This window comes from Gobio gobio (genome assembly GCF_949357685.1).
Source record: "Gobio gobio genome assembly, chromosome: 23".
In the NCBI taxonomy this organism is placed as follows: Eukaryota; Metazoa; Chordata; class Actinopteri; order Cypriniformes; family Gobionidae; genus Gobio; species Gobio gobio.
This window is the reverse complement of record NC_137119.1, coordinates 17,816,652-18,393,367: the sequence shown is the minus strand read 5'-3', so window position 1 is coordinate 18,393,367 and position 576,716 is coordinate 17,816,652. Positions and strand designations below refer to the sequence as shown.

Genomic DNA, 576,716 nt, shown 5'->3' with positions numbered 1-576,716 from the left:
GAAGTCTTTGCCCACTTTCTCATGTCATTTCCAGTCAGAAGTTACCCATTCACCAAATAAAAATGTGGCCTGTGAATAATGTTGGGCTTAACTGTATACACTCTAAAAAAATGCTGGGTTAAAAACAACCGAAGTTGGGTTGAAAATGGACTAACCAGCAATTGGGTTGTTTTAACCCAGCGATTGGGCTGTTTTAAGAAAATATTTAACCCAACTGATGGGTTGAAACGACCCATTCACTGGGCTAATACAACCCAATTGCTGGGTTAGTCCATTTTCAACCCAACTTGGGTTGTTTTTAACCCAGTATTTTTAGAGTGTACACACATTAATGTTTATGAAGGACAGACCACAGGGTTTCAACAGTCTCCCAACATTTCCTTCTCTCTGAATATTCATTTTCACCCTGAAATGTCACATTACAAAAGTAAAATGCATTACAAATGGTGTTCATGTCTAAACACATACCATATCAAATAAAATAAAAAATTCTCAATCGAGTCTCAGTTTTATGCCAGCATACTAAATGAATCATCTCCACAATTGCATAAGCTCATTCCTGTGGATGACTTTATAATCATCATCACTTGATCAAGCCTGGGAATGCGTTACTATGGCAGCTGCTGAGATTCTGACACCCTAAAGGTCTAATGAGAATTCAGAACTCAAAAACACGGAACATCGTACTTGGAACATCACCAAGGCAACAGCTTGGAACCCTTGCTGTGAGGGCTGGAGCTCTGGGAGAGGATGGGAATCATGATGCCTTTTATTCAACAAAGTGAAGCTAATCAATCTGGAAATTGACTAGTTTAGTGTAGATAAGAATCACAGTGTAAACATTAATGAGTGAGTGCAGCAGAAGGCAATTTATTAGCAAGCATAATACAGAGTTGGCAAATCACATGAAATAATATAAGTGGTGGCATAGAATAACTATTACTACTGTTCATAATTACACAGTAACAAAAGTTGTATACAGTACCTGTCAATAGGAAACCTTACAATATTTGTATGTTTTTTGCAAAAATACATTAACATTACAAATTGAAAGCACTGTTTTCTATTTGAATATATTTAAAAAAGTAATTTCAGCATAATTTCTGAAATCATATATGCTGATTTGGTTCTCAAGAAGCATTTATTAGCCTATTATTATTATTATTATTATTTTTGATTATTATTATTATTATCATCACTGTTGAAACCAGTTTTTGCTTAACATTTTATGCAAAATGTATAGTGAGTTCAGTATCGCGATTTATATTGAATCGTGACAGGAGTGTATTGTTAGTTACACCCCTAAAACGCAAGTTTTTCCTCCACGATTTAGGAGACTTTTCTTAAGGAAAGAGATTTAACTATTGAGTCATTTAGTAATGTTTGCATCGAACTTTATTATGTTCTTTTTATCATTTCGTTTTATTGGTATGTACAATAGAGAAAGAACGAAAAATTGTAGAGAGTAGAGCTGCACGATTAATCATTGAAAGATTGATCTTATTCCTAAATAACAATGATTGTGCTTTGTCTATTAAACATTAATATTAAACGTAGCAAGTACGATCACAACGAACATTCAAATCCATGTTCACACTGCCACGGACCCAGAGAGAGTTGTCATGTAGACCTATGGGAATGAAACAGTGCCACAAACACTTTTCGTCAATCACACAGTATCATTATTTCGGTTACAATAATTCAAATAAATCGACTAAAATCACATTTTCTTGATACTAACTTGATTGTATCAATTATTCAAGTGATTTGTTCAAAAACACTGATTTATCCAGTAATGAAACACGTTTTTATGAGTGAATTATTGAATCACTCACTCAAAAATATATTTTTTAATAATTCACTTAAATCAAACATTATTTAAATAGAATTAAGCATTAACATTTTGTCAGAATTGACCTAGAATTGCACAGCTCTAATGGAGAGTAACGCTGGGGGAAAGGATCAACAAATGATGCAGCCGGATTTAATCTTGTTCCACTATTTTGAGCTCAGCTTGTAAGAATTATACACGAATACAGAATACAAAATCAGATTGCAACTGTTTTTTTTTTCCCTTCAAGAATTTTGTTCACTGTGACCCATCTAAAATTGATCTAAAATCTAGCCTATATAAGAGTTATCTAATAAACAACAACAACAACATTTCCAGGAAGCTGAAATAATTTGCAGAGTGATTTTCTCAATGCCTGCAAATCAGAGAACAACAACAATACAGATTATTATTATTGCAAATACATGTAGGCCTATATGAATTGGAAAATCAGCATATAATCTTTCTCTCATCATCAAAGCATAATTTTGTTTCTGTCCGGTACTGTTAAAGGAATAGCTCACCCAAAAATTTAAATTCTGTCATTTATTCATAATTCATTAATTTATTTATTGAGATCCTCAACAAAAATCGTCCCATACCAGCATAATGAATCCGATCTTCAACCAGATGGAACTGTATTAAATATTTTGAATGTTCCGATCCAATCTGACTTCTGACCTGTAATGTAATTCAGTAATAGAGTTCATCGTAATCATACACTGTTCACTTGCTTTGTTTCTCCCAAGGTTTTTTTCTCCATTCTGTCACCAGATGGAGTTGGGTTCCTTCCTTGCCACTGACGCCTCAAAATCGGCGAACGCCACATAGTTTAATGCGACTATGGTTACTACGATTATGAGCTTAATCGCATTAGTTTGATCAAAGTATTGATATTGCATTTACATGAGGTAAAGTTTAAAATTGTCAAAATCCTATTATAATCGCATTATGAGCATGTAAATGTAGTCACTGTCACTCCATCACAGAGTTGAACTCTAGAAGCAAATCAGTTTGATTGTTAAATGAAAGGACTTAATCGCAGTAAGATGTTTACATGACAAGCAAAACTCTTCACTCCCGTTTACGTGCAGTATTCGCTAAGAATTGTGGTTATTTTTACCACCATTCTTCACATATCCCAATGCATAGCACAATTAATTCACAAACAGTATGTTACTGGCCACTGTTTTACTAAACTTGTGTCAAATGCAAATCACAGCAATGCTGTAACTGTGGTTGCTTGCAGTAGTGTTCTTCACACCATCTCTGAATGAAGGCAAGGAGTAGAGACTGCACAATGAGTTATGTGGACAGAGTTCAGCGATTCGGAGTGCAGGGTAAACTTCAGAATAATATCAGAGTTTATTTATGAAGTTGTGTGAACAACGTGCAACATCCGTGTACGTCCGAGCACATGCACTTTGATCAGAACGGTAATAATGCGGTACTTACATGTCTGTTTATTGCAATTAAAATCAGTGTATGCCACAGTTTTATACGATTACTATGATTATGAGCTTAATCGCATTAGTTTGATTGAAGTATTGTGCTTATATGAGGTAAAGTTTAAAAATCGCAATATTCCCAAAATCCCACATTTTGATTGCATTATTAGGGTGCACATAAAACACTCTGGTTCTGTGAACTCGATCAACTGATTCATTAAAAAGATCTGATAAAAAAACCCTGATTTGTTCACAAATTGAACAAAAGAAAAGACAGAAGATATCAAGTGAATATGGACTTTTGGTATGTTTCTTATGTATCATACAGCACTACTATTTTGGTACTTTTAAAGTGCTTTGTGTCTTTTTTGAAGCTTGAAAGCTCCAGTCCTTGTTCATTGTATAATTGCAAAGAAAAAAGCACCAAATACAATATACAAAAAAAATAAATCTGTTTGTGTCCCACAGAAGTAATGAGGTCATACAGGTTTGGAAGAACATGAGGGTGAGTAAATGATGACAAAAATGTCATTTTTGGAGAACCATCCCTTTAAAATTCAGAAAGTACACATTACTGCACAGGCCTAAGCCTACGCTAACTGTAGCCATTTATTTACCCAAGACAGACCCTGTCTAGAAGACAACAAATGCAGAGCAAACTGTGTGCAGTGGGTGGTTGAGTCATCTAACAACATTCTTTACTGCCCTCACAATTACTGTCTTTACCCCCCACACCCCTAGTGCCGTCTGTTTGCCTTGACCCACACTAAAGCAGTGTGACGGACAGGGAAATGGTTACTGTCACTGACGGTGAAATCAAGGAGGTCGGTGAGACAGCAGCAAGGAAGCTGACACAGCAAATACAACCACATCTAAAAGCTGACCAAAGCAATAGTGAGTAGAGACACGCTCACATGCACATATCTGTAACTGACCCCAGTATATTATACACAACAAAAGACAACCTTTTGAAAAATAATAATCAACATTTCTTACACAAAGCATTTGGGGACTAGCGGGTTTACCTCTAGAACCTCGACCTGGATTAGTGTGACCCCTAAAAATGCGAATTTTAGATTGAAAATGACAAACACTTAACTATGAAGATTATCTTCCAAACAACTAAAGCAAAGCAACAGGTTCAATTGAACCGTCAGTGCTGTAACACTAATATTTACTTAGTGGAGTAAAAAAAATACGATCAAGAATCAAATGGGTTGAAACTCGTTCTCTTGGGTGGACTGTGTGACTGTATCCATGATGATACAGAACGAAAATCCAATCAACAAGGAGTGTTATTAAATCTCCTGATAACAGATCAATAAGCACTTAAACATCCAGTGAGGCAATTTCTTTGCAATCTGACCAGCACAGAATCAATGCTTGCTGGATTTCACTCCAAAATTAATAGCATTTCTTCTTTAAAATGGCTTCACGTTCAGCCTCAAGTACTCCAAGGAAATCTCCAATGTACTTTGTAGGCCAAGCTGGAAGTTAGCATTACCATTGTTCCCTCAACAGTGGGTTTTAGATTATTACCATTTGCTCTTTTGGAATTTATAATTTTTGATTAGTTTATGATTCTTACACATTTTATTCATCATGACAATCTTTACAAATCACCACAACTTTTACACATTTTGAAGCCTAAATACAACCACCAGAAGTAAAAATGTTAGGATATAAATGAACTACACCATAGTTGCATGACTTCAATATCCCCACCAGTAAGTAAGTTGGAAAGTTTGAGTTAGAATATATTTCAAGAGTGCCAGTACAAAGACAACAAGGCTTTAAAAGTGAACTTGAACATCTGAGGCCCCATTTAGCAACTGACTTTTTGGAGAAACATAAAAGCTTAATTTAAAAAAAAGAAAGAAATACAGTGCTGATGTATTTTATGTCATAGAATGTGAAAATATATTCAACTCGCATTAACCAAATATCCTATTTCAGGTTAACCAACACCCTATTTTAGGTTTTTAACCAACAAGCCAACTGACTTTGGGACAATGTAGGGATGAAACGGTATGGAAATTTCACATCACGATTATAGTGACCCAAATTATCACGGTTATCAATATTATCACGGTTTTGTTCAAATTGTTTGTTCAATTTGTTCAAAAAGAACAGATGCACACAATTAAAACATTTCAACAAGTTTTATATTTGAAAATAAACAAACAACAAATAAATCCAGCAGCTCTATGCACTTTAAGATAGATTCTATTCTGTGGCATTTCCTTCCTTATAATGGTCGTCAATAGCAACGCATAACACATAAATAATAATAATTTGGTGTAAATATAATCTCTAATATTATCTCTGTAATTATATTCTCAATCCATATTCTCATCATCAGCTATGACACATTTATATCTAGCATATTTTGTGTACGAGACCAAACAGTATCCTACTGAAATAATGCATCCATATTTTCATATGATTTAACAGTTTATTTGATTAAATATCAAAAGGTGTGGATCATATCTGACACCTAGATGAACACTTTACATTCAGTTTTATGACTATAAGTCATTCTCTTCAAATGCTATTGAAGTTAGAAACGTGTATACCAATCTTGTATGTAACTTTAGAGACGGTCCCTAAATTTGCGAATCTCAAACGTAAAGCCAACGTTATGCCAGTCATATCAGATACACTATTGTTCTGCTGTGTTTGTTTGAAACTATTTTCGCTGCTGAAATAGAACAAAACCGGTCAACCACTGTATGATTGAATCTCCTGCGTACATCGCATGTTTTGAACGCAGATTTCGGTGAGAGAGCGCACTCTGAACAAGACACGTGTGGTTGGTTATAACAGATGGCTTTTGAGAAGACTATAATAAGTTCAAAGAGGCTAGTGTGAGTGGTAGTAATACCAGACGTAGTTTTGGTATTGAGGTCAAAGTCCACTTGCCTTGCGTTCACAGATTTGACGCGTTTCCCCCTATTACAGCGACTTTCTTCTGGAGTGTTCTGCAGACAGGGTGACCATCTTCGTTTAAGTTTCCCTCGGGACTTTTGTAGAAGCCAGAAAATGACCACACCTCAGATTTGGTCCCTTTAGAAGGCTGAACAATCCCCTGAGTGCTGTCACTGCCTTCTGCCATTTCTTCTCATTCAAAAGCAGCGTTGCCCGCTGTGCCTGCACCAGACTGATGCTGACTGGAAAGGATTTACCGCAAGTTTTCAAAACCGTGATAATCACGCCCGGTTTTAATGATAATTCATTTTTAAACGATATTACTAACCGTCAGTACATTTTATCGTGGTTTATCGTGAAACCGGTAATCGTTCCATCCCTAGGACAATGGAACCAAAAGTGCAAAAAACTTGAACTTATTTAGCTTTAACCAAGATGGCGGCGCGCATAGACACTGCGGCTCAGTGCTCTCACTTTCAGTGCCTTGTTTTGTTTTGTTTCGGTGTTTTGTTTTGTTAGTTATTTATGTATTGTTTCTCGTTCCCAATATATTTTGTGGTGCAAACAACGTCTATGATCGACACAATCTCCTAAAGATAGGAGTTTTGATTGAGAGGAGCATCACAGCAGAGTTTCTCAGCTCACACAACATCCCGGCGGAAATAGCAAGGTCTCCTGGCTCTCCATGGATTATCATCCATGTGGGAAGGAGGCGGAGGCGGCGCCGGGAGAGGAAACAAAGGCGAGGCTGCAGGGCTGGCGTGCTAGCGAGGCTACGTAAGCAGCCATACAAACCACCACTTCCCAGCCTTTTCCTCACCAACGCAAGATCCATCGCAAACAAAATGGATGAATTGAGACTACTGGCTGCAACGAACTATGCTGGCAGGGACAGTTGCATTTTACTTGTTACTGAAACCTCGTTACATTCATCCATTCCGGACTCTGCTATTGAGCTAACAGGCTACACGGTACAACGTCATGATAGGACCAGTGAATCCGGTAAGAGCAGGGGAGGGGGACTATGTGTGTATGTTCATAACAACTGGTGCACTAACATAGTGACTGTAGACAGTCGCTGCTCCCCGGACCTGGAGTGTGTGACTGTTAAAAGCAGGCCTTTTTACCTTCCGAGGGAGTTTACTGTGGTCATGATAACTGCTGTGTACATTCCTCCGGATGCTAACGCTAATTCGGCTCTCAGACACTTGTTAGCAGCATTAGCTTACAGCAGAGCATGTTTCCTAATGCCGTGCACATAATTGCCGGAGATTTTAATCATGTCGATCTTAAAGCAGTACTCCCTAAATTTCACCAGCATGTAAAGTGCGCAACTAGGGGAGATAACATACTGGACAAGGTATACACTAACATAAAACTGGGCTACAGAGCTAGACCATTACCACACCTGGGCCATTCTGACCATTTGTCCCTGCTTTTATTCCCAGCTCAGGAAAACTGCTTTTACTACCACTAGGACTGCTAAAACCTGGCCAGATGGAGCCTCGCAGCAGCTGCAGGATTGCTTTGACAGAACAAATTGGGATATTTTTGAAAACCAGGATCTCGAAGTGTTTACAGATACTGTCTTGTGTTACATAAAAAACTGCACAGACATTATCACAGTGGACAAACACATCAAGGTCTATCCCAATCGTAAACCCTGGATGACCAGGGAGGTCCAGCGGCTGCTAAAGTAGAGAAACATTGCCTTCAGGTCTGGCGACAGGGCTTTCTACAGCATGGCCAGGGCCAATCTTAAAAGAGGCATCAGAAGAGCCAAGGCTGACTATGGGAAGAGGATTGATGACCATCTGGACAGCAACAACAGCAGGCAGGTGTGGCAGGCAGTTCAGCATCTCACCAACTTCAGGTCCGGCCTCAGAGCTGCTGAGGGTGACATCTCGCTGGCAGAGGAGCTGAACCTCTTCTTTGCCCGCTTTGAGGTGGAGTCACACGATTCAGCCATACAGCACCCAACAGCCTACAGCAGCTTCAATTTCACCCTCTTTGTGGAGGAGCATGAGGTGAGGTGCACTTTGAAGGCCATTAACTCCAGAAAGGCTGCAGGCCCGGATGGCATCTCCGGACGTGTGCTGAAAGACTGTGCAGACCAGTTGGCTGGGATCTTTACCAGAATCTTTAACATGTCTCTATCACTGTCTTCTGTACCACCCTGCCTGAAATATTCCACTATAGTCCCTCTGCCCAAAAGACCATTCATTACCAGCCTTAACGATTACCGGCCAGTAGCACTCACCCCTGTGGTGATGAAGTGCTTCGAAAAACTGGTACGGAGACACATTCTATCATTTCTACCCTCCACCTTTGATCCATATCAGTTTGCCTACAGGGCAAATAGGTGCACGGAGGAGGCAGAAGCTGTAGTTTTTCACACTGTGTTGACCCACCTGGAGCAGCAAGGGAACTACGCTCGGCTCCTCTTTGTGGACTACAGCTCTGCGTTCAACACCATCCTCCCCCATAGACTGGTGTATAAATTGTTGGACCTGGGTCTGCCTAACTCCACGTGTCTTTGGATCAAAGACTTCCTGACAGGACGCACACAGAGGGTCAGAGCAGGCTCCCACATTTCCACAGCTCTTATGGCCAATTTATACTTCTGCGTCGGACCTACGCCGTAGCTACGCCGTAGGCTGTGTGATGCGCGCGTAACCTACGCCGTACCCTGACGCGCACCTCTCCAAAAATGTAACAATGCGTCAATTCTACACGGACCGCAAGCGCTGTGATTGGTCTGCCAGAACCCCTCCCTCAGGTCAATAAATAAATAAAAAATCTGCGATAGGAGTGTGTGTGTGTCCAGAAATGGGACGATAGTTCCTTACGTCTGCTATAACACAATATTTTGTAGTCCAGCGATTCTTTATGCTAGTAAATAAATACATAGATCCGCTGATTATAGTTTATTTATTTTCTCATTAAAACCAAAGATGTTAATCAGTAATTGTATATCAAGAACAGGGACACATTAGGGTACATTTCGTGAATGAAGTCTCCGCAACAGCAATCGATTGCTCGAGCCACCGCTAGTGAAAACAGCGGCCACGAGCACTCTGCATGATTTCACAAACACATTCCAGCGCCAGATCGCCTTATTTAACTCTACAAATCAACTAGAGATGCTTAATTTGTATTAGATACAACAACTCAAGCTGCAAGAAAAGCCGCTATCTCACTGCTGCTGATACTCCGACATTTTACACAACAAGCTGCTTCTTCTTCGGCTGTTGTCTTGATTACACCAACATGCCCGTGGACACTGCCTACTAGCGTCTGCATGTGTAATTGCACATTGGCGCGGACAACAGCGCAGAAGTATAAATCAAAACCAACGCATAACTAACGGCGTAGACTAGAGGATACGGCGTAGGTCCGACGCAGAAGTATAAATTGGCCTTTAGTCTCAGCACCGGCTCCCCCCAGGGCTGTGTGTTGAGCCCCCTGCTCTATATACCCTCTATACATATGACTGCACACCTTTCCACTCCAGCAACACCTTTGCCAAATTTGCCTACCGGGATGATGTGAAGCGACTGTCAGTGTGGTCCAGGGACAACAACCTGCTCCTGAACACATCAAAGACAAAGGAGTTAGTCATTGATTTCAGGAGGAAAAAAACAGACATTCAATCCTTATACATTGGCGAGGACAGTGTAGAGAGGGTCACAGATTTCCGTTTTCTGGGAGTTCATATTGAGAAGGACCTGACCTGGGGCATGAACACACCGCAGAATTGGTGAAGAAGGCACAGCAGAGACTCTACTTTCTGAGGGTCCTTAGGAAGAACAACAACATCGCCCAGAGTCTGCTGGTATCGTTCTACCATTCCACCATAGAGAGCATTCTCACTTACTGCCTTTGCGTGTGGTTTTCTAGCTGCACTGTAGCGAATAAAAAACAGCTTCAGAGGGTCATCAGGACTGCAGAGGAAATCATCGGGTGCCCTCTCCCAACCTTGGAGGACCTACACAGTTCCCGCTGCCTCAAGAGAACTTACAGCATAATAAAGGACACATCTCATCCAGGTCACTCTCTTTTCAATCTGCTACCATCAGGCAGACGGTACAGATCAATTAGAACCAGGACGAACCGACTCAAAAACAGTTTTTATCCAACAGCAGTGCAAGCTCTAAATTCCACCTAACAAATGTTACATTACCAATGTATACACAGGTATGCAATCAAATGTCTGCACATATCTGCACTTTCCTGCAATTTCGTTGTACAGCTGTACAATGACAATAAAGTTTTCTATTCGATTCTATTCTATTCTACTTATTCCTGCAGCACTCTATTGGCTACCATAAACATGGAGCAAAAGAGTAACTTACTCCAAATGTACATCTACAGTAGCATCTGTAGCACCTTCTCTGATACAATCCTTTTGATAACTTTCAGGATATCTTCAAGGATAGCTAGCCTGCTAGTACGGTTATTTTTCTCAGTTAACTTAGCTTAGCTGCAACATTCTAGTAAGTCTGTAAATTCACACAGAAATGTCAAAATGGCTCACCACAGATTAGTAAACCTTTTCTTTTGGGCAAAGAGGAAATGTGGAGCCCTGGGGTGGACCACCTAAAATCAGCCCAAGTCTCAAGCATGAAGAGTCATGAGCTGACTAATGAGGCAAAAACAAGCTTGACTCATATCCTCTTTTAGCCCTGGGACACCTCAGACATCACCAAAATCAACCAAATTCTCACTCAGTGCAGTATGACCTCACAGGAATAAGCCTTCTATGCTGCCTATAGTAAGCTCTATTTAAAACACATCACTCATGTTTTCTGACAGAGAGCAGAACATCTAGTATTCTGCTTCACTGAATATTGGCATGTTAAAGGCAACAGATGGATATTGTTGGGTTTCCTTCCCAACTGTTGGCGAGTCATATGTGCCGGTTACCCTGTTCAGCCATCCTCACCATGGAAACGAGTGGGAGGGGACGCAGTAGGCACACAGTATATGTTAGAGTGTCAAAGTGACACAGCTGAAGTTAAATCTGAAAACAGGCTCATTGCTGCCATGCAAAATAAATTACAGAATTGCAATCTAATTGTGCAATTGAATTCAAATTTTTCATTTTGCAATTTTCTGTAGGTCTGACACAAGTTAACATTTAACAAAATCTATAATATGACATCATATTGTGTTTCTGTATTTTTTGTTCTTTATCTTTAAAGACATGAAATGGCATCTGCAACACTTCTGGGATCTGGTTGAATTATGAAAATTAGTCAATAATTTCTCCACCCGTGCAGCTTTGGATAGACCATCAGCAGCAGAATGAAGTCATATCAGATATCAGGAAATTGCTCAATCTATATGTGATATATAATGGAAACTGATTTTATTTTCTTTAGACTACACAATAAAGCTAGATACATTAGATGTTGTATATTATGGATTTAAAGGGGTGGTAAAACACATTCTTTCGAAGGCTTGATTGTGTTTGTGGGGTGCACTGTAACATGTGTTCATGCTTGTTTTTAAAAAATGTAAATATTTTTCATATATTTTACCTTTATTCTACACTGCTCTGTCCCTCCTTGTAAAAACGGTCTGACGGTTTCCGGGTTGTATGAAGCCAGTCCCTCAAAAATACACAGTGGGCTCGGATTGGTTAGCTTGCCCAGTGTGTTGTGATTCGCTAACCGACTAGTGCACGTTTGTCGGAAACATCACGCCCCTTACCTTAACCGGTGGACTGTGCTTTGGTAGTATTAGAAACAATGGCGTCAATAAAACCATACCAACATGAGCCCGAATCAGACCCAGACAATTTTAGTGAAGATGATCAAGCAGAACCTGTTCAACCTGTTCAGTCCTCAAGAGTAAAGACTGCGGATCTATAGTGATCGCTACTGAATGGCACTGTTACTTTTGTATTTTTAGAATGATTATAGCTAAATATCTGTCGCAAGAACTATTAAACCAAAATGAACACTAAACATTGGCTTTACTAGTAGCCAAATCAAACAAAGAACCATGTTTAGCATGCCTGTAGATAAACAATACATAAAAGCTCTAATCAAAGAATAATTTACACTAATGCCAAGTTCGCTTGCAATGCAAAGTTTGTAACATTAGGTGTTTATCGGATAACGTTAAGTATGAATGAGCATTTAACAGACTGGTTTGCAGAGCCAAACAGCGTTGTCATTTGTTTACTTCCTTGCTACAACGTCCAATTAACAATACGAACTATTACAGGAAAACACATCGACGAAAAATAAATCATACTTACAGGTTGTGGCCCATAAACAGTTTCTGTTTTTAAATCCATCTTTCAGGACAAGCCGTTGTGTGAATCCTGCATTGAACTTGCGAAGATTGTGGAAGCTTTCCTCCGTGAAATGTGCAGCGGGAGCCGCACAAACCCGTTGTGGATTCACACTGGCAGTGTTTGTCTCGCGCAGCTGAACTGCGGCTCGTGTATTGCAAATACAGACGAATATTGTCCATTATGTCACATTTTCCGGTCTTCTACTCTGACCCCTGTCTGTCTCGTGCTATGATTTATGATGGGCAGCATACCTATATCTGCTGCAAATGCGACCTGTTCCCCGCTGTCTCATACACACATACATATAACATGTTGTATGTTAAACGCACTGCAACGCAGCCCCGTCCCTAAGAAGGCTGAACAAAGTGGACCAGCAATCCATAGATATGCAGCAATCCGGATGAAAATAACAGCGTTTCGTCGGCATTGCGGCAACAACACTCCAGCCCAACTATACCACAACAAAGCTTCCACGCGGCGAAACAAAATGGCCTCGGCCTCCCCTTATTTAATATTCTCGGAGGAGGGGTTTATGTAAATATTGGGGCTGGTGATGTCAGCAACCCTGGAGGAATGTCTGTAGTCGCCTACTGGCCGTTTGCTGTAGTCTTTAGAAATTGATTTCTTTAAAAGCAAATATCTCCCTTTGCTTTAAACTTTGAACGTTGTAACTTTGCAGATGTTGTTTATGCTCAAACAGCAACATTACACACTAGCTAAAGTTAGAAAAGTGAAATTGTGGTTTACCACCCCTTTAAAAAAGGTCACATTTAATTTCAAATAGAAATTGTCAAAAGTTATTTTTTTTGTTCTTTTTTGCACCCACCTACATGTTAATATCCCTATTGAATGAAGAGTTAGCGAATATTACTGTAGGAGAACATGGACCCAGTGTTATTTTAGCATCATTGATATACTATTATTGTTATTCATACATTTAATTATTTTTTCAAATATTTGTTTATATTTTCAAATTGAAGTAATTTTGTTGCGTTTTGTTGTTTGTTTGTTTTGGGGTTTTTTTTGGGGGGGGGGGGGTACATTTTTATTTCAGTTTTTTTTTTTTTCAAAACATTTTGATGGATTTTTTTTTGTTTTTGTTAACTATAATAGACATGAATGGAAGAGAGAATGCACAGTCCACGCCTCCTTAAAACAAGAGTAGGGAAAATAAGTGCATTTTCTTTTTCATTTCCTTTCGAGCACATGGATTCAAGTACCAGTTGTGTGTCGAATGTTTTTATTTCTATCGAACACTTAACAATTGAAATGTTAGAATTCTGATGTGGCAATCAAGGGAAAACGCACTACTCAGCTCAACTGGTTGACATGTGGAGACATGACATTAAGAAAGACATTACATGCTGCTGCAAGACAGAGTACAGAGATCACCTGAGGTTAAAGAATGAATTCAAGTCCACAGGGGCATTTATATGTGCTTTTGAGGTGCACAAAACAACACAACACAAAACATCATTCAACCTTCAACACTCTTTAAAAAAACATCTACAAAAAGCAAAACCATTAGTTTACAATTTCCACAAGCCAAGCACACACATAAGACATATGAGTTATATTTCCAGTGTTAAAGGCCAAAGTGAGGTAAAACAGGAAGTTCAGTGAGCCAGTTCAGAGTAAAGATTAGCACTAACAATAAGCTTCCTTATGTCTTCATAGGCAAACTCTACAGATTAGCAGACTTAAAACAACATGCATACAATATTCAGATCACACTTCTCCCACTATAAATCTTGCTATGGTAGATTCTAACTAAACACCCTACACATAATTCTGACTTGTTATAAAATTGCTTAAATTCATGTTAAAGTAAATGAATGCTGCTCTACAGTGGAAAGTTACCTTAAAGAAAGAGAGCACTGCTTCAATTACAAAGTGTATATAGACCATCACCGATTTGTACACTGCATTCTTGAGAGAGTTTTACAGCCACCAATCCTTCACTAACCTCCAAATACACAATACACATTCCCAGAACTTACATTCTTACTTGGATGAAAAGATTAGCAATAAGCGCTAATTACAATAATGGATGCACACTGGGGCTAGTAAAATTAAATTTTGAGAAAAGTGGTTGTGGGTTCTGCATTTGTTAGCTTTGAGGACAACTGTATAGTGCACATCTGAAATGACACAAGCAAAGGTGTCTATTTTGCTCACCAACTGCAGTTGTTTGATCCAAAAATTACAGTAAAAACTAGGGGTGTAACTAGGGATGAAACGGTCTGGAAATTTCACATCACGATTATAGTGACCCAAATTATCACCGTTTTCTTCAAATGAGATGAAAGTGTTCAAAAAGAACAGATGCACACACTTAAAACATTTCAACAAGTTTTCTGTTTGAAAATCAACAAATAACAAATAAATAAATAATAATAAATCAACACATAAATAATAATAATTTGGTGTAAATATAATCTCTAATATTATCTCTGTAAATATATTCTCAAGCAACATTCTCATCAGTGTTCTATCAGCTGACACATTTAAATCTAGCATATTTTGTGTACGAGCCCAAACAGTATCCTAGTGAAGTAGCGGCAGTGGCTCAGTGGTTCATGTAGGTTGTCTACAAACCGGAAGGTTGGTGGTTCGATCCCCGGTTCCACCTGACCAAGTGTCGACGTGTCCATGAGCAAGACACCTAACCCCAGCTGCTCCCGACGAGCTGGATGGCGCCTTGCATGGCTGACACCGCCGTCGGTGTATGAATGAGTGTGTGAATGGGTGAATGTGAGGCAAAATGTAAAGCGCTTTGGATGGCCGTAGGTCTGTTAAAAGCGCTATATAAATGCAGTCCATTTACCATTTACCATTTACCAAGTAATGCATATCCATATTTACATATGATTTGACAATTTTGTTAAATATCCAAAATCCAAAAGGTGTGCATCATACCTGACACCTAGATGAACACTTTACAGCTGGTTTTATGACTAAGTTCAATAGCATTCTCTTCAAATGCTATTGAAGTTAGAAACGTGTATACAAATCTTGTATGTTACTTTAGAGACGGTCCCTAAATTTGCGAATTCTCGAACGTAAAGACAACTTTATGCCAGTCATATCAGATACACTATTGTTCTGCTGTGTTTGTTTGAAACGATTTTCGCTTCTGAAATAGAACAAAAACAGTCAATCACTGTATGATGAATGAATCTCCTGCGTACATCGCACGTTTTGAGTGAAGATTTCAGTGCGTGAGAGCGCGCTCTGAACAAAACTCAAGCTAATCTGAATGCCTCTGATTATTAGAAACACGTGTGGTTGGTTATAATGCACAACGCGATTATAACAGATGGCTTTTGAGAAGACTATAATAAGTTCAACCGCCAAAGAGGCTAGTGTGAGTGGTAGTAATACCAGACGTAGTTTTGGTATTGAGGTCAAAGTCCACTTGCCTTGCGTTTGCAGATTTGAAGTGTTTCCCCCTATTACAGCGACTTTCTTCTGGCATGTTCTGCAGACAGTGTGACCATCTTTGATTAAGTTTCCCTCAGGACTTTTGTAAAAGCCAAAATATGACCACACCTCAGATTTTGTCCTTTTAGAAGGCTGAACAATCCCCCGAGTGCTGTCACTGCCTTCTGCCATTTCTTCTCATTCAAAAAACAGCATTGCGCGCTGCACCTGCAGCTGACTGGACAGGATTTACAGAGTTTTCAAAAATTGTGATAATCACGGCATTCACGGCTGCACAGTCCTTCACGGTGCGTGTCCAGTCTGCAGCGTTTTCAGTGGAAGCTCAACTTTCATAGGAATTAATTGAAAACACTCGCTTTGCTCCGCACCACTCTGTTATGAATGCCCAAGCGGCCATGCGCATTTACATTCTGTGAGTTGAGATCCCACCCCCTATGGGCGGGTTGAAAACATGCGGAACTAGCTCCTACTACTGGCTGTACAGGGAGTGCAGAATTATTAGGCACGTTGATTTTCTGATCATATTTTTTTTCCAGGCACATTTGACCAATTCCAAACCACAGTAATCCTAATAACTACTATTGATTTAGTATTTAATAATGTATAAGTGATATATAATTGTTCATGAAGGCTGGAAATGAAAATCACCTTATATTCAGGTGTGCAGAAATATTAGGCATGTTTTCTTTTACAGATAAATTGAGCCAAAATAGAGATTTAACTCAGACTGAAAAGTCAAAAAGTATTAAATGCCCATGAGAAGGATGCAATACTAATGCAATACTAGACATTGCAGTTAAGGCATGACCATTGGACAGTGAAATGCTCGTTGGGTCAGCAGGGTCAGACAAAAACATGTGGCGGAGAAAAGACACCTATTAACCGCAAAATAATTAAGAATTAAGGTGAAGAATTAAGGGTGAAACCATCAGGAACCCTTTAGTCTCCAGCGCCACCATTTTCCAGAGCTGCAACCTACCTGGAGTCTCCAGAAGTGCAAGGTGTCAGGATCTCAGAGACTTCAGTTAGGTAAAGAATCCTAAAAAATGACCCCCACTAGATAAGAATCATAAGCTGAAGTGTTGTAAAATACATGAAGCCTGCTTTTTTATAGGCTTTATAGGTTTTATAGGTTGAGAGTGACTCTTGAAGGACCAGCACCACATCCTCTAGTACCACTGTTTGAAGAATTCATCTTCCAGAATCTGGCAGTACGTTTTGGGAGTTCATTTTAGTCCATCCTGAAGTCCGTTTTCGAGAGATGGACTAAAAATGATCTCCCAAAACGTACTGCCAGATTCTGGAAGATGAATTCTTCAAACAGTGGTACTAGAGGATGTGGTGCTGGTCCTTCAAGAGTCACTCTCAACCTATCTGTCCATAAAGCCTATAAAAAAACCTTCTTCATGTATTTTACAACACTTCAGCTTGTGATTCTTATCTAGTGGGGGTAATTTTTTAGGATTCTTTACCTAACTGAAGTCTCTGAGATCCTGACACCTTGCACTTCTGGAGACTCCAGGTAGGTTGCAGCTCTGGAAAATGGTGGCGCTGGAGACTAAAGGGTTCCTGATGGTTTCACCCTTAATTCTTCACCTTAATTCTTATGCAGTTAACAGGTGTCTTTTCTCCGCCACATGTATTTGTCAGATCCTGCTGACCCAACGAGCATTTCACTGTCCAATGGTCATGCCTTAACTGCAATGTCTAGTATTGCATTAGTATTGCATCCTTCTCATGGGCATTTAATACTTTTTGACTTTTCAGTCTGAGTTAAATCTCTTTTTTGGCTCAATTTATCTGTAAAAGAAAACATGCCTAATAATTCTGCACACCTGAATATAAGGTGATTTTCATTTCCAGCCTTCATGAACAATTATATATCACTTATACATTATTAAATACTAAATCAATAGTAGTTATTAGGATTACTGTGGTTTGGAATTGGTCAAATGCAGAGGTGGGTAGAGTAGCCAAAATCTGTACTCAAGTAAAAGTACAAGTACTTACTGAAATATTTACTCAAGTAAAAGTAAAAGTAACAATCGTAATATTTACTTGAGTAAGAGTAAAAAAGTAATCGATGAGAAAACTACTCAAGTAGTTAGTTACTAGTTACTTTCGATCTGATTGATAAGCGAAAACCCTGAATTTCAGGCTACTTGGAGAGCTTTCACATACCTCTCTGTAACACTTTACAATAAGGTTGTATTAGTTAACATTAGTTAATGTATTAGTTAACATGAACTAACCATGAACAACACCTCTGTTCAGCATTAGTTAATCTTTGTCAACGTTAGTTCATAAAAATCCAGCTGTTCATGGTTTATTCATGTTAGTTCACAGTGCATTGACTAATGTTAACAATATTTTAATAATGCATTAGTAAATGTTTAAATTTACATAAAGATAAATAAGTGCTTTATAAGTGCAGTTCATTATTAGTTCATGTTAACTAATGTAAGCTAATGAACCTTATATATATATATATATATGTATATATATATATATATATATATATATATATATATATATATATATATATATATATATGTATATATATATATATATATATATATATATATATATATATATATATATATATATATATATATATATATATATATATATATGTATATATATATATATATGTATATGTATATATATATATATATATATGTATATATATATATATATATATGTATATATATGTATATATATATATATGTGTGTGTGTGTGTGTGTGTGTGTGTGTGTGTGTGTGTGTGTGTGTGTGTGTGTGTGTGTGTGTGTGTGTGTGTGTGTGTGTGTGTGTGTGTGTGTGTGATTAATGGTCAAACAGTGTAAATTAATGGTGTGCTGGGCTAACTAGAGCTCTTCTTAAAACATACTTTGTTCTTATATTTGTATAAGTATATAGGCTATTCTTTAGGTAGGAATAAAATACAATACCGTTTTTATTTGTATGTATTTTCTACACTTCAGACAGGTGTCTGTCCGGATTTGTGTATAAATGCAAGACGTCACATTAGGCTATTCAATTTGTTTCGTTTTGTGAAGAAAAGGATATGTAAATGTGAAGATGAGAACGTTTGTTCGTGGACGTGTGTTGTTTGGAGGATTCAAACGATTCATTGCTTGCACAAGAGCGCATATGTGGAAAACACTCGGACAGTGTGTGAAATAGTATTATAATAAGGGAAAATTTCCCATAGTTACCAAATGACCGTTAATAGTGTTCAAATATAGGCATCATTGTGACACTTACCGCTACATGTTCTTTTCAGGGTGGAATTCTTGTATGCTGAGAGATCTCAGTTCGTTTTGGTGCACACAACATGCATCGCATTATGAAACTATTATTTTTGACATCTTGGAGTGAAAACATAGACTGAACTTGAGGCCACGGGCAATCTGCCTCCCGTAGCTCACACACATCTTCCGACTAAACGCGCGCTAATTATAAGCGGGTGATGCGTAGCAACCTCTCGCGAAGCAGCCTCTCCAACGTTTCGCGAGACTTGCGAAAGTCATATTCACTTATTTTAATATATATAATATAATTATTACCATTTGACAGTAACGGAGGAACGCCACCGAATGTAACTAAGTAAAAGTACAGTTTTTTCACAAGAAATTTACTTGAGTAAGAGTAAAAGTACCCATCTTTAAATCTACTCTAAAAGTACAAGTTACCCAAAAAATGTACTCAAGTAAATGTAACGAAGTAAATGTAATTCGTTACTACCCACCTCTGGTCAAATGTGCCTGGAAAAAAAATATGATCAGAAAATCAACATGCCTAATAATTCTGCACTCCCTGTAGTCTCTAGCCTCTGGCCAAAAAAGCCTCAGATGACACAAAATGACGATATTTGCGTCATCGGAGGCTTTTTTCCAGACATAAAATACATAAATCTCTCGTCTCAGGGGCATATGAAAGGGGAGGTGGGGTTGGGGGGGTTGAGCACGATCATTCGAATGAGGAAATTTCCCCACCGGTTAATTGATGTGTGACAACACCGGTAATACCGGTATCACCGGCGGAGGCTTTTAAATCACTAATTCTATCTAATCGAAAGTAACATGCACACGACCGCTCTGGATTGAAAGCGCACCAGTGCGCACACACCGTGAATGACAGCTCGTCTGTAAATGCGCGCTCTGTGAGGCCATGGGTGCCATGGGTTCCCTAGTTCAGTAGTCAGGGCACTGACCAAGCATTGATCAGTCTATGATTGAGATGCACGCCATGAATGAATAACAGTTCGTCCGTAAAGCCTTGTTTATACTCTGTGCGCGCGGCAAAAATAAATGCGCGCAGTCAGCGTAGCGCGAAAAGTAAACAATGCGCGCTCTGTGCAGCCGTGCACATTTTACTTTCGGTTTTGAATTAGCGCCAATTCGGCTGCGGGTTGCTTGAATTGTGGGTTCATTAGCCTATTATTTTTAATGAAAAACACAACAACAAAACAAATGACAAACTCCCTTAAATAGGCGCTTTTAATTTTCGCTTTGAAACCAAATCTTCCGCGATCATCTCAGTCAGCTCCTCACTCTTAAATCTGATGAATGACTCCTGCCGCTGCCGAGACTCACGGTCGGATCCTGCTTTATTAAGCAGACACGTTCAGTTTGGATTTGTATTGTCGTTTCTCTAACTGAACTAAATTATTTTATTACTATAAAAAAATCAAAAAGACGGTGGGCGGTGCCACGGTGGGCAAGTGATGTAACCGGTGTTGAGTCTGGACACCGGTAACACCGGCAACACCGACTATCGTAGAAAGCCTACTGTAGAGCATATCCACATATGTGTATCAATAAATTTGAAGTCACAGAGAAAAATATTTTAGGAGTTGTAAACTTGTAGATTTTTTTTCTCACCTACAAACACAACACAACAGTTACAGCTTCACACATTCTTCACTGCAGGTGCACAAATCCTATTCTACGAATCACACATGAAAAAACTCATACGCTCACATTTTTGCAACAATTGCTGCAGTGAATATGGTGCAAAACGCATTCACACACCTGTATCAAAAATGTGAAGTCACAGACGAATTTTGCACATCCGCAAATTAATATGTGAATCCATGCAATGAGAGTTGCACACTTGTAGAATATTTGGTCACAAATGCATTTCTTTTCTTGGATATTTTTCTAACACAATCACAAGTCCAATCACTTCAACTGCTTGAATCTGCTGCTACGAGTCTCAAACGCAGTTTTTTCGCCTTCAAATGACAAGTTCTGCGCGCTCTCACTTTTGCACCATATACTACGTGAAATGTGGAGCAAAAGTGATTTGTGCATCTGTGAGGCAGCGGTTCAGAGAGCAGAGAATTTCGGCAAATCAGAAGAGCTCTTTTAAACCGGCGGCGCGCAACCGTGAACGGGGGAAAAATACATGAGCAATCGCTCCCTAGCAGAGGGAGTCAACTTGTTCGTCCATATAGTAAAACATAGTAGGCTAGGCTATAATTAATGGATGTTTATATTCCCGAACGAATGGAACGGACCAATTATCTGTGCAACATGACTGAAGGCCGGTTCATGTAATTGTGCATGCATGGCGCGCGAATAACCATAAACTCCATAAAAGCTCCAAAAGTGTGATAAGATGTGAGCCGTTCCTATCGCAGCACAGAGTCTGAGAAAACCTCCTCCTGCACCAACATAAATAAGAGTTTTAATAAACTACTAATGACCACCTTTAGTAGATCTCACATTCTACTGTAGCCTATTTATTATGTTAAATGTTGATTAACTTTATAATAGATTTATAATATATACATTTATAAGAGAATATAAGATAAGGGAATAGGTTTTTCACTAAGATTTATATTACATCTGTGGTATGTTGTGGTGGCTATAGTTTCTATGTGTAGAACATAAAAAATGTTAATGTTGGCATTATGCTAATGAGGAGACATCAGTGGTCTCACCTGTAATTGTTTTTAATTACTTGTTACTTATTAATTGTAATTACTCTGAATGTGGATTTTGCAAAAATAAACCCTAAACGGTTCACACTTCAACCCCCCAATTATTATTGATGTAGTCAAAAACTCTCCAACTGCTTTTGTAACCAGAAGCTAGAGTTTAGCTTTGGCTACCAGAAAATAAGGAAAGAACTGGAGATGTGTTTTATTTTATTTCAAATTCTCATGAACTAATACTCTTTTCAGCTGTGTTAAGACTTAAAGCAGATTGCCACGTTTCAGTAATGTTTTATATCCTGGTAATGGATACATTTACTTACATCACTGCATTTGTCTGATTAAAGATATCAGGGAAAAATCAAGAGTATTATTTAATCCTGGGCTCCAAAGGGTCAGTCCCTTAAAAAGAGTGCCAGATCAGAGGAGGAGACAGTGGAAGAGGTAATGACAAAACAGGGAAGAAGAAAGCATTAAGTGGAGCAGCCACCTATAGGTGTACTTTTAAAAGTGAGCGGTCAACCACATGGCCATTCATCGCCATAGGCACCACCAGCTCCTACTACTGCAGACAGGAGAGCTCATGTGCCCATCAAGGTGTGACAGATATGAACAGGCATGTAAAAAGTAAAGGGCATCAGGCCAAAGAACAGGCACTTCAGTCAACGAGCGGCATAACTTCTATTTGTGCTGGTCATTTATGAACAATAAGTAAAATTGGGGCAGACGGGCCGCTGCTGCAAATATCTGAGTGGCTCCTCCCCTAACAGACACAATCTCACTCCAAACTTTTGATAAAAATTGAGTCCTGGAAAGGTATGTTTTTTCTCTCTCCCCCTGCAATCACTCACTGTTATACATTTGTTTAAGTAGTTTTAATATGTGCACTGGTCGACTAAGATGGTAATCATTGTTTCTTAGTTGGGTTAGCCTTTCTTGTTTCACAAAATGTAAGTTACACTAACACTAGCCTATCTGTACGGTTAAGTTTGCTATCCAATCGTTTCATAATTAAATATTCTCTCATATTAAGTAATATATTCCATTTTTTATATTACTGAAATATAAAACATTTTATAAAAATAAAATTAAAAATAAAGCCTATATGGTATTTCTATAAATGTTATCATCCACCAAAACAAACCAAACCAAACCAAACCAAAAAAGAAAAAAGAAAAGAACAACATGGTACACATGTGTTACAATCAGGTTACAATAGGTGCATAAGTTACTTGACCTGTGAAGACCCACCCTGTTCTGTAATTTTTCTAGAAGGTAAAGCTGAAGACAATATAAGGAATACATCGTTTAATATGAGAGTATCTTTAATTATGAGACGATTGGATGGCAAACTTAACAATAGTTAGTTACATTTCATGAAACAAGAAAGGCTAGCTCAACTAAGAAACAATGATCACCAACTTAGCCGACCAGTGCACATATTAAAACTACTTAAACAAATGTATAACGGTGAGTGATTGCATGGGGAGGGAGAAAAAAAAACATAACTTTATTGGTAACGTTACTTGCCTTCGCCTGCTAGGGAGAGATTGCTCATGTATTTTTCCCCCGTTCACGGTCGCGCGCCGCCGGTTTAAAAGAGCTCTTCTGATTGGCCGAAATTCTCTGCTCTCTGAACCGCTGCCTCACAGATGCACAAATCACTTTTGCTCCACATTTCACGAAGTATATGGTGCAAAAGTGAGAGCGCGCAGAACTTGTCATTTGAAGGCGAAAAAACTGCGTTTGAGACTCGTAGCAGCAGATTCAAGCAGTTGAAGTGATTGGACTTGTGATTGTGTTAGAAAAATATCCAAGAAAAGAAATGCATTTGTGACCAAATATTCTACAAGTGTGCAACTCTCATTGCATGGATTCACATATTAATTTGCAAATGTGGAAAATTCGTCTGTGACTTCACATTTTTGATACAGGTGTGTGAATGCGTTTTGCACCATATTCACTGCAGCAACTGTAGCAAAAATGTGAGCGTATGAGTTTTTTCATGTGTGATTCGTAGAATAGGATTTGTGCACCTGCAGTGAAGAATGTGTGAAGCTGTAACTGTGTTGTGTTTGTAGTTGAGAAAAAAAATCTACAAGTTTACAACTCCATAAAATATTTTTCTCTGTGACTTCAAATTTATTGATACACATATGTGGATATGCTCTACAGATACAAATTCCACTCGCACACGTGTTCAGTTGTTTTGCACCAAAAATACCTTCATACAACTCTATTAAAAAAAAATTTATCTGAGAAGTATTTTACCATTTTGTTTTTATGGATATTTATATTTATTCTAAAACATAAAAAGGATATTGGATGATTTTCAGTAAAGGGTTAGGTAAAGTAAAGTAGGACAAGTAAAAGGTTTTCTTGCGATTTAGCCGACCGTCATTCAGACTCTGTCCGTTTTTATGGAGGCTTTTTCCTCCAGGGGCGTCTGAGCTTTGATTCATGCCCCGGATGGTGCACTATATTTCGTCACTATCTCTGTTATTTGCGTGCCTTCCTTAGATTGCGATTGTCATTCGATTTTTATCTTTGCGACAAGCATATGCAATACCGGGCAGGATCGACTGGAAACCCCCGGGACGCAAAACCGCGACGTGCTGGCATGCTTTTAGTGCTCGGGGGGGGACAGATCGAACCAGACCAGTTGAAACTTTAACCGGCTATATCTCGGAAACGCGCCGGCGAAACCATCTGTAATTCTGTAAGTACTGTCTGAAACGTATAATATATGTTGTGTTATCGCTCAGTGTAAACAATGTCACATAGCATCACATTTACCTCAGAAGTCATTCCGTCTCCACAGCCGTTAGTTCACAGAAATGAATTATTTTGCTGCGTATAAATGATTATATTTCAACAACGAATTGGAGTAAAACATAATTTTATAATTAGATTTAGAAAAAAAATGATTTATGTGCAGTTTACATGTTTGCGTACAATGTGTTATTTGAGTGTTGATTATTATATCTATAAATGGCAACTGAATTTAGGCTAATAGTTTGGCCTCTGTTGTTAAAAGTAGTAATGTGAAAGTAACGAACAAAAAACAGCTTCTGACTGGATTGTAATCAAATCATAGTTTTTCAAAGTGTCTTTTTGGTTACACTTGTATTTTAATTATGTACTTTTTTTCCTTTCTCAACTACAAACTGAATGCAAAGGAAGTGTCTTAATGTGTTTTGGTCCGGGCAGTGACAAACTACTGGATAGTTAAAAAAGGGATCAGTTTTTTGATGTCCCAATTCAATTTCCTGTTTCAAGTGGATATGTATCCACACTGAAAAGAAAACATAGCTCATCATCATACCATTTCATGGGGTCTATAACAATTAAAGAAAAACAAACAAACAAAAAAAAACTTTGATTCACTTTCCTCGTTTTTTTTCTGAGGAATTTCCACTTTTGCCCCAGCTGCAAGGCCTTCTTTCCCTTGATAAAATCTGAAGTTTTATCAGCTAACCTGTAGATAATACAATGAAATATGCACCACGCAAATATTACAGCTGATATTTTAGCTAAGAATCAAGAGAACAGAAAGAAGATCACGAGCTTATATAGTTTAAAAACCCAACCACTTTAAAAGAGAGTTTATGTAAAATACAGAAACCCTCGTTGTTAGCGACACTGCAGCCAGCAACTTAATGCTTGTGCTGATGGAACGTAATACAAGGCACTGTTACTTTTTCATTGTTAGCTTAGAAGTAAAAAGTAGCCAACCTTTGCAGTGATATGCTGTTAACGAAGCATCCCGACTCTGTCCACACTGCTGAGAGCCACATTTAGATGAATATGTAAACATTGCACGCTTTCCTCTCAATAACAAAACAAACATTCAACAAAAAATGACAGCAGTATGAAAACAGCCGTTAAAGGATTAGTTCACTTTAAAATGAAAATGACCCTCACGCCATCCTAGGTGTATATTCTTTCTGATGAACACAATCAGAGTTATATTAATAAATATTATAATTATTCCAAGCTTTATAAATGGGAGTGAATGGGGCCCACAAGTTTGAAGCTAAAAAAAAAGTGCATCCCTCCATCATAAACATAAGCACCTTTTCCACCGAAATTACCCGGAACTATTTGTACCAGGAACTTTTTTTTCTCCCATACCTGCTACTGTCTGCGTTTCCACTGCGGTCTAAAGTACCGTGAAGATTAGGCAAATAGGTGACGTAGGACTGCACGCAACTGCAGTCAGCAACGGACAGTAATCATTTTTGTGCGACACTGTCTGCAACAATAACAAGTATAGAGGAGATTCAAGCTGTGCTGCTTTTGTTGGTTATGTATTGGTTTACTAAAGAGATAATTAACAAAACAGCGGAAAAGAGACGAGCACTGGTACTAAAGCGTATTCTGAAAACTCAAAGAGCTAGATTTAAAATAAGACAACATGTTATCAGCTATTATGGACATTGATATATCATATTATACAGTGAGGAAAACAAGTATTTGAACACCCTGCTATTTTGCAAGTTCTCCCACTTAGAAATCATGGAGGGGTCTGAAATTGTCATCGTAGGTGAATGTCCACTGTGAGAGACATAATCTAAAAAAAAAATGTTTTATGCAGCTAACGACCTCAAACAGGTGCATCTAATTTAGGATAATAACTGGAGTGGAGGTTTTAAAGGCATTTTAAAGGCAGACTAACAGGTCTTTGAGGGTCAGAATTCTAGCTGATAGACAGGTGTTCAAATACTTATTTGCAGCTGTATCATACAAATAAATAGTTAAAGGTCCTGTTCTTCGTGATCCCATTTTTCAAACTTTAGTTAGTGTGTAATGTTGCTGTTAGAGCATAAATAATACCTGTAAAATTATAAAGCTCAAAGTTCAATGCCAAGCGAGATATTTTATTTAACAGAAGTTCCCTTTCAAAGCCTGCAGCAAACGGCCGGTTTGGACTACATCCCTGTACATCCTGCTTTAATTACGTCAGTAGAACAGTTTGTTGACTAACCTCCGCCCACAAGAATACGCGAAAAAGGGGGCGTGGTCTTGTTGCTCCCTCGTGGAGAAGAGGAAGTGTTGCGTTCGGTTCGGTTCAGTTGCGTTTGTCGCCATGCCGTTCAGACGCTGTTATTTTCATCCCAGAGTCAAATCACCTTTGTTTGGCCTTCAGGGGCTGTAGTTTGAACGCGTTCATCTCCCCGTTATGGTAAGAGGCGTGACCTTTCCGGGAAACGTGCCCTAAGCTGCTGTCGAATCACAACATGGGAACCGCTGGCACAATCAGAACTCGTTACGTATTTCTGAAGGAGGGACTTCATAGAACAGGGAAATCTTTCAAGCCGTTTTGAGGACAGTGAAAACGGCGGTATACAGATAAGTAAATTGTGTGAAAAATACTGTGTTTTTTTACACATGAAACATGAACACATGTTATATTGCACACTGTAAACACAATCAAAGCTTAAAGAAACACGAAAAACGGGACCTTTAAAAAATCCTACATTGTGATTTCTGGATTTTTTTTTTTTAGATTATGTCTCTCACAGTGGACATGCACCTACGATGGCAATTTCAGACCCCTCAGTGATTTCTAAGTGGGAGAACTTGCAAAATAGCAGGGTGTTCAAATACTTATTTTCCTCACTGTATATATATCATATGCTCAATAAAGCCTGAACATCGTTGTCGGTCCAGCGGTCGTATTTTTTTTTAACTCCATTGTTGCAAACAAAATATTTACTGAACGCACCTCGCAAAAGACTAGATGGTGGAAATAAAATGCTGCGTGAGCTCAACCAATCAGCATGTTCAGCGCCCAGTCCCATCCCCGAAAGTTCCTGAACTTTGAAAAAGTACTACCTCGCTAGCAGGGACCTTCAGAGGGGGAAATATTTACCCGGAACTTCATTTAGAGTAGACCCTGGTTCCTGCGTTCGAAACACACCGAGTACCACCTCAAAGTTCCTGTGGTGGAAACGCAGCTATACTACACACTAATAATAAAGGCCTAATGAAGAAAAATATCCATATTTAACAGGTTATAAAGTAGGGATGGGCAACAGTGATCCTGACTTTAAAAAATATATTTGTCTATTTTTCTGATTGGTTATTGCGGCATTTTTGGCAGTAACTGAGGTTTGATTGGTTATCGTTAGACAGCACGTCTTCCAGACAGGCGAAATAAAGTGAAACTGAAGCGCGCACTGCAGTGATGCCTGGAATCACTGTGATCATGAAATACAAGATGTACAGCACTAATCTGTCATATACATCGCATTATAATGAAAACAAGATTGTAATAGAATGTTGTAAATTATCTGTGCTTTAGTTCCCCGTGTATCAGCTGTTAGAGGAAATCCACACGCGCGGTGAAGTTCATGTGCGCGTCCGCGTCCTTTTCTGCAGTTGCAAGTAGTAAGATTACTCTTATGTTGTCTATATCTGATTAATCTCATATGGACACGTTTGGTTGGGTTTTATAACCAGCTAGTAAAGCGCTGCCGTTACCAACTGGTGTTCATTCTCTTCAGTTTCAGCTCACAATGCCCGAGATTATCGACTCTGGGTTATTTGAGATGGTTATATTCTTTTTAGATAGGCTATTTCTCTTTCAAAAGCATTGATGATATTAATGCAGCAACATTATTTCTTTCTCATATTTTTTAACAGTAGACCTATGTTTTATTTAAAGTTGTTTCTCCTTATGCCTTCGAAAACACGCAGTGATGTCTGTCACTTTGATCAGGAAAAATAAAATTAAGTGCAAGATGTGCAGAGCCAATCTGTCATGTACATAACATTATAATGAGAACACAATTGTAATAGTGTTGTAAATTTTATCTGTGCTTTAGTTGCCTGTGTATCGGCGTTGTTGTTAAGGGAAGAGCGCATTCAAAATGTGTAGAAACTAGCACGGCCAAGTTCACGTGCGCATTCGCGTCCTTTTGTGCTGATGCAAGTAGGTACACTGCATTAATCGTTTGGTTGAGTTTATTAACCTGCTAGCAAAGCTATGTAGGGTGCTGTTTATTTACAGTTCAATTACAATGATATGGTTGATTGGGTTATTTGAGACATTTAAAAAATAAAAAACATCTAAAAACAAAATAACCATTTATGCATCATAATCTAGCAGTTTTCTAGTTATATGTTCATGTTTTCATAGACATGTGATGTTTGTATTTGTCAACATTAATTTTCGTAACACTCTTAAAATAGTTCCATATCTCCATGACGGAGATGCCCCGCCCCCCACTCAAGCCCCGCCCCAATTACTTGAGTACTCGTTTTTGAGACCTATCGATGATTGAAATGAGAAATTGACAAAAATTCCCATCCCTATTATAAAGTAAAATATCTAGCTTCTGCCAGACCGCCTTCCGTATTCAACTTGCAGTTCAAAACGCTTATGCTCCGTCCTAGTCATATGGCACGCCAGTTACGCTTTTTTCGTAGGTTGAATACTGAAGGCAGTGGATATGTTTGCACAAGCACTGCAATTCACCAGCATCATGTCAGCAGATGAGGTAATTAAAATGGCACTGTCATGATAGTTTGATTACATTTTGACACTATAGACTATATAGATCTAACTATGTGAAGCTATAATATAATCCCTTTTCTTTGCATGACACTGACATTAGTACAGAATGGCTTTCGGCATTGTCCTGAACATTGTATAAGCATTAATTTCACGTGTCATTGAACAGAGGAGAGGTTCTCGGAAGCGCACGTAAACATCACATCCTTTTGATTTTCCCAGCAAAAAATATCCTGAGCTTTAAATACAGGATTTAATAGACAAACTAGGAAGTCGGGGTAGGTCTCGTTTCATTACAAGCTGTTCACACATGGGCAATTAAAAAAGCAATTGATACATGACAATTCTTGCAATTGTATACCATTAATCTAAATGCTTACTAAGGCAGTCCTCGCTCAAACAAACAAACACTAATGCACACACCTACCACTTCCACGTCAGATACAGAAGTAGATTCCAACAAGTACCTTTATTTACGACATCTGTCCGTTAAACAAGCAGACCCACAATGTTTACCCCTCATGGTCTGACATGCAGGCAAAGCAATGCATGCAATGCCTACCACAGTCCAAGTTTTGGAAAGAAGCCTTGATCAAGTTACTTGATCAAAAATAAAGTAAAAACAGTAATATTATCACAATATATTTTATTATTTATTCCTGTGATGGCAAAGCTGAATTTTCAGCAGCCATTACTCTGGTCTTCAGTCAGTGTAATGAGTGTAATGAGTCTAATGAGCTGATTTTCTACAAAAAAAAAACAACAATATTGAAAACAGTTGCACTGATAAATACACTGATGACTGCACTTTTGCAAACCATGATACATTTATGATTTTTGAGGGTCAAAGTTCAAAGTATTTATTTTGAAATAGAAAACTATTGTAAAAATGATCTTCTGATCTATTTAATGCATCCTTGCTAAATATATTTTTTAATGTGTCTATATTATGTAAGATTATATCCATCATCACCAAGCCCATTATATTTTCATCAAACATTCATAAATTATGATCCATCCAATTTACTCCCTGATGCACTACAGTGATCTAAAATGCAATCACAGCAGGCAACATCCTCCTACACAAACAAACAGGCTACACATTAAGAACCAATCTCAATCTAGCCATGACTTAAAAATATAGGCTACGGCACCGGCAAACAACAAAGTGTCAGAAACCACCACATTAGCGTCTTCCTGTATGCTTGACTTGAAAGCCTTACCTACATACCATAAAAGGACAGGGAAAGAGAGGTGATAAGATGTTAATCGCATAATATGAACTCAGTAGCTGGCAGCTGCACATGAATAACTGACGATAGATATATTTCTCCAATGGTATATGATCTGAAATGACAGAGGAAGGTTTATAAAGTGATAATACTGTATTCGTCAGGGTTTGTAATTGATCTCAGATGGGCAGAGATGAGTTAGGGTTATAAAATCACACAATCCGGCACTCTATGCCACACCAATACTCAATAATATGTCACATTAATATGACTTTTTGAAGGGAAAGAAGGAAATTGTATAAATTGCATGATATTACTGAAGAACCTGACATTGCTATTGAAAAGGCTATTTTGATTTGCATACTAATAAAGCCATGCATCAAACTAATGATTTTAATTAGGCAAATCTATACACATGGTAATCAAACCATTCTGACATCTTAATCAGTTTGGAAACAGAGAATGTTTGACAAGTACTTTCATTCAGCTACACATGGATGAATGACATCAGGTTACATTGGACTACACTTAAACACAAGGTTACAATATACAGTACCCACTTGGAAGACTAATGAATTTCCAAGATTGGTCAATAATTTTACAAATCATAGACATTTCTAGCCAATTAAATGTTGTATACCTGAGTTTGACTATGAAATGTGCAACTACTATAGACATTTACATAAAAATATCCAGATTTTCCATTTCTGCTTATGAAAGTGTATAGGTTCTATGTTGCACAGTGCATAGCAGAAGTTACACTGCATTGTATCGTATTGTATGACACAAAGCTGCTCAACATTTTCTCACCCATAAATGCATTTACACACTATCATACACTCATGTTTCATTTGTTTCTCCTGTCTATACCCTTTTTAAAAAACGGATGGCCACGGGTGCCATCGTGCTGAAAGCACACCGCTTAGTCACATGCTGTACTACAGGACCAATGCATTCAGAGTTATGAATATTCACCACAAAGCACCGTACATGCAGCATAAAGACATAAGAGAGGAACGAAAACGCACCTTTGAATGTGAAGCGATGAAAAAACCCCGTATGGAGTCCAGGTAGCACGCTATAAGCTCCAGGGAGAAGGCTTTAGATCTCTCTCTCTCCTTCTCTTTATCTGAGCCTCTCTCGCTCGCTCTCTCTCAGCTGTCTTACCGACTGTTATTTCCGGGTTAATAAAACGTCATTGTGCTTCTTGCATTTATTTTAACCAAACGTCTAAATCAAGCACCAAACACAATCATGTAATATGAAAACCAAGGACACGGCTTTAAATACTATATAGCCCCGTGTGCATTAGATTGGCGACGATTTGTTTTAACTAAAGTGAATGTAGTTGTATTCAACGCGCCCCCTGCCGGTCAACGCTAATGCGACACACCTGATAGATGAACTCATTCCTGTTATGTAAACCTGTGCAAATGCAACAAGTTTTGTCACCCAATGACATATAATACCATATAGTCACATAAAATCCTTGAATCCTTGAAATCATTTTCCGCTAAAAAATAAATATTCTACCACTTCAAATAACAGGCTAGAATTTTTTTTTTAATTTGTGTGTAGGAATTTGTGGTAATTAATGTTGCTTGTTTAAAATATAGGCTACCTATTTTGTCAAGACACTTACATCCCCAGCCTTCGTGTATTTTTAAACATTTCAATAATAATAATAATAAAAAAAATTGTCAAACAACCTATTAAAGTCAATTATAGTAAAACAACTCGTGTTACAACATCGTTGTTCTCCGATTGACCACAAAAGTTAATTTTTATTTATAGTTTGTAGCCTCTGAAAGATAATTAATAGAACGATTGCAAATGCTACAGTCTTAATGAGATAACAAATGATGTATTCTGATTTAAGACGAATAATAGTAGGCCTAGTGTGTATTTTATTTTGGGAGGGAATTATTTTCATAATAGAGTTGGCTATGTAGGGCTAGGGGTGGGGAACGTTGATCCGGGAGGGCCACTCTCTTGCAGAATTTAGCTCCAAACCTAATCAAACACACATGAATATAATAAAGGTCTTCAGGAATACTAACATTACAGGCACGTGAGGTTATTTTCCCAGGGTTGGAGCTAAAGGCCCGTTAAGTCCACAAGACAGTAGAGTGTCCCACTCGTCATTTAAGCTTAAAGAAGGGTGCTCGTGAGGGGACATTTGGGACAGTGCCATGCTCTGCAAGAGAGTGGCCCTCCTTGATCAACGTTCCCCACCCCATAGGCTATTCTAGTTAATTGTGGGCGTGGTCTTTATTTAAGCGGTTATTGATCACACCAGGACTCAAATCACCATCATCCATACTTAATCGTTCCTTTTGGTTTCTATACACTGTGGTCTGAAGTCACGCTAGGAACAAGGCATACAAGGAGTTCTGTAGTTGCGGTCTAGAACTTTAATTACTTTAACTATAATATGGCCAAAGAAAGGATCCATGTTAACTTGGTCATCATTGGCCATGTAGACAGTGGTAAATCCACAACCACTGGTCATCTGGTCTACAAATGTGGAGGAATTGACCAAAGAACTATTGAGAAGTATGAGAAGGCTGCAACCCAGGTAAGTGTTAACTTGAATTGCCTATTATGATCGTTTGGGTGTTTAGACTTAAATTTTTCTTCTTTTGAAGATGGGAAAGGGTTCCTTCAAATATGCCTGGGTGCTGGACAAACTGAAAGCAGAAAGGGAACGTGGCATTACAATTGACATTTCCCTGCTTAAATTCAACACTCAGAAATTCACTTTTACTATAATTGATGCACCTGGCCATCGTGACTTCATCAAGAACATGATCACAGGGACCTCACAGGTATTGATGCAATTCAGATGTTAACCTCTTGAGTGTTTATCTGGGTTTCTCTTTTGGTATTACATATCCAACCAAGTTGAATTAAATGGCAATTTATTTTTTTATTTTTATACAACTTAGGCTGATGCTGCTCTATTGATCGTCTCTGCTGCAAAGGGTGAATTTGAAGCTGGGATTTCTCGCAATGGTCAGACTAGAGAGCATGCTTTGCTGGCTTACACCCTTGGGGTCAAACAGCTCATGGTCTGCATCAACAAAATGGACATGACCGAGCCACCATTCAGCCAGAAACGTTATGATGAGGTTGTGAAGAACGTTTCAGTGTTCATCAAGAAGATTGGCTTTGAGATCGGTGCTGTACCTTTCATACCCGTTTCTGGCTGGATTGGTGAGAATATGATCGCTCCATCTCAGAAGGTGATGCCACACTCAGCACCCCATGAAGATATAGACAAGGGGTACCTAAATCCTGTTCCTCGAGCGCTACCTATCTGCTGAGTTTAACTCAACATGCCTGTCTGTAATTATCCCATGCTGCTCAAGATCTTCATTAGCTGGTTCAGGTGTGTTTGTTCAGGGTTGGAGCTGAACTTTGGAGATGGGAAGCTCTCGAGGAACAGGACTGGGCACCCTCTGATATAGAGCTGCTGATCTCAATTGCTTGTATGTTCTGTTTTAGATGCCGTGGTTCAAAGGATGGAAGCTCAAGAGGAAAGAAGGCCATTCAAATGGTCGAACCTTGTTGGAGGTGCTCGATTCTCTACTTCCTCCTGTGCGTAACGCAAGCAAGCCACTGCGTCTTCCCCTACAAGATGTCTACAAGATTGGTGGTGGGTAAAACTGCCACGGGGGCAAAGTCTTAATTTTTTATAAATGATAAACCCTTCTGGTTAGCTCTCTTAACATCTGCTATGACCTCCAGGTGTTGGCACAGTCCCTGTAGGTAAGATTGAGACTGGGGTCTTGAAACCTGGAATGGTTCTGACCTTCTCGCCAGCGAAGTTGACTGCAGAGGTCAAATCCATTGAGATGCATCACCAGGGGCTTCAGACTGCCCTCCCTGGCCACAATGTGGGCTTTAACATTAAAAATTTGTCTGTAAAAAATCTTCGGCGAGGTGATGTAGCCGGGAATTCACAGCAGGACCCGCCATCCGATGTCAACAGTTTTGTTGCTCAGGTAGCTATGCTTCTTTTGACCCCTGGATTGAACTCTGGCAAACAAACCAGTAACTGATTCTTTTTTCAACAGATCATAATGCTGAACCACCCAGGGAAAATCAAGGTTGGCTACTCCCCTGTACTAGATTGCCACACAACCCATGTTTCCTGTCGTTTTGCTGAGCTGAGGGAAAAGCTAGATCGGCGTACGGGGAAGAAACTGGAGAACTGGCCCCAGTACCTGATGTCAGGAGATGGTGCCACAGTCAAACTTGTCCCAAACAAGCCCCTTTGTGTGGAGAGCTTCTTTCATTATCCACCTCTGGGTAAGGCACTGGATTTAAGTGTTCAAAATACTGCTGAAGACTCTTTTTAAAGTCACTTTTGTTTTTTTTGTCTGTCAGGTCGCTTTGCTGTAAGGGATTTAAAACAGACTGTTGCGGTCGGGGTCATCAAATCTGTGGAGAAGGTGGACCAAGCCAGAAAGACTTCACAAAAAGCTCCTGTATCAAAATGAGTTGATCATTTTGTCCCTTTTATAATTCTTTATTTACCAGCAGTCTGGTATGTGAGCCAAAAGGTTCTCTTTAAGTTTAGCATTTTTGTATAGTTTTATGGAACCACACTTTATGTTGCCTTAAAGTGAAGTTGCTTTTTAAATGCGTTGCTAGTGTATTGGGTTGTTTTGAACTGAATTGACTGTTGGGCCCAATATGATGTTTGGTATGGCTGTAGATGAAGCATTACTTTTTGTTGCTGGACTGCAAATAAATTTAAGTTTTCACTTCAGTTGATGCATGTGTGGTCTTTGGGTCCACTTGTAGTAGGTGCTACAACCTGACTTGGTCATAATTGTTAAACTTGACACGAGACTTGGAATCTTGTTTAACATTAAGCCATTTTATTGATAATGGAATGGTGAACATGTTCAGACAGTGGACACCGTCCTTAAAATCTGCAGTCAAAAAGAAACATCTAGAATATTAGACCACTCCTACATCTCCACAATGAATCCAAGGGAAGTGCAGCAACCACGGTTAATATATATTTTAAAGTAAAACTGCAACTGTGCTAACTTTGCTTTAGACTTCATAAGTTCCTTCAAATTGAGTAGTTCTACTACATGGCCATAATGCAGACATGAGCTAGAACCTTGATTGTCTCAAAGTAAATGGAGCAAGATTACCCAAATTTCACATTAGAAAGTGTTGTCATAGTCCTTCATTGAGATTTGAGCAGTTAAAACTGTTTTTGAGCTATAAGGGTTACTGGCAGCATGGATGAAAATGGCAAATTACAATACAGTACATCCATGTCTATCACTAAAAAATATAACATCTATAAACAGAGTAAACAAGTTTCCCATTTTCAAAAGTACTTCAAGTATCCAAGACCTCTCAAAACAATAAGGGTGACATTTTGTTTGTTGAACACCATTGTATTACAGAGCACTGTCCTTCAGTAAGACGGTAGTAAATGTACTTGTATGGATAAAACATTGATATGGGATCACAGAGGAACAACCTGTTCACACAGGTAATGTATGCATTGCAAAGGTTAATTTTACACTAGGTAGCAAGAACGAAGAACAGCAAACAAATTAACATTTCACTCTGACATGCTTTAGTGGTATGTTAGGAAATGTGAAAGTAAAAACACAAACTGAACTGAAAACTGATGTTAAGTCCAGTTGCTCCATCAGGAAGAGAAGTCAACTTCTATCCCTGCTATAGATGATAGTAACAATGGACACATTAATAACTTATTTAAACAACTGGCCCCAGCTGTAACTTACTGGCAGGTAGAGTACAAGTTCACAAATTTACTTTTCAGACCAACACAAGTTTCTACATTTACACGAGAAACACTCATCCTTGTGTGAGAAACACACGCACACATTTATGTACAATCTTATATACAGAGAGATACAGTATCAGTAATAGTGGAGGGAAAGTGCTGGTCTTTTAAATGGGTGCAGTCTAGCCGCTGTGCAGTAGGCTTTATAAAACGAATAACAGCGGTACAGTTAGATATTTTATTTACACACTGTCTCTGACGGTGGTAAAGTGATAACATGTTTTTCATTGTGGTTCCATCTTAAAACTTGCATTGTTGATTCAGCAGCTAAGTCAAGGCGTCCCATAGCCAGAGATATTGCGCTGTGTGGGAGGTGGAGAACCGTCATTTGTGTGTCAATCAGACAAGATATGAACAAAAGACATGGGAAATACACCTTTCCTCTCTGGCTGCCCCTCGATGTGCCCAATCTGAGAACAAAAAAGAAAGGTCACAATCAGAATGATGCTCTAAATCAAGTAAGGAACAATTGATGACGTGTTGTTGGATTACTGGAAATTAATGCACACCAGAGGTGGTAAAGGTTTACCATTGAATTTTCAATAATTCAATGTCCAGAACAAATCTGCTGTACCATGGTTTGCACATGTACATGTCTAAATGAGGGTTTATTTCAAGCAATTTTTCAGGTTTTGCCCTTTTGGTTGTATTCCAGGTAGCCTGTATTTTCATGTCCTGTAGGTAATGTTTCATTTGGGTGCAATAAACAGCCTGACAGGGTTTTTTTTTATCTTCTGTTTCTTGTTAAAGATACACTAGGGAAAGTATTTAAAGAATCCTATAGTGAATATATTAGAATCGAGTTATTCAGAATTAACAAAAATGCAATTTCTCAATTGAACAGTTCTGAATTTCCAAATATCATTTTAAATCAACCCAGTAAATTGAATCGATTTTATTCTGTCAACGCAAAAATTCACAGCCCTAGTAGAACTATTTTTAATGTCTACAATTAAGTGCCGCATTATTTGTAACTAAAATAAGATCAGAAGAAATGTGGTGATGTGATATGGAACTGTAATGTGGTCAACAAACTTTACACTATTTAATAGCAGGGAACTATTTCATAAACCATTATATTGGAACATCTGTCAAACATTTATAATTTGAAATCAAGAATTTGTTGTTTCTATAAGTCTTAAACTTTGTTGTATATACTAAAATATGGAGCGGTTACACTTACCCACCACTCCTGATCTTCTTCCCCGGTTACTATGATGACCTCACCCTCAACAAAAGTGAGCTCATCATCATTATCCGCCTGACAATCATAGATGGTCTTCACCCTGCGCATTTTACTCTTGATCTGAAAAAAAATAAAGAGATAGTATTTTTATATAGTAAATAGATACAACTTTTTATGGACTCCCATGTTCTTATCTGAAGCTTCGGAGTGAACATTTATAACAAGTGATGTACTAAAAACAGAAAAAAATTTCCCTAGCTTTTTTTTGCGTACAGACAACGCTTCAAAGCGAATCCACGAAAATGACTAAAAACGCTGTTATTCATGCCAGCCAGGCCAGTAGGTGGCAATGTCACTTTGTAAATAAAGAATATGCTCCTTTAGACTGAACACATGCATTACGTTTTCACAAATTTGCATTTTTGTTGTTTACATAGGGACGATAACAGTATAATTTTCAAAAACTTGCACTTTGAAGCGTTTTCAAAAGCTTGCATTTAAAGGCCCCCAAAATGACCAGCCAAAACGCATAAAATCTTTTCCATTTGTAGTTGAAAACAGTGTCATGTAAATGGTCCCTGAGACTAAATCCTCACCGGATTTATTTTCCGGGGCAATGGTACAGGTGTCTCCTGTGCAGATGTTGGACTTCCATTGGTGTCTTCACTGGACTGAACAGGCTGAGGTGACAGTTCACCTTGTTGGATGATTGTTGGAGTATCTGGTGGTTGCGCCTTGGGAGCCACATCTCCAGGAGGAGGTTTGTGGAGGACCTCAGTGGTTATAGGTTTGGGTGGAGAGATGTCCGTCAGTTGGGGCTTGGGTGGGAGATCTTTCAGCTGAGGTTTAGGCGGTAGGTCACCCAGCTGGGGTTTGGGGGGAAGGTCGGAGAGCTGAGGCTTTGGTGGTAGCTCTCCTGGTTTAGGGGGTAATTCAGAAGGCTGTGGTTTAGGAGGAATATCTCCAGGTTGAGGTCTATCTGCTAACGGAACTTTCTGTGGGGTGTCTGAACTCTGCAGAACCTTCTGGAATAGAACAGGTTCAGGAGGCTGATTGGTTTTGTCCATAGATGGGTGATGGATGGTGTCTATCTTGCGCAGGGCAACTATTGGAAAAACAAGATGATGTCAGCAGATTAGTTATGTGTTTTCTGTCAAAACTTTTTTTTTTGTCTTTTGATATAGTTTAAGACTATTTTGGAAGACAAATATGAGGAAATATTTCCCTCACAAGATATTGGGTCAGGTTTAAAGTGTCAGTAGAGCACACTAGAAAAGGGCTCTCCAAAAAAAATAGTAAATTGTAAATTTGTTATATTTTTGTCATATTTTATTCTTAAATTTGTTATATTAAGTTTATTTTTTTATACTTTTGTTATACATTTGCATACATTTTGGTGAGTAAAAATGTAATTTATTTCTACAATTAAAATATATTTTATATTCTATATATAAAATATATAGAATATTTATTTGAAAAACATTTCTCTTCAAATTATACATCTAACTGTACTGTAATAGTGGGTAGGACAAGACACACTGTCACCTTAAAGGTGCCCTGCCACACAAAACCATTTTTACTTGTATTTTTTTAAATACCGGTATGTTAGGACGATATGCGTTTGTGTTATGTTGTGTAAGTGAAAATGAACTGCTACCTCCTCTGTCAGCTCTAGCCACTGAAAAGAAATAAGCGAAGAAATCAGGCCATTAACAAAAGCTGGTCAGTCTGACGTGGTGTTGCCTGAGCTCATTGCTATTCATGAGCTCGCCCAGTTGAGAACAAACCCACATAATTAATCTAGCTCAGTGATAGTTTTCGTATACAGCAAAGATGGCTGAACGTCATATATAATATATATGGCAATATACTTGAAGAAGCCATTTCTGCAGTGATTCCAGACGATAATAAACAAAGTTCATCTACTTGTTGTGCTGGGTAAATAATGCTGATAGCCAGGCTCTCATTAGCTAGCTGTTAGCCAATCAGAGTCAAGCAGCTTAGCTCGTTGAATATTAATGAGAACTGCCGCAAAACGAGCCTTCCTGCAGGCTTTCTATACCACGCTCAAATGGCTTGAAACAAGGTAACCAAGGCATTTTTTCCACAAAAAAAAAGTTAGAGTTCATGGTAGAACTTCAGACAATACCACAAAAGTAATGAAATACGTGTGGCAGGGCACCTTCAATACAAACGAAATAAAAATAAAATACATACTATATACATGCAATATTCACAGGCAGAAAGCATGTCACCTACCCTTCTGAGGTAGTTTGGGAAGGACTCGTGGACCAAGCGTTGGCTTTGTGGTGTTGAGACTAGAAATATGGAACATATTTAAAGCTCAAAGAAATGTCCGAACAGGGTTGCACACTCTGTAAAATCAGCCATAATGTATGAAAGAAAACTGTTTTGCATTCCTCTGTAAAATCAGCCATAATGTATAAAAGAGAACTGTTTTGCATTCCCCAAATACATGATGAGAAAGTTACATGGACATATTCAAATGAAACCCAAAAGGCCATGTATAAATTTGCAGTCCAAAGTTTGCTGACCTTTCTAATGCAAAAATAGTTCTAAATATAGCTCAAGCTCGTTCTACAAAACTTGCGAGTGAGTTTAATTCTTAACCAGTTTTGTTTGGATTGTTTTATTTACTAAGTGTTAAAAACACTTGAAGGAAGTTGGTTCACCTTTGCTGTTGTGGGATGCCCTCAAATCTGTTAGTTACAGGGGACATCTTGTTGATGGGTGGCGGCGTTGAATCACTTCCTGCAATGATGAGTTTGAGTTTAAATATATATTTCTGATTTTAGTGGCAGAAGTCTATAGAGCCCCTAATGCGACATTAGCAGAAAATTGTTTTATGGGACTTTAACACAGTAAAACTAGATATACACTGTCGTTTGTGGTTGGTAAGATTTTAAAAATGTTCCTGAAAGAAGTCCTATGCTCACCAGGGCTGCATTTATTTGATCAAAAATACAGTAAAAACAAAATAATGTGAAATATTGTTACAATTTGATTGCAAAGCTGAATTGTCATCATTATTACCCCAGTCTTCAGTATCACATGATACTTCAGAAATCATTCTAATATGCTGATTTGATGCTCAAGAAACATTCCTTATTATCAATATTAAAAACAGGTGTGTTGCTTAATATTTTTATGGAAACTGCAATCATTTTTTTCAGGATTCTTTGATGAATAGAAAGTTCAAAAGAACAGAATTTATTTGAAATAGAAATGTTTTGTAACATTATAAATGTCTTTACTGTCAATTTTTATCAATTAAACGCATCCTACACACAGGTTTTCTACATAGAAGTTTGTATACACATGAAAGTCTCCAGGAATTTTTTTCAGCAAATGTCACATTACAGCTTTGTATAAACTTAGTATAGTAAAGCAAACAACTACTTTTTTTTTTTTAAAGGTGCACTGTGTCAATTTTGGCGGCATCTAGCGGTGATGTTGTGAATGGCAACCTTCCACCGCCTTTCGAAGCACATAGAGAAGCTACAGTGGCCGACACAGAACAAATATGTTGTCGTCTGAGACAGCAGGGAGTAGCTAGCGCTCTGTAGAGCAGTTTGTCCGTTTAGGGCTACTGTAGAAACATGACTTCACTGTAAGGGGACCCGCGGTGTATGTAGATAGAAATGGCTCATTCTAAGGTAATATAAAACATAACAGCTCATTATGTAAGGTCTTTATACACCACTGAAAACATAGTTATGTATATTCTATTGCATTTCTGTCAATAGATCCTCATAACTACTACACACTGCACCCTTAAATATTGTGCTGTGATATAGCAGAGGTAACACAGAAACAGGCCATGTACAATAATGGTCTCAAAGAGGCATCAGTACAGCTCACATTATGTAATTATGTGAATCAATTGGCAGTTAATTAATATGTGTTATTTTGATACAGATCATGTGAAGGGATATACAAGATGCAAGTCTTTCACACTTTAATATCTTACAGACCATTATTTTGCCATGCAAATCACTATGACATGGTTCAATACAGAGGTCAAAAGATTATGGATGGGGTCATTAGGCTGAGCCTTTCATTGGCAACACTGTCCTCTCAATATTGTTTTTCATATCTAAAATGTCCTAGAGTTTAACATGCAATGCCACCACAGAATGAATGGGATGCAAATGATCTGGTAACATACTGCAGAGACCAAACCAAAAATAAACGCATTAAGTTTGGGGATGTTAAAAGGTACTAAGGACCGATCTAAAATTCTTGTTCGAATTTCATCTAAAAATTGATGTTTCCATTGAAAACATCTTATATAAATAAATACAAAATCGGTAATAATGATAATCCACTTTAGACATTTTACTAAATGTAAGTAGCTTTGCAATTACATGTCATGTGCTAGTTATTAAAGTACAGTATAAGTAGACTGTCTGCTAACACTTTAATTTAATGGTAACCCAACAGACATAAAAAAGTAACTTTGCAAGTACATATCCAACTAACTGGAACCCTAACCTAACAGTCTACAAATAATCTAATGAGAATTAGTTTATTATTATTCAGACCCACCCCATCTAAGGGTTGTCTCCCCCTAAAAATATCATTTAAAACCACATTGTGTATTGTGAATCATATAAATGATATATCCTTAAAATAATTGTGTGGGTAGTAAAACAATACAAACGCAAACGAGGTAAAAAACGTGTTTTAAGTTAAGAAACATTTTGAGTTCCCTCTCTCTTGCCTCCCAGTGGTTTGGTCCACCATGTACCTCACCTATACATGGGCTGAATCCGAAATCGCCACGTAAACCCTCAATCACTATTCCCTACTATAGTCCACTAATACAGTACACTTGAAGGAGTGAAGGAAAACAAGTGAGCGAATTCGGACAGCCGTTGAGTGTACATTGGCTCTTTACACTTGTTATTGCAGTGCAATGTGTGATAGAATGAGTGCACTCAATAACGTCCACTATGGTTTCGGACACCACTACAAATGGCTGTCCCCTCAAACAGTGCCCTATTTAAGGGTATAGGGGGAGATTTCGGATTCAGCCACACAGTCCGTTGGGAGAGATAAAGTTGTGGAACTCCAGTAAGTGGGCTGTTAAAGGGATAGTTCACCCAAAATGTTTCATTCTGTCATCATTTAGTCACGCTCAAGTTGTTCCAAACCTGTATAAATTCCTTTGTTCCGCTGAACACAAAAGGAAGATATTTGGAAGACTGTTTGTAACCAAGCAAACTGAAATCTACGCCCATGTGTAGTTGCAAAATTACTTATAGTTAGTAGAATGTCTAAAGTGGACTAGAGAAACAAAGTGTAACCTAAAAATCAAAACCATTTCATGTGGATCTGAGTGGACCTGGAAAAAAATAAAATTAGAAAAAAATACTGAAACCCTCTTAATCCAAAAACTAGGGTTGCTGCTTAAGTGTATCCCACCTTTACAGAACAGGGTGTGTGACAGCGGGGTAGGGGGGTCGGAAAGCGTGCGTTTGTGTCCAGGGGGAGGGGGCGGGGGCCTCTTCTTTGACAGGGTGGAGCTGCCACTAGCGGGGGTCTGTGCAGCAGGTGCGAGGGTGGAGGGGGGCAGGGTTGACAAAGGAGGGGCTGGAGGGAAACAGCAACACAAAACAACAACATGCAGTGATGTCACAGTGAAGAATGGATACTGTCATTTAACATGGGTTCTTTGGAGGATGAGGGAGGAAGGAAGACAGGATAGAAAGGGAAGAAAATAAAAAGAATGATGGTGTGGGTATCCAGTAGGATAGGATGACCACTGAAACCGAAGCAGGTCAGATAAGTGAGGCGCTTTAAAGTGGAAGTGGAGAAACTAGAGGGGTGACTTCAGTTGGAGAAGGGCATCAAAAGGGTTGAAGGAGGACATCAAGACACCACAAAAATGTCTAGTGAGATCTAGTCTACATTATATATTTTAAAAAGACCAGTGAAAAGCTCAGTCAGAGAGGACCAGGAAAAGGGATGCTTTCTGTGAGAAATAAGCATATGCTTCAAGACAACGATTTCAGCTAATTTTGGGCTTTAGTTGTTACTATGGAAAGTCAAATCACCCATTTACTAATAATAGCACAACTGTAGCAGAATCAGAAGGCTCCAAGTGAAATATATCAAGCAAAAAGGGAATCGGACGAACTGAAGATGATTGGACCGCATGGTGGATTCAGTGATTATAGTGTCCAAAACCAGAAATATGTTGCATTTGAAAGTATAAAGGCATCAAGGCCTTTATATGAATATGTACAAATTAAATTTATGCGAAACATGCTGTCTACTAAGACGCTTATACTGTATCTAGTCGGTTTTGAAAGCAACATATGCATTCACCACCAGCTATAATATCCCATAATCCTGTATATGTGGATTAGTTGGTTTAAAACAAAAACTAAAATGTGTATTGAAAGAAGTAAATTAATTTATAAATGTTCTTTTTTAATTTTGACAATCTGGCTAATTTGTTCTAGATCAGAGGTGCAGAACTCAGTTCCTGGAGGGCCACAGCCCTTAAGAGTTTAAATGGATAGTTCACCCAAAAATGAAAATTAGCCCAAGATTTACCCTCATGCCATCCTAGTTGTATGACATTCTTCTTTCAGACGAATACAATCAGAGTTTTTTGTATAATATATTATATATTATATATACAAAAAGTCCAAGCTTTATAATAGCAGTGGATGGCTGTTTCTGTTTTGAAGTCAATAAATTATGGGCTAATTTTCATTTTTGGGTGGACTATCCCTTTAATTCCAACTCTGCTCCAACACACATACCTGGGCTGTGTTCAAAATGAACCCCTATACTCTCCTTCACCATCCCCTACATTAGTCCAGAATATAGTTTACTTGAAGGAGTGAATGAAAACGAGTGAGCAAATTCAGACACTGAGTATTTTGTGCTTGCTGTTTATAAATAATTTGAAATTTAGCAAACTGGCACCTCCAGTAGTAATGAAAAGATTAATCTGGAAACTATAAACCTTAATTAAATAATTTAATAATCAATTGAAAAGGAATTCATAACTGCATAAAATTGCTGTACACTACTGACATTGGACAAGCGGTTTGGAAAATGAATGGATAGATGATTCAGCTGCGGGCGCCATCTTCTGACGAGATGTGGGAATTAATTTGGCACAACCCTCACAGAATATTATGGGTATTCTCTAGCTGCTGATTGTACATCAGCTGTACACACGTTATTGCGGTGTATTATGGCAGTGGTTCTCAAACCTGTCCTGGGGACCCCCAACCAGTGCACATTTTGCATGTCTCCCTCATCTAACACACCTGATTCATATCATCAGCTCATTAGTAATGACCGCAAGACTTGAATTGGGTGTCTGATGAGGGAGACATACAAAATGTGCAGTGGTAAGGGGTCCCCAGGACAGGTTTGAGGCCCACTGCATGATGGGATTGAATGAGTGCACTTGATAACATCCACTATGGTTTTGGACACCACTGCAAATGGCTGTCCCCTCAAATAGTACCATATTTAAGGGTATAGGGTAGCAGACACAGCCCTGCAGTTTTCAAATAAGCCTGAAGGACTTAATGAGCTGGATCAGGTGTGTTTAATTAGGGTTGAAGCTAAACTCTCCAGGGCTGTGGCCCTACTGGAACTGAGTTTCGCACCCCTGTTCTAGATCATTTTCAAATCATCTGAAAAGAGTTTCTTTAGGAGGTACAATACCATTTAAACATTTGGGGTTGGTAAGATTTGTTCAAGATTTTTAAAGTCTCTTATGCTGCCAAGACTGCATTTTTTTAAAATAAAAAATGCAGTAAAAAACAGTAATATTGTGAAATATTATTACCTTTTAACATTTTCTATTTCAATATATTTTAAAATATAATTTGTTCCTGTGATGGCAAAACTGAATTTTCAGCAGCCATTACTCCAGTCTTCAGTTACATGATCCTTCAGAAATCCTTTTAATATGATGATTTGCCGCTCAAGAAACATTTCCTAAAATGCTGCAAATTGTTTTGCTGCTTAATATTTTTTCTACAAACCGTGTTAAATTTTTAAGGATTTTTTGTTGAAGAGCATTTATTTGAAACAGAAATCTATTTAACATTAACATATGTTTTACTGTGACTTTTTTTTTAATCAATTTAATTAATGCATCCTAGTTGAATGTAACTATTCATTTCTTTCAAAAAATAAAAAAATATATATTACTGTCCCCAAACTTTTGAATGGTCATGTACTATCATATAAAATCATTAATTTCACATTGCAGCAGCCTTCGGACACAGCTGTATAATATCATAAGATCAAAGAATCAGTCACTAAATAGATTAAATAAGCAGAAAGGGTGTATGCAAAAAAACAAAACACAAAATAGATAGATAGTCACTGATGTATGGTCGGGTGCTAGCCAGAGTAGCATAGTGGGAATGAGAGCCAAGGAAAGCCAGAGACGGAGCTGTAAGAGAGACAAGAAAAAGAGAGAGCGAAGAAAAGATGGAAAAAGACCAGATAACATTTTACATAGGTTCGCCTATTAATTCCATATCAGAAAGTCAATCCATAAACAAAAGTATAAAGTGAAAAACTTGGGAGTCTGTGCAAAGCAACAGAAAGCAGGTTAAAACCCCTACACACATAAACAGATATTACAGTTACAGTAGTACAGTCATTACAGTGTTGTTGTCTTTTCAGTACACAATACATAATGAACACATAAAAAAACATTTAAAAAGCTTTCTGGATAACTTGATTGTGATTGCTCAATTGCTGCAGCAATCCTCATTTTTAACACTTGAAGAGACTTGCATGTTTTGTTCTACACAAAATAAGTCATAACGCATGCATTTTTAAACTTTACAAAGTTATTTGCTAGTCCTCTTTGCGGAAACTTAAATAAAGCTGAAATAAAATTTTAATATTAGATGAAAAACTTGAAATAAGTATTAAAATGACAAAAAACAACAATAAAAAGGACAAAAGCACATAACAAAATGACTATATTAAATAGAAAATTAAAACTGTGGGGAGAACAAGTATTTGATACACTGCCGATTTTGCAGATTTTCCTACTTACAAAGCATGTAGAGGTCTGTAATTTTTACCATAGGTACATTTCAACTGTGAGAGATGGAATCTAAAATATATATTTGGACTTACACATGGACTTCATTTTTAAAGAATCATTTTTAAAGTATGAATCTAAGTAATTTATGTTGTAAAACAAAATGTGAAAGTCTCTTCAAAGGTGCTGACTGAAGTCCTTACTCTTAAATCAAAAACCCACTACAAACTCCATCGGGAACACATGGGTCGAAAATACTAAATGTTCCTCCAGGTCTTAGAACTTCAAACTGTTACTGAACTGAACTAAAATTACAGAAGCAGAGTTTGATTAATACATTTATAAATATACAGTAAATATAATAATTTACATTAACATATACAATTATGGAGTTCACAAAAACACATGATTTGTTAGAACAAGTTTTATGTTCTGTGGCATCTGATTGGCTGTTGTGTTTATGGGTTACCTTTGCCTGCATTCCTAGGTGGCAGAGGTGGGGCATCTGCGACGGGAGAGGACGGACAGTCAGTGGAAACGCTGTACATCTGATTAGTGAGTGCAGTGTATGAGAGGCGCTGCTTATCACGCTGGCCAATGAAACTAGGCAGAGAGAGCTTGTCATGAGGAGAGAGACTGGACGAGTGACAGAAACTCTGCGGACGGGGAGAGCGATCCTTCTTAATGGGACTGGGCTGGGAATGAAAGACAATGAGAAAATCATTCAGTCTGTGAGTCACCAAAGTTTGAATATTTTAAAATAGGTTCAAAGGGTAATGCATTACTTTATCATCCAGATCATCGTCACTCTCATCGAGCTCTTCCAGTCTGAGGTTCCATTCGTATTCCACATGGACTTTAGTATTAAATTTTCCAGCAGCGGCCTGTACCAGCTGAAGCACATGAACACAAACAAACACATTAGTAAGATCTACAAAAACAACCATATTTTTACACTCCTTCAGCACATCTCCAATACACCCTATTGATCTTGAAGAACATGTATTCAGGGGCCATTAAAGGGTTAGTAAATAATGAATTTTCTGTCATTAATTACTCACCCTCATGTCGTTTTGTATACTTTTGTGGACAAAAAACTAACAAAAATAACGGCAGCTCACTATTGGCTAGCTCCTGCGTCAGCATCACACGCATTCGTTGAGGTGCTCATGTGAACAGCATCGGCCAAAGGTAAGCTGGCATTATGGCATGTATTTACTACGTCAACAGCGTAGAAGAATGACACAGACGAGTGTTTAGTTTTTTTTTGCACAAAAAGTATTCTCGTCGCTTCATAAAATTAAGGCTGAACCAGTGTAGTCACAAAAGCTATTTTAAAGATGTCTTTACTACCTTTCTAGACCTTGAAAGATGCAATGACATGGCTGCCTATGGATGGTTCAGAGAGCTCTCAGATTTCATCAAAAATATCTTAATATGTGTGCAGAAGATGAACAAAGGTCTAAAGGGTTTGGAACAACATGAGGGTGAGTAATTAATGACAGAATTTTCATTTTTGTGTGAACTAACCCTTTAACAGTTTTCACAGGAAGGATTGTTACTCACAGCTTCCTCACACTTGATGATCTTCATCCGCCTGGCCACATCCAAAGCCGTTTCTCCATTCTGATTGGCTGAAACAGGAGGCCATATGTTAACTAGACCATATACATAATATTTATCATTATGGAACGCAAGCTTGATTGTATTTTTACAATTGCATTTTCAATTTGTGCATGCATACGTTGTGACATAATGGGAACACAAATGTGTGATTTGCAATTGCATTTGGATTTTCTTTTTCGTGTATATAACATGTCTGCCAAATTTCAAATGGAAATGCAAAGTCCGTTTGCAATTGCATTTACAATGTCTTACAAGTTGATGACCCTGCCATTTTGGAATAGCAATAGAAAATCACCCATTTGCTATTTCACTTCCTCCAAGACCTGCCACAACCCTCACAAAATGCAAATGTAATCGCAATCCCCTTTGCACTTGCATTTGCAATGCCTAACACAGTCAACTGTCAATCAGTCTTGAGGGCGGGGTGAATTTAGGCATAACATTATTATAATGTAGAGTATGAAAAATAGATATTCTTTTTTGAGATTTGCTAAATACATTTAACAGTGCTTTTTAAATATTTGCACTTTTAAACATTTACTTTAATTGAGCATTAGATGACAGCAATGGTCTAAATGTGAATCTAAATGTAAAAAAATATTGATCCATATCAAAAATAAAAAACATATGTGTACATATTTACTGTGTATATACAGTGGCATGAAAAAGTATGTGAACCGCTTGCAGAATCTGTGAAAATGGGAATCATTTTAACTAAAGAGGGAACACAAAGCATTAAGAGCCGGGGGGTGAAAACCTATTGAATTTGAAAATCAAGGCAAATTGTCCTTAATTTGTCTTCCGGGAAACATGCAAGTATCTTCTGTTGCTTCTGAAGGGCAGTACTAAATGACAAAAAATTATCATCAGTGAATGTTTGAACCTTTTTAAGTAGTTGTGTTTGAGTCCCTCAATTGTCCTCAGTGTGAAAAGATGGTTCTTAAAATCATACAGTCATTGCTGGAGAGGGTTCAAATATGAAAAAGAGGCTGGAAAACTGAAGAATGTGCAGGACCTGAAGCATTTTTCTGAAGAACATTGGGCAGTTTAACTGCTCAGGACAAACAAGGGACTCATGAACAACCATCACAAAACAAGAAAACAGCCGTGGATCATCCAGGGAACGACACACAGCACTGAGAATCAATGGTTCATAAACTTTTTATCAGGGTTATTTTAATAAATTCAGCTATTTTTTTGTCTTGTGGACTATATGTAAACATTTTTTATGTAAATATCTTATTCAGGACAGTAGTAAATAAAAAAATAACATGCATTTTGTATGATCCCTCTTATTTAGTTACAATTATTCCCATTTTCATAGATTCTGCAAGCGGTTCACATACTTATTCATGCCACTGTATTGTACATCCCATATACACTATATTGCCAAAAGTTTTGGGACGCGTGCCTTTACATGCACATGAACTTTGGGACGCCTGCCTTTACATGCACATGAACTTTAATGACATCCCATTCTTAAAATGTAGGGTTTAATATGGAGTTGGCCCACCCTTTGCAGCTATAACAGCTTCAGTTCTTCTGGAAAAGCTTTCCACAAGGTTTAGGAGTGTGTTTATGGGATTTTTTTGACCATTCTTCTAGAAGCACATTTGTGAGGTGAAGCACTGATGTTGGACAAGAAGGCCTGGCTCACAGTCTCCGCTGTAGTTCATCCCAAAGGTGCTCAGGTTGAGGTCAGGACTAAAATATATGATTTTGTCCAAAATGTCTTTGAAGCTGAAGCCTTAAGTGTTCCTTTCACTGGAACTAAGGGGCCAAGCCCAACCCCTGAAAAACAACCCCACACTATAATCCCCCCTCCACCAAACTTTATACTTGGCACAATGCTGTCAGGCAAGTACCGTTCTCCTGGGAACCGCCAAACCCAGACTCGTCCATCGGATTTGCCAGACAGAGAAGCGTCTCACCTGCTCTACACTCCAGTGGTGACGTGCTTTACGCAACTGCATCCGATGCTTTGCATTGCACTTGGTTATGTAAGGCTTGGATGCAAACCCATTCCATGAAGCTCTCTACACACTGTTCTTAAGCTAATCTGAAGGCCACACAAAAGTTTGGAGGTCTGTAGCTATTGACTCTACAGCATGCACCGAACCCGCTCTGTGATTTTACATGGCCTACCACTTCGTGGCTGAGTTGCTTTTGTTCCCAATTGCTTCCAATTTGTTATAATACCACTGACAGTTGACCGTGGAATATTTAGTGAGGAAATTACACGATTGGACTTGCACAGGTGGCAACATATCCTCCTGCTCCATTTCACAAATGTTTGTAGAAGCAGTCTGCATGCCTAGGTGCTTGATTTTATACACCACTGGCCATGGATGTGATTGGAACACCTGAATTCAATGATTTGGATGGGTGTACTTTTGGAAATATAGTGTATATTGTGCATCCCTATAAGTATTGATATATGAAAACATCATAATGAACAAATCTGGTAAAAACAGCATGTGTAACTCACTGATATCAGTAGCTGGTTTGCCTCTCAGCAGTAGTTTGAGGCATTCATGTTTCTCATACAGGCAGCAGTAGTGGAGGGCCGTGTTTCCTCTCTCTGTCTGTTTATCCAGATTCCCACTAGAGACAGAGACACGATGAATCACATTTTGATTTTATGACATATAAGAGTGTATTGTACTATAAAAACACATCAACGTCCTACATAAAGCAAAATAAACATGTATTAAATCTGCATCTATTTTAGTTGTGAACATGTTAACAAAATCATCTGAGCACAGATTTTCTTTATTGCAATTCAAATCTTTCCTTGCGTCTGTGACAATAACAACATTTTCACTCGTATTGAGCTGCTTCATACCTTTGTAATCTACACGAATTTGGGTCAGCAGTGACTAAACTGCACACATGGGGAGAGAGCAAGTGAATGACCTAGTTCTGTTTACCTAGTGAGACTACAGACAAAGTGAGAAACAGAGAGAGGCTACACATCTACACCAGTATATCTCGATAGGCTACTTAATTTAAATAAATGTTATAATTCCATCCATCCATCCATCTTCTTCCGCTTATCCGGGGCCGGGTCGCGGGGGCAGCAGTCTAAGCAGAGATGCCCAGACTTCCCTCTCCCTAGACACTTCCTCTAGCTCTTCCGGGGGGACACCGAGGCGTTCCAAGGCCAGCCGGGAGACATAGTCCCTCCAGCGTGTCCTTGGTCTTCCCCGGGGCCTCCTCCCGGTTGGACATGCCCGAAACACCTTCCCGGGAAGGCGTTCAGGAGGCATCCGGAACAGATGCCCGAGCCACCTCAGCTGTCCCCTCTCGATGTGGAGGAGCAGCGGCTCTACTCCGAGTTCCTCCCGAGTGACTGAGCTTCTCACCCTATCTCTAAGGGAGCGCCCAGCCACCCTGCGGAGAAACCTCATTTCGGCCGCCTGTATCCGGGATCTTGTCCTTTCGGTCATGACCCAAAGCTCATGACCATAGGTGAGAGTAGGAACGTAGATTGACCGGTAAATCGAGAGCTTCGCCTTACGGCTTAGCTCTTTCTTCACCACGACAGACCGGTACATCGACCGCATTACTGCAGAAGCTGCACCGATCCGTCTGTCAATCTCCCGTTCCATCCTCCCCTCACTCGTGAACAAGACCCCTAGATACTTAAACTCCTCCACTTGGGGCAGGAACTCTCCACCAACCTGGAGTGGGCAAGCCACCCTTTTCCGACTGAGGACCATGGCCTCGGATTTGGAGGTGCTGATCCCCATCCCAGCCGCTTCACACTCGGCTGCAAACCGTCCCAATGCATGCTGAAGGTCCTGGTTAGAAGGGGCCAACACGACAACGTCATACGCAAAGAGCAGAGACGAAACCGTGTGGTCCCCAAACCTGACACCCTTCGGCCCTTGGCTGCGCCTAGAAATTCTGTCCATAAAAATTATGAACAGAACCGGCGACAAAGGGCACCCCTGCCGGAGTCCAACATGCACCGGGAACAAGTCTGACTTACTGCCGGCAATGCGGACCAAACTCCTGCTTCGGTCATACAGGGACCGGACAGCCCTCAGTAAAGGACCCCGGACCCCATATTCCCCCAGCACCCTCCACAGGACGCCGCGAGGGACACAGTCGAATGCCTTCTCCAAATCCACAAAACAAATGTGGACTGGTTGGGCAAACTCCCATGAACCCTCCAGCACCCTGTAGAGGGTATAGAGCTGGTCCAGTGTTCCACGACCAGGACGAAAACCACACTGTTCCTCCTGAATCCGAGGTTCCACTATCGGCCGGATTCTCCTCTCCAGTACCCTGGCATAGACTTTCCCGGGGAGGCTGAGAAGTGTGATCCCCCTATAGTTGGAACACACCCTCCGGTCCCCCTTCTTAAAAAGAGGGACCACCACCCCGGTCTGCCATCCCAGAGGCACTGTCCCCGACCGCCACGCGATGCTGCAGAGGCGTGTCAGCCAAGACAGCCCCACAACATCCAGAGACTTGAGGTACTCAGGGCGGATCTCATCCACCCCCGGTGCCTTGCCACCGAGGAGTTTCTTGACCACCTCGGTGACTTCAGCCCGGGTGATGGACGAGTCCTCCTCTGAGCCCCCAGCCTCTGCTTCCTCAATGGAAGACGTGACGGCGGGATTGAGGAGATCCTCGAAGTATTCCTTCCACCGTCCGACAACATCCCCAGTCGAGGTCAACAGCCGCCCATCGCCACTGTAAACAGCGTTGGTAGGGCACTGCTTCCCCCTCCTGAGGCGCCGGACGGTTTGCCAGAATCTCTTCGAGGCCAGCGGATAGTCTTTTTCCATGGCCTCACCGAACTCCTCCCAGGCCCGAGTTTTTGCCTCCACGACCACCCGGGCTGCAGTCCGTTTAGCCTGTCGGTACCTGTCAGCTGCCTCAGGAGTCCCACAAGCCAGCCAGGCCCGATAGGACTCCTTCTTCAGCTTGACGGCATCCCTTACTTCCGGTGTCCACCACCGGGTTCGGGGATTGCCGCCTCGACAGGCACCGGAGACCTTGCGTCCACAGCTCCGAGCAGCCGCTTTGACAATGGAGGTGGAGAACATGGTCCACTCGGACTCAATATCTCCAGCCTCCCTCGGGATCCGGTCGAAGCTCTGCCGGAGGCAGGAGTTGAAGATCTCTCTGACAGGAGACTCGGCCAAACGTTCCCAGCAGACCCTCACAGTACGTTTGGGTCTACCGAGTCTATCCAGCTTCCTCCCCTGCCATCGGATCCAACTCACCACCAGGTGGTGATCAGTTGACAGCTCCGCCCCTCTCTTCACCCGTGTCCAAGACATACGGCCGCAGATCAGATGAAACGACCACAAAGTCGATCATTGACCTACGACCTAGGGTGTCCTGGTGCCATGTGCACTGATGGACACCCTTATGCTTGAACATGGTGTTCGTTATGGACAAACTGTAACTAGCACAGAAGTCCAATAACTGAACACCACTCGGGTTCAGATCAGGGGGGCCGTTCCTCCCAATCACGCCCCTCCAGGTTTCACTGTCATTGCCCACGTGGGCGTTGAAGTCCCCCAGTAGAACGACGGAGTCCCCAGTCGGAGCACTCTCCAGCACCCCTCCCAGAGACCCCAAGAAGGTCGGGTACTCTGCACTGCCGTTCGGCCCGTAGGCACACACAACAGTGAGAGACCTATCCCCGAGCCGAAGCCGCAGGGAAACGACCCTCTCGTTCACCGGGGTAAACTCCAACACATGGCAGCAGAGCTGGGGGGCTATAAGCAAACCCACACCAGCCTGTCGCCTCTCACCATGGGCAACTCCAGAGTGGTAAAGAGTCCATCCCCTCTCGAGGAGTGTGGTTCCAGAGCCCAAGCCATGCGTGGAGGTGATTCCGACTATCTCTAGTCAGAACCTCTCAACCTCACGCACAAGCTCAGGCTCTTTCCCCGCCAGCGAGGTGACATTCCATGTCCCAAGAGCCAGTTTCCGTGTCCAGGGATCGGGTCGTCTAGGCCCCCGCCTTCGACTGCTGCCCGATTCGCTTTGCACCGGCCCCTTACGGTCCCTCCCGTGAGTGGTGGGCCCACGGGAAGGTGTCCCCACGTCGCTCCTTCGGGCTGAGCCCGGCCGGACCCCGTGGGGGAAGGCCCGGCCACCAGGCGCTCGCATACGAGCCCCAACCCCAGGCCTGGCTCCAGGGTGGGGCCCCGGCTGCGCCATACCGGGCGACGTCACGGTCCTCCTTCTTTTTGTCATCATAAGGGGTTTTTGAACTGCTCTTAGTCTGACCCGTCACCTAGGACCTGTTTGCCTTGGGAGACCCTACCAGGGGCATATAGCCCCGGACAACATAGCTCCTAGGGTCATTCGGGTACTCAAACCCCTCCACCACGTTAAGGTGGCAGTCCATGGAGGAGCCATTTATTTGATTAAATTATAATTTAATCAAATAAATTTAACCTTACCGCACTACTTTTTCCCTGTCTGATTTAACAAGATCTAAAAAGTCGTAGCTGACGAAAATAACCGTCAATTCCAGTCAAATTAAGTGCTGCAAACATCAATGACAACCTTAAAGGGTTAGTTCACCCAAAAATAAAAATTCTGTCATTAATTACTTACCCTCATGTTGTTCGACACCCATAAGACCTCCGTTCGTCTTCGGAACACAAATGAAGATATTTTATTTGAAATCTGATGGCTCTGAAAGGCCTCCATTGGCACAATGCACGGTTCACTCTCAAGACCCTTAAAAGGTACTAAAGAGAATCGGCGAGAATAGTTTTTGTGCGCAAAAAACCCCTAAATAAAGACTTATATAGTGATGACGATTTCAAAACACGGCCTCATGAAGCTTCGAAGCGTTATGAATCAGTGAGTCGAATGATGATTCGACTCAGATTCATAACGCTTCGAAGCTTCATGAGGCCGTGTTTTGATTCATAGTTATTGTAGAACCACTGTAGTGAGATGGACTTTGTAACGACGTCTTTAGTACCTTTTAAGGGTCTTGAGAGTGAACCGTGCCATTGTGCCAATGGAGGCCTTTCAGAGCCATCAGATTTCAACTAAAATATCTTAATTTGTGTTCCGAAGACGAACGGAGGTCTTATGGGTGTCGAACGACATGAGGGTAAGTAATTAATGACAGAATTTTCATTTTTGGGTGAACTAACCCTTTAACTTGTCAATGCTGGCAAATGACCATGGTATAAGCAAGATTAAAGTCGTGCATTAATATATCTTAATGCACAGCTAGCCATGGATTTTCCCTTACTTAACGCCCGCTAGTTTCTTTTCACATACTCTACAGCTAAAAATGTAGGGTCAGAATACATTTTTTTAAAGAAATTAATACTTTTATTCAGCAAGGACGCATTAAATTGATCAAAAGACAAAAAGACCTGTGACAATGTATCATGGTTTCCAGAAAAATATTAATAGCACAACATTTTCAACATTTTTGGATATAAAAATAAATGATGTTCAACAAAGAATCCTTAAAAATGTATCACGGTTTGTAGAAAAAATATTAAGCAGCAAAACAATTTACAGCATTTTAGGAAATGTTTCTTGAGCAGCAAATCATCATATTAGAATAATTTTTAGCAATGAGTTATGGTCCTGAAAATTCAGCTTTATCATCACAGGAATAAATTACATTTAAAAATTTTACAATAGAAATTATGAATTTTAAATTTTAATCATATGGGTCAAAATATTACTGTTTTTTTACTTGGTGAGCCTTGGTGAGCATAGGAGACTTATTTTAAAATCAACAACAACAAAAACAATCTTAAAGAAAACCCCAAACATTTGAACGGTAGTGTATCGAAATGGTTAACATGGAGAAAAAAAAAACATCACTCAACATTTGGAACATATCCATATCAATATTCAAGGGATATTTCACCCAAAAATTACCCTCAAGTTGTTCAAAACCGGTTTGATTTTCTTTGTTCTGCTGAACACAAAAGAAGATATTTTGAAGAATTTTGGAAACCAAACAGTTGCTGGCCCCCATTGACATCCATAGTATTTGTTTTCATACTATGGAAAACAAAGGGGGCCAGCAACTGTTTTTGGCTACCAACATTCTTTAAAAAAAATCAAACCGCTTTAGAACCACTTGAGGGTGAGTAAATTATGACTGAATTTTAATTATTGGGTGAACTATGCCATTATATCGTCAAACTAATCACCCTTCGCGAACAGGATTTAATTTCATATTAAAATAACCCTCTGAAAATTTAGCAATGGAACTAACTCGGATGGGTATCTTTCAAATGTGATCAGGTTATGAGTGAGGAGTGGGCAATGGAAAACCTGAAGTGGAGTTGGAGCAAAGTGGACCAATGCATCCAAAGAAATAAGAAAATCCCAGTTGTCTGGGTTGGATTTATTTCCCTTCTGCTGTCATATTTCTCTTAAAACAACATTCGTAAAAACCTGGAATAGTTTCAGTGTTCCAGTTCTCAGGGAAATCAAATTATGATTATTTACTAGGATGTGAGCCAAGTATAGTTCTGGCTCAGGCATGACTTGATCTTCTGTTGTTATGTAACTTTAATCCACACAGCAGAGAGCAAATTGAGCTAAAGCTGAACTTATATTACTCTATTATATGCATAATAATCCATTCAAAAGTTCTTGAGCTTGTACATGAACACCTGCCACCCTAAGAAAAAACACATTAAAAACTCATCCTGGTTAACCGTCAAGCTCTTCATGATAACAGGAACAAAAGAAGAGGTGACTGCCTGACAGCTGAGGACACAAACTGAGAAAACGAATGCTGAGGATCATACACTACAAAATACAAAAAATTGATAATCCAAACATGGCCAGTAGTGTATCCTCCCAGTTTTTTTGTGGTAATAAGCAGGTATTTAATACCTGTTCTGGACGAGGAAGTCGACCAGGTGCAGCGAGGTGTGGTCAGCTGTCCTCACGGCGTAGTGCAGTGCAGTCTCTCCTCCTTCCTATAGCATAGAAGAACACACAAAAATTAACCATTTGTTAACCCATTTTTCTTACTTAATTGTCTTGTCTTGTTAAAACACGAAGGATTTTTAGCACAAAAAATTTAAAAAATGAAAGAAATCTAAAAAGAAATATATCAATGTATTATTTAAAATTGGCAATTAATAGTTTTATTCAGCAAAAATGCATTAAAGTGGTCAATAATGGCATCAAAAAGAGTTATAATGTTACAAAATATTTCAAATGAATTGAATAATGGCTTCCAAAACAAAACAAAAATTAAGCAGCATAACTGTTTTCAAATTTGATAATAATAAAGAAATGTTTGTCGAGCACCAAATCAGGATATTAAAATAATTTCTAAAGGACCAAGACTGGAGAAATGGCTGGTGAAAATTCACATTTGCCATCACAGGAATAAATTACACTTTAAAATATATTCAAATATAAAACATAAATTAAATTGTAATAATATTTCACAATAGTTCTTTCTTTCATTCAATATTTCTGTTTTACTGTATTTTTGATTAAATCATATTTAAAAAATAAGTATATATATATATAATATATATATATATATATATATATATATATATATATATATATATATATATATATATATATATATATATATATATATATATATATATATATATATATATATATATATATATATATATATATATATATATATATATAACAAAAAAATTAACTGACCTAAACTTTCTGAACAGTAGCATATATACACCGATCAGGCATAACATTATGACAAAAATGGAAAAATGGTCAAGCGTAAGGATTTCAAGGTTTGACAAGGGCCAAATTGTGATGGCTAGACGACTGGGTCAGAGCATCTCCAAAACTGCAGCTCTTGTCAGGTGTTCCCGGTCTGCAGTGGTCAGTATCTATCAAAAGTGGTCCAAGAACAGTGGTGAATCGGCCAAGGCTTATTGATGCACGTGGGGAGCGAAGGCTGGCCTGTGTGGTCCGATCAAACAGACAAGCTTCTGTAGCTCAAATTGCTCAAGAAGTTAATGCTGGTTCTGATAGAAAGGTGTCAGAATACACAGTGCATCGCAGTTTGATGAGTATGGGGCTGCATAGCCGCAGACCACTCAAGGTGCCCATGCTGATTCCTGTCCACCACCGAAAGCTCCAACAGTGGGCACGTGAGCATCAGAACTGGACCACGGAGCAGTGTGATGCTTTGGGTAACGTTCTGCTGGGAAACCTTGAGTTCTGCCATCCATGTGGATGTTACTCTGACACGTACCACCTACCTAAGCATTGTTGCAGACCATGTACACCCTTTCATGGAAACAGTATTCCCTGGTGGCTGTGGCCTCTTTCAGCAGGATAAAGCAAAGCAACAAAGCCTGCCACTAAGCAAAAATTGTTCAGGAATGTTTTGAGGAGTATAACAACTAGTTTGAGGTGTTGACTTGGCCTCCAAATTCCCCAGATCTCAATACAATCGAGCATCTGTGGGATGTGCTGAACAAACAAGTCCAATCCATGGAGGCCCCACCTCGCAACATACAGAACTTAAATGATCTGCTACTAACATCTTGGTGCCAGATACCACAGCGCACCTTCAGGGGTCTAGTGGAGTCCATGCCTCAACGGGTCAGGGCTGTTTTGCCAGCACAAGGGGGACCAACACAATATTAGGTCATAATGTTATGCCTGATCGGTGTGTGTGTGTGTGTGTGTGTGGTGTGTATATATATATATATATATATATATATATATATATATATATATATATATATATATATATATATATATATATATATATATATATATATATATATATATATATATATATATATATATATATATATATATATATATATATATATATATATATATATTATAACATCATTTGCATTGTGTAATGTATTGATGATGATCCACTAAAAAGATATGGACACTGCTCACGTTTGATGATTCATCAAAAGATAAACGAAAAATCAGCTGATGCCCAGGCCAGAGGCTACATAATAAAAAGCGAAAGAGAGATAATTTTAGATTGAGGATGTTTTTGCGACTGCACCCACTCAGGAGCAGCTGTTCATCTCAGAGTCAGGCAGCAGCACTATCAAAGTCATCAGCTGAAGGAACGAATGTTCTCTCAGTGCGGAAAACTGGGAGAAGATCAAGGCAAAGGATTCAAGTCACGTCCAGAGTGTCTGCTTTCTGATATGCACCAGACCTCAAAATCTGTGCTCATCAAAGGCTCTGATGTGAATGGGTCATCCATCATGTCCAGTGATGGGGTCACACTCTGTCTCTGTGGACCTACTATCTCCTCCTAGAATCCTTAGTATGTTTCAGATTCAAGCTTTAATCAATCCTTCCAGTGGCCACTTAATTCATTTTTCAATCAGTAAACGGAAAAAGTGCCTACGTGTTAATTATCTCAGATGCTGTCACTCACCTGTCCACCTTCAGGTAGTGGTTCCATAAGCTCCACCCCCTCAGCATACACCTGGATCAGACCTATCAGGTCATGTGACCTGACGGCCTCAAACAACTCACTCATCTTGGCGGCTGCTGAGCTGCAGGTTTTTCTTGCAAACTTATGATCTACATACTTAGCATTGATGAACTCCTTACGAACAGTCCTAAGATCGACATAAGAGAGGGGATAACTAAGAGAGTATTTAACATTCATTTCCAACAAATGGTTGGAAATGTATTTCATTTACATCAAATATATTATAAAAATGTAATTACATTTTTAAAGTAATTGTTTTTCCATGCAATTCCCCGTGTCATTGTTCAGCACGTTTGCCAGGCATACTTACATGTCACTTGCAGGAGTGGGTTTAGGAGAGGGGAAAGGAAGACTTCCCTCCATTATTTCATTAAAACTACTGTTCCCCACATTCTTGGCCAGCTGAAAACAAAATTAAATATGAATAAATGACAACATATCTAATGCATAAATGTATGTATGTATATATGTATGCATGTATATATGTATACATGTATATATGTATGTATGTATGCATGTATATATGTATGCATGTATGCGTGTATGTGCGTGCGTGTGTTTGTGTGTGTGTGCGCATCCGTGCGTATGTATGTATACATGTGTACATATAAAGACATTATATTATCATATTATTGCATTTACCCTTGATTATGACGCTACTTACAAATATAAAAAAAAAAAAACAATAAAAACCATTATTGATGTATACAGCAAGTGCTATTTTAGTATTATTTATATACTATTATAGTTTTTATGGATATTTTGAATTAGGCTATATTTTTATATTTTCAGTTTTCATTTTGACCTTAGTCACAATTTTACCAGGTTATTATCATTAACTAAAACTATCAAAAATATTTGATAATTTAATAGTTTTTTTTTTAAGTCGTGGCCTAATGGTAAGAGAGTCAGACTTTTAACCGGAAGGTTGCGGGTTCGAGTCTCAGGTCTCAGGAATTGTCCAGCGCCCCCCTCCACCCTCCATACCACGACTGAGGTGAGACCCTTGAGCAAGGCATCGAACCCCAACTGCTCCCCGGGCGCCGCAGCAATATGGCTGCCCACTGCTCCGGATGTGTGTTCACAGTGTGCTTGTTTTCACTACTGTGTGTGTGCACTTGGATGGGTTAAATGCAGAGCACAAATTCCAAGTATGGGTCACCATACTTGGCCACATGTCACTTCACTTCACTTTTAGTAATGTGCTTTTGTTTTTCAATATTACTATTTAGGTTTCATTTATTTTTATTTCAGTTTCTAATTTTCATTTTCTCCATCTAATATTTATATTATATTCTATTTCAGATTTATTTTAATTGACTAATATTTTTGATAGTATAGGTATTTATTTTTTTATGTATACTTTAATTTTGTCCCAAAAATTTGTTTGTGGTCAAACAATTATTGTCAGACCCCCTGCAGTACCTCCTCTGGGATCCTCTGTATAAGCCTCTCTATACTGTGTTTGAAAAGAAAATGTTTGCACCAACGAACACACCAAGAGTTCAGAGGTTCCCAGTTTGTCTAGCTCCATAGACTGGATGCGTGAGATGTGAACGCCCATCTCCCGGTGAATGCCTGAACATTCGATGCACGTCAGGATTCCGAGGTTAGTCGACAACCATTTGGGATCTGAGAAGAAAAAAAAAGAAAGAAAAAAAAACATGGAGAATTAAGAGACAAGCAAAAGCAACCAATTCATTTTATGCTACATGATCCTTTTTTTTTTATTCTTTACCACAAGGGGTCCTCGTTGGACTCATGATTTCATGTTCTAGAAAGCCAGCAACCCTGGCACCCACCTATTTGAATGCTTTAGAATAGATGACTCACAAATTAAAACACCTGATTCAGCTCATCAGCTTCTTAGTGTGTTGAATAGGGAGACATTTAAAGAGTTCTGGAAGGTGGGTTCAGAGGAGTTGAGAAACATTATTCTAGAATGTAAATATTGTAGTAGTTTAATTCAGAGTGGAATGTTATCAGCGTTATCAGTGTATAAGAAATGACTTGTTCGTGTCAGTGTTGACGACAGGTGTGCATGTGGCTCCATGAGCGCCAGTGACGTGACGTCCCCGGAGTAGAAAAAGTGATGGGCCGAAAAAGATAAGAGAACGCATACACACATCAGCTAAATATAGATACAGGTTTTCTTCAGCAGCACTCTCTGCATTCTCAGTAAATCCCAGATACTCATTCTTTATTTCTCTCATTAATTTCTTCTGACACAGCATCAAATGCATTCATTCATGTCTGTTTTAGAAGTGAGTCATTAACCAAACCTGTGTTCAAACCGATGAATCACTGTGCAAGTCATGTTACTTGACACAGATTAGACTGTTTAGGTCTCAGCTGAGGGGCTGAACAACAGCTCAACACAGATCTGTAATACTATTACAGCCATAGCATTACTTGAAGCATGTGCTGCATTTAAGTGTTTGAATCAGTAAATCGGTTTGCTAGAATGGTTAATTTCAATGAGATCAAACATTGATTAATTTGAGTCATCAGTCAAAAGTGTTCATGAAATTCCCCACAGGTATCACTATTACTTATACTTGAGTGGTAGGGTGTTCTTTTTTTAATCCCCTAACCCCATGACGTCTAACTCATCCTAAATTGTTCACAGTGCATCCGGAAAGTATTCACAGCGCTTCACTTTTTCCACATTTTGTTATGTTACAGCCTTATTCCAAAATTGATTCAATTCATTATTTTTTTTCCCCTCAACTCTACAAACAATACCCCATAATGACAATGTGAGAGGTAGAGAAGTTTGTTTGAAATCTTTGCAAATGTATATTAAAAAAAAAAAAAAAAAAAAAAAAAAAAATTCACATGTACATGTGTATTCACAGCCTTTGCGATGCCACTCAAAATTGAGCCCATGTGCATCCCGTTTCCACTGATCATCCTTCAGATGTCTCTACAACTTGATTGGAGTCCACCTGTGGTAAATTCAGTTAATTGGACATGATTGGGAAAGGCACACACCTGTCTATATTAGGGGTTGCACTGACTAATCGACTAGTCGACTTTAATGCTCTACCATGACGCTTTAAGCTTGACGTCGACTAGTCGCTGGCCTATAGTGGGCGCGACAGGATAAGCCATTTCCTGACATGCAGGCTGCCAGGCTCTGTTTCCAACAGTTAAAAATGACAAAAATGCATACTCAGAGAGCTCTCCACAAGACATGTTTGATTATACCATCTGGAAGCTCAAAATTGATCGGGAGAATGCACGCTTATTGCACAGGTCAGTTAATCACCGTTCTAAATGCGTGCTGCATTGTAACACACACACACACACATATCACACGGAGATCGCACCTTACACAAAACCATTCAGTAGTGCAGAAATGTATCAACACTGTTCTGTGATTTATCACTAAAATAGCTTAGAAACTGAAAAGTTATAGAATATATTTCTTAGAAACTAAAACTCACAGCTTAACTATTAGTAGAGACAGGCTGGCAAGTAGAATTAATTCACACGCAATCGCTCTCTCCACTAATGCATTCATATACATGTAATCTTTATTGTGCTACTTTATCTGTATCTGATTCAGAACGAGCAGAAATCTGTGAGAAATATAATGACCCTAAGACAAAAGAACTGATACAAAAGCTGTTGTAGTAGGAGCAATAAACTTATGGGCAGCGCTGTGACATATGCCATAGCTGTCCTGTGCACAAGAAAACTCGTGTCCGCGTCTCAGCTCAAGGCTCAGGGTTATTTGTTCATTAATGACGTCATCAGCGACTAGTTGACGTTGACTCGACTTTTATCACATAAATGTCGACTTGAAAAAATCGGAAGTCGTTCAACCCCTAGTCTATTTAAGGTCCCACAGTTAACAGTGCATGTCAGAGCACAAACCAAGCCATGAAGTTCAAGAAATTGTCTGTAGACCTCCGAGACAGGATTGTATCAAGGCACAGATCTGGGGGAAGGGAACATGAACATTTCTGCAGCATTGAAGGTCCCAATGAGCACAGTGGCCTCCATCATCCGTAAATGGAAGAAGTTTGGAACCACCAGGACTCTTCCTAGATCGGTGGAGAAAGGCCTTATTCAGGGAGGAGATGCACTGATGGTCATTCCAGCCTTTCTCTGTGGAGAGAGGAGAACTTTCCAGAAGAACAACCATCTCTCCAGCACTCCACCATTCAGCCCTGTATGGTAGAGTGGCCAGATGGAAGCCACTTCCTCATTAAAAGGCCGTCTGGAGTTTGCCAAAAGGCACATGAAAGACTCTTAGACCACGAGAAACTAAGTTATGTGGTCTGATGAAACAAAGATTGAACTCTTTGGCCTGAATGGCAAGCATCATGTCTGGAGGAAACCAGGCAACCGCTCATCACCTGGCCAATACCATCCGTATAGTGAAGCATGGTGGTGGCAGCATCATGCTGTGGGGATGTTTTTCAGTGGCAAAAACTGGGAGACTAGTCAGGATCGAGGGAAAGACGAATGCAGCAATGTACAGAGACATTCTTGATGAAAACCTGCTACAGAGCGCTCTGGACCTCAGACTGGGGCGAAGGTTCATCTTCCATCAGGACAACGACCCTAAGCACACAGCCAAGATAACAAAGGAGTGGCTACGGGACAACTCTGTGAATGTCCTTGAATGGCCCAGCCAGAGCCCAGACTTGAACCCGATTGAACAACTCTGGAGAGATCTGAAAATGGCTGTGCACCGACGCTCCCCATCCAACCTGATGGAGCTTGAGAGGTCCTGCAAAGAAGAATGGGAGAAACTGCCCAAAAATATGTGTGCCAAGCTTGTAGCATCATACTCAATGACTTGAGGCTGTAGTTGGTGCCAGAGGTGCTTCAACAAAGTATTGCGCAAAGGCTGTGAATACTTATGTACGTGTGATTTTTAGGATAAAAAGGATAAAAGGATAAAAAATATTTTATTTTTAATACATTTGCAAAGATTTCAAACAAACTTCTTTCAGGTTGTCATTATGGGGTATTGTTTGTAGAACTGAGGAAAGATATAATGAATTTTATCAATTTTGGAATTAGGCTGTAACATAACAAAATGTGGAAAAAGTGAAGCGCTGTGAATACTTTCCGGATGCACTGGCCAGACATGAATGATACATACACTTATGTGACGCTAGCGCATAAAACAACAACCACTAATAACACCTGAACAACTGCAGAGCAATGTAGCAATGTGTTGACAGCCACCTAGAAAACCAAAGAAACTGCACAGGAACATAAAAATGTGTTAACAACCACCGATAACACCTTTGAAACTGTACAGCAAATGTAACATGCTAAAACCACCTATACCACCATAGGAATACAGCAATGCTCGAATAACCTTGTTTCCATGGTCCCATGTTCCCCAGATTTACATGGCACATTATGGACACATGAAAAAGGGTCCTATGTTCCCAGGGTCCTATGTTTCCTGTGTTTATTAAGCACATAATGCACTGGCTCTGAATATAATAGGCCTAGATTTGAGGGAACTAAACAAATTAATGAAGTAAAGGAATCTCAAAAGGTCATTATTTCCTTAACTTCGGGTTAGGATCAGGGTTAGAAGTTTATAAAGTTGACAGGGCCCTGGGAAAATGAGTCCTGACCTTCTAAAAAGTGTACTTGATGTCAGGGTTTTTCCTGCATTGAAAATATTTTGCCAAAGATTTATTTGATAATTTAATGAGACAATACCTGCCGTTCTGCAGTCCTGATACTCTCTGAGAGCCGGCTGCCTTAAAATGCTCTTCTGAGTGTTTGTGTAAATGCTCTGTGAAGACCATTAAAGGTTTCTATTTACAACGTGTTTTTGCAGCATTGAGCATGGTAGCCAATCACAGACATATCCGTTAAGCGTGTGAATGTAATGGCCAATCAGATGTGTTTTAGCCGGGGCAGAATCTGCACAAAACAGCAGAGCTTTTGTTCAGCGCGAGTTCTGCATGTTCGTGAATCCTTTCATTATAACCAACAAAGTATAAACACGATGTCAATAAGAGATTTCCACCCAAGGGTGGAAAAGCGGGCTATATACAATAAACTAAGGCTCAACCTGTCTTCTGCTGATGCCGTTTGCTGCTTTAAATGATACAGTTCTTTAAAGTTGGGTTGATTCTAAATGGCTGTTAATGTTTTTAAAATCCAGCAGCTGGGAAAAAAACTATTCTGAAAGTGATTCCAACAATATTGTTCCTCTTTATCTTTATTAGTTTTCATTAGTTATAGTTAGCGTCCTTGGTATGAACAGGTATTTATATTGGCACTACTCAGTAGCTGTTCATCTAACGGGGCAGAATCAAAAATATTTTCGTTGATAACCCTGACAATGTATTAAAACATACATTTATAAGTATAAGCACAGATTTCCCAAATTTATGAATGACTTATTTATTGATCTATGTTATAACAAATCATATAAAGTAAAGCAAGTATAAAAGCCCCATGACCATTTCCTGGGCCACATCCTCTTGTAGAGAGAGAAAACAAAGAATGAGAAAAAAAGGGCTGATCAAACAATCCCTGGAGCAGCAGTCGACCTCTCAGAACTTTCAGCACAGCTTGCATGAGCCAATTACATAAGATAGTGATGTAACAGCGCTCGTCTGTCCTGACTGCTGCTGCTTTATCATGACAGAGACAGACTGATTTCACTGCTAATGGAGTGAGAGAAACAGAAATAGGGATTAAAAAATAGAGACAGATTACTGGCAGAACACGAGTGGAGAAGAGAGTGAGAGGGTGAAATGAGGGAGAGAATCCTAGACAGACAGACTGTGACTGACTGTGACTGACAAACACACAGACTGACTGACTGAATGAGTAGTTAAGTAGATCGAGAGAGAGAGAGAGAGAGAGAGAGAGAGAGAGAGAGAATGTTGATGTCATGATGAATAACTAAAAACACATTTTGACCTCCAAATTAAGCAATTTAAAACAAAGACAAATCTCTCGATTAAAGGGATAGTTAACCCAAAAATTGTAATTACCCCATGATTTACTCACACTCAACCCATCCTAGGTGAATATGACATTCTTCTATCAGACATATACAATCAGAGTAAAATTAAAAAATGTCCTGGCTAATCCAAGCATTATAATGGCAGTAAATGGCAGCCCAAAATGTGTAGCCCAAAAAAAGTGCATCTATCCATTATAAAAGTAATCCACACGGCTCCGGGGGGTTAATAAAGGCCCTCTGAAGCAAATCGATGGATTTTTGTAAGAAAAATATCCATATATAACATGTAATAAAGTAAAATATCTAGCTTCCAGCAGACTGCCTTCCGTATTCAACTTCCAGGACATTTTTAAATATAACTCATATACACCTAGGATTATTTTAAATTATGGGATCATTTTCATTTTTGGGTGAACTATCCCTTTAAGTGACCATGATTTAGAAATAGCGAGAGGAAGATGTAAACAAAAGTGATGTGACGTTAGTTTTGAGGGCATCACTTCACAAAAGCATGACACAAGATGGCTCACAGAAACAAGAAGTGTAACACAGCATCTGTACCTGGAGCCCCACAATCACAGCACACTTCATTTCCGGGCATGCGCAGAACATCATCTATTATGGCTTTAGTGAGATCTTCCATCCCATCATCTCCTCCACCCTGCTCTCCTCTGAAGGCCATGTTAAGCGCCTCCTCCTTACTGTTAGTTAACACTGAGATCCATCTGTAGAGGCAGAAACACATTAACAAAATACCATAAGAAACATTCTTTTTTTGTTTAGTTTTATGATAACCAAATAAACTGAAGAGCACAAAAACATTTTCTTAGAATAACATGTAACTAGAAACAATGTATTAGTAAGTAAAGTATACATTTTGATTGCTTGGTAATTGTACATAGATGCTACTGTAAACCCTCTAAGCTTAAGTTGCTTGTCCCGCCCTCTCCATTTCTGATTGGTCCTGGAAACTGACACTGATTTGCCATATAACAAAAGATGTACTATTTATAACTTGACAAGCTGTCTTAAAACGCTCTGCCACATGATGCTGAAATACCAGTGCGCCAACCAGACAATGTTTCGCCTCCAAAAACAGCTAAATCCTAAACCAATATGTAATGACTGAGACAAATCAGACACGATTATTTGTTATATTTAACAAATAATGTTTAAAACTCACCCGGGGGTCTTTAGAAGATTTATAGACAAATTGATCTATAAATGAACATGCACCCCAGGACATAGTGTATGATTAGTAATGTCTTATGCAGTGTTTTCAGGATGGTATTTTTGTTTTATGCATATCTTATGAGCAAACTACTAGTTCATGTAACCTCATATATGTCGTGTCTCCTATCAAATTAATGCTTGTTTCACGACTTACACTTTTGTGTATGTCACTTCCTCATTGGTTGCAGTGTGTGTTTGTTGTATTAATTGGATTATAAATGGGCACAAACCCAGTTTAATCATGTCAGAGACAAGAGCCATAAACTCCCTCACAAGGAATTTCCCGCTAGGGAATCACAACTATCTCATTGGTCACGTCGACCCTAAGAGGTGTGACTTCTTCCAGACCTTAAAGAGAGACGCACAGATCTGGCAGGCCTACACACACCTCAAGCCATGTGCGTGTGTGGGACCAGAGACCCGATCCGACCACACAGTCGTCTCAAGCCATGTGCAACTTCCTCGACCACGACGGAGTCGAAATAACCGTGCAAGTTCATCATATCTTCTTCAGTCAACGCAGAAGAAAACGATTGCTGCTTCAACACCATCAACTCACAGAACCATCAAATCAGGAACCTTACGAAACTGCTTCAACAGCAACGGCCATGCAAGTATCGCCTATTTTAACTAATCAGAGGGTTAGGTTAGGCAGTAAAATCCTCCTAACCAGGTGCTTTGAAAATAACAAGCTGATGGTTCTTTTCATGGTTAATGACCTTTTTTCATAGCTCCATTCCTCAGTTCTGATCCGGTTTTTCATTCTGTCACTTTCCATCTTACCCATGTAAGTGTGATTTGTATATATGCATTTCTGTTTGTTTAGTTGTGTTTGTGATAGTGTTAGTTAATAAAAATTGTGCACAATACATATCTGGTTCTGACTCCCTGTCTGCAAACAAACTGTCACAAATGATCGATTTTGTTACATGCTCTAAGCGCTGTAAATGCTAAGGAAGAATTATTTTTCTGTGGCCTTGAAAAATACCCTTCTCTTAGAATTAATTAATAATCAATTCTGAGTGTTCACAGGATGAACTGATTGATTGATTGTAATGTTAATGTAGCTACATCAATTTAATCTCATTTACTGAGTCAAATATGCATAATTAATCATAATGAATAATCATAATGAGTTATGAATAATTATTAATATAATGAAATAATATTTAACCTTTTTTTCTTATATTTAAGTTTTTTTTTTCTTTCTTAAAAATGTGTGACTTTCTCATTTAGGGTCATGAAAATGCATGCAAAGTGAGATAATACAGTGGTGTGGAGTGTGCATAATTTTTACACCATTTTGATATTCGACAGTGTCTTGCTGAGTTTAGCTCTAACACCAATCAAACACACTTGAATAAGCTAATAACGGTGTTCAGAATTACTTACAAATTATAGACAGATAAGTTAAATTGAGGTAGGTAAAGTCTGCAAAATATTGAGTCCTGAAGTACAGCATCGAATTGAATTTATGTTATGTTGGTTTCTCATTACACTTTGAAGGTAAAAATGATCTTTTCCCACAATGGTGGTTTTAAAAATAGATTTATATATATATTTTTATAAATCATAAGTTCTTATATTTATTTTTTAAATGTGTGAAAATAATGTTTTTTAAAAGTTTAGTGTTTGTATGTGATTATTTGTTGTTCAAAGTGTGATTTTTGGGGAATTGTACTGAATCCAATTTGGGTCAATTTGGCCCGCTCCATAAAAGTCGTACCCAGAAATAGAGCATAATATAAGGGTTAAAAAAACATTCCAGTCAAAGCAGAGGTGAAATGACTGCCGAACTAAATGTATAAAGGAGTTACAGGGCCTCATTCTGATCAACCTCAGTGCTTTTAAGAGTCCTTTATAATGGCTGTTAAATGGCTCAGAGTTCTCTGACAGACAGCATTGAGTTCACAGCAGTGTGGGCAAGAGGCAAAGCCAGCAGTTAAAAATACTCAGACACAAGATGGTAGATGCTTTGCTTTTTGTGAGAATGTTTGGATCTAAAGGAGTCTGGGAAATGCAATTGTGGTGTCAGTGACCCCAATGAGTAAGTGCGAGCTTAAGACAAGCAAACGCTACTTCAAAGACTTCAAGTAAAATATTTAGGCCAGAGTTAAAATCTTAATAAACTTACTACAATTACTTTTTATCAACTAATTTGCCATAAAAGTAGTCAAAATTAGTCACAAAAAAAGAAAAGAGGCATTCAGTTCCAGGCAGATTGCTATAATTGTTCATAATTGTTAAATTGCAGAGAGAAAATCCCATAATCAATATATAAAACATTTCAAAGAGATCACTACATTCACAGAAAAATTAAGATTACAGGGTTTGCGTACTTGGAGATGCAAAGTAGTGAAAATCCCACACACAAAAAAAAATCTTACATCATAAATTCCTGCTCATCTTCAGCCTGGAAGTGATATGTGCGGTTATCTGAAACATACAACAAGTAAAATATGAGCCTTTTGCATAAACATGAAGTAACTTCCAGTAATTAAACACCAGAAGATAGTATAAAAGTCATAATTCACATTAATGGTACAATTACATTTAAAAATGAGTTTGTTAAAGTTCTTCCAAGATTAGGTTTCATAAACAAACATATAATAAGCTACTAAATCATGTGGTTTCCCAAGAATCTCTCCCTGTGGGTGTCTGTTGACTCACGGGAAATGAGATCGAAGCACTTCCTGTCCTCACCGCTGGGCTTGACCTGACATGTGAGCAGGTTGAGTTTGACAGGCTGCCTGTTTGACTAAAACAAAAAGTGACAACAGGAAAAATGCATGTTTGACTACTTCATATTCCTGCTATTACATCCAAACAGCATCAAAAAGGTTTTAACTTGCAAGCTACTTTGGGTCTACAGCCCAAAGAAATTATACAATCAAATTTGTCGGTCTGTCTGGGGTACATTCAGAAGAGAAAGTGTTTCCGCACACCATCTGCACTATTGTACACATGTGCTAAACGGATATCTTTGTCAGTCTGGTTTTTTTTTGGTAGTATATGGGTCAGGGTGCATTAGTGCATTACTAAGAGTGTAGATTACAAAAAAAGACACAAAAGGAACAATCTTAAAACCCTTGGTAGTAGCTTGTGAGGTTTGTGATTAAAGTATAGGAAACCTGATAGAGGCTCAATCACACAGAGATGTGTGAACAAAGGTGTTGAAAAATGCAACACATATCAAGTCAAGTCACCTTACCTTCATTTATATTGTGATTTTTACAATATAGATTATTTCAAAGCAGCTTAACATTGATAATAAACCCTATTTATTAACAACATGTATTCTTATTTCACTTATTTATGTGCCTTAATTATTATATTGATTAATAATAGATTGTTAGCTAATCTGTGTGCTTTGTATATGTGCATTTCTGAAATGTATAACATGGACAAATAATTTTAAATTGTCATGTAGATGCATGCATTTTCTGTGAAGCTGCTTTGAAACGATATGTATTGTGAAAAACGCTATACAAATAAATTTGAATTGAATTGAATAGGAAAATAACGGAAGAGAGATTGTTTTGGCTGTATATCAGCTCTAGAGAAAAGTTATTGTACAGCTAAAGTAAGTTTTTGAATGATTCATTTATGTTGTAAAAAATCATTAGTTATTTACTTTGTGGCCACTTACACAACACCATTTTCAAGCAAAATAGAAAACTCTCAATGCTTTCTGGCCACTCAACCGCACATCAAGTTTGGTGGCTAGAGAACACAAACCTTGAACCAGGTTTTGAAATAGTTTTGAAGTGATACCGTTATCATCTGTGTATAAATGTAAATGTGTCGAACCGCCCACTCCAAGCAGGACTTGAACCCGGCTCCACAAGCATGAGTGTCGGACGCTCTAACAAGGAGGCTAAAGGCTGAAACCTCTAGCGTCAGTCGTTAGAGCGTCTCTTGAGATCAGAGGAGTGAGATTTTCTCGCACAGCAACTACTAGCTACCCTTCGTTATACATGCACGTAAGCATAAGGTGTTTAGTCTATATACAAGCGCGATTGAATACGTATGTGCACAGGCGCATATATATATTTTTTTCTACAAAATAACTTGTCTGGGATGCATAATACAGGGCACATATGTGTGCTACATTACAATGTCAAAGTCCAGTGCAGACAGATTGTTACGCATATGACTGGATTTGATTTGATAATGAAATGTGAGATACAGGGCATCATGAGTGAATGTGACATCATGTGGGAAAAGAAGAAAATTGATGACATATGATGCGGAGGGTGAGCCAAGACCTGAGTCTAAGAAAGAGATTATTTTGTTAAGAATTGATAAGAGTTAAGTTGTGGGCATATTTACCTTTCCAATTCCAATCCAATAATTTCAAACGTAAAGGAGAAAAAGTTCCCCACACAGATTTAGTAACGCAAATTTGCTAGTTGAACAAAAGAAAGCTGCTTGGTTTGAAAGTGACTTCATGTGAGCTGTGCTTCATGCATTACTACACTACTGACAATGAACCTTTTTAGGTCTGACAAATTTATCCAAAATTTGGATAATGTAACTGGTACTGTGTCCAAGACATTGAAGTTTAGAATGCAGAATGAGCCTTAGTACAACACATTTGACATGAAGTGAATGGAAACGATGCTGTGGAGAGGCAAGATAATACATTTTATAAAGTGGTCAACACTCAGTTGCTCATTTTCCCAGTGGGCTCTTAAAGAGGGACAGCGGGATGGCTGGGTTGTTATGGAAACATTCAGCAAAAGTTCAGAAAGCTGTTGAAGTCTTTTCACTGTAAATGTTAGACCTCTGTTTATTAGGCTTATTATAGGATGACATGGTTTATAGTGAATAGATTAAATCACATGTGTCTGAGTTACTCACAGTGGCATGAGAGATGGTGAGAATTCCTCCTTTAACTGAGCACTTCCTCCTCTGCCACACCTTCCTCAACCTACAACACAATTATACTGCATTACACTATTTATAGAAGAAAGCAAGAGCTCATATCGATAAAAAAGCTCATATAATTGATGGTGTGTGTGTGTGTGTACCCATCACTCTTCTTCATTAGATAGCCTTTCTTCTCACATCCAAACTCTTTGTTTCCCTGCAGCTGGTGCATACTGTAGCCACCCTGCTTGCTCTGAGAGTCCTGCTCGAGTACAAACACACACATGGAGCATTAAATAGCTATATGCAGACACCAATCCAAACACAGATTCTGTATACAACAGATTTTTTATATTTCTCACCAGATCTGCAACCTTTTAAAAACATCAGCTTTATCTGAGAACAACTTATTTAAATTGCACACACACAATGGTCTCCATCACAAACACACGTCATGCTGCACATGCTGAACACTTACTCTTCTAGACTTCAATCCACACATGAAGCGGGTGAGAGAGACATAGGACAGGGTGTGAAAAGCAAGTGTCGGTACTGCTGAATCATTTAAATGCACTACGGTAATGCTAACTTACAAACTAGTCTCCTACCATGTTACAGTAATTAAATGCAAATTTGCTGTCATGACAATGTGTTAACAACAACTATTCATTAGCTAACTACCTATTAATTGTCATTTATTTTCCTTATTAAACATGTTAGAGTCAGCAACTCTTCTCTGAGCAACCAGTGGGGCACAACACTGGTTACCAGCAAGCCCTATTTCATACTGGCTACCAGCATGGTACAGCACTGGGCACTCCCTCTCACACTCTCCCCAGTACAGGTCGAGCATTAGGGAGGGTATATACATTAGATCCACGGATGTACTGCAAAATTCAAATCATTTGGCAAATCATATGTAAATGTAATCACCATTGAAATTTGTCACTTGGTTGTCTTTCACAATCTAGTTTGGACAATTAATTGAGAATTTGCATTGGTCCTAAGATAGAGCCCTGAGGCACACCATACACCTACCTCCTTTTGTTCCAGCTGCAGAGATGATTTAATGAGATCCCTTAGTGCAGTGAGCTGCTTTTTCTCTTCATCTTGTGTTTGTTTTATCTAAATCACACAAAAGCAAAAAAAAGAACGTGTTGCACATACCCACAGACTATTAGGGGGGCAGGGAAAACTATGATATTGTAAATTACGCAAATATTTTTACCTCATAATACAGTTTTAATATTCTCATGCTAGGAATCAATATTGATTTGCATTTTGCACATTCATATTTTGAGACTTGATCACCTGAATGATTGACCTCCATTCAGAACAAGTCCGTAAAACATAGTATAGTTTTAGTCAGTGCACATTTATTTTTATTAACTGTGCACAGCACAGAAGTGTAATGCAGCTCTAAGAAAAACAAGTGAGTAAAAAATCACTTTATATATCAGCAATATCAGTGTTAAATTACTATACATTAAAATTATCACAATGATTAAAAAACATTATTATAATGTGACCCAGATATTGTATGGTCAGGTCCCATCCATAACAAACCAAGCTAAAACATTTTTTGCAAAATAATTTTTTTTTTAGGATAAAGTAAGGTGAGGTACATACGTTGTAAAGATCAGCGGCTAATTTCTCGATGTACTGCTTTAGCTTATCTGCTGTCTTCAAGCCATCTTGGAAAAAGCTGAATAATAAAAAAAATTAAAATATGCATTTTTTTTTTTCACATTGGAACCAGCTATCATTAAAGGCCATACATATTCTGTCAATACAATCAGGGGAAATTATAGACAATTTCACAGTCACATAGAAATGTACAAACATCAAAAGGAGACGGAGTTAATTAGTAAAAGTAACTTTGAAACATTCAGCTTTGAAATACTAAGCAAAAACAGTTTTGAACTATGGTAACTGTGGTGGAAATGTCCAGTTTTAAATACTGACAGATGACTACTATAATGCCAACACTAACAAACTGCCAAAAGTGTCAGAGTCAAATTGGATGAGTCAGTGGTTCAGACACTGTGGCCACACGATCTGCTATCAAGGCCCATCTCATGTTTATGTATGAGATTTAAGCATGATTTTGCATTTTAGTGACCTTGGGGTATTTAATCTTCATAAAAAAGTTTAAATTGCAATAAAGTAAAAAAAGGTAACACTTTATTTCGACAACACTTTTGACATTCTACTAACTAAAAGTTGCAACTACACAACTACCAGTCATTAGAGTATTAGTAAACTGTCTGCTTAATATCTGCTAAAACTTTATTTTGATGGTCCCCAACAGACATTGTACAGACTGTAAGTAATTCTGCAACTACGTGTCAACTTATTCTACAACCCTTACCTAACAGTCTACTGTAACAGTCTACTAACACAGAGTTAAGCTTGGCATACACTGTGCGATATCCGTCTAATTTCGAGCAGAATTCTGACTCGTGCGTCTCTTTTTTTGGGGGTCGGGCCGATTTTCTGATTTTTTGTGCGTCATTTGTCGTGGGGTGTTCGTGCAGTGTACAGAGTGAAACGAGAGGCGAGAAACCTCCCCCGATCGGCAATCGGATGGTTGGATGAATTTCTAGCATGTCAGAAATTCTGGTCGCCCCTCGTGAGGGTACCGCACAGCTGAAGCAGAGCTACGAACTGATTGCCCTATTTTCCCTTCACTGCGCCTGCCAAAAGCAAAAGTGGAACAATTTCATTTTTAATGCAGCAAGAAAGAAAATGAAAAGAGGGAGATATTTAAGTTCTGTAGGCAGCTATCAAATAGCAGCAATTTAGCAACCTGCTGCATGCCTCCAGTTCGTGTTGTAAAATGGATAATCCAAGTCTTCCAAACCACTGTGTAGCCTATCCAGCACCTATTTTATTAATTTAGCTTATTGATCATTAATTACTTCATTTATTAATTTATTTATCCATCCATCCATCCATCCATCATCTTCCGCTTATCCGGGGCCGGGTCGCGGGGGCAACAGTCTAAGCAGAGACGCCCAGACTTCCCTCTCCCTAGCCACTTCCTCCAGCTCTTCCGGGGGAACCCCGAGGCGTTCCCAGGCCAGCCGGGAGACATAGTCCCTCCAGCGTGTCCTAGGTCTTCCCCGGGGCCTCCTCCCGGTGGGACGTGCCTGGAACACCTCCCTGGGAAGGCGTCCAGGAGGCATCCGAAATAGATGCCCGAGCCACCTCAGCTGGCTCCTCTCGATGTGGAGGAGCAGCGGCTCTACTCCGAGTTCCTCCCGAGTGACTGAGCTCCTCACCCTATCTCTAAGGGAGCGCCCAGCCACCCTGCGGAGAAAGCTCATTTCGGCCGCCTGTATCCGGGATCTTGTCCTTTCGGTCATGACCCACAGCTCATGACCATAGGTGAGAGTAGGAACGTAGATTGACCAGTAAATCGAGAGCTTTGCCTTGCAGCTCAGCTCCTTCTTTACCACGACAGACCGGTACATCGACCGCATTACTGCAGAAGCTGCACCGATCCGTCTGTCAATCTCCCGTTCCATCCTTCCCTCACTCGTGAACAAGACCCCAAGATACCTGAACTCCTCCACTTGAGGCAGGAACTCTCCACCCACCTGAAGCGGGCAAGCCACCCTTTTCCGACTGAGAACCATGGCCTCGGACTTGGAGGTGCTGATTCTCATCCCAGCCGCTTCACACTCGGCCGCAAACCGTCCCAGTGCACGCTAAAGGTCCTGGCTCGAGGAGGCCAACACGACAACATCATCCGCAAAAAGCAGTGACGAAATCGCGTGGTCCCCAAACCGGACACTCTCCGGCCCTTGGCTGCGCCTAGAAATTCTGTCCATAAAAATTATGAACAGAACCGGTGACAAAGGGGAGCCCTGCCGGAGTCCAACATGCACCGGGAACAAGTCTGACTTACTGCCGGCAATGCGGACCAAGCTCCTGCTCTGGTCGTACAGGGACCGAACAGCCCTAAGCAGGGGGCCGCCGACCCCATATTCCCAGAGCACCCCCCACAGGATGCCACGAGGAACACAGTCGAATGCCTTCTCCAAATCCACAAAACACATGTGGACTGGTTGGGCAAACTCCCATGAACCCCCCAGCACCCTGGAAAGGGTATAGAGCTGGTCCAGTGTTCCACGACCAGGACGAAAACCACACTGTTCCTCCTGAATCCGCGGTTCCACTATCGGCCGAATTCTCCTCTCCAGTACCCTGGCATAGACTTTCCCGGGGAGGCTGAGAAGTGTGATCCCCCTATAGTTGGAACACACTCTCCGGTCCCCCTTCTTGAAAAGAGGGACCACCACCCCGGTCTGCCAGTCCAGAGGTACTGTCCCCGACCGCCATGCGATGTTGCAGAGGCGTGTCAGCCACGACAGCCCCACAACATCCAGAGACTTGAGGTACTCAGGGCGGATCTCATTTAACCCCGGTGCCTTGCCACCGAGGAGCTTTTTAACCACCTCGATGACTTCAGCCCGGATGATGGACGAGTCCACCTCTGAGTCCCCAGCCACTGCTTCCTCAACGGAAGACATGTCGGTGGGATTGAGGAGATCCTCGAAGTATTCCTTCCACCGCCCGACGATATCCCCAGTTGAGGTCAACAGGTGCCCATCTCCACTGTAAACAGTGTTGGTAGGGCACTGCTTCCCCCTCCTGAGGCGTCGAACGGTTTGCCAGAATCTCTTCGAGGCCGACCGATAGTCTTTCTCCATGGCCTCACCAAACTCCTCCCAGGCCCGATTTTTTGCCTCCACGACTACCCGGGCTGCAGTCCGCTTGGCCTGCCGGTACCAGTCAGCTGCCTCCGGAGTCCCACAAGTCATCCAGGCCCGATAGGACTCCTTCTTCAGCTTGACGGCATCCCTTACTTCCAGTGTCCACCATCGGGTTCGGGGATTGCCGCCTCGACAGGCACCGGAGACCTTACGGCCACAGCTCCGAGCGGCCGCAGCGACAATGGAGGTGGAGAACATGGTCCACTCGGACTCAATATCTCCAGACTCCCTCGGGATCTGGTCGAAGCTTCGCCGGAGGTGGGAGTTGAAGATCTCTCTGACGGGGCTCGGCCAAACGTTCCCAACAGACCCTCACAGTACGTTTGGGTCTGCCGGGTCTGTCCAGCTTCCTCCCCCGCCATCGGATCCAACTCACCACCAGGTGGTGATCAGTTGACAGCTCCGCCCCTCTCTTCACCCGAGTGTCCAAGACATATGGCCGAAGGTCTGATGACACGACCACAAAGTCGATCATCGACCTCCGGCCTAGGGTGTCCTGGTGCCACGTGCACTGATGGACACCCTTATGCTTGAACATGGTGTTCGTTATGGACAAGCTGTGGCTAGCACAGAAGTCCAATAACAGAACACCGCTCGGGTTCAGATCAGGGGGGCCGTTCCTCCCAATCACGCCCCTCCAGGTGTCACTGTCACTGCCCACGTGGGCGTTGAAGTCCCCCAGTAGAACGACTTTCCAGCACCCCTCCCAGAGACTCCAAGAGGGCCGGGTACTCCGCACTGCCATTTGGGCCGTAGGCACAAACGTCAGTGAGAGACCTATCCCCGACTCGAAGGCGCAGGGAAGCGACCCTCTCGTTCACCGGGGTGAACTCCAACACATGGTGGCTGAGCTGGGGGGCTATAAGCAAACCCACTCCAGCCCTCCGCCTCTCACCATGGGCAACTCCAGAGTGGTAGAGAGTCCAGCCTCTCTCGAGAAGTGTGGTTCCAGAGCCCAAGCTGTGCGTGGAGGTGAGCCCGACTATCTCTAGTCGGTACCTCTCGACCTCCCGCACAAGCTCAGGCTCCTTCCCCGCTAACGAGGTGACATTAATTTATTTAATATTTACTTAATTTTATTATCACAGGAAATGTGAACCATTGTCCATCATTTGACAATTGACTGTTTTGACAAATTTTGTATAGTGTGAGCAGTCAAGTCGCGCTCGACGATCGGACCGTACAGCGTGAGCACATAAATCGCGAGCTTTGGCTTTACATCGTATGCAATCTACTCGTACAGTGTGAGTAGGTAACCTTGCTGAAATCGCACAGTGTATGCCCGCCTTTAGTTGACAAATAGTTGCAAAGTTACTTATACACTATATTGCCAAAAGTATTGAGACACCCACTCCAAATCATTGAATTCAGGTGTTCCAATCACTTCCATGGCCACATGTGTATAAAATCAAGCACCTAGGCATGCAGACTGCTTCTACAAAAATTTGTGAAAGAATGGGTCGCTCTCAGGAGCTTAGTGAATTCAAGCGTGGTACCGTGATAGGTTGCCACCTGTGCAATAAATACATTCGTGAAATTCCCTTTACTAAATATTCCATTGTCAACTGTTAGTGGTATTATAACAAAGTGGAAACAATTGGGAACAGCAGCAACTCAGCCACGAAGTCCACATAAAATCACAGAGCAGGGTCAGCACATGCTGAGGCACACAGTGCGCAGAAGTCGCCAACTTTCTGCAGAGTTCCAACTACTACAATAACTACAGACCTCCAAATTTTGTGTGGCCTTCTGATTAGCTCAAGAACGGTGCGTAGAGAGCTTCATGGAATGGGTTTCCATGGCCGAGCAGCTGCATCCAAGCCTTACATTAGGGCTGCACGATAAATTGTAATAAAAACGCACGCGATTTGGCAAAAAAAAACGCACACGATGAGCCAAATCGCGATAAGAGCGATTTTATGTAATTTGCTATTTATCATGTAGCCCTACCTTACATCACCAAGTGCAATGCAAAGCATCGGATGCAGTGGTGTAAAGCGTGCTGCAGTGGAGACTTGTTCTCTGTAGTAACGAATCACGGTTCTCTGTCTGGCAATCAGATGGACAAGTCTCGGTTTGGCGGTTGCCAGGAGAGCGATACTTGCCTGACTGCGTTGTGCCAAGTGTAAAGTTTGGCAGAGGGGGCCCCTTAGCCCCTTAGTTCCAGTGAAAGGAACTCTCAATGCTTCAACTTTGTGGGAACAGTTTGGGGATGGCCCCTTCCTGTTCCAACATGACTGCGCACCAGTGCACAAAGAAAGGTCTATAAAGACATGGATGAGAGAGCTTGGTGTGGAGGAACTTGACTCGCCTGCACAGAGTCCTGACCTCAACCCGATAGAACACCTTTGGGATGAATTAGAGCGGAGACTGCGAGCCAGACCTTCTCGTCCAATATCAGTGCCTGACCTCACAAATGCGCTTCTAGAAGAATGTTCAAGAATAAAACATAAACACACTCCTAAACCTTGTGGAAATCCTTCCCAGAAGAGCTGAAGCTGTTATAGCTGCAAAGGGTGGGCCAACTCCATATTAACCCCTAGAGGTCAAAGATCACGCCGGCGAGACAGCTTCGATTTTTTTCTTATCAGTGCCAAAGAGATTCAAATAACTCTGTCGATTTTTATCATTCGGGTAAGTGTTATACATCATTATAATCTGTTAAGTATCTACTTTTATTTGTGTACAAAATGCATGTAAGTTAGCTACTTTACATCGTTTTGAGACGCGGTGAGGAATAATCCTGGAATAATTTACCTCAGAAGAAAAGCTGTTAATTTCTAAGAGCAACGGATTCAGCTGCTGATTGTGAGGCAAGTCTATTCTGTTAGTGTCTGTGAATATTAAACCGAAAAAAGACAGTTTAAATATGAATCCTGCTGCAAAATAAAATGTCATAGACGTAAGACTGCTTAGACAAGTTTTATTTGTTTTGGACAGATTATAACGTGCTTATTGTAAAAGAGCTTAGTGTCACATCAATAAAGCTTTTATTCGCAAATGTCAGCTCAGATGCTATAAATATAGTACCAGTCAAACGTTCAGTAGCCATTAAAACGTATTTTGCTTCATATTGATGTTTAAATATTATAGTCTAATGTTGTTATTTTTAAAAAAATTTAATTTCAACGTTTGTTGAACGTTGACGTTCGTCAGAGTTTTGTTGTGTAGAAAGCATTTCTTTAAAGTGAATTTTGTTTTGTATAAATTGTATCTTAATTTGAATCAATGTTTTTAATATATTTGCTTCTTATTTAATAAGAAGCCAATATAACAGACAATAGCCTTAGCGCTATTTATGTCTCATAAATGAACTGAAGCTCGAAATGATATTTGAGTATTGTGTGTATCTGATCGTTTACAAAATCAAATGATTCAGAGAATGTTTGCCATTGAAATGACCCTGAATACACCCTATACTATTTGAAATCATAATTGCATTGCATTATGTTGTTTTGAATCCCAAATATTTTACTTATAACATTCATCATTACCAATTATTCAGTTATTTGTATTTACTGAATACCGAATTGGATTCAGTGTCACAATTTTACTGTTTTTTTTTTTAGCATGAAACTTCTTTCAAAAAGAAGTTTCTTGTTTTGGCAGATAATTTGGCTTGTTTTAAGAAAAAAATCATTTCATTGGATTGTTTTCCCCCAGAAAATTGTACTTATCTAGTAAGTTAATCTTGATTTAAGAATTTTTAGATATTTGGACTGGAAACAAGAAAAAAAAAACTAAATAAGAAGAGCATTTTTTGCAGTGTAGTCAAATCTTTTGATCATTTAAAATATAATAGGCCTTTGTTGACTGCATTCTAAATAAACTACAACAAAATATATTTCCTTTGTCCTGTTGCTTAGCTCCCTCTCAGTCACATACTTGAAGCTCATTCATTATGCAGGTCATTATGTGGCCCATTATGCATTCTTTTGTTCTCTCAGGTGTGATACCCAGTATTATTCATGATCTTTCACGCCTCCTCGCATACTGCCTTTGTAAAGAAAAAGTGTCTTACAAAATGTAAATTAATATATTGTTTTATGTGAATAAGTAGGCTCAATGATTCTCACATCAGTTTGAAGCAAAAACTCTAGGCAACAACACCAATTAGTCAAAAGTCTTGTGGACACATATCTATTGTGTTTTGAGGCCTTAATAAAAAAAAATAACAAAAAAATAACAAAATGTTTTTTTCAAAAACCATGCATAAACATTATTCTCTCAAAAATTCAAGCATGTACATACATGTTGCTCACATATTATGGTAGCCCAGTTTGTGCTGAATACAGTGTAATTACACTTTTGCCATTAATATGTTTATAAGCAACTGGAAAAAACACAAATGTCAGAGCATGTCAAAACTTCTAAAGGGTCCCAAAACAGCTCAGACTTCTAGGGGTTAATTTACAGATAAACGGGTGCTCTACAAGGGACGTTAGAGTTTCTGATGAGTTCTTAGAAACCACATAGAATGACAGCATTAAAACGATTTCATTAATCTCAAGCATTAACTTAAGGCCTGTACACACCGGGACGAATATCGCACGCGCTTATCGCCAGCGTTTTTCGTGACGTTTTTCGGCGCGTCTTGAGTGTTCACACCCAAGCGATTTCCACTGGCGATGCGCCGAGTGAACGCGCACATTCAGTAGTTGCGCTCCCGGTACACAAGGTGGTGCTGCGGCACTTTACGCTTCTGACACTCGCTTGTCACACAGAAGAAAAGGAGAGACAGTATTTATGTGCTTGCCAAAACCACAGATATATTATGTCTATGGCAAAACCATTCACACACTTTTTGCTAACAGGCAAGCAGCATTAGCAGCTCATCTTCTTCTTTGTCTACTTACTACTTCTTCTTCGTATCAATGTGTGCTCGGCAAGACCGTTTTGTGCTTGAGCGCCACCAAGTCGTGTTTTACTGTCACTTCAGCAGCTCCAGGCACGTGAACAAAAGCGCTGATCTGATTGGTCGGCCAGTTTTTAACGTGCCGCGTCAAAATAAAAAAACGAACCAGAGGCGTTTTTTTTTAAATGACGCTTTTACGCCTGGCGTTTTACGCGTCGGTGTGCACACTCACATTGGTGCCCATTGTTTAGTCACGAGGCGTTAAACGTTGGCGATAAACGTGCGCGAAAATCTCCCGGTGTGAACAGGCCTTTAGTCTTAATAACGACCCATCAAAGCCTTGATGTGCAAGGTAAAGCTTCCAGGTTTCTGCTGATGCATCAATAGGTCAAAGACAACACTAGCTCAGAATAACCTTAACCTTTAGAGACTGAGAGGGAAAAAAGTGCTACACTTTCAGTTCTTTCTTTCAGTTCATTGCTTTTTTTCAGACCTCCAGGCCAGTGACACTTTCAAGGCTACATGGATCAATAACACTTTCAGCATTAACCGTTAACACATTCCTCACGTCACATACACATTCATTGTGACAGTTCTACCAACTAAATGTATGATGTATGACTGGATTTTTGGGATTTAAGCAGACTACTTATTTAGTATACTGAGATTGCAAATGTTTGTCAGGGTAAAAACACATTTGAAAGCAAAAATGTCACTTACTTGCACTGCGCGTGGTAATACTTGATCAAGTTCTGAAGGAGGTCAACACCTTTTTTGGTCTTTATTTCATTCACTTTGATCAGGTACTGCAGAAACAGACAAATTTTGTTAACAACAGTTCACTATCCCAAAAGATATTCAATGATTTTCAATGCTTAAGTGATTTGAAATTTTATTTGAAATGCATGACAACTCTCTGTTCTTATTTCAGTATCAACTAAAGAGGACAAACATCTTATCTTCTAAATCTGAAAAGAACATACACTGACAAACCAATCCCACAAAACAAATGAATTAAACATCATCGTAATCCCGGTTTAGCCCAGAGGGGTAAATTCCAGAACATTTTGCAAAGTCATGCCAGCTAACAGTTTTTTGGCTATGCTCAGAAACTTAATCCGTCCTGTTCGGTGTGTGAATGTTTTTGTGCATAACCTTTGAGTCATAGTTTTGTCATACACAATGTGAGTATTTACAGTTTCCTAATTAAGTTAAAGTGTGTGCTTATCTTTGTTTTATAAAATGCATGTAGTAGGTATGGGTTTGCTAAAGTTGCCATGAGTTTTCCATTTCCTGTGATGCTTCCTGTATCTAAATGAGTCATCTCACTGCATTCATTGCTCTCTTATTTGGATTTTCATACAGTATGTGTAACAAACCACCAAGAAAGTACAACAGGAATCAATCAAAAACAGAAGACTAAAAAACTAAATTATGAAAAGTCCAGACAATCATAAATTGTCATTGTTTTTCAGTAATACGCCACTGGCTCTTCTGCATTAGAGCTTAATTATATGGTAAAATGGGTAACTGGATTAAAATATTAGATTTTATCATTTGATTTGGTCCAGTAGCATTTGAAAAGCAACCTGACAAACCCTTGATGCAGAATTAAATGAATTCAAGATGCAATTCCAAATGACAAACACAATTCATTAACATGTTAAATAATCCACATCTATCCTCCCTAATGAGTTAATTATGAATCCATAAAAAAACTATCAAAATCGGAGTCATCTGTTCTAATGCTGAGGGAATCATTCAAACGGTAAGATAAACAGGCCATTTTCATTGAAATGCTAGCATTACATACTCCTGAATCATATTAGGAAAACCAATCACAACAGCTGGTGATGTGACTCTTGTAATACAGCAACCTGTAACTGTCATAGATCCATTAAAGGGCTCTGATTGGCTGCATCTGTGATTATGAATGATAAAGGGATAGTTCACCCAAAAATAAAAATTCTCCCATAATTTACTCACCCTCAAGCCATCCTAGGTGTGTATGACATTCTTCTTTCAGACGAATACAATCGGAGTTATATGAAAAAAAATGTCTTGGCTAATCCAAAATTAAGCCCAAAAAAGTGCATCCATCCATTATAAAAGTAATCCACACAGCTACAGGGGGTTAATAAAGGCCTTCTGAAGCGAATAGGTGTTTTTTTTTGTAATAAAAATCCCTTTTTAACCTGGCAGACCGCCTTCCGTATTCAATTTACGAAGAAAGTGTAACGCCTCTCACTGTTCAAAATGCTTATGCTACGCCATCGTCACGCCAGTTAAGTTTTTTCTGTAAGTTGAACACGGAAAGCGGTCCGCCGGAAGCTAGAAATTTTATTTTATAAGTGTTAAATATGGATATTTTTCTTACAAAAACCCATTGATATGCTTCAGAAGGTATTTATTAACCCCCTGGAGCTGTGTGGATTACTTTTATAATGGATGTATACACTTTTTTGGGCTTCAAATTTTGGGCTGCCATTTAATGTCATTATATTGCTTGGAAGAGCCAGGACATATTATAATATAACTCCAATTGTATTTGTCTGAAAGAAGAATGTCATATACACCTAGGATGGTTTGAGGGTAAATCATGGGGTAATTTTCATTTTTGGGTGACCTATCCCTTTAATATCATTAACAAAACATGTGAACTGATGAATGAATGATTATTCATTGACAACTGCAACAACAAAAAAAGAAAGAAAAAAGACTGCCGTATAGTCACAGACATCTGTACATTGTCACTAAATATTCAACTATATTACTGTATTATCTGCCTGCATTGACACCATTGTATGAAAATTGAACTGAGATGGACGATGTCATCACTGTTTTCTCCAGAGTGGCTGTACAGCCGAAACAAATTGTCGCATAATTTATTTGTTATCACTGTAAAGCTGCTTTGAAACAATCTGTATTGTAAAAAGCGCTATATAAATAAAGGTGACTTGACTTGACAAAGTGTTTTGGGTTGTGGGAAAACTTGTAGAAAATATCACTGACCATGGCATGTACATGTATGTAATCTGTATATAAAAACAAGCCTATTTAAAAGATATTTAAATTCACCAAAACTATTGATATAATCAAATATAGGCTACATGTAATCAGCATAATCTAAAAAAAACAAAACAGGAACATTCTTTTCCTCCTATTCTCTTCTAGAAATATTAAAGATGCTCACTTGCCATTTATTATTCTGTATTTTACACAGTATGTTAAGTGTCCAAAATTGTGTTTCTTGAATTGCTTGACTTTTCACAACTACATCTATTACCTTTCAAAATTAACAGAATATTAATTTATATATTCCTAAAACAAAGTTAAAGTGTATATTCCGAATAACAGATATGGCATGTTTCTGGTGAAAAGATCAGGTTCTTTAACCAGGTTGAGTGCACTACAGACCTCACACATCTGTAGTTGGAAGAGCCTCCGTTCTTTCTCCATCTCCTCAGCGATCTCAGCACCAGTGATCTCTGTTCGGATCATCCCATGCTGCTTGGCGTGCTCACGTTTTTCCTTCTCGATTTTTGTACTGAAAGATTGCAAGAAATGTGATCATAAAAAGTAATGAAAAATATTTGTATATTCATCTGAGTTGGCAGGTAATCAGAGTACTGAGTTTATTTCGCATTAATCTCACATCTGCGGGGGAGAAAATTATCTCGCTCATGCTTTTTGATGATGCAGTTAAATTACTGATAATTGCAACAGCCCACAGAAAAAGTAATCGGTCTGAAAGGACAAATGTGTACTGTATACAGATACACTTAGCTCAGTGGTTTTCAATAATGGCTCTGGGGAGCCACCGCTGTGAACTGTTTCCCAAAATCACCATATGCCTAAGTAGATTGAAGAACCATTGCCAGCTATTGTTTCTACGATCAACTTAGCTCATAATGCTTTTGGGAAACGCAGCCCTGCACATTTTGTATTGGTGCATCTCAATCAACCCCCTTAATTCAGTAGTGAGGGCACTGATCAGGGAGTCTGCCATTTTAAGGTCTGTCATCAATCGCAAAATCATAAATGCTAACTATGTTCCCTTAACGTAAGTTCTGAAGCGCAAAACATAAATCCCAACTCGCTACACATAATAACACGCAATAGATGTTATTTAAAATACAAACAATTGTTTAATTATATTTCAGCATAAACATAAATTGCTAGTAATGAACAACTAGCTAACATTTATAATTAATATATGGAGGAAATGTTGCACATATGTGTAACAAGCCAAGTATTTATCATAATTTAAATAACACTAAAAAAAAATTGTCAGAAAGATATTAGTTCTGCGGTTGTTCATAAATACCAGTAGTGATGTTGTACAATGAGGATGTTGTCATGTCGCCAGAAATAGTCATCAGTGTCCCAATGTGTAGTGAGTCAGGGTCCTTACTGTCCTTACCAATGTCCAAATTCATGTACACGATATAGGAACCTAGGAAGCTAGGGAGCTGATTGAGACACACCCTATTGCTGAATTCGGAACAGCATACTAGCATTTAACTCTTACTATTTTTACCATAGAAAGATATGGTAAGTACTCTAGTATAAGTAGTCTACGGTTCCGAATTCAGCTTATGTCTCCCTTTTATTTAACACACCTGATTCAGATCATCAGTAGGTTAGGAAAGAGTTCCATGAACTGAACTGAGTAGCTGTGTCTCATTTCGAAGGCTGCTCCCTCCAGAGGTTGCATGTGTTGACCACATGCACAATCGAAGCCGTCTCATTTCAGAAAAGCAAGTAGGACACTCCAAATGCACCATTCGAATGTGTCCTCCTTTCACAGGATTTTGGAGGATGCATTAGGTGTATCCTTTGTTGCTACAGATAACACACAATTCTTTGCGTCACCATATACAAACATGTCAAATGTTCATTATATTTTAAATTTTTTAAGCTGTACTACCTCAGTAGGTGTAGTAAACAGGATACCAAGTGTTTCCTCACCTTATTTATTACAGCATTTAATTTTGATCAATATTATATTGTTCATTGTTAGTTCATGTTCACTATTGTGTTTACTAATGTTAATGGATACAAATTGATTTGTAAATGTTTTGTTTTTTGTTTGTTTATTATTGTCAAAAAAAGTCTTATGTTTGTTATTAAAATTGGTACAGTCATCACAAACATTAATACTTCACTTTTGTCATGAAAAAAAGCATGTTATTTGGAACACCAATAATAATATAATAATAAATATTATATATAGCTAAACCAATTCATAATTGATTAATTAGCCTGCAATTTACCCCAAAGCTCTGACGGTAAAAACTGATATATTTCTTAAATACTTTCTCCTGTGACTTTGTAAAATGTATCTGCTGTTGAAAATACGGCAGAACTCTTCAAACAGTAAATAAAGTAAAACAATTACAGTCACAAAAACTGTTCACAACAAAAATTCACCTCAGAAATAAATTAATTCAGAGCTCGAGAGAGCTGTGAGGGTGTAATGACGCTGTAAATGTGCTGGCATAGCAACGGGATAACTTTTTCCCTTTCCACCCGTATGTCCTACGAAGGCCATCTCATTCCATTATAATTTTTACTGTACTGTAGGTTGAGGACACTCCGTATACGGCATCCTACAGAGGATGCGTCCTACCTAAAAGGCACCCTTCGAAATGAGACACAGCTAGAGTTTCAGATAAATGAGATGTACAAAATATTATATTTTGTCAAAAATATTATATTTTGTATGTTTTTTATAAGTGGTGGGTCCCCCCTATAAGTGGGGATTTAAAACCACTGACATAGCTAACAATCATTGACCAAACGTACAACTTTGCTTCGTAGTCCTTCCAAGCCTTGTCAAAGGGTTTTTTCAGGTCCTGAAATCAAAAAAGGAAAGAAAAAAATAAAAATGAGCCAATTGCAGCAGTTAGGACCACACAAACAACACATTAGGACAACAACAGCCTCAGTACATAATTGTTTTGATCAATATCTAAAGCACCAATTGTAGATATGACTATTAAAGTTACTTGTAGTAACTGACAGATCCATTAGTGGGCTATGATTGGCTACTGTGATTGGCTATTGCAGTAGTCAGATGGCTGATCTTCTGACAAGACATCAAAAATACACACTTGAACCACTCTCAATTTAAGTTCACTACATTAGAACTGTAGGCTAGTCTAGTTTGTGATATCATGAAGCTATTTACTACCAACATCAACTATCACCAACTATCAACATCTTCTTTTAAGATAATTGCTTATGATTATGGGTTGGTTGACAAAGGAGATCCGAGTTGCTAAAAGAAGCTACTCTGAAAAGCTGAGAAACCAGTTTTCAGCAAACGACCCGGCTTCAGTCTGCACAGGCTTGAGGAACATTACCAACTACAAGTCACCATCCCCCCGTTCTGTAGAGAATCAACAACTGGCTGAGGATCTGAATGCATTCTACAGCAGGTTTGAAATGCCCAGTCTCACACCACACACCCGCTCTGAGCTGCACTTCACACGTCCTCCATCACCTCCTGCACCCCCTCTCCTCTCCCCACCCCCAACTGGAGCTTAAGGTCTGTGTGGAGGATGTGAGCCGAGTCTTCAAAAAACAGAAGACTAGGAAAGCTTCAGGCCCAGACGGCATCTCATCTGCCTGTTTGAAAGCCTGCGCTGACCAACTGGCCCCAGTCTTCACGCAGATCTTCAACAGATCATAGGATCAGTGTGAAGTTTCCTGTTGCTTCAAACGCTCCACTATCATTCCCGTCCCCAAAAAAACCAAAATCACTGGACTTAATGACTACAGACCTGTCGCTCTCACGTCTGTGGTCATGAAGTCGTTTGAAAGACTGGTTCTGGCCCACCTAAAGGACATCACTGGACCCTTGCTGGATCCTCTTGAATTTGCCTACAGAGCAAACAGGTCTGTGGATGATGCAGTCAACATGGGACTGCATTATATCCTGCAACATCTCGACAGACCTGGGACTTATGCAAGGATCTTATTTGTGGACTTCAGTTCGGCCTTCAATACCATCATGCCTGATCTTCTCTCAGCTAAACTGACCCAGCTCTCCATGCCATCCTCAATCTGTCAGTGGATCTCCAGCTTCCTGACAGACCGACAACAGCTCGTGAGACTGGGGAAACTCACATCTAGGACTCTCACTACCAGCACTACCACCCCAGGGGTGTGTTCTCTCCCCACTGCTCTTCTCCCTGTACACCAATGACTGCACTTCTAAAGACCCCTCTGTGAAGCTCCTGAAATTTGCAGACGACACCACTGTCATCGGCCTCATCCAAAACGGTGATGAGTATGCTTACAGACTGGTGGTTGAACAGTTGGCTCTGCAGTTATAACAACCTTGAGCTCAACACACTCAAAACGGTGGAGATGATAGTGGACTTCAGGAGGAACAGCCCAGCTCTCCCCCCACTCACCATCATGAGCAGCACTGTGGAAGCAGTGGAGTCATTCAGGTTCCTGGGCACTACCATCTCTCAGGACCTGAAGTGGGACAGTCACATTGACTCCATTGTGAAAAAGGCCCAGCAGAGACTGTACTTCCTTCGTCAGCAGAGGAAGTTCAACCTCCCTCAGGAGCTGCTGATTCAGTTCTACTCGGCTGTCATTGAGTCTGTTTTATGCACTTCCATCACTGTCTGGTTTGGTTCAGCTACCAAATCTGACATCAGGAGACTACAACGCACAATCCGGACTGGATTATTGGTGCCTCCCTGCCGACCCTCCAGGACCTGTACTCTTCCAGAGTGAGGAAGAGAGCAGGGAAAATCATCACAGACTCCACTCACCCTGGACACCGCCTGTTTGAACTGTTACCATCAGGATGGCGACTCCGATCACTGGCCACTAGAACATCTAGGCACAGGAACAGTTTCTTCCCACAGGCCATTTCCCTCTTGAACAGTTAAAATATACCCCCACCCCCCAAGGCATGCCTGTAAGTGCAATACTCCCACTGTTTAGTGCAATATCTTCTAAACTCAGGAGATATTTATATTTATATTTATTCATACTACTCACATACTGTAAATATGTTTATAATCTGTAAAGGTTTATTCTGACTAAACGTAACTGTGACCTAATATTTTTTTAATGCTATTTTCATATTTTTATTCTTAGAATTTGTATTACTATGTTCTTGTTGTGTTTGTAATGTATATGTGCACTGGAAGCTTCAGCAATAAGAAACATTCCTTGTGTGTGCAAGCACACTTGGCAATAAAGCTCTTTCTGATTCTGATTCTGATTCTGTATCAAGTTAGTTATATAGTTTTTATGCTAATGCATTTGTATTTAGCCTCTCTAAGCAGGTCTGACGTTCTATGAGACATGGTCTGAAAAAATATTTCTCACCCCCTTCACGCCTTTCAGGTCGCCTTTCAACAGTGAGTCCAGAGTGAAGATCACATTATGACTCAGATTCTGGAGCTGCAGGAAGAGACAGGGAAACAGAGCCGAGACTGTGTTTATAAGATACATGACACTTGGCACAGCATAAGCACAGCACAGAAGAAATAAGAGAAAACATATCAAATACAGCCATTCACAAAAGAGCCTGTTGAGAGAGACACAACCGTATCAGGATGAGCAGACCAGCATTGTCATTTGATACTCCGGGACAGATCTTTTTAAATTAATCAACATTAATGTTTCAGACCCAAGAGGCCAGATAGTTTGGATTCAAGTATCAAGACGAGACCCACTGATGTACTACACTGTCTTATAAGAGCTTAAGATAGTGATAATAATGAAATATTAAGGACAAAGAAAGAAAGAAAGACAATAGGTGGATAACTGATATATTGTGCATCCCTAAGAAATTTGTCTGATATTGATTTAAGTCAATTATTTATATTATGTATGATAACCTTAAATGACATTCACTTTTATAAATCTACATAATTTTGAATACATGAGGTTATTGATGTACAAATCATTCAAAAGTCTTCTTTGTTTCATTATGGGAAGGGCTGCACTCATTTTAACTTGTGCCTCACGCTCACAAGCATTGTCACATTACATTGTCTGACACTTGAATGACAGATTCTTGTCAAAAAGCATGCTGCTCCCCCTAATATTACACGACATAATAACCTACTTCATAATTCACCCAGTCTTTCAATGAAGAAGTTTGCAATAATAAAGCAAAAAAAAAACGTTGCCATTGTCAGTAATTTGAAGGCAATTTGAATAATATGACATGTCAACTAATGCAAAATTTAAATGCTGAAACCGTAGGAACTAGGAATGTGTCTCTGCATGGTTACAAACAGAAAAAATTATAAATAATCAAATAAAGCTACATGCATGCAAGGCAACAGAGATGGATGTGTAAACTTTATCTAAACCTGTGTCATTGATGCCAAACAGCTCATCAATAACTGGCTTTTAGGCTTTTGACAAATATTTGTTAAATGTGGCACTGCGGTAAATTAACATTTGACATGAGACACTCTGCGCAAACTTTAAATGTATGTGAAAGTGAAATTAAAAGTGATGTGACGTGTAGCCAAGTATGGTCCCACCGCCATCCGAAATGCAGATTAATTGACAACATTCAAAAGTCAACTAAAAACTCAGCTCTTCCGTGACCACTTAACCTCATATAAAAAAATATATATATAAAAAAACACCTTTCCATTCCTCGTTCTTCACTTTTTCCCTCCCTGCTCTAGCCTGTGCTACACTGAGCAATGTACACGGACTTCATGACCAATCGCTTCCTGTACTCCCAAGTTGTAAGTCGCTTTGGATAAAAGCATCTGCTAAATGCATAAATGTTAATGTAATGTATGGTGTCCCATACTTGGAATTTGTGCTCTGCATTTCACCCATCCAGTGCACACAGCGGTGAGCAGCTTTGTTTGCTGTTCTAGGGAGCGATTAGGGGTTAGTTGCCTTGCTCAAGGGCACCTCAATTGTGGGTAATGAGAGTGGAAGAGAGCACTGTTCATTCACTCCCCCAACCAACATTTACTGCCGGTACTGAGACTCGAAGTCCGACTCTCTAACCATTAGGCCACAACTGCCCACATTAAATCCAACTCTGGACTAAATAAACGTCTTCATTGAATGACTGGGTGATTTATGAAGTAGGCTATTATGTCATGTAATATTAAGTAGAGCAGTAGTGTTGTAGTCAAGACCACTTAAACCAAGATCAAGTCGAGACCAAGACCAGCGTGTGCCGAGGCCAAGACAAGACCAAGACTTTGTGGGGTTGAGACCAAGACAAGACCAAGACCAAGACAGGGCGAGCCCGAGTCAAGACCAAGACCAGACCAGCACTCCTTAAATTCATCTAAAAGATCCATATCTACTGTCTGAGAAATGACTTAATATTTAATGAATAAATACAATTACAATAGTAAGACACTATAGTGCTGTTACCAATCAAATCACTAACAATAAAATTCTGTTCAGTTTAATTTAACATTAAAACATTAACATTATTTAACAGTCACAGAATCCTTTATTCAACCAATTTGTTCAAAGCAGTTGTTATAAATCAATATCATTTGCAATCACGCTTATATTCCTGAAAATAGCTCTCTTGCTCTTGTGATATTGCTTAATTATATTCTATGTAATATAAAAAAAACGAAATCTCAGAATTTTGTAGGCATTTATATTAATTTTGGGCATTTTGAGACAGTGCTGCATTGATTTTGAACCCGGCAGCACAGTAACAAAAATCATATTTCAAAGAAGTTATTGATTGCATTTTAAGCTGTAAGTTTTACATCAAATCACATTAACGATGTTAAATCAGACAATGCGCTGGCAATTTAGTGATATCCTTGCAGTTGTGGTCTTGACTGGTCTTGAGATAAAATCCAGAGTCCTCCAAGTCCGAGACCAAGACAAGACCGAGGAGAAATGCAGTCGAGGCCGAGACGAGACCAAGACCTTCAAAAAATGGTCTTAAGACCGGTCTCAAGTACTAAAACACTAGAGAGCAGCATGCATTTTGATGAGAAAATGTCATTCAAGTGTCGTACAATGTAATGTGACTATATATCAGCTTGTGAGCACAAATTAACATGAGCCCAGCCCTTCCCATAACAAAACAAAGAAGACACTTGAATGATTTTTACATCAATAACGACTGAGCCTGGTTTCTCCCAAGGTTTATTTTTCTTCATTAGGTCACCTGATGGGGTTTTGGTTTCCTTGCCACTGTTGCCTCTGGCTTGGCTTGCTCAGTTGGATGACACTAAATTTTTCTAAATTTTTCAACTAAATATCCAAATAAATCTAATTATTAAACTAAATTAACCATATAAACTAAATTACTGATCTAATTACTGATCTAAAGCCAACACTGTCACTGTATGATAATTGAAATGAACTGGTGACATCACCGTTTTCTCCGGAACGGCTATACGGCTGAATAAAATTCTGTTGCATTATTTTCCTATTTAACACTGTAAAGCTGCTTTGAAACAATCTGCATTGTTTAAAGCGCTATATAAATTAAGTTGACTTGACTTGTTAAGTTAAGTTAAGACCATAATACTTGAAATAGTAAATTTCTAAAGTCACCTGAGATGTGTGTGTGTTTAAGGTCAGAGTGCAGATAGTGAGATAAATGTGTTTAAACAGTGTGTGTGTCAAGTGTCTTATGTGATGAATAGCTTGTCTGGCTGATAATGCTAGCAGCAAATGAACACCAACGCTGAGAGATACACTGGCACACAGAAAAGCTGGTTAGAAAACCAACAAAGAGCAGTCCGCACTGAAGTTCTTCATCATTTCAAACAAATGTGAAACTTTCATAAATGAGGTTTGTTGTGATCGGAAGATAAACCATAACATAGTATTTCTGTTCACTTCCTCTCTGCCTTACTATTCTTCATTCTCTCTAAATGGAGGCTCTTGTTTCAGAGTGATAAATACCTCAGCTTAGTGCCAAAACAGTCTAAAAGCACCACTACCAGACAACAAAGTGCCTCTTTTGAGAGAAAGAACAGATAGAAGACCCAAAGAATGGATTCTGCAGTTTAACCCCGTTTCATATAGCTTAGTTATTGACAGCTGAACTATATTAAGCTTGAACATGTATTTCAAGCGTCAGTTGCAGGAAGAAACCAATTAGCCACACAGCACAATGCCAATAGTTCCATGGCTTAGCAGATGCAGTGTGAATGCTGATAGCCCGCTAAGTGTATATTAGTCCATCAGCGTTCCAGAGAGGCTATGGTCCTCAGGAGGGCCTTGTGGAAATGGAGAGGATATATTGATGACACAGGAAGCAGAGGAAATGAATCAGGGACATGTTAATGCTGTTGTCGGCAGGAGAGGATGACAGCAAGACCGAAAATACACACACATGCAACTGTACGTTAGTCCACTGGACTGGTGGAAAATCATGTACACTGTGGTAGCTTTGTATAAGACGCCCCTTTCATCAGAGATTTGGAAAGTTTCTAAATCGGCACATTTTGCAGTATTATATTTTAATGTATTATGATTTCATTGGTTGTTTAATAGCCGACAGATATGGATTTTTTTGTTGGCGGATGCTGATGCTGCAATATTTTGTGTGAGGATACTGTATAGATACATAGGAGGTCAAGTATCTATCTTTTCAGGGCCTGAATCTTGACTCAGGATTGCGAGTATTGTGCATTATTTTACAAAAAGCTCTATGCTTATTATGTGGGAAATAACAATTTCAAATCTTTCTTTCAGACTGTTATTTAACACAGTCTTGATTTATTTATTAATTTTTTTTCATTTTGTATTTTACTGTTCATCTGGCAAAATAATCAAAGTAAAACAGCTTAAGATGATTTGTTGGTCTTAGTTTTGTTGGATTGAAGTGGCGTTTTGAGCACTTAGGTTGGTCTCTTAGCTAGACCAGTTGAAAACTAGCTTGTTTCATTTGGGTTATGCAACAACATTAAATGTTCACTTCATTTTAATATATAGTAATAATTTGTATACTTTATATTGTACAATACAGGCGATTTGCTGCACGATTCGCACAAATTGCAATTTTTCTAATAAATATTTAAAATGCAATTTTAAAAAAGCTTCAGGTTTGCTGCATTTGTTTGCAAGGCCACAAAAAAATGGGATTATAGAATATATTGCCAAAAGTATTGGGACACCCCTCCAAATCATTGAATTCAAGTGTTCCAATCACTGCCATGGCCACAGGTGTATAAAATCAAGGACCTGGGCATGCAGACTGCTTCTAAAAACATTTGTGAAAGAATGAGCACCCCAGGAGCTCAGTGAATTCAAGCGTGGTACCGTGATAGGTTGCCACCTGTGCAAAAAGTCCATTCGTGAAATTTCCTCACTACTAAATATTCTACTGTCAACTGTTAGTGGTTTTATAACAAAGTGGAAGCAATTGGGAACTACAGACCAAGTGGCCTTCAGATTAGCTCAAGAACAGTGCGTAGAGAGCTTCATGGAATAGGTTTCCATGGCCGAGCAACTGCATCCAAGACTTACATCACCACCTTACATCACACTTCTATGTCTGGCAATCCGATGGACGGGTCTAAGTTTGGCGGTTGCCAGGAGAACGGTACTTGCCTGACTGCATTATGCCAAGTGTAAAGTTTGGTGGAGGGGAGATTATGGTGTGGGGGTTGTTTTCAGGGGTTGGGCTCATGCCGTTCCACACCCGTAAGACCTCCGTTCATCTTCGGAACACAAATTAAGATATTTTTTTGGAAATCCGAAGGCTCAGTGAGGCCTGCATAGGCATCAATGTAATTTACACTCTCAAGATCCATGTGAGTACAGTGGTTCAATATTAAAATTATAATGCGACAAGATTATTTTTTGTGCGCCAAAAAAAACTAAATAACAACTTATATAGTGATAACTGATTTCAAAACACTGCTTCATGAAGCTTCGGAGTGGAAACGAATCAGTGAGTCGATTCAGCGGTTCGGAGCGCCAAAGTCACGTGATTTAAGCAGTTTGGCGGTTTGACACGGGATCCAAAACAGGATTCGACTCGCGGATTCGTTTCCGCTCCGAAGCTTCATGAAGCAGTGTTTTGAAATCGGTTATCACTATAGAAGTTGTTATTTAGTTTTTTTGGCGCACGAAAAATATTCTCGTCGCTTTATAATATTAATATTATACCACTGTACTCACATGGACTGATTTAGTTACTAGAAACTATGATGTTTTTAGTACATTAATGGATCTTGAGAGTGTAAATTACATTGATGCCTATGCAGGCCTCACTGAGCCTTCGGATTTCAACAAAAATATCTTAACTTGTGTTCCGAAAATGAACAGAGGTCTTACGGGTGTGGAACGGCATGAGGGAGAGTAATACATTACATTATTTTCATTTCTGGGTGAACTAACCCTTTAATTTCTTCATTTTTTAACAATGAAAATACTGGATCATGAGCTGCACGCATGTAAAATAACAGTGCCATGCTTCACTCTGTGATTTAACCTTTGTGATTTAATAATCATACTAAGCAATATCGCAATTTCAGTTTTATTTCGATTAATCATGCAGCACTACAAATAAAGTGTGAAAATTGATGTTGAGATGGTGCATTGATAAAAAGTTTAATGAAAAATAAAATAATGAGTTTTCTCCTTTTTCCAGCAGCTGTGCAGTGTTGGAACACTGAGCCTCCGCTCACACAGATATGACTTCCCTTCCGCAGAGCTCGCCAGCATTCACACAGTGATTTAGGAATGTGTATGTTTGTGTGCGTGTGAGGGGTGAAAAGGAGACACGCTGTAGCTACTGCAACTCCTACACTCGAAATTTATGGCTCTATCTTCACGTTTCTGCCAGGAGGAGAGATCAGGATAGATTACAAAAGCCCCTCTCACTCACACACATCCACTAGACACACAATTTTCACACGTTTCACACATCCGCCTCTGACACCAACGCAGAGAACTCTAAAACCTGTGTAGAGGAACAAACACTTTAAGCTCTTTAACACCTTTCCTAGAGGCTGATTCACTCTAAAGGGATATGCTATAAAGCCTTAAATCTGTCCCTACATTGGGCTTCAACACAAACCAAAACAATCTTTTTTTGACAGTACAAGTCAGACTTCTAGTATCCTAGAAAAGAAAACTGCTTTTAAATCAGGGTTCCAACTCTTTTTCAGCAACCATTTTCCAGTACTTTTCCAGGACATTTTCAATTTACTACGGCAGGAATAAAAGACAAGGATCACGCCAAATATTGCTTTCTAAGTCTTTAAAAGCCGTACAGTTTATTGCCATTACTTAACAATCCAGCATTTTTCAATATGAGATCTTAATCCTACATTATGACTATGGAAGCTTGTTTACACCACAGAATAGAAAGAAAAGTTAATTGTGACTTTTTATCTCGCTATTCTGACTTTCTCGCAATTGCGAGTTTACATATTTGTGATATAAACGCGAAAATTTCGCAATTCTTTTTTCCTCAGAATTGGACTTTATAACTTGCAATTGCAGTTTAGACCTCACAATTCTGAGAAAAGAGGTCAGAATTGCAAGATATAAACTCGCAACTGCGCAAAAAAGTCAATTGTGAAGAAAAGACTTGCAAGTTTATATCACACAATATATATATCTATATCGATATACTATATCTTGCAATTCTGACTTTATAACACACAAATGTGACTTTATATCAAAATGATGTGATTAGGGAGCAGCTTACGAGTTAACATTTGAGCAGTTATAGCATTAGCTAACGGCTGCAAGTGGCGACACAAGACTAAACGCCATTATTCAAAATACTACTCACACGCATCAAACTCAGCATTCCTGAACATGTGCTTTCTGCAACTAGCGCTAATTGTTTGGGCCAGCGATAAACTCTATATACTCGGCTAAAGAAATAACTTTTTTTTAAAGAATTTTCCCAGACAACATCAACAAGATTTTCCAGGACATTTTACATTTTCTCTAATTTTCCATGTGTTTTCCAGGACTGGAAAATGTGTCATCAATTTTCCAGGTTTTCAAGGTTTTCCAGGACGAGTGGGAACCCTGTAAATGCACTGGGTGTCCATTCGTTCTGGTTTAAAGATCTGTTCACTTAGAAGACTCACCAGGTTCTTGAGGAGGGTGGAAAGCTCTTTAGTCAGAGTGGAGAACTTAACGAAGGCTGTGCCCAGATCTGGATTATCCCGGCTGATGAAGTTACTGCCAAACTTATCCAACGCCTGGGCGTACATCTCCTCATTTTGAATGTGATCTGATAAAAGAGCAAAAAATTAACACAATCATGTGGTATTGTTTCTGAATGTCATGCACCTGAAGAGTATCACATCCTCGCTCAGGTGTGGTAGCATGTTGTCTGGTTCCTTAAAGACTGCATGAAATCTTTTTTTTTTCCTAAATAAATATCCCTGGTATTAATGGATACCATTTATCAGTGCACATAATTTTTTACGCAAGGTATATTTTGTTTCATTAAATTGCAATAACTTTCTGCACCTCTGAAACAACTTTTTTGCTTATGTAACCAAGTTCAGGTTGTTTTTCATAATAGGGGTCATTCTATGAAACATGCCTTTCCCATTGTCATAAGGATTTCAAGATTAATCAGACAAATAAATCAAATTGTGCTATACCAATCTAAATGTCTTATGCTCACCAAGACTGCATTTGATCAAATAACACAGAGCTATACAATACAGTAAAAAAAAAAAAATATTATAACAATATAAATATATAAATAATATATAAATAATACTTTAATATATTTTACATTTTTATTTATTCCTGTGATGGGAAAGCTGAACTTTCAGAAACATGTCTTATTATTATCATTGTTGAAAACATTTGTGCTGCTTAATATTTTTGTGGATTCTTTTTTCCAGGATTCTTTGACAAATAAAAAGTAAAAAAAAATTAAATTTTAAATTTATTTGAAATAGAATAAATTAGTTTGCAAAATAAAAATAAAAATACTAACCTAAACGTTGGAACAGTAGTGTTTATCATACAGCTCTGGAAAAAATTAAGAGACCACTTAACATTGAGAAATATATATACAGTGAGGAAAATAAGTATTTGAACACCCTGCCATTTTGCAAGTTCTCCCACTTAGAAATCATGGAGGGGTCTGAAATTGTCATCGTAGGTGCATGTCCACTGTGAGAGACATAATCTAAAAAAAAAATCCAGAAATCACAATGTATGATTTTTTAACTATTTATTTGTATGATACAGCTGCAAATAAGTATTTGAACACCTGTCTATCAGATAGAATTCTGACCCTCAAAGACCTGTTAGGCTGCCTTTAAAATGTCCACCTCCACTCCATTTATTATCCTAAATTAGATGCACCTGTTTGAGGTCGTTAGCTGCATAAAGACACCTGTCCACCCCATACAATCAGTAAGATCCAACTACTAACATGGCCAAGACCAAAGAGCTGTCCAAAGACACTAGAGACAAAATTGTACACCTCCACAAGGCTGGAAAGGGCTACGGGGAAATTGCCAAGCAGCTTGGTGAAAAAAGGTCCATTGTTGGAGCAATCATTAGAAAATGGAAGAAGCTAAACATGACTGTCAATCTCCCTCGGACTGGGGCTCCATGCAAGATCTCACCTTGTGGGGTCTCAATGATCCTAAGAAAGGTGAGAAATCAGCCCAGAACTACACGGGAGGAGCTGGTCAATGACCTGAAAAGAGCTGGGACCACCGTTTCCAAGGTTACTGTTGGTAATACACTAAGACGTCATGGTTTGAAATCATGCATGGCACGGAAGGTTCCCCTGCTTAAACCAGCACATGTCCAGGCCCGTCTTAAGTTTGCCAATGACCATTTGGATGATCCAGAGGAGTCATGGGAGAAAGTCATGTGGTCAGATGAGACCAAAATAGAACTTTTTGGTCATAATTCCACTAAACGTGTTTGGAGGGAGAAGAATGATAAGTACCAACCCAAGAACACCATCCCTACTGTGAAGCATGGGGGTGGTAGCATCATGCTTTTGGGGTGTTTTTCTGCACATGGGACAGGGCGACTGCACTGTATTAAGGAGAGGATGACCAGGGCCATATATTGTGAGATTTTGGGAACAACCTCCTTCCCTCAGTTAGAGCATTGAAGATGGGTCGAGGCTGGGTCTTCCAACATGACAATGACCCGAAGCACACAGCCAGGATAACCAAGGAGTGGCTCTGTAAGAAGCATATCAAGGTTCTGGCGTGGCCTAGCCAGTCTCCAGACCTAAACTCAATAGAGAATCTTTGGAGGGAGCTCAAACTCCGTGTTTCCCAGCGACAGGCCAGAAACCTGACTGATCTAGAGAAGATCTGTGTGGAGGAGTGGGCCAAAATCCTGCAGTGTGTGCAAACCTGGTGAAAAACTACAGGAAACGTTTGACCTCTGTAATTGCAAACAAAGGCTACTGTACCAAATATTAACATTGATTTTCTCAGGTGTTCAAATACTTATTTGCAGCTGTATCATACAAATAAATAGTTAAAAAATCATACATTGTGATTTCTGGATTTTTTTTTTTTTAGATTATGTCTCTCACAGTGGACATGCACCTACGATGACAATTTCAGACCCCTCCATGATTTCCAAGTGGGAGAACTTGCAAAATAGCAGGGTGTTCAAATACTTATTTTCCTCACTGTATATATATAGAACATTTTGTCCTCAAAGTTGATGTGCTAGAAGCAGGAAAAAATGGGCAAGCATAAGGAATTGAGCAAGTTTAACAAGGGCCAAATTGTGATGGCTAGACAACTGGGTCAAAGTATCTCCAAAACTGCAGCTGTTGTGGGGTGTTCCCGGTCTGCAGTGGTCATCAGTATATATCAAAAGTGATCCAAGGAAGGAACTATGGTGAACCGGCGACAGGGTCATGGACTCATTGATGCACGTGGGGAGCGAAGGCTGGCCTGCGTGGTCCGATCAAACAGACGAGCAAGTGTAGCTCAAATTGCTCAAGAAGTAAATGCTTTCACTTTCGTCTTCATAAAGTTTGTCAAGTAAATGCGTTTAAAGGCTTGAACATTTAAAGCGATTGTGCACTATTCAAAAACAACAATACAGAAAACTCATCCGTTCAGTGCTCATGAGCTTTTTTCTGTCGCGTCTCTGACAACGTGCGCGCGCCCTGAAGGCAGACCTCTTTCACCTGTGTCCTCACAAAGCTTTGTCCTTTCTGTGTTTTAAGGCCTGCCAGTTTGAACATTGGAGTGATTTTAGACCATCATATGTGTATCATGTTGAACTAAGGCCTGATATATTGTGACACACGGACACTCAGACAGAAGCTCGCACATCACGTGAATATCGCGCGCAGAGAGCAGCGCAGAAACGCAGTGTCAACGCTGTCCTGTGACTAAAGTAAAGTCACTAAAGTAGCTTAGAAACTCAACCGTTATAGGCATATATTTTAATACCTTTGAAGTAAGTACAAACCACAGCTTCATAATGAATAGAGACGGTATGAGTAATTCACACAAACAATCACTCTCTCATTAATGCATTCAAATAAATGTAATGTAGGTCTACTGTGTTAACTTATCTGTATCTGATGTACAAAAAGCAGAAATCTGCCCCATATACAATAACTGCTGAAAGTGAACTGTATTTCCTTCAAGTATTTTAAAATCACAAAGAAATGCACTTTTTCATTAGAAAAAAAATGCCACCTTTAATAGTAGAAAATATTTACAGTAAAAACTTTATCAGGAAAAAAAAAAAGAAGCAAAATAATCGTTCATTGATCGTAATCGACATAAAATGTTCAATTAATCGAGGTTTTTATTTTTGGTCAAATCGTTACAGCCCTAGAGTTTGAGGTGTTGACTTGGCCTCCAAATTCCCCAGATCTCAATCCAATCGAGCATCTGTGGGATCTGCTGAACAAACAAGTCTGATCCATGGAGGCCCCACCTAACTACTTACAGGACTTAAAGGATCTGCTGCTAACATCTTGGTGCCAAACACCACAGCACACCTTCAGGGGTCTAGTGGAGTTCATGCCTCGACAGATCAGGGCTGTTTTGGCAGCAAAAGGGGGACCAACACAATATTAGGAAGGTGGTCATAATGTTATGCCTGATTGTTGTGTATATATATGAATTAGTGCTGGGCATCGATAAAAAAAAAAAAAACTAATTAATCGCACTTTTTTCTGTGATTAATCGCGATTAATCATAATTTTTTTTAATATTTTACGTTTTTAATATTTTGATATTGTAATAATTTCAGTTACTCTCCAAATTAATGTATAAACAATTTAAAGACAGCATATTTTAAATATGTGTTGTATTGTCATATTTTTATGAATGAAGGCCAGTATCACTGATACTAAAGTGTCTATGAAACATTAATGACGTTACATTACAGTATAACTGAAAGCTCCCAATTTCAACATTTATTAGGCTTTAAAAAAAACAACTTTTAATTTAAGTGAACTTAAAACAATATTTACATAAACCCAAAATAATAAATGTTATATTTACCCATGGCCTTCCCTGTTATACATATACAGAAATGTAATAGTTATCTTTCTTAACTGCATAAATAATAAATTAAATATAGATGAATCATCATTAAAGCAAAAATTTTCTCTGTTGTTCTTTGATGAACATTAATGACAGGCATCATCGGTGCTCCTGTCACTTTAAGAACAGCCGCGGATGTCGCATCTCATTTCCTCACAACTCTTTAAGTTCATTTAAGACGTTATTTAACTAATTTAAGACTCCTAATATGAGAATACTCAAAATCCTCTGTGTTATTGTTTGTTCAAGAGCAAAAGAGAACTCGATGTGAGCAGGAAACTGACGCGAGTCTATCTATGCGTCGAGTGTGTGTGTGTGTGTGTGTGTGTGTCCCTTGATTAGCTGACATGAGACGCATCCACACAGACAGGACACTGAGACTGAGACACACACACACACACACACACACACACACAGGACATTGGCAGACAGCGCGTTCGCTTGTGTCTTGTCACGCTTGGAAGCATTTACATGAATAAGAGCGTGATGATCATGTAACGCTAAGCAAAAATGGATATAAAAACGGACGCTGCGTTATTTGCGTTAAATATTTTAATTGCATTAAGCTGAAAAAATTAATCGCCCGCGTTAACGCGTTAATTTGCCCAGCCCTAATATGAATATGTAATACAGTATGTATATACACACACCTGAACGCAGCAAGTATCAGTACAGTATGTGTGTGCTAGAGAGGTATGTGGGTGGATGTGGGGGTGGATGAAACTAGCTGGTGTGAGCCAGGAACATGTTGATGCTAACTGTGATCTAGCCATTTGTTTGAACAGTATTACGGGCAGATTAATCTACAATCACAAAAAATGCAGCACACCACCATATCCATGATACTGCCTGTAAAATATAAGTCACTATGATTTCAATAAGTGCATTTATTTGTATTAAATCATCAACAAAATCAGAATGTGTGCGTGTGTGGTTCTGTACATACCTTGGCCAGAGTTATAAATGGCTTTGACTGACTTCTTAACCTTCTGCAACGAGTTTCTGTCCTGATCCAAAGCCTATAAACAAACAGATGAGAGATGGAATCACTTGAGTTGTACTGTGATGTGACATAACAGGAACGATATAACTATAAACTATAAATAACAAATAAATGAAGAAATTAATAAATAATACACTTTCAAACCATTAAAGGGGGGTCTAATGCTATTTCATGCATTCTAACTTATTTACACTGTTATAGAGTTGGATTCTCATGCTAAACATGACAAAAATTCCAAAAAACGAGTTGGACGTATGAAAGTATTTCTATGCCAAATACACTCCTTTAGGATTCAAATACGTTTCGGAAAGTTTTTTCGAGTATGGCCCTGTATGACGTCATAAAGGGTGGAATTCCTTGTATGGCCACTTCTCCCGGATGAGCATGTGCGCACATCAACCAGAGCAAGAACACGTCCATCAATGAGCTTCGTTCGGGTTATGGAAGCCACCAGCAGCGCTGTCATTTTGTTTTTAGACAACAAAATCAACAATGTCACTAAAGTAGTGTGTTTTTGGTTGAGGGAAAGATAACCTTGTTCAGCTTCTCAAATAACCCAGCATTAAGGAAACAGTGGATGCAGTTTGTTCTGCAAGTGTGTTTGTTTGTTCCCGCACTTCCCAGTCACGAGTCTAAACCACAGGCGGTGAGTGAAACTGCATCAGATGTTTTGTTGGCAATCGGCATGTAAGTGCATATAATGTAAACAACAAGAACATATAGTGAATCAAAAGTTATCCAGGGATAATGCCATGATGTATTGTGTGTGTGTGTGTGTGTGTGTGTGTGTGTGTGTGTGTGTGTGTGTGTGTGTGTGTGTGTGTGTGTGTGTGTGTGTGTGTGTGTGTGTGTGTGTGTGTGTGTGTGTGTGTGCGCTCATGATTCTTTAGCCCCACCCACTGCACGCTTCCATGAGCTCCAGTGTTGCCAAGTCTGCAGTTTTCATCCTATTCAACAGTGCCCACATTTGAAAGTAACAAAAGAACACACTTGTTACTTTCAAAAAAGTTGAACAAGAGACGGTGAGTCCCAAAAGACAGTGAACAAGTCAACCCAAAATTATGCAAAATCACTAACTAATCAAGAGAAAAGTTGTGTTGCACTAATTAGGTCACAATGCATCAACAGTGCCTAATCAGAATTCTGGTTTTATGTAACCTAATCAGCTTTCTCTCTCACACACATACACACACACACACCATAAACAGTCATCCTCTGCACAAGACTACACTCTGAGGTTGCAGCACAGATGATGCATGACAATAGAAGCGGTTATCAGTCAGTGAGCAGTGTGCCATGGGAGGATCTCTTGTATTGTGTTATTCGAAGTTTGAACTGCAATGACAAGACCATTTAACCCTTCACTCTCCTCTGAAAGCTCAAAGTCTGTTCTTCTCCCTCTAAACATCATGTTACACATGTACTTCACTAAAGCCGTAATTTGCCCATATAGCCTGGCATTGCTACTGGATTCCTGATTCAAATGGATTCTGACTCACAAGCTCTCAATTCGATTCAATTCAGATATGAATTGTTTGGATATGGCATACTTCAATTATAATTTTTTTATAATATCGTGTGTATCAGTTTCAACAAAAATATTAAGTAGCACAACTGTTTTGAACATTGATAATAATACCGGTTTATTGAGTACCAAATTAGCATAACATTTTAAAATATATTAAAATTAAAGGTTATTTTAAATTGCAAACATTTCACATTTTACTGTTTTTATTTTATTTTTGATCAACTATATGCAGCCTTGGTAAGCATATTTGCCGACCCCAAACTTTTGAATAGTATAAATCTATAAATCTTTCTATAAATGTAATAGTCTATTAAACGGAAATAGTTTCCATCACTGAAAGCAACTAGTCGATTCAATACCTCCTCTGACAGATTTAGTAAATGATCCCTCAGAATTTATTTTCATGAATTGATCATTCAAAAAGAAGATTAATCGAGGAAAAAAAAAATTTGAACCCAATGATAATAATCTGGTTTGATCTGAGCGAGGACATGTAATTCACTCAACAACAGCTTGATTAAAGCTAACATTTATCCAATTATGATCCACACTGGAAATTAGGCAATTTAAATTAGTGACAGATGTTTGTTTTCAGAGCCTACAGTATAGTATTCCCATCTCACAGAGGATGCAATTAAAAAAAATCCTAATGTCGTGCCTCTATTTTGGCTGACACACACACACACACACACAAAAACAGACACGATACATGAATGCACAGGGCCTGCTGTTTAGATCTTCACCTCTCAATGAAATCTGACAGCTCTCCACACTGAGGTTAAACACGACCTGCTTGTTTCATCGTTTTGCAGAAGGGGTGCCGAAGAGTTTCCCTAGCAACACGGTAGTAGATGACATGAAGAGATGCTTCATGTGTGTGCACTTTTGTGAATCAGGTTATTGGTATGAACACTTTCTAACAAATTCATCCACCAAAACTCAAAACTCAACAAAAAGCAGGGTTTTGGATCAATGCGATTTTACTGTAGACAAGACAATTGAATGAGTGCACACGATAATGTCCACTATGGTTTCGGACACGACTACAAATGGCTGTCCCTTCAAATAGTGCCCTATTTAGGGGAATAGGAGGCAATTTCAGACACAGCCATGCTTTCTCTAGAGCAGGGGTGTCCAAACTCTGGTAGTTTCTGGTATGCTTAGTAAGTTTACCTGGTTCAGGTGTGTTTAATTGGGGTTCAATTGCTTAACTTTTCTAAACACATTTTTTTTGGTGTTCAGTGTTTAAAGCTGGGGCCACACTAAAAGATTTTCAAAATGTGAGACACCACAAACATGACGATAAGAAATCATAGATTTAACCGTTTTGTTCCTCTAGTGTGTGGAGTGCCACGGTGTGACCAGGACCACACACTAACAGATTCCATTCACAAACAACAGAGTCCCCCTGTGAACACCGGAAATCTCGCAAAATCCCTCACATCAAATGTGTATTTAGAGTAAACAAACATGGCAGACGACCGGCAGGAAGAAATGGCTCGCCTCTTATAATGTATGGACTGCTTTTTACAGAAAACTTGCGGCGAAAAAAATAAAAAATATTTAGATAAAGTCGTGGAGACGGTGTACTTTCATGTTACAGCGCAAACTGGAGAAGAGTCTTCCGTCAGCTCACTTTCTGATTGGGTATGGTTTAGTTTCACGTGATAATCTCCAGAGTACGTGAGTGATTGTCCTCGGGGTTCCCCCCACATGACAGAATTTCTGATTTGTTGAGTGTTTGTTCTTTATGTTTCGAGATCGGAGCGACTCCGACATTCTTCCGAGCAGATTCAGTCACTCTTAACACACCTCACACCACAGGAAAATCTAATAAGATTATCTATAGAACCAACAAGATAATCGGGACTTTACCTAGGATTGTCGGAAGGGGAGAAATCTTGATATCTTGTAGTATGTACCCAGCATAAGGCGTTTAGTTGAAGGCATGGCAGTGTAATTTCTTTAGAGCTCCTTTTAGACATGCAAACAGATGCCCGTTAACTTATGATTGAAAGTGATTTGGTAGATTTTGTGGTCCCATAATGCACCGCAAAAACGAGTGTACAACTAATGTACGCTTAACGGCTAGAGAATACCCATAATGCACTGTGAGGGTCATACCAAATGAATTCCTGCGTCTCGCCAGAAGATGGCCCCCGCAGCTGAATCATCCATCCATTTTCCAAACCGATGGTCCAATATGGGACCAGCATATCATACAGGCATAAATACCTTTTTAATTGATTATTAAATTGTTTTATTAAGGTATATACACTGTGTGCAGAATTATTAGGCATGTTGATTTTCTGATCATATTTTTTTTCCAGGCACATTTTACCAATTTCAAACCACATTAAACTTAACAAATACTTTTTTTTATTTTATTTAATCATTTATAAGTGATATATAATTGTTCACGAAGGCTGGAAATGAAAAACACCTTATATTCAGGTGTGCAGAATTATTAGGCATGTTTTCTTTTACAGATAAAATGAGCCAAAAAAGAGATTTAACTCTAAAATTATTAAATGCCCATGAGGATACAATACTAATGCAATACTAGACATTGCAGTGAAGGCATGACCATTGGACAGTGAAATGCTCATTGGGTCAGCAGGGTCAGACAAAAACAGTTGGTGAAGAAAAGACACCTGTTAAAGGGTTAGTTCACCCAAAAATGAAAATTCTGTCATTAATTACTCACCCTCATGTCGTTGGACACCCGTCAGACCTCCGTTCATATTCGGAACACAAATTAAGATATTTTAGTTGAAAGCTGATGGCTGAGAAAGGCTTCAGATAGGCCTCAATTGGCATTCAGTACATTGACACTTTCAAGATCCATGAAAGGCACTTAAAACGTCGTTACAAAGTCCATCTCACCACAGTGGCTCTACAATAATTTTATGATGCGACGACAATAGTTTTTGTGCGAAAAAAAAATCAAAATAACACCTTTATCCAACTTGTTCTCGTCTTCCGCGTATGCCTCCACGACGCATGCGCGAGAATATGACGTAGCGCCGGCGTTCGGGAATCCATGAAATGCACACTTAAGCCCCATTTTGAGCACTACGCCGAGACCTAAAGCACGATCAATGTAGAATCCAACAGCTGAGACACGCACGTCTTCCTCTAAACAAATCGCTTCTGGGTCATATGTCCGAACGCCGGATCTGCGTCATATTCTCGTGCATGAATCGTTTATTGATTATTGATTATTAAACAGCAAACACAAACTATGCAAAAGTAGCAGCTCTTCCGGCGCACTCAGTGTCCGAATTCGCTATTTTTTTATTCACTCCTTTAAGGAGTTTTAGATGATGGCAAAGGCAACAATTTAAAAATACAGATGGGTGCATTGCTGGTTTATTTGATTTATTCAGATCAGTGGGGTAAGCATTTGCATTAAACAGTCCCTGTAGCATCCAACATCATAGCACTCCTTTTTTTTTTATCACTGTCATTTTTGTTGTGTGTTTATTTTGTTATTTAGAGTAAAGCGCACAGCACATATTTACATATACAGCTAAACGCTGCCTCCAGCAGCGCGGATGGTGCCAGGATGTTAAGCGTGTTGTTAGATTTGATGTGTTCCCCGAGTATTTGATTTTGACATGGCTTATTTTGCAAACAACATGACTTCTAGTTAGTGCCTTCTTTATAGTGTAAGCCAAAATGAGTCCATATTTCAGATCTGTACACTGTGGTGGTAGATGGTATAATTCTTTCTTCCTCCATTGGTGGTAACTAGTGAGCTGGGTTTGGTAATGGTAACATTAGCAGTGCACCCTTGCGCTACTTCCTGTCAAAGTTTAGTTCAGAAATAACAACACTATCTAGCGGTCGAGTTTAAAACCCAACACGAAAATCCACTGCCATGAACCTTGAATGTAAACAAATAATTAAATATCAATAGTGTTTCGAGAATCAATACAGTATTGGCAAACATAATGTTGAGATATTCAAGTGTATCTATATTTTCTTACACTCCTAGTAATCGCCGCTTCGCTTCCGACACAGGGTTTAAGTGGTAGACCACCAGACACAGACTGGGTCATCGGACCAATCAGAGCAGAGTAATCCCTCAAAAAGGAGGGGTCTCTCTCTCGAACCGTTTCAGACACTGAGAAAAGAGGTGACACTATTGTAGGAGACTTCAATGATCAATTAGTAACCAATATAAATATCCTGTAATGCTATTCTGATTGTATAATGGTATATAGTCCGGCTACTTCTGAAAAAATCTTTAGTGACATTTCAAAGCACTGTATGGTTTCTAGAGATAATAATAAAACAAGGACAAAAGAAAGGCAGATGACATTTCTTGACCACTGAATGTTTAGTTGTTTAGGCTGTTAAAGAGGTCATATTCACTGATGTCAAAGTTCACTTGTGAAGGCTGCCACATGTTTCCTGCTAACACTCTTATCCCATCAACGCAGAGCAGGCATTTCCTTCCCAAACTAGAAATAAGGGCACAAACCAACCTAAGCCTGACAAGGTACAACATATTTTTACACACACACACACACACACACACACACACACACACACACACACACACACACACACACACGCACACACACGCACACAATACATACAACCACAATGCAACCCGACCTACAGTTATACCCATAAGTTTACATACCTCTTGCAGAATAAGCAAGATGTTAATAATGTTAACAAAATAATCGTAAAAACTGTTTTGTTCTTGATTTGTTTTTTTGTGCTGTCCTGAATAAGCTTTCACATAACAGATGTTTCCATATAGTTTGCACACACACACACATAAAATATTTTACACAAATTAACCAGTTCAAAAGTTTACTGAATCTTAAAGGGTTAGTTCACCCAAAAATGAAAATTCTGTCATTAATTACTTCATTAATGGAGGTCTTTCTGAGCCATCGGATTTCAACTAAAATATCTTCATTTGTGTTCCGAAGATGAACGGAGGTCTTACAGGTGTCGAACGACATGAGGGTAAGTAATTAATGACAGAATTTTCATTTTTGGGTGAACTAACCCTTTAATACTGTACATTATTACCTGGATGACCAATGATTGTTTTATTGTTTTATGATAGTTTTTTGTCCTGACCAGATAAAAAATGAACATGAAAACAGTCATTGATCATCCAGGTAAACAAAAATAAAAAAAGTATTAAGTATTAAGATTCAAGGCCAAGGGTATGTAAACTTTGATAGTTCTCAATAACAGCAAGAATTTTAATATCTTTTGTTTGTTTTTTGACATAAATTGTAAATTTACCCAAGTAATTTCTTTAACATTATATAGATATTTTTTTTGTTATATATATGTATATAAAAAATATTTTGTTGTATATATATATATATTAATCGCGATTAATCGCATCCAAAATAAAAGTTTGTGTTGACATAATATATGTGTGTGTACTCTGTTAATTATTATTTATATATAAATACACACACAAGCATGTATATATTTAAGAAAAAAATATTATTTTTTATAAAACATTTATATTTATATATATTATAGATTATATGTGTATACACAGTATATACATGCAAATATTTCTTAAAGATATACATGAATGTGTGTGTATTTATATATAAATAATAATTAACAGAGTACACACACATATATTATGTAAACACAAACTTTTATTTTGGATGCGATTAATCGCGATTAATCTTTTGACAGCCCTAATATATATATACACAATATATACAAAATATACAAAATTGAGCTAATACTAAAAGTCTAAATTGTGTCTAAAAATCTAAGGACTTTTGTGATGTACAGACCTTACCTGAAATAGAGACCCAGGAAGGGATTTTTTCTCCCAAATTTCATTTTATTTTTTGACAAATTCAGTGTTTTCGTTTTAAATTTTTAACTGTCTAATCAAATGAATTCATAAAATGTTAAAGATTTAATGTTTTTTTTACATTTCAAAAATAATAGGGCCTTATGAAATGTGTCATATGTTTTAATTTTTCAGGATTCTGAATGTATCAGTTCTATGAATAATACAAATGTATAATAAAAAAGGGTGGTGATCAAATGAATGGATACAAATAAACAACTTAATTAATCTTTTAAAATATAAATCAAATAAAAATGTAATGATTCCATTTATTTTTCGGCAAGAAAAGTACTGTTTAAAGTTAAATTTTACTGTTTAAAATTAGAACATGGGCAAAACAATTCTTACAAAATTATTTAATAAATAGTTTTATTATTAAGTTGAAAAGTACATTCTACTGTACAACAGTAATATGTCATAATTTCTTCAAGTTAATCTGAACTATGGTGGTTGTAGTGAAGCTTTGAGTTTCTGTGTGAATTTGACGATAGTTTTATCAAATTAAATTAAATGAATCTCAGAGCTAGCCTGACATCTTCATACTCAAATTCTAGTACTGCTCCACTGGACTGTGATTATGGGGCGAAAATGCCTCTGCACTCAATTGGATAGACCTACACAACCAATCAGAGCGACGCATAGTTGTCAACCGAACTCAACTGCACGTACGCTGGAAGAAGTAAAAGAAGAAGATGAGTGTAGACGATCTTTGCTGGTGTCGTAAAAAGAATTTAAGGATACACCAGTGCTTACCAACTCGATCATAATTTTTTGAGAAGTAGTAAAGGTGAATGCATATATAAACAAGTTCTCCGTTTAGTAAACTAATTCATCCCAAGCGCTCTTTGGTGACGTGAATGATTACATTACTGTCCATCATCCTGCCCTGACAATTTGATTGGTTCGAGCATAGTTTCTCCATAACGGATCAAGTCCAGACTCCAGACCGAACTTCCCGACCTCAAAAGTTGTGGGCGGGGCTAAGTTCAGCTGACATCAAGGCCATCTCAGAGCAGCTCTAAAGATGAAGTTCATGTGTTCATATAGTGAGATGGCAGATGCTAAAAACACAAGCTTCACATCATGTGTGCTTGAGTATGAGTATTAGGATGAACATGCAGACTTCAGATTTCAATATCAGTATTTCTTTTGGTTTAATATTGGAAATAAATATACTATAGACACCTTCCATATTTCCATGGCATTGATTCCGCGTTGTACAGTAAATCCCATTTTTAAGACTGGATTCTCTGTCCACTTATTCCAAAACGTGGAAATCCTAGGTCCCTACTCTGGAAGTCCACCAAGTTTGCTCCAACGCCTGTACCCCTCCACCCAGAGAAAATGTCCCTATACATATTTCACATCTCATCCGACAATGAAAGCAAACCTCCCCTGACAGAAAAATGTAGGAATGTGACAAAGAAAGAAAACAATGTAGCATCTAAGATCTATCACACAATGAATTATCGTTTATTTTTCCACTACTTTGGCAAAACATCAATTTCAAAAGAACACAAGAAAAACTTCTTTTTAAAGCCCAAGTTACTGCCAAATCCTCTGAGCGGTGTGCGTTATGGGCGTACACGACAGATTTTATGAAGAATCATTTGCATTCCAGCCTGAGAGTTTCAGGCCTGATGCATCTGTGTGCATGTGCAAGAGTGAAATAGAGGAGGAAGAAACAAAAGAGCACATTTAAAAGGCAGCAGACATGACACTAACATCCTCTTTGTGCCTTGGACACCACAACCAGAAATGCCCCTTGAAACTCAATAAACATGAAATTATTCATGTGTGTGAACTTTGAGATGGGTGGGAGATGACATGCTGCAGATTTTTCACTGGTTAAACCTGTTTGTCTTTTAAATGTATCTGAATTTCATTTTAATTTATGCCTGAATGTTTCACAGAGCTACTGTTTTTTACTTTCTTGCAACTATGGTCGTCAAAATAACTGCAAAATCCCCTTTACCAATTGGAATTTCATGATAATTGATTCAACTTTTAATACAACAGCAAAACTGAATATGCCATTTAACACTACTCCTTTGAGTTAGCCATAGGAACTATTTGCATGTTAGCAACAACCCCCTGGCAATAATGGCATGACAAAGAGGAAGAAATGAAAATATTAAAATTCTGCAACACCACAAAAACAGACTTGGAAACACAACCATGTTTTTTTTTTCATCTCTAGTTAGAATATCTGATAACTTGGATTACAGGACTGTAACAACAAAAGCTAAATATCAAAGAATATCCGAGTGGAACAGCCAAAAAGGAGGAACGAGTGTGATTAAACACCAAATCACACGGAAAGCTTCCTTTTGCATGCTCTATTCGTTTAGAAACACATGTGAAATGCAGAAGAAATGGATAAATTAATATTGTAGGGCAGAAATATGTTTATATATTTCATAAGTAAAGGTTGTGTAAAATGTGTAACTATTTTTTTATCCATGAACAGAACACACATTCGCTCTTAAAGGGACATGATTTTAAACATGACTTATGGGGAAAAAAAATACAATTAAAATACAATTAAAATAGCCTAGCAATATAATATAATAATTAATATATATATATATATATATATAATATCATTGTTTTAATTACATTTAATATAATAATTATCAAAAATTCCTATTTAAAGGAGTGATGAATTGAGAAATCAACTTTCCTTTGAGCCTTTGATATATAAAAGTTTCGGAGTTTCGGAGCTGAAAACGTCCTTGTTAGTCAAAGAAAAGCTTTTATTGACACCAGTCCCAGAAAACGCTCAATCTCAGAATATGTCGACCATTGACGTCATAGAATGCAGAAGCACCGCCTCAAGCCTGCCCACCGACTCGTGGAGCTAAACGGGTCGCAATACCGAGCAATAAACATGCCGGTTCCAGCTCACGTGCGTAAGACATTGCGCGTTTGTTCGCTTAATTTCACAGCAGAATCGATTATAAACAAGATACAGGTAGAGACTGGATTTGTAGACATATTGAGATTAAAACACAATGCTGTGCCTTCTATATTGGATCCGACAGGAATGGTGCAACACACTTATGTGAGTAAAACATGTTTTTTATGTGTTAGTATTGCATTGTTACAGATCGTTTGATATCTATTGATTACATACCTTAGCACGCTATCACAGGCTGGAGAATCCTTTATTTGAGGTTTTATTGGTTCATTCGTGATCAGACTCGGACTTGTAACATTATGGGCCAGGGCTCGCAAAGCCAAATGTCCCGGGGCTATGTGTTTTTCAGACGGGCTACCAAAACATATCACCGGCCTGCTGACGGGCTACCTTAAATAGTGAAATAACATTCCTTTCTTGCGTGTGTGTGTGTGTGTGTGTGTGTGTGTGTGTGTGTGTGTGTGTGTGTGTGTGTGTGTGTGTGTGTGTGTGTGTGTGTGTGTGTGTGTGTGTGTGTGTGTGTGTGTGTGTGTGTGTGTACGGTTCGCGGTTATATTCACTGATCGGGTCGGCCAAGTAATAAAAAAAATAACATTCCAATCAATCGCGGGTGGATGAGAGCTGAATCATTGTGTCCTGCGAGCGTTTCCCCACATGTACTGAGGGGAGCTGAAGCTCATTAAATATGCAAATGTTATCCAATCCTAGCCGTGGGCATTTACTTCCAAGTCTTCAGTTCCCATAGAAACCAAGCGTTTCTTCAGAGAGCCTCAAAACCAAGGCAGAAAATAGCCTATTACTAATTCATTATGATGTTTTTGAATGTAAAAACCACACGAACGTCATAAGTTGACCTCAGACAACAGTATAAAAAATTTAAAAAGTCAGTTCATGACGCCTTTAATTATTTATTTAACTATTTAATTATTCAGTTTAATAAATAAATTATATATATATATATATATATATATATTTATATTTATATTAGGCATGTGCCGGTATCACATTTTCATGTTGCGATTAATTGCTGAAGCTTTTATCACGGTATACGGTATTATCACGATATTGAAATAAGTTGCAAAAAATATGTTGTCATACTATAACAGGTTTAATAACTTTCTTATAACAATAAGAACCGAACATACAATTAAGCAATACACAATTAAATATCAAAACAGATTAAAGTGCAAAAGAATTATAAAGAACAATAGGTAACACTTTACAATAAGGTCTCACTAGTAAATGCATTAACATCAACAAAGAGCGAATAGCTAAATTTTTACAGAAGTTATTCTTATTTGATAACGTTAGTTAAAAAAAGCAACTGTTAGTATTAGCTCAGGTCCATTAAATACAGTTACAACTTTTGATTTTAATAATGTGTTATTAAATACTGAAAATTACATTTAACTAAGATTAATAAATGCTTTAGAAGTATTTGTAATTGTCAGTTTGTTAATTAATGAACTAATATTAAATAATGGATCCTTATTGTAAAGTGTGTGACTGAACAACAAAGAATCAGAACATATTCAAACAATATCTAGCCTTAAGTCTTTAAGTATGGAGTATTTTGTGATGTGATGAGCACCGAATACAGAACTCTAACTGAATGGCTGTGTGTTCAGTAGCGAGTGTTTGTTTACGTGGGTTACCGGGGAAGGGGAAACGGCTGCGTTTCTGCCAAGCGGCAACCTCCCGCAGTTTCTCTTGAAGCCAATACGGAAGTGCCTTAAACTGCAATTCATCGACTGGCCGCTAGGGACAGGCTCCAGAAGGGAGCAGAATCTCATTGAGCCCCATGTTAAAATGGCCAACTTTACAGCAGAATAAAACATGTTTACAGCCTGGTACAAATTGTGGTTTTGGTCTACACGGCTAATTTTGCCCTTCAACTCATTCGTGTACATTATATAAAGCCTTAAAGTTCTGCATAATTAAGGGCGTGGCCACTTCGAGTGACAGGTTTATAGCCATTTATCTGCTGTCTGTTAGTCATAGTGTCACTTAAGCTCCGCCCACATCCCGCCTTTTTGCCCATTTTCTGTTATCCGGGAGTGACGCGCTGCCAAGATGGCAACGGCCATCTCGTCCATACTTTGCGCTTCTGAACGGCTCATCAGAATCCTATGGGTGACGTCACGGACACTGCGTCCATATTTTTTTAAAGTCTATGGTAGAGGGCTGCATTGGGATTGAGTCCCGCCGGGTCCCACGGGACCCAACGCAAATCTCGCGGGAGCGGGCGGTTTGAATTTTGCTGCGGGCGGGAAGGGGCGGCTAAAAAAAACACAGCGGGAACCGGCGGGATAGGGAGGTTGCCTAACGACATGATGGAGATGTCAATAGATGATGTAGAAAAGAACCTCAAACGAGGTATTTACAGCACAAAAGCTAAGCAAGGAAAGTCTGACATTTGGAGAAGTTTCTCAATTGTTTTGGTAGGCAAAATCATGCGGTATAACATTATATGTATCCACATTTTGCGCAGCTGGCAAATACAAAGCTACTTGATCATACCTCACCAAAAACGCTCAGCACTCCCTGCAGGTCAAGTTGACTGTTTGGTGTTTTTGACAAACAATACATAGAAGTTTAGTGAGTGGAAATGGATTGTTTCTAAATGTCCGTTTGCTATTTTGTGTTCCCATTACGTTCTGTTGAAGCATGTTTTCTCAGGTTTCCTTTCAGTCGGTCACGTTCAACGTACGTCGGAACTGACCGACGAATTGGGATCTGTTTTTTGTTTCTCAATCTGTTTTTCTGTTTTCTGTTTTGCAAAGCAGTCTATTTTTATGTGCAAAGTTTTTGATAAAAACGAAATTATATTTGAATGTATTTGTCTTTTTTTTTTTTTTTACATGCAGGCCAGGGAAACGAAACAAACAACCCCATGAATCTCTTTAATAATATCAATACAAATACGTGGTTTTTTTTCCTGCGGGACGGGAGAAGACACAAAATCAATGCATCCCTATTATTGTGCGGGAATAAATTCTCAGAGTTTTGCGGGTGCGGGAGTGGACATACATATTGCGGGAGCGGGCGGGAGTGTAACACATACGTTGCGGGAGGGGGCGGTAATGGTCAGAAAATCGGCGGGTGCGGGCGGGAGCAGGATGAAGAAAACAGTCCCGCGCAGAGCTCTAGTCTATGGTTTCTGCTGTTTCGTCAGCGCCCTCTGCTGTCAGAGAGTGTGAATGTGCACTTTTCAGCGCATTTCCTGCACTCATTCCACCGTGTGCTGCTCATGCACGTTGGTTTTGATTACATCAGTGTGCGTTCCTCTTTGACGTGTTGTTAATTTTAAACGGTTGATGGGTAAAGTATTCTTAAAATGCATTCTAAAAATCTGAATAATTAGTAATAAATAATTATTCACGGTATTTTGAAGTGGCCACGATAACAATATTGTGCATGTTCATTATTGTGATATATCGTATTACCGTATACCGGAACATGTCTAATATATATATGTATGCATGTTCCGGTTCCGGAATATATATAGAATATATATTCAAAAATATATTTAATATACTGTATAAATAAATTAAAAAGTACATAAATACAAAAAAAATAGTTAAAGATGTTAAAATAAAAAAATTTAAGCTACCTATAAATGTATATATAGTCCTTTCACTGTGAAGATGATTACTGTAAATAATAACATTTTTTTTAAAAATAACAAGAAACAAGTCTGCTTATAAACCGTGTCTCAATCCTTAGTGGGCCGTCTGCGGTTTCGGCAAAAATTGTTAACCACTAAATGTAGTGCAAAATATAACTGTATGCTTCTGACCAGTGTGACCTACATTTCTTCAAAAATCCCTACACGTACACAAACAAATTAACACAATAGGATGTAACCATTGAGAAATATATGACTCAGATATAAAAGAATCACATATAGGTCGATATACAGCTTACAGGTAATTTGCTTCTGTGCTTTGAAAGCTACAACAGCAAGCATGCTAAGTCTTTAAGAGTCAAATGAATGATCCACAATGGGAGCTTGCTAAGGCTGTGCTTGCTTAGAGAGGAAGTTTGCGCTTCTGGATTCTGTGGTGAAGCCTCAAGGCGAGTGACAACAGTCACCACTAGCATCTCCACCCAGATGCTAAATCCAGCACGAGGCTGACACGCACGGGCCTCGGGCTGAACAGCATCCTCCTCCTCCTCCTCCTCCTCCACCTCCTTCATACCGAGAGCCACGCTAATGCTAGCGGACAATGTTTAAACCCCAAGCATTAACAAGCCTGCAGACAATTTAACTGCATCGCCCAACTAAACATAATCCTAACAAGCTATCAAACAACAGTGAAAAGGCTGAGAGGAACAAAACAATACTATTAAAATCATTTACTGACAGAATTTCCTGTCTTTCCATATTTTCAGTGTTATACAGTGGGGGCTATTTCGCAACTTCTGAAAGAGTAAAGAATCTCCAGATCAAAACACAGGCAAAAAAGGAACAGAAACAAGAAATAAAAGCATTGCATAGGCATATTGTAGTCTTTGAACATTTTTTTTTGTTGCTTTTTTTATGAAACGTACACACATTTAAGTGTTTATAAACAATGCATGAAGCGAGAATAAAATTGTATTATTTGTTCAGTTGTATTTTTTTAAAGCAGGCTCTGTTCATTATTTTGATATATTGTGTGTTCAATATTCTGGGGGCCATTACATTTTTGTGAAAATTATCAAAAATGCTGGCAGCTTTTCTTCTCTTTTTTTTACACTGGTGGGGAAAGAATTATGATTAATCAATAGGCTACTTTACCAATAAATAATTAATAATAATAATAATTATTATTATTTATTAGTTTACCTACAGTATATAGGCAATGTTACATTCTGAAGTCCAAAATGAGGATTAGCAACATGTAGAACAGATATTATTATTGTTACTGTTGTTGTTATTATTATTATTATTATTAAAATAATAATTTCATACGAATGGGAAGTCCATTTTTGGCTAATTGACAGCTACATTTTGCCAGCTTGATCATTTTAATTAAACCCCTTCTTATCATGTTAAGTTCAGTAGCAGTAATTTGTTCAGTGATAAAATGTAAAACAAAACTGGTAACAAGGAACAGCAGATGAACTGCTCTCAGCAGGTTTCAAAATGAAATGCCAGTCTTCTTGATTTCCCTGCAGTCGTCATCAGCAGTGTTTACGTGTTCCTCTTTTGAATTGGGGATGATGAAGTTGCTTTTGACTGCACACTCTAAGCACTCCATAAGCCTCTCAAAAAAAAGAGCAGATCCGAAGCTGTAGAGAAAAACCTCAAAGTACTCCAAGTGCAAGACTGAATCATGATACTTTCAGTTAAAGGTGCTGTATGAAGGAATGACAGCTAGTGGTTGAAATGGGTACTGCAGTCCAAATTAAAAAAAGTTTGCCTGGCCCCCTCCTCCTCAGACTCGACGCTCACGCGGGTTGCCAGTTTAAGGACACGCAAAAGGAACAAGGTGAGGAGACTTACACACTGTAAGTTGATGAGTTGATTTATCCACATTTTAATGTGCTTCCGTTCATAGAGATTTTAAATGGATTCTGAGGCTTTTTAGGTCAGGTAGAATCTGCGATCTCTGACCCAGTTTGTTTGCTGGCTTCCATAACAGCAATATGCTGTGTTTTCCACCAACTGGCAACCTGTGGTGTCGAAATACTATTGGGTAAAATTGGCAATGTTATAGAGACCAAAACAAAAACAGACATTTTACATTTAGTAAAATAACTGTAGTAGCATTGTTTTTCAGAGAAACAAGTACGTGAACTTACCGATATGAAAATTTGATATAACGATTATAGTGACCAAATTATCACGATAATCAATATGATCACGGTTTTGTTCAAATGAGATGAAAGTGTTGAAAAAGAACAGATGCACAGATTTCAACAAGTTTTATACTTGAAAATCAACAAACAACAAATAAAACAAGCAGCTCTATGTACTTTAAGCAAGATTCTATTCTGTGGGATTTCCTTCCTTATAATGTCCATCGTCAATAGCAACACATTATAACAGGGCACATCCACGTATCCCAACGGACATGCTCTCTCGTTTCATTCAAGTGCAACTTGCGTCTCTGTTTTTGATTGTATTAAAAATTAAATCAGAGGACTTTACTATTAATACTACTATAAGTGTTACTATAACTTCTTTCTTCTGGACTATTGTTTTGTACAATGTACAAAATGGATTTATAAACAGGTAAGATTTAAAACATTAATCTCCCCGTAATTATTTATGTGGTAAAGAAAATCTGTGTAATAAGTGTACAATGAATATACATTATTATCCCTTAAATGTCACCCTAGTCTTTTCTGAACTTGTCTGTTCGTCTTTGGCTCAAAGCCACTGCTGCAAACTTTTCTTTGTGGAAGCTTCATGTTAATTTCAAGTGAGTAAGAAAAAATATTTAAACTCAAAACTTTGTGTCCAATTATTTCCCAGACGTAGTTTTGGTAATGAGGTCAAAGTCCACTTGCCTTGCATTCGCTATACAACAGTGGGTCGTCACGAAAACGACTCGGCAGATTTGAAGTGTTTGCCCCTATAGGAGCGACTTTCGTTTTGCATGTTCTGCAGACAGGGTGACCATACTCGATTAAGTTTCCCTCAGGACTTTTGTAAAAGCCAAAATATGACCACACCTCAGATTTGGTCCTTTTAGAAGGCTGAAAAATCTCCAGAGGGATGTCACTGCCTTCTGCCATTTCTTCTCGTTCAAAAAACAACGTTGCACGCTGCGCAGATGATGCTGCTGGCTTGACAGGATTTACAGAGAGTTTTCAAAATCGTAATAAACAAACATGGTTTTAATGATGATTAAATTTTAAACTATTTCACTAACCGTCAGTACATTTTATAGTGGGTTATCGTGAAACCAGTAATCATTCCATCCCTAATGTGAACTCAGCATGTTGGTATTTTTATGCTTTAGTACAGTCAAAAACTTACATACAGCACCTTTATTTTTTTTATTCTTACCATTGAAAAAACTGAAAGCAACATCTCAAATGAGTCTGCTTGGATATAATCAAATAAACAAATGTTTGCTTGTTTCTATCAGGCAATGGTTTTAATTCATCCAGCGAGTTGCATCTGGTTGGCACAGTCCAGGATCGCTCACGAACAACGCTCAGACTGATCCTCTAGGCCAAACCTTCTGACCTTCTTTCCTCGCTATGGATGCCTGAATCCTGATTATGTTCCTTGTGGATAGAGTTCCCATCTGCAGATCTGTCTGGCTCATGGGGTGGCAGTGATAATCAGATGCACACAGACAAACACAGCTGTTCGGCTAACACCACTGCAGGATGTATGTCACACAAGTATTTCAACAGAGGGGATGGATTATGCCGCCCCACATGCCAACCCCTACCGATGTCTCAGCCTTAGCAACAGCTGTATGGCATTTACTTCCTGATCTTTCTCCATCCAATAACCTCAGCCTCTATCTTGCTCATCCATAACGAACACTTTTCGCACAAAAATAATAGCTTATGACACATGGATGATGATTATACAATGACAAAATGTTCATTTTCGGGTGAAATTACTCCTTTAAGAACAAATAAGTATGCGCATGTGTTATGCAAAGTATTCGTAAGCATGTCAAATCCCGACTGAGCATTACACACATTAAGTAGAACGAGATAAACATGTCTGACTATTATGTCTGTCCATCTATCTCTCTCTTTAAAACACTGGCGAGGCTTCTAAAGCTTACGTGACCTAGCATGACATCTGGCATTTCCGCAGATGATAGCTTTATGGGATCGTGGATCTAATTTGAGTGCTGACAGAATGACAGAAAATGGGTACTGTGGAAGAGGAGACCTTTAGGAGGACCAATCTGTGGAGTAGGTATTTCTGAACAGGCTGTTGAATCACCATCTGACGAGAATTTGTGCTGATATCTTATCACGAGCAGGACACAAGGTGGTATCATCATCATCATCTCCATCCAACACCGCTGACAAACATCAGTTCTGCGAGACCAAGAGGAAATACACCCCATTTCTCTTTATAACCAGTGTATTTTTTGCAGCATGATGATAAACTCAAAAGTATGAATTAATCAAACTGCCTTTGTTTGGACAAACATTAAATATGTCATTATTAAATTAGGCTTTGTGAGGTGAGCCAAATTTAAGCTTTGCCTGCGTTTCGCGATCTGGTCACCCTATTTCCCATGAATTTAACAATCGGCTTAGTGGGCTTACTCCATTTAATTCTACTGGACATGGAATCTCTTATTTATTTTCCCAAATCTTCATTTACGTCTCTCACAGGAGATTAAGCGTTTCTTCCTTTTGTTTGTTTTTAAGTAGGAGTATATTCGCATCATTTACTGTGGTAAAAGTAGAAAACGGTGTAGGACAGACAGCTACATTTTACTTCAAATTCTATTTAACACAGTTTGTGCTTGTTATTAGACTAAAGGTGCGTGAAGTTTATGTGTATAGCACATTTCATACACGCCAGAGATTTTTAGTTTTGCTTTCTCTCGCAGTGCATATTCAAAACAAAGCCTAACGTTCTTGACCCTGCGGAAGATAATTTTGTTCTTCAAAATTTGTGTGAAAGTGTCAGTATTGGAACATCAAAAAAAGTGTCAGTATTGGAACATCAGGAGAAAACATGAAGATATTCTTTCCTGCTCGTGTCCCACATCCCTTTCAGCGCAAAGCGGTATGATGCACTTCAGTGGGAAAATATAAAACAAATATTTTTTTAAACTAATATTTAACTTTCTTACATTATTTATATTACCATTATTTACTGATATTTATTTAAATGTTTTACAGGCTGTAGTATGTTGTTTCACTGACGGAAGTAAAAAGTTACATAGTGTACTTTTAATATTATTTAGCAGTGCTACTTTAAAGGGTTAGTTCACCCAAAAATGAAAAATCTGTCATTAATTACTCACCCTCACGTCTTTCCAAACCCTATAAGATATTTTTGATGAAATCCGAGAGCTTTCTGACCCAACATAGACGGGTTAATAGGTTGGGAATGACACAAGGGTGAGTAATTAATGACAGAATAATTAATTAAGTAATTAATTTGGGGTAAACTAACCCATTAAATGGGATGAATTTAGACAACCCACCAAATAAACAGAGTCACAGACCCTTTAAGGTTTCAGATAACCAACCAACAATTTTAAAAATGTGTAGTCTGGGAAAGATTGTCGTCTTCAATTTGCCCATCTTTAGTGTGTGACATTGTAATTTACAAATCTCATTGTTTTTAATCAATATTCTGGGTTTCTTTTTAGCAATTACCAATGATAAATGACACAATTCTTAAGTATTTATGTCCTTGGTTTTGCTAGGTGTTCGCATCACTAGGGGATTCTAACAATAGTGAAAACAATAAAACAGGAAATGAGAAAACTATATCACCAGCTCTCTAATGGCATGTGAGAATGACTGAGACTGTATGCGCTAAAGCACTTTAATGAATGCAGTACACTTAAGTCATCAATAATTCAGCCCATCACATCTGTCCCTGTGGTCAGAACTGCAGTCATGTTAGGTAAGAGCCTGAAAATAGCACACTACCGTCTCGTCACCAGAACGACTTCGTGCCTCAAAAATAAATCCCGAGATACATACTGAAGTGGAGGGAAAGAGAGAGAAAATGATAGGGAAGAAATGGCTGTTCTTTAAATAATTCACTTCATTGACAGTGCGTCAGGCACATGTAAACGGTACCCACTTTATTCTAGCCAAGCTGAAAAATAATGAGCACTTACAAGACACTAAAATAGCAGCGCATTAAACATTCAGTCTGGGGATTTGCCAGGAAACCGACACAATCAAACATTGAACAACATTAAGGAGACGAATTTTGAGTAGATGAAAAATGGAGGTCTTTGTTAGTTTAATTTTCCAGACATCAAACGAGCTCAAAGCTCAGAATGCAAACCTAACAAAATTTAATCAAAAACATTTGAAGTAAGAAATCTAATGAAGATCAATTCAACATCTTCAAAACAGAAAGCACAACATTAAAGTCACTTTGTACCCATTTTCAGTCAGCTAGCTTAAATTGGCCTGCTCCAATCTGATTGGTTGGCTTTATGCAACTTCCTGGAATAAGATTGTTGTTGTTCAGTCCACATGGAAATAAAGTGTAAAGAAGGCACTTAAGGTGACATGGCAATCTAAAAATCAATAAAACCAGGCCTATCAGAATACTTAATACTTAAATACTTTAATCGGTTAAAGTATAAATAAAAACGTTATGTGTAGGCGTTTAGGTTTGACGTTTACTTTTCCATATCAGATGAATGAGAAGAGACTTGTCTAAATGCGTTTACATAGCCAAATGAGATAACTACCATAATGTAACCATGTCTGCTTTGACATGCTTTCTAGGTTTGTCATAGCTAGAGGAATTCCTCACTTATTTAGCTGTCTAAATTGTCTACAATATGCCCACTTTCTATGAAAAATTCAAATAAACTAAGAAACATGTTTATCACCTTTCTACAAACACTTTTATGTTCATAATGTGATATTTTTTAGATTATAAAAAAAGATTATAGATTATAAGATTATTAGATTATAAATTCTTCATTAATGTATTTTTTGTTTTTATACAGTTACAATATAGCCTAGTTCTGGAACAAATTAATTGTGCATAATTATTTAAAAAGTAAATACACTACCATTCAAAAGATAGGAGACAATCATATTTTTTAACTACCGTAAACTAAAACTAATAATTCAGCAAGGATGCATTAAATTGATCAAACTTAACCGTTTAACATTTCTTATCAAAGAATATTTAAAATGTATCCCAGTTGTCACAAAAGTACTAAGCAGCACAACTGTTTTCAACATTGATGATAATAATAATAATAATAAGAAGAAGAATAAATGTTTCTTGAGCATCAAATCAGCATTTTACAATGATTTCTAAAGGATCATGTAACACTGAAGACTGTATAATGGCTGCTGAAAAGTCACAGGAATAAATTAAATTTTGACATTTATGAATTATAATTAAATTTATAAATTCATTATTTTCAAGTGTAATAATATTTTACAGCCTTGTTGAAAATAAGAGAATTAAAAAATAAAATAGAAAATAGAAAACATTTATATAATCTTACTGACCCCAAACTTTTCAACCACAGTGTAGGTCATTTTTTAATTTCATGAACAAAAAACTCAAACAAAATTCCTGGTCAACTTGACTTGCATCCTTGAAGAAAAGTAAAGCAAATGGTTTCCTATTAGACAACAATGGGTATCAGTGTGTTTTAATCCAGGGAGTGGGCTTCTTTTTTTCATCAGTCACACACATGATAGAGGCTGTTGGCTTTCATGACAATGCGGCTCCGGCATGGCTGGAGGATTCAGTCCCGTTCTGGAATGCTATGACGAGCATGTGGTGTGGGATGACACAGACATGAGGGAGTTGTTGAGTTGCGCGGTTGCCTGGGCGATAGAGAAGACCATCTGTGAGGCGGCTGACACAGACATACTGCGTCACTCCAAAACCATGGGCACACACACACATTCAGCTCTAAACATTAGGGAAGTCTGGTGTTAGCAAGATCCTTCAGACAGCATTACTAGTGGTGCAGAATTGTGTCACATTCCAAATTAATATTACATCAAACTAAAATTAAATGTGATCCTTTTTTATGCCCGTGAGGTGGTTTTTGCTAAAAAAAATACTTTTTTAAAGGAACAGTTTACATTTAGGATGAACTATCCCTTTTTGAAGTCACTGCAAAAAAGCTGACATACACCACACCTTATTTTTGTTCAATGTTAGTCAGGGTTTCTTTTACCAAAACCAGCCATAATTTAGTTTTTCGTGACCATTTACAATCCTTCTCTCTGACCACAGGTTGTTTTTGTTACTAAACCTTAAACTAGGTAAACTACCATATTATTATTGGATGATGATTTGCATATGAAACAAAAAGCATGGATGATATTGATACAGCCTGCTTTCAATTATCTTTTTTGCGTCAAACCACAAAACCGATATGAAGGATTTTTCATAGACACAAATGCAAGGCAGCATCAGCATGCCAAACGAGACAAATATAATCAAATAGAAACAAGCAAAATTGAGAAACGCTTCCAGCTTAAGGAAGAAACATATTTTCTGTTGTTTAGGCCATAATGAATCAGCTGTCATCTGAAATAATTGCAAAGAATTTCCAATTTACATCCAATGTAGAGATTTTTTAGTTTGTGAAAGGTGAAAATAACAAGCATCACTATTAACTGCTCATACTTAGGATGAGGTATTTGTTCAAATAATTGTCTATCATTTAGTTTGGGCTATGGACATGAACGATACCTCAAAAAGTGCATTTTATGTGTCAGGTATGTCTTTTGATATGGGCCAGCAATGCCCCAGCAAACACTTTGACAACGATTTAAAAAATGTACAAAAAAATTCAAGTTCTGCACGGCAATTATCACTCACATTTTCTTCTGAAAGAGGAAAATCTAGTTGCTTCTATGGCAGAATAAATAGATGAAATAATTTGTTAGAGGTCATATAAAAGTAAAAAAGCTCAAACAAATACACCATGCACATTAAACCACATCAGTTGCTCTCGCCTCAGGGTGTGTGAAATCCCCACTCTCCATCACACAAATACCAGCAAACACACAGGGGTCTGTTTCTCTCCAGTATGTAGTATTGGCAGAGGCCGTGGACAGACCAGAACACAGCAGTGAGATCTGGACAGCCGCCATGGACCACTCATCACCGGCGTACCGCCTGCCACCCCGACGGACCTTCAGACCTGTGCATCTGTAGGGGGTGTGTGAGGAATCCACAGGCTTTTCGTGGTCCACTGCCTTCCTGCTGATGTTTTCAGAAGGCTACGTTTCACATTAACATTTGTAGCTCTCACATGCTAAGACACTGCAGCTATATTTTCACCCTCATAACATTGGAGTTCTGGCCTGGATGACACACAGGCTTTTACAAAATTGTGGGATGATCGTGTGCCTTTATAGGCAACATTTCCATGACTCGTTGAGTTCTGTGGTTTTCTAATGTGAACTCAGAGGTCAAACCACAGATTCAATGCTGGGGGATTTCATTCAGTCTGATTTACTCATGGCTTGACGGGGCACAACCATGATTTGAGCACAAGGCAAAGGTCAAAGGGCATGAAAGCATGTCAGTCATTTTGGCTGGATTCATTCTGATTAAACCGAAGGTCAAGAAAATGATTGTGAATCAGATTAGACACCATTGAGAGAGAGAGGCTGCAGATCGCACATCATGTTTGTTTTCTTTATTTTGCAAAAAGCACAACATTTAGTTTTTATTGTGACTGTACACAAAAAAAAGAAACTTAACAGATTAGAATGATGTATAAAACTTGCCTGAATGATAAAAAACGACAGTTATTTGAGTCTCTTTGGCACTGATAAGAAAAAAAGCGAGTCGATCGTACCGCGCGAGGGGGTTAAATAACTATTCTACAGCACGTTTCATGAACACCATAAACTGGTCTATACTGTCTGTCTGAAAACTGGAAAGTGGAAAATGCCTCATACAAAATTTGCAAGATGTTTCTAAACATTATTTATCTTAAAAAAATCGATTTTGCCACATTCAACAATACATTTCAGATTCAATACATTAGGTAATTACTGTCTGATTTCAAATTGCATGTTGTAAGCAAAGTCCCCATTATTTTGCATAATAATGCATTATTATAATAATTATTATTATCTGTTTCAACTAGTCTAATCAAGTAATTTAATACCAACTAATTGACTAGTTGTTCAGACAACCCAACTAGTCTACTTTTAAACGTATTACCATTTATGTAATTTATTTCTGTGATAACAAAGTTGAATTTTCAGCATCATTACTCCAGTCTTCAGTGTGACATGATCCTTCAGAAATCATTATGTTTGCTGATTTGGTTCTTAAGAAACATTTCTTATTACTATTAATGTTGAAAACAGTTGTGCAGCTTAATTTTTGGAAACCCACAAACATTTTTATCCAATTTTTTTTTTGATGAATAGATAGACTAGATCTTTTGATCAATTTAATGAATCCTTGCTCAATAAAGATATTAATTTGTTTCAAAAACTAAATCTTATTGACCCCAAACCTTTGAATGGTAGTGTAGATATGTACATTTTAAAGGGGTCCTATAATGCCCCTTTTTACAAAATGTAAAATAAGTCTCTGAAGTCCCCAGAGTGTGTATGTGAAGTTTTAGCTCAAAGTACCAGATAATTTTTTATAGCAATTGTCACTTTTTGAGGGTTTTTGTGTGTCCCCTTTAAATGCAAATGAGCTGCTTCTACCGCCCCCCTTTCTAGAAGAGGGCAAAGCTTCAAGAGCTCATGTTAGCACCTCAGATTATCTAATGCAGACACACACTGAAAATGTCCGAAACTGTCACGCTTTTTATGTTCAAAACAGAATCAGACAATGATGGAGACTTCAAGAAGAAGTGACAACAAGTAGACTGCAACAAGACATTTATGAATGGTTAGTTGATGAATTTATGTAGCCGGTGTGGAGTTAACTATCTTCAAGTCATTGATTAGCATATTCTGTCATGATAATCTATAAAATCACTCGTATGGGAACTGCTATAAAATTACTTCAGAGGCAGAGAATATATGCTGCATGAAAAGAGAACAGGTATAGTTTAGTTTAATTACGGTTATAATGTATGTTGTCATCTTGCTTTTATGACATGCTATGGCATTTGTGTTACGTACTGTTTTGCAATAATGTAAAAATCATAGCACAAACTAATGTGAAAAGACGAATGCGACAGCTTGAGCAGACTCCTAAATAGGCTCTAATACAACAACTCGTCCTCTTCTCAACATGGCCTCACCCCCTTTGTTTCGTGTTTCTGGGAGTATGTACATTTTAGGGATAGTGATGTCACTAACCCGTGAATAGGCTCGTTGTAGTCCCTACCAGCAGTTTGTTGTAGTCCTTAAAAAGTGATTTCTTTAAAATAAAATCTCTTTTTGCTTTGAACTTTGAGCATCTTAACTTTGCAGATGTTGTTTATGCTCAAACAGCAACATTACACACTAACTAAAGTTTAAAAAGTGCAATCATAAATCAAGCACCCTTTAAAACCATAATGCCTTGATAATATGTCAAAGTGTTCTAAAAATACAAACAGACACAAATTTGTCTTAATTAAAGTGTAATTGTGCTCGCAGGACTGCAGCTCTTAGTGGGGTCTCCACCAATGTTTCAGATGAACAGATTCAGGTCAGATCTCAGGTGAGCTCATAGAAAGAAAAAAAAAACAGTATAAATCACCATTACCAAGAGGGACACTTAAAGGGGTACTTCACCACTGGCAAAATGGGCTTTCAATAAACTTGGCTGCCTATACAGTAGAAAGGTGAAAACATTTTTGAAATCGTTGCAACTTGACTTTGAAAAATGCTGTTGTCTTCCCTTTCGCCAAACAAGTCAAACAGAGAAAACCTCTGTGTTTATAGTCAACATTTCAAACTGGATGACCACGAACATCAAATGGAGAGGGAAAACCAAAAGAAACTGCCGTTCTGTCAGTTCCGCCCAATCCCCAGAAGCAAAAGACTGTTGTGTACAGGTAAAGAAAGCTGCTGCCATAGTAGTTTTGTGTAGGGATGAAACGGTATGGAAATTTCACATCACGATTATAGTGACCTAAATTATCACGGTTATCAATATTATCACGGTTTTGTTCAAATGAGATGAAAGTGTTCAAAAAGAACAGATGGACACACTTAAAACATTTCAACAAGTTAACAACAAATAACTAAAGCAGCTCTATGCACTTTTTTAAGATAGATTCTATTCTGTGGGATTTCCTTCCTTATAATGGCCGTCGTCAACAGCAACGCATAAATAATAATAATTTTGTAAATATAATCTCTTATATTATCTCTGTAAATGTATTCTCAAGCAATATTCTCATCAGTGCGCATGCATATCCATATTTCCATATGATTTAGTTTATTTTATTAAATATCAAAATGTGTGCATCATACCTGACACCTAGATGAACACTTTACAGTCAGTTTTATGACTGTCATTCTCTTCAAATGCTATTGAAGTTTGAAACGTGTATAACGTTACCAATGTTGTGTGTAACTTTAGAGACGGTCCCTAAATTCGCCAACTTTATGCCAGTCATATCAGAAGCGCTGTGGTTCTGCTGTGTTTGTTTGAAACTATTTTCTCTGCTGAAATAGAACAAAAACAGCCAACCACTGTATGATGAGTGAATCTCCTGCGTACATCCCACGTTTATCTCCGATTTGAGTGCATTTTTCAGTGAGTGAGAGCGGCGCGCGCTCTGAACATAACTCTGGCTAATCTGAACGCCTCTGATTATGAGACATTGCATTCATAAACTCAATAGAAACACGTGTGAGTAGTTATAATGCGCAAAGCGATTATAACAGATGGCTTTTGAGAAGACTATAATAAGTTCAACCGCCAAAGTGGCTAGTGTGCAGCCGAAATAATGTTACACCCGCAAATGGTGGTTGTTAATGTCAAGCCCTGATTATTATCCCTTAAATGTCACCCTAGTCTTGACTGAATTTGTTCGTTCGCTTCACGTTATTTCCCAGACGTAGTTTTGGTATTGAGGTCAAAGTCCACTTGCCTTGCATTCGTAGTTTTGAAGTGTCCCCCCTATTACATCGACTTTATTCTGGCATGTTCTGCAGACAGGATGACCATCTTCGATTAAGTTTCCCTCAGGACTTTTGTAAAAGCCAAAATATGACCACACCTCAGATTTGGTCCTTTTAGAAGTCTGAAAAATCTCCCGGCGCTATCACTGCCTTCTGCCATTTCTTCTCATTCAAAAAACAGCGACTTGATGCTGACTGGACAATATTTACCGCGAGTTTTCAAAATCGTGATAATCACACGGTTTTAATGATAATTCAATTTTAAACGATATTACTAACCATCACAAAAATGTTATCGTGGTTTATTGTGAAACCGGTAATCGTTTCATCCCTAGTAGAGGGATGTGCCATAGAGTAGACAAAATATGATAACATTTTCTGTGATAAACCTACACTTACAATAAGTGTTCTGTTAATAACCCTCAGTCAATCTAACTGTCCATGGACGGGGTTAAAAAAATTAGGGAATACAATCTGTATTTTTCACGAAAACCCTGGAGCTGTCAAAAGTTTTTGATGTTTCACGTCATCCGGCAGACTTTTGCTGACAAATAAACGTCAACTTCTCGATCCAGGTAACACGGGTAAATGAGTAAATTGTTAATTCACATATACTACACTTTAATAATCCCTGTGCTGATCTGACAATATTTATAACGTTATATATTACATTAACACAAAGAAGCAGAAGGTGCTCTCCTGGAAGGTGTGTGTGTGGGGGGCGGGAGCGCAATGATATTGAGTCATTAAAAATTACTATGTTCACCATGCTAAAATAATTGCATCAATTTAATCAAAACATCTTTACGTAAAATAACTATAATCTAATGAGGCTAAAGTGGCAGTATTGTCCAATGCCCCATAATGAACACAAAAATCCGGATATGACACAGGAAATGTATTGTGAAATATGTACTGCAGTAAAGAGAGAAACTCAAAGAGGGGAAACGCACTCAGAGTGGGTGTGCCAATTAATCTCTTTTTACACTCATGACATCATGTCCTGCCAGGAAAAGAGGCAGGTTTGCCAGCGGATTATTTAAAGCGTGTTTTATCTCGACATCTTGTGTAGGCCCGCTTTTGTTGGGAAAGCTACAATAATACCAGGCAGCAGACTGATCGGAGATACAGATGGTTATAAATAGGCAGAGAGTCGAGCCATAACAATTTAACACAAAATGTGATTTAATGAAATAGAGAGAGGTTTAACAAGGCATGTAATTGTGATCCGATCAGATCTCGTCATGGCTCATTTACTGATAAATATATAAAAGGTAGCAGCGAGAAACCCGGGATGTTTGGATGTCTATATTTCAAGTCGATGAAAAATAATTCCCTTGATGTCACCTAATATACCTGACAACCTATATCCTGGTAGGATAGGCAGTTTCAGAGAGGCTAGCAATAGCAAGCTAGCTTTGAAATCATAAGATCCCACCTCCCTTCAGAGGTCACAGAGATGTGAAATGCAGATTTTCGTTTTTGAGTGAACTATCCCTTTAAACTATTTCAACCGATCTCCTAATATGACATTACAAGCTCATCAGAAGACGTTTATTATATTATATTTTATGATAGTTTGTAATTGCTTAGTTCTTCTGGGAAATGGACACTTAAAAGTGAATTAGAAAAATTATCCATCTTTCATTAGAGTGAGGGATTGGATGTCCTGTAATTAATCTGTCATCTGAATTCATAGGCTGTTCCAAGCTCATGGAAATTATTTTTTGTGTAATACTGCCAATTTAGAGGCTCCAAGTTTTAGGATGTTATCTACTCTAAGATCCTATTACCAAGTCATCATACAGTACGGAAGAGACCTGGCTGGCTGATGCAGTGGAGGTGCTAATGGTTCCCATGTGAGCCTGTTCCAACCCTCAGGTTACAACATTAAATATTCACTCAGTACCTCTGCATAATTTACCCTGTCAACACACAAGAGAATGACTCTGCTGAAAAAGAGACAGCTGTCCCTTGGAAGAGAGAGAGCACAAATGCATTTATGAATAATGTCAGGAGGAAAAGCCATCGGAAAAAGTGCTGAAGTGAAGTTCTGACATGAGTTAGCTAGAAAGTGAGAAAGAAAAATAATAGAAATACTCCTACATCAATTTTATTTTCCACATAAATTGCAATTTCTAGACCAGTGGTTGTCAATTGTTTTTGCTTCAGGGTCTATATTCACATTGGACATGAAGTGAAGAATGTCTAGGGCACAAAATAATCAAAAATTTTGTTCCTTAAAAACACTGAAAAGTATTAATTCAGTGGTTTCATCACGCTTTTTACAACCTATATATATGCCACTAAAAACATAACTGTGGTTGGCACAAATGTGGTTGTATTCTTGCAGTAAGGTCCCTTTTTATTAGGGTTGGGTATTGTTTGGGTTTTTTTCGATTCCGGTGCCAAACCGATACTTTTAAAACGGTTCCGGTGCCTAAACGGTGCCTGAACCGATACTTTTTTTTTTAAAAAGGCCACAAAACGAGGAGGATGACATTAAATGGCTTTTTATTTATTTATTTGTCATTTAAATTGAACCATTTATTAAAAGTTTAATGTTTACGTAAATGTATGAATATAAATAAAAACAAAACACAATTTACATATTTACAAATTATAATTGACTTATTTACAAATTCACAGTAAAACCTAAGCCACCTAACCCAACTACAACAAGCCTAATATAACTCTAAATAACAGTTACAGTAATAACAGCAGTCGTCTGTATTCTTGCTCTGCTACAAACCAGCTTCGAGCTTCAGCTTTATTTTGAGATATGATCATATTCTCTGGCTAAATATTTTTGAACGCATCGTCTTAATGTTTCCATGGCGACGCGTCATGTTTCTCACATGACACACAGCAGCCGCAATAGCGCTGACAGCTCAGCTGTATCGGGTTTATTTTGTTTTTTCTTTTTATTCAAAATATTCACCAACTTCTTAACTGTGCCACGAACTATCTGATGTTCAAATGTGTGAGTCAATGTGTGTTAGTTGATCTATAAAGCCCAATGGGCGGCGCCATGTTAGTTTGCGCCTCAGAATCGGATCTGTCGGATTTACAACACTTGAGTTAATTCTCGTCTCACGAAATACATGAAAGTAAGTGACCAGTGAACTGGAAGAAGAATAGAGTAAACAATATAGTTACTATATAATGTGCATGTATCTGATGTGAATAAAACATGTAACGTTAGTCAAATTATAACCGTCTGAAAGGATTGTCATAGCCGCTTCCATAGACATCAGAGTGTGTTTTTTGCTAGTAGCTACTTATGAGCATTTAAATGTCTGAAACCTGAAATAAACATGATGTCGTTGAAAACACTGAATAGTTGTCATGAGTTGTGATGTGACGAGCGCTGAGCGTCTGTCTCTGGCTCAGCCAAAGCGCGAAAGCACGTTTGAATTTTGGCACCGAAATGAGGAACCGAAATCTGCGTTCTTATTCGGTCCGGTACATACCGGTTATATAAGTACCGGTGCCATATTGGAACCGGATTTCGGTACCCAACCCTACTTTTTATTTAATAATAATTTTTATTTATAACAGCACATTTTTTGTGTAATTTTACAGTTAAATACTATTATTTGAACCGTTTTTGAGTTTGTTATTTTTTCAGTTTGTACACTTTTTTTTTTTTACAGACTCAAAGACTAGGGTACTGGGAGGCTGAATATATGCCTCGTGCTCAAGCACACATAAAGCTTGCCGCAAAACACTGTCAAAAGTAGCCCAATGAATGTAAAAATGAGGAGACATTAATTTGAATTGTTTATTAATAAACTAGTGTTTTCTGAGTCCGTGTGTTGGCTGCAAAGATGAAGCTGACTCTGCTGACTCGTTATCTCCGCAGTAGTGAGTGAACGCACGTGCGCTAACCCTATAAAGGGAAATGCACCTTTCATTTGGATTATACAATCAAAGCGTTTGTTTACGATTCAAATTGGTTCGTTTAAAAGTACATTTTAGGCAAGTAGCCTAACTTATATGCCGAGTTTCGGTTCATTTATGTGACGCGCTGCAGTTCTTGCAGTCGAATACGGAACACTTTTCCACATCTTTTACATCTTTGGGACGCTCACCCCCTATTTACACTGCACACGTCTGTGCCGCATCACAGCTCCGACGAGATTAACCCCTTAGGTATCGAAATTTGTTATCGAACAACAAGACCTTTTACGATACTCGATAGTATCGAGGCAATTCAGTCTGTGCCTAAAAAGTATCGAACTCAATACCCAGCCCTACTGTTGATGCGTAACCAAAACTTCAATAAAATGTAGTGTGCCTGACATCCAATAAATCGCAAAAGGTTTTGTGCTTTGTTCCTTTTAATATGAAGAAAAGTCTCAACTTTATAATTCTGTCGATTTTATTACGAGTCCTCAAAGTTGATGTGTTAGAAGCAGGAAAAATGGGAAAGCGGAAGGATTTGAGCGAGTTTGTTGCGTATGGGGCTGCATTGCCGCAGACCAGTCAGGGTGCCCATGCTGACTCCTGTCAACAGTGGGCATGTGAGCATCAGAACTGGACAACGGAGCAATGGAAGGTGGTCTGGTCTGATGAATCACATTTTCTTTTACATCACGTGGATGGCCAGGTGCATGTGCGTCGCTTACCTGGGAACACATGGCACCAGGATGCACTATGGAAAGAAGGCAAACCAACGGAGGCAGTGTGATGCTTTGGGCAATGTTCTGCTGGGAAACCTTGGGTCCTGCCATCCATGTGGATATTACTTGGGTCCTGCCATCCATGTGGATGTGGATGTTATTGATACTTACCACCTACCTAAGTATTGTTGCAGAGCAAGTACACCCTTTCATGGAAACGGTATTCCCTGGTGGTTGTGGCCTCTTTCAGCAGGATAATGCGCCCTGCCACAAAGCAAAAATGGTTCAGGAATGGTTTGAGTAGAACAACGAGTGTGAGGTGTTGACTTGGCTTCCAAATTCCCCAGATCTCAATCCCATAAAGCATCTGTGGGATGTGCTGAACAAACAAGTCCAATCCATGGATTTATATATTATATATATATTAGTATAGTATAGTATAGTATAGTATAGTGTAGTGTAGTATACTAGCCAAAACAATGCTGTGTGCCGGACTAAATGCGCTCATTGTATGTGCTTACAAATGATGGTATTTTTTTACCAGCTGAAAACTTGTGAAGAGCTTATAAAATGTGTCAAGGCAGAGTCAAAAGTCAAAACAGGAAATTCCTGGCGACGCACACAAACGAAGATCTTTTGCAAGAAGACGCCGTTCCCAAAGCATGTAGCAATCTGTGATGGGCTATGTAGTTCCTATGACCAAAAAAACAAACAAAATAAAAACAGGTATGCTTGAGCATTCATTCCTTTTTAGGGTCTCATTTTGCAAAACCACATCCTGTTTTTGGTTAGTTTAGATGTGTTTGGTCCATAGCATTTATATTTCAGTCAAACTGCACCAGAGTTTGTTTGGAAGCAACCCACCTTTTCAGGGGTCTCAGTCCGCTTGTTTGGTGCGCACCAGGCTTCATATGGCAGCGTTCACACTTATCCAAATGAACCGCACTATCAGAGCAATCGCACTGATAGCTTGGTTTAATTAAACCAACCTGCCAAGTGTGAACACCCTTAGCGTAACGTGTGTTACCATGATGGTGTTTTGGGTTTGTAGTATTTATCTCAGCTTGTGAAACAGCTGGTTGTGATGAGCTTTTATTCATCATCTGTCACCTGTTTTTTGCTTGTTGTCAATGTATTATAAAGGTAAAAAACAAATTTTAGTACTTCAGTAGGTTGGTATATTAACATTATCCGTTGATGAATTATGTTTTTTACTGTAAAGTTAAATCTGTTAAACCTAACTTTAGAACAGACCTTTGATCATGACCAACGACTGGAGGAGCAAATTCTATATTTACGGTCAAAAAAGGTTGATGCACAAGTGGAAAGAGGAAGTATCAACCTCATACTGCCATTTTTTTAATCTATAAAGTCACCTACAGGCAACCAAAAAACCTCAGTGATGAGTTCCTTCTGTAAATGCCTTCTAAAACCCAACATTTTTCTATCATCGCTTTTACAGGTTTAACTCCTCAATTCCGGGATGAAAGCTGGAATTCCGCCTGGACTTTACAGGGTCAGAGGCCATAAATTAGAGCCACAATGAACTAACATCTGCTGGGTTTAAACAGAGCTAACATTACACTACACAAAGCTACAATGGCCCCAAAAGAATACGTTTCATTTGACGTTTTGTCAAGAATGAATTCTTCAAATGAGCTAAATCCCGGAGGACTGGCTTATTGTTTGAGACAGAAACACGTTATGCCTTGCCGGGGCTTTTCTTACAGGCAGAAAAGAGCATGTCATGTGATCTCTTGGCCTTCCATGCTCAAATTCTGGGGCAGCTATAGTCACCACCGCCCCATGCACATGGCGGCCCCCCGAATCTAACAGATGGTTTTCGTTTAGGCTGTGGCCTGCAGAGCTAGGAGGCAACCAGCCAGAGAGGTGATTCACAAAGTGGACTTTTCCTCATTACGATAAAAAAACGCTGCCTGTGGCATGGGTAAACAAAACTGATGCTCTGAGAGAGGGCAACAACATACTGTAGAGGAAAATTAGGCATTTAATCTAATTGAGAATGTCAATGTTTTATGCACACACAGAGCTGTGAGACGACAGGGCAACTGTGTTGATGTGAACTCTGATGTGATCCATTACATGAGAGCATGACATCACTGTAAAAGCAGCGCACATCTTGTAAGAGAGAACTTGGTGTCGGCAGCAAGAGCAAAATGAAACGGAGTGCTTTGGGACATAATGGGGCATAAATGACCTGAATGACAGTTGTAATGTAATATGTAACCAAAAGATTTTAAACAAAAGTATGAGGAATGTTCAAACCTCCAGCATCAAAAGTGGGCATGAACCACAGTAAAAGAAAGTTTGCCTAGACAGCAACAACATAGCCAATAGTGCTGTATTGCTATACAAGCTCTCAAATGACGCCCTCAGCACTTTGCGATCCTCCTAAATCCAGACTTTGGGAAAGTAATGCGAAATTGAGAGTAGAACATGACTGAACCTGACTTTTTTAAATAAAATGAAATTTTTAAGAAAAGAAAGATTGACCAATAGAAAGAACAAATCTGTCAGAAGTAGAGATAACCAATAATCAGTTTAACCAATAATCAGTTTAACCAATACTTTTACAGATATTTACACGTTTCTAATTTAATATTAGGTTAACCAATAAACAGCACCATTTGGTGAGTCTTTAATATCATTAATCTCTCTAATAAACAGGAAACACAGGGAGATAAACTTAATAAATATTTTTGTTTATGTTTAATATGCTGTATGCTTTGTGAAGAGCGCATTGCGTATGCGACTTTGTATGAAGTTAAATGTATACTTGCATCTCAAAATGCTTTTATGCCACGAAATTAATGTAAACACAGTCAGTTGTCGTAAGGGATTAAACATACAGGATCAACCACATCTTATATTTCAAAAGAGATCTGTGCATTAGTGTGAATGTGTCAGGGTTCTGTCACCTCGGTCTAGTTTACTCTTGGTTTGTGACAGAGCCCTGACACTCCTGTATTGTTTAAGAGGTTGTCCTTTCTCTCTATGTCACTGCCCTTGTGTGTGTCTGGGCCACCCGCACAACATCGGCTCCCAGCCCAGAGGCTGCCTTGGAGCCCACTACCTGCCTAGAGAGTATTCCTGAGTCACCTGTTTCCTGCCATGGCTCAGAGGGCAATCCTCGCCTTTTATGCCATGATTGTCCTGCGTGCCTGGGAAGCACACACTTCTCAGCCGGCTGTCTCTTGTCCTGTCTGCACTCCTGAGACTGTCCCAGAGCCCGCTGCCTTCCCGGAGACTGTCCCAGAGCCCGCTGCCTGTCCGGAGACTGTCCCAGAGCCCGCTGCCTGCCCGGAGACTGTCCCAGAGCCCGCTGCCTGCCCGGAGACTGTCCCAGAGCCCGCTGCCTGCCCGGAGACTGTCCCAGAGCCCGCTGCCTGCCCGGAGACAGTCCCAGAGCCCGCTGTCTGCCAGGAGGCCATTCCTGAGCACACTCTTAAGCCTTGGAACTGTTCCACCATGACCCTTGTTCCCTACCTGAAGGCTGGCCAGACCCATGCCCACTACACTGGCAGCCAAACTCCCATTCGGATCATCACCATTTTGTTCCCATTTTTCACCCTGAGTCCAGTCCTGTCAGAGTCTGATCTGCCTGTCCTGCCGACCTCACTCAAGTCTCATGCTCTGCTAGCCCCACTCAAGCTTTCTGCTCTGCTGGTCCCGCTCAAGCCTCTTGCCCAGCCAGCCCCAGTCAAGCATCCAGACCCGCCTGATCCACCCTGGCCCTCAGCCAGGTCTCCAGATCTGCTGGAGCCCGCCTGGACTGTCCCTCCTGCACCACCCTGGTCGTCTGCCGGGGGTCCTGATTGGCTGGAGTCACCCTGGTGCGTCCCTCCTGCTCCGCCCTGGCCTTCTGCCGGGACTCCAGACTCACCTGAGCCTCCCTGGCTCAACCCTCCCGTCCCTCCCTGGTCTATGCTAGGGACGTTCTTCGCGGTCCTGCTGGCTCTGACTTGGCTCCCCTCCCTCCCCTCTTTGTCTCTGTGTTTTGATTTTCCTGTCTTGTGTTTGGTCTGTGTATCTGTCTTGTTATCTTGTTCTCCAGGTGGCGTCCCTTTTGATGGGGGGTAGTGTCAGGGTTCTGTCACTTCGGTCTAGTTTACTCTTAGTTTGTGACAGAGCCCTGACACTCCTGTATTGTTTGTCTTGTCTTGTGTAAGCGCGCAGCTTTGAGCATGCTCAAGCTGCGTGCTCTTCTGTCCTTGTGTTTTGTGTGCGGGCGTGGTGTTCGGATCCCAGCACTTCGGTCTAGTTTGGGTTTCAGTTTGGTGTTGGGATTCGGACATTCATGCTCCGCGTGTTTGTTTTGTCACTCTGTCGTGTCACATGAGCGTGTGCTCTTCTGTCTGTGTAGCACACGGTTCATGTTTACATCGGCCGTGTGCTTTCATGTTATGTTTTGTCTTATGTTGTGTAGCACGTGGTTGGTGTCTTTCACTGGCTACGTGCTACGTCATGTTGTCATGTTTTTGTGAACATGCAGCTGAGTTATCATTAGCTGCATGTTCATGTCATGTTTGGTGTGAGCACATGTCTTGTCAAGTGTTTCTTTGTGCCATGTGCTCATGTCTATTGTCTAACCCCGCCCACCTTGTTTCCTGATTATTGGTTCATTTGCCCCACCTGTCTTCCCTCGTTACCCTCCTTTGTTTGTTCCCTATTTAATCTCCTTGTGTTTGCAGTGCAGTGCTGAATCGTCGTCGTATTTACCTCATGTTTCCCTGCTTCCTGCTCCAGTCAAGTCAAGTCTGTTTTTTCCCCCTCGGGGTAGTTTTGTTTTGTCTTGTTTTATTTTATTTTTATCATTAAAAAGCCCATATCCTCTGCATCTCTGAGTCCTCGCTCCTTTCCCTTCAACAACCCTGACAGAATGCAGATTATTAGGTCTCCCGCTGTCTATGATGTCATCGTTAATAATCGAAAAACAGTAAAGCTGAGAAAAATAAAAATCACTCACAGCTCTTGAATGGAAAACGTTCAAATACTCTTAAAAAAAAGTAAGCATTCTATGTATATTGCTTGTAATATGTTCCTCTTTATTATTTCCTACTTGCTTTTAAGTTTTGAAGCTATATTAGTTTATATATTTAAAATTCTTAACATACAATTGTTTTAGTTTAATTTTAAAATTTGTAATTATTTTGAAAAGTGATTGTAATTACATATGCATTTAAATAAAAAAAAGATTTTAAAAAGTTTCAAATCGGTAAACTAATTATTTAATAAGAAAAAAAAGTATATTAAGAATTGTTTTGGAACCGGATCGGATCGTAAGGTGCCTAAAGATTCCCACCCCTAATGGGATGAATTAGAACGGATACAGTGAGCCAGGCCTTCTCGTCCAACATCAGTGCCTGACCTCACAAATGCGCTTCTAGAAGAATGGTCCCATAAAAATTCCCATAAACACACCCCTAAACCTTGTGGAAAGCCTTCCCAGAAGAGTTGAAGCTATTATAGCTGCAAAGGGTGGGACAACTATTAAATCCTACGGATTAAGAATGGGATGTCATTAAAGTTCATGTGCATGTAAAGGCAGGCGTCCCAAAACTTTTGGCAATATAGTGTATGTTCAATTTGTGGAAAGGAGTTCAATCAGAAGTTCTGGAAGCTCATAATTAATGTACAGTAAGGTCTGAAAAGACTGAAATGTGAAATCATACAGGGGAGAAGCCAGTCAGTTGAGTGTGTTGCAAAACCTTTTACAGTGCTTGTATATTCATTGTTGTTTTTCAATATGATCATTCTTACACAAAGTAGAACTGAGATGATGAAAAGATAATAACAAATGCATCTGCAGACTATAAATCTTGTTTCGTCTCGTTCTCGTGAGCTGAGTGTTTCGTCACACCCTTAGTATCCATCTATGATTGTAAATAGATGTGGGCAATATGGCAAAAAATATCACATAACGATTTTTTTAGCCATCAGTCAAGTCAAGTCAAGTCAACTTTATTTATATAGCGCTTTTAACAATGTAGATTGTTTCAAACCAGCTTTACAGTGTTAAACAGGAAAATAATGCAGCATAATTTTATTCAGCCGTATAGCCATTCTGGAGAAAACGCTGATGTCATCAGTTCATTTCAATGATCATACAGTGACCGTGTGGGCTTTAGATCAATAATTAGATCAGTAATTTAGTTTAAATGGTTAATTTAGTTTATTAATTAGATTTATTTCGATGTTTAGTTGAAAAATTTAGTGTCAATGACATCACTGTTTTCTGCAGAGCTAAATTGTACTAATTTAATAATTGAGGATCTTTACAATGGAATTCAAGCAACAGTAAACAGACTTCAGCTGAATAATGATACTTTTTTTCTTTTAAGAGCTGCTTTGCAGCTGAATTTAACAGTTGGCATCACTGAATCATTATTTTCCTGTTGATCACTGACAAGCTGCATTGAAACAATCTGTATTGCATAAAGTGGCCACAGATATATATATTTTTTGTTTAAAGAAAGTTTGGCAAAAATCATCGGTCATTATCAGGGAGTAACTGACCTTGGAAAGTCACAACTGAGTCTGACCAATCAGAATTAAAGGGTTAGTTCACCCAAAAATGAAAATTCTGTCATTAATTACTTGCGCGAGAATATCACGTAGAGCCGGCGTTCCGACACATGACCCAGAAGCGAGGAGATTTGTTTACAAGCAGAGGAAGACGCGCCGTATCTAAGATGTTGAATTCTACATTGATTGTGCTTTAGGTCTTGACGTAGTGGTCAAAATGGTGCTAAAGTGTGCATTTTCTAGATGTCCGAACCACCGGCTCTACGTGATATGTCGTGTGTCGTGGTGCTTCGTGAGTTCACGTCAAAGGCCTAGGCAGAAGACAGAAACTTGTTGAATAAAGTCATTATTTTGATTTTTTTTGCACACAATAACTATTCTCGTCGCTTCATAAAATGATTGTAGAACCACTGTAGTGAGATGGACTTTGTAACGACGTATTTAGTACATTTTTATGAGTCTTGTGAGTGTAAATTTCATTGCTGCCAATCGGATTTCAACAAAAATATCTTAATTTGTGTTCCGAAGATGAACAAAGGTCTTACAGGTGTCGAACAACATGAGGGTAAGTAATTAATGACAGAATTTTCATTTTTGGGTGAACTAACCCTTTAAGCATTTCAGAAATCATGTATTATGTATCATGTATCATTAGCATTAACTTCCAGCAATAATTGGTGAACTGGTGTTTTTTCTTTTTCTTTTGAGATGTCATTGTCCAAAAGAGTGACACGTTTCTGTACACATTTTGCAAATTTAATGTACATGCAGTTGTTATTTCCTGAGGTTATTAGGGGTGAATTCAGCTGTAGAACTCATGTTGACACTCCTTTATAAGACTGTATGTATAGAATGGGAATAGAACTTAGGATAGTGCCATTTTGAGGGATAGAAGTACAGTGTGCTCAATGGGTTGTACTGTTGTCAGCTGACACAATTTCTTTCCTCCCAAAAAACAACAACCCATAAAACAGTTTTGAAAATTGTGTTGTAAAAAATTATGGAATCTAGGACCTTTATTCGGTGTGTGCCATTATAAAGACTAGTCTATACCTCACAGCCTTATTTTCATCCATGTTAAATGTAATATGCTGTCTAACCTGACTCTACACCAGACGCGAGTGGTGAAACGTGACAAAAGCAGATTGAACCCATTACAACCAGTGATGCTGTCTACACTGAATGTGGCTCGACACGACAAATTCCTGACGGTAAACTGATGCCCTGTTCTATTTCCGCTCACGCATGATGGACAAATGGATTTGCAGAAGTCACTTTGTGACGTCCAGTGTGGACAGCTTCTAGCTGTTGCGCCATGATGCGTCAACGGTCTAGCATTCAAAAGAGGAGCGACATCTTGTTTTTAGCTGCAGTGTAAATGTGGCAAACAGAATTTGAGAGAAAATGAGTCAGAGGAAGAGGAGAGAGTGGGAGTGTGGAGGAGTATATAGGCGATATCTGGCAGCCAACGATCCACTCCTCATCCAGATCCTGCAAGCCTGCATGTCCTGCGATGCACTAGCCTAACCACATCTTGGTGTAACGTTATACACAGTGTCCTAATGGTTTCAGTCAGAGCAGACAGACTTACAGTCGAATGACTCTCGGCTTCTCTTTATGGGATATAAACACATACACACTCAGTCAGGTCACATGACATCCAGCTCACAATGTGGGGGTGGCTGGACACTAATCAACACAGACATTCGTGCATTACGGGAGGCCTCTCAGCCTCACGCCATCTTTGTCCCTTCTCATCATGTGTCAAAAGGTTACAGCAAAAGACAACAGTTGAATTAGAGAGTTGTACAAGCTGCATTTCCTGTCTCCACTGCTGTAAATTGAACATAAGACTCCACAGTGAGAGTGTCTCATTGTGTGTCACTGTTGGACTGAAGTTCACGCTGCTCTGTCTTTACTTTCTCACTCACTGGGATGTTTTGTCTCTGTTTCCTGAAATGTAAACATGGCCTGATTTCTCTGTTCAGCGCGAGTGGAAACGTATTCATGTGGGTTAATTTCGGTCCAAACTAATGGTGAGCCCACTGACATCTGCTGCACACTCTGTACTGCAGACATCAGCACAACACATCTGTAACTAATGCGAAATGTAGGTTTGTCAAAAAAGTATGGGTAGTATGGGTAACTAGTAGAGTATTTGTAAAACCCTTAGACATGTAATGAACTAACCAGCATGAATACAATACAATTATTTATAATAATTTATAATTATATTATAATTATTATTATAATTGTTATGTGTTGACCTTAGACCAGAAACATGCTTTCCGCGAGTACAGCTTTGTTGCATTACAACGTGTGTTGGCACACAATTCATAACTTGAACACAAGTACGTGTGCTGGCTTTGCCACTGCGTTAAGTAGGGGAGCATATTGCGTTTTTTGAGCTACGGATTGGATTGTTTTTTTCTGATCAACAAAAAAAAGTGTGTGCGCAAAGGAGACAAATAAAACTTTGCTGTCATTCTTTTTTCATTTTGTTACCTTGTAAAGCAAGGTGTTTAAATAGGGAAATTAGTTTGCCTGTACTGGTCAGTGACTTGCAAAATAGTCTTAACCAACATGAAAAAGAATTGTGATAAGATCATGGTTGATGATCACCCTTCCCCTTCCTTTGGTTCCCTGCCAAAATTCGCATTCCCGGGGCTAAATATCACATAATTGGGGTCGCATCAACCCGCGGACATGAAAAACAGCCCGCAGAAACAGTGTTAAAGTAGCCCAATTCCGCGGGAAAACAGCGGACTTGGCAACACTGGTCGTAGGCCTGTCGTGATAGTCAATAAATCAATTAATCGCACAATAAAAAAAATTAGCTCGATAATTTTTCCGGCCGCGATAATTTCCACTTGCATGCTTGTTTGTTTTCCTCGTCTCTCTCGCTCTCTCGCTCGCTCGCTGACTGCGCGCGCGCCTCGTCCGTTTGGGGAGGTGTTTATACTCGACGCGCAGACTGGGTGCTGGCATGATGAGACGTCATACTCGGCCAGATTCGCCCGGAACTCGTGCTTCTTCGCCGCGCGCAAAGTTACACATTTTGACGTGCACACCGTCAAGTGAAATGGGGTCTCGTGCACTACCGCCCGCTCCGCGTTGACGTAATTTTTGCCACCCACACCCTCGTGCTCCTGCGGACGCGTCGAGTTTATTAAAGCTACACTGAAGTTGGCAGTTTAATAAATGCAAGTTAATTCTCTCAGCTTAATCTCTGTGTGCTAAAAAGGCAAATAAGTTCCGGTAGAGATAGCAATACATATTCTCCTTTTTTTGTCAAATAAATGAAAAGCATGTCATCAATGTCTTCTCTCTTGCTGTATCAAAATCTCACCAAGCTGTCCTCAGAGATGGTCCCAATAATGTGCTTAAAGTCAAATCAAATTCAGTTTGTGCATGATTACATGATAACAATTTTTTTAATACTGTATCCTAAATTGTGGATAATTAAGCTAAATATCATATGCTAAGTAAGTACATTTCTGGAGTGTTAACAATTAAAAGAAAAAACAACAACAAGAACCGTACAGAACCGAAAACCGTGAGCCTAAAACCGCGATACGAACCGTGGGTTTTGTGAACCGTTCCACCCCTAATATGCACCTAAAACACAATCATCCGTTGCAGTTTTCATCCATTTTATTTATTGTTTTTGGTATTTATTCAAGTTCAGTTTTTGTTGTTTTTGGTTGTTTTGTTTTGTAAAAGTTTATTGATCTTTGAAAAGGTGTACCTGCATTATTATGCCATTATCATTATTTTAGATAAAAATGGTCTCAGAATGACAATATTATCGTTTATCGCAATAATTTCTTGGCCAATTTATCGTCCAGCAAAATTTGTTATCGTGACAGGCCTAGTCAGTCGTAGAACAAACAATACCTAGCTGCAAAGTTTGTTTGAAGTCTGAACAGAACCGCGCTACTCGTTTGAGCAGCGCTGCGTGGACCGTTTATCAGTGCGAGCTCATACACAGGCCGATCTCGTGACACCGATACACAGTGCTAGGAGATCCAGTATGAAAGTGTTTGAATTAGCCACAGAATTAATAACATCGCTACTGCGAGATCTAGTGGATGCGTTCAGCACAGAAATCTCTGTTATAAACCACAGATATCAGATCAAACAGTGCTGACTCGGAGATTAGGGGTGCGTCGCAATCAGCTCCCTAGTTCAGTAGTCAGGGCACTGATCAGGGAGTCAAGCCCATTGCCTGATTCCCTGATCAGTGGTGCCCTGACTACTAAACTAGGGAGCTGATTGAGACGCACCCCAGGGGAAACCATTGAGCCATGAATGAAGTTCAGGGGTTTCAGTCCACAAATTATAAACATTCACCATGGATTTAATGTAGCAACACCACATGGTATTGTGGAAGAAATAGTCTATTTTTTTTTGTGGTTCATACAACCTTTTGAGATTGAAATTCAATGGTGTGGAGAAAAATCCTGGAATTTTTTCCTCAAAAAACAATTTCTTTTTGACTGAAAAAAAAAAAGACAAAAAAAAGACATCGACATCTTGGATGAGATTTTCATTTTGAAGTGAACTAATCCTTTAAATATTTGTGTATGAAGGTGCTGCCTAAACGTCGCTTTCGCCTCTGACTTGGAGAGCAGATAAGATGAAAGAGGCAGCGCAATCAGCAAAATGTTGGTGACATTAACTTTATGTAAACACAATAAGCAATACACCAAAAATTATCAAGGTCATGTCCATATTGTGGTATCGATAAGTCCATATCGATAAGTCATATATTGATGATTGCGACAGGTCTTACAATTGCCCCTTATCATCAGCTGTTTTTAAACAATTGGCCAATGTCCAATAGGCAGATATTTGCTTTTATTGGCCTATACATCTGTGCATTCCTAGTGTACATTTCTAACATTCTAGGAGCATAGATAACTCCCGTTTTGTCAACCAGTATCCATCAGTCCCCTCTGAATCTGTCCTGCATTTGTTTTTCTGTTTCTGTTGTTTTCACTCTCTAGCCTGCAGTCGGTTGGCTCTGGGTTTGATGGCACTGAATAGATCATTGCAGTGAGGACTGTGTGTTGCGTAATAGAGCAAAGCATCAGACCAAGCTGGAAGCTTTCAGAACAACATCCCTCCCTCCTTGCATCTGTAACATCAGCTCACTACATACACACGCCACATAAATACTGCCAGAGATGCGATATGCACCACAGCAGATTCCAAATGCATCATAGCACTTGACACACAATTGCCTCAATGATAAGATGACAATGTATGCAAGATAAACAATGTTTGATATTGTCATTAATATAATTAATTGAATAATACATAAATAATAAATAATGACGGAATACTCATTTTGGGTGACCTATTTCTTTAAGATAAACATTGGGTTACTAATGAACTGTAAAAACATGACAGCTTTGGCCTGACAGTGTTTTTAATTAAATAGAAACATGCGATTCTGACATTTTAACACAATGTCATTGATTGTTTAGAGCAGACATGCAAATCGAAAACCACATGGGATATTGGACACACACAAAAAAAAAAACTCAAGCTATTCAATAACATGATTAACTCTAACTTGCAGCTTGGATCCATCTGGCATTTCTTTAATCTCCAATTTCAACATTAAGGGCTTGGGATACATACTGATCCAATGAATATACCGGTAATTGCATTTTTAATGTAAGATAAGACTGATGTGTCTGCAATGTGTCTGCATCCTATCAAAACATCTCATCCAATGGAACCTAATCATGTTTCTCACCTATTTTTATAATTTACAATCTGTCATTTGATCCTGCTGCTTTTGACACCACAGGTATAATTTCAAAGAAAGCATGCATTTTGAGTCTACTGCAGGATTCTCCTGGGTCAAAAATGGTCTTTGGTGGTGGCAGACCAGTCAAAGACATACTAAGTGCAAAGTACCTAACCCGAACTGCAAACCTAGTACTGCCAATAAATCCAAAATAAATGCAAAGAAAGTTTGTAATATTAACTTATCCTGTTTATTCATTAAATAAAAATAATCACTGTCAGGACTGTCACAGTCATAACACTTTTTTTATTTAAAAATTTGTACATGTATACGTGAGTGGCTGATTTGAAAAGTTAGTCAAATAAACAACAAATTATGTTTTATTAACAAGGTTCGGGAGAAGCACGTTCAGATAATTGACACAGGTGGAGAGCACTCAGCTAATCAACAATAGAGGTATATATACACGCAGCAGTCCTACCTCCGTTTGTTGACAGTTATCAGCAACCCTTCCAACACCCCTTCACCACACCTTTTAACTCTAAAACCACTTAAGCCGCGTTTCCACCGCAGGAACTTTCCCCAGGAACTAGGAACTTTGGGGTGGTACTCTGTGTTTCGACCGCAGGAACCAGGGTCTAAATGAAGTTCCGGATAAATATTTCCCCCTCCGAACGGCCCTGCTCCCGAGGTAGTACTTTTTCAAAGTTCGGGAACTTTTGGGGGTGGGACTTGGGCGCTGAACATGCTGATTGGTTGAGCTCACGCAGCATTTCTTTTGCGAGGTTCGTTCTGCGTTCAGTAAAGTCTTGCTCTTTCTGTCTGATGGCACGCGTTCGTCTCAGCCATCTTACTGTCAATGTCCGTAATAGCTGATAATAACATACTTTGTCTTATTTTAAATCTAGCTTTACGAGCTTTCAGAATACGCTTTAGTATCAGTGCTCGTCTCTTTTCCGCCATTTTGTTAATGACCTCTTTAGTAAACCAATACATAACCAGCAAAAGCAGCGCTGCTTGGATCTCCTCCATACTTGTTATTGCTGCAGACAGTGTCGCACAAAATGTATTTCTGTCCGTCGCTGACTGGGAGGAGCAGTCGCGCCGCGCGCAGTCTACATCACCGGACTCATTTGCCTAATCTTCACGGTACTTTAGACCGCAGTGGAAACGCAGACAATAGCAGGTCTGGGGGAAAAAAAGTTCCTGTAAAAAAAGTTCCTGGTACAAATTGTTCCGGGTAATTTCGGTGGAAAGGGGGCTTTACATATATGGGCAGTACTCTGGGTTCTGGCCTAATTCCGAGCTCGAAGCTCGAAGCCCTCACCCCGGACAGCACGCCAAATATGTATTGAATTACTCTCCATAAATTATATGTAAGGTCGAACTCGTGAAAGTAACATTACAGAAAAAGGGGCAGGTCTCTTATTTTGCATTTGCACTGCAACATTTAATGCACAGATCATTTGACAGACATTATCAGATTGTTTTGTTCCATCCATTTCTATGGTTCGATTGGATTCAAATGCGCATTTAAATATATGGTCGTCAATCCAGAAATTTGCCATGAAAAAAAAATATATAATATACAAAAAAGCGATCAAATTTTGCTGCCATTATAATCATTGAAGTTGTCAATTACAACGTGAGGTACACAAAGCTGATAATCCTGTTATAATTATTGAAGCTGTCTGCGCTGTGCAATGCAACTCTTATTGACATTGTGTTTATACTTTTTTGATTATAATGAATGGATTTGCAAGCGTGCAGAACTCGCGTTGAACAAAGTTGAGCGGTGCACTCAGCTAATCAACAATAGAGGTATATATACACGCAGCAGTCCTACCTCCGTTTGTTGACAGTTATCAGCAACCCTTCCAACACCCCTTCACCACACCTTTTAACTCTAAAACCACTTAAGCCGCGTTTCCACCGCAGGAACTTTCCCCAGGAACTAGGAACTTTGGGGTGGTACTCGGTGTTTCGACCGCAGGAACCAGGGTCTAAATGAAGTTCCGGGTAAATATTTCCCCCTCCGAACGGCCCTGCTCCCGAGGTAGTACTTTTTCAAAGTTCGGGAACTTTTGGGGGTGGGACTTGGTCGCTGAACATGCTGATTGGTTGAGCTCACGCAGCATTTCTTTTGCGAGGTTCGTTCTGCGTTCAGTAAAGTCTTGCTCTTTCTGTCTGATGGCACGCGTTCGTCTCAGCCATCTTACTGTCAATGTCCATAATAGCTGATAATAACATATATATAAGGTCGAACTCGTGAAAGTAACATTACAGAAAAAGGGGCAGGTCTCTTATTTTGCATTTGCACTGCAACATTTAATGCACAGATCATTTGACAGACATTATCAGATTGTTTTGTTCCATCCATTTCTATGGTTCGATTGGATTCAAATGCGCATTTAAATATATGGTCGTCAATCCAGAAATTTGCCATGAAAAAAAATATATATAATATACAAAAGTGATCAAATTTTGCTGCCATTATAATCATTGAAGTTGTCAATTACAACGTGAGGTACACAAAGCTGATAATCCTGTTATAATTATTGAAGCTGTCTGCGCTGTGCAATGCAACTCTTATTGACATTGTGTTTATACTTTTTTGATTATAATGAATGGATTCGCAAGCGTGCAGAACTCGCGTTGAACAAAGTTGAGCGGTGTTGCGCGAATTCAGACTAACTTAAACACATTTAATTCCATTCATGTGCTCAACAGACATGTCTGTGGTTGGCTACAAAAGTCAACACTGCAAAAATCTGTTGCAAATAGAAACATTGACACTAGGCTTGCTACGATAGTCGGTGTTGCCGGTGTTACCGGTGTCCAGACTCAACACCGGTTACATCACTTGCCCACCATGGCACCGCCCACCGTCTTTTTGATTTTTTTATAGTAATAAAATAATTTAGTTCAGTTAGAGAACAGACAATACAAATAAAAACTGAACGTATCTGCTTAATAAAGCAGGATCCGACCGTGAGTCTCGGCAGCGGCAGGAGTCATTCATCAGATTTAAGAGTGAGGAGCTGACTGAGATGATCGCGGAAGATTTGGTTTCAAAGCGAAACGTAAAAGCGCCTATTTAAGGGAGTTTGTCATTTGTTTTGTTGTTGTGTTTTTCATTAAAAATAATAGACTAATGATCCCATAATTCAAGCAACTCGCAGCCGAATTGGCGCTAATTCAAACCCGAAAGTTAAATGTGCACGGCTGCACAGAGCGCGCATTGTTTACTTTTGCCTGGCTCCGCAGTGCGAGCCTCCGCTACGCTGACTGCGCGCATTTATTTTTGCCACCCGCACCCTCGCGCTCGTGCGGGCGCGTCGAGTATAAACGAGGCTTTACGGACGAACTGTTATTCATTCATGGCGTGCATCTCAATCATAGACTGATCAATGCTTGATCAGTGCCCTGACTACTGAACTAGGGAACTGATTGAGACGCACCCATGGCCTCACAGAGCGCGCATTTACAGACGAGCTGTCATTCACGGCGTGTGAATACGCAACACTGGCGCGTTTTCAGTTCAGAGCGGTCGTGTGCATGTTACTTTCGGTAAGATAGAATTAGTGATTTAAAAGCCTCCGCCGGTGATACCGGTATTGTCACACATCAATTAACCGGTGGGAAAATTTCCTCACCGTCACATCCCTAATTGACACTCTTTAGCCGGCTATCAACAGGAGCTGGTACTGAAGAATGGCAGGTTCAAATAAACAAATAAATCAAATAAGCCTGGAGGGACAAAGGCTTAATTTGGTAGCCACCAAACTATTTTCAATGCAGAAAAAAACCCAGTACTGGCTTTGTGTTGTTGAGGATGGCCATCTCTACTTACTCTAAAAGGGAAGTGGTGATTAAAGTGATATTTCATCACTCTGTTCAAATAATTTCAAGAGCTTCCGGTCTTCCACATACATGCAGAAGTGGTACAATTGCATGCTGCTAAATGTTATAAAGTGTGACATGCGTTGACATTATCCACCCTCTTAAAACCACATATATGGTCAAGATTTTAGATGGTTTGCGTCACCCAAATTGTGTCTAGAATATCTAGTTAAACAGGCAGAATGCCATTTGCTATCTGAGCAGGTGTTCAAAGGAATCTTAGCACATATATGACTGACCAAATAGGCTATTTTTAGGATATTTAAATAAAGGACTATGCCAAACAAACACACATTATAGAGAAGCAAGCTGGAGTAAACTAAAGACAAGTTAACCAAGTAAACTTCTCCTGCTTTTAAATGACTGAATGACGAGATCATCCTTAAGGGTGACTTAGCTCCTGAATCCCAGCAAAACCCCAATATGCATTTTAAAGTGATGCATGCACAAATACATGCTCTCAGGGGCCTTTTACCATAAATTCAAATTAACCATTTTATAAATCGGTTGTTATGAATCACAACAACATCCATATCGATCCAAGATATGACTCTCAAAGCTGGCATAGACTTCCAACTGTTGTACACCCAATGAATCATCAGTGGAATCAGAAGCCAGACCAGCTGGTTGAACAAAACTGCAGCCCACACTGCTGACTGTTGCTCACTGCCTCTCAGATTTCACATGCACTTAAAAGATGCAACATATTAATGAACTCTAAAAAAAAAGAGATTAAATGTACAAAGCAAAATAGTGATGTAAACAAATATGATGTACCAATGTAAAGTGATGCTGCATGTACAATTGCAAAGTCAAACGGGCGCAATGCTCCAATATAAACAGATGCAATAAGTAGGCCTACTAAAATAAAAATATGCAATGTATTAATGCAAAGCAATGCAATAATACACAAATTCACTAACTCAAAGTACCAAAGAAATGCAATGCAACAAAACTAAATGTACTCATACAATGTAAACAGATGTAGCCTAATAAACTGATAAACAGATTCAATGTAGGCTACTAATGCAAAGCGCCAAAGTTAAGAGGTGCAATGCATAGATGCAAAGCAACACAGTATTACACAGTAACAGATGCAATGATATTCAAAATAGCAAAGTTATCAATGCACTGATGTAAACAGATGTCAAATAAACACAAATGCGCCGTCACTGTAAAAAGATGCAACTGACAAATGCAAGATGCAATGCACAGATGTAAAAGACAAATGTAAACAGATGCAATGGACAAATACAAACAGTAGTGCACTAATAAAAACAGTATGTACTGATGCATGCAGAACATGTATTAGTAAATAAATGCAATGCATGAACATAAACAGATTCAAATCTAAAGCAAATATATACACATGTAAAGAGGTACTAATATAAACAGATGCAATGCCCAAGTGCAAAGTACCAGTGTAAACAGATGCAATTCACTGATGCAGTGCTACATGAGAAAAGCAAGCAGTTTCTTACCTCCTCTAACACACCGACAGTATTCCTGCAGCTCTGCAGGCGGGTGGTGAAGCTGGATGTAGTGGGAGAGTTGTAATCCTCTGTTGTTTCCGACAGAAACTCCGACACCGATATTTGATCTGGCATCCTAAAGCGTGGGTTCGTCCAGAGAATAGATAGAAATGTGTGTTCAGACGACCGAAAGCATTAAAAGGAGAAAAACAAATGAACTTCCGAGGCCGTAGAGATGTTGAGCTAACGGTGCGCGAGATGCCTGCTGCAGCAGCACGCACAAAACAAACTACTATCACGCGCTAAGCGATTCTTCCTCCAGAAAACTAAACGACCTGTTATTTTTGGGTTCGGACGTTCCCCCGGGAACTGGGATAGCACGCCGTTTCACCGCTTACCCCTCGAACATGAAGCTCGGAGTTGATCTGAGTTATTTAGTTGCGATTCCAACAGCACGCGCCGTGAAATGATGCCCACATAACGTTCCCCTACGTGATGTTTACGACCAACTCTGCTATTGTATTAGCGTCGAATTAAATTGCCGTGCATGTGCATCTGTGAATGCATTCATACTCCGTTGTTTGTCAAGCGCCTGATCGCTCCCTGCACTCAGATCGTGTGAAATGCGCAACGCGGAGAGTGTGTGACATCCGCGCGCTCACACACGCGCGCGCTCTGCTCTACATTCACCCACCCACCCCTCTGCGCATGCCTCTACTCTCACTAAACACAGGCTTAGTTCGTGGACAGCAGTCCAGTGGTTGGCATCAGGCTATCTGTAAAATGTTATAAAGTGTATGTTTCTGACCTAGCAAGACTTTTGTGGGAAAACTCTTGATAAATTTCACTAGGCCTACAAGACATTTTTATACATAGTCAAAAGTAAGAGGCTAAATAGAGCATTTGTTGGCTTCTAAAATGGAAAAGTCTCAACAGTGAAGTCTGTATCAACTGTTTTAAATAAAAACATATGTAAATATACCAAAAAGTGAATGGAATCCTGAATTAGAAATCTACACTGTAAAAACTAATGTGGTGATTAGACTCAAAGGGATAGTTCAGTCATGGCTCATTTTCTGCGTAGGCTACTGTAAATACAACCTGTATCACTATTAAAGCAACTAGAATAAATTAATTAAAAGTAGGCCAAACAAGTGAAACAAACCCATGTATTTACACTATACCACAATGAAAATGTCATTCTTTGTTTTATGACAGAAAATTATGACAGATTTCGCTGTAAAACTAGCCTAGGCTATGTATAGCCTATAGGCCTGCAGTATCTGACTGTACGAATATTGTAGAATCTTGCCATTTTACAGTGTGTGTATTTTAAAACGGAATAGGACATGTGTAGCCTATTAGTTGTACTACTTTTGTAATATATCGTCAATTTGAGCTTGAGTTTATGTCTATGTTTACGTAAGTATTGTTAATGTAACAAGTGCGACTTCTACAGGTCAAATGGTGAAATTCATGTAAAGTTTACTCAATGCATGCATTGTATTTTTGGCACATCCCTGTAAAAAATGGACAGTTATCACACATTTAGAGATACCTTTTATTGATATATTTAGTTTTAAGACATTTGATCGCTAATATATCTAAATGCATGAACTCCTTACCGGTTCCATATAGGTTCCTTGGAGGAAAAACTAAGACGAGAGGATGAGGATCTCATGACTTCAGCGTGTAGCTTTAATGGGGGAAAACACAGATCATATGGGATGAGCTCTTTCTTTACATATTAATCTTTATTTACATTCCTAACCTTATATGCATATATACATTTAATTCTAAAACAAACAAATCCGCTCAAGTTAACCAACTCAAGTTCTTCGTCAGAATGAATAAAAGAAAATCAGTTTTCATAATTTTCTTTATGCTCTAGTTTTTTAACTTGATCTATTCTTAATACATTTATGAGGACTTTTCATACAAGCAATAGCTCAAAGAGATTTGCAACGACATGAAAAGTGCAATAATATATGTTACCTTAACAGAAATAATAAATATGCTATAGTACTCACCAAGATTACGGTCTCGCTGCCATCCTCTCTTCAGTGAATTTAGTGGGTGTTCGGATACTATCTGCCCATGGGTCCCTTCCCTGCTCGGAGAGGAAGGGAGAAGCGACCATGTGTGCTGAAAAATAGCCTGTTACAATGGTTACAGGATCCAGAACCTAATGACTCAGGAACTACGGAAATCCAGGAGACCTGGGACAGGAAATGTGAGATCTGTGTAAACATGTGCCTGCTCAAGTGAAGTACCCTCATGCTCAGACAAAGTGATATATCACACATGGCTGTGTTAGATGTGGAGAAAAGGGTCACACTTGACTCTATGTAGAAAAACAATGTTAAATTCAGTATTTTTTAAAAGTATTTCAGGTTAGATTATGAACTGACGCATACATTTGTACCAATAGAGTTTTACATTATACTAGTTGCATAAGCCTCGAGGATTTGGTTCTTTCAAGAAAATCATGAAGATAAATCCCATTGTGATTCATTGCACATCACATCTATTTGTATTCTTTTCTCAAATGAAGCCACTCAAATACACTGGTATTTTGTCTATTTTCCAGTCTGTAGTGGCTATGTGTCATTTTCCTGTTTTTTCAGAGGGTTACTATTTCTTTAAAAGGGAAACACAGTGATTCCAGCCAGAAATAATTATTTATAAAGCCAAGATGATAACACATTGTCATATAAAGAGGAACTGCTGAGGTTAAGGGGTTCCTGGAACCTGTTATTTTCCGACAATTTTTTTGGGAAGCACTATAGTTAAAAGTAAATGTTTTGTCTGTGCTGACTCAGACGGGATAGGGGACAAGGGTGGGGAACTGGGGGTCAGGGGAGGTTGTCTCTGGATATTTTCTCTGAGCTTGGCAGTTATGTAACTGGCTATTCACCCAATAAATAAAGAATTGGCCATTAAAATATTTATTTGAGTTTAAATTGACAGTTTTGCTGTTAAGAATAAAAAGGTAATAAAAAGCTAAAAAAAAGAAAAAAGAAGTAGCTTTCTAAAAATCTTTCTCGGGTGAATGCAGTTTGCAAGACAATGAACGCAAAGTGTATTGGGGGAACAATTTTTTGAGGGAAAGCAAACGTTTTGCAAGCAAATTCAGTTTCTCTGAGATACGCAAACTTTTGCAAGCTAACTCAAAAGCATCAAAATTACGGTTGTCAAATGATTATTCGTGATTAATCGCATCCAAAATTTAAGTCTGTGTTTACATAATATATGAGTGTGTACGGTGTATAATTATTATGTATATTTGATTACACATACACTATATTGCCAAAAGTATTGAGACACCCACTCCAAGTCATTGAATTCAGGTGTTCCAATCACTTCCATGGCCACAGGTGCATAAAATCAAGCACCTAGGCATGCAGACTGCATCTACAAACATTTGAATTCAAGCGTGGTACCATGATAGGTGTGCAATAAGTCCATTCATGAAATTTCCTACTAAATATTCCACGGTCAACTGTTAGTGGTATTATAACATAACATAATATTATAATATAAGTGGAAGCAATTGGGAAAAACAGCAACTCAGCCACGAAGTGGTAGGCCACGTAATATCACAGAGCGGGGTCAGTGCATGCTGAGGCGCAGTGGTGTAAAGCATGCCGCCACTGGACTTTAGAGCAGTGGATACGTGTTCTCTCGAGTGACGAATCCCACTTCTCTGTCTGGCAATCAGATGGATTAGTCTGGGTTTGGCGGTTGCCAGGAGAACGGTACTTGCCTGACTGCATTGTGCCAAGTGTAAAGTTTGGTGGAGAGCTGATTATGGTGTGGGGTTGTTTTTCAGGGGTTCGGCTTGGCCCCTTAGGCTTGGCCCCTTAGTGAAAGGAATTCTTAATGCTGCTGCATACCAAGACATTTTGTACAATTTCATGCACCCAAGTTTTGGGATGGCCCCTTCCTGTTCCAACATGACTGCGCACCAGTGAAAAAAGCAAGGTCCATAAAGACATAGATGAGCGAGTTTGGTGTGGAGGAACTTGACTGGCCTGCACAGAGCCCTGACCTCAACCCGATAGAACACCTTTGGGATGAATTAGAGTGGAGACTGTGAACCAGGCCTTCTCGTCCAACATCAGTGCCTGACCTCACAAATGCACTTCTAGAAGAATGGTAAAAAAATCCCATAAACACACTAAACCTTGTGGAAAGTCTTCCCAGAAGAGTTGAAGCTGTTATAGCTGCAAAGGGTGGGCCAACTCCATATTAAACCATACGGATTAAGAATGGGATGTCATTAAAGTTCATGTGCATGTAAAGGTTTACATGTATATATTTAAGAACTATTCGCCTATATATTGCATTTCCAGTATATATAAAAATGTGTGTATAATAATTATACATAATATATACCTACATAATAGCATACATACATAATAATTATACACGTGACAGTACACACTATATATATTATGTAAACAAAAACTTTTATTTTGACAACATTGATCAAAATATAATTTTGTCCACCTATCTCATATTTTTTCTCATACATAGTCTGGGAAGTATGGCAATACTTCAATTCCTCTTGACAACTACTAAACAGCATCTGTCACTTTTCCAGATATGGAATGTTTCCTCATTGTCACTGTATGATCTCTGGGCTACCAAAAAAAAAATAAAAAAAATGGTGGAATGGAATCGTGGAATCCTTATCTAGTATATGCATAAAACCACAGTATGTGATCTTGTTGAAAGACAATACTAATTCACATTTGATCAACAGGGTAATAACTTGATCTGAGAGTTTGGAAATAAGGATATGTTAAACAAATATATAATGTACAATACACAAATCATAATGTAAACATACATTAAAAAAAGAGAGAGAAAGATGGTACAGTTCTCTGGTTTTCATTTGTTTTAACTTCCTTTTAACTTGTGGGTTCCTATTCACTCATCCATGATGTTCACAATAATTTACAAAAGACTGCTATCAAAATCAAAGAATGCTGAAGTTGTGGCTAATCAATACACTGCCGAGTTAGTGCCCGTGCATTGATTTCAATATGCCAGAGATCTACAGTGGAGTGGAAAATGTTTCTGTAATTTTAGAGGTCCTAATGGACTATAGATTTGTCCTGCTGTTCTACACCAGTTTATAACTGATCTTTGATATGGCAACAGTCACAATACACAAAGTCTGAAGAGAAATCTGTCACAGACTGAATATTTTGTCCTCTTTTTTTCCGGACATATTATTTTATGTTCTGCATTTCTTAACATTGTTTTTGACCATTTTAATGTTGCAAATTATATTCAGATAAATGTAGAATAAAATACTATTAATAATCAGAAGTCCTGTCTGTGATTATAGATCATGACAATAAAAATCCCTGACAATATTTTGATACCTTATGTCACCACCTTGTGGTTATAAGCGGTAAAGGGCAAGATCATAAAAACAACAACAACAACAACATTTATGGGGCCTGTACCATGATGGTAGTTTAACAAACTCAGGGTTACAGGATTAGTTTTGAGTTGACAAAACCAAACCAATCTGTTCAGGCTTTGTTGGTTCCATGATGCTGATCATCAGCTTTCTCTGTTTAGCTGTGACATTAGTAGTGAACAGCCAATCAAATCCTGTGGATTGAAAAATATTAAGAATTTAAACAAATTTTGTTTTATATATATATATTTATATATTTAGTTGATATATAGAGAGAATTGAACATTTAAGCTCTATTGAAGCTATATTGATTTTAAAGCTTATTTGTTTGACCTTTATATAGGCTATTTATGAAAGCACCTATTAATATTTGATTAACTAAAATGATACATGTGTAATTGATTAAGGGTATAATAATTACATAAATTATATTTAAATCATTAAAAATTATTATTATTATAAATAAGCATTGTTAAAAGCCAGACGCTTAAGTCTTTTAAAACCATTTGCTATGTAGTGACCTTTAAATTGGAGTAGAAACAGGGGGAGTGACTTTATTGCATCAAAGGCGTGTCACTTTGCTCACAGCTGATTGGTCCAATTTCAGTTTGAGATCTCTAATGCAGAACATAACCTGCCCTGGAGCAGGTTAGCCATGGAGCGCAAGTTACTATGGAGATGAACACAGCTAAAAGCCAAACCACTTTAATGGTACCTAGAACCCAGGATTGGCACGAACTAAGCTTAAACATATCTGGCTAGCCAGCTAAACCGGCTTCATGGTATAGGCCCCTGGTCTTCTTGACTGAAACAGTTTCTGAGATGTAATATCATGGAAACACTAATTATATAATACAAAATAAGTCATTTTGAAGATAATAAAAGAGCCCAGTTCAACCTGTTGTTAAATGTAGTCTCACACAATAAAATGTTGAATCGAAGACAAAAAAAAAAAAATTATTGGTACTAAAAAATATACAGCAAAGATTTAGAAGCATTATGTGATTATACATTTATTTGACTATAAAAACAAAATTATTAATTATAGTAAAATTTGCAAAATAGTAAAAGTTTTTTAAAAAACTGTAAAGACATTTTCGAATTTGTGTGTGAATGTGCGAGCATGTTTATAAACAAAATGCAGCCAGTAGGAAGGGAAAAACAAGAGGCTAAATGTATTTTACAGAAGTAATTTGAGACAGACAAATATAACTAATAGACTAAAAAAAGAAGCATAAATCCATGTGTAAAGCCACAGTTCACCTTCGGGTCACAAAAAGGTGTAACAATTTGGTTTAAATGGTTATCTCGCTTACATTTTTTGTAAAAGAAAAAAAAGAGAAGAAAAAGTAAAACAACACAATCAATCAATCAATAAATGAACGATGTGAATTTTGACAGTTTTTACAAACTTGCAAAGTTTTATCTGAATACTAAAACACTGATGACGATGACACTGTAAAGTTGCCAGAATAATAATCATACACTGTTTGTTAATTGGCCAGAGGAGAACTGGCACCCCGACTGAGCCTGGTTTCTCCCAAGGTTTATTTTTCTCCATTAGGTCACCTGATGGGGTTTTGGTTCCTTGCCACTGGATATTTAGTTGAAAATTGAGTGTCCCCAACTGAGCAAGCCAAGCCAAGCCAAAGCTTGCTCAGTTGGGGACAATACATTTTCAACTAAATATCCAAATAAATTTAATTACTAAACTAAATAAAATACATCAACTAAATTACTGATCTGCCCACATTGTCACTGTATGATAATTGAAATTGAAATGGCTAGATGACATCATCGTTTTCTCCAGAGCGGCTGTACAGCCGAATCAAATAATAATAAAAAAAGGAATAATTGCAACTGCAACTTTGAAGTCAAAAGTGAACCATAAAGGGAAGCATTATATTGGCTATTGAAAGACTTGATGAAAAACAGCTCATGATAAGAAAAGGCCACACAGACATTTGGGAAGCATATTTTTAATCGCTTTCAGAAATATCAACAGATCTAAAAAGGAATGGATTCATGTAAATCAATTAATAGAAGTCATTTAAGTTCCATAAGAACTCAAATATTCCTAAATAAAAACAGTGATGATATTCATAGTGCTCATAACAAGACTACTAAGCAGCATAAGTTTCAGGAGGAAACCATTTGTAACAACTTTCACTCGACAGAATGTAATAGAAATAGATTTTGAAAGAAAAAACACGAGAAAGAAAACATCACAGCAATCCTAAAACAATCAGTAACTTCAAGGTAATGAAAATATTTCATATACACTCAAATAATACAATAATAATAAAATAATATAATTAGAAAACATTCAAAATGTGCTTTTGATAAGAATTGGGGACATACTGTATTGGAAACACCTAAAACAGCCGCTAATGATGCGAAATAAAATGGAAAACGTATTGTTTTTTGACCATTAATAAATCTATAACAACCATCACCAATGTAATTAACCCTACTATTAGGGATGCTCCGATCAGGATTTTTCCTGCCGATACCGAGTACCGATTTCTTGTCATGGTGATCAGCCGATACCGATTCCAATGCTTCACTGATTTGTAAACTCTCTGATCACTGTTAACCTTTTTTTCAGATAAAAAAAAAAAAAAAAAAAACTATAGATGTTGCCTTTATTATATTTGTATGGTAATTATGTAATGTGATGTAACTATTGTTTTAACAGGGTACTAAATAATCACAAAAATTATTCATTATACAGTGAACATTTTAATATGCCTTTTAAATGGGGTTTCTGCATAACACTATGCATATCAGGACACTTTAAGTAAATAGATTTTTTTTATCCAAATAGAAAAACTTAGAAAATACAGCCCTATTAAGTTGTATTTTCTAAGTTTTTCTATTTGAATAAAAAAAACTCACTTTCATAAAAATATACATACTTGTGGGCACATTTACTGTCCAACAACAAATATTTTAGAAATATATACTTTAGTCAGAATTATTGCGCTCCGTCTGTTTGGCGCGGCGGCGCTCGTGAAAGTCTGAATTTTAGCAGAGATTCACATGCAGAAGGCTCGTCGTCTCCTGACAGCAAAATGGACATATTTGCATGACTTTCTAACATTTACAGACGGAGAATATCCCTGTGAAATGTAAGTTATGCACTGAGGAAAGCACACATCTCAAACGCATTAAACACCGCAGGTATCTGTCTGTCTGTCAGCACAAGTATCTCTCAGAGCGCCTGAGCTGCTTTAAACTATACGTGTTAACTATATCTTACCAGTTATTTTAAAGCCCTTAATATAAAGCATGTGTCATGTTTAGGACAAATTGTATCATGCACTTTCCCTGCATCAGCTCACTCTGCGTACTCCGCTATTCTTCAGATGCGCTCGTATCAAACTACTGTATATCGATACTTCTGAACAGCGTTCCCCATCCCTTAGGACCGACTGACCCGTGTTCAACTGCTGTTCACATGGAACCCTTCTCCACTTCTACCTTCAACCCTCTCGTTTGAATATTTGCTACTACCTACCCCATACGTCATGTACGCCCTCACTCGATGACATCATCAAATTGCGATCGGTTCGTGAGATCGGCCAAGTTAGTGAGTACCGATCGAGTCATGAAATAGGATGATCGGCCGATACCGATCTCCGGCCGACTGATCGGAGCATCCCTACATACTATATTATAATGATTGCGACAGACTCCCATCTCTGATAACTGTACTAGTGCATTCGTTGAGGCACTTTACAAGCTATTAACTCATTAGTGCAAATAATTTATGAGTGAGGAGTGTTTCTGTTCTACTAATGACATTACTGTACATCAATTTTCTCTGCATCCGATATAATTTTTAAGGAGACATGGGTGATTCAGTCAGTGTGTAACTATAGTAGTGCTATGCTTTTAATCAGTATTGTACTACTGATTTACTTACACAAATTTGACTTTTGATACTAGTAATTTTTGGTCTTATCTGTTATATATCTAGATTGAGAAGTATACGCTACAGGGACATTTGCTTACTGTAAACCCTACAACCTGAAGCTGCTTGGACTGGTGGACTGATATATGGGAATTTGACTAATAATTTAGGCACTATTAAGTGCAGTGGAATTGAGGTAATGAATACAGCAGTACTGGAATGGTTCACACGGCATTAGTCACTCACTCCTTCAACCAAACCTGCAGAGATAAGAAAACAAAGACATTACATCATACAAATGCAATGCTGTATAGTGCAAAAAATGTTTTCTCTAAGCTATCAACATTGTAACAAACAACAGCATCACACTATGACATGATGTAAGAGGAAATGACTTCAAGCTTTAATTAGAACAAAAGTTCAGGAGTAAAATGATCCTTCAAACACACCCGAATAAACAGAACAGCACTGTGAATGCTAATGTATATTAAATGCTATGAGATGAACTCACTCTGTGGAGGGTCCACGTCCATGGCCCGCAGGGAGTTGCAGGAGCCGTTCTGTTTGGGTCTAGCGCCAAGCTCCCTGTTCTCTTTCACTGAATTGGTGTTCAGACTCTGAGTTTGACTTTGTGTTTTAGTTTCATCCTCCTTAAGGATGAAGTAACCACCTTCTTCAGCTACAATCTTCTCAACCTTCTCCATCAGCTGAGGCAGCTGCGGGTGCTCGCCAAATATATAGTTATTGATGACGTGGTACCTCTTCTTACACTTGTCCACCACCCACTGAAGGTCACGACCTTCCCTTCGTATATGCCTTTCTATGGACTTGTCCTTCAAAATCTCTGCCCAGGTGAACACCACCAAGGTGTGCTTCCACATGTCCTCCCCAAACAGCGCCAAGTTCTCCTCTATACGAGCCCTGTCCGTTTCGGTGAACATGCCCACTGGTATGACCAGCAGGAACGCGTGGGGTCCAGGTGGGCACATACTTACACTTCGGAGCATCTCCTGCTGGTAGTCTGCTGGTGTGGTCTGGGCTGAAAACCAGCCAGGAGTATCTACTACTGATACTTTGCGTCGATCCACCTCCGTTTCGCGCTTCACTGAGAATTCGGCAGCACGCTCCAGACGAAACTCTTCACGCCCCAGGATGGTGTTGCCGGTTAGGCTTTTCCCAGGCCATCTCCAGCCCAGCAGGATCAGACGGAGCTCGGGGAGACGGTTGGCCTCACGGGCAGCTGCCGCCAAACGTTTCTCTTCCTCAGGGTCGAGTTGGTCATCAGCTGTAGGGAACCAATACAATACATTTGGGGGTCAGAAATGGCAGCCTGGCAATCAGGAGTTGGTAAGACTATTTTATAAACTTGTACAACCTTTACATTACTAAAACGAGTATTATTGTTAAAATGAGCCATCACCAGAAAATGTTTAAGCTGCTACTGCTATATCGTGCATTTTAACATGGCTTAAATACTGTTTTGACTAATCAGCATCCAGCATTTGTTATTATGTGCATTGATAATAGCTGAATGGATTTTTTTTTTCATACAAATTTCTTTATTTTATGTGGAAGCTTGTTTCCGCCATAGAACAAAAAATAAAAAAGGTAATTGTGGGGAAAAAAAATAGTTAAAAAAGTAACGGTAATTCTCTCACAATTCTGACTGTTTTGCTCAGTATAGTGTGATATAAATTTGCAATTATGAGTTATAAAGTCAGAATTATGAGATATAAACTCACATTTCTGACTATAATACGCAATTGCAAGTTTATATCTCGCAATTCTGAGAAAAGAAATCAGAATTGCAAGATATAAACTAAATAAGAATTGTGAGATGAAAGTTACCTTTTTTATTTTTTATTCAGTGGCAGAAACAAGCTTCCATATTTAGTTTATACTACTATTAAAACATTTGTGTAAGACAGTAAGATGTTTTAATGTTTTTTTTAAATACTCACCAAGGCTGCATTTACTTTGTTGCATTTAAAATACAGTAAAGACAATTATATTGTGAGATATTATTGCAATTTAAAATGACAGTTTTCACTTTTACTCTATTTTAAAATGTTATTTATTCCTGTGATGACAAAGCTGAATTTTCAGCAGCCATTACTCCAGTCTTCAATGTCACATGATCCTTCAGAAATCATTATAATATGCTGATATGGTGCTCAAGTATCTTTTCTTATTACATGTATTTGTATTTATGGGGGATTCTTTAATGAAGGTTAACCCCAAACTTTTGAAAGGCAGCATAGGTTTACTTTATATTTTAATCATTGTGTATAATAATATATTGAAAGACTTTTGAATATATTGATAACTGGGACAACACAATAAGACATTCAGTATATGTCAAACAAGCATTGCCCAGAATGGATTTTCCCAGTGATGTAAACTCTGACAGCACAGGGTGTTTTATCAGAAAAGTGATCTTATGACATCTAGCTTCTCCTTCAAGCTTAAGCAAGGAGGAAATAGATTCCCTTAATATTCACCTAAACTGCCAAGCAACATTAATACTAAAGCAAAACACTTATTGGCTATAAAAACTATTTAGAGATTGTATGTAACTTTGAACAGGCTTTCACCCAAAGTACACTAACGTTACATGAGTGATAATGGACTAAATGGTGTTTATATGTAGATTAGTCACTGTGAACGACTCTTTAATATAGCATATATTTTAGTAATTAACAACTCCTTTTCACGTTTTCTATAATGTGAGAGAGTCTGTTCTCTGAGACTTTAGTCCACCTGTGAGCGTAATACCTCTCTGAATTGGCAGCGGAAACAATGAGACGTGTCATATTCACCCGACACACTCTCTCTCACACTCAACGGCAACAGTAGTGCGCACAAAGCCAAATTAAAGTATGATTGTTGCGTTATAACTTATAAACATTGTTCAACAGTATACTTTAAAACAACTTACCAGTTGAATTTATAGGTCTGTTTGAGCTCATGACGATGCCGTCTTTGTAACTTTAGTCGTGTCAGTAATCCGGGTGAAAAAGAGCGATTTCCTGCTTGCTTCTTGAAGGGCGCGGGAGGGAGATGTTCAATTCGCGAGTCTTTTGATTCGGATCTTTTCAATGAATCGGTTGAACCATAGTTGAACAGGTCTCTTGAGAAAACAATGTACGAACGGTCTGACCGAGAAGTTGCAAATAAAATACGGAAATATGACTTGATATGACTGTTTATCAACACATATATTCAACACAGAGATGGAAATTACAGCGTTTTGTAATCTCAAATTATATTCAGGTTTACTGTTTGTTTTATGAGCTTAATCATGGTGGCTGACCAGAATTTCATGGTACACATGACATTACAATAAACACTAATACAAACGTAATAAACAACATGACTAAAGTTGATTTACTGTAGCATTTAAGCGACCACATTATAAGATGACGTAAAGAACCCATAGACTGTAAAAGAAAGAACCACAGAATCAGTTATTGAACAGGTTTTTAGAAACAAATTATTTAAAAGAACCGATTCTAAAACGAGCCGGACTTCTTATCACTAGCGGGAGGTGTGTGAGCGTGTCTAGGTCTAGAACTGTGCGTTCACTTCAGACCATAGATATGTATACGTAGAAGCCACAGTTGACCGCTCCAGACACGTCGGCGCGCCCGGCATCTTGGAACGGTCTACGTGTTGTTAAGTTACAAGACTCATGTCACAACATTGCGAAGCTTCTGGTTGTGAAACCGCCGGTATTTATATTGCTGAAGAAATGGGATAACCTTTCACAGGTGAAAATGTGTTGGTTTGTGTTTTATATCATAGTTAAGTTTTACTATGATACATAGGCCTAGTGTTTTTACTTTTACTATGGTAACTTTGTAATGTTGTGTTAGCTGACGCATTCGTCTTGTTGTATTGTGCTAGTTTAGCAAAATCATCTGCTTAAGCCATTGCATATATATAGATATTCATACATGCATCTAACTACAGTAGCAGAGTAGACGCTCTGTCAATTTGCTCTCGAATGTTCACGGAACGGCTTTGCCCGTTCCAATATGGCGGACGGCTTACATAAGAAACAGCCGCTAATGAGGCATCTATACACTATGGAACAGACAAGAGTCGTTCTTTTACAAAAACACTGCACTTCCATGGTTACTAGAAACATTTTCGCCGTATCAACACGACTTTTAATCGAACTGCCAAGCAGATATTTTTGACATAATTGCCATTTTGGAATATAGGTACTTGTACCTACTGTAATTGCACATGTGTGTCAAAACCAAGACTTTACAATATTGATTAAAACATTATAAAAAAAACCTCTTAAATTATGTATTTGATATGTAATTATTTTGATCTGTAAAGTTTATTTTCATCAAAACCCCAGTATTTTACATTTACATTTAATTAAAAATGAACAGTTTAATATCCTTCACTCATAAATTGCTACTATTTACACCAGGTTGCCAGCAAAGTAATCCTTCATCTTAAACATATACACATAACAAAATAATTCGTTTTTAATCCAATATACAAATTTTTAGCTTAATTTCTCTACTTATTCCCCCTTTTTTTTTAATTAAAAAAAGCTATTAAAAATGCAATTATTTGCAGGTTGTAGAGCTAAAAGTGTAAGTGTTTGTGTGTGCACTGCTGCTTATGAAGCCCAGGCAGCCAACCTCTTCATATCATGATCATCCTCCACTCTCTTCTTGGAGGCTGAAAGAGTGAAACAACAGACATTTAGATGAAACGTAGACTGTAAAAATGGGCCTGACTGGTCTTTTGCCGAATTTTAAAGCGTTTGAAGAAACTGAATGTGTGGGTGTCTTTTTATACTTACTTGCATGGTGGCTTGGTCTTGTGATAGGCAGTTTGGTGGTTGGTGCACTTGGTAATCTGCTCATATTCTTCATACTTTCTTCTAGTTCTTCCTGTTCCAACTCAGCCAGCTCTGCCAGCAATTCATCCTTTAAAAACATAAAAATGAGTACAGATCACTTAATAAATTGAAGTAAACAAACTACTCAGCTAAAAGTAAATAACCAGAAACATAAAAAAAGCACAACTGCATTTGCAGCTAAAATATTAAAAATATATATTTTTTCATAAAGAACAAAAAAATAACTAAAGAAAATGTAAGAATCAGGGTTAATCTGGGACTCTCTAACCAGGAGGTATTGTTTGCTCCAAGTGCAATAAATATTATTTTGGTTTTCTATGATTAACTTAATTTGTTTATATCATTAAACGAATCATAAATCATTAAAAACTCACTTCATACATCATCTGTACATTATTGTACAGTGCATCTGGAAAGTATTCACAGCGCTTAACTTTTTCCACATTTTATGTTATGTTACTGCCTTATTTCAAAATGTATTAAATGTATTATTTCCCTCAAAATTCTACAAACAACACCCCATAATGACAATGTGAAATAAGTTTGTTTGAAATCTTAAAAAAAACAATTATTCACATGTACATATATTCACTGCCTTTGCTCAATACTTTGTTGAAGCACCTTTTGCACCAATTACAGCGTCAAGTCTTTTTGAGTATGATGCTTCAAGCTTGGCACACCTATTTTTTGGGCAGTTTCTCCCATTCTTCTTTGCATGAACTCTCAAGCGCCATCAGGTTGGATGGGGAGCGTCGGTACACAGCCATTTTCAGATCTCTCCAGAGATGTTCAATCCGGTTCCAGTCTGGACTCTTGCTGGGCCACTCAAGGACATTCACAGAGTTGTCTCGTAGCCACTCCTTTGTTATCTTGGCTGTGTGCTTAGGGTCGTTGTCCTGTTGGAAGATGAACGTTCGCCCTAGTCTGAGGTCCAGAGCGCTCTTAGGCAGGTTATCATCAAGGATGTCTCTGTACATTTCTGCATTCATCTTTCTCTCGATCCTGATTCCTAACTAGTCTCCCAGTTCCTGCCGCTGAAACACATCCCCACAGCATGATGCTGCCACCACCACTGTAGGGATGGTATTGGCCAGGTGATGAGCAGAGCCTGGTTTCCTCCAGACATGACACTTGCCATTCAGGACAAAAAGTTCAATCTGTGTTTCATCAGACCAGAGAATTTTGTTTCTCCAATCACATTGTAGAAACATCTTAAGGAGGATCAGTGGAAATAGGATGCACATGAGCTCAATTTTGAGTGTCATGGCAAAGGCTGTGAATACTTATGTGCATGTGATTTTTTCATGTTTTATTTTTAATACATTTGCAAAGATTTCAAAGAAACTTATTTCACATTGTTATCATGGAGTATTGTTTGGAGAATTTTTAGGAAAATAACGAATTTAATCCATTTTGGAATAAGGCTGTAACATAACAAAATGTGGAAAAAGTGAATCACTTTCCAGATGCACTTTATGTATTTTTGTATGCATCTTGAACTCTCCTATCCGAGCAGCTTTTTGCACCCAAAGGTACCTTTACACAACAACAATGTACTAAAAGCGGAAAAGGCTTTCCTTTGTGTTTTTCACGTACAGATTCCCATTCATAGTGTGTAATAACGACTGCAATCTTGCATTATTCCTAATCCTGTTTTGATGTGAAGTAAATTAAAGTCGAGGAGTTGATTCCGTCGACTCTAAAAAACCTGGAATCGAACACCCCTATTTGGAATATATACCTCATCAAACTGATCACCAAAAGGTTTTGAGATGGCATCACTGATCTCCTGAGCTACTTCCTGTTGTTCTGTAATGTCCTGCATGAGGGAGTCAATATTATCCAGATCTCTGTGGTGAGAGAAACAGAATGATTGATTATTTGATTATATTTGCTCACATGTATTAGGCTATTTAACAATCATTGATCTTCTTTTTACAAAATATTTTACTACAGAACTCTGTAGCATTGTAGTAATGATCAATCAAAATCAAGTATTCATGAGAACCGTAAAATAAACAATATGTTTTTTGTGAATAACTGATAATGTAAAGTACAGCAATAGTTGCTTTCATGCAGTTGTAATTACCATAATTATGAAATTTCAACTTGTAAAAAGCGTTCACGTCCTCATAGAGCTCGTAATTACAACTTTTTGGTTATTTCGGAGAGCTCCATGTGAATGCTGTACCACCTGACCACTGCAGATTATTTTAGGCATTTATAGTGTTGCGATAGAAATGCACAATTCCCAGTCTGAGAACATGAACAGCTCTGAGTGGAAAGTCACATGTTGTCATATCAAAATTACGGTAATTACGACATGACATGAATGCAGCAAATGATGACACGCACATGTTCTGGTGAACCGTTTTGATGGCTTTAGCTGCATAACCCATGTTCTTTAGAACCTCTGTGTTTGTGGTGGCATTCTCAAGGGACTCTCGCTGGAACTCAATAGTGGACAGGGTCCCGTCGATCTGCGTCAGCTGTTGCTCGAAACGTTTCTTCCTCTTAAGAGCTTGAAGTGCAGCTGAGAAAGAAAAAAAATATATATATTGTAAAATGTGTACCTTGATAACAAAGTAAGTCGCTTTGGATAAAAGCATCTGCCAAATGCATAAATGTAATGTAAATGGTCATAATCATCAAACTACGGTGGCCCAGCAGTGCACAACACAACGAAATATAAAAAGTAAACATAAGTTCACAACACAACAAAAACAAGCCACAACACAACGAAAAAGCCACAACACAAATAAATCAAGCCACAACACAACGGAAACAAGCCACAACACAACGAAAAAGCCACAACACAACGAAAAAGCCACAACACAACGAAATCAAGCCACAACACAACGGAAATGCTCCCAACCACTCGGGGGCACTCGGAGCGCGGTAAAGTTGCCACTGTTCTATAGAGTCGGCAATCTTGAACAAAGAAATCAATACCACAATTAGTTTTAACAGTATAGGCTAACCATTGTTTATCGATATGAAATATTAATTTAAAATCACCTACATGCATTATAGCTGCATATTTATGCTCGAGAATCCTTTGACCTGATACCACGGCGCTAAGGGAACGTCTGCCAATTCCAACAATTGGTTGAAACGTATAATTTGTATGAATTAAAATTGCTTTTAACATTTAAAAACAGACATGTTAAAATTCCACAGCTTGATTGTATTGGTAAAACTGACTTAATAATGCACAACACAACATTGGAATTTGAAAATTTAAAAAAAGTTAATTTAATTCATACAAATTACATGTTTCAATTTGGTGGAATTGGCAGACGCTCCCTTAGCACCGTGGCAGCGGGTCAAAGCATTCTCGAGTATAAATATGCAGCTATTATGCACGTAGGTGATTTTGAATTGATATTTCATGTCGATATACAACTGCACACTTAAAATGATCGTAGTGTTTAAATATTTGTAAGATTGGCGAATCTATAGAACAATGCAAGGAAAAATAACTTTTCCGCACTCCGAGAGTCCCCTAGTGGTCGGGAGCATTTCCGTTGTGTTGTGGCTATTTTGTTGTGTTGTGGCGTGATTTCGTTGTGTTGTGGCTTGATTTCGTTGTGTTGTGGCTTCATTCTGTTGTGTTGTGGATTTATTTTGTTGTGTTGTGAACTTACGTATGCTTTTTAAATTTCGTTGTGTTGTGCACTACTGGGCCAACAAACAAATCAACAACAAAAGAAACTGAATATCTTGTGAAAAACAAAAAAAGTCAGGAATTAATTGGAAAGAATAGATTAAATTTTACACACAAAATGACTTGTAGGTTTACATTTGTAAATTAAAGATCAGATAAGCTCATAGAAGTTGACCTAAGACAAGTGAAAAATAAATTTTAATTATTGTTTGACTACACATGACCAGGAAGAAGCGACGAGAATACTTTTCCAGCATTCTGAGGTAAAACCCGGAAGACTGACATGGAAGAGACAAAAAAAGTCATTATTTTTGTTTGATTTTTGCACACAAAAAGTATTCTTGACGCTTCATGACACTAACGTTGAACCACTGTTCACTTACGGGTTTGGAAACACATGAGGGTGAGTAGCTACTAGCTAACTTAATGAGAGAAATTTCATTTTAGGGTGAACTATTTTTTTTCTTCTTTAAAATGAATGCTCAACCCTTGACGCTTAGGTGTAAAATCCATGTAATCATGTTAATGCACAAAGGGACAACTGTAAGTGAGGCGTGTCCAGATGAACTGCATGTGTTAGGTGCAATGGCTGGGCGTCACACCACATAAACAAAAGCCATGTTTCACTTACATGTTTCAGAAGGGTGTTGCTACACTTTCAAAAGGCAAATTATATAACCAACAGTTTGCTCTTAATCACTTAGTTTATAATAAAAAAAAGTAAAACAAAATGATTTTTCATTATTATTGCTATTTTCAATGCATTGTAGGCTATAGAAATCTTTTTTTAAATAAACTGAAAATCCATCATAAAAAAATGAATTGCATGTTTAAAAATGTAATCTCTAAATGAAGAGTGGAATAAACCATGTATTTGTTTGTGAAAATTATTTTTATAAATCTTTACAGTTCTGGTGTCATTTCCACCACAACAAACCACTTTTCCATATTTTTCAAAAGTTTTTGTACTTGTTCACAGAGACAACAAGAGCATGGTTGAAATAAATATGAAAGAAATGGGAAATCTTAGGCTACTTGTGACCGCGATATTTGAAGCCTACATCAATAGGCCTATTTGTAATTTTATCAATATACGCAAAATATTAATCTAAATCACGACAAACGCGGCTATTTTATTCAAAACGTCATTTCCATTGCCGCCATTCAGGGATACAAAAAGAAAATTGACTTCTCTTATCTAACTATGATGTAAAATCCGCTTGACCAAAAGTGCTCGTAGAAGCAGAAAGACCCTTTACATACCTCTCTTGTTTTTGGTTCCATTCTTCTTGGCAATGTTAATCTCCTGCTGGATTCTGCTCTCCAGGTATTCCTGTTTTTTAGTTAACATGGCCTCTGTCTCTCTCAATCTGTTGATGGCCTCCTGTGGTGATGGCCCAGACCGGGACCGGTGCTTAGATCTAGAACTAGATCCAGAACTAGAACTGGGTCTGGAGCTAGATGAGCTCGAAGAGCTCACTTTAAACATCTTTGAAATTTTACTCATTTTTATTCGAAGGTATTGCTTGTAATTGTAATTAAAGGTCCACAGAGTTTAAAATTCTACGCAGATAGGATCGCGAGAGAAAGTGGCAATTCTTGACAGTCTGCTTTTCAGATTCAATTCAAAACACCAACATAAGCCAACGTTCTCTTCCTGAAATTCAACACCTGTGCGCACGTAAAATTGCCCCAAGAAGACACGCCCATTGAAATAGAATTAGCCGACAAAGTGTAGTCACAATGGGCGGGGGAAGGTGTCTTCATAGGTGAGGTAAAAATAATAATTCCTTTATTTTGAGTATTTCCTCAATGGATGATTCGACACTCAGCACTAGCTACTCAGTCGAGCTTACACTGTAGACATTCTAGTCAAAATAAACAAATGAAATGAGTCAGTTTTCTATTCCTTATTCCATTATTCAATATTTTGGTGGTATAGATTAAGCAAACAAAGTGACCAATATCATATATTTAATTAACTTTTTTTTTTAATTCGACAAAAACAGGTTTCATGTTGTCCCATTTATTTAGACAAAAATAATTTCTATGAAAATTTTACATTTTAACTAACATGTTCATATTTAACTTCCATTGTGAAGTCATTAACCATTATATGGACAGGAACATATATTATACTTGAAGACACAGCAGTGACACAGAAACAAGCTTTAAAGGAAACATAGGTTCACCAGATAAGTGATGATCAGTTAGTGTTGCTCTAATGTGATTTATTTTGTTACTGTTGTGCCGGGTTCGAAATCAATGCAGGATAGTCTCAAAAAAATCAAATGCCCACCAATTCAAGATATGATTGCAAAAAAGTACTTGTATGAGATCTTGTTTTTTATATTATAATAACATAGGATATAATTAAGCAATATCACAAGAGCAAGAGAGCTGTTTTCACGAAAATGAGCGCAATTGCAAACGTGATATTGATTGATGTAAAAAAGTTCAATAAACAAGTTAATATTGAGTGACTTACATTTTAGACACTTGAGTCCTAATCAGTTAATGATTATCCTAAGTATATACAAATGATATTAATTTGAAAATACACATAGCTTACTATATAATGCATACGAAAACACATTAGTGCATAAAACCAATTGAATAATTTCTTACACTTGAGTAACTGTTAATGAATAAATTGATACATTTTTGGACATTTTGATAGAATATGTGTAGGGTAAGTGCAAATAACTATCAGGCAAATCGCTTATCTGCTAGTAAATAAGCTAACTAATACATTCATTATAATATAGTTGAAACAGCATTTATCATAACTTAATATGATTTTGTAGGAATTGTTATCAGGTGCTAAAAAGCAATTTGAACCAATGGGAATGCTTGGGGTCCCAAAGGAGACCCGATTTCGGGAGGGACCCAATTTGTCACTACATCGTCAACGAAAATAGTTCCAAACAAATCCGTAGCAGAACTGTTGTTCGATTCTGAGCAACATGCTGTGGTGTTTCGTTAAATGAATCAGCTGCTTTGAACAAATTATTTAAATAAATGATTCTGCAGAGAGAAGATAAAGACTTTAAAAAATGGTCTTAAAGGGATAGTTCACCCAAAAATGAAAATTAGCCCATAATTTACTCACCCTCAAGTCATCCTAGGTGTATATGACAGTCTTCTTTCAGACGAATAAAATCTGAGTTATATTAAAAAAGTCCAGGCTAATCCAAGCATTAGAATTTGATTCATAGTTGCCATGTTTTTGAAGTCCATAAAAAGTGCATCTGTCCATCAAATAAAGTGCTGGGGTGTTAATAAAGGCCTTCTGAAGCGAATCGATACGTTTGTGTAAGAAAAATATCCATATTTAAAAGCTTATCAAGTGAACTATCGGCGACCGCCTTCCCGGTTCAATTTATGGAAAAAAATTTGAAAGTTCCCCTGCCGATCGAAAGACTAACGCGACCAGGTATGCTCGTCATGACATCACTTACGCATCTTGAGTTTCACTTTCAACATTCAACACTTTTCCACAGAAGGCGGTCGGTCGAAAATTTACTTCATAAAGTTTTAAATATTAATATTTTTCTTACACAAACGCATCGATTCGCTTCAGAAGGCCTTTATTAACACCCCGGAGCCGTGTGGAGTACGTTATTTGACGGAGAGATGCACTTTTTATGGACTTCAAAAACAGATCAACTATGAATCCAATTCTAATGCTTGGATTAGCATTATTAGGACTTTTGTAATATAACTTCGATTTTATTTGTCTGAAAGAAGAATGTCATATACACCTAGGATGACTTTGGGGTGAGTAAATTATGGGCTAATTTTAATTTTTCACAGATGAGATCACAGATCTTTTTTCAGTTTTCCAGAATGAAAATCTATAGTTGAAGTCAGAAGTCATTGAAGTCATTTAGTCATTTTAGTTTGTGTTTTCCATAGTGTCTTATATTGTAGGAACTGCTGCCTGGTCCTCAGTGGTTTGAGGGGAATAATTGCTATGAACATAAAAAGACATTATTAGTGTAATTCCCATATGAAACATACATCTCTTCCAAATTCTTTTTTTTAATGTTTTGAGTTTCCCTCGTTTCTCTATCAGTTTTGAAAAATATTTTCCCACATGATCAAAAGAGAGGATAGAACTGATAGTGATGCTGGGTTCATCTCTAGTGTCAGAGAAAGACTGTAAACTCTGCAGGAGAACAATAGACAACAAATTAAATACAAAGTAGAAAAAATTAATTTAATTACTGTACCTGCAATATTCCCCCAATAATAATTTTTTTCAATGTGCTTGACTTCTCAAGCACAAATCTTAAGTGACTTATTCATAGTGACCAGTGTTGGAGAAAATACTTTTGTCTTGCTTGTTTTTTTAAAGACAAAAGTTCTATTTCTGGGAAATGAAAAGGCCTTTTCACACCAAGGGCCCTATTTTCACGATCTAAGCGCATTGTCTAAAGTGCACGGCGCAAGTGCACTTAGGGAGTGTCCGAATCCACTTCTGCTAGTTTAGCAAAATAATGTGCAATAAACCAATCAGAATCTCATCTCCCATTCCCTTTAAAAGCCAGTTGCGCTTGAACCATGACGGATTGCTATTTACATGGCGGAAAGACTGAACACTTGGAATGTGTGCAAAGGATTGTCTGTGATTTATGGCCATGAAGGATACATCCCATGTGTCCTTCAAAACAGGCCAAATGAAGGAGGCGAAACGAAGGCCTTCCAAGGATCCTTCAAATTAAGATGGCCTTTGGCGACATTTGATGATGTGCCAGCCGAGATATGCAGCCTTCGTAGGATGCAGCCTTCAGTTTGAGAAACACCCAGTTTTTTTGCAGTGAGAGGCGCCCTTTTTAAATAGTTTTCTGTTGGCAGTGAGCGTTATGTGCGCTGTTTGTGCACCCCGGGTGCCTCGCATTTTTCCAGGAGCGCTCTGAGCGCATGAAGTTGAAAACTCTGAGCTGAAAAGCATCCTATGTCATTGCGTTTTTTCCCCAGTGTCCAAGCGCATTAATGGAAAGGCGGGGCTTCCGTTGTGGTGATAGTTATCTTGATTTGGGTTGCCTAGCAACATAAAAGCACCTCACATTTTCAAACTTAAAAAATGCGTTCTGTCTGATCGGGGCCAAAGTCATTCTATCATAAGGCCTAATTTAAGCATAATCCAGATTTTAATGTTCAAGTAATGGCCAGTAATGTAACAGACACAATGGTGGTAAATGAATGGTAATTGGTTATTGAACGGTAATGCGTGCAAGAAAGAAAGAAAGAAAGAAAGTTAGGTTTCCGGGCACATTAATCACATTATATACTCTCTGTTTATAAAGCACAAACAGATGAGTCATTCTGCTGTCTGTCAGATCTCTTACGTACAGGAAATGGAAGTGATCTTGTGTGTATGAAATCTGCTCCAACTCAGTGTCTCTCCTCCTCAGATCATCAATCTCCTGCTCCAGTTGCTTCAAGAGTCCTTCAGCTTGACTTATTGCAGCCTTTTCCTGATCTCTGATCAGCTGTGTGACCTCAGAGTGGCTTCTCTCAATGGAGCGGATCAACTCTCCACTGCTGCCAGTGCAGAGCGCTGTTACTTAGGACAGACACAATCAGCTCATACTGCTGCTCACACTGTGAACATGTGACGTTTCAGTAACGTAAACAGAGTCGAATTCAATTGCAAGTAAAAGTATTTATTTGGACACTAGTTCAGGAGATTGTGACAGTGCAGGATAAGTCCAGGTGGAAACGACGCTTGGCAGCACAGGGACGCTGAGGACAGCCCAGACCTCCAGTGCAGAGTCTCACGGGCTCTGGTCCATGTGCGGTGGCACCTCTGGACAGAGGCGTGGGCGGAGGGGACCGCGACTTCGGAATCCAGACTCGGAAAAATAGGTGGCTGGTAACCTAAACGGAGAAAGGCCCGTAGATGACACTGGTAGTGAATTATGAGCATACTCAACCATAGAAAGTTGTTGGCTCCAGGAAGAAGGATTCTTGGACACCAAACATCGTAACACTCTCTCCAAATCCTGGTTGGCACGCTCGGTCTGACCGTTGCTCTCGGGATGATAACCCAAAGACAAGCTAACTGTCGCCCCTTCTAATTTACAGAACTCTCGCCAAAATTTGGACACAAATTGGGAACCCCTGTCCGAGACCACGTCCATCGGGAGGCCATGTAATCGAAAGACATGGTCTACGACAGACACTGCTGTCTCCTTGGCTGAGGGTAATTTGGGCAAGGGGATAAAATGTGCTGCCTTCGAGAACCGGTCCACCACGGTTAAAACAACCGTCATGCCATTAGAGGGCGGGAGGGTGGTGACAAAATCTAGCGCGATGTGGGACCAGGGTCTCGAAGGCACCGGCAGCGGATGGAATAACCCATCAGGGGATCGGTTAGACATCTTACTAATAGCACAAACAGAGCATGCCAAGACAAAACTGCGGATGTCACGAGCCATTAACGGCCACCAAAATCGTTGCTTTATCAAACCGCTAGTCCGGTTTACTCCTGGATGACAAGCTATGTTGGAGCAGTGACCCCATCGAATAACTTCGGACCGTAACTCCTCTGGAACAAACAATCGACTCAGTGGGCCGCCGGGCGGGGGCGTTACCCCTTCTAAGGCCGATCTGACCTTCGATTCGACCTCCCATGTGAGTGTGGAGACAACTATTCTCTCGGGCAAAATACACTCGGGAGTAATCAATGCAAGGTCGCAGCGAACCATCCTTCTTACCCACAAAAAAGAACCCCGGCCCCGCTGGAGAAGAGGAAGGGCGGATGAATTCGGAGGCCAGAGAATCAGAAATATATTTCTCCATGGCCTCCCTCTCTGGAGCAGAAAGAGAGTAAAGCTTGCCTCTAGGCGGAGACTTACCTGGGAGTAAATCTATAGCACAGTCATAGGGACGATGCGGAGGAAGAGAAGCAGCGCGGGACTTACTGAACACCTCCTTCAGGTCAAGGTACTTGGAGGGCACGTAAGACAAATTCACCACCTCCTTCTGAAAAACAGGACGAGACACAGACGAACAGGCAGACACAAGATAAGACTCATAACACTTATTGCTCCAGGATGAAACAGAATGCTGTCCCCAGTCAATCCTAGGGCTATGCTGGACCAGCCAAGGATGACCGAGGACAACGGGAGCCAGGGGTGAGTCCAGAAGAAAAAATGAAGTGTTCCGTGTGATTGCCAGATGTGATGAGTGTCAAAGGTTTGGTGGTGAATGTGATACCAGAAAGTTCTTGACCGTTGAGTGCGCTGACGTTGATAGTGTCCTGTAGTGCAGTGATGGGTATACCCAGGGTGCGTGCCAACGATAAGTCCATGAAATTACCCTCCGCCCCTGAATCCAGTAGTGCCTGGCAGACGTGAGACCGGGCTGCCCACAGCAGTCTTACCGGAAGGAGAGTAGAGGATGAGGTCTTCTCCACGGTGATCCCGCCCGACAGTAGCCTCTGGTTTACCGCCGGGCTTGGTCTTTTACCGGACATCTATCCCGAAAGTGGCCCCCCTCGCCACAGTAGAGGCAAAGACCCCGGGATCTCCGTCTCTCTCTCTCCTCCCAGGAAAGCCGAGCACGACCCACCTGCATGGGCTAAGGATCGGAAGTGGGGCTGACCGCACCCCATCCGCTGGCCTGAGGGCATTCGACATTAACGGGCTGAAGCATCCTCCTGGATGACTGCTCCAGGCGACTGAGGCGACTGTCCACCCTCAAGGCCAGTTCGATAAGCCCGTCGAGCTTCTCAGGAAGGTCCAGTGTGAAAATCTCCCTCTGGATGCGGTCAGCCAGCCCATGCAGGAACATGTCCCACTGTGCCTCCTCGTTCCAGTGGCACTCAGCGGCGAGGGAGCGGAACTGAATGGAAAAGTCAGAGAAAGAGCGGCTGCCTTGACGGAGGTCGGCTAGTTGACGAGCCGCCGCTCTCCCCGCAACCGCTCGGTCAAACACGCGCTTCATCTCCTCTGAGAGTGCCTGGAACGAGGAAAAGCAGAGATGGCGATTTTCCCACACCGCCGTTCCCCATAGCGCCGCCCGTCCGGAGAGTAGAGTAAGAACAAATGCCACTTTAGCCTCTTCAGTGCAAAAAGTCTGTGGTTGGAGCGCAAAAAACATAGAACATTTAGTCAGAAAAGGTCTACAATAATTGGGCTCACCAGTATATGACTCAGGACTGGGTAGGCCTGGTTCATGGTGGCGGGTCGGCGCTGCAGGTGTGGGGGGAAACGGCGGTGGACTGGGCACAGCGGGACTGGAGAGTTGTTTAATCGCTTGGGTCAGCTCGGACACCTGTGCCACCAAGGTCTGTACAGCGCGTCCCGTGACGGCCAGATTCTCTTCTTGTTGATCCATCCTGGTGACGCTATGTGCCAGAAACTCACTCAAATCTGAAGAACTTGCTGAATCCATACTTTCTGGTCAGAGCGTTCTGTGACGTTTCAGTAACGTAAACAGAGTCGAATTCAATTGCAAGTAAAAGTATTTATTTGGACACTAGTTCAGGAGATCGTGACAGTCCAGGATAAGTCCAGGTGGAAACGACGCTTGGCAGCACAGGGACGCTGAGGACAGCCCAGACCTCCAGTGAAGAGCGATGATGGTGGAGTGGTGAGAGGTGACGGATCCGATGAACACACGAAGACCAGGGAACGTGGAACATGAAGACCAGGGAACACAGACGGCAGCAGGAGAGGAACAGGAGGCAAGCGGGAACACACGGGGAGACATCCAACAACGCTCTGACAAATGACATGACAAACAGAGAGACATTAAATAGGGTGCGCTGATCAGATGCAGGTGGAGCGCTGATCACAGCCGCAGGTGATCCCGATCAGCAGCAGTGCTCAATCACACACACACACAAACACACACACACACATTCCATAAAGCATACAAGAGAGAGATAGTGAATTCATGAACCGTGACAGAACATGAATCTGAAACTGCTCTTCTGTCTGCAGGCTGTTGTTCTGATCAAACTCACCTTATGAGAGTCCACACCCTGTCTCAGCTCCTGAAGCTCCTTCTCTATCTCCTGGATTCTCTCATCATATCTTCTTTGAGTCTCTTTCAGAATCTTCTGTTAGAAAATCAGATAACTACAAACTTCAGCTACAGCATAGACTCGATGTAACTAAATAACGAAACCAGCAGCATTTGTCAATCACTGTCAATATTAATTTATTGTATCCCCGTGCCTGTTTCTCTTTCCTCTTTTACAACTGCTACAGTTTCATGGTTTTTGTGTTCATCCATTGTACACATAACAAATGCACTGCTGGTCAGTTCGACAGTAGATCTTTAGCTGTTTGCCATGTTTTGTGCAGATCATCTCTTTTAGTTGTCCAGTGGCATCAATCAATTTGTTTTTCTTACTTCTAAAGAACGTCTTGTTGTTGCAGGTGATTTTGACAGTAAGAGTTCAGACACACTACAGGTCTTGACAGCTTTGTGTTTTCTCCCAGTACAAGACGTCACACTCCACATCTCCAGATCCATCGTAACAATCAGCAGTTTGGAGTCTTGTCTTCTTCAGTTTTTCCAGCATTTCAGCAAATTTTACATTCTTAGCTAAAGCAGGTCTTTGAGTGAAGGTCTGTCTGCACTGAGGGCAGCTGTAAACTCGCTTCAGATCCTCCTGATTCCAGCAGCCTGTAATACAGCTCAAACAGAAACTGTGTCCACATGAAATGGTCACTGGATCCTTCAGTAGATCCAGACAGATTGGACAGCAAAACTGATCCTTATCCCACGAAACGCTGGCTTTTGCCATTTTTGCAGAAATACAGAGATAGATAGACAGATAAACACACAATCTCAACAGCCCTGAATTGCTGGTTTCCCCAAAAGATAGTTGAAATAGTTTCCTTCTGTGTTTGAGAGACGTGTGTAAAACGTGTGTCTGGAGGGACTTTGCCCAGTTTTCAGTGTTTAAGATAATTGTGGCTGTAAAAATCACAGCATAATTGAGCCTTGATAATGAAAAGCTGCATATACAAAAAAAGGGGTCCATGGCATTCAAAGTAGGATTCAAAATGTATTAATATATTTCATATATTTATATTATAGCTGCATATAAGCAATATCTGCTGTGGATACATTTGATGTCTAATAGTGGCATATATAACCTTTACCTAACTTCAGATGCTGAATATTGGCAAAGCAGTGAACTTCGCTGCATCTCAGGCCAATCTGAAGCACAATGTGCATACAGCTACACTGTAAAAAAAAAATTAGGTCTCCAATTGAACATTTTCTAGTGACTGATCATATCTAAATTTTTCAGTTGGCCAAATTGAATTTCTGTGAATTGATGCAATTTAATTAACAGAAATTCAATTTGGCCAACTAAAAAATTTAGATGTAATCAGTCACTAGAAAATGTTCAATTGGAGACCTGATTTGAGCTCAGCCAAATAATCATACATTGCTCTTTGTTCTGAAGGATTACTATGTTAATATAATATAACTGTATATAATATGTATTTAATAATATATAATAACTAATCATTACATTGCATACATACATACACCAATCAGGCATAACATTATGATAATATTGTGTTAGTCAAAACAGCCCTGCCCTGTCGAGGCATGGACTCCACTAGACCACTGAAGGTGTGCTGTGGTATCTGGCACCAAGATGTTAGCAGCAGATCCTTTAAGTCAAGTCAAGTCAACTTTATTTATATAGCGCTTATTACAATGCAGATTGTTTCAAAGCAGCTTCACAGTGTTAAACAGGAAAATAATACAAAATAATTTGACTCGGCTGTACACGCTGCTCTGGAGAAAACGGCAATGTCATCTAGCTAATTTCAATTATCATACAGTGACAATGTGGGCAGATCAGTAATTTAGTTGATGTATTTAATTTAGTTTAGTAATTACATTTATTTGGATATTTAGTTGAAAATTTTGTGTCCCCAACTGAGCAAGCCAAGCCAAGGCGACAGTGGCAAGGAACCAAAACTCCCTCAGGTGGCATAGTGGAGAAAAATAAACCTTGGGAGAAACCAGGCTCAGTCAGGGTGCCAGTTCTCCTCTGGCCAATTAACAAACAGTGTATGATTATTATTCTGGCAACTTTACAGGTCAGAGGTCATATTAGATCTGAATATTCGAAAGATCGGAGTCATCACGCCGGAGACAGGTTTATTGAGGATGCCGTGTCGATGAGGCAATTTCAGGGGGAGTCTAATTGACACGGCCTCTGCAGACACTTCAGGGATGCGTAGGTTATGTCTAGGCGCAGGTCCACCATCTGATCTGGATACGGCCCGGATCCGGCTGACTGCAGTAAACCTCGGGATAAACAGAGATACTAACATTTGTGTAGATGCCATTCTTTTTATGATGAATACATCAGGTGTTATGGGAAGTGTTCCCGGTTCCGGCTGACCTAGCTAATGTAGCCTAACAATTATTTAATTGAAAAAACAAAGAGATGTGTTTTTAGTCTATATTTAAACTGACAGAGTCTGTCTGCTTCCCGAACAATGCTAGGAAGACTGTTCCAGAGTTTAGGTGCTAAATAGGAAAAGGATCGACCGCCTGCAGTTGATTTTGATATTCTAGGTATTATCAACTGGCCAGAATTTTGATAATAAGATAGACATGATGGAGTATAATGTGTTAAGAGCTCACTCAAGTACTGGGGAGCTAAACCATTTAGTGCTTTGTAAGTAATAAGCAAGATTTTAAAATGTATGCTATGTATGTTTAAAAGGAAGCCAGTGCAGTGTTGACAGAACTGGGCTAATATGGTCATACTTCCTGGTTCTTGTAAGAACTCGAGCTGCTGCGTTTTGGACCAGCTGGAGTTTGTTTATTAAGTGAGCAGGGCAACCACCCAGCAGAGCATTACAATAATCTAGCCTTGAGGTCATGAACGCATGAACTAACTGTTCAACATTTTGCATTGAAAGCATATGCCATAATTTAGATATATTTTTAAGATTGTAGAATGCAGTTTTACAGATGCTAGAAATGTGTCTTTCAAGATTGGTATCAAAGAGCACACCCAGGTTCCTAACTGACGACGAGGACTTGACAGAGCAGCCATCCACCAAATGTTAGACAGTATTCTAGGTTACTACTTGTGGAGTTTTTTTGTCCAATAATAAAAAAAATATATTTTTTTCAGAATTAAGTTGCAGGAAATTACTATTATCCATTTTTTTATATCAGCTATGGATTCCACTAAACTTGTGAATTGGTAAGTTTTGTCAGGGTGTGAAGAAATATAGAGCTGAGTATCGTCAGCATAACAATGAAAACTAACGCCATGCTTCCTAATGATATCTCCCAGTGGTAGCATGTACAGGGTGAAAAGCAACAGTCCTAGCACTGAGCCTTGCGGTACTCCATACAGAACTTGTGATTGGTGTGACAACTCTTCATTTACTGCTACAAACTGATAACGGTCAGATAAGAATGATTTAAACCATGCCAACATCATTTTCGAGTCTATTCAAAAGAATTAAAAAAAAACTGACAAAATGTAAAAATGTGTACCTTGATTGCAATGTAAGTCGCTTTGGATAAAAGCGTCTGCCAAATGCGTAAATGTAAATGTAAATGTAATGAATGTTGTGGTCGATAGTATCAAATGCATCGCTTAGATCGAGTAACACTAATAGAGAGATACAACCAAGATCGGACAAGAGTAAATCATTTGTAACTCTGATGAGAGCAGTCTCAGTACTATGATACTGTCTAAATCCTGACTGGAAATCCTCACAGATACCATTTCTTTCTAAAAAGGAGCGTAGTTATGAGGACACTGCCTTTTCAAGTATTTTTGACAGAAAGGGTAGGTTTGAGATTGGCCTGTAATTGACTAATTCTGTGGGATCAAGTTGCGTTTTTTTAATAAGTGGTTAATAGCCAACTTGAGTTTTCGTAAGTACGTATCCTAATGTCAAGGATGAATTAATGACATTAAGAAGAGGATCTATGACCTCTGGAAGCATCTCTTTCAGTAGCTTAGTCGGTATAGGGTCAAGTGTACTTTAAGTTCTGTAAGAGGTGGGGCCTCCATGGATTGGACTTGTTTGTTCAGCACATCCCACAGATGCTCGATTGGATTGAGATCTGGGGAATTTGGAGCCCAAGTCAACACCTTAAACTCGTTGTTGTGCTCCTCAAACCAATCCTGAATCATTTTTGCTTTGTGGCAGGGCGCATTATTCTGCTGAAAGAGGCCACAACCACCAGGGAATACCGTTTCTATGAAAGGGTGTTCATGGTCTGCAACAATGCTTAGGTAGGTGGTACGTGTCAGTAACATCCACATGGTAACAACCACCTGCACAGGGGTCAGCATGGGCACAATGACTGGTCTGCGGCTATGCAGCCCCATGTGCAACAAACTGATGCACTGTGTATTCTGACACCTTTACATCAAAACCAGCATTAACATCTTGAGCAAACTGAGCTACTGTTTGATCAGACCACACGGGCCAGCCTTTGCTCCCCACGTGCATCAGTGAGCCTTGGCTGGCCATGACCCTGTCTCCGGTTCACCATTGTTCCTTCCTTGGATCACTTTTGATATATGGATGGCTTGGACCACATGACATCACTGTTTTCTCCAGAGCGGCTGTACAGGTTAGCACAATTATTTATAAGGTAACAACCTGGACAACTGTGCTGAATTAATGTTCAATGTTTGTCATGTGACAACACTGTGGAATACTCTGAAACTGTGCCATACTATTTGTTGCATATTGTATTTCACACACTATTTAAAAAAAAAAAAAAAAATAGTAGACAGTGTGCACTGTGTACTGGGCAGTAAGCAGTAAGTTAGTATGCCATTTCGAACACAGCCCTGGTGATTCAAGGGGAGTTCTGAAACCCAGAAAGCGCTGTGTCCTGAAGGTGTTATCTACCCCCTTAAAGGCGCAGGTGATTACTTTGGAAGTATTATACCCTTCAGCTCTGTGAAAGAATGCTCCATAAATTATGCATTTATGTGAAGCACATAAGCCAGTTCAGAGTATCAGAGCAGCTCTTTATCTGCTTCGGAGGATGCATGAAAAGGATGCATTTCTCAAAGCAATGACTATCACACTGTGGACCAAATTGGCCTATGAATCACGTTTGCATTCTATGAGCAGTATGGGGGCATGTGTTAATGCCGTGTCATTATAGTACATTTGTAGGACATAAGCCATGAACACCAATTCCTCGCTGAACACATTTGCAATGTTTTACAACCAGGATGTTCCTTTTCTTGCCTCTCAGATTCTCACTGTTTAGGAGAATTGAATCCAAAACTGGATTCCTCTTGCCCCTTCAGTACAGTGGTTGATTATGTTGTATTTTCACTTTCTCCAGGCACTTGCCCTGAAAGCACTCATCCCACACACCGGACCGTACTGGGACTATCTTCGTATTCTGTCTGTGTTTCTGCATTGACGCAATGTCATTCCCTACATCTCAGAGATGTATAATGAAATAGCTGCCTGTACAGTCTTCTGAATTTCTCCTTTCATGTTCTACAGAAGAAGAAAAAAAGTTATAGGCTAGAGTTTAACAATGTGAGCAAATGATGTAAGGATTTTACCTGTATTAACTTTTTTTATTTAATTTAGATGAACAATTAATACAATTTTTACAAAAGTATTTACAAAATAGCAACCACATACACGATACGTGGTATTAAGAATTTTTCAAAGAGACTTTTATGTTGAAATTATTGTGTGACGTCATTTAAACATGGCTGAACTAGACGTTGGAAAACATTGTGAAATTAAATCTTGCAAACAAAAAGGTATGCTCTTTTATATCATCCAAACATCTGAAAATTTCCGCTAAATTAATAATTTTGTTTCCACGGTCTTTATTTATACAAATAGCCATTGTAAGCATAGTGTATAACGTCACTGTGATGTGAGTCAGCACATCAACAGCCATCTGGTCATACTCATTATTTTTGTATGTAATTATCATGAGTTATTTTAACCGTTTTTATGTTTTGATGCAGATTTTCTACCATTCGTTTGTAGCAGCTGTTCTGGAGTGTTTTGGTAAGATTTTGTGACGTTGGATTTGAAAACTCACAATTTACAATATAATACGTTATTAGATCTGTAGTAATTTGTGCAGATATGATTAACAATTATGACAAGGAAATTACTGAAAAAAGAGAAAAAAAACCTACCTACCATGTTTTTCTGGGCCATCATTACCATGGCTTTTTTTTTGGAATAGCCTAACTGTTACACCAAAAATATAAATTGCCTACCTTTACATACCATGGCAAATAGGATAATTTACTCATTTTCTGGTTGCTACTATGGTATTTATCAAAATGGCAATACTGAAGCCACAGTACACAGCTGTTGAATACAGTACAATACAGTAAGAGTATTAGTATTGAATAAGGCACTGCATTTGAGACACTTCAATCAATTAATTGCAATCATTTTTTCAATCATGTAACATTTTATCTCCTCTACTGGTTAAAGTTTGGAACACAGAAGCCGGGACTCCCATTCTTGTCCAGAAGTGAGTGAGAAATGTCAGGTGGTGATTTACTGACAGTTTTACTACAGACAGTAAAATAAAATCATATAAATATCACTGAATCTTGAGATAAGGGACAAAACATGTCATACACACAAAAGCCCTCTTTATGTTAAAAATAAAGAAATTCATCAAAATAAAAATACTTTAAATGTTACATCTAGGAAAGCTGGATACTTAGTAGTAAATTTTAAAATATTGAAACATCAACTGAACTACATGATATTATGTCTGATTTACCATTGGTTATATATGTTTAATATTAAAAAGGAGGGTAGAGAATGAAAGAATTGTTCATAATAATTAATGTATTGTTCATAATAATCCTAACCCAGGAATTTTTTTTGAGAATGTATTTTTTCCACTTAGCTCTTTACTAAACACCATTATTACATAATTGAAGACTTAACTCTGTTGTTGGATGAATCAAATTAAAACAGCATGCTTTTTAATGCATCTGACGGAGGTGAGTTATGAGTTATGAAGTGAATAAATGTACATTTTTAGAAGAAAAAAATTGTTCGCTTACATGGTTCATTAGCTGAGCTAATAGTGTATTCTTAAATTATAAAAACTTCTAAAACATGTTTTGTCCCTTATCTAAAAAATCAATGATATATGTATTTATTTATTTTTTCACTGAGTGACTGTTTTGATGATTATTGATGATTCTTTCAGGTAACAGAGAAGAGAGAGATCTCAGTGTCTGAGGGAAGCACATTGTATCCGTGCAGCTTTAATGATTGCAAAGGGAAAGAGCTGCTGCCTGTCATCTGCCCACACTGTGAAAAACACTTCTGCCTCATGTACAAAACCTCCTACAAACATAATTTTAATATCCCTATGTTTTTTTTTTACTGACACCATTATGTCTCACTTTAATGAATGAATGACTATAGTAGAAAAACAATAAATATTATTGTTTTATGTATGTAATCAAAGCAGCTGGATTTCTAGGTGGTTTGTCCTAATCTAATATGCAGTGCTCTTCTACATACCTGACTGTATTTCTCTGGTCTCAGACATCGGCATCAGGATGACCATAAGTGTGAGAAGCTGGAGACCCCAAAGCCTCGCATGGCTGCAACACAGGAGCTGGTGCAGAAGATAGTGGGTAGGTTTTTTTTAGCATTAGACTGCAAACTTACATTCAGGTCTGTTAAAACACTGTTTTATATTGGCTTCAAACCATTTAGATTGCAAATGGTGTACTTGCTCTTCTTGTCCACATGAGGGCAGTAGAGTCTCATTGTGAAGAGCTTGTGATGCATGCCAAAGATTTCTTAGAAAGCCAAAAAAAATCTCAACGTTACTTCCAACAGAGTCAAAGAAGAATGCACCACCAAGTAAAGGTAGAAAAGGAGCGAAAAACGCTGCAACTGCTGCAAAAGTTGCCCTGATGAAGCTTAAAATGCATGCGTCCGGAGATAAAGGCCTGCCACAGGTATCAGAGCAAAACTGATATTATAATGTACCTTCCATAATTTATGAGCACATATCACAACAGAAATTCCTCTTCTAATGTCCTCTGAAGACAGAACGGACATATTTTCAGGTGTTTCTGCCCAAAGAAGCAAAAGACTCCAGTTTGCCCATGTTCTTCTGCTCTAAATGGAGTGTCGGCAAAGTAGTGGACTTTGCGGCATCTCAGGGCAGTCTGAAGAACAACAACAATGTGCTCACAGCTAAGGTCAGCCACACAGCACTACATTTAACTTTTTTTTCTGTAGGATTAGAACTGTTACATTGATTTATTAATTCATAATTTGGTGAGTACAATTTGCATTAACATAACTACTGTATATGCTCTGCACAGAAACTCCGTTTGTGTCACCCTGAGACGGGGGAAGCCTTTAAGATGGACGCTAGCCTCCAGACGCTGCTTTCCCACTCAGAGTGTCCCCTGCACAACGGAGGCAACGTCATTCTGGAGTATCTGGATAACGAGAGCTCTGGACTAGATGATGTCACAGCCTATATTCTATCCTCCTGATAGAAAATCCCACAATCATTCAGAAGAGTTTTATAATAGTTTGAGGAAAGCAGGAAACAAAGGGGTGTTAGATTGGTCACCAGAAGATTGTTGTATCCTAGACCTAGACTGTAAATATATTTCACACAGGATTTTATGCTTATTTCTAATAAATGGGTCAATGACATGATGCTTATTCTTTTGTCCTATTTATTAATTTATTCAAAAACACGTTTCATGTATGAAATGACTTGAATACTCCTCTTCTGTAGTGAACATTAAAATGTACTGTATTTTGATATTTAAAACGGGTCAAAAAATATCAGAGTGCTAATGGTTCTCATTTTTTTTTTAATTATGATAGTCACATGTATTCAAGGTGTAAGTAAAATCTATTTTACTTGATGGTTACACATGCATCAATGAGCATTGGTTGCCCATTCCTTCCTTGGACCACTTTTGATAGATACTGACCACTGTAGACCGGGAACACCCCACAAGAGCTGCAGTTTTGGAGATGCTTTGACCCAGTTGTCTAGCCATCACAATTTGGCCCTTGTCAAACGTGCTCAAATCCTTACGCTTGCCCAGTTTTCTTGCTTCTAACACATCAACTTTAAGGATGAAATGTTCACTTGCTGCCTAATATATCCCACCCACTAACCGATGCCGTGATGAAGAGATAATCAGTGTTATTCACTTGGTCATAATGTTATGCCTGATTGTGTAAATTGTGTGCACTCTTTTGTCATTTATCCGAATAGCTTTATGATCACGATTATGACTTGTATATATTTTAATTAGTTATTTTATAAACAAATACCTCAGACTTAGATTAAACTAAGCTCTCAATTGAGTTGAACATGCAAGGTTTCAGAGTAAATGAATAAATGCAAAGGTGCTTGGTTCTAGAAAAGAATTTTCAAACTTAAGCCATGAGAGAAATAGTACATTGCTGTCAGGCAGAAATGATGTACTTATGTATCCTTCTCTCACAATTTAAAGCCATTAAGCAGAATGTGTCACATTGATGTGTCCCCTAATTGCCTCAAATGTCTCAAGGCAGCCAGAGACAGATGTTTTCCTTCTCTACTTTTCTTTGTGGAATACAAAGGTTTAGTTCACTGAAATGCTATAGACATTCTACAATATAATGTATTCTGTAAGTTCATGTGTGAATTAAATATGATTAAATAATATGATGATAAATATCTGTTTTTAATCAAATCCCTTGACTGAGCAACAAAACATCAGAAACTTACATCAGATAATTTAACATTTTTGATTTTGGACCTCTGGACCTCACAGATTATTTGATAACATTACAAATGTAACTTTCCAAGTTCTAGATTATTATATTAGATATAATATAATTATATTGTAAAGTTTTGAACAAATTGTTTTAGTAAATAACTGCTTATTATTCTCCTTTGTTAGTCGCTTTATTAACAGTTTGCAAAATGAATATTTATATAAATGCCAAAAAGCAACACAGTATGTTTTTCTATAGATATGTATAAACTATATGTCAATAACAGGCACTCCTATTGACTTTTAGATTTTCTATTGAGGTAATCTACTTGACTCATAAGGAAGATTAGGAATAGTACCTGCTTCCAGACCTTTTCTTGCTGTTGATTGGTTGTTGCAGGTCATATCACTGAAGCTTTACCAAAGATCTGTAAATTAAGGGGCATAGTGACATAAGAAACTAATTAGGTAACACTTTATTTCTATAGTCCATTTTAGACATTATACACCAATCAGGCATAACATTATGACATTATATTCCTAATATTGTGTTGGTCCCTCTTTTGCTGTAGCCCTGCCCCATTGAGGCATGGACTCCACTAGACCCCTGAAAGTGTGCTGTGGTATCTGGCACTAAGATGTTAGCAGCAGATCCTTTGAGTTCTGTAAGTTGCGAGGTGGGGCCTCCATGGATCGGGCTTGTTTGTTCAGCACATCCCACAGATGCTCAATTGGATTGAGATCTGGGGAATTTGGAGGCCAAGTCAACACCTCAAACTCGTAGTGCTTCTCAAACCATCCCTGAATCATTTTTGCTTTGTGCCAGGGCGCATTATCCTGCTGAAAGGCCACAGCCACCAGGGAATACTGTTTCCATGAAAGGGTGTACATGGTCTGCAACAATGGTGGTACGTGTCAAAGTAACATCCACATGGATGGCAGGACCCAAGGTTTCCCAGCAGAACATTGCCCAAAGCATCACACTGCCTCCTCAGGGGGTCCTTCTTCCCATAGTGCATCCTGGTGCCATGTGTTTCCCAGGTAAGCGACGCACACGCACCCGGCCATCCACGTGATGTAAAAGAAAGCCTGATTCATCAGACCATGCCACCTTCTTACATTGCTCCGTGGTCCAGTTCTGATGCTGACGTGCCCACTGTTGACAGGGGTCAGCATGGGCACCCTGACTGGTCTGCAGCTATGCAGCCCCATACGCAACAAACTGCGATGCACTGTGTATTCTGACACCTTTCTATTAGAACCAGCATTAGCTTCTTGAGCAATTTGAGCTTGTCTGTTTGATCGGACCACACAGGCCAGCCTTTGCTCCCCACGTGCATTCCTTGGACCACTTTTGATAGATACTGAGCACTGCAGACCGGGAACACCCCACAAGAGCTGCAGTTCTGGAAATGCTCTGACCAAGTCGTCTAGCCATCACAATTTGGCCCTTGTCAGACTTGCTCAAATCCTTACGCTTCCCCATTTTTCCTACTTCTAACACATGGACTTTGAGAACAAAATATTCACTTGCTGCCAAATATATTTCACCCACTAACAGGTGCCGTGATGAAGAGATAATCAGTGTTATTCACTTCACGGTGTATACTATAAGTAACTTTGCAACTACATGTCAGACTGCTAACAGCAAAACTACCAGTATTTGAATGTTGAGCCACAGCTCATTGGCCGCTGATGCCACAGCTATGCTATATAGATAATGATGTAAACACTAGAAAGAGTTAAAGGGTTAGGTCACCCAAAAATGAAAATTCTGTCATTAATTACTTACCCTCATGTCGTTCGACACCCGTTCGACACCCGAAGCATTACTAATCAGCGAGTCGAATCATGATTCGGATCGTGTGTCAAACCGCCAAACTGCTCAAATCACGTGACTTTGGCGATTCAAACCGCTGAATCGACTCACTGATTCATAACACTTCGAAGCTTCATGATGCATTGTTTTGAAATCGGTCATCACAATATAAGTCGTTATTTAGGGTTTTTTGTGCACAAAAACTATTCTCGCTGATTCATAAAGTTATTGTAGAACCACTGTAGTGAGATGGACTTTGTAACAACGTCTTTAGTACCTTTTATGGGTCTTGAGAGTGTAAAGTGCATTGTGCCAATGGAGGCCTTTCTGAGCCCTCGGATTTCAACTAAAATATCTTCATTTGTGTTCCGAAGATGAACGGAGGTCTTACGGGTGTCGAACGACATGAGGGTAAGTAATTAATGACAGAATTTTCATTTTTGGGTGAAATAACCCTTTAAGGACCTACCAGTCTGCACCATCTAGAGTTTCATGTCAAAACTAGGTAGTTGTCTAAAGTGGGCCATCGATATAAAATGTAACCACAAATTAAAATACATAATAAAAAGCTAACCTATAACCTGCAGTGAATCTGGTAATTAATATTAATAAAAGAACACTGTGAGGTCAGAGACATCTAATATTATTTGTTAGATATCTGTGCAAGATCAAGATGAAGGGCAGTGACAGCAACTAAACGAGCCACTGAAATCTCTGACCTGCTGTTGCAAGACAGAAATAAAAAGCTGTGTTTAATACAACATTCAATGGAAAATGAGTGAATGGACTCGTGAGTCGTGAAAAAACAAGAATAGTCTCTATCAACAGCAACAAAAATGATGAACATGGTTGTTGCTGGGGAAAAAAAACGTTACAGTTGGTTTAAGAGAGGCTTTTACAAAATGGCTATTACTATGCAAAAGTATGTCTCTTGTGGAAGGCTTGTCAACAGTAAATTGAAAGCACATTACAGAGTGATTTTTGGGGGGTCATTATCAAAATATGGTGACAAACCTGTCCCTTGACTTCTCAGTCATGAAGTAGTCAAGTAATCAAGAAACACCATATAAAAATTATCATTTTTTATAACAAGAGTTTAATAAATAATGTTAAATAGTTTGACTATATATTGTTTTGCCTATAAAACACCTTCTGTTTACCCCTCCTCCCCAGCACCACTGGTAGAGATCTGCTATGGGGTTTTTAATATATTCTTGCAGCAGCATGTCCTTTGTTTTAACATAAAGCCTGTTTCCACTGAAATTACCCGGAACAATTTGTCCCCCAGACCTGTTGCTGTCTGCATTTCCATCACGGTCTAAAGTACCGTGAAGATTAGTCCTGTGATGTAGGACTGCACGCGACTTTCCAGAGCCCACTGGATTTTGTCTTCCGCAAATACACTTAATACAGCCTGAACCTTGTCGTCGGTCCATCAGTCGTATTTTTTAAACTTCATTGTTGATTCGAATAGCAAACAACTCTTACTGCACGAACCGCAACTGATTTTTAGGTTGAAATAAAATGCTGGGTGAGCTTAACCAATCAGCATCTTCAGCGCCCAAGTCCCACCCCCGAAAGTTCCTGAACTTTGAAAAAGTACTACCTGGCGAGCAGGGCCGTTTTGAGGGGGAAATTTTTACCCGGAACTTCATTTAGACCCCGGTTCCTGCGGTTGAAACACACCGAGTATCACCCCAAAGTCCCTAGTTCCTGGGGAAAGTTCCTGAGGTGGAAACGTGGCTTAAGCTGAACAAATTCTTGTATTTGCTCAGCAGGAGCAGCTTAGCAGATCTCGTCCACCAAAACCAAGCATATATACATTCCATGCCCCATGCCAATAAATGCTGGTTAAATAATTCACTCAGACATTTGTCATGATTGAATTACAGTTATTTTTCTTAGCATTATTTTCAGCATTAGTGCAAGGTCTAACACTTCTGCAAAAAATAAGTAAATTATATCACTTCTGTAAGTAAATTATTAATATCAATTAATTTGAAAAGAATGATTGTCCTGCAGTTACAAGCCTGTATTTACAGCAGAAACTATGCATTTAAGCAATTGACATTCAAGTTACTTAATATGCTGAACATTTACTTGTGCAGTGACTATTAATATTGCACCAATCCTGCTGCTGTGTCCACATTAATCAAGACAGAAGAATGAGTCAGAATAAAAATAGCTGCCTTCTCAAAGATTGTGTATAAGTTATATATATAAAAAAAAAAAAACATATTTGTGAAAAAAATCAGGTTTGTGTGTTTAAAATGCACCACTAAGCTGCATAATGATGCTGGCCTTCGCAATAATTTTCTCTGAAAATCATGCCTGCTCACACACACATACACACCCACACTGGTTGGACGCACGTAATTGCTCATTGAGCAGTTTGTGAGTCTGGACTTTACCGCAGAGAAAACTACAGTTGATCAATGCTTGTTTCAACCCACTCTCTGTGTAGGCTAAGATTTACACCCCGAATGTCCCCAAAACAGCACGGGGTGAATGGGAATGATTGAAGTTGCTGTCTCTTTGGGGTGAAACATCTTAATAAATCTGTCAAACACACAGTCTCAATGAAATCCACAAAGCTACATTAGAAAAGTCCATTCATGCGATTCATTTAGCTTAGTTTAGTAATAAGATTAGGTGTAGATGATCTAATAGGGAGGGTTTGTTTAGGGATTGTCATGTTTCAATGACTAAAAATGTGAATTGTATGAAAACAAATCCTTCCTTGTTCTGGATATTTAAAACTATAAAACTTTCATTTGCGATTGTTACATTTAAAATGAGATATTCATATACAAGCATGAAATTATGAAAATGATAGATAATTCCAGTAACACTTTACAATAAGCTCTCGGATGTTAACATTAGTAATGCATTATCTAACATGAACTAGCAATGAGCAATATATTTTCATAGCATGTATTATATATAGCATTTGAAGAAACAAAATAAATAAAATGAACCAATAAAGGTGTATCCAAATGTAATTAAAAACATCAAGTTACCATATAGGTCAATCACTGGGCCCGTGTGGATTCCATCCAAATATAATCCAAGTATAATAAATGTTATTGTGGTAGTCAATGGTAATAGATTTAATTGGCTTGTTTCAGCCAAACAATCTCATGAACAACTATTTGTCAGTCATGTTTTTAGATGATGGTGTGACATAATTAGAAGATTGCGGTATTAATATAATTATATTATATTTTTAAAATATCACACCATGTAGCTTGAATTTGACAAAAATAGCTGTGTCCTCAAAATTGTTTACAACGTTACACATTATTTATAATATTGAATATGGCTGGCAACTGTAAATCTCAACAATGGTAACATGCAACTTGCAATGTTCTAGAATCAACTATGAATATCCCCCTAAACCCATTTCATGCTTTTATAGTACTATAGCATAATCAGATTAAATTACTCTGATTTGACTTCAGCTGCAAAGCATACTCGGTAACAAAAAGTGCCACAATGCTAAATAAAATCAGAAAAAAACACGTAATGACAGATTATTGGAACAGCAGCTCATCTCTAGCATCTCATTGGATGCATGTTCTAGAAGAGAAGATTTTTTTGTGGTGCATCTGTTTGGATTGGGGACAACTCATATTTGTAATGTTATTATGGTAACAAATACTGATAGATTTAGGCCTTATTTGCTGGAGGTGGTGGGGCTATTCTCTCCTCCTCATCATCAGACCTGCACCTGATGCTCACTGGAGGCTGCTCCTGAAACACAGAGCAGAACCACACACTCAAAATCGACAACTATTTTATTTTTTAATGCATTTTTTTTTTTTTTAACAAATGGTTGTAACACCAGTGACAATAACCCAGTGACAAATACATAAACATGCACAAAGACAAAACATTATGACCACCTACCTAATATTCTGTTAGTCCTCTGCATGCTGCCAAAACACCCACTAAGGCATGGACTCCACAAGAGCCCTGGGGCCTCATTTAGAAAATGTTGCGTAAAAACCGCCCTACATTTGATCTTACGATAATTTCTTAAACGTGTGTATGCGTGATTCCAGATGTGAAATCTATCAATTGCAAATGATCTTGAAATTGTGTGCAGCTGAATGGTTTCAGATCTTTCCCTTGTAAACACTGCCTAATTAATTTCATACTATATTGCCAAAAGTATTGGGACACCCCTCAAAATCATTGAATTCAGGTTCCAATCACTTCCATGGCTACAGGTGTATAAAATCAAGCACCTAAGTATGCAGACTGCTTCTACAAACATTTGTGAAAGAATGGGTCGCCGTGATTGGTTGCCACCTGTGGAATAAGTCCATTCGTTGCCATCCCCATACTGTTCCCACATGACTGCACACCAGTGCACAAAGCAAGGTCCATAAAGACATGGATGAGCGAGTTTGGTGAGGAGGAACTTGACTGGCCTGCACAGAGCCCTGACCTCAACCCGATAGAACACCTTTGGGATGAATTGGTGCGGAGACTGCGAGCCAGTGCCTGACCTCACAAATGCACTTCTAGAAGAATGGTCAAAAATTCCCATAAACACACTCCTAAACCTTTTGGAAAGCCTTCCCAGAAGAGTTGTAGCTGGTATAGCTGCAACGGGTGGGCCAACTCCATATTAAACCCTACGGATTAAGAATGGGATGTCATTAAAGTTCATGTGTATGTAAAGGCAGTCGTCCCAAAACTTTTGTCAATATAGTGTATAAAAGACCACCAGTCATCATCCAAATACTTTACTTGAGAATGGCGAGCTGCAAGAATTGTTTGGATTTTCACTCTCTGCCACAAGGAAAAGTGCATACGCCTGCTTAGACCCTGACGTGGTGCTAGGTACTTTTCCACGTCAAAGACTTAGCAGTGGATTTTAGTGTACACACACTCTAAGATCAAATCTGTGCGTACACAAGTTTTATAAATGAGGCCCATGAAGGTGGCCTGTGGTATCTGGCACAAAGACATTAAGCAGCAGATCCTTCAATTCCTGTAGGTTGTGAGGTAATGATGCCGTGGATCAAACTTGTTGGTCTAACACACCCCATAGACCCTCAAATGGATTAAGATCTGGGGGAATTGGAGGCCATGGCAACACCTTGAACTCTTCTTCATGTTCCTCAAACCATTCCTGTTCAATGTGTGCAGTGTGGCACTGTGCATTATCCTGCTGAAAGATGCCACTTCCACCAGGGAACACAATTGTTATGAAGGGGTATACCTGGTCTGAAACAATGTTTAGGTAGGCGGCACTTGTCAAGTTTACGTCCACATGAATGGCCAGACCAAGGTTTCCCAGCAGAACATTGCCCAGAGGATCACACCGCCTCCACCGGCTTGTCGTCATCCCACAGTGCATCCTGGAGCCAATCACTTCCCCAGGTACATGGGCGTCTACATGATGTAAAGGAAAATGGAGCTCATCAGACCAGGCAACCGTCTGCCCATTGTAGGCTTTTTCGATAGTGTAGAGGTCATCACAAGTACTCTGATTGGTCTGTGTCTACGAAGCCCCATATGCAGCAGAGTGTGATGCTCAGTGGGACACATTCCTCCCATAACCATCATTAGAATTTTGCGACTTGTGTCACAGTAGACCTTCTGTTGGCTCGGACAGAAGAGATAGCCTTTGTACATTGATGAGCCGTGGTGCCCAACACCCTGTCGCCAGTTTGTGTTCTGTTCATCCTCAGACCACTGTTGGTAAATTCTCACTGCTGCTGACCAAGAGCAACCCACAAACCTTGCCTTTTCAGAGATACTCGCCTTGCCATTACAATTTGGCACTTGTCAAAGTTGCTCAAATCTTTATTCCATGCCATTTCTTCTGCATCCAACATGTTGATTACGAGAACTGCTTACCATCTAATCTAATCAGACCTTAAAATGTGGCCTTGTTAGAAGATTATCAACAATATTCACTTACTCTAAGACTGCTCATAATATTCATAGTGTATATTAAAATGTGTAAATCAAACTTTAATATAGTTTGCTAATAAATTAAAATCCTTGGCTTCTGCTGTAGTTCTCAAATTCAAAATCTCACTGTGGCATTTGATGTGTGTGTGTGTGTGTTTTTTTTAAGAAGTTAATGTTGTGTGTGTCAGAGATCTGCTGATGTAGTGCGTCAGAACGTGTCTGATTCACAAATGGATGAGTTCTCTCATCGCTCTTTCACTGTGATGGGTCCAAGTCAAGGGATCAAAGCAGTGGAGATGCTGATGGGGGATGAGAGGAGGAGGAGGAGAGGAGGAAGGGAGGAAGTGGGAGGTGTGCATGTGTAAAGAGGGATGTCCTGCAAGATTGACGTGATCTAATCCATTTTGTGACAGACTCCTTGCGATATATAAGCAGGGCATTCACATTCCTGAATTACTTGGACTCTGACCCCAGAACACAGGTGTTACTGAAGAGCAAACATCCAAAGACACATGTAAGTTCAAGAAATCTTTCTGATTTAATCAATAGACGTAGATATAGTTTTTCTTTTGCTGATTTCTAAAGTTAATTCCTCAGCAGAAATTGGTCTGAATTTATTCAAGTAAAGATACGTATAGCTATAGATGAAAATATTTTGTTTTATTCATTTTGTGAGGAATGTTTTGATTACAGTTACTAGTGCACATACTGTGCAATTTCTACCGGATCTGACCCTTAAAATTACTTTCAATGTTGAAATAGTTGATCAGTCACAAAATATTTACTTGAATGAATCGTAAGATAGCCTACTTATACTGTACAGATCTTTAAGTATTTAAGTATCTTTAAGTATTGTGCTTACTGTCATGCAGCTGCTTTGTGTCGTGCAGTGCCCTGTATCAGACTCAGCATGCTGCCCGCCGCCTTCACTCGGCCCGTGACTAAGTGCCTGATTGGCTCGCGCTTGGGTACGGTCGCGTTCCTGCTGCTGCTCATCCTGTCCGCCACCGAGACCTCTGCACACGGCACCACAGTCGAGCACGACCTCCACATCGTCCACAACGTCGATAACAGAAGTAAGTTTTTTTTTTCCCCGTTAGTTTTTTCATTGTGATGTGATGTAGGCTATTACATTACACAATTTATTATTCATAGTATTCACATAACAGCCTCAACAGACTTGACTTAACATTGGATGGCAGATAGAGCAGCACGCAATGTCAGTCAGTTGAGCTGCTTTCAGGCGTTCATGCATTTAAAAAAAAAAAATAGTAATAATAGACCTACAGAAATATTCTTTAAAAGTATTCGTGTAATCAGTTATAACTTTAGATAATACATAAGCATGTAACTTTTATACAATGTAGCCTAAAATAAAATCTTGTCAAAATTACCAGTAGGCTAGCCTAAATAAAATTGATGAAAAAATATCAGTGACTATAGCATTTTTGCGCTTGTATATGTTATAGTTCATGACATTATATTTCATTAACTGATATAATGGTAATATGCTAACCTGCTTGAATTGCTTCAATCTGCTTAAAATATACTGATACAAATTATTAATAATGCTGATTGCCACAAAAATGTCTTTCCAAGAAGCATAGCTAACAAACACAATCAGGAGACTTATTTTTGCTTACAAAATATTTTACTTTTAAAATATACATTTTGACTGTAAACGACGTGGAAATAAATACAGTTTATAATCATTTATATATGTAGTGTTTAACAGTAAATTTACAAGTATAGTTCTCTTAAATCTAATATAAATGTTCACTGTATATGGCTGATAACTTACAGTTGCCAAGTAACAGTTTTACTGTAGCATTTTTACCCTTTTCTTTAGTCAAATCACTTGGCTATCTTAAGGAAAAATTTGAACTTGAACTCTTAAACTCTTTAAATATTTCAAATTTGGTTTAACCTCATGCATTCAAGTTGATTCAGTCATATTAAATTATGTTTTTGACCAGTTAATTTAGATGTGACCACAGCACATTGTTTAGGTTGCCAAAAAAAAAAATGAATGTAGTTATTCTAACATATCTGTTTTAATGCATTTTATAAATGTGCATTACGAGAACTTAAAATTGATCATAAGACATACTGAATGTATTTAAATAATGTATCAATAGGATATTTCTGGCTGTTGTGAATGAAATATGAATGTAATAGTGAAACTGGAAGTATACTCAACAAATAGACAAACAGGTTGTAATATGCATGCATATGCCAAATATGCACTTTAATAGTAACATTTGTCTTAACCTGTCCCAATCAGGTCCAGAGATCGACCCGTTCTGGTATGTGGGTCGTGGTGTGAGACCCATCGGGCGGTTTGGGAAGAGACAGAGCGGAGGTGATCTGCAGCCGGTGGTCAAATCTCTGGAGCTCCTGTTGAACACTCTCAGGAATAAAGAGAGCTTGCGGAACGCGCTGGCACAAGAGGAGTCAGACTGGTTACCGTGAGACCTACTACCTACAGCAACCTGTTGCCTGTAATATTTGAATGTGTTTTAGTGTGTATACCTATTCACAGTTTTATCATTCTCTCCATGGCTGTGTGACTCTCAATATTCATTTCAAATAAACTGACTGGCAGGTGAAAATATCTGTACATATTACAAATGCAATCTATATTAATAAATAAATGTACAAATGTATGTATAAGTTTTCCTCTTATTAGTAGTTTATTGTAATAGATTATGCAAACTACTGCGCCACAATTCAATTAAAATATAATCTACCAAAGAAAACAAACATCTCCGAAATCTCTTCAGGAACGCAAACTTTATTCATATTTATTTGAACACTGCTTGTGTCAGAACAAATTTGGCACATGAGAATTCATTGGCTTTTTTCTTTTCGCTACAGAATATTTTCTTTCCCCCATTAACACTTTATGGTTAAATTACACTGAAGACAATCTGATAAGAGGCAGGCTAATGCCCTTTTCACGACAAACCCAAAATACACATATTTCATATGTTTCATATCTCGTCTTTTTATACCTCATTCAAATGTAAATATGCATTCGATTTTTCAAATAGAAAAATACATGACACTGTAGGACATTTTCAATTTCTTGACTGTGCTTTCATGGGATAATTTACATCTATTAGAAATGTGATACATGCTTTTATACACTAACATTGCCATAGACAACAACAAGGAGCAGGACCCGTTTAAGAGCATGAATGCTGAATAGCTCCTCTGTAGAGAGAGTGGAATCGAGAAGACAATGTTTGGGATGGTGGTGCAAATTGTATATTGCATGCTAGTTTATTCTCCATTTGCTTAAAAATAAAAAGGACAGTTCTGTGGAATATCTCAAGATAACAAGATCAATCTTTTATGCTGCATTTCTCAGAGCTAAAAGGGCCAATATGTGTGACTGAACACATCACACATCGCAGATGTCACACATCTTAGTCAATATGATGCAGAATTTGATGACAGCTGTTATTCTGCATAAAGAGGTGGACATCCCTGCTTTATAATATGCTCAAAAAGAAGAATAACATTACCCAATGACAAATTTAAGCTCATGTGATTTGTATTGTGGTACAATTGTCCAGGCTAAATAGCATTATAAAAAACATAAATATTATCTCTGTGGGAACATAATGCTGTGATCAAACACACTGGTGGTTTGGCTTATAAGCGTGCAGTTGTAACACTGTGCTATTGTAGCAATTTGCTAATGGTTATATTTACTATTCCTATGGATTATCAATTGCAAACTAATTTGCACCACAGTAACATTACATATGGTTTGACAATGTCCAAAATATATACATGCATGTCTTGGTGATTGTAATACTAAAGCAGTGCTCTGAGAATAGAAACTAGGGTTTTAATAAAATAATAAGAAATCAACAAGGCCACAACCCTTGTGGACAAATTACCAGTGTTATTCTTACGGAGATGGCAGTGATTTGATGTTCATCCTCAAGAGATCAATATCTGAGGTTGAATCAAACACAAGTATGAGAATACACAGGGTTTATGATTCATGCAAACACACTCAAAAACTCCTTATATGGAAAGGTATTTTTTTCCAAAAATAAATTAAAGACTAAATGATAAATTTCACAGTTGTTTAAGATGCTGAATACAGTTTTTATACAGCGCCTTAAAGAAACAACTCCAAAAGTGACCATCGGAAAAAGAAACCTGAGATATTCGCACCGTATATGAGAAGAATAGAAACATGACAATAAAAATCAAACAGGTCCTGCAGGTATTTTGTATTTACTCTCACATTGACATTTCACACATTTAAAACTTTTACCAAATGTGCTCCAGCTTCTTTGCAAAACAAAATAATAAAATAAAGGTCACATTGGTCATCCCGAGTTTTTTTTTTTCAGTCACATTGCCGACATACAGATTTCAAACATGTACAACACAGCAAACGTTAGAAAAAGAGGTGACATCCCAGATTGTTAACATTTACCATTGTTCATTGTTACACATATAGTAATTACATGAGTTTAAATCTACAATTACAACCCTCTGTGATGGTTCATTGTAGGAGTTTGGTCTCCATTAAGGCAGAGAGAGAGAGAGAAAGAGAGAGAGAGAGAGAGAGAGAGAGAGAGAGAGAGAGAGAGAGAGAGAGAGAGAGAGAGAGAGAGAGAGAGAGAGAGAGAGAGAGAGAATCAGGTCCCCTGGAAACCGGAGGTGTTGAGCTCCAGGGTTTGGTAGAGTTCTTGGAGTCAGAAGTGATATCAACCCTACAAAGGGTTGTGATCAGGCCTGGGGTCGACAAGTAGCATTAGAACTGATCAAATTGGAGGACCAGAAGTTGGATCAAGGCACTGGTGTGGAACAGCCTGATGGTCCTAGCAGTCACAAGCGGTGTGATATTTAGCCATTTAGCTTATCTGAGAATCACAGAGGTCACATCCTCTTGTCATGGCCTCATAGATCTCACCTGTGGCTCAGATTTGACTTCCTTTTCTGTGTAGAAGGAATTCAAAACACCCTCTTAGAAAACACATTTTTATGGAAATATATTTTTATAATGATATATTGGCTTAATGTGCAGATGTGTTTCACATTTAGCTCTCTTAGCGCAGAACAAAAATTTACTTCCGCATAATCTAATTACATGAATCTTGAATAAGCTGTTCCTGTTAATGTCATAGCCAATAGCAGTACATTTAAAGGGATAGTTCACGCAAAAAGGAAAATCCTTACATCATCAGTAACACTTTACAGCTGGGTTCTTCAACCCTGCTCCTGGAGAGCTACCAGACTTCAGTTTGGCCCTGTTCCAAAAGGCACCCTAAACACTCATCTTTCAACGAGTCCGCACTTTCGCGTTTGACTGTCTCTGAGTAGAAGTCTGCTGTAGAGCTTGTTTCAGTGCAGATTTTCTACCTATTATTTTCCTTAATCTTCTCAGAATGGCAACCATGCGCCCGCTCTCTCTATGCTGCAAAATGGGCTGATGATCTGACAACACCAACAAACCTGTATGTTAGTTTAGCGATGTTCATTGTGAAGTTCTGCTTGAAATGAATGTGTTATATAGCCAGTGCTTTACAACTAAGCCTCGTTTTTTTATAGGAACTTTTTCCCCCCAGACCTGCTACTGTCTGCGTTTCCACTGCGGTCTAAAGTACCGTGAAGATTAGGCAAATTAGTCCAGACACGTGGGACTGCGCGCGGCTGCTCCTCCCAGTCAGCGACGGACAGTAATCATTTTTGTGCGATACTGTCTGCAACAATAACAAGTATGGAGGAGATGCAAGCAGCGTTGCTTTTGCTAGTTATGTGGTTTACTAAATATGTAATTAACAAAACGGCAGAAAAGAGACAAGCACTGATACTAAAGCGTATTCTGAAAGCTCATAAAGCTAGATTTAATGTTATTATCAGCTATTACGGACATTGACAGTGCGATTGCTGAGACAACGCACGCCATCGGACAGAAAGAGCAAGACTGATATTTACTGAACGCAGAACGAACCTCGCATGACTTTTAAAAATGCCGGTTGAAATAAAATGCTGCGTGAGCTCAACCGATCAGCATGTTCAGCGCCCAAGTCCCACCCCCGAGAGTTCCGGAACTTTGAAAAAGTATCACCTCGTGAGCAGGGTCGTTTGGAGGGGGAAATATTTACCCGGAACTTCATTTAGACCCTGGTTCCTGCATGCGGTCGAAACACACCACCCCAAAGTTCCTAGTTCCTGGGAAAAGTTCCTGTGGTGGAAACGCGGCTCTAGTGTATTCCGGCCGTTTGATGCAACTAAATCTGCAAACGAATCTTCTTTTATGAACTGTAATAAATCCAAACATGATTCTTGACATATAGTGACATGTGAAATTGCCATTATTACATTACTTATTACTTTTATAATTATTAGTTTTTGATAATTATGCAATTTTGTGTATGTATATATATATATATATATATTTAAAGAGAATTATGTAATAATCGATTTATAATCGTGATTCAAAATTTTGAGCGAAATAATCGTGATTACCACTTTAACCATTATCGTGCAGCCCTACTTGCGAGCACTTTTCTGAAACCTAAAATGTCAAACGGGACACCCTACACCCCACCCTATATATATATACACACCGATCAGGCATAACATTATGACCACCTTCCTAATATTTTTGTTGCAGCCCCTTATGCAACAAACTTTGATGCGCTGTGTACTCTGAAACCTTTCTATCAGAACCAGCATTAACTTCTTGAACAATTTGAGCTAAAGTAGCTTGTCTGTAAAGTAGCTCCACACAGGCCAGCCTTCGCACCCCACTTGCATCAATGAGCCTTGGCCGCCCATGATGGTGTTCACCACTATTCCTTCCTTGGACCACTTTTGATAGATACTGACCACTGCCCACTTTTCCTGCTTGTAACACTTCAACTTTGAGGACAAAATGTTTACTTGCTGCCTAATATATCCCACTAACTTATTCACTTCACCTGTCATAATGTTATGCCTGACATATAAATATATATACACCTTAAGTAGACCTTTTATGTGATGAGCACTTTAAATTTCAGAAGTAAAATTAATTTATTTAGATAATCCTCCTTTACTAATTAATAATCGAATTGATGGCATTTGTACAAAATACTTTTGTGCCTATACTTTTTATTTTATTTTAAGAATTGTACACAGCATCTGCTCACTGCATGGAAAGGGCAGCATGAACGTAAAACATAATCTTTTTTGTTCCACATAAAAAATCATACCAATTTTAAATGACAGGGATGAGTTAACAACAACAGAATGTTCGTTTTTTGGTGAACTTTAATGTCAACATACAACACAGCTTTCTGATGTATTGACTTGGATTCTGCAGTGCTACAACATGCGACATGACTAAAGAACCACTTCAGGCTTTGTTTAAGCTGTTACCGTCTCCTTCTACTGGTAAGTTTGTGTGAGGAGAACTGGAATAAGTAAGCTTGTCCTTTGAAGCTACAGCTAATGTGAAATAAAGAAATCAAGATGAATCATGGTCATATCAATGGCCAGCTCTAAACAGAAACCCTGTTAATTAGTACGAAGATTAAGCAGAAGGGGAGAGGAAAAAAGATAATACTGCTGGCCGACTCTCTGTTTCTTCTCTAATGGACCCTCTTTTCTTCTCCCAGTGTATCTACATGGTGCATTAAGTCTTGCACCTTTTCACTGGTTGCTCATTCCACCTTTCTTTTCAAATCAAAATGTGTAATGTCACTAGGTGTGAAAATAGATTTTTTTCCCCATCCTCAACGTCAGTGGAAGAAAAAGCTTCTCTTTTTTTCTGAACCACATGAAATTGTTGCCTGTGGGATTTTAGCAGGTTCATACGATGTGCTCACACATACAGTACACAGAGTACTGCACCTATAAGACATGTAGGATTTATGCATCGTGTTACTATTGAAAAAGAATAGATTCGCAAAGGTTTACATACATAGTCTCATATTTTATTTAATTCTGTTACTTTCCTGTTTAACATTGTGAAGCTGCTTTGAAACAATTTCATTTGTTAGCGCTATAAAAAAAAAGGTGACTTGACTATAGTGCTTGAAAAGGGATGGTAAGACATGACTCCAAACAGAATGTAATGTCTGTCATTCATACAATTCATAAGTCCCTAAATAACTTTTGTATGTTTGTTTATTAATGGCTGATTCAGACTTTTTGTGAACTGGTTTGACCCATTCATTGACAAGAACTGCACAGAACAATTCACTGACAAATCGAATGTCATTATGGCTTGAAAACAGGCTGTAGACAATGCAATTTTATGTGCAATATCTACCTGATTAAATATTAGAGCAAATTTAAAGCAGGACATAACTAGAAAGACATGTATTAACTATAGAGATCTTTTTTAAATTCTGCTAGTTTTAGTCCCCCCCCAATGTTATTTATTCAATCACTATAAAATGTATTCATTTAGTTAATTTAAAATGTTAATTAAAAAAATTCCCTGCACTTTCCATAAATGAGGAATCTTGTTTTTATAAATATATATTGATTATGTTTCCAGTCAACACATTTATTAAGAACGTTCCAAAGAATCCATAAATAGAAAGAGATAAAGTTTAAAGAAATGGTGTCCCTTATGCCATTAGCGCTGAAATCTCACTAAATTCAAACATCGCAAGTCAAAATGTGTTGCACACGTGAGAACCACTGATGGATCACATCATTAACAAGAAACCAGGCACAATATGTTTTGTGTCATAGTATAACTGAATACAGAAAGCTGTGGTCTGTTTCTTGGCAAGAATTCTATTGCCTATTTGGAGTCCACATTGGATATTCTGCACTAGCATCTTAATATGAGTTAAAACATGAAGGTGAGTCAATAAATCCTTTCAAAGTGTAGTATATGTGTGTTCATACCTGATGACAGACTTCTGAGAGGAGGAGCAGGCAGCTTTCTCCTTTGATGACGAGAAGAGTCCAGCGTCTGGGACTGATGCAGGAAAAATATTACATCACTAATATGCTTTAAGTCTAAAATAATGCAGCAAAACCATTACAGTTATAACAATTGTGCATGTATACTGCTTGTTTTAAAGTTCAAACTTAAGTGTAAGGTGCAGAGGAAACTCACCATGGGATTAGATTTGTACTTGGAAAACCGTGTGCATGCAGATACATTCAGACCTGCAGTTTTGAGGGCTGATATTCTCGCCTCAATATCTGAGATCTGCAGATAACAGATAAACTTCTAAATTTACACTTGAAGTCTCTTATACTGTATCGATAGCACATAGCAAGTACGCACCTGGAGCTCGGACTGCTGCACCTGGGCGGCAGCGGTAGCCACCTGGTCTTCCAGGAAGGCCAGTTCAGTCTCTGTGGTGGAGCTGCTGATGCTGCGTGCACAATCTTCTAAGTCACTCAGCGCCCCTTCCAGGCTGTACACAGCACCTGCAGCCAAATACACCTGCACACAGATCACATGATCAAAAACTAAGATCACAGAAACCATCAGAATTTCACAGATGAATGTGAGAGCTGAATGATGAGATTTGAGATTTTTTTGATTTAGAAGATTTCTCAATGTTTTGATGGTGCCTGGAAGGCTAAATTTGTACACTTCTAGAGGAGATAAACCCACGAATAGCATACTAATAGTAGTAAATGAACAATAAAATGGGTTATTAACAGCAGGAAAACCAGATTAAAAATCAGTTTAAAAATCGAATTTCTGTTTAGGTTTTTGGCCTGCTCAGATCTGTAAATCCTATTTCCAGCTCAACCTACAGTACTGTGCAAAAGTCTTAGGCACCTTAATATCTTCACCAAAACAAAAAAAAGTTTTAAGCCAGTAATTTATATTAAAAAAAGTATAATAAGTGGCCTAAAACCATTTTGTTTTTGGTGAAAATACTAACATGCCTAAGATTTTTGCACAGTAGGCCTACTGTATATCAAGAGTTTGGGGCATGGCTACTCTAGTAGGCAAACACAGAGGGCATTTAACCGGTGGGAGATTGGCTGACGTGTTACACGAGAAAAGAAATTCAGCTTCAGTTATAGAAGTGCGAGCCAAAATTTGCTGCATTTTTGTTATAAGGGTAGAGTGCTCAGGAAGACAAATAAACTAGGAGAACAGTCTTTAATAAAACTTACTCAGGGAAATACAGGGAGACAGGCTTCACAACACTTCATGAAACAACATCAAAACAAGACAAATGAACTCAGGAAACATGGGACAATAAATACTAAACCAACTATTGAGCTAATTAATTAAAAGGTGAACTAAAAGGGGGTGCTGGTAGGCTCCGCTAGGCCGGTGATGAATGCCGAGTTGTTGCTTACCAGCACCCACTCCACATATGCGGCAAAATCATTCTGGAGACCGCTCCCTAGCAGGTTTGCTTGCACTACCCGGACTGCTCGCTAAGGCTTGAGATGTGAAACATGCAGAGCGTGCAGTCCAGTTAGTGCAACCAAACCTGCCAGGGAGTGGGTAGTGCGTCAGATTCACCAACTCTATAAAATCCCTGGTGTGAATTTACAGGGAGCGGTCCTTCTGCTCCAGGCACAATAACTGGACTGAGGGAGAGGCCATTGTGATGGAGGTGAAAAACAAACAAGAAAAAACGCTGCAAAAATAAACACTGTCATGGTCCTCTCTTCTGTCACACATTGTAAGGGTAGAGAGCTCACAAAGACGAATAGGAGAACAGTCTTTAATCAAACTTACTCAGGGAAATACAGGGAAAAAGGCTTCACAATACTTCACAAAACAACATCAAGACAGGACAAATTAACTCAGGAAACATGGGACTATAAATCCCAACCAAACGAGGATTAATGAGCGACAGGTGCATTGAATAAGACAGACAAGGGAAAACTAGATCAAACAGCATGGCACAGATAATTTTTATTTATTTGTAGCATTATTTTTTAAAAGGTAAATTCAGTTGTGTGGTTTCACTGGTCACAATTATCGTTTGTCTTTAAATAAAAGATCTTAAATTTCTCCTCTTCATAAAAAAACAAAAAACAAAACAACAACAACATTAGAACATTTTCCAGTAATAAATCTTACATTTTCCTCCATCTTAGTGAGGTGCTGGTCTAGCTTCCTGGTTCCTGGACCTGAGGACATGGGTGTGCCAGCAGGAGAAGGGTCATGAACTTTGCCTTCTGCCTCTCCAAGCAATTCCTCTGTAGCATTTAGAACCTTTAGAACCTCTGTGGTGATGCTGCATAAAGATGCGGCTGAGTTCTTCTGCTCCATATACATGAGAGTACACATAAAACAGAAGAGAAAACCACTAATAAACAAATATGAAAAACAGAAGAAATTCAAATGCATCAGGTGCTCTTGAAATTTACATAAAAGGCATAAAACCATTTATTAACAAAGTATAAAAAAAAACATTGAAAAATTCAAATGTTGGGTGGATTACAACTTCCACATAGCTACCCAAGATCTCACTCCCAATTAAGCATGGATGTATTGCTTGTCATGCACAAGCTGTTTAATCAATGAACAGGATAAGAGGATTATGGGAGAAGAAGAGTGTAACGTGAACGTACGTGGATGAGAGATGCTCTAACGCGTCAGAGATGAAAAGTCATCATTAAGGGGTAACACACACTCATCAACATACACATTTGAATATTAAAGAAATTATTAATTCCTTCGGTAAATCACCCTCATGTTGTTCAAATCCCCCCACAAAAAAAGTATAGCATCCAGGTTTGTGACGACATGTTGGTGAGAAAATGAAGGCAGAATATTAAATTGAGAGAACTATTTCTATAAGAGATACTGGGTCAAAACACAATGTGCCTGAGAATGTGACGTGAAATATTTGAACATTCATAAACTCTCATACTAACATCAGAACACACGTCATTGCACGACGAGGAAAGAACGGGGATGAGAAGTACATTAGTTCTTGTCAATAAGTTCATCATCAAGAGAACTAAGTCATCAATATGAGATGTACATGTTGATGTTTGTGCATGTGTTTGTAAGACAGTAAGCACACATGAGAGGGTAATATGAAGAGTTAAAATGACTTTTCAAGATGAGAAAGTGAGAATAAAAGAGACAAGAAGAAAGAGAAGAGCAGTGGGGTTCAGTAATGAATACTTCAGGAATCAATTAATGGTTGGGTTGGTCTATGCTTTGATCACAGAAATAATTGATCCAAACTCAGTCCTCAGAGCTTGTGTGGCTCTCAAAGGGGCTGTGTGTGTGTGTGTGTGTGTGTAAAAACGGACATCTGAGGGAATATGTAGAAAACAGGTAAGCGTGCAGCACTGAATAAATCTAAGTTAAGAAGTACTGAAAACCACATTCATACTATATTAAAATATTAACATAAATATTAAAATAAAAAGAGTACATTTCTAATATGTTTATGCTTGCCCAAAAGGCACTGTCTTTTAATAAGGAAAAGTGCTATCTTAATAGGCAAATTTCAAAGCTCATGTTGATAGAAAACGTACATATAGGCAACTATGTCTGATAAACTATTTTTAACACAACATTTACAGTATGAAAATGAGCCATGATATGAAAATCTAATTTCTGTACAGGTTTTTGTTCAACCTAACAGGATGTGTCCTTGTCTATTGTATCCAATGATTTCATTTTAATTTATTTTTAATATTATTATTTATTAAAGTTTGAAATACTTCAATTTCAAATAAATGCTGTTAATTTAAATGTTCTATTCATCAAAGAATTCTACAAAAAACAATAATCCTGTGTTATCACATTAATAATTTTTATATAAAAAACATCGGGAGCGGGATTGCGGTGGTTGACTAATTGATAGTGACAGATGCATTGCCGAAGCAATGGCGCAAACAGAAGTTTAGGGATCGATTCAAGTTCAATGCATGTAGCCTACTTCGAGGTGGGCTTTGGCTTTTGAGCCTAGCAGGCCCCTCATTTTTGAACAGTATGCTAATAAAAAGATGTTCGATTTTGACAGATTGAAGAGAACTGAGCAGGGCTATTGTTACACACTATGTGCTGCTCTCAGTATCAACCCTACATGTGTACCTTGAATGCAATGTAAGTCGCTTTGGATAAAAGCATCTGCCAAATGCATAAATGTAAATGTCAATGTACTGTAGATAAAAGAGAAATCACTTGGGGTTACTTGACTGTAACCCTGTTCCCTGATAAAGCGGAACGAGATGCTGCATAAGCTTATGCAAATGGGAAATGTCTTTGACATAACCAGCTGTGAAAATAGTGTGAAAACACGTCAATGAAATTGACCCGGAGGTATTTATAGCCTCGGCCGGTGACGTCATAGACGTCATAAATAGATGAGCTTCAGCTGGATCAAACCAGATCTTCTTTGTTTGAAGACCAGTCCTGAAGCATCATCAGCACGGCCTAGCAATGCAGCATCTCGTTCCGCTTTATCAGGGAACAGGGTTACAGTCAAGTAACCTCAAGTGTTCCCTTTCAAAAGCTACACTCAATGCTGCATAAGCTTATGCAAATGGGAACGAGAATACCCACGCCGCCGTGCTTGATGGTGCCTGGACCCCTTACGGTTGTGTAGGTGTGCACAAGAACACAAGAAGCCTCAGGCATTAGCCTGTGATGTCGCCTCAAGGACATGAGAGCCCAGAGTGGCATGAGCATCCAAGCTATGAAGTCTTAAGAATGTGTGCGGAGAGGACCAACCTGCCGCATCACAAACACTTTGTAAGGGAGCACCCCTTGCTAACGCAGTAGAAGAGGCGACTCCCCTGGTGGAGTGAGCCCTTAATCCTATAGGTGAAGCTTGACCGCGCACCTCATAGGCAAGAGCAGTAGCATCCCTGACCCAATGTGACATTGTTTGATGGTGGCAGAACCTCTGTTACGGCCCCCATGGCAAACAAACAGTTGCTCTGACTTACGCCACTGGCTAGACTTTGTATCACACCATAACACAGAGTTGGTCTGAAAACAAAAAGACCTGGTTTTCTCCAGCTGAAGCTTATCTATTTATAGCCTTGTGCAGCTGGTGCGCCTATGACGTCACCGGCCGAGGCTATAAATACCTCCGGGTCAATTTCATTGACGTGTTTTCACACTATTTTCACAGCTGGTTATGTCAAAGACATTACCCATTTGCATAAGCTATGCAGCATTGAGTGTAGCTTTTGAAAGGGAACTAAAGATTTCCCCCACTGTGTATCTGGCTCAAACATACTCTGTAGTGTCATGAGTTAGAGAATACTAGACTACACATTTGATTCAGGAGAAAACTCTCCAGCTCTACAGCATCTTCTTTTTATGATGTATCTCACCTGCTGTAAGAGAGAGGAGAGTAACTGAAGCCTTTGCTGTAGGGTACGATCACTCAGACCCTCCTGAACCAACAAGAAGGGGTGGAAAGAGACACAGAGACACACACAAAGAGAGAGAGAGAGAGAGAGAGAGAGATAGTGAGAGAGAGAGAGAGAGAGAGAGAGAGAGAGAGAGAGAGAGAGAGAGAGAGAGAGAGAGAGAGAGATGGGACAAAAAAAAACAAATGAGAGAAAAAGACAGAGACAAAAATAAATGGGAGTGGAAAGATAAAAGAGATGAAAGACACAAGACAGTAAAAAGGGATAGTTCACCCCTAAAATGAAAATTGTCATTATTTATTCAACCTCATGCCATTCCAAACATGTTTGAATTTCTTTCTTTTTTGCGGAATACATTAAAGAGGCCCTGAGGATTGTACTCGTTCTGTGTGTTCAAAAGGGTGCAAATGCACCATAAAAATATAATTAACGTGGTCATAGGTTGTTTAAAATTAAAGTTGATATTCATGGATAATCTTCCCCTTTGGTAAGCTGGATCATATAATCAGTGACTTCAACTTAAGAAACATGTTAGTCGGATTTGTGAACCACAAATTGTTACTTCTCTTATGAACTTGCCAAGGAGAGGAAAAGCAGTTCCCTTTTAAGTGGAACTCAATGCCGCGTCATGGCTTTACACTTCAATTGAGCCGGTGTACGAAGTATTTACACACGCCAATCTGCAATTGGCTGAGCATGATGACATAACGACATAACATAGTATATCACAGAAACAATAAATAGATGCCAACAATAAATCTTCGCCTTCAGAAGCCACATGTGTGAGCTTGTCATTTCTGCTTTGTGTGTGTGTTAGATTCCATCATATCAGGAAATAAGTACAGGAGATGTGTGGCGCTGTGCCCACGATACAATACGTGTGACGACTCACACAATGTTATGTGATCTGCATGGGTGAGGAGCATGCAAGGTCAGTCCTTGATGGGGCTGACTGCACTCATTGCGACAAGTTTAATCTCCACATGCTCCGATCCTATTCAATGAAAGCCAAACTCCTGCACCCTTTGGCTTGGGCCCTATGGTCATGGGGCTCATGCAGGTGAGTTGCCGGACTTAGATCATGAGACTGGCAATCAAGCCCTTTCTCTCGCCCTCTCCAATGACTCTGAGGACCCCATTCTGGATCTTGAAGCTTGCTCTGTAATTTCTTCAGACCAGACTGAGGAACTGATGCAGACACACAGGTGGGTAAATCAGCAGAGCAGCCCTCTCAGTCAGTTGTGTTCGAGGAGCTGGGCTGGACGCCATGGTACAGACATAGCCGAGGCTGCATCTGTATGCCTTTCCTCCAATAGTAATAGTCCACCTTCTCCTAGTGGCTCCATTCTGGCCGGGCCGAGTGTGGTTCTCAGACCTGATATCAATTGTCAGCGGGGCTGACCCACTAAAGGTTTATGTGGCCGCATTAACCTATTTTAGCACTGATTTCACCAAAAAAAGAGTAAGAGATTTGCAGGCCCTGTCAGTCTCTTCCTGTCTATACCTTGCTCCAGGTGATGTCAAAGCTATACTGCACCCCAGACTGGACTATATTCCAAAAGTTAATTCCATGGCTGACCAGTCTGTGGTCCTGCAGGCTTTCTTTTCTTTCTTTCCTGAGATGCAAGAGCATGAAAGTCTCAGGCCAGTGGTGTAAGTCCTCTCAGATTCTGTCTGCTTTGGTGGTAATAGAGAGAATGTGGTCACCAAGCAGTGTATTTCACATTGGATCACTGATGCAATCTTGCTCATGGAGAATGGCTTCACGTCTAGGAGTTAGGATCCAGTCCACTAGGAGTGATGCATCTTCTAATGCTCTTGCTAGGGGTGCATCCATGCAAGATGTTTGTACTGCGGCCGGATGGTCCTCTCTGAACACATTCATCAGGTTTTATAGTCTGGATGAGGTTTCAACCCCAGGGTCTCAAGTCCTTCAGGGTTGATTCAGTCTAAGCCTGTGCTCACAACTGTCTATGCAGAAAACAGCCTTATGGGCAGTCTCATGGCATGGTGACATTGGCATTAAAGTTCCCATAGTGTAAAGCCATGATGCTGCGTTGAGTTCTTGAAAGGGAATGTCTCAGGTTACGTATGTAACCCGGTTCCCTGAGAGGGGTGCCACACCCTCCGCTACGCCTGTGTGTCTTCTTCAAACAATTAGAATCTGGCGACATGCTGGTATGGTGTGTTTATGGTTTCAGTGACATACTCTGCTACTTCCTCATGCTCAGCCAAAGTGGCTTTGCATTATAAACATGTGCTTCAGACATCAGCCCACCAAATGTTCCCATAGCATCAAGCTATGACGCAGCATCTCATTCCTCTCTCAAGGAAGTATCGGGTAACAAACATAACCTGAGAATGTTTCAAGATTTTAAGTGAATCTGGGGTGCTTTAGTTTAATTTATGAAGCAAGAAAGCTTCAGTCTCCATTCACTGTAGTTGAATGAGCTTGTAAAAATAAGGATCCAAAAGGGTATTTTTGCAGCATTGTCATATGTGGCAAGCAGCGAGACGAGGAACCGTGAGAGCGGGGACCTCTCTCCTCTTGCACTGTCGTCGCTCCTCCTTTTATGCTCCCGTCACTCCTCCGTGAGTTCTACATGGAACCACGGATGCCAATAAAGAACCTTTATTTTTAAGAGTGTGGAAAAAAGCATGGACAATTTCTTTGTGTGTTTTTTGCATAACAAAGAAAGTCATACTGGTTTGGAACAACATGAGGTATAGTAAATGATGAAATAATTGTCATTTTTGTATTAACTATTCCTTTAACTTAATGTACAAGAAGCAGGCTGAAAATGAAAGGACAGGACAAGATGCAAGGCGAAGAGGATCCATAGAGGAAGACAGTACCTCCCTTATTGTGTGCATACCCCTCACACCATCTAGAGAGGTTCTATATTAATTTTGCAGGCTTGTTCATGCCTCATGCACCGATGCAAGTCTGTGGTAGCAACACAGAATTGGGCTTTCATCAGACATGCTTTTCTGTGTGCGCTTGATCATGGCTTCTTCTCATCACCAATGAGAGCGAAGACCTTCATTCTAAGTTTGATCAGTAACATAGATGTATGTTTGAGGGTTTAAGAAAAAGCTGGAAAGTTCTAGAGGAGCAGTCATCTTCTGAAGGAGATCAGTCTCTTACAAGGCATCTTGTAATTTACACAAAAAGGACATCAACATCCTTTGATGTTCCTGGAACCACTTTCAACCAATCAATAGCCTCAGGTTTTAGGTAGGGCTATGATTGGTTGACAACAAAGAATGTTGATTCACAAACTCATCCTGCTTTTGTAATCACTTAACATCTATGTGCAAGGAAAGTTGGGTGCAGGAACTCCCTTTATATTTACCCATTCACATCAAAGAGTAAATTGGGCCTCAATTCCAAAACAAAGTGAATCTCCTACATGCTCTTACAAAAATACTGTGCCTGTACCACAATACACCAATTGATATATAATTTATATATACTCAGCATAAATGAGCACACCCCCTCTGAACATAAAGATATTTTTCTGTTCCTTAATGATCACGGTTACAATTTATGGAAAGGTGACAACATTGAAATTTATTAAACATACACTTAATAAAAACAGGGGAAAATGTCATCAATATCTGTAAAATAAGTAGATTAGCAAATTGTGTTTAAAAGAAGGATTGCAAAAATGAGTACACCCTTGATTAAATTCAAGAAACGTTTAATATTCTAGTAAGGTATGTCCTCCATAACTAAGTATATTGCTCTGACCCTTCTTGGCTTTGTTTGTACAAGTTCACGACAAATTTTCACATCTATTCTGTTTAACACCTGGATGTTGACCTCCATGAATGCCCTGATGTTTGATGGGGAGCTCAAATCTCTTCAAAATCCCCAACAGGTGCTTAGTGCATTAGTGTTAAGGTCATGTAAAAAAGTGTTATTGAAAAAGTGCTCAATAACACGGAGAATAAGGAGAAAATAGCAACTTTTGTTTCATGATTTTGTATGACATCACACAATGGTGTGTAAATTCAACATTGATTAAGCACAACTCCCCCACTCCTTCAGCACTTCCCAATATAAGAACCTCTTTACTAACGTACTTCACTGTGGGGACCAGACACTGCTCACTGTACTCATCCCACTTGCAATGGCATATATTTTAGATGCTGTTAGATCCAAAATGATTGATTTGGTCTAATGAGACCAGAATATGGATTACAATAAGTTACAAAAAATTATTAATCACAAAATGAAAGCTAAAAGCGAAGGCCTGAATTCAAGTTTATGTATTAAATTCAAGTTTATGTATTATTTTTGCTATATTTTCACACTTAAAACATTGTATTGGAGATGCTCTTGTACCATTGTCCTATTTTGTGTAACGAAACAAGTCTTCTGACAATTCTCTCTCAAGTGGTTCTCAAGTCTGAGAATCATTCATGGCCTAAATAACACTTTTAATTTTTGAGCAATTACTTATCATTTATTAATGTTTTGGTTCAACATATTCACCTGTTGATCAAAAATAGCCTTTAACTTGCACCAGAAATATTTTGTTTTATTTTTGTAATTTTCACAAGGTTGTACTCATTTTTGCAACAACATTTTATCACTTTGATAAGAAAATCTTATTATAGATTAATAATCCATATTAACGAAATGTACTCATTTATGCATGCATTTATGTATTTGTGCATATATATATATATATATATATATATATATATATATATATATATATATATATATATATATATACAGTATATATATATATATATATATATATATATATATATATATATATATATATATATATATATATATATATGGGCTGTCAAAATTAGCATGTTAACGCATGCACTGAATTTTTTCATTTTTCTATCTCAGTGTTTCTCAACCTTTTTTCAGTCAAGGCACCCTTTGAAAATTCTCCATTTTGTGGCACCCCCTCGCATACGTTACCCTAGGTGTATAACGGTACAGATTGCTCACGGTTCGGTTTGTATCACGGTTTTAGGTTCACAGTTTCGGTACGGTTCAGTATTTGCTATGTTCAGGGAAAAAATGACTACTGTCAAATAAAAATAAAGAAAATGATAAGAAAAAATTATTTCAAATACAAGCAGCAGCACAAATAAATACTATTGAGCTACTATTAAGATACTAATAAAATAAACTATGTTTTTCAGGTTTTTCAGGTACGTCTAACATTAGTTTTCAGGTACAGAAATTGATAAAATGTAAAATAACATTGCATATTTGACTGTATAAATTAAAGATTAATCCTATTAAACTTACAAAAGCTATTCAATCAAAAGCAGTGAGTGATGTTCTTGTCTTTTGTTGTTTGACATTAAACAGACAGCAGTAAAGGCTACTGCCCCTTTAAGACCTAATGCACGGATATGCGTCGTCTTTCTCGACTGTATAAAGTTTACTTAAGGCATACAGACTATGTCTGCTAGAATACTCATCAAGATGGACATACTTTTTGTGTGAGTTTGTCCGTTCAAGAGCAAGACTTGAAAGAGAACTCAATATTTGTGCGCTGTGAGACGTGTGCGCGCTTTCGGGTGAGTACACAGAGACAAATTTTCTCACAGCGCGCGCGACTTCTCATTTGCGTCTTCTGGCACTACACCCGGGTGATGACGGCGAAAATGACTGGTCATATTCGAACATACGGCAGCACTCGCATGCATTAAACAAAGTTTACAAAGAGAGAATTATTTGAAAAATTTGAAAAAAATATATATATATATATTTGAAGGACTTTTACATGGCTCCCCTGCTCTCGTCAGACGGCACCCTGGGCACCCCGGTTGGGAAACACTGTTCTATCTAAATGTCTATCTATCTAACGTCTTTTCTGTTGGTTTCTTTCTACTCTTCCCCTTCTTCTTCTCCTTACTTGGCGGCCACGGCCATATATATCCATAATAAAGGCTAGATGTCTCGTCCGCGCTGCTGGCCAATGGAGGTTGACGTCCACGCCTGGCGGCCATCTTGTCACAGGCAGCTAGCTCACTCGTTACATTGTTTTCATGGTGCTTGCACTTTTAAAATAACCATAACTTGCTCAATTTTCTACCGATTTTCAAACTGTTTGGTTTGTTATAAACGTCAGAGATGTCGTTATGACACTGCATACTTATGAAAAATTATTCATAATTTGTTCAAGCATCCATAATTATAGCCGCGTTAATAACGCATTTGTAAATCCGTCTAGATTTCAGTGAGATAAGAGTATTTGTGTTCATGCAGATCACTCGCCTTACATCAGGTACCACAGAACCCTGCCTGTGACAAGATGGCCGGTGATGACGTTAGTGACTCCGCCGTAAGACATTAGCCTTTATTATGGATTTCTATGGCCACGGCCAATGCAGCTGGCATCCAACTTAAAGGTGCATTGCTGCCACTTACAATACTGGAGTGTGAAACAGATTAGTGGGGGAAAAAAAACAGGTGATGACTGCGTGCGTGGCGGGTGGTGGGCCGGCCCGCCGGCCGTACTGGAGTACCGGCCATTCTGTGATTCTCCAGATCACACAGATGGCCAGTCCGCCCCTGCTCACTGCTCTTAACCCCTAGGAGTCTGAGCTGTTTTGGGGCCCTTTAGAAGTTTTGACATGCTCTGACATTTGACATCGGAGCCTCAGTATTTGAATCTCAATAGAACGCGCGATCCGTGGGCGTGGTCGCATTAGTGTATAATGAGCCGCTCAGGAACGACTAACATCTCTCAGCTTTCAAACAGATTACATAAACAAACAATATTTGTTTTTGATTTGGTTTACAGTGTTTAAAACCTGACATTTCAGCGTTTATTTAGACTTTTGTCTCATGTTTGTGAGACAAGTATTCACTTAGCTAGAGGTCATTTTCTGAAGACTATCTGAATGAACGTCTTTGAGAGAGAGGCTGCAGATCGCGCATCATGTGTGTTTTCTTTATTTTTACACAAAAATTGTTATTACACAACAATTTGTTTTTATTGTGACTGTACACAAAAACAGCTTAACAGATTATAATGATGTATAACACTTGCCTGAATGATAAAAAACGACAGAGTTATTTGAGTCTCTTTGGCACTGATAAGAAAAAAAGAGATCCGACTGCGCCAGCGCGACCGCCGACTCGAGAGGGTTAACTGAACTTTTGTAGCTTTAATAAAGATTAATTTATATTTAATTTATAATTTATGCAGTGAAGACTGTGAAGTGTTTGATAACTTTCAATTTCTGTATATTTCCTACCTGCTAGATCAAATAGAATCTTCTTTCATCTTTAGGGGGAGTAAATGATCACAGAATTTTCATTTTTAGGTGTACTATCCCTTTAATGACCAAGAAAAATTTGCCAAATCTATGTTTGACAAGCATGAGTTTTGAGCAAAAGTCTAAATATCAAGATTCTAAGTAATTGGAGACCAAAAAATTTGGTACTCTACCTAAACCATAAAATCAAAAGTGTTTGAGAAATGTAAATGTATTGTGCTTTTTATCCAGAAAAACCACAGCTCTTCCGTTTACTTGTATTGTTTAGGGTAGTCTTGGCCGGTCCAATATGACAGATTTGTTGACATAATGCAGCAATGGGCCAAAGTGGCCAATAAGGCATCTATGTATTGTTAATTTTCTCTTTCAGGTCAGCTAATTTCATGGTCGAGCAACAGTTTGAAGAGAGTCATGTTGATCAAGGTAGTTAAAGTTGGTTAAACTGTCAGTAAGTCAAAAGAGTCCAGTTAGGCAGCTCACTGTGGTTTAGAACAAAGCCTGGGTGAAATATGTAGGAGAGGAACTTTTAGAGAGAACTTTTTGTGGAACTGGCTGGAACCAGTGCTTACCTCTGATGGAGACAGTGGCTCCTCCGGACCACAGGGGATGCTGTCTGGAGATGTAGTTGAAGACCGTGTTGTCTTTGTCTCAAGTTGTTCTTGTTTTTCCTTCTCTGTTTCTGATTTGCTTCTCTGTGGTGATATTCTCTTCACTTTTTCCTTCTCTATTTCGTTGTCTTCCTCTAAACTGTTATTTTGCTTCATTACTCTACCTGATGCTCCCACAGTTTCACAGGCCATTTCCTGTTTATCTTCTTCTTTGGATTTCACTCTCACTTTAGGCTCTAATTTCTCTTTTTCCATGCGTATGCTTTTCCTTTTCGTTTCTATCTCTCGCTCGATCTCTGATTGTCTCTCTTGCTCTTGTTTCAGTTGTTTCTCCATTTCTTTCTGTCTTTCCTGTTTCCTCACAACCTGCACCTCGATCTCTCGCTGTCTTTCTCTGTCCAACTCGATTTGTTTCTCCAGCTCTCTCTGTCTTTCTCGCTCTCTTTCTACTTGTCTTTTGATTTCGTTCTGTCGCTCCCTCTCTTTCTTCAATTCTCTCTCTATATTTACCTGTCTCACTGCATCACTTGTGTCCATCTCTCTAACTGTTTGTCTTTCATTCAGCTTCTCGATTTCCCTCAATTTCCCTTCCCTCTTGTCTCGTTTGCTCTCGTGCCTCTCCATAGGTCTCGGTTTCTCACTTTCTTTTTCCCATACCCTGTCCTCTTGCTTGTCGCCGACTTCCCTGATTGGTTCAAAATTACATGACATTACATCCCTCTCGCTGACTTGGTCAACCAGCTCACTGAGTTTGGATCTCAGTTCTTGTTCCAGGGTTTCATTTACAGAGGAGCCCCTGAGTAAAGGGCCCTGAAGGTTGAACCCTGGTTTGCCGGCCCCTGATAGGCTCCGCATCAGTGGGCTGGCAGCACTGGAGTTGTGAGCCACTGTGTTCCGATAGTCAGGTTCAGGGGTCATGGCGTCAGAGGTCAAAAGTTCAGGAGGGGTCACAGTGTCTGGATTCTGGTAATTCAGAGGAACTGGGTTCTCCTGGCTCTGTTGGCGGCGAATCATCATGGCGTTGAGGAGGACAGCACTGTTCTCCTGAGATATATAAAAGAGAGGGAGAGTTGAGGAGCAGAGAGAGAGATTGATAAAAATTATGAAAGAGAAAAAAATTATAAATATAAAATAAAGATAAAAAAGTTGAAGGATGTTCACACCATTTATGCCAATAAAAGCACAAACCCTGCCCTGCAGTGCCACCTACTGGAATCAAATCAAACCACTTTCAAATTCACATTTCCCAAAAAGATTTTATTAATTTGATACTTTCTGTCTCTGTTGCTGCAACTCTTGATCAAATTGTCACTCTCATTTAGTATCTAAAATGATGACAAATAATAAGTAACATACCATCACCTTTCAGTCATATACTATAAATTAAATGTTGTTTTCTGAGAATAACTGGAATTAAATGTATTAAAATATATACTTATAACAAGGAAAATACTATCTGTCAAAGCAAACAAATTAATTGTAATATCTTCAATTTAATATAATAAAAATGAGTTTCTCAGGTAAATCTGTCTCGTTTTAAGAATGATTAAATATTTTCTCTGAAAAAGAGAAAAAGATTTGATAAATTAATCAAATAAAAATTGCAATACAGCCTTTCCAAAAAATAAAATAAAATAATTTTGGCTTTCATTGTATGTGAATGCTCCAAATGACTGCAAAATTTCTCAGTACAAGATACTTAATGTAAATGTAATGCAATTTTTTAAATAAAATTTTTATATACAGAGGAGGTGATGACAGCATTTATCCAGATGGAAAGAGAAGAGTATTAAACATTTTTTTTTCTAGGAAATCTCAAGAATGTAACAGTAATGCCTTGAAAAAACACATTAAGCTAAAGAAATTGAAACAGGCCCCCCTAAATTTGGAATCGTATCGCACCAAACAATTTTCTGAAACTGGTTGAAATGTACAGTTTTTGCTGTGGCAGTATGTGATGAAAAGAATAATTTATTGTGTCATAACCAATAACCAAGGCAGAGAAGCAAAACCGCACAAAGAGGCTAAGCGCTGTGGCACGTAAGTAGTGATGGCTGTTTATGAATGATTCGTCTGTGTTTGCTCAGTTGTAAAACGCGGGCTATAATAAAATAAACTCTCTTTATACATGTTGCGTTGTGTGTAACTTCACCCATAAGCAGCAGTGATAGATTAACTGTAGATACTGAACAACTGTAGATTAATTTTCCTGACTTGACGACATTGAATTCCGTTCAGTCATTTTGTTCATTTAAACGTACTGGTAGTTAAAATATAATTTTTCAAAGGCTAATTTCTCAGAACACGTCCACATATGCAATCTTTGATCATATTCCGAATTAGGAAGTCATTATAATGTAGCCAAAGATAAATTATGAATAATTGTGATAGAATTTTCACTTTTAGGTGAACTGTGGCGCTGCTGTTTCTCTTACCACTGTGGCAGAGCTGTACAGTGCATTATGTGCTCGACTGTGCTCTGATGTCTCGCGTTTGCTCTTTCTGCGCCTCCTTGACCTTTTGATCTGTTCACTCCGCTCCTCCCCGTCACTACTGTCCCCTTCCAGACGGGGGTTAAAGTTCACATCAAGAACCTCTGGCCTCAGTAGAGGTGAAGCTACACTGCTTGTGGGATGTCTGTAGGGAGGATGCAGGTGTGCTTCAGGCAGCCCTTTTTTCCTCTGGTGCGTACTGTGGGCTGGTCTGCTTGCTCGAGTGGACGGGGCAGGAGACGTCTCTGAGTCTGAATTGAGGGTCTCAGTATTGGTGTACTGACCCGAGGAGGGTGAGGTGATAGGTGGGTGTTGAGTGTACGTCCATTCTGGGTCAAGTTGAGAGTCAGTGTAATAAGTTTCGTCAGAGAGACGTCTGTGAAACTGTAACAGGGCAGCCCCCCAGCCCCCCTGGTCCTCGGGGTCTGAATCAGAGCCCATTCCGTCATACGCTGACACAATGCCTGATTCTTTCTCCAGCACGCTGAAAACAAGGCTCTTGCGCTTGGTCAGCAGACTGGGCCGGGAATGCTGGGAGCTCTGCAGGGCAATCCAGTTACCATCAGGGGATTGCAGGACTGAAGATGCACCTGTGGAAAGAGACAAACACCTGGACAGACAAATATAGAGGATGTGTGTGTGTGCACCACATACACAAACAGAAAATGAGAAAACGTCAAAATTATAAAAAGGTGGTCATTTTGTGTCAGTGTAATTTTTTCAATATCAACCAGAAGTGAAATTATTTTTGCAATTATGGTTTGGTTGACACTCAAAAAAATTAAACACATATAATACACATATGAACACATATAGTTCATATAAAAATGAAAATACTTTACTTTACTTTTACTGAATTCTGTGGAACACAAAAGGCATTTTGCAAAATGTCTCAGTCTTGAGTCCAATATTGATGGTTTTGAACCCCATTGACTGTTATTGTATAAAACATTTGAAAAATTCTTCAATACATCTTTGTGTTAAGAATAAAGAAAATCAGCATGATCAGGCCAGGGTGAGTCAATATTGAAATAATTATCTTTTTTGCATGAAATATACCTTTAAATCTTGCAATGAATCAACAATTTAACTGTGTAGATGTATGAAGTTTTGTTCTGGTGCAAGACCAATGATGAACAGTGTGCGTTTTGTATATATTCTTACTAGTGTTGTCCAGACGGTCAACACTCTTCCATCCAGGAAGTGATGATGCTCTGGATTCCCTCCTAAGTGAAGAGTAGTTTTGGATGTCTGTCTCTACCTCTGCACTCTCCGGGACCCCTGGGGCCATTCCCACCTCAGGATCCTTCTCTGGTGAATCGTCACTTGTCAAAGAGAACGCTGATCTTGACTTCTAAACACGCCACCAACCCACATGCACAACAACTGTCATTTGAAATGATGGAAACTGCAAGTTTCTATTCAAAAATAGTAATTACCTCTATAAGAATGGTAATAATTTTATTATACTGTATAAATGTCTGACGGTTTTCTGCAGAAAAGGGTTTTGCCTTTATGTATAATTAGCATATGCTTATAGTTAAAAGAAAAGTTTATAAGTTTGTGGCTATAAAACCAAGCAGGTTGCATAAATGAGCTTCACCAGTTGGTGGTGCTAGAGACTTGCATTATAGCTTACGTGTCACTTACAGTTATTGCCCATTAGAAATTTCAGTACCACAGCAATGTTAAATAACTGTGTGATTACTGAATAAGCATTTTTAAGGGATTTTTCAGCTTTTTTGCATTTCTCATCCTAGATTCCAACATTCCATCATTATTTTTTAACACTGTGTTGTTTTGGCATGCTGCAGCAGACGATATTGTGTGTATGTGTTACAGATGAGGACAGGAATAATGAAAAAGCACCGTAAAACATATCAATATTGTATGATAGGTACTTGTAAAGGTAACGTTATGCTCTTACCCACAGCGGATAGGAGCTGATGTCAGTCTGGGCTACTGCGCCGTGCTGAGAGGTGGTGTGTGAATGCTGTGTGGCGGGTGTGTGTTGTGTTGAGGTAGGGGACGGTAGCTCACTACTCTGATTCTGAGGCCAAACAAACTCATACTCAGCCTGAATCTCAGACCGTTTCCCCCTCTGAATGATCTACAGAGAAAGACATGGAAAAAAAAGGAAAAAAAGACAACAATAAAAGTTGCATATTTTGCATCTGTACAATTTGCAATTCATATTCGTACTATATTTTAATCCCTTACGACGGGACAAAGTTGACATGTCAAAGAATGTGAGGTAAAAACTGCTGTATGAACTCAAATGTGAATGAAGTTATGAATTATAAGTAATACATTTAGTTGGATACTAAGCAAAGGGGTCTATGGTATCAAGCTTTTCTGATATGGTCATAAATTGTCTCATATTGTCTCACTAAATCCGGTCAAGAACATAATCATTTCATATTTCACCACAAAATCAAAAGAAAGAAATAAGAAGTTATATTTTACTAAAAGGAAATTATATATCGTTTTATGATTTATGATATATAGTTTTTATGATTTGCACATACATAGCACATTTGCCCCCAATTCTCTATAATGACAAAATCTCATTCTTATGAAATAAAACAATGATATACTGTATTATTACTTTTTGTATAGTATTGCCTAAATATAAAACAATCATCATGGTATGTTAACTTTTTACTAATCGCATTGAAAAAATTAATTTTAAAAAAGTATCTATAATATTTAATAGAATTAAATATAAAAAGAATATTTATTTCTTATTTCGTAATAATTCTTAAATCGTGTTTACATACATCGTTCAAAAGTTTGGGGATAATGTTTCATAAGGTTATTATTAAAGGTCCTGTTCTTCGTGATCCCATTTTTCAAACTTTAGTTAGTGTGTAATGTTGCTGTTAGAGCATAAATAATACCTGTAAAATTATAAAGCTCAAAGTTCAATGCCAAGCGAGATATTTTATTTAACAGAAGTTCCCTGTCAAAGCCTACAGCGAACGGCCAGTTTGGAACGGCCGGTTTGGAACGGCCGGTTTGGACTACATCCCTGTACATCCTGCTTTAATGACATCAGTAGAACAGTTTGTTGACTAACCTCCGCCCACAAGAATATGCAAAAAAGGGGGCGTGGTCTTGTTGCTCTCCCACGTGGAGAAGAGGAAGTGTTGCGTTTTTAGTAGTGTGTTTGTCGCCATGTCGTCGAGACGCTGTTATTTTCATCCCGGAGTCAAATCACCTTTGTTTGGCCAGGGACGCTGTACTTTGAGCGCATGCATCTCCCCGTTATGGTAAGAGGCGTGACCTTTCCGGGCAACGTGCGCTAAGCTGCTGTCGAATCACAACACGGGAACCGCTGGCACAATCAGAACTCGTTACGTATTTCTGAAGGAGGGACTTCATAGAACAGGGAAATCCTCAAGCCGTTTTTAGGACAGTGAAAACGGCGGTATACAGATAAGTAAATTGTGTGAAAAATACTGTTTTTTTACACTCGAAACATGAACACATGTTATATTGCACACTGTAAACACAATCAAAGCTTCAAAAAAACAGGAAAAACGGGACCTTTAAAATAACAGCACTATTGTTAAAACAGCACTATTGTGATTTAAAAACTCAATGTCACATGATCCTTCAGAAATCATTCTAACATGCTGATTTGGTGCTCACAAATAATGTCTTATTATTGTCAATGTTGGAAACAGTTGTGCTGCTTAATATTTTTGTGCAAACTGTGATCAATTTTTTTTTTCAGGATTCTTTAATGAATAGAAAATCCAAAAGAATGGCAATTATTTGAAGTAGACATTTTTGTAGCCTTATGAATGTCTTTACTGTGCGTTTTGAGCAATTTAATTTGTACTTGCGGAATAAAAGTATTACATGCTTAAAAAAAAGGACAAAAATCTTACTGGTACCAAACTTTAAAACAATAGTGCAAGTTACATGTTCTTCTATTATTATTATTTTGGGAAAATTTTGACCTGAACATGTTGTGTAATTTTAATATCTAGCTAAATTTTGTGATTTGGTATACAGTTACAGTTAATTAAAACTATAAAAACTACAATGTATTCTCTCAATCAACAGCTCTTACCTTTTGAACAATTGTTGTGGCAAGTTCCTCTATGAGCTCTTCCTTGTGGTCACGCAAATAGCGAGCCTCATTCTGTTTCTCCTGTCATATAAGAGCGAAAGATAGGCAGCCATGAGAGAGAAAAGGGCAGTATTTTTCTAACTGCATTTAGATATTCAGGAAACGAGTAATGGATGAGTCAACAACATTTGAACACTAAAAAATAAAAAGATATTTGTATACAGGATTCTTATATGGGTGTGCAGAAGAACAGATGGATGTATGCATGAATGACTGATTGATGAGTGAACATTTGGATGGCTGGATGAAGGATGGATGATATATAAACAGGAGTCTAACCAGGCTGTCTTTGTAGCTCTCTGCTTTAGCGATGGCTTCCTCTATCGCCTCCTCTGCCACACGTAGAGCGACAGTAAGCGTGTCTGCCATGCTGTGACCTGTATCCACATATACACACATCTTATTATCTGTTAAATGTCTATAATGATATGATTGTTTTCTCTGTGCTTTTGTGTGTTTTTTGTGTTTGTGTATGTCGAGTGTTAATCTTCATAGAAATTCATAGACCATTCGAGTGCTGCAGTGATTACAGCAATTGACCAGCACTCATAGTCAAGAGCCCTTGTTCCTCATGCAAATGGGTAACACAATATAACACAGGATTTATTCCCAAATTTCTGTTTGTGTGTACCTGGTAAACCCTATATTGTGAGGACCAAATGTCATTTATTTGGTCCCCATGAGCAAAACAGCTTATAAATCATACTAAATTAAAGGGATAGTTCACCCGGAAATTATCCCATAATTTACTCACTCTCAAGCCATCCTAGCTGTATAAGACATTCTTCTTTCAGACGAATACAATTGGAGTTAAATAAAAAAAAATGTCCTGGCTAATCCAAGCATTATTAGTGAATGGCAGCACAAAATTTGAAGCCCAAAAAAGTGCATCCATCCATTATAAAAGTAATCTATACGTCTCCGGCGGGTTAATAAAGGCCTTCTGAAGCGGATCGATGGGTTTGTGTAAGAAAAATATCAATTTCTAAAACTTTATAAAGTAAAATATCTAACTTCCGGCAGACCACCTTTCATATTCAACTCACAAAGAAAGTGTAATGCTTTTCACAGTTCAAAACGTTTGCGCTACATCTGACGTCATATGTCCCGCCAGTTGCGTTTTTTCGTAAAAAAAAGATCATAGATTCACTTCAGAAGGCCTTTATTAACCCCCACCCCCCTGAGCCGTGTGGATCACTTTTATAATGGATGGATGCACTATTTTGTGCTTCAAATTTTGTGCTAACATTTACTGCCATTATAATGCTTGGATTAGCCAGGAAATATAAAATTTTTATGGGTGAATATTAAGTGTTTTAAAAATCTAAAATTGCAGAAAGTTTTCTGTGATGGTAGGTTTATGGGTAAGGGTAAGGAGATAGAATATAGTTTGTAAAGTATACAAACCATTATGTCTATTGGAAGTCAAGTCCCGATAAAACATGGAAACCAGTATATGTGTGTGCGTGTGGCCTGATACACCCTACATTGAGGGCAAAAAATGTCCCAAAAAGATCGAAAATCCTTGTCCTTGTGGAGACATTTTTTGTTCCCCATGAGGAAAACAGCTTATAAATCATACATACGTTTTTGGAAAATGCAAAAATGCAGAAAGTTTTCTGTGATGGGTTTAGTGGTAGTGTAAGGGGATAGAATATACAGTTTGTACAGTATAAAAATCATTATGTCTAAGTCTTCATAAAGCATGAAAACACAACATCTGACTGAATCCAGATGTTTTAAGCAGTTACAGATTAGGCTTTGGGTTCCATATACAGTAGATTAATTACAAAGAAATTAATACTTTTATTCAGCAGGGATGCATTCAATTCAAAAGTGACAGTAAAGACATTTATAGTTTTATAAAAGTTTGCTATTTCAAATAAATGCTGATCTTTTGAACTTTCTATTGATCGGAAACTCCTGAAAAAATGTATCACGATTTCCACAAAAATATTAAGCAGCACAACTTTGCAACATTATTGACAATAAGAAATGTTTCTTGAACACTAAATTAAGACTGGGCAGTTTAAAATTCAGCTTTGCCATCACAGAAATAAATTGCATATATTAAAATAGAATATATTAAAATAAAAAAAGTTATTAAAAAAGAAAATGACAGCACAGGACTGAGATTAAGGATTAAAAGGTAATAAAGGTTTGATACTGATGTGGGTTTGAGAGCTTGGCAGATTTAAAGTCTGAAATTTGAAAACATATGTGTAGTGAGCTGAAGTATATTGATTTTTCATGTTACCTTCACTCTGCCTGTAGAGCGTGGAATCACTGCCGTCACAAATACTGCCATTATCATTACTGCCTTCATGAGCGCTGACCTCTAACAAAACAAGAGACAAAGAGAGACATAAATCAAAAGAAAACAAAACATTACAAAGCATTAGGTTACACAAACATGATCTGTAGACAATGTACACAGACATCTCTTTTCAGTAAAGTTCCCGTCTTTACCATTGTTTGCCAAATAGGTTTTTGAAGAATAATAGGCAACTATTTAGATGCAGAAAGCACCTGGTTGAACTAGACTGTGTTGCAAAAGTACTATCACATGTTTGGCGAATTCACCCCTCAGGGTTTCAAATGGCCCTCCTTCCACCTCCTCTTTAAATGTCATAGACTTCTGTTTTTGTCCGTGAAATGTCTGTGTTTGATAATCTATTTTATCTGGTAAAGCTGTCATAGAGATTTAGAGCAAAACAATTATGTGATGTAATGACCTTTTATATCTGCAAGCTTGTAAATGTAAAAACAAAACTGCTGAGAATTTTAAAGAGAAACTATATGTCAGAAATAAAATTGCAGGAGTGTGTTTGTGTGTGTGTGTTTGACAGAACAGTCAGATTCAATTCAATAATAATTTTAAAAATAATTTTAAAATAAAATAATATAAAATAAAATAAAATAAAATTTTACAAAGCAAAATTTCCAAACTGGTGTCACTGCATAATGTGTGTGGTCCTATATACATGCACACACTCAAAAAACACTCTGATACCAGGTTTGCACATGTACAAATATATACACTCTTCCAATCCATATTGTGTAGGAACTCTCAGGTCTGTGTGATTAAAAACACTGTGGCACAGACTAGTTGGAGGGCGAAACTAAAATGTTACCGTGAAATGGATATATACTTTGTGTCATTGTCATCTACCTGACCAGGCGGTTACCTTTTCACTTTCTTTATTCAGCTGACCCAAAGAGAGCGCTAGCTCAATATCACCATGACAACAGCACAGAGAAAAAGACCACCACACATCCTGCCTGGTCTGTAACCATAACACGCAGAGGCAGTATCACTATTACAGACAAAACGCAGCCATGTATAGATGGTCATGTTTACTGTGTGACTGAGAAGCCATTATAATTAGAAACATCAGGAATGGCTGTTTTTGTTTTTGAGTAAATATTGTGTAAGATAAAATAAATCATAATAAAATAATATTTAATAATAAAATATATAGTAAATAATAAAAATAAAAATAAGCAACACCATAAATAGCTGTTTTAAGTAAATACTGTGCAAAATAAAATACTACAATGACTACTACTCTTCCTAATACTAATAAAATATTAAAATAATAAAATAAAACTCCAAAACAGACACTTCTGATGTTGATAATATTTTGAATAAATTGTGTAAAATCATCATAAAAATTAAATAAAACAAATGATAAATTATATTATTATATTTTATAATAATTTAAATAAAAACAGATAATAGAAATGACTGTTTTTTAGTTGAGTATAAATAAATTAATAAAATATAATATAATAAATATAATATAATATAATAAAATATAATCAACACCAGAAACAGATGTTTTGTAAAATTAAATAATGCTATGACTATTACTACTAGTACTACTACTACTAATAATAATAATACAATTTTGATATAAAATAAAATATTATCAACATTATGAAAAAGTGGCTGTTTTGAGTTTTTTGTAAAAAACTAAACAAAAAAACAACAACAACAACAAAAAACCAAAACAAAAACAAAACAAACCATTAGAAATTATTGTTTTTAAGTTTTGAGTAAATATTGTGTAAAATAAAATACATATTGTTTTATATATAGTTATATATGCATTATAATTGCTTTCTAGATATCTGTATTGGCATTGGTCATCCAAAATCCTATATGGGTCAAGAGCAATCTCACAAAACATTCACACAGCTGAATGACCTGGTATCCACATCAACAGAAACAGGAAATGCGATCTGGACACAGGAAAAGTCTACATACATTGTGGGAAATCATATCACCTTGTGAGTTCAGTACAGTCCCACCTTTACAGATTCAACTGAGTCAGGCTCATAGCTTAGGGATCAGACACAGAAGCATGCCAATGAAATAGCTTTCAATTTAGAAACGCTGAGAATTCAAATTAGTTCATTTAGGAAATGTCAGTTCATTTGTGTGTACACACAAACTGATATAGATCAGTGTACTCACTCACTGACAGACTATCAATTCTAAGAATAGCCCTTCATTTGGCTGAAAACAAGCTGAAACAGTATGTGCGTCTGACAAACTGATAATGGCACAGTTGTATGACCACAGTATAATATGTGATCTTTGTCACACCCAAACACATAAACAATAAGTAGTAACCATGCAAGGCATTTTTCCAGTATATACATCGCACAAAACACATTTCTGTATTGCTCTCTCTTAATTATGAGAAGAGTATGGATGAGTCATATTCCCTATAGCTCAGACACATCAAGGTCAACTCACATACCCATACACATACACAAACTCAGCTGAAAGGTTCAGCTCCATATTTGCCTGACCAGGGCTTAACAGTAATGACGGTTCAATGACATGGAGGTCAAATTATCCAGCTATCACAGATGAGGTTGAAATTGTGAATTGTGATTATGATAGCATTAGCAATTATATGTATATAAATATAAAAATTATAAAAATTATATTTTTTATTGTTAAAATAGTTGATTGTAAATTGTTTTAAAATAATTTAATATGAATGCAGTTAATGTCCAATAAAGGCTGGTTTAAAGCCTTAATTAATGACATTTTCTCCTTTTTTTCCGGGACTTAAAGTAAGAACCATTTATGGTCAATAAGTTGTGAACAAAGCATAAATAGAAGAGAAAACTTTATTGTCATTGTACAGCTGTACAACGAAATTTTGTCTCATTTTGAAAGTGCATACACATAAGAAACTGTACAATTAAACAAAAGTAACCTGTGCAAATATGACAGATATGTGCAGTAAAGTGCAGATATGTGCAGACATTTGATTGCATACCTGTGTATACATTGGTAATGTAACATTTGTTAGGTGGAATTTAGAGCTTGCACTGCTATTGGATAAAAACTGTTTTTGAGTCGGTTCGTCCTGGTTCTAATTGATCTGTACCGTCTGCCTGATGGTAGCAGATTGAAAAGAGAGTGACCTGGATGAGATGTGTCCTTTATGATGCTGTAAGTTCTCTTGAGGCAGTGGGAACTGTGTAGGTCCTCCAAGGTTGGGAGAGGGCACCCAATGATTTCCTCTGCAGTCATGATGACCCTCTGAAGCTGTTTTTTATACGCTACAGTGCAGCTAGAAAACCACACGCAAAGGCAGTAAGTGAGAATGCTCTCTATAGTGGAGTAGTAGAATGATACCAGCAGACTCTGGGTGATGTTGTTCTTCCTAAGGACCCTCAGAAAGTAGAGTCTCTGCTGTGCCTTCTTCACCAATTCTGCGGTGTCCATGCCCCAGGTCTGGTCCTTCTCAATATGAACTCCCAGAAAACGGAAATCTGTAACTCTCTCCACACTGTCCTCGCCAATGAATATGGATTGAATGTCTGTTTTTTTCCTCCTGAAATCAATGACTAGCTCCTTTGTCTTTGATGTGTTCAGGAGCAGGTTGTTGTCTCTGCACCACACTGACAGTCACTTCACATCGTCCCGGTAGGCCGACTCATCAGCCCCTGAGATGAGCCCCAATACTGTGGTGTCGTCTGCAAATTTGACAAAGGTGTTGCTGGAGTGGAAAGGTGTGCAGTCATATGTATAGAGGGTATTGAGCAGGGGGCTCATCACACAGCCCTGGGGGGAGCCGGTGCTGAGACTAAGAGCTGTGGAAATGTGGGAGCCTGCTCTGACCCTCTGTGTGCGTCCTGTAGGGAAGTCTTTGATCCAAAGACACGTGGAGTTAGGCAGACCCAGGTCCAACAATTTACACACCAGTCTATGGGGGAGGATGGTGTTGAACGCAGAGCTGTAGTCCACAAAGAGGAGCCGAGCGTAGTTCCCTTGCTGCTCCAGGTGGGTCAACACAGTGTGAAGAACTACAGCTACTGCATCCTCCGTGCACCTATATGCCGTGTAGGGAAACTGATATGGATCAAAGGTGGAGGGTAGAGATGATAGAATGTGTCTCTGTACCAGTTTTTCGAAGCACTTCATCAGCACAGGGGTGAGTGCTACTGGCCGGTAATCATTAAGGCTGGTAATGAATGGTCTTTTGGGCAGAGGGACTATAGTGGAAGATTTCAGGCAGGGTGGTACAGAAGACAGTGATAGAGACATGTTAAAGATTCTGGTAAAGATCCCAGCCAACTGGTCCGCACAGTCTTTCAGCACACGTCCGGAGATACCATCCGGGCCTGCAGCCTTTCTGGAATTAATGGCCTTCAAAGTGCACCTCACCTCATGCTCCTCAACAGAGAGGGTGAAATTGAAGCTGCTGTGGGACTTTGGGTGCTGTATGGCTGAATCGTGTGACTCCACCTCAAAGCGGGCAAAGAAGAGGTTCAGCTCCTCTGCCAGCGAGATGTCACCCTCAGCAGCTCCGAGGCCGGACCTGAAGTTGGTGAGATGCTGAACTGCCTGCCACACCTGCCTGCTGTTGTTGCTGTCCAGATGGTCATCAATCCTCTTCCTGTAGTCAGCCTTGGCTCTTCTGATGCCTCTTTTAAGATTGGCCCTGGCCATGCTGTAGAAAGCCCTGTCGCCAGACCTGAAGGTAATGTTTCTCTCTTTTAGCAGCCGCTGGACCTCCCTGGTCATCCAGGGTTTCTGATTGGGATAGACCTTGATGTGTTTGTCCACTGTGACAATGTATGTGCAGTTTTTTATGTAACACAAGACAGTATCTGTAAACACTTCGAGATCCTGGTTTTCAAAAATATCCCAATTTGTTCTGACAAAGCAATCCTGCAGCTGCTGCGAGGCTCCATCTGGCCAAATTTTAACAGTCCTAGTGGTGGTAAAAGCAGTTTTCCTGAGGGGGATGTATGCTGGGATTAAAAGCAGGGACAAATGGTCAGACTTGCCCAGGTGTGGTAATGGTCTAGCTCTGTAGCCTAGTTTTATATTAGTGTTTACCTTGTCCAGTATGTTATCTCCCCTAGTAGACGACATCAGGAAACATGCTCTGCTGTAAGCTAATGCTGCTATACAAGTGTCTGAGAGCCGAGTTAGCGTTAGCATCCGGAGGAATGTACACAGCAGTTATCATGACCACAGTAAACTTCCTCGGAAGGTAAAAAGGCCTGCATTTAACAGTCACACACTCCAGGACCGGGGAGCAGTGACTGTCTACAGTCACTATGTTAGTGCACCAGTTGTTATGAACATACACACATAGTCCCCCTCCCCTACTCTTACCAGAGTCACTGGTCCAATCATGACGTTTTACCATGTAGCCTGTTAGCTCAATAGCAGAGTCCCGAATGGATGAATGTAATCAGGTTTCAGTAACAAGTAAAATGCAACTGTCCCTGCCAGCATAGTTCATTGCAGCCAGTAGTCTCAATTCATCCATTTTGTTTGTGATGGATCTTGCGTTGGTGAGGAAAAGGCTGGGAAGTGGTGGTTTGTATGGCTGCTTATATAGCCTTGCTAGCACGCCAGCCCTGCAGCCTTGCATAAATAACATTATCTAACTCTTTGCATATGAGCTAATTAAACAATAATAATTTTGTTTATGAATGATGAACTCATTATATAACCTATTAATAGATTAACAATGTAGAGACTACAATACATAAACTATGAATACAACTATAAACTAATAGTTTGTTAATGATTTGTAAGTACTTTATTATTGTATACATATTATAATGTTACCTTTTAATGTTTTTTTCTGCTGGTGTGAAAGTGGTTGCTACATTTACTTTGAATCATGGAGCAGACACTTTTTTTCAAAGCGACTTACAAATGAGGAGAACAATAGAAGCAATCAAACCAACAATAGGGCCACCATTTACATATGTACATGCTCTGTAACTCATGCACCTCATCAAATCAAAAGAACAGACAGAGAAAGAGAGGAAAATATGGTGTATCAGCCTTGAAATACTGATACTGATATTGATCGAGAGGATAGCTCCTTCACATTAAGAAGTAGCAATTCGAAGTATTTATTTGTAATACTAATGATTTAATTATTTGCTAGGCATAAGCTTCAAAGTTCGAAAAAAGTAAACCTGCATATTAAATAATTGTGTAGGGAACTATTTATCCTGTTTATCTGAACATGAAGACAAATGCACAAGCAGTCACAGTCTACCGATTCTAAAGACAGAATTTAATTTTAAATGTCAATAATTATACAATCTCTTTCCTGAAATTTTTATTTCTTGTTAAAAAAGAAAGCTGCTTAATTGTATTGAATGTGCACTAGTAGTGTGGTCCGATCAAACAGACAAGCTACTGTAGCTCAAATTGCTCAAGAAGTTAAAGCTGGTTCCAACAGTGGGCACGTGAGCATCAGAACTGGACCACAGAGCAATGGAAGAAGGTGGTCTGATGAATCACATTTTCTTTTACATCACAACGATGGCTGGATACGTGTGCATTGCTACCTGGGGAACACATGGCACCAGGATGCACTATGGGAAGAAGGTAAGCCGGCAGAGGCAGTGTGATGCTTAGAGAGATGTTCTGCTGGGAAACCTTGGGTCCTGCCATCCATGTGGATATTACTTTGACACGTACCACCTAACTAAACATTATTGCAGACCATGTACACCCTTTCATGGAAATGGTATTCCCTGGCGACTGTGGCCTCTTGCAGGATAATGTGCCCTGCCACAAAGCAAAAATGGTTTGAGGAGCACAACAACGAGTTTGAGGTGTTGACTTGGCCTCCAAATTCCCCAAATCGCAATCCAAACGAGCGTCTGTGGGAGGCCCTACCTCACAACTTACAGGACTTAAAGGATCTTCTGCTAACATCGTGGTGCCATATACCACAGCACACCTTCAGGTGTCTAGTGGAGTCAATGCCTCGACAGGTCAGGGCTGTTTTGGCAGCAAAAGGGAGACCAACACAATATTAGGTCATAATGTTATGCCTGATCGGTATACAGTATCTATATAGTGAGGAGAACAAGTATTTGATACACTGCTGATTTTGCAGGTTTGCCCACTTACAAAGCATGTAGAGGTCTGTAGTTTTTTTTTTTAATCATAGATACATTTTCAACTGTGAGAGACGGACCTAAAAAAAAAATCCAGAAAATCACATTGTATGATTTTTAAGTAATTAATTTGTATTTTATTGCATGACATAAGTATTTGATACATCCGAAAAACAGAACTTAATATTTGGTACAGAAACCTTCGTTTGCAATTACAGAGATCATATGTTTCCTGTAGTTCTTGACCAGGTTTGCAGGAATTTTGGCCCACTCCTCCATACAGACCTTCTCCAGATCCTTCAGGTTTTGGGGCTGTCGCTTAGCAATACGGACTTTCAGCTCCCTCCAAAGATTTTCTATTGGGTTCAGGTCTGGAGACTGGCTAGGCCACTCCAGGACCTTGAGATGTTTCTTACGTAGCCACTCCTTAGTTGCCCTGGCTGCGTGTTTGGGGTCGTTGTCATGATGGAAGACCCAGCTACAACCCATCTTCAATGCTCTTACTGAGGGAAGGACATTATTGACCAAGATCTTGCGATACTTGGCCCCATCCATCCTCCCCTCAATACGGTGCAGTCGTCCTGTCCCCATTGCAGAAAAGCATCCCCAAAGAATGATGTTTCCACCTCCATGCTTCACGGTTGGGATGGTGTTCTTGGGGTTGTACTCATCCTTCTTCTTCCTCCAAACACGGCGAGTGGAGTTTAGAGCAAAAAGCTCTATTTTTGTCTATCGGACCACAGTACATTCTCCCATTCCTCCTCTGGATCATCCAGATGGTCATTGGCAAACTTCAGACGGGCCTGGACATGCGCTGGCTTGAGCAGGGGGATCTTGTGTGCGCTGCAGGATTTTAACCCATGACAGCATAGTATGTGTTACTAATGGTTTTCTTGTACACCTTTTCCACCAAGGCAGTGCTAGAGCTAGTTCAGAGCCAGAGCTAGTCCCAGTTCATAGTTGGTTCGACTGAGGAGCCTTCTAAGAACCGGTTTGCTTTTCCACCTGCTGAGAGCGACAACAGAGCCAGGTCTTACGTCACTGTATACGTCTCATCTTTCTCAGCAACGCTAGCGAGACAGCGGCAGTGTTGCCAAGTTGGGCTACTTCATCACTGTTGCCGCGGGCTGTTTTTCATGTCCGCGGGTTGAGGCGACCCCAATTATGTGATATTTAGCCCCGGGAATGCGAATTTAAGTAGGCAACCATGCCAAAAAAACACATATTTTACCCCCAAATGTGCTTTTTACCGGGGAAGCCCCCCTGAAACGCGATTGGGCTTGTTTTGAGTAGCAATTGGGTGGGTTTTGTTGTGAAAACCTGGCAACCCTGGGCAGCGGGAAACACAAACACACCAGGCTTGTTCGAGATGCATCGGCGCTGCGTAGACAGATCCACGTGTGATATAAAAAAAAACGCATGAGTGAATCAAAAGGAGTCGTGTGCTCTCGCTGGACTCGTTGTCATACGCCGATCGGTCTCTGCACAGCACCGCTGCGAACAAGCCTTCCATCAACAATGCAAACGTTGCGTTACTATTGATTCACATGGCTTTACGATCCTACATCGGCATCAAAACACAACGAAAACACAGCGAATCCAACGCATTCATGCAGTTCGCCGTAATTTGTATAGACGGAGATTACAAACGAGTAGTAGCTGTTAGCTCCATTAGCTTCTATTTCAACAATGGCGGATCTCAAGTTTGTGTTCGTATTGTTGACCCCGCCCCCAGCGCCTGACGTAATCGGTTCTTACTTCTAGCCCTGTTCTAGCCCAGCAATGTTTTGGTGCTACTTAAGAACCACTTTTCCTGGCTCTGAGCTGGGGCTTTGGGTGTGGAAACACAAAGAACAAAGGCTCTGGCTCCGATCTAGCTCTAGCACTGCCATGGTGGTAAAGGGGTATTTGAGACTGTGGTCCCAGCTCTCTTCAGGTCATTGACCAGGTCCTGCCGTGTAGTTCTGGGCTGATCCCTCACCTTCCTCATGATCATTGATGCCCCACGAGGTGAGATCTTGCATTGTGCCCCAGACCAAGGGAGATTGACCGTCATCTTGAACTTCTTCCATTTTCTAATAATTGCACCAACAGTTGTTGCCTTCTCACCAAGCTTCTTGCCTATTGTCCTGTAGCCCATCCCAGCCTTGTGCAGGTCTACAATTTTATCCCTGATGTCCTTACACAACTCTCTGGTCTTGGCCATTGTAGAGAGGTTGGAGTCTGTTCGATTGAGTGTGTGGACAGGTGTCTTTTATACAGGTAATGAGTTCAAACAGGTGCAGTTAATACAGGTAATGAGTGGAGAACAGGAGGGCTTCTTGAAGAAAAACTAACAGGTCTGTGAGAGCCGGAATTCTTGCTGGTTGGTAGGTGATCAAATACTTATGTCATGCAATAAAATGCAAATTAATTATTTAAAAATCATACAGAATGATTTTCTGGATATTTAGATTCCGTCTCTCACAGTTGAAGTGTACCTATGATGAAAATGACAGACCTCTACATGCTTTGTAAGTAGGAAAACCTGCAAAATCGGCAGTGTATCAAATACTTGTTCTCCCCACTATATTAGCACGGAATAGCCTTCCCCAACTTGCAGACAGCTTTTTACAGGAGTCGGTGTTGTTCCACTTCAAACGGTTCATGAGTAGTTGAACAATGTTTATTAATGTTCATTAAATTAGTTTAATGTGAGAACACTAGTGTTCAAATCTGGACTCTGATCAAGGCCAAAACATGAGGTTGATGGACTTGTTCTCAAGCCACTTCTTGGTTGTCTTTGCAATTTGGGCATGCATTGTCTTGTTGAAAAATAACATCTGATCATTCCTTTTTAGATAAAAACTCATTTGTGGGAAGCAAGCCATTCTGCAATATTCTCCTGTTCTCCAAAGTATTAACTGACTCTTCACAGACAGTGAAGTAGCTCACCAATACCAGGAGCTAAAAAGGATCCCCACACAATGACACCTCTTCTTCCATGCTTCGCTGTGGTAGGGATGCATTATTATATTTCTCGCCAGATTTTGTGGAGATGCTCTGGAGTGTTGCCATGCAACTTGTGTTCATCACTTCACTCACAAATTCTGCAAAAACTTCAATCTGTCTTTGATGCTTTTCTGAGACAGCAATGGCTTTTAAAGTAGTGCATTTGCTTAAATGTGGCTAATTTCCTGACCAATAATTTGTGGTTAAGGAAATTAAAAGCTCTTAAATGTCAAATGCTGAAAAGTTCATTCATGCATTCATTACCTAAAGGATAGATTATTGAAATGCACTACTGGGTGGTTGACCTGCAGATTTATTACACAAACTCAAGCTGTTTCAAAATTGAAACAGTCCTTATATTTTAATATTTTAGTTTTTATATTTTAATTTATTTGAAAATGTTATTAATTTTTATGATGGCAAAAGCTGAATATTCAGCTTTGTCTTCAGTGTCACCTGATCCTTCGGAAATCATTCTAATATGCTATTTTGGTTCTCAAGAAACATTTCTTAAGAATGGCATTTATTTGAAATTTATTTGAAAAAAGTTTTGAAGTGTCTTTATAGTCGCTTTTCAAAAATAAAATACAATCTTACTAACCCCAAACATTTGAATGTGTGTAAATATATATATATATATAATATTCATAATTGCTTGTTTTGTGATTTTATTTATTTATATATATATATATATATATATATATATATATATATATATATATATATATATATATATATATATATATATATATATATATATATATAAATAAATAAAATCACAAAACAAGCAATTATGAATATTATATATATATATATATATATATATATATATATATATATATATATATATATATATATATATATATATATATATATATATATATATATATATATATATATATATATATATATATATATATATATATATATATATATATATATATATATATATAAAATTGTGATAAATTATTCTTGCTTCATACACCTAAAGTAATTTAGGTTTAAATGAGCATATCTATTTTGAAATGGGCATCCTGAAATTACAATTATCTACAATGGATTACTTACTGTTGTCTTTGCATATTAAACAGGGATACAAAAAGTGAACATTAAAATGCCTGTATGAACTTGATTATTACATTATTACACAAAGCAGCATATGCATGCCCTAACAAATGTAGTGCTATAGCAGTGTTAAAAAGTAATTGTCAAAGTTATATATCATTTAATGAAATCTATTAAATAAATTTTGCTTCTCTATCTGCTCTGTTCTGGCTCTTTGCCTTGTGCTCGCTCGCTCTCTCTCTCTCTCTCTCTCTCTCTCTCTCTCTCTCTCTCTCTCTCTCTCTCTCTCTCTCTCTCTCTCTCTCTCTCTCTCTCTCTCTCTCTGTGCAGTAAAAGTGTGGTGTTATAGAGACAGACCATTTAGCAGCTGCAGCCATGACCTACTGTGAGATCACTTCAATGTTTCACTTCAATGTTTCTTATTTAATTTGATCTGTGTGTTTTTCAAGGACAGAGAGAAACAGTCAAGCAAGCTTGAACACACACAAACACATTCATTCGCTTGCAGGCTAACTATAGCGGACCTACACAAGCTGCGACTGCATATAAATAAATAATCGCTCTCTTGCACAGATTAACCTGTACAAGGACGTGGACCCTCATGACACACAAGCACACAGACAAATAAACATGAGGACTAGAGTGCAAATGAAACTATAAAGCAGTGACAGATCATTTATGAGGAGGAGGAAGTTACTCAATCATTACGTCACTGTCCACACACACACATTCAATGTGCTCACTGACTCATGTTGGATAATCCGTATTTCTCGTTTCAAATGAAAGCCAGCAGCAGTAATCCTATTTCTTCTGATAGCGAGAGATAGAGAGAGATGAAAGGTATATGTGGGTAGCTAGTCTGATAGTAAGGGGATTATTTAATTTTACACTATACTACGCATGAAATACTGTTTTATCACATGGACTGATTGCAAAACTATAGTATAAGTCAGTTATTCTAGTATAATACTGCTAGTGATACCTAGCATTTCTCCTACTGTAGCATTAGCGTTAGCATATAGCACTTGCTAATCTGTAGTCTACTGTCGTATCATTCATTTTAGATGTACCTGAAACCCTGAAAAATGAGCTTACCTACCTTTTTGCAAAACTCATACAATTCACTGCAGTTTCCAGCTGAAAGGAACACTAAGTTTTTGTTCACACAAATATTGATCACAGGGGCAGATTATCAATTTATAAAGACTTATCTTTGAGTGACTTTTTGTACAATACTATGTTATGACCTCAAAACACTTTTACCATGATTTGTAAACTAATATATTTTTATGTTTGCGTCACATTATCAACGCCATATTTACTTCTGTACTTTTACTTCTTTCTGACAGAGTAAACTTGCTCTGTAGCTCACATGGTACAACATTGCACTTGCAATGCAGAGTGCTATACGAGACCCATTAATATTATGAAGTGAATTATGTAACTTACAGTATTAAAATGATACACACACTGAATTCTGGATGTATGTGTGTATTTGGTACCTGGTAACTCAGATAATGCTCCTCTTTCAATGATGTGTTTCCTGTAGAGGGTCTTCAGCACTTTGGCGCTGCCAAATCTCTTAAACCGACTCTTCACATTATTGTAGTACCATTCTAGGTACTGTGTCCTCATGAGCCTACACAAAAAAGACAGTGGGTGGATGTTAAATTGAACATAATCATCCTTTATATACAAATAAACACAAAGCAATACTAGATGAAACGCTGAGATTGTTGTAGTGTGTAACCAGTGTCACTGTTTGATTACAAATACTATAAAGCAAGTGCTGTATTTCATTTATAATAGAGCAATGCTTTTAAAATCAATTGTATATGCATTGCCAAAATAGAACTAATGTCTTTTCTCTGCACTATTAAATAGAGTAAAAATACTTCGCAATTAGTGGGTAGTCATTGCTCAGTGACAACTATTAGGCTGACATTGTGCAGTCATTGCTCTGTTTTAATGATTGTGCTGTCACTGCTCTATTATAACTATTTAAGATCAATGACCTATTGCAATTAAATAAAAAAAATGTCTTTATTATTATAAAGACTGATCTATCATTGCCCTTTGACTTGCTTTATTACATTAACTGTGTAGCCATTGTTCTATAACAACTATTGTGCTGTCACTAGTCCAGGGTATAACACTGCTTTAGTAGAACCTAACTATGTCATGTAATCTCTATGAAAACTATGTGCATTATTACAGTATAAGTAGATCAGTGCTTTACTGTGTTGTACAATTTATTCCCATGACAAAAATAGAACACAGTGACTGCCCACTTTTATTTCCCCCACTCATTTTCTCCATAGGAATTTTCCCAAAACTCATATATATTCGAGAGAAAATGTAATCTAAATAAGATCTGAATAAAATCTGTGATGGGAATTAAAATGCTCATCTGTGAGTCTGCCAAGCTCCCTGACACTTCCCATGGCAAAATAGACCATTACCATAATTGGCTTTCTGAAGCTTTAATGAATAGAACTTGTGTTCACTGGGAAACAGAGGAGAGCAGAGGAGGACAGAGATGGATGACAAGAGAGAATCGGGCACAGGGTGTTGGGGTTTGTAGTAAATGAAATCGCAAATTAATGTTTTTTCCCTGCTGTGTATTAAAGTATATAGATTGGTAAAAAAAAAAAATGTACTGAGAAATTATGCCAAATTTACCTGGTATTACGAATATTACATCAACATTACTTCTATTAAAAGTCAGTACTTCAGTAAAAAACAACAACAACAACAACAACAACAACAACAAAAAAACAGTTAATTGTTTAGACAAACCAAATTAGGTGTAGCAGCTGCAGGGATGTTAGCTGAAGCTAACATTCAGCTAATCACAGGTGTCAGTGTTGCTCTGTTCTTTCTCTAATTCATTGTAATTTTTATTTGTCAGGCTGACAATTTTGTTAAATGTACTGCAGTAAAAATAGAGGACAATATCATCACTCTTTCAAACACAAAATGTATTTTCATTTATATCATGACAACACTTGGAAGAGTTTAGCAGGGTAATGGATAGCATAATGTATCTGCTATGCTTCTGCTGTAGATTATTGCTTCTGCTGCACAGTAAATATAGAGACTTGCTTCTGCCAATACACAAACACGCTGCTGTGAGCATGTAAGACATACTGCTGCTGCACAAATAGCATATATGAAGTTACCCATTGCAGATCTATACAGGTGGGGCGAAGGAAGGTAGAGGGTTTCAGAGGAACTTTGAAAGCGTGGAGCAAACTGCTACAGCTAACACTGACTAACTATTTAAATGTTGAGCAGCAAGCTCATTAGCTGCAGATGCAACAGAAACCAATCAGCTTGTGCCTTGTAGTTAATGATGTAATTGTCAGCAGAGAACATAAGCTGTGTCCCAAAGTGAAGGGTGTGCACTTCAAAGGCTGTGCACGAAGGGAGAACTGAGGGACAGGGTTGCCAGGTCTGAACAACAAAAACCCTCCAATTGCTAATCAAAAGTAGCGGAATCACGGCCAAAATGCGCCAAAATGCGCCAAAACGTGGGGGCGGGCGGTAGAAATATTGCTAAAGTAAAGACAACTTAAACCTGTGGACTATAGGCTACAAACAACCCACAGCAACAGTAGCTAAATGTAGCCCAATTCCAGACTTGGCAACACTGAACCGAGCGTCGTTAAATGGGCTATAGCAGGTGTGTGATAACTGACAGCGGACGTTCGTGAGGACATTTTAAAAAAACTTTTGAAAAAAGAAAAAAACTTTTTTTGTGTTTAATTGGATTTTGACATGCTTCAAAGTTTTACACTAAATTATGACATGCTTCGACATGCTTCAAAGTTTTATACTAAATTTTTCAACTAAACATCGAAATAAATCTAATTAATAAACTAAATTACTGATCTAATTATTGATCTAAAGCCCACACTGTCACTGTATGATAACTGAAATGAACTGATGACATCAGGGTTTTCTCCAGAATGGCTATACAGCTGAATAAAATTATGCTATATTATTTTCCTGTTTAACACTGTAAAGCTGCTTTGAAACAATCTACATTGTTAAAAGCGCTATATAAATAAAGTTGACTTGACTTGACTTAAAAGCCTGCGACGATGGGATACCGGACCATAAGCAGGTAAATCTGTAGCCTATGGTTAAATATTTAATCGTTAAGTTGCAGTTAACAGTTTATTTCTTATGTTAAATGTAACTGTTACAATATATTTTAAACATTTATATATTTACGTCCAAGTCTTAATTTAAGTACTTATTTTTATTCAACTCACATCACATCAGATGCATTGCAGCCTACTTTTTATGACATGCCAGCTGTCGACCGATAAACCTGCGGACAGTGGAAAAATGCACTCATCCCAGATGAAGATGATGTCCCGTTGGGTCTCTATTGTGCATTATTCCCCATCCCGGTCCAGCTCCACCAGGGTCTCCCGCTCAGCTCAATTAAAGTGTACATACAAATGGTTTCTTCTGTTTTAGCTGTTAATTTAAATTTCAGTTGTTTCTGATGTTAAACTTAAGTTATATTGTAGGCCAATACATAGTTGAAAAAAGTACTTTAAGTAATGTATAGACATTTATTTTCATTTACACATTTTAATTTACATGACAAGAAAATATATGTATGAACATATATGAATTTGTTTAATGTACAAATTATAACTTGCATTACAAAAATAAACAATGTACAGAACAACCACTTCTCTTTTATTTAGCCTACACATTTCAAGTGAATGAAAACGAACAATAGACAGCAACTACTTTGTTACATTTACAAATAACTTACATTAAAAAAAAAATGATATAGAAAAATTGTTCTGTGCATCCCGGTCACGACTTTACATTCAGCCTTTGCAGGAGACTTTCGGTAACGTCATCAATGAGCGACATTCATTCATTCATAAAAAATGTTTTATGCTGTAGGCTAGTAAAGTCAGCAGTTTATGTTTATTTGTATTTTGGCTTATAATTTTGAGTGACAGATGTCGCATTTGATTTAGCCTATTTTTCTCTGTGACATTTTTTAGCTACGGTGTTGAAGAAAATTAAATAAAATGATTGCATGGCCAACATAGCCTATTACTTTTGTTATCCCCTGTCTCTCTCTTTCTGTAGGGGAAATTTAAAAGAGAGATTCTGGAAATTAAATATAAATTTAGCTGGATCGGTCTGGTCGGGAATAAATTAATTTATAGCGAGTGAGCACGCTTTTAAGAGCAAGCGGGAGGTTGCGGTGCAGAATAGATCCTATTGCGGGAGCGGGATGAAAAAACAGCCCTGCGCAGATCTAATTTGTATTTAAAGAAAGTGCAGAAAAAAAGAAAGATAAAAGAAAAACTAAAGAAAGAGCTTTTTTTTTATTCCTCTTCTTGAGAGAATGGTTGAGAAATAAATAACATTTATGCAAGTTAAAATTGGGAAATTAAACTTTATCTTGCCAGGTTGCTCAGGGCAGGGAACTGTGCGAATGCCACCACGAAACATTTTGTTTACTTCAAGTTCAAGTGGTTGCACTGTTGTGTTCAGTATCCAGGCTACACTTGAGTTACCGACCGCTACCGTCTTTCACTGGGAATTTTAATTCCGTTGCGCAAGAAATCTGATCGAGTGCCGGGGGAATGCGGATCAGTCAAATCCTGTAGTCACCAGTTTGCTATGAATTCTGGGATAGGGTAGGCTGCGAAGTTGTGCGAAGGATCCATCTGCTGTACCCTTCCTTTGCCTGAGAAACGGAGGGCGCATTTTGAAGTCGCTTTCGAATTGCGGCAGCCTTCGTCGCGCCGCTGTGACGCAATCGCACTTCAAATGTGGCCTTCAGAGGTGCCGCTTTTACATTGGGACACCCTTCGTAGTGCCGCTGTGACGCAATCGCACTTCAAATGCTTCCTTCATAGGGTGCAACCTTCACATTGGGACAGCCTTCGTAGTGCCGCTATGACGCAATTGCACTTCAAATGCGGCCTTCGAAGTGCGGCCTTCGAAGTGCGCGCCCTTCACTTTGGGACACAGCTACTGTGAGCATTGATGCACCCTGGTTTTCACAGTGCATTGTGAGACTATTTAGGGAGCAATCTTTCAGTGCACTGGTATGATTTTGCCCTTAAAATGGGACTCCCTGATCAGCGCCCTGACTACTGAACAAGGGAGCAGATTGAGACGCACCCTTTGTCTCCCTTATCTGACACATCCACTTCAGTTCTTGCAGTCTCTACTAATGAGCTGATGAGTTGAATCAGGTGTGTTACATGAGGGAGACATACAGAATGTGCAGTGCATGGGGTCCTCCAGGTTTGAAAACCCCTGGTCTGACACAGAAAACAGCCCTTCAGCATACAGATATGGCCATTGAGAATGCATGCCGAAGTGAAAGGGATCCTGCGAAATCACACAGGAACACAAGGGATGCTTTAGCACAGCAAAGACATGATCAGTAGGGGGCAGTCAAGTTTCATTTTTTCAGTCATGTTACGTACTGAAGCCAATGATCTGCATGGCCAGCGGATGTGAACCTGATGCAATGAATTGAGTTCTTTTTCATGGAATATTGCACTTGAATAGTCAAATACAAACACAATTATGACAAAAATGCTGATCTGGTTGAGTATGCAGATAAACACATGCCTTGAGTAAACGTAAACAGTTGGGAGAAAATCAGATGTGCATCAATATATTGGATCAGAGCATGTATGAAGCATCATAATAAACCTTCTGCTGTCTGTCTTTAACATTAAACAAACAACAAAAGAACGAAAGAAAGTCTATATTTAGATTAATCTATGTTTAATTCATGCAGTGAAGACTATACAAGAAACTATACAAAGTAAAGCAGCGCTGCGTAACCCCACAATTTTAAAGGGGTCATATGATGCAATTTCTTATTTTCCTTTTCCTTTAGTGTGTTATGTAGCTATTTGCGCATGTATATGATCTGCAGAGTTACAAAGCTCAAAGTCTCAAACTCAGAGATATTCTTTGTTAAAATTAAGGCTCAGCCAAGCCTTTCTAAAACGCTTCCAGCGTTGCCACCAGTGCCGCCATGTCGTGGAGACACTGTGTTTTTTGTCGCGAAAGCCAAACTACTTTGTTTGGCCCTCCAAAAGAGGACACAATTAGAAAACAGTGGTTAAGCTTTATTTACAACACGGTTCCAGAACAGTACAACCCAAATATTCGACTGTGTGCTGCGCATTTTTCGGAGGACTGTTTTCAGAACCTGAGAGAGTACAAGGCCGGCTGTGCACAAAGGCTGATTCTAAAAGGCTGATTTCGTCTATGCAAGTTACAGTCTGGCGCTTCTGACTCACAGACAAAGCCTGTTTTAATTTTTTAAGAATTTGCTACTGACTATTCAAACACGAGTATTGAGCAGTATAGAGTAGCGCTTGTTTGTCGAGTAGCGCTACGATCAAAAAATGCAAGCTTACTATCTGATATGTTCTGGTCCAGTCGTGCTGGCAAAGTTGATCGATCAGCTTGGTCATCTGCTTTTTCCCGATCATATCCAGGCTCGAATTGATAAGGTAGTACCGACATTATCACCGGTCAATACTGCTTCAAATTTAATTTGCTTTATTTTGCCAAAAAAACTTGCTTTGTAGCTCACATGGTACAACATTGCACTTGCAATGTAGAGTGCAAGGGTACGAGACCCATTAATGTTAAAATCAGTGAGTCGAATCGTGATTCGGATCGCATGTCAAACCGCCAAACTGCTGAAATCACTTGACTTTGGCGATTCAAACCGCTGAATCGACTCACTGATTCATAACGCTTTGAAGCTTCATGATGCAGTGTTTTGAAATCGGTCATCACTATATAAGTCGTTATTTAGGTATTTTTGCGCACAAAAACTATTCTCGTCGCTTAATAAAATTATTGTAGAACCACTGTAGTGAGATGGACTTTGTAACGACGTCTTTAGTACCTTTTATGGGTCTTGAGAGTGTACAGTGCATTGTGCCAATGGAGGCCTTTCTAAGCCATCGGATTTCAACTAAAATATCTTAATTTGTGTTCCGAAGATGAACGGAGGTCTTACGGGTGTGGAAAGACATAAGGGTAAGTAATTAATGACAGAATTTTCATTTTTGGGTGAACTAACCCTTTAAGGTATTCGGCCAATCACAATGCACTGGATGGCTGGCCAATCAGAGCACACCACGTTTTTCAGAACAATGAGCTTTGCAAAAAATCGATGCATTTCAAAAAGGTGGGGCATAGAGGAGCAACAATAATGTACGTTATGTGTAAAATAATTACTTTTTTGAGCCTAAAACAGCGTAAAAACATTGCATTAAACCAAATACACAAAATAACGTTCTTTTTAGAACCGTCATATGACACTTTTAATTCATAAAACAAAGTGACCTGTATGAATAGTAATTTAGCACTTGAACAACAAAGTTGCATATAAGCATTAAAAAACAGCAACGTAAAATGTCCCAGGCTTTTGGCCCCACCCTGATTCATACTACAGTAAAATAATCAAACTTTAATACATTAGCTCATCCGTGAAGATGATTTCTGCCTGAATCCCATCAGATTGCTTTCCATTGGCTGTGGAGGTCAAGATGACAACTCCCATGATTCCACGCTCATTCACGGCATCAAGCTACACCTTTATTATTGTTTTGAATAAGCGACCTCTAGCTACAAAACTTGCATACTGTGTTTTTAAGGCAAATAAATTTAATATATATTGTAAGACTGGAGAAACTGTAAGAACTGTAAGAGATGGCAACTCTCTGAGAAAACAAAGGAAATTAACATTTGAACTCTCTCTTACAAAAGTAGCATACCCATCTGAGACAAAGTAATGCCTTAATTTACATTTCTTTCCCTTCACTGCCTCTTCCCCCATTTCTCCTCTCCACATATTGAGATGACCTGAAATTCACTCAAAATCTACATGGTTTAATGTGAACAATTATCATTCAACACTATACATGTTTGGTATCATTTGAAATGTCTCAGTGTGACTGATACAAAGGTCTTATCCCAAAGAAGTAAACCAAAAAGTAATAAAGGTTTTAAGATTTTAGAGATATTTTGCTTCCTGTGTAGGGTGGGTCCTCTGCCAATTGGTCTTTCATGCATATTACCTCCTGTCCTCAATAAGTTGTAAACTACAGGACTGGAGACTTGATTTATGCAAATTCCCATTTTGAACAAGTTTACATTTGAAAGAGGTTTCTGCCTTGGTCTGGTATTTAAGGAGATGTTGCAGGAAATTCTTGGCGCGATCCTGTACTCAGGTTCAGCCTGTAACACTGTGTCTTCCAGACACTCAGTGTTATGTAATTTTCAGATGTCAGGTATCCATTTTTTACTCTTTACTTCAGAGCATTTGATGTTATGTATTGATTATCTTTGAATTTATTATGTAATTGGCATGGTACATTTGCCTGACTAATAATAAATTGTTACATTTGATTTTATTCTGACTTACTCTGTACAGTAGAGTACTGAAGTGGATAAAATCACTACTGCTTGAGGGAATATAGTTGGAATTGTCCCCTTCTTCAGTATCAGACACTGAGCGAAGCCTGCTTGATATTGTCCCAGGTTAGAAAAACTGTCTGTGGTGAAATGGGCCGAGCAAACGAACAACTTTGATTTCAATTGTTGCGGTATCCGTTTATAGATACATCAACCATGCCTGTTGACAGTTTTGTTCTGTGGGAAGGGTATGAAAAGTCCTCACATCCCCTGCACAGCCTGGAACATAACATTTATTTCCATGAACTGCCATTTTCGCTTTCCTCGCTTGACGCTTGTTCACAATACCTGCAGAAAGTCCGATGATTTGGCTGTGCAGTTCCGCCTGGACTTGAATATGGGCTGGCAGATGCAAATGTTGGGGGCGTACATATTAATGATCCCGACTGTTGCATCACAGTCTGTGTTATGTTGATATTCACCTATTTTTCCGTGGTGTTTTTCACGCACAAGATTTACATATGAAGGAGGAAGCAATGGTGTTTGAGACTCACGGTATGTGATTTCCATGTACTGAGCTCTTGTTATTCAACTATGCCAAGGTTAATTAAATTTTTCAATCTAGGGCACCTTTAATTCATATGTAAACTGTCATGCTAGTAAAAATCCATAGAATTTGAGCTGACCTGTGGCTTTTTTCCAAGATCTCCAAGAGTCTGAAGTGGATGTTGGTCAACAAAAAGATATCAGGAAATAATATACATACTTCACAACTTATTCAGAGAAATGACGCTGACTGAATATGGATTTAAAGACATGACTATACTGTGGCTCTGAGCAAGATGATGCATGATAAACCTTTTTAATATAATTTAGTGCAATTTAGTAATAGGAGATTTTAAGTATTGTAAAATGTAATGTATATACAAATCAATAGAATAATCCGATAAATCCCAGATATACCTGTATGTCCATGCTTTATATTTACTGCATAATTCCGTACATAAAGAAATCTATTTTGTGTTAGTTCAGTTACCCATGTCGGCAGTGTGCACCTCCAAGACACATCCATCTTAACAATTTCTATAAAATGCTTATCCTGCCCAAAAAGACCATAAACATTAGAGATATGTATCAATTGATGTTTAATGCAAGATAAATATTTATTTCTTATGTGTATTCAATCAATTCTGTTGTCTATCAATTGTATTAATCTTACATGAGTGACAGATTCTGCTCAACGGAGGTTATGCCATACATGCAAGGGCTAGCCGAGCGGGCGAGGAGATATATTACCTTTTATATGTATTACTAAGCATTGTGTCACTTTTTTTGTCATACACTAGGTAAAAACCTTAAATATATTGTTTGTTATGTTTTATTCTCTCTCTTTTTCTGAAGTTTATCTACAATTTCTGTGAGAAAGCAACTTGGGAAAAATGACTCTTTCTGCAGTCAAGGTCAGTTAGGCAGGGAAGAAGCTTAGTGAGTCAGATAAGATGTTTCCAATTAAAAATATTTACGCATGTCAGATGGGCACAACTATTATGGGATATTAGTGAATATTATGGGATGTTGACGATTATTATGGGATGTCGATGAAACGGAAAACGTAATTATGTAATAAAGGGAAGTAGGAGGCCTTATGATAATTTACTCATTTGGAGATCATTTGGTGGCTCTCTGAGGTATGATTTTGGTAAGAGAGACCACCGTGAGATTTGATTTTTTTTTCATGAATAAATCTGATAAAACAATTTTACTATTGAGTGACCTGACTTATAGGGGAATTTCCACACACATTAAACTATTCATGTGTGACTGATACGCTGCAAATCAGGTGATTTTAGGTCAATTTTTTGGCTGTAAGTCATTGATGCCCTCTGTCATTAGGGAAGGGTAAGAGGGTCACTCAAACAGTTCTGGTGGCTTCCCTGCATGCTGGCAGTTTAGAACGCAATGAGCAATCCAGTCATTTATATAGATCAGTGAGTGTTACGCATCTTCATGACCCACTTTGAAAAAGAGGATGCAGACTTGAGATTCATTAACCACAATGGCAATGATTTTTGCAGTAAATTACATTCTAATATCTGACATAATGTAATGAAGCCGTGGCCTACAGCAGGGAGCATTCTCACAATGTTTTTCTGTTCAGATGTTCATTTATGTTATAAAGGAGCCGTCTCACACTGATAAACTATTTTATGTTCTTCCCTCTGAACTCAATCCAGTATCAAATGAAGTTCACAAATAGGCCGGTGAAACAGACCGTGTTAATATTTAAATTACATTTATGATGGCACACACTTTGCACATACTGATCTGTCCACACAGAAGAGTTGTGAGAAGAGGTGAGAAATGAAAAATCACAAAGTTAAATGGACAGCATCTTTTGCTGCCCTTGAGATGTGATCAGCATCTTAATAACATCAGGCGTGTCCTAACATTCAACATCATGATGGGAATGTTGGGGTTTTTCATGTTTTTTAAACACAGCAAGCTATTTAAAAAATACATTATTATTAACGTAAAAAAAACTATAAAAGTAGTATAGAAAGTAGCGTATAAAAGTAGCAAAACCTGCCATGTTTTTTGAGTAGTACTAAAACCCAGGGAGGGCAGTAGTTTGCACACATATGAATACAAAGTATTTTATACAGTGCTGAGATATCTTGTACAAAACCACTGGAACAGGAACATGGTTACCTGTACAAATAAACAATATATAAAAGTGGTTCTGTGTGTGTGAACTTGAGTGAGTATACACATGAACAGGAACTAATTTTTCATGTTCCATGCTCTATATACAGTAGAGAAAATGCTAAGGCTGTTGCACAGTGATGCACAGATTTGGGGTGGATTTCCCGAAACCTTCTTAACTCTATGTCATTCTTAAGTTACACCTTAAGGTGTGTCTTAACGTTAATATGTGTTTCCCGAAACGATCTTAGTTAAGAATACCTTCTGTGATTCATTTTTTCGTAAGGTTGGTCTGGACCACTCTTAGCTATAACTTTTCACTGCTGACAGTTCATTCCGATAGTGGCCACCACTCTTTCTACATCTCAGTCCATAGCTAGGAATATAATTCTGCTAATTGAAGTGTTTTCATGCAAATAATACAATTGTCATTACACTGATGGTTGTTAGCTTTTTAATTATATTATCCAAAGGTAGGTTACATCAGCTGGCCAACTATTATGGAGTCTATATAAAGCGAATGATTGTGGATGGGAGTTTGGTCAAACTATGGCAGCGATACAGTGAATAATTGTGTAAATCAAAGACGGCGCCATCCGCGGAGCCATTTCTATGTGCACTATTTCATCCATGAAAACTTTAGTCCCCTGACTACCAATTCAAAGTAAATTTTGGCAGGCAGCAAATTCAAAAGCTTTTAGATCTTGTTGGTCCGAATATGTCAAGACAAACCCGACGGAGGTCAGCCCCGAAATTCAGCTCTCTTCATCTTCCAATCCTCTTTCTCTCTTTTTTTCTCAACTATATTTGGCCTAGCTGTTGATTATTTTTTGCGTGTTGCGTCTTTATTGAGTAGGTCATTCAATAACAGAAACAGGGTTGGGAGTAACGGCGCTTAAGTATAACGGCGTTATTTTTTCAGTAACGGAGTAATCTAATTAATTACTTTCCCCATCGATGCAATGCCGTTATCGTGACTGAGAATGTAAAGTGGCGCATTAATACAATTTGGTTGAATGAAGCACGTGCTATCAGGCTTTGGCTAGTATGGCTACACACCAGCTGCCTGAGAGCAGGGGTGGGGCTGATGACACCGTTGCAAATGCGATGATGATTGGCTGGGTGGGCGGATGCCCTGCTCACGCTGTCTCACTCACTGCACGCTCTAACTACCACTAAACACAAGACAGCGACAATGGTGAAAAGCCAGGGAAATTCAAAGGTAGCGTTCTCGAACTGGAAGTACCAACACTACTTCTCGCTCAAATTAAAGGCAAGAATGTTTATGTAACATGCACGCTATGCACAGAAAAAAAGACTTTATCCATGTCTTCCTCAAGCAACTCGAATCTTATGAAGCACCTCACATCAACACATGCTAACACGACACTTGTTGCTGCTGCTAAGCCCAAATGCAGCTAGCGTGAGCTCCAGCGAATGAGACGGAGCCCCTCTGTTAAAACAAGCAACGCTCGATTTTTCGGGTCAGCAACAGGTGACCAAGGCCGAGCTGAACACATTGATTGCAAGGTATGTTGTTGAAAACACGCTACCCCTGTCGACTGTGGAGACTGAGTCATTCAGAGCTATCCTTGCTCTGTTTATTGTGCAGTATTATACAGATACAGATAATTGCACTAATTAAAGGCCAGATTTTCATTTGTTTCATATTACCCAAGTTTACAGTTGTGTGTCTTAATTTTGCACTTGAATGCAAAATGTGTGAACATTTATTTATTTTCAGTATTTAATGTTGTTACTGTACTGAATATTTAAGAGTTGGATAGTGTTCTGTTTATTGTGCAGTAGGCCTAATATACAGTTACAGAGATTTTCACTACTTAATGGCCAGATTTTCCTGTTTCTTTTTTCCAAAGTTTACAATTTTATTTTCAATATTTATTTTTACATGTTTTTAATTCTGTGCATATCACATGGCAGGCTGCAATCTATTGAGTTCAAATAAATACCATATGTTCCAAAATACTGTATATAGTGTTTTTATTCTTCAATTAGTTAATATAAACCTCTTTGACGTTAAAGATGTTATAGAACGTAATAGCGTTATAGAACATAAACAATAACGTCACAGTTACTTTGCTGAGTAACTAATTACTTTTACAATGTGGTAACTGAGTTACTAACTCAATTACTTTTTGGGAGAATTAATTTGTAAATGTAACTAATTACTTTTTTAAAGTAAGATGACCAACACTGAACAGAAATGAGTGACTTACACCAATAATGTGATGCAGGCAATTAACCCTGCTTGTGGAGTAAATGAAGACTATGGCAAAATATATTATGATAATATAAATGGCATGCTGCCAGTTAGTGTAGTGGGTTGATTTATAATACGTTTGGGCATGAAAGGTTTGCACAATCATTTCAAAATTACATAAAATATCCGCAGTTGGATTTAGTTTGCAATTTGGATTATATTTATAATATAAATGCAATTTCAAATATTTCTGAAGTGCTTATATTATAAAGAACACCGCTTTCTCACATAACGCAGCCCTTGCATAGAGTGAATAATCGATTTTTGAGCCATTGATGAACCAAATCAGCATCACCACCACGGACAGCACCTGCTAATGTCGCAAGAAAGAAAAGAATACCTCTTAAGATATAGTTCGGGGAACACGCCTAGAAATGGTATACCTTTTGTTAAGTTATACCTTTAGAGTCTTAGTAGCTTGCTAAGAGACAACGTTATAGCCCTGTTCTGTGAAACGGTCAAAGCATTGGTGCTTACGAAAAATTGTTATTATCAATATTGAAAATGGAAATTAAGCTGTGAGTTGAATTGCCTAAAAAAACAGACATGTTACCACCTTGTTGCCGAGTAATAAAATGAACGACCCCTTCAGCCAATCAGAATAGTGTTCTGACAGACAATTTTTTAAATAATTATGTTAATATAATAAATTAATGATAATAACTAGACAATAAATATAAATAATTATTGTTAATATATTAATATAATTGTTTTTATAACAGATAAGGATTGAAAAGAGGAGATAATTGTCTATTTTAGCGTGTAATTGGGTGTCTTTAGGAGTGCAAAACTACTGGAATTACATACAGCTCTCCCCAGACACACAAATATATATTCACACACCACAAGCCTCATTCCACAACTGAAAGAACAGCATTCTTTGATTCACCCTTAGGGCCCTGAAATTGATGAGAAAACTGTCTACATGCTGACAACACACACACACACACACACACACACACATATATATGCAGGTAAAATTGTGCTCTCTCTCTCTCTCTCTTTCTCTCTCTCTTTCTATTTTCAAAGCATGAAGCATGACCCTGCCATCGCTCTTGACAGATGTGTGTCCAGCCATCTTTAAATATGACATCTGCCAAATGAAAAATTGCAGCACCTGTGGAATAAAGCGCTGATTTTTTTCTCATCAGAGAAAATACCAAATATCCCTCACTTAAATGTCTGATCTCATAGGGCTGTGGAAAAAGATAAAAATGTCTTAGCAACCATAGATTAAATTTCAAAACCAAAATGGGCATTTTGTGACTTTAAGTCAAACTGAAAATGCCAACTGACTGACTAGTCTTGAGTCTCACAGAGGAGGTCTGGAAGGATAAAAGAAGGAATGACGACGGTGAAGGACGAGAAAGGACCAGACCTGGACTTTACATTGTGTTTTGTTTATGTTTGTGCTTTTGTGCGGCAGTTGTCTGTGAGGGACTGCAACTTTATTTACGTTATATTGTTTGTTTATTTTATGATTAAATTATTTTATTTTAAGTTGATGTTGAATGTTGGCCAATTCGCCTTCCGGATGTGCTTTTCGCTCCATTCCCACGGCTCTTGGCAATGCCCTGCTTGCCACAACATTTAATATATCAAACATTACAATAAATTAACAGATCACTATTATCCAATTACAAACAAACAAAAGTCTCACAAATTCAGATGATGCTCAGATTGGTGGTCAAAAGAAAAAATAAAGGTGGTGGGTCATGCTGAGTTCAGTCTACACAATATTATGTATGTTACGATAGTCACTGTGCCAGATTATGAATTTTTGACTCCTAAATTCTTGTGTCGTGGACAAGAAACATGTTAGACTACGCGTTGGTTCCTGACCAATCATTGCTTGCCGTCTTTGACAACGTGTGATGTCATAGAGAAGGCGGAACTAGATCTGACTTCCGTATACAAGATCGTAAACAAACAATGGCTACCGAAGCAACGTTAGCTTAATGCTAATTTCAGTAGGCTACTCACCGGGTTGCTGAAGTGCCTCCACTATTGTTCACTTCGCTAGGCCGCTAGCATTTATCTTTTTTCACTCTGTCGTGGTTGTCCCTTGAGGAAACAAAGGCGGGAGTATTGTTGCCATAGCTCCATAAACCTTTCCTCCATTGCATAATTCCTCCTAGAAGCATCAATACCATCATCTCGCCCTCGTTTTGCCATATTTGAAAGCTATGGAATAGCTTCAGTGCTCGTATTGGTGCGATGGAATCCGGACCGGAAAAAATTCAACATGCTAGTCTTTCTGTCATGACATCATGAAGCGTCGCAGTTGTCATCCACTATGACACACTATACGAGATTAAACGATTGATGCTTGCGTCCCAACACCCATTGTCATTTACAAATCACCACGAGACCCTAAGTCAAACAGATTTTGCAAAAATAAGGCTTATATCGTGTAGTCTGAACCCAGCATTACTGCGCGCCACCTTCTCCTTGCATGTAGAAAAATAGTTTTTAAACTTTTGATCAATGTTTATACCGTTTTTTTTTCCAAGTTCTGTTTTTCCACAACTTTATGATATCACTTTAAAAAAAATTGTAGTTAAGGTACTAGTTTTAAGTAGCCTGGATGCCAGCCGAATTTAGCCCCGCCCACAAAATGTTTTGCTCGGGCAATTCGGTCTGGACTCGCTCCATAGAGGAGGAATTATGCCCGAACAGAAACTGTTCGGACCAATGAAATTGTCAGGGAGGGCTTTAGACGATGATGGACAGATGATCAACAGTAACGTAATCATTCACGTCATCGAAGGCTCTTGGGCTGAATTTGCTCTAATCCTAAACGGAGAACTTGTTCGTATATGCGTTCACCTTCACTATTTCTCTCAGAAACGATGATCGTGTTGGTAAGTACTCTGTGTATCCTTAAATTATTTTATTACTGCCAAAGATCGTTTACACTCATGTTTTTCTTGTAACGTTACTTAATCATGCGTGCGTGCAGACAGGGTTTCCAAGTGTTTTTGCAATGTCGCGCACAATTGCTACTCAAAACGTTTGGTTGGCAAAATATGTTATTTTGGCAAGGTTGCCTGCTAAAATTCGCATTCCTGGGTTAATATAATCACATAATTGGGGTCGCTTCAACCCGCGGACATGGAGAAAAACACGGACTTGGTAACAGTGCAGTTGAGTTCTGTTGACATTTGACAACTAACGTTACGCGTCGCTCCGTTGCTCTGATTGGTTGTGGGTCTATCCAATTGAGGTCTTTCCTGGCTCGGTTGAAACACGCCCCATAATCAAAGCTCAATGGAGCGGTACCAGACTCAAATTCTGACTAGAATTGAGTATGGCCACGCCAGGCTAAGTTTTAAGATGATCCTGAATTGAAAAACTGGCTTCATCTTGAACTGAATGTTTCACATGTTTGCAAGGACTAATTGTTTGGAGGTTAACGAAAGGAATCACACAAACCAGAATAAAATCTGCTGAACCCTGTGATAGACCCACACACATGCGGTTCACTTCAGCGCTGCTACATAATGGACGGTTACCCATTAGTCCTAGAATTAAATCAGTAAAATTGTCAAATAAGGGGATAACAACAGCACACCCTGGGAAAACACACATAAATGATATGCTTACCATTTATAAAATAACATTATGCTCAAACATGATCTTTTATTGTCTTTTTTGTTGTTCTCTCTTGGCCTCTCCTCCTTTTTTCTGTCTTTACGTCAACAGCTTAAATGTTCTCTATACTGCTGTGCTCTGCTTGACTACGCCATTATAAATCATGAAAACCTCCACAAAAATCCTTTCATTTCAAACATTTGTCAGTACATCTAATGATCTCGATAAATGTATTAATTTTGTCACACTGATCTCAGCGTAGGCTATAGCCCAGAATTAGCAGCATCACGTCTGTTTCACCGCTGACATTAGCTGACCTAACACACTTGACGTGGTCTCTGCACCCACAAAGAAGAGAGTATTAACCGCCTGGGTGAGACTTGTCCTCTGGAGGTGTTGTAACATTCAAAATGAAGAACATTTGAAAAGCATCTGTGTTCTAAATCAAAATCACACTTTACAGACGACACATCAAATGGCTCTCAGTCAGGGTGAGATCTCACAAGCATTTCATGAACAATCCCTTCTGTCTCTCGCTCAACGACCACAGTTTCCATCACAGCAGACTCTTTTTCTCTCCCTCTGTCCAACAAACAGCTCATGCCTCTCCTTGAACTTTCAGGATATGAAACGCCTACTAATGCTCATGAGAATCCATAAAAAAAACTCATACACTCAGATTATTCTGTTTTTCAAGTTTGTCCTGTGTCCATCAAGAGTTTCATAAGAGATCTCAAGAATGTCTCAACCTCTTCAGATTGTTTGAAATTAAATGTGAGATAGGTCCATTTCAATATGAACTTAAACTTCTACATTGGCTTTATAGCTAATTAGCTATATACTTACACTATTATCTGCATTCTCTTTTATCCTCTAAAAAAAGTTGACAAATGAAAACAATTACGCAGAGCAATCATTTTTATCATGCATTGATAAAGGACATGTAATGATGCTCTGTTCCTCCATGGTTTGAACCCTGATCTTTGAGATATGAAACTATATTAATAATCTCTGGGCTGTCAAGGGCTTGGGCCTAAATGTAGGCAGCACAAGGCCATCAATCTTTGAAACTTTAATGCCATGCTCTGCTTTCACAAAACTAAAAAAACCAGAGAAAAAGAAAAAAGCAGAGAGAAGCATCGAACATCAGGGAAAACAGCTAGTGTGTGAGTTCTGTTTACATTTTCCTCATTTGATCTGTAGTTCAGCTGTTCTTTAGAACGCTGTCTGTTTGCTGTAGTTGGCTGTTTGTTGTAGTCTGGTTTGTTATTGTTTGACCTCGTGCGAACTAACGCGTTTCACTGGGCGTGGCCATAAGCCAGCGTGCTATATAGAGCGTTCATTGTTTACTTTGAGTCAGAGAGAAGCATCGAACATCAGGGAAAACAGCTAGTGTGTGAGTTCTGTTTACATTTTCCTCATTTGATCTGTAGTTCAGCTGTTCTTTAGAACGCTGTCTGTTTGCTGTAGTTGTCTGTTTGTTGTAGTCTGGTTTGTTATTGTTTGACCTCGTGCAAACTAACGCGTTTCACTGGGAGTAGCCAGCTGTATTCAATAACGACATTTAATGCGAGTATAAATTGAGTAGTACTCCGCGGCAGCCCTCGTGTGAAGCCCTCCTCGTGTGAAGACTGAAGAGTGTAAAGACCATTCGACTCTACTCTGCGCGACTCCACTCGAGCAAGGACACTGACAAGGCACTTGAGTATAGCTATATAGATATACTTTGTCCACTTTTGTGTTTTTGCTTGTTTTCATCTGCTAATTTCTCTGACCCGTATTCACAATGTGCTTCCAAATCTCTACTATTATCACACACACCCGTAAATCACGCTCTGTACATTTTAGACGCCGTAATCCTACTAATCTGCGTAGTGTACCCATTTCCTCTGCTACATTAATGTCCATTCCAATTGGTCTCTGGAATTGCCAGTCTGCTGTAAACAAAGCAGACTTTATTTCATCTATTTCCACTCATTCACATCTCAGTCTCATGGCTCTAACTGAAACCTGGATCAAACCAGAAGACACTGCCACTCCTGCGGCCCTCTCAAATAATTTCTCTTTTTCACACACCTCTCGCCAGATTGGGAGGGGCGGAGGTACTGGTCTGCTCATCTCAAAGGATTGGAAATTTGAGCCCATCCCTTCTCTATCTGGCAACTGCTCATTTGAATCGCACTCAATCACTGTCACTCACCCTGCTAAAATCCATGTTGTAGTTATTTATCGTCCTCCAGGTCAACTGGGTAACTTCCTGGAGGAATTGGATATGTTACTCTCTCACTTCCCTGAGGATGGCACTCCTCTGGTACTGCTCGGTGACTTCAACATTCACCTTGATAAACCCCAGGCTGCAGACTTCACCACTCTTCTGACCTCATTTGATCTTAAGCGAGTATCTACTACAGCTACTCATAAATCAGGTAACCATCTTGATCTTATCTACACACGCTACTGCTCCACAGACGTCACTTTAGTTACTCCTTTACACACCTCAGATCACTTTCTCATCACTCTTAACCTCCTACTAACTCCTAACACAACACACACTCCTCCGCTGATTACCTTTCGGCGTAATCTATGCTCACTCTCTCCCTCCCGTCTATCCACTATGGTTTCCTCCTCACTCCCTCCACCTGCTCAGTTCTCAGCACTGGACACTAACAGTGCTACTGACACTCTTTGCTCCACTCTAACATCTTGCTTAGACAACTTCTGTCCTGTTTCATCCAGGCCAGCCCGCACCACTCCCTCTGCCCCCTGGCTGTCTGATGTTCTCCGCGAACATCGCTCTGGGCTCCGGGCGGCAGAGAGGAAGTGGCGCAAAACTAAAAACACTACTGACCTGACCCTGTATCAGTCTCTTCTCGCTTCTTTCTCTAGTAACGTCTCCACTGCTAAAACTACATACTATCACAACAAAATACACAACTGCTCTGACTCTCGTGCACTCTTCAGAACGTTCTCTTCGCTCCTCTGCCCCCCCCCTCCTTCATCAACTCTTACAGCTGATGACTTTGCATCATTTTTCACACAAAAAACCTCCTCCATCAGCAGCCAATTCTCCGCACCACAAACCGACACGCACATCTCAACAACCATAACACATACACTCCCCTCTTTTTCTCTGCTCTCTGAAGCTGAAGTCTCCAAACTCATCCTTTCCAACCACCCCACTACCTGTCCGCTTGACCCTATCCCCACTCACCTCCTTCAGGCCATTTCTTCTTCTGTTACTCCTGCACTCACTCACATTGTCAACACCTCTCTTCACACCGGGACCTTCCCCACAGCATTTAAGCTGGCTCGGGTAACCCCACTGCTTAAGAAACACTCTATGAACCCAGCACTTTTAGAAAACTACAGACCGGTATCCCTTCTGCCTTTCATTGCAAAGACACTCGAGCGAGTTGTTTTTAACCAGCTCTCTACGTTTCTTGAACAGAACAACCTCCTGGATATCAACCAATCAGGCTTCAAAAGCGGCCACTCAACTGAGACTGCCCTGCTCTCGGTTACGGAGGCACTGAGGCAGGCAAGAGCGGCTTCCAGATCCACAGTACTTATCTTACTGGATTTGTCTGCTGCTTTTGACACAGTTAACCACCAGATCCTCCTGTCAACTCTCATGAAGATGGGCATCTCAGGAACTGCTCTCCAGTGGCTCAAGTCTTACCTCTCAGGTAGGTCCTTCAGGGTGTCATGGAGAGGTGAAGTGTCTAAGTCACATCATCTAGCCACTGGAGTTCCAAAGGGCTCAGTGCTTGGACCACTTCTCTTCTCCATCTACATGTCATCACTGGGATCGGTCATTCAGAAACATGGCTTTTCCTATCACTGCTATGCAGACGACACTCAACTCTACTTCTCATTTCAACCAGATGATCCCACGGTTGGTGTTCGTATTGCTGCCTGCCTAACAGACATTTCTGCCTGGATGAAGGAGCATCACCTGCAACTCAACCTTGCAAAGACTGAACTGCTTGTGGTCTCAGCCAACCCAGACCTTCATCACAATCTCTCCATTCAGCTAGGATCATCAACCATAACTCCGTCCAGGACAGCCAGGAATCTTGGAGTTGTGATCGATGATCAGCTAAAATTCACTGACCACATTACTGTAACAACCCGGTCCTGCAGATTTGCATTATACAACATTAGGAAGATTAGAGCCTTCCTATCAGAGCAGACCACACAACTCTTGGTCCAAGCTCTTGTTCTCTCCAGACTGGACTACTGTAATGCTCTTCTAGCAGGCCTTCCGGCATGCACTATCAAACCCTTGCAACTGATCCAGAATGCAGCGGCGAGGGTGATCTTTAACGAGCCGAAGAGAGCGCACGTCACGCCTCTCTTCATCAGACTCCACTGGCTACCAATAGCCGCTCGCATCAAATTCAAGGCACTGGTACTCGCCTTCAAAGCAACCACTGGCTCTGCACCAATTTACCTTAACTCGCTTGTTCAGACATACACACCCTCCAGGAGTTTGCGTTCTACCAGTGAACGACGCCTTGTGGTGCCATACCAGAGAGGCATGAAATCACTGTCACGGACCTTTTCCTGGACTGCCCCCACCTGGTGGAATGACCTGCCTATCTCAATTCGAGCAGCCGAGTCTGTAGGCATTTTCAAAAAACATCTAAAGACGCATCTCTTCCAGCAGCACCTGACCAATCAAGAATAGCACTTAACATTCTATTCCTTTTTCTGTCTGTCTAATTTATTTAAAAAAAAAAATAAAAAAAAAATCCTGTGTGTTCTGTGTTAGATTAACTGAGACTTGTTACAGCACTTGCATACTGTAGCCTCTGACTGTTGTAGTTGCTTCTATTGCTCTCATTTGTAAGTCGCTTTGGATAAAAGCGTCTGCTAAATGACTAAATGTAAATGTAAGTGTGACATGTGTGACATGATTTTCGGATAGCCACGCACAACAGCGCATGCAGAAGGAGAATGTTGAGACAGAAGAGTCCACTAGGTAGCAATATGCAGTTGGGATGTAGTATTCTAAGAAGAGTGCGCCAAGTAAACAAAGCAACAATTCTCCATATTTCTTATTTTGGTTATTGGCCTCTGACTTCTTGTAGAGTATAGAAAAGCAATTATATCGTCCATCCATGCTCATCTGCGGTGTGGACATGACTGTTTGTGAGATGGAGCAAAACATAGAAAGTTAAGTATACCTGGGCCTTTATAACAAAGGATACATTATTATTTTTATTATTATTAATATTATTATTATTATTGCACCCACTTTATATTAGGTGGCCTTAACTACTATGCACTAACATTTAAATTAATAATTTGATACAATGCACATATTGTGTGCATATGTTTTTTTTTTAATATATATAAAAATACCTGCATGTAATTACATCTGAAATTAATTTCTGTAGTTACATTTATAATTACACTGTTGGCACTTCCCCTACACCTAACCCTACGCTTAAACTTACCCATACCACCACACCTGTCCCTAACTTTACCCGTATCCCACCTCAATATCATCATAAGTGTTTTACAATACAATATGAACACATTGAGTACATTGTACTTATTTTTTGATGTAAGTAAATAGTAGTTAAGGCCACCTAATATAAAAAGGGGGACCTTATTATTATTATGGTAACACTTTACAATAAGGTTCATTAGTTAAACTACATTAGTTAACATGAACTAGTAATGAACTGCACTTATAAACCATTTATTTATCTTTGTTAATTTCAACATTTAATAATGCATTTTTAAAATCTTGCTAACATTAGTTAATGCACTGTGAACTAACATGAAAAAACTATGAACAGCTGGATTTTTATGAACTAACGTTAACAAAGATTAACTAATGCTGAACAGAGGTGTTGTTCATGGTTAGTTTATGTTAACTAATGCATTAACTAATGTTAACTAATACAACCTTATTGTAAAGTGTTACCATTATTATTATTTATATATATTCCACTACATGAACATCATATGGACTACATTTGTGATGCTTTTTATCTAGGAGCTTGTTCACTTTCATTGTATGGAGAGCAGGCTGGACATTTTGCTAAATATCTCTTTTGTGTTTCACAGACAAAAGACAGTAAATTATGATAAAATAAACATTTTTTGGGGAACTGTTAATTTAGAGTTTCTTAAAAACAGTGCTGGACTCAATTTATATTAGGTGGCCTTAACTACTATGTACTAACATTTTAATTAATCATTTGATACAATGCACTTATTGTGTACACACATGTTTTTACATTGTACTTACATTTTTTAAAATACCTGCATGTAATTACATCTGTAATTAATTTCTGTAGTTACATTTGTTATTACACTGTTGACACTTCCCTTACACCTAACCCTACCCTTAAACTTACCCACACCACCACACCTGTCCCTAACTTTACCCGTATTCCACCTCAATATCAGCAAAAGTGTTTTGCAATACAATTTGAACACAGTAAGTACATTGTACTTACTTTTTGATGTAAGTACATAGTAGTTGTACTTAAGGCCACCTAATATAAAGTGGGGCCACAGTGCTCAAAGTGGGCCGGTACAGGCATCTATATTTTAAATTGAAGCGTACTCTCACTTCTTCTTGCGTTCAGGCACATGTGAAAAGTGCCGGTACTCTGAGCGACCACACCGAAACATTGCATTGAACAAACTATTGATTAAATGTATACATCGCTTGGTCAGTGCTTTTATAAGTTATATGTTATTAATTTTGCATGACTGGCGGGCGAATCACCATAGGCACGTTCACCGGCGCGCTCCAAAAGTGTGATAAGATTTGCATGAGCCATTCCTATTGCGACGCTGATGATAAATTGTGCCACCCATTTGAATTCTACTGAGATTGTAGTAAAAAGCAACAGAGAAAGTCAAACATGTCAACAAAAAAACCCATCTAAAACAGCCAGTACAAAGACTGATGAAAAGAGTTTGATGGCTCCTCATTACCATGCTAAGCCACTAAAAAGACGGGGAAAACCCGTCTTACCTGTCTCAATGGTCTTACCTGTAATTATATCTTTAATGCTATAATTAAACAATTTCAAGAAACGTTACTTTTTCATAAGGCCAAGTACAAGTTAGAATCAAGAGATTGTTAACTATAGGCTACTTTATTGCAGTTATGTTATCAACCAACTGCATGTGTGGAACATGTGGAGGGACATAACCAACCCTTGGGAAGTACTGGCACAATTTTTTTCCACTTCAAGCACTGCTTAAAAAGGCTCCATTATATCTGTAAACTCAGCCTTGATTTTAAGGTGAAAGGTGATTAGTACAGCAATAGTTAAAGATCTGGGTGAAGTAAAAGGTTACAAGTTCACCAACAAGTAAGCACGAACAGTCAGTGGCATCATAACGCCGCTATATCAACATCATGCCTGTGAGATGAGCACTTTATCCTAGGTCACTGTTCCTGCACTCTTTGTACTAGATTCTGTGGATAAAAAGCATATACGGTAGGCTAAAAATGGAATATCAGAGGGGACAACAACAAAACAAACATTGTAACTATTGTTACACAAGAAAGGATTGAATCATCCATAGAAACATACACTCCACTCATAGATCACTCAGACCTCTGAACCATTCTTAAGACATGTTCAAGAGGACAAAAACAAATTCCTGCTGAAATCGCTTAATGTTTACATGCCCAAGATGACTGATTCTAAACAGGTCTCAAAGCACCATGACTAACAGACGACACAGAGCTGTGTGCCTCATGGAATACAGCACTTTCAGAAGAGTGAATATTGTCAGAATTTGACCTCTGTAGTACGCAATCCAAAACAATGACTTGCATTACCCAAGGGCTCAAGGTTTGGATGAATAAAATGGTCCAGCTCTGTTTTACCTGTTTTATAATTAACAATAAAGAGCCCTACAATGGTTACAATGTATATACAGTATAGTAATTGTGTTTTTATAGTCTATAGTCTGGCCTTTGTACAACTGAAACTTTTTCCACGCAATTTGAAAAGAAAAAGAACACCTACAATTATGATGTGCACTGAGGAACTAAGCAGAGATGCTGCTGTAAAATGTTAGCTGTTTAGTAGTGTGGAACTAATGCTATTAATTAAAGTGTTTGTATTGGACTCTTGATTCAGCCTAATTAATTAACTAGAATTGCATTTCCTCAAGGAAATATCAGTGTTTACAGAGCAGCACTGGAATAGTGTTGTAATTTCAAGTTTTAGGCTTTGGTTCTACGGAAATTAAACACCACATGAGAGCTGCATCAGGATGCATCTTGTTTGCATTCGGCTACGTACAAAAATCATAGATAGCCTAATCACTATAGTCAAAAGGGGGTTTCAAATAGGTACTGTAAATATATGCAGATAAGATATGGCTAACCACAATTCTGAAGGCAAGTAAAACATTAAATAAAATCAACCCAGCCCAGGCTCACTTTATATTTTGTGAAGCTCAACAATATTTTGCTGCACATCAGAACTATATTCTTTGGTTTTACCAAGAATAATTTATTGGTAAAGTGGTAATTTGGCCTTTGTGTTTCCTCATATTTATACTCCTGTGGGACAAGACATCACAGCTGGACAATTTCATGTTCCTAGTCACCCTGGTGTGCTAAAAAAATTAAATATTAATGGGAATATACTTCAGAGATATTTTACTCATAAAAAATTCTAGGGTTGCCAATAATTGTGGCCAGTGTATTTTGGAGAAAAACATTTATTTCATAATGTGATTTCCCCCCAACTTTCCATTCTTTTACTCCAATGAAAGGTTAGGTTTTTGCTAATTATTTGAATGATAGATCAAAAGGATAAACAATGTAGATTTATTTTTTACAGCCATTTTTGATCATATTTACCAGGTGTGCCAATAATTCTGACCACAACTGTATATAGTTTATACTCTTTATTATATACAGAAAAGAGGTAGGAGTAGGATTAGCCCCCCAAAAAAATTTTTTTACTGTAAGGTTTTTTTTTGGCGTTAAGGGGTTAAGGGATCAATATATATGCATGTGTATATATATATATATATATATATATATATATATATATATATATATATATATATATATATATATATATATATATATATATATATATATATATATATATATATATATAAAATGGTTAAAGAAACTGTACCACCATATTATTTAAACCCTTCACTCAAACTCTGAACTTTCACTGTTGTTAGCTGCTCTCAAATCATCCTTGTTTACATTACTTAAAAAACTCATGTAACTAAATTCACTTAAATTTACTAAATTGTTTCTACTAAAAATTAGTATTGTCAGGTTTAATTAATAAGGGTTTGTTCGGTCAACTTAACATTGCTGAGTGAAACGAACAAACTGGGCAGTGGATCTGTAGTTCCCAGCATGCTTTGCAAGGGACTGCATTAGGAGAGTAAATTTAGGGATTAAAGTGTTATTTTATGTTTTTCAGTAAAGGGAAAGATGTTGTTAGTTTATGTTAGTGTTTAATGTTCAGTTATGTTGAACATTTAGAGGAGTTTCTGTAATTTTGTGGTTACCATTATGCAGAAGAGTGGTGCCTGTGTTTAGTCTGTGGGCACTCATATAGACACATTTATTGGATGGACATTCTGCCCTCAATTTAGTTAATTTGGCATATTTGTTTCTAAATACATGCTTGTTGTTATTTAATAGTTTGTAGAGCAAGTAGTTCATTTAATTAGGTAAATTAAATCGATAAATGTGTTCACCTAACATAATAAAATTGTATATATTTAACATAACATTATTAAGTAAACTGCACATATACATATTATGTAACAGTAACAAATTCAAAGGGTTTGTATTTACTTAAATAAATTTTGTCAGCTTTACTTGACTTTCTTTTGTTCATATAACTAAATTGTTATTTGTTATATACCACTTGACGCTGCTTTTTTGAGTAAATTCAACAAGTCATTTTTTTGAGTGTAGATTTCTATAGCTGTAAAGTAATAATGTTTATGTTTTAGATGCTGTTGATACATTCATATTGTATGTTTCATAATCTATCCAAACATACAAAAAATATTTTTGTCCCTGTAAGTTTTTGTCCCTGTAAATGTTATGTACTAATACCTACGTATAAACAATGAGACCAGGTTGTTAATACTTACGTTAGGGGATTCAGAAAACAGAATGTACGAGGAATATCAAGCACTGTTGGTATTTACAATGAGCACAAGATTGAGATTATCCTCAGGCTGTACAGCTTCATGAATACGTAGAAAACTCAAATTTAGTCCCACTGGACTGAGTATTCACACTATTTACAACATTCTCTCTCTCAGACACAGATTACAGTTCTCAAGAGAAACGAATTATACTGCAAGAAAACCACAAATACATTACAGACCATATGGTTTTAAAAGCTGGGCATGCAGTAAAATTAATAAACTAACATCTCTAAGACTGCTAAGGCAGGAAAATACACAAACTTAATTTGTTAGCTTTGTGTGATGAACAGATTAAAATTTAAATGATTTACTAATAGTCTTCCATTCCGGTGAGTTGTCACCAGTTGTGACCAGGCTGCAATTCAGTGAAACTGAATCACTGTGATTTGTGATTAAACCGATTATATAGGTGTTGTAAATTGGAAGAACTGAATCATTGAAAAGATCTGACTCGATAGAATAATTTGTTCATGAATCATTTATCATACTACTTTGCTCATGAACTCTCAAGCACGCACAAAAGACTGCACAGGCAGATGTCAAGATGATCAGTAAATAACAAATGTGCTCTGTTCCTCATGCAAAGCTATAGTCTGGCTTCAGATAATTTTGGAATATAGTGCACAGGTTGTATGAACCACTTTTATGGTGCTTAAATAGGTTCGGAACAACATGAGGGAATTTTCATTTTCAGGAGAGCTGTTGCTTTAAGACCCTGAAACTTTTTGTGAGATCAGCAACATGTAAACTTTGCATTCAGCATATTTCATACTGCCCCAGACAGACATACAGACAAATTGCACCCACTCAGCCAACTTTTAAAAATGTCCTGTTTGTAATCAGTCATCTCAAGTCTCCTCTCTGCCGAGTCATTTTTCCAGTTTGCAGTGACGGATAATAAGAGCAGTGATTAGTCAGAGTGTTTTGTCATATAGGCTTGTCAGATCTGTCACTTCAGAGACTCAGCTTTCATTTCTCTATCATTATACATGAGTGTTTGTTTCTGCTGTGGAGTTATTCATCAGGTAGAGCTTGAATACACAAGATAATCTCTGAATATTTACATGCTATTGTCCTTTATGAATATGAATGCACAAATGTCTTATACATTAAATTTCAAATGTTTATTTGACATCATTGAAAACTAGGGCTGTCGATTTATCACGTTAATTTAATTAATTGGTTATGGGCAAAAATAGTGCATAAAAATGATTAACGTATGTAACACACCTGCCTCGCCCCAGACTTAGTTCATCTTACATTTCATAAAGTTGATTGGTGATGAACATGAAGCAGGGCAAAAACTCACTGTGGGATGGAACATAGAATGCAGTTAGAATGCCCCTAAAATTCAAGAGTTTTTGTCTATAGTTTTTGATTTATATATATATTGTGTATATATAATGATATAGTTAAGCATCACAAAAGTAATAACACAAGTGCAATATCACAGTGTGATATTCTCAGTGCTGTTTTTGTCCAGAATAGCATACGTTTTTGACATCAGTTCAATAAATAAGAAGTTAAAGGAGCTGTATGTAGGACTGTGGCCAAAACTGGTACTGCAATCACTTTCAAATTACTGTTGAGCGGTGTATCCCCTCTCCCCCTCCCCCTGACTCGAGGCTGCCAGATAGGCTGCAGGATGCAGCAGGAACGGCTGCTACACGGAGCTTTCAATGGCAAGTGACGAGTCGTACACAGTAAGTTTTTTTTCTTTCTGTTAATTATGTTTATGCTTCAAGAGCGATGTTTTGTGAAGTAATTATGAATGGCAAACATTTACTAATGGCGATTAGCCAAATATAATCGTAAATATGAACGCTCGTGTGACAGTACATTCCCACATGAAAAAATACTATAGTATATTATAGTAAAAGTACAGCAAAGCTAAATAACATTAGCAATGGTCATACAGGTCAACTTGCAGCATGTTTTGTCCACTATATATGCGAAGAACGAATGAGGAATAATTTTTACAGAGGTAACGTTAGGCTACTGTCTCAAATACGTTTTCACATTGCCATAATAGGCGTGCTAATGTTGTTTTCCTCAGCGTCCCAGCATAATGACAGAGAAACGGGCTCTGATAATGCATTACTAATGTTAGCAATGACGACTCGCCGTTTTTATTTACCAAACAATTCCTTAACGTTACCTTTTCAATTCAATGACCCACCTCCTCCATCTGCGCTAACCTAACGTTACTTTGCACGAACATGCATAACTTTGTTCGACTGTCATGAATATTTGAAATGTCCATTTACATTAAGTACAAGTTAGCCAAACATAGATGAACCTTACCTGTCCAGGAGAAAATTAGCAACGTTGGCGTCAGTCTTCAAATTATTCTCCGTTTTCAGCCGTCTCCATCTTTCAAAGGCATCTCTTATACAAATCCTGGTTTTATTTCGGACACTGTCACAACGTTTTTCTGATTCATAACGAGGACGTTTAGGTTTCGTAAAGTTAGACATTGTTTATCCAAAAAGTTTGTAGCTGCAGCTGTGTTAACTAGAGCAGAGCTGGCAACCCGAATGCAGAAACACTACTGACTTCGTGATTGGTAGACAGGTGGAGGGTGGGGCTTCAGGCATGACACAACATGTCAACATCAACATCAGTTGAGGGCTGCAACTTCACTTTTAAAATGACAATATCTTGGCCGGACAACTGTTGTCAGTGATATAAGTATTTGAAATTAACATGATTTCTTAATGTCTAGTGACATATCAGGGCCATTTTATGATTAATTGAAATACATTTCTTACATACAGTTCCTTTAATATTGTGTTATTTTTTAGACACAATATTGTCTACCTTTGCTTAAGTTTGCCAACTAAAATACATATAAAATAAAGTACCTATAAAGCCAGAGCAGTAATGTTGTGTCTCAATCCGCATTTTGAGTGGATCAATCGGGTGAACCAAACGATTCAATTGCCCATTCATAAAGAGCCATTTACTGATCATTCAGTCATTTACCGCTACCTACTGGCAGTTTTAGTTTCTTACTTAGAGTATCATTTCATAAAAATAAAAAAAAGATTAATATTTCCATATTAATAAAAATAGTTCACCCAAAAATGTTGTGATTTTATTTAACACAATAATGACTTTCAATGATCTGTTGGGGGTAATGCAAAGATGTAATTTCCAATGAATTGTAATTAACATGCCAGTGTTATCACGGGTGTAATATTTCAAGACACCTAAGCCGGGGATACGAGTCAGATAATAGTGATATTTTATTCAAAACTGCTTACATTTTTAATGGAGACATGGATCGTTTGTTAAGATGCCACTTAATTGTTACAGGCTCATATGGAACACATCTGCAGCTGTGCTTGAGATAGATGTGCATTTGAGAATTCTGTGCATTCTGCGATTTGAGAATAATGAGAGAGCTACTGCAGAGACACAAATTCAATGCCTGTTTCCCCTGGAGCCACACACACAAAGACTCAGTCCCACACTGCAGGCATACACACAGCAGTGGCTTTGATGAGGCTCCAAGTGCACACAAAACGCACCAGCATATGCGCACTACCCCAGGTCACATTTGCATCTGGGCATTGTCTATGGAATACAAACAAAATTGTTATTCTCAAGTTTTGTGCTCTCTTCCCTTTTTCATTGCAGTCTACAACAAACATGCATTCATTACAACGTATGCAAGTCTTATAGTGTTAGTGCTTGTTTTCACATTCACTTCTCCATTTCATCCATCCATTTCTGTCTGCCCATCCATCTGTCCATCCATCCATTTGTTTATTCATCCACCCATTTCAGGATTTGAGCGAGTCTGACAAGGGCCAAATTGTGATGGCTAGACGACTGGGTCAGAGCGTCTCCAAAACTGCAGCTCTTGTGGGGTGTTCCCGGTCTGCAGTGGTCAGTATCTATCAAAAGTGGTCCACGGAAGGAACAGTGGTGAACCGGCGACAGGGTCATGGGTGGCCAAGGCTCATTGATGCACGTAGAGAGTGAAGGCTGGCCCGTGTGGTCTGATAAAACAGATGAGCTACTGTAGCTCAAATTGCTCAAGAAGTTAATGCTTGTTCTGATAGAAAGGTGTCAGAATACACAGTGCATCACAGTTTGTTACGTATGGGGCTGCATAGCTGCAGACTAGTCAGGGTGCCCATGCTGACCCCTGTCCACCACTGAAAGCGGCAACAGTGGGCATGTGTGCATCAGAACTGGACCACGGAGCAATGGAAGAAGGTGGCCTGGTCTGATGAATCACGTTTTTATTTTACATCATGTGGATGTGTGTGCGTCGCTTACCTGGAAACACATGGCACCAGGATGCACTATGGGAAGAAGGCAAGCCGGGGGAGGCAGTGTGATACTTTGGGCAATGTTCTGCTTGGAAACCTTGGGTCCAGCCATCCATGTGGATGTTACTTTGACAATGAACCACCTACCTAAGCATTGCAGGCCATGTACACCCTTTCATGGAAACGGTTCCCTGGCCTCTTTCAGCAGGATAATGCGCCCTGGCACAAAGCAAAAATGGTTCAGGAATGGTTTGAGGAGCACAACGAGTTTGAGGTGTTGACTTGGCCTCCAAACTCCCCAGATCCCAATCCAATCAAGCATCTGTGGGATGTGCTGATCAAACAAATCCGATCCATGGAGGCCCCACCTCACAACTTACAGGACTTAAGGGATCTGCTGCTAACATCTTGCTTTAACATCCAGATACCACAGCACACCTTCAGGGGTCTAGTGGAGTCCACGCCTCGATGGGTCAGGGCTGTTTTGGCAGCAAAAGGGGGACCAACACAATATTAGGAAGGTGGTCCTAATGTTATACCTGATTGTTGTATAGCTGCCATTTAAATTTTAGGATGGGGTCCCTCACTCAAGGACGATCAATCATATTTGTGGTTCTGTTGCATTTAGAATATTAAAAACCTTTGGATTAGAGAACAGAACCTTTGTGTTTCCCAGGGCTTCTGCTCAGCCCTTTAGTATGAGCTTAAATCAGACAACATGGGAACCACAGCCTTGAAAACAGATACAGTTTGAGCTGGCTGGGAACACTGAAAAAGGATTTGAAACAAAATTGAGTGTGTGAAAGAGTGTGTGACTCACCAAACTGAATCAAAGGGTAACCACAGCACAGGAAAACTCGCTTAAAACATCAATGAAGTACAGCGAATTATATCAATGAAAACATCTCTGAAGATTTTCTTCTCTTTCAAAATTTTACGTGAAGATGAAAAGAGAGCCATGTACAGTGTTTTTTCCCCACAGGAAAAATAAAAAAATGCACACCCTCTGTTAAAGCACCAGGGGGTCTTTCCACTGCGCAATCATTGATATGCAGAAAGTGTGTACGTGTTCGAGTGAGAATGAAAGAACAGAAACATCAGTTAGAAGTGCCTTTGAACAAGTGCGCAGTAGGGACAAAGGAAAATGCACATTAGCATATCCTTTAATTGTTATGCATGCACTCAGTCTCCTTCAAGGAACCGAACAATGTGCAGTGCTAAATATGTGCGCAGAACAACATATTCATTTGTCTTTCTTTGCAAGAGAACTGCAAAGAAAGAGAGAGAGAGAGAGGAAGGACAAAAGGCAGTGTTTACGCTACTACCAGAATTATTCACATGTATCCTAATCAAAGCAATCATATAATACATTGTGACGATTGTCCAAGAAGGCAGACAAACAGAGAAATTATTATAATAAATGTAAGACTAGTTCATCCAGTATTTATGTGTGCTGTGCTTTTATGCTTTTTAGAGTATCACACTGTTAGCATAGCAAAATGCTAACAGCAAAAGCTATTGGAATGAATGTGAACTCAGCATGATTATCCAAACCAGGCAGATTGGAGATTTCTGCAAAATGATATTACATTGCTTCTAGCACGTTTCGTGACTACTTTCAAATTTAGAGTGATGCTAAAAACCTGTTCGGTTTTGTCTGAAACAGATAAACACGAATCTGGCCAAGTTTTATTACGTTGTTTGTTTGTGGCAGTTCGGAAATTAAATGTCCAGTGAGCGGTGCTAAAAGGTTAATAGTGCTTGAAAATAATGTACCACCTAAAACCTTACCATAAATCTAACTGATAAGTGTTAACAAAAGCAAATGTGAGATATAAACACTGCAGTGCCATTTAAGTTCGCTACAAGACTTTGAACTCTGTTTATCGGGTATCATGCCTTGTGTTTGTAAAACTTTATAATGACTGCATGAATCATTAGTTAAGCATTAGTAAATAGTTAATTCATCATTTATAATAGACATTAATGAGCAGTTTATAAATACAGCTATAAAAAGCTTTATTCTTGATTTACATGCATATCTATAATGTGTTTAATAACTTATGTAAATACAATATTGATGATCAATTTATAATTTTAAGTATTACATTAAGTATTATAAGTATAAATTAAGTATTACATTATTTACAAACCAGTTATTTAGGAGTTGTCAGTGGTTCATAAGATCATTTAGAAAGTGTAAGTAAATAAGTAATAACCTATTTAAATGTACATTTATTAGGGATGCCACAATTCTCAATATAAAATGTAACTGTTCGGTACGACATCCATGGTTCAATACGCGCTTGTGAATTGTGAATTGTGAATCGATTTTGCATTTAATTAATCAATTTCTGTGCATTTTATTTCTCTCCGAATTGGCTACGCGCTGATATGAGTAAATATCCAGTCACTATGCACTAAAGTTAGGGGGTGTTTAGCCACGCTTGCAATGCTGGTGTCAGACTTCAAACTTTAACAGAGTGGTGAAATGGGGCTATAGTTATTCGTAATCACGAAAGTTCATTATTTGTTTTAAAGCCTTGCCGGTTAAACATTTCATTTGCGTGCTTATGCACTGTTTAACATGTGCTTTTCTGAGCGTGCGTGCACTAAAAGCCTGTCAAACAGGACATGATTACTGGACAAGTAATCTTACTGCGCTAATACTGTCAAATACACACATGGTTAACATAAATACAGTCATTGTGATGAATGACAGATATTGTGATGAATGTTGTTAACCAGACAGTTGACGGTAGCCATTGACTTCCATAGTATTTTTCATATACAATGGTCATAGTCAGTGGGGACTTCTTCAAAATATATTTTATGTTCAACAGAAGAAAGAAATGTATTCAGGTTTAAAACAACTTGAACGTGAGTAATTGATGACATAATTTACATTTTTTTAGTGAACTATACCTTTAATGTTAATAAAACAACAAAAGACAAAGAGAACTCACTGCTCTTGACTGAAAAACTTTAATACAGTGCTTAATAAGAATTAATAAATATTTTATAGTGAAGTCTATTTAGTGTTTTATTTTTACATTTATTCATTCAATTTCATACTTGAATGCTGCTGTATAGCTCTGAGCTGCCAGTGTTAATCATTATATATACAGTACATACACTCACCTAAAGGATTATTAGGAACACCATACTAATACTGTGTTTGACCCCCTTTCGCCTTCAGAACTGCCTTAATTCTACGTGGCATTGATTCAACAAGGTGCTGAAAGCATTCTTTAGAAATGTTGGCCCATATTGATAGGATAGCATCTTGCAATTGATGGAGATTTGTGGGATGCACATCCAGGGCACGAAGCTCCCGTTCCACCACATCCCAAAGATGCTCTATTGGGTTGAGATCTGGTGACTGTGGGGGCCATTTTAGTACAGTGAACTCATTGTCATGTTCAAGAAACCAATTTGAAATGATTCGAGCTTTGTGACATGGTGCATTATCCTGCTGGAAGTAGCCATCAGAGGATGGGTACATGGTGGTCATAAAGGGATGGACATGGTCAGAAACAATGCTCAGGTAGGCCGTGGCATTTAAACGATGCCCAATTGGCACTAAGGGGCCTAAAGTGTGCCAAGAAAACATCCCCCACACCATTACACCGCCACCACCAGCCTGCACAGTGGTAACAAGGCATGATGGATCCATGTTCTCATTCTGTTTACGCCACATTCTGACTCTACCATCTGAATGTCTCAACAGAAATCGAGACTCATCAGACCAGGCAACATTTTTCCAGTCTTCAACTGTCTTCAACAATCTTCAATTGTAGCCTCTTTTTCCTATTTGTAGTGGAGATGAGTGGTACCCGGTGGGGTCTTCTGCTGTTGTAGCCCATCCGCCTCAAGGTTGTGCGTGTTGTGGCTTCACAAATGCTTTGCTGCATACCTCGGTTGTAACGAGTGGTTATTTCAGTCAAAGTTGCTCTTCTATCAGCTTGAATCAGTCGGCCCATTCTCCTCTGACCTCTAGCATCAACAAGGCATTTTCACCCACAGGACTGCCGCATACTGGATGTTTTACCCTTTTCACACCATTCTTTGTAAACCCTAGAAATGGTTGTCAGTGAAAATCCCAGTAACTGAGCAGATTGTGAAATACTCAGACCGGCCCGTCTGGCACCAACAACCATGCCACGCTCAAAATTGCTTAAATCACCTTTCTTTCCCATTCTGATATTCAGTTTGGAGTTCAGGAGATTGTCTTGACCAGTAACACACCCCTAAATACACTGAAGCAACTGCCATGTGATTGGTTGATTAGATAATTGCATTAATGAGAAATTGAAACGGTGTTCCTAATAATCCTTTAGGTGAGTGTATATATGTATATTTTTTATATTATACAATACACTAAGAATGTGTGCAAGGTTTTTTTTCTTTTAAGTAAAATAAAGAAAGAGTATTACAATAAAAACGTTTTTTTTCCTCCTTAACCTCTTGCTGTTTCTTGTCGCCTAAGAATAGAATGACAAAAAAAAAAACTGATGTGACAAACCATCAGAACTGAACCGAACCGAAAACGTGATTAAAAAAATTAGGAATGTATTGAACCGTGGACTAACTGTATTGCTGCATCCCTAACATTAACACATATTATTTTGACACATAGTAATAGTTACTCATTGTGTTAATAAATGCTTTATTAACATGTATTCCTAATGAAATTCATGATTCATTGAGGTAGTTGCCCGTTAACTATTTTTGTGAGCTCATCTAAAGTGGAGGACTATTTATGCCTCATAAAACATTTAAAAAGGAAATGTAAAGGCTCAGAGCAATGCTGTACCAGCTGAGCTACTGAGCAAGTTTACCATGTCAAAAAAGCAATGCATCAGAGTTGGTTATGTTATGCAAATGCAAAAAATGTATTTGTTTATACAAGCCATGCACTACAGTTAACATGTTTTTAAGTCATAACATAGTACTCTGCAACGAAACACACCGGAATTAGGCTTAATTAATAAATCATCTGCACCTGTAATCATAATTTGTGTGAAAAGGAATACAAGTTATTGGTGTTTTAATGCCAGTAGTGGGCATTTCAACTGGAGAAACAAAAAATGTACATAGACAACCCTCTACAATGCGAATAAATCACTCACATATGCGAGTAAATCTTCACTCTGGGCGACTAAATAATATCTATCATTAGCTATTGGCTAAATGCTTAGATTGTACTCGCCAGTGTGTGTGTTAGAGGCTAAGAATAAGTTTAGCATAGATATATTTTCACTTGCTGAACACCAGTGTTGGGCACGTTACTTTAAAAAAGTAATTAGTTATAGTTACTAGTTACTTCTTACAAATAGTAACTGAGTTAGTAACTGAGTTACATCATTATAAAAGTAACTAATTACCAGGGAAAGTAACTAATGTGTTACTTTTTTTTTTCTTCAAATGTTCAAATATGTCAAATAACTTGGATGCCCCCAATATTAAATATGTTAAATGAATGAATTGGACACTAAATAGAATAAATTATTATTATAAAACATTGTACATTAATGTACACTATTGTAATGTTGCTGTGGGACAATGTGAGACACCTATCAAATTCAATATATTATTGTAAATATTATCAGTAGACCTACTATAGTGTACATATTGTGTAAATATTATCAGTGGACCTACTATAGTGTAAATATTGTGTAAATAGTATCAGTACTTCTTTACTACTCCTCTGGTAGTGGAGCTCACGTTATCACCTGGGTTTTTAGCCACTAATGTTGTGGCTGTGATGACGTGAGGCTTCATTAGATTAGAAATATAATTACTTGCCACCGACGTGGATAGACTCTTTCTCCCTGGGCATAAGCTTCACGTTACATTTATGTAATGTTTATATGTTTATAAACATTCTTTCTTACCGTTCATCTCAACGAGGGAAAAGTAGCGCTTATACTTCCAGTTTGCGAAAGCTACCTTTGAAGTCGTTGGACCATCGCTGAATGTGCAAATGCGTGTGCGTCAAAGGTGTGTGTGTGAACTCAACCTATCAACCTCAACCTTGTCTCCCACCCACCAATCATCATCAGTTGTGTACCACCCAACCCAACCCCCAACACGCATGGCTAGCGCGCGCGCGCACACACACACACACACGCGCGCGCGTTGCAGGTGTGACTGACAGAGAGCCTGTTCGGATGAAAACCGCTTCAATGAGCTCAATTATAGTAACGCCGCATTTTTTTCCTCAGTAACGCTAACGGCGTTGTAACGGAAGAAACAGTAATTCGTTTGATTACTCGTTACTGAAAAAAGTAATTCCGTTAGTAACGCCGTTTATCTATAACGCCGTTATTCCCAACACTGCTGAACACTCAGAAAAACTCAGAGTTTCTCTCTCCGTCAAGCGATCTGTCATTTCTATTCAGCTCATCGGATGCGCAAGTGTACCATTTGACATTCCGTAAACTATAGTGTGAAGGTGCACAACTCGCCGTTGCTTTGCTGAGAGCGCTGTGTTTCTCTCACTCACACACACAGACACACGCGCACGGGCGCAAAGAGAGAAAGTCTTAAATACCACGCAGAATTGTCGTGCTACATGAAAACCACATTTGTTGTTGTATTTTTCATTTGTTCTTTTGGAATTATTCAGCTTTTAAGAACAAGCAGAAGATATGCGGTTTCGAGCGAACGCAGAAAATGTGATTAATATTCATGAAACCAGCAGCTCATCAGTCCTAAGTTCAATTAAAATATCAAACATGCATTCACATGTGTATTTATATACATATTAGGGCTGTCAAATGATTAATCGCGATATATAAAAGTTTGTTTATATAATATATATGTGTGTGTACTGTGTATAATTATTATGTTTGAATACACACATGTATATATTTAAGAAATAATTGCATGTATATACTGTACATATATTTATATAATTTATATTATATATAAATATAATTTTTTTTAATATAAATATAAAAAACATTTCTTAAATATATACATACATGTAGACATATTTATATACACGTAATGGGCCTCATTCATGAAACTTTCGTAAATATATGTGCAAACTCGGAGTAATTTGCGCATAAAATGGACATTTACGAAAACTCTCCTCCAGATTCACAAACGCTTCGTATACTACGAATTTGGTAGTTAAACGTGTGTATATTAATGAATTCCAAACATTCGTAAATAGGAAGTGCTTGCACGCTCATTCATAATTTGCATAATCCCTGCCCATGAGTTACAACTGCAAATGACTTGTGCAGGAACTCTGTGGAATCTTCTGGACTTCTTTCTTGGATTTGGGTAAAAAGTGACAGTGACGAGCGCTGCCTATTACCCAACAGTGAACAGTAAAAAAAAAAAAAAAAAAAAAAAACGGGGCAAATCAACTCTTGAAATATTATTATGGTACATAGTGCATCAAAATGCAATGTTGTCAGTTTGCCTAAATTAGAACACAGAACATTCAAATGTTTTACGCACCATTTACACGTGGTAGGGAGCAGGTGTAAATTTTTCTTTCATACCAACTAACATTTCGAAAATACGAACATTTTCGTGAATCCGAAAATTTACGTCAGAGCGGCTTTACGAACAATTTACACACAAATTTGTTCTGCTCGTGTTTCATGAATAAGACCCAGTAATTATACACAGTACACACTCATATATATTGTAAACAAACTTTTATTTTGGAAGCTTTAATCGCGATAAATCGATTTGACAGCACTAATATTAATAAAACAGTATCAGTCTGGCGAGTAAAAAATGCACTAGCCAATGGCAATTTTATTGCCAAGGTGTGTGTAGAGGGTTGATAGTGGCACAGAGCCTATGTTGTGATTATTGCTATTTGTGTGATGCACGGAATTGCCGCCTATAATGTTTCAAATCAGTGAACAAAGAAGTCTATTTCAGTGTGACGTTTGAAAAAGAGTGCGTCAAGAGAGGAAAAAAGGACAACGAGAGACTTGTGGCACTGTGAAAATGAAGGATTTTAGCAATTATGAAAATGTTTGCACAGAAGCTTGGTTCCCCTCCTTCTCTACCACAGGCCATTCTCATCTCTTGCTTTCTCTTAGTACCTCTCTCTTTCTCTCTCGGTCCTCTCATCTTCAAACGCTACTCTTGAGGCATGCAGTTTGCCTTGTGAATATGAAACTGCTGAGATGTCAATATTTGAATTCACTTAAATGTACAGCCAGAGACAGCAGGGGAGAGAAATAGATTGTAAAGATTGTAAAGAAAAAGTGAGAATGAAAGTGTAATAACAAAAAACATAATTTTGGCCCCTAAATAGAACTCTGCTATTACAAACACTCATCTCCATCTAATGTTGCTCTCTAAACCATGCACTCCAGAGATAAGCCATGTGTACAGTAAATAAAGGTGAGAGATTGCAACATAAATGGTAATGGAAGTCTCAACTTCCAGTTCATTAAATCTTTAGTTTACGGACATAAACATATTTCATGCAAATATTTAACACAAAATACTTCAAGCAATACAAACTTGATTTTGCTCATTGTCAGACCGCACTTCATAATGCAAAAGGTGCTACTGCATTAGCATGAACTGTCTTCTCCTATGGTTCATTTTCATGTCAATTACTGGTAGAGCAGCAGTTTGAAGAGAATTCCTGTGATTGCTGAACATATTTAACTCTACTTGTTATGCAACACTTGCAAGAAATTGGTGAAGCACTTTATTAATCGATTAACTTAAATTAACTTTTTTGTCGATTTAACTTATGCAACTAAAATATATGATTAGCAAACAGTTTTAGAGATTATGCAGACAAGAGCTACACTTGCATGAGCAGATTCCCCCGCTCTCTCTGTAGATCACAATAAATCTAACAAATGATTACCAATTGCATAGAACCCTGCTGTCGTAACCTTTTCCAACTCCCTGTTCTCTCTAAACTACGTACCGCAAATCTGAACCCCCTTTAGCCTCTCCAAAACGAACAGTGTGTGGCCAATGTGCAAAAACAATGCTTTTTTAAAATCTTTTTTTAAGCTGTTATCTTAACATCTTTCTGAATTTCAGACATTTTAAGTTTAACTCTTTGTGCAATTTGTTTTCTGCCGGCTGTACATGAAAATCAACATTCAACTTTTGTGTGCTTACAAATGACTGCTTCCTGTTCAAGCCTTTATAAAGATATTGTGCTACCAAATTAAGAATTTGCTTCCACAACTTAATTAATTCCCTTGTTTTATATACATTGTACAGTGGTCGAGAGAGCTCAAAGCGCAGCAACTGAAGAAAACACAAGCAAGAACAAAACAAATATCTTCATCAGTTTGATAACACATGTGCTGCAAATACTCACTACGCAAAACCAAATACAGAAACGCGCTGCAAATACTCAGGATGGGACAGGCTTATTGTTCAATGTCTAATCAGTGGTGTTATCGATAACCAGAATGGTGAGTTTTTGTTTATTATAACATCCTGATGTGCATTGAGTATTTGCAGTGCGTTATTCTATTTGGTTGCGTTGTAAGTATTTGCAGCACATGTGTTGTCAAACTGATAAAGACGTTTTCTTAATTTACTGGTGTTTTTTTCTATTTGAATGTGTTTTCTTCAGTGGCAGCGTGTTGAGCTCTCTCGGCCACTGTACAATTCTGTCAAAGTTGCGCTAATTCAAAATAATAAAACAGACTTTATGGGCCCTATCATACACCCGGTGCAATGCGACGCCAGGTGTGACGCAAGTGTTTTTTGCTAGTTTCAACCCGACGCAGTTATCATTTTCACATCCAGTGCAACGTTGTTTAAATAGCAAATGCTGGTCTGAAAACGAAGTGTGTTCAGGCACATTGTTGGCGTGTTGCTATTTTGAAGCAACTGAAAACGACTGTGCCATTGAGCAACAAAAACCTCTAAAGTCAATAGCACAGTATTTTTTGTGTTTTTATTTTTTGTTTTTATTTAAAGGGCGCTTTAGTAATGCGCCTATAGGCGGGTGCACAACACACGTACACTCTGCTTATTACACACACAGGACACGCAGTAGCACACAAACATGCCAAAAATTAAAAATAAAAGGATTACAATGTAAAAGATTATAATTGTGTACATAAAGATAAAAAATTGCATAATGGATAGTCATTGCATGTATCAGAATGACCTATTTGCAGTAATGACAAATTAAATTGGGTACTTATTTAACCAATCATGGCAATACACACATGTATTTAAACATGTAAATATTGAATTTGGCATGGTGCAAACACAACTGGCTTTTAAAGGGAATGGGAGATGAGACTTGGATTGGGAGAGACTCGGTAGAACCCTTTTGGACGTTTTTTTTCCGTCGTTAATCTAGCAAAAGTGGATTATGACACGCCCTAAGTGCACCTGTGCCAATCGCTTAGATCGTTAAAATAGGGCCCAAAATCTCACACTGTGAATTTATATCTTCTTGTAATTGTGACATTATATCTTACAATTACCTTGTTTTTACTCAGAAACAGGTTTTCTGTGATTGGGATTCAACTATAAATTAATTTGTTACAATGTCTGTGTAAACTGACATACAGGTGGCGCTCGCCACACCACAAGGGTTCCCTGTACAATACAGTGTGCAAGTTTACATAAATCTATGCCAATGTGTGGCTCTCTTCAGGCTGAATACTGCACTCAATAGCAAGGACAATGGAAAACCTTTACAACAGGAGCTCTTTGATCATTAGTCAAACACACATTCACACAACTGCAGAGCATGTTTTTTTGGGATGGATCCAAAAGGGTGAAAAAATGCAACAGAGACACAGAGCAGATAGAAAGAGGTTTATGAGCTGAATCAATCTAACCGAGTAAAGCATTATGACACACCAGCAGGTGCTCAAAAAACATCCCTGATGTACTAGGATGGAACCGCAGGGATTGCAGGTATATTTCTCAAGTGGCACTGCAACTGGGATTAGGAAGGCACATTAGCCAATTGAGATTACCAGAATGTGCAAAGAAGTATTTTTGGTTTTGAGCTGACTGAAAATCCACCAGAATAATAATTAACACTGCTTTGGCTTTCAAGCCAGTAAAACCCCACCTAGAACTGATCCGAACAGAAGGAGAGGAAGACTGAAAGAAAGATGAGAAAAACTAATACATTTTTCATAGTATACATTTTAACTTCTCAGTGCAGCTGTGAATGTTTATAAGGCCAAATGAACAGTTAAACACAAATACACACTCAATTCATTTAGGAACAGGAGCCTGTGTTATAGATAGATAGCACTGCATCTTCTTGGGGTACCTGTTAGGATGTTACCAGTCGCAGAACAGGTGTTCATGACCATTTCCTTAGTGAAATGTCATGAGTGAGGATAAGCAGTGCTAAATTGGATTTACTGCTCTGTTAAACAGATTAACTGTTCGCTTGTTGGCCCACCTGCCGCACACCACTGTTGGACTGACTTCCTGTGAGACCTCATGGGACTAAAAGCACAGAAATCAGGTGCTGACAATGCCATCCTGAGATGCTTGTAGAATTAACCTCAAGTATTTAAAAGTCTAACCCAAACCCAAACCCAAACCCAAACCCCATGTTAACCATTTTTGCTTTAGATGTGGCAGTTTTTGAATATTTGACTTTTTTTTAAATATTTGACTCTTTTCTTTTGGCTTACCATATTTTGGCTAATCCATGCCTTGGTCAGATTCATAACAAAGCTGTTGCTCTTGGCCAAAATCATTCATCTATGTTGAGGTAAATGTTAATGCCAGTGGAAGAGAATCAGGTTAATATTCATTAAATATATGTGAAATGCTCCTTTGTGCCTGACCAAATTAAATACAGCCTTGCAGCTAACCCAGACTGACAGCTTAAACTCATTTGGAGCAGTCTGAGGGGGAAAAAAAGTTCTCGCTTTAACCCAGTCAAATTTTCCAAAAAGTAAGCATTCTTGTGTAAAAGAATGTAAATCTGGTGGTGTACCAAAAGGCTTCTTTATTTTATTTTTTAGATTTAATGGGGCTATATAATAATAAAAAAATCATCCAATTATCCTCCATGATTTTATGAGTTTGATGTATTGTGTAAAAATAAATGCTGATATTTTGATCATGATTTCCATAAAAATATTAACATAGATAAAAATAAGAAATGTGCTAATCATTTATAATAATATTCAGTTATAAGTAATTTATAAGTTATTATTTAATGATGAACAAATTTACAAAACACGAATACACATTCATAACTGATATGCTAGCGATTTGTAAAAATTAATAAACCATGAAATAAACAGATCATTAGTATATGGTTAAGTTATTAGATTATATATTGTTAATCCCTTATAAATCACTTAAATATTTATGTCAAAATTGTTTTAGTATCATCATCTCAATAAACAATGTTCCATCACAGGAATAATTTACATTTTAAAATATATTCAAATAGAAAACAGTTTATATGAATGTTTTTCAGTGTATTTTTGATTAAATAAATGCATACGATTAAATAATGCATAAGAGACTTTTTTCAAAAAAACATCCGGACTTTTAACAGGTACTGTAAATGTGATGACATATGTGATCAATCTTATTGATTATATACAATAAAATCATCCTATTCATTTCATGAATTCAATTTCTATAAACCTAAAATAATTCATAAATATTTGTACAAATATTTTCTCATCCTTGTTATACGTTAGTGTACACATGCTAGACCAAAACTTTCAGACTGTCCTCCAAAAAAAACTACTCATAGGTCCTTTTTCAAGCACCTTATTACGACCTTTATTTACGTTTTAAAGTCATGCGTCCTCTAGCTGGCGTAAAAATAATGACAGTGTCGTGTTACGTCTGTCATATGACGTATGACTGTCGTTACCAATCAAAATGCGTGTTCATTTCAATGCAATGTGTGGACTTTTTACAACCATTTGTCATATTTCCATTTGACAAAAATATTTTTTTATTAACTACTACATATACCCCACCCCTAAACCTACCCAGTGGTTTAGTGCATACACTTTATGAGCACATGCGTTCCCTGGGATCGAACCCACGATTGCATGATCACATGATTACATGATGTTGTAGTTTGCAATGCTCTATCAATTGATCTATGCAAAACCCGAAATATGACGCAAATAAAAGGAAAAGAAAGTAGAGTTAGACCGATATATCGGCCGGCCGATATATCGGGCCGATATTTGCCGATATTTTTTCCCCGGCATTATTAACAGACAGGCGTCCACAGGCAGCTCTGTGTTGCTGGAGACGCTGCAGTTCATGCACTGCCCCTCCCCCACTAGCAGTGCTGGAATCTGCTCTTCAAGACAACGGTAAGTTTAAAATTTTCAAAGCATCTTTTAACTGTTTGACTTAGTTGAAATATTGCCATACACTTTGAAAGTGGAAACACGTTGCTCTCATAGACCGTAAAAAAAATATGGATGACGCGACTTCATTGACTTCCGCTCACCAGAGTTGAAGCTTTCGTAGGCCCGCACACGGCGCTGACATCTTGGGACCGAGTCTGCGCAGTAGCGATCTCGGGCCCGGAGTTGCGCAGTAGAGAGCAGGAAGTAGAGGCGCGATTATCAAAAGCCCGCCCACACTCTCACAGATGCAGAACAATTAATTATGTTGGTGTGAAATAAACAGTTATAGAAATGTAGAAATTAAAGCTAAAGCTCCAATCTCCTCCCCAAAATCCCGAAAAAAGTCTGTTAGTGCCTCAGTGACAACTTCACTCAGAGAAGCAGGCAATCTCAGCTGTCAATCATGACATCACACCCCCCGTTTTTATAGCATCAAATAACAAACTAAACTAAACTTATTTAAAAAACGAACACTTGAAATGAAATCATCGTAATAAAAACTGCCTAAAATGACAGAAACCATCTTTAGGAAACATTTATTTGAAGTGTAATTGAATTGTTTAGTGTGTCTCGTGTCCATTCTAATACATGGAGGGGTGGGGTTTAGGAGCTATACTGGGACAAGCCACCGGGGGGCGATCGAGGCACGGAAGCTTCAGTTTCTGACGGGAGTGCTGCAGGCTTGGTTGCTCTATATGTGCTTGCAACTATAGCTAAGCAAGTTTGTGCGTTCAAATGGAAAACGCAAATGTTGAATGCCTCGTCTATAAAACTGCTTGCCATTGTATTTAGGGAGCTGCAAATAGTGAAGTTGTAGGCTATTCGTATGCATACGGTAGCTGTTATGAACACTGGTCATAGGATTAAGTAATGCCGACGTACCGTGGTATTTGTGGGAGTTTTATTCAGCGACCACTAGTAATGGGAAGTTCGGATCATTTTACTGACTCGGATCTTTGAGTCTCGTTCAGCAAAATGAACGAATCTTTTTTCGAGTCATTTCGAGTCATTTCGTTAATTTCAGCAAAATATAATTAAAATGACATGTTAAATAGCCCAACACATCTAGTACTTATGAAAATGTTGATTACTTTGTATAACTAAATAAAAATAAACTATAGGGTACTGCAACCAAAGCCAAATTATAAGAAACTGAAACGTTTAATTAATTGATTAGTTGGGTCAGGCTATTGCAGTCTAACTCTGTTAGTTCACCTCACCTCCTGAGCCAAGACATTCTTTCTTTTGCAACTTCATATTAATCACGTTTGTTCTCCGCCTCTCGTGTCTCTCGTCTGTGTGTTTGACTTTGATCTGGGGCTGGGAGTGGGCCGGGCCATATGACACAGGTCCGGGAACAGAATGATTAGTTCATCTTTTGAGTCTCGAGTCTCGAGTCTCGAGTTCGGGTTTGAGTCTTTCGTTCTTCCTGTCAGTCCCATAGAGTCTATGCTGTCAGAAGCGGAAACAGAAAAGATTAGTTCTTTCGAGTCTTTCGGGTTTCGAGTCTTTCGTTCTTCCTGTCAGTCCCATAGAGTCTATGCTGTCAGCAGCGGAAAACAGAAAAGATTAGTTCTTACGAGTCTTTCGGGTTTGACGTTTGAGTCATTCGTTATTTTGCCACGTGACTTGTCACCGTATTGAACACTAGTTCACAACCTTTTTACTAACAAGCACGTAGTTATTTTTTTATTTTATTTTTTATATATATAATTCTCAGTTAATATCAGACATATACAAATATGGGAAATATATTGACTATTCAAGTCTAACATCACAAATTCAATTAGACTATTACTAATTTTGAATCAACTGTATTTAATTTTTCTCTATTGAGTTGTTATATAATTTTGTTGTCCTTATGTTATTAATTAATAAAAATCTGTTATTTATTTTGGATTCATGCATATTTTTGAGTCATTCACTGTTGGTTAGTGTTATTTTAGTGATTTTTTTAGTCACCTAAAGTTTGAAACCTACACCTTTGTAACATAGCTTATAGGCCTATAGCACATTATATATATATATATATATATATATATATATATATATATATATATATATATATATATATATATATATATATATATATATATATATATATATATATATATATATATATATATATATATATATAGGACAAAAAATAAAAATAAAATGCAGCTGATTAAAAAATTTGTAATAGTCTAATTGACTTGAATTTGTGATGTTAGACTTGAATTGTCAATATATTTCCCATATTTGTATATGTCTGATATTAACTGAAAATTATAATCCACAGTAAATAAGTCTCATCAAAGTGGTTTCCCCTATCATATGGATAAAGCTTTGCATTAACCGACTCTTAAATATCACATTCAATGTTATAGAAAATAATCTATATGCATTTGAGAACAAATCGCATCTGGTAACTGTAAAAGTAAAAAAAAAAAAAAAAAAATCTAGTAAAAAGGTGAATTAGTGTTCAATACGGTGACAAGTCACGTGACAAAAGAACGACTCAAACCCGAAAGATGAACTAATCTTTTCTGTTTCCGCTGCTGACAGCATAGACTCTATGTACGGTGGCCCAGTAGTGCACAACACAACAAAATTTAAAAAGCATACATAAGTTCACAACACAACGAAATAAATCCACAACACAACGGAATGAAACCATAACACAACGAAATCAAGACACAACACAACGAAATCAAGTCACAACACAAAGAAAAATCCACAACACAACGAAATCAAGCCACAACACAACGAAAAATCCACAACACAACGAAAAGTCCACAACACAACGAAATAGCCACAACACAACGGAAATGCTCCCGACCACTAGGGGACTCTCGGAGTGCTGTAAAGTTAGTTTTCCTTGCCTTGTTCTATATAGATTCGCCAATCTCACAAATATTTAAACACTACGATCAGTTTTAAGTGTGCAGTTGTATATCGACATGAAATATCAATTAAAAATCACTTACGTGCATAATAGCTGCATATTTATACTCGATAACGCTTTGACCCGCTGCCTCGGCGCTAAGGGAGCGTCTGCCAATTCCACCAAGTTGAAAAATTATTTGTATGAATTAAATTAACTTTTTTTTAATTTTCAAATTCCAATGTTGTGTTGTGCATTACTCATATGTCCTTAGTTTCCTGTTTACACTCAGTGCATTTGGGGTCAATATGACCCCAAAATTTAGAGAATGATTGTAAAAAAACTTTAAATTTTTAATAATACATATAATATATTATTTTTTTTGTTTACTTCTCATCTATACAGTAATGCTGTGTTTTTGGATATACAAAGTACTTTTGTACCTATTTACCACACAAATCCTCAACTATACCATTAGCTTGCGTGTAAAATATAAATTTTTTATGAAAAAAATACTTAAATGATGATCTAAATTAAAAATAATTTGTTTCTGGATATTTATCTAGGTGTTAGTTGTACAATTCTGCCATTTGTTGGTCAAAGACAAACCTGAAGGAATTACAAATTAAGAAAGAAATTGTTTTGTCCATAGAGACCCAGCAGAGGGCCATAGAGATCCATTCATTTTACTGGATGTGGCCATCTGCTCGTATCATAACTTTTGTGATACATTTTGTGAATTTATACATGCATAAACATTATACAAGACATTAAAAATAAATATTCTTTCAAATAGTAGAATTTTGGTAGTTTTTGATGCGTTTTGAAATGTCTGTTTTTACAAAATACCACAGAAATCGCCACAAGAAACACCTAAAGTTTCACTTGAATAAAGCAGGTAATCCAAAGTCTCCAGGAGAGTGTATTTCATTGTCATACTGCCACAGAATGAACTGTGTGTAGGACACCAAAGACCCTCTTTTGTGGGAACAATTTCTTTGTTTTCTAAACAAAGTTGCAGCTCTTAGATCTCAGAGTAAACTTTCTCAAAGTTGAACAGGTCAGATGCCTTTCATCTCTCCCTTGCTCTCTCTGCATGTGTGTGTGTGTGTGTGTGTGTGTGTGTGCATGCATTAGGTCTCACTGATTCACTCACACGTCTTCTACATTTGATAGCTGATTTCATTTGACAAATGATTTCATTTGCTGATTTCTGATTTCATTTGACAAACTCCATACAGATGCTCTCTGTGACAGTCACACATCTCTCTCTCTCTCTCTCTCTCTCTCTCTCTCTCTCTCTCTGTGTGTGTGTGCGTGTGTGTGTGCGTGCGAGTGTGTGTGTGTGTGTGTGTGCCCGTGTGTGTGCATTAGGTCTCACCCCTTTTATCTTTGTTCTGCATTTGTGGCTGATTTTATTTGGCTGTGGCAGTTATACCTGTTTGTGTGTGTGTGTGTGTGTGTGTGTGTGTGTGTGTGTTTGAGTGAGCATGTCTTTTCTACATTGCATTTTTGCTCTAGTACCAGGCCTTAATTTCTGTGTGGAAATTTTCAGATTTATGCTGGAATTATTGATTTTATTTGTCAATTTCTAAAAAAAATGCTTTCAATTGGAGTCACACCTGTGTGTGTGTTTGTGTGCGCGAGCATGTGTGTGTGCAAGTGATCATGTTCGTTCCACATTACATTTGTGCTCTAGTACCAGGACTTCGTTGTGGTATGGAAATTTTCAGATTTATTCTGGATTTATAGATTTTTTTTGACAAATGAAAAATAAAAAACACATTTTTTTCGATTTTCCCATTCATTTCAATGTGGGGTCATATTGACCCCAAAGGTCATGAGTGTGACTTTTTTTTTTACATGCCTTTAGAACAACCGAATCAAGCCCAGGTTTTTTGTGTGTGTATAGATAGATAATTTAGAAAAAGTCACAAGATTTCATTCCACTGAGATAAAGGGAACCATTATTTTTAACCAAAGAAAAGTCGATTGGGGTCATATTGACCCCAAAGCACAAATGAGGGTTAAGTTAATTTTACCAATACAATCAAGCTGTGGAATTTTAACATGTCTGTTTTTAAATGTTAAAAGTAATTTTAATTCATACAAATTATACGTTTCAACCAATTGGTGGAATTGGCAGACGTTCCCTTAGCGCCGTGGTATCGGGTCAAAGAATTCTCGAGCATAAATATGCAGCTATAATGCATGTAGGTGATTTTAAATTAATATTTCATATAGATAAACAATGGTTAGCCTACATACTGTTAAAACTAATTGTGGTATTGATTTCTTTGTAAGATTGCAGACTCTATAGAACAGTGCAAACTTTACAGCGCTCCGAGTGCCCCCGAGTGGTCGGGAGCATTTCCGTTGTGTTGTGGCTATTTCGTTGTGTTGTGGACTTTTCTTTGTGTTGTGGCTTGATTTCGTTGTGTTGTGGCTTGATTTCGTTGTGTTGTGGCTTGATTTCGTTGTGTTGTGGCTTGATTTAGTTGTGTTGTGGATTTATTTCGTTGTGTTGTGAACTTATGTATGCTTTTTAAATTTCGTTGTGTTGTGCACTACTGGGCCACCGTATCTATGGGACTGACAGGAAGAACGAAAGACTCGAAACCCGAAAGACTCGAAAGAACTAATCTTTTCTGTTTCCGCTGCTGACAGCATAGACTCTATGGGACTGACAGGAAGAACGAAAGACTCGAAACCCGAAAGACTCGTAAGAACTAATCTTTTCTGTTTCCGCTACTGACAGCATAGACTCTATGGGACTGACAGGAAGAACGAAAGACTCGAAACCCGAAAGACTCGAAAGAACTAATCTTTTCTGTTTCCGCTTCTGACAGCATAGACTCTATGGGACCAGGGGCGTAAATCGCGGGGGGGACAGGACCCCCCCAATCTGAGGGCTGTCCCCCCCTGAAAACCATGCTGAGTATTGTAAATAATATAATGATATATACTTAAAATAAATGTGTAAGTAGTAAAACAATACAAACGCAAACGGGACAAAAAAAAATGCGTTTTAAGTTTAGAAACATTTTGAGTCCCCCCTCCCCCTTACCCCACAGTGGTTTGATCCACCGCGCACCTCACCTAACGTTACCCATAGAACGTAGATAAAGTACCACACAAGTTTGGGGAGATAACAAAGCTCTTCAGACAGCAGTTGTGAAACTCCAGTAAGCTGTTTTATTCACTTTAAACATCAGATGAAGTGATTATTTTCTCTTTAATACAGATTAGGCAAAACACTGTTAACATCACTTGCCCACTGCGGCACTGCCCCGGGCCACCGTCGTTTTAATTTTTATAGTAATAAAATCATTTGACACAACTATTACAAACTGAACATGTCTGCTCAATACAGCACGAGCCGAACGGGCAAACAGCTGACAGACAAGATGATCGCGGAAGATTTGGTTTCAAAGCGAAATGTAAAAGCGCCTATTTAAGGGAGTGTGTCATTGTACTGTTTTGTAGTTGTGTTTTTCATTACGAATAATTGGCTAATGAACCCAAAATACAAGCAACCCGCCCCCGAATTGGCGCTCATTCTAAACCTAAAGGTTTTGCTCAATATGAAGTGGCAGATCAGAGGGCTTGCTGCAGCTGAATATCTAAAGATCTGAATATCATAGTATAAAATACTTTGTGGAGGACGCAAGATAATTTAATATTTATAATATGACTGCGTGGTGAACCTTAATCGTATTTAAACAACTATCACTTTGTGTTGTTGGTCAGATAAAATGAAAGAGAAAAGAAAAATGGACATTACATAATTTTTCAGTGCACCAAAATGCCAAGTAGCCTAAGTACGAAATGTTTTTTGTTTTTTGTGGTACACATATCCTTATAAGAAACGATTTTGGCTGTATTATTTGTGTCCCCTTCAAAATTTGCTCTTGAGAAATTTCATGTTTATTGTCCCCCCCAACTGTTAGATGAAATTTACGCCCCTGTATGGGACTGACAGGAAGAACGAAAGACTCGATGATTCAGAAATGATTCAGAACCCATATGTTGCGTAATGCGCATGCGCGGTCAACACAAAATGAACGAATCATTCTCTGAGACAACTCGGTAGTCCCGAGTCATATTAAAGATTCGTTCAAAATGAACGAATCGTTCATGAACGACACATCACTAGCGACCACCTGGCTGAGGTTTAGACACCTATGGAGTGTGTGTGTCTCTCTCTCCAGTGTTTCCCACACACAGACTAAGTCGTGGTGGTGCGCCACAGAATCAACACCGGCCGTCACATACTGCGTTTTTGGCGGCTGCCAAAGCAAATTTTTATCCAGCTAAAGCCTTATTTGATCGGTGAGTGATGAAACTGACTGTTTCGCTGGTCGCATGTGTTGCTGAGAGAACGAGCAGAGAGCGCGCCCCTCCTCCGGCCGCGAGCGTGCACTCACCATCTTCAAACTGTCTTGCTCTCCCTCCCTCGCGCATATTAATCAAGATCAATTGAGAATTGACAAGATGGTAAAAGGTCGAAAGACCGAAGTTTCACGTAGAGCATTGGGAGATTTTTTTTTCCTGAATTACCGCTGGTGTTGCTCTACAAGAGATTAAGTTAAGTGCACCTAAGCATTAAATGACTAGGTTGTAAATAGTTTTAAAACGAAGTATAGTACAGTCAGTGTGCACTTTATTATGCTGCTTGCTTGTTGCTACTGTGTGCAATAGTGTAATTATTTTATTTATGCTTAAATATTTATTTTCACCACTGAACTCTTTTTTTTTCTTGTTCTACCTCACCTGTTTTTACTATTTGTTAAATATAGTTATTTTTTAGTTCAAAAATTTTTCCTTTTTTTAAATTGAGACTTTTAAAATTGTTATCATCATGATCATTGTGCAGTATCGGCTCCAAATATTGGCTCAAGAAAATCGGTAGCCCGTATCGGTCATTGGCTAAGGCTGATGAAAAAAAATCGGTATCGGCATCGGCACTAAAAAATCCATATCGGACGATCCCTAAAAGAAAGCATTAAAATGTAAGTGTCCTGTTGTCGATAGGGGCACAACTGTAGTTAACGCTCCTATGGGTCGTATTTCATTAATTAAAATGAACGTGTCCTGTTGTCGATAGGGGCGCAACTTTAGTAAACGCTCCTATGAGCACAGACCAGCTTACAATTTCAATCAATCATTTACTGACCATTTACCAATGGTTTGTTCATCATATGTTCATGATCAACCATTTTTTATTGAGATAATGACACTAAAATAATTTTCTAAATGATTTATAATTGATTAATAATATATCAACCAATAACTTATTTACCATCTAGTAATGATCTGTTTGATTTATTTCATGATTTACTATTTTTTAAGATACCTTACAACACATTTGTAAATCGTTAACATAAATCATTAATCATTTAAGAATGTATAGTCATGTTTTGTAAATGATTAGCCACTCATTAACTAATAACTTATGACTTATAACTGAACATTATTATAAAGTGTTACCTGCAATGTATATGCTGTTATTGAAAGATGGGGAAGCAAAAACTAAATTAGATTAGTCAGATGAGTTAGCATTGCTATGCATTTCATTTGAATGTTAGCCCATTACAACAGAGGGCATTTATATAGCAATCTTCAAGGTAAAGTAACCAATAATTGCGGACATAAACAAGGGACAGAGAGAAGGTGAAAAAAAGGTCATGTAAAACTAATTACAAATGTTTTTGGTGCCAGAAACCTGACACTATAAGTGGACATCAATAAAAAGATTAAAAAGACCTTTAACAAGAGTTTCTGTAAGTTGAAGGGCACTTTCATATACCAACAAGCTTTTAGAGACATTGGGTATAGAATTCACTCAACCCTCTTTCTTTCTGCTGCAGTGGATGACCCACAACTAAAAATACCCCTCCACTGAAAATGAACAAAAGGAAAAGAGAGGGACCCATTCCTTTCATCCCTCCTGGGCTATTCCCTCACATCCTTTTAACTGAGACCAGAGAAAAGAGAGACTAAACAGGCAAGCTGTTGGTGACACTTTAATTTACGGGCTGCTTCAAGCTATAACTCAGCATTTACGACAGCGCCACAATCACAGAAATACACACATGCACGACTAAAAAACCCAAAACCAATCAGGCAGATGGAATACCAGTGCCTTAGATCTTCAAATAAAACAATTGCTGGAAGTGTGTCTAATCTAGATCAGAGAAAGCCATTAGATCATATAGTAGCGCCTCTGCTAAAACTGTGCCCTTGGGTAAAGGACTCAGCCATGCATTAGCACCGGATATACTCGGCAGAGCGGATCATATCTAATGTGTGTTCTGTTGATTATATAACCATGTCTGCTGGATGACTGTAATATGATTATGGGCAGCAGAATAATGAACTTCTGGATTCATATGCACTGACACATCATATTTATGCATTTGGCAGATGCTTCTATCCAAAGCAACTTAGCATTCAAGATACATACATTTTATCAGTTTGTGGGAAAAAAATATTTTAAGCTACAAGAACCAAAAGAGCTATAGGAAGGGTGTTCATTACTAATACACATGCACACACTGCAAAAGCCAGAGAGTGATGAAAGAAAAAAGCAATTAATAGAGATGAATGATTCATTATCAGGTATTTCTCATATTCATTATTCAGGTCTTTTAATAGCACAAGGGAGAATCCTCATCCATTAAGATGTCAGATATACACTAATGTATCCATTACCTCAAACCATTAATGTACACATTAAAGCATTACCACAAAAGTGCCATTAATGCTAATGATAATGTAGGAAATGCCATTGTTAGTGTTTCATGAGAGAATTTACTTGAGAGATTGTCTTATGTGGTATCTAAAAGAGGAACACACACACACACACACACACACACACACACACACACACACACACACACACACACACACACACACACACACACACACACACACACACACACACACACACACACACACACACTTTAACTCATTCACATCAATCAGACACATACACAGAGATGGTATACACCCTACATGCTCACGATAGCACATTACTTCATTGCCACTGAAATGCACACTGAAAAATAACAATTAGACATAAAGAATACAGCTACAGCTTGTTAACACAATATGACAATCACACATGATATTCAAGTCCCTTTTAAAACTATGTAAAGATGATCCTCAAAAATGTTAGTTTCATGCAATATTATATTTATGCAATATTATTATTTCTGGTGACTGTGCAGGCCATGGAAGATGCTTATCTTCACTTTCATGTTCATTAATACCATTCTGTCACAAGTCTTGCTGTGTGTATTGGTGCATTATCATGCTGATACATGGCACCCCCTTCAGGGTACAATGTTTGAACCATTAGGTAAACATGGTCCTCCAGATTGGTTCTGTAGTCCTTGGCAGTGACACGCATACCAAGCACAGTAGGGAATGCCATGATATTGCAGCCCAAATAATCACTGATCCACCCCTGTGCTTCACTCTGGGCACACAAAAGTCTGGGGGTTAAGCCTCTTTGGGGCTTCTCCACACTGTAACTCACACATATGTGGGAAAGACAGTGAAGGTGGACTCATCAGAGAACAATGCATGCTTCACTGAAACCGACATTTGGCACAAGTGACCAAAGCTTTGGCTATAGCAGTGGAGCTCTGTGGAGCTCCAGAAAATTGTTTTAGTGGAAGCAGGATAGTAACTGCATCAACAGTTACTCCTGTTGGATGTGGTTCATTTCATGTTTTGTTTAGGTTTAAGTAATACAAACAATGACACTTCAAAATAGTTGGAATTATTGGAAACGCAGGCATTTTGGAAACGCAGGCATAGTACAACACATTATACGAGACAATAACCGAGACAAAGGACTGAACAGAACAGTACCTATGTATAAGAGGGAGGAAAAGACAAACACAATGGTGGAGTCGATGGTGGGAGGAGCCAGGATGGAGCTTTGGATGAAGGGCTTGGTGGAACCCAGGGACTGACTAACGGAGGCGGAACCAGGGCGCCATCCGGAAGCCCAAGATAGAGCCGCTGGCTTGCGGGACAGGGGCAATGACGGAGGGAGTGAGGACAACAGAGAAGCCAGAGGGAAGGAGAAGCACGGTGGAGCCGAAGAGGTGGAGGGTCGAGGCGCAGCTGTAGACCTAAAAGTCTATGGCTGGAGCTGAACGACGACTAACTGATGCTGATCTGGAGGGTCTAGGGAGTCCGGAGGATTCCAGGGCTGGCGGACCATGGTGGAGTCAAGGGAGCGCCAAGCCAATGGGCTGACAGGCTGAGGTGAAGACATGGGCCTGGAGGCCAGAGGTAAAGCCAGGGACTCTGCCTCATGCCAAGCTGGTGGAGGGGTGCACATAGACTCCGGGGCTTTGATGGTTTCTGGCTCTGGTTTCCGATACACCCTCAGTGGCTGCCTCAGGCTCACAGGCTGTGAGGGACAGGCTGTCGTGTCGGCGCATCCAGCCCAAATACCCCAGAATATTTTGGTGCTCGAAGAGGAGGAGAAGGTGCAGCGCTAGTAAGTCCATACTGATTTTCTTTTTACTCGTTTTTCAGTGGTCAGTTAATCTGTCACGTTTTTGTCGAGGTTTAAGTAATACAAACAACGGATGACACTTTAAATACTGGAAGAGCAACGAGAGAAGTACAACACATTATACGAGACAATAATCGACAAAGGACTGAATAGAACAGAATGGGGGGTATATATACCCAAAATAAATGAGGGAACTAAACAGGAACAGCTGGACAAAGATTAATTAATCAGTAACCATAGAATCTTTGTTGTGGTCTAAAAACAAAGCGCTGCCAACAGCTCCCGTAACACGAACGAAGCACGTTGATGGGCACGCTCTCACGCGCTGTTCCTGGAGAAGTGCCCATACAAGGAATTCCACCCATTTTGACGTAATACATGGCCATACTAAACAAAAAAGCTTTCCGAAACTTGTTTGAATCTGGAAGGAGTGTTTTTGGCACAGAAATACTCCGTCATACGTCCAACTAATTTTGTGAAATTTTTAGATGTTTAGCATGAGAATCCAACTCTTTAAGTCAGAATGCATGAAATAGCAGTAGACCCCCCCCCCCCCCCTTTAATGAACAGCATTTATTTGAAATATAAATTTTTTGAATAATAGCCTATTAATGTTCTTGCTAAATAAAAGTATATTTTACACATATTTCAATTTATTTCCACATAACAACGTTGGGAGTTTATGTGATGTTATAGCCTTCAGGACGGGGTCAAGTAAGGAGACAGAGTCATCTCTCCAGACGGCTTCCTCTCTGTCAACTCAAATTATGGAACATTTAAAAGCTGCTCTTCTCTCTTCAATTACTATCATTCTCATCCATGGGATGCTTTATGACTGCCCCATCTCCCTGAGTGTATGAATGCATTCTAAAAGCATCTGAAAATCTGTATCTCAGTAATAGTGTCCAGGTAATATTCTGAAGATTAATTATTTTGATAATTATACTTTAAATAATTATACTTTGACATATTCTAAATATGATGTGAGTGGCGCTGCCACAATGTTGTAGCCCAAGTCATAGCCCACCATCACCATCTTTGTGGTATTAAGGTCTGACTCTGATGCGTCCTCCACAACTATTAGTAATTATTAGTCTGATCACATAGAAAAGTCACATAATTTAAAATTTCATGTCTGCTTCGCAAATGGTGCAGGACAAGTTACACACTAAAGTTAATTCCCTAAACCTAAATATAAAAAGACACTGTCATTCAAAACTTTAAACAGTGATTTTTTAGGTTCAATTGCTGCAATATAAATTGACCTTATGTGGACCTACATTACCCCAGTCAAATGACATAAATTTTATCCAAATATCCCCGACAGTTGTTTAAAATGCAAACAAGAAATTGGTACCCTTTATCATTGTATATGGAAGTGCAATGAGATTCAAGGATTTTGGAAGGAGATCGTTCTTTTGATTGGTAAATTGACTGAAGAAAATGTCCCCTCTTGCACCAAAATTTTGTCTATTTCATATATATGTAAATATAGAGTTGAATGCAAGAAAGCGCAAACTAATTGATTATAGTTTACTTCAGGCAAAGTGCACTATTGCTTTAACGTGGAAGGACCCAAGGACCCTCTCCTAACCAATGGTTTAAATAAATGACCAGCAAACTTGCCTTGGAAACGTTTACCAAATTTGGACTCTTTGCACTACTTTAACCAAGTGGATCAGACAACATGGGATGATTGAACTATACCCACCACTTCTGTATTGGATATGTCCATAATGCAGTTTCTGTATTCCAGCAAAACAACTAATAACTCTGTTAAAGTAGCAAAGATAAATTAAACAAGTAAAGGCTGTGAACAGTGATGTATCAAACTGTATGTTTTACTTATTTTATTTTATGTTTTAGTTTTGTTCTAAATGTCCTGTAATGTGTTTTTATTTTGTATTCTTATTTTTATTATTCATTCACTTGTTTATTTTATTGTTCTAATTTTCAAACAAATGTCAATAAATATATTTAGGAAAAAATAAATTTTTTAAATACTTTTTTTTAATCAGCAAGGATGCATTAAATTGATCAAAAGTAAAAAATTAAGACATGAATAATGTTACAAAACTCCCCCGGTTTCACAGACAAGGCTTAATTCTAGTCCTAGACTAAAATGCATGTTTGAACTGTTTTAACTGAAAGCAACTTGCAGTGACACATCTTAAGATGCACACCAGTATTTTTTTCTACGGCAAGTTTATAAAACTACTTAAATGTCCTAATTGAACCTAGGCCTATATTTCAGACAAATGCTGTTCTTTGACTTTCTATTTATCAAAGGATCCTACATTTTTTTACCAAGGTTTCCAAAGAAAGAAAGAAAGAAAGAAAAAGGGAACTGTTAAAAGCAACTGTGATTTCTGAAAGAAGTAAAAGCTGGTGAAAATTCAGCTATTACACAATACTATTAATTATATTAGATTAATATTATAATTATTAGAATTAATATATATTATAAAAGTTTGGGGTCGGAAAAATATATATTTTTTTATTTTTTATTATTGCATTTAGTTATATTTACACTTACACAACTAAATTGATGTAAATTGATGCTTGATGTAAAAAGATATTACACATTTGAAACACAGAAATATAATTCTAATAATTCTAATATTAATCTAATATAATTAAGTGTTGGTGTATATTGTATAAAAGCTGCTAGAAATGTCGCACACACACACACACACACACACACACACACACACACACACACACACACACACACACACACACACACACACACACACACACACATTTCAAAAGTTCAATATGACATTGAATTCAAATGGGAAATATGGTGGTTTAATTTCACAGATGGATGAAGGTTGTGCTGAGAGAGACTTTTCATTACATTAAGTTTTCTAGATGTTTCTTCTTCGGCTCTGGCTTTATACAGCATTCTTGTATCTTTCTTATACACACACCCACAGAGTGGATGATTGGAGCAGACCTCAACCTATTACGCCTGTCAGGCCCCATCTGCACAAGCACACAACATTATTTCACCATCTGTGTGTTGCACCATCCAAACGCTCACGTCTGTGTTGCTGTCTGAAGCTTACAAGATGCAGTAATACTTAGTGACAGTGCAAAGAGACTAATCTCACTTCAACTTCAAAATGGCACAAACACAAACATACACAAACATGAAAACACATTTTTTATGGTTAAAAGGGAACATGCACTGTTATGATGTGTTACTGAACGTGTTAATGCACTACGTGTAAGTGTGAGTGAGTGGAGATGTGTGACTGTAACATCTGAGTCAGCATCTCTCTCAAACACACACGATACATCAATTTAAAGGAATATTCTGGATTATTAGAATTTGACTAACAACAGCATCTGTAACATTACCACAAACATTCATTTTGACTTTTACCACTCAGTTTGTAAAAACAAAACAAAACTGTGTCTATGGGGCAAGGAATTGCCACTGGCAATAAATGTTAAAATACTATTCAAAAAATATTTTAAGGGGGAGTCTAATGCTATTTCATGCATTCTGACTTATTTACATTGTTAAAGAGTTGGATTCTCATGCTAAACATGGCCAAAACCGTTTTTATTTTCAAAAACGAGTTGGACGTATGATGCATTCCTGTGCCAAATACACTCCTATAGGATTCAAAGTTTCGTAAAGTTTTTTTTTTCGAGTCATGAGTCGAAACCGCAGGCAGTAAGTGAAACTGCATCAAATGTCTGTGTTTGGTTGGCAATCGGAGTGTAAGTGCATATAATGTACACAACACGAACGTATAGTGAATCTAAAGTTATCCAGGGATAATGCCATGATGTATTGTGTGCTTGTGACTCTTTAGCTCTGCCCACTGCACTCCTCCACGAGTTTGGATGTTTTTGGAAAGAATCGGTACAGCGTATCTGTCTTTTATAAATTATAAAACTAAAGACTCTTTGGAGATATGAAGGATGCAATACTACTCTATAGGTACTCAAGATTAACATGAGATTGGCAGAAACTGTGCGTGTTATTTACCTTTTAAACTCCTGGTATAACCTGGTAACTTTCGCATTATACGAGGAAGGACACCAGAAAAAATCTATTTGCAAAGCACAGTTTACATGGAGAACATTCCATCCACTGTAATTACATCTGTAACATAAAATGGGACATTTGTCCGCCTAAAAAAGTAGTCCCAACGAAATAAAACTAATTTGGCTTTATAGATAAAAAAAAAATAATAATTATATAATCACTACAAAAGACAACCCCCCCCCCCCACACACACACACATTTGTTTTTGTGAAATGTGAGGACATTCCATAGGCGTAATGGTTTTTATACCGTACAAACCGTATTTTCTATCCCCTTACACTGCCCCTGCCCCTAAACCTACCCATCACAGGAGACTGCACAGTTTACTTTCTTTGAAAAAAACCTCATTCTGTATGATTTATAAGCATTTTGAAAAGTGAGGACAAGGGGAACATCCTCATATTTCACCCTCTTTTTGTAATACCTATGTCATACCCATGTCATTAAACACATTTGTGTCCTGATATTTCAAAAAAACATGCCCACACACACATACAGACACACATTTCTGTGTTTCAATGTGTAATATTTTGCCCCATTTACATCAATTTAGTTGTGTAAGTGTAAATATAACTTTGCTTGTTTTTAAACAAGAATGAGAGAATATTATCTGTGGAAATGTCATGTCACGAATCGGATGCTGCTGATAGAAATTAACCCTTGAACCCGGAACATTTCTTTAATTACAAACCCAATTAAAATATTTCTATTATAGGTTCTTTACAAAGCAATTCAAATGCTTTCATTATCACGCGTAGATGATCATTCCAGCAAAGGAAAAAAAAACAACTTAATTTAGATGGTGATATTCATCTCTCTCAAAAAGCCATCTGACTACATAACCACATTAATTTTGAGTAAGGCGTAATTTCATTCCATGTTGGCGTAATCAGTTTTGTGAGTGGAAAGCCGGGGCTACATCTCTTGAAATATTTCTAAGCAAGAGACGAGGGGAACCATTATTTGCTGAGACCGTGAAATGAATGTTGATATCTGGTAATATGAAATCTGTAAGTTCGATTTTTCATACAGTGAACATTTCATGGAGGGAACATGAAAGGAAACTCACAGAGAATTAATCCTGGTGGAGAATCCACGCCTAGGGCATGGAGTGAGTGTACGTGAGAGAAAGAAAGATATGAAGAGAGAGGATGAAAGCAAATAAGACAGTAAGAGACAGCATGAGCGAGAAACTGCTAAGGATGATGGGAAGTATTTACCTGATTGATTCATATCATGTTGCACACCACTGATTTACAACCCTGTACACTTTTAAAGGGACAGTTGCCCAAAATAATAGTAATTATTATTATCTACTCACCCTTGGATTGTTCTAAACCTGTGTGCTGTCATATTAACTAAATTAAAAAGGAGACACTTCAGAATCTTCAGGCTGCTCTTTTCCATACAGTCCATAGTCATCACAACCGTCAAGCTTACACATATGTGTGTGTAGAATGTAGAATGTTAAGATTATTCTTTTTTGTGTTCCCCTTAAAATGTAATTGCATACAGGTTTGGAATGACATGAGGGTGAGTAAAATATGAGAGAATTTTAATTTTGGGGGGTGAATTATACATTTAACACAAACTCTATCAGATTATTTGACCCACACAAGCTATAAATCATCAATATATACTGCAGATATTCTCTCTCGTCTACTCTTTCGCTACAGCAGCCTCTCCTTATTTATCCCGCTCTTTCCTATCTTTCCAATCTCTCTTTCTGAAAAACGCTCACACACAGTCTCACACACACTGTCAAAACTCCCGTGGGCTGGGCACATATTCAGCAGTCATAAAGCCAGCCTTTAAAATCAAACAGGGCTGAACATTTTCTGAACATTGAGTTATCACTGCTCAAACATTAAACATAATATCTGGAGACATTAAGTATAGGGCTCTAAAGGAAGTGACGAAAAGCACAAGACATTTAAAATGTTGAGGCAAAAAGCTTTACAAAGATTAGAGGGAACTCCTCAAGATGTTTAAGTCGATAAAGAAAAGGGTTGTGTTCCCCAGTGCTTCCCAACCTATTTTTTCGTAAGTACCCCCACAGCCCCATCAATAATGCTCAAGTATCCATTCATAAACACCAAATCAGACAAACGTGCTAAAAAAACTCACAAAACCATTTGGTATAACATTTTAAAATGATGAATCAATTCAAATAATCAAGCAATACTGTATGCGTAAAACAGAATCACATTGCATATATTTTCTGTTTTATTTCCTTATTTCCATGTGCCCCTTACAACCTGCTTGAACGATGTGTGTGTTATCGCTTACCAGCAGGTGTGGTGTCTCCCTGTCCAGATGTAATTACATAACACTGTGCATTTTTTAGTATAGATGTGGCCCCTCTATCCTTCAGTGTACACATGTATGCACATGTATGTGTTAGTGTGCGACTGAGGACACTTACCTGCTCTTTTGGCAGGCAGCACAGATGTAGCCCCTCTCGCTCTGGCTGTAGGTGCGGCAGGATTTGCAGACGTTGTAGTGGCAGTCCAGACATGGGCGCTTGGGGTTGAGCAGGAAGGTGAAGGGAGAGCAGCAGCGGATGCAGCAATGCTCATTGAACTTGTGCTGCTTGGACAGAAGCAAACAACGACTGCCCTCCTCCTCCAGCTCCTGCTTCATTTCACTACAGAGAGCGACAGGGGGAATTGGAGGGGAGGGGTTGGTGGAAAACGAATGAGAGAGGGAGTGGGAGGGGATAAAGAGAGAGGAGGGGGATGTGAACGAGGGAATGGCGAGAGAGAGAGAGAGAGAGAGAGAGAGAGAGAGAGAGGGAGAGAGAGAGAAGGAGAAAGGTGAGCAAGTGCATCTGAAGGAGAGTTTGAAGGCGCACAGTCATGCAGAATAATTGGAGATGCTTTGAGGAATGAAAAATTAAAGGGAGAATAATTCTGGAGGACAATTATTTTATTCCTTTTCTCTTACTGTCTCTATTTACACACACACACACACACACACACACACACACACACACACACACACACACACACACACACACACACACACACACACACACACACACACACACACACACACACACACACACACACACACACACACACACACACACACACACACACACACACACACACACACATGTAGTGTTTTCATCTTTTATGGGGACTTTCCATAGGCGTAATGGTTTTTATACCGTACATACCGTATATTCTATCCCCCTACACTGCCCCTGCCCCTAAACCTAACCCTCACAGGAGACATTCTGCAATTTTACATTTTCAAAAAACATCACTTAGTCTGATTTATAAGATGTTTTCCTCATGGGGACCTACAAAATGTCCCCACAAGGATGAGGATTTCGGATATTGCTATCTTTGTGGGGACATTTTGTCCCCATAACGTGATGATTACCAGTCCACACACACACACACACACACACACACACACACACACACACACACACACACACACACACACACACACACACACACACACACACACACACACACACAAATACAGTGAGGATAAGGGCTGGACTAGGATTGAAAAAAGACCACACAGCAGAATTCCACTATATAGCTGTGTTCTGAAACCTAGTGAGCTGCCTTCTAAGGTGCAGTTCACATAGAACACATTTATTAAATTTTTTTGCATTCCACTACACTGCTCTTCCATTGTTTTCTATGTAAACATGCGCTAGACTGACGTGTTTGACAGCTGCGCTCATATTCCGTATCTCATGCAGCAAATGTGTCTCTAGACCTTGAGTATTTTTCCCCTTTCACTGCCCTGTATCTCACGTTTTTAAATGCAAAAACACATGTAAATACACTGTAAATGGCTCTTAAGTCAGCATCATGGAATGTCATAATGTTACTGATTTTGACAACAGCTCTTCTAAGCACTACAGAGAGACTGTTCATTTTCAACATTTCTCACGTTCTACAAATTTTCGCTGTGCTAGGCAGACATAATTTTTGGGACTGTTCACACATATCAGATTTTTGCCTTCCACTGCGGATGCGGATGCGTTTGAGCATTATTGTGTCTTTTGCAGCTTCTCGCAGATGGCAGTCAACATCCTAACCATCATGGAGTGTCATACGTGATACATGTCATATGTAATTTTGCATACTAAATACTTACTTGTACAACACAAATATTTGACTTGCAATTGATATCAGTTTAGTTTGACATCAAAATGTTGCTAAGCCTACAGCACAAAATTCTAATAAGCATTCAAACGAAGAATAAATATTGGGAAAAATAACCTTTTTTTTCCCTTTAACAGTGCATAGTGCATGACAACACTTAACACTCTAAATAGTTAAACTTTTACCTCTCTAGACCATGCTCTTTTTTTAACCCACTGCCTCGCATTGTGTTTTCAAATGCCAAAAATGGGTTCTGTGTGAATTACCCCATTTGGCATTAGCTTTGCATTCTTAAAATGCAGTGTCAAGAAAAAAAAAAACATTAACTTCTAAGCGTTCCACTGCATTGGTCAAACACATCGGTCTACCACATATTTACAAAGAAAAACATTTGAAAAGCAGCACAGAGAAATGGAAATTATAGCATGACTTTTTTAAAGCTGATCTTGTTTAAACTTGGCACTGCATCTTAAAAACACATCTTAAACACATGATACTGTAACAGCAGCAAGACATGGTGCGACTGCCAAAGATGCCCATCTAACACAATTAAAAAGCAATTAAACATAAGACGCGTTTTTGGTGATTCGACCCTAAGAATCTGACTAAAACAAGGTAGGAGGCTGCATAATTAACTGGCCTACCTTTTGGAACAGCCTTTGCGTAGGGAGCAAAGAAATGCTGCCTCTGTGGGCAGCTCACAGGTCAACCAGCTCATCGGGAAAAGTTCTGATGCCCTGACTCACATGCTATATGTTCCGCTAGGCAAGTGAGCAATATATTTAGTCAACCCACCGTTACACGGATGAGTGTGTGTATCAGCAAGAACAAATGATCATTCCATTAAATTCTTCCACTTTACCTGCCCTCCAACTCTTTGCTTTCATTTTCAGATATTCAATATTTTAAAGTAGATGTATTGCTTTGATACCCAGACAACAGGATGCCTACACACAAAGCAAGCTGTTACGTTTCAGAGAAACATGCCAGACCAGTATCAAGCCTCTTGTTTCAGAGGAGGGGTTAGAAATTATATTTACCACAGTGGGGTTTAATTTATCCTAATTAATTGTGGAAAGCTTATGAAGCAAACACTGTAAAGCCATGTGGATGAGAAAAGATTTTAAGGGTTTAGGAAACACATGGATGCATTTGAATGCACACACTTAATGTGCACAATATTCCAGAACTTCAAAAGCATAAATTCAGACTTTAATGCTTAGAGATGTCTAATTGGGCATGCAGGCTCATATCCCCTATTTTTACATTTAGATTACCTTTGCTTGCATCTAATGCTCACTTAAAGTTAATCTTTAAAAACATAAATAAGTTAATAATACTTTTAAAAGTAATCTTTAGAAAAGATCTAAATAAATATCTAATAAATACATTATTTTATTTTTTTATTTATACATTATAATGTTGTGATGCCTAAATTCACTTAAAACATTTTAAAAAAATTATTTGAACAAAATATAGAATAGGCACAGCTGAAAAGTACTGCACATACAAATTAAAATGTCAAACAAATTAAAATTAAAATCAGACAGCAGCATGGATTATGCTCGTCTATGAAATGTCACATTACACCACTGTTTGGAAGGGGGGATTGATTGCTTGGTGCAGAGGCTGCGTTAAATAAAAAATGTTCAGTCATTTACTGAGTTTTTAAAAACATTTTTAAAACAGATTTAAACCCGAACTGGTATAACAGCAGTCAAATTTATATGCAGCCTGCCTGTAATTCTCCCGATTCGCCTGGTTGGGACACTTGTACATCTGACATTGTCAATGACTCATTTTCGCTGCATGGCTACAACTGCATTCTTGCTCACTATCTGCTCACAAGTCCATCATTCATCCAGGTGGTAATGGGCTGTAGGACAGAGTTTATGTGGGTTCAGAAGTCAAAATAGTGCCCAGCATTCCTCATATTCAACTGTGTGCAGGATTTATGGGATACTGTTGGGCATTTGGTCATATTGAACTATGGATCCAGCAGTAGTACAAGAGCAGATCTATGAAATACCACTGTGAAAGCACAGGTGCTGTCCATGGTCCTGAAAAAACAATTCAAGTAGCTACAACAAAAACTACAGCATACTTTCAACATTTCTTGCCTCTTCATGAAGTCTGGTGGTTATCAAGGCTAAATAAGAATGTACAAAGCCATACTACAATCTGTAATTTCCATTATTTTACCACATGAGTATATATATATACACGTGTCTTTATACGAATAATACCATTTTGCAATGTCATCACCAAGGTGAACATGTGGCCAAACAAAACTCTACTGTTCACAAATAGTTTGTCAAAACGAAGTGATTTGATGTATTTGATTAATTTGGATGTAGAGTTTGCATAACCGGATTTCTAAGTATCTCACACACCCCAGCACTGAAGTGCTCTGACACCTGATCCTTCATCTTCACTGTTGCTTCGTTCATGCCATTCTCATGTTTTCTGACGTGCTTTCTGCAAAATCTTTCCTTGTCCTTGACCATGGCCGAAATAAAAAAGAAATGGTCGGACATCAAAGTCGAGGAAAAAAAGCGTCTAGCGCTCAATCGCCAGAGTGTGTCTGCCACGGGTGGGGGAGAGGGGACACCGGAGCTGACCCCTCTTGATGAGAGACTGGCGGCAATTATTGGGGAATTCCTATTAATCCATTTCCCTATTATCTACGTATGGGAAATGGGAAATAGTTCAGTGCAAATTTAATTTCTTGCAGTTTTCTGAATGGTTGAGACATACGTCATACGTTATTTTATCAAAAATAAAACAAACTAAAGGCATATGCATGAATACCATGATTCCGTAGCTGATGAATACATTTTTACTATGAAAACAACTTTCCCCAGCGGACAATTAATAAATCTATCTATCTATATATCTCCCTAATTATCTATCTGTCTATCTAATTGCATCTATATCTGCTCCGCCAGATGGACACATTGACGAGAATATCAGTTTTGTAGGCTACATTATTTCGTTCTGTTTACCATATTATTTATGAGGATGAATTGCATAACATGCCAATATTATTGCAGAACATATTTCACTTTTCTTTTTGCAAATATGTGTTAATTTGCATTTCTGTTGTAATTTTCGTTTGTTTTACACTGCAGATCGATCAAACGGGTGTTCATGTAGGCTGTTAATTGTAAGACTTGCTTTGTGAAGTCTTCATGTTATTTATGAGAGGCAGTATAGACATTTCTTTTACACAACGTTCTACAGTTTCACACACTTTCACGTGTTTCTTCCATCTGCCGACGGTGTCGCCATTTCTCATTTCACCCGTTTTTGTGCGTACGCCTGGGTCAGAGCTTGCGTGAAGGACCGCACATTTTCCCGTCAAGTTTGCTTTTTATAAATACCAATTATTGCGTAGAGAGCGGCGTACGCCTTCTTTTGTGCGTACGCAACGTTTATAAATGAGGCCCCAGGTCATTTATTGAGTATCTGGCTGAATTAACTACTGTTTTTAGACAAACACCATGCACGTGTGGTAATTTTATTTATGTCCGAATCCACATCTCTGAGTTTTCAAAAAGAGACCACTTCAAAATGCACTGTTTATATCCTTTTTGACCACTGCGGTGCACCGTACCATTGTGTTTTGCTCTAATTTGGAAGCATTTTGAAGATCTAGCCTACAATTTTATTACTGAAACGTTGGAAAGTATTTACAAGAACAATCTTTCATCACCGCTCAAAAGAGAAAGAGAAGAAAAACAAGTAAACATTTGAAATTTGCTGTTATTACAGCAGTATTTAACATTATATACGTTCAATTAACCAAGCAGCATTATGTTTACCTAATGTAAATAAGAGGCTGTATTAACTTGTTTCCACTCATTCCACATCTTCCTGTTTTTAAAACAGCAGATTTAAATAATTAAATAATAATTAATATATTATTTTCCTATTATTAAAATAAATATAAATTTATTCTGACCACGTCAGCAACGCGTTCCCAGGTTCTAATGATCACAAAACTCGCTCCTCCACCGTGAATAAATTGTCATCTGAATGCACAAGTTTTATCAATGCAAATTTATTATACGGACATCCACATGAAAAACAATTACCGTCCGAATAGGGCTTAAGTCAACTTTGAATTTTTTTGAACATTTATTTTATGATTGTTCTTTTTTTGTGGATCTGTGTAATAAATATTTAGGTAATCTTGTTGGTGATGTCTATAATGATGTGACACGTGTTTGTTTTCAGAGTATGCATGGAGATGCCACTGTATATATACTGTCCCATGGAATGAAGAAAAGAACATCTGCCATGCTATTGTGATTCTGTAGAACTATGGAACTAGAGGCCATGTATTCCCAAAATAAACTTGAACTTGACTCTGATGTTGACAAAACTTTGGAATTAATCATATCTATCTTTTTTATTGCTTTTTCTATCACTCTTCCAAACACACACTCACACATACCAGACTCAGAGCAGTGTGTTTATTAATAATGAAAAACTGCCAGTTCCGTTTTAGCAAGGTTATTCCTCAGCAATAACTAAATCAGGTAATATAAAATGGCTTAGGGGGGGAAGGATACATAAATTAGATAAATGGGGAAGAGGAAGTAAACAATGAATAAGTAAATATAATGTTGTGAATCCTAAGACTTGTGAGCCAAAGCAGACAAGCATTTAATCAAAATCAGCCGTTATCAAGACAAATAGTGAACAGAGCAGAATATTCAACCTTACCAAGGGGGCTAAATGGAAAAATAATGAGGGTCATGCAGGCCAAATCATAATATTAAGATCTCCAGATACAGTTCTTTACATAAGGAATAATTGACGACGGCAGCTGAATTATTAGGAAATATTGCACACCTGAGGTGGTAATGCATGCATGACGCGAAGCGTGTATGCATTATTTTCTAATAGTTCAACGGACCGGAGCCAATTATTCTATGCTTACACTATGATTACCACACCTCAAAACAGTGTTCAGATCTTGTATTTCAAGACATTTGTCAGGTTTTTGTCCTTAAAACGCTCTTGTGTGTAGGATTCATTTTATGCTCTGCTAATTTCAAAATGTCATTTTAGAGCTAGTAACAGAGGCTTGAGCCATTGATAGCAGACTATTGCAGTTAATGCAGCTATTGGAGAGAGAGAGAGAGAGAGAGAGAGAGAGAGAGAGAGAGAGAGAGAGAGAGAGAGAGAGAGAGAGAGAGAGATAGAGAGATAGAGAGATAGAGAGATAGAGAGATAGAGAGGGAGAGAGAGAGAGAGAGAGAGAGAGAGAGAGAGATTAAGCGTCAAGTCAAGTCAACTTTATTTATATAAAGCTTATAACAATGCAGATTGTTTCAAAGCAGCTTTACAGTGTTAAACAGGAAAATAATGCAGCATAATTTTATTCAGCCGTCCAGCCATTCTGGAGAAAAAAATTTCATCAGTTCATTTAAATTATCATACAGTGACAGTGTGGGCTTTAGATCAATAATTAGAGCAGTGATTTAGTTTATATGGTCATTTAGTTTAATAATTAGATTTATTTCGATATTTAGTTGAAAAAGTGTGAGTGAATTACCCGAGTCTGTGCATCTCTCAATAGTGTTCGGCAGCAACGTCTCTTCTAATAACGAAACTGTACATTTATCTGCTTCAAGAACAGCACCGTTATTACCTCGCTAGTGAGAAATGTCATATAGCTTTTAAGTTGCTAAACTCTTTTAAGGATAAAATCGTCAAAGCATCGCTGACAACACGTTTATGTGTGAGTGTGTGTCCATACTGTATGTGTGTGCGTTTAAAATAGTTTGGCGAAGTGATATGGACATGTAATTTGGTCAAGACCTGCCTGCAACTAGCCTTGCGTTTTCCTGAAAATTGCACACCTTAAAGGATAAGTTTACTTTAAAATGAAAATTACCCCATGATTTACTCACTCTCAAGCCATCCTAGGTGTATATGACTTTCTTCTTTCTGATGAACACAGTTATATAAATAAATATCCTGACGTTTCCATGCTTTATAATGGCAGTGAACATGAACATGGCAGATGGCATGAGTTTGAAGCTCAAAAAAGTGCATAAATCCATCATAAACGTGATGACAAAAAGGGTTTTTTGTAAGAGAAATATCCATATTTAAAACGTTATAAAGAAAATTATCTAGCTTCCGCCAGACCACCTTCCGTATTCAACTTACGAAAAAAGCATAACTGGCACGTCATATGACATCGGACGTAAAATAACCGTTTTGAACTGCAAGAGGCATTACATATTCTTCGTAAGTTAAATACAGAAGGCAGTCTGCCGGAAGCTAGATATTTTACTTTATAAAGTATTTAAATATTAATATTTTTCTCTTATATGGATATTTTACAAAAACCCATCGATTCGCATCAGAAAGCCTTTATTAACCCCCCAGGTCCGTGTGGAGTACATTCATGATGGTTTATGATTTATCACTTTTTTGAGCCTCAAACTCATGGTTCGCTGCCATTATAAAGCTTGGAAGAGACAGGATATTTATTAATATAACTTAGATTGTGTACGTCTGAAAGAAGTCATATACCTAGGATGGCTTGAGGGTGAGTAAATCTAGGGTAATTTTCATTTAAAGTGAACTAATAAATCAGCCAATCAGATTCATGCATTTAACAAACCCTGTAGTATAAAGTGTAATATGTGTTTGCCAATATGTGTGTAATCTAATATACACATTTTTAGGTTGTGATAATCATCTGTCAATAATACAGGACTATTATAAGCATCCAAAATGCTACATAAGGGCATTTTACTTTGACCCTTCTTCACTTAACTGATCTAAGATCAGATCTGTACCAAAACCAAAAACTTACTGTAACTGCTATAAACAGTCAAACCTGATCTGAGACTTGCTGTAAGGAAAAAAAAAGTTTTGGCAACACATTTATTGCTATTCCTATTCAGCAACGTTTCTGTATTGGAATTCACTAGACTCTTCAAAGCAAGATCTACATTCGAGATTAGAGAGTGGTTAGAGATATTGATCTGCTTTTACTAGGGCATTGGGGTATAACACACAGCCTTATTCGCTGAATCCATTTGAGCTGGATTAGAATAAACAAGTGAATATGTGATTTACTGCAGTGAGTACACTGTGAATTAACTTGAAAAGTGTATGTGTTATATTGATAAGGAACATTTAAAATATTTGTAATACAACATTATAAACACTAATATGTGAATAATTCAAATATTTCAAAATAATTTAAACAAATAAAATAATAATAAAAATATATTTTTTTCATTTTACATTAGAATTAAAAATAATAGTCTAAAGTCAAAGTAAATCAAAATAAAATCTAATATATTAAATACAAATATATTTAATTCAATTAAATATTTAAATAAATAAGATGTATATGATACATTATTTTAAAGGACAAAAGTGTGCAAGAGAAAAGGAGTGTGTGCTTATTTTGTGGTCTGCTTTATGTCAGGTTATATTAAACATTGATTGTAATGGACAAGGCACTATACCATGCATCACTTCCCCTCTTATAATTCACTTCCTCCTTAACTGGTGATAATAATGGACCTATTAACATTACATTCCCCTGATTGTACTGCAGAGATTGATCACTTCACCCACCCAGCATAGTCACAAAAGACACAGATCTTCTCTCTTAGCCTCTCTCTATTCTTCTCTATACAGCAAGCTGACATTCAATCAATCTGAACATAAAAGAGCGCCATATGCAGTTAAAATGACATGTACATCCCATGACCCAAGATAAGTATTGATTCATTTCCTTGTTATCTTATATATATATATGTGTATATATATGTGTGTGTGTGTGTGAATAACACTGATTATCTCTTCATCACGGCACCTGTTAGTGGGTGGGATATATTAGGCAGCAAGTGAACATTTTGTTCTCAAAGTTGATGTGTTAGAAGCAGAAAAAATGGGCAAGCGTAAGGATTTGAGCAAGTTTGACAAGGGCCAAACTGTGATGGATAGACAACTGGGTCAGAGCATCTCCAGAACTGCAGCTCTTGTGGGGTGTTCCCGGTCTGCAGTTGTTAGTATCTATCAAAAGTGGTCCAAGGAAGGAACAGTGGTGAACTGGCAACAGGGTCATGGGGAGCCAAGGCTCATTAATGCACGTGGGGAGCGAAGGCTGGCCCGTGTGTTTCGATCAAACAGACGAGCTACTGTAGCTCAAATTTCTCAAGACATTAATGCTGGTTCTGATAGAAAGGTGTCAGAATACACAGTGCATCCACTGCCGAAAGCACCAACAGTGGGCACGTGAGCATCAGAACCGGACCACGGAGCAATGGAAGAAGGTGGCCTGGTCTGATGAAGGTAGCCTGGTCTGCCACAAAGCAAAAATGGTTCAGGAATGGTTTGAGGAACACAAGTTTGAGGTGTTGACTTGGCCTCCAAATTACACAGATCTCAATCCAATCGAGCATCTGTGGGATGTGCTGAACAAACACTTCCGATCCAAGGAGGCCCCACCTCGCAACTTACAGAACTTAAAGGATCTGCTGCTAACATCTTGCTGCCAGATACCACAGCACACCTTCAGGGGTATAGTGGAGTCCATGCCTCAATGGGTCAGGGCTGTTTTGGCAGCAAAAGGGGGACCACCACAATATTAGGAAGGTGCCTGATCGGTGTATATTACATATATACTATTTTAATTTCAGGGTGAAATATGACCGGGACAAGTTCTTGGCAGGTTTTGTGAGATTCACCCTTCTCTACTCGGTTACACCATGTCCATAAATTTAGCTCTGTACGCCTCTCTTCTGAAACGATGAGTCACAGCACTCATAATTCTGCTCTTCACAGCCCTTTTGGGACGAGGGTCGTGCAGAGAATGTGAAGGCAGTTCAACTCATTTATACTAATGAAAAAGCAGCTACTTGGCTGTGCAGTGTGGTCTACATACGCAAAGAGAGAAAAATGAACCTGTTAATTATTTCAGAGTTTAGCAGGTAGTCCAAGGTCTGAAATATTGAATTATGGAGAGTATGCTTGGACGCCCCCTCTGAAAAAGTCAGAAAATATACAACACAACTAAACACTTCTTGCTAATTAATCAAACATAATCAGGCTGGTCTCAGGTCTTTACGGATGAAAGACAAACTAATGCACAGCATGTGAACTCACATCTGCACACACACACCTATACAACATCAATTCTGGTGACAGCAGGAAAATACCAGAGGCTGTATAAGCTAAGAGGTGCACAATTTACTGCAGCTTTTCTTACTGTCTCGCAAAGTTTGTGCAAACCCACAGTGCACACACACTGATATCGACCCCCAGAGCTTGATCTCCACCCATCTCAACTTTCATTAACAGAGGAAGCAAATAAGGCTGGACACACAGCAGTAGTTCAGAGGGGCTGTATGTTCTACATGAACATAAGAGCACGGCATGGTCATAAAATGTTTTACACAACATTCCTGCTAAACACACACACCAATGTTGGTGCACCTATCATTATGAGGACATTCCATAGATGTAATGGTTTTTATACTGTACAAACTATATATTCTATCCTCATACCCCCTATCCCATCACAGAAAACTTTCTGCATTTTTAAATTTTTAATAAAACAATGTTTAATACGTTTTTTAAGCCATTTTAATTACGAAGACTCTGGAAATGTCCTCATAAACCATGTTTACATCATAATACCAGTGTAATACCCATGTCAATATACACATTTTTGTCCTCATAAATCATATAAACAGGCACACACACGCGTACACGTCATTCCTTTATTTCTCTCTCTTGTCTGTTTGAATTTTTAAGTATTGCACCAAAAAGTGATATCAGATGCTGCCATGTTTTTTGGACCAAATTGTTTTTGCATATGGTCCCTTGGTCATGCCATGTTTTATGGTATATTGATATTTTGTTTGGACATATATGTAACGAGTGTATGTTGTTACACTAGATTATTGAAATAATTTTGTGATCTTTTATTTTGAAATTAGTAATTAACTGTAAGCTATTATTTTTGGGATCTTTTATTTGTATTGGAAGTTCCAACTTGAAATTTGTATAGGAAGAAAATTACGATTTATAGTCATGTGATCATAGGCATAATATGCTTATAATTTACAAAGTATTTTCATCTCTTTATATTTTTATATCTGCATTTGTGTTTTCGTTATTAATTTGTAAAACTGAAAGTGTGAGGGGAAAGCTTATGCAATTTCCGTGCTTTCTTTCACTGGATTTTACGGAGAGAGGTATGTTTTTACCAGCTCCTCGAAAAAAAGTGCTTGACTTGTATTAAATAATTGTTGTTTAGAGATTTGTGTTTAGAGTGTTTGTTTAATAACTTTTCTTTAATTAGAGGTTGTTCATTTGAAGTGTGAACATTCTAAGAGTACATTTAATCGATGCATGCAGTTTAGTAATGGCCGCTGTTGCACATGCGATATGCTGATGCGGTTTGTTATAGAACTGCATTCTTTGTTAAAACGAAGTTAGTTTCATCCTTGTTACATGAGCTTGAGTTATGAGTCTACATTTGTAAATGTGTATTGTATTTGTTTGTCTTTTAATGATTCATGTGATGTTTAAATGCATTTTCTTTTATATGGATTTACATTGAGACATTATGTGATGATTAACAGGCACAGCTAGACCAGAGATGTTGATGGATTGTGTCTGATGGTGTCTGTTTTGTTTTGACACAGGTATGTAAATGGATCATTAGTATGTGTAGTCTGTGTTTTCCTTTTCTCTTATTATTGTATTTGTTTCTATAATTTTTATTGTATGTAATAAGGCTCTCTTTTGCTGGATGTTACAGAGAGAGTGCAAAGCTAGACCAGAGATGTTGTTGGATTGTGTCTGATGGTGTCTGTTTTGTGCATAGACAGCATAAGAAATGGACACAGCGACCCCATGGACTTCCATGCAGAAAAGTGAAGTCAATTAGAAGCACTCACTTCCTGATGGCTGAGCATACTGCGCAACCTCAGACTGAGCTTGACGACGTAGATGTGACATGGGCAACCTGTCTGACAGTTGTAAGCCTTCTAGTAGTTGTGCTAAGTGAAATCTGAATCACTGAATCTTGCAGAGACGGAGAGCGTGAGCAGGAGCAACTTTTTGTAAGTATTCTGATTAATTAGTTTGTCATTTTGCATAGTATTTATTTATTTTAATAAATTGCCTCATAGACAGTAAAAGATTGCCTGCAAGCTTCTCCTCCTGTCTATATGGTAATTTATCTACTGTGCGCCGGTTGTCGCGTGGTTAAGACGCAATCGTTAGCCTATTTTTACAAAAACGGCTTCTACGGGGCGATAGTGTAAAATACAAGGTAATGGAGCCTTTTTTGTCGTGTTTCTTTAGAAATAAACAATGGACAAATGGAGTCTTTAAATGTCTCAGACATAAAGTTATTCGCTGTCAAAGTGACGCCAAAATGAATGGGAGTCAATGGAATGCTAACAGCAGGTGATGGCTTGGTTAGCAATGGCTGCCCCTATGGAAGGTACGCTTTCCCTGGGCTGGATAACCCCCTTGGTTTTGTGTTGACACAGAAACCGTGATTCCAAAGTGACTAAAAGTAAACCTTTTCAACTGCATCAACTTTTGGGCTCTCTTTTATTATTACCCATAAAAATAGATAAAACACAACGCAGTAGGAAACCCACTACATATACCTTATAACCATGTTTTGTTGTGCACATTTAAGGTATAGTGTATTTTTAACATGCACCATGGTAATACCATGTTGCTCAATGTCATCATGTTTTTTGGACATATACCATGGCAATAATATGTTTTTAGATACCATGTTTTATTGGACATTTCCCATTTATATTATGTTTTTGCAAAGGTATGATGTTGGATATGGCACCATGTTTTTGGATATAGAATAATTTTTTTTGTACATACTATGCCACCGTAACACTATGTTTTTAGACATTTACCAGGGTGTATCATGGTGTTTTGCACCAACCATCACGGTAACAGGCTACCATGGTAATGCATTTGTTTTTTATGGACATGCCTGCAAATACCATAGTGTACTTCGAAATACCTTGAAGCAGCATACTCTATAAATACCATAGTACTAGATATTGTAATCATTTGGTATCATATATCATAGTATTGTAAGTAATAGTATAGCATGTTTTTAACCATTTGTGTGTGAATAATAGTTTCATATTCAGCTGTCAGTCTATGTGTAGCTTCGAGAGCACAACACATAGGTGCAGAAATGTGAATATGACTATCAATAATGCATTTACGATCTGACAAGCTATTGCTTGCAGCTCTCTCTCTCTCTCTCTCTCTCTCTCTCTCTCTCTCTCTCTCTCTCTCTCTCTCTCTCTCTCTCTCTCTCTCTCTCTCTCTCTCTCTCTCTCTCTCTCTCTCTCTCTCTCTCTCTCTGTGTTTGTGTAAATGAGAGAGTGGTCTCCCAGTGATCTCATTAGGCTGTCCTTTGGAATGCTATAAATAATTAATTCATCAATTCATTAATATAATTATAGAGTAAATGCCAGGATGTTTACCTTGTGTGTGTACAGTATGTGTGAGTGTGAACGTGTTTAAAAGATTTGAATCTCAGCCATTAACTATACAAGTAGAATATGTCAGTATAAAGTGTCCTCAAATGGGTTTCTAGTCTTTCACAACTGCCACATCAGAACAAGAATAGAACATCAGGATAAGTAGCTCAAACACTCCTGACACTGAGTTCAAAAGACTTTGTGACATGGTGCTGACAGGAACTGCATGTTTCTAGTTTGTTATTTTTGAAAAATGGCAATACAACAAACATGAGACCACAGGCAGTGGGAATGTTTGATGTCTTTAGCAAGGACACAACTCCTCACCCACAAGACCTTAATAACAGAGGACTGTGTTTTAATAATAAACTTGAGTGTATTAGAACTAGTTTGCCGTTTTCAAACATACTGCAAACGTCCAGTTCCCTTTAAAAAAGACTATAATAAGAGAATTTCATAAATAATATATCTTCAGCCACATGAAAGAGAAACTAAATACAGTATGCCAGTAATGGGACATAGCAGGATCTCATGAAATTAGCTTTTACACCATAGACCCATGTTGCGTACTGCAGTGATTTTCAACCAGGAGTAGACAGCAGAAGTCAAAGACCACCTTCCATATTCGTACATTTACGAAAAGAGCGTAACTTGCGTGACGATGACGTCAGACGTAGCATAAGCATTTTGGACTGCAAGAAGCGCTAACCCTTTTTTTTGTAAGTTGAATACGGAAGGCGGTTCGCCGGAAGCTAGATATTTTACTTTATAACGTGTTAAATATGGATATTTTTCTAACAAAACCCCATCACTTTGCTACAGAAGGCCTTTATAACCCCCCGGAGCCGTGTGGATTACTTTTATAATGGATGGATACACTTTTTTGGTTCTAAATTTTGGGTTGCCATTCACTGCCATTATAAAGCTTGGAAGAGCCAGGACATTTTTTTATAAATAACTATAAGACAAATTTATTCGTCTGAAAGAAGAATGTCATATACACCTAAGATGGCTGGAGGGTGAGTAAATTATGGGATAATTTTCCTTTTTGGGTGAACCATCACTTTAACACCCGTGTGGGTGGATTCGGTAGTTTTCAATTGTAGTCTTTTAAAAAGGCATCTGAAATAATAAACTGAGTGCAATGTAATGTTGTCAACAAAAATAGATTTTCCGATACATATCGATACTGAAACGCTTTCAATTAGGGCTGGGCGATATGGCCAAAAGTGATCTTGATAAAAAAAATTTAAATCAGTCGATATCAATAATTATCACGATAAATGTAAAATATTTTTTTCTATCAAATTTCAGGGGATGCATCGCACGTGCATTTGTTGACATGACAACTATGATAGCCCTGAACACTGTCCTGAACACTCACGCCAACGAGCAAACGCCATAGGCAAATGCTGGACCCAATGTTGATCCTCGTCCTGCCTTTAAAGGGTAACTAAACCCCAGCTCAGAGCTTGACTCCACCCACTGGCAATTTTTGAAAAATGCTGGAATAATGGGCAGAGCCCAGCGGAGACAGAGGGGATGAACCGAGGGAGGGGCTGAGCGGAGGGCGTGCACCTGAGACCCGCAGTGACGGTTGATTGACAGCTGTCTGACTCGCGAGTCGCAAAGATGGAGAATGACTGGAGTGACGCCAGCTTTGCAACAGAGCGGTCCTTCTCCTACCTTCACCTGAAGTGGAGGAGGGTGAAAGGTCTGTAGACACAGGCCCAGAGCCTTATCAATGTGAGCCGCTGGCTCAAACTGCGTTAACTCCCGATGCAGACGATGATAGAGAAGCAGCAGCGCAAGAGAACTGACCTAATCTATGAACAGTCAAATCCTTACACTGAATGCCACTAAAAATAGATATCTGATATACAAACGATGTATTTTCACTCAAATTAACTGAATCAATAAGTTCAGACCTAAAAGCCTATTATAAACGGATTTCCTCAAATAAGTTAGACTATATACGCCAGCATGTAACGGTATTGTTGTTCGTTACCGAGGCAACCACTTGCATGTCAGGGTTTGAAAGTGCGTCTCATGTATGAAATGATCTGTACACATGACGGGCGGCAATAATATCGCAAGAAAAGCCTGACGTGTACTGTCAACTGCATTATTTAACAGTATTTTCTTCATTACAATGTTAAAGCAAGTGTCAAGTCAGTTTCATTCATAATGTTTCTACTTCATCTAGCATGACATTTCATACTGGAGTGAAGCCGTTCTCATCATGTGATTGGGGAAACATTTCTGAGGGCGTGGTGAGCTCGTGCCAGGGGCGTGGATAGTGAGCCGTTGGAAGTACCATCCTACGTCACGATGTACCACAACGTCCAATAGGAAAATTCAACTGCAGTAGCCACCGTTCAACCTTAAGAGGGCAGCACTTTGGCGGTTTTACACCATATTTTATAGAATTAAAACACTTTATACTCAAATGTCAAAACATTTACTCGAATCAATGAACAGCATTAATAAAGCCCCAGTATTACAGATCATTAACTAAAAAAAGTTGGTTTAGGGTTTAGTTACCCTTTAATCCGATCACTTTCTCATTTCCTCTTTTTGCTTTCCTCCGACAAAACCTTTGCTTTCTTATTTTTCTGTGCTGCTTCGACCATGACTATAACATTCGGCAAACAAACGATAGTTGGGCTCGCACGTCCAAATTTAAGGAAGTGGGGGTGGTGGTGGAAGTGACGTATATGCCGTAAAGCAGTCGAATTTTGTAGTTCTTTTTGTTCTTGGGTTACTAACCGAAACCCGAAGTTTAAAAGTACGATTAAAAACGATACAGACCCCGTCAGGCTATGGCAGACGTGTCATTCAACCTATTGTAAGTCGATGTATCATCACAAGAGTCTTGAAAATATATTATAAAGGTTGAAAAGTTACCTAGTGCTGCTTTAACAAAATAAATTTCCTAATAGAAAAAAAATAATTTCTTAATAATAATAATAATAAGTTTAATTTATATAGCGCCTTTCCCAAGCTCAAGGACGCTTCACAATAACAGTAAATAACAAGCAGTTTACACATAGACGGACAGTGGACATTTGCCCAGTCCAAGTAATGAGCGATTGCAGTTGCAAATCGCACTACATTTGCAATACAACATGAAAAACAAAGGCAACAAACATTAATTACAGACAGCATGGTGGGCAGTTAGAGTAAAGATGCAACAGATTATTGGTAGTCAGTTAACATTGTGATTGTGTTATGTCAAGTTAACATTGTCATGACTGATAATACTGATTAAACAAATGTGTTTTGAGTTTACGTTTAAATTCATTTAACGTGGTTGTTGTCCTGAGAGCCAGGGGGAGAGAGTTCCATAGCTTAGGGGCTGTAACAAAGAAAGACCTGCCACCCAGAGATGATAAGCGAAATCTCCGCTCACAGAGGAGTTCACAGCCAGAAGATCGGAGAGTTCGAGGGGGAATATAAGGAGAGAGTAATTCAGAGAGATAGGCTGGAGCAAGACCATTGAGTGACTTAAAGGTAAGCAGAAGAATTTTGTAAGTGATATGGGATAACACAGGTAGCCAGTTCAGTTTGAACAGAATTGGAGTGATATGGGCAGTTTTTTTAGTGTGAGTTAGTAGTCTTGCGGCAGAGTTTTGGATATATTGCAAACGTGAGATAGAGTGTGCTGGTAGTACAGAAAAAAGAACATTACAGTAGTCGAGGCGAGATGTGATGAACGCGTGGACTAGTGCTTCAGCGTCTTTTGGGCTGACATAGGGGCGGAGTTTGGCAATACGGCGCAGATGAAAAAAGGACGCTTTACAAAGTTGACTAATGTAAGCGTCGAACGTCAGAGAAGGATCAAGAATGATACCCACATTTTTGACAGTGGCAGATGGAATTATTGATGTAGCTTCAAGGTCAAGTCTGGGAATATCACTTACATTCTTTGTTAGAGATGGAGGGCCAATGATTTATATTTCTGTTTTAGTCAGATTCAGACTGAGAATATTGGAGTTGAGCCAGGTCTTTAACTCATTAACACATGATGATAGTGATGTGGTCTGGTAAATATAATCCGGTCGGCAAGCAGTATATATCTGGATATCGTCGGCATAGCAGTGATAGTGAAAACCATGGCGGCGAATAATTTGTCCGAGAGGCAAAATGTAAATAATAAATAGTAACGGGCCAAGAACTGAACCCTGTGGAACACCTTGTTTGAGAGTGACAGTGGGAGATTTGTAATTGTGCATAGTGATGTAGTATTTCCTATCTGTTAGATAGGAGGAAAACCAGGATAATGCGGCTCCTGAGATACCAATCTCTGATAGGCGCATGAGTAGGACTTTATGACAGACAGTGTCAAAAGCTGAGCTGAGGTCGAGTAGTAGAAGTAAGGAAATGTTTCCTGAGTCACCAGCGAGTAAGAGGTCGTTGATAACCCTTGCTAATGCAGTTTCAGTACTGTGGTTTTGACGAAAACCAGACTGAAATAAATCAAAACTATTGTTGAGAGATAGATATGACTGCAATTGAGTGGCGACAACCTTTTCCATGATTTTTGAGACATACGGTAAATTGGAGATTGGGCGGTAGTTAGCGTAATCAGTTGGGTCCAGATTAGTTTTTTTAAGAATAGGAGTAACTGCAGCCGTCTTTAGTGAGACTGGAACAGAGGCAGAGAGAAGAGACATATTTCTTAGTTTCTGCATGTGCTAACGGGTGATATTGTTTCTAGTCATGAAACAGGTTTGTGTTGCCTGTCTTTGGCATGTATCTTCGGCACAGTTTGCAGTGCAGTATTAATAATATTACATGTTTTGTCTCTTAGAAATGCACATTTGACATTGAGTTGACAGTAGTAGCAGCTTGAGTTAGGAGGATGCAGATGTAAATTTATGTTCATCAACAAAAACACGGACATCTGTAAAAATTGTAACAACCTCATTTCCATATGGTAAAATATAAAAATGATGACCATTATTAAAATTAACCATTGGTCTTCCATAGTATCATAGATTTAGATCATGATAACCACAGTTAAAAACATGCATATAGCTCTTCACTACCATGGTGTCACAATCACCAGTGAGAGTGTCCGTGTAGTCCACCAGAGAGCACTCCACCTCAGACCATTACCATATCACCACTAACTACATTTCCCATAGCTCACTGCTCCTCATCATCCCTGATTACCAGTGTCTCATTACCCTGTTTACCTCACCCTATATAAACCTGGTTATCTCAGTCATTCATTGCAAAGTCTTGTTAGTTGTATCACTGCATTTCTGAGTGTTTTCCCTGGTTTCTTGTCTCTTGGTTTTGGATTACTTGACCGTTCTGTGGATTACCCTTTTGCCTGTCTCTCTTGTGTTTGCTTGTTTGGACTGCTTGCCTGTTCTTGACTACGATTGTGGATTACCCTTCAATAAAGCTGCATTTGGATCCTCAACCTTTGAGTCTCAGAGCAGTATGTTACACATGGAAAAATGTATCTATATGGTTCCTATGGTATTTGTATGAAAAACAGTAGATCTAGCCTAAAGACATTTCGTATAAATGCACAAATTCTATAGCTCAATCACAAAAAATATTGTAATAATATTCCATTACTCCTTTAATACATTCAATACATGTCTACATTAATAATATACAATTATTTATGAATATATCCCACATTTCTGCCACAGTACCATGCCGTGCAGTTAGTGTCACAACAGTAAATTCATGGTAAATTAGAGTAAACTGATCTGCTGTAGTGAGCTCGCACTGAGTGAGCTCGCTGCCATTTGGACTTTGACCTGAGCCGTCTGTGTGACGCGGTTCAAACTAGTAACAATTCGTGCTACCTTTTATCAACAAATTCGTCATCTTTGGATGATAACTCAAGGTTAGTTTCACTCTTGATTTAACGTTTGTCGCCGCTTCCACTCATTTATTCCTTCTCGTGTCGAGTTTTCTTTGCCAGTAGAGGGTGTACTTTTGATGTGCAAGATAAAAGTTGACTGGCTCTGACTGACTGTTGTCGCGTTTATTTCTGCTGTGTGATTGGGTGTTACAGTAATCTACACTCACCTAAAGGACTATTAGGAACACCATACTAATACTGTGTTTGACCCCCTTTCGCCTTCAGAACTGCCTTAATTCTACGTGGCATTGATTCAACAAGGTGCTGAAAGCATTCTTTAGAAATGTTGGCCCATATTGATAGGATAGCATCTTGCAGTTAATGGAGATTTGTGGGATGCACATCCAGGGCACGAAGTTCCCGTTCCACCACATCCCAAAGATGCTCTATTGGGTTGAGATCTGGTGACTGTGGGGGCCATTTTAATACAGTGAACTCATTGTCATGTTCAAGAAACCAATTTGAAATGATTCAAGCTTTGTGACATGGTGCATTATCCTGCTGGAAGTAGCCATCAGAGGATAGGTACATGGTGGTTATAAAGGGATGGACATGGTCAGAAACAATGCTCAGGTAGGCCGTGGCATTTCAACTATGCCCAATTGGCACTAAGGGGCCTAAAGTGTGCCAAGAAAACATCCCCCACACCATTACACCACCACCACCAGCCTGCACAGTGGTAACAAGGCATGATGGATCCATGTTCTCATTCTGTTTAGGCCAAATTCTGACTCTACCATCTGAATGTCTCAACAGAAATCGAGACTCATCAGACCAGGCAACATTTTTCCAGTCTTCAACTGTCCAATTTTGGTGAGCTTGTGCAAATTGCAGCATCTTTTTCCTATTTGTAGTGGAGATGAGTGGTACCCGGTGGGGTCTTCTGCTGTTGTAGCCCATCCGCCTCAAGGTTGTGCGTGTTGTGGCTTCACAAATGCTTTGCAGGATACCTCGGTTGTAACGAGTGGTTATTTCAGTCAAAGTTGCTCTTCTATCAGCTTGAATCAGTCGGCCCATTCTCCTCTGAGCTCTGGCATCAACAAGGCATTTTCGCTCACAGGACTGCCGCATACTGGATGTTTTTCCCTTTTCACACCATTCTTTGTGAAATGGTTGTGCGTGAAAATCCCAGTAACTAAGCAGATTGTGAAATACTCAGACCGGCCCATCTGGCACCAACAACCATGCCACGCTCAAAATTGCTTAAATCACCTTTCTTTCCCATTCTGACATTCAGTTTGGAGTTCAGGAGATTGTCTTGACCAGGACCACACCCCTAAATGCATTGAAGCAACTGCCATGTGATTGATTGATTAGATAATTGCATTAATGCGAAATTGAACAGGTGTTCCTAATAATCCTTTAGGTGAGTGTATATCGAGTAAAAATGTCCAGAGCTTATCATCGTTATCAACATGAATTTTTATCACAATTCGATTTGATATTGTTTATCGGCCCAGCCCTAATTTCAATACTCATTTTCAACAGAATAGCACGATACCAGCTGCACTTTCTTGCTCTCTCATCTCTCCGACAGCAAGTTGACACACAAACCCACCTCCCCTCACTCGTTTCATTTGCTCCAGATGAATATTGTTGGTATTACAGGGCTTGAATTTCGCATGGGATCTCGTGTATTGCGCATGATTTTACTAATTCCCGCAGGTTTGGTGCTCACAGCCAAAGTGCGTGCATAAAGCCGCCTCTCAGTACTAAATTTAGTTATTTTTCGTTGCTTATTGCGCTCAAACAGTCAAATACACGCAAAATAATGTCAAAATAATGTCAAAATGCTTGTCTTGGCAAGTACTCAAGTAAACACAGTCAGTTTCAGTATGTTTTAAGTGAACGTAAACATGTTGAGAAAGGAAACGCATGTGTAACAGTATAATTAGTCCCTCCAGGATTTTGCGATTCTGCGATTTAACGTGAAATCAAGCAAACACAGCTAAATTTGACTTCCCGCAGATTTTGGGGCTAGACGCGTTGTGACGTCATCACAAAGCATATTCAGCCAAAGCCCCCTTTGAAGTAGGCTACGAGCGTTGAAGTTGAATCGATCGCTAAACTTCTGTTTGTGCCATTGCTTCGGCAATGAATCTGTCACTATCAGTTAGTCAACCACCAGAATCCCGCTCCCGCTGTAAGCGTGAATGCTCTCTCTCTCTCACACACACACACACACACACACACATAAACACGCTCTGAGTGACATCATTTCCATCAAACAGAGCCAAATGGTTCTTGAGGTCAGAAAAGTAGAAAAATGTTAGAAGAATGTTGACTGTGGTGTATTTTCACTGAACTACACAAGAAATGTTGCAAATATTGCCGCAAATTTTGAGAAAAGCAGCCACAAATTCAGTAATTCTAGGCCGCAAAAATCAGAAAATAGTCCCGCGAAATCCTGGAGGGACTGTATAATGGATCCATGCGTCAGGTCTTAAAGTGACAGCAGCCTAATATTCTTCTGCCAAATTATGAGATAATATTAAAAATATTACCATTTTCCCACATGGTTTCAATGTCAAAATTGTGGCTAGCTAAATTGTTTAGTGGCTAGTAACTTTGGGAAAGCACTAGCCACAGTGACTGGTGACCAAAAAAGTTAATGTCAAGCCCTGTATGTTTAATACTGAAATTAAGATAATTTTAGAAAAAAATATTTGAGATTTTTTCAGTTCCCTTTCAAGGGAAAAAAAACTGATTAATATTGTAAACAGATTAATATTGTAGACAATATTAATAAATATGCATTTACGGATTCACATTTATATATTTACTATAATCTGGACACCTTTGCTTTACAATTTTCATTCTTTTACTATTTTAATTCACCCATTGATTAAACATTTGCCAGTAAGTGTTGCATGTAATAATCTATCGATTGGTAATTGCTCCTCTAAGACATTACACAGCTATGAATATAAAATTAAGTATATTACGTTTTTGTGGGTTCTCCCAGGATGCCATAGTACTGGAACAGCAGCAATCCAATAGTTCTGCTAATGGAGAATATGATAAAGATGCTGCAGCCAATGACGACTTCCTGGAAAGACATTTGCAACACACTACTCATGTTGTTAGTTTCATCTCCTTCAGAACCTGCTTTTACTCTCTTGGGCCCACTGGATTGGTTTTGACAGGCATGACAAGCCGAGCACTGAATCCCAGGCTGAATCTCCTCTACGTAGCGCAATCATAAATCTTCTTTTCTGTTGTTTTCTAGCTGCCTTGCCCTCAGGACTTCACAGAGATTGTTAGTAGAATTCCATGACATGTGAATGGTAGTGATTGTACAGTATATGAACGCAATATGCCCAGAAACAGACCTTAGTTGGAAGCTAAATAAGCTCATGATATTCAAACAAAGATAAAAGTCTATCACAACTGAGCTTTTAGATATTCATAGACCTCTTTAGTGGGATTTTCCACTTTCTATTTTAAGTCTCTTGTGGTTCTGTGTCTACTGCTAAATCTGTCATCCTCTAACTTGGGAATGCACTGAAGTTCACTAAAATATTCAGGAGCATATTTTAATATTAATTTCCATGTTTGTTTTAAGAGTCTGAGCGCTCTGCCCAGGGTGCGTAATAATTGAAGGCTACATGGCAAGAGCTGAGTGGGAGGGAATGTTCCAGAGTTAACATTTCACCAAGCGGGATTATGGGATATGTGCACTTGATCTACTATGGCTTATGGATATTAACTCTCTTTAATTAAGGTGCAAGATCTGATTGCATGCATAAATATTTGAATAGGAACAAATAGGCGACATATATCGAATGGACGAAATAAAAAGTCTATCGTTTCATATTATGCTCTATAATTTATTTTGTGGTGTCACAAAATATATTGTATACGGCGATACTTTTTCATCATTTTGATGAAAGCAATCTTGCACACTACCACGAGGATGCAGGCAGAAACGTGAATAAATAACAGCATGGCGAGTGAAGGGGAGACAGAACCGGGTGGCTCCAAGCAGGCGTCTGTGTTCGTGTTTCACAATTCATCAGTACAGTAGCTCAATATACACATGGTCTAAAACTGGTAAGCCTTAAAACACATACAATTGACAAAGTTTAGTAAAGAAAGTGAAAGTGATCTGTCTTCAGGGCTCGCAGGTTGTCTCAGAGACACGACACGGCTCAGCTCTATGTCACAGAAAACAGCTTGCGAGCACTGAAGTGACATGTTTTCCATATTGATGTTATTGAATGGTGTAAAATCACTTGAATGTTCAAACTGGCAAGATTTTAAACATACAATTGACAAAGTTTCGTGAGGACGCTGTTTGCGTGTGTTGACTCTGTGTTTGAGATCGCCTCCGTGTTGCTTCCATGCCGCTGAATGGACAGGGCGGAGTCACATGACTACACGCACGGTATGTTTTTAAGGGGACTGAATTAACAGGATTAAAAAACGAAATAAATAATATGGGAAAATTACGACAGTTAGAGGTTCGGAATTTCGCTTTCGATAACTTTTCGATGAATTGTCCAGCCCTACGTCAGGTGCTAAAAATAAACCACAGAGTAAAATGTTAGAGCAGGTTTTTGCCCACGGTACTCTATATAACAGAGACTCACGAAGATGGAATAATTTGAATGGAGTCAATGCAGAGCCGGCCCAAGGCATAAGCGAACTAAGCAGCTGCTTAGGGCCACCTTGGCCACCAGAGGGCCCCCAAGAGCACAAGAAATGACTCTCCGGCAAAGTTATTTTATGATGATTGAAATCGCGAAATGGCCTTAAAGGGGGGGGAAACACTCAGTTTCAGTCAGTCTCATGTCAATCTTGAGTACCTATAGAGTAGCATTGCATCCTGCATATCTCCGAAAAGTCTTTATTTTAATTATAATTATAAAAGGAAGATGCGCTGTTCCGAGTCTTTCCGAAAAAAGCTGTGCGGCTGGGGGCGTATCGTGTGGGCGGAGCTAAAGAATGTCGAGCGCGCCCCGCTGTTACTGTGTTGAGTGCGTCTGAAAGCTGCGTCATCCCTAAAAGCGGGAAAAAACTTTATTCAACATAAAAAATGGCTTTTAATCAGATACAGCCATACATCTATGATCCGGAATCCGACCCAGAGGCTGAAGTTGAACAGGAGCAGCAGCAAAAACGACTAGAGCAGGAAATCTCTATGTCGTATAACTTACACTAACTATACAGTATAATATGCTTAGCGGCTTGTGTTATTTACACATTTATACTTTAATTATATCGTGTGTGTGTGTGTGTGTGTGTGTGTGTGTGTGTGTGTGTGTGTGTGTGTTTACGCGTGGTTTGTGTAGACATGATTTGTAGTAAGCGGACTGGTTTTGCGCGTCAGGCTAGTGTTTACATAGAAAGACATGGAATAGTAGCGCATTTGAATGAAGAAGCGCGCTTATTTAGTTCAACATATTTCCCCACTCTTTGTGTATTGTTGTTTGGAGTGCTTTTACAATACACAAACATACACATATAGTGGCCAGCTAAACAAATGTACACACTATACATCGCATGCTCCATTGATCAATACGTGATCATGTTTGGGCTACTTGATGGGCATAGGCAAAAACAGACATTTGAAGCAGTCTTACTCACTGCCTGCGGTTCCAACGTTGGGACCTTTATCGTTGGGACCGCTCCATCCTTCAGTATTAGGCGATTTGAAAATCCGGCGTCGAACTGGGCCTTGTTTATAAAACAATCGGCACCGAAATGCAGGGAACAGACATAAATATTTGCGCAACTCAGTTGCTGATCCGGAAAAGCAAATTCCATCCACTTTTGCCTTAACGCGGGGTTATTTGGCTACGAGCCAGCGCTTTGATGGGCGTAGCCTATTGCTTTCAGGCGCTCTCTCTCTCTCTCTCTCTCTCTCTCTCGCGCGCTCTTCCGGTAGAATTGTCCGTATGGTCCATACAAGGAAATGCCGCCCTGTTGACGTCAAGCGGACCCATGATCGAAAAAAACTTTCCGAAACTTATGACTAACAGGAAGTACTAATTTTGGCAAAGAAATACTCCCATCAAACGTCCACCTTAGCTTTTGAAACTGTGTCCATGTTTAGCATGGGAATCCAAGTCTTTAACAGTGCAAAAAGATCAGTATGCATGAAACAGCATTTCACCCCCCCTTTAAACAATTATTGCATAAAATTGCAAAAAGTTTTCTAATATATGCACGGATTGATTCTGACAGCACTGCACAACCTCGCGGCGCCATCGGCTAGACACTATTCGCTTGTTAGTCAGGGTTCAAAGTCCAAAGTGTGGAAAAATCGGCGCTAAAACGTCAGTTGCCCGATAACCTTTTTATGAATGGATGGATTTGAGAATGTCTGACTTGCTGCATGTTTTGGACAGAGTAGACAGCATAGCTTCCAGTTTCTCCCTTGAAATTATAAGTTGTGTAGCCTACATTTTGGAAGTTTTTATTTAGAAAATAAAAAGGTTCTTTCTACACATTCGAATGGAATACAAAATTTTTTATTTTATTTCCGCCAAAATAAAAGCTCTGTTTAATGTTTGAAAGAAATCAACATTTCTTGTTTTTAAAATAAGTCTCTTCTTCTCACCAAGGCTGCATTTATTTGATTAAAAATACAGTAAAAACAGAAATATTGTAAAATAATATTATAATGTAAAACAGCTGTTCTCTATGTGAATATATAGTAAAGTGTAATTTATTCCTGTGATCAAAGCTGAATTTATCATCATTACTCCAGTCTTCAGTGTCATAGGATCCTTCAGAAATCATTCTAATATGATGATTTGATGCTCAACAAATATCTATGATTATCAGTGTTGAACAATGTTTTTAGGATTTTTTTTTTAAAGCTTTCCATTTCAGAGAAATGCTGTTCTTTTGAACCTTCTATTCATCAAAGAATCCTTGGGAAAAGTGAGCATATTCAGCATAAGAGACTACTTAAAAAAAGTACATATCCCAGTTTGAACTGTAGTATTGTAAGACTTACTGTAAGACTTGTCACTATCACTCTTGTGGGTTTGCTACCGTTACAATTAAAAACCGTATAAAGGTAAAAACATGACAGGCAGAGATGATGTAAGCAACACAGCTACAACTAATACAATTTATACTGGGTGTGCGAATTATCAAGAATTGACAATAGTCAGTCGTATTGGTGGCACAGAGGGGCCCCCAAATAAAATTCTCCTTAGAGCCCCATAAGGGCTTGGGCCAGCCCTGAGTCAATGTCTCATTCATCACGACGTTATTGGATGAATCAGCGTTTGTGAATAAATCTTTTAAATTAATTATTCAATGACAAACACTTCTAAATAAAAGAAGGAAAATAATAGCATTTGAATGAGTAAATTTTAGAGAATATACTTTAAAATGTAAAAAAATAAATACTCCTTTCCATGTGGTAAAAATATATAAACTATTAATTTGACTGAATTTACAGAAAAGGTACTATATTGTGATATATATATAATATATATAATATTAAATTTAATTTTGATGAATATAACTGACAACTAAGGAAAATCCCAAATTCAGTATCTCAGAAAATTAGAATATTGTGAATAGGTTCAATATTGAAGACACCTGGTGCCACACTCTAATCAGCTAATTAACTCAAAACACCTGCAAAGTCCTTTAAATGGTCTCTCAGGCTGCGTTCGAAACCGCATACTTCCCTACTATATAGTATGTAAAAAGCAGTAGGCGAGCGAAGAGTATGCTCGAATCCTTTGTATTCATAAAAGAGTAGGCGAGAACTACCAGGGTTTTGGAGTATTTCTCGCGAGATTCGGACGTGCGTATACTGATGTTGCGTTCGAAAATGCCTACTTACCTACTATATAGTAGGCGAAAACAGTACGTGAAAGGAGAAGTATGTTCGAAACCTCAGTAATCATAAAAGAGTAGGCGAGAAGTTCCCGGATGGCTTACTGATTCCGCCCAGATTGTGAAGTACCCATCGTCGGATACTTTTCTATCCCTGCCTTCCCATGAGGCCACAGGAAAGGATACGTCAGGCGGAGAAAAGCCAATCAAATGTGAGTATTACAAACCAAAATCACCGTTCCTTGTGTTAGAATCGCGTTTGTTGGACTACTGTAGAGTAACGTTAAACTGTTGAATTGTTAAAAGTGTAAAGACGACAGACAGTAGAGTGTAGTTGTGATTGGGCTGTAAAAACACGTTTTATTATGTATGAGCTCCAGTAACACACACACACGTCTCCAAAGTGGATTTACATAAACGATATACTTAAAGATAAAGATGCTTACTAAATGTTTATTTAACATCTGACAGGAACATTTTCGATAAGTATTGCAGATGACATCACAGCATGAAATAGACATCTGATCAGAGTGATGTGTGTGTGCTATAATGTAGAGTTCACTGTGGTCAACACTGCTTTACATGAACGTCAGTAATGTTAATAGATCTACATAAAGTAACTAAACATAAGTTATCTTTTTTTATTTGTCCATTAGTACTGTTGATGAATTGAGGAACATTAACACATCAGCAACTACCTCAACATTTAAGGCTATTGAGCACATAAACTTTTATGCTTTTATCAAGGTGTTGTTTAAGATACAGGTAACATGAAAGTTGTCTGATGTTACAGGAGCAGAAGAGCACGTGTGTGTTTATCTGGTGGAGACAGAGAGGCTGATGAAGGAAGCCTGTTATCAAAGGCTTTGAGTATACTACAGAAATGAATAAAACATACATTTAAATCTTAAGTTGTATTTTATTTTAATTTCAAACAGAGTTATTTCAGCACTTTTCTGATTCTTGATGTCTGTGCATTTGCTGCAGAGCTTCTGTGGTTGAGCCTTGCTCAAGGACACACTGGTGGTGGTGACGGCTGCGGAGATCCAAGCAGAAACCTTCTGCTTATCAGTTCAGTGTTTAGCCCACTACACCACAAAAGTCATAAAGCTACAATACAAGTAGCATGTAATTGTAAAAAATATTAAATCAAATATGGCAAGAAATGGGATGCTGACAACATGAATTGTAAAACGTTTTAAGTAGTCATGCTGATGGAGAGCAGGCACACGGATGTTTGGAGTAGACATCAGCAGTCAGATTGTCCCGCACATGTTCTCCACTCTTGCTTCAAGGTTGTGGGGTTCAGAAGGGACAGGAGGGACGGCTAGGACAGGCGAAGGTGTTCACGGTGCTCAACTGCTTCATCAAGCTGTGTTGAGATGGCAGCAGATGTGGGGTTCACCGTCTGTAAATGTGTGATGGTTTGTTAGAACAATACGTTTGAATAAAGCTTTGTTTCATGGTGACTTATTCATTTGTGATGTTTACTTTTATTCATTCTTTTACTCATTAATTCATGTTTCCTATTGTTGTCAGTAAATAAAATATTTTATTAACTCATGCATTTATTCATTGCTTGACTGAAAATTGGTATTCACATCGGCTGCATTTGTTCTAGTGTATTTTCATGCATCGCTATGTCATATGACAACAAGTTGCATTTTGCTTGTTTTACTAAAACAATGTAATTTTCAGTAAAAAAAAAGTAATATAATTAAGTATTGGTCAGCATTTGTTATTATTATTATTGTAAGTGTTTTAGTGGGCTAGCAATGCAATTAATTCTGGGGTAATCTTAATTTTGAATAGTAATAACTTACATTTTAAGAGTATAAAATCAACAGTGTTCTCCCAAGGTGAGATCTTCGAGCAGCTGAAAGACGTCCTCGTTGCAGACTCTGAGGGAAACTGCACAGGTCGGGCTGTGGAGTTATTGATGCTTTGAGCTGTTACTGCACCTGTCACTCATAGGCCTATCTTTTATTTTATAATTACATGGTTGTATCTTTAACAATCCTAATAATAAAACAAATATCATGGGTTTGCATACATTAAAGAAAAAACAATAACAAGGTTAGATATCTTTGAATAAGGGATTGAGGGATAAAACAGGAGTTAAATTTAAAAAGGAAAATATAAAGGAGATCTAGGCCAATTTTGCTTGTGGATGACATGTTTTGCATATAAAATAAAGAAATTAACAACATATTTAAGAGATCACGATTGTGGGTTTTGGTAAGGATAAAACTGGGTCAGATTAGTAGGGTTAATATCACAAAATAAATGGGCAGCTGTTTCTTCAACAAGCCCACACAATTAGCAAGTTTAATCAATATTAAGATATTTATAGATCGATGAATTAAACCTGTCACTCGTCTTTCAAGTCGTTGCGCTTGAGATAACGTCGTAGGTCACATGATAACGTCAACATGGCGCATAAAGTGCGGATCGCATTCATACTTAACGAGATCAGGCAATAAAGTACCTACTCTTTTAGAGCTCGTTAAGTAAGTACTTATTGAAAATGAGTACCTACTCAAAGAGTATGCGGTTTCGAACGCAGCCTCAGTCTAGTTCTGTAGGCTACATAATCATGGGGAAGACTGCTGACTTGACAGTTGTCAAAAAGACGACCATTGACACCTTGCACAAGGAGGGCAAAACACAAAAGGGCATTGCAAAAGAGGCTGGCTGTTCACAGAGCTCTGTGTCCAAGCACATTAATAGAGAGGCGAAGGGAAGGAAAATATGTGGTAGAAAAATGTGTACAAGCAATAGGGTTAACCGCACCCTGGAGAGGATTGTGAAACAAAACCCATTCAAAAATGTGGGGGAGATTCACAAAGAGTGGACTGCAGCTGGAGTCAGTGCTTAAAGAACCACTACGCACAGACGTATGCAAGACATGGGTTTCAGCTGTCGCATTCCTTGTGTCAAGCCACTCTTGAACAACAGACAGCGTCAGAAGCATCTCGCCTGGGCTAAAGACAAAAAGGACTGGACTGCTGCTGAGTGGTCCAAAGTTATGTTCTCTGATGAAAGTAAATTTAGCATTTCCTTTGGAAATAAGGGTCCCAGAGTCTTCAGGAAGAGAGGAGAGGCACACAATCCACGTTGCTTGAGGTCCAGAGTAAAGTTTCCACAGTCAGTGATGGTTTGGGGTGCCATGTCATCTGCTGGTGTTGGTCCACTGTGTTTTCTGAGCTCCAAGGTCAACGCAGCCGTATACCAGGAAGTTTTAGAGCACTTCATGCTTCCTGCTGCTGACCAACTTTTTGGAGATGCAGATTTCATTTTCCAAAAGGATTGGCACCTGCTCACAGTGCCAAAGTAACCAGTACCTGGTTTAAGGACCATGGTATCCCTGTTCTTAATTGGCCAGCAAACTCGCCTGACCTTAACCCTCTCGAGTCGGCCGTCGGGCCGGCGTGATTGGCTTGCTTTTTTTCTTATCAGTGCCAAAGAGACTCAAATAACTCTGTCGTTTTTTATCATTCAGGCAAGTGTTATACATCATTATAATCTGTTAAGTTTCTATTTTTTTTTGTGTACAGTCACAATGAAAACAAATTGTTGTGCTTTTTGCAAAATAAAGAAATCAAACATGATGCACGATCTGCACCCTCTCTGTCAAAGACGTTCATTCAGATAGTCTTAAGAAAATGACCTCTAGCTTAGGGAAAACTTGTCTCACAAACATGAGACATATGTCTAAAGAAACGCTGAAATGTCAGGTTTTAAACACTGTAAACCAAATCAAAAACAAATATTCTGTGTTTCTGTAATCTGGTTGAAAGCAGAGAGATGTTAGTAGTTCCTGAGCGGCTCATTATACACTAATGCGACCATGCCCACAAAGCGCGCGCTCTATTGAGATTCAAATACTGAGGCTCTGGAGGCGACGCCCACACACATAAGCTCAAACTAACACATCAAGGACTGCATTCCTACTTCAACTACATCGTTTTGAGACGCGTTTCATAATCCTAGAATAATTCTCCATGACAAGCTGTTCATTTATGAAAGAAACGGATTCCACCGCTGTGTGTAAGTAGGCAAAGTTTACTCTGTAAGCATCTGTGAATATTAAACGCAAAAACATGCGCGAGGACGCACTGAAGCTTTCTTTGTTTAAATTAGCTCAAAATTACTGTCAGATGTACGTAATTACCTTGACAAACTATACATAATTTAAAAGATCTAAGACTCAAGCTTACATTTTTGACCTCTGTTTTATTCTCAAAGTCATATAGTGACCGTAATTTGTTAATATGTGTCAGGAGTTATGAATATGAAAACCGCGTCGGTACCTTTGATTATAATATGAGCGTCAGCTGATGTCATTCATAAAAAAACTCCTCTATTCTCGTTATGAAGACTTTCTACAAAACAACATCCCTCAGGGCTTTTAGTTCAAAAGTGTGCAGATGAGGAGAAATGTTGATAGATTCTCATATGTCTGTGTCAAATTTCTATACAGAGAAGTGTTATTATTTCAATCTGTTGTGTTTTCAGTTCATACTGGCAGCCGGAGGGCGCTCCTGTAGTCCATATATAGCACGCATGAAGAAGATACCATGTGACATTCTCTCTGACATAAACAGCTCCCAGAAATCGCTATAACATGCAGATAGACACGTTTGAAGACAATAAACACACAATCGCGACAATATATGGCTTATCTGTGTTATTTATACCATGTTGGCTTGGCTATTTATAACATTTGACTTGATATAAAGTAGGTTTGGAGTAAAAACGAACTAACTAACTAACTAACTAACTAACTAACTAACTAACTAACTAACTAACTAACTAACTAACTAACTAACTAACTAACTTTCCTCCCAGCAATTTTTACTTATCTAGTAAATTAATCTTGATTTAAGAATTGTAAATATTTGGACTGGAAATAAGAAAAAATACCAAATAAGAAGAGCATTTTTTGCAGTGTAGTCAAATTTTCTGATCATTTAAAATATAATAGGCCTTTGTTGACTACATTCCAAATAAAATAAACTACAAAAAAATAGCGCTGTTGCTCTCTGTCACATAGGCCTACCTGAAGCTCATTCATTATGCAGCTCATTAATGCGGGCTATTATGTCCTTTGTTATCTCAGGTGCTATCTCATCATTATTCATTAGATATCACGCCTCCTCGCATATTGGCTTTGTGAAGAGAAACTGTCTTACAAATTTTAAATCAGTGTATTGCTTTGTGTGAATGAGTAGGCTCAATGATTCTCACATCAGTATAAAGAAAAAACTCTATGGAAATACAAGATGGAGTCAAAAGTCTTGTGAACACATATCTATTGTGTGTTTTGAGGCCTTAATTTTAAAACAAAGTTTGCTCATTATTAACAGTTAACTGATAAGTGTTTCAAGCACGCCAGGCTCCACCCTCTCACAGCCACAACGATCCCAATCACCTGAGTACTGAGCACACACACCTGCACGCCATCACCACAGCAATCACCACCTGCACTTAAGCCCCACGCTCACACTCAGTCACTGTCCGGTAACGTTTGCACATGACCCTACATGCTTGCTTCCTCGGACTCACCTGAAAACCTACCTGATCTCCAACGAACCCTGAGTGTTTCCTCGTCTCGTCCTGTCTCCTGGTCCTCGTCTCCTTCGATCCATTGTTCCTGTGTTCAAGATTCAAGAAACGTATCGTATCACCAGCATATCCAGCATTCACCAGAAACACTCTCTCTGAATCTCCCCGCACCTGCTCACTTCCTGGTTCAGCAAATAAACTCTGCTTTCACCTGCCTTTGTTATCCGTGTCACCTCTGTTTGTAACAGATTACCGGACCAACACAGCGCACCAGGATGAGTACCCCGGATCCCTTCCAAGGGAACGGCGTCGACGAGCTCTCCCCACCAGCGCACCTGCACCTTCACCGGCGAGCACTTCCGGGATCCACACCACTGCTTCTTCGCCCCCTGAGTACGCCAGTCCCATGGCCAGACCGGCGCCCTTCTCTGGTTCGGCGGAGGATTGCAACGGATTCCTTCTGCAATGTTCGCTGGTCCTGGAGATGCAGCCGCGCCTGTACACCAATGATCGCGCTAAGGTAGCGTTCATCCCATCTCAACTCTCCGGTAACGCGCTCCGTTGGGCGGAGTCCATGTGGTCCACAGACAGTCCAGTGATCCAGACCCTGTCGGGGTTCATGTCTCACTTCAAGGAGGTCTTTGGGAAACCATCATGGGATTTGTCGATCGGAGAACAGTTATAGCATCTGAAACAAGGTACCTCCACTGTTAATGAGTATGCTCTACAGTTTCGAACCCTCGCTGCTGCTAGTGGATGGAACGAGCAGTCCTTGATTATGACCTACCGACAGGGTCTGGATCCTCGGGTGCGGCTGCATCTCGCTGCATATGAGGATACCATCGGGCTAGAACGCTTCATCCAACTCTCCATCCGCTTCGCCACTCGTATGCAGGCTCCGCGCGTCTGCAACTTCGACGACCTACCAAGTCCAGTCGATAACGGGCAGACCACTCAGTCGGAGGCAGGTTAGTCGCTCCGTGGGTCCCATCGGAGTGCAAGTCGGAATCCTCCACATGGAGCGACTACACCTGCTGGTTCTGGAGGAATCCACCGCTGACATCTTGGGGCGCCCGTGGTTAGAGCAGCACAACCCAGTCATCTCCTGGAAGACGGGAGAAGTCCTGAAGTGGGGCGACAGCTGCTTCCCGGACTGCTTCCCATCTACACTGATTCGTCCCTCTCCGCGTCCCCAAGATCTCCCTGTCTGTGCCACGTCCATCGAGAGTCCGGTAGAGAGACAATCGGTGGATGTCCCCGCCTGTTACGCCCCCTTCAGAGACGTCTTCTGTCCCCAACGGGCTTCCAAGCTGCCTCCCCATTGGCCATGGGACTGGTGAACCAGTGCCCAGGGGGAAAATCTATCCCCTTTCCCTGCCGGAGGAGAAGGCCATGGAGGATTACATCAAGGAGGCGCTGGAGCAAGGCTACATCCGTCCATCCACCTCCCCTGCTGCTCCGAGTTTCTTCTTCGTGGCAAAGAAGGACGGAGGCTTGCGGCCTTGTATTGACTACCGCTCATTGAACAACATCACAGTCAAATTCCAGTATCCCCTTCCTCTGGTCCCAGCTGCCCTGGAACATCTCTGTGGTGCCACTGTGTTCACGAAGTTGGACCTCCGCAGCGCGTATAACCTCATCCGGATACGTGAGGGGGACGAGTGGAAGACCGCCTTTGTCACGCCCACAAGTCACTACGAATATCTGGTGATGCCATATGGACTCGCCAATGCCCCCTCCGTATTCCAGGACTTCATACATGAGGTGCTCCGGGAGTGTCTCCACAGGTTCGTGCTCGTCTACATTGATGACATCTTGATCTACTCCCGGAGCATGGCCGACCATCGCCGTCACGTTGCGGAGGTCCTTCAACGCCTGAGGAACTACCAGCTCTACCTCAAGGCCGAGAAATGCTCCTTCCATCAGCCCACTGTGCAGTTCCTCGGGTACAACATCGATCACAGTGGCATCCGGATGGATGAGAGGAAGGTGGAAGCCATCCGGTCCTGGCCAACCCCATCTACCGTAAAAGAACTGCAACGATTCCTGGGTTTCTCCAATTTCTACTTATGCTTCATTCAGAACTACAGCTCCATCGCCAGTCCCCTCACCAGCCTTCTCCGCAACAAGCCCAAGTCTCTGTCCTGGACCCCATCCGCCACCCAAGCCTTCCAGACCCTGAGGGATGCCTTCACGACAGCTCCCCTCTTGGTTCATCCCGATCCCGAGATCCCCTTCGTCGTGGAAGTGGACGCCTCCACCACCGGGGTGGGTGGGGTCCTATCTCAGCAGCAGGGGAACCCCAGCCGTCTCCATCCATGTGCTTTCTTCTCCCGCAAGCTCAGCCCGGCGGAGGTTAACTACAACATCGGCAACCGAGAGCTCCTCGCCATCAAACTCGCACTGGAGGAGTGGAGGCACTGGTTAGAGGGCGCCAAACATCCATTCCTGGTCCTCACGGACCATAAGAACCTGGGATATCTCCGCGAGGCAAGACGACTCAACCCCCGACAGGCTCGCTGGGCCCTCTTCTTCACGAGGTTCGACTTTCACATTTCCTACCGGCCAGGGGCCAAGAACATCAAGGCGGATGCCCTTTCCCGCATCCACGGCCCCGAGGAACGATCCGAAGAAGAGGAGGAACCCATTCTCCCCACGAAGCTCTTCCTCAGTCCCATCACATGGTCAGAAGAGACCTTGCCCTCTGCCAATGCCTCCACCAACGTGCCGCCGGGCTGTCCTCCGGGCTTGCAGTACATCACACGAGCACAACGCATCCCTCTCATTCACTCCTCGCACACATCACTGGGCACTGGTCACCCTGGGGTCAATGAAACCCTCTCGCTGCTACGTCAGCGCTTCTGGTGGCCACACATGCCAGCTGATGTCAGAAGGTACGTGCGGGGATGCCGGAAATGCGGCATGGCTAAAAGCCCTCGACACCTGCCAGCCGGGAAACTCCTGCCTCTGCCCGTTCCCAACCGTCCGTGGTCACACCTAGAGGTAGACTTCATTACAGACCTACCCAATTCTGAGAACTGTACCTGTATCCTCGTAGTGGTGGATCGCTTCTCGAAGTCCTGCCGACTGCTCCCACTACGAGGACTCCCCACAGCCCTGGAGACCGCGGAAGCCATGTTTAACCACGTCTTCCGGTATTATGGCATCCCCAAAGACATCGTATCAGACAGAGGTCCTCAATTCATCTCCAAGGTATGGAAAGCCTTCTTCGCACTCCTAGGTGTGACCATAAGCCTCACGTCCGGATACCATCCTCAGACGAACGGGCAGACGGAAAGAAAGATCGAGGAGATCGGCCGTTTCCTCCGTACCTTCTGTCACGGCCACCAGGACTCCTGGAGCCAGTTCCCAGGATGGGCCGAGTACACACAGAACTCCATTCGACAACCCACCACCAGCCTGACTCCGTTCCAGTGCGTACTCGGCTATCAGCCGCCCCTCTTCCCCTGGTCTGGGGAACCCTCCGACGTCCCTGCGGTTGATTACTGGTTCCGGGAGAGTGAGAGGGTCTGGGACTCAGCCCATCATCAACTACAACGGGCACTCTGCAGACGCAGGTTGACAGCCGACCTTCACCGCTCCGATGCTCCGACATTCCAGGTGGGGCAGAAGGTCTGGCTTTCCACCCGGGACATCAGACTACGTCTGCAGTGTAAGAAGTTGAGTCCCAGGTTCATTGGCCCCTTCAACATCCTGCAGCAGATCAATCCGGTGACGTACAAACTCCAATTACCCCCTCAGTACCGGATTCACTCAACTTTCCACGTGTCTCTCCTGAAGCCTCACTACCCTTCCGTTTCTGTTTCCCCAGAGCCTGGCGTTACTCCGGAGCCTCCCCCTCCACTCCTCGTTGACGATGGCGCAGCATACCAGGTCCAGGACATCTTGGACTCCCGGCGTCGTTGTGGTCAAGTCCAGTACCTAGTGGACTGGGAGGGGTACGGCCCTGAGGAACGATCTTGGGTACCCAGGCATGACATCCTTGACCCGAATCTGCTGGAGACGTTCCACACTACCCGCCCTGATCGACCGGCACCTCAGGGTAGAGGTCGACCACCACGGCATCGGGGTCCTCGGCCCTCAGGAGATGGCCGTGGGGGGGGGGGGGGGTAATGTTACATTCACGCCAGGCTCCACCCTCTCACAACCACAACGATCCCAATCACCTGAGTACTGATCACACACACCTGCACGTCATCACCACAGCAATCACCACCTGCACTTAAGCCCCACGCTCACACTCAGTCACTGTCTGGTAACGTTTGCACATGACCCTACATGCTTGCTTCCTCGGACTCACCTGAAAACCTACCTGATCTCCAACGAACCCTGAGTGTCTCCTCGTCTCGTCCTGTCTCCTGGTCCTCGTCTCCTTCGATCCATTGTTCCTGTGTTCAAGATTCAAGAAACGTATCGTATTACCAGCATATCCAGCATTCACCAGAAAACTGTTATCCGTGTCACCTCTGTTTGTAACAATAAGATTATAATATTGAATTGGCATTAAATAAAACTATGATTCACGAGTGTAAAAATAAACTTTTTTCACAGGTTTATTTAATTGTGCAGACAGCTGCCTACAGATCAGAAAAAATATAAATAAAAAAAACAAAATAAATAGGCCTACACTAAACATTTTTTGTTTGCATAAACATTTTTCTCTCAAAAATACAAGCATGTACATACATGTTGCTCACATATTATGGTAGCCCAGTTTGTGCTATATGGTAGCCACACTTTTGCCATTAATGTGTTTACAAGCAACTGAAAAAAACAAAAATGTAAGAGCATGTCAACACTTCTAAAGGGCCCAAAAAGAGCTCAGACTCCAGAGGGTTAACCCCATAAAAAATCTATGGGGTATTGTGAAGAGGAACATGCGATATGCCAGACCCAACAATGCAGAAGAGCTGAAGGCCACTATCAGAGCAACCTGGGCTCTCACAACACCCGAGCAGTGCCACAGACTGACCTTCCACGCCGCATTGCTGCAGTAATTCAGGCAAAAGGAGTCCCAACTAAGTATTGAGTGCTTTACATGCTCATACTTTTCATGTTCATACTTTTCAGTTGGCCAAGATTTCTAAAAATCCTTTCTTTGTATTGGTCTTAAGTGATATTCTAATTTTCTGTGATAACGAATTTGGGATTTTCCTTAGTTGTCAGTTATAATCATCAAAATTAAAAGAAATAAACATTTGAAATATATCAGTCTGTGTGTAATGAATGAATATAATAAGCTTCACTTTTTGAATGTAATTAGTGAAATAAATCAGTTTTTTGATGATATTCTAATTATATGACCAGCACCTGTAGGTATGTATATATATATGTATATATATATATATATATATATATATATATATATATATATATATATATATATATATATATATATATATATATATATATATATATATATATATATATATATACTGTATATATATATATATATATATATATATATATATATATATATATATATATATATATATATATATATCGTTATCGGGATATGAGAAGACTTGTATCGTGAAATGAGATTGTGGTCATATCGCCCCGCCCTAGGAACAAGGTTTTCAATATTTAAAGACAAAATACTTCAGGAATTTTAGCAAAAACATGCATACTTACAAATAAATCACTCATAAAAAAATAAATAAAAATATCAATAAAATAGGTAAAATGACAAATCTATTTTGTTTCAGACTGGAACAAACTTCTCTGCTAGACTTTCTGTGCCTTACGTAATTCAGCTCTAAATTTACTCCCAGCAATAGTAATTTAACTTCTGCTGGGTGAATGAGGCTGATAAGACTTTCAAATTAAAATATTGTTACCTTGCAAACTGCAGAGGTTTTTCAGGTGGGCCATTTGGTGTGAAGAATCCTGTTAAAGAAACTTGGTGTAGAGGGATGTCTGAGGGGAATCTGTTATGCAATTTGAATTTTAAACTTTATGATTTTGAATTGGTGTGTCCAAAATCTGGGACAAATACTGGGGAAATATGAATATGTTCCAGCTCTATCTATGTCTTGTAGGACCAATGTGACCAAGAGAACACACTGTCCTCTCCTTGGCCTGATTTTGTGTTTTCTTCCATTTGCCTTTTGTCCTCTATCCATTAATTTGGTTTTCTGCACATTTCTCTTTCTCTTTTTTTAAAAGCCTTCTCCCATGTGAGCTGAATATTTAGATTTTCTTTTCTAGCAAGTGCATTTTTTTCCTCCATCTGCACCACTTACTTGCCCCACAGTCCTGTCCTCTCTTTTCCCTTCAAATGTCTGTGCTCTGACTCTGTGTATGTCTTTATTGCAGATGTACTCAATAATATCCAACAGACTAAATAAAAACAGAGATAAAACAGGGGAAATTAGTGTTTCATTGGGATAGACGTAATGACGTTCACTCTCTTCCATTGTAGAAAAGCCAATGTGCACCCGCCTATAGGCGCATATTATTAATGCACCACGCCTTCTTTCTTTGAAACGACAGAGGACGACTCTGGGTAATTGTTCTATAAACCATCAGGAAACAGCGGCGAGAAGAACATACGCAACAATGTTACTTTAGTAAACTTCACCAAAACCACACTACGAAAAGCCTTAAACAACACTTCAGATGGCACTGATGCCCCGGGAATACAGAGATAACGCCTCGCTAGAGTGGCCAGCCTCGGGAAGCGCCTTTCATTTGCTTTCATTTATTTTTCTGTCGAAATGTTCCCACACAGTAAGCTTTCCATTGCTTCATTTTGCGAAATATATCTGGTTTGTGGTTGCACATGTCGACGCGCTCCGTTAGTGAATAAATAATGCTATACAGCATTTTCTTTAACCATGCAGCAAAAAAAGCAAAAAAACGTTAAAAACATTTAAACCGTTTAACTGATATTAATCGGTCAAAGTTCTTACTACACTACTGTGGAAGTTGTTTACTTCATTAATGTGTTTACTGTGATAATGGACTGAGGATGGGAGTAGGATTCGGTATTCGGTTTCGGCCGAATCTTAACCAGTGGATTTGGTATTTGGTCGAACCCCAAAAATCTGGATTCGGTGCATCCCTTGTGCATTTGCTATTTTAACAACGTGGCACTAGACACGAAAATGATAACTCCGTTGGGCTGAAACTAGCAAAAACTTGCACCTGGTGTCGAATTGCGCTGGATGTATGACAGGGCCCATATTTATAGCTACACCTTGCTAGTCTGGGTTAGACCCCATTTTGCCTTCAGAACTGCTTTAATTCTTTGTGGCGTAGATTCAACAAGATGCTAAAAACATTCCTCAGAGATTTTGTCCATATTGACATGATAGCGTCACGCAGCTGCTACAGATTTGTTGGCTGCAATCCATGATGTGAATCTCCTGTTCCACTACATCCCAAAGGTGTTCTATTGGATAGAGATCCGGTGACTGTGGAGGCTGAGTATGAAACAGTTTGAGATGATTTAAGCTTTGTGGTGTGTGTGTGTGACAGTTTGGTAAGATTGTAGCCTCAGTTCCCTTTCAGTCAGTACACTAAGAATTGCGTCAGTTACTGACGAAATGGGGGATTCGCTTAGAAGCAAATCACCTTTGAGATCTACAAAACGAGCCTGCGGAATTTGCATAATGCAACCCCGCCCCACCGCGTGGGTATAAAGGGCGTTGCATTGCACACTTGCATTATGTTTCTGCTTCAGAGCCGAGTATCACTTGCCTGAGCATTTATATCTCTTCAAGACAAGCTTCTCTCCAGAGTGTTGGTGTGACGGTGTGTTCCAGTGAGTTTCGCATTCCTGTCAGATCTGTGCAGTGATCCGCACAGCGTGAGCGTTCTCCCTGGATGCTTCAGCATTTCTGCAGAGAACAAACTCCTCTCTAAAAGAGCTGCACGTGGCATGTCTTTTTCAAGATGTCTCGCCCGTGCTCAGTTTCTGGGTGTGGTCGGCTGGTTAGTCCGATTTGACGGGCATGAACGCTGCTTACTGTGTTTGGGCCTCATGCATGCTGAGCACGCGTTCGTGGATGCGTCATGTTCCCACTGTGGGAACATGACCATCGCAGTGCTGCGATCAAGACTCAGTGATCTCGGTAAAGGAGGGAGGGTCCCCTCTACCACACCCCAATCTATTCCCTCCTCGAGAGGGGATACTTTGGCTGGTGGTCAGGGTGATCTGAGGGTGACGGTGTGGGCCAACCCGACGAATATTCCTCGGGCTACACCCCCTTCTTGCACGCTGCAACCCGTGGTGTTGCCAGAGGATGGTGCTGGTGTTTCCCAGGCTGGGCCCACCGTGTCATTTGGCGCACCGGCGGATGATACCATGTCGATCACTGCATCACAAGGTGGGCTGGACTCCTCCGGAGATGAAGATTCGGCTGTGCTGCCTCCTTCGGGAGCTCCTGCATTGCCCGAGTCTGATCCGGAGCTTACGGCCATGCTTTCCCGGGCAGCCGAGAGCCTTGGGCTTGTGTGGAACCCTCCGCCATGTCCTGAGCATTCGAGGTTGGATGATTGGTATCTGGGGGCGGCCCGTGCCGAAGGCACCCCCAGTGCCCTTCTTCCCGGAAGTGCACAAGGAGGTGTCGAAATCGTGGAGGTCTCCCCTGACCTTTCGCGATCGCTCGGCATCTACCTCCTGGGGTCCCCCCGATTCTACCATATCCCAGGCAGGGCTATTCGGCGGGGCGGTCGAGGATTTTGCCCAACCGCTCAGAAGCAGACTGAGGCGATAAAACATGTTCTGCCCCGGAGGCCAGCTGCTGCCTTCACCCAGCCGCCAGCACAGAAGCCTCAGCCTGCTCCCCGCCGAGGCCCCCTTGCTGCGGCTCCCGCCCCTCCCGCTCGGCCCCAGCAGCAACCTTCACCCGGGCCGAAGCGCGGAGGATGACGCAGGAAGGCCGCTAAACGGCAATCTAAGCTGCGGTCCTGAGACGGGCGGCTCGGAGGTATCTCGGTTCTTTCCCAGGAGATGGTAACAGGACCACTCCTTCCCCCGGTGGAGGGCCGGAGGAGAATCCTTAGTCTCCCCCTCCCACACCTCCCATGCCTGGGCTGGTCATTCCGTCTCGCTGTCCCATCGTGGGTACGCCTGTGGTTCGCATGACCCCGCTGGTTCAGTTCTTGGGAGCCTGGCTAGTGCTTCCCAACCTGTCCAGCTGGCTCGCTTGCACCATCAGGCTCGGTTATGCGATTCAATTTGCACAATCTCCTCCCCGGTTTCGGGGAGTCCGTTATACCATGGTTGGTGGCAACGCCCTACTGGCGAAGGGTGCGGTCGAGATTTTCCCTCCAGCCGAGATAAAGTACGGCTTTTACAGCCCCTACTTCATTGTACCCAAGAAAACCGGTGGGTTACGACCAATCCTGGACCTGCGCGTCTTGAACCGAACCCTTCACAGGCTTCCATTCAAGATGTTGACAGCCAAACACATTTTCGAATGCGTTTGTCCATCAGATTGGTTTGCAGCGATCGACCTGAAGGACGCGTACTTTCATGTCTCCATTCTATAATCTCTGAGTGGAGCCTGTGTCCTCTCGTGTACTCGCCCCAAATGGCCAGTAACTGGACAGGCTCAGGTGTCATCGCTTGCTGCGCCATTCCACTCCTCGGACTGGATGCGTGCGCATCTCCACTCAGGTGAGCTTCTCAGCAGGCCCTGAGTTCCTCCAGCGCTGTTGATGCCGACACCAGAGAGCATGCCCGATTGGTCAGCCCTTGTGTTCCGGCTAGGTGCCTCCATGTGCATGGTTCCCCCTTTGGGCAACCCCCACATGTGTATTTCCACGGTAAGTCTCCTCGAGCTTGTGTCTTCCCTTGGCAAGACACCTTGCCACCCCTGGGGTTAAAATATTCCACCTGCCGCTGGATACCCCAGTGTGTTCCATATGCAGTCCCTACGGGGGTCATATGTGTATTCTTAATCCCTCCCTAAGGGCAGGCATTGTGTTGCATTTCTCCACGTGGTATATGCTTGCCAGTGTACCTTGGTATTGGCGTTGAGCCCAGTCCCTCGTTCGTGCTCAGACTCACGTCAGGGATCTCTGGTCAGCGCAGGACGCTGAAAGACAGCCGTCGGGGCGAGATTGAATTTGGACCCCCATTTCGTCAGTAACTGACATAACTCATAGTATACTGACTGAAAGGGAACGTCTCGGTTACGTATGTAACCCTCGTTCCCTGAAGGAAGGGAACGGAGACGTTACGTCCCCATGCCACTACCACTGTACCGCTGGAACGGCCAGGCACTCATGCCTCGGCTCTTCAGCAGGTAAACATAATGCGAGTGTGCAATGCAACACCCTTTATACCCACACAGTGGGGCGGGGTTGCATTATGCAAATTCCGCAGACCCATGGCATTTTCATGCCATTGGCTCATTTTGTAGATCTCAAAGGCGATTCCTTCAGGGAACAAGGGTTAAATACCTAACCGAGACGTTTCCTGATCTTACCTGAGAGGATACTGCTACCCGGTGTGGTATATTCTGCAGACCTCAGTTGTAATAAGTGGTTATTTGAGTTACAGTTGCCTTTCTATCAGCTCAAACCAGTCTGGCCATTCTCCTCTAACCTCTGGAATCAAAAAGGTATTTTTACCCAAATAACTGCTGCTTACTGGATTTTTTTTTTTTTTTTTTTTAGGACCATGCTATGTAAACCCTAGGCATGGTTGTTCATGAAAATCCCTGTAGATGGAGACCAGCCCGTCTGGCACCAACAACCATGCCATGTTCAGTTTGAGCTTCAGCAGATCGTCTTGCATGCCTACATTCCTACATGCATTGAGTTGCTGCCATATGATTGGATAATTAGATATTTGTGTTAACGTGCAGTTGGACAGGTGAACACCTAATAAAGTGGCTGGTGAGTATATGGAAAGAAGGAAGATGTTTGCATAAATAAAACTAATTTGTATAAACACAAACCTTTAATGAGGTATTGCCTAACTAGAGAATTTGAATAACGGAATGGTTCGCCAATGTAATAAGAGAACATGACAATATGTCATGAGAAAGTCTGAAAACGAAATGTTGAGGAGAGATGTGAAAGGAACAAAAAGACAGAGCGAGACAGAGAGAGAAATAGAGCTCTGGGGAAAAGACAGAATTGTTGCTAAAGCACTTGTCATTTTTTGAAGTGTATGAAGAGCAGATGAGCTCTCTGGAGGAGATGATGTGATGGTCTTGCAAAGCAGGGGGCCACTCTGCACCATAACGCCAGGCTTACCCTGACCTGCTCGTCTCCAAGACACAGTGTAAACATCCTGCCTAATATTTTATTTCTCTCTTTTTCAGCTTCCTGCTCTTTGGTTAAAAGTGTTAAAGCATAGGTTTGGGATTTCAGTGTTTTGTACAGACACATGGAATAATGTGCAAAAGAGCAAAATAGCTATGCTATAGTGCAAAAGAGTTATGTTTCCCTTTTTTAGATATTGAAAATGCATTTTTAAATGTGTATTGATTATCTGTACATTTTCTGGTGCTTTGTGATTTAGTAGTATGATTTTTAACAGCTGCGCATTAGCAGCGACTGCATAGCATGTACACACACAAACACACACACACACACACACACACACACACACACACACACACACACACACACACACACACACACACACACACACACACACACACACACACACACACACACACTTCTGCTTTTAAAACACACACACACACACACACACTAGAAAATTCTAGGCATGAGTTATATTCATATTTCTCAGAGTGCCAGAAATGGATTTCAAGATTGATGTGGATGCTAATATGCCAGTTGTGGCATCCAAGAGTCACATTGAAAATACGTTTTTTTAAATCCCATACGTATTTAAAATACGTTTTTTTAAAAGTTTTTGAGCCTGAAATTAATTCATCATTAATAATACATTATTATTGTTACTACTTAATAATTAATAATTACCAATTAATAATTATTAATAATTACTTAACTAATTCAAATGAATACTTACTACGTTTTGTGTTTTGAAAATGTACTGTTAAGACAAAACACAACACAATGGCCCTGTTTACACCTGGTGTTAACATTGTAGTGGAGAGCACATTCCAGGGCCCGGTTTATGGCCGGGCCACTCTCTGTCCATAACAGTGGACAAAGGTTTGCTACATTTTGATTGGATCTTGGTAGACTGAGACAAACAAACTGTCCAACGCCATCAGATAAGATGCTATGACAACATCCAGACACCTCTTAGAGGCCAAAAAGACCAGCTCTTGTACCAAGCCCAGGAAGGACAAGACATCTCATTGGCCCACATGCAGTTTCTGGCCTTCACCCACATCCCTAATGTCCTGGTCTATGACTGCCATAAAAATTCCACAGGACCTCAGTGTTACAAGTAGACAGGAGGCAGACACAGATGTTAACAGGTAAGGGTAGTTTATTAGACCAGAGTAGAGCAGGTGTTGTGGAGCAGGTGAGTAAACCAGTTGTTGGTAGATTTGAAGGTGATACGAGAGAGAGAGAGAGAGAGTTACTGTCTTTTGTTTTGTAGATGGAAGGACGCTGGAGCCTGGAGGTCGCTGGAGACTGGAGATCGTTGGAGACTGGAGATCGCTGGAGTACTGAGGGACGGACAGGAACACACCCACACAGCAGACAAGGAACACGGAAGGAAGGAGACACGCTGGAGACAGGTAAGTATCAGTAGTAGAGTCCTTAAGGTAAGCATAGCCTGAAGTATATGCAAATGAGACCAGACGTGGAGTGCTGTGTGGTTGTGAGTCTCATAGTGCAGGTGATGAGTGTGGTGATGAGGTGCAGGTGATGGTGATCAGTACTCTGGGGAAGGAGTGCGCTGTGATTGGTGGAGGGTGGAACCTGACGTGTCTGTGACACTCAGCAGTAGTGGGTGAAAGAAAGACCAAAATGATCTATCCAAATCCAGTCATAACTGTGTTTGGAAACCTTAAGACTGATGTAAACTAAACACATCCATTTCATACTTATTCAGAGAAATAAGTATTCTCAGTGACAGCTATTTGGAATCCAACATCTTACACAGAATCAGCTGTTAATGAACAAATTAATGAACAGTTAAATCTTTTCCCATCATGTTTGGTTTCTATTTGTTTAGAATATGGCCAAGGGTATTCTGATGGTGGTTTGGAAAGTGAGAAATGCATTGGTAAACTTTAAAGACACTTTAAAGACTTCTAACTGTGTACAGTATGCAAATGAGTTCCACAGGAGAAAGGAGGGTGAGGGGAGGTCTCACTGTGGACCCCCTCTGATGCCAGCAGCCAATCGCAACACTGGAATGGAGAAGTGCCAAATTGCAATCTCCTCCTATTCAAAAAAGGATAAAGGTACCCTTTCAACAGACACACCTTGTTCTGAGTCTGTCCAGCAAGGATGAGACTGAAACAGTTCACCAAGTTCTGAGTTTCTCCTTGAGAGAGACTGTGACAGAGCAACCAAGTTCTGAGTCTCCATTTAAGAGAGACATAACAGATACACCGTAATGTTCTTAGTTTCTCCTTGAGAGAGACAAACAGTTCACCAAGTTCTGAGTCTGTCCCGCGAGGATGAGACTGTGACAGAGCAACCAAGTTCTGAGTCTCTGGTTAATCCAGAGAGACAACTAAAGATCTGAAGATCTGAGTCTACAGCCTGTGAGGCAGCAACAGATACGACCACGTTCTGAGCCTCCAGCCTGTGAGGAAAGAGACATTAACAACCATTACGTTCAGAGTTTTAGTCCAGCGAGACTACAGCATGTCTCCATGCCAGAGAGACCAAAGTGGATTGACCAAGTCCTGAGTGTCTGACCCACAGAGTCAGAAGACACACAGTGACATTTGCAACAAGGTTAAGCTCAGGAGAGCAAACCTTCACTTCAAGTTTCCTTCGTCTGCATGTTCCAGATTTTAGGACCCTTTGGTGCTCCAGGAGATCAGCATCCCACAGATCTTCGTGTTCAAGACTGTTGAAACGGATTCCAGCTCCTTTCCCACTGCATTGTCACTCAGCACAACCAGTGGAAGAAGTCACCTCCATCGGACTGCTTTCTCAACCAAGTGGAACGTAAATATCACTTAACCAAACCTCTTTCCAGAGACCTTGGCATTGTTGTATATTATCAGTATATGATTTTCTAATTTACATTAGAGTTAATTTAACTGATGAGATGAGATGAGATGAGATGAGATTCAAGTTTATTGTCATTACACATGTACAAGTACAATGCAACGAAATGAAGTTTGGAGCAAGCCTCCGAGCCACAGCTATTTAAAGCGCCGCCACACGCTCTCCAGAAATAAAGAAATGCAGATTGCTAAGCATACATGCAAACATTACATACATAGTACACACAGTACACGTGGTCACGTGATGGTATTTTTTGTTGGGAATAGTACGGGAGATAGGAAGGAGGAAAGGGTAGACAGACGGTTGGATGGGGGCAGGGATGGGGGTGAGGTATGTATGATGCGAGTAAGAGTCTTGAAGCTTCCTGTGTTGTGTGAGAATGTTAGCCATAACTTAAGATGTTTTCAAAGTTCAGTTCTGTGGCTTGTCCTTGAAGGGAGATATGGCAGTGCACAGGGAACGAAAGCAAGATAGCAGGACCCAGCTGTCAAGCTGACCTCCCAACCGAGAGATAGGGACGCTGGACGTTGGGGTGAGGGAAAATATCTTAACCCATTTAGCTGATCTTCTGTAATTTTCCGGACCATAATCAATCAATCCGTTCTGATCCTCAGCGTCAGTGGCGAGCGTCCGGTTCATGAATGGACTTGGACATTTCATCCAATTTCATGGTCAGACCAGACATGCTGCGTAGCAGTTCACTAGCCTGACCCCCGATGGAGCCCACTCTTCCCTGCGTCTCCGCAGTCCGGGCTGAGATGTTACGATACAGCTCCTCAATCAATGTCACTCTTTGATCTAATACCTTCAGTCGGTCACACACATCCCCGAAGCACTCTTTAATTTCCACAGACAGCGGCTGGGTGAATTTACTGGCAGCTGTCTTACCAATTTTCCGATAGGTCAGGGCAATCCCAAGGCCGAGAAATAGGAACCCCACTATCATAATGCCCTACAAAAGGCTCTACAAGTTAGAAATCTCACCAATCTTTCAGATAAATCAGCTGACCAACTCTCCCCACTTTATCTATTAACAGTTTATCTTTCCATAAGATAACGCAACTCTTCCATAGCCACACTCAACTTAATCACATGTATTTTATGTATCTTATGCACTTTATTCCTTTATCATTCCTTGTATTCACTTAGTAGTTGTGTTAGTTATTCTTGTTTATCTTTTGTTAATAAAATCTATTTTATTACAATTGTGTCTTACTTGTGCTGATAATACAGAAAAGGCTCTACAAGTTAGAAATCTCACCAATCTTTCAGATAAATCAGCTGACCAACTCTCCCCACTTAACATTCAATCTAAAATGATTGAACCATCTCCTGTTTGGAGTGTTCTCATAGAGCCAAGGTAAAAGGCCTTGACTGGTGTCCCAAACTAAGAGAGGGGGAAGGTGGTCATCTGATGTACTCATAACCACACCTTAAGTGACGTGTGATCCAAAAATCACAGCGTCATCGTTGATGTGAGTGCCAATCACTACCTTACTTAACGTCCTTGGATGGACAAAGGTAAAATCACTACATAATTGCCATCCCTGGGTGGGCCCAAAAGTGAAATTATTACAACATGTTCTCTGGGTGATTGATCACAAGTGGTCAGTCGAGTCAGAACCCTGTCTACAACTGATAAAACATGAGCTGAAATTGGTAGAATAGCTACAGAAATCTTCACACCTGTGTTCCTCATTACATGCTTTTTATCTATTACAAAGTGAATATCACAGAATAATTACCAGATGAAAACATCTGTTGCTCACAGTTCTGAACACTAATGAAAATAAAAAATGAAGAATGGCCACTTGTTCCATTGAACTCAGAAAGAATTTGTTTCCAGTTTCTTAGGAAAATGCAATTGAATACCATTTGATGCCATGACTTCCATGACTAAAACATAGATTTCACTGAGTGGGTGTATGGCTTCCAGCGAACATGGCAGTACCGTTTTATTCCTTAGAAAGCATTGTATAACAGAGAGCTATAGACTCAGCGATTAAAATATTAAGAGGAAACATCCCACATGCAAACTTTGAATGGAATGCAACATTAAAATATCTGTTTGCATAACAGTTTACTGTAAATATAATACATAATTACTATTAATGATTATTGTTTCATTAATACAGTGTATACTTTTTTCTTGATTTACCCTGAAAGAATGGAAGTGAAATGTGACAACATCGTAGGTGGGATACATTGTAACGTGGTGGGGCACATTGTAACATGACCAAATGACAGCTTAAAATGTTGCCTGATATAATAAAAAAAATATACAAGACAAACTAAAAAAAGCGAACGGCTTTGGAAGCAGGTCGGCGGAGCGCGCATGTAAGTTTTGAACATATTGTTTAGTCCTGTTGCGCGACTCTAGTAGCTTGATTCTCCTACTAATATTTTATTTCGTTGTGTGTGATTTTTAGCCTTGTATTACTGCCATAGCCAATTGCAAATTGCATTTGAATAAGATAATCTGACGTTGGTATTACCGAGACAGCTTTGCACTTAAGTTGCCTAGATCCAGGCATAAATTGGTTTTGATTTAAAGACATTCACGGCCTATCATCTGCGCGTTGAAGTGCAATTATCAGAGGCAGCTGAGCGAACGAAATAGTGTATATATACAGTAGTCAGGTGTGTTGCCATTCGGGAAAGCGAACGGCTTTGGAAGCAGGTCGGCGGAGCACGTCCTTGTATTACTGCCATAGCCAATTGCAAATTGCATTTGAATAAGATAATCTGACGTTGGTATTACCGAGACAGCTTTGCACTTAAGTTGCCTAGATCCAGGCATAAATTGGTTTTGATTTAAAGACATTCACGGCCTATCATCTGCGCGTCGAAGTACAATTATCATAGGCAGCTGATCTCACTCAGCAACGAATAGGTTCTATTTAACGAGCGTTCCATAGCTGGCGCGGAAGCGCTCAGCGCGCGTTTCAGTCTCTGCGTGTGAAGACCGACGCGGGTAAAGACATCTGTATTCGACTCTTCCTCTGCACGACTCCTCCGAGGCAGGGACTCCGATAAGGCACCGAGTTATCTCCTTCTCCCTTCATCTTTCTTTCCTTCCTCTCTCTAACCATGTGCGTCCACTCCATCCCCGTTATCTCGCAACCACGACCCACTATTACACGTAGACGTAGACGGCACCGTGACACTGCTAATCTACTTCCTGTTCCCTCCTCCACTAATGCCTCTCCGTCTCTTTCTTTTTCTGTGGGGCTATGGAATTGTCAGTCAGCTGTCAATAAAGCTGACTTCATTCCTGCCTTTGCCACTCAATCCACCCTCAAAATCCTGGCCTTGACTGAGACCTGGATCCGTCCAGAAGACTCAGCAACACCTGCTGCTCTCTCTAATAACTTCTCTTTCTCCCACACCCCTCGCCAGACTGGGAGGGGTGGGGGCACGGGTCTTCTCATTTCTAACAATTGGAAATACTCATCTCACACAGCTCTTTGCAAAAACAACACATTTGAATATCATGCTATAACGCTTTCAACTCCCACTAAAATACATATTGTAGTCATTTACCGCCTCCCAGGTCCACTGACCACCTTTGTTGATGAGCTAGATGTTCTGCTGTCCTCATTTCCAGAGGATGGCTGCCCACTCATAGTACTCGGCGACTTCAACATTCACCTGGATAAATCTTATGCTTCAGATTTCCACTCCCTCCTAGCTTCATTCGACCTCAAACGCCTCATCACGTCACATACCCACAAATCTGGTAACCAGCTGGACCTCATTTACACACGCAACTGCTCTACAGGCAATATCTTGGTCAAACCTCTACACATCTCAGATCACTTTTTCATCACATTTAATCTTCAACTTACTACTCACACACCACCAGTTCCTCCACCAGTTACTTTCAGACGAAACCTGCGCTCACTCTCTCCTTCTCATCTTTCCTCTGCTGTCTCTTCCTCCCTTCCCTCATCCACACAATTCTCTTCTATGGATGTTAACACTGCAACTGACACTCTATGCTCCACCTTAACTTCATGTCTAGACAATATCTGCCCTCTTTCTTTTAGGCCAGCACGAGCTACTCCCTCTAACCCTTGGTTATCTGATGTTATTCGTGAACATCAGACGACACTCAGGGCAGCAGAGAGGAAATGGCATAAATCAAATCACCCATCAGATCTAGCTAAGTATCAGTCTTTGCTCTCATCCTTCTCGAATGAAGTACACGCAGCTAAATATTCTTATTTCCAAAACAAAATCAGCAGCACCTCAAACTCACGCACACTATTCAGAACATTCAACTCTCTGCTCTGTCCTCCTCCACACCCCACCACCTCCCTATCTCCAGACGACTTTGCACAATTCTTCACAAACAAAACAACAACTATCAGCAATCAGTTCTCACCCCCACACACTGTGGATTTTAGATCAGCCACTTCCACAACCGAACATACTCTCTCCTCATTTTCCACACTCACTGAGGCCGAAGTATCTAAACTTCTCCTCTCCAGCCATCCTCCTCTCCAGCCATCCTCCTACTCTCCTTCCTGCACTCACACACATCATCAACACATCGCTCTGCACTGGCACTTTCCCTACCACTTTCAAGCAGGCTCGGGTAACTCCACTGCTTAAGAAACCCACTTTAAACGCATCACTCATAGATAACTACAGACCTGTCTCTCTCCTGCCATTCATAGCAAAAACTCTTGAACGAGTTGTTTTCAACCAGGTTTCATCCTTCCTCTCACAGAATAACCAGCTGGACTCGAACCAATCCGGTTTCAAAAGGGGCCACTCCACAGAGACTGCATTACTGTCGGTCACCGAAGCCCTGCGGATAGCTAAAGCTGAGTCCAAATCATCAGTCCTTGTCCTCCTTGATCTATCTGCTGCCTTTGACACGGTAAATCATCAAATTCTTCTGTCTACCCTCTCATCACTGGGCATCACAGGGACTCCGCTCCATTGGTTTGAATCTTATCTCACAGGTAGGTCCTTCAAGGTTGCCTGGAGAGGAGAGGAATCCCAAGCCCATCAACTGACCACGGGGGTTCCTCAGGGCTCAGTGCTTGGACCTCTCCTTTTCTCCATTTACACTACTTCATTAGGTCCCATCATACAGGCACATGGCTTCTCATATCACTGCTATGCTGATGACACTCAGCTCTACCTTTCATTCCAACCAGACGACCCCACAGTAGCTGCACGAATCTCCAGCTGTCTGGCTGACATCTCTGCATGGATGAGTAAAAATCACCTACAGCTCAACCTGGCAAAGACTGAGTTCCTCATCTTTCCCACCAGTCCCACTATGCAACATGACTTCACCATCCAGCTAGGTGCATCCCTGATCTCCCCTTCAAAATCAGTCAGAAATCTTGGAGTTACATTTGATGACCAGTTGTCCTTCAGAGATCACATTGCTAAGACAGCTCGCTCTTGCAGGTTTGCGCTCTACAACATCAGGAAGATCAGACCGTTCCTAACAGAACACGCAACACAGCTTCTTGTCCAGGCCCTGGTTATTTCTAGACTTGACTACTGCAATGCGCTTCTGGCTGGACTCCCCTCTTGTGCGATCCAAACACTTCGAATGATCCAGAATGCAGCGGCACGTCTGGTCTTCAACGAACCCAAAAGGACCCACGTCACACCACTCTTCATCTCACTGCACTGGCTACCACTCGCTGCTCGCATCAAGTTTAAGTCGCTGACGCTTGCCTACAGAGCCACCACGCACTCAGCTCCTGCATACTTTGACTCGATTCTACGTCGTCACACCCCCACCAGAAGCCTTCGTTCAGCTAAGGAGCGAAGGCTTGTGGTACCATCACAGAGAGGCAAAAAATCCCTCTCCAGAACATTTTCATTTAACGTTCCCAGCTGGTGGAATGATCTGCCCACCGCCATCCGAAATGCGGATTCATTGACAACATTCAAAAGTCAACTAAAAACTCATCTCTTCCGTGAGCACTTAACCTCCTAAAAAAAAAAAAAAAAAAAAAAAAACCTTTCCTTTCCTCTTTTCCTCCTCTTTCCCGCCCTACTCTAGCCTGTGCTACACTGAGAAATGTACACGGACCAAGTATTTCAGGCACTTGTTGCGCTCACTCGACTCTTCACGACCAATCGCTTATTGTACCCCCAAGTTGTAAGTCGCTTTGGATAAAAGCGTCTGCTAAATGCATAAATGTAAATGTAACATATTTTTTCAATAATATACAATTATTAACTTTTTTAAATAAAATAATGGCATTTTTTAATCATTAAAAACATACAGATTTTTGAGTTTGACAAAAAACACATCGCTATATACAGCTATACAGCATAGTTCAAAACATAATAATAATTAATAACTCTGAAAATTGACTCTCAGTCATTATTCACCCTTTTCTCGTGGTTTCTCAAAATAATTCATAAAAGTATAGAATATAATAGCATATTTCTAATAGGGGCTCATTTTAACACAGTGTTACAACGCACCCCACTTGCGCAAATAGGATTTAAACCGTGGCTTTTGTCTTCAGCTGTTAGATCAACATTAAAGAACGATCTCAACTGTTAAATAACAGATAAAAGATTAAAATAATATCAGATTTGTCTTGTTTTAAATAAACACAAAAAACAGATGAAATATAAACTCAAGTAAGAAATTTACTTTGCTATGGTTAAATAAATGTTCAGTAATTTATAATAAAATTATAATAAAATTTCGGCACTATCTTTTCGCTAAATGATGTTGATATGGCAACTAGTAAATACACTAAGTTTCGTCATCCTGGCATGTGTGGAAAGTGTTAAACCATGTGTGTTACAACTAACCCCACGTTGGGTTGTGCCCCACGCTCCCCTAGTCTTGTTTGCCAAAATTGTTACGTAAAGCTGTGGATGAATGGTTTCTCGTGGGTACCCCCTGGTCTGTGAGGGGCGATGAGGGTAAGTGGCAAGCAGGGTGGGGCAAAGAGCCGTGGGGCAGAGCGTCGTGGGAACGGAGCGAGGCCGGTGGCACAAGTTTTAATGAGCGTCACCTGCACGCTTGTCTGGCTATCACCAGACCAAGCTCAATCTTTTAAGATTGAACATTAGTCTGGGGAGTCTGCTCTGTATTTTCTACTGCACAAGAGGCATGATCAACAGGCATAGTTCAAATGACTCTGTACGCAATTGGATAGTCCTTCAACCATTCAGACCAACGATCCATCACTTCTCTATCATCAGTGTGTTAAACCCGCCAATAGCGCGGCAGGTGGATAAGCCAGTTTGTGATTGGTCCCTGCAGATTTGTAACGGAAGCAGGATAGAACAATTTACAGGTTTCCAGCGTAAGCTGCAGGGCAAAATCAAATCGCCGGCAGATTGGGCCGGGTTTACCTAGTCTACCTGCGCACCACACCAGTCTCGAGTCTCACTGAGGTGCTCCAGAAGGATAAAAGGAGAAGTGACGACAATGCTAGACATTTTTCAATACTTTTAACAAATTTCCTCTTAACGCAGTTAGCACAACATCTGTCTGTGTAGGCTATACAATTAACACATTTATTGTTGCTTTTTTACAAAATGCATACAATTAACACAAATTTAAAATGTTTGAACTTCTTTTACACACAAGCTCAACCAAGACCAAAAAAACATATTTTTACTGCCAAATTTACCAATGCTTGAACACTGTATGTCAGAACAGATAACATCATGTTCTAAACCTAACCTTATAGGCTAAAGTCAAGGTAAACAGCTGTTCAAATTGTGAACTGAAACACAAATATATCCCCTGTATTTTATTCCATTGTAACTGAGAAACAGTCAATTGAAGTTATGCAAATATATAAATCACAGCTGATTCCCATCTAGAAATTGTTCAGGTGTTGATGTCCTTTCAATCACATTACCATATGGTACACAGTAAAAGAGGACATCTTTGGGCTTATCTTGTGTGAAAAAGGAACAATATAAAGCAACACAAAGAAAGTAAGAAAAATGCCTGCATGAGGGAGAGGAAGATGAGCACCAGGACAAGGGTGAGGAGTGGGATAAGGGCAAGGGAGAGGAATACCTGGACGAGGACAAGGTAGAGATTGAGGAGTTCGAATGCATGGTGGAGCTCAAAGAAGGCCCAGAATTAGGGTAACTGATGAAGTAAGAGCTACTATCATAGACCAAGTCATAAACCACAGGCTATCATAAAGACAGGCTGGTGAACGAGTACAGCCAAATCTCAGCTGGGACACAGTGGCAGCCATTATGCAGATTTTTGAAGAAACCAACAGGTATATTGTATAAGGGCTTCTCCTACTGCAAAGTGTAAATAATTTTACATGTATTACAGTGACTGTATGCCTCTGGTCCCTAACTGTATTTTGTCTATCTAAGGATTCAATATCTACCTCCCTCAGGGGGTAGAGGAAAGCTCCTAAATGAAGAACAGGAACTTGTTATTGTCAACATGGTGATTGCTGATAATGAAATAAAACTGAAGGGCATTATATAAAGCTACTCTGAGATGGGTCATTCATTTTTTTTTTATCGAATTTCTGCAGCAAAAGAAACAAAATGCATGCATTTACTAAACCCAACAAAACAAAAATGTGGAGAGTCTTCAAAAGACACACAATCTATGATCAATAAAATATACTGTCTATTGTATAAGGGCAGACCTGACACTTAAAATAATGCAGTTTCTGTAATTTAATATAGTGTTAGTGTTTTTATAACATTGTGCTATAATTGACTAAATGTTCCTGTTGGAAGAGAACATGTGTTAGGGTTTGGTAGCCAAAGTGTATTGTGTTAGTGAATTAGTGAATATTTTGAAAATTAGTTTTGGAGTTTAGTTTACAATGTGTGATTTTGATAAAAGTATTGAAAAAAAATGTCATAGCGATTGTAAAAAAGAAATGTTGTTTGGCAGAACCAGTTTGCCACATCTTTAATATCAGTATTGAAATGGGGATTTTTCCCTTTAGCTTGGAAAGTTTCAAAGGTTTTTCCTCTACAGAATAACACAGCACTGGGTTTTATTGGTCATAATAGTCTACCAATACGTTTGCTAGCAGTTAGCAAAGTATTGAAAGTGATAGTTCAAGTATTCTTTAAGGAGAATAATTTGCTCTCTAATTTTCAGCATGCATATTGGGAGGGACACTCAACAGGAACAGCATTAACACAGATGACAGATGATAGATGACAGATTTAAATTTAAATTACCCAAGTTTCACCAGCATGTTTCCTGTCACACCAGAGGAAACAAAATCTTAGACCATGTTTACACAAACATGGCTGGAGCTTACGTTGCAACACCCCTCCCCCACCTGGGACAGTCAGATCACCTTTCTTTGTTCCTCACCCCCAAATATGCACCCCTCATCAACCGTGTGAAGCCATCAGTGAAGACAATCAAGGAGTGACCTGCGGGGGCAGATTCCACACTCCAGGAAAGGTTTCTACACACAGACTGGAGTTTTTTCTTTTTTTTTTAAGCCACCAGTGGCGCTCACACGGACATTGACTGCTACACCTCCTCTGTATTGGATTATATCAATACCACCATTCACAGTGTTACAACCCAGAAACAGATCACCACATACCCAAATCAGAAACCATGGATGAACAAGGAAGTGCGACTCCTGTTGAAGTCACGCAATACTGCCTCCAGATCAGAAGATGCACAAGCCTACAGCACATCCAGAGCAAACCTGAAGAGGGGCATCAAAAAGTCTAAGCACTGCTACAAGCTAAAGATACAGGGACACTTTTCCAACTCTGACCCTCGACGCATGTGGGTGGGCATTCAGACCATCAGTGACTACACACCCACCCACCCCAACATCACAACATCCCTGGACGTGTTCTCAGGGCATGTGCGGAGCAGCTCGCTGGGGTTTTTACAGACATTTTCAACCTGTCTCTTGCCCAGGCAGCTGTACCAACATGCTTTAAATTCACTTCCATTGTGCCAGTGCCAAAACACTCTAGCCCGAAGTGCCCTAACGACTACCGCCCTGTAGCACTCACACCCATCGTTATGAAGTGCTTTGAGTGGCTGGTCCTGGCACACCTAAAAGACTCTCTACCATCCACATTGGACTCAAACCAGTTTGCCAACTGCAGCAATAGGAGCACAGAAGATGCAGTTTCCATGGCACTGCACTCTGTGCTCACTCATCTGGACAATAAGAACACTTATGCACATATGCTGTTTGTTGACTTCAGCTCAGCATTCAACACTGTCATCCCAACCAAGTTAATAGCCAAACTTGGAGACCTGGGCATCAAACCTCAATGTGTAACTGGATTTTGGACTTCCTAACCAACAGACCCCAGAATATTATATCAGGATTCACCTGCTCCACGTCCATCACACTTAACACTGGTGTACCACAGGGCTGTGTGCTAAGCCCGTTTCTCTACTCCCTCTTCACCTCCGACTGCAAGCCTGTGTATGGATTTAATTTCAACGTCAAGTTTGTGGACAACACCACTGTGATTGGTCTCATCAATAACAATGATGAGACTGCCTATTGGGAGGAGATCCAGCACCTGGCCACATGGTGCACTGAAAATAACCTGCTCCACCAAAACGAAGGAGCTCATCGTGGACTTCAGGAAAGAGCCAAGAGGCACACACGACACCATCCACATAAATGGAATGGCTGTTGAGCGTGTCTCCAGTTTCAAGTTCCTGGGGATCCACATCTCGGCGGACATGTCCTGGACAACCAACACCTCCAGCCTGGTCAAGAAGGCTCAGCAGCACCTTTTCTTCCTGAGGACACTGAGGAAGAATCAGCTCTCCTTGGCTATCCTGGTGAACTTCTATCGCTGCACAATAGAAAGCATCCTGACCAACTGTGTCACAGTATGGTATAGGAGCTGCTCTGTTGCAGAGCGCAAGGCACTGCAGCGGGTGGTGAAAACTGCCCAGCGCATCACAGGGACTCCTCTACCTGCCATCGAGCACATCCAGAGGAAATGCTGTCTGCATCGAGCTCGCAGCATCCTTAAGGACTCCTCTCACCCAGCCCACATACTGTTTTCTCTCCTGCCGTCCGGCAGGCGTTTCAGGTGCCTCCGGACCAGGACCAGTAGACTAAAGAACAGTTTTTTCCCCAGAGCTCCCTTTTTAGTGAACTCGAACCCCCTTTGATCCACTCCCCTTATATACTGCTAACTCTCCTCTCCCCCCTCACATCTGCCTTCACTTTGTTAGTTTACTTTGTTAAACTGTTTACTTATGCATCTTGCACTACTATACCTTAACTGGATTATGCTCATTTGCACTGCCGACTGTTTATTTACAGTACCAACTGTTTACATATGCATTTGCACCGTACTTCTAACTGTAATATTTTTTTCGGATAGCTTCTGTCCATACTTTATTACACTACCTTAATCCACTGCTATTCTGCTCATCTTAGCCTAACATATCATTGTATACATCTATCTGTAAAATTCTGTTTATAGTAATAGCCATCTGTATATATATTATATTCATAGTACATATTCACCTGTAAATTCTGTTTAAAGTAATAGCCATCTGTATATTATATTAATTGTACATATTCACCTGTAAATTCTGTTTATAGTAATAACCATCTCTATATATATTCAGTACATATCCATGTCCTGCACTTATTCAACCATTGTATATCCTGCACTTATGCAACCGTTGTATATCCTGCACTTGCTGCTATTGCACTTCTGGTTAGACCTAAACTGCATTTCGTTGCCTTGTACCTGTACTTGTGTAATGACAATACAGTTGAATCTAATCTAATCTAATCTAATCTAATCTAATCTAATCTAATCTAATCTAATCTAATCTAATCTAATCTAATCTAATCTAATCTAATCTAATGATAGCAAAGCACAGATCAGATTGTTGACAATAACTTAGTAGGAGCAGTATTGTTAGATTTTAGCTCAGCTTTTGATGTACTGGATGATACATTATTGCTGGATAAACTGAAATGTGACAAATTTACTTCTCATACTGTACTGGTTTAAAAGTTATCTATCTAATAGGAGACAATGTGTATTTTATATTAGAAAATATTCAGATGTGAAAGAGTTGCAATGTGGTGTTGGTAATAAGTTGGTTCAAAACTTGACAAAAATGAAAAGCTTTGTTTGCCTAACTTGTGTTAGGCTGGGTTCCATATGTTGTGACCCCACTTTCTGTTTTGAAAATCACTGCAAAATAACGGACTGTAATGTATAGAGGTATGAAAATATGGAATTATTTACCATCTCTAACAAGTACTTTAAAAAAAAGGAACATTTAATGGCACAATATATAGTAAATTTTGGGTTTGTATGTTTCGTTGACTTGACTTTTTATTGTTGTTGATTGAATGTAGTTTTGTATTTTTTACAGGAAGAGTAGTCACTGCCTATATGTAGTCAAATAAAAGTAGACAAATAAACTTAGATCATAGATGGAAAAGACCATTGTAACAGAGTTTGTTCGTGTGGGAAGAAGGTGGCGGGAACCGGCGAACGTTCAACATACTTTAATAAAATAAATGAACACAAAGTGAAAGTAAAAGCGGCAGCCCCTCACGGACGACTGCCGCGCACACACATAACAAAACATAAATAAAACACAACTTAAAACCCAGGCCTGGTCCTCTCTCGTCCTTCACTGGAGTCGCTCGTCCTTTTATGTCTCCGTGCTCCCTCATGAGAGGACTCGAGACTGGTGTGCCTCGCAGGTGACGTTCATTCTCAATCACGCACACCGATCTCGCTCGCTCCTCCCATGTCTCTCGCTCGTCCACCTCGCCACAACCATTTACACCCAACACAAACAATTTACTAAGGAAAACTATGTTTATGAAAGTTTCTTTGACAGTTATAGCACCATGTCTTGCCAAATCTCCACCACTTTTTTAGGTGTCCTCAGAGTGTTCCCAAACACTCTTATGTATATCTTATTTCATTTTGAAGTTATACACACTTATATTTATGAGAGCATAAAAATTACCTATGGTTAGATAGACATTGATTAGATTTTTCTGCCACTTCCTCTCAAAATTTTGACACATTTGGGCATTATTGTTTAGCTATCGACCAATGTTTTTGAATTTCCTATGGTGGTTTCGTCTGGATCAGATTAACAGTTTCGAAGATATTCAGAAACGTTTTTTTAAGCGTTAAATCACACCGTTGCACAAACCATAAGGCGAAACTTGGCATGTTTGGTATCGTTGGACTCAGCAAGGTTTCAGGAGTCTAAGGAGGTTACTCCCGTGTCTATTGGTTACAAATTCTTTATCAAGCCTTTTAACATTTACATCAGAGAGGAAAAAGGTTGATTTTTGCATTTTCAGCTCAATTATCATGGAAATGTGGTGTTTTTTGGTGTGCTTTTTTAATCTTTTAAACTGTAATACCTCTACTGATACCTCTACCTCTACCGATCTCCGTAAAGTTTGCATGCTTCTTTAGAATAATATGGCGCACATGCTCAGCTAATTTGGTGAAGTTCTGCGCAGAGCAGACCATTTTTCAGTCATTTAAATGTAATTTTGCATAGGATAATATACAATATTTTTCACCTTTATAACAGTTAAAGCACCACCAATGGCCCGACGTCCATAAAAGTTTCCAAGCCATGATGTGACACATGCGCACACCCGATTTTGTGAAGTTGTTTGCAAATCAGGCAGGGACAGGGCCGCTTTCAGCCATTTCATGGGATTTGCCATATAGAAATACATAATTTTGACACCTTTTAAACCGTTATAGCACCACCAAGGGTGTCCATTTTTAACGCAAACACAGAATGAGTTCTTAAATAGGTGTGCTGAGTTTGGTGAAAATATCTTGTTCTGTTCTTGAGTTATAGCCAATTTAGTAAAAGTGGCTCTCCCACTTCGAAAATTTTGGCGGCCCTTAGGGACAGTGAACCGAAACTATATAACTATTGACAACCTTGCTGCACTGGTTTGGTTCCGATCGGGCCAAAAACCTAGGACTAGTTTGCAAAGGTAGGTTTTTGTAAAAACCCAAAATACCCAAACATTTTCCCAGGGTGACGAGCCAAGGATTTCAACGATATAAGACACTTGAGCCCACGCCTAACAGTTTAGGAGTTATGAGGCATTTCGTACTTTTGACCGCTGTAGCCCCCCCGTCAGGCCGATCGGGCGTGCCTCAGTGAAGTTGTAGGTCAGTCATTTGTGAGTACCAGCCCTCAAAGTTTTAAGTCTCTACGACTTACGGTTTGGTCTGCCCGATCAGTTTTAGATGGAGAATGCTGCATCATGGGAAAATTAACAATAACAATAGGGTTTCAGTGCTACAGGCTTGAACCCCTAATAATTAAAGCTGCAAGCAGCGATGAAAGGGCCCTCGCACCCGTGCCACTGCCACAGTGGCTGTAGGAAAACAGAGCATGGTGGGCAATATGCATTTAAGTAGATTTAAAATAGGAGGACTACGTCACTCATTTGTATTTGCAACTCTTCCTGCTGCCAGCTGGTGGCACTATGACTATAGCTACATTTTAGTGTTTAGATGTCTTCAGGCCAGGGCACTTATCAAACGTGAAGTTTGAGGCAGATTGGACATTGTATGCTTGAGTTACAACAACTTCCTGTTTCATGACGATAATAGCATGCCTTAGCACTCAGCTAATTGTTGCTAGCATGTTTTAGAATGTTTCTAGCATGTTTAGTACTCAATTGCATATTTTAGTATGTTGCTAGCAGTGCATCACAGTGTTAAATACGTCACTTCCTGTTGCCAGTGAGTGGCGCTATAACTATAATTGAATATTGTCATGTAGATGTGTTCAAGGCAGGACTCTTCTCAAACATGTGAAGTCTGGGGCAGATCGGACATTGTATGCCTGAGTTACAACAGTTTCCTGTTTCATGGCGAAACATCAGATTTTGTCAGGTCGCCACGGACACTCCCTTCAGTGAAAACTCAAGATCTTCACAATTTAACATCATCAAGGTCTTAAGATTAGACTGACCAAATATGATGTTGATATGATTAAATCTCAATGAGGAGTTAATCACAGTGTAAAATATGCCATTTCCTGTTGCCCGCTGGTGGCGCTATGACTGTTACTGAATACTGGCATGTAGATTTCTTCATGGCAAGACTCTAACAAAACATATGAAGTTTGGGGCAGATCAGACATTGTATGCCTGACTTAGAACAGCTTCCTTTTTCATGGCGAAACATCGAACTTTGTCAGGTGGCCACGGACACACCCTTCAAGGAAAACTCAAGTTCTTCACAATTTAACATTACCAAGGCCTTTAGATTAGACTGACCAAATATGATGTTGATCTGATTAAATCTCTAGGAGGAGTTTGTTAAAGTACAAAGTCTGGAAAAATTATGCAGAGAAAATTCAAAATATCTCACTTCCTGTTGGGTTTTCAGATATTGGTCCCAGGGACTTTTTGTAGGTATTGGGCTGTTACATGTGTGTACCAAATTTCATACTTGTACGTGAAATATACTGTGAATGGCGCTTAATTGAATTTTGTTGGTGCCCTTATCGAGCCATTTTGCCACACCAAATTCTGAAACCCATATCAAGACGTACATTTTCACCATTTCTGATGCCTGTGTAAAGTTTCATGAGTTTTCCAGAATGTTTAGGCCCTCCAAAATGCGATTCATTTAGGAGGAGAAGAATGATAGGCCGAGCAATTACAATAGGGTCCTCAGGGTCCTAGGGTCCATCAGGCCCTAATTATAAACATTTTCATATAATAAAAATGGTAAAAAAAAATACATTTTAAACCAGTGGTTCTCAACAAAAAAATTTTTTTTTTTATCACTAAACTACTGTCATAAAAAGTTATAGTTTTGTATATACATAACTCCTGAATAAAAATTTTAATGTGTTTGGACTGATTTAAAAAAGAAAAGAAAAATGTTTTGAACAAATTTGATTGGTTTGTCGATACTGAGCGCAAATGCAGGTGATAAGCGGTTTTATTAAGCGAGTCATTGAGTCGTTCATTCAAACGGCCGATTCATCAAGAATGAGACAGATGTTTGTGAATGGGTCATTGAATCTTTGACTCAACCGACTCGTTCAAAACACTGTCATTCAAAACACGATTGAGTGTTGCTCTGAGATGCGCTACTATGCTGTGATCTTGTTTGGATTCATCGGATCTATTTTTGCTGTTAAAATAGACCAATTTATTGTTTTCGTCTAAAATGTAAGTGACTCAATATTATTAACTTGTTTGTTGAACTGTCATATGAAATCAGTGTCACATTTTCAATCGTGAGGTGATGGCAAATTAAGTGATGGTCAGCTCTCTTGGTCGTCAGGGCATGTGATATATAAAAATAGCACATTTTGAAATTTAACTGCAGTATGACAATTTAGTTTATTTGTGTGGGCTGCGCTCATAGACTTTAGAAAACGGCGCTCATTTGTTTGATTTCTCCTCGAGAAGCTACGCAAGCCTCAAAAGTTTAAGGTCCTTGCATCCTGACTGAGTCCGAAACTGTCATATTTTGTTTTTTTCATATTCGTCATTTGGTGGCTCTCAAAATATTTGCTACGGAGACGAAAAATGCAGAAAATCGAACCATCTGAATACATTTTTATGACGGACGGAAGTTTCAGAGGCTGCAAACGTATAAAACGTGAGGTCGTATTTAGTTTATATATATATATATACAGTATATATATATATGTATATAACTTATATATATATATATATAAACGAATAAACTAGTCAGAATATAGGCAACAGTTAAAGCTTTCCTTTAGTTTTAGTGAAATGCTCACACGCACGCACGCAGCCACGCACACACAAACATGTTTAAATATATTTATGATGTTAATAAATAAATAACAATAAATTGTTGTAACCGCAATATCTCCAAGTTTTGTTTTTCACTGTAAAAATGTCATGATTTGCAAATGCATAGAGATACCGCCACCTTTTTCCCCCACTCCAAGCACTGATTATAACACAAACAAATCATCCTCTTGGCGACTTTTTTTTTTTGTCAAAAGCGTTAAATCCAGCGATTTTTACTGGTGTTTTTGGAGACTTTTGTCGTGTTTGGAGACTTGAAAGCACAAATCACTCTGCAGTTAGGCCTACTGTGCTCAACGAGCAGCGGGTGCTGCGGTGAGCCCCTCTCCTGTCCAAAAGCCCTCGCAGGCGGTCAGTCTCTCAGTAGCCTCGCGCAGCAGTCCCAGCGTGCAGTCAGAGCAGAGAGGAGACACACACCCCTCCGCGTCCAGGCTGCAAATGAATCGCGCATGCGCATGGCCGCCGCCGTTCCCGCCCTGGCTTACAGAAGCGGGGTGTAAATGTAAATGTTCTCTCACTCTCACACAAAAATAAATCACTGAATTTAAGTTGACTCACGACATAGCACTCCATTCACTCTAGTCTCTTGCCAAGTTCGCTTGTGCCAGCTCTCGCTAGTCTGTTATCAATCTCGATTTACGTAGGCCTTTACTACAAAACCCCAACAGTCTTTTTAAAGACTAAACCCACAAACATTCCTGTTAAAGATTAGATCAAATCTCAGCCCTAGCCAGTAATTTTTTTTAACTGCTAGGCAGTAGCTACACTTAGCTAAAACTACCTACGCGACTAAGACACACACACACACACACACACATACACGCACACTGCGGAGGACTACAATCGTTAAATATTAAAATAAAATCTGAATTGTCTGCAAAATAATTATTTTGTTCATTTAATTAAAGATTGTGCCTAAGTCCCGACTGATTAGCCCCTGATACGTCTCTCAACATAGCCACACACACAGTTACATATTGCCTAAACTTTATTGAAAACACATAACAAAAATGGAGAAATTTCTTGTGAGGACCAACAAGCCAACCGACGCACCACCAGCTGCAAAAAAGCTTCGAAGGTATGATGAAGCATACCTGCAGTTTGGGTTTACAGTCACGGCTGATCTGAGACCTCAGTGTGTCGTGTGTGCCGAGGTGCTGGCAAACGACAGTATGAAGCCCTGCAAATTAAAAAGGCACCTCGAAACAAAGCATGCTGGCATTAAAAATAAACCGGCTGAATATTTTAAAAGAAAGCTTGATGGCCTCCATCAGCAACAGGCAACCATTTCAGTGCACAGCAATGTGTCTCAACAGTGTTTGGAAGCATCGTATGTAGTGGCCAAAAGAATCGGTAAACTGGGTAAACCGCATACAATTGCCGAGACTCTCATTTTGCCGGCAGCGCAAGACATGTGCAGAATAATGATAGGTGATAGTGCAGCAGCCAAACTCGGTGCAGTACCACTGTCCAATGACACCGTTCGCTAGGAGAATTGTAGACATGTCCAATGATATCAGAGAGCAACTGATGGAGTTCGTAAAAAAGAGTCCTTACTACGCGCTGCAGCTGGACGAATCCACTGATATTGCTGGGCAGGCACAGCTCCTAACCTATGTCAGGTATCTGCGGGACAAGGCGATTGAGGAGGATGTCCTGTTTTGTCGGCCTCTTCAGTCGCATACTACAGGAGAAGCCATTTTCAATGTCCTTGATATTTTTATCCGTGAAAATGGTTTGGTTGGGACCAATGCGTTGGCCTATGCACGGATGGTGCGCAGGCAATGACGGGGCGTGAGCGTGGCCTAGCTGCTCGCGTTCAGCAAGTAGCTCCGCTTGTGAAATGGACACATTGCATGGTCCATCGCGAAGCACTAGCTGCTAAAAAAATGTCAGTTCTCTTTGACTCAGTGCTGAACCAATCCGTGAAAATTATAAATCTCATCAAATCACGGCCGCTAAACTCTCGCTTGTTTGGGGTCCTCTGCCAGGAGATGGGGTCAGGGCACGAACAGCTGCTTCTGCACTCTGAAGTTCGCTGGCTCTCCATGGGGCGGGTGTTACAGCGGTTGTATGAGCTGCGAGAGGAGGTGAAGTGGTTTTTGACAGAAATCAAATCAGATCTGGCGAAGCATCTGGATTACACTATGTGGCTTGCGTCTCAGTTCTATTTGGTCGATATATTTGACCGCTTGAATGGCCTCAACCTGTCTTTGCAAGGCCGCGAAACTCATATTTTGCTCCTTGCAGACAAAGTGCATGCCTTCACACAAAAACTAGACCTCTGGCATGGCCGCATCAGTCAAGGGAACTGCGACATGTTCCCCAGCCTTGCAGACTTTATCACTGATGCAGGCACGTCACACGATTTCTCCTCCCTATTTCAATCAGCGTCTGAGCACCTGTCAGCAATGAGAAAACAATTTGCGACGTACTTTAAAGAGGATAATCGCTCTTTTGCGTGGGTTCGAGATCCGTTTGTGTGCACAGCAAATGAGCTATCAATTGATATGCAGGAACACCTTATTGAGCTGAAGAGTGACATTAGACTGAAGGAACTCTTTAGCTCCTGTCCTCTTTCGTCATTCTGGGCAGCATTGATGCAGAAATATCCTGAACTCTGTGACGTCGCCTTGAAGATTCTCCTTCCTTTCGCGTCGACATATTTGTGTGAGGCAGGATTCTCAAAAATGACTGCACTCAAAACGAAATACCGCAATCGTGCACAAATCGAGGATGATTTGAGGCTATGTTTATCAAACATTGAGCCAAGAATTGAGGATCTTTGCAAGGCAAAGCAGGCTCAGGTCTCACATTAACATCACCTACCTGCAAGCTTCTGTAAAAAATGCAGATGATGCCTACTATTAGGCCTAGTAATAATAACAATAATAAAGGATAAATTAATTTCAGAGGTCTGGGGCCCGTTCTTCGTACCTTGCTAACTCAGTTAGCTGGATTTGATTGTTGACGATTTGGCATGATCTTGGATTGTTTGGTTCTTCGAAGCTCATCCTGGACTTGCTGTCATAGTAACAGGTCCGTAATCTTAAACCTGCTCGGGAGCAGGCTTATTTCATTTAAACAGGATTAGATTGCATCTTGAGGTGATACTTAAAATCTGTCCCAGTCACTGCTACTTTATTACAAGAGTGCATTACTGAACCAGGGGCAATAATAATAATTTTAAATAATAATATAAAAATGTTATATTGTATTATGTATATGAGAATGCATAATGTTGTGTATAATACTATAGACAGCCACTTGATTGAGCGATTTATTTGTGATGGAATAATTACTTTATATAATTTTATTTTTATTGGTTTACACACATGTTGTACAGTTAATCTGAGCCGTGCATTAAGTGATCACGGATATTATGGGAGTGGCTTGATGCAGCGCAAGAGAGGATAATTTGATCTTGACCCATAAGAAACTTGAATACTGTCACGTTACAAATCTGCTTCAAATCGAATTAAAAATTAAATTACAACATTGAAATAAAAATGTAAAGGGTGTACAAATACTGTATAAAATCGTGAATATAAATAATTGGTAATCATGTAAAAAAACTAAAAAACATTTATCATTTATCTATTATAACTTTTATGTTGGTTTGGTGGTTTGGCTGTTTCCTTATAAAGGTTCAGAAATTCGTGTTTTTTTTGTGTGTAATTTGTCAAGTTTTTTGCCAGGTGGCTTTTTAATTATATGATGTCATATATGCATTGCTGATCGTGGTTTCGAGTATCGATGCATCTGCCCTCTTCAGGGAAAAAAAGAACGCTCAGTAATCTTAGATCATTTAATCCAGATATTATAATCCAATCCGCAAATTCGTTTGAAGAACCAAATTAGCCAGAGATCAGTTATCACGATTAAAAGATCTGGGATCTGTCAAATCATCTTAGATGTATTAAGCGAGGTACAAAGAACGGGCCCCTGGTGCCAATTCCCAATTATAGCAATAGCCTAGTAATGATAATAGGCCTACTGATGATGATAATAATAATAACAACAACAACAACAACAACAACAATAAAGCATGTAACCTCATAAAATTATATAGCAATAGCCTAGTAATGATGATAGGCCTACTACTACTCATAATACAAATAATAATAATAATGCCTGCAAGCTCACATTAGAAGTCTGGTGCTACTGCCAATTATAACAATAGCCTGGTAATGAAAATAGGCCTACCTACCGCTACTGATGATAATCATAATAATAATAATGTGGGCCTAAAAATAAAAGCCTAGTGCTATCTATCTATCTATCTATCTATCTATCTATCTATCTATCTATCTATCTATCTATCTATCTATCTATCTATCTATCTATCTATCTATCTATCTATCTATCTATCTATCTATCTATCTATCTATCTATCTATCTATCTATCTATCTATCTATCTATCTATCTATCTATCTATGCAAGGTTGTGTGGTGTGGGTGGAGTGTGGGGGGTTGGGGCGGGGTGCACAACTGCAATGATCCAGCTTTGGGGGGGCCCAGCTTGCAAAAGGTTGAGAACCCCTGTTTTAAACATTGCATTAGAAGTAGTAATAGTAGCAGTAGCAGTAGTAGCAGTAGTAGTATATTTTTGCTCCAAAATAAAAAAATATTTTTGTATAAAACAATAATTTTAATTAATTGAACTTCCAACTATAATTATTATATTTTAAAACTCTAGGTTGTACGTAATATACATAAAGTATAACAGCACTAGATAAGCAGAGGTGCCCAAATGATCTCAGTTTGGTTTTACAGTAGATTATTTGTGAACATTTCATGACAAAAGGAGTGTGAATCCTAGAGTGACCATGTATGGGGGGACCGTTAACTTAACTCATACTGTACCAGGACAAATAGAAAGGCAAAGAAGAAAAGAGAAGAGCAAAATGGGTTTCATTGAGTGACAGAGCATGTCTGAACAGCTGAAAGGACATGACAAGATGAAAGAGGACATACAGAAAGAAAGAAGAGAAATACAAGAAGAGAAAGGGAGCAATTTATGATGAGCATCCAGAAGGAGGAAAGGGAAACGCATGAGGAGGAATGATTATGAGGGAACGAGACTGAATGTGTTAGAGGAGCTATAATGAGCACAGAGACGCTGTGAAGAGAGAGAAGAAAAATAAAATGGACAGAGAGAGTGTGTACTAAGAAGAAAAGAGCTGACACTTCAGCAATCATGCCAGGGGCTACATTAACAATGCCAAATATGTAAACAAACACAATTCATTTGTTAGGGTCTTGTTTTTTCTGTATTTGATTTTAGTAACACTTTATTTTAAGGTGACATAGTTAGGGGAGAGCGGGGCACAACCTAACGCTTTTTCTCAGTTTGTGTAAATACACTTGGGGTTCAGAGTATTTATTTTTTCCCACATTAATTTCCCACGTCTAGTACAATTATTTGTTTCATTAATACAGTGTATGCCTTTTTCTTGATTTACCCCGAAAAAATGGAAGTGAAATGTGACAACATGCCCCATACGTGGGGTACAGTGTAACATGACCAAATGACAGCTTAAAATGTGATCTGATATAATCAAAAAAATATCCAAGACAAAATAAAATATTTTGTCACTACAATACAATTATTAACTTTTTAAAATAAAATAATGGCATTTTTTAATCAATAAAAATATACTCATTTTTGAGTTTGACAACAAACACATCACTAAATACAGCTATACAGCATAGTTCAAAACATAATAATAATGAATAATTTCTGAACATTGACTCTCAGTCATTATTCCCCCTTTTCTCGTGTTTCTCAAAAGAATTCATAAAAGTATAGAATATAATAGCATAGTTCTAATAGGGGCACATTTTAACGAGCATTCAAAACTGGGATTTAAACCGCGGCTCGTATCTTCTGCTGGTTAGATCATCATTAAAGAACTATCTCAACTGTTAAATAACAGATATAAGATTAAAATAATATCAGATTTGTCTTATTTTAAATAAACACAAAAAACATAGATGACAAATAAACTTAAGTAAGAAATTTACCAAAGTCTTCCAAAGATTTTTTAATTTTGGCATAATTTTTTATTTAAATAATGTTGATATGGCAACTAGCAAATACACTTAGTTTCGTCATCCTGGCATGTGTGGAAAGTGTTAAACCATGCGTGTTACATCTAACCCCACGTTAGGTTGTGCCCCACACTCCCCTACATGTTCTTACATGTACTTAGTAATAACAGTAAATTATGCATAATTACAAGTAACTAACCCTAAGCCTTAGCTGGTAAAAATACCATCATATGTAACGAGTGTCACAATCACGTATGTTTGGAATTGTTATGCTCCCCCCTGATCGATTGTTCATGATCGATTGCTCCTGTCTGCCTCCTGTCTTCATTGTTGCAGCTGCAGTCAGTGTTTGTAGCTCTTTACAGCTTTGCTTTTGAATCTCTATTTGATATATTTTCTTTGTTTTACTGCAAAATATAACTTACTCATCACCATATATTGTTTTACACTCACCTAAAGGATTATTAGGAACACCTGTTCAATTTCTCATTAATGCAATTATCTAATCAACCAATCACATGGCAGTTGCTTCAATGCATTTAGGGGTGTAGTCCTGGTCAAGACAATCTCCTGAACTCCAAACTGAATGTCAGAATGGGAAAGAAAGGTGATTTAAGCAATTTTGAGCGTGGCATGGTTGTTGGTGCCAGACGGGCCGGTCTGAGTATTTCACAATCTGCTCAGTTACTGGGATTTTCATGCACAACCATTTCTAGGGTTTACAAAGAATGGTGTGAAAAGGGAAAATGCGGCAGTCTTGTGGGCGGAAATGCCTTGTTGATGCTAGAGGTCAGAGGAGAATGGGCCGATTGATTCAAGCTGATAGAAGAGCAACTTTGACTGAAATAACCACTCGTTACAATCAAGGTATGCAGCAAAGCATTTGTGAAGCCACAACACGCACAACCTTGAGGCGGATGGGCTACAACAGCAGAAGACCCCACCGGGTACCACTCATCTCCACTACAAATAGGAAAAAGATGCTGCAATTTGCATGAGCTCACCAAAATTGGACAGTTGAAGACTGGAAAAATCTGGTCTGATGAGTCTCGATTTCTGTTGAGACATTCAGATGGTAGAGTGAGAATTTGGCGTAAACAGAATGAGAACATGGATCCATCATGCCTTGTTACCACTGTGCAGGCTGGTGGTGGTGGTGTAATGGTGTGGGGGATGTTTTCTTGGCACATTTTAGGCCCCTTAGTGTAAATTGGGCAATGTTTAAATGCCACGGCCTACCTGAGCATTGTTTCTGACCATATCCATCCCTTTATGACCACCATGTACCCATCCTCTGATAGCTACTTCCAGCAGGATAATGCACCATGTCACAAAGCTCAAATCATTACAAATTGGTTTCTTGAACATGACAATGAGTTCACTGTACTAAAATGCCCCCCACAGTCACCAGATCTCAACCCAATAGAGCATCTTTGGGATGTGGTGGAACGGGAGCTTTGTGCCCTGGATGTGCATCCCACAAATCTCCATCAACTGCAAGATGCTATCCTTTCAATATGGGCCAACATTTCTAAAGAATGCATTCAGCACCTTGTTGAATCATTGCCACGTAGAATTAAGGCAGTTCTGAAGGCGAAAGGGGGTCAAACACAGTATTAGTATGGTGTTCCTAATAATCCTTTAGGTGAGTAAATATTGTCTATCACATTAAATTTGACATCGCTAGCTTTTAATCTAATTCACTATCACATGTTAGCATTTCGTTATCCTGTTAGCTTGCCATCTCTGCACTGGGGTCTCCTGTTTTCTGAGTTCATTAAACAACTGTGGTGAGTTGGATTAGTAAATAGTGTCCATCAAACAACTGTGGTGAGTTGGATAAATCAACAAACACGGTAAACCATGTCACCTTCTCCTGTCATTGTCACTTGCACTGCATGTTACATGTTTAGTATATCGTTTTCCGTTGGCGAACAGGGCTTCACATGTGATAAATGTAAGGAGATAGTCAGGCTGACAGAGAAGATTTCAGATTTAGAGACTCACATCCAGACTTTATCTGAAAGTAGTGAGAATGTAACAGCTCTAGACACTGATTTGCATGCGAATCGCTTAGTGACCTCTGTACATTGTTCGGTTCCGGCTGTAGAGCCCGTGCAGCAGGGCAACTGGGTGACTTTGAGACAGCATAGTCGAGGATTAAAAAAATGCACTTCCGTTCCGATTAGAACATGAAACAGGTTCTCCCGACTCAGTGACACACCCACTGAGTAAATCCTCTAAGATTATTATTCACATCGGCACAAATGATGTTCGACTTCGCCAGTCGGAAATCACCAAAATTAACATTAAAGAGGTGTGTAAACTCGCAAGTACAATGTCAGATGAAGTTTTTTGTTCTGGTCCCCTCCCCGTTAGAAGGAGTGATGAGATACTTAGCAGACTATCATCACTCAATAGCTGGTTGTCTAAGTGGTGTCCACAAAATAACATAGGGTTCATAGACAATTGGAAAAGCTTCTGGGGTAGATCTGACATGTTGAAGAAGGGTGGCATCCATCCTTCTTGGGGTGGTGCCGCTCTTCTCTCTAGTAATTTGGCACATAGTCTTAGAGCTAAACCTTGACTAACCAGGTCAGGAAGCAGACAAACTGGCTAAACCGACTATCTGCTAGCTGTCTCACGTCACAGAAGTCAGATAAATCCCAACACATTGAGACTCTTTCACCTAGATATTATCACATAGAGACTGTGTCTGTTCCCCGAATTAGCAAATACAAAAAAATATCAAAACCATTCAACAGTAAAAATTGTATTGATGTCCAACAAATAAACAACAGATATAATACAGATGAACAAATGATAAAGCTCGGGTTGCTGAATATTCGATCCCTTTCCCCAAAAGCGCTTATCGTTAATGATATGATTACAGATGATAATCTAGATGTGCTGTGCTTGACAGAAACCTGGCTAAAACCTGACGACTACATTACTTTAAATGAGTCCACCACCAAGATTATTGTTATAAAGACGAGTCGCGTCTGAAAGGTAAAGGGGGAGGGGTTGCTGTAATTTATAATAATATCTTTAGTATTACTCAGATGTCTAGTTTCAAATATAATTCCTTTGAAGTTTTGGTGCTTTACGTAACGTCATGTAGAGTAATTGATAAATCCTGTTTGACATTTGTGTTGGCTACTGTATACAGGCCACCAGGGTACCATACAGACTTTACCAAAGAATTTGCTGATTTTCTATCAGAGTTAGTACTGGCTGCAGATGAAGTCCTAATTGTTGGTGATTTTAATATCCATGTAGACAATGAAAAAGACGCATTGGGATTGGCATTTAGAGACATTCTAAACTCTATTGGAGTTAGGCAACTCGTGTCAGGACCCACTCATCGCCATAATCATACTTTAGACCTAATATTGTCACACAGAATAAATGTTGATACCCTTGAAATTCTGCAGCAGAGAGATGACATCTCAGATCATTACCTACAACCCCAAATCAGAAAAAGTTGGGACAGTATGGAAAACGCAAAAAAATAAAATAAAGTGATTTCTAAATTTACTTTGACTTGTATTTCATTGCAGACAATATGAACACAAAATTATTCATGTTTTGTCAGGTCAACTTCATGTCATTTGTAAATATGCATCCTTTCCTGTCATTCAGACCTGCAACACATTTCAAAAAAAGTTTGAAATATAGAATTTTCATGAAAAGTCACATGTTTAAATGATAAAATGCAGCACTTCTTTGCCCCCAAAATGTCCCTCACCTTCTGTATGCTTTATTGCAAAATACTGAATGCTCAGGTAAATAGTAAATAGTAAACAAATTGTGTAAAATCATTACTAATAAATGGTAGAAACAAACCGAATGCATGTAGCGGTTGGCCTTTTGCTGTAGAGATTTTCCATTTACTACATACAGTAGGCACTCTGATTCCATGTATGGGGCACATGTATATTATTCATATGACACACAAACATAAGTAGACAAGACCTGTTTAGTTCAAAAGCTCACTTGGCACGGCGAGGCAAAGATCATGAGTGAGATGACGAGATAAGACGAGAGACAGACGCGCGCACACCCGCCGAGTGTGCACAGTTCGGACTACTGTCATTGTCATTGCGACTCCCCACCCTGCCTCCACGTTGCCCCCTAACTGTCCTATGAATACTTCGACCTCGTCTAACATACTCAGTGGCATTAGACAAAGTCTCCACAACAATACTGTCGCCGTAATTGCGGAGAGGCACACGGTCAGAAGACAAAGCTTCATGGCTAGCGCGGTAAAAACACACCTACTAACTTCGCAATGAAAACACTCCGACCCCGGGAAACATTGTTTCCACCGCAAACATTGGGCAAATGACCATCTACATTGGGCAAAGGATTCACCGTTTGTGCTTGGTGTAGGGCTATACTTTCACTTTCAGAATCATTGTCCTATTCTGAAGGCAGATATTCCCCTTCAAAATCAGGGTCCGCGAATAGAAGACCCAACACTTCATTGCGGGTAAGCTTTATTGATGCCATTAGAAAATAATAATAATCTAATGCAAATACTCACTGATGTTGACAATATTGCTCTGATAAAATGGCTCACTTGCACACTAGCTCCGCGTTTGTTCGCACTGATTCAATGCGCTCTTGCTCAAAGATTTTGTATAGAAGCATGACGTTTTGTCTGGGATGAAGTATGACATGTCTACCATCTAGTGGAGGGGAGGTTGAACGAAATTTGACACCCTATTTGACAAAATCGGCCGTTTTATTCAGTGCCACATCTTGTCAAGTAAACTCGACCGTGGCGCCTGGAGGGTTAAACATTCTTAAATCAAGATACATTTACTGGATAAGTACAATATAATGTCCTTTTTCCTGCTGCTCTCAGTCACATAAGTACCTGAAGCTCATTCATTATGCAGCTCATTTTGCAGCTCATTATGCGGGCTATTATGTTATTTTGTCCTCTCAGGTGATACTCATCATTATTCATTAGATATCATGCCTCCTCACATATTGGCTTTGTGAAGAAAAACTGTATTACAAATGTTAAATCAGTGTATTGTTTTATGTGAATGAGTAGGCTCAATGATTCTCATATCAGTTTGAAGCAAAAACTCAATGCAAATACACCCTGGAGTTAAAAGTCTTGTGAACATATATCTATTTTGTGTTTTGAGGCCTTAATTTTAAAATAATTTTTTAGTTTTTTCAAAAATCATGCATAAACATTTTTCTCTCAAAAATACAAGCATGTACACTCACCTAAAGGATTATTAGGAACACCATACTAATACTGTGTTTGACCCCCTTTCGCCTTCAGAACTGCCTTAATTCTACGTGGCATTGATTCAACAAGGTGCTGAAAGCATTCTTTAGAAATGTTGGCCCATATTGATAGGATAGCATCTTGCAGTTGATGGAGATTTGTGGGATGCACATCCAGGGCACAAAGCTCCCGTTCCACCACATCCCAAAGATGCTCTATTGGGTTGAGATCTGGTGACTGTGGGGGGCATTTTAGTACAGTGAACTCATTGTCATGTTCAAGAACCCAATTTGAAATGATTCAAGCTTTGTGACATGGTGCATTATCCTGCTGGAATTAGCCATCAGAGGATGGATACATGGTGGTCATAAAGGGATGGACATGGTCAGAAACAATGCTCAGGTAGGCCGTGGCATTTAAACGATGCCCAATTGCCACTAAGGGGCCTAAAGTGTGCCAAGAAAATATCCCCCACACCATTACACCACCACCACTAGCCTGCACATTGGTAACAAGGCATGATGGATCCATGTTCTCATTCTGTTTACGCCAAATTCTCACTCTACCATCTGAATATCTCAACAGAAATCGAGACTCATCAGACCAGGCAACATTTTTCCAGTCTTCAACTGTCCAATTTTGGTGAGATCATGCAAATTGTAGCCTCTTATTCCTATTTGTAGTGGAGATGAGTGGTACCCGGTGGGGTCTTCTGCTGTTGTAGCCCATCCACCTCAAGGTTGTGCATGTTTTGGCTTTACAAATGCTTTGCTGCATTCCTCACTTGTAACGAGTGGTTATTTCAGTCAAAGTTGCTCTTCTATCAGCTTGAATCAGTCGGCCCATTCTCCTCTGACCTCTAGCATCAACAAGGCATTTTCGCCCACAGGATTGCCGCATACTGGATGTTTTTCCCTTTTCACACCATTCTTTGTAAACCCTAGAAATGGTTGTGCGTGAAAATCCCAGTAACTGAGCAGATTGTGAAATACTCAGACCGGCCCGTCTGGCACCAACAACCATGACACGCTCAAAATTGCTTAAATGACCTTTCTTTCCCATTCTGACATTCAGTTTGGAGTTCAGGAGATTGTCTTGACCAGGACCACACCCCTAAATGCATTGAAGCAACTGCCATGTGATTGGTTGATTAGATAATTGCATTAATGAGAAATTGAACAGGTGTTCCTAATAATCCTTTAGGTGAGTGTACATTAGGGTTGGGTATCGTTTGGGTTTTTTCGATTCCGGTGCCAAACCGATACTTTTAAAACGGTACCGGTGCCTAAACGGTGCCTGAACCGATACTTAAAAAAAAAAAAGGTCACAAAACGAAGTGAATGACATTAAATGGCTTTTTATTTATTTATTTATTTTTTATTTAAATTGAACCATTTATTATAAGTTTAATGTATACTTAAATGTAAGAATATAAATAAATACAAAACACAATTGACTTATTTACAAATTATTATTGACTTATTCACAAATTCACAGTAAAACCTAAGCCACCTAACCCAACTACAACAGGCCTAATATAACTCTAAATAACAGTTACAGTAATAACAGCAGTAGTCTGTATTCTTGGTATGCTACAAACCAGCTTCGAGCTTCAGCTTTATTTTGAAATATGATCATATTCTCTGGCTAAATATTTTAGAACACATCGCCTTAATGTTTCCATGGCGACGCGTCATATTTCTCACATGACACACAGCAGCCACAATAGCACTGACAGCTCAGCTGTATCAGGTTTATTTAGTTTTTTCTTTTTATTCAAAATATTCACAAACTTCTTAACTGTGTCATGAACTATCTGATGTTCAAATGTGTGAGTGAATGTGTGTTAGTTAATCTATAAAGCGCAATGGGCGGCGCCATGTTAGTTTGCGCCTCAGAATCGGATCTGTCGGATTTACAACAATTGAGTTCATTCTCGTCTCACGAAATACATGAAAGTAAGTGACCAGTAAACTGGAAGAAGAATAGAGTAAACTATATAGTTACTATATAATGTGCATGTATCTGATGTGAATAAAACACGTAACGTTAGTCAAAATATAACTGTCTGAAAGGATTGTCATTGCCGCTTCCATAGACATCAGTGTGTGTTTTTGCTAGTAGCCTACTTATGAGCATTTAAATGTCTGAAACCGGAAATAAACATTATGTGGTTGAAAACACTGAATAGTTGTCATGAGTTGTGATGTGACCAGCGCTGAGCGTCTGTCTCTGGCTCGGGGCCAGCCAAAACGCGAAAGCATGTTTGAATTTTGGCACCGAAATGAGGAACCGAAATCAGCGTTCTGATTCGGTCCGGTACATACCGGTTATATAAGCACCATATTGGCACCGGGTTTCGGTACCCAACCCTAGTGTACATACATGTTGCTCAGATATTATGGTAGCCCAGTTTGTGCTGAATACAGTGTAATTACACTTTGCCATTAATATGTTTATAAGCAACTGAAAAAAACACAAATGTCAGAGCATGTCAAAACTTCTAAAGGGCCCCAAAACAGCTCAGACTCCTAGGGGTTAATAAACAAACTCCAGCTGGTCCAAAACACAGCAGCTCACGTTCTTACTAGAAACAGGAGGTATGACCATATTAGCCCGGTTCTGTCAACACTGCACTGGCTTCCTATTAAACATCACATAACTTTTAAAATCTTGCTTATTACTTACAAAGCACTAAATGGTTTAGCTCCCCAGTATTTGAGCGAGCTCTTAACACATTATACTCCATTACTATTATCTATTGCGGTGTCAAAATTCTGGCCAGTTGATAATACCTAGAATATCAAAATCAACTGCAGGCGGTCGATCCTTTTCCTATTTAGCACCTCTGGAACAGTCTTCTTAGCATTGTTCGGGAAGCAGTCACACTCTGTCAGTTTAAATCTAGACTAAAACACATCTTTTTACTATGGCATACAAGCCATAGTTTAATTAAATGATTGTTAGGCTGCATTAGCTAGGTCAGCTGGAACCGGGAACACTTCCCATAACACCTGATGTACTTGTTATATCATAAAAAGAATGGCATCTACGCTAATGTTAGTCTCTCTGTTTATCCCGAGGATTACTGCAGTCAGCCGGATCTGGGCCGTATCCAGATGGTGGACCTGCGCCTAGACATGACCAACCCATCCCTGAAGTGTCTGCAGAGGCCGTGTCAATTAGACTCCCCCTGAAATTGCCTCATCGACACTGCATCCTCAATAAACCCGTCTCTGGCGTGATGACTCCGATCTTTCGAATATTCCTATTTAGTAGTTGTTTATTCAAAACGTCATTCTCAATAAACCCATCTCCGGCGTGATGACTTTGATCTTTTGAATATTCCGATCTAATAAGATCTCTGAGCTGTAAAGTTGTCAGAATAATAATCATACACTGTTTGTTAATTGGCCAGAGGAGAACTGGCACCCCGACTGAGGCTGGTTTCTGCCAAGGTTTATTTTTCTCCATTATGCCACCAGATGGAGTTTTGGTTCCTTGCCACTGTCGCCTTTGGCTTGGCTTGCTCAGTTGGGGACACTAAATTTTCAACTAAATATCCAATGAACTATGGCAATGAACTAATTACTAATGAACTAATTACTAAACTAAATTAAATACATCAACTAAATAACTGATCTGCCCACATTGTCACTGTATGATAATTGAAATGAGCTAGATGACATTAGGGATGGGCGATATGGACTTAAAAATGTATCCCGATATTTTCTAGTATTTATTGCGATAACGATATCAGTGACGATAAATGTAGTATCATTCCAAGTGAAAGCTGCATGCATTCTTTCAGAAAGTTTCAGAAAAACAAAACGTGTAAAACATGTAAAACGTACATGTCATCAAATAGGCTCCTATAATACATAAAAAAAAAAAAAAAAAAAAAAAAAAAAAATATATATATATATATATATATATATATATATATATATATATATACATATATATATATATATATATATATATACATATATATATATATATATATATATATATATATATATATATATATATATATATATATATGTTTTGTCAGTGGCAGCGCTAGACGGACGCCCCCTGGGGACTGGACAGGTTCACTACACCACGGGTGATGTATCACTTCAAATTGGAGCTCTGCACACTGAAATCATTCGCTTCTTCATTATCAGATCACCTCAGAACCCCATTATTCTCGGATTACCCTGGCTACGGCTCCATAACCCCCAAATTTCTTGGGCAGACAACCAGATCACTCACTGGTCCGACCATTGTCATCGTAACTGTCTCCAGACTCCCGGCCCGTCAAGCTCATCCAACCACATACCTACTACCAGCCAACTGCCAGTCGGATATCATGATCTCGCTGAAGCTTTCAGTAAATCCAGGGCAGCTCAGCTTCCTCCACATCGCTCCAGTGACTGTGCCATTGACCTCATTCCAGGTAGTACGCCCCCTAGGGGCTGAATTTTCCCCTTGTCACAGCCTGAGTCTGAAGCTATGAGAAATTACATAGAAGAGGAACTGGCCAAAGGATTCATTCAGCCCTCCACGTCTCCCGCATCTGCTGGTTTCTTCTTTGTAAAGAAAAAAGATGGAGGTCTAAGGCCCTGCATTGACTACCGCGCCCTCAACGAAATCACGGTGAAGTTTCGCTACCCACTACCATTGGTCCCTGCTGCCTTAGAACAACTTCGCACAGCCAAATATTTCACCAAGCTAGACCTTCGAAGTGCTTACAACCTGATCCGCATTCGAGAGGGAGACGAATGGAAGACCGCCTTCTCTACCACCACGGGGCACTATGAATACCGGGTCATGCCGTTCGGACTGGTCAATAGTCCTTCCGTCTTCCAGGCTTTCATCAACGACGTCTTCCGGGATATGCTCAATAAGTGGGTCATCGTATACATTGATGACATTCTCATTTATTCAGACACCTACCCCGATCACGTCCGTCATGTCCGCTCAGTCCAAGACTCATTGATAACCAGCTCTACGCCAAGATTGAAAAGTGTGAGTTTCATCAGACCGTCATATCCTTCCTGGGGTATATAATCAGTTCTGAGGGGGTCGCTATGGACGACAGTAAGGTCCAAGCAGTACTAAACTGGCCATTACCCACCACTCTAAAGGAGCTGCAACGCTTCTTAGGCTTCGCGAATTTCTATAGACGTTTCATCAGAAACTTTAGCATAACTCTTGCCTCTATGATCAGGAGGGGGAACCCCAAATTGGTCTGGTCAGCCACATCCCAGGACGCCTTTCGTAAGCTGAAGGAGATGTTCACAACGGCTCCCATACTGCATCATCCAGACCCCGAACAACAATTTCTGGTCGAGGTGGACGCTTCCAGCACAGGTATTGGGGCTATTCTCTCCCAACGCCACGGCAATCCACCCAAGCTGTTTCCCTGTGCTTACTATTCACGCAAGCTCACACCCACCGAACAGAACTATGATGTGGGAGATCGTGAACTACTGGCCATGAAGGCTGCCTTGGAGCAGTGGCGACACTGGTTGGAGGGAAGCAGACACCCATTTGTAATCCTAACTGACCACCGGAATCTTGAGTACCTTCGCTCTGCCAAACGTCTCAACCCCCGACAGGCCAGATGGGCCCTGTTTTTCACCAGATTCCAAATCACCGTTACCTACAGACCCGGGTCCAAGAACACTAAAGCCGATGCCCTGTCCCGTCAGTTTGAATCTTCGTTGGCTCCGCCCACTCACGAACCCATACTGTCTCCCACCATCATACTCGCTCCTGTTCAATGGGACATTATGACAGAGATTACCGACGCCCAACAGGCCGAGCCGTCTCCCCCAGACTGTCCCAACGATCGCACCTATGTTCCCACATCCCTTCGCTCGAGGGTTATTCAACACATCCACACAGCACCCAGTTCGGGTCATCCTGGCATTGCAGCTACCATTCACCTCATCAGTAACCGCTTTTGGTGGTCTTCATTACGGTCCGATGTCATCACCTTCATCCGTAACTGTGCCGTTTGTCAGACATCCAAGTTATCACGTCAAGTTCCTGCAGGTCTATTGAATCCACTACCCATCCCTCAACGCCCCTGGTCTCATATCGCCATAGACTTTGTCACTGATTTCCCCAAGTCGCAGGGCCAGACCACGATTCTCACGGTCGTGGATCGCTTCTCCAAGGCTTGCCGCTTCATTCCCTTGCCTAAAATACCCACCGCCCTGGAGACCGCTGAACAGCTCTGCAATTATGTATTCCGGTTCTACGGACTTCCCGAAGAGATTGTCTCCGATCGTGGTCCCCAATTCACGTCACGACTTTGGTCATCCTTCTTTCAAAGACTCAATGTTAATATCAGTCTGACTTCTGGTTATCACCCTCAGGCCAATGGTCAGGTCGAGCGCCTCAACCAGGAGCTCACCCGCTATCTTCGTTCCTATTGTCACCACAATCAGACTGACTGGAGCCGGTATCTGTTCTGGGCAGAGTACGCGCAAAACTCACTCCAAAAATCATCAACGGGGCTCACACCCTTCCAATGCATACTCGGATACCAGCCCCCGCTGTTTCCATGGTCAGGAGAACCCACGGATCTTCCAGCTGTGGATCATTGGCTCCAGCGGAGTGAGGCAGTCTGGAACAGGGCCCATGTTCACCTCCAGAGGGCAGTAAGGCGCCAGAAGGAACAGGCTGACCGTCATCGTCGCCCACATCCGGATTACCACCCGGGCCAATGGGTCTGGTTATCAACCCGGGACCTTCGTCTCCGATTGCCCTGTAAAAAGCTCAGTCCAAGGTACGTGGGTCCATTCAGAATCATTAGGCAGATAACCCCAGTTTCTTATCGATTAGCGTTACCCCAGGAATACCGTATCTCACCCACTTTCCATGTCTCTTTGCTCAAGCCCGCAGGTGGTCCGAGAGGAGTGGAGAACCTAGATGGGGCCCCTGACCAGAGACCTCCTCCCTTAATCGTGGAGGGCGAGGAGGCTTACCAGGTACACAAACTTGTGGATTCCAGACGCCGGGGCAGATTCCTACAATACCTCGTCGACTGGGAAGGGTATGGTTCGGAAGAACGTTCCTGGGTCAATGCAGATGACATACTGGACCCCTCGCTCATCAACGAGTTCCATAGGAACCACCCGGAGAAACCTGCCCCTCGGCCTCGTGGAAGACCCCGGCGTCGCCCGCCTCCTCGCTTCAGGAGCAGCTCGCAGGGAGGGGGCTCTGTCACAAACTCGGCCCCTGTGGCTCCCTCCGATCGCCACCAGAGGGCTCCCTCACCTGAATACTGATCTTGCTTGACTACACTTCCCATCAGCCTTCACTCGAGCTCATCACACACACACACACACCTGTTTCCCATTACCCGGACTATTTAGGCCAGTGCTCACAAATGCTCATCGCGAAGTCTTGTTTTGCCACGGCTGACATCTCTGAGCATTCTCCCTGTTTATTGTTACTATCGTGTTCTGGACCTTGGACTGTTTTCGACTATTGTGAGTGTTTTCTGCCTGCCCTGAACTCTTGCCTGTTTCTTGGATTACTCTGCCTTGTCTGCTGCCTGTCCTGACCCATTGCCTGTTCCTGTTCACGATCTGCCTTGTCCTTGATACTGTCGTTGCTGGTGTTTGACCCTTGCCTGTATTATTACGGTTACTTCTTAATAAAGCTGCTGATGGATCCCACTGAGTCTCCCGCTCAGGAGATTATATATATAATTTTTTTTTTTAATGTAAAATTCCACACCAGCCTTTTCAGAAATGGAAAAGTTGCAGATATGATTGTCTTCTCTAAAAGTGCAGGTAATGTTTAAATAGTGCAACTGTGCTAAAAAACATCACACAATACAAACAATAATAATTTTGAAATCAATTACAAGTTTCACATGTAAACCGATTCTGTATCAGTGGTAAAAATAGCAGAAACAGCAAAAGTAATTATCCCAAAAATGTCTTCAGATTACAAAAAAGTTGAAAATAATGATTTAATGATAGAACTTCAATTTGAGTTGATAAGATAATACCACTAATTCTTTTACTAAAAAAAATAAACTGCACTAAGGAATAATGAGCTTCTGGGTTCATGAATATTAATCACGTTGTCAGCACTCATTCTAACTAATTTGCTGAAATCAAAACCGTAATAGGTGCACGCCAGCCAATGAGATTCCCGTTTGTGCATTCGTTTCTTCCTGTTCACGAAAGGCTGAATAATTCCAAATAAACACCATTATTTTACAGGAAAATACAACAAAGGATTTATGTTTACATGTAGCATGTCAATTCTGTGTGGTATTAGACTCTCTCGCTCTCTCTTTGAGTGTGTGTGAAACACTGAGCGCTCTCAGTCGCGCGCCTCACACTAGTGTTTAATGTGCGTAAAATGCACTGCGCATTCATTGAGATGAACTGAAATAGTGTGCTTTACCGGTCGATTGAGACAGAGCGAATCTCTTAAGCGCTCAGTCCAAGTGCTCAGCGAGTGAAAATACATCTGTATGTACAGGTTCAGATTGCCCTCAGGTAGCCCCTCGTTTAGCTATGAACTCTTCCGCAGCTTCCGCCATAGTTGTTTTCGCTCTGCACGTGAGATGCGGATTCAGTGCCGCCGCTCCCATTGCGCGGCGCTTAGGGCACCCGAGTGCTGCGGGGGGCACCACAAGAAAATTCTCTCTCCAACCCCCGTTCAGCTATACAAATTGACAAACGCAGCCACTGCGGCCATCATAAAGTAAACGCTTTAAGCATCAAGAGACGGCCAGCGGTGGCACGGTGCGGATGGGTCGCGCTATCAACTAGGCTTTATCGTTATTATCGCGGGAAGACAAATTCTTATCGTGGGGAGAATTTTTACCGGTAAATCGCAAACGATAAGATATCGCCCATCCCTAGATGACATCACCGTTTTCTCCAGAGCGGCTGTACAGCCGAATCAAATTCTGTTGCATTATTTTCCTGTTTAACATTTTGAAGCTGCTTTGAAACAATCTGCATTGTTAAAAGCGCTGTATAAATAAAGTTGACTTGATTGTCTGCCTTCCTCACTCACAGACACAAATTATGTTTAGCTGTGCACTCATCAATCACCATCATTATCACCTATATATATGTTTAGTTCCGTTTTCAGTTCATTGTCCGGTGTTGTCTAATGTGGATGTGTTGTGTGTTGCTCTGTTCCTGTTCTTGTTAATCATCGTGTGGATTTATTCAATATTACAGAGTTATCTTCATCTTCATCTTTGTGTGTGTTTATACAACCAGCCTGTGACAACGAGTGCATTTAGCTCAACACACAGCATTGTTCCCTTTCAGTCGGTCACGTTCGACGTACATCGAATGTACCGATGAATTGGGATCACTTTAGGGAGCCCCTATCAGCTTCGAGATATAGAGAACAGGCCAATGGGCCATTGGCGTGCAAGATTTGCATCTCAAGCTCCGCCCCGCGCCGCGGGTATAAACAGGAAGCGAGAGCGAATGCACGCTGTCATTCACTTCGGAGCCGAACGGCGTTGATGAAGCAAGACTGCTTTTCTAAAAGAGAGCCTATCTGCAAGAGAGATGCTCCAGAGAACGAGAAGGACGCTCTGTGTTGGCGAAAAGGCACAATCAGCGCGACCATATGCTCAACGCTGCATCACCATAACAAACTGCTGTTCTCATAGCAACTGTCGGTTTGGTGAGGGCGTTTGTTTCAGTGAGTGCAAACACAGGACTGCACTTACCGCCTGTGTGTTGCCGCGGTCTTCCCCTGGGTGCTTCAGTTGAAAAGAGCATGTTCGTGTTGTGTTCGTGGGTGATCCGTGTTCTCTCAGGGGAACGGGATCACGTCGACGCGCTGGTCATCTCACCTTCCGCGTGAGGGTTTGAGTGTTCAGCGCGCCGTGTGCCGTCTAGCTGGCGGGTGACAGCGCGGGTTGCCACGGCAACTCAGCGTGCGTCACTCGGCGCCTCCGATGCGCGGTCGAGAATATGATACCTCAAACGGGGTTTAGTCCCTTCGCTTATACCCCGATCTAGTCTCTTTTCTGGTGCACCAGAAGGGGGGCTATTTTGGCTGATAAGCCTGGGTGACCTGACGATTACAGTGAGGCTTCCCCGCTGTGTACACCTCTGTGGGCCCCTCACTCCTCTATCGCATCGCAAGAATGTTGAGACTGTGTTTGTGGGTGGTTGGCACATTGTTCATCTTGCCTTTTTCATAAGGGCTTAAGTGTTCAGCGCGCCGTGTGCCATCTCACGGCCACGCTTACTATCTCACATGTCTGCTGGTAGCTTACAGATGGGATTGCTGGTCCTTAAAAGGGGACCTAGCGTTTCATTTGGGGCTCTAGCAGAGGACAGATGTCAATCACTGCATCGGAGAGAGGGCTGTTATGTGTTGAAAATGAATATGATGCTGAGATTCCCACCGTAATAGTGGGCGCTCGTGCTGAATCAGATTCATACTTGACAGCCATGCTTTCCCGGGTGGCTGAGGCATAGTGCAACGCATAAATCGCCTTGCCTGTCCCTTGCCTTTTCTCGGATGTGCATTGGAAGGCTTTGGCATTGTGGAACTATTGGTGCCAAATTTGGAACACCAATAGGGCCATATTCTGTATAAAGTATAAAATCTGTATAAATGGCAGCGTGTGACGCTACAAAGCCTCGCCGCTTTCATTCCCCTCCCCACAAGAGGGCGAGAATGGCAGTGTGTGACGCTACAAAGCCTCGCCACTCTCATTTCCCTCTTCTCAGCGGTGCGTGGACAACAGTGCGCGACGCTATGCCTCGCCACTCTTGTTCCCCGCTGAGGAAGGAGGTGAGGCAGACCGTGCGCAACGCCACAAAGCCTTGCCATGCTCAGCCCCTCCTTCATTTGGGGAGCGCGCTTGGCTGTGGTCGATGCTCCCATGCCTCGCCACCCTCAGACGCCTCTCCCTCCGCCAGCAGGGGGCGCCGGCTGTGGGAACACACTCAAGCGGCCTCCCCACACTCGTACGCCCCCTCCGCGGACGCAGGTAAGTGTTGCACAGCACACTCAGATCCCACTTCGGGCCGCTCCCATGGCGTCCGAGTCGGACCCCGGCATTCTGCGTCGCTGCCCTGCTGTGGGTACATCTGTGGTTAATCCCTTTGCTCGGTGTCTGGGAGCCTGGCTAGCGCTTCCCAGCCCGTCTCTGTGCCGTACCATCAGACTCGGCTATGCGATTCATTTCGCCCGGCGTCCCCCTAAGTTTGGGGGCGTTCACTTTACGACAGTAGCAAAGGAGAACGCCCCCGTGCTCCGGGCGGAGATCGCAGTCCTACTGGCGAAGGACGCGATGGAGCCGGTCCCTCCAGCCGATATGAGGTCCGGGTTCTACAGCCCGTACTTCATTGTACCCAAGAAAGGCGACGGGTTTCGGACGATCTTGGACCTGCGATTCCTGAACCAGTCCCTTCACAGGCTGCCGTTCAGAATGCTAACGCAGAAGCGCATCTTCAGGTGCGTCCGTCCCCAAGATTGGTTTGCAGCGATCGACCTGAAGGACGCGTACTCTCATGTCTCGATTCTCCCTCGACACCGGCCCTTTCTGCGCTTCGCGTTCGAGGGACGGGCATATCAGTACCGCGTCTTGCCCTTCGGCCTGTCCCTGTCGCCCCGCGTCTTTACGAAGGTTGCGGAGGCGGCCATTGCTCCCATGAGAGAGCATGGTGTTCGCATTCTCAACTACCTCGACGACTGGCTGATCCTTGCCCAGTCGCGAGAGCAGTTGTGCGAACACAGGGACAAGGTGCTCAGTCACCTCAGCCAGTTGGGACTTCGGGTCAACTGGGAGAAGAGCAAACTCTGTCCGACACAGAGGATCTATTTTCTCGGTATGGAGATAGACTCGGTCGCCATGACAGCGCGCCTCACAGAGGAGCGCGTCCAGTCAGTGTTGAACTGCCTGAATTCGTTCAGAGGCAGGACAGCGGCACCACTGAAACACTTTCAGAGGCTACTGGGGCATATGGCATCTGCAGCCGCAGTAACGCCGTTGGGATTGCTTCATATGAGACAGGTAGACCTGTTTGCCGCCCCGGACACGACCCATTGCCAGTGGTTTTATTCCCTGACCGAGGGGACCTTCGGCTTGGATGCTCTGGCACACAGCTGGCCCCGGGGCCTATGCAAATATGCATCCCCCCAGTGAGCCTTCTTGCACAGACACTGTGCAAGGTCAGGGAGGACGAGGAGCAAGTCCTGTTGGTCGCTGTGTATTGGCCCAACCGGACTTGGTTCCCGGAACTAGTGCTCCTCGCGACAGCACCTCCTTGGCCCATTCCTCTGAGGAAGGACCTCCTGACTCAGAGACGGGGCACCCACTGCGGAGGTTCTAGGTGACCTACCGCAAGCGGTAGATGACACCATCACTTCCGCTAGAGCCCCCTCTACGAGGCGCCTCTATGCGTTGAAGTGGAACCTGTTCGTCGATTGGTGCTCTTCTCGCCGAGAAGACCCCCGAAGATGTTCGATCAGGTCTGTGCTTTCCTTTCTACAAGATGGGTTGGACCGAAGGCTGTCTCCCTCCACCCTCAAAGTCTATGTTGCCGCTATAGCCTCTAATCATGAGCTAGTAGATGGAAAATCTCTAGGTGAGCACAATCTGATTGTCAGGTTCCTGAGGGGGGCGAGGAAACTAAATCCGCCTCGCCCTCCCTCTATACCCTCTTGGGACTTGACTCTGGTGTTAACCGCACTGCAGAGAGCGCCCTTTGAGCCTTTGCAGTCAGCAGAGTTGAAAATCTTGTCGTTAAAGACAATACTCCTGACTGCGTTGGCCTCCATCAAGAGGGTAGGGGACCTGCAGGCATTTTCGGTCGACGAATCGTGCCTGGAATTCGGGCCCGGTAACTCTCATGTGATCATGAGACCCCGGCCTGGATATGTGCCCAAGGTTCCCACTACTCCCTTCTGGGACCAAGTGGTGAGCCTGCAAGCGCTGCCTTCGGAGGAGGCAGACCCAGCCCTAGCTTTTCTCTGTCCCGTCTGTGCTCTCCGGACTTACGTGGACAGAACGCAAAGCTTAAAGTCAAGTCAAGTCAACTTTATTTATATAGCGCTTTTAACAATGTAGATTGTTTCAAAGCAGCTTTACAGTGTTAAACAGGAAAATAATGCAGCATAATTTTATTCAGCTGTATAGCCATTCTGGAAAAAACGCTGATGTCATCAGTTCATTTCAATTATCATACAGTGACAGTGTGGGCTTTAGATCAATAATTCGATCAGTAATTTAGTTTAAATGGTTAATTTAGTTTATTAATTAGATTTATTTCGATGTTTAGTTGAAAAATTAAACGTCTTCAGGACCTCAGAGCAGCTCTTCGTCTGTTACGGAGGACAGCAGAAGGGAAAGGCTGTCTCCAAGCAGAGGATGGCTCACTGGATAGTGGATGCCATCGTCTTGGCTTATGAGTCCCGTTCGGGTTAAGAGCCCACTCCACTAGGGGTGTTGCTTCTTCCTGGGCGCTGGCTCGTGGCGCCTCGCTGACAGATATTTGTAGAGCTGCGGGCTGGGCGACACCTAACACGTTCGCTAGATTTTATAGCCTCCGTGTAGAGCCGGTATCTTCCTGTGTGCTCACTTCCCATAGTCAGTAACACCGAAGTGCCCGTTCTAGTGTCAGCTAGCTGGGCCATTCCCTCCCTCATGGTACGGATACGTGCGCTTGTCTGCTCCAGTCGAGTTCCCCAGAACGGCGAACCCTGTTGAGTCCTCCGCAACCCGTGGCAGTCGGACATGGCGGAGCGTTCGACGCCAGGTCTAACACTCGTATGCATTGGTGGAACTTGTGTTAGGCTGGGTTCCATATGTTGTGACCCCCACGGCAGTCCCATATGTGTATTCTTCCACGGTACGGCTCTCTACGGTGAGCCTGTGTCTTTCCCTTGGCAGATTACTCTCTGCCGTCTCAGTATCCAATACAGTCAGCTGAGTGGGTCTTTCGGAACAGCAGCTTTGACTCTCCGCATCAGATCGGGGTCTGAGGGGCTCATCGCTGGGCGCTGGAAGTGGTAGTAACTATTGCGTTTTTCAAAGGGATCCCAATTCGTCGGTACGTCCAACGTACGTCGAACGTGACCGACTGAAAGGGAACGTCTCGGTTACGTATGGTAACCCTCGTTCCCTGAAGGAGGGAACGGAGACGTACGTCCCGTCGCCACAGTTGCTGTACCATCACTGCAGGGCCGAGTCACTAAGTTCGGCTCCTCAGTGAAAAACAGCGTGCATTCGCTCTCGCTTCCTTATAAACCCGCGGCGCGGGGCGGAGCTCGAGATGCAAATCTCGCACGCCAATGGCCCATTGGCCTGTTCTCTATATCTCGAAGCTGATAGGGGCTCCCTGAAGTGATCCCAATTCGTTGGTACGTCCGACGTACGTCTCCGTTCCCTCCTTCAGGGAACGAGGTTTACCATACACAACCGAGACGTTTTGGATGTTCGGCATCTTCCGCTGCAAAATATCATAAAATCTGTCCAGTCAAGTTGTGACCTTATCCTTATGCCTTTTATTTTGTATATTTAAGTTCAGTGTTAAAATTGACAGTGTGAATGCTATAAGTGAACCAGGACTAAATGTATCCTTTTTTTTAATGGTCCGGTCCAAAAGAACCAAGATAACCGAACTACACGTGTGAACACACCCTTAGTTTGCTAAACTAATACAGAGAAATTAAAGGTGCAGTGAGGTCATTTGGCTGTTTATACACCCTTCGGTTGAAATTCATTCACAAATAACAAAACAAATACTACATTCACACACACATTCACAGATCTATTTTAAGGGACAGCATGAGTGAAGCTCCTGTCACACTTTGTCAAATCAGTAGATACTGAGGGACAATACAATGCCAGCCGACACACTCACACATCCAAGAGGAAACATTCACAGCTGCATTCACAATCGCAGACAAAAAAGTTCAGCCTGCACATATTTGAAATACAAGAACGCACAGTAGTCTATAAACCATTTGCCTTAATGTCACAATACCACGAGGATGTACTTTGGGGATTTGCATGTGACAATTAAGCTGCTTTTGATTATACAATCCAAAGACAGATGGGACTGAATTAAATTGAATTTTTGGCGGGGGATGAATATGAATATTTGTCATTGTAATATTAATTTATCTTTATCCTAAGGTGAAATACTGAAATGCAGTGTGCATTATGGAAATCACGATTTTAAAAATCATAATAATCATAATTTTTTTGTAGCTTAATCTAAATAGATTTCTTTCTTTTTTTTAATGTTTTTTATGTTTTCTTTTATTTATTTTTTATAACAACAACAAAAAAAAACATACAAAAAAATAAAATAAAAACAGAAACGGGGAAGATGAAAATACACAATAAAACATTACAGTAAGAAGATACATAGGATTATTTCCCCTAAAAATAAAATAAAATAAAAAATAAATAAATTAAAAAAAAAAACATATAGTACAATCATGCATACAGTAAATACAGCAGTGTAACGGCCACTGATACAATACAAGATTAGTATCAACATGGTGACTGGTGATAGATGTGGGGGGAGAAAAGGGGATCACACACAAAGAGCAGGGTCAAGCTGGAGAGTTTTGATATATTTTCACGAAGGGGCTGCCAAAGCTTAATGAAGATGGTGCTAGGTCGGTGAAGAGAGTACCTAATTTTCTCCAGTTTTATAAAATAAAGAACATCTCTTATCCAGTGAGTGTAAGATGGAGGGTGAGGGCTTTTCCAATTCAACAGAATTAAACGCCTAGCTAAAAGAGTCAGAAAGGCTACAAAATCTGAAAAGTGAGAAGGCAAAAAATGGCCAGGCAAGAGAACCCCAAATAAAGCTGTGACTGGACAGAGTGGAATATCCGCAGAGGTAATGGCTGACAATGAGACAAAAATTTGCCTCCAAAAGGAAGACAGGGCAGGGCAGGACCAGAACATGTGAATTAAAGTGGCTGAACCAGAATGACATCTGTCACATTCCGAGTCAATAGAGGGATTAATGTGTGCTAACCTGGTCTTAGACCAATGGGCTCTATGAACCACCTTACACTGTATGAGCCTGTGACGTGCGCAGAGAGATGAGGAGTGAACCCTGTTCAGGACTGCCCTCCATGTCTCCTCTGTAATCTCTGTACCGATGTCCTGGGACCAGACAAAGCGGAAATTATCAGAGGAAGATTACTAATTAAAAATGATATTCACTAATTTACAAATTGACCTTTTAATACAAGGATCCACGCCCAGAATGGTGTCCAAATCTGAAGGGAGAGGCGCATTTGGAAAGTTAACCATTTTTTTCCGTACAAAATCTCGAATTTGTAAATATCTGAAAAAATGTTTTTTGGAAATATTAAACTGAAAAGTCAACTGTTCAAAAGAGGCAAAAACACCATCAATGTAAAGGTCAGCAATAGAAACCAACCCAAGGTCCCTCCAAGAGGTGTATGCACTGTCCAAAATGGAGGGGTGAAACAATGGGTTAGAATGTATTGGGGATAACAGGGGTGTATTATGAAGACCAAAATGCCGCAAAAATTGGGTCCAGATTTTAAGACTGTTTTTAACAATTATATTATTTGAATATTTCATTGGGGACAATGAATATAGGAGGCATAAGAGAGCCGCCAGGGAAGAAGACTTACATGAGGCATTCTCGATATGCAACCAGGATGGGAAGTTGACGGAATTGATTGGCTGGAACCAGTAAAGAATGGTGCGTATATTTGCTGCCCAATAATATATTAGAAAATTAGGAAGAGCTAGACCCCCCAATTGTTTTGTCTTCTGCAGAATGCCTTTCAGAATCTTTGGGGGGTTTTTATTCCAAAGAAAACTAGAAATAGAGCTATCAAGTGCAATAAAAAATGACTTTGGAATGAAAATAGGAATACACTGAAATAAATATAAAAATTTAGGGAGCACGCTCATCTTAATACAATTAACCCTACCGATCAGGGATATAGGAAGGAGAGACCAGCGATTGAAATCCTGTGAAAGACAATCAAGCAGTGGGACAAAATTGTGGTCAAATAAGTCTGAAAAGCTTTTTGTAACATTTATGCCCAAATATCTAAAACTTTGTAAAGAAGATCTAAAAGGCAGGGATGCTAATGCATAATTCAAGGCAGCTGTGTTGATGGGCATTAATTCACTTTTACTCAGATTTAATTTATAGCCTGAGATTAGGCCGCAATCCATTAGCAAATCAAGTACCAGGGGAATGGAAGTGCCGGGCTCAGGCACATATAAAAGAAGATCATATGCATACAAAGACAGCTTATGCTCCAACCCTCCCCTTTGAATGCCAACCATCGCACTGGATCTTAGAGCAATTGCCAAAGGCTCAATGGCTATTGCAAACAACAGGGGGGAAAGTGGGCAGCCTTGTCTAGTCCCGCGACCAAGGGAGAAATACTCAGAATAGTTATTATTAGATCGAACACAGGCCGAGGGAGATGTATATAAAAGCCTAATCCAAGATATAAATTTATCAGGGAAGCCAAATTTCCTCAGTGTATAAAACAAATAGCGCCACTCAACTCTATCAAATGCCTTCTCAGCATCCATAGAAATAACTAATTCTGGAGTTTCATCTAAAGAGGAAGAATAGAGAATATTCAAAAGACGTCTAATATTATGAAAAGAATGTCTATTTTTAATAAAGCCTGTTTGGTCTGTAGAAATTATAGTTGGGAGGACCACCTCCAGACGTCTTGCTAGGACTTTAGCTAATAATTTCACATCTGAGCATAGTAAGGAGATGGGGCGATAGTTGCTGCACTGAGAAGGATCTTTATCTTTTTTGAGAATAAGAGAAATGATAGCCTGTCGTAAGGAATGAGGGAGAATACCTGAGCTGTAAGACTCATTGAACATGTTAAGCAAAAGAGGTGATAATTTGTCAGAAAATGTCTTGAAAAATTCAGCAGGAAAGCCATCCGGCCCTGGGCATTTGCCATTCTGCATTAGACTAAGAGCAGTCTTAATTTCATCCAATGTAAGAGGGCCTATCAAATTTGAGGAGACATCAGGATCAATGGAAGGCATATTGAAGGAATTAAAAAAATTATCGAATTGGGCCACTTCCAGTTCCACTCCTGTGCCCTAAGGAGGCATAAAAATTCCTGAACTCATCATTAATAGTTAGCGGATTAACTGAAGACCCAGCAGAGGTGGAAATTTGAGTAATGAGATGTGAGGCCGCAGACTGACGCAGCTGATGGGCAAGCAATTTACTTGATTTATCACCGAATTCATAATAATTGCAACGAGTCTTATGTAAAGCTTCAGTTGCCTCATTTGAAGTAAGTAAATCAAACTCTGTCTTTGTTGTGAGATATTTAAAAAAGTCATCTGAGTTTGTAGAATTAACACAATTAGACTGGAGGTCTGCCAAAGTATTCAAAAGATTAGTTCTCCTTTCAGTCATCAATTTTCTCTTATATGCTGAATATGAAATATTTTCTCCCCTTAAATAAGCCTTGCATGCCTCCCAAATTGTCTTAGCTGAAACATCAGGGGAAATATTTGTGGAGATAAAAAGGTCAATACGATCGTTAAAAACAGAAATAAAATTAGAATCATTGAGAAGCAGAGAGTTAAAACACCAAGGGGACTGGGACATTGAAAGGCTTGGTAAAGCGAGGTCAAAAGTAACAGCAGCATGGTCTGAAATAACAATAGTATTATAGATACATGAGCTAACCAGTGGAAGCAATTTGTTATCAACAAGAAAATAATCAATGCGGGAGAAAGTATGATGTACAGGGGAAAAGAAAGAAAACTGTTTTGTGCTAGAATTAAAGAAACGCCAAACATCAGAAATGGCATATTGCTCCATGAATAATTGAATCATCCTGCTGGACTTAGACTGCGCACAGGGCTTAGGTGATGAACGGTCTAGAAGATGGTCTAAGCAGCAGTTAAAATCCCCACCCAGAATTAGTTGGTTGGTGTTCAAATCAGGGAGGGAAAACAAAACTTTTTTGAAAAAAGCCTCATCATCCCAGTTAGGGCCATATACACTGGCCAAAATCAAACAAAATCCATTGATCTGTCCTCTAAGAATAATAAAACGCCCATTGGGGTCCGAGATGACCTCAGAAACAGAAAAAGGAACCGATTTATGGATGAGAATAGCTACCCCTCGGGACCTATCCTGGAAGCTGGAGTGATAGAGCTGGCCTACCCAGCCCCTTCTAATACTTAGATGGTCTGCAGGCCTGAGGTGTGTTTCCTGAATAAAGGCTATGCTAGTGTTTAAATGTTTCAAATAGTTAAGAACTTTATTTCGTTTCACAGGAGAATTCAGTCCTTTGACGTTCCAGCTGGTGAATTTCAGTGCACCACAAGGTGCCATCTTGTTATTCATCACGGACGTGGACAATTAATTCCCAGAACATAAGACCCCCACATCCCCACACGAACTTCCCAGCCAATAATACACCTTAATTGTAGCATAAGGATGTAAAGTACCATAATGATTGTACACAGATTGACAAAATGTAAAAGGAAAGAAAAGAAAAAAAAAACATAAACAAAGAAACAAAAAACAAACCCACCCTCCCACAACCCTCCTACCAGCTGACAGGAACAGCAACTGGAGCCACTTTACCATAGCAACACGTTTCCTAACTCCTTGTCCTCCCAAAAAAGGTACATAACCTCAATAGTGATTGTCAGAGATTACTGACAGACCATCTTCAAAACAAATGTAATGTAAAATTCAAGCACACACTTTTAAAGAAAATAAATAATTAAATTAAATTACTTGGGCAAAAGAACAGTAAAACTAGCTGTCCAAACTTAGCCCACCAAGTATGAATTAAGCTTAATAAGATCAAAGGATGAGCAAGTTAAATATAAAACAACTCAACTTTGTTTGAAAATGTTTCAACTTTCAAATTTATTGTATACCACAATTAAAGTCTAAGTGCAAAACATTAAAGATAAAAAATAAAAATAAATAAAAATAAATACTCAACATGACTCTGTATGACCGAAATTACCAAGCTGTAAATAAAATGAGATTCGAAGTTCTTATAGTTAGCAAGTTTGAAGAAAGAGAAAAAGAAACAACTTTGTCAAGTTCAGCCAAGTGTCCAGAGTAGACTCAAATCCGCGTGGCCGACAACCCAGCTATTCCCTAAAATAATGTGGGGGGAGACTGCTCATATTCAGTCTTTCAACTTTACTTTGAGACCAAGGTCTGGATGAAGTTGTTGGCTTCCGCTACAGAAGCCAGCCATTTCTTCTCACTGTTTGGAAGTGTAATTCGCAGTCTAGCAGGGAACAGAAGTGCAGGCTTGAGTCCACGCTTGTACAATGACGACATCACATCTTTATACTCGGCGCAAAGTTTCAAACCCTCAGGGCAGTAATTCTCAAAGATACGGATTTTGTGTCCTTCATACAGTAACTCACCCTTTTTGCGAGATTCGCGGATGACCAAGTCCTTCACTTGAAAGCGGTGAAATCGCAAGATGACGGGTCGCGGTCTCTGCCCAGGCGCTGGTTTCGGTGCGAGGCTGTGATGAGCTCTGTCTAGCTCGGGCGGCGAGGTTAACACCTGAGATCCAAGGACATCGACCAGAAGCTGAGAAAAAAATGTACTCGGACGCCGCCCCTCGATTGACTCAGGTAAGCCCTGGATTCGAATATTTTGGTGCCGGCTGCGGCTCTCGAGATCTGAGACTTTAGCCTTAAGCCACTCATTATCCTTCTGGAGCCCCGAACACGTAGCTTCGAGTTGTTCGAGCTGTTGACTGATCTCCGTAGTGCCAGATTCAAGATTACCGATGCGAAGATCATGATCCGCAACTGTGGACTGAATGTTATCTAGCTTCGTTGCCAAACTTTCGAACGATGCTTTGAAGTCCGCTGCTATAGATGCTCTGAGATCATCATGTAAAGCACTGATCTCGGCTAGCGTAATGCTAACACCCGGTGAAGAGGCGCTTTCTCTCTCTTTATCAACTTATTTGCCCCTTCCTTTCGACATTTCAAGATTGACTGAAGTCCCGAAACGGTTATGATACAAATGCTTTCAGATGCCAACGAAAATGCTGAGGTTTATAGGGATAAACTTAAAAGTTTTGGGAGCGAGTCGCGCACACGTCTACTCCTCATGCGCCATAACCGGAAACCTCTAAATAGATTTCTAACCAAAACACCTGTTTATATTTTCCTGTTGTGTCTTTGTGGAAAGTATTACTGTCTCTGTATCAAAAGCTGCCAATGTACATGTTGACCTTGATGTCAGAATATGATGTACTTTTTGTTCACCTCATGAACACCACAGTCACTGAAACACTCCTTATTAAGAAGATTTGGACTAAACGATTGAGATGCATATGGGGGGAAAAAAACATGAAATCAAAATGTGATCTATTCAATAATGCTCATTCCTGGTCTTTGTGTGTATCATTTATCAGTGTAAATTTCCTCTTCCTTTTCTGCATTTCCCTTTTTTTCTGTATTTATTATATATTAATGTTGTTTGTACAGTAGCAGAAACTTTAGAACGAAAAATAACTCAATTTAGTACTGAGAGGCGGCTTTATGTGTGCGCACTTTGGGTAAAATTATGCACAATACGCACAATCCCACGCTGAAATTCAAGCCCTGTAACACCAACAAAATTCATCCGGGGCAAATTAAACGAGTGAGGGGAGGTGGGTTTGTGTGTCAACTTGCTGTCGGAGAGATGAGAGAGGGAGAAAACGCAGCTGGTATTGTGTATTTATTCTGTGTAAAATGCGTATTGGAAGCGTATTTCAGTATAGAAACTAGTGCTGGGAATCGATACAAAAAATTAACTAATTAATGGCATTTTTTTTTTGTAATTAATCGCGATTTATCGCAAGTTTTTAATATTTTAAGTTTTTAATATTCTGATATTGTAATCATTTCAGTTACTCTCCAAATTAATGTAGAAACAATTTAAAGACATAAAATTACATATGTGTTGTAATGGCATATTTTTATGAATGAAGGCCAGTATCACTGATAATGTCTCTATGAAACATTAATGACGTTACATTACAGTATAACTGAAAGCTCCCAATTTCAACATTTATTAGGCTTTAAAAAACGACTTTTAATTTAAGTGAACTTAAAACAATCTTTACATAAACCCATTATAATAAATGTTATTTTTACCTGTGGCCTTCCCTGTTAGACATACAGAAATGTAATAGTTATCAAACGCCTTTCTTAACTGCATAAATAATAAATGAAATATAGATTAATCATCATTAAAGCTACAATTTTCTCTGTTCCCGTTGTTCTTTGATGAACATTAATGACAGGCATCATCAGTGCTCCTGTCACTTTAAGAACGGCCGCTGATGAACATGACGCGGATCTCACGCGCTGTCCCGCGCATCTAATTTTTTCACAACTTTTTAAGTTAATTTAAGACGTTATTTAACTAATTTAAAACAGGAGACTGACGCGAGTCTGTGCGTCGAGTGTGTCTGTGTGTGTGTGTCAGAGTGTCCCTCGATTAGCTGACATGAGACGCAGCCAGGACATTGACATACAGCGCATTCTCTTGTGTCTTGTCGCGTTTGGAAGCATTTACATGAATAGAAGCGTGATCATGTAACGCTATGCAAAAATTGATGTAAAAACGGACGCTGCGTTATTTGCGTTAAATATTTTTAATGCGTTAAGCTAAATTATCTAAACTGACAGCGTGTGTTGAAGATATTAAATACTGGATGACGTGTAATTTTCTGCTATTAAATTCAGATAAAATGGAGGTATTACTTATTGGTCCAAAAAACTGCCCACAAAACCTCTCACAATACAACTTTAACTTAGAAGGATGTCCTCTCACTTTATCCACTACAGTAAAAGACCTGGGTGTTATATTAGACCGCAACTTGTCTTTCGAAAATCATATTTCATATGTTACAAGAACGGCATTTTTCCACATTAGAAACATTGCTAAGCTACGTAACATGCTATCTATTTCTGATGCAGAAAAGTTCGTTCATGCATTCATGACCTCGAGACTAGATTACTGTAATGCTTTATTAGCTGGTTGTCCTGCATCCTCAATAAACAAGCTACAGTTAGTCCAAAACGCAGCTGCTAGAGTTCTTACTAGGTCAAGAAAATATGATCATATAACACCAATTTTATCATCTCTACACTGGTTACCTATTAAGTTCCGTATCAATTACAAAGTATTGCTACTAACCTATAAAGCCCTAAATGGTTTAGCTCCAGTGTATTTAACGGATCTTCTATCGCCCTACAATCCATCGCGCTCTTTAAGATCACTAAACTCGAGGCTTCTGGTCATTCCTAGGATATCTAAGTCCACTAAAGGAGGGAGGGCATTTTCACATTTAGCTCCTAAACTCTGGAATAGTCTTCCTGATATTGTTTGAGGTTCAGACTCGCTGTCCCAGTTTAAAACTAGATTAAAGACGCATCTCTTTAGCCAAGCATTCACATTATAAATACGTTTTATACTACAGTTAAATCGGATCAAAAGCATTAATATTCTGAACAGCAGCTATGCTAATTATTTCCCATCTGCTTTTCTGTTGTTATCTCGGGACACTAGTCCCGAGGTAACTAGTTCGTCAGCTCCAGTTTGTATCCAGCCTCTCATGGAGACTTCAGATGCCCCAACACCTGTGAAGAGACGACTCGACGCCTGTGAAGAGACGACTCAACGCCAGCGTTGTTATGGCCTAAAATAATACATGATTGATTAACTTATTCTAACATTTTTCTTTAACATTCTCTTTCTAACATTTTTCAATGTACATTTATGAAATGCACTTTTTGTAAAGCTGCTTTGAAACAATGTGTATTGTGAAAAGCGCTATACAAATAAATTTGAATTGAATTTAATTGAATTAAGCTGAAAAAATTAATCGCCTGCGTTAACGCGTTAATTTGCCCAGCCCTAATACAATATATATATACATACATACATACAGTATATATATTCACATATGCGCACTTAGTCCTATGGCTAATTTTCCAAAAACAGCTCTGTTAATGTTTCTTGTCTGTAAATAAAAGACTATATTTTAAATTCAAAACCAACACGTTCTCACACCCAACTCGCCACAGATGGAAACTTGGTCAGGACCCCTTGTGACAGTTCGTAAAATCTTAGAAAGAAACTGTACAGCATCTTAAATCATCAATCTGCTCCCTTGACTCTCCACATCATTTTTTCAAAACTGTATTTAGCTGTTTAGCAACAAATCTCCTAGAAGTAGTAAATGCCTCACTTCTTTCTGGGACTTTTCCAAAGTCCCTGAAAACCACAGTTGTTAAGCGCCTCCTGAAAAAGACATATCTGGACAACACCATATTGAGCAACTTAAGACCAATTTAGACCACCAAAAATATTCTTGTCACTTAATTAAGCTTGTGACTATACGAACAAATCTGAAACGTAAAGGTGACAGAGCATTTTCGCGAGTTGGTCCTAAATTGTGGAATGACCTCCCGCACTCTGTCAGATCAGCAAAGTCGTTGGCTGTGTTTAAGTCACTAGTGAAAACCCACTTATTAGCTGTAGCATGGGGGTCAGTTTGAAGTGTCCTGGCCCGCTGTGTGAAAGTGATCCAGTATATTGTTGTCTCCTGTCTAAATGGTCTGCTTGTATTGTTTGTTTTTTGTTTGTCTGTTTGTATGTATGTAAGTTTTATTGAAGTGTTTTAACCGATTGTCTGTGAAGCACCTTGGGCAACATCTGTTGTATTATGTGTGCTATATAAATAAATGAAAAAAAAAAAAAAACTTAATAATATTAATATTGAACCACTGTACTCACATGAACTGATTTAAATATGTTTTTAGTACATTAAAGGATCTTGAGAGAGGAAATGTCATTGCTGGCTTAGACAACTTCTGTCCCGTTTCATCCAGGCCAGCCCGCACCACTCCCTCTGCCCCCTGGCTGTCTGATGTTCTCCGCGAACATCGCTCTGGGCTCCGGGCGGCAGAGAGGAAGTGGCGCAAAACTAAAAACACTACTGACCTGACCCTGTATCAGTCTCTTCTCGCTTCTTTCTCTAGTAACGTCTCCACTGCTAAAACTACATACTATCACAACAAAATACACAACTGCTCTGACTCTCGTGCACTCTTCAGAACGTTCTCTTCGCTCCTCTGCCCCCCCCCCCTCCTTCATCAACTCTTACAGCTGATGACTTTGCATCATTTTTCACACAAAAAACCTCCTCCATCAGCAGCCAATTCTCCGCACCACAAACCGACACGCACATCTCAACAACCATAACACATACACTCCCCTCTTTTTCTCTGCTCTCTGAAGCTGAAGTCTCCAAACTCATCCTTTCCAACCACCCCACTACCTGTCCGCTTGATCCTATCCCCACTCACCTCCTTCAGGCCATTTCTTCTTCTGTTACTCCTGCACTCACTCACATTGTCAACACCTCTCTTCACACCGGGACCTTCCCCACAGCATTTAAGCAGGCTCGGGTAACCCCACTGCTTAAGAAACCCAGCACTTTTAGAAAACTACAGACCGGTATCCCTTCTGCCTTTCATTGCAAAGACACTCGAGCGAGTTGTTTTTAACCAGCTCTCTACGTTTCTTGAACAGAACAACCTCCTGGATATCAACCAATCAGGCTTCAAAAGCGGCCACTCAACTGAGACTGCCCTGCTCTCGGTTACGGAGGCACTGAGGCAGGCAAGAGCGGCTTCCAGATCCACAGTACTTATCTTACTGGATTTGTCTGCTGCTTTTGACACAGTTAACCACCAGATCCTCCTGTCAACTCTCATGAAGATGGGCATCTCAGGAACTGCTCTCCAGTGGCTCAAGTCTTACCTCTCAGGTAGGTCCTTCAGGGTGTCATGGAGAGGTGAAGTGTCTAAGTCACATCATCTAGCCACTGGAGTTCCAAAGGGCTCAGTGCTTGGACCACTTCTCTTCTCCATCTACATGTCATCACTGGGATCGGTCATTCAGAAACATGGCTTTTCCTATCACTGCTATGCAGACGACACTCAACTCTACTTCTCATTTCAACCAGATGATCCCACGGTTGGTGTTCGTATTGCTGCCTGCCTAACAGACATTTCTGCCTGGATGAAGGAGCATCACCTGCAACTCAACCTTGCAAAGACTGAACTGCTTGTGGTCTCAGCCAACCCAGCACTTCATCACAATCTCTCCATTCAGCTAGGTTCATCAACCATAACTCCGTCCAGGACAGCCAGGAATCTTGGAGTTGTGATCGATGATCAGCTAAAATTCACTGACCACATTACTGCAACAACCCGGTCCTGCAGATTTGCATTATACAACATTAGGAAGATTAGAGCCTTCCTATCTGAGCAGACCACACAACTCTTGGTCCAAGCTCTTGTTCTCTCCAGACTGGACTACTGTAATGCTCTTCTAGCAGGCCTTCCGGCATGCACTATCAAACCCTTGCAACTGATCCAGAATGCAGCGGCGAGGGTGATCTTTAACGAGCCGAAGAGAGCGCACGTCACGCCTCTCTTCATCAGACTCCACTGGCTACCAATAGCCGCTCGCATCAAATTCAAGGCACTGGTACTCGCCTTCAAAGCAACCACTGGCTCTGCACCAATTTACCTAAACTCGCTTGTTCAGACATACACACCCTCCAGGAGTTTGCGTTCTACCAGTGAACGACGCCTTGTGGTGCCATACAAGAGAGGCATGAAATCACTGTCACAGACCTTTTCCTGGACTGCCCCCACCTGGTGGAATGACCTGCCTATCTCAATTCGAGCAGCCGAGTCTGTAGCCATTTTCAAAAAACATCTAAAGACGCATCTCTTCCAGCAGCACCTGACCAATCAAGAATAGCACTTAACATTCTATTCATTTTTCTGTCTGTCTAATTTATTTATATATAAAAAAAAAAAAAAATCCTGTGTGTTCTGTGTTAGATTAACTGAGACTTGTTACAGCACTTGCATACTGTAGCCTCTGACTGTTGTAGTTGCTTCTATTGCTCTCATTTGTAAGTCGCTTTGGATAAAAGCGTCTGCTAAATGACTAAATGTAAATGTAAATGTAAATGCAGGCCTCACTGAGCCATCGGATTTCAACAAAAATATCTTAATTTATGTTCCTAAGATGAACGGAGGTCTTATGGGTGTGGAACGGCATGAGGGTGAGTAATAAATTACATTATTAAAATTTTTGGGTGAACTAACCCTTTAAAACATAATGGACTGTGTCTAGATTAATACCTCATCGAGATTAGCGTTTTTACGGAATTTTAAAATGGGCGTGAGCGCTTTTATGGATGCGTCGGCTTCAATGCCTTCCACTGAAGAAAAGTAAAGCCGCCAACGTCCGAATATGGCACTAATATCTTGCGCAGATTTGAGACAGAGTCTGCGCAGTAGAGAGCAGGATGTAGAGCCGCTATTCGCAGATGCAGAACAATTCATTATGTTGGTGTGAAATAAACAGTTATGGAAATGTAGAAATTAAAGTTAAAGCTCCAATCTCCTCCCGAAAATCCCTTGGCTCAGAGACAACTTCACTCAGAGAAGCATCTCAGCTGTCAATCATGACGTGACCCAATCAAATGCATATTCCACATTTTATCATAAGTGTGTCATGCAGTGTGGGGACTTGCACTGGTCTTGGTCTTGACTCGGTCTCGGCCTGTCTTGGTCTTGACTTGGTCTCGACCATTCAAAGTCTTGGTCTTGACTTGGTCTCGACCCTTCAAAGTCTTGGTCTTGACTTGGTCTCGACCCTTCAAAGTCTTGGTCTTGTCTTGGTCTCGGTTTAGGTGGTCTTGACTACAACACTAGCCTATTGACTACAGCCCCATTGATTCCCTGTGGCAATGAATTGATGAAATGAACAGTTGGATGTGCCAAAACTTTCTTCAGTTAAACAAAGACAAAACTGAAATCATTGCATTTAGAAACCATTTAGAAGCATTTAGGTTTTATTTTAGAGTCAGACCTTATTTTCAGTAGTGATGTCAAAGCAATAACTAAATCAACATATTATCATCTCAAGAATAGTGCAATGAACTAGATCTTTTTGTTTTGTTTCCATAAGGTCATACAGAATGCTGTTGCCAAGATTATGACCAAAACCAAAAAATCTGAACATATCACACCAATCCTCAGGTCTTTTCAGTGACTTCCAGTTACATTTAGAATTGATTTAAAAAGTACTATTACTTGTTTATAAATCACTCAATGGCCTAGAACCTCAATACAATGTAGATATGCTCACTGAATATGAACAGATCACTCAGATCATTAGGACCAAGTCAGTTAGAAATACCAAGTGTACCAAAGCAAGGTGAGTCCGCCTTTAGCTATTATCCCACCTGTACAGCTGGAACCAGCTTCCAGAAGAGATCAAATGTGCTCCAACAGTAGCTACTTCTCGCCACATGCTGTTGTAAACTAGGCCTACAGATATACAGTCAAAACTTTATTGTAATAATAATAGATATTTACAAAACATATGGTACTTTAGTTGGGTAAAGAGATACATGAAATTAAGGGGGACAAAGAAAATACATAATAAATATTATAATATAACCCATAATTATTATTATGTTAATAACTCCTGTAATGGCGATTTTCCACTACACGGTACCAGCTCACCTTGACTCGCCTTTGTTTGGTTTTCCACTGTGTAAAAGTTGTACCTGTACCTGCTGCCAGATGATTTTTTTTGTATCACCTCCGGCGAGGTTCTGAGCGGGCTGAAGCGATACTAAAATGTGACGTGAAAACACGGCAGATTGCTGATTGGTCAGAGAGAATCGTCACTATTCACTGCGTCATCATTGCATGCGCCAGGAATATCTTGAATAACCATACCATTTTAAAATATTTTGGCCAGAGATTGCGTGATATACCCAGCAGTGTTTCGTTTTGCTGCCCTCAGCCTCTCCTGAAACAACGTTTGTCTTCTTGCTGTGAGAAACAGCCACATCCCGAGGATCAAAAACAGCATACACTCCATTTTCTCCATTGTCCTGTGTGTGTGGGTAGCGGTAGAGGTGGAAAGAGTAACAAAATATTCTACTCAAGTAAAAGTACTATTACATCAATTAAATTTTACTTAAGTAGAAGTAAAAGTACTTGCCTAAAAATGTACTCAAGTAAAAGTAAAAAGTAGTTAATTTAAAATGTACTCAGAGTAAAAGTTACTGAGTTACTTTTTTAACAGCGGGGTGGGGAACTCTCCATTTGTAGGGTTGTGGTAGAATGAGATTTTCACGATATAAAAACAGTTTTCACAGCATAACGGTATTAATTATTTAATAAATAAACTGTATTATTAAATTATGGTTATTATTATCACCAGTTAAAACGGCATTAAAATTAATGAAAACTTTTTTTTTTTTTTTTTTGGATGAACAAATGCTTTATTATAACAAACTTGAAACCACTTTTTTAAATTTTAAATAATGTCTAATGAACTATATAAATTATTATAAATTAGATTAACAACTTTAAGAATAATAGAGTCCTAAGAAATTTTTCTTTTTATGATTTAATACATTACCAAAACGGTGGTAATCAAATACTTATCCTTTCTTTTTTTGGGCAAAGCGCTGCTGTTTTACTAAATTAAACCATGGATTTAAAAATATATTCTTAAATAATGTTTAAATTATGTAATATTATTATTGTTGTTAGTCTGTTTCAGAGTGTATTTGATAATGGCTTTTAATCAAATAAAATGATGAAAATGTTCATTAGGAGGTCTCAGATCAGCTCTGGAAATGTTCATACTGTATGTTCATGCCCAAATATGTTTTTTGAGACGTTAAACACCACGAGCATCGCGTAGGCTACTTAAGTATGTAGGCTAGTAGACGAAACGCCGCTGCTCATTCACACAGAGAACGAACAAGCAGATAATATATTCATATAGCAGTTTTGAGCTTTAATATTCACAGACCATGTTGCGATTTGATTTATTGTACAGCTCTACTGTCGATGTATTCATTCATCCATCAGTTTGCGTGTTTTACATGATATCTGCGTTATACTGTAATTCCGGGGTTCCCTCTGCATCACGGAAAACATTCGGCCTTAAGTTATAAACGTACCCTTATGTACACAGAGGGATGGTGTTCCCGAACATGTTCTATGTGTTTCCTCCTGTGCAGCAAAATTTTTTTTGCTAATTTGATATCCTCCAGGACAACACCCGGCTATTTTGTCTATATTCAAAGCTTTTCCATACTATCCAGGGGTTCACGATGGCGTTTCGCTTTCAGCTGGGTCTGACGTCTGTCTTGTCCGTCCGTCTCCATCTTTTTGTGATTTTTGCGTTCGTTCTCCCGCCTTCAATTCAATGCAGTCGTTTTCCCCCCTTTGTATTATTTATTTATACTCAGTAACGGATTTAGTTTAAAATGTAGCAAAGTACAATACTTCAAACAAAACATACTTAAGTAAAAGTAAAATTACAGATTTTTAAAACTACTTAAAAAAGTAGAAGTACGCAGAAAAACAACTAAATTACAGTAACGCGAGTAAATGTAATTTGTTACTTTCCACCTCTGGGTTGCGGGTGTGTGTTGCATAGAAGATTACGTCACGGCAGTTTCCTGCGGCGTCGCTATGACGACCAGGTACTATTGTGGAGGTACTATCTGCAATGGAAAACCGAGCTGAGACGAGACGAGGCAAGTCGAGTCGAGTTGAGCTGGTACTGGTAATGGAAAAGCACCATAAGTGCCCACTTCAATTTCCCACTCCCTTTTATTTACTTGAACATATCCAAGATGCACGATCTGCACTCCCGTGTCCCTCCCTCAGGCGCCCTGCCTGTTTTGTATTCTTTGCACTGTTCGAAACATTGATATTTTATGTGCAACAATAGCTTGCTGAGTGTTCATTAAAGTGGCTCTATTATGGTTTTTCGAATATTCCCTTTCATGCAGTGTGTAAAATAGCTGTTTGTTAATGTAAACGTTCTGCAAAGTTGCAAAGTCGAAAGTGCACAATAAATAAAGTTATTGTCTCTCAAAAGAAATAATTGACTGTGAACCACCTTTTACAAGTCGTTTGTAATTGAATCCAACTCTGTGCCGGTTCTACGTCACTAGAAAATAGATTTGCATAACGTGCGCTTATGTTGTACGTTGTCCGCCCGCAAACAACTTAACCAACCCTCAAATGCCATATTACTGATGACTGCTTCTCAAATCTCTGAGTTCAACGTGGGATTTGCAAAACGCTTGCTCTTGAAAGATGGGTCGGTACCCAGTTTATTTGGACCAGCTTGCTTCTCAGAATCACAACCTGTAAGTATGAATAATTTATCTATATATTTTCTACCGGGTGTTTAAAATGCAGTTTTGTGTTTTATATTGTGTATGTTTCCGGCTAACCGGCTAACTCCAGTTATTACTGCCTTACTGAAATACTTCTGCTAATCTGATTCAAATGGGATTAAGATTGATCCTGTTGGTGGTTATCTAGATTATTATCTGATAATTAGCCTGATTGTTGATAATTAGCCTGATAATTAGCCTGATTATTAGCCTTGATGCGATGATTGACAGGGCGGGGCGGAGACTTGATCGGCTCGGATTGCATTTTCAATTCCACATTGAATTAGCAAAAATGAAGTATGATCTATTTTATTAATATAAATTGTGGGCATTAGTGAATCTTCTGATAAGTTTTGTTTGGCTCTCAACCTTGGAGTTTCAACTGGTCTAGGCCCTATTGGCCTGGGCTTGGAGTTTCTACTGGACTTGGCCCTATTGGCCCAGGCTTGGATTGTTTTAACTGAACTAGGCCCTATTGACCTGGGTTTGGAGTTTCTACTGGACTAGGCCCAATTGGCCCGGGCTTGGAGTTTTTAATTGGACTAGGCCCTGTTGACCTGGGCTTGGAGTATCAACTAGACCAGGCCCTATTGACCTGGGCTTGGAGTTTCAACTGGACTAGGCCTAAGCCTTCAACCTACAGGCCACTTGGGTTTTTGAGTACATGCTGGTAAGACATCATGCCGCCCAAACAAACTAAAACTGCACCTTCTGAGGATGATTCAGTGGTCACAATGAGCACACTTTCTCAGTTAATGGAACAGCAAAGAGAATTTTATAGAGAGATGCTTCATCAACAACAAGACAACTTCAAGTGCTTTGTCCAGCTGATTGTAGATGGAACAATCAAAAGATTGGATGGAGTGATCAGAGATATTCAAGATGTTAAAACCAGTTTAGAATTTACACAAAATAAAGTGGATGGATTGATGACTGATTATAAGGACTTGGAGTTAAAGATAAGGCAGTTTGAGAAGGATGTCATCAAATCCAAGGAGGAATTGGACAGACTTTTTTGTCAAACTGGATTATGTTGAAAAGCAGATGAGGGGAACAAATATTACTGTGGATGGGATCACTGATGAAAAAGATGAAAACTGGATGAAATCAGAGGTGAAAGTTCGAGAAATTCTGACAACTAAATTGGGTTTGTATGACTCTGTAATGGAAATTGAACGGGCTCACAGGATCGGACAGTATCAAAACGGGGGTAAGCCCAGAAAAATTGTTGTCAAACTTTTACTTTTGAAAGATAAACAGACTATCATGTCCTCAGCCAAGAAGTTGAAGGGCACAAATATTTTTATTAATGAAGATTTTTCTGAGGCTATTCAGTTGAGAAGAAGGGAACTCCTGCCTAAATTAAGAGCTGCCAGGGATAGAGGTGAAAGAGCTATCCTCAAATATGACAAGTTAGTCATGTTGTCTATATCTGGAAATGCTCATATATAATTTGTGTGTAACATTAGAAATTACTATGTGACTTATTTCACATTTTGCTCACTGATTACTGTTTTATGAATCAGGATCATATTACATCCTCTTTGTTACCAAAGTTGTCAAAGAAAGGATTAACTTTTGCGCATTTAAATATATGTAGTAGAGGTAGCGAGAATATGTATCGCAGATAATATCCAAGTCTTAGCTTTGTAAGAAACACATCTTGATACAACTATGAGTAATTCTGAGCTCATGATTAATGGATATAAATTGTATTGGAAAGATCGAGATAGATATGGTGGTGGAGTAGCTTTTTATATTAAGGAACACTTTGGAGTGGTTTTAAGTAATGATTTAATGAATAATTATATTGAAGCTATATGGGTACAGATTTCTGTTCCACATTGTAAACCAATGCTAGTTGGTTGTTGCTACCGGCCTCCTAGTGCTAATGTGCAGTATTTGGACAGCATATGTGAAAGTATGGACAGAGTAACAGATGAAAACAAGGATATATTTTTACATGGTGATTTTAATATTGATTGGTTTGCAAAAACCTGCTCATTAACAAAAAAGTTAAGATCAGTGGCTGAAGTTTGTAATCTTACACAAGGTCGACTGTGTTTGTACTTCTAGCTGTATTGACCTTATATTTACTAATATCCAGGAACTATATAGCAGTATCCGTCGGAGTAGGCTGTAGTGACCATAATTTGATTGCACTAACTAAAAAGACAAAAATTCCCAAATCAGGTTCTAGGATTATACTATCTAGGGCATATAAGAGATTTAATCAAGATGTATTCATTAATGAAGTTAAGAATGTGCAATGGTCTGATCTATGTCAAGAAAATGACATTAATATTGCTCTGAATACTTTTAGGGATATAATAATATTATATCCCTAAAAAATTATATTAATTATAAGATAATTAATAAACATGCCTCACTTAGGAAAAAGTCAGTAAAAGTTAAAAATGCTCCCTGGCTTGATGATGATTTGAGGTCTTTAATGCTTCAAAGAGACAAGGCAAAGGAGATAGCACAGAAATCAGGAAGTCATTGTAATAAACAATTTTATTGTAAGTTTAGAAATAGGGTTACAAAATTAAATTACATTAAAAAGAGGGAATACTATAATAATAAAATAAGGTGTGCAGTTGGCGACAGTAAGAAAACATGGAAAGTACTAAATGAAATAATGTGTAGGAAGACAAATAACTTTCAAGGTTGTGTGGAAAATGATGGACAGTTTATTACTAAACCTTTAGATATAGCTAATTATTTTAATACTTTTTTTAATAACAAAGTGAGTTATTTACGATCTAGAATGTTTGGCAATGATTTAAAATTAGTGTGTAATCCTATTGTTAAAATTATGACAGATAAAATATGTAGTTTTAATTTCAGCCCTGTTGATCAAAACACAGTAGAGCAGATGTTGCTCTCAATTCCAGATGATAAACCTTGTGGAGTTGATCATTTAGATGGTAGATTGCTAAAAATGGTAGCTAGTCAGCTCTCTCAACCAATATGCCATATTTTTAATAGATGTTTGCATAGTGGTGCATATCCAAATATTTGGAAAGAATCTAAAATTATACCATTACTTAAAAAAGGGAAAATTTACTTTTCAGGTTCTAACTGTAGGCCAATTAGTATACTTCCTATTTTAAGTAAGATTTTAGAGAAGATTACTTTTAAGCAAATGTTACATTATTTTAGTATAAATGGATTGCTTGCTAATGCACAACATGCTTATAGACCAGGACACTCTACTTATACTGCTCTTATACACATGACAGATGAATGGTTAGCATGTCTAGATGATAAGAAATTGTTGGGTGCTGTTCCCTTTCGTTCAGTCACTCCGACGTACGTCAGTGACTGACGAATGGGGGTTTCGCCTAGAAGCCAATTACCTTCGAGGTGTTTAACAGCGCCCAATGGCGTGCCAATGCCATGGGCATGCGGAATTTGCATGCGTAACTCCGCCCCACCTCGTGGGTATATAAGGAAGTACGCTAGCAACATCGCATTATGTTTCTGCTTTGGAGCCAAGAGAACCTCTTCACTCTTTCAAGCCTGCTAACTGAGTCTTTGTCAGCCTTCGAGACGAACAGCTTTCCAGAGGCGTTGGTGTCTACGGCGCGTTCCAGTGATCGCATACTGCCTGCCTGCTGATCTGCGCAGTGGTCCGTCTGACAGCTGGTGTGTGGTCCCTGGGCGCTTCGGCGTTCTCTGCGAAGCTTCCTCTCTAAAAGAGCTTACACATGGCACGTCCTTTTCAGGATGTCTCGCCCGTGTACTTCTGGGTGTGGCCGGTCACTGACTTCCTTTGATGGGCACAATCTCTGCTTGGTATGCTTGGGCATTCAGCATGCTCAAGCAGCGTTTGTGGATGAGTCATGTTCCCACTGCGGGAACATGACCATCGCGGTGCTACGGTCAAGACTTAAGGATCTTCGTAATGAAGTGAAAGTCCCCTCAACCACACCCGATCTACCGTGCCCCCCGTGGCCGGTACTTCGGCTGGTGGTCAGGGTGACCTGAGGGTCACGGTGTGGAACAAAGCCCCGACGCTCATGCCTCGGGCCACACCCCCCTCTAGCGCTCCGCAACCCGCGAGTGTCCAGGCTGAAATCGCGGGGCCAGCTCCGGCTCCCTCGCGCATTTCGTTTGGCACTCCGGAGGATGATGCGATGTCGGTCACCGCATCAGAAGGTGGGCTCGAGTCCTCTGAGGATGATGACTCGGCTGTGCTGCCGCCTTCGGGCGCGCCAGCATTGCCCGAGTCGGACCCAGAGCTGACAGCCATGTTGTCTCGGGCAGCCGCGAGTCTAGGGTTAGAGTGGAACCCTCCACCCTGTCCCGAACGCTCGCGGCTCGACGATTGGTTTTTGGGGACCTGCGCTGACTCACGTGAGTCCCCGCCCCCAATACCTTTCTTTCCCGAGCTGCATGAGGTGATTGCCCGGTCCTGGAAGTCCCCGTTGTCTTCCCGTGATCGGTCTGCAGTCTCCTACGCCTTCTCCACCCTTGATGGGGCCGCGGCCAAAGGGTACACTGGGGTCCCCCAGGTTGAACGTTCTGTTGCGATGCAACTGTGTCCTCAGAGCGCTTCGACCTGGCGAGGCGATCCTAAGCACCCCTCCAAAGCCTGTCGATTCACATCAACCTTGGTGGCGAGATCGCACAGAGCTGCGGGGCAGGCTGCCGCCTCTTTGCATGCCATGGCGATCCTTCAGGTCTACCAGGCCAGGATCCTCAAGGACATGCACGAGGGTGGAGTTGATCCGGGGCTCTTAGATGAGCTGTGTGCCGCCACCGACCTCGCTCTCCGGGCGACGAAGGTGACCGCACGCTCCCTGGGTCAAGGGATGTCCACAAATGTGGTCCAGGAGTGACACCTGTGGCTAAACCTGGCCGATATGCGGGACACCGAGCGGACACGTTTCCTCAATGCCCCCATATCCCAGGCTGGCCTCTTCGGCGGAGCGGTTGAAAGCTTCGCCCAACAGTTTTCAACCGCCCAGAAGCAGACTGAGGCAATCAAGCATATACTGCCCCGGCGGCCAGCTGCTGCTTCCACCCAGCCGCCGGCAGAGTCGCCTCAGCCTGCTCGCCGCCGAGGACGCCCTCCTAAGGCTCCTGCCCCTCCCACCCGGTCCAAGCAGCAGCCTTCGCCCGGGCCGGGTCGGGGAGGAAGCCGTAGGAAGGCGTCCCAGTCCCCTCAGGCCGCCCCGCGCCCCGCTAAATGCCAGGCCAAGCGGCGCTCCTGAGACGGACGGCTCAGGGATGGGAAATTCTTTCCAGGAGATGGTGGCAGGACCACTCCTTCCCCCGGTGGAGGGCCGGGGGAGAATCCTTTGTTCAGCTGCTGGCCCCCGGGTCAGCAGCACCCTAATTTGGTCAATGAAAGAATTAACACTCCCATCCCTGAGCCCCCAGAGATCGGTGATGCCAGTGCGCGCCACCCACGAGTCCCACCACTTGCATACCTCTCTGTCGCCAAACTCCTGGCATAGCAGACCCCAGTGGAACGTGCGTCCTTCCCTGGTCTCCTCTGTCAGGACGCAGCCGTTAACCGCACCCCCACACCGGGACGCCCAACAGCCTCCCTTGTCCGGGTCGGTAACGCTGCATCGCTGCCCCACACCGGGTACGTCTGTAGTCCGAATGACCCCGCTGGTGCAGTTCTTGGGAGCCTGGCTTCAGATTACAGGGCTGTCCCGCTGGGTCGCGAAGACAGTCAGGCGCGGCTACGCGATTCAGTTCGCGCAGGCTCCTCCCTGCTTTCGGGGAGTCCGCTTTACTATGGTCGGGGCCAATGCCCCTGTCATGCGAGCGGAGGTTGCCACCCTACTGGCGAAGGGTACGATCGAGCCTGTCCCTCCAGCCGAGATGAAGTCCGGGTTTTACAGCCCCTACTTCATTGTACCCAAAAAGACCGGTGAGTTAAGACCAATCCTGTACCTGCGCATCTTGAACCGTTACCTACCCAGGCTTCCGTTCAAGATGTTGACAGCGAAACGCCTTTTCGAATGCGTTCGTCCCGGCGATTGGTTTGCAGCGATCGACCTGAAGGACGCCTACTTTCATGTCTCCATCCTACCTCGACACAGACCGTTCCGACGGTTTGCTTTCGAGGGGCGGGCATACCAGTACGCAGTCCTCCCATTCGGGCTATCTCTGTCCCCTCGCGTCTTTACAAAGATTGCCGAGGCAGCCCTTGCGCCCCTACGGCAGCATGTGGTTCGCATCCTGAACTACCTCGACGACTGGCTCATAATGAGTCACTCTCGAGAGCAGGTTTGCGAACACAGAGATCTGGTTCTCCACCACTTAGCCTGTCTGGGCCTTCGGGTCAACTGGGAGAAGAGCAAACTCTGCCCCGTGCAGAGGATCTCTTTTCTCGGTATGGAGATCGACCCGGGCGCCATGTGCCCGCAGCTTATGAGCGCGCGCGCGCAGTCTCTGCTGACTTGCCTCCGTCAAATCGAGAGCAAGAGTGCGGTTCCACTGAAACACTTTCAGAGGCTCCTGGGGCATATGGCATCTGCAGCCGCGGTGACGCCGCTCGGATTGCTACATATGAGACCGCTTCAGCACTGGCTTCGCAATCGAGTCCCGAGATGGGCATGGCGGTCTGGCACGCTCCGGATCCAAATAACCCGGGCCTGCTTACAGACACTCACTCCGTGGTCAAACCTCAGTTTTCTACGGACCGGCGTGTCCTTAGAACGAGTTTCCAGGCATGTTGTTGTATCAACAGATGCCTCCTCCACGGGCTGGGGTGCCATGTGCAATGGACAAGCAGCGGCGGGCTCCTGGACAGGACCCCAGCGCCTCCTGCATGTCAATTGCCTCGAGTTGCTGGCAGTACGGTTCGCCCTGCACCGCTTCCGAGCATTGCTGAGGGGTCAACACGTACTTGTCCGGACAGACAACACGGCCACTGTAGCGTACATCAACCACCAGGGCGGTCTACGCTCCCGCCGTATGTCTCAACTCGCCCGCCATCTCGTTTTATGGAGTCAGAAGCACCTGAGGTCCCTTCGTGCTATCCAGATCCCGGGAGAACTGAACCGTGCAGCCGTCGGGCTCTCACGGATTCAGCCACTTCCTGGAGAATGGAGACTCCATCCCTGGACGGTCCAGCTGATTTGGGAACGCACAGGTAGATCTGTTTGCCTCCCACGACTCTTCCCACTGCAGCCTGTACTATTCCCTGACCGAGGGCACGCTCGGCACGGATGCACTGGCGCACAGCTGGCCCCAGGGCCTACGCTTATATGCGTTTCCCCCAGTGAGCCTTCTCGCACGAGTACTGTGCAACATCAGGGAGGACAAGGAGCAGGTCATGTTGGTCGCCCCGTATTGGCACGGCCAGACCTGGTTCTCAGAACTGCTACTCCTTGCGACAGCCCCTCCCTGGCCTATCCCTCTGAGACCGGACCTCCTCTCTCAGAGACGGGGCACCCTATGGCACCCGCGTCCAGCGCTCTGGAAGCTCCATGTGTGGCTTCTGGACGGGATGCGGCAGGTTTGAGTGGCCTGCCACCTACGGTGGCCGCCACCATCACTTCCGCTAGGGCAGAGTCTACACGACACCTCTATGCGTTGAAGTGGAACCTCTTCGTCACCTGGTGCTCTTCCCGCCAAGAAGACCCCTGGAAATGCCCGATCGGGTCCGTGCTTGAGTTTCTCCAAGAGGGGCTGGAGCGAAGGCTGTCTCCCTCCACCCTGAAAGTGTATGTGGCGGCAATATCTGCCCATCACGACCTCTTGGGAGACAAAAAGGTAAGTCAGCACGACCTGATCATCAGGTTCCTGAGGGGGGCGAGGAGACTGAATCCTCCTCGCTCTCCTCTCGTTCCCTCTTGGGACCTCTCAGTAGTCTTAAGTGCTCTGCAGAGGCCTCCCTTTGAGCCTTTGCGGTCGGTCGATATTAAGTTCTTGTCGATGAAGACGGCTCTGCTGACCTCATTGGCCTCTCTTAAGAGGGTCGGGACCTGCAGGCATTTTCGGTTGACGAAGTGTGCCTAGGATTCGGGCCGGCTAACTCTCACGTGATCCTGAGACCCCGGCCTGGATATGTGCCCAAGGTTCCTACCACTCCCTTCAGAGATCAGGTAGTGAACCTGCAAGCGCTGCCTTTGGAGGAGACAGACCCAGCCTTGGCATTGCTCTGTCCAGTACGCGCTCTCTGCGCTTACGTAGACATGACGCAGTGTTTCAGGACCTCAGACCAGCTCTTTGTCTGTTATGGTGGAGAGCGGAAGGGAAGAGCTCTCTCAAAGCAGAGGTTGTCTCACTGGATAGTGGACACCATTGTTTTGGCTTACCAGCAGCAAGGTCGACCATGTCCCCTTGGTGTGAGGGCACACTCCACCCGGAGTGTGGCCTCCTCTTGGGCTCTAGCGCATGGCGCCTCGCTAACAGACATCTGCAGAGCTGCAGGCTGGGCGACACCCAACACATTCGCCAGATTCTACAATCTCCGAGTGGAGCATGTGTCCGACTATGTACTCGCCCCCCCGAGGGGCCGGTAATGGACCAGGCTCTGGTGTCTTCGCTTGCTCGCCACTCCACTCCACGGACTGGATACGTGCGATATTCTCCTCAGGTGAGCTCCCCGAGAGCCCTTAGCTCCTCCAGCACTGTCGACGCCGACATCAGTTCAGTCTGCCCTTTCGAGCCCAGACCCTCATGTCCGGCCAGGTGCCCAGTGTGCATGGTTCCCCTCCGGCGACCCCCACACGAGTATTTCCACCGTAAGCCTCCTCAGTGAGCAGGTGTCTTTCCCTTGGCAAGCCCCTGCCACCCCTAGGGTTAAAAATCCACCTTCGGCTGGTACCCTAGAGTTTCCCATATGCAGCCCACAGCGGGTCATATGTGTACTCTCTAAGTCCTCCCCACGGGTAGGCATCATTGGCATTCCCTCACTGGGATATGCTTCCCAGTGTACCTTGGTATCCTGTGATAAGTGGGAGTCCTACGGCCTTAAGTGGCGGGATCTCACACTTACGCGGGGCACTGGATGACAGCTGAGTGGCGCGGTTATACTGGAACCCCCATTCGTCAGTCACTGACGTACGTCGGAGTGACTGAACGAAAGGGAACGTCTCGGTTACGTATGTAACCCTCGTTCCCTGAGGAGGGAACGGAGACGTACGTTCCTTAGCCACGTCAGCTGTGCTTCTGGAACGCGGAGTTCAGATCTTGGCTCCGCAGCAGATACATAATGCGATGTTGCTAGCGTACTTCCTTATATACCCACGAGGTGGGGCGGAGTTACGCATGCAAATTCCGCATGCCCATGGCATTGGCACGCCATTGGGCGCTGTTAAACACCTCGAAGGTAATTGGCTTCTAGGCGAAACCCCCATTCGTCAGTCACTGACGTACGTCTCCGTTCCCTCCTCAGGGAACGAGGGTTACATACGTAACCGAGACGTTCTTTTAGATTTTACAGCAGCTTTTGATGTTATTGACCACGATATTCTTGTTGCCAAACTGAAATGTTATGGTTTTTCACTAACAGCCCTTGACTGGATCATAAGTTATCTTTCCAATAGAAAACAGAGTGTATTTTATAATGGATCTTTAATACTTACTTAAGAAACGAAACGAAATATAACTACTTTGACATTAAAAACAAAGCTATTCACAAATCACTTTTAACAGAAAAGCAATAGGCCTATAGTAACTTGAAACAATTTCATGGATTTTTTTATGGACATAGGCTACAGAAAAGAATCTAATTATACGTTTTTGCGGGCGGGAGAAGTTAACATAGCCTACATTTTTGCGGGAGCGAGACTGAAAAATCAGAGGTCATAAAGGCATGGACATGACCAGCAACAATACAGGCTGTGGCGTTTAAATGATGCTCAAATGGTAAGAGGCCCAAAGAAAATATCCATCCAGCACCTGTTCACATCAGACCACAATGCTTAGATGTGAAAGAAGGATTTATACATCACCAGAGTTATTTTTGGGAACATAATTTATTATTATTAGGCCTATTATTGCTATAAATAACACCCATCACCATCCAGATTGACTACACATCGTTTTATTAATATATTTGATGCATTAAACAACAATCAGAATGGTAAAAAGAGAGGGAAAAAAATACAGCCAACTGTGAGTGTAAATGCAATTAAGAAAAATAAATTAAATTATCATTTTGCTACAATTTTTGCTTGAACATGTTAAACACATTTAATAATTTCTGTAATACATTTTCATTTTAATTTTGCAACTTGTAAAGCATTAAAATAAATATTTTAAAGTATATGGTATGAAATAGCAAATGTAAATTATATTATTCAATTTGAATGATCATTTTGCTCCAAATGTTGCACACATGGAATGAAAAATGTAAATTTAAAAACTGAAATGCATTGCAATTTTACATATTGCATTGCCATTTTACATATTGCATTGCCATTTTGCATATTGCATTGCAAATTGAATATTGCTACTCAGGTGCTTCCATAGCAGAGGGCACCAACGGACTGGTGTTGTTACATTTTACAGTAGATCAAATCCTGGTTTCTTACTGACATCTTGCGCAGTTTTGGGACCGAGTCTGCAGGAGTGATCTCGGGACCGGAGTTGCGCAGTAGAGAGCAGGAAGTAGAAGCGCGATTATCAAAAGCCCGCCCACACTCTCACAGATACAGAACAATTCATTATGTTGCTGTGAAATAAACAGTTATGGAAATGTAGAAATTAAAGCTAAAGCTCCAATCTCCTCCCAAAAATCCTGAGAAAAGTCTGTTAGTGCCCCCCATTCACATCCCCCATTTTTATAGCATCAAATAACTAACTAAAACTAAACTTATTTAAAAAACGAACACTTGAAATGAAATCATTGTGATAACCTAAAATGACAGAGAAAAAATCTTTAGGAAACAGCTATTTGAAGTGTAATTTAACTGTTTAGTTTGTGTCCATTGTAATACATGGAGAGGTGGGGTTTATGACCTATACTGGGACCACCCACCGGGGGGTGATCGAGGCGCGTGGGCTTCAATTTCTGAGAGGAGTTCTGCAGGCTTGATCAAAACCAAGTGGCAATCTCCCGCAGTTTCTCTTGAAGCTTCGACTGGCCACTAGAGACAGGCTCCTGAAGGGAGCAGAATCTATTGAGCCCCATGTTAAAATGCCCAACTTTACAGCAGAATAAAACATGTTTACAGCCTGCTACAAATTGTGGTTTTGGTCTATACAGCTAATTTTGCCCTTCATGACAACAGTGATTTTTTTTTTATAACTCATTCGTTTATGTTATATAAGCATTAAAGTTCTGCAACAGGGCATGGCTACTTCGAGTGACAGATGGATAGCCATTTATCTGCTGTCTGTTAGTCATCGCGTCACCTCAGCGCCGCCCACGTCCCGCCTTTTTGCCCATTTTCTGTTATCCGGGAGTGACACGCGATGACGCGCTGCCAAGATGGCAACGGCCAGCTCTGCCCTACTTTACGCTTCAAAACTGCTCATCTGCTCATGGGTGACGTCACGGACACTACGTCTATATTTTTTTACAGTCTATGATCAAAACATGCAAACTCAACTTTTATTTTGAAATGGCGATGAACAGTTCATATATTTAGAAACATACAATGATGTATTCTCCTGTGTTGGGGTAAGTTTATAAATGATTTACCTTACAAATCTAAAGAAATGGCGCATATTGCGTTCCCAGATGAATGTTATAATCAACCCAAAGTCACAGCATATGCTCAGATGGGGTTTGAGACTCCCCACGCATGTAAATGATAATGGTTCATGTGGAGCAGCATCTGTGAACGGAGCCGCTCTGAGATGCACGGAACCGACATATATTTAAATAATTAAAGCACTCAATAGCATTATCTATGCTGTAGTATGTTTTTAAATGGTTTTAAGACATTGTGCAGCCTTAGAAAACGGTCTAATAATGCGGTTCATGGATTTTCGTCTGAGGAATGTGCCACTTCCAGTATTTTGCCGGTTACTCGACATGGGTAAATTGCAATCGAGGATTTTTTAAAATGGATTTCTCTAATTTAATCGAGGAATCGTGACAGCCCTAGCACTCACTACTCATGAGTACTTTAAATGAGCTACTCTTTTACTCTTACTCAAATTGTTTTTGGAAGTACTTTTACACACTGCATTTTTTGGAACGTACAGTAATCGAAAGTAGTCTTTCCAACATGTTATGGTACATCAATGCACCATATTTTTTTACATGGTATTCCATGATACTTCAAAGAATACCAAGTGAAAAAAAACATAAAATATTAGTGAAACTATAAAATACTTATAGCCACAGATGTTCACCATCACCCCAGGGGATGTCACACAGCCCAGCGAAGCTGAGCAACCATTAATAATACACCCATATCAAGATACAATTATGGCATTTTTAAATTGCAACCTTCTGCAGAAGCAGCAGTTCAGTACACATCTGCTTGCACAGAAAACCTCACAGACCTGGCTTTAAATTGCATCAGTGAGCACTCCCCTGAGAACCTCTCAGAAAAAAACAACAAGCCATGTAAACAAAATGGCAGAAGAATAAACAGCAAGGCTCTTTAATATGCTCCCAGCTTTCTTCCAGTCCCACTACACAGTGAAATAAACTGTTTCATCTTAATGACTCCCAAAGGACACTGATGCACACAGGAGATTCAGTACAAGGCTTATATATGTATCTTATACATGTTTTGTTTACACACGTAAGTGTGAATCAGACAATGACAAGCCTTAACGGGTCATCTGGGCTCTCATCAGTCTGCTTGTCAAAGGAGCAGAGAAAAGACGCAGCCAATCACAGCACAGTACTAAGAGCTCAGAGGCAGACAGCCAAAGGAACAGGAAGCAGAAATGCTGAGGATGAGTCATTATTCACACACACACACACACACACACACACACACACACACACACACACACACACACACACACACACACACACACACACACACACACACACACACACACACACACACACACACACACACACACACACACACACACACACACACACACACACACACACACAGTGTTTGCTATCTTTGTGGGGACATTTGGTCCCCACAATGTAATATAAACATATACACACACACACACACACACACAAAGTTTCCGGTGCAGTAACCGTATATTTGGGATATAATGACTGCCAAGCTGCTAAAACTACAAGAATATGCTTTTTACCTCATAATGTACTGATAACCCCCTTGAGGTGGTAAAATAGAAAGGCTTCATCTTAAAGGTAGGGTAGGTAAGAATGATCTAAAACACTTTTGTCCAAATTTGTTTACCCTTTTCTTTATATGTCAATACATAATTAAAATTTAAGTACTCTGAAAAAGAGAGTATAAAAATCGAGTGACTCTAGACTTTTTAATCTGCAATAAACACCGCTCATTATTTTCGTTCAGGCCGAAACAAGTGATTGGCTTGGGCGACTGTCACTCTCTCTCGCTACCATGGCTACCACCGCTTTTGCTACAGGATCTGCCCACATGCGCGCACCCAGAGCCGGATTAAATAAATGGACTACACTAGGCAGGCTGCATTTTTTGGCCCCCCCTCCATCGATGTTATTTATGAATTGAAATCTGAAACTTACCAAAGTTACTAATAAAAGTGAATTCACATTTTACATAGCCTAGTCTTTGGTTACAAATTGTTGTATATTAAACAGTCCATCAGACTATTTTTTGATATTCATTATTTATACGTCATTACATGGCTCTATTAAATGCTATTAAATTATCCTCATCCATTGGGGGTGTCATTGTTAAGGCAGTAGTACCAGTAAATAACCAATAGGTATCAGTAAACTATGTAAACAGAGCAAATAAGTTTATCTTATTTGCTCTGTTTACATTTAATCAACACATTTAATTAAGATTTTCTGCAAAATGCAATAGCTTACAACATTTATAAATGTTGTAATTAAGAACAAGAAGGCAAACATGACCCCTTCACATTCATCAAGACCATTTAGAAACTGTCTAACAATAAATAATAATAAATATAAGGATGGAGGATTTAAACTATGGAAAACTAAAGGTATTCAGACTATTAAAGACTTGTATATGGATGGTATACTTCTTACATTTCAAGAATTGTGATAAACACCAGATTCCCTCAAAACATTTAAAAAAAAATATTCACAGCTTAAAAGTTTTATGTCTTCCAGGTCTACAGATATTATGTACATTCCCAAACTGTTATTAATTAAGGAAATAATTGAAAAAAGAGGTGAAAAGGGCCAATTGTCAAAATATTATAATTTAATAATGTCTAACTATAAAGAGTCTGCTGTAGACAAATTAAACGCATGGAGGAAAGCCATTCAAGAATAAATAGAGGAATTTGAATGGACTGAAGCATGTTTAAAAGCGCAAAAACAAATCATAAACACGCGGCTTAAATTATTACAGTATAAATGGTTGACAAGGGTTTATATAACACCTGAAAAACTCAATCATATGTCTAGCGATATTCCTGATATATGTACAAAATGCCAAAATTATAAAGGAACTCTAATTCACTGTCTATGGGAATGTTCTGATATACAGAAGTTCTGGAAGGATGTCATAAACTGTTTGTCAGAACGGTTTAATCTTAAAATACCACATTGTGCCAAACTTTGTGTACTGGGAATATATCCTACAGGTTTCTCACAAACAAAGAAACACACTAGACTATTGGACTTTGGATTGTTACATGCCAGAAGAGCCATTGCTGAACTGGAAGAGCGTGGAAGCACCTTCTATAAAACAATGGATAAAAGAACTTTCAGAGTGCATTGGACTGGAAAGGCTGACTTATATCTCCAAGAGTAAAATAAAGGACTTTGTACAATTATGGGAGCCATACATGATTATTATATCATATGTAAAGTAGGGCCATGCCATTATTCTTTTATTGATTTATTTCTTTTTTTACATTTGTTTTTATCTTTTATTATCATTTTGAATTAGATTTTCTTGTAACGTATGCTGCCTTCACGTGCTCTCGGAATTATCGTAAATACGAGTTTTAGGTAAACATTGCACATGAACGCCCTCACATTTTGAATCTTGAATGCAATGCGCTCGTAATCACGACTTCAGAAGTCGGAATCATCAAATTTCCGATAGCACGTGAAGGCAGCATTAATGCTGCGTTCCGCGCGAAACGCGCCTTCTGCGCCGCGGGACCTCCAGACGCGCGTAAACGCGCCTTTCCATTGACTTAACATTGAAATCACTTGCGCCAGACGCTCTATTCGCGTTTGGTGTGAACGCAGCATAAAACTTGACACGGAAATGTTGTTTTACTTATTTTCCGTCGCATCTTCCACCGTGTCTTCAGGCCGTGTCTCCGGGCATGGCTCGGCATTTGGCTCTGCTGACTCGAGCAGGTTCACAGCTGCCCGACAGAAACTTCTATAAAGCCCCCCGCTGTCTCTTCTTTTGTTCCTCTTCATTTTTTTCTTTTTACGTTTTGCCGCACCGAAAGCATCTAGAATGTTAGCCTACTCAAAACACCTGCCTGCTAGCTTTGTTGTCCCGCTCTGACCTGATTATAATAAATACAGTCATGGGCTGGCGTTAATGTGACGTAATGTAACAGTCTATGGTTAAGATAAACATCGTCACTATTTTTAGTTAATTAATAAATATTGAAATAAATTGTAGATAGGACATTTGTACATTTTAATTTTATTTTTTATTTTTTTTGTCCCTCTGTCTGGGCCCCATCCCGCCAATCGGGCCCTAGGCACGTGCCTAGTTTGCCTTTGCGTTAATCCGGCTCTGCGCGCACCCCAGTGTTGCCAAGTCGGGCTACTTCAAGCCCGAAGTAGCCCGACTAGTGTGAGTGTGACTAGGGTCTGCCTCCTGCTGTGTCTGTTGCTCTGTAGCTCAAGTCTGTAGCTCTGTAGAGCCTTGCTTACGTTTGAATCTTTATTTTGATATTTCCTTTCTTCTACTGCTAAATATAACTTACTCATCACCATACATTGTTTAAAAATTACCTATCACGTTAAATTTGACATCGCTAGCTTTTAATCTAAATCACCATCACACGTTAGCATTTCGCTAGCCTGTTAGCTTGTTATCTCTGCACCCGGGTCTCCCTTTTTCTGAGTTCATAACTTGGATTAGTAAATTGTGTCCAGCAAACGATTGTGGTAAGTGGTAAGTTGGATTAATCAACAAACACGGTAAGTCATGTCTTCTCCTGTCATTATCACTTGCACCGCATGCCGCATGTTCAGTATAGGCTTCTCTGCTGGCGAACAGGGCTTCACATGTGATAAATGTAAGGAGATAGTTAGGCTGACGGAGAAGATTTCAGAATTAGAAACACGCATCCATACTTTATCTGAGAGTAGTGAGGATGTAACAGCTTTAGACACTGATTTGGATGCGAATAGCTTAGTGAACTCTGTACATTCTTCGGTTCCGGCTGCAGGGCCCTCGCAGCAGGGAAACTGGGTAACAGTGAGGCAGCATAGTCGCAGACCAAAGAACCGCTTTTCCGTTCCGGTTAGAACATCAAACAGGTTCTCCCCTCTCAGTGAAGCACCCACTGAGTATCCTGTTGAAAGTGCCCTAGTCATTGGCGATTCTATTACACGGAACGTGAAGATAGAGACACCAGCCACCATAGTCACTTGTTTACCGGGAGCCAGAGCACCTGACATCAAAGCAAATTTAAAAGTGCTGGCTAAAGCTAATCGTAAATTCTCTAAGATTATTATTCACGTCGGCACTAATGATGTTCGACTTCGCCAGTCGGAGATCACCAAAATTAACATTAAAGAGGTGTGTGAACTCGCTAGTACGATGTCAGAGGCTGTTTTTTGTTCTGGACCGCTCCCTGTAAAAAGGAGTGATGAGATAGTCTGCTAACTATCATCACTCAATGGCTGGTTGTCTAAGTGGTGTCTGCAAAATAACATAGGGTTCATAGACAATTGGAAAAGTTTTTGGGGCAGACCTGACCTGTTGAAGAAGGATGGCATCCATCCCTCTTGGGGTGGTGCCGCTCTTCTCTCTAGTAATTTGGCACATAGTCTTAGAGCTAAACCTTGACTCACTAGGGCCCAGGTCAGGAAGCAGACAAACTGGCTAAACCGACCGTCTGCTAGCTGTCTCACGTTACCGGAGTCAGATAAATCCCAGCACATAGAGACTCTTTCACCTAGATATTATCATATAGAGACTGTGTCTGTTCCCCGAATTAGTAAATACAAAAAAAACATCAAAACCATTCAACAGTAAAAATCTAATTGATGTCCAACAAAAAAACAAAAGATATAATGCAGATGAACAATTGATAAAGCTTGGGTTGCTGAATATTAGATCCCTTTCCCCAAAAGCGCTTATTGTTAATGATATTATTACAGATAATAATCTAGATGTGCTCTGTTTGACAGAAACCTGGCTAAAACCTGACGACTATATTACCTTAAATGAGTCCACCCCCCAAGATTATTGTTATAAACATGAGCCGCGTCTGAAAGGTAAAGGGGGAGGGGTTGCTGTAATTTATAATAATATCTTCAGTATTACTCAGAAGTCTAGTTTCAAATATAATTCCTTCGAAGTTTTGGTGCTTTATGTAACGCTATGTAGTGTACATGATAAAACCTGTTCAACATTTGTGTTAGCTACTGTATACAGGCCACCAGGGCATAATACAGACTTTATCAAAGAATTTGCTGATTTTCTATCAGAGTTAGTACTGGCCATAGATAAAGTACTAATTGTTGGTGATTTTAATATCCATGTAGACAACGGAAAAGACGTATTGGGATTAGCATTTAAAGACACACTAAACTCTATTGAAGTTAGGCAACACGTGTCAGGAGCCACTCATCGCCATAATCATACTTTAGACCTAATATTGTCACATGGAATAAATGTTGATACCGTTGAAATTCTGCAGCAGAGCGATGACATCTCAGATCATTACTTAGTATCATGTATACTTAATTTAGCTAAGGTTGCAAAGCCGCCCCCTTGCTTCAAAAATGGCAGGACAATCACTGCCACTACTAAAGATTGATTTTTAAATAATCGTCCTCATCAGTATCATCTGCTCAGCATCCCAGATAGTATAGAAGAACTCGATGTTGCAACAGAAACTATTGACTCTCTCTTTTCCAGTACTTTAGACACAGTTGCTCCTCTGTGCTTAAAGAAGATTAAAGAAAATAGTCCAACGCCGTGGTACAACGAGCACACCCGGGCCCTTAAAACAGCAGCCAGAAAAATGGAGCGCAGCTGGAAGAAAACAAAATTAGAGGTATTTCGTAATTCGTGGAAAGAGCACATGATCACATACAGAAAGGCCGTAAAAATTGCTAGATCTGCTTATTTCTCAACTCTCTTGGAAGAAAACAAACACAACCCAAGGTATTTATTCGATACAGTGGCTAAATTAACCAAAAATAAAGCTTAAACTTCTGATGATTGTAAACAGCACAGCAGTAATGACTTTATGAACTTCTTCACATGTAAGATTGATAATATTAGGAATTTTTTTTTAACCATGCAGCCGTCTACTACAGTATCACATCAGACAGAGCATTGTAGTGTCACTGAGGAAAAATTACACTCATTCACTGCTATAGGAGAAGAAGAATTCCACTTCCTGATCTCTTACAGAGCAGACGTGCCTTCTATCTGCTCCCCGCTCTGCTTTGGCGCTGATCTTTTATCATACACACCTCACCCCCATCCCTGCCCCCATCCAACCGTCTGCCTCCCCTTTCCTCCTTCCTATCTCCCTTACTATTCCCAACAAAAAATACCATCACGTGACCACGTGTACTGTGTGTACTATGTATGTAATGTTTGCATGTATGCTTAGCAATCTGCATTTCTTTATTTCTGGAGAGCGTGTGGCGGCGCTTTAAATAGCTGCGGCTCGGAGGCTTGCTCCAAACTTCATTTCGTTGCATTGTACTTGTACATGTGTAATGACAATAAACTTGAATCTCATCTCATCATCTCATCTCAATTGGCTAAACTCGTTAAATCATCAAAATCGACAACATGTATGCTCGACCCTATACCGACTAGGCTATTAAAAGAGATGCTACCAGAGGTCATAGATCCTCTTCTTAATATCATTAATTCATCTTTGTCATTAGGATATGTACCGAAAACTTTTAAGTTGGCTATTATTAAACCAATTATTAAAAAACCGCAACTTGATCCTACAGAATTAGTCAATTATAGACCAATCTCAAATCTACCCTTTCTGTCAAAAATACTTGAAAAGGCAGTGTCTTCACAATTATGTTCCTTTTTAGAAAGAAATGGTATCTGTGAGGATTTCCAGTCAGGATTTAGACCGTATCATAGCACTGAGACTGCTCTCATCAGAGTTACAAATGATTTACTCTTATCATCCGATCGTGGCTGTATCTCTCTATTAGTGTTACTCGATCTTAGCGCTGCATTTGATACTATCGACCACAACATTCTTTTGAATAGACTCGAAAATTATGCAGGTATTAGTGGAATTGCTTTATCATGGTTTAAATCATACCTATGCGACCGTTATCAGTTTGTAGTAGTAAATGAAGATATGTCACACCGATAGCAAGTTCAGTATGGAGTACCACAAGGCTCAGTGCTAGGACCGCTACTCTTCACCCTGTACATGCTAACACTGGGAGATATCATTAGGAAGCATGGCGTTAGTTTTCATTGTTATGCTGACGATACTCAGCTCTATATTTCTTCACGCCCTGAAGAAACTTACCAATTCACAAGATTAACGGAATACATAGCTGATATAAAACATTGGATGACCGGTAATTTCCTGCAACTCAATTCAGAAAAAACTGAATTTTTAATTATTGGACAAAAAAGCTCCACAAGTAGTAACCTAGAATACTGTCTAACACTTGATGGCTGTTCTGTCAATTCCTCGTCGTCAGTGAGGAACCTGGGTGTGCTCTTTGATACCAATCTTTCGTTTGAAAGCCACGTTTCTAGCATCTGTAAAACTGCTTTCTACCATCTTAAAAATATATCTAAATTACGGCACATGCTCTCAATGCAAAATGCTGAACAGTTAGTTCATGCGTTCATGCGTTCATGACCTCAAGGCTAGATTATTGTAATGCTCTACTGGGTGGTTGCCCTGCTCGCTTAATAAATAAACTCCAGCTGGTCCAAAACGCAGCAGCTCGAGTTCTTACTAGAACCAGGAAGTATGACCATATTAGCCCAGTTCTGTCAACACTGCACTGGCTGCCTATTAAACATCGCATACATTTTAAAATCTTACTTATTACTTACAAATCACTAAATGGTTTAGCTCCCCAATACTTGAGCGAGCTCTTAACATATTATACTCCATCACGTCTACTGCGGTCTCAAAATTCTGGCCAGTTGACAATACCGAGAATATCCAAATCAACTGCAGACGGTCAATCCTTTTCCTATTTAGCTCCGAAACTCTGGAACAGTCTTCCTAACATTGTTCGGGAAGCAGACACACTCTGTCAGTTTAAATCTAGACTAAAAACACATCTCTTTACTGTGGCATACACATAAAACACTTTTTCAATGAAATGATTGTTAGGCTGCATTAACTAGGTCAGCCGGAACCGGGAACACTTCCCATAACACCTGATGTACTCGTTACATCATCAGAAGAATGGCATCTACGCTAATGATAGTCTCTCTGTTTTATCCCGAGGTTTACTGCAGTCAGCCGGATCCGGGCCGTATCCAGTTCAGATGGTGGACCTGCGCCCAGAGAAGACCAACACAGGACCCCGAAGTGTCTGCAGAGACCGTGATTAGACTCCCCCTGCAAATGCCTCATCGACACGGCATCTCAATAAACCCGTCTCTGGCATGTTGACTCAGATTGTTCGAATATTACAATTAAATAATACTTAAATCGATATGTCATCCTCAATAAACCCGTCTCCAGCGTGTTGCCTCCGATCATTCGAATATTGCACTTTAATAATTATTTAATCAACATCATCCTCAATAAACCCGTCTCCAGCATGTTGCCCCCGGTCCCTCGAATATTCTGATCTATTATGACCTCTGAGCTGTAAAGCTGCCAGAATAATAATAAAAATACGCTGTTTTTTAATTGGCCAGAGGAGAACTGGCACCCCGACTGAACCTGGTTTCTCCCAAGGTTTATTTTTCTCCATTAGGTCACCTAATGGGGTTTTGGTTTCCTTGCCACTGTTGCCTCTGGCTTGGCGTGCTCAGTTGGGGACACTAAATTTTCAACTAAACATCGAAATAAATCTAATTAATAAACTAAATTAACCATTTAAACTAAATTACTGATCGAATTATTGATCTAAAGCCCACACTGTCACTGTATGATAATTGAAATGAACTGATGACATCAGCATTTTTTCCAGAATGGCTATACAGCTGAATAAAATGATGCTGCATTATTTTCCTGTTTAACACTGTAAAGCTGCTTTGAAACAATCTACATTGTTAAAAGCGCTATATAAATAAAGTTGACTTGACTTGACTTCAAACACTGTTGCCGCGGGCTGTTTTTCATTTCCGCGGGTTGAAGCGACCCCAATTATGTGATATTTTGCCCCGGGATTTGCGAATTTTAGCAATTGGGCGGATTTTGTTGTGAAAACCTGGCAACCCTGGCGCACCCGTTTGATTTGAGTTCAAGAGGTTGTATTTCTGCTGGACAGGTAATCTTTAATTTTGATTATACATTTTTTTGGTTTATGTTTTCATGAAGCATGTCTCACTAGCACACGTAGCTGCCTAATATAGCTAACATAACATTACTTAGCATAAAGTTACAATGTTATACACTTAGCGAACCATTAGTAGAGATGATAAATACTCAATATGCTTAGCTCAAGTTGATCGCTGTCGTGTTGAATTTCGCAAAATGTAACTTTAGATAACAAAATGCATGTGTAAAAGCTAGTACACCGCATCCAGGAACTTTTTTTAGAACTAAGTTAGCTTTAGCTACTACCCTCTGTCTAAACTCTTTTACCATGTTCACCGGGAACTTTACCTGCACGTTTATTTCGGCCCTTGGTTTGTTTTTATATACTCTACCAATGTTTATGTTGATGTTTTTATCTTGTATCTGTGTGTGTCGTAGACACTGTATTGTGTGTGTATTTTAAACTTTACCAGTATCGTTATTCTAGCTTGATAGTGAGTACTAAAAGACATCTTATTTGTTTATATTCATAATGATAAAGTTAGATTTTTTATTACATGTGATTCTGACATGATGTCACTACATGCACTTCTTCTCCGCTCGCCTCAGGTAAATAATGCGTCTTTCAGCTGAGCTGATCGCGGTCAGCGTAGCGCGTTCATGTGTTTTGGGGGCGTGGCTTTGGAAAGAGCGCAGGGGCCCGTTCTTCGTACGTCACTAACTCAGTTAGCTGGATTTGATTGTTGACGATTTGACATGATCAGGGCTTAAAAACGGAAAAAAATATCAATGGGTTCACTCCGAGCAGAATCGATATTATAGCGTTTCCGTTTTTGCGTTCCTCAATAAACATTACTGTTCCGAAAACGGTTTGATATGAAAAAATACCGGTTAATAACGTTATTTTAATTTAGCCTATACTTTAAACAAATATGTAGCCTATAAATAGACTTATTTTCACTCAATAATAATATAACGCATGGTAATTAAACTTGAATATTTATTTCATAAAATTTTTTAAACCAGAAATACATGCATTAATTACAAAGCATAAACAGCGGACCTGTTTTAATGGAGCGTTAGACAATCGAAAGTGGCCTCTTATGCCGAATTATTTTCAGAAGAGTGATAACATTCTTTGTACATAACTTTTTTTCAACACGACTTGTTTTAAAAATTGCATGAATAAAGAATGAATAAACTGGATAACCATTGCTCTTTTAATGCACCGTCAACTGCTAATTTCAAAGCAAACACTGCACAACACGTCCTTGCATCACATAATCAAATTCAGTCAGCTAATAAAGCTTGATCATTTAATGCAATATAACATACCATTTAATACGAAGCATCAACCGTCTATATAGAAAACATTGACCTGTCCTGTATTGGCAATCTAAAAGACTATAGGAAAAATGTTTGATAGATGCTAGTAGCCTGCTTGGATAGGCTTAAACAAAATAAGCCATAAACTAGCCTAAATCAGTCTATTTGAGCTTAAAGTCCGTACTGCTTATTTAAACGTTCGAAAAGAATGTCCTCCAATAACTGCACATTCATAGTAGACCTCAGCGGGGAAAGAAATGTACTTGAGGCATGAAAATGCGCGCTCTACACTGACTACACTAGATTCATAGATGACTGGTGCGCGGGCATTTCACTCACGCTTGATCCGTCAACGTCACATGCCGTACTACCATAGACTGTAAAAGCGTACTACTAAATTCATGATTGGTCACTGCCAAATTAAAATATTAAATAGAAAGATAAAATAACGTTATTAACCGGTTAATGGTCATTTCAAATTAACGTTTCTGTTCTGAACGATTCAAATTGATTTTGATTTCGTTTCCGTTTTTGTTCCTCTTAAAATTTCGTTCGTTTCCGGTTTTCGTTTTCGTTCCTTGAACTGGTTCAGAGCCCTGGGGCCCGTTCTTCGTACCTCGCTAACTCAGTTAGCTGGATTTGATTGTTGACGATTTGGCATGATCTTGGATTGTTTGGTTCTTCGAAGCTCATCCTGGACTTGCTGTCATAGTAACATGTCCGTAAGCTTAAACCTGCTCGGGAGCAGGCTTATTTCATTTAAACAGGATTAGATTGCATCTTGAGGTGATACTTAAAATCTGTCCCAGCCACTGCTACTTTATTACAAGAGTGCATTACTGAACCAGGGGCAATAATAATAATTTTAAATAATAATATAAAAATGTTATATTGTATATGAGAATGTATAATGTTGTGTATAATACTATAGACGTAATATAATATTCGTAACAGGTGAAGATTGACATGATTGCTCCTGCCTGATCGATTGCTCCTGATCGATTGCTCCTGTCTGCCTGCTGTGTCTGTTGCTCTGTAGCTCAAGTCTGTAGCTCTGTAGAGCCTTGCTTACGTTTGAATCTTTATTTTGATATTTCCTCTTTCTTCTACTGCTAAATATAACTTACTCATCACCATACATTGTTTAAAAATTGCCTATCACGTTAAATTTGACATCGCTAGCTTTCAATCTAAATCACCATCACACGTTAGCATTTTGCTAGCCTGTTAGCTTGTTATCTCTGCACCCGGGTTTCCCTTTTTCTTAGTTCATAACTTGGATTAGTAAATTGTGTCCAGCGAAGGATTGTGGTAAGTGGTAAATTGGATTAATCAACAAACACGGTAAGTCATGTCTTCTCCTGTCATTATCACTTGCACAGCATGTCGCATGTTTAGTGTAGGCTTCTCCGCTGGCGAACAGGGCTTCACATGTGATAAATGTAAGGAGATAGTTAGGCTGACGGAGAAGATTTCAGAATTAGAAACACGCATCCATACTTTATCTGAGAGTAGTGAGGATGTAACAGCTTTAGACACTGATTTGGATGCAAATAGCTTAGTGAACTCTGTACATTCTTCGGTTCCGGCTGCAGGGCCCCCGCAGCAGGGAAACTGGGCAACAGTGAGGCAGCATAGTCGCAGACCAAAGAACCGCTTTTCCGTTCTGGTTAGAACATCAAACAGGTTCTCCCCTCTCAGTGAAGCACCCACCGAGTATCCTGTTGAAAGTGCCCTAGTCATTGGCGATTCTATTACACGGAACGTGAAGATAGAGACACCAGCCACCATAGTCACTTGTTTACCGGGAGCCAGAGCACCTGACATCAAAGCAAATTTAAAAGTGCTGGCTAAAGCTAATCGTAAATTCTCTAAGATTATTATTCACGTCGGCACTAATGATGTTCGACTTCGCCAGTCGGAGATCACCAAAATTAACATTAAAGAGGTGTGTGAACTCGCTAGTACGATGTCTGAGGCTGTTTTTTGTTCTGGACCGCTCCCTGTAAAAAGGAGTGATGAGATAGTTAGCAGACTATCATCACTCAATGGCTGGTTGTCTAAGTGGTGTCTGCAAAATAACATAGGGTTCATAGACAATTGGAAAAGTTTTTGGGGCAGACCTGACCTGTTGAAGAAGGATGGCATCCATCCCTCTTGGTGTGGTGCCGCTCTTCTCTCTAGTAATTTGGCACATAGTCTTAGAGCTAAACCTTGACTCACTAGGGCCCAGGTCAGGAAGCAGACAAACTGGCTAAACCGACCGTCTGCTAGCTGTCTCACGTTACCGGAGTCAGATAAATCCCAGCACATAGAGACTCTTTCACCTAGATATTATCATATAGAGACTGTGTCTGTTCCCCGAATTAGTAAATACAAAAAAACATCAAAACCATTCAACAGTAAAAATTTAATTGACGTCCAACAAATAAACAAAATATATAATACAGATGAACAATTGATAAAGCTTGGGTTGCTGAATATTAGATCCCTTTCCCCAAAAGCGCTTATTGTTAATGATATTATTACAGATAATAATCTAGATGTGCTCTGTTTGACAGAAACCTGGCTAAAACCTGACGACTACATTACCTTAAATGAGTCCACCCCCCAAGATTATTGTTATAAACATGAGCCGCGTCTGAAAGGTAAAGGGGGAGGGGTTGCTGTAATTTATAATAATATCTTCAGTATTACTCAGAAGTCTAGTTTCAAATATAATTCCTTCAAAGTTTTGGTGCTTTATGTAACGCTATGTAGTGTACATGATAAAACCCGTTCAACATTTGTGTTAGCTACTGTATACAGGCCACCAGGGCATAATACAGACTTTATCAAAGAATTTGCTGATTTTCTATCAGAGTTAGTACTGGCCGTAGATAAAGTACTAATTGTTGGTGATTTTAATATCCATGTAGACAACGGAAAAGACGTATTGGGATTAGCATTTAAAGACACACTAAACTCTATTGGAGTTAGGCAACACGTGTCAGGAGCCACTCATCGCCATAATCATACTTTAGACCTAATATTGTCACATGGAATAAATGTTGATACCGTTGAAATTCTGCAGCAGAGCGATGACATCTCAGATCATTACTTAGTATCATGTATACTTAATTTAGCTAAGGTTGCAAAGCCGCCCCCTCGCTTTAAAAATGGCAGGACAATCACTGCCGCTATTAAAGATTGCTTTTTAAATAATTTTCCTCATCAGTATCATCTGCTCAGCATCCCAGATAGTATAGGGGAACTCGATGTTGCAACAGAAACTATTGACTCTCTCTTTTCCAGTACTTTAGACACAGTTGCTCCTCTGTGCTTAAAGAAGATTAAAGAAAATAGTCCAACGCCGTGGTACAACGAGCACACCCGGGCCCTTAAAACAGCAGCCAGAAAAATGGAGCGCAGCTGGAAGAAAACAAAATTAGAGGTATTTCGTAATTCGTGGAAAGAGCACATGATCACATACAGAAAGGCCGTAAAAACTGCTAGATCTGCTTATTTCTCAACTCTCTTGGAAGAAAACAAACACAACCCAAGGTATTTATTCGATACAGTGGCTAAATTAACCAAAAATAAAGCTTCAACTTCTGATGATTGTAAACAGCACAGCAGTAATGACTTTATGAACTTCTTCACATGTAAGATTGATAATATTAGGAAAAAAAATGTAACCATGCAGCCGTCTACTACAGCATCACATCAGACAGAGCATTGTAGTGTCACTGAGGAAAAATTACACTCATTCACTGCTATAGGAGAAGAAGAATTGGCTAAATTCGTTAAATCATCTAAATCAACAACATGTATGCTCGACCCTATACCAACTAGGCTATTAAAAGAGATGCTACCAGAGGTCATAGATCCTCTTCTTAATATCATTAATTCATCTTTGTCATTAGGATATGTACCGAAAACTTTTAAGTTGGCTATTATTAAACCACTTATTAAAAAACCGCAACTTGATCCTACAGATTTAGTCAATTATAGACCAATCTCAAATCTACCCTTTCTGTCAAAAATACTTGAAAAGGCAGTGTCTTCACAATTATGTTCCTTTTTAGAAAAAAATGGTATCTGTGAGGATTTCCAGTCAGGATTTAGACCGTATCATAGTACTGAGACTGCTCTCATCAGAGTTACAAATGATTTACTCTTATCATCCGATCGTGGCTGTATCTCTCTATTAGTGTTACTCGATCTTAGCGCTGCATTTGATACTATCGACCACAACATTCTTTTGAATAGACTCGAAAATTATGTAGGTATTAGTGGAATTGCATTATCATGGTTTAAATCATACCTATGCGACCGTTATCAGTTTGTAGTAGAGGTCTTCACGGGTCCAAAAATTCATACCCGAACCCGAAGAGACCCGTAATGTGCTTAACGGAACCGACCCGGACCCGTCTATTATTTCAAAAGCTGGACCCGGACCCGTGAAGATCCGAGAAATGCCAAAAACGTAGTACCCGGAACCGACCTGGACCCGTCTATTATTTAAAAGCTGGAACCGAACCCGGCGTGAAGACACAGACCCGACTGGACCCGTTTGTCACATATTCCACAATAACTGATATTAACAAGTCAATAAACAAGTTAAGAAAAATATAACTTTTTGTCTTACCTAGCCGTCGTCTCCCTTCCTTGTAACGTTACTTGTGATGCATTACATCCTTGCCAAAAAGTTAAATCCATGTTATTCCTCTCTTGTTATTCCAAGCATGCTTAATTCACTCATCATTTCAGCTTTAAAAGTCCACTTTATGTCACGGTGACGGATGACAAATGCGTCTTTGCAGATTTGCATTTCGACTCGAGTTAACTCGCATAATAACTTTGACTGTTTGCCTTTTTGAACTATAATAGCCGTTCGGTGGCCGCTGACGTCCGCATTATTTATTTGCTATAATCTCTGTGAGCGAGCCTGACCACCAAAACTTTAAGAAATAAGACGGTTCATTCATATTATTATTAAAGTCAATCACAGCGGAAGCTCGGGTTGCCATAGAAATGACACGCGCTTGATACTGCGCACATGCGCGGTGGCTGGAGCAACCTGAAATATGAGCTTTTTTACGCAATTTGAGCATCATAGAAAACATTTGTGACAGTTCAACTGAGATTTTGTTGCTGATTTTAAATATATTATTTAAATATAATTTCAAATCAAACTTCAACAGTGCGTCACACGTAGACAGCACTTACTTTTTTCTCATGTTTGTCCACAATATGCATGAAGGATGCCCGGACAGAAGAGGTGCCCGTGGGTTTAACTTCTTTATATTCGTTGTTTTTTAGCTTTTTTCACACATCACTCATGAAGGTAACCATTATTATTACCGTGCGCTTGCAGAGAGAGCGAGCGAGCGAGAGAGAGAGAGAGAGCGAGCGCGTGAGGCGAGCGAGCAAGAGAGATAGAGATCGCTCGTGTTTTTCTTCTTTCTTTTTTTTAAACCTTATTTCCCGGCTCACACTTTTCTTATCCTAATTTTACAGTTGCAAGTTACAAAAAACACACAAGCAGTGCTGACTGACTCTGATCACGGGCAGGTGTTCTCCGAGTCCGGATCGACTCGGGTATTGCACACAATATTAAACAGACCCGGGACCCGTAGTAATAGATTGGGACCCGACCCGGACCCGGCTGATCATTTAAAATATAGACCCGAACCCGTACGGGTCCCGGGTCGGGTCCCGGGTCCACGGGTCTCGGGGGCTCCGTGAAGACCTCTAGTTTGTAGTAGTAAATGAAGATATGTCACACCGATCGCAAGTTCAGTATGGAGTACCACAAGGCTCAGTGCTAGGACCGCTACTCTTCACCCTGTACATGCTACCACTGGGAGATATCATTAGGAAGCATGGCGTTAGTTTTCATTGTTATGCTGACGATACTCAGCTCTATATTTCTTCACGCCCTGAAGAAACTTACCAATTCACAAGATTAACGGAATGCATAGCTGATATAAAACATTGGATGACCGGTAATTTCTTGCAACTCAATTCAGAAAAAACTGAATTTTTAATTATTGGACAAAAAAGCTCCACAAGTAGTAACCTAGAATACTGTCTAACACTTGATGGCTGTTCTGTCAAGTCCTCGTCGTCAGTGAGGAACCTGGGTGTGCTCTTTGATACCAATCTTTCGTTTGAAAGCCACGTTTCTAGCATCTGTAAAACTGCTTTCTACCATCTTAAAAATATATCTAAATTACGGCACATGCTCTCAATGCAAAATGCTGAACAGTTAGTTCATGCGTTCATGACCTCAAGGTTAGATTATTGTAATGCTCTACTGGGTGGTTGCCCTGCTCGCTTAATAAATAAACTCCAGCTGGTCCAAAACGCAGCAGCTCGAGTTCTTACTAGAACCAGGAAGTATGACCATATTAGCCCAGTTCTGTCAACACTGCACTGGCTGCCTATTAAACATCGCATACATTTTAAAATCTTACTTATTACTTACAAAGCACTAAATGGTTTAGCTCCCCAATACTTGAGCGAGCTCTTAACATATTATACTCCATCACGTTTACTGCGGTCTCAAAACTCTGGCCAGTTGATCATACCGAGAATATCCAAATCAACTGCAGGCGGTCGATCCTTTTCCTATTTAGCACCTAAACTCTGGAACAGTCTTCCTAACATTGTTCGGGAAGCAGACACACTCTGTCAGTTTAAATCTAGACTAAAAACACATCTCTTTACTGTGGCATACACATAAAACACTTTTTCAATGAAATGATTGTTAGGCTGCATTAACTAGGTCAGCCGGAACCGGGAACACTTCCCATAACACCTGATGTACTCGTGACATCATCAGAAGAATGGCATCTACGCTAATGATAGTCTCTCTGTTTTATCCCAAGGTTTACTAAAGTCAGCCGGATCCAGGCCGTATCCAGTTCAGATGGTGGACCTGCACCCAGAGAAGACCAACACAGGACCCCGAAGTGTCTGCAGAGACCGTGATTAGACTCCCCCTGCAACTGCCTCATCGACACGGCATCCTCAATAAACCCGTCTCCGGCGTGTTTACTCAGATTGTTCGAATATTACAATTAAATAATACTTAAATCGATATGTCATCCTCAATAAACCCGTCTCCAGCGTGTTGCCTCCGATCATTCGAATATTGCACTTTAATAATTATTTATTCAACATCATCCTCAATAAACCCGTCTCCAGCATGTTGCCCCCGGTCCCTCGAATATTCTGATCTATTATGACCTCCGAGCTGTAAAGCTGCCAGAATAATAATAATAATACCCTTTTTGTTAATTGGCCAGAGGAGAACTGGCACCCCGACTGAGCCTGGTTTCTCCCAAGGTTTATTTTTCTCCATTAGGTCACCTAATGGGGTTTTGGTTTCCTTGCCACTGTTGCCTCTGGCTTGGCGTGCTCAGTTGGGGACATTATTATTTAGATTAATTTCGATGTTTAGTTGAAAAATTTTAACTAAATTAACCATTTAAACTAAATTACTGATCGAATTATTGATCTAACGCCCACACTGTCACTGTATGATACTTGAAATGTTTCCAGAATGGCTATACAGCTGATTAAAATTATGCTGCATTATTTTCCTGTTTAACACTGTAAAGCTGCTTTGAAACAATCTACATTGTTAAAAGCGCTATATAAATAAATAAAGTTGACTATAAACACAGCCACTTGATTGAGCGATTTATTTGTGATGGAATAATTACTTAATATAATTTTGTTTTTATTGGTTTACACACATGTTGTACAGTTACTCTGAGCCGTGCATTAAGTGATCACAGATATTATGGGAGTGGCTTGATGCAGCGCAAGAGAGGATAATTTTATCTTGACTCATAAGAAACTGTCACGTTACAAATCTGCTTCAAATTAAATTAAAAATTAAATTACAACATTGAAATAAAAATATAAAGGGTGTACAAATAATGTATAAAATCGTGAATATAAATAATTGTTAATCATGTTTAAAAAAAAAAAAAAACATTTATCATTTATCTATTATAACTTTTATGTTGGTTTGGTCGTTTGGCTGTTTCCTTATAAAGGTTCAGAAATTTGTGGGGTTTTTTTGTGTAATTTGTCAAGTTTTTTGCCAGGTGGCTTTTTAATTATATGATGTCATTACGTTGCTGTCTTGACGCCAGCCAATCGCTGCATTGCTGATCGTGGTTTCGAGTATCGATGCATCTGCCCTCTTCAGGGAAAAAAAGAACGCTCAGTAATCTTAGATCATTTAATCCAGATATTTTAATCCAATCCGCAAATTCGTTTGAAGAACCAAATTAGCCAGAGATCAGTTATCACGATTAAAAGATCTGGGATCTGTCAAATCATCTTAGATGTATTAAGCAAGGTACGAAGAACGGGCCCCTGGACATGATCTCTGATTGTTTGGTTCTTCGAAGCTCATCCTGGACTTGCTGTCATAGTAACAGGTCCGTAAGCTTAAACCTGCTCATGAGCAGGCTTATTTCATGTAAACAGGATTAGATTGCATCTGAGGTGATACTTAAAATCTGTCCCAGCCACTGCTACTTTATTACAATAGTTCATTACTGAACCAGGGGCAATAATAATAATTTTAAATAATAATAATAATAATATAAAAATGTTATATTTTATATGCAAATGAGAATGTATATAATATTATAATGTTGTATAATAATATAGACACAGCCACTTGATTGAGCGATTTATTTGTGATGGTATAATTACTTTATAATTTTATTGGAGGTTTACACACATGTTGTACAGTTACTCTGAGCCGTGCATTCATTTAAGTGATCACAGATATATGGGAGTGGCTTGATGCAGCACAAGAGATGCAGATAATTTGATCTTGACCCTTAAGAAACTTTAATACTGTCACGTTACAAATCTGCTCCAAATTGAATTAAAAATTAAATTACAACATTGAAATAAAAATGTAAAGGGTGTACAAATACTGTATAAAATCGTGAATATAAATAATTGGTAATCATGTTAAAAAAACAAAAAACATTTATCATTTATCTATAATAACTTTTATGTTGGTTTGGTGGTTTGGCTGTTTCCTTATAAAGGTCCAGAAATTCGTGGGGTTTTTATTGTATAATTTGTCAAGTTTTTTGCCAGGTGGCTTTTTTAATTATATGATGTCTTGACGCCAGCCAATCGCTGCATTGCTGATCGTGGTTTCGAGTATCGATGCATCTGCCTTCTTCAGGGAACACAAGAACGCGCAGTGATCTTAGATCATTTAATCCAGATATTTTAATCCAATCCGCAAATTCGTTTGAAGAACCTAATTAGCCAGAGATCAGTTATCACGATTAAAAGATCTGGGATCTGTCAAATCATCTCAGATGTAATAAGCAACGTACGAAGAACGGGCCCCAGAAGGGAGAAGGTGGATTGAATGGAAATAATGAGCTGTCTTTAAAACAGTCGTGAGAGGTCTACAGACACTCAATTTTTATACTTTCTTTTTCTGAGTACTTACATTTTAATTATGTATTGATATATAAAGAAAGTTTAAACAAATTTGGAAAAAAAGTTTTTTAACCAAATCCTACCTACCCTACCTTTAAGTGGCCTGTCATTTAAACTTTGACCAAGGTCATACACACAAAAGGACAACACCATAAGGGTAACAGTAAACAACAGCAAATAAACATAAAACACCCTAGTGTACATTACTGATAGCAAAAATTAGAAGAAACTAAATTATTTACACAAAATTTATTCATTTTATGGTATGTCACACATGTGTACCCTAACCCTAACCCTGCAGGGACTTCTGGGGATGTAATTTTACCTTTTACCATAAATCAAATGTTAATTTATAGTTCCCTTTCGTTCAGTCACTCCGACGTACGTCAGTGACTGACGAATGGGGGTTTCGCCTAGAAGCCAATTACCTTCGAGGTGTTTAACAGCGCCCAATGGCGTGCCAATGCCATGGGCATGCGGAATTTGCATGCGTAACTCCACCCCACCTCGTGGGTATGTAAGGAAGTACGCTAGCAACATCGCATTATGTTTCTGCTTTGGAGCCAAGAGAATCTCTTCACTCCTTCAAGCCTGCTAACTGAGTCTTTGTCAGCCTTCGAGACGAACAGCTTTCCAGAGGCATTGGTGTCTACGGCGCGTTCCAGTGATCGCATACTGCCTGCCTGCTGATCTGCGCAGTGGTCCGTCTGACAGCTGGTGTGTGGTCCCTGGGCGCTTCGGCGTTCTCTGCGAAGCTTCCTCTCACAAAAGAGCTTGCACGTGGCACGTCCTTTTCAGGATGTCTCGCCCGTGTACTTCTGGGTGTGGCCGGTCGTTGAATTCCTTTGATGGGCACAATCTCTGCTTGGTATGCTTGGGCGTTCAGCATGCTCAAGCAGCGTTTGTGGATGAGTCATGTTCCCACTGCGGGAACATGACCATCGTGGTGCTGCGATCGAGACTTAAGGATCTTCGTAACGAAGTGAAAGTCCCCTCTACCACACCCCGATCTACCATTCCCCCCGTGGTCGGTACTTCGGCTGGTGGTCAGGGTGATCTGAGGGTCACGGTGTGGAACAAAGCCCCGACGCTCATGCCTCGGGCCACACCCCACTCTAGCGCTCCGCAACCCGCGAGTGTCCAGGCTGAAATCGCGGGGCCAGCTCCGGCCCCCCCGCGCATTTCGTTTGGCGCTCCGCAGGATGATGCGATGTCGGTCACCGCATCACAAGGTGGGCTCGAGTCCTCTGTGGATGATGACTCGTCTGTGCTGCCGCCTTCGGGCGCGCCAGCATTGCCCGAGTTGGACCCAGAGCTGACAGCCATGTTGTCTCGGGCAGCCGCGAGTCTAGGGTTAGAGTGGAACCCTCCACCCTGTCCCGAACGCTCGCGGCTCGATGATTGGTTTTTGGGGACCCGAGCTGACTCACGTCAGTCCCCGCCCCCAATACCTTTCTTTCCCGAGCTGCATGAGGAGATTGCCCGGTCCTGGAAGTCCCCGTTGTCTTCCCGTGATCGGTCTGCCTTCTCCACCCTTCTCCACCCTTGATGGGGCCGCGGCCAAAGGGTACACTGGGGTCCCCCCGGTTGAACGTTCTGTTCACAAACGTGGTCCAGGAGAGACATCTGTGGCTTAACCTGGCCGATATGCGGGACACCGAGCGGACACGTTTCCTCGATGCCTGTCCCTCCAGCCGAGATGAAGTCCGGGTTCTACAGCCCCTACTTCATTGTACCCAAAAAGACCGGTGGGTTAAGACCAATCCTGGACCTGCGCATCTTGAACCGTTACCTACACAGTCTTCCGTTCAAGATGTTGACAGCGAAACGCCTTTTCGAATGCGTTCGTCCCGGCGATTGGTTTGCAGCGATCGACCTGAAGGACGCCTACTTTCATGTCTCCATCCTACCTCGACACAGACCGTTCCTACGGTTTGCTTTCGAGGGGCGGGCATACCAGTAGGCGGTCCTCCCATTCGGGCTATCTCTGTCCCCTCGCGTCTTTACGAAGATTGCCGAGGCAGCCCTTGCGCCCCTACGGCAGCACGGGGTTCGCATCATGAACTACCTCGACGACTGTCTCATAATGAGTCACTCTCGAGAGCAGGTTTGCGAACACAGAGATCTGGTTCTCCACCACTTAGCCCGTCTGAGCCTTCGGGTCAACTGGGAGAAGAGCAAACTTTGCCCCGTGCAGAGGATCTCTTTTCTCAGTATGGAGACCGACTCGGTCGCCATGTGCGCGCAGCTTACGAGCGAGCGCGCGCAGTCTCTGCTGACTTGCCTCCGTCAAATCGAGAGCGAGAGTGCGGTTCCACTGAAACATTTTCAGAGGCTCCTGGGGCATATGGCATCTGTAGCCGTGGTGACGCCGCTCGGATTGCTACATATGAGACCGCTTCAGCACTGGCTTCGCGATCGAGTCCCGAGATGGGCATGGCAGTCTGGCACGCTCCGGGTCCAAGTAACCCGGGCCTGCTTACAGACACTCACTCCGTGGTCGAACCTCAGCTTTCTACGGACCGGTGTGTCCTTAGAACGAGTTTCCAGGCATATTGTTGTATCAACAGATGCCTCCACCACGGGCTGGGGTGCCATGTGCAATGGACAAGCAGCCGCGGGCTCCTGGACAGGACCCCAGCGCCTTCTGCATGTCAATTGCCTTGAGTTGCTGGCAGTACGGTTCGCCCTGCACCGCCTCCGAGCGTTGCTGAGGGGTCAACACGTACTTGTCCGGACAGACAACACGGCCACTGTAGCGTACATCAACCACCAGGGCAGTCTACGCTCCCGCCGTATGTCTCAACTCGCCCGCCATTTCGTTTTATGGAGTCAGAAGCACCTGAGGTCCCTTCGTGCTATCCACATCCCGGGAGAACTGAACCGTGCAGCCGACGAGCTCTCACGGATTCAGCCACTTCCTGGAGAATAGAGACTCCATCCCCAGACGGTCCAGCTGATTTGGGAACAGTTTGGCGATGCACAGGTAGATCTGTTTGCCTCCCACGACTCTTCCCACTGCAGCCTGTACTATTCCCTGACCGAGGGCACGCTCGGCACGGATGCACTGGCGCACAGCTGGCCCCAGGGCCTACGCTTATATGCGTTTCCCCCAGTGAGCCTTCTCGCACGAGTACTGTGCAAGATCAGGGAGGACAAGGAGCAGGTCATGTTGGTCGCCCCGTATTGGCACGGCCAGACCTGGTTCTCAGAACTGCTACTCCTTGCGACAGCCCCTCCCTGGCCTATCCCTCTGAGAACCGGACCTCCTCTCTCAGAGACGGGGCACTCTATGGCACCCGCGTCCAGCGCTCTGGAAGCTCCACGTGTGGCTTCTGGACGGGACGCGGCAGGTTTGAGTGGCCTGCCACCTACGGTGGCCGCCACCATCACTTCCGCTAGGGCAGAGTCTACACGACACCTCTATGCGTTGAAGTGGAACCTCTTCGTCACCTGGTGCTCTTCCCGCCAAGAAGACCCCTGGAAATGCCCGATCGGGTCCGTGCTTTCGTTTCTCCAAGAAGGGCTGGAGCGAAGGCTGTCTCCCTCCACCCTGAAAGTGTATGTGGCTGCTATATCTGCCCATCACGACCTCTTGGGAGACAAGAAGGTAAGTCAGCACGACCTGATCATCAGGTTCCTGAGGGGGGCGAGGAGACTGAATCCTCCTCGCTCTCCTCTCATTCCCTCTTGGGACCTCTCAGTAGTCTTGAGTGCTGAAAGCATCAGCCTAATGGACTGAGAAAATCCAGCTGCAATTTTATCACAAAGTGAGTCATACATTTACATTTTCACATAAGATTGACATTTCTATATGAAACAAAAAAAACAACATATATGCCTGAAAACTGTGTTTGAGAGTGTATCATAATGTTTATTGATTACCGCAATGCAACAGTAATCTGGTTAGATGGTGGTCTTTCATTCTCTCTCTATGTAGGTGTCTTTCTCTGGTAAAACATTTTATATGTCTCAGTGATAAAACTTCAAGCTTGTTGACTTTGTAATGAACGAGTTGTCAGAGGTCCAAGCTTTTAAGGCATTAGACAGATTTTCAGACTAATATTTTCAGATTAAAGTTTTCTAATGCTTAAATCTGCAAACATATGAATAAAGCCACTCAATCATATGGACACAAGCAGTTCAGCATGACCCATTATGCTCAGTTATGGGAGTCTGTGAGCTAAAAGCAAGGGAGGGAAATATGTGTTTAGTTTAGAAGGCAGCATTTACTGTGTTTAGAGATCAGAGAGGGTCTTTCTGAGTCTCTGGGCCGCACCAGCAGCACTTACAAGACCCTCAGTAATTATTAAAGCCCAAAGGATGAAGAACACAAGCTGATTTTAAATATCAGAACAGCTCTGCACAATCTGTAGGGCAGAGGAAAAGAAAGATGGCTGAAAGAAAGAAATGTCCCAGTTTGAGTGAAACATGAGGTACTTTTATACTATGTCGTCGAAAGACAACTAATTTATTGTTGGTACAGTGTCATTAAAGGTGGGAAGATAGAAATTTCTCCTCTTATTTACAGATGTCTTGGCCTCACGTCCATTTCTTTAATCAAATCTGAAAATGGTAAACATTTGGTGATTGAGTATTTGCTGAAATATCTGACACTTGATGACTGGTTTGAATAGTGACAATTTAATCAAGGTATTTCACTGCAGAGTTTATATTATCACTTTACATTGCATTGTGCTGTGATCATTATTTTCTGTCTATTGTCATTATTGTTAAGTGAAAACAGCAAAGATACAAAAAAGAGACAAATTTAATAATATTCAGAGCAGGGACCTATCTAACATATAACATTTTAACTGAAATTAGGGATTGGGTCACTATATAAATAAACAATTATAGTCAATTGAAATGAATGTATATACAGGTCCTTCTCAAAAAATTAGCATATTGTGATAAAAGTTCATTATTTTCCATAATGTAATGATAAAAATTAAACTTTCATATATTTTAGATTCATTGCACACCAACTGAAATATTTCAGGTCTTTTATTGTTTTAATACTGATGATTTTGGCATACAGCTCATGAAAACCCAAAATTCACATCTCAAAAAAATAGCATATAATGAAAAGGTTCTCTAAACGAGCTATTAACCTAATCATCTGAATCAACTAATTAACTCTAAACACCTGCAAAAGATTCCTGAGGCTTTTAAAAACTCCCAGCCTGGTTCATTACTCAAAACCGCAATCATGGGTAAGACTGCCGACCTGACTGCTGTCCAGAAGGCCATCATTGACACCCTCAAGCGAGAGGGTAAGACACAGAAAGAAATTTCTGAACGAATAGGCTGTTCCCAGAGTGTTGTATCAAGGTACCTCAGTGGGAAGTCTGTGGGAAGGAAAAAGTGTGGCAAAAAACGCTGCACAACGAGAAGAGGTGACGGACCCTGAGGAAGATTGTGGAGAAGGACCGATTCCAGACCTTGGAGGACCTGCGGAAGCAGTGGACTGAGTCTGGAGTAGAAACATCCAGAGCCACCGTGCACAGGCGTGTGCAGGAAATGGGCTACAGGTGCCGCATTCCCCAGGTCAAGCCACTTTTGAACCAGAAACAGCGGCAGAAGCGCCTGACCTGGGCTACAGAGAAGCAGCACTGGACTGTTAAAAGTATACTTTAAGTCTTAAAAAAATGAAAAATGAAAATATAAAATAAAAGCTAATTCAAAATATTAATAAATATATAATTATATAAAATAAATTACTTAAAATGTAAGAATGTCTTTGCATTATATGATAAAATTTTAAATCAAAGAATAGAAATACAATAGAAATACAGCAAAATGCAAATTTCAATCAAAAATGTTCAAAAAAATATGTTTATTAGGGTTTAAAATGATTAAACAATAGCTTCAAAGTAAAGACAAAAAGTATACGGACTACAATTGCCATATGGTTTCATATTTTACCTAATATACAATGAAATTGTCTAATACAATGAAATTCTGAATTCAGACATTAAGTATAGCCTAAATATTTTTTTACATATATATCGGCCGATGCCGATATATGGCAATGTAAAGAGAAGGAATCAGATTACTAGTAAGAGTATACATTTGAAGTTATTAATTAGGTTTAGCCATTTCTGTTAAGTGGAGTTAGAGAAAAACACTTGAGATCACTACTCAATCAGCACGCAATCAGCCATATGACAGAAAGTACTAATCACATCCTCTCTCATGCAGTCTATGGCCCTGTCCCAAATGGCACCCTAAACCCTCACGGTCTTCCCCTGAGTCCGCACTTTCACAACGTAATTCCGCTTTGACTGCCGGGAAGAAGTCTGCTGTGTAACCCGCACCAGTGGGCACTCGCGAGCACCCTTCTGAGACCTAAAATGACAAATGGGACACTGCGGTTTCGTGGACTTAACGGACACGCGCACGCAGCGGCCATTGTAAGTCCACAAGACCCGAAAGTGCACATGAAGTGTGCCATTTGGGACAGGGCCTATACCGCATTCATTCATAGTATAGAACAACCACATATGCACACTAACTTTCATCTAGATGTAAAAAGATAGTTCACCCAGAAATGCAACTGACATTATTTACTCACCCCAATGTCGTTTCAAATTGTTATGCTGTTATGTTTGCATAGAAAACAAAAGTAGAAATGTGGTAAGTATCTTCAAAAAAAACTATTCTCTTCAAAACTGATATAGGGCAGGCCACTTTAGTCTGATTTGTGTTCTGTTGAATCTCACAATGCTTGTCAAGAACTTGTCTACAAAAAAAATTAGGGATGCACGATATATCAGCAACATATCGTTATCGGCCGATAAATGCTCATTTTTGTTGTTATCAATCCGATAAGAAAATATGACCTATACATTAACCCTTAAAGTCTGAGACAGCCACCCATGGCTAAAAATAACTATCATTCTTAAATGTTTAATAACTTTTAAACCGCTAATCCAATCTGTACTATGCTGTAAAATGCAGCGTAAAGAGGAGAATCTCAGCTATTCAGAAGTATCACATTTCTCGCGATTGATTATTCTGAAGCTCCGGTGAGTGTGGATGCATCATCAAAATCTGCAGCATTGATTCGTCAAGGAAACGCATGTGGGTTGTTCCCCTGAGCCAAACAGAAGAGTTAAGTTAATGTAGTATAAACATCTGATTAATCTCATATAGGATGCGTTTCGTTGGGTTAATAGCCCGCAGCGCTTCATTATTGGACCAAAAACCTCTGCACGTAGTAACCTAGAATACTGTCTAACACTTGATGGCTGCTCTGTCAAGTCCTCGTCGTCAGTTAGGAACCTGGATGTGCTCTTTGATACCAATCTTTCATTTGAAAGTCACGTTTCTAGCATCTGTAAAACTGAATTCTACCATCTTAAAAATATATCTAAATTACGGCACATGCTTTCAATGCAAAATGCTGAACAGTTAGTTAATGTGTTCATGACCTCAAGGCTAGGTTATTGTAATGCTCTACTGGGTGGTTGCCCTGCTCACTTAATGAATAAACTGCAGCTGGTCCAAAACGCAGCAGCTCGAGTTCTTACTAGAACCAAGAAGTATGATCATATTAGTCTGGTTCTGTCAACACTGCACTGGCTCCCTATTAAACATTGCATACATTTTAAAATCGTTTACTACTTACAAAGCACTAAATGGTTTAGCTCCCCAGTACTTGAGCGAGCTCTTAAAGCTACACTGTGTAACTTTTTTAGTCTATTCTTAGCTAAAAACACTTAGTTCTTTCAAAAATATATGTGCTCATTAATGTATATTTACTTCTTTCAAGTAATAAAGTATTCTCGTAAGTTTATAATATGCCATTGAAAATACATAAGGTAATGGGATCTAACGGTGGTCGCCATGTTGCCCCTCCATCTTGAAAGTACATTAGCCAAAGAGGGACATACCCGTAAATTCAAGCTTCGCCTTTCGCGTTTTAACCGGTTTTAATACTCGATGGCACTGTACAAAATTCTCTGCCTCGCGCATGTGCGCGTCAACTTGTTCAGACTTGTCTGGTGCATATGCAGAGAGTTTTCATCTCAGCAGCGTCCAGTAACAGAGTTATACAGTGTTTATTCCTCAAAAGTCTGTTTTTCCTTGTGTGGTATTTCTGTGCGTTAATAACTCCGTAAGTAATAATAGTTATTGTCACGCAAACCTGTTTATGCCTTGCAATTGGATGACTGAATAAACATTACTATCATCAAAGTTCACTCTGGATTAGCTGCAGTTCTTTCTAGCCGAATAATTAGGCCAGTTGAGTTCCAACCATCCCACTGCGCACAGAATATCCCACAGGCACCGTGTCGAATGTGGACGAGGTCGAACTGGAAGCCATGTTAATCTTGGACTAAATCGGCCACCGTAGGAGTTGAAACGAAATCTGAATTGAGAGGAAAAGAAACTAAAATTCACTGGATGGTCATATACCTTTTCACCACTAGATGGGGGAAAATATCACACAGTGTAGCTTTAACACATTATACTCCACCACATCTATTGCGGTCTCAAAATTCTGGCCAGTTGATAATACCTAGAACATCAAAATCAACTGCAGGTGGTCGATCCTTTTCCTATTTAGCACCTAAACTCTGGAACAGTCTTCCTAGCATTGTTCGGGAAGCAGACACACTCTGTCAGTTTAAATCTAGACTAAAAACACATCTCTTTACTATGGCATTCACATAAAACATTTTTAGTTTATATTATTCAAATCAGTTAAATGATTGTTAGGCTGTATTAACTAGGTCAGCCGGAACCGGGAACACTTCCCATAACACCTGATGTACTCATTACATCATAAAAAGAATGGCATCTATGCTAATGTTAGTCTCTCTGTTTATCCCGAGGTTTACTGCATTCAGCCGGATCCGGGCCGTATCCAGATCAGATGGTGGACCTGCACCCAGACAAGACCAACGCATCCCTGAAGTGTCTGCAGAGACTGTGTAAATTAGACTCCCTCCTGAAATTGCCTTATCGACACTGCACCCTCAATAAACCCGACCCCGGCGTGATGACTCCGATCTTTTCGAATATTCCTATCTAATAATTTCCTTATCGACACAACATCCCAATATACCGTCTCTGACGTGATGACTCTGATCTTTCGAATATTCCTATCTAATAATTGCCTCATCAACACGGCATCCTCAATAAACACGTCTCCGGCATGATGACTTCGATCTTTCGAATATCCCTATCTAATAATTGCCTCACTGACACGGCATGATGGCCAGAGGAGAACTGGCACCCCGACTGAGCCTGGTTTCTTCCAAGTTTTATTTTTCTCCATTATGCCACCTGATGGAGTTTTGGTTCCTTGCCACTGTCGCCTTTGGCTTGGCTTGCTCAGTTGGGGACACTACATTTTCAACTAAATATAAAAATAAAAAAATCAACAAATTACTGATCTGCCCGCATAGTCACTATATGATAATTTAAATGAGCTGGATAACATCACTGTTTTCTCCAGAGCGGCTGTACAGCTGGATCAAATTATGTTGCATTATTTTCCTGTCTAACACTGTGAAGCTGCTTTGAAACAATCTGCATTGTAAAAAGCGCTATATAAATAAAGGTGACTTGACTTGACTGTACCGGTGATCATCTTCGTTTCAGCGCGCACAACTCAAACAGGGGAAGAGCGCATCCACAGGAGTTAGGCCTTCTGACTATGTAACTTAGTTCACCTGTGCGTGATTTTGTGCAAATATAAGTTGTACTATTATATTTATTTTGTATAAATATCTGATTGTTCACATATATGATGCGTTTAGTTGAGTTAATTAACCTTCTAAGCATTTGAGTTTATGGGTGTTCATTCTCTTCAGCGTGTACAGCTCAAACAGCAACGTTATTTGAAACAATATATTAAAGATGTTTATACTGTAATAGTAAACATATATATAAATATTTTTTTCAAAAACATTGAAGAGTTATTAATAACTAGCACTTTTATTATTCTCATATTTTTTTCCATCAACAATACGGTTTGAATAAAATAATTTCCTAATTGTCCGTGCGGAGACTATTTCATGCATGGCACATGCATTTTGTTTCTTTATATGTAGTCCAAGTAATGTTGTCCAATGAATTGTTTGCATTATTTAGGAATTTTTATTTTATTTTTTGTTAGGCAATTGAAATTTTGATAACATTTTACAATGAACTAGTTAATGTTAGGAATAAAATGTTTGTGTTCATTACCAGCCCATTCACAGTGCATTACCTAATGTTAACAGACACAACTTTGGATCTGAAAATGTTGAGATTATCATGAACTAAGATGTATAAATCCTGTAGAAGTATTGTTCATTTATTGTTGGTTCATGTTAACTAATGCTAACAAAAATGAAACCTTATTGTAAAGTGTTACCATTTTTTTAATAAAGTAAGTTGGCCATAGGAGTGTAAAATTAAGTTTTAAAAGTTAAGGAATCTTAAACTGGTTCAAACGAGGCTACTGTACTGTATAGGTTTGATTTATGTTGAAGTGATTGGGACATGGCTTTTAATGGTGAGCCTTTTGTTTTTGTAATCAGGCTCTCAAAGTTGATCAAAATATGTATTTAAAATAGATTTATTGGCCCATATATCAGTTATCGGCTTTCAAATATAAAGAATTATCGGTATCGGCCAAAATTTTCATATCGGTGCATCCCTAAAAAAGTATCTAAAAAAGTATTGAGCAGCTCAAGATAGACTGGCAAAAGCAGCTTCCAAATCATCAGTACTCATCTTGCTGGATCTGTCTGCTGCTTTTGACAGAGTTAACCACCAGATACTGTCAACCCTCGTGACGAAGGGCATCTCAGGAACCGCACTCCAGTGGTTCAAATCCTTCAAGTTTTTATAGGCATATTTCATACACTCTACTGCTCTAAACAACTAGCACTGTGTATGTGCATATATTTCATCACGTCTATTTCAAATGAAATACAGTATATGTGCCAATAAGGACACTGATACAGCTGTACGTCTGATGACACTTCATGACACTTTAATATTCAACAATATTACTGATCTGACTGTACTGATGCTGTTGTATGAGAACTGAACTGAGCTGGACGATGACAATTTTTTTGTGCAGAACTGCTTTATAGATGAAATTAACTAATTTAATAATTGATGATCTTTACAACGAAACGGAATCAACACTGAACTGATATATTTATAAATATCCTGATGCTTCCTAGCTTTATAAAGGCAGTGACAGGGTCCATTGAGTTTGAAGCTCATCCATGTGTTTTTTTTAAACCCCCCATAGCTGTATGGAGTACGTTTATGATGGATGGATGTGCTTTTTTGGATATGTATTAATATAACTCTGATTGTGTTTATCAGAATGAAGAAAGTCATATACACCTAGGATGGCTTGAGGATGAGAAAATCATGGGGTAATTTTCATTTTAAAGTCAACTACTCCTTTAACGACAGCCGAAATGCACAATTGTCATGTTATCACATCACTGTAAAGCTATAATCCAAATAATAGTCAGAAGGTCAAAACCACAAGGCAAACAAAACATGGCAACAGGGTCCAAGAAACAGGCAAATCGAGGGAAACAGGCAAAAGATCAAGACCATAACATGGGAAACCAGAAAAGTGCTCAGAAATGCAGCGGTGACACAAACAAGACTTAGCAATGATTGACTGATATAGGCTTATATAGGCAGAGTTAAGAAGGCAAATTATACAGAGGGTAAGTCATAACATCTAGCTACTGGGGTGTCTCAGGGCTCAGTGCTTGGACACTTAATAATAATAATAATAATAATAATACATTTTATTTGTAACGCACTTTACATTAAACAAAATCTCAACGTGCTACAGATTTAAAACAATAATAAAATAAAATAAAAACAAATAAGAATAAATAAAACTGAAAAATGAAAGTAACAAATTAATTAAAAACTCTTCTAAAAAGGTGGGTTTTAAGACCACATTTAAAAGCATCTACAGTCTGTGGGATCCGCAAGTGGTCAGGGAGAGCATTCCACAGACTGGGGGCAGCTGAGCAGAAGGCCCGATCTCCCATAGTACAGAGTTTGGTCCCGGGAGTTTTAAGAAGATGCGTTGAAACACTTCTCTTCTCCATCATGTCATCAGGATCTGTCATTCAGAAACATGGTTTTTCCTATCACTGCTATGCTGAAGGCACACAACTGACTGGGCCTGGTTTCTCCCAAGGTTTTTTTTATCCATTCTGTCACTTGATGGAGTTTGGGTTCCTTGCCACTGTCACCTCTGGTTTGCTTAGTTAGGGACACTTAATATTCAACAATATTATTGATCTGATTGTACTGCCGCTGTTGTATGAGAACTGAACTGAGCTGGACGATGAACTAATTTAATACTTGATGATCTTTACAACAAAACTAAATCAACAATGAACTAAATTCAGCTTAACAACAGCCACAATGCATAATTTTCCTGTTGTCACTGTAAAGCTGCTTTGAAACATTCTGTATTGAAAGTGCTGTATAAATAAAGGTGACTTGACTCAACTCTACCTGATGCCAGATCCCTAAACTAGATGATCCGACGGTAGCTGCTTGCGTCTCAGCCTAATTGACTGATTTAATTTTCTTGCTAGATGAAGGACCACCACCTTCAACTCAACCTTGCAAAGACAAGGTTGCAAATTGTGGTTTCAGCCAACCCAACACTTCATCACAACTTCTCCATTCAGCAAGGTCCGTCAACCAGAACTCCATCCAGGACAGCCAGAAGCCTTGGAGTTGTGATTGGTGATCAGTTAAACTTCACAGACCATATTGCTAGAACTGCCCGGTCCTGTATATTTGCCTTATAAAACATCACTCTTCATAAACTTGCACTGGTTGCCAATTGCAGCTCGCATCAATTTCAAGGCACTGATGTTTGCCTTCAGAATAACCACAGGCTCTGCACCCCTACACCTAAACTCACTACTGCAGCAGACTTATGTGCCCTCCAGAAGCTTGTGTTCTGCAAGTAAATGGCATCTTGTGGTGCTATCCCAAAAAGGCACAAAATCACTTTCACAGACCTTTACCTTGACTGTCCCATGCTGGTGGAATTAGCTGCCTAACTCAACCCGAGCTGCTGAGTCTTTAGCCATTTACAAGAAACGGCTAAATACATTAATATAATATAACAATATCTAATTTTTTTTTTATTGTTAAGTGTACTGTGCTAAACTAACTGGGACTAGTCACATCACTTGTATATTGTTTCTAGAGGTCGACCGATAGTGGATTTTACCGATACCGATAACTAGGTTGGACCACACTTGCCGATAACCGATTAATCAACCGATAGTTTTTAAAATGGGTACTGGATAAAAATAAATGAATCAATCAATAAATAAATAAACATAACACTCTAAGTAAAACAGTGCTGAATTTTATTACAAGAAATAAAAATAAAAAACTGTACTGAACCATGAAAATAGCTAAATTCTATATGTAAATATGGATAGCCTACATTAAAAAGTTCTAACAAAACAAATTCTACAGAAAATAATTTAAACATTTAAAAAAAATATAAATTAATGTTCTTTTAACTATAATAGAAAAATGTATGTAAATGTCATAGGTAACAGACAGCAAGTCCCATTTGTTAACAAGGATGCATTAGCTTATTTAGCTAGCTCACATGAACTATGCATTATGCAATATACATTTTACAGCATGTTGTTACAATACAGAGGTGACACGGAGAACTGATGACAGGGGTAAACAGAGTTTATTAAGCAGGACCAGGATGTGAGCAGATGAGGTGAGTAACAGAAGAGGTATCCAGTAGAATGGTAATGTCAATGGTGATACTGTATGTCTGGTTGCAGGAGACTTGGAGAGCAGGACGATGGAGCGATGGAGACAGGGAGCCAGGAGACAGGACGAGGAGACAGGACGAGGAGACAGGACGAGGAGACAGGACGAGGAGACAGGACGAGGAGACTGGGAGAACAGGTAGGTAACACAGGTGAGTCCGTAGAAGCAAGCAGTAGCAGTAGCATGTGCAAACGAGACCAGACAGTGACTGAGTGCATGCGTGGGGCTTAAGTACAGGTGGTGATTGCAGTGATAATGAAGTGCAGGTGCGTGTGATCAGTATTCTGGTGACTGTGAACGTTGTGTCTGGGAGAGGGTGGAGCCTGGCGTGCTTAATACATGTGACACATGTATTAATATTTGATCAATACAATTGAACCTTGATCATTCATGTTAGTTCATATTGCATTAACTAAGGTTAATAGATAAAACTAACAATGAACAATACTTATTAATGTTACAAATGGAATATTATTGTAAAGAGCTACCATTTCATAAATCCAAACAGTCATCTTTTTATAACATTTGGCAATTATCTAATCAAAACAACAAAATATGTATTGGAATCCAATACGTTTCTGATTTGTTTATATTTCTGTCGGATGCTTGACGATACAGTTTGCTTTCTCTAGTCACTCAGTTGTTACATTGTTTTAACTGTTTGGGCTACTGCTAATGTAATCATAATGCTAATGTCCTCTCAGCCTCGACTACAAAGTGCATACATACTGCTGTTCTTTCCCTGCTAATGCAGCATCTAGTCAACAAAGTAATTACTTTATAATGATTTGGAAACATGTACTGAAATGTTCTGTATTCAAACCGTTTCGCTATCTGTGTTTTAAACGCACATCTGATGTGTCAGCGCTCTCTGTGCAGCGTGTGCTCTCCGTTCAGTGCGCAGCCTCACGTGTGAGTATAAACAACTCCAGTGATAGTTTTTATTTCGCCTCTAGAGGCCGCTCTCGTGCTATATAATGCCAGCAGACCTTCTCAGAGCTCTCGTACTGTGTAATGACAGCGCACCATTCTCAGCCGCTCCAACAATGGACGCAACCCGGAAAAACTATCTGTATTGATTTTTGAATCGGTCGACCTCTAATTGTTTCCCTATTGCTGGTTTGATTGCTTTATTGTGCTCCTCATTTGTAAATCGCTTTGGATAAAAGCATCTGCTAAATGATAAAAAAAAAACGTAAATGTAACCATGGTTCCCTGAGAAGGGAACGAGGCACTGCATCTCTGTCAGACGCAGCGTGGAGTTCCCTTGAAAGGGAACCAGCATATCAGAATGATAGTGCTGCTGGGTAGTAAGCGATTACATGTAATTTGGATTACGTAATCAGATTTTTTATTTATTTTTATAAGTACTTGTAATTAGATTATATTACCTTTTAAAATGCTCATAAATGGATTATAGTTACTTTCCATAAGCTGTTTCTTCCTGATTCTTATTTTATCTCTTTCAAAATGTCCTTTCTTATAAGATACATGCATGTAATTAGATTATATTACCTTTTAAAATGCTCATAAATGGATTATAGTTACTTTCCATAAGCTGTTTCTTCCTGATTCTTATTTTATCTCTTTCAAAATGTCCTTTCTTATAAGATACATGCATGCCAAATAACATACATTAGTTTGGTAAAGTTTGTTTTAGTTGTTTGAATTGTGTACTTTGCTTCAAAAGTGTTCAAAAGTTTTCATCATATCCAGTCTAGACATAATGTTTAAAACCTGAAGGCTTTGGTTGTATAATGTCATTGCTGTTTTTATGTTTATTAATGTTTATTAAATGTATTGCAGGGGTTTCCAATCTTTTTTTGTCAGCCAAATCTCTTTGACCTAAAATATTTACTTGAAGTCCCCCTGGGATTTTAAATTAATATTTCAAGAATTAATAACACACTTGCATGTTGAAGGTATTCTGATGTCAGTTAAAAGTCAAGCTGGGATTCAGGAAACATTTAAAAGTATTTCTATTTTAACTGTTCAAGTATTTTATTTTAATTGTTTTTTATAAAATTATTTATTCATTACATTTTTTTATCATCTATTTTTTTTTAGTTTCATTAATTTACAAACACCATGTAGCTCTTTCAGGAACCCCATATCTTCTTTCTCCGTTGTTTTTTGTTTTGTTTTGTTTTTAAATATATCAATTAGTAGGCCTACACAACAATCGCAATGAAATATATGTGATAAACGAGACTCCATAAACGAGGTCAAAAGAAAACAAAAAGTAGTTAGAATACATTACCTAATATGTGTAATCCAATAGATTACGTGTCATGTATTTTGTAATCAGTAACAGACTATAATTTGTATGTAATCAACCCAGCACGGCAGAATGATTTCTGAAGAATCTTGTGACACCGAATGGCTGCTGAAAATTCAGCTTTGCATCACAGAAATAAATAATATTTTAAAATATATTAAAATAGAAAAGTTTTTAAATTATGGTCATATTTCATAATATTATTGTTTTACTGTATTTCGAAATGCAGCCGGTGAGCATAGAGACTTCTTTCAAAAACATTTTAAAATATTACAGACCCAAAACTTTTTAATGGTAATGTAAATAAAAGTAAATAAAAATGAATAATTTCATCCAGACAGGATGGTTTTCATCACTCTATTACAGCAATGATAATCTAATGAGAATCAACACTGAGAATAATGAGAATCAGAATAATGAGGTGGAAAATGTGCTTAGTTGTCATTAGAATAAATGCAAAATCATGTCATTAGAATAAATGCAAAAACAGGCTTTATTCTTAGTGCAAGATATATATATATATATATATATATATATATATATATATATATATATATATATATATATATATATATATATATATATATATATATATATATATATATATATATATATATATATATATATATATATATATCATCAGCTGCTGTGTCCAAGTCACTGCTATTACTGAAATCATGCATCCACTCGCCCCACCCCCAGACCCAGCACTAAATAAGAAGAAATGCCAGAGAGCACATTAACAATTCAAGACAATCCAACGTGGGTCTCACACATACAGCCACACACACACAGCCACACACACTGAGAAATTTATCTCAGGCAGCACATGCTGAGGGTAGAGAGTACAAGTCAGGCTTATCATGGCAGCTCTAAGCATGTCTCAGCGGGACTCTCTCTCACAGCTCACTTGGCTTCACTCATTTTCCCCCTCTTTTCTAGAATTTTCTTGCCAAACTCGGCTCAAATATAAATTCAACCACATAATGGCACATCTGCAAGGAGACACATACGTATATGCTGCTTCCTCATCAGTAACAGGCAACAGGCTGGAAAAGATTACCCAGTGAGGACTTTAGCACCCTGGGCCCTATTTTAACGATCTGAAACGCAAGTGTCAAAGCGCGAACCGCAAGTAACTTTGTGGGCGGGTCTCGGCGCTGTTGCTATTTTCCCGGCGGGATAAATGGCTCTTGCGCCCGGCGCAAATCTAAAATGGGTTGGTCTGAAGTAGCTTCATTATTCATAGGTGTGGTTTGGGCGTAATGTGAATAAACCAATCCGAGCGTCATCCAACATTCCCTTTAAAAGCAGGTGCGCAAGTTCCATTATGGATTGCTATTATTATGGCGTATTTACCAGGCGCACGCCAGGAGCGGTTCACAGCCGAGGAGACTGATGTTCTTGTAAGAGCAGTGAAAGACAGAGAAGTGAAGTTGTAATGTTGTACATTATGGTAAAGGTGATTTCACAGTCTTTTTTTTTTTCAGTCTTTCAGTTTTTGCAGTTTTTCAGTCGATTTTTTTTCCTGGTTCTTGACGGACAAACCAATTTTATCAGATGTCCTTATATACATATATGTCTTGCCACTATTGGGCAAACAGGTCTTATCCTTAATTATTACAATTAGCCTGAATCATTTGTAAGCTAGATTTATGCCTATTTTTTCACATCTTCGTGGCACACCACAATGATTTCCGTCATCTCATGTGTTAATATTTTTTTAGTGTAACAATTTATGATTTGCAAAAATAACTGTTGCATCTGTGTAGATTACATGAGCAAAGTGTATGCGCGTTGTGCACGCTATACATTATGGTCAAGCATGCGCCCTTAAAATAGCATAATGAACAACGCACAACGCGCCACTGACTTTAGACTAGGTTTTTTCTGGTCAGTGGCGCAATTGTTTAATGGAACAGCAAAATAGCACCAGGGATTGTTTGCGCCGGAACACGCCTCCTTTTTTGCGCTGAACCGCCCAGGGAGCGCAAGTGCATTCACTAGTTTAGCGACGTGCTTCTGTGGAGGGAAAAGCGCGCTTTGCGCGGGTGCAAAATAGGAATGACACATGCGTCGGTGTACAAAGTCAATTGCGCTGGGTGCAAGATAGGGCCCCCTGAGCCAAAACACACTTCAGATTGTGTAGCCTCCCATGACCTGAATGAGTTTTTCATTGACACTCTTTTGTCATTATGAAAACTTGTTCCTAATTTTAAAGCAATAGTTCACCACTCACCCTCATGTTTGTCTTTCTTTAGTTGAACACAAACAAATATATTTTGCTGAATGCTCACACTGCTCTTTTCCATATGATCAAGGGAATAGTGAATCAATACAAAGGGATAGTTCACCCAAAAATGCAAACTATTCACTTTATTATGGTGCACTTAGGGCGTGTCCGAATCCACTTTTGCTAGTTTAACAACGGGAAAAATGTTCGGCGCACCAGACGCATGATCTAAAAGGGTTGTCCCTTAGTGAGTAATGGGTACATTTTGGGCGTAAAGTGCAATTAACCAATTAGAGTCTCATCTCCCATTCTCTTTAAAAGTCAGTTGTGCTTGCACCACGATGGGTTCGCTATTTACATGGTGGAATTTGCGCGCTGAATTTTTCTCCAGAAACGGATTCTTTTATTTTTAATATTTAAAAATGTTTGTCTGCTGTGCATCCTTATGTGTGTAATAAACAGAGTGTATACGCTGTACGTTTTATTACCTTAGAATGAGCCATTTCTATCTACATACACTGCGGGTCCCCTTACAGTGAAATTGCCATTTTGTGCTGTCATGTTTATACAGTAGCTCTAAACGGACAAACTGCTCTACAGAGCGCTAGCTACTCCCTGCTCTCTCAGATGATGACATTTTTGTCCTGTGTCGGCCACCGTAGCTTCTCCATGCACTTCAGAAGGGATGGGTGGGCAGTGGGCGGTTGAAATTCACAACCTCACCACTAGATGGCGCTAAAATTTACACAGTGCACCTTTAAATAACACGGAAAATACTGTGCTATTGACTTTAGACCTTTTTTGGTCAATGTGTTTTTCAGTTACCTCAAAATAGCAACACGCCAGCAATGCACCTGAACACACCTCGTTTTCAGACCATTATGCCCATGGGCGAACAGATGGGCGCGAGTGCATTTGCTATTTAAGCAACGTGGTGTTGAACGTGAAAATGATAACTGCGTTGGGCTGAAACTAACAAACATGGGTCTTCTTTTGGTGCCCCCCTCAGCACTTGGTGCCCTACGCGCAGCGCATAATGCGCGTGGTGGGAGCTTCGGCACTGTAGCTATGTCACCATGTTACAAATTTGCATAATGCCCACCTACTAGCTGTTCTGGCCTGTCCTCCAAAAACAATTGGGTAAGTGATTTTGCTATGTCAACGAGACACTGTTTTTCTTCTGCAGTGTAATTAAAACGTATTGATTTCCAATACTGAAGCCATAGTCAACCTAATCAATGTTACGCCACAAATGAATATTTGTAATGAACCAGGAATAAGTCTTTTTTGGTGCTTGAAAATTCTGGACCCAATTAACATTCACTGTATGGACAAAAACAGGTTTGAAATGATATGAGGGTGAATTTTTGGATGAACTATATCCTCTTAAAAATAGACTCTTGTAATGTCACTATTAAAACACTCAACCGGTTATCTCTCATGAATGAATGTAATTTCTGACAGAAACTATATATATATATATATATATATATATTTAGAAAGCTGCATCAAGGGGCTGAGATTTCAGCCAGAACAATTCACTTTATCTGCATGCTGTGATTCTTGTAGCCCTACTTTGATTCTCATATGATTAAAAATTTGATTCACTGACGTCATGGGTGCTGCATTATTTTGGAATACTGTTATTTTAAAATTATAAGTATATTTATTTGTTATACACATTCATGTCAGTCAAAAAAATGTAATATAAATGTGTGTTTGTGGGGCAACAGAGGAGCAACACACACTAATCTGGTTATCTGTACAACGGCTCCACCTGCAGGTCGAATTAAGTAAAATCAATGAAAAAACATGAAGTAAAAGCAATTTAAGTAGAAGGAGTTTTCCAATTATAATATTATTATTAGAGGTGATTACTATGGCAAGGAACTACTAATACTATTGTTCGCATTAAGATTTAGGGATCTGAACATACCCCCCTGTACTTTAAGTTATCATACTTCAAGTTTGTGCTACGGTCATAAATTATACCTCAAATCATGCAGCTTGTTGAGGAGAGGGTTGCTACTATTTACCTTAGACTTTTTTACTTTTTGCCTGGCAGAAGATAAACCAGGATGAAAAACAAAATCCATACACTAACACTGACTCACAATAGCTGAACTTTAGAGTGGTTTTTAACTCACTTGCAGTAAATAGGACAATGACTGTACATCTTTTGATGTAATTTCATAATTACTTCTATTGTCTTTGAAATATTATTGTACTAGCATACTGCTGAATGTACTGACAAGCAATTATGGTAAACTAAAATATACTTAATGTAATTTCCATTGAAACATGTACAGTGCATCCGGAAATTATTCACAGTGCTTCACTGTATGTTACAGCCTAATTCCAAAATGGATTAAATTCTTTTTTCCCCTCAATTCTACAAACAATACCCCATAATGACAACATGAAAGAAGTTTGTTTGAAATCTTTGCAAATTTGTTACAAATAAAAAACGGGGAAAAAAATCACATACATAAGTATTCACAGCCTTTGCTCAATACTTTGTTGAAGCTTTGAGTATGATGCTACAAGCTTGGCACACCTATTTTGGGCAGTTTCTCCCATTCTTCTTTGCAGGACCTCTCAAGCTCCATCAGGTTGGATGGGGAGCGTCGTGTACAGCCATTTTCAGATCTCTCAAGAAATGTTCAATCGGGTTCAAGTCTGTGCTCTGGCTGGGCCACTCAAGGACATTCACAGACTTGTCCCGGAGCCACTCCTTTTTTATCTTGGCTGTGTGCTTAGGGTCGTTGTCCTGTTGGAAGCTGAACCTTCGCCCCAGTCTGAGGTCCAGAGTCCTGGTGGTTCCAAACTTCTTCCGTTTATGGATGATGGAGGCCACTGTGCTCATTAAGACCTTCAATGCAGCATTTGTACCCTTCCCCAGATCTGTGCCTCGATACAAACCAGTCTCGGAGGTCTACAGACCTACCAAGGTCTTGACAGAGGTCTACAGAGGTCTTTGGACCTCATGGCTTGGTTTGTGCTCTGACATGCACTGTTAACTGTGGAACCTTATATTGCCTTTCCAAATCATGTCCAATCAACTGAATTTACCACTAGTGGACTCCAACCAAGTTGTAGAAACATCTCAAGGATGATAGGTGGAAACAGGATGCACCTGCGCTCGACTTTTTCCACATTTTATGTTACAGCTTTATTCCAAAATTGTAGTATATGCATATACACTTGTAGTAATTGCATGTTCAAAAATGGATTACATTTTTCCTAAATTCTACAAACAATACCCCATAATGACAATGTGAAAGAACTTTGTTTGAAATCTTTGCAAATGTATTAAAAACAAAAAACGGAAAAAAATCACATGTACATAAGTATTCACAGCCTTTGCCATGACACTCAAAATTGAGCTCAGGTGCATCCTGTTTCCACTGATCATCCTTGAGATGTTTCTACAACTTGATTGGAGTCCACCTGTGGTAAATTCAGTTGATTGGACATGATTAGGAAAGGCACACCCCTGTCTAGGTTCCACAGTTAACAGTGCATGTCAGAGCCCAAACCAAGCCATGAGGTCCAAGGAATTGTCTGTAGACCTCTGAGACAGGTTTGTATCGAGGCATAGATCTGGGGAAGGGTACAGAAAAATGTCTACAGCATTGAAGGTCCCAATGAGCACAGTGGCCTCCATCATCCATAAACGGAAGAAGTTTGGAACAACCAGGACTCTTCCTAGAGCCGGCGCCTGGCCAAACTGAGCGATCGGGGGAGGTGACCAAGAACCCGATGGTCACTCTGACAGAGCTCCAGCGTTTCTCTGTGGAGAGAAGAGAACCTTCCTGAAGAACAACCATCTCTGCTACACTCCACCAATCAGGCCTGTATGGTAGAGTGGCCAGACGGCACATGATAGCCTGTTTGGAGTTTGCGGTTGGTTGTCTGGAGGAAACCAGGCAACGCTCATCACCTGGCCAATACCATCCATACTGTGAAGCATGGTGTTGGCAGCATCATGCTGTAGGGATGTTTTTCAGCAGCAGGAACTGGGAGATTAGTCAGGATCAAGGGAAAGATGAATGCAGCAATGTACAGAGACATCTTTGATGAAAACCTGCTCCAGAGAGCTCTGGACCTCAGACTGTGGCGAAGGTTCATTTCCAACAGGACAACGACCCTAAACACAGCCAAGATACCAAAGGAGTTGCTACGGGACAAGTCTGTGAATCTCCTGGAGTGGCAGACTTGAACTCAATTGAGCATTTCTGGAGAAATCTGAAAATGGCTGTGCACCGACGCTCCCCATACAACCTGATGGAGCTTGAGAGGTCCTGCAAAGTAGAATGGGAGAAACTGCCCAAAAATAGGTGTGCCAAGCTTGTAGCATCATACTCAAAAAGACCTGAGGCAGTAATTGGTGCCAAAGGTGCTTCAACAAAGTATTGAGCAAAGGCTGTGAATACTTATGTACATAAATGTGCAAAGATTTTAAACAAACTTCTTTCATGTTGTCATTATGGGGTATTGTTTGTAGAATTGAGGGGAAAAAATGAATTTAATCCATTTTGGAATAAGGCTGTAACATAACAAAATGTGGAAAAAGTCCAGCGCTGTGAATATTTATAATAATATCCTGGCTCTTCCAAGCTTTATAATGGCAGTGAACCATTATGAAGTGCCTTTATGACGTCGTAGCGTAAGTGTTATCAACTGTGAGAGGCGTTACACTTTCTGCGTAAGTTGAATACAGAAGGCGTTCTGGTGGAAGTTAGATATTTTACTTTATAAAGTTTTAACCCCCTGGAGCCATGTGGAGTAAGTTTATGATGTATGGATGCACTTTTTTGAGCTTCAAACTCGTGGGCCCCGTTCACTGCCATTATAAACCTTGGAAGAGCCAGGATATTAATTAATATAACTCTGATTGTATTCATGGGGTCATTTTCATTTTAAAGTGAACTAATCCTAATGTTCCTGAACCCTGAAAAGCTGAAATCCACTGGTTCAGTGTTTGCACATGAGCTCAGTTACATTTAATAAACAGCTTCATGTCTCTGCATTGAAACACGTTCACTCATAATATTGCTCATATAAGCACACAATTGTTTTTGAACCAATTACTTGAGCTGTTGTCATGACAATGCTGATTGGCTGATAACACCAATCCACAATCATATATGTCTATACATTGAACGACCCATAACACCAAAATACATCACTCATTGAAAAAAAAAAAAAAAAATCATCCTCCAAATAATCTGTCACTGATAAAACCTCTACATGTTTAAAATAAAATACAAATTATGTTTTTAAACACAGGTCAGTTAGAGATCTGGATTTGAAAGCTCTTTGAAATCTCCAAGATATAAAAACTTGGATCTGATATTCAAAAATACGGAGGTGTGGAGATAGGCGTACGCCAGATCTTTAAAAAGAAAATCCTGCAGAAGAATATTGTACAGGGTCAGACACACAGACATCTCAGAATGCCAAACTTGCTTTCCTAGAAACAAATTAATCAATGGAGAAAATCAATATCTTTTTTGTTTATTTTTTTACAAAGCTCAAAACCACAAGAAATTGACAGTGCACGCACAAACACAAACACCCTTTCAATCAGTGAGGCCCAGTTCTCCCAGGTCACATTCATCTGTGCATTTCATCCAATTTAATTTAGTTCTTTTGTTTTGACACATTCAAAGTCCAAATGACATCAATACAGTTCCTCGCTTTCTTTAACACAACCTTGAGCCGAGGATCAAACTCTGAACTCCTGTTGCCATAGAAATTCATAGACCAAGTCAGGGTGAGGCTTCATTGTTACTAAACTGTGTCAGTATGTGTGCAGTAAACACTGTCAGAAATTCAGCATAATGTCTGGCCCATATTGCAGTTTATTCTGGCAGAGAACCACCCACTTAGACAAGAAGAGACTGTGTGATTGGCATGTTAATTGACCAGTTTTTTACACAACAATTATAAGCAACCCGACACATTTGTAAAACATGGTTGTGGTGACATTTTCTGCAAATTTATATTACATACATATATATATAACATAGATATTACGCAGCGCCTGAAAACTTCCGTCAACATAACCAATGTGACAACCTGCTTGCACAGAGAGCATGCTGGGGACTATTTTCCGGTGCTGCGTAATATCATTGCGCCTTCTGCACCCATGGTATGGCACAAAGTTCCTTGATTACTATGCATTTTCCGTCGGTCTTAGTACACAATGTAACTATACACATCACAACATGTAAATAAGAAAATGCTGGCATTATTTTGTCACTTATTGAGCAATAGGCTAGCTGGAGCCGTTTACCTCCAGTCTTTGTGTTAAGCTAGGCTAGCGGTGGGTGCATCAGACAGAGTTATGGCACGCACGGAGACGAGAATGGTATGTATGGACTTATCTAACTCTGTGGGATACGGTGAATAAGCTAAAGTCCCAAAAAGTCGGTGTGTTCCTTTAAGGTTTCCACAAGCCAGAACTTATTCTAAACAATGGGTATTTAGTAGGGATGGCCCGAATCCAGGATTCGGTTTCGGATTCGGCCGAATATTGGGCTTTTTGACGGGGTTCGGTTTCTGCCGAATTTTTTCCACTGAACCGAACCCTAGGCTTGCACTATGCGCACGCCGCTGTTTGAGCGTAATGATGCCGCTGTTGAAAGTGAAAATGAAACTCATGAACAGAAAACGTGTTGTTTGGCAGTACTTTAAGTCAAAAGAAGGTGATTCAAGTCGAGCTACATGTTCAGTTTGCAATGTCGATTTGTCTCGTGGTGGCAAGGACCCTAAACAATAGCCGCTGTTAAACATTTGCATATGAAACATCCGAAAGAATACGGGTTGGCAATAAAGGAATCTACAGACAGCAGCCAAAATGAAAATACACTGAATCCATTTGAAGCTTTGAAGAACCGGAATCGTTTTTTTGTTTTTTTTTACCACTAAAAAAAATAAATAAATAGCAGGCCTAGGCTACCTCAATCCACACCTTATATGCAGAGTGCGAATTACCCCACCATAATTGGGGGGTACTGCTCCTTCACTTCTTCTATGACCATCATGGTCCACTACCATATCAATCCCCACCGTGATCGCCAAGTGCAACATGTGTTGTGCAACACACATACAAGGTCTAAACATGCGACAAACTGATAATCAGTAGGCTACAGAATATCTCATTGTTATTATATATCCAAAAGAGAACTGTTTTGATCAACTCAAAAGTTAGAAATTAAGTGCACTGAAATACCATTGTAATTACTAGTAAAAGTAATACCTTTACAATAAACCTATTGCCTATTTCATGAAATATTGATTTGGTTTATTTTTAGATTTCATAAGACCTGGAGGTAAGACCCAACCCTCTCATATACTGTATAAACAGAAACCAATTTTCCATTATAGTCTATGGTAGTCAGTGTCAAATCAACACAAATACTTGGAGATATGTGAAACCTGAGCAATCTTTTATGTGATTAAGGAGCATACTATGAAAAACCATACTACCACAGAAGAACTACATAGCAGTAACATACAAGAATCCGATAACCTGTTAATGTCAGAACAAGCTGGGTATCATCTACACTACAGTACCCTACAAATGAGTCACATATACACACATGCACAAACACAGATACACTACTTCCAGACATTGTATTTACATTATATAGCACTATAACCTAACCGCGCCTACACTTTTAATGTAATTGTTTGTAGATCTTAGTGCTAATATTTCCTGCTTACTCTTTTAGCACCAAAAAAGTGCCTGATGTCTGTGTGCCCTTTCCTTTTCCTCATAGTGTCTCTGTGAATAAAATAAAATCCTAGTTTCATTAAGATTAAGGTTCTCAGATGAAACTACATTTATCAAACTAAAAATATGAAATAATAGAATGTAAAAACAATACTAACCAATTAAAAACAAATTCAAATACTAGCATGTACTATTTAGCCTAGGCTACTTGGCTCTTTTTATGTTTCCACAGGTTTCACTGATGTTATGTTTGTTTTCAAATTCAGTTTAGTTTTAATTAGTTTTTAAAGTGGGTTTTTTGAAAATGCTTAGTTTTAGTTTAGTTTTTATTAGTTTTAGTGTTAGTTTTAGTCACATCTTCTATACAGAATTCACACCCTATACAAATACCACAGATGTACAATTTTCACACCCTATACTAAATTTACCCTATACAGTCAATAACCTACTCGATCTGGATTGAAGCAGCAAACATTCAGTGTAAAAGTAAAAAAAATGACATAATATTATTTAATATTTGAATCACAGCTTATAATATATAGTGTTTTGACATCGACAACCACAACCAAAAAGTGCATTTTACCTCAAACTTGCAAATAGTTAACTTTCTAAAGAAGGCTCAATCGCTTCTCGGGTCGACATTAACATACTGACAAAATTATATTCAGAATTTAAAATATTTTATACCACTTTTTAATGTGTGATTAGCAGAAGCAGTCGCCTCAGCCCTGCCTAAACGCCAGGCTGGATGTGGTCCAACCTCAGTTTTCTACAGGCAGGTGTGCCCTTAGAACGAGTTTCCAGGCATGTTGTTGTATCAACAGATGCCAGATTGCCTCGAGTTGCTGGCAGTACGGTTTGCCCTGCACAGCTTCCGAGCATTGCTGAAGGGTCAACATGTACTAGTCCGGTCAGACAACACGGCCACTGTAGCGTACATTAACCGTCAGAGTGGTCTGCGCTCCCACCGTATGTCTCAACTCGCCCGCCATCTCGTCTTATGGAGTCAGAAGCATCTGAGGTCCCTTCGTGCTGTCCATATCCCGGGAGAACTGAACCGTGCAGCCGACCTGTTTCAGGACCTCAGACCAGCTCTTTGTCTGTTATGGTGGGAAGCTGAAGGGAAAGGCTCTCTCAAAGCAAAAGTTGTCTCACTGGCTAGTGGACGCCATTGTTTTGGCTTACCAGATGCTGGGGTATCCATACCCCCTTGGGGTTAGGGCTCACTCCACCCGGAGTGTTGCCTCCTCTTGGGCTTAAGGGCATGGTGCTTCGCTAACAGACATCTGCAGAACTGCAGGCTGGGCGACACCTAACACATTCGCAAGATTCTACAATCTCTGAGTGGAGCCTGTGTCCGACTATGTGCTCGCCTCCACTAGAGGCCGGTAATGGACTAGGCTCAGGTGTCTTCGCTTGCTCGCCATTCCACTCCACGGACTGGATACGTGCAATATTTTCCTCAGGTGAGCTTCCCGGAAGCCCTGAGCTCCTCCACCACTGTCGACGCTGATCTGCCCTATCTAGCCCAGACCCTCGTGTCAGGCCAGGTGCCTCCGTGTGCATGGTTCCCCTCCGGGCAACCCCCACACGTGTATTTCCACCATAAGCCTCCTTGAGCAGGTGTCTTTCCCTTGGCAAGCCCTTGCCACCCTGGGGTTAAAAATCCACCTTCGGCTGGTTCCCCAGAGTTCTCCATATGCAGCCCTCAGACGGGCATATGTGTACTCTCTAAGCCCTCCCTACTGGTAGGCATTTTGGTGCATATTTTCCACCTGGAATATGCTTCCCAGTGTACCTTGGTATTCCTGTGATAAGTGGGAGTCCTTCGTCCGTAGTCTTACGACAGGGCAATCGCACTTACGCAGGGCACTGGAAGACAGCCGAGTGGCGTGATTACATTGGGACCCCCATTCGTCAGTCACTGGCGTTACTCGGAGTGACTGAACGAAAGGGAACGTCTCGGTTACGTATGTAATCCTCATTCCCTGAGGAGGGAACAGAGACGTAACGTCCCTCTGCCACTTCCGCTGTACTGCTGGAATGGCCGGGAGTTCAGTCTTGGCTCCTCAGCAGGTAGACATAATGCGATGTTGCCAGCGTGCTTCCTTATATACCCACGCGGTGGGGTGGAGTTACGCATGCAAATTCTGCATGCCCATGGCATTGGCACTGCCATTGGGCGTTTTCTAAGTTCTCGAAGATGATTGGCTTCTAAGCGAAACACCCATTCGTCAGTCACTGACGTTACGTCTCCATTCCCTCCTCAGGGAACGAGGCTTACATACGTAACCGAGACGTTTTTCATTCTAAATAAATTTGGTTTCAGCTCCAATTTTATATCATGAATTAGATTATTATACTCCTCCCATGTAGCATCAGTGCACACCAATGCAACACACTCTAAAGTCTTTCCCCTTCACCGAGGCACATGCCAGGCTTGCCCTCTTTCGCCTCTATTATTTGCCTTGGCTATTAAGGGCACTGGCCAGTTGGTTGTGAAGTGAGGAAAAGTTTGAGGGCATTACTCGGTTTGGAACCTTTTATAAACTGTTCCCTTATGCAGACAACCTTCGTTTATATAAAATAAACCCCGTTTCATCGTTACCACCAATTCTCAAGATTTTTTAAACATTTGGCAAATTCTCTAGTTACAAAATTGAATCTTAAATTTAAAGAGCTATAATTGGTTCCTATCAAATCAGCAGCTGAGACGCTTTCCCAACATCCTTTCCCGTTTAAGTGGGCTTAGGAAGGATTCAGATACCTAGGCATATTTATCACTATATCAGTCACCGCTTTTCAGGCTTCAGATTGGCCAACATGGATTTTGACAGTGCTTCATGGCATGTTTTTGCGTTTTCATGTGCACGTAAACGGTGCCTGTGTGGACGCAATTAATTTGTTTAGGAAAAACTCAGGCTCCTATTAGTGAACCATTTATCTTTTCTACCATCATGTTCTGATCCAGTTTTTCATGACTATTATTATAGGGGTCTCAGCACCATTAAAGGGTAACTTCAGTGATTTAGCATTAGGCTTTGTATCAGTAGAAACCCGGTAGAATATTCAAATTATGGTACTTTCCCCCCTCATATCCCCCTGAGACGAGAGAATTATGCATTTTATTTCTGGAAAAATTCCTCCGATGACGCAAATATCGTCATTTTGCGTCATCGGAGGATTTTTTGGCCAGAGGCTAAAACTACATCCACTAGATGGAGCTGTTCCACATGTTATCAACCTGCCCATAGGGGAGAGATCTCACTCACAGCATGTAAGACACAGACGGCCGCACAGACAATCATCATAACGCAGCGCAGCGCGGTGCAGAGTAAAGTGAGTGTTTCAACTTTTCAATGAATTCCTGTGATAGTTTAGCTTCCATATGCGATCTGAAAACGTGCCAGACTGGCGCTTAACGTTACCTCAGCTCTTCGTGATGAAGGAAATCTGACACTGCTGAGGAAATCTGACATTGCTGCGTCTGTGACCTGACTTTCGTTCGGCTCACTCACACTTTATTGAAAAGACACGTTCAGTTTTTAATTGTAGTGTTTATTCTCTAACTGAACAAAATTATTGTATTACTATGAAGATCAAAACGACGGTGTACAGAGTGGCCTCGTAGGGCAGCGAAGCAAGTGCATTCTGGGAGTTGTTGTCTTTCATCCACATGAGACAAAAATACATTTTCTGTCTTTTCTCAGTCTAGAAGGCACCAAATTCAAAATTAATTTCACATTTCTACTGCATAAATGACCCAGTTTAAAAACAAAGCTTAAAGGGATAGTTCACCCAAAAACGAAAATTTGATGTTTTTCTGCTTACCCCTAAGGCATCCAAGATGTAGGTGTCTTCATTTCTTCAGTAGAACACAAATGAGAGAAACCGAGCGGTATTTATGCAAATATATCACCTCATATCAGACGAACGCTTTAGCTCTCCAGACTGCCATCACTTCCCATAGGTGAGGTCAAAATAGCGGCCGGGTCATAGATATATACATAGATACCTCATTAGTGCCTGCGTGGATCATAGCGTGGATCGCTCGAATGAGGAATCTCCGTATACATATCTATGACCCGGCCGCTATTTTGACCTCACCTACGGGAAGTGATGGCAGTCTGGAGAGCTAAAGCGTTCGTCAGATATGAGGTGATATATTTGCATAAATACCGCTCGGTTTCTCTCAGAAACCGATCGTTTCGTGTCTTAAGACATCAATGTGTCGTCACGAGCCGCAGGGTTTAATTTGAAGTTGTCTGTCCATGTTTTTTTTACTCTAATTGAATTAGTGACACACAGCAACGGTTGGAGTTAAAAATCATTTTTTCATTTTTTCATCTAATTCATTTGTGTTCTACTGAAGAAACAAAGACACCTACATCTTGGTTGCCTTAGGGGTAAGCAGAAAAACTTCAAATTTTCGTTTTTGGGGGAACTATCCCTTTAATGCTAAATCACTGAAGTTACCCTTTAAGGACCTTTATGATAAAGGAATATTTTAATCCTTTTCAAAACTGTCAGAAAAGTTTGAGCTTCCTAAAACGCATCTTTTTTGCTTCTTTAAAATTAGATATTTTGTACAAAATGTGTTTCCCCAGTTTCCTAATATTCCTCCTGCTTCTAAAATGGACACCCTTCTCTCATTTAGCACAGACAGAAAAGGGCTAATCTCTGTAATTTATGAATTAATAGTTTAATTAAATCCTGAACCCTCTATTTCATTAAAAAATACATGGGAACAAGAGCTTGGAGTCACTATACTTGAAATAGAGTGGGATTATACAATTGATTTAGTACATTCTTCCTCTATATGTGGCAGGCACAGCTTGATGCAATGCAAGATTCTTCATAGAGGACACTACACCAATGCCAGACTAGCCAAAATATACCCAGAGAGAAGCAACACTTGCAATTAGTGCAGACAATCCCCAACCAATCACACTCACATATTCTGGTCCTGTCCAGGACTGACAAGAGTTTTGGTGTAAAATATTTGAGACTTTTTGAAAAAAAACTTTAAAGGTCCCATGGCATGGCATTTTTCTATTATTTTATAATGTTTCCTGAGGTGTACTTATATTGTTAGTATGATTTTTACATCATAAAATATCATAATTTAGAAATAAAAGGCATTTTTTCTATACTGCTGTTTGCCCTGTGGCTGAAGGCCCTGTTACAAGAGGCGTGTCTGCTGTGAGACTTCAGTAAAAATGCCCACTGTTGTGATTGGCTGACATCTTTGCATTTGATATTTGGCGTGGTTTAACGAAGTCTACGAGGCACGAGCAGGCACGAGCTGCTGCCATAGAGATGGATGGACCGGAGTTCACTTCACATCGGTTCTGTCAGTCTCAGTTCAGTGAACTGTTTTAGTTACAGCATATACTTCAGGTTATTAGTCTATTTCTAGTCGGAGGGGCTGTCACTCATGTCAGAAAGTTAGTAACTTTAGTCAATTATGGATCAGCGCTGACTGGAGACGCGAACCGTTTAGAACGATTCAGTCCGATTTGGTGAACTGATTCGGTTCACTAAAAAGAACCGGTTCAAAAGAAAGATCGTTCGCGAACCGGACATCACTAATGTACCAGAGACTGAGCACAGCGATTGCTAACAAAGTTATTTATAGTAACTACTGAGTTATGAGAATGCTGTCAGTCAGCGCGAGTTTATTGTGTTTGTATTTGAGAGTTCTGAATAAACACGAGTCCCAGTCACGCCGAGTCCGTCTTCATCATTATTACCAACTTTGTAACACATGCAAAGTACCATTACAGCTGTTGAGATGAACGAGTTATGAGTAAGTGTTGATAATACCATTATTTTTAGATGTTCCTATCATATGGAAAGCGTCAGTGACGCGCATTGAGTACACAGCGCAAACAAAGACACAACAGCAGTAATCGAATGTAATCCAGTTTATTGTGGGAATAGCTGGCTAGCCTAGCCCAGATACCCTCACGCTTACCCCCCTTCTGCTTAATCTCGTGCCGCGTAAGGCGCCTCCGCTGTGGGCCAGATGCATTACTGGGGGTCGGGGATGTTGGAGGCCGACCGGACAGTGCAGCCCAAGCCTCGGCGTGTGTAAGGTTTATCTCTAAAGATGTTACTCTGCTAATGTTGAGCAGAAACGACTGTATGCACATTGTAGAACAGATAGACGCGACAAGGACGTACAAAAACACTGACTCACAAGATAGAAAACACGAAAACACCGCTCTGTCGGGAGAGAGAGAAGCCGCAGCGTGTGCACGAATAATAAATAATTAGCTACACATAAGAAATCACTGATCACAGATCAGAAGGAACTGAAAAAAGACTTCTGTTTTCATTTGTACATCCAAACACTGAGAAACTGCCAGCGTTCACTCGTTCACAAGCCATGATCTCTCGAGCGTTTGCATGGGCGTGCCAGATTCTCTGGGCGGAGGAAAGGGAGGTAACCGTTCCTGCTTGGACGTCAAACCAGGAGACTTCAGGATTGGCTCGTCTGGCCTGTCATTTTCTCAAAGGCAGAGAAAGACAGCCAGAACTCGGGTTTACACCGATCAACATTTCTATCCACTTGGGGACAATATTCAGGCTAGGGGAACTCATATTAATGTTGAAAAACCTCATAAAATGAAAATGTCATGCCATGGGACCTTTAATATATCAACCACTCCAAACCCTTTAACAGCTATGTTTGGAATTGTAAAATGTACCTAAGACAAGAGTTTTAGATAAAGGATGGACGAATGCATATGTAAACAATTTCAATAGCACAAGTTGCTATTTTTTATTTGATAAATTTATTCTTAAATCTGCCTTGGTCAAGATTTTCTGGGTCAATGAATAAATGTAAATTAATTGGATGGATGGATGGATGGATGGATGGATGGATGGATGGATGGATGGAAGGAAGGAAGGAAGGAAGGAAGGAAGGAAGGAAGGAAGGAAGGAAGGAAGGAAGGAAGGAAGGAAGGAAGGAAGGAAGGAAGGAAGGAAGGAAGGAAGGAAGGAAGGAAGGAAGGAAGGAACAAACAAACAAACAAACATGCCCTACTGGGGCCCGTTCTTCGTACCTCGCTTAATACATCTAAGATGATTTGACAGATCCCAGATCTTTTAATCGTGATAACTGATCTCTGGCTAATTTGGTTCTTCAAACGAATTTGCGAATTGAATTAAAATATCTGGATTAAATGATCTAAGATTACTGAGTGTTCTTTTTTTCCCTGAAGAAAGCAAATGCATCGATACTCGAAACCACGATCAGCAATGCAGCGATTGGCTGGCGTCAAGACAGCAACGTAATGACATCATATGATTAAAAAGCCACCTGGCAAAAAACTTGACAAATTACACAAAAAAACCCACAAATTTCTGAACCTTTATAAGGAAACAACTAAACAACCAAACCAACATAAAAGTTATAATAGATAAATGATAAATGTTTTTTTTTTTTTTTTAACATGATTACCAATTATTTATATTCACGATTTTATACATTATTTGTACACCCTTTACATTTTTATTTCAATGTTGTAATTTAATTTTTAATTCAATTTGAAGCAGATTTGTAACGTGACAGTATTTAAGTTTCTTATGGGTCAAGATCAAATTATCCTCTCTTGCGCTGCATCAAGCCACTCCCATAATATCCGTGATCACTTAATGCACGGCTCAGATTAACTGTACAACATGTGTGTAAACCAATAAAAACAAAATTATATAAAGTAATTATTCCATCACAAATAAATCGCTCAATCAAGTGGCTGTGTCTATAGTATTATACGCAACATTATACATTCTCATATACATATACAATATAACATTTTTATATTATTATTTAAAATTATTATTATGGCCCCTGGTTCAGTAATGCACTCTTGTAATAAAGTAGCAGTGGCTGGGAGAGATTTTAAGTATCACTTGAAGATGCAATCTAATCCTGTTTACATGAAATAAGCCTGCTCCCGAGCAGGTTTAAGCTTACGGACCTGTTACTATGACAGCAAGTCCAGGATGAGCTTCGAAGAACCAAACAATCCAAGATCATGCCAAATCGTCAACAATCAAATCCAGCTAACTGAGTTAGCGAGGTACGAAGAACGGGCCCCTGATCATAGTGGTAATATTTTTGCTTAAAATACAAGGGATTAGGGATTCTACTCTGTGCTTTTGTAACTTTTTTTATTCCATACCATAAAATAGATTAATGTGATCATTAAACTTCAAAAGGCTTTAAGTGTTTGATTTATTTGTGCCTGTCTTAAATAAAAGTCTTAAAAGACCTCAAATTTGAAAAACCCTGCCGATTTGTTTTATTTATTTTGTGATTGTCTGAGAGCTGTGTGCTATTTTATAAAATGGTGGGTTTGCTAGAAAAAAAGAGAATGACAGAGTTTTTTATTTAGACAGCCTGTTCTATTTCAAGCCACAAATGAAAAAAGCCTGTCTGCTCCCAAAATCAAAATAGGGGCTCATTTGACATTTTAGCTGCTTGTTCTTTCATTGTAAAACCATTCACGCACACTGTACACAAACACCCAGCCCTTCACTGTTCATTCATGTTTTCTCACCTTCCCTCATATCTCTCGCTCCCTTCCCTCTCTTTCTCTGATCTTTAATTTCTTACTTTTTGATATTCTTCTCTACACTTGGATTGTCAGTTCAGATGCTGAGGTACAGAATATGTAATGCTGGACCAAGGGGAAAGAAAGAGAGAAGGTGAGAGAGTGCAACAGAAGCACCAGAGGATTGTGCGGACACATGCAGCACATTAAAACGGACTCAAGAGAAATCCTCTTACTTCCATATTTTAAAGGGGTCATGAACTGGCTTTTTTATACTGTTTGTCTGAGGTCAACTTAGTGTTCGCATGGTTTTTACATTCAAAAACATCATAATGAATATTATTTCATTCTATTCATACTCCAGGCTATTTTCTGACCTAGTTTTGAGGCTCTCTCCTGCACGCTCGGATTTTATGGGCGTGCCGCACTGAAGACTTGGAAGTAAATGCCCACGGCTAGGATTGAATAATATTTGCATATTTAATGAGCTTCTGCTCCCCCTGTCAGTGACAGCGTGTGGCAAATGGCAACCAGAATGAATCGCCAAGCCCAAAGCCAGGGCTCACAAAATATCTTTATCAAACAAACACAATGATTCATCTCTCATCCACCCGCGATTGATTGGAATTATATTTTTTAATGAATATAACCGCGAACCGTACACACACCCGCGCACGACCTTAAAAGAGTGAACAACGCACATCAAGACAGTAATGAACCAAGAACACCACAAATAAAGTATTCTCCAGCCTGTGACAGTGTGCTGTTACACCCGGCTCAACGGTGCAACATAAAGGGAGACGACAAAGCGGAACGTTTCCAAACAAAGTATTTATTCAACAAAATAACATAATCAAAAGGTAATATCAGTAAGACAATCAGTATGAGGTGCGCGTGAATGGATGCAACAAATAAAGCTATGACCAGGAATGAACTGTACAATACAACAAAACAAAGGATAAGAGCGCATGGCAAACTGCTCCTGAACGAGTGCTGAGCAGCCGCCCAGACAGCCTCTTGTTCCATGCTTAAAACAGATCCTGTGATGAGCAACAGGTGCACTCAATTCCCAATCACCAGACCTGCAACGAAAAGAGAAAACCAAAACACCAACCAGCAAAACTTAACCCTAACACACCCCCCTAAAAAAATTGCCCCCTCAACTCTGGTAAATTATAACATACAGAACATCAGCTCACATCAGTTGCAGACAGAATAGCCATCTTCACTCCATCATGGGCGCACGTGACAGGGTGTCCGCTAAAACATTCTCAGCTCCTTTAAGCAATTAAAATTTGCTGACATACCTCGCAGAACCCACTTGATCCATGCGGTCCTCCATTCTATCAACTGTGACAGTTCTGCTCGCTGAAAAACAGACAAATGAGACAACCTCCCCAATTCTTTCAGAGTCTCTGATTTTTTTTTTAAACAAGGTTGCATTACAGCATCATCTAGAACTTTAACCCCCTCAGTCTCTCCCACCAAAGACTGACCCAACCCATCCATTACAGAACGAACCACAACAGATGGTTTAACATCAGTTTGCTTACAGTCACGGGAGAAAAAAGGTTTCAATAAGTTCACATGACGGATTTGATTTCTCTTCTTTCTGTCTGGAGTCGCAATTTCATAGTTTAAATCGGATAGGGCACGCACAACAGTATAAGGTCCCATAAATTTTGCACAAAACGGATAGCCCATTAAAGGCTATAATGCCAAAACTTGAGCTCCAGAACTAAATGCCCGCTGTTCAGACTGGTGATCAAAAAGCTCTTTCATCTTCATTTGCGCCTTCTCGAAATGTATCTGTGCTGCTTGACCGGCTAAAAACAACCGTCTGCAAAGAACATTGACATACTCCAGCAAACTCTGAGGTGGCTGTTTACCTCTTAATTGGTCACCCACTACGGCAAGCGGACCAACACAGTCTATTAAAAGGTGCTCAAAAGGTTGCTCAACTGGAGGTATTGGACACAATGGGGCCTGTTTCAGTGTCTGATTAGGCTTCCCCGTCACTTGACAGGTATGACAGGTTTTTATAAACCACGAGATATCCCTCTTCAACAGCGGCCAATAAAAATGCTTCAGAACTCTATCATATGTCTTTTTTATACCCAAATGCCCAGCTACATCACCATGAGCCAACTGAAGTACAGCATCTCGAAGTTTCTCTGGTACAACAACTTGAACCATTGACTCACCACCACAATCTTCTCTGTGGGCCAGCCACTTACGCAGCAGCACTCCATCATTTATAAAGTATCCAGTCGCATAACTCTCAACATCATCCGGTGAAAGAACGGGAGACGAGAGAAATTAGACAAAAGGGACAAACTTAACTGGTGTACCGGTGTCACATAAATTAACATCCTCCTTTAGCCTTTTGGACTCGGATCTCGTAACAACAAGAGAGGTACCCTCTGACAACTCACCACACCCCTGACCGGGAAGGGAAAACGGAGTGACAATCGGTGATGGGGACAATACCGGCCACACACACTCCCCAGCTAAGTTGTTTCCCAAAATGATCTCTACTCCCTCCACCGGCAAAGAAGGGCGCACTCCCATAGTCACTTCTCCATTGACCAACTGGGACTGCAAAATGAACTTGTGTTGAGGAACAGACAACGTTTGAAGAGCAATTCCTTGAATCAACACATTCTTACTAGGGATGCAACAATACAGTTAGTCCACGGTTCAATACATACCTCGGTTTTTAACCACGGTTTTCGGTTCGGTTCAGTTCTGATGGCTTGTCACATCAGTTTTTGCTATTCTATTCTTAAGCGACAGGAACAGCACGAGGTTAAGGAGAAAAAAGACTATTTTTTAATTGCAATACTCTTTCTTTATTTTACTTAAAAGAATTGAAAAACCTTACTTAAACTTAAAACTTTACTTAAAAAAAAACCTTGTACACATTCCTAGTGTATTGTATAATATAAAATATATATATATATATATATATATATATAAAGATTTACACTGGCAGCTCAGAGCTGTACAGCAGCATTTAAGTATGAAATTGAATGAATAAATGTAAAAATAAAACACTACATAGACTTCACTATAAAATATACACTGATTCTTATTAAAGCTACTGTATTAAAGTTTTTCAGTCAAGAGAAGTGAATGATTTTCTCTTTGTCTTTTGTTGTTGTATTAACATTAAATGGATAGTTCACTCAAAAATGAGAAATTAATACAGGTTTGGAACAATATTAGAGTGAGTAAATAATGACATAATTTTAGAGGTGAACTGTCCCTTTAAGGACAGCGTGTTCACTAGGCTGCCTGCTGTCAATGTAAGACCTGCGTGCATCTAATACAGACATGCGCCAATTTTACTTTCACTTTAGACATAACCGACTATGTTTATGTAAACCTTGTGCGTATTTGACAGTATTAGCGCAGTAAGACTTAGTCCAGTAATCGCGTGTTTGACAATCGTTTAGTGCGCGCGCTCGGAAAAACGCATGTTAAAACCCCGCACACGCTGGCAAGGCTTTAAAACGCATGCAAATAATGAACTTTCGTGATTGTGAATCACTAGAGTGTTCCGTGAGTATAACTCTACCCAGTGCTTTAAGTGGGCCGGTACGCGCCGGTACTCAGTACCGCCACTTCCAAATATAGCTCTTGGGCGTACCGCCCGAAATGGGCGTACCGGTACGCTCATTTGCGAGCAGAGACTACATTACCCATACACCCTTGAGTTTTACAAGTGAAAAGTGCATGTGTCGCTTTTGCCGCTGTCAGTGTCAACAACTCAAAGTGGTCCGGAGAAGGTGTGTGAAACGCGCAACCATAGCATAAAATCTATGGTTAAAATACAAAGCACTTGTGCCGCGATCACGGTCACAAGTGGTGACGAGGACGAGAGTGCCATCACTTCTACCGATGACAACAGCCGCATGTTGTAGCTGGGTCGTTCCTGTTATACAGTGACTTTTCTGTCTTTATGATTTACTTACTCATATTTTCTATAAAATGAGTCACATAAGAAATGGCTTAAATTATAAATGTAGGTCTTCTTTATCACTTAAACAGATATAATAGGTATTAAAAATACTATTTTGTATTTTGCACACCATTTTATTGATATATGCATTCAATTTTATCATGTCCTCAGTGCAAAGTAATCAACTTCCACAAGAACTATAAACCATGAAATGATGAAAATCTCAAAATATTTTTAGATTATGTTATAGAATAGGCTAAACTACCTCTAGTTATAAATATAAATCATGTGAAACGATAGTTTTTTTTTTTTTTTTTTTACAATTGTCTTAATTTACTGTGTCCCTGAAGTCATCTTCCACCCTGTTAGTATGTATTTCTCGACTTCCAAAAAAGACCACAATTTCATTGAGACAATTTTCAGGAAATTACACAATTAGTTTTTCCTGCTGGAATTCAACTGTACAAAATTAAGTAAGCTTCAACTCACCTCTACCTTTTTTTTTTTTTTTTTTATGTTATCCTGCTTGTCCCACTCTTAAAGTTCCAGCCTGTTAGGCTCTGTTATGAAGAATGTTTGTCCGGTCACATGCGCGTATTGAATCGTGAAGGCCGTACCGAACAGTTCAATATTATATTGAGAATTGTGGCATCCCTAATTCTTACCAACATATGAAGTGGGCGAAAATGGAAGAACAGAATCCAAAATAAAGGACTCTGATGATCCCGTATCTCACAGCACTCTCACAGGTACACTTTCCTGGCCCTCAAAAAGAGAAACAAATCCTTCAGTAACAAAAGGTACATACCCTTTATCAATTTCAGAACAGTTCCTTTTTATCACAGACATATTTTCCATAGACGATGCGTGTGACAAACAACCCGTTAACAGCACAGGTGCAGAATTCGTATTCTGCTCTGTCCCTCGTAAAACGGTCTGATGGTTTCCGGGTTGTATGAAGCCAGTCCCTCAAAAATACGCAATGGGCTCTGATTGGTTAGCTGGCCCAGTGTGTTGTGATTCGCTAACCGCCTAGTGCACGTTTGTCGGAAACGTCACGCCCCTTACCTTTACCGGTAGACTGTGCTTTGGCAGTATTAGAAACAATGGCGTCAATAAAACCATACCAATCTGAGCCCGAATCGCTACTGAATGGCACTTTTACTTTTGTATTTTTAGAACAATTATAGCCAAATATCTGTCACAAGAACTAACCCAAAACGAACACTAAACACTGGCTTTACTAGTAAGTTAGCCAAATCACACACAGAGCCATGTTTAGCATGCCTGTAGATAAACAATACATAAAAGCTCTAATCAAAGAATCATTTACACTAATGCCAAGTGTGCTGTTGAGATTTTAACGTTAGTGTTTGTAACGTTAGGTGTTCGTCGGATAACGTTAAGTATGAATGAGCATTTAACAGACTGGTTTGCAGAACAGCGTTGTCATCTGTTTACTTCCTTGCTACAACCTATTACAGGAAAACACATCGATGAAATATAAATCAGACTTACAGGTTGTGGCCCGTAAACAGCTTCTGTTTGTAAATCCAGCTTTCAGGACAAGCCGTTGTGCATATCCTGCATTGAACTCGCGAAGTTTGTGGAAGTTTTCCTCCGTGAAATGTGCAGCGCGCGTGTCGTGCATCCACGCACTGGCAGTGTTTGTCTCACGCAGATGACGTTGTGCAAATCCGTCATTGAACTCACGAAGATGGTGGAAGTTTTCCTCCGTGAAATGTGCAGAGCGCGCGTCGTGCATCCACGCACTGGCAGTGTTTGTCTCACGCAGCTGACGTTGTTCAAATCCGGCATTGAACTCGCGAAGATGGTGGAAGTTTTCCTCCTGAGATGTGCAGCGGGAGCCCTGCGCGCGCCTGTTTCCCTCTGTCTCATACACACGTGCATATAAAATGCTGTATGTTAAACGCTCTGCAACGCACCCCCGTCCCACAAGGCTGAACAAAGCAAGTACCCCAGACCTGCAATCCGGATGAAAATAACAGCGTTTCCTTGGCATCGCGGCAATAACACTCCAGCCTAACTATACCACAACAGCGCCGCGATACAAAATGGCCTGACCCCCCCTTATTTAATGTTCTCGGAGGAGGGGTTTATGTAAATATTGAGCCTGTTGATGTCACCAACCCTGGAGGAATGTGTGTAGTCGCCTGCTGGCCGTTTGCTGTAGTCCTTAGAAACTGATTTCTTTAAAAGCAAATATCTCCCTTTGCTTTAAACTTTGAACGTTGTAACTTTGCAGATGTTGTTTATGCTCAAGCAGCAACATTACACGCTAGCTAAAGTTAGAATAGTGAAATCGTGGTTTACCACCACTTTAAGTACAGGACATTCGTTCTTCCAATGTCCGACTTCCAAACAATAACGACACATAGAATCAGTTATCACTCTCGGAGGCCCTCGATCACTTCGTTGCAATTGTTTGGGACTACCATTTCCATTACCACGACTCCCATAACCAAATCGATTTGTGTGTATCAAAAAAAATCATCTGCCAACGATGCAGCTTCAATAACAGTGGAAGGTTTATTTTCGTTAATGTAAACTGCAATCTGATCAGGAACAATATCTTTTAACTGTTCAATAATCATCATTTCACGCAACTCACTGAAGGACTGCATGTTAGATGTTGAACACCAGCGATCAATTATTACTTAACTGATTACTTAACTCTCTTGTGACCTCTACGTGTGTTTGTCTCTCACCTTTTCTCCATGTACGAAAACGTTAGCGATAAGCTTCTGGGACCAACTCAAAAGCTTTCAACACAGCAGATTTCACACTATCATAATTCTTTCTATCCTCTACTGAAAGAGCAGTGTATGCCTCCTGAGCTCTCCCCACTAAAACAGATTGAAGCATCACTGTACGGTCACTACCAGGCCATCCTCGTTCATCAGCTATACTTTCAAATAATGAGAAAAATACATCAGGATCTCTCTCATTAAAAGCAGGCAACAATTTCAAATTATGAATTATGTCAAACGAACAATCCGTGCAATCAAAAGATCTGTCCCCTCGAAGTTTTAAACTCTCAAACTTTAATTGAAACTCTTGATCTTGTTTTTCTGCAGCTAGTTTTTGCTAATGTTTCATTCTTTCAAAATCCATTTCATGTTGTTTGATCAGATCACCTAATTTACCTAATTTGCTCAAATGAGAAACCAAACAATGAAACTTCTGATTTTTTAAATGTCGGACTAGCCCCAGCTGTTACTTGTTCTAGCCTAATTGGTAAAATCTGAAGATCCTCTAACTTGTGTCTTACTATTTCTCTAAGCTCATCTTTTCTCAGCCGTTTATCAATGCCACTCAATTCATATCGATCTACAATTTCCCATAACTGTTTCTTAGAACACAAATTCAATAACTCATCTGACGGCACCTTACAAAACTGCTCAACTGATGTCATAATGCAACAATCTGAAATCAAAAGAATAAATCACAAATTAATCTAAAAAATTCGGCCAACTCACTACACCACAATTCAGCTCAGGTAATTCTTACGGTCAAAAACTGTGCACACATTCTCCAACTCCCCACCTAATCCTAACAAAAAACCCTCTAACTAACTCCTCCCTAGTCTTCATGCGCTCCCAAGAGTCAACCCCTTTGAAGCACCCAAATACCGCTGAGGTGGAACCAAGCAAACAGTTCGGAACTACCACCAAGGCAGTGCACTCAACCCAGGAGACACACAAAAATAACAAACTAAAATAAAAAAACCAACGCAAAGCGTTGCTACAACCTAACTGGGGAGCACTCAAATTACACAGTTTTAAACCCTAAGAACTTACCTCTTTCAGAGCTGACCAAAAAATTCACACCGACGCTCCAACAAATGTTCTGCTCTGCCTCTCCACCTAATCAACCAAACGAAATCACATCAAATGAATTAACCGAAATTAATTGGACGAGCCCCCATATGTTACACCCGGCTCAATGGTGCAACATAAAGGGAGACGACACAGCGGAACGTTTCCAAACAAATTATTTATTAAACAAAATAACATAATAAAAAGTAAATATCAGTAATGAGGTGCGCGTGAATGGATGCAACAAATAAAGCAATGACCAAGAATGACTGTAAAATACAACAAAACAAAGGATAAGAGCGCATGGCAAACTGCTCCTGAACGAGCGCTGAGCAGCCGCCCAGACAGCCTCTTGCTCCATGCTTAAAACAGATCCTGTGACGAGCAACAGGTGCACTCAATTCCCAATCACCAGACCTGCAACGAAAAGAGAAAACCAAAACACCAACCAATAAAACTTAACCCTAACAGTGCTACGGTATGTTCTGTTAGACACGTACACATAATCCATAGATATCAAACGATCTATAACAATGCAATACTATCACATATTAAAAAAATATATATTTACCCACATTAGTATGTTGCTCCATTCGTTCATGTAATCTCATCCTGTCTGCAAATCCAGTCTCTTGTTTACAAACGACTCCGTGGTTAAATGAACATACGTGTCTTCTCCACGTGAGCTGGATATTAATTAAAAATAAAGTTCATCCATGCATTCATAATATTGGAATCAGGCGTTGTTCTTCTTCTGTTGAGGCGGTGCTTCACTACACTCATACGTCATAGCCGGGCACATTCTGAAATCGATCGTTTGCTGGGCCTGGTGTCTATGAAAAGCTTTTCTTGGACTAACAAGGAAGTTTTCAGCTCTGAAACTTACAGGATATTCTTATATTACCATGACCTTTTATATATCAAAAGCTCAAGGGAAAGTTGATTTCTCAATTCATCACCCCTTTAAATAATGTAAACCAAATCGAAAACAAATATTCTGTGTTTATGTAATCAGTTTGAAAAGAGAGAGATGTCAGTCATCTCATTATCCGCTAATGCACCCACGCCCATGGAGCGCGTGCTCTTTGAGATTCAAATACTGAGGCAATCCATGCGTCAATGCCCACACATCAACCCAAACAAACACTTCAAGTGAAGCGCTACACTTCAGCTACATCGTTTTGAGACGCATTGAGGAATAATCCTGGAATAATTCTCCTCATGGAAAGCTGTTCATGTTCCGTTCAGAGCAACGGATTCAGCAGCTGATTGTGGTAGGCTAAGTTTATTCTGTTAGCATCTGTGAATATTAAACGCAAAAAGTTTCAATATGAATCCTGCAGTAACATAAAATGTACATCATAGACGCAAGACTGTTTAGACAAGATTTATTTGGCCTGTTTTCATTTTGTATCTTAATTTTAATCAATGTTTTTAATATATTTGCTTCTTATTTAATAAGAAGCCAATATAACAGACAATAGCCTTAGCACTGGTGATCATGCATTGCACGCATGTCTCATAAATGAACTGAAGCTCGAAACAATATTTGAGTATTGTGTGTATGATAGTTTTACAAAATCAAATTATTCACCCCCCTTTTTGAGAATACACATGAAAATGCACGATCCAAACTTAAAGGGCTGTAATTCAAGAATGCTTTGGAATATAGACCTAAGTTTGGTCTTGTTTTAAAGCAGACACTCTGCAGATTATTGCTGAAGTAAAGGCAATTCAAAATATGTTAAATTTACTGTAAATAATATTGTACTAAATATTTATTTTATTTTATATAAAATATGTATTTTACAAAAATGTTTTCATCTAAAATTATTATAAAATCAAAGACATATGTCTAACCAAGTTGTGTTCCAAATTTTAAGTTGAAATCACAAAAATTGAAGTTCCCATGAGATTTTGTTTAGGCGCTATACCAAAAAATAGCCACCGGTTGTCATTGAAATTCCATTGATTGTTTTTTTTATTCATTTTCCTGTAAATTTCTGTCCAAATGTCACTTCCATCACAAAACAGTCACCAAATATGGAACCTTGAGACTCAGACCTTTCCGACAATATGTGTTTTGTCAAGATTAGAAAAGATTTTGATTATAAAGTAGTTAAAATAAATGTTGAAATATGAAACATGACACCGCCCAATAGGGGAGGAGCCTGCTAGAAGAATTTAAAGTACCATTTCCATGGTAACGCAACATCCAATTTCAAAATGGTTTTCACAGGATGGATTTTGAGTTCGTAAGCTTTCGAATGATACCTAATTTATCATAATTACTCAAATATATGATACGAAAAAAGGCGATCAAAAAAAGAGTACCAGGTGTCCCGCCAGCGGGACGGTGACAGTTTAGTGCCACATGATATCAGAAATAATTTTAAATATGCTTATTTTGTGTTTAAGAAACATTTCTTATTTGTTATTAATGTTGAAAAGAGTTGTGCTGCCTAATATCTTTATACCAACCATAATACAGTTTTTTTAATTCTTTGGTGAATAGACTGTTCAAAAGCAGCATTTATTTGAAACGGAAAACTTTTGTACCAATGCGAAAGTCTGTACTATAACTTTTGATCAATTTTGTGTTCTTGCTGAACAAACTTTTGAAAACGAGTGTAAGTTACTCAATATTAACGTCTTGTTTACTGAACTGACCATCAGCAATCATGCAATTAGATGCAAAAAGTTATGTTTGTAACTTATAGGTAGTAGGAAATAATTCCCTAAAAGCTACACTCTATGCTGCGCTTGATTTTAAGCACAGCATCTCGTTCCCGCTTTTTCGTTCCCACTTTTTCAGGGAACAGGGTTACAGTGAAGTAACCGAGACGGTTTCTTTATTACAATTTTTACATACTGAGATTGATCTGTGAGACCATATACAATTACAGTAATACATCATGAATAATAGTAGAAACTTTTAACGATTATATAAAACATATACACTGATGAGCCAAAACATTACGACCACCTGTCTAATATTCTGTTGGTTCTCCTCATGCTGCCAAAACAGCACCAACACGCTATAAGGCATGGACTCTACAAGACCCCTGAAGGTGTCCTGTGGTATCTGGAACCAATATGTAAGCAGCAAATCCAAAAGAGGTGTAGACGCCATAGATCAAACTTGTTGGTCTAACACATCCTGTCTATATAAGGTCCCACAGTTAACAGTGCATGTCAGAGCACAAACCAGTCCAAGGAATTGTCTGTAGACCACCGAGACAGGATTGTATCGAGGCACAGATCAGGGGAAGGGAACAGAAAAATTTCCACTGAATTTAAGGTCCCAATGAGCACATTGGCCTCCATCATCTGTAAATGGAAGAAGTTTGGAACCACCAGGACTCTTCCTAGAGCTGGCCGCCTGGCCACCTGGCCGCATGGCCGCCCGCTGGAACTGAGCGATCGGTGGAGAAGGGCCATAGTCAGGGAGGTGACCAAGAACCTGATGGTCACTCTGACAGAGCTCTAATGTTTCTCTGTGGAGAGAGAAGAACTTTCCAGAAGAACATCTCTGCAGCACTCCACCAATCAGGCCTGTACAGTAGAGAGGCCAGATGGAAGCCACTCCTCAGTAAAAGGCACATGACAGCCCGCCTGGAGTTTTCCAAAAGGCACCTGAAGCTCTCAGACCATGAGAAACAAAATGATGTGGTATGATAAAACAAAGATTGAACTCTTTGGCCTGAATGGCAAACGTCATGTCTGGAGGAAACCAGGCACCGCTCATCACCTGGCCAATACCATCCCTACAGTGAAGAATGGTGGTGGTGGCAGCATCATGCTGTGGGAATGTTTTTCAGCAGCAGGAACAGGGAGACTAGTCAGGATCGAGGGAAAGATGAATGCAGCAATGTACAGAGACATCCTTGATGAAAACCTGCTCCAGAGTGCTCTGGACCTCAGACTGGGGTGAAGGATCATCTTCCATCAGTTCACTGACCCTAAGTACACAGCCAAGATATCAAAGGAATGGTTACGGGACAACTCTGTGAAATGTCCTTGAGTGGCCCAGCCAGAGCCCAGACTTGAACCCAATTGAACATTTCTGGAGAAATCTGAAATTGTCTGTGCACCGATGCTCGCCATGCAACCTGATGGAGCTTGAGAGTTCCTGCAAAGAAGAATGGGAGAAACTGCCCAAAAATAGGTGTGCCAAGCTTGCAGCATCATACTCAAAAAGACTTGAGGCTGTAATTGGTGCCAAAGGTGCTTCAACAAAGTATTGAGCAAAGGCTGTAAATACTTATGTAATTGTGTATGTACAAGCTGATTTAAATGATGACTAATAGGTAAAGAATTTTAAATATTGTATTGTAGCACACACTAAAGACTCTTATAGATATAAATTTAAATTTTTTTTTTTAAAGATAATACTTACCAGGGATGTGCAAGACTAGTTGACTAAAAGATAATGCTGTTGCTAGTCGATATTGGAAATACTAGTCTTTTATGTATATATACACTCACCTAAAGGATTATTAGGAACACCATACTAATACTGTGTTTGACCCCCTTTCGCCTTTAGAACTGCCTTAATTCTACGTGGTATTGATTCAACAAGGTGCTGAAAGCATTCTTTAGAAATGTTGGCCCATATTGATAGGATAGCATCTTGCAGTTGATGGAGATTTGTGGGATGCACATCCAGGGCACGAAGCTCCCGTTCCACCACATCCCAAAGATGCTCTATTGGGTTGAGATCTGGTGACTCTGGGGGCCATTTTAGTACAGTGAACTCATTGTCATGTTCAAGAAACCAATTTATAATTATTCAGTAAACAAGACGTTGTTTTATTTACATTGATTATCTTATATATTTATAACAAAACGAAGTATAAAACACAACCCTGCCACTTTTCGTTTAGATTTAAAAAATAATAGGCCTATATTAAACATTAATAGGCCTATGTGGTTTAGGTAAGGTGACCAGATTTCTGAAATGGAAACCGGGGACATTTGCTATTTGAGTGGTCAAAATATCACTAAAATCTCATTTGTTATTATCTTTTAATTAAAAAACGGTACAATACATTTTTAAAATGTTTTTGTTTGTTTATTTGTTGTTGTGGGCTCTATATATTATTATTAACATTAATAATTATTATGATTTAGTTTGATTATTAGGATTTTTATGTGGATTTAATACAATTCAAAGCACCCACAAAAAAAAAAAAAAAAAATGAAAACAGTTAATAGTTGCCATTGTAAATAACAAGCAGTTCAAAACAATATTATAACATGACTTAACAAAAACACATTACAAAAATAAAACATAAATATGATAAATACAACTATTTAACACATATTTTAACATTTTATAATTGTATTTAATATTTTAATTTTCACAAGTTTATAATACTATACAAGTAATAAATAAATCTTTTTTTTTTTTTACTTAAAATGTTTTATTACGCTTGGGCTGAAAAACAACTCTTACAATCCTAAATTGGTCTTGTTTTGCATTTTAGGCTTATTTTAAGCAGAAATTATGTGTATTCTGGATGTGTTGCAAGTGACAAAACAATGCCGCACCCCGTTGAGGCTCTGTTATAAACCACATGCAAACAGTATTACTTTAATTGATGATAATGTCGCTCTGCTCTCGGTTACGTTCTTAGTAGTAGAGGCTCGCGCACGACCAAGTAGCAAAGTACTGATCGTTGCGTCCATTAGTGCGAGATGCATTCTGGGATACCGGTCTGTCTGAAGTCTCTTCTCGATGCAATCTCTATAGAAGTGGCGGATCAAGGACACATCCAGGGATTTGAACTGTGCTTGGCTGGCTAGATATGAACCTGATGTGAACTTTGAATTGGAACAGTACTTGGGCAGCGACTGATGACGTTTCACAAGTCCACGAGAACACAAGTACAGACAAGAACGCATATTGAGAAACGGCCTTAAGCTCAAAGAGGGAACAGACACATCCCTTCCAGCCCATTTCCTATGATCACAGGATATTTTTCTTACACAAATGCATCGATTCGCTTCAGAAGGCCTTTATTAACACCCCGGAGGCGCGTGGAGCACGTTATTTGACGGACAGATGCATTTTTTATGGACTTCAAAAACAGAACAACTATTACTGCTATAATAACGCTTGGATTAGTCTGGACTTTTGTAATATAATTCCGATTTTATTCGTCTGAAAGAAGAATGTCATATACACCTAGGATAACTTGAGGGTGAGTAAATCATGGGCTAATTTTCATTTTTGGGTGAACTATCCCTTTAAGGAGTTATCATGCTTTTCACTTTAAAATACTGATCCAAATCATTAGTAATTCCTTCTGAAGGATTTGGTAATACTTGAGTCATTACTAGTGGGTTACCATTACCATTGTTCACTTTAGAATTAATTATACATTGCATTATTCACATTAATTATGAACTTATATATAGTAGTTCTTAGTAGTCCTCTGGGAAGTATGAAAAAAATAGGAAGTTACTGATTAGTTAATAGTGAACTACCACAATCAGCTGAGCGCTATTATTTAGTAATTCATTAATCAGAGTTTATTGTTAGTTAAAAGTTACTAGAATGTTAATACTGTGTTACTCATTTGTTCCTGTGTAGCTATTCATTAATGACAGAACAGTATTCTAAAGTGTTACCGGGGCATGTGTGGAAAAAAAAAATATAATTTACTAACATACCAAAGTGTAGTTCCTGGTTAAACCGAATTGTAGCTGTTCTGAATAAGACACAAAGTGTTGCAATATACAGTGCAAAACTGTTGAATGAATTCACTTCTGAATATTTTACAACAGAAAATACCCATTTCAATACCCCATCAGGGACACTAAAAAGAAAAGAGTATTTCAACATCCTAAAAATGACTCTCTTATCGAGCTCACTTAACTGTTCCACATAAATTCACACAAAAATCACAGATTTCCACAAAATTGAAGGTAATGGGAAGCATTTTACATAAATAGGGGTCTTTCAGCAACTCTATCACAGCTCAGCTCTCAGTCAAACACACTCTGATTGATGATTACTGAGCCCAGACCTTACACAATCTCTACACTGGCTCTCGTTTTATTTTTGTCTGCATCCAAAGATGGAAAGAAGGAAAAACAAAGGGAGATTTTCAGGACATAGGTCAGGTGGTTTGTTTTTATTAGTTTAGCTGAATAGGAAACAAAACAAAAACAAAAAACAGTCATTGTCTACAATTATGTTACAAAATAGCTAAGTAAAGGACAATGTTTAGTATAGTTGGTTATCAGAAAATAGACAAATACAAAACGGAGGTGTCTTGTATCACCCTGAATGAGTTTATTTTACAATTAAGTAAAACTGTACATTATCCTACTTTTTGCACAGTTGCTTACCAAATAAATTGTTAGTATGCTTTGTTTCATTGTGTTTGTTCCTGTCTTGACCTATAGTTTCTAGTCTGTGTCAGTTTCATTCAGTTGACATGTTGTTTGTTAAAGGTGAACTATGTAAGATTTTTGCAGTAAAATATCCAAAAACCACTAAGCCAGTGTTATATATTTTGTTCAGTTGAGTACTTAGAATATCCCAAATGTTTCCAACTATTTGTAAATCGTGAGAAATTGCTATTTCAACTGAGGAACCGGGACATGTGAGCTATGCGTTTGAGGGAGTCGCCTGTCGTTTGCGTCATATCTGCGTTACCATCGGTTTCCAGTTTTATTTACCAGAAACGCTGTACTCTCACTGCAGTGTGAACAAGTGTCATGGCAGCCGCCGAGCGAACGTCATAACTTCCTTTTCAACACACTCAGATATATCTGATACAATAAACTGGGTTGCGTTACCTCATACTCATGACTGGAAAAGAGGAAGTGGCGCCGGCGACCGTGTCATAATAAAAGTCCCGCCGGCGACTATGCCATAATAACAGTCTGGCTTTTCAATCGCTCCTGCGGCCTTGCTCAGCTCCACAACACTCGGTCCTGCTCTGCTTCATTCTACAGTAATGTTAATAATGGCATCCATGAACATGATTTCTGCCCAAGTCCTATCCTGACTCTTTCCCACCGGCTGTGAGGTGAAGACCACATGTCCCAAGATTCTGCGCTCAAACGTGGCGTCATCAAACTACGCCTTTGTTTTGAACAGGCGACCTCTAGTGGACGGAAAAGTTACATAGTGTAGCTTTAAAGGGTAACTTCAGTGATTTAGCATTAGGCTTTGTATCAGTAGAAACCCGGTAGTATATTCAAATTATGGTACTTTCCCCCCTCATGTCACCCTGAGACGAGAGAATTATGCATTTTATTTCTGGAAAAAATCCTCTGATGACGCAAAAATCGTCATTTTGCGTCATCTGAGGATTTTTTTGGCCAGAGGCTAAAGACTACAGCCATTAGATGGAGCTGTTCCGCATGTTATCATCCCGCCCATAGGGGAGAGATCTCACGCACAGAATGTAAGACACAGACGGCCGCACAGACAATCATAACGGAGCGCGCTGCAGAGTAAAGTGAGTGATTCAACTTTTCAATGAATTCCTGTGATAGTTTAGCTTCCATATGCGATCAGAAAACGTGCCAGACTGGCGCTTAACGTTACCTCAGATCTGCTCAGCTCTTACTTCCCTCTCGTGCTCCTGCTGTGTCTGTGTCGTGACTTTCGTTCGGCTCACTCACACTTTATTGAAAAGACACGTTCAGTTTTTAATTGTAGTGTCTATTCTCTAACTGAACGAAATTATTGTATAATGAAGATCAAAACGACGGTGTACAGAGTGGCCTCGTAGGGCAGTGAAGCAAGTGCATTCTGGGAGTTGTTGTCTTTCATCCACATGAGACAAAAATAAATTTTCTGTCTTTTCTCAGTCTAGAAGGCACCAAATAAAAAAATGATTTCACATTTCTACTGCATAAATGACCCAGTTTAAATACAAAGCTTAATGCTAAATCACTGAAGTAACCCTTTAATTAACTTATTAGCTCTCTCGTTTAGTTCTGGAATAAGTACTCCCTGTTTTGTTTAGTTCTTTGTCCTGTCTTGTCAGTGTTTAGTTGGTTGTGTTTGCCTAATTCTCCTGAATTCCCCTGTAATTCCTGAGTGCTAGATTAAAGACTGTTATTGTAGTATTTTTGTCGTTGTGCAGTTTATTCACCACAACCACACGTGACATAAATAAATGGAGACTGAATATTGGACTGAATTTATTTTATGTGAGAGTGAGACTGTGGAGTGATGCAAATATAGTGCAATGACTAGCACAAAACAATTTACCTCTCCTTATAATTTTTTTTTTTACCACAGAATGCCACAATTGACCAGAATCAAATATTCCAGAGAGATGTGTAATAAGTAAATTTACAGTACATTTACAAACATTTGAGTTCATAGTATGGGGTAGATTATACAACAAGGTTAATTATTTGGTGTGATTAACCTCTGCTAATGCTACTTTATGGTGAAAGAAAGTCACATGTTAACAGAGTTCTTATTATAATACACTTATAATGCAGGAAAAGCTCACACCATACATAATTTAAAGGCTTTATGGTACATATAAAATACCTCCATGCAATAATATCAGGTCAAACCCTAGAAACCCCATTTTAAGTATTTAACTAAATGTTAAATCTTCATGTGAGGGTGCTAATGTACATTTCACTAATTAGATTGAAAAATCAGGAACTGTAATAGATGTCTTAATTTATGGCTGCCATCTTTGGATGTGCAATCATGAATTCAAAATTTTCTGAAACACATCAGACACTAAAGCTAGTAGGACACAAGTGTTACAGAAAACCTCAAGGCTTTTAGTCTGTCAGTTATTGTTAATGCAAGCCATTTTTCTGTACCATTTAGAATATGAATATATTGATCTTTCTGCCATTTTCTTTAAATGTGGATGACAACCAAACAACACTGAAAACAACTAGGAACACAGGAAATAGGATTCTAAAGGAAGTGACTGTATACATATTGACAGGCACTTAAAAACTTTGGATTTCAGAGCACTAAGATACCCGCACGAGAGAGAAACCATTTTTTTTTTCCCTTTTAATGTAAAGTTCTTGTTAGGCAATGTAGCAAATAACTAGTCCATCTTTAGTAATAAATGTGGTCACGCATTATATTAGATGTATTTAACTACTATGTACTTGTCAGGACTAACAGGACTTGGGCCAAAATTGCCATTGATTGTACTGAGGGACTGAAACAGAGACAACCAAACACTGGTGCCAATGTAAAGAGAGTGGGAGCAGAGAGGGATGACACAGAAGACCAACAGCCAAGGTCAGGATTTTCGTAAAAATTACATTTCGCAACATTACATTTTGGTTTATTTTTCACCATACACTATAGTATACTAGCCTGGTCTTACCAGACTCTCGTACATTTCATTTGTACAGAGAGTCTGGCCACTCTCCATTAACAAGCATTAACTTCCTTGAAGGCGGGTACTCTGTTGAAGTTTAAAACTATTGGATCTGCCCAGAGCCACTCTGTATCTATAAAATGAAATCCATAAAAATAACTGTGCAGATTGTGCATGCCCCCTCAGTGATAAAACCTAAAACTTGTGCATTCGGATTGTGATTTATTCACAGTGGAGGGGAGAGTTTTGTGATATATATATATACAGGTGCTGGTCATATAATTAGAATATCATCAAAAAGTTGATTTATTTCACTAATTCCGTTCAAAAAGTGAAACTTGTATATTATATTCATTCATTACACACAGACTAATACATTTCAAATGTTTATTTCTTTTAACTTTGATGATTATAACTGACAACTAAGGAAAATCCCTAATTCAGTATCTTAGAAAATTAGATTATTGTGAAAAGGTTCAATATTGAAGACACCTGGTGCCACACTCTAATCATCTAATTAACTCAAAACACCGGCAAAGGCCTCTAAATGGTCTCTCAGTCTAGTTCTGTAGGCTACACAATCATGGGGAAGACTGCTGACTTGACAGTTGTCCATAAGACGACCACTGACACCTTGCACAAGGAGGGCAAGACACAAAAGATCATTGCAAAAGAGGCTGGCTGTTCACAGAGCTCTGTGTCCTGTGTCCTCTGTTTACGGATATTTTTTTGTTTTATTTTTGTTTAAATTTAGAAAATTACTTGAGAGCCAAAGCTTGAGTTCTTTTAAACAGGCCAACAGCGGTTGTAAAAAAAATTGTATTGTTATGTTTTAAGGGAAAATAGATCTGCGTATCATCAGTGTATAGATGAAAGGATACTCCGTATTTGTTAAAAATGGAAGCCAAAGATAGCATGTACAGGGTAGGGTAAACAATACCGGCCCGAGGATTAATCCCTGAGGGACTCCACAATCAAGAGGTATATGTGAGGAGGACTGATGACCAATGCGAACACTGAACCATCTATTGGTCAGATAAGAACGGAACCACTGTAAAACTGCGCCACGAAGGCCCACAGATATCTCCAGGCGTCTCAACAGGACCTCATGGTCGAACAAATCAAATGCAGCACTCAGATCTAATAAAACTAAAGACATAGATTTCACAGAATCAGTTTCTGTGAAAAAAATTGCTTGAAACTCTTAAAAGGGCAGATTAAGTACTGTGTAAAGCTTTAAAACCAGATTCAAATGTTTCATGAAGAGAATTTACAGCCAAATAAGATTGTAATTGAGTCAGTACAACTCTCTTAGAAATGGAAAGAGAAGAAGGATCAAGGTTTGTTTTTTAACCCCTAGGGGTCGAAGATCACGCCGGCGCGTCGGCCTCAATTTTTTTCTTATCCAAAGAGACTCAAATAACTCTGTCGATTTTTATCATTCAAGCAAGTGTTATCTACAGGCAAGTATCTACTTTGATTTGTGTACATTCACAATAAAAACATGTTGTGCGATCTGCAGCCTCTGTCTCAATGACGTTCATTCAGATAGTCTTCAGAAAATGAACTGTAACATACTGAATACTTGTCACACAAACATGATACATATGTCTAAAGAAACATTGAAATGTCAGGTTTTAAATAATGTAAATCAAATAGAAAACATATTCTGTGTTTATGTAATCTGTTTGAAAAGAGAGAGATGTCAGTTGTTCACCAGCCTCTTCATCAGTGTTAATGCGGCCACGCCCACGGAGCGCGCGTTCTTTTGAGATTTAAATACTGACGTAATCCATGAGAGTATCCCCGCCCGCATCAACTCAAATAAACACATCAAGATTAGAGCATGTACTTTACATCATTTTGAGACGCGGTGAGGAATAATCCTGGAATAATTGACCTCAGAAGAAAAGCTGTTTATTTCTAAGAGCAACGGATTCAGCCACTGATTGTAAAGGTAAGTTTATTCTGTTTGTGTCTGTGAATATTAAAATGCAAAAAGACTGTTTAAATATGAATCCTGCTGTAACATAAAATGTCACAGATGTAAGACTGTTTTGACAAGATTTCATTGGCCTGTTTTGGACAGATTATGAAGTGTTTATTTTAAAATAGCTTAGTGTCACATCAATAAAGCTTTTGTTCGCAAATGTCTGCTCAAATGCTATAAATATAGTACCAGTCAAACATTTTGTGTACAATAGGCTACTTGTTGTAGCCATTAAAACATATTTTGTATCAAATTGATGTTTAACCCTCTATGGTACACTATATGATCTCAATGAGGAAAACATTATTTGTGGTGTTTTTCCTGCTTAAAATAGGACACTATAACAATAGCAATAAAACGTTTCTTTTTTTAATTTTTTTTTAAAGTTTGTTGCCTCAAGGCAACATTGTACCACACGTACAAATTGAAACATTTTACATTTTCATGTAGAAAAAAGAAATATATTTATTGAAAACAATTTATTTAACCAGACACCTTAACAAACACATTTATCCAGTTTATAATGTACTACAAATTTCATATTTAATAAAAAAGTAACATTTCAAATTCAGCTGTTGCTCTCAGGCAACATTGTACCATCGTGGAACACAAGTATTACCAAACCATCATATCAAGTTATCATATCAAGTTATCATATCTATCTTCATCCTTATCTCCATCTTCGATCCCACCCTCACTCTCTCCCTGCCGGATTGTCACTATGACCTCATCTTCCTCATCACATGATACCTCTTCCTCACCCTCATCAGTTGTGTTTTATACCTTTTTTTAAGTGCTATAGAAAATGTGCAGATCATAATATGTGCAGTTATAGTATATGAATTACTATTCTTATACGTGCATTACAAAATCATGCAAAAATGCTCTTTTCCTTACAAATATACTATATTTGTATCCAACCCAGTGTGTCTGGTATGGCCTTATGCATAGCACGTCTGAAGCATGAATGAAATCTATCTAATCCTGATTGGTGCTGCGTCATGACGTAGTAGATGACGGCATACCCGGAAGCTACAAAGGGCACTGGCACACACACACACATTAGCTTTTTTGCTCTTCAGCTGAAAGCGCTCTGTGTGAATTGTCTGTCTATTTGGTATTGTCTGTCCAATATATATAAATACTTTTAAACAAGCAAAGAAATATGGCAAGCGAGCAGCAATTTAAGAGATTTGTGCACCCGTGTCCGCACTATCTTTTTGGCATGGACACACACCAGCTGTTTGTACAATGCCTAGGCGTGCAGCATGCTAGGGCGGCGCGAGAGGCTGCCGCACAGGGTGTTGTGCTTGCGGCCCCAGGCAGCACGGCGTCGCAGATCGTGGGGCTCACAAATGGACCTCTCAGCAGGACGCGGGACTGCTGCGGCATCTTCCCGGTTTTGACCCGCGCTGTGGCCAAACTTAGAATTGATTGGCCACAAGAAGAACCAGAAATCCAGCCGCCAAGTAAGCTGGATGAACGGTTTTATAAGTGCAGGTCTCAACCTCCACGCCAGGACCTTCCGTTTTTTCCCGAATTGCACAATGAGTTGTGCAAGTCATGGGAGAAACCATATTCAGCCAGGCTTTCCAACCCCCCAGTGCTCGACTTTGCTAATGTGCTGGGGGCGGCTGAGCGTGGTTATGGGACAATGCCTCGGGTGGAGAAAGCTCTCGCAAGCTATCTTTATCCTGAGGCCGCATCGTCCCTTAAGGCCCCAGTGCTGCCCACCAAGCCATGCCGAGATACATCTTCGCTGGTGGGCAGGGCTTATATGGCGGCCGGGAGGGAGCTTGATGAGGGTGAGGGTCCCTCTCCGGAGGATATTACAGAGCTCAGGAAAGCCACCGACATCTCTGGTTGAATTTATCGGGGATGAAGGAGAGAGAGAAACATTTTCTCCTGGATTCCCCGATTTCACATTCTGGCCTCTTCGGCGGCGCGGTAAACACCGTCGTCGAGAGGTTTCAAGAGGTGAAAAAGCAGTCAGCGACTTTCCAGCAATATCTCCCTCGCTGCTCTGGCTCCTCGGGGAAGGCTGCTTTAAAGGGGCAGCCTCGGCCGTCTACCAGCTCCTCACACCGGCAGGTGCAAAAAGAGAGTGTCGCCTTCCGCGCCCCTCCTGAGGGAGCCTTACAAAGAGGCGGCGCTGTCGCGGCAAGCCTTCTGAACCGAAGGTCGATCTGAGGACCGTCCTTCAGGCGAAGAAGGCTTCCGCCAAATGGTCCTAGCTGCGGCCGGACTATTGAGAACTGTTCAAAGTTCAAAGGGGTGGTCTGGACTGTGGTCGGCCCAGAGCAGGTTCGGGTTATGGAACAGGAAGTTCAATCCCTATTGATCAAGGAGGCCATAGAATGTGTTCCTTTGGACTCCAGAGGACTACATTCCTGGGAATCGTATGGGACTCCACGACGATGCGGGCACAAATGTCTCCTGCGCGTGTAGAGTCCACACAGGCGATGGTCTCCAGAGCGAAGCTAGGCCACAGCCTCACTGTGAAGCAGTTTCATAGACTGCTGGGGCTCATGGCAGCAGCGTCCAACGTGATAACTTTTGGCCTGCTACACATGAGACCCCTACAGTGGTGGCTGAGAGCAAAGGGGTTTCCCCCCCGAGGGGAAATTCGTTCCGTATGATCAGGGTAACGCGCAGATGCCTTCTTTCCCTCGTCATATGGAAGAAACCTTGGTTCCTGTCCCAGGGGCCGGTGCTGGGAGCATCATTGTGGCGGAGGGGGCGTGGTTTTGCGAGGTCTGCAGCGGGAGAGAGAGGGCGGGACCGAGCGGTGAGTACGTAGGTCAAGTGCAGATCACGAACACCTGTGTCTCATTGCAGTAATTGCCGTGGAGGGACCGCATAAAAGCCGCTGCGGGACGAGAGAGAGAGAGAGAGAGAGAGAGATCTGGTCTGGGACTGCACACACCACTGAGAGAGAGAGAAACCAAGTTTGACTGAGAGACACTGTTCCTGAGAGTTTATGACTGTGAAGTTAAACGCCCACGTGCGTCCTTTGTGTTTTGAGTTTGAGAAATAAAAGTCGCAAGTCCCAGTATCGCCGACCCCGTCTTCTTCCTTCCCACACCCACACAAACCTTCGTTACACTGTTGCCTAAACCCGGGAAGGGAGAAGATCGCCGCCGCCAGGACCTCGTCCAGTCGCTTGCCGGTCTTCACCAAGAGCATCATCAAGACCTGCTGGCCGTGAGGGAGGAGCAACAGAAGCGTTTTGAAGCCCTCCTTCGGGCCCAGCATGAAGACCGGGAGCTGTTCCAGAGCTGGATGGGCCAGGAGATTTAGGCCGCCCCCCCCCCACCAACACCGACTCGGCCGCCACCCTTCACCTCTCAAAGATGGGCCCCGAGGACGATCTGGAGGCGTTCATCGACCTCTTTGAGAGGTCCGGCAAGTCCCGGGGATGACCCAAGGAGGACTGGCCAATGCAGCTCCTGCCACTGCTGTCCGGAGAGGGGCAGGTAGCCGCCCACCAACTGCCAGTCCAGAATCTCCTGGCTACGACGACCTGAAACATGCGATTCTACAGCGGCCCTTCGCCTTTGCGCACTAGCTCCGGGACTCCTGCCGCAAGTGGCTGATGGCTGACGGAAGCGACGTCGAGGTCATCATCGATCATGTGGTACTGGAGCAGTTCGTCGCGTGGCTTCCCCGGAAGACCGCGCAGTGGGTCCAGTGCCACCGCCCGACGTCGCTGAGCCAGGCCATCCAGTTGGCGGAGGATCAGTTGGTGGCGTGCCAAGGGGTCGGCGAACCCCTTCCATCTGCTTCTCTCTCTCTCTCTCTCTCTCTCTACCCTCTTCTTCACCCACCCCCTCTGTCTCCAAGCCTGTTCCCTTTCCCAGGTCCCACGGCAGAGGACCGCCCAGGCCGGCCCCGCGATGGAGGATGGGCGGAGTCAGTGAGCCACCGGCACCTCCCCGGCCGGCACCGAGGGGAGGCACCACACCGCCGGATCCCTATCCCTCTTCCTCCGCTCACACGCTCTCTCCACGCCAATCTGCGGACTTACTTCCGGCCACTAGGGCAGCGGGAAGGTCTGGGCCGGCTTGTTGGCGCTGCGGGGATCCGGGGCATTTTATTGATCGCTGTCCGGTCATGGAGGTCGGGACGCTGGTTCGGGTCCCAGACGCTCCACAAGCCGCCCCTGATCAAGCTGGATTGTACCTAATACCCGTGAGTATCAAGGGGGGTACTTATCAGGCCTTGGTGGATTCTGGTTGTAACCAGACCTCTATCCAACAAAGCCTGATTCAGCCTAAGGCAATGGGTAACAGCCATGTGATTACGGTGCAGTGTGTGCACGGGGAAGTGGTGAACTATCCATTGGTGCCCGTCACTATTCAATTTAGGGGACAAACGCATAGTGTGGAGGTTACAGTTAAACCGGACCTCCAGCATCCGTTGATTCTGGGGACCAATTGGCCGGCGTTTAACAAAATATTGGGACATTTGTGTGCGGATGCTTCTTGGGGAAAACGCTCGGAAAGGAAGCTGGCGGTTGCTCAGCTGGGAGAGGCGGAACAGCGACCTCTGGTGGCTGGTTCAGGGGAAACGAGCGAGCTGGAGACACCCGTGCTAACAGATCGCAATGACTTTCCCCTGGAACAGTCCCAGGATGACACGCTCAAAAATGCGTTCAATCAGGTCCGCTCCATCGACGGCCACCTCCTCCATCCTGATCAGCCGCTCTCCTTTCCGTATTTTGCGTTTATAAAAGATAGGTTGTAGGTTGTTCTGGCCGGGCATTCATGAGAATGTACGCAAGTGGTTGCGTCATGTCGTGAATGTCAGTTGGTGAATCCACCGGCCACCCCAAAAACACCAATGTGCCCACTTCCTCTGATGCAGGTCCCCTTCGAACGAATTGGTATGGACCTCATCGGACCATTAGAACGGTCAGCACGGGAGCATCGCTTTGCATTAGTCCTGGTGGATTATGCAACACGATACCCGGAAGCAGTTCCACTCCGCACTATTTCGGCGAAGAGTTTTGCGAGTGCACGGTTTTCATTAATCTCCCGGGTGGGAATCCCGAAAGAGATTCTCACCGATCAAGGCACGGCGTTCATGTCATGGACGATCCGCGAGCTTTACAAGTTATTGGGCATTAAATCGGTTCGCACCAGCGTCTATCACCCACAAACGGACGGTCTGGTGGAACGTTTTAATCGCACGTTGAAGAGCATGATTCGGAAGTTCATTCACGAGGACGCTAAAAATTGGGATAAGTGGCTAGAACCTCTGTTGTTCGCTGTACGCAAGGTCCCCCAAGCCTCCACGGGGTTTTCCCCCTTCGAGCTTCTCTATGGCCGCCAGCCCCGCTGGACGTTCTTAGAGAGGCTTGGGAGGACGGACCTTCCGCGAGTAAAAACGAAATTCATTATGTCCTGGACCTGAGAACAAAACTCCACACTTTGGGACGGCTATCAATGGAAAATTTGTTACAGGCTCAGGACAGACAAAAACAGCTGTACAACAGAGGGACTAGGCTACGTCAATTTGCACCGCGAGATAAAGTTATTGTGTTACTCCCTACCTCTAGCTCTAAATTGCTCGCAAAGTGGCAAGGGCCCTTCGAGGTCACACGGCGAGTTGGGGACCTCAACTATGAGGTGGTACGGTCGGATAGGGATGGAGCACGTCAAATTTACCACCTCAATCTGTTGAAAAAGTGGTCAGAGGTGGAGTCAGTGATGCTCGCGACGGTGGTGAGCGGAGAGGAGGATCTCGGGCCAGAGGCAGTTCAAAAATCCCAATCTCTCGCTCTGGCCCCGGGCGGGGATCATCTCTCGCCGTCGCAGCTCCCTGATGTGAAATCATTACAGGCAGAGTTTTCCGACGTGTTCTTGCCCCTTTTTAACATTAATATGAGTTCCCCTAGCCTTTATATGGTCCCCAAGTGGCTAGAAATTTTGATAGGTGTAAACCGAGTTCTGGTTGTCCTGCTCTGCCTTTGAGAAAATGAGAGCTCAGACGAGCCCATCTGGAATCTTCCCTGTATGCTGTCATACGGGGAAAGGTTACCTCCCCTTCCTCTGCTTTGCTCGCCCAGAGAATTTGGAGAAAATGGATTCCGTTTATCAGTCGCGATGTCAGCACAGGCTTTACAAACAGACTTTTACCATATGGATTCGACAGTGTAGATCAGTGATTTTTGATGTGTAGCTAATCATTCAATTTCACACAGACTTTCTTTCTAAATCGTTTAATACAGTCAGTCCCGCCGCCAGCCGCCTTGATGCCCTAAGCCTAATGCATTAGTGAGTCAAGCCAGTGACTAAAACAATCAACTTCACAATGTTTCTGTTAGTAGTATGAAACAAATCTGTTATTTAAATTGTGATTAGATGCTAGATTAGCAATCAAAGAAAACTCTTTATAATGTTCGGATCTGTTCAATCACACGTCGTGAGTGTATCTGCACACTTGCCCAGACTGCCGTTATAATGCCTGGCGCTGTTATGCTGCACAAAGCTCTTACTGTATTCATGTCAATGTCGTGTTTGCTGTTAGGTCTGGTGAAAGCATTTTTTGAGAGAAAACGCGCTGCAATGACGAGATCCCTGCATTCACGTGATCAACAGACTGTCTGTGTACTCAATGCTCATCACTGCAGCTTTTCATGTGATGGGAAATAGATCTAAAAAATAATGCTATAATCAACACTTTGATGATTCGTTCATCTCGACGGCTGTGATGGCAAAAAAAGTAGTAAAAGTATTTGAGAGTGGTTCCACATGTTACAAAGTTCGTAGAATAAGGAGGAAGAAGACAGGGTCGGCGTGACTGTTTATTCTGTTTATTGGGACTGTTTATTCAGAACTCTCAGATACAAACAAAATAAACTCGCGCTCACAGCACTCTCAACAACTCAGTACAATAAAACTTTCTCAGCTATCTTTCTCCAGCTCTAAGGTCTCTATGGTCCACATGCAGTCTGTCTCTCTCTCTGGCAGCGCTTGCAGACCTTGTTAAACCACGCCCCTTCCGCCACATAATCTAATACTCATTTCAAATGCAAAGATGTCAGCCAATCACAACAGTGGCCGTTTTCACTGAAGTCTCACATCAGACACGCCCCTTGAAACAGAGCATTCAAGCCAGAGGTCTAATATCAGTATTAAAAAAAATACTTTTTATTTCTAAATTATGAATTTTTTTTATGTAAAATCCATACTAACAATATAAGTACACCTCAGGAAACATTAAAATAATTTTAAAAAATCCATGCCATGGGACCTTTAAGGTGGCCTTTCTCATTGCTATCACCTCTCTGAGGAGAGTGGGGGATCTCCAGGCCTTGGCTATTACGCCAACTTGCCTGGAGTTTACCCCCGGCGGAGTTAAGGCCATCTTACATCCTAGACCAGGCAAGGTGCCCAAGGTGCCATCTAATGTGGCACGGTGTGTGGTTCTGCATGCCTTCCATCCTCCACCGCACATGACAGCAGTAGAGGGAAGACTTCAGGGTCAGAGCCCTGAGAATTTACTTGGAGAAGTCTTCCCAGTGGAGGAAGTCAGACCAGTTGTTGGTGTGCTTTGGCTCAACCAAGAAAGGGCTGCCTGCATCGAAACAGACAATCAGCTATTGGATTGTCCAGGCTATAGCAACGGCTTATCTGGTGCGCAATTTGTCTTCACCTATGGCCGTGAGGGCTCATTCCACCAGGGGCATGGCCTCCTCGGTGGCCCTCCTTTCTGGCGTCTCGCTTCAGGAGATTTGCGAGGCAGCCAGGTGGACCACCCCGCACACCTTCATACGATTCTACAGTCTGCAACTCCCTGTGAAGCCTGGCGCCAGAGTGCTCGTGTCCTAAGTGTGCCTGGTCTCCCAGCTTCACACTAGGACGGGCGTGATTACAGTGTGGCATAGTGGGTATTTCGTTCCCCAGAGTGTCGTCACGATGACGACACAGTGTGAGTTCCTTCGAAGGGGAGCGTCTCGGGTTACGACTGTGTTGAGGTAACAGCTTAGGACCCAGGACCAGTAGTGAAAAATGAAGACCAAGAGTCAGGAGTCAGATTAATTAAAGAAAAATTTACTGAAGAATAGTTTGCAGTTTCATCAGCAGAAGCCAGCTCAAGAGGAGTTCGTAGGCCGCACTCCCTCTAACAGTCTCCCCGCCTCCGTTTAACGTACATACAATTTTCTGAACAGTTATACTGTTTTCAAGGTCTAGCCACGTCATTACTGCCATGTGGAATGATTCTGATTGGTTCTAACAACATGCAATGTAAGCAACTTTCCACACATAGACAGATAGGAGCATATATCACTAAAGTGCGTAGACTAGTTGTCGCCTCATGACTAGATTTAGATCACAATGACGCAGGAGGTCATAGAAAGGCGTCTATAGGTCTGGGGTCGCGTGCAGAAAACGTCCATCTTCAATATTGGGCCTGCACCGATCATGCAACGCACACACAAAAGCACCAGAGAATAACAGTTCCCTCAAGGTTGAGAAAATCTTAACTAACTATCAACAAGGCACTTCTCCAAAACATGCTGATACTACATTTAGTACAGAAGTGAATTTATTTTATTTAGTAAGAAAAGCATATAAAAGAGGTACATTTCTCGGAGTCCCCAAAGAGTCACGTAGACCTGTATCCAAAATCACTCATTAAATATAGAGAGGTTATTGGTGAACTGATTTATCAAATATAGAAAACGGTTATAACTTGATTATCATTGATTCTTATTTTAATATTGATCACAAAATCATTCTTGAAGGATATGTGTCTGATGAAGAGGCAAGTGATGTTTGACTTGACCCTTGACCCTTCAACTGTAACCCTTGTTCCCAGAGAAGGGAACAAGGGTTACAGTCGTAACCCGAGATGTTTTTTGTTATTTACTCTAAAACATTTGATGATATATAATGTAAAGTTCTTGAAAATACTTCTTTACTTACCAATGAAGGTGACTCTTCAAAAAATTCACTTTTCATTGGAGAAAATATGGAGCCATGTGACCTGTGGACATGTGCTGAAACAGGACACAACATGGACCCCTGTGGGTCATGTGACCAATTTTTTGCACTTTCATTGTTTAATATTTGAGTTCTTCTTCCCTGAGATAGGTTTGAACAATAAATTGGTGTTTAATTTGATCAAAAATAAACTAAAACAGACTATGTTGCCTGGAGGCAACACCGTACCATAGAGGGTTAAATATTATAGCCTAATGTTATTTTTTTATTGAATCTAGGTTGATTATCAAAAGTGAACAGCACATCATAAGGTGCACAATATGTCAGAAGACATGGAGTTTGTCAGAAATGATTTTGACCACTTCATTAAGTTTTATTTTGTAGAAAGCCTTTATTTAAAGTGAATTTCATTTTGTATAAATTGTATCTTAATTTTTAATCAATGTTTCATCAGCCAATTGCCTGGATTTAATAAATAAGAAGCAAATATAGCAGACAATAGCCTTTAATCATGACATTGCACGGCACGTCTCATAAATGAACCGAAACTCTAAATTATATTTGAGTATTGTGTGTATCGGATAGTTTACAAAATCAAATGATTCAGAAAAATTTTGCCATTGAAATTATTGGGAAAAAAAGTGTCCCAATCAACCTGAATTCACCCTATGCTCTTTGAAATTATAATTGCATTGCATTATGTTGTTTTAAATCCCAAACATTTTACTTATAACATTCATCATTACAAATTATTCATGTTACAAACAGAGGTGACACGGAGAACAAAGGCAGGTGAAAGCAGAGTTTATTGCTGAACCAGGAAGTGAGCAGGTGCGGTGAGAGTCAGAGTGAGAGTTTCTGGTAATGCTGGATATGCTGGTGATACGATACGTTTCTTGGAACTTGAACACAGGAACAATGGATCGAAGGAGACGAGGACCAGGAGACAGGACGAGACGAGGAGACACTCAGGGTTCGTAGGAGATCAGGTAGGTAATCAGGTGAGTCCGAGGAAGCAAGCATGTAGGGTCATGTGCAAACGTTACCGGACAGTGACTGAGTGTGATCGTGGAGCTTAAGTGCAGGTGGTGATTGCTGTGGTGATGACGTGCAGGTGTGTGTGCTCAGTACTCTGGTGATTGGGATCGTTGTGGTTGTGAGAGGGTGGAGACTGGCGTGCTTGTAACAATTCAGTTATTTGTATTTATTGAATACTGAATTGTGTTCAATGTCACAATATTACTGTTTTTTAGCATGAGACTTCTTTCAAAAACATTAAAAATAGTAGTCAAATCTTTTGATAATTTAAAATATAATAGGCCTTTGAGTAATGTGCCTTTGATAACTATATTCTAAATAAACTACAACAAATTATATTTATTTTGTCCTGTTGCTTAGCTCCCTCTCACATACCTGACTCAAAGGCTCATCATTATGCAGGTCATTATACAGCTCGTAATGTGTTCCTTTGTCTTCTCAGGTGTAAATCACAGGTGATTCATGATCATTCACAGCCTATGGCATACGGCCTTTGTAAAGAAAAAGTGTCTTACAAAATGTAAATCAATACATTGTTCTATGTGAATGACCAGGCGCAATGATTCTCACATTAGTTTGAAGCAAAAACTCTAGGCAACACCACCCATTAGTCAAAAGTCTTGTGGACAAATCTATTGTGTGTTTTGTGGCATTAATTCAGTGACTTACATTTTTAGTTTTTTTCAAAAAACAAGAATAAACGTCATTCTCTCAAAAATGTACATACATGTTGCTCACATATTATGGTAGCCCAGTTTGTGCTGAATACAGTGTGATGACACTTTTGCCATTAATGTGTTTATAAGCAAACTGAAAAAAGCACACATGTCAGAGTATGTCAAAACTTCGAAAGGGCCTCAAAACAGCTCAGACTTCAGAAGGTTAAGATATGGCGTCACCACAGCAAGTTTAAGACTGTTAGGGAAGGAACCAGTAGACAAACATTCATTAATAACCAATAACAGGCCTGGGCCAACTGTGTCCATGATTTGTCTCAGGAAAAGAGTTGAAAATAATATCCTGAGCACAAATAGTAGGTTTTAGGTGACTGACAATATCGTTACAGGAAACGTCTCGGTTACGTATGGTAACCCTCGTTCCCTGAAGGAGGGCACTGAGACGTACGTCGGACGTACCGACGAATTGGGATCACTTCAGAGAGCCCCTATCAGCTTTGAGATATGGAGAACAGGCCAATGCAACACGCAGTTGTTTTTCACTGAGGAGCCGAACTTAGTGACTCGGCCATGCAGTGATGGTACAGCAACTGTGGCGACGGGACCTACGTCTCCGTTCCCTCCTTCAGGGAACGAAGGTTACCATACGTAACCGAGACGTTCCCTTTCAGTCGGACGTACGTTGGACGTACCGACGAATTGGGATCCTTTTGGAAAACGCCACAGTTACAACCACTTCCAGCGCCCAGCGAAGAGCCCCTCAGACCCCATCTGTACCGGGCGGGAAAACTCATGCAAGGAGAGTCACACTGCTGTTCCGCAAGACCCATTCAGCAGACCTTTATTGGATAACGCTGGGAAAGCGTGCCCGGAAGGGCCACTGCGGAAGCCAAATCATGCCCGGAGGGAGTTAACATGTGGAGAATACATGTATGGACGGGCTTTGGGCAGTACAACATACGGCAGTCCCAGGGGTGGCCCCGGCCAAGTCGGCGGGGGAACAACACCATACTGGGACGGCAGAGGAACTCTGCCAAGGGAAAGACACGGGCTCGCCGTAGGGAGCCGTACCGTAGAATAATACACATATGGGTTCGCCGAGGGGGTCACAACATATGGAACCCAGCCTAACACAAGTTCCACCAATGCATACGAGTGTTAAGCCTGGCCTCCTCCGCCTCCTCCGAAGGCAGCGCTTGCAGGCTCACCACCTGGTCCCGGAAGGGAGTGGTGGGAACCTTGGGCACATATCCAGGCCGGGGTCTCAGGATTACATGAGAGCTACCCAGCCCGAATTCCAGGCACGATTCGTCTACCGAAAATGCCTGCAGGTCCCCTACCCTCTTGATAGATGCCAATGCAATCAGGAGTACTTTTTTTAGTATAGAGGGAGGGCGAGGCGGATTTAGTCTCCTCGCCCCCCTCAGGAACCTGACGATCAGATCATGCTTCCCAACAGACTTACCATCTACCATGTCATGGTTTGCGGCGATAGCGGCAACATAAACGTTGAGGGTTGAGGTAGACAGCCTTCGCTCCAACCCGTCTTGTAGGAAGGAAAGCACTGAACTGATCGAGCATCTCCGGGGGTCTTCTCGGTGAGAAGAACACCAAGTGACGAACAGGTTCCATTTCAACGCATAGAGGTGCCTCGTAGAGGGAGCTCTAGTTGAAGTGATGGTATCTACCACATTCTGTGGCAGGCCACCTAGAACCTCCGCGTCCCGTCCAGGGACCAAACATGGAGTTTCCAGAGGTCCGGACGCGGGTGCCAGAGGGTGCCCGTCTCTGAGTCAGGAGGTCCTTCCTCAGAGGAATGGGCCAAGGAGGTGCTGTTGCGAGGAGCACTAGTTCCGGTGTTCTGTCGATTTGTCCTACCTTGTCAGATTTTGCTACCTCCCATTAAAACAGTACAACAAACAATTCGACAGCAAAAAAATGCTACCTATCAGATTGTGCTACAAGAATCATATTAATGTGATTTGCTTTATTAATATCCATTAATATCCACACCTACCCCTATCCCTACCCTAAACCTACCCTTAAAATGTAAATATAAACGGGTAGGATGAAATGTCAGGACACCGGGAACCAAGTCCTGTTGGGCCAGTACGGAGCGACCAACAGGACTTGCGTCCTCCCTGACTTTGCACAGTGTCTGTGCGAGAAGGCTCACTGGGGGAAACGCATACTTGCGCAGGTCCCGGGGCCAGCTGTGTGCCAGAGCATCTGAGCCGAGGGTCCCCTCGGTCAGGGAATAGAACAACTGGCAATGGGTCGAGTCCAGATCAGCTGGACCGCCTGGGGACGGAGTCTCCACTCTCCCGGGAGCACTGGTAACCGCGACAGCTCGTCGGCCGCACGGTTGAGCAGGCCCGGAATGTGAATTGCTCGAAGCGACCTCAGATGCTTCTGACTCCATAAGAGGAGATGGCGGGCGAGTTGTGACATGCAACGGGAGCGTAGACCACCCTGTTTGTTGGTGTACGCAACGGCCGCAGTGTTGTCCGTACGGACCAGAACGTGATTGCCTCTGAGCGGCTCCTTGAAGCGGCTGAGTGCAAGTTGAACTGCTAACAACTCTAGGCAATTGATATGCCACTGCAGTTGAGGGCCCGTCCACAGACACGAAACTGCAAGCCCGTTGTACGTGGCACCCCAGCCCGTGGATGAGGCATCCGTGGAGACAACAGCATGCCTGAACACCTGTTCTATGGGCACTCCGGCCCGCAGAAACGAATAGTTCGACCACGGGCTGAAGGTTTGGTGGCATCCCGGCGTCACTTGGACGTGGAGGGACCCGCTGTGCCACACCCATCTCGGGACTCAGTCGTGTAGCCAGCGTTGAAGTGGTCTCATATGAAGCAATCCGAGCGGCGTTACCGCGGCCGCGGATGCCATATGCCCCAGGAGCCTCTTAAAGTGTTTCAGTGGTACCGCTGTCCTGCATTTGAACAAATTCAAGCAGTTCAACACTGACTCGGTGAGGCGCGGTGTGGGACGCTTGTGTGCGTCCCCACAGCCGGCATCCCCTGCTGGCGATTGGAGAGGCGCTTGAGGGTGACAAGGCATGGGAGCATCGAACACCGCCAAGCGCGCTCTCTTGGGACCCAGAGATATTGGAAACTGCTCTTTTATTGAGAATTTTAACAGAAATTAAACAAGAACTCAGGATTCTCCCCCAGCCCTCCTCCGGGGTAAGGAGTGGAGCTGCGGCCATCTCCTGCAGAGCAGTTTCCTCCATCTCTGGGTGGCCCGTCTCAGGGTCGCTTGCGGGAGGAGGTGGCTGCGGGTGGACGTCCTCGGCGACGAGCAGCCGGAGGCACTGCGGCCGGTGGCGGGGTGGAGGCAGCAGCAGGCCGCCGGGGCAGGATGTGCTTGATCGCCTCCGTCTGCTTCTGGGCGGCCGAGAACTACTGGGCAAAGCTCTTGATCGCCTCGCCGGACAACCCGGCCGTGGAGATGGGGGAGTCCAGGAACCGATACTTATCAGTCTCCCTCATGTCGGCCAGGTTGAGCCAGAGATGCCGCTCCTGGACCACGAGCATGGACATCGCCTGACCAAGGGAACGGGCGGTGACTTTCGTCGACCGTAGGGCGAGGTTCGTTGCCGTCCGGAGCTCCCGGAGGACCTCTGGGTCAGGCCTACCCTCGTGCATGTCCATGAGTGCTTGGGCTTGATGCACCTGAAGCAGTGACATGGCATGCAAGGCAGACGCGGCCTGTCCACAAGATCGGTAAGCTTTCGCGGTCAGACCGGAAGAGAACTTACAGGCCTTGGACGGGAGACGCAGGTCACCACGCCAGTTGGAAGCGGTCGCCGGACACAGCTGCATCGCGACAGCCCGCTCAACTGGTGGGATTCCCACGTAACCCTTGGCCTGCCCGCCTTCGAGAGTAGTGAGGAGGGAGGAGCCACTAGGCCGGTTCCGAGCACTGAACGGCGTCGACCACGACCTAGTAAGCTCCTCATGCACCTCCGGGAAGAAAGGCACCGGGGCGGGACGCTGAGAACCAGCGCGACCCACCCTGAGAAACCAATCGTTCAACCTAGAAGGCTCGGGACGTGGTGGAGGGTTCCAGTCAAGCCCGACCTTTTCAGCGGCCCGGGAAAGCATAGCCGTCAACTCCGGGTCCGACACGACCGTTGCCACTCTCCCAGAGGGAGGCAGTACAGCCGAATCTTCATCCCCAGAGGACTGGAACTCCCCCTCCGATGCAGCGATCGACATTGGATCGTCCGCTGGAGCCCCGAAAGTCAGGTTCTCCCGGAAACTCAACCGGTTGCGGCACTTGTGAGGGTTCAGGGGCCCGCGGAGGTTCGCCCGGTGGGTTTGCCCTGAACGTGATCCTCAGGTCACCCCGGCCATCCGTCGAAGTAGGTCTATTCTGCGGTGCAGGAATAGCACTAGATCGAGGTATGAGTAGGGGGACTCCGCCTTCCCGAAGGTAGGTGAGTCTCGACCTAAGCGCCGAGATAGTCATGTTCCCGCAGTGGGAACGTGAACTATTCGCAAACGCTGCTTCAGGGTGCAGGATGCCCAGACACATGATGCAGTGATTGTGACCGTCAGCAGGGATAGGGAATGACTGCATCCAGAAACGCACGGGTGGAATGACATCTTGAAAAAGACGCAGTGTCACACCCGTGTCCTCTTTTTGTGAGGAAATGCTCTTAGTGCTGAAGCACCCAGGGATGACCGTGGCAGAACACAGGGAAAAGGTGCAGCCTGTGTCTGCACTCACTGTAACGCCCTCACCGAACCAACTCAGAAATTTTTCAGTGGTGCTGTGAGAACAGCAGTTTTTGCTGCAAGCAGCGGTGAGCACGCGGTCTCGCAGTTCCGTGCCGTCTCGCCAACACGAGCGTCCCCACGTCCTCCTTTCTCTCTCTGCTGAAGCGAAATTCTCTTGTAGAATTGCGTCTGTTTCTCAGAGTTAACGCCAGTTCGGCTCCGAAGTGAATGACAACTGCGTGTTGCTCTCGCTTCCGCGAGATGCAAATCTCGCACGCCAATGGCCATTGGCCTGTTCTCCATATCTCGAAGTTGATAGGGGCTCTCTGAAGTGATCCCAATTCGTCGGTACGTACGTCGAACGTGACCGACTGAAAGGGAACCAGAACAATAGACTTAAACTCAGAACAGATGGAAGAACATAATGGAACATCATGCATAGTACATACTGAGTTAGACAACTGAGATCTTAAAGTTGTGATCTTATCTACAAAAAAACTTAAAAAAAATTTCACAGAAGGATTTAAAACAAGTTGATAGTAGAGAAAAGAACTTGAGGTTTATGACAATTGTTTGTGATAAGTTCAGAAAAATATTTACATTTTGCGGCCTTTGCAGCTTTCTGAACGTGTTGTAAGAGTTTTTCTAAATTTCATAAGAAATCAGCAATCTGTCCTTTTTCCATTTGCGTTCAATCCATCTACATACCCGTCTAAGGGTACGTGTAGTGTCAGTGTGCCAGGGCACTGGTGCAGGCTTATGGTTTTTGTATTTCAAGGGCGCAATAGAGTTCATAATATCTGCACAGGTGGAATTAAAAAGATTAAAGTGAGCATCAGCATCCAGACTATGCAGAGTAGAGTCTGACTCCAGAGTTTCGTATCTCATGGTAGGCTACAGAAAATTCTTCACTAGAACGCTGAGTTAAGCATGCCAGCGAAGGATTTCTGAGGATTTAGCCAGTGAGAGGGACAGTAAAGAGTACAGGCCTGTGGTCGGAGAAAGAAGCACTACAGATTCCAATGCTTGAAATAGAAAATACATGGATTAAAATCAAATCAAGTATATGGCCATAAATATGTGTTGGACCAGAAATAAGTCAAAAGACACAATCAGATCTAGAAATTCTGCAGAATATGGTTTAGAAGCACAACAAACATGAATTTTAAAATCACCCAGCAGTAATATTTTTTCATGCCTAGTAACTAAATCCCCCAGTAGTACAGCAAATTTGCTTAAAAAGTCTTTGTTTTGCTGAGGAGGACAATATATTAGAGCTATAACAATGGGGTTTACAAAGACTAGTTGTATGAGTTACACCTCAAAACTGTGGTATGAGCCAGTAGGTAGAGATCGACAGTGAAATGTGTCTTTAAAAATAGTAACGAGACCCCCACCGCGAACAGACAAACGAGGGGGAGTTTAAAAAACTACAGTCATGAGGCACCAGTTCCGAGAAAGGGAATAACTCGCCAGGCTTAGTCCAGGTCTCCGTGACACAAAGAAAATCCAGTGCTTGTGAGGTAAAAAAGTCATTTAAAATAAAAGTTTTGTTTACAAGAGACCGGGCATTAATGAGAGCAATCTTCAACTGCGATGAAACTTTCTCTGGCAAACTCAGATTCCCAATGGAAAGAAGCGTGTTGCGGATCATAATTATGCGGCAGGGCCGATCTGAGTCGTATGGCGATACCCCCGTGCTTGTCGCGCCTTCTCCGGCGTCTACGGTGAGGCAGATCCACTTGAAACCGACACATGGATGTGGGGAGAGGAGATGAACAAGGTGGAAGTCTGAGACGTTGTCTACAATTATCGCATCTAGGAAGGGCAGTGACCGCACTACGACTGTTAAGTAGTGTTAAACAGTCAAAAAACAATGTTGCTTTGCAATTTAAAACTAAATGAGACATATATAAAAACATAGCAAGTGCGAGAAATTCCAGAGAGGACCGCAGGCGGCGTGCCGTAGACATAGGCGCCATCTTGATGATAATCAAACGACAAAAGAAAAGCTTAAATAAGGATTTGTCGATATTTAACTTATGCAGTTATGACTATTCAGAGTTATTTTATGTTTGATTTCTGTGGTAGGCCTATTTTTACATGAATAATACTGTTAGACCTACCTGAAATAATATACAGCATTGTTTAATATGTATCTTTTTTCTATTGTATTTATTTATGCTACGGCTTCTAATGTGTTTATTCATTCTTGTTTTATTACCGACTATTCCAATAAGTTAATTTATAAAAACACAAATACATTGAGTGAGCAAACAGTTTGGTGAGATAATTGTAATTTCTTTTTTTACCGTGGTATCGACTTTGGTATCAAGTACCATGAACTTTTGGTGGTATCGGTACCGACTACTAGACTTTTGGTATCGTGACATCCCTAGACATAACACGTTATCAGTGCATTCCGTAGGGCTATGCAAGAGTTGAAGACGAGTGCCGCAAACAAACAGCAGCTGAGTTTTACAATTCTTCCTGAACCAAAACAACGAGCTTATGCTGTGTTCACACCGTGTCGTAACCATAATTATGAGATGGCAACCTGTGACGTTCTACCCGGAGTATGTCAACACTATCAATAGCGAAATTAATCTGCAGGTGGCACAAGTAAGAGCTGTTTAAGTTGTTTACGTTCATTATTATTGTAATGTTACGTGCATTGAGACATGAGGTAACACCATCTCTTGTCTCATGATGATTTGCAAACTCTGCTGTGTGCGTTCATGTGTTTTGAAGGAGGTGTGGCTTTGGAGATGCTGTGAAGGGATAGTGGGATCTCATGCTTTCAAAGCTAGCTTGCTATTACTAAACTCTGAAGAATTTCCTTTCCTACCTTTAATTGTTTATTGCAGCTACAGTTATCAATTATTATTGGTGCTCAATTATTAATAATGGTTCTTAAAGCTGCAGTCCGTAACTTTTTTTGGTTAAAAATTATCCAAAATAAATGTTTTAGCAAGTACATAACCAGCCAGTGTTCAAAACTATCTCGATTCACAATGGTAAGCTTGTAATAATGTGTTCTAATTTGAGTGGTACTGGTAGGTTTCTGCTGGAAATACGAGCTTGCCGGCTTTCGTCTTTGCATCATTTTGTCACGTCTGTATAGATAAAGAAGGAGTCCGGCTAGTAGTAGTATTGCATGTGACGATGCTGCAGGTGGCAGATCATTTATAGCCTTTTATCACAGCAGCTGGAATAATTAAATTTATAATTTTGATGGTGGATTGTAACCCAGAAAGGTCCAAATGACAATCATCAGTAACAACTGGATAGTCACCCATAGTCAAAAGCAAAGGGTTAGACTGTACATACATTTAAATCTACAGGTAGCGCTAATACACACTAAATACAGTCACGCAAGACGTATAACAATAATAATAATAAATATAGCTGCAAGCAGCCATTAACGGGGCCAAGCACAACAGAAGCAAACAAGGAAGATAGCAGCAGACCAACTGAAAAAATGAGTGAAGACATTTGAAGTAAAAACGTTGAAACACCACATTAAAACATTGAGTTGTATAGTGCCAATATCTTGTTTTGTTCTATTATAGCGCCACCAAGAGGCACAATCCTACAATTTTGTGTATGTGTCATCAGTGTGAGCCCATACATGTGTGTGTCAATTTTGGTGAAAATATCTCATTTTGTTTTGGAGTTATAGACATTTATATGAAAAAACATGTAAAAAATTACTGACACCTGACTTTGATTGTATTTTACTACCCCTTACCATCAATATTTTGACATTTGGGCTGCAGTTCGTAGCTATCGACCTATGTTTCCAATTTTCTGGCACTGGTTTCGTCTCGATCGGACTAGCGGTTTCGAAGATATCAGCTAACGTTTTTTAAGCACTAAATTACCGCGCTGCACAAACCATACGCCGAAACCTAGCAAGTCTGGTATCGTTGGACTCGGCAAGGATTCAGGAGACTAAAAAAGTTAGTCCAACGAAAATAAGTGAACCCCACACAAAGTTAAAAGCGTTTGAAAAAAAAATTATCCACTAGGTGGCGTTGTTTTGAAACTTCTCAGGCTACTTCAGGGCATCGTGCTGATGACCCATACCGAGTTTCGTAACAATCCGTTCATGCGTTCATAAAATACAGCATTTTAGCACATAATTCAAAATGGCCGACAGTCAAAATGGGTGATATGGTAAAATTGGATATCAGACAACTCGGCATGCCGTCCTGAATCTAACGAGACCACTATGATTTTTGGACAAATGGTTCCGAAGTTATACGCAAAAACAGCCATTTTTTGTATATCCGGACCAGTAGGTGGCGCTTCGCCGAAACGCTGCATGTTGCTTCAGGTCATGCTTGTGATGACTTGTACCAAGTTTGGTTTGAATACCATAAAGCGTTGTGGAGATATTGCCTTAAGTGTGTTCTTCCAAGCGTTACGTAAAATTTGTTTGCGTGTTTATCAAAAACGATATGACGAATCAACTTGAATTCCATGTTTTTTGTCAGCATGGTCTGAAGATGATCTGGTTAAATTTTCGTGTAAATTGGACCAACGGCCTAGGAGGAGTTCGAAAAAGTTGGGTTTCGGTTAATTAAAAATGGCGGGAATATTTTCATGACGGAAATGACGTCATAGGGTGCAATCGAATCGGCTTGAGCCAAGGAATTGAAAGAAAAAAGGAACGAAATAATTTTGTTTCTAGCTCTTAGGGTTCAAAAGTTATTAGCAAAAATATGAGTCAAACTTTGGACAGGTGGTGGCGCTAGAGGGATTGAGTTAGAGACTCCAAAATTGGTGTGGTTACTATTGGTAATGACCTCTACCAGTGTACCAAATTCCATTTTCCCGCAAACGGTTCTATGGGCTGCCATAGACTTCCATGGCGGAATAATAATAATAATAAATCTAACGGTTTCAAGAGGGGCTCCGCACCTTCGGTGCTTGGCCCCTAATAAGAAATCTAACGGTTTCAAGAGAGGCTCCGCACCTTCGGTGCTTGGCCCCTAATAATAATAATAATAATTAAAGCTGCAAGCAGCATTTAGCGGGGTTCAAGCCTTTAAGGCCTTTAAGCACACAAGCATCAAAAGACATTAAGTTTTATTTAGCAAGATTTTAAACACTGAAATAATAGATGGAAAAGTCAATTTTCAGGCAATATAGGCAATTTACCATAGGAAACATATGGTTTTAAAAGGTTTTTAACAGTTATAGCGCCACCTATGGTCCGAGCTCTATAAAACTTTGCATACTTGTTAAGGATCTAATGTCACATATGCCCACCAATTTTTGTGAAGTTTTGAGTTTTCCCTGGGAATTTATAGGCTTTTGAGTGTATTTTGCCACGCCTCTTTTCTAAATGACCCTGTTATAGCCATCCAAATGCAAAAGTTCAACTTTTTTGATAATTATTGATCTAGAGAGTCCAGAGAATTGTCCTAGACTGGTTTGGTTCCGATCGGGCAAAAAAACAGGGCCTAGTTTGCAAAAGTAGGTTTCTAACATAATCGCGAATATTTAATGAACGATTTGATTGACAGCAATGTTTCTAGAGGCAAAGTTGTTCAGTATGAGAAGATCTATCAAATGATATCAATATTGTGGGAATATGTGAAACATCACGTGATTACAGAGCCATAAAACTCGTTGGCACCTACTAGTGGCCAATTTCTTAAAAAATTCTTACAGACCTCTAGGACTATGAGTCAAATATGCTCACCAAGTTTTGTCCCGATCGGCCTCCATTAACCTTGTCTAATAGGTGCTCAAATTTCATTGGCCAATGGCGGCCATGTTTTTTGAGTTACGCCAATTTCCTTATAGAAATGCATGGTACCTTGGACCAAGACACTGCATACCAACTTCCAAGTCAATCGGACTAGCAGTCGGGTGGTTATAGCCCTTTTCATGTTTTTTTATGTTATAGCACCACCAAGTGTTCAATCCTCACAATTCTTTTTACCGTGACCAAAGACTCAGCCCATACACATGTGTACCAAGTTTGGTGAAGATATCTCATTTCGTTCCTGAGTTATAGCCCTTTTAGTAAAATAGTCTGTAAAACAGGCTTCAAACCAGTTGTTCCATTATGCATGGTTACACACACACACACACACACACAATGTTTTTGAGATATGTTATTGTGAAATTATCTTTTAATGGTCTATGAGCATGTCACATTTTTTTGTGAAATACACCACGTTCTAGTATTATTTACTATGATTAACCATGTTTCTCGCATGATTTACCATAGTCTACCATGATTTACCATAGTTCACCATGATGTACCCTGTTCTAGTATAATTTACCATGATATACCATGTTCTAGTATTATTTACTATGATTAACCATGTTTCTAGCATGATTTACCATAGTCTACCATGATTTACCATAGTTCACCATGATGTACCCTGTTCTAGCATAATTTACCATGATATACCATGTTCTAGTATTAATCACTATGATTAACCATGTTTCTAGCATTATTTACCATAGTCTACCATGATTTACCATAGTTCACCATGATGTACCCTGTTCTAGCATAATTACCATGATATACCATGTTCTAGTATTATTTACTATGATTAACCATGTTTCTAGCATGATTTACCATAGTTCACCATGATGTACCCTGTTCTAGCATAATTTACCATGATATACCATGTTCTAGTATTATTTACCATGATTTACCAAGTTTCTAATGTGATTTACCATGATTTACCACATTGCTAGTAATTATGTGAAGTGTCAGTACAAACGAAGAGATAAATTCTGACAAAATAAGAGTGTGTTATAATAGTAATTGCTTTAGTGCAAAATACTGTTGAAAATTATTAACTTTAAAAGGAAAGTGAGTCAATAAATGGTCTTCTGCTGCCCTCTGCTGGACATTCTACTTATTAATAAAGTCTTTTCACAGTTGCTTTGCAATAGACACTATAAAATCACTTGTATATCAAATTGGTCTTCCATGTTAATTCCATTATGCATGCTTACACACACACACACACACACACACACACACACACACACACACACACACACACACACACACACACACACACACACACACACACACACACACACACACACACACACACACACACACACACACACACACACTTTATTAATGCTATGGTCTATAATCATTTCACATAGCTCTTTGTAACTATTAATCAGATTACTAAAAATGTATTCAGAAACATAGGACTACACACACACACACATTTTGTTGTAGATACAGACATTTGAACTATATGATGTTGCAGTAAACAAATCTTTCCTGCAAGTCTCCTTCAAGATTCACATGTCTTAATGTGACACAATTGTCAATAGTAATACTTAATAGATTAATTTTGACTAAATGTGATTGTAAATGTTAAAATAGTGATTTTTTTTAAGTCTGAATATGACTTAGAGATCAATATTAGAGTGTAGTACAAAAAAATGAACAGCGGGGGGCAGCAAACTACCACTTATTGGCTTAATATAGCATTATTTTCATAATTTTCAGCTTTTTAACTGTTATAGAGGCAAATATTGTCCGATCTGTCTGAAAATTGTCATGCTTGTTTAGAGGCATAGTACACATGTTCTGACTATCTGAGCATTCATTGAATATATTAAGGCATTTGGGGACACTTGGTCAAGGCCACATCTTGAAATAACCCTGTTATAGCCATTCAGATGCAAAAGTTTAACTTTTAAAAAAAATAATTATTGCTCTAAAGAGTCCAGGGAATTCTACTGCACTGGTTTGGTTCTGATCAGGTCGAAAAAATCTATGACTAGTTTGCAAAAGTAGGTTTTTAACATAATCGTGAATATTTAATGAACGATTTGATTGACAGTATTGGTTCTTGAGGCAAAGGTGTTCAGTATGAGGAGATCTATCATAATTTATGCATATTATGTGGATGTTTTTAACCCCACCTGATTACAGAGATGGACAATACCATTTACAGCCAATACAGGCAATTCACCATAGGGAATACATGGTTTTCAAAGCTTTTTAACAGTTATAGCACCACCTATGGTCCGATCTCCATGAAACTTTGCATGCTTCTTCAGCATGTTATGTCACATAAACATAACAATTTTCGTGAAGTTTTGAGTTTTTCTTTAGGATTTATAGGCTTTTGAGTGTATTTTGCTACGCCCCTCTTCTAAATGACCCTGTTATAGCCATCCAAATGCAAAAGTTCAACTTTTTTTCAATAATTATTGATCTAAAGAGTCCAAAGAATTGTCCTAGACTGGTTTGGTTCCGATCAGGCAAAAATCCAGGGACTAGTTCGCAAAAGTAGGTTTTAAACATCATCACAAATATTTAATGAACTGTTTGATTGACAGCAATGGTTCTAGAGGCAAAGTTGTTCAGTATGAGGAGATCTATCAAATGATATGCATATTTTGTGGATGTGTGCAACACCACGTGATTACAAAGCCATAAAACTTTTTAGCACCAACTAGTGGCCGATTTCTTTCAAAATTCTTACAGACCTCTAGGGCCATGAGTCAAACATGCCCATCGAGTTTCGTTCCAATAGGCCTCCGTTAACCTTGTCTAATAGGTGCTAAAAATTTAATTGGCTGTGGCGGCCATGTTTTTTGAGATACGCCAATTTCCTCATAGACGTATATGGTACCTTGGACCAAGACACTGCATACCAATTTTCAAGTCAATCGGACTAGCGGTCGGTGGTTATAGCCCTTTTCATGTTTTTTTCATATTATAGCGCCACCAAGTGTTCAATCATCGCATTTTGTTATTGTGACCAAAGACTGAGCCTATACACATGTGTACCAAGTTTGGTGAAGATATCTCATTTTAATCTTGAGTTATAGCCTTTTTAGTAAAATAGGCTCCACCCTGAACATCTAATTACGCCCCTTAATGACCGTGAATCGAAATTATGACTTCAATGATTATTGATATTCAGACTCCAGAGAAAATTTTGGCACTGGTTTGGTTCCGATCGGGCAAAAATCCAGGGACTAGTTCGCAAAAGTAGTTTTTTAACAAAATTCAAAATGGCGGAAAAATTTGCATACCGGAAATGAAATCGGAGATATAAATTTTTTATGTCAGGTATTCAGCTTTCCAATGATATAAGACACTTGAGTCTACAGCTTACGGTCTAGGAGTTATGAGCAGTTTTGCACAATTGATTGTTATAGCGCCACCTATTGGCCAATCGGGGTCATACTTTGATAACCTCTCCTCGATTTTTGTACTACCATCTGACAAAGTTTCAGCACTCCAGCACTTACGGTTTGGAATGCACGATGCGTTTTACCGGAGAATAATAATGATAAAAATTAAAGCTGCAAGCAGCATTTATCGGGGTTCAAGCAGTTAAGGCCTTTAAGCACACAAGCATCAAAAGACATTAAGTTTTATTTAGCAAGCATTTAACAACTGCCATAATAGATGAAAAAGGTCAATTTACAGCCTATACAGGAAGTTTACCATAGGAAATATATGGTTTTAAAGCGTTTTTACAGTTATAGTTAGAGTCTTCTTATAGTCTTGCCTGATTTCCACCACTTTTATTAGTAGTACTCAAAGTGTGCCCATACTGTATATATGTGTGTCAGATTTGTTGTAAATATGTAATTTTAATAAGGAGTTTAGACAATTATATTCAGTGGCGTAACGAACGAGCCAACACCGGGCCCTTAAGTAGGATTATCAAGGCAGGCCCCTTGATGACGCAATTGATGACGCAATGTCCGCGAGTAGGCTACCATGAATAGGGCAGGATATGATCATACACAGCATATAAGAGATGAGATTACTAACAAAATCATGAGTAGCCTACGCTCACCAAAAACAAAACAAAAAAACAACAAAAAAACAATGGGGACAGCGCACTATAAAACATTGTTAGGCCTAGGTCCAAATACATAAAAAAGATGCTCTCTTACATTATAGTGGGATTTTCCGGGCTTTCCTATGTGCAACTGCAAAGTTATCGATTAGATCAGGATTGTGCGCACAGGCAATATGCTTGTTTGAGATGCGCCTTGCCTCGCCTGAAATGTATGCTAGAGTAGGTGGCTGCAGTGAGAGGAGGAGTGAAAAAAGCACAGGCAAGCCGGACAGTTCTCTCTACTCACAGTGGATCTGACACCTGCGAGATCAAAGATGGATATCGCGGGATTCACGCGATTCACGCTCGTGCACAGTTTTGCTAATAAACTGGATGTAATTCAAGTTATGTTGCTTTTATTTGAAAATAAATCAAATGAACAAGACACCCAAAGTACTTGTTATTTATTTCCATTCCAAATACATGTTTATCAATATTTCTTTCTTTAATACAGACATGTGTTTTTATTTATTTAATTTTTTTATAAAAAATAAATTGCATAACCCAAAGAGATCGCACTGTCCGATAGTTTGGGAATATTCACAAACAACATATACACATAAAACATGATATTAGAGTTTTAAAAACATTTTAAAAGAGAACAATACATCACAGTTGTTTAAACCAATGAGCATTAAGCTGTGTCTTCAGCAAGTCGTTTCCCATCATGCTTTTGATCAGCGCAGTCGGTGGAGAGCAACTGCGTGCGACTGCAGAATCCGACACGTGCGCCTTGCGCTCGCGAGATATTTTTGACATACATCAGCATGACATCAGAGCAAGGCAGACCACACTCTGACACATTTGTAACCGGCATGCATCTCGTGCTGATCACCGGTGATCAGTTCTGCGAAGATTTTGCTCATCTCAAACAAGCCTATTCTCAATTGACCCTTTGCAGGGAGTTTTATTGACAGGCGATCTGACTAATCATAATCCGCCATTTTGTCCAACAAAGCAGTCAGGAAAGTTAGTAGATTAACATAGGAGGATTTAAATTTGAAAAACAAAGTGTACTGACATCTTAGCACTTTAAAACAACATTCCTTTTATGTTCATTCATGTTTATTTTAATGATATAAATTAACTAGAAGGAAGAGATGATCGGTTCACAAGCAGCTTTAACTGAGCCTCGAGTCTACAGCGATCTATCAGACACATTAAAGAGTCACAAAATGGTATTTATTGTTTAAATGTCTCTAAAAAATTACTACATTTGAAAGGTGAGACTTTGTTTTATATCAAAAGTACTCGTCTGTCAGCGCGCAGTCTTTTCTCTGATCCGCAATGTATTTTTCACTGCGTGAGAACTTGGTGTGGTGTGAGAGTGGCATCGCTTGTCAGACATAGCAACAGTAACTAAAGTGCGCGGGTCTTTGCGAACGGTCATTGACAGTATGGACGGGGATTCGCCAGTCTCAATTCAAAACAAATTTCATCACAATCCATCATTGTTCGTTTCAAACATGTGAGAGCATCAAAATGATCCATGGGTGAAATTGATTGGATTTAATAATTTTTTTTGTCAGTTTCTATCATAATTTTAACATTTTGGCATTATTGTTTAGCTATTTACCTATGTTTTCAAATTTCCTTTGTTTTTTTGTTGTTGTCTCGGTCAGACTAACGGCTTTGAAGATAACCACAATTTTTTAAAGCTCTAAATGACACTTACAAAATCCATAAAGCGAAACCTGGCATGTTTGGTATTGTTGGACTCGGCAAGGATTCTTAGGAGGCCACTCCTGTGAAAAAAACACGGGCTTGAAACTTCTAAGGCTCCTTCAAGGCAAAGCCAATGACGTATACTGAGTTTTTTGAGATACACCAATATTCTCATAGACTATCATGGCACCCTGGACAAAGACACCGCATGCCAATTTTCAGTAGACTAACGGTTGGGTGCGCTTACAGCTATTTTCATGATTTTTTTCACTGTTATAGCGCCACCAAGTGGCCAATTGTCACGATTTTTTTTCATGTCAACTCAGATTGAGCTTATGAACATGTGTCCCAAGTTTAGCAAAAATATCTCTTTCCGTTCACAAGTTATAACCATTGTATAGTGCCACCTAGTGGCCAATTGTTGCGATTTTTTTCAAATGATCTCAGATTGAGCTCACGAAGATGTATTCCAGGTTTAGCAAAAAAAATCTCTTTCCGTTCACAATTTATAACCATTTTAGTAAAAATGGCCCTAGTGCCATCAAAGATTTTGGTTCCCCTTATCGAACGTTAATTTAAATGTAGAATTTTTTGGATGATTATTGATTGTCAGACTCCAGAGAATATTCTTGCAGTGGTTTGGTTCCAATCGGGCCAAAAACCTAGGAGAATTCAGCAAAAATTGGTTTTTCAAAAAAATGCAATTTACTCGAAATTGGCGCCCGAAGAGCGAGCAAATCGGAGATAGCCATTTTGTCCGCCTTGAGCCAAGGATTCCAACGATATAAGACACTTGATCCTGGGACAAACAGTCTAACTGTGCGTTCACACCGCCGCCGGCGAGAGCGTCAAACTTCGCTCTGGCCGCTCTGCCATCGACGCTGTAGAAAGATTCGTGGACGCGCTGCCGCTCTGACGTAGATCGAATGCTTGGTCTTTTTTGAAACGGCATTTAAAGGGGCTGCAAAGCAAACACTCATGTTGATCTGCGTTTGTGCAGACTAACCACAGGTAGGGTATAACCGTATAATATAACCTCATGAAATCATTTAAATGTGAAAGTTTAAAAAAAGCAGATCGATGGAAAGAACTTAACAATTATAGTTACATGTTTGCTAACGAAATAAACCAATTAAAAGCCATTTGTGTGGTGGATAAATAATGTTGCACGTCTTCTTATCAAACCCGCCGCACCAGCAGTGATCAACCTCCTCTATTTTGCTTGGGAACTAATGTGGTCGGAACCGAAGTTTACAGCACTGCGTTCTCTAGAATCATCTCAAGCGGAGCACTTCTACATTCCCATTGGTTGCCGCCGGCTGCCGCCGAACCGCGTCATAGCTCATTACCATAAAGTTGACCTGACTTCAACTCTCCTTGACGCCCAAATCGTCCAAGACGCGCCGCGCCGCTCTCGCCGGAGCTCGCCGCGGGCTCCCATTGAGAATGAATGACTTCCGGCCACTTTGACGCTCTCGCCGGCGGCGGTGTGAACGCACAGTAAGAGTTATGAGCAATTTTGAACTTTTGGTTGCTGTAGCGCCACCTATGGGCCATTCGGGGTCATACTCTGATAGGTTGTCCCCAAACTGAGGCCTACCATCTGGCCAGGTTTCATGTCTCTAGGCCTTACGGTTTGGCCTGCACGATGCGTTTTACGAATCCTTACAATTACAATAGGGTTTCAGCATTTCATGCTTGAACCCCTAATAAGAATGAAGGCTTTTTGCCAGTTATAGCGCCACCTACGGTCCGATCTCCATGAAACTCTGCATGCTTCCTCACCATGTTCGGACACATATGCTCATCAATTTTGGTGAAGTTCTGCGTTTTCATTTGGGATTTATAGGCTTTTTAGTGTATTTTGCCACGCCCCTTTTCTAAATGACCCTGTTATAGCCACCTAAATGCAAAAGTTGAACTTTTTTTCGATAATTATTGATCTAGAGAGTCCAGAGAATTGTCCTAGACTGGTTTGGTTCCGATCGGGCAAAAAACCAGGGACTAGTTCACAAAAGTAGGTTTTGGACAAAATTCGACATAGCAGAAAATGTTCCCTGCCTACATCCAAATTGGAGATAGCCATTTTGTCTGCCTTGAGCCAAGGATTCCAACGATATAAGACACTTGATCCTGGGACAAACAGTCTAAGAGTTATGGGCAATTTTGAACTTTTGGTTGCTGTAGCGCCACCTATGGGCCATTCGGGGTCATACTCTGATAGGTTGTCCCCAAACTGAGGCCTACCATCTGGCCAGGTTTCATGTCTCTAGGCCTTACGGTTTGGCCTGCACAATGCATTTTACGAATCCTTACAATTACAATAGGGTTTCAGCATTTCATGCTTGAACCCCTAATAAGAATGAAGGCTTTTTGCCAGTTATAGCGCCACCTACGGTCCGATCTCCATGAAACTCTGCATGCTTCCTCACCATGTTCGGACACATATGCTCATCAATTTTGGTGAAGTTCTGCGTTTTCATTTGGGATTTATAGGCTTTTTAGTGTATTTTGCCACGCCCCTTTTCTAAATGACCCTGTTATAGCCACCTAAATGCAAAAGTTGAACTTTTTTTCGATAATTATTGATCTAGAGAGTCCAGAGAATTGTCCTAGACTGGTTTCGTTCCGATCGGGCAAAAAACCAGGGACTAGTTCGCAAAAGTAGGTTTTGGACAAAATTCGACATAGCAGAAAATGTTCCCTGCCTACATCCAAATCGAAGATAGCCATTTTGTCTGCCTTGAGCCAAGGATTCCAACGATATAAGACACTTGATCCTGGGACAAACAGTCTAAGAGTTATGAGCAATTTTTAACTTTTGGTTGCTGTAGCGCCACCTATGGGCCATTCGGGGTCATACTCTGATAGGTTGTCCCCAAACTGAGGCCTACCATCTGGCCAGGTTTCATGTCTCTAGGCCTTACGGTTTGGCCTGCACGATGCGTTTTACGAATCCTTACAATTACAATAGGGTTTCAGCATTTCATGCTTGAACCCCTAATAAGAATGAAGGCTTTTTGCCAGTTATAGCGCCACCTACGGTCCGATCTCCATGAAACTCTGCATGCTTCCTCACCATGTACGGACACATATGCTCATCAATTTTGGTGAAGTTCTGCGTTTTCATTTGGGATTTATAGGCTTTTTAGTGTATTTTGCCACGCCCCTTTTCTAAATGACCCTGTTATAGCCACCTAAATGCAAAAGTTGAACTTTTTTTCGATAATTATTGATCTAGAGAGTCCAGAGAATTGTCCTAGACTGGTTTGGTTCCGATCGGGCAAAAAACCAGGGACTAGTTCGCAAAAGTAGGTTTTGGACAAAATTCGACATAGCAGAAAATGTTCCCTGCCTACATCCAAATTGGAGATAGCCATTTTGTCTGCCTTGAGCCAAGGATTCCAACGATATAAGACACTTGATCCTGGGACAAACAGTCTAAGAGTTATGAGCAATTTTGAACTTTTGGTTGCTGTAGTGCCACTTATGGGCCATTCGGGGTCATACTCTGATAGGTTGTCCCCAAACTGAGGCCTACCATCTGGCCAGGTTTCATGTCTCTAGGCCTTACGGTTTGGCCTGCACGATGCGTTTTACGAATCCTTACAATTACAATAGGGTTTCAGCATTTCATGCTTGAACCCCTAATAAGAATGAAGGCTTTTTGCCAGTTATAGCGCCACCTACGGTCCGATCTCCATGAAACTCTGCATGCTTCCTCACCATGTTCGGACACATATGCTCATCAATTTTGGTGAAGTTCTGCGTTTTCATTTGGGATTTATAGGCTTTTTAGTGTATTTTGCCACGCCCCTTTTCTAAATGACCCTGTTATAGCCACCTAAATGCAAAAGTTGAACTTTTTTTCGATAATTATTGATCTAGAGAGTCCAGAGAATTGTCCTAGACTGGTTTGGTTCCGATCGGGCAAAAAACCAGGGACTAGTTCGCAAAAGTAGGTTTTGGACAAAATTCAACATAGCAGAAAATGTTTCCTGCCTACATCCAAATTGGAGATAGCCATTTTGTCTGCCTTGAGCCAAGGATTCCAACGATATAAGACACTTGATCCTGGGACAAACAGTCTAAGAGTTATGAGCAATTTTGAACTTTTGGTTGCTGTAGCGCCACTTATGGGCCATTCGGGGTCATACTCTGATAGGTTGTCCCCAAACTGAGGCCTACCATATGGCCAGGTTTCATGTCTCTAGGCCTTACGGTTTGGCCTGCACGATGCGTTTTACGAATCCTTACAATTACAATAGGGTTTCAGCATTTCATGCTTGAACCCCTAATAAGAATGAAGGCTTTTTGCCAGTTATAGCGCCACCTACGGTCCGATCTCCATGAAACTCTGCATGCTTCCTCACCATGTTCGGACACATATGCTAATCAATTTTGGTGAAGTTCTGCGTTTTCATTTGGGATTTATAGGCTTTTTAGTGTATTTTGCCACGCCCCTTTTCTAAATGACCCTGTTATAGCCACCTAAATGCAAAAGTTGAACTTTCTTTCGATAATTATTGATCTAGAGAGTCCAGAGAATTGTCCTAGACTGGTTTGGTTCCGATCGGGCAAAAAACCAGGGACTAGTTCGCAAAAGTAGGTTTTGGACAAAATTCGACATAGCAGAAAATGTTCCCTGCCTACATCCAAATCGAAGATAGCCATTTTGTCTGCCTTGAGCCAAGGATTCCAACGATATAAGACACTTGATCCTGGGACAAACAGTCTAAGAGTTATGAGCAATTTTGAACTTTTGGTTGCTGTAGCGCCACCTATGGGCCATTCGGGGTCATACTCTGATAGGTTGTCCCCAAACTGAGGCCTACCATCTGGCCAGGTTTCATGTCTCTAGGCCTTACGGTTTGGCCTGCACGATGCGTTTTACGAATCCTTACAATTACAATAGGGTTTCAGCATTTCATGCTTGAACCCCTAATAAGAATGAAGGCTTTTTGCCAGTTATAGCGCCACCTGCGGTCCGATCTCCATGAAACTCTGCATGCTTCCTCACCATGTTCGGACACATATGCTCATCAATTTTGGTGAAGTTCTGCGTTTTCATTTGGGATTTATAGGCTTTTTAGTGTATTTTGCCACGCCCCTTTTCTAAATGACCCTGTTATAGCCACCTAAATGCAAAAGTTGAACTTTTTTTTCGATAATTATTGATCTAGAGAGTCCAGAGAATTGTCCTAGACTGGTTTGGTTCCGATCGGGCAAAAAACCAGGGACTAGTTCGCAAAAGTAGGTTTTGGACAAAATTCGACATAGCAGAAAATGTTTCCTGCCTACATCCAAATCGGAGATAGCCATTTTGTCTGCCTTGAGCCAAGGATTCCAACGATATAAGACACTTGATCCTGGGACAAACAGTCTAAGAGTTATGAGCAATTTTGAACTTTTGGTTGCTGTAGCGCCACCTATGGGCCATTCGGGGTCATACTCTGATAGGTTGTCCCCAAACTGAGGCCTACCATATGGCCAGGTTTCATGTCTCTAGGCCTTACGGTTTGGCCTGCACGATGCGTTTTACGAATCCTTACAATTACAATAGGGTTTCAGCATTTCATGCTTGAACCCCTAATAAGAATGAAGGCTTTTTGCCAGTTATAGCGCCACCTACGGTCCGATCTCCATGAAACTCTGCATGCTTCCTCACCATGTTCGGACACATATGCTCATCAATTTTGGTGAAGTTCTGCGTTTTCATTTGGGATTTATAGGCTTTTTAGTGTATTTTGCCACGCCCCTTTTCTAAATGACCCTGTTATAGCCACCTAAATGCAAAAGTTGAACTTTTTTTCGATAATTATTGATCTAGAGAGTCCAGAGAATTGTCCTAGACTGGTTTGGTTCCAATCCGGCAAAAAACCAGGGACTAGTTCGCAAAAGTAGGTTTTGGACAAAATTCGACATAGCAGAAAATGTTCCCTGCCTACATCCAAATCGAAGATAGCCATTTTGTCTGACTTGAGCCAAGGATTCCAACGATATAAGACACTTGATCCTGGGACAAACAGTCTAAGAGTTATGAGCAATTTTGAACTTTTGGTTGCTGTAGCGCCACCTATGGGCCATTCGGGGTCATACTCTGATAGGTTGTCCCCAAACTGAGGCCTACCATCTGGCCAGGTTTCATGTCTCTAGGCCTTACGGTTTGGCCTGCACGATGCGTTTTACGAATCCTTACAATTACAATAGGGTTTCAGCATTTCATGCTTGAACCCCTAACCAGTACAATTACAATAGGGTTTCAGCACTTCGTGCTTGAACCCCTAATAATATGCATGGTTTGATCTGATGTAAGCTAAGCGATTGTTAGATTTAAATCACTGTGGGTATCATGATTTATTGTAATGCTTTTTTTTCTCAGTTGGTCAGAACAAAAGTGGCAGACATGTTACTTAGGCCTACTTGTTCAGATGACATTTTCTGCTGAAAATTCTTATTTTGGTCATACTTCCAAATTGAAGAATCCAAAGTCATTCCGAAGTACAGTTTCCACACTGGTGCGATGACCGACAGCCACACATACTCCTCAAAACATTAGATTCATCTGCGCTGAGGAGCCGTGCCGATACACAACCCATGTAAAGATGATAATTCTGCTAATAACTGCAATTGCAGGTTTTAAACAGAAATGTCAATAAAGTGGCAAAACTTACGGACTGCAGCTTTAATATTATTAATGTTAAAAACAGTTTTTGTTGCTAAATATTTTCTTGATACTTTTCACCAGTAGTGTATGTACATTTAGATTAGAAATCTAGACGCACCCTAGCGGCAGAAAATCTATTTTGCCGCGAGTGTAGCCTAGCAACTCTCGGTTTTTCCTGAGAGCTGGAAAAACTAAACTCTCATCAGACCAATCACAGCATGTGTAGAGTCGGTGGGCGGGCTTAACATAATGACGGCACGTCACGGCAGAGTTGCGGCGGTTCTGCGTGCTACTCTTAAACAAAGAAGCTGACGAACAGGGGTCTTTTGAATCGGCTTTGGCCGCGACTCTACAAGACTTGGAGTTAAGCTTTTCTTTGAGAAAAGAACAAAGAACGGCACTGAAGTCATTCTTAAGAAAAGAAGATATGTTCGAAGTTTTGCCTACCGGATACGGCAAAAGTCTATCAACTAACGTTAGCTCGGCTTCACCTTCTTCTTTGCTCTGGTTGGTTGTGGCGCTCATGGCGCTATCCAATTGCGTGCAGAGGGAATTTGAAAGACAACCGTTTATCCCGCCCCTCGGATTGAGCCCTGTCAATGGTGAGTTTCCAGACCCAACATCTTGATGTGGGTCTGGCTTGTCAGGCTACACATCATTGTCTATGTGAAAAAAAATACATCATAACTACCTTGTCTCCCTGTGAATTAATTGCATTCCGAATACATGAGTTTTATCCTGGAGCCATGCAAATGTTATTTTAACCGACGTCACACTGAGAAACAATTACCGTCTGAATAGTGCTTGAGTCTAAACACACAACTGAGCATCTTGCTTTATTTTACAGAGCTCCTCTGTTGATATACAGTACAAGGACATCAGACCACTCATCTCAGCGTGTGTGTGTGTGTGTGTATACTACCTCATGTTTTTCAGAAGCTCCAGCTGGTGTTTGATCAACAGTCAAACATTTCAGGATGATACCAAGCTATTCTAATTCTAACAAGTATCTGATTGGCTATTCACAGATGAAGGGAAAGGTCATGACCTTTCTCAAAGATGGTAATTCTGCACAAAGTCCTCTGTTGACTGTGAGCCCTGCATATTTATAAGATATTGGAAATAAAGCATGTGTGATCACGGATCGGGGATCGTTCTGGATCACTGTATAAAGGCAAGTGTACAAACCATAGCTTAGCGATTAGGGATGTTCCGAAGCCTAATACCTTATTCGGAAAGGCATAGATAATGGCCTCAAAACAATAACGAATTCTACCGAATAATAGAAAAAATATTAGGCAGACAGTAATTCCTTGTGTTTTCTGGATAACAGGTGAGCCAGGGGATTGCACAGCACTTGTTATACATATTATTATACATATTATACATAAACCTCTAAAATCACTACACAATATAATGAGTGTGTGAAGTTAATGAGTGTAAACTCTATGAATGAAATGAACGCAAATAGCAGCGTTGCCATCCCTGTGCATCTCTCAGAAATCAGAGCTTGGCAAGAGTAATATCATCTAAAATACTAGCCTACATCATACACATTTTCTACTATTTGATATGTCTATTTAAATTATTTAAACTTTGTACGATATGAAAGGGCTACACAAATTAATGAAATAAGCACAGCAAGATTGCAAATCAAATAGCAGGGTTGTAGTCTCTTCGCATCTCTCAGAAACAAGCTCTCTGTCAAGAGTTATATCAACTAAGATACAGAATCATACACATTTTCTACTACTTCTACTACTACTCGGAGACGACAAGCATTATAACCTATTCTTTATCATTTCAGATTTGCCTTTGTAGGCATATTAAATGTTGTTTTAGCAATTTTCAACCACTGAATATTTAACTCTTTTATAGAAATGTTCTCTATAATCAGCTATTTTATATAGACTCCCAATCAGTGGCACTGGCATAAGTCAGCCGTGGGCCCATATGTAAAAACGTGCCTCAAACAACAAGTGCAATGCAGAGGTGTTTATGCAGCGTATCAGGAAAATACCATGCCAACAACATTGCTTCGCAAAAGACATTTAAATCTCTTTTTTTTCATCCGAGTAGCCTGATAAATAAATAATCTCTGTAAAGTAACAGGCCATCCAGATCCAATATAACAGTATTAGTAATAGTCAAAAATTGTCTATTGAGCAAGTTACCTAATAACTAGTATAATTATAATAATTAGTATTTAATCTAAATCTTTCATCTTTATCTAAAACTCAGACAAAAAATATGACTAAAAACATGATACAAATACACAATCCGGTTGAGAAGCACTCAGAAAATACACTGGACATGAAAATATATACTTTTTTTTCACAGACAGTGAGGCCCTTAAGGGGTCTATGACATGCTGTTGACTCATCAAAAAAGAAGCCAAAAGATCAAGACTAAAGTGAGTCAAGTCGGACAATGTTCAAAATTATAACAGAGAAATCCCAAGATCCATAACCTCTGCCCTCCAACAATCTAACTCCACAACCAACTTCCAAACTGAAGTGCTGATATTGTTTTAAAATACTTCAGACTCACAGATGGATAAGTAGAATCATATTTTGGCCGTAAGAACAATCCACATCCACATGCATTCTACTCACGAAATGCAATAGCAATAATGATACACAGCTTTAGAACATAAATATCATACATCACAGTGACTGCCCTGTTTAGTTATTCTCTGCAGAGTGCAGTGCAATTTGTGAATGCATCAGTAAAACAAAAGAAAAGGAAAAGACCAGCAACATCATTAATAAAGAGACAAAGACATATAGTGAAAACGTGTGGCATGGAAATATATGGAAACAAATAATTTCCAAATTGGCATTCAAGGGATAATTCACTCACAAATTACAACCGGGGGGTTAGAAAGCCAGTCAGTATCTGATGTGACCACCATTTGCCTCACGCAGTGCAACACATTTCCTTCGCATAGAGTTGATCAGGTTGTGGAATGTTGGTCCACTCCTCTTCAATGGCTGTGCAAAGTTGCTGGATATTGGCAGGAACTAGAACACGCTGTTGAATACGCCGATCAGGAGCATCCCAAACATGCTCAATGGGTGACATGTCCGGTAAATATGCTGGCCATGCAAGAACTGGGATGTTTTCAGCTTCCAGGAATTGTGTACAGATCCTTACAACATGGGGCCGTCAATTATCATGCTGCAACATTTTTGGACCCCCCAATACAGTAAAACTGCACATTTTAGAGTGGCCTTTTATTGTGGCCAGCCTATCGCACACCTGTGTAATAACCATGCTGTCTAATCAGCATCTTGATATGCCACACCTGTGAGGTTGATGGATTATCTCGGCAAAGGAGAATTGCTCACTAACACAGATTTAGACAGATTTTTTAACAATATTTGAGAGAAATAGGCCTTGTGTGTACATAGAAAAAGCCTTAGATCTTTGAATTCAGCTCATCAAAAAAAATGGGAGCAAAAACAAAAGTGTTGCGTTTATAATTTTGTTAAGTGTAAATTACATAAAAATTATATAAAAACTTCACTTATATAACACAAAAAGTTATCTGCCGAAACGTCCAGTTTGTACCATTTGTGCACGATATTCTATGACTTCTAAAGTTTAGTTTAAGAAACAAAACAAAATTTAAGCTGCTATTTGCTGAAAATCTTGCTCTTATTGTAGCTCTTAAATTTCACATTTGCACTTAATTTAACACATCACATCATTATTGGCCACGAGAACTCAAACCTGGCACAGCACATATTAAGGCACCATCTTTGAATTAGCATTAGAGGAAATGATGACAACATTTTTACAAAAAGAGGCTTTTTCCTCATTTTCCTCATCATATTTTTCCTCATCAGCCAATGCAAACAAACACACACATCATGTACTGTTACCTGAGTCTCTCCTCTTCCTTCTTACGCAGTTGCATGTCCCTCTGTACCACTCTGAGCACATGCTCCGCTTCATCATTGCTCAGACCAGACAGGTCCAGTTTACGTCCCATCACTGTGTCGGAGTCAACGGTCAAGATGCTGGAACCAAAAATGGTTGTCCTTTAGTACTTTCAAGATAAAGCCTGGAGGTCACTGAGGAATAAACAAGAAATGAATGTCATTCTGTATTCTATAGATCATAGTTTTCTATACAGTAGGTTTACTGGCATCAAATTTTTAAAAGGCATTTGTTTTCTCAGTAATCAGTGTTTGTTACTTTTGAATGGACAGAAAGCAATAGGTTACTGTCGTAACCCCGGTTCTCTGAAACATCGAGTGGAGAGATCCACCTATGGGAAGGGCATCCGTACCTGACCTCTGCAGAAGCATCCAATTGCAGCAAGTCTGACAAGACAGGCAGGAGCGCGCAGCCAATGCCCGGTAAGCCCCCCCTTACCTGCGGGCATATATAGCCTGCATGCGCTTCTGTACATCAGTAAGAATATTCGCTTCTCGTGCAGCAAGCGGGGCAAAGCTGGTGGATCTCTCCACTCAATGTTTCAGAGACCAGTAATCTATTGTTCTCTTTCATCATCTCGTGTTCGAGATCCACCTATGGGAGAGACATGGAAAGCTCCCTGATTGCCCAATACACTCACAGTGAGGTCCTGTTAGCCAGAAAAAGACGGTCACCCCAAGGGGCGGTGCTTGACATGTCTCATAATCATGAACCCGCCATACCGACGCACACAAGTAACTGTGGTGTACAAGCAGGGCATGAAACATGTGTGTGGCACACACACACAAAAGAAGGCAGGGTTAGGAAGACCCCACCCCCAAAACCGAATGTGCTACCGAGGTTCTGGTGACATCCAGCCTATTGTAACGCACAAACGTATGGGGAGAAGCCCAACTGGCAGCAGAGCAGATATCCTGCAGTGATACTCCCCTGAACAGAGCCCAAGAGGCGGCTAAGCCCTTCGTGAAATGTGCTCTAATGGAGAGGTCCCATTCAGGGATCGTTCTCCTAATGACTGGCAATGAGCGACAGGCACCCTTCATAAATCTGCGTATTAGAGGATGCTGCCCAACCGTTGATCCCTCAAAACCCACATGACAAGCAGAGATAGCTGCCAGATAGACCTTAAAAGAACACTCCACTTTTTTTGAAAATAGGCTAATTTTACAAGTCCCCTAGAGTTAAATAGTTGAGTTTTACCATTTTTGAATCCATTCAGCCGATCTTTGTATCTGGCGGTAGCACTTTTAGCATAGCTTAGCATACATCATTGATTCTGATCAGTCCATTAGCATCTCATTCAAAAAATGACCAAAGTCAAGTCAAGTCAAGTCAAGTCAACTTTATTTATATAGCGCTTTTAACAATGTAGATTGTTTCAAAGCAGCTTTACAGTGTTAAACAGGAAAATAATGCAGCATAATTTTATTCAGCTGTAGAGCCATTCTGGAAAAATTTCAAGTATCATACAGTGACAGTGTGGGCTTTAGATCAATAATTTGATCAGTAATTTAGTTTAAATGGTTAATTTAGTTTATTATTTAGATGTATTTCGATGTTTAGTTGAAAAATTTAATGTCCCCAACTGAGCACGCCAAGCCAGAGGCAACAGTGGCAAGGAAACCAAAACCCCATTAGGTGACCTAATGGAGAAAAATAAACCTTGGGAGAAACCAGGCTCAGTCGGGGTGCCAGTTCTCCTCTGGCCAATTAACAAACAGCGTATTATTATTATTCTGGCAGTTTTACAGCTCGGAGGTCATAATAGATCAGAATATTCGAGGGACCGGGGGCAACATGCTGGAGATGGGTTTATTGAGGATGATGTTGATTAAATAATTATTAAAGTGCAATATTCGAATGATCGGAGGCAACACGCTGGAGACGGGTTTATTGAGATGCCGTGTCGATGAGGCAGTTTCAGGGGGAGTCTAATCACGGTCTCCCAGACACTTTGGGGTCCTGTGTTGGTCTTCTCTGGGCGCAGGTCCACCATCTGAACTGGATACGGCCCGGATCCAGCTGACTGCAGTAAACCTCGGGATAAAACAGAGAGACTAACATTAGCGTAGATGCCATTCTTCTGATGATGTAACGAGTACATCAGGTGTTATGGGAAGTGTTCCCGGTTCCGGCTGACCTAGTTAATGCAGCCTAACAATCATTTCATTGAAAAAGTGTTTTATGTGTATGCCACAGTAAAGAGATGTGTTTTTAGTCTAGATTTAAACTGACAGAGTGTGTCTGCTTCCCGAACAATGTTAGGAAGACTGTTCCAGAGTTTAGGTGCTAAATAGGAAAACGATCGACCGCCTGCAGTTGATTTGGATATTCTCGGTATGATCAACTGGCCAGAATTTTGAGACCGCAGTAGACGTGATGGAGTATAATATGTTAAGAGCTCGCTCAAGTATTGGGGAGCTAAACCATTTAGTGCTTTGTAAGTAATAAGTAAGATTTTAAAATGTATGCGATGTTTAATAGGCAGCCAGTGCAGTGTTGACAGAACTGGGCTAATATGGTCATACTTCCTGGTTCTAGTAAGAACTCGAGCTGCTGCGTTTTGGACCAGCTGGAGTTTATTTATTAAGCGAGCAGGGCAACCACCCAGTAGAGCATTACAATAATCTAACCTTGAGGTCATGAACGCATGAACTAACTGTTCAGCATTTTGCATTGAGAGCATGTGCCGTAATTTAGATATATTTTTAAGATGGTAGAAAGCAGTTTTACAGATGCTAGAAACGTGGCTTTCAAACGAAAGATTGGTATCAAAGAGCACACCGAGGTTCCTCACTGACGACGAGGACTTGACAGAACAGCCATCAAGTGTTAGACAGTATTCTAGGTTACTACTTGTGGAGCTTTTTTGTCCAATAATTAAAAATTCAGTTTTTTCTGAATTGAGTTGCAGGAAATTACCAGTCATCCAATGTTTTATATCAGCTATGCATTCCGTTAATCTTGTGAATTGGTAAGTTTCTTTAGGGCGTGAAGAAATATAGAGCTGAGTATCGTCAGCATAACAATGAAAACTAACGCCATGCTTCCTAATGATATCTCCCAGTGGTAGCATGTACAGGGTGAAGAGTAGCGGTCCTAGCACTGAGCCTTGTGGTACTCCATACTGAACTTGCGATCGGTGTGACATATCTTCATTTACTACTACAAACTGATAACGGTCGCATAGGTATGATTTAAACCATGATAATGCAATTCCATTAATACCTACATAATTTTCGAGTCTATTCAAAAGAATGTTGTGGTCGATAGTATCAAATGCAGCGCTAAGATCGAGTAACACTAATAGAGAGATACAGCCACGATCGGATGATAAGAGCAAATCATTTGTAACTCTGACGAGAGCAGTCTCAGTGCTATGATACGGTCTAAATCCTGACTGGAAATCCTCACAGATACCATTTCTTTCTAAAAAGGAACATAATTGTGAAGACACTGCCTTTTCAAGTATTTTTGACAGAAAGGGTAGATTTGAGATTGGTCTATAATTGACTAAATCTGTAGGATCAAGTTGCGGTTTTTTAATAAGTGGTTTAATAATAGCCAACTTAAAAGTTTTCGGTACATATCCTAATGACAAAGATGAATTAATGATATTCAGAAGAGGATCTATGACCTCTGGTAGCATCTCTTTTAATAGCCTAGTTGGTATAGGGTCGAGCATACATGTTGTCGATTTTGATGATTTAACGAGTTTAGCCAATTCTTCTTCTCCTATAGCAGTGAATGAGTGTAATTTTTCCTCAGTGACACTACAATGCTCTGTCTGATGTGATGCTGTATTAGACGGCTGCATGGTTAAAAAATTTTTCCTAATATTATCAATCTTACATGTGAAGAAGTTCATAAAGTCATTACTGCTGTGCTGTTTACAATCATCAGAAGTTGAAGCTTTATTTTTGGTTAATTTAGCCACTGTATCGAATAAATACCTTGGGTTGTGTTTGTTTTCTTCCAAGAGAGTTGAGAAATAAGCAGATCTAGCAGTTTTTACAGCCTTTCTGTATGTGATCATGTGCTCTTTCCACGAATTACGAAATACCTCTAATTTTGTTTTCTTCCAGCTGCGCTCCATTTTTCTGGCTGCTGTTTTAAGGGCCCGGGTGTGCTCGTTGTACCACGGCATTGGACTATTTTCTTTAATCTTCTTTAAGCGCAGAGGAGCAACTGTGTCTAAAGTACTGCAAAAGAGAGAGTCAATAGTTTCTGTTGCAACATCGAGTTCTTCTATACTATCTGGGATGCTGAGCAGATGATACTGATGAGGAAGATTATTTAAAAAGCAATCTTTAGTAGCGGCAGTGATTGTCCTGCCATTTTTAAAGCGAGGGGGCGGCTTTGCAACCTTAGCTAAATTAAGTATACATGATACTAAGTAATGATCTGAGATGTCATCGCTCTGCTGCAGAATTTCAACGGTATCAACATTTATTCCATGTGACAATATTAGGTCTAAAGTATGATTATGGCGATGAGTGGCTCCTGACACGTGTTGCCTAACTCCAATAGAGTTTAGTGTGTCTTTAAATGCTAATCCCAATACGTCTTTTCCGTTGTCAACATGGATATTAAAATCACCAACAATTAGTACTTTATCTACGGCCAGTACTAACTCTGATAGAAAATCAGCAAATTCTTTGATAAAGTCTGTATTATGCCCTGGTGGCCTGTAAACAGTAGCTAACACAAATGTTGAACGGGTTTTATCATGTACACTACATAGCGTTACATAAAGCACCAAAACTTCGAAGGAATTATATTTGAAACTAGACTTCTGAGTAATACTGAAGATATTATTATAAATTACAGCAACCCCTCCCCCTTTACCTTTCAGACGCGGCTCATGTTTATAACAATAATCTTGGGGGGTGGACTCATTTAAGGTAATGTAGTCGTCAGGTTTTAGCCAGGTTTCTGTCAAACAGAGCACATCTAGATTATTATCTGTAATAATATCATTAACAATAAGCGCTTTTGGGGAAAGGGATCTAATATTCAGCAACCCAAGCTTTATCAATTGTTCATCTGTATTATATATTTTGTTTATTTGTTGGACGTCAATTACATTTTTACTGTTGAATGGTTTTGATGTTTTTTTGTATTTACTAATTCGGGGAACAGACACAGTCTCTATATGATAATATCTAGGTGAAAGAGTCTCTATGTGCTGGGATTTATCTGACTCCGGTAACGTGAGACAGCTAGCAGACGGTCGGTTTAGCCAGTTTGTCTGCTTCCTGACCTGGGCCCTAGTGAGTCAAGGTTTAGCTCTAAGACTATGTGCCAGATTACTAGAGAGAAGAGCGGCACCACCCCAAGAGGGATGGATGCCATCCTTCTTCAACAGGTCAGGTCTGCCCCAAAAACTTTTCCAATTGTCTATGAACCCTATGTTATTTTGCAGACACCACTTAGACAACCAGCCATTGAGTGATGATAGTCTGCTAACTATCTCATCACTCCTTTTTGCCGGGAGCGGTCCAGAACAAAAAACAGCCTCAGACATCGTACTAGCGAGTTCACACACCTCTTTAATGTTAATTTTGGTGATCTCCGACTGGCGAAGTCGAACATCATTAGTGCCGACGTGAATAATAATCTTAGAGAATTTACGATTAGCTTTAGCCAGCACTTTTAAATTTGCTTTGATGTCAGGTGCTCTGGCTCCCGGTAAACAAGTGACTATGGTGGCTGGTGTCTCTATCTTCACGTTCCGTGTAATAGAATCGCCAATGACTAGGGCACTTTCAACAGGATACTCAGTGGGTGCTTCACTGAGAGGGGAGAACCTGTTTGATGTTCTAACCGGAACGGAAAAGCGGTTCTTTGGTCTGCGACTATGCTGCCTCACTGTTACCCAGTTTCCCTGCTGCGAGGGCCCTGCAGCCGGAACCGAAGAATGTACAGAGTTCACTAAGCTATTCGCATCCAAATCAGTGTCTAAAGCTGTTACATCCTCACTACTCTCAGATAAAGTATGGATGCGTGTTTCTAATTCTGAAATCTTCTCCGTCAGCCTAACTATCTCCTTACATTTATCACATGTGAAGCCCTGTTCGCCAGCGGAGAAGCCTACACTAAACATGCGACATGCACTGCAGGTGATAATGACAGGAGAAGACATGACTTACCGTGTTTGTTGATTAATCCAATTTACCACTTACCACAATCGTTTGCTGGACACAATTTACTAATCCAAGTTATGAACTCAGAAAAAGGGAGGCCCGGGTGCAGAGATAACAAGCTAACAGGCTAGCAAAATGCTAACGTGTGATGGTGATTTAGATTAAAAGCTAGCGATGTCAAATTTAAAGTGATAGGCAATTTTTAAACAATGTATGGTGATGAGTAAGTTATATTTAGCAGTAGAAGAAAGAGGAAATATCAAAATAAAGATTCAAACGTAAGCAAGGCTCTACAGAGCTACAGACTTGAGCAACAGAGCAACAGACACAGCAGGCAGACAGGAGCAATCGATCAGGCAGGAGAGTTTCAATTTCAAAGACACTTTCAATTTCCCTTTCGAGGGAACTTCACACTGCGTCCACTAGGGACAGCTTTGGGAACGCCCACAGCGTGATAGCGTCTGATGCACGTATGTCAACTCAGCCAATGGCGAGAGTGAGCGTCACGGGCGGGTGACGTCACGTCCAGGAAAGGATAAATATACATCCGGTCCGATCGCACTTCAGCTTTTCTGCCTCAGCTAAGCGATCTGTGTGAAAACTGTCTCTGTCTATTTATTGTTGTCCGTCAAAAGCACAATAATTATCAGTTTAATGGCGAATGCATCAGTATTCAAACAGTGTACTCCTCTGTGTCCCCGTTTCCTTACGGGTGGAGATACACATGATTTGTGTGTGATGTGTTTGGGAGTGGAGCATGCTCTGTCAGCCTTCAAGGGGGCTGACTGTGAGCATTGTGAGAAGCTGCCACTTCGCATGCTCCGCTCCCGCCTGTCACTCTTCGAGAAGGGTGATCAGGATCGCGTTCCCTCTGGTTCTGGACCCGCTGCTGCCGAGGCACAGCGGAGAAGGACATCATGGGGATCGCAGATGGATCTCTCGGCGGGGTTTGAGACGAGCGCGAGCGCTCTTACTCTGCCTTCACCCGGGAGATCTGTCGCTCAATCTCTGGTGTCGAAAGCCCGCGCTGCGGCTTCTTCCGCCCAGAGTGAGAGCCCGTCACTTCAACACTCCAGCTCTGAGGAGGTGGATGTGTTGAGCGTCGGATTGGGGGAAGATGATTCGCCATCTCTTTCCCCCGCACACGAAGAGCTGGTGGAGGTGATTACTCGCGCTGTGGCGAAGTTAAATATTGATTGGCCAGCCGAGAAACAAGGCGCTCGTCCGAAAAGCAAATTAGACGAGCGCTTTTTGACGTCAAATGTGTCACCTTCACCACGGGGTCTTCCTTTCTTTCCTGATTTACACAGTGAGCTGTGTAGATCATGGAAGAAACCATATTCATCACGTCTTTTCAGCCCTCAAGTAAAAACATACAGTGATATAAGGGGGCTGAAAGAATATGGTTATGGGGCGATGCCTAAAGTGGATCAGACGCTTGCGAGTTATCTGTCCCCTGCGTCGGTATCGTCCCTGAAGGCCCCCACGCTCCCCACTAAACCATTAAAAACAACATCAGGGCTAGTGGGGAAAGCGTACACGGCAGCAGGGCAGGCTGGTGCGTGTTTGCATACAATGAGTATTTTGCAAGCGTACCAGGCTGAACTGCTGGGGGATTTGGATGGCGGTGAAACCGTGAGCCCTGAGGCAGTGCGCGAACTGCGTCGGGCCACAGATTTATCTCTGAGAGCCACCAAGGAGACCGCTAGAGCTATTGGGCGGTCTATGGCAGCCTTGGTGGCGACAGAGAGACATCTGTGGCTCAATTTATCTGAAATCAAGGATAAAGACAGGGCTTTTCTCCTTGATGCGCCAGTTGAACCCGCTGGCTTTTAAAAAATATCTCCCGCGCCGCCAGCAACCCTCTGGGGCTGCTGGGCGTGAGCAGCCCCAGCCGTCTAGCTCTTCGTACAGGCAGCAGCAAAAAGAGAGTGTCGCATCTCGTGCTCCACCTCAGAGATACGGTGGGCCAGGTCGGCACTCTCAGCCGAAGCCTTCTAAGCCGAAGACCGACCTAAGGGTCGTGCTCCAGGCGAAAAAGGCTTCAGGCCAAAAGAGGTCCTGACGCCAGCAGCGTCAGGTCTCCGAGGGCGCCCCCCCGCGGGGTGGATTGGTGTTCACCTCAGTATACAGTGCCCACTCCACTTCGTTGCCCTCAGGGGACCGTTCTGCCAACCCCGCCACCCTTGGTGCTTCGGGGCGCAGCGGTTTCCAGCGAGCTCGTGACTCGGCGTCCACAGGACAAGGTGTCACACTCGCAGCCTCCAAGGAGGTTAGAAATGCAGCCAGATCGGTTAGGTGCTGCCAGTACGCTTCAGGCCACCGAGATGGTTGCAGTGGAAATATCAGAGACCAGCCTCGAGAGGCTGGTTCCCTTAGTAGATTTTCTGTCAGAATGGAAACGTCTACCAAATATATCGCTATGGGTCTTGCAGACGGTAGAAAAGGGGTACAGAATTCAGTTTGGGTTCCACCCACCCTGTTTCAACGGAGTGCTGGTAACATCAGTACGTCTACAATAAAATTTTCTCAGCAATCTTTATCCAGCTCTGCATCTCTCTGGTCCACATGCAGCCCGTCTCTCTCTCTCTCTCTCTGGCAGTGCGTGTAGATCTCGCTAAACCACGCCCCCTCCGCCACATAATCTAATACTCATTTCAAATGCAAAGATGTCAGCCAATCACAACAGTGGGCATTTTCACTGAAGTCTCACAGCAGACACGCCCCTTGAAACAGAGTATTCAAGCCAGAGGGCTAATATCAATATAGAAAAATGCTTTTTATTTCTAAATTATGACATTTTTTGATGTAAAAACCATACTAACAATAGAAGTACACCTCAGGAAACATTATAAAATAATTTAAAAAAAATCCATGCCATGGGACCTTTAATAATTGTTTAATCAATACGCATCCTCAATAAACCCGTCTCTGGCGTGATGACTCAGATCTTTCGAATATTGCACTTTAATAATTGTTTAATCACCACAGCATCCTCAATAAACCTGTCTCTGGCGTGTTGCCTCCGATCTTTTGAATATTCCAATCTAATATGACCGATGAATCTAACATGAATCGATCAATCGATCATCCGATCTAATATGACCCTGTCCTGTAAAGTTGCCAGAATAATAATCATACGCTGTTTGTTAATTGGCCAGAGGAGAACTGGCACCCCGACTGAGCCTGGTTTCTCCCAAGGTTTATTTTTCTCCATTAGGTCACCTGATGGGGTTTTGGTTTCCTTGCTACTGTCGCTTTTGGCTTGGCTTGCTCAGTTGGGGACACTACATTTTTCAACTTAATATCCAAATAAAACTAATTAGTAAACTAAATTACCCATATAAACTAAATTACTGATCTAATTACTAATCTAATGCCCACATTGTTACTGTATGATAATTGAAATGAGCTAGATGACATCACCCTTTTCTCCGGAGCGGCTGTACGGCCGAATAAAATTCTGTTGCATTATTTTCCTGTTTAACACTGTGAAGCTGCTTTGAAACATTCTGCATGGTAAAAAGCGCTATATAAATAAAGTTGACTTGACTTGACTTGTCAGACTGGGTGCAATTGGATCTGCAGGTGTCAGGTACGGATGCCCTTCCCATAGGTGGATCTCGAACACGAGATGATGAAAGAGAACCTGATTACAAAAATTCTATAACTTGACAAAGTCCAGTGTTTTCACAGTTTTTCCATGCCTGTCTATTTTTGTGGTTTCAACAATTCACCGAGAATTATGTACGCATAAACTGTACATAAAACAAAACAAAAAAAACACCACGAACAAAACAAAACACAAAACAAAAAGCAAAAACAAATAAAATGCATACAAATAAAATAATTAAAATAAAATAAATAATAAAATCAATATCACCACAGCAGTGATGTAGCCAGAATTTTATTTTTGGCTGACCCATCTTAGAATGATGGGGCCACAATATTTTTTTTCCTGACTGTCAACCGATGCTCCTTAATCGATCATTAACCATTACCAAATTTAAAAAATGTGAAATTAGAATTAATTTAGAACAAGTGTCTGTGACCTATTATAAATTCCTACATTTGTTTTATTCAGTTTTACATGCATAGCAGCTTAAACACCCTTACAAAAATTACTGCAGTTTTTTTAAAGTAATACTGCAGTTGTTACATGTAGAAAATGCAGTTCCCTTTCGAGGGAACTCGCACTGCATCGTAATGACGAATTTGGGGACACTCCCTAAGCAACAGCGTGTCTGAAGTATGAATGAAACTATCCCAATCCTGATTGGTGTTGCGTCATGACGTAGCTATGATGGCATACCCGGAAGATACATAAGGGGAGCCGGCGCATAGTAACGGCAGTTATCGCTCTTCAGCATAGCGCTCTGTGTTTCAAATTGTCTGTCTATTTGGTGTTGTTTGTTACAAAAAAGAATATATATATATAAAGTATGGCGACTCCGGGCGGGCAATACTAGCGTAGTGGGCACCCGTGTCCCAGTTATATGTCGGGCACGGACACACATATGCTTTGTGTACAGTGCCTGGGCGTGCAGCACACTAGGGCTTTCGAGGAAGCCGCCCGCGGCGATTGTGATAAGCTGCCGCTCAGGGTGCTTCGCTCGCGGCTGGCCGTGTTCGATGAGGCCGGCCAGCCTCGTGAGCCCCGTGGATCGGTCCCGCATCCGCCGAGGCGGTGCGGCGAGGCCGGTCATGGGGCTCACGGATGGACATGTCAGCGAGACTTGGGACTGCTGAGGCATCTTCCCAGTCTTTGTCTGACAGTTCAGATGTTCTCCTTCCCCGCGTGGAAGCCCGCGCTGCGGCTTCTTCCCCCGAGGAATTCCTCTCTGAGGAATTAGACGTGCTCAGCATCGCGGCAGTCGAAGTTATAACGAGAGCTCGCCACTTCTTATATGCAAGATTCAATCTCGCGATTGCAGAGGCAGCGCGCAGGTTATGGGTCTGCAGTTAAAGTGAACACACGTGATCGGTGTGCATGGGATACTGGTTGGCTTAACGGCTTGAGCCACGTTGCTGAGGCAACGTGTGGTTTACGAGTCCGTATAGTATGATAAAACAGTATCACCTGATGATTATGGCTGCATTTAAGTCTGAGGATTTAAATGAAATATGATCTGACTCGGAGGAGTTAGATATTCAGCCTGTCATTCAGACCATGTTTCACCGTATTGTGTGATACTGTTTGGCTTTTTTCTCGAGGGATGAAAGCCAATTGTATTATGACGGCTTGAACCATGTTGATGAGGCAACGTGTGGTTTATGAGTCCGTATAAATACAATAAAACCGTGTCGTCTGATGATTATGGCTGCATTTAATTCTGAGGAATTAAATAAAATATTATCTGACTTTGAGGAGTTAGATATTCAGCCTATCATTCAGACCATGTTTCACCTTATTGTGGCTGCATTTAATTCCGAGGAATTAAATTAAAATATTATCTGACTTTGAGGAGTTAGATGTATTTTTTATTCAGCCTATCATTCAGACCAGGTTGCACGGGTTGGGTGATTATGATGGCATTTAATTCCGAGGAATTGAGTGTCATGTTATCTGACTTTGATAAGTTGGATACTTTAATTCTGTCAATCGTGTTTGACTTGTCTGGATATTCATCTAAGATGGAGCCCTCCTGAAGTTGATGTCGTTCTCGCCGCCTTGTGGCCTGCAGGACACATCAGTTTCAGGCAATTGCTAATCGCAGTGTCCGCCCTAGTGTGGCGGCCCTGTCGAGCTGCTCCCTTAGATGAGGGCCCTGCTGGCCAGCCCCCTCTCCCGGGTAGGAGCGACCGAGGTCGCTTACCCCCAGGAGCTCTCGGGAAATCAGTGCTGTGTTCCCGCCATCAAAGACGCTTCGGGCCTCACTGATTTCCCGCGCACGCACGCCGCCTTCGTCGCCTCCAATAGGACTTGCAACTGGGCAGCGAACGTGTGCGCCCACCGAAAATCGTTCTCGACTGCTCCCTGCCGGTTAGCCGCTTCAGGGGGTCGGAAACGAGTCTCGGTTGACACCTGGGGCCAGCCTCGAGAGGCTGGTTCCCTTAGTAGATTATCTCGGCGCATGGTCATGCCTTCCGGGTGTGTCTACGTGGGTCCTGCAGACTGTAGAGCTGGGTTACAGGCTTCAGTTCGGTTCTCCTCCCCGGAAAGTTCAACGGGGTGGTCCGGACTGTGGTCGGCCCAGAGCAGGTTCGGATTATGGAACAAGAAGTACAAGCCCTGTTAGCCAAGGAGGCCATAGAACGGGTCCTTCTGGCAGACAGGGAGTCCGGGTTCTACAGCCGGTACTTCATATTTCCTAAGAAGGATGGCGAGTTGCGTCCAACTTTAGATCTGAGGTGCTTGAATCGTTCTCTGAGGAGATTCAGATTCAAGATGCTTAGCAATTCCTCCATTGTGATTCAGATCCAGTCTGAGGACTGGTCTGTCACAATGGGTCTGAAGAGGACGCATACTTCCCTGTATCCATCCTTCTGTGTCACAGGAAGTTCCTGAGGTTCGCTTTTGGGGGCAAAGCGTACCAATATCGGGTTCTTCCAGGCGGCCTAGCCCTTTCCCCTCGCAGAGCAGCAGTTCGGCATTGAGGTGTCGTCCTTGGCTGCTCTCACTGCTTGGGGTTGAGACCCTACACGCAGTAGCGTGTTGACGCCTTCTCAGAGAACTGTGTTCCTGGGAGTCGTATGGGATTCTCTACGTTGTGGGCATAATTGTCTCCCGCACGTATCGAGTCCATACGGGCGGTGGTCTCTAAAATGAAGCTAGGTCACAGCATCACTGTGAAGCAGTTTAAAGACTGCTGGGGCTCATTGTGGCTGCGTCCAACAGAATATCTCTTGGCCTGCTGCACGAGACCCTTACAGTGGTGGCTGGGAATCAGGGGGTTTTCCTCGAGGGGAAAACCATTCTGTATGATCAGGGTAACGCGCAGATGCCTTCGTTCCCTAGTCATATGGAAGAAACCTTGGTTTCTGTCCCAGGGGCCAGTGTTGGAAGCGTCCTGTTGCCGGAAATCCGTTTCAACAGACACCTCCCTCACTGGCTGGGACATGGTCATGGCGGCCGCTTTGCGAGAGGTCTGTGGGAGACCTGGCATTTCTCCTGGCATATCTACTGCCTGGAAATGCTGGCGGTCTACAAAGCTCTAAGGAGCTTTTTCCCAGACCTCCGCGGCCACCATGTCCTGATACGGAAGTAAACCAGGTGGCTTTCCTTGAGGGGAAATCCATTCTGTATGATATGGGTAACGCGCAGTGGCCTTCGTTCCCTAGTCATATGGAAGAAACCTTGGTTTCTATCCCAGGGGCCAGTGTTGGGAGCGTCCTGTTGCCGGAAATCCGCTTCAACAGACGCCTCCCTCACTGGTTGGGGCGCGGTCATGGACAGAGGTGGTGGAGGCCATGTGCGAGAGGTTCGGTCCAGCGGAAGTGGATCTGTTTGCGTCTCGAGAGACGTCCCACTGCCCACTGTGGTTTTCTCTCACGCATCCAGCCCCGCGGGGTGCTCCAGTCCTAGTTGTGCCCGGTCTCCAGCTTCACACTAGGGCAGGCGCTACCCTCTGCGTGGCCTAGTGGGTACTCGTTCCCCAAATTCGTCGTCATTCCTCGAAAGGGAACTGCTCGGGTTATGTATATAACCCTTGTTCCCTGAGATAGGGAACGAGCACTGCATCTCGTCGCCACATCTTGGCACGCCTGGAGCGCATGCTTAATCGCGATTACTGCCGTTACTATGCGCCGGCTCCCCTTATGTATCTTCCGGGTATGCCGTCATAGCTACGTCATGACGCAACACCAATCAGGATTGGGATAGTTTCATTCATACTTCAGACACGCTGTTGCTTAGGGAGTGTCCCCAAATTCGTCGTTCCGATGCAGTGCTCGTTCCCTATCTCAGGGAACAAGGGTTATATACATAACCCAAGCAGTTTTTTGGACACGAAAAATTATTGCAGTTTTTCTGCAGTTTTTAATTTATACTTAATTTATACTGCAAGTCTACAGTTGTACTTCATTGTACTGCAGTTATACTACAGTATACTGCAGTTTTACTGCAGTTTTACTTCAATATACTGCAGTTATTTTTTGTAAGGGCAGCAGAACAGGAGGATTCCGATAAAGTCATATCACACACATGCAGCTCTCTTCTCTACTAAAGATTTTTTTAGTTGACTAGTAGTCGTTCATTTAAGCAATTAGTCAACTAATCGCACTTATATTAATAAGCCATAAATCATAATAATAAGCCCTTAATTGCCTATATATTTAATACATAGCCTAATCAGCACTCAAATGCGCACGCATAAAGCTTAGTGAAAAAAAAGAACTGTTTTAATATTTTAATAATTCATTGATAATGTTTTCTGTGCTTTCGGCCTCAGAGATTCAACAAAGCTGACTTGTCATCTCCGCAGTAGTCAACGCGTCTATATGTACGTTTCATACGGATTACTCTCAGAATATTTGTTTTTTACTTGAATTGGTTGCTTTAAAGACGTGTCAATTCTATATTTATCATGTCTGTGAGGCAGTTTCGGTTCATTTTTGTGATGCTCAAGTTCACTGAGACGGAACTCGCATCCGGATTGTTTCATTATTTTACAAAAGCACAACGTTTTGTTGTTATTGTAAGTTTACAGAAATAAAAGTAGACCCTTTACAGTTTGCATTAGGCTACTCTTATCTGAATGACCAAAAATTACGAGGTATTTGAAATTAAATGCGTTAAACGCCGGTCCTTGTATGTCATGCAGTAAGCGCGCTCTCCTCACAAACACATAATAATAGCGCACATTTATTGAGGTTAATATTAGTGCGAGCGGACTAGTAAATTTGCTGGCCTACTACCTACGTTTTCAAGTAACCTCAATAACCTGAACTTTCTGTAACTTTCAGGATATGTAAGTAGCCATAGCAACTCACTCTCTGAACATAACCTGCTCCGGAGCAGGTTATGTTCAAGGGTTAGTTTGCTTAAGAGATATTCAGATGTGTGTAATATAATTAATATAGTTAAATCATTCCATGGTGAATCATCGATTCGTTGCTCTGGTGAGGATGTCTTGTAGGTTCACGGTTAACATACTCTTAACATACATACAACTGAGTTATCTGAAATTACTAATGGACGCGTTTTTGGAACCAGAATACCTTGAGTAAGCCAGGTTTGGGTAAATCAACCGAGAGTTCATGGTATATATGGCGGTGGGTTAACCTTGCTTTCTGGAATACCCCCCATCTCATACAATAACTTTTTGCAACAATAATTGTGTGCATTTGTATACATTTTTGGTGACATTTTTGACACAATCCCTAATTAATTTCTGAATCAACAAAATCAAATTAGAAATAAGTTATTGATTGCATCTGAAGTGAGTTTTACATCCAATCACATTAATGATGTTAATAAATAAATCAGACAATGCACTGGCAATTTAGAGATAGCCCAGCAGTTGTGGTCTTGACCGGTCTTGAAACAAAATCCAGAGTCCTCTTAGTCTGAGACCAAGACAAGACTGAGTACAAATGTGGTCGAAACCGAGACAAGACTAAGACCATCAAAAAATGGTCTTAAGACCGGTCTCGAGTACTACAACACTAATAAATATACGCAAAATCTATTTAACTTAAATGCAGATTAGCAAAACAAAATAAAAAGTAGAAGCCTATATGCTGAGTTTTGATTCATTTTTGTGATGCGGTCCACAAACTTCATGGAAAGGAAACCAGGGCAGCAGAAAGTGACCTGTTTGTTTTCTTTGTTTTACAAAAGCAGAATGTTCTGTTTTTATAGTGAGTGGGCTATACACAAATAAAAATAGACCCTTTACAGTTTCGAATGATGTCTTAACCTCTTAACCAGCACCCCTATTTTTCTGAATTTTTTTAAAACGACATACCCAAATTAACAGTGTCATTCATCTTAAACCCTATGGTCTATATTCATAAATCTGGTCTTATTTTAAACTAGACACTTGAAATGTTGCTACCCAAGAGTCATAATAACTCAAAGTAATATGGAACAGAGTAATATACATGTAAGTGACTGTGTTTTTGTTTTTGTTTTTTTTCACTTAGGGAAAAAAATATGAGAATTTAATGTTAAGAGCCTGAAAATAACTTAAATATAAAACTGAATGTCTAATCATGTCAGGATTCAAATATGAGGATGATTCTCTCAGTAGTGTAGCTTCTTTTATGTCAGGAAAAGACTAGGCGTCCTTTCAAAAAGGCCATTTATTTCAGAACATTTGCAACTGTAAATAGTAGCTTTTCATTCAAATAAATCTGCAATAAACTGCAATAAACTACTAATTATAATGGATAAACAGTTACTGAAAAACTAAAGCAACTATTTACAGAAATTACAAAGTGTAAAAAACTAATTTAGCTGATAAGAATTGTCAGAGTCTGCGCATTGGCTAGGCACCGAGTGCCTTTATCCAACGAAAACCATGGGCTTAGATCACTTCAAAATGAAAATTTCCTGATAATTTACTCACCCCAATCTCATCCAAGTTCATGTCTTTCTTTCTTCAGTGGAAAAGAAATTACGTTTTTTGAGAAAAACATTTAATGATTTTTCTCCACACAATGGACTTCAATGGCAACCAAAATGTTGAAGGTCCAAAACCAAATCAATGCAGTTTCAAAGGGCTTTGAAGGGCTTCAGAGGCTCTGCACAATCCCAGCTAAGGAATAGGGTCTTATCTAGCGAAACCATCCGTCATTTAAAAAAAAAAAAAAAAAACATAATATAATATACTTTTTAACCTAAATTGCTCGTCTTGCGCTGCTCTGTGACACACCACAGGTAATCACGTCGGAAAGGTCACGCTAGGCGTATGCGGGTCAATGACGTGACGCCTACATTTTCTGTCCGATTGCATTTTTTTCATTTAAAAACTGGTTTAAATGTAGCCTGGGAAAACCCAGACAACTTCTGGCAAATTTAGATTTGCTCTGCAAGTAGTCTGGCAAAGAGCCCATTCAAGCCCATTTCTAAACCCTAGAAATCGCGGCACCAATTAGAAACGTTGGGGCGGGCTTTACACGATGACGACAGCGCAGCGACGGTGAAGCAGATTTGTGGAGCATCACTCGTTCGAATCAGCTATCGCGTCTGTTTTAAGCGATTTAAACTTTTCCTTTTCGTTAAAACCCGAGCAAAGAACAACACTCGAAGCCTTCATATCTAAAAAAGATGTTATCGCTGTCTTACCGACTGGATTTTGATACCAGCTTGGCCCTTTGGTGGCTAAACGAATGGGTCTTAGCGAGAGCCCTCTGGTAGTGTTAATGTTTTACAAAATATAGTTCTCTTACGAGAGGTTCTCTCGTATTGCGTAAGTTCCTTACGCATCGGGAAAGTATTCTTTCTTCGAGATTTCTGAAAAACCCAAAATTATCCTTAATTTTGTAACATTGTCAACGCAGTGCGGCAGCCTGGCAGACCATAGCAGGCTATTCCAGCGTGCTATTGGCTGCTCTGCTGGCAACTGCAGCAGCCTATCGGTGAGCCCGCGTGACGTGGCGACCAATGAGCTTCATTTGCCTACAGGTGGGGCATGGCCACGTGTATATAAGCAGGGCTCACGGGCTGCATATTCGATTTTCTTTTCTTCAGCGAAGCCCTTCGCATCGCTGGATCTGGAACCCGCCGCCGTGATCGTGCAGACGAGCAAGCAGAGGACAGCGCCTGAAGAAGCCGGCAGCATCGCGCCACCTTCAGCCATCCGTGCCTGCTCTGCTATCCGGCAGCCCATATCCTTTTTCTCGCTCAGTGTTGTCGCCGCTGCGTCACACTTTCTCAAAAAGAGCCGAGCGTTTGTTCCAAAATGTCTCGTTCCACCTGCGGCTCGTGTCACGCGCAGCTCAGTTCCGGGGACCGCCATGTGATCTGCGCTCTCTGCCTGGGCCGTGATCACGCCGCCGCCGCACTTCTCGCCGGCGGATGCCCGGAGTGCGAGGAACTGACGATGTCGACCCTGCGGGCTCGGCTCAATCAGTTCGAGGACGACATCCCTCCAGTCTCTGCTAAGCCGCGCAGAAAGAAGCGCCGCTCGCAGCGGACTCCGGAGTTCGCTGAGAGAAGCTCGCCGGAACCCTTCCCGCCCGCTTCACTCTCGCCTTCCCCGCCCCCACCCCAGGCCGCCTTTTCTGTTGCTGCCTCCGGGGATGAGGCGGATGCGGCCGCGGAACGCGGCGACAGCTGCTCCATCATGGCTTCCGACAGCGAGGAATGGTCTTCCGCGACCTCTTCAGTCCGAGCCTCCGGACGCTCTCGAGCGGGTGAGGACGCCGAACTGTTGCGCCTTCTCACCCGGGCTGTCGAGCAGCTAGGCCTCGAATGGGCCCCGCCCAAGGTGGCAGCGCCGAATCGACTTGACGGATGCTTCCTAAACAGTCGCCGCCGTGCGCCCACCTCCAGGACTGCACCTTTTCTGCCAGAGCTTCACGAGGAGCTCGCGAAGTCCTGGAACGCGCCATTCTCCGCGAGGGTCTCGTCTCAGGCTTCTTCGACGCTCTCACAAGTTGACGGCGCGGCTGAGAAAGGCTACAATGCTATCCCTCCGGTGGAAGAGGCGGTCGCAGCGCACCTTTGCCCGCCTTCTGGTTGGCGCTCAAAGAGTGACGTCATCGCTGATCGGCCGCGCTTTCGCTGCCTCCGGTCAAGCTGCATCTGCTCTGCACTCTATGGCCGTGCTGCCATTCCTCCAAGCCAATCTCCTCCGCGACCTGGACGAGAAAAGCTGTGACGCTGAGTTGATCACGGATTTGCGAAGCGCGACGGATCTCTCCCTCCGCGCTACCAAGACCGCAGCACAGGCCCTCGGACGCTCCATGGCCTCCCTCACGGTAGCTGAGCGCCACCTCTGGCTCACGCTCGCGGACATGCGAGAAACAGAGCGCGCGGCCTTCCTAAACGCCCCGCTCTCCCCGTCTGGGCTCTTCGGACCAGCGGTCAAGGGGATCGTCGATCGTTTCTCTGAAGTACAGAAAACGACGCAGGCCATGAACCTCTTCCTGCCTCGACGCCCCGGCGCCAGCAATAGCTCCGTTGCTCGCCGTCCTCGCGACCAGCCAGCACCGAGCTCCGCGCAGCGCCCAGCGCGGCCCCCTTCGTCTCAGCGAAGACCGAGCGGCCGCCCCAGATCGCGCTCTTCCAGCCGTGGTAAGCCGCCTCCCCCTCGGGGCCCCCGGCCTAGGATCGCGCTGAAGTCCGAGCCTCCAAAGTCCTCCTAGCCAGAGGCAAGAAACGACGGTTAAGTCCCGCCGCGGCCGGACCACCGTCAAAACTCTCTTTCCTGTCAGCCCCCACCACTGTGGCTGCTGCAGATGGATTTCACGCAGCCAACGAGCCGGCAAAAGCGCCCTCTCGCCTGTCAATAACCGCCGTTTTTACGGCGAACCAGAGAAATCACAAAAGTTGCATTATTTCTGGTTGCACGGCTCACGCCGTATGTGTTTCAAATGCAGTAAATGTGCCCACTTTTCTGTGTTCACCCCTGCACACAAGCACTATAAACCCCATGTCCCCCACTCACATAAAGCGGCCACCGGCCGCTCGAGTGCTAGAGTTAGGTCACGTGTCCGCTTGTTTGCGTCCACGCCTAGCCGCCACACAGCCACTCTTTACCGGTCATGTTCCACGCGTAAGAGTTGTGCCCGCTCAAACGCACTCAAACATTTTCGCGAACATTATGCCTCAGGCGCTACGCGCCGCGCCACACACCATTTGTTCTCCGCCCAGGATGGCCGGAGCGATGAGTGTAGGGCCACACACAAGCCATTCCCCGCTCAAAGCGGCAGAGATACAGTGTGAGTATCGCACCGCGATAGTACCCGCACCGCGAGTACCCGCACCGCGCCCGCCCCTCCTATACAGGCCGTCAAACCCGCGAAGCGCGGCGTTTCAAGCCCGGAGGCCGTTCTATCCCGTGTGGCACACGCGAAAGCGTGGGAAGCCATTCCAGGTGTATCAGAATGGGTGCTGAGAACAGTGAAGCACGGCTACACTCTGCAGTTCGCTCGCCACCCTCCGCGCTTCTGTGCGCATACAGAGACGAGAGTGAGCGAGGAAGTAGCACATCTACTTCGAGCGGAGATAGCCACACTGCTGTGCAAAGGGGCTATAGAACCGGTTCCCCATTCTATGAGCGAGTCAGGCTTTTACAGCCGGTATTTTCTCGTGCCAAAAAGGGATGGGTCGCTCAGACCGATTCTGGATCTGAGGCGTCTGAACAAAGCTCTTATGAGGAGATCGTTCAAGATGCTCACGACCAAGCAGATCCTCGCGCATATTCGCCCGAGAGACTGGCTAATTTCCCTAGATTTGAAAGATGCATATTTTCAAATCAAGATAACGCCGCGTCACAGGCCATTCTTACGATTCCCCTTCGACGGCCAAGCTTATCAATACACCGTCCTTCCGTTCAGCCTGTCACTAGCACCCCGTACATTTACGAAGTGCATGGACGCGGCCCTCGCTCCCCTGAGAAATCGAGGGGTGCGAATATTGAACTACCTGGACGATTGGCTCATCCTGGCGCAATCAGAGGCCAAGCTCCTCGCCCACAGGGCAATGCTGCTCAGCCATCTGGACAGCCTGGGGCTCACGGTCAATTGGACCAAGAGCTCATTAGTGCCCACGCAATCAACCTCATTTCTGGGTTTGAATCTGGACACTGCGGCAATGTCAGCCCGCCTGTCACCCCTACGCGCGCGCCAAGTTCGGCGCATGGCTGCGTACTTCCGGCCGGGCAAAATCGCACCTCTCAAGCTTTTTCAGAGGATGCTGGGACGTATGGCCTCAGCTGCAGCTGTGCTGCAGCATGTGCCCGCTGCAACGCTGGTTAAACGCCCGAGTGCCTCACAGAGCCTGGGCGTCCGGAGGCTTCAGGATCAGAGTGACTCAGGGCTGCGTTTCAGCCCTAGAGCCCTGGTTAGTAGCCGACTGGTACCAGCGGGGAGTGACAATGGGAGCCATCTCACACCGCAAAGTCATCTCGACGGACGCCTCCACCTCGGGTTGGGGCGCCGTTTTCGAGGGCAGACCGGCCTCGGGCCTCTGGTCGAGCGGAGAAAAACTCCTACACATAAACTGTTTGGAGATGATAGCGGTAGAGCACATGCTCAAGCAGTTTCTCCCGTTTATACGAGGACACCACGTGTTGGTCCGGTTGGACAATACCACGGTGGTGTCCTACGTGAACTGGCAGGGCGGTGTCAGGTCCAGGTGTCTGGGCAATCTGACGGAACGCCTGCTCATGTGGGCACACAGCTCGCTGAGAGCTGCGCACGTACCGGGCCACCTCAATGTGGGCCCGGACAAGCTGTCCAGGGGCCACATTGTCCCAGGAGAATGGTCCCTGCACCCCCAGACAGTCCAGCTGGTATGGCGTCTATTCGGCAGAGCAGAGCTCGACCTCTTTGCAACAAAAGAGAACGCCCGCTGCCCGACGTTTATGTCCAAAAGCGAGGATGCGCTGTCCCAACCTTGGCCCAGCCTCCCGCTGTATGCTTTCCCGCCGATTTCCCTATTGCCCCAGGTCATAGCAAAAATCAGGGAGACGCGCTGCCCGGTGCTCCTTATAGCGCCGCGCTGGGAGAACCAGATTTGGTACCCAGAGCTGGTGAAGCTGTCGCACTCACCCCCCTGGCCAGTTCCGCTGAGAGCAGACCTCCTCTCTCAAGCAGGAGGGTCAGTTTGGCATCCCCATCCAGAGCGATGGTCTCTGCATGTATGGGTGACCAACGGATACCCGTTGACCTGCCCGAAGGGGTTATGAACACGATTTCACACTCTAGAGCCCCCTCGACGAGGCGGTTATATAGTTCTAAGTGGTCGGTGTTCACTGAGTGGTGTGCTTCCAAGGGATTGGATCCACAGCAATGTGGGGTCCAGCGGGTGCTCTCCTTCCTCCAGGAGCTGTTGGAACTGGGCAGGTCCCCTTCCACGCTCAAAGTGTATGTAGCGGCCATAGCAGCGTTCCCTCAGACGACGCTAGGCGGCACGCTAGGAAGGAACGAGCTCATCATCCGTTTCCTCAGAGGAGCCAGACGGATGAATCCCCCGCGGCCCCCATCGGTTCCTATTTGGGATCTGGCCTTGGTCCTAGAGGCCATGAAGGCTCATCCTTTCGAACCGCTCGAGACTGTGGAACCAAGGTTCCTTTCGCTAAAAACCGCGTTCCTGATAGCTCTGGCTTCAGTAAAACGCGTGGGGGATCTACACGCGCTCTCAGTGAGCCCGACGTGTATGGAGTTCGGCCCAAATGACTCCAAGGTCCTTCTTAGGCCGAGGCATGGTTATGTCCCCAAAGCGATAGGCACTCCCTTCAGGGCGCAGATTGTCTCCCTCTCGGCTCTGCCAGCACCCGACGAGGGGGACGGTGGCAATGTCCTCTGCCCTGTCAGGGCATTGAGGGTTTACGTCACACGCTCCGCCGCCTTCAGGCGTTCTGAGCAGCTATTTGTTTCGTTTGGAGGGCGCACTAAAGGTCTCGCCTCCTCGAAACAGACCCTGTCCAGGTGGATAGTGGACGCGATTGCAGTAGCTTACGCTTCCAAACACCTGCAGTGCCAGCTAGGTGTCAGAGCACACTCCACTAGAGGCATGGCCTCTTCGTGGGCTTGGGCCAGAGGGATTTCCATCCACGATATCTGTATGGCGGCAGGCTGGGCCTCCCCGTCTACGTTCGTGAGATTTTACAATCTGGAAGTTCCTGCCTTACAGGCGAAAGTGTTATCAGTTCAATAAGGCTGTTAGTTCTGCCCAGTGATTCTGCGCAGACTAGTGTTAATTTTGTCACCTATTTTTAATTTAGTCTTAGTCTTAGTCTTGTGCCAAATGTCCTTGTTAGTTTTAGTCATATTTAGTCATTCACATATCTTTTTTTGTTAGTCAAGTTTTAGTCGACTAAAAGTCTCGTAATTTTAGTCTAGTTTTAGTCAAAAGACAACTCAAGGTATCTTAGTCAAGTTTTAGTCGACCAAAAGTCTAGTCATTTTAGTCTAGCTTTAGTCAAAGGAAAACTCAATATATTTTGTGGCAAAATAAGTTACATAAAGTACATATAACCTGCATAATGTTTGTGCCACAACACCATAGCTAACTGGTTGATTTACAGCGTAGATCAGCATTAGCTTATGAGACGATGGGCACAAATATCGAGTTCGATCTTGATTCAGTATGAATTCATATGTATATAGCCTACTGTACATAGTATAAGGGAAAATATGTTTTTTACACTTTTTTGGGGTTATATTATATTTGCTTGCATTCTTTACTATTCACTATTATTAACATTTCAAAATTTCACAAATAAGTAAGCAGTTATGATCTGTGTATGTATTAAAGAGCCATACAGGCACCCAGTGGGTAATGGCATTACAAGTGAATTTTTTTATTTTTCCAGCCAAAAAATGACTCTAATTTGCCTCTTTGCAGTGGAATTCTCTATTTTAACCTTAATTAATACACTAATTGTAATATAAATAATAAAAATATTAGAAGAAAAATATTTTAAGTGATCATTAATGGACCATAAGTATTGCACAAATAGTATTTAGTACCAAAAGATCTCCTCAAAATATTCAATAAATATTATTGAATTAAAATATAGGCTATTTATTTTTGAAATAGTTAAGGTGTATGGTCACATTTGACCATCAATGAGTACAAGTGTGACTTAATTAGTAAGGAATACCTGAGGGCTAAGTACAAGAAAAACATTAATATTAATGTTAACAATGTTGATCTCTACCACTCTCCATAATAAAATGATACTGTAAATGTGGCTGACGCACACTATGCTGTACTGTTTACCAAAAATTGCTGCAAACACCTGTAAAGTGAAGCTGTTGTGTAACTTACGCGGCTTAAGCCATTCAAATATACTGACACAGCGCTAGAGGTATTGAGCGCTCCGGGAACCACGTGACCACACGCGCGCGGCCGCGAGATGACAGGCGGAGTCTGAGAGAGACCTGTACTCCAGCAACAGCGGGAACTCTTTCTGAATATTTTGAACAGCTGAATATTCATCTCATGATGTAAAAGTAGAGACAATTGTAGACGAAAATGAAGAGAGATTTTATCTTAGTTTTTATTTTATGCAAAACATTTTAGTCTCGTCCTTTTTCATCAACAATAATGCATGTTAATTTAGTCTTAGTCAGTGTTTTTGGACATTGGTGCAGTCTCGTCATCGTCTCGTCTTCGTCATGGAAAAAAAGGTCGTTAACGAACATATTTAGTCTCGTCTCGTCTGACGAAATGTAACCACCCGTTGTAACCACCCGTCAGTTCGAACGAAGTGTCTGTATATGTGGTGGCCCGTTTTCCTTACCGGCCAACCTGCCCGAGCAGTGTTATGGTCCCCGGTTCCCTGGGATACATATGCTGTACGTGAGGTGCGCACGGCGTTGACAATGTGTTCCCGACGCGTAAGGAACTTACACAATATGAGAGAACCTCTCGTAAGAGAACGATACTCGGTTACTTAACGTAACCTCGGTTCTCTCTAGAAGAGGGAACGAGTATTGCGTTCCTTGCCGTGCGCCCCGCGGGCTTTTACGCTTCAGAACTACGAAAACCGAATATGCAGCCCGTGAGCCCTGCTTATATACACGTGGCCACGCCCCACCTGTAGGCAAATGAAGCCTGCTATGGTCTGCCAGGCTGCCACACTGCGTTGACAATGTTACAAAATTAAGGATAATTTTGGGTTTTTCAGAAATCTCGAAGAAAGAATACTTTCCCGATGCGTAAGGAACTTACGCAATACTCGTTCCCTCTTCTAGAGAGAACCGAGGTTACGTTAAGTAACCGAGTATCGTTTTAAGTCCTTTTCAGGCGTGAATGTAGTTGTTTAAAGCTCAAATCTGTGGTTTATTTATAAAGAGAGCGCCTTTTTTAAAATTAGATCTGCCGTTTTTGGAGTTGTGAGCTCCAGTGGTTCAGCGGCGCTCAATCGATCATTGAGCCAGCCGAGAGGCGCCTTTCCTCGGCCAGTCCTTCTGCCGCCTGCCGCTGGCTCTGATGTCTCTGCAGTGGTTAAACCGTCTCGTCTTGTGTAGATCTAACGGCTGATCTTTGCTCTCATTAATCTATAATTTGTTCCTAGACAGATCGTTTTGTCTGAGGGCAAAGTGAAGTTTCATAACTTTATATTTTTAAGATATTAAACTTTACCGTTGTAGTCTCCTAGCGCTGACTTTGATTGAATTGCTTTATTTATTGTATAGCTTCTTATACCTTTTACTTATACTTTTATAATTGCTATTGATGATCACACATAAACTGACATTTAACAAAAAGAGACTGGGTTGTGTTTTGTGTCATATTTAATTTATTACAGTGATAATCATAGCCTATATTATGCCTATATTATGTGTGTGTGTTTTTTAAAATGTAAACGAAAAGAGGCTGAGTTTTTTTTATATTTCGTTTTGTTATAAACATGCATTGAAGATAATATGCATTGCCTGCACTACATATATACTGAGTGATACTGTCAAGAACGCTGCTTGTCCATTAGCAGAGTAGGCGGACTAGTGTCCTCCTCCCGTCCTCGGGAGTTTGTTCTCCGGAGTCAAACTTGGTAGCCTAAGTCACGGACGCAAGTCAGAAGTTTGCGTACGAAATATGTCATAAAACACCACTGCCTCATTTCATAAAAAAATAAAATAAAAATTAAACATAATAATAGCCACACGAATGTGGTTCAGGCAACGCGTAGCTAGGCCTACATTGATTATCTTATATATTTATAATAAAACGAAGCATAAAACACCCTGCCTCTTTTCGTTTACATTTAAAAAAAATAATATATTAAACATTAATATGTGGTTTAGGTAAGGTGACCAGATTTCTGAAATGGAAACCGGGGACATTTCCTATTTGAGAACACAAGTACAGACAAGAACGCATACTGAGAAACGGCCAGAGTCTCAGATGTTTCTCCGTCACTCTGCATACGTCATCTCCCTCATCGCTCTGATTGGTTTTAGGTCTATCCAATTGCGCCGAGAGAAATTTGAGCGACGCCCGTTGGTAACGCCCCTTTGGAAATGATTTGTCTATGATGCTTTGCCAGACCATAACTCAGTTACTACTGAGAATGGTCTGGTTTTAACCAGGCTAGTTTAAATGCATAAAAAGATACAATTTATTACCTCTCCCATGTATGTACTCACTTTAAGTTTTCAAAAAACATTGGTTATTTGTAATTTTTTGTTATTTAAAGTTTCAAAATATCATGTGGTGCGACCGTCCGGCCATAACTTCTGTTTTGGAAACATCTTTGAAATTACTCTAAATGTATTCAAATTTATTTTCTAAACTATATGGTAATATATTCCAAGGTGTTTTGTAATCCTGCACAAAATTGCAAAGCATTTGTTTTTTTTTATTTTTTTCATAATATACAAACAAACATTGTCCGATGATGTCCATTTTATGAAATATCGTGGTGCGACCATCAAGAAACTACCAATTTTTGGACTTTATGTTGAAATCTATTCAGAGACAGGAAGCAGCATCATATACCAATTTGCCAAGGACCCATTGAAGCAGCAAGCATGTTTGTAACTCTCTCTCAAATGTGGAAAAAAATTACCTTTTTAACAGCTGGTATGCAGTTCCCACATTTGGATATCATGTGGTGCGACCTCAAAAAAACAATGAATATTAAGTTATTTCTACAAAAATATATTTTTATTATAAATTCCATAGTGACCTTTTGTGGGAATCTAGCTTGTTTTGTTTAGATGGCCAATTCAATGTCTGTAAATTTTGAGTGAATTTAAAAATATCATGTGGTGTGTAAGATTACAAATTTATACATTGTTATATATAGGTTCCAATGTAATAGAATATAACTGAAAACATTATCTATATTTGTGTTTTACATTTTGAAGTAAACTTGAGGGAGATTACGTCAGGCTGTGTAAGTGGTTGAGACATTAAGTCTTTTGTCTCTATGCAATTTCCTGACTATTTACCATGACAAGTTTAGAGCAATACTGCCTCAGTGATTGGATTAGCATCTATGCAGTTGAATGGCACTGTTATGCTGATTGAATCTGGACGAGGGACACAGTTAAGTAGGGTGTGCCCTTTACCTACACAACATATGCATTCCTTTGTTTGAATGTCTCCTCCTCTGCTGTATAACCACTCCCCTTGAAATGTAGATAAATTGCATTATTTTGTACTGTTAAATCAGACTGTTTTCGGACGACCTGCAGCACAGAGAGTTCTCATTTAAAAGAATTACTTCTGTCTTGATCCAACGTCTCCTGGTCTATTTCTTCAAGAAACAACTGAAGTTCACAACAGATGGTGCCGTGACCCGGATAGTTTCCCGCTTCCTCACCTGAAATCCAGATTGAAACTTCAAGCTCAAAGATAAAGATCTGCCTACGTTCCAGACTGGAATCCAGAGCGAAACTTCCAGCTGAACAAAGATTTTCCAGACTGAATCTTTCAACCAAGGGTTGCGGTGAGTGCTGCTCTATTCAAAAGAACCATAAAAGACCAGTACAAATTTGGTTATCCTCTGGCTGCCAGGGAATTATTTATATTATTTAGCTAATATGTGTGTTACCCTCTAAAAAAGTTTGTTTTTTTAGGGATGAGTTATCCTCTGTTTTCAAGTAGGGAAGTTATTAGCCTCACAAACTAATAATTGTTCTGTTTTAATAGGGAAGATTAGCATTTAGCTAATATTTGTGTTACCCTCTAAAAAAAAAGTTTGTTTTTTAGGGATAAGTTATCCTCTGTTTTCAAGTAGGGAAGTTATTAGCCTCACAAACTAATAATTGTTCTGTTTTAAATAGGGAAGATTAGCATTTAGCTAATATTTGTGTTACCCTCTAAAAAGTTTGTTTTTAGAGATGAGTCATCCTCTGTTTCAAGCAGGGAAGATTAACATTTAGTTAACATTTGTGTTTGTCCTCTGTTTTGTCAAAGAAAGTTAACAATAGTTGAGCTGTGTTAACAAAGAAATGATCAGAGAAGCCAGTGTTTGTGAGTGTGTGGTAACAAAGAAATGATCAGAGAAGTGAGTGTTTGTGTGTGTGTGGTAACAAAGAAATTCAAAAATGTTTAGGAAGAATGCTAGACTGACCCCCACAACTGAAAAAGGTGGTCTCGCAGCTCCTTTGTGGACAGACAGTGATTTCATATCACAGTTAGGAGTGCAGATGAATTTAATTGTCACAGAGAAAGTTAGACAAAAACTAACTCAGAAATATGAGATCCATCCAGACAAGAATTGGTCGATTGATGAATGTAAAAAAGTTTTAGGAGCATGTATTCGCAAGAACAATGTGAAAGGCATTATTTGTTGTCACAGAGAATTTGGTTTAGCGCTAGCTAGACAACAGTCTCAGCAGATCTCAGAGCTAGAGAAACAGAACGAAGAACTCTGTGCTAGAGTATCTTCTTTGACTAAGAAATTTAACCTCAACAAAGCTGTAGAGAAAACTGATGTGAATGAAGTTAGTCAGACTGATAACGCTTATCCTGACTTGCAAGCTTTCTTTGAAACAGATGTAGCCATTCAATCAGTATCTGATGTGCCCGTTGATTCAGTGAAATTTAGCGTCACAGCCCCAAACATTGTTTTACAGCGTGCACCAGTCACAAACCCATCCTCATGTACGTCTGCAATGACTGAAGTTTTGTTAGAGGATGAAATGACTCATGATTGTGTTACGGTTACATACGCAACTTCGAATGAAATAGCAGAAACTCCCATTGAAAATGCAGAATTGGAGTTGTTTGTTGATGGTTCAGCTCAAGTGATTGAAGGTAACATTACAGCAGCTGCAGTGTTGTGTCAGGGAAGGAAAAACTCGAGTCATGTGTCACACTGTAAAGTTGTTCTCCCACCAACAGGGATAGGGTAGGACACGAATCAGTGAGGAGCCCAGGAAAGAACTGAATGCAACAGGCATTCGGGGGCCAAACCTGCGGCGAAGATTCCCTTGTAGGCATCCCCATCCACTAGTCCATCCTTACCTCACTGTTTCTTTAGGTGTCACAGGAATTAACAAATAGGGAAAGAAGGAACAACAATAGCAGACTCCAATTGAACAGATGAGACAACCCTGATGTTTGCTGTCTTTTAGAACAAATACTGCTCTGTTGTCTTTTGTTTTTCTTTGTGCAGATACCTATTGATGGCTGTCCCCAGATTCATAAGCACCGATCCTCACCTGCGTATGAAGCCACAACCTCTGAAGGACAACTAGACCCACTAATGAGTCAACTATCAAGAAGAAGAAAAGAAAAAATACACAACGCAGAGAATGATTTACGGGAACTTCAGTCTTCCATCAACATGATCAAGACTGCCTTGCTACTACTTGCTACTAGTAGCCTTGCTACTACAAGATTGCCTTGCTACAAGATTGCCTTGCGACATCGCACAGTGTAGACTCCAGAAACAACATATTCTCAGAGCTGATGAATATGTCAAGAAACACCTTGTTTGCTGGAAAGAACGTTTGCATGCCACACCTGCCTTCAGTAGGAGCAGGAATCCCATGGGTGGCACATGATGGGAGGAACGTCTGTATATAACATCCTGCTCAGCCAATTCAATGGCAGGTGCACCCTGATTGCTCTCCTACCACCAACAAAGAAGATGGCTGCATTCAAGGACTCACTTATGCACAAACATGGTGGTCAAGGACTCTTTAACAAAATCCAACAAGACATTCTTGATCTTTCAGCAAAATTACATCAGATGACTGAAGATAATTCTTCATGGTTCGGAAACCTGTAAGGTCAACAAAGAACTCACAAGGACTGATCCAACCACAAAAGAATATTGCCCGTAATGAACTTCACGGACCCTAGTGGCATGTTTGTTTTCTGTGGCAGCATGTCATTCGTCACTACAGACAATCAACACAGAGCAAGTGAAATGTGCCTGTAACTTTTTCCAAGTTACATGACTAGAAGATGTTAACAAACATAAGCTACAGAATGGACTGATGAAGGTTTAAATTTGTATTATGTGGGAGTTATTAGAACTCCCAAAGGGGGGAATGTAAGATTACAAATTTATACATTGTTATATATAGGTTCCAATGTAATAGAATATAACTGAAAAAAATATCTATATTTGTGTTTTACATTTTGAAGTAAACTTGAGGGAGATTACGTCAGGCTGTGTAAGTGGTTGAAATAATAAGTCTTTTGTCTCTATGCAATTTCCTGACTATTTACCATGACAAGTTTAGAGCAATACTGCCTCAGTGATTGGATTAGCATCTATGCAGTTGAATGGCACTGTTATGCTGATTGAATCTGGACGAGGGACACAGTTAAGTAGGGTGTGCCCTTTACCTACACAACATATACATTCCTTTGTTTGAATGTCTCCTCCTCTGCTGTATAACCACTCCCCTTGAAATGTAGATAAATTGCATTATTTTGTACTGTTAAATCAGACTGTTTTCGGACGACCTGCAGCACAGAGAGTTCTCATTAAAAAGAATTACTTCTGTCTTGATCCAACGTCTCCTGGTCTATTTCTTCAAGAAACAACTGAAGTTCACAACAGGTGCGACCAAATATCATGTGGTGCGACCACTGCAGAGGGTTTTCCATGATAGATATATGTCCTAGATTGGCAGTTTTTGTGCTTTTATATTCAATTGATGGTTTATATACATAAAGCCTACTTTATTTTAGTATTATCTGGAATTTACAAACATTTCAGACGGTTTATTTTTAACCTGTGTACACTATGAGAAAAAACAATAATAATTTAGAGCATTAATTTGATTTGAGTAATTATGCATTTATTAGTAATTTATTATTTATTTATTTATAACTATTCACATCTATTTTACCAGATGCCACTGCCAAGCAAAGAAAAAAACGCTCGCCATAGGCAGCGTGTCAACTCTGACCCTGCAGCAAGAGCAGAGTATATTGCCAGGAGAAGAGGAAGGTGTGTTAAAAAATGTTAAATGGAAACTATAAATAAAGTAAGTGTGTTTTTCATTACGATACATCGAATTTTCATCGTCATCGCGATATGAACTTGAGCAATGAACACATCGCAACAGACAGCCTAGATATAGAAAACGATTCTTCTTTCCAGCTCGTGTCATCCCTTTCAGCGCAAAGAGGCATTTGACGCACGTCTGTGGGGAAATTTTAAAGAAAAAACAAATTTTTTCTTTAACTAATATTTAACTTATGTTATTTATATTTCGATTATTTACAGATATTTATTTAAATGTTTTACAGGCTGTAGTAGGCTATGATGTTTCACTGACGGAAGTAGGCCTACTAAAATAAACACGCATGTTTGAGCCTTGTTTATATTTTTTATTTTCAAAATGTAGTCTATTTAATTATATATATACATATATATATATATATATATATATACATATATATATATATATATATATATATATATATATATATATATATATATATATATATATATATATATATATATATATATATATATATATATATATATACACTCACCTAAAGGATTATTAGGAACACCATACTAATACTGTGTTTGACCCCCTTTCGCCTTCAGAACTGCCTTAATTCTACATGGCATTGATTCAACAAGGTGCTGAAAGCATTCTTTAGAACTGTTGGCCCATATTGATAGGATAGCATCTTGCAGTTGATGGAGATTTGTGGGATGCACATCCAGGGCACGAAGCTCCCATTCCACCACATCCCAAAGATGCTCTATTAGGTTGAGATCTGGTGACTGTGGGGGCCATTTTAGTACAGTGAACTCATTGTCATGTTCAAGAAACCAATTTGAAATGATTCGAGCTTTGTGACATGGTGCATTATCCTGCTGGAAGTAGCCATCAGAGGATGGGTACATGGTGGTCATAAAGGGATGGACATAGTCAGAAACAATGCTCAGGTAGGCCGTGGCATTTAAACGATGCCCAATTGGCACTAAAGGGCCTAAAGTGTGCCAAGAAAACATCCCCCACACCATTACACCACCACCACCAGCCTGCACAGTGGTAACAAGGCATGATGGATCCATGTTCTCATTCTGTTTACGCCAAATTCTGACTCTACCATCTGAATGTCTCAACAGAAATCGAGACTCATCAGACCAGACAACATTTTTCCAGTCTTCAACTGTCCAATTTTGGTGAGCTCGTGCAAATTGTAGCCTCTTTTTCCTATTTGTAGTGGAGATGAGTGGTAACCGGTGGCGTCTTCTGCTGTTGTAGCCCATCCGCCTCAAGGTTGTGCGTGTTGTGGCTTCACAAATGCTTTTCTGCATACCTCGATTGTAACGAGTGGTTATTTCAGTCAAAGTTGCTCTTCTATCAGCTTGAATCAGTCGGCCCATTCTCCTCTGTTCCTTGGCGTGCTCAGTTGGGGACACTACATTTTTCAACTAAACATCGAAATAAATCTAAATAATAAACTAAATTAACCATTTAAACTAAATTACTGATCGAATTATTGATCTAAAGCCCACACTGTCACTGTATGATAATTGAAATGAACTGATGACATCAGCGTTTTTTCCAGAATGGCTATACAGCTGAATAAAATTATGCTGCATTATTTTCCTGTTTAACACTGTAAAGCTGCTTTGAAACAATCTACATTGTTAAAAGCGCTATATAAATAAAGTTGACTTGACTTGACTTGACTTGACTCTGACCTCTAGCATCAACAAGGCATTTTCGCCCACAGGACTGCCGCATACTGGATGTTTTTCCCTTTTCACAACATTCTTTGTAAACCCTAGAAATGGTTGTGCGTGAAAATCCCAGTAACTGAGCAGATTGTGAAATACTCAGACCGGCCCGTCTGGCACCAACAACCATGCCACGCTCAAAATTGCTTAAATCACCTTTCTTTCCCATTCTGACATTCAGTTTGGAGTTCAGGAGATTGTCTTGACCAGGACCACACCCCTAAATGCATTGAAGCAACTGCCATGTGATTGGTTGATTAGATAATTGCATTAATGAGAAATTTAACAGGTTTTCCTAATAATCCTTTCGGTAAGTGTACTGTACATGCATATATTTTTTATATATATTCGTTAAAACCCGTGTTTAGACCCGTGTTCTCCCTTGTCCGACCCGACTCGCACCCGTATCCGACACAGTTAGGATGTTTTTCACCCGTTTCAGCAATATTCACGTGTACCCGCAAACCGGATAGTTTATTTATAGTTCGATTACGGATATTTCACGTCATGTTTCGAATGCATATTCGAATATCGAATAAAAAGTGATAGCCCTAGATAGCATAGGCTACGCACAACACGTTAACCCTCTGGGGGTCTTCGGTCATTTCTAACCTAATTTTTTTTTTTTATGTTAAAAATCGTAGCTTCATCGGAATGGTACGAAACTTGGTGACTTTATTAGTACTTGGTATATGAACACACAAAAAAATGTAAATGTAAAATGTAAGAAATAAAGTGCACAGCAATGAAAGCATGTGACTCAGACAGACACACACACTAGGGATGGGTGATATGGACTTAAAAATGTATCCCGATATTTTCTAGTATTTATTGCGATAACGATATCAGTGACGATAAATGTAGTATCATTCCCCATGTTTTTGGATACAAGTGAAAGCTGCATGCATTCTTGCGAGTTTCAGAAAAACAAACAATGATCTAAAGTAAAACGTAAATGTCATTAAATAGGCTCCTATAATACATAAAAGAAAGAAAAATAAACAAATAAATATATATATATATATATATATATATATATATATATATATATATATATATATATATATATATATATATATATATATATTTAATTAATTATTTTTTTTATGTAAAATTCCACACCGGCCTTTTCAGAAATGGAAAAGTTGCAGATATAATTGTCTTCTGTAAAAGTGCAGATAATGTTTAAATAGTGCAACTGTGCTAAAAAACATCACACAATACAAACAATAATAATTTTGAAATCAATTACAAGTTTTACATGTAAATCGATTCTGTATTTATTCATACCTGGTGCAAACAGTGGTAAAAATAGCAGAAACAGCAAAAGTAATTATCCCAAAAATGTCTTCAGATTACAAAAAAGTTGAAAATTATGATTTAATGATAGAACTTCAGTAATTTGAGTTGATAAGATAATAATACCACGAATTCTTCTACTAATAAAAATAAACTGCACTAAGGAATAATGAGCTTCTGGGTTCATGAATATTAATCACGTTGTCAGCGCTCATTCTAACTAATTTGCTGAAATCAAAACAGGCACCGTAATAGGTGCACGCCAGCCAACGAGATTCCCGTTTGTGCATTCGTTTCTTCCTGTTCACGAAAGGCTGAATAATTCCAAATAAACGCCATTATTTTACAGGAAAATACAACAAAGGATATTGTTTACATGTAGCATGTCAATACTGTGTGGTATAAGACTCTCGCGCTCTCTCTTTGAGTGTGTGTGAAACACTGAGCGCTCTCAGTCGCGCGCCTCACACTAGTGTTTAATGTGCGTCAAATGCACTGCGCATTCATTGAGATGAACTGAAATAGTGTGCTTTACCGGTCGATTGAGACAGAGCGAATCTCTTAAGCGCTCAGTCCAAGTGCTCAGCGAATGAAAATACATCTGTATGTACTAGGGATGGCTCGATACCACAATTTTGGCTTCGGTACGGTACCACAATCTAATACCGAAGTACCGATATTAAATCGATACCATACAGGGTCTGAATTTTGATGCGGGTATTGCGCATAATTTTACTCACTCTCGCAAGTTTTGGGTTTATGAAGCGGGAAATTACCGCAAATGTTTATTATTAAATTAATCAACAAAGATTATCACATTAATCAGTCATTTGGAAACTTTTTTGTAAGTAATTTCAGCATTACTGCGCGTCTCCATTCTCTCAAAATGAGCAAATTGCTTCTGGCTTCAAAAGACATCATGCATGGTCTATAAAAGCAGTCTGCACGCTCAGATTCAACACTTTCGCTTCCGTTGCGGGACAGCAGACGGAAATCACTGCACACGTCTTTTTAAACCTCGCCAATTTTAACATGCAAGCGATTTTATAGCATTTCGTAATACATATGGGATGAGAGCTCTTTGAGAGAGAGAGCTTTCTTTGCGCTCATGCCAACAACAAACACACACACACACACATACACACACACACACACACACACACAGGCCTAAAGAGCTCAGGCCTAAAGAGCTCGCGCATTCCAAATTTTTTCCTCAGTCAAATACACACAAAATTATGTCAAAAATGTCAATCTTTAGTGAGTAGTCACATAAACAGAGTTGGGTATGTCTTTCGCGAATGTAAATAGTGCAATAGTATGCGTGCAAATATTAGGTCTAAAGTAACGTCACTGGTTGAAACGAACGCTGGAGATTTCATTATATTTAAACGATACGATCTTATGTATGTGCGTTAATCAGTGTTAAAAGAAAAATGTCTAAATTAGATCGTTAGAATTATGCACTCACCTGTCGATCTCATGTCTACAAGTCAGGAATTAAGTGACCGATGCTTGGCAAGGTTTGATGGTTCTTCAGCAGTTTTATAAGCAAAGTAATTCCAAGTTTCACGTCTACTCCTTTCTTTTTTTAATGAGTTTTGTGCGTGTTGAGTGAGATTCAACTGCTGTATTCATCTTGTTCTGTTGCCACATTTGCCGGTTTCACATCAGTTTGGGTAGCGCGCTGCCACCTTGCGGTGTACTTCGGAACAGCAGCATATACCGAAATGAGCAAAATCATGATATCGTACCGTTTGAAATAAAATATATACCGGTATTTTTCCAGTACCGGTATACCGCGCATCCCTAGTATGTACAGGTTCAGATTGCACTCAGGTAGCCCCTCGTTTAGCTATGAACTCTTCCGCAGCTTCCGCCATAGTTGTTTTCGCTCTGCACGTGAGATGCGGATTCAGTGCCGCCGCTCCCATTGCACGGCGCTTAGGGCACCGAGTGCTGCGGGGGGCACCAAAAGAAAATTCTCTCTCCAACCCCCGTTCAGCTATACAAATTGACGAGCGCAGCCACCGCGGCCATCATAAAGTAAACGCTTTAAGCATCAAGAGACGGCCAGCGGTGGCACGGTGCGGATGGGTTGCGCTATCAACTAGGCTTTATCGTTATTATCGCGGGAAGACAAATTCTTATCGTGGGGAGAATTTTTACCGGTATATCGCAAACGATAAGATATCGCCCATCCTCACACACACACACACACACACACGCAGACACACGCACACACACACACACACACACACACACACACAGACAGAGTAAGATTTCCATTTACTGTTTGATAATTATTATACTTTTGCTGTTATTTTAGTTTTTTGTTCATAATTGCTGTTGCCAATTTTAAAAGAGTTACTGTTCATTGAATTGTACAAAACATTATTTTAATGAAAATGTTTATTATAAAAGGTTAATAAAAAAAATGTTATGACTGAAAGAATTGCATTTTTATTAAGTTACAATTAAAACAATGGATAACAAAATGCTTTCCATTTGTTCCCTTTCTAATTCAATGTTCAGGTTTGACTGTATTATAAAGTAAAACTGGCACTTCAAATTACCATTTAAACCAACCAAACAAACAAAAAACTTGACAAAAATAGTCTTTGAGAATCTCTTATTATATATTAAAATCCACAACCTGAAAAAAAAATAGGCAAATATGTGCAAAAACAACTAGAATTCACAAGCCTTTCTACAGAGAGCTGTAAATCCATCTAGTGGCTAAAATATGATATTGCATGATAATACAGCATTAATTAAAAAAATTATAATAATATATATATATAAAAAATTTCTATTATATTCAATGGGAAAAATGGATCATAATTATTGCATAAATATTCATTATTATCATAAAATTATCTCAAAACACAAAAAATAGAAAGAAAAAATATTATTTAACAAAAATACATTTAATTGATTTTACTGAAAAATAATAATAATTGATTTCAGGGGTCGGGTCATTTTTGACCCGAAGGTCCTGAGTGTGACTGGAAAACGAAGAACCCCAGAGGGTTAATCAAAGCAATACGTTTAAAAACAGATGTTCATTTAAAGGTGCTCTAAGCGCGCAAAAATTGTTTTGTCACATACAGCAAACATCTCCTCGCTATCCGCTATCTGCCTGTCCCCTGAACACACTGTATAAAAACGCGGTCTCTGTAGTCCGCCTAAGCTCCACAAACTGCAACAAAAACAAACTGGAGCAGTCTGGACCACGAAGCACAACAAAAAGTGCTCCAGCCAATAGCCGACAAGAATTATTTGGGGGTGGAAATGTAGACATGTAAAACTTACATGTGGCTCCCCGTTTTGCTTCCGTTTCAAAACAAAAACGAACCACGCATGCAATTACACGTCATGACTCAAATGTCATAGTAAATTACTCCACAGAGAGACCATATAAACTGATATAAATGCACAAACATGAAACCATAAAATACAAAAGTTCCTGAAATACAAGTCGGTTATCTTTAACAAGCAAACAGGCTGTCTGAGATAAGACCGGTACAGTGCATATGTGGATTTGGAGCTGCATTAATGTGCTCACCCAGGCTACAGTTATCGGCTACATCAGATTCTACCTGTGGGCCAAGATGTCTCTCTCTCTCTCTCTCTCTCTCTCTCTCTCTCTCTCTCTCTCTCTCTCTCTCTCTCTCTCTCTCTCTCTCTCTCTCTCTCTCTCTCTCTCTCATTAAAGTCCTACATGTGGATAGAAGAGATCAGGACAATTCAGGATGGCCTCAGCAGAGGTGAACAATAAGAGAGAGAGAGACAGATAAGATAAAGAAGATGAGAAAAATATGCACTATAACAAACAGGAAGGCTACAGTACATTAGTCAGGATTTGTATATGACATATCAAACATAGATGTTCATTCAGCTAACTGAACTGTTGGGGTGCACATTAATGGGGGATAATGTGTGTGTAGGTGCTTATTGATGATGAGCAATGCAATAAAATAGGAAACAAGAGGAGACTGTGTAAGGAGATGGGCCAATTATAGGAAGAGACAGAGATGGTATTACAGAGAAGGAGAGGGGGAGAGATGCTGACAAAGAGAAGAAGAGAGAGTGTATGACGTTAAATGCAGCCTCTGGGTGATGACTCAGTCAGCTGTGCCCTTTAAGCTCCACCAATCACATTGCACTCCACCTGTTTACAATCTTCTCTCTCTCTCTCACACACACACGCACGCACACACACACACACACACACACACACACACAGACATAGGCAACTATTTTCTCGCAAGCACTTCCGAAATTTTCAAAGCTCCGGAAGTCTGATTTCACAAGCAAACACCCAAAACGTTTTTTTTTTTTTTTTTGTCTGACAGATTCTTTCAATAGTGCTAGTTAACTATATACTCAGAGATAAATATGAGGAAGGTAGTTGTACAGAAAGGCTAAAATATAGACCGGCTTTGACAAAACAGCATAATGCCCGCCCAGTTCACTCTGCAACTTATTCTGGACAAAAACTTCCTACTTAATAAATCGCTTGATTGAATTTCTGTAGGATATAAACTAAGCTAGCAGGCTAATGGGTAATAATAACAAAATAACTATTTGCTTGGCTAGAAAATTATTCTGCAATTAGTTTCTCTGGGTTTTTTTTTGGGGGGGGGGGGGGGGGGGTTCTCAAAATTTGTTTAATCTGGTTTTTGCAAAACAAGCGAACAAAATAAAATGCAAAGAAAAAGAGATGTTCGAATTCACAATCTGTAGCATTGCTTATCGTATGTAACATATCAGATATTGAATAGAGTACATATTAAAAGTTGCATATTAAAACATATTTAATATTAAAAGTTGGAAAGCACTGCTTTTTAATGATCACTTTAGAATCATGATAGCCTAGAAATCTAGACGCACCCTAGCGGCAGAAAAAATTATTTGGCCGCGAGTGTAGTCTAGCAACTCATGGTAGACCTGAGAGCTGGAAAAAACAAACTCTGGTCAGGCCAATCACAGCGTGTGTAGAGTCGGTGGGCGGGCTTAACATAACAACGGCACGTCACAGCAGAGTTGCGGAGGTTCTGCGTGCTACTCCTAAACAGAGAAGCTGACCAACAGCGGCCTTTTGAATCGGCTTTGGCCGCGACTCTGGAAGACTTGGAGTTAAGCTTTTCTTTGAGAAAAGAACAAAGAACGACACTGAAGTCATTCTCAAGAAAAGAAGATACACTGCATGAAAAGTGGGATTTTCGACCCCATAAACGCCTGTATACTCCTGGAAATCTCCCTAATTTTCGACAATTTAGAGGCAGCGAACGTCGCGTTCGTCTGTGCCACAAATTGTCGTAAACGAACCATGACGTAGGTGGAGAGCCCCCCGCTGAGAGACCGCGCGGAGGTGCGACGCCTCTAATTTGCATATGAATAGCAGCGAAACCAGAGAGTCAACGGCCAGACTTGAATTTACTCACTCACTATTGGCTGAAGCCACTACATTTAAAAAAGAAAAATCCCTCGTGATTGGTTGGCAGATCACTGCAAACCAATCATTATTGGTCCCCCTGGCTCATTATAAATGTAAACCCCAATAATAATAATAATAAATATATAATTTATGTTGTAATAATTTGTTTCATATTAATGTTATTGTGCTATGAAGTATTCATACCATCAAGGAATATATGGGAAAATTATACGGACCGTGCCGTTTATTCAAACAAGGGGCTTCATTTATAAGCATACAGCTGTTCATTCAAAGAAAGGGCTTCATTTATAAAACACAGCGGTTTACTCAAAGAAAGAGCTTTATTGTTAAACACACAACTATGTACAGTGCAGCAGTAATGTCTCGTAATGTAATGTAAAGTTCGTCGAGCTCCAGGCTGCGAGAGGGCGGTGGCCGCACAATCCATCCAGACACCCCGTCAACAAAGCCGTCTTCCTCGTCAGACATGAGTTCAATGGCCGCGGACTTCCAAACGTCCACCTCATCCAGCACACTCTCGCTTCCAGCAACTGTAATACAATCCATAAAGACAATAAGCAACCTGAAAAATACTCACATTGACAAAAAACGGATCTAATATAATAAATCTTACCCTTTTTCTTCTTGATCGACTCCGAGCTAAACCTCGCAGTTTCAGGTTGTTTGTATCTGAAGCTCCGGCGTGTCGATTCATAATACGTCTTACAGGCAGCTGGAAAACAATTACATGAGACTGGTATTAATAAAAACAGTCACGGTAAAATTAAACAAGGAATGAGAAACACATTAGAAGTTACTTACACACAATTTCGTCGTGATCAGCGGTTAAATCTGGACTCGCGGAAATCGCTCCAAGCAGATAAGAGCTCACGGCTTCGTTATGAGGCGAGGATAGTCTGTGTAAACAAAATGTGCAGTTTTAAGCTCGGATCTATTAACGCATCCATTTCCGTATACAGCTGAATAAAAGCATATTCTTTAAATCGTAACGTTACATTACCCATGCTGTGGTTCATAGCGACTGCAGTTTGCCTCAGAGTTATGAAGACGAAGACAGCCTCCTGAAAATGAGTCCAAAAAGTTCGTCGCGTCCATGCAGAGATTGAGTTGAAGACGGTGTCCTGTCATTGTTGATCACGAAAAAGGAAAGCAGCAAAAAACATCAAAAAAAATAGTTTAAAGCTCGTCTTCTACGCGTCATGGCCATGACCTCGACCTCGCACCTCATTGGACTAGGGCTCTGATATGGAACGCGCCCGGGGCCAAATCTCTTTATACGAAACGCGTGACTTATGATTGTTTCAACCTTCAACACGCCCTGTTTTCCGCTTCACGCACAGTTTTAACATGTTAAGAAGACACATTTGAACGTGTTTCTTAACGCGCACATTCTGTACATGTCGAAGCGTAATATTTTTTTTTTAAAGCAGACTTACCTTTAGATGTAGCCTAGGCTACATACAT

The 576,716-nt window shown here is 40.1% G+C and overlaps 8 protein-coding genes across 17 annotated transcripts in view; 3 read left to right on the top strand and 5 right to left on the bottom strand.

Annotated features, from left to right (window-relative positions):
• The window catches only part of fam49bb (family with sequence similarity 49 member Bb), a 155,704-nt gene extending 57,742 nt beyond the window's left edge, over positions 1–97,962 (bottom strand). Inside the window, exon 1 of one of the 4 annotated variants that reach the window (XM_079806187.1) lies at positions 97,877–97,962. The gene's annotated coding sequence lies outside the window, so the exon portion shown is untranslated. Of the gene's footprint in view, positions 1–31,682; positions 32,036–97,876 lie in introns of those variants that run through there. The other 3 variants (XM_079806185.1, XM_079806184.1, XM_079806186.1) reach the window with 3 other exon arrangements.
• Positions 33,089–35,159, top strand: eef1a1l3 (eukaryotic translation elongation factor 1 alpha 1, like 3; the record flags this gene model as incomplete). The annotated part of the gene is made up of 7 exons (XM_079806692.1): positions 33,089–33,232; positions 33,303–33,482; positions 33,603–33,899; positions 34,162–34,312; positions 34,405–34,661; positions 34,734–34,968; positions 35,047–35,159. The coding sequence occupies 7 exons, from the start codon at positions 33,089–33,091 to the stop codon at positions 35,157–35,159; spliced, it is 1,377 nt and encodes a 458-aa protein (XP_079662818.1).
• On the bottom strand, positions 35,523–155,513 carry asap1b (ArfGAP with SH3 domain, ankyrin repeat and PH domain 1b). 6 transcript variants are annotated; one of them, XM_079806179.1, is made up of 30 exons: positions 155,380–155,513; positions 154,975–155,045; positions 153,359–153,485; positions 103,977–104,049; positions 98,597–98,742; positions 90,894–90,968; positions 88,341–88,390; positions 85,950–86,079; positions 83,253–83,338; positions 74,526–74,601; positions 73,935–74,021; positions 73,058–73,161; positions 72,888–72,957; positions 70,695–70,782; positions 70,412–70,460; positions 67,353–67,516; positions 61,326–61,459; positions 60,138–60,229; positions 59,768–59,954; positions 57,241–57,326; positions 50,864–50,979; positions 48,316–48,383; positions 47,535–47,642; positions 47,219–47,444; positions 46,075–46,143; positions 40,379–40,457; positions 39,945–40,003; positions 38,282–38,790; positions 37,683–37,805; positions 35,523–36,909 (listed from the first exon to the last, which is right to left on the bottom strand). In XM_079806179.1, exons 2-30 carry the CDS (start codon positions 155,028–155,030, stop codon positions 36,835–36,837), a joined length of 3,312 nt encoding a protein of 1,103 aa, XP_079662305.1. In that variant the 5' UTR covers positions 155,031–155,045; positions 155,380–155,513; the 3' UTR covers positions 35,523–36,834. The 6 variants fall into 6 exon arrangements, with proteins under 6 accessions (XP_079662305.1, XP_079662303.1, XP_079662306.1 ...); XM_079806177.1 differs by lacking the exon at positions 46,075–46,143 and adding an exon at positions 43,134–43,301; XM_079806180.1 differs by having other exon boundaries at positions 73,058–73,158.
• Positions 155,514–160,752: 5,239 nt separating this feature from the next.
• On the bottom strand, positions 160,753–165,768 carry gimap4 (GTPase IMAP family member 4). Of its 2 annotated transcripts, XR_013815653.1 has the most exons (4): positions 165,641–165,768; positions 163,214–163,987; positions 161,681–162,962; positions 160,753–161,618 (listed from the first exon to the last, which is right to left on the bottom strand). XR_013815653.1 is itself a non-coding variant. In XM_079805855.1 (3 exons), the coding sequence occupies exons 1-3, from the start codon at positions 165,669–165,671 to the stop codon at positions 162,937–162,939; spliced, it is 831 nt and encodes a 276-aa protein (XP_079661981.1). In that variant the 5' UTR covers positions 165,672–165,768; the 3' UTR covers positions 160,753–162,936. The 2 variants fall into 2 exon arrangements, 1 of the variants encoding a protein (XP_079661981.1); XM_079805855.1 differs by having other exon boundaries at positions 160,753–162,962.
• Positions 165,769–165,892: 124 nt separating this feature from the next.
• Positions 165,893–172,916, bottom strand: chmp4c (charged multivesicular body protein 4C). Its single transcript, XM_079805689.1, has 5 exons — positions 172,521–172,916; positions 169,946–170,123; positions 169,332–169,440; positions 167,531–167,657; positions 165,893–167,406 (listed from the first exon to the last, which is right to left on the bottom strand). Exons 1-5 carry the CDS (start codon positions 172,762–172,764, stop codon positions 167,345–167,347), a joined length of 720 nt encoding a protein of 239 aa, XP_079661815.1. The 5' UTR covers positions 172,765–172,916; the 3' UTR covers positions 165,893–167,344.
• A 13,052-nt stretch (positions 172,917–185,968) lies between these two features.
• Positions 185,969–189,966, top strand: zfand1 (zinc finger, AN1-type domain 1). The gene is made up of 8 exons (XM_079805484.1): positions 185,969–186,033; positions 186,247–186,289; positions 186,731–186,770; positions 187,467–187,594; positions 187,811–187,902; positions 188,111–188,232; positions 188,323–188,478; positions 188,605–189,966. Exons 1-8 carry the CDS (start codon positions 185,979–185,981, stop codon positions 188,779–188,781), a joined length of 813 nt encoding a protein of 270 aa, XP_079661610.1. The 5' UTR covers positions 185,969–185,978; the 3' UTR covers positions 188,782–189,966.
• Positions 189,967–198,671: 8,705 nt separating this feature from the next.
• On the top strand, positions 198,672–200,233 carry prlh2 (prolactin releasing hormone 2; the record flags this gene model as incomplete). The annotated part of the gene is made up of 2 exons (XM_079806871.1): positions 198,672–198,837; positions 200,046–200,233. The coding sequence occupies 2 exons, from the start codon at positions 198,672–198,674 to the stop codon at positions 200,231–200,233; spliced, it is 354 nt and encodes a 117-aa protein (XP_079662997.1).
• A 2,449-nt stretch (positions 200,234–202,682) lies between these two features.
• myripb (myosin VIIA and Rab interacting protein b) lies at positions 202,683–535,654 on the bottom strand (the record flags this gene model as incomplete). Its single annotated transcript, XM_079805925.1, has 16 exons — positions 202,683–202,729; positions 206,654–206,714; positions 206,856–206,951; positions 207,030–207,191; positions 208,806–208,988; positions 212,033–212,095; positions 219,910–220,992; positions 222,384–223,030; positions 223,605–223,794; positions 224,368–224,550; positions 226,522–226,602; positions 226,861–226,958; positions 228,839–228,919; positions 241,551–241,687; positions 303,790–304,011; positions 535,545–535,654. 16 exons carry the CDS (start codon positions 535,652–535,654, stop codon positions 202,683–202,685), a joined length of 3,444 nt encoding a protein of 1,147 aa, XP_079662051.1.
• Between the last annotated feature and the right edge of the window lie 41,062 nt (positions 535,655–576,716).

Coding starts and splice junctions, on each gene's coding strand:
- chmp4c (XM_079805689.1), bottom strand. CDS start 172,764: ATGAGTAAAATTTCAAAGATGTTTAAAGTGAGCTCTTCGAGCTCATCT. Junction 169,441..169,945: donor AAAACGGTTCACCAGAACAT/GTGCGTGTCATC, acceptor CTCTCACCACAG/AGATCTGGATAATATTGACT. Junction 167,407..167,530: donor AAGACCAAGCCACCATGCAA/GTAAGTATAAAA, acceptor TCACTCTTTCAG/CCTCCAAGAAGAGAGTGGAG.
- asap1b (XM_079806177.1), bottom strand. CDS start 155,030: ATGAGATCCTCATCCTCTCGTCTTAGTTTTTCCTCCAAGGAACCTATA. Junction 90,969..98,596: donor CCACCCTCCTCAAGAACCTG/GTGAGTCTTCTA, acceptor CTCTTCCTGCAG/CTCCAGAATCTGAGTCATAA. Junction 40,458..43,133: donor ACACACCCTGTTCTGTAAAG/GTGGGATACACT, acceptor TCATCATTGCAG/GAAGTGATTCAACGCCGCCA.
- zfand1 (XM_079805484.1), top strand. CDS start 185,979: ATGGCTGAACTAGACGTTGGAAAACATTGTGAAATTAAATCTTGCAAA. Junction 186,771..187,466: donor ACTCCCATTCTTGTCCAGAA/GTGAGTGAGAAA, acceptor TGATTCTTTCAG/GTAACAGAGAAGAGAGAGAT. Junction 187,595..187,810: donor GAAAAACACTTCTGCCTCAT/GTACAAAACCTC, acceptor CTCTGGTCTCAG/ACATCGGCATCAGGATGACC.
- gimap4 (XM_079805855.1), bottom strand. CDS start 165,671: ATGAGCTCAAACAGACCTATAAATTCAACTG. Junction 163,988..165,640: donor CAGACCTATAAATTCAACTG/GTAAGTTGTTTT, acceptor GGTTCCCTACAG/CTGATGACCAACTCGACCCT. Junction 162,963..163,213: donor GGACGTGGACCCTCCACAGA/GTGAGTTCATCT, acceptor TTATCTCTGCAG/GTTTGGTTGAAGGAGTGAGT.